The sequence below is a fragment of the Trachypithecus francoisi genome, unplaced genomic scaffold (genome assembly GCF_009764315.1).
Source record: "Trachypithecus francoisi isolate TF-2019V2 unplaced genomic scaffold, Tfra_2.0 Lachesis_group12, whole genome shotgun sequence".
Lineage (NCBI taxonomy): Eukaryota > Metazoa > Chordata > Mammalia > Primates > Cercopithecidae > Trachypithecus > Trachypithecus francoisi.
The window spans coordinates 22504522-22992108 of NW_022681457.1; the positions used below are offsets into that span (position 1 = coordinate 22504522).

At 40.0% G+C, this 487587-nt stretch overlaps 1 protein-coding gene and 2 long non-coding RNA genes across 9 annotated transcripts; 1 reads left to right on the top strand and 2 right to left on the bottom strand.

Moving 5' to 3' along the window:
* Positions 1–72429: 72429 nt before the first annotated feature.
* Positions 72430–78260, bottom strand: LOC117091998. The gene is made up of 5 exons (XR_004440594.1): positions 77490–78260; positions 77321–77389; positions 77080–77194; positions 75967–76108; positions 72430–72834 (listed from the first exon to the last, which is right to left on the bottom strand). It is a non-coding gene; the product is annotated as an uncharacterized LOC117091998 (long non-coding RNA).
* Positions 78261–97380: 19120 nt separating this feature from the next.
* On the top strand, positions 97381–484676 carry NFIA (nuclear factor I A). Of its 7 annotated transcripts, XM_033225085.1 has the most exons (12): positions 102304–102407; positions 103110–103167; positions 108485–109016; positions 300570–300635; positions 350779–350853; positions 370315–370432; positions 377018–377145; positions 401244–401372; positions 425334–425512; positions 427769–427934; positions 447656–447747; positions 477191–484676. In XM_033225085.1, the coding sequence occupies exons 1-12, from the start codon at positions 102304–102306 to the stop codon at positions 477206–477208; spliced, it is 1665 nt and encodes a 554-aa protein (XP_033080976.1). In that variant the 3' UTR covers positions 477209–484676. The 7 variants fall into 7 exon arrangements, with proteins under 7 accessions (XP_033080973.1, XP_033080976.1, XP_033080975.1 ...); XM_033225082.1 differs by lacking the exons at positions 102304–102407; positions 103110–103167 and adding an exon at positions 97381–97969 and having other exon boundaries at positions 477191–479904; XM_033225081.1 differs by lacking the exon at positions 102304–102407 and having other exon boundaries at positions 102521–103167; positions 425334–425497.
* LOC117091999 lies at positions 203694–205251 on the bottom strand. Its single transcript, XR_004440595.1, has 3 exons — positions 204856–205251; positions 204256–204408; positions 203694–203747 (listed from the first exon to the last, which is right to left on the bottom strand). It is a non-coding gene; the product is annotated as an uncharacterized LOC117091999 (long non-coding RNA).
* Positions 484677–487587: the final 2911 nt, after the last annotated feature.

The window sequence follows — 487587 nt, forward strand, 5'->3', positions numbered from 1 at the left end:
CCAACAAAAAATACATTGTGGCAACCAGCATTACCTTTGGTTTCCTTTGCATTTCTTTTATATTTGCTTTCCATAAGTAGCTGGTTTGGGAAAAATGCATCTTTAGCAATCATTGTGGTCAGGAGCCCTACATTCTTGTCCTATCTCAATCACTTATCAGCTGTGCATCTTAAGGTGAGTCACTCATTCTCTCTGAGACTCAGTATTTTAATTTATAAATTTGATCACAAATTTTACCTCTTAGCTTTGCATAATGATTAAATAGAGGAATGTATACTATTACATACTTTTATAATGTAACATATTACATATATATGTAATTTATAATGTAATATATATACATATAATATGTAATATATATTACATATTATATGTAATATATATTACATATAATATGTAATATATTATTGTTTAGCCAAACATGTTGCAAAAATGAAGTAAAACATCACATACTGTATAATATTAGGAATATTTTGGATGCAAATGACAGAAAATTCCACCGGCCCTGGCTCAAACTAGATAAAGGAATATATTGGAAAGTCTGTGAGCAGATTTGGCTTCAGTCACAGCTTGACCCAGGCTCAGATAATGTGTACAGGATCCAAATCTTGACTCGGCTCTTCAGGTAATGGCCCCATTCTCAGACCCACACTGTAGGCTCCACACTGCCCCAGCAGCTGCAGATACACATCACACTGCACAGCACTGTCTCTTCCAATAGGCTCTTCCATAAGCCTGAGACCACCACTCTCTCTCTCTCACTGGCCTGAACTGGAACATATGGTCATTCCTATGACCAGAAAATAAAATTCATATATTGCCTTATGCCTATGTCAAGTGCTCGGCCCCTGGGACATATGAAAGTACAAGACTGAGAGTGAGGGAGTGGCAGTTCTCCCAAAGCAAAAGTAGGGTACTGTTGTCAAAAGCTAAGGGAAGACACCTTGGGTGCAAAGCGGTCTACAGGTGTCCCTTATGCACACTCTCACAGTCAGGGTGCCACTCAAAGCCTCTTGCTGCTAATCAGCAGGATGGGGATTACCTGATCTTGCTGTTGTTGCCATCGTTTTGAGATGAGCTGGCCCTTCTTTCCACTTATGTCATAATCGTAAAATGGTTATTTATTGTCAGGCTTAGAAGTATTCTTCTGAATGCTCTCTTAGCACCTATGAGCTATTCAAGGATGACTAGTATTCTGCAGGACTCATTTAAGAAGCACTTCTAGAGGTAAGATGGGGCAGAGGGCAAGTGAGAGCTTCTAGCAACAAAGAGAGGGCCTAATGGGCAGGAATCAGATAAAAGAATCTGACAGTAATCAATAGTAATTGTATTTATAAGAGGCATCCTCTTCCTCCCTGGAAAGTACCTGCTAGCCCCTGGGGAATTACCCATCTCTATAAGCTTTAAATCATTTCACCAATCTTTTACATCCAGCCACCTTGAGTAGACCCCAGGAGTCAGTTGCCACTTTGTACTCCATCAGAATGTGTCCAAGGGCAGGGAAACACACAAATCCAAAAAACTATGTGGCCATCAGAAACACAGAGGCAGCCATCAAAAACAGAGAAGTTGGTACCTGTCAGTTCTTTGCAAGAGAGCAGAGAGGGGGTGAAGCTTGTCCTGCCCTGGAGGTGGCGACACTCACACACAGGGGGCCCCCTTAAAGGCTAGATCTCAGTATCAGTTTCCTTTAACTTTATTCTTGGATATGTTTATAGTTTACTGCTCTATTGCAAAGCAAGCTCCTTAGGGGTAGAGGCCATGTCTTTTTCATCCCGAACCCCAAAACTTGCCACTATCCCTGGCCCAAATAGGCATTTCATGAATGTGTCCAGAATCAATGAATTCACTTTGCTAGGCACTGGCAAATACAAAGATCTAAAAAACAGCTTTGTACATACAGGTCTTACAGCCTTGTAGGGTAGAAAATGAGAACATAGCTGATTTGAAATAGCTAAATTGAGAGCTGATTTGAAAACACTAAATCAAATCCATTACCTTATTTGACTCTCAGGACACCCCCGTGATGTTGGCACAGCAGATCTGTTAGCTTCATTTTACAGACATGAGATCAGTTACTTGGGATGCAAAGAACAGAAATACTCCACCAAAGTCTCATAGCTTAGTGACAGAGCCTGGACCTGGTCACTCGACTCCCAGGTCTGGGTTCTTCCCATAACATTTTTGCAGCATTGCAGAAGATTCGAAGCAGGGATGATCAGCTATCAATATCAAAAACAGTGAAATGAACCTCGTTGCTAAACTTTTTCTTTTCCTTTTCTTTTTTCGTGAAACAGAGTCTTGCTCTGTTGCCCAGGCTAGAGTGCAGTGGCACAATCTCGGCTCACTGCAAGCTCTGCCTCCCAGGTTCATGCCATTCTCCGGCGTCAGCCTCCCGAGTAGCTGGAACTACAGGTGCCCACCACCACGCCCGGCTAATTTTTTGCATTTTTAGTAGATATGGGGTTTCACCATGTTAGCCAGGATGGTCTCGATCTCCTGACCTTGTGATCCGCCAGCCTTGGCCTCCCAAAGTGCTGGGATTACAGGCATGAGCCATCACATCCGGCCTAAACTTAATATTTTTCTAATGATCAGCCTTGTATTATTGAAAGTGCTTTCTTAGCCATTCTCTCCTCTGATAAGCACATCAAATTTGTGTAGCTCTTTTATAGATAAAACAATAGAGACAGGATTGAAGTGTCTAGAGTATACACTAAATTGTAAAATTAGTCAGCAACTAAGTTAAAACTAGAATCTAAGACCTGAAGTACCACTCCCACTTTGCCTCCTCTTTGGCCTTAAAAAATGAGAGTTGGCCGGGCACAGTGGCTCACACGTGTAATCCCAGCAGTTTGGGAGGCCAAGGCGGGCGGATCACCTGAGGTCAAGAGTTCGAGACCAGCCTGACCAACATAGTGAAACCCCTGTCTCTACTAAAAAGACAAAAATTGGCCGGGCAAGGTGGCAGGTGCCTGTAGTCTCAGTTACTCAGGAGACTGAGGCAGGAGAATGGTGTGAACCCGGGAGGCGGAGGTTGCAGTGAGCCAAGATCGCACCACTGCACTCCAGCCTGGGCGACAGTGTGATACTCCATCTCAAAAAAAAAAAAATGAGAGTCACAGAATCCTGAGATCATAGGAATGGAGGAAACCCTCCCATTCCTTGCAGAATCCCCTTGTCCATCTTCTTGCTCACCTCCGGTGAGAACATATTATTTACCACACTGGAATGCAGGCCATCTATTCTTGGAAATCCCTATCAGTCTTTTCATCAGTAACAAATCAAACTGGCTTCCTGTCATTGCCCTGCATTGGTTCAATTTCATTCACTTTATTAGGTACCTGCCATGTGCCAAGGACCCCCACAGATAGGTATTACTATGCCCATTTTGGAAACTGGGCCTTTGAGAGCTTACAAAATTTACCTAAGGTCACAGCGGGGAAGAGGCAAGACCAGGTCTTCTGTTTTCAAATACTATGCTATCTGTGGCTTGCACTTAAGAGTCACACAAATGGAAACGCAACCCTTCCTCCAGAGAGAGCGAATAAGGCCAGTTCTGCAGACACGGCTCCCTGTACACCACTATCCTGTTTTATAAGTCAGTAAATGTTCAGGAGCTCCCAATCCAATGTATGAGGTTAATTAATAATATGTAAAAGTTTATAGTTTATACAGCATAATCTCATAAACATTTATTAGTATGCTAATAGAGAGTAATGGCCATGTGAGCATAAAATCAGACAGTGGGCTGATGTGATACAGCAAAAAAGCTGTCAGAAAATCCATAATACTCTTTTTAAACAGCAAGAGTATTACAGGCATGATCTCCCTACAGACTTTTTCCTGGTTGCACTTCTGGATGACCATGAGAGGGTTGAAAAGATGTTGGACTTGGAATCTGGAAATCTGGGTTCTCATCCTGGCTCTGCCCTTAAAGAAAATAAAAGAGGGGGCAGGTATTGACATTTATTGAAACCTGCTCTGTTCCAGTGTTCTGCTAGGCACTTTTCCAGTGATTTCTCCATCTGTTCTACCTGGGTGGGCTTAGGCAATCACCTGGCACATAATGCATATTCAAATATATTTATTCAATTATGCTGACTTGAAATGAAATCACTCTCCCTCTCTGGGCCTCAGCTTTCTCACTCAATCTCTAAGGCTCTTCATGTATTGCTCTCCTGATTTCCAGAAAGTCTTCCACCATCTTTTCCAAATATATCAGGTCAGTGACATAAAATTTAAATCATCCCACTGTCTTGAAGTTAATTACATGGCAGTGTTGTGCAAGAGCGACTGGATCCTTATCTTCCCACTTCCCCCAGTGGCCAAGAGACAGGACACCTGGATTTCATCATTCACTGCCATCAGTAACAGAGGGGGAAGTCATTTGACATAATGCACTTCAGTCAGTTTCCTCATCAGAAACACTGGGATTATAAAGCTCTTGTGACCTGAGATACACAGGAGTTTGTTTTGTTTTGTTTTGTTTTTGAGACGGAGTCTCACTCTGTCACCAGGTTGGAGTGCAGTGGCACAATCTTGACTCACTGCAACCTCCAACTCCCTGGTTTGAGCGATTCTCCTCCCTCAGCCTCCTGAGTAGCTGGGACGACAGGCACGCACCACCACGCCCAGCTAATTTTTGTATTTTTACTAGAGATGGGGTTTCACCATGTTGGTCAGGCTGGTCTCGAACTCCTGACCTCGTGATCCGCCCGCCTCGGCTTCCCAAAGTGCTGGGGTCACAGGCATGAGCCACAACAGCTGGCCTTCATGGGAGTATTTTAAAACACACACATATGCATTTTTCTCTCTGCGCAACTGCTTATTGAGTATCAACTGTAAGCAAGCTCTCAGGCTGGGACATCGGGGATACAAAGATTACTAAGACCCAGTTTCTGCATGTAAGAAGCTCATAATGTATGTGTGATGGAAAGTGAAGGGTAAGAAGTAATCCTTAAACAAATAAAGTTATAAAGTTCTATGAAGAGAAAGAGCAATTAATTATATTTAGATGGGACTTTTTTCACAGGATGCTTCATTAAAGAGAAGGATTACATTTTTAACTTAGCTATAAAAAATGAGCAGATAATTTTGCAGCTTGCTTTTTTTCCACATATTATGTTTATAATGCAAGTAGATCTTATTTATTTTAACTACCATATAGTATCTCATTTTATTAAACTACAACTTATCTTTATTGGTCTACTAAGGGGCACTTAAGTTGTTACCACTTTTACATTATTAGATTGATTATCCACATACATGTTTCGGACACATGCAAGATCTTTTGTTGGCATGAACAACCACAGGTGGAATTACTGGTGTATGTTTCTTGTCAGGCATTGCCAAATTCTTCTCCACAGGATATGGGCTGATTAACACCACTATACAAAATATAAGGACACATAAACAATGCTATGTATTGCTTGTGACTATATTTAAATACAGTAAAAGTGCATTGGCAATGGTTACATCCTGATTCGCCTCTGGAGAGGGAAAAGGGAAAAGGGCCTTAGCAAATATCAACAACTCTTAAAGCTGAGTGATGGCTATATAAGTTCTGGTAAACATTTTCTGTACTTTTCTGGAAAGTTTAAAAGAGCTCAAAATTAATCCAGTTTAAACTAGAAGATTCATATCAGGGAGAAATGGGGAGGAGTAGGTCCTCCAGGCTGAGGGAACATCACCAGGAGCATAGAATTGTAAAAGCGCCCCGTCTGAGGAGGGGCCCATAGCGTCGCTTTGACCCAGGATGCCTGGGTGCGAAAGAGAATAGGAAAGGCTAAGTAGGAAGCAGCCGTACCAAGGTCTCTGGACTGTATTCTGACATTCACAGGGAGCCACTGGAGCTATTCAAGGCCCGCAGGACTGTGTGCATCTTCCTGGCCTCTCACATTTATCTGGACACCGCAGACAAAGTGTACTGACCGCCCTCCACCCCTCTCCCTCTCCTCACAGACCTCCAAACCCCTAACAAGAAGCTGCAGGTCCAAGCTAGAGAGCCAGGCAGTCAGGACGCCAGGGCCCCTCCATGGCAGTCCTTAGAGATAAGTCAGTTGAGAGGCACAGATGTGGAGAATGCACATTGTGTCATGCACAGGGGTGAGGATTGGGGGAGCTCTGAGCCAGTGCCATCCTAAACTCCAGGAGAGTTCAAACAGTCCCCAGAGCCAGCAACAAGAAAATTGTCTCATAAAACTTCCCATTGATTTTAGCTGGATCCTTATAAATCCTGTGGGGCCAGATTGCTTTTAGCATGATTAATATCCCTGCCCTCCCCAGGCATGTCTGTTCTCTCTCCTTCTTTTCCTCTCCCTCTCTAACACGTGCACACTCACACCACACACTCACACACTTTCTGTCACACACAGCCATTCTGTCCACGGGGACACGTGCACACACAGACGTGCATGGTTTCTGAGTGTGTGCTTCTCACACTCCTTAAACATAGGGTTAAATGTTTCCCTTGTCAGGAAACTTCGAGTCTGTTTCCTTTTGTAATGTGTTTTTCACACTTATCTCAAACCTGGCTAGGCTCTGCCTTATGACCAAAATTTTCCCTTGAAAACACTCCGAGTTCACATAACCCAGAGCACGGGCCCTGCATCAATCACAGGGCCCGATGACTGGTGGGTCAGCTCCATGAACCAAAACAAGCCACTCAGCGACTTGTTCTCGGCATAGCTGGGGCTTCCCAGGGTTCACAGGAGGAGAAGATATCCCAGGTGAGTCCCCCATCCAGCAAAGTGTCAAGGTGGGGCTCGAGCCATGAGGGGGCTTCTCAGACTTATAAAGGAGCAAACACAGGTCTCTCCTTTGTCCAAGGAAAACACAAGGAATTGAGCAGAGGCAGGCTTCCTCAGTGCAGGGCAAACTCCAGATGAACTTACATGCAGAACACGGTCCCAGAGGATACAGTTTCCCAGCAGATGCAAGCCTTCAGGACTTGTTATTTTGGTGAGGAAATTAGTGTGTGTAATAAGAAGGGAAAACATCCTTAACAGTTCTTTTTCAAAGACACATGGCTTAGCACAGACATTAGCTCACATTTGCTATCATCCGGGAAATCCAGTCCTCAGTCGATGAGGGTTCACAGCCATCGCATGCTGCTGCCCCTCAAGCCTTCTCCCTCCCTGGCAGCTTCTCATCTACTCTTCCCATTCTAAGTCATCCTGTCAACCAAAATCTACCACAGAGCAGATTTCAGCTGGTAAGAAAACTTTTGAGGAGGCAAAGCTATGCAGAGGTGACATGAGGATCCCTGGGCAGTAGAGATGAGTAGCTAGGAGAAGAACGGGCAACTGCTTGATGAGGTTGTGTAGAGACAAGGTTTCATGCATCTCTTGGCCCCATGGGAGATGTACAATTCCAAGCTCTGTCTCAGACCTTCACCTACCACCCAAGTGGCTCTGGGTTCTCCACTTCAGAGCTCCTACAGCTCATCACAAATCCCTACTGTCTTTCATAGTCTCCTGTTGTGTGCGAACCCTTTCTCCTCAGAGAGATTCTGTGGAATTTGAAAGAACAAACTCCATTTCACTTTCCCATCCTCCCTACAGCTTTTGGCAGAGTGCAGGGTGCGTGGTAAATGCCTGATACATCATTGGATTGATTGGAGTGCTTTGGAAAGGAGGTGGGCACAACAAGATGGCCCTAAGATGTTTCCTTTGTCTCAAAGGCAGACAACCCAGAGTGGAACTCTATTGGGATCCTCCCCAATCGCTGTAGCTCAGATCCAAACATGGTGACACACAGTGGAGCCCTTCTGTGTATCAGCTGTGCCCTAAACAGGGTGCCATGGGGACAGCTTCAGGAATTTAAGGCACTCTCTGTGTCTGTGTAGAGCAGGAAGCTTGGGCATCAGCTGCAGTGGGTCACCTTTTACTAAATGAGTGACTTTGGGCTCACCGATCTCATTTCCAAGATAGGAATATGAACAGTCTGTACCTCACAGGGTTGTTGTGAAATGGGGTGATTGTTACATATACATCTGTTTAGAATAGTGGCTGGCATATTTATCTAATAATCAATATTTACCATGTGCCAGGCACTGCTCTAATTGCTAAAAATAGAGCAGTGAATGAAAACAACAAGCAAAAATCCACATCCTCATGGAGTTAACAATCTAGTCACCCTAAACAAATATCAGTGGTTCTTATAATTATTTTACTTTTATTATTGCTATAGCATCACAATTTGTCTCCTCCACTGGCCTATATCTCCCAGGCTGGCAAAGTTCCAGGCTCACTATGGACATTCAGTAAACAGCTTTTGAATAGGCAACAAATAGATGAATCCATAACTGTAACATTGCCATTTTCCTGTCAATCTCAAAATTATACTAGGCAACGTGTATTGAGCCCTGGTCTAGAGGACTGAATGTTCAGACTCAATTAATCTTCACAATAAGCCCACAGGCAGGTACTATTATCCCCATCAAGCAGATGAGGAAACTAAGACAGGCAGAAGTTAGAAACCTTGCTCAGGACCACCTGGCTGGGGTTCATGCCCCATTCCTTATGCCATCCTGCCTTTCAGCAGAACAGAGTAGGCCAGATTTTTTTCTTTTTTGAGATGGAATCTCACTCTGTCACCCAGGTTGGAGTAATGCAGAGGCTGTATCTCGGCTCACTGCAACCTCTGCCTCCTAGGTCCAAGTGATTCTCTTGCCTCAGCCTCCCAAGTAGCTGGGACTGCAGGTGTACACCACCATACCCAGTTAATTTTTGTATTTTTAGTAGAGATGGTGTATTGCCATGATGGCCAGGCTGGTCTCAAACTCCTGACCTCAGGCAATCCACCCACCTTGGCCTTCCAAAGTGCTGGGATTACAGGTGTGAGCCACCGCACCCTGCCTGGAATAGGGCAGATTTTTTAAATGCACAGCGGACAATGTTCCCATGGCTGGAAAGAAATCAGTCACCACTTGGACAACTGCAGTCACTCCTAACTCACCTGCCTGACCTTGGTTCCATCCCAAACTCATCTTCAACTCACTTACACAAAGCAGTCAGCTGATCACCCTACATGGCAGGCCTGCAGGTGTGATCTAATTGCCTAGTCACTTGTCTGCTTTAACAACCCCACCCCTATAAGTCCCTGCTGGCTTTAAAATTGTTCTTCAAACTTTGTTTTACTGCTATCCACAGTAAGAAATACATTTTATGTGGTAACCCAGTACATACAAATGTATATACATAGAATTAAAACAAGGTGCAACCCCCATCTCTACTAAAAATACAAAAATTAGCCAGGCGAGGTGGCATGTGCCTGTAATCCCAGCTACTCAGGAGGCTGAGACATGAGAATTGCTTGAATCCGGCAGGCAGAGGTTGCAGTGAGCAGAGATAGCACCCCTGCACTCCAGTCTGGGCAACAGAGCAAGACTCTGTCCCAAAAAAAAAGAATGATAGTAACAACACTCAGCTTATATAGGACTAAATGATATTGTACATACTAAATTCTTAGAGTATGCCTGGCTGCCTGGCTTATAGCAATGTACCATAATAAATATATAATATATATAATACATAAAATCATGTTTGCTAGCATCATATTATTATTTTAAATAGAAATGACAGTAAACATGTATTAGTTTTCATTAAGATACTAGAGTACCTAGCTCTGACTTAGCAAGTAAACCTACAGACGTAGGACATGTGTCCACAGTCTGTAGCTACATGATTAAATTGACTATTTTAGAAATAAAGCCAACAGCATGCTCGAGGCAATTTTTAAAACAGATTCAGATCAATTGCCCTAAAGATCCCAGTTGTCCCAAACCACGTGTTAGAAGACACCTGTCCAACTGAAGAGCAGTTTCATCTCTGCTGGTATCTTAATGTACCCAGAGTCACAAACATTAGCTTGTGACATTCCTAACAGAGGTGTTCCTAATGATGTGGCTCAGGTTATTGGGGAGTGAGGTGGCCAGAGTCTCCCATTTGAAAGTCTGCTTTTGCATAAGCACAAGCAGTGGCTTTTTATTCTCCAGAATTCAAGATTATTCCCAAAAGGCAGACACCCAGGTTAACAGTCAAGCCCTACAAGATGCCAAGGCAGTCTATTAGGAAAAAGGAAAAATCCCAGGTCATAAGTCACCTGGAAGGCAGTTTAATTATAAAATGTGTGAAGCTGAGTTTTAAATGTGAAGGGTCACCCTGGCTGTTCCTTGGACCTTTGGAAAAGTGTTAACTAGTTATCATTATATGAAATTTATGAATGCACCGAACCCAGGGCTATTTATTATTTCCTAGGCGCCTCTACAATTTCCAGTTACAAGGAGCTGGTGTGCACTGTTTAGACATTCCAATGCAGGCATCAAGCAAAAAAGCTTTAAATGCAAACATTTATAGCGATAGTCTGATCACCAAAAACTCTAACTCTGAGATATGTTTGGCGTACTTAAGTAATTTTTAAACAGCCACTCTATCCTTCCTTCATGGTCTCCTTCCTACAGTCCAACATTCTAAGTCTTGTTTCTAGCTACACAACTGACACTCTCTCTCTTGCTCTCTCTCTCAATTTCTCTCTTTTTTTCTCTCTCTCACCCCTACTCCATTTTGAAAAGACAATTATTGCTGATGGGGATTGCCTGGCACAAGACCCATGGGTGTAGATTAGTCACTAAGTGTCCTGGGGAACTCCATCCCAACCAAACACCAGCTCCCTCCAGTTACAGTAGTGAGGATGGGATGACAGTCTTCGCTGTCATTCACCCTTTCTCTACCTGTCACGCTGTTCAGATTCCACAAAAGGCATCTTGGCAGATGTTACCAGAAGTCTTTTTTTTTTTTTTTTGGCAAACTCACATTCAAATTTTTATTCTATAAATAGACTGGGGACAGGGCAGCATAGAGAAAGGGGGAGTCTGGACCCAAGATGAATGGATGTTGGTCCTCCACCCTCAACCTGGTCACAGTCCAGTAAGAGACACACTGCTGTCCCAGTAGTTGCAGCCATTGTGTTTGTCTGAAGCCTGAGCAGCCTCCTATGCCACACTGGGAGAGCTGAACCAGGGGTGTGCTGGTCAGTGTTAAACGACCAGCTGTCCAGGGGGAAAGAAGCCCTAATTTGCAGCTCTTACCAATTTCCGTGATGTAAATGCTTCCCACTTGATCAATTTCAAGCTGCCAACATGACCTCACGGAACAGAAGCGATGCGCAATTAGCTAGCAGTTATATAGTACTCCTGCCACACAGCCGCCATGGATGAAGTCACCTTGAGAGTATGGAACATGGTAAAATAAAATAAAATAAAATAATTTGGAGGCAATGATTTTTGTGTATTTATTAACTCTGTTTTAAACATATTTTATTTATTTGAGAATTGATACCATTTAATTTTTAATAGTGGCTTTGACAACCAGCTTACAAAATTTCTGTAGCTTTCAATAGATGACCCTCATGGGCAGTTGTAGTCCACTCCAGTGCACCACTGGGATGGCCTCACTTGGACAGAGGGCTGACCAGTGCAACAGTGTCAGAATAGGGACACCAGGGGGCAATTCAAGAGGCCAGATGTGAACTGACAGCTTACTTGAAGCCATCTGGAATGGTAAGAAATACAGGACTAGGCCAAGCCAATATTTACAGAGAGCTGAAAGCCAGACGCATAGGAGATAAAGTCCTAACACCAAACCACAAGAGCTGAAGGCAGACTTCACGAAGAAGGTGCACATCAGAACAGGGTTGGGGCCAACTCCTGTTTTAAAAAAGAATAGGTCAGGAACAAGTGGTTTTGGAGTGTGTCACAGATACCCGTGAGACCTACACTGCTCACATGTATTACTGACTAATCATGATAATTGCTCAAGTTTATTGAGCACTTAATGTAGACCAGGTGTAGTTTTAAGGGCTATATGTAGTTGATCTCACTACTGATAGCTCCATTTTACAGATGCAACAGGCAGCCTAAACCCAGAGGAGACTGTGGTTGTACCTGCTATGCGGTACAGGTACATGTGTGTGTTAGACTGGTTTAAAACGTCATAGAGAAGGCAAACAATATATGAAGAAATACTTCAAAGTGGAATAAATACATGTTTCCCAGAAAATGCTCAAATAGTTGGTGCAAAATAATATATGCATTTAGAGATATCACCACAATTGACTACAAAGAGAGGAAGAAAATTGTTAAGTTCAACAATGGTTGATCTTACGTTTGGTGAACCAGATGCACTGTGAATACACTGGGAGGAAATACAAATATAGTCCCTGCCTTCTTGAAGGCCCAGTTTTTACTCCCTCTTTCTTATACCCAACCATTGGAACTGACACTAAGAGCTATTCTTGCTTCCCGAATCTCCTTCCTCCAATCACAATGGCTTTGCTTCTCCTTTCTCCAAGGCCAGCAACTGCAAATCAGCCCAAACTATGCCCAACCCCAGACCCTGGTCCAGTTCTTGTAGCCCAGCTTGAGCACAGCCCTGGGTCCTTGCTTGCCTATGAAAGAATATTCCAGCCTGTGAGCTCCTTGAGGTTTTACAGGATATTTTTCAGAGGACCCAGCCCAGTGCTGGGTGCAATAGATATGGATTGAACTAAAAATCGAGGCTGCCTGAGCAGAGGGAAGACATTATCACAGTTTCATATTTATTAGGCCTTTTCATTTTATGATTCACTGCGTGGGACACAGGCCAACAGCTCCTCTTCCCTTAGGAAGTGGCCTTCTAACTCGAAATGACACAGTATTACATATTCCCAACAGGGAACCACAAATGCCTCACAAATGTTACAGGCTGGCTGGAAGCTTTATATTGAGTCTCGAGGAGTGTTTTCTTTGCAGTTTTGTCTTTGAATAGCTGGTGCACGTGAGGAAGAGCTATCAGGAAGGGCCATTATTGCGCGTGTGCTGTGCTTCGGGGAAGTGAGTGTCAAGTCTCACCCACCGATCTGGGAAAGTTTCCATGAATTCATTTTCCTCTCACCCCCAGTGATGCTCTGTTCGCTAACTCAAGCAAGGGGAGAGGTCTGTTTTCAATTAGGACCTCTCAAAAAAGTGTTTTTAAATGGCCTGTAAAAATAATCCAATAAAGGCCTCAGAGGTGTGAGCTGTTGTCATCATCCTGTTTGGAAAACGTCACTCAGAATGCACCCTAAAGTGAGGGAGGGAGGTTGTGATGCCTTAAAAAAAAATTAATTTGTGAAATGAACCTGTAGGATTAGTTGTCCGCCTTTGTACCCAGCTTTAATATGTCCTCAACCAGGGAAATCCGAGGCTTTGGATTATTAGCCAGGTTGGATCACGTTACCCTGTTTGGCTCTGCAGAAATCACACTTTTCATTTTGCCTTTAATCCTAAAGGTTACCGGGAAGGTTAGCCCCAAACACAAATGATACTTTGTGGTCTTACTTTCAGACAATTATCAACTCATAAATCTTGGTCAGACTGTAATGAGAGTGCGAGGAATAATTGAATTCAGTCCAGACTCACAGGGTCGGAGGGAGCAGAGAACTGGAAGGGGAGGGGACAGACATGGTGGGGGGGTTCTGGGCCTGGGAGCCAGAAAGTCTTCCCTCCAGCACTGCAGATTTTCCCATTTGTCCTTGTTAAATCACTGTGTTTTGAAATTTGGATGGATATGAGTGAAGCCATTAAAGATGGGGACGGTTCATTGGTAGCTCAGAAAATAGAGAGTAAGATTCTTAAAAGAGCACAAGTCCAAAGGCAGCAAGTTGACAAAAAGGAAAGACTAGAAAAGGAGTCAGGGGACTGAGGTGCTGAGTGCCCCAGCCAATTTGCAGGCTGTGTGGCCCTGAGAGAACCATTTCACCTCTCTGTGCTGAGAATGGGGCTGCGAGCCCCTCCCACTTCGCAAGATTATCATAAGGATCACATGAGATAATATACTGAAACGTTCACAAACTCACAGAAAGACACAACATGCTTAAGCACATTAACTCAGCTTGATTCGTCAACAATAACTTTAAGAAAATCCTGTTGGCTCTGTATTCCAAACATGTCTACACCTTGTCTACTTCTCACAAGCTCCATCACTCCCACCCAGGCCCAACCCAGCATTATCTTTCACCTGGATTATTGGAATAGTCCTCAAATAAGTCTTTCTTTCCACAAGTGACTCTTCATCCATAATCCAGTTTCTTTTAAATGTGTCAGGTGATTCTTCTGATCAAAACCCTTCAATGGATCCCTATTTCACAGGAGTAAAAGCCCAATCTCAAGATCACCTATGAGACAACCCCGCAGTACCTGGAGCCCGTCTCTGCCTGACCTCATCTCCCACTGCTCTGCCCTTTGCCCAGTCTCCTCCAGCCACACCAGTCTCTTTGTTGCCCCTCGCACCTGCAGGGCACGCTCCTGCCCTTGACCTGGAATGCATTTCATGCAGACTCACACATGACTTGCTCATCTTCCTCTACTCTTTGCTCAGGTCTCACTTTGCCTGTCTGCTCTATTTAAAATTGCATCACGATGACCTAACTTACTTATTATGTTTATTGTCCCTCTCCCTCCTATTAGAATGTATGCTCCTTGAGGATAGGATTTGAGCCTCTTTTCTTCACTCCAATTCTTACAAGAGGACCTGGCATGGAGCACACACTCAGGATTTACCAAACTGGAATGAAAACTTGATTTCTATCTGGCTAGAGCTCTTGTTGATGTGGGCATTTAGATGCTGAATTGCCTAATAATGCTACCTGACTTCTCCAATCATTTTTCTGGAAAATCTTGCATCAAGGTTGAGTGATTTGCTGGATTTTATGAATCTGTGTGCTCTCCAGAACACCATGCACCATATTTGGTCTATTTTGTTGTTCTATTGGTTCTACTTGGCACATCTGGCTCTGCCAAAGGACACAGTTGGGCCAGCTGTCCAACATGCCAGGGCAAGCTACAGGACAAGGGTGTGCTGGTGGGAAAGGAAAGAAAAGAAGCCTGTGTACCACTTGCCATCATAACCAACCGGCTTACACCCATGAGAATCTGCTGCAATACATACCAAACTGTCAGCACCAATAACAGAAAGGGAAGGAATCAAATGGTCTTTGGTTTGAAATTACAAGCATTTTTGTTTTTCAACACTAAGCATTGTAAGTTAGCACGTATCTTACATAGTGACAGCACTTTATAGGTATATACGGTTTCATTTCACCTTTAGTCCAATAGGGTAGGTGTTACTGGTATCTTTATACTATAAACAAGGAAATAGATTACATAGTAAGTCCTTGGAAGGGTCAAGTCTTTCCATTGCAAGTGAATTTAGCTTAGTTGGTAAAAGCAATAACCCCAACAAATGTCCCCTGCCTGATATTCTACAATATAGAATTCTACTGCAGACAGAATGATGTCTGTCTGTCCTGCTTCCTCATCTTTCCATCTAGAGTGAAGGCTATTTGAGTACAGTGACCATGTCATGTCCCCAATTGTCTGGCAAGGTTCTTGGCCCAAGCAACTTTTGCAATTTTAGCAGGGGCTACAATAAGAAGTAAATAAAAGACAAGCCCTGTGAAGAAAGAAACCAAAAGGATGCTGAGAAAGAGAACAGCTTCATTGAGGGTGATCTACTTTGGATAGAGTAGCCAAGGAAGGCATTCCTAAAGAGTTCACAATTTAAGCTGAGACCTAACACATGACTATCTGCTCCCTGGCAGATGACCTTGGCAGGACAAAGACAACTGATAGCTACCTGTCAGCTTACCCGTATAGGAGCAAAGATTGTGTGCATTCTGAGAACAGGATGTTCTGAAAAAGGAAATGGGCAGGAGGAAAGGAATGGAGCTGCACCTGCTTGGTTTTTCCTTTCATTCAAGGAATATATATTGAGATCTACTATGTGGCTGGCTGCTCTAGGCACCAAGACCATGACCAAAACTCATGGTGCATATATTTAACAAAGGAGACAGACATAGTCCATTAAACATGTAAGATGCTGGTGATAGCTGCTGCAAATATAAACTAAACAGGATAAGAAGGGATAGAGAATGACAGAGGTGGGAATAGGGAGAAAGGGTAACTGTTCGATAGAGTCAGGGAAGGCCATACTCAGGAAGTCACATTTCTACAGAAGCCCAAATGTAGAAAGGGAATGAGCCATGCCAAGTTTTCAGGAGAAGATGTGGTTAGAAAACATTTTAGCAGAAGCAACAGAAAATGCAAAGAGTCTGAGACAAAATCATCTTGCCATTTAAGAAGTATTCAAAGAATGTTAAGGGGGAGCAGGGGAAGACTAGAAGGAAAAGACATGGGAGGCCTGGCCAGGAGCAACATCACAAAGAGCCTTATCCCTGATTAGGAATTTGCATTTTATTCTGTGCAATGAAAAGTCATTGCCTGGTTTTGAGCAAGAGAGTATCATATAACCCGATTTATGTTTGAACAGTATTGTTTTGGCTACTGTGTAGTGAAAGAATTGCAGGAGACAAGAGTGGAGCTAACGGCAGTGGCCCAGGTGAGAGATGATGGCAGGAAAGTCTTTGGACCAGGGGAAAGTGGAGGAGGAGGGAGGTGGACAGATGCGTGATTATTTTTTTTTGAGAAAGAGATCACAAAATTTACATATAATTCAAAGTAGTGGATGAGGAAGAGAGAGGAATCAGGGACACTATTAGATTTGGGACCTGAGCAACTGGGTGGATGTTGGTGCCATTTCCTTGCCTTCCTAGAGGAGGCTCGGGATTTGGAAAGCAACATGTTAGGCTTGGTGGAGAGAAGGAAGCTGAAACCAGCATGCCCTCTTCCTTCTCTTGATCTCTCTAATCAGGTCAGTCTCTCTTTGGGAGGCAAGACAAGAAATGGGGATTCCATACTGTCTTCATCCATCTGCTATACAAAACAAAAACAAACTGGGTGGCTTATGAACAACAGAAATTCAGAAATTTATTCCTCACAGTTCTGGAGTCTGGCAAGTCCAAGATTAAGGTGCCAGCAGATTTGGTGTCTGGTGAGAGCCCACCTCCTGGTTCACAGAAGGCATCTTCTCACTGAGTCCTCACATGATAGAAGGGGTACAGAGCTTCCTCCAAGCCTCTTGTATACAGGCACTAATCCCATTCATCAGGGCTCCACCCTCAAGACCTAATCATCTCCCAAAGGCCCTGCCCCCCGATACCATCACCTTGAGGGTTAGGATTTCAACAGATGGATTTTGGGGGAAAACAAACAGTTAGACCACATAACACATACCTTCTCCTCCTAGAAAAATGAGGGGAATTTTTATTGCAGAAATATAAGAAGGTTGTAAAGGCTCACCCTAAAACTTAGATTTTATTTTCACTTTTATTCACCTGGGAAAAGGAGTAGGACAGAGAAAATTAGGGAAGAAACAGAGAAATATGTAAATAATTACTACAAGCCAAACGACTATAGGTGCTAGAAGGAACTGTTTCTTAATATCTCTGCATCTCAGTAACTATTACTGTGTCTGGCACAAAAACGTTTCTTGAATTGAATTGTCATAAGAGATAATTCTGAAGGAGGGGATCGAGGAAGTCTTAGGAGAGGAGGATTTAGAGTCTTAACTTGGAATTTTCTCTGTTTGCTGTTTCTATTCATAGCATTACTCACACACACAGTCCCTTGGTATGGCCTTAGTACTGTAAAAACCTACTTCAACAAGCCTAGGCTCTGCCCAGAGACCTTGGAATCTGAGAGTGTTTTAGCCCAGAACAGGCTGAAACCTCAGACAAAGTTTATAGAAATTAATACCACTGCAGAAATGGATTAAATACATGGACTGTAGGTTTAGGTTTCTGCTCCACCACTTACTTGCTGTGTGTCCTTGAGCAAGTTACTTAACTTATCTGTACTTCAATTTCCTCAGTGCCTAATGGAGATTTTAATAGTAGCCAATCTCATAAGGTGGTTGCAAAGGTTAAATGTGTTAATATGCATGAGGCATGTAGAACAATGCCAAGCACATAGTAGAGATACATAATCACTACTACTACTGCTACCAGTACAATAGCAGGTCTTATAGACCTAAGGTCATATAACTTAGTCTCTTCCAAGATTCTTCAAATGATTTCTCAAAACAAGAGGATATGAAGAAGAAATGTTAAGAACAAATGGTAAATAAGAATAAATGTTAGTTAAAAAATGATTTTTATTTATTTATTTATTTATTTTTTTTTTTTTTGAGACGGAGTCTCGCTCTGTCGCCCAGGCTGGAGTGCAGTGGCCAGATCTCAGCTCACTGCAAGCTCTGCCTCCCGGGTTTACGCCATTCTCCTGCCTCAGCCTCCCAAGTAGCTGGGACTACAGGCACCTGCCACCACGCCCGGCTAGTTTTTTGTATTTTTTAGTAGAGACGGGGTTTCACTGTGTTACCAGGATGGTCTCGATCTTCTGACCTCGTGATCCGCCCGTCTCGGCCTCCCAAAGTGCTGGGATTACAGGCTTGAGCCACCGCGCCCGGCCTAAAAAATGATTTTTAAAAAAAAGGATATGAAAGCCAATAGTTGCATGTTTTTTTTTTTTTTTTTTTTTTGAGACTGAGTCTCGCTCTGTCGCCCAGGCTGGAGTACAGTGGCCGGATCTCAGCTCACTGCAAGCTCCGCCTCTGGGGTTTACGCCATTCTCCTGCCTCAGCCTCCCGAGTAGCTGGGACTACAGGCGCTGGCCACCTCGCCTGGCTAGTTTTTTGTATTTTTTAGTAGAGACGGGGTTTCATGGTGTTAGCCAGGATGGTCTCGATCTCCTGACCTCGTGATCCACCCGTCTCGGCCTCCCAAAGTGCTGGGATTACAGGCTTGAGCCACAGTGCCCGGCCAGTTGCATGTTCTTTCCAGTTAAAGCTATTTTACAAATAGAAGGAAGCAAATTCACCTTTTCCTCTTGAACCCATGAACTTTGAAAATCTCATCTATTTGACTGAGCAGTGTGGTCTTTCAAATGGTATATAAGATAAGAAGTATTCAAAATAAAGATATAGCCTTTATAAAATTAATACCTTACAGACAATAATAAGTGTTGGTGAGAATGTGGAGAAATTAGAACCCTCATATATTACTGATGGGAATATAAAATGGTTCAGCCACTTTGGAAAACAGTTTGGTTGTTCCTCAACAAGTTAACATTGAGTTATCATACACCCAGCAATTCCACTTCTAGGTACATACCCAAGAGGATTTAAAACACATACTCAGCCAGACATGGTGGCTCATGCCTATAATCCCAGCACTTCGAGAGGCTGAGGCAGGTGGATTACCTGAGGTCAAGAGTTTGAGACCAGCCTGGCCAACACAGCAAAAACCTGTCTCTACTAAAAATACAAAAATTAGCCCGGTGTGGTGGCACGTGCCTGTAATCCCAGCTATTTGGGAGGTTGAGGCACGTAGAACCCAGGAGGTGGAGGTTGCAGTGAGTTAAGATGGTGCCACTGCACTCCAGCCTGGGTGACAGAGTGAGACTCTGTCTCAAAAAACAAAAAAAACAAAAAAAAAAAAAAACAAAAAAACACATGCTCATATTTTTTAAAAAATGTGTGAATGTTCATTGCAGTATTATTCATAATAATCAAAAAGTAGAAACAACCCAAATGTCCAAACCAAAAAGTAGAAACAACCCAAATGTCCATCTGCTGGTGAGTGGATAGACAGAAATAATATGCATACGGTGGAAGATTATTCAGCCAGAAAAAGGACTGAAGTGCTGACACACGCTACAATGTAGATAAACCTTGAACAGTTGTGCCAGATGAAGGAAGCCAGTCACAAATTATTCTACCTATATAAAATGTCCAGAATAGACAAATCCACAGAGACAAAAAGTAGATTCGTGACTGTCAAAATCTGAGAATGACTACTAATAGTTACAGGTTTTCTTTGCGGGGGGTGATAAAAATGTTCTAGAATTCGATACTGGTAATAGTTGCACAACCTCACAGATATACAAAAAATCACCAAATTATACATTTTAAAAGGCCAAATTTGGCCAGGCATGGTGGCACATGCCTATAGTCCTTGCTACTCAGGAGGTTGAGGCAGAGGTATCACTTGAGCCCACAAATTCAGGGCCAGCCTGGACAACATAGTGAGAACCCATCTCAAAAAAAAAAAAAAAAAAAAAAAAAGGCATCAAAGGCTAAATTGCATGGTTTGTGAGTTATATCCCCCCCCCAAAAAAATAGAATAGTAAATCATGTTTCTGTCTGTGAAGTCTTTTTATATAGGTTTTATACATAGTCCTCTCCCAACATCCCAGAAAGATGTCTGCTAAGAGTCTTACGAAGTTTGCTCTTACCAGTCAGGTGTGGCATATACAATCCCCACTCTAAAGATGAAGAAATTTAGGCTCAGAGAGGTTACATGACTTACTGAAAGTTGTGCAGCTATGGCAAAAACCACAATTACCTTTGCACCAACTTAATAATATGAGCTAGATCTGGAAATGGACCCAGTGTTCTTTCTCAAAGAAATAGGCAGTAGGAGGGGGTCCATGTAGCCTAGGAAAGTGCTTGATTTAGGCACTAAAGAATGCAGCATGGCACACTGAAAAAAGCATGGACTTTGGAGTAGCCTGACAGACTTTGGTTCAAATCCCAGAGCTGCACTCATCAACTGCTTCACCTGGGGCTAGTTACTCATTCCCCTTGGACCTCTGCTTCCTCTTTAAGAAATAGGAATGTTATAGCCTAATCTGGATGGATGTGGGGTTATTTAACAAGATAATATATATAAAGCACCTGACACAAGGAACATGCCCAATGAATGTACTGTGATGTTGTTATAAAAAATGAGGACAGGGTCACAGATTCAAAAGGAGCATGGGTCACCCGACTCCACACTGCTCCAAGGACTTGATCTATGCCCTCCACCCAGCTGTCGATGGAAATCAGTACCACACACTGGAGAATTGAGAATAGGGGCTGAGGAGACAGGTTCTAACTTGGGCTTTGCTACTAACTTAGTGTGTGACTTTGAGCAATTTACCTTCTTGCTCTGTGTTTCATTTATCTGTATGTTACATAATAGTTTTTTTAAAAAAAGCTAATGGGGGCTCATGTCTGTAATCCCAGCACTTTGGGAGGCTGAGGTGTGAAGATTGCTTGAACCCAGGAGTTCAAGCCTAGCCTGGTCACAGAGTGAGACCCCATCTCTAAAAAAGAAAAAAAAAAATGCCACACATGGTGGCATGCACCTGTAGTTCCATCTACTTGGGAGGCGGAGGTGGGAGGATCACTTGAGCCCTGGTGGTGGAGGCTGAAATAAGCTATGATTCTGTCACTGCAATCTGGCTTGGGCAACAGAGCAAGGCCCTGTCAAAAACCAAACAAACAAACAAAAGTTATTTTCCTACCTCTCAGGATTATGAGAATCAAATGATATCAAGTATCTGAGTAGACTTTGCAAAGTTGATAAAGGGATTTGTTAACTACAAACTAAATATGTCCTTGATGGAAAAGGAACCTTATGGAATGATCATAGCTAACATTTGTAGAGAGCTTACTCTGTGTGCAGCACCGTTCTAAAAGCTTTTCATGAATTAACTAGTTCACCTAATACATACAACAGTCTTTGGAAGCCAATATTCTTATTATCTGTTTTTCAAGTGAGGTGCTGAGTGCAAGGAGAGCAAGTAATTTCCCAAGACCACACAACTAGTAAGAGGCAGAACTAGGACTCAGACCTAAGTGTCCTGGCACCAAAGTACTTGACCTCTTGTGATGTTCAGTGTATCTCCATTTGCAGACAAGGAAACTCATAAGACTCTACCCATAAGGCAAGGTGAGGCAATTAACAAGTAGTATGAGCCCACCACGTGCCAAGTCATTCCTGGTGCTTCCTCTATGCCCTCCTATTCCTCATGACAGTCCTATGAGGCAGATGCCATACCCATTTATTGCTGGGGAAGCTCAAAGCACATAATTGATATAATTAACTTACCTAAAGTCACCAGCTTAGTACGTAATAAAGCTAAGATGTGAGCCCAGTTCTTTCTGCTGCGAAGGCCCCTGTACTTTCCACATGCTCTGCCTGGGTGGAATTTACCCCGATGCCAAATATAACACACACGCACAAAGTAATGCTGTGGCATGCTTTGTCAATGGGCCCAAAATCTAGATATAAGTGGGGCAGCACATTTCTTGTCTCTCAGACCAGAGATACTGCTACACTGCCAAACACTTCTTTAAGCTCCTGAGCTGGGACAGGACCGTGATATGATGAGTTACACATCGCAGGAAGACAAAGTCCTTAATGATAATGCTGGCAGAGTCTGCCCTGGTGTAACTAGGAGCAGGTGGTGTGGAAATTAAAAAGTAACTGGAAAGCAGAAGAAATTGCAGCATTCTTCATTAGGACTGATAGGCAATTTTTGGTTCACTCCCATGGAAATCACTTGGGGATAACCAGGCCGTTATTAAGCACACCAGGCTTGTGGGAAGATCCATTCATTACTGAGTCCCTGGACCGGAGTTTCTGCTTAGCAAACATTGACATCACAGAGCCTGGCACAAGAGGCTGCCATAAATCCTGTCACCTAGTAATAGGATAAGTAAGATAGCACCTTCAGAAGGACACAATGGAACTGCAGATGTAGCACACAGGTGCTTGGAAATATGTCAATATTGAAAATAGGGCCAGGCGCGGTGGCTCATGCCTACGATCCCAGCACTTTGGGAGGCTGAGGCGGGCGGATCACGAGGTCAGGAGATCGAGACCACACTGACCAACATGATAAAACCTCGTCTCTACTAAAAATACAAAAATTAGCCGGGCATGGTGGCACATGCCTGTAGTTCCAGCTACTCAAGAGGCTGAGGCAGGACAATTGCTTGAACTCGGGAGGTGGAGATTGCGGTGAGCCGAGATCATGCCACTGCCCTCAAGCCTGGCAACAAAGCAACACTCCATCTCAAAAAAAAAAAAAAAGCAGAAGAGAAAAAGAAAAAAAAAATAGACTGAAGTGACTAAGTAACTTGTATTTTCCAAAAATAAACATTTCCCATAATGAAATTCCAAACCTTAGACCCTGCAGTTGAAGCCACAAGGCCAAGACACCACTCCCTGAGAGACCCCTGTGATCTTCAGGGCCTCTTCTTTGGTCTCCTGGTCACATCACACTCATGCAAAATCTGTCAGGGACACTGAAAGGTTTTATACTCACATGTCTTGCCCATCTCAGGTGATGGTAACCCGTCAGGGTTATGGTACAGGCCATAAACCTGGGAGTCACCCTTGACTTCTCTCTGTTCTCACAATCCATATTCAGTACAAGAGGAAATTCTGTTATCTCTATCTCCTAAATATCCCCAGAATCCAACCATGTCCACTACTCCCATCCTCATCCAAGCTGCCGTCCTCTCTCATCTGGATTAAGCGACAGCCTCTGAACTAGGCTCCTGCTTTCATTCTTGCCACACTACAGTTTTTTTCAACACTGCAGCTGTCATGATCCTATTAAAATGTCAATCAAATCACGTTATGTCTATGCTCAAACCCTCCAATGGTTGGTTCTCCATCTCAGTAAAAGTACCAGATCAAGTCCTTACACTAATCTTTATTAGAAATGTAACAAAGAGCACACCGTAAGGGCACTGTGGGTCAGTGTCAGGACTTGACCATGTGCTGTTTTAACTCTTCCCCTCCCACTCTCTCTGTGCTAGCCCCACTGGCTTCCTTGCTATCCCTCAGACAGCCCAGAAGTACTGGTATGGGAGCCCACCAGAGTCGCCAGGCTGGTGGAAGGACTGTGATGGAGCAAGGCACCTGACCCAGCTCCCGGGCGTCCAATCTAGTGGGTGGAGCACAGTTCCTCTGGAGTAGATGGAGAGCAATAGTATAGGGCCTTTGGTGAGAGAAGAAAAAATGGGCACAAGTTACATGCCTAATTAAGCTGTGGACAGCCTGAGTGGAGTGCACAATCTGAAAAGATGACTTGAACATGATAAGCATGCCGCTGTTTAAAATCTTCTACTGGCTTTCCATCACCTACAAAACAAACTTCTAATTCCCTAGCTCAGTGCACAAGGCTCATCCTCCTCTCCCCTGCAGCTCTGGCCACCACACCCTCCTATGTCCCCTCCTTTGTCTCCTTATTCTAGTCATATTGGGCTGCTAAAATTTACCCAAGCCAACCACGCTGCTCCAAACTTGAGGACCTTCACTTTTGCTATTTCCTCTGTATAAACACTGATCTCTTCTCCTTCTTCACCCACTTCCTCAACATTCAAAACTCACCTATGTCAAGGCTGAACCTTTCTCCGTCACCTCATGCCTCCCTCCCTCACAATACACATACATGTACACACACCTGCACGCACCCCATCTGATTTAAGATCGTCCTCCTCTCTGCTCCTATAGTGCTGCGCATTCACAACTGTCATGCCACTCATCCATTGTGCTGTAATTGCTGATTTGTTTCCTCCCAGTGGATCATGAGTTCTTTGTTGACAGGGACTGATTCTTGTGAGTTTCTGTATCCCTAGCATCTAACACAGTACCTGGCACATGGTAAGTGTTCTCTTGGCTCCATACACGTGCATCAGAAGAAATAAAAGCAGGTGTTCCGTCAACATGTCGGGTTTGACAGCAAGCCACATTCACAGGCCTGGAGGTCTGAGCCAAACCTCCAGCATTTGGAAGCCTGGAGAAAGCAAAATAGGGGCTGGTCTTGTAGGAAGTAAGACATGGACAGGTCATCGAATTGAACCATTAAGGACAAGGAGGAAGTCAAGAACTCAGATACAAGATCTGGAGGATAAGAGGCGGTCAAGACAGAAGACTCCAAGACAGTAATGATTTCTGACGGCTGAAGGAGCTATTGAGCTAGGAAGAGAGGTAATGGATGGAAAGGAAACTAAATCCCCCCGTTGAAGAGAACAAAGTGCAGGGAGCCTTGTCGTCCATAACATTGTGCACTTTCCATAGTATCCTGGTCAGCCCTCATCCCCACCACACGGAAATGGGCCCCCTGCAAGCAGGACTGACAGGACCATCCCTTGACAGAAGCTAAAATAAGTAGGTTTATTCCCACATTTACCCTTAAAGGTTTCTCCCTCTTTTTATCACTTTCTTTCCAAAAAGAACAAGAAGAGATTCACTCACCACATTCACATTTAGCAAGAGACATTCTGGAGTCACATTGCTTGAATTTACATCCCAGCTGTGCCACTTACTACCTACCTGACCTTCTGCCAGTCCAATCCTCTTGTAAGCCTCAGCTTTCTCATCTAAAAATGGACATGAAAATAATAGTAACTACCACACAGGGTGAATGTCCATTGCTACCGTCTTTGGGGTTGTGTTGTTATGATTTATGGCATAGTGATCATGAACACAGACAGTAGAGCCAGACTGCCAGGTTCAAATTCTGTCTCCATTTCTCAGTAGCTCTGTGATCCTGGCAAAGTTGCTTACACTTCACTGTCCTCAACTGTAAGATGAAGATAATAGCCTGACTTCAGAGGGGTCTTAGGAATAGTAGAGACTAGTCTAAGAGTTCCTGGGTTATAATAAGTGCTATCTAAATATTTGTGGAATAAATACATCATTGTTATTATTAAGAAACCAAAGACTTATAGAACCCCCCCTTCCTACTGTGCATTTTTGAAAGGCCCAAGGAGACAGTGATTCTTGCCCCAGTGGCATAACACTGTCGATCAGGGGTAAAGGTGATATCGGGGCTTCCTGGTGTCTCCAATATAGCACCCTATAAGCACCAGCCCTTTCTCTCTGCTGTACTTCTGGCTTTGCACGACCCAAACCAGCCCCTGGCTTGCTGAAAAGGTCCCCAGCATTCTGACAACATATAACAAAGGTGTGGGAGGGAGTGGGGCTCCGCTGAAAAGAGCTGACCCAGTGGACTGGCTGCTGCCACTGGATCTATTTCACAGTGTCTCAGAAGTTGCTGACTTCAGCCTTTCCAGAGTAAAGCACTGTCCATGGTCAGAGACAGCACCGAAGCAGCACGCAGCACAGCCGTAAATCTATAAGCCGTATTATTTAAGAGACTTGACTTCTTGTGTTGCGATATTAAAGCAAATCTGCCTCCTGCTCATAAATCAGCAGGGCTATTTCCATCCTCAGGCACTCAGCTTCAGCCATCTTGAGATGCACATGGCATATATAGTTCACTGGCTTAGGAGGTGTGGGTTGAGAAAGAACAAGAAGAGATATATTTGTCTCCTCCCAAAACTCTGTTTTCATGACCCTGCCTGCATGTTCCTTCCCTGTCCTATGACCTTAGATTCCCAGAGTCCTCTGGGAGCTCTAAAAAATACAACATGAACACCTGATATTGATACAGTGAGTTACCCTTTATAGCACTCTGAGTAGATAGGGTAGGCATTGTTAATCTCAGTTTAGAGTTCATGAAACCAAATATTAAAGATATTAAGTGAATTTCCCAAGATCACACAGCTAGTGAGTAGGGGAGCATAGATTAACCTAAGTTTCTTAATTCCTGGTCCAGTGCTCTTTTTACAGCATTAAGTCTCTGCTATCATTAATTTCTTCACTTGCATAAAGCAAAGATATGCCGGGTCGCTCCTGAAAAAAAAAAAAAATGACCTCAGCTCAAAAATTTTAAATGAACGTTGCTTAGAGCCTGCTGTGTGGCAGGTGCTTTCCAATACATCAGCAAAATTTATCACTACATCAAACTCTTCCATGGCTTCCCTTCACCGAGAGTGAAATCCAAGTTCTTAGCATAACATACAAGGGTCCTCGTGATCTTGGCCCTGCCTGCACTTTGGCCTCATCTCCTTCTAATACAAATCACAGCCCTCGCTTCATCTTTTCATTCTCCAAGAAGTCTGCCCTGAGCCTCCTCCCACCCTCTGACTGGGGTAAGGCTCCTCCTCTGTATTCCTCTAACACCCCACAGTTATCCTTACTTGCAGTGCTTTCTGTACTACCTTATCCTGGTCTGTTTACTCATCTGTGTACTCTTTTTTTTTTTTTTCTTCAAGACAAGGTCTTGGTCTTTCAGGCTAAAGTACAGTGGCACAATCATGGCTTACTGCAGCCTTGATCTCCTGGGCTCAAGAATCCACCTGCCTCAGCCTCCCAAAGTGCTGGGGTTATAGGTGTGAGCCAGTGTCTAGCCTCTGTCTACTCTTTAGACTTTGAACTCCTTAAAGGCAGAGATGTAGCACAGTTCTGGGTACAACAGTAGGTGCTCAATAAATGTTCCTGGGCTGAATTGTCACTGCCATTCTATACAGTAAGCATTGTTATCTTTATTTTATAAATGAGGAAAGAGAAGTTCAGACACATGAAGTAAGCTGTCACCATCAGTCCTTTAGGAAGGTCCCAGCTATGACCAGCACTGAGGGTTCCAGCTGCTGTGCTATAGCCCGTGACCTCATGCCCTGCCTCTCCTTGTCTTACTCATCTTAGATGCTTCTGCTTTTCCAAACTAAGCTAATACACTGAATTAGCCCTGCCATTCAGCACCATCCAAGGCAAAAGGGAGAAGGAGTGAGTCCCCAGCATCCCAGCCCCCTCTAGTCAGCATGCTTCAACCACCTCTTGAGAAAGGACACTTGTGGGCCACCCTTGAAGAAATATGGTCCTGTGCACTCTCTCAGAGGGCTGACCAGAACCAATGGGTGAAAACCAGAGAGTAGGCTATTTCTACTAACTCGCAAGCATTGAGTGTTTACTCTGTGTCAAGCATTTCCAAATAACTAGATCTGTCAGAAAAAGGAATGGACTTTTAGCCATGCCTGGAGGGGGTCTTCTAGAGGCAGAAATGTCGCAAGCAGAAACAGAAGCATTTGATGCAGAGTTGTCTTGGATGACTACTACAGTCTCTGAATTTGAAGCCCTGAGCCCACAGCTCTTTCTGGGCCCCTCTTTCTCCCCTTCTCCCTCCCTCAGCCCCTTTCCAACTCTTCTAAGCACTATAAAAAGCAAAAGGCTTTGGAAATGTAACTAAAGTAGTTTTATGAAGGATTCCAAAACATTACTTTAAGTATGGCTCTAACTGATTTTGTTTCCAATACTTGCTGGCAGAAAAATATTACCCCTGCATTTCAATGCAGAAGAAATAAGCAGGCTGCATTTGACCAAATTCACTTATTTCAGTTATTTCCTAAAATGAGTATAATTTGGAAATCACTAGTATTATTTTCTTCCAGTGCAGGTTAATGCCTTATACATAGCGCTTGGAAGGGACACTTCTTGCAGAGAGAGAGTTATTAGCTTTTTATTTAGAATGTACCGTATAGGTGATTTGTGGGGGTAACAAACCTAAATAATTTAAAGTAGTCTTTATTTGCTGAGAACTGCAGGTTTTTTAAAGTATATTTTAAATCTTTAAACTTTCAGAGATTAAGAGAGATTGGCCAGGGATTTATTTGGAGCAGGAATTTCTTTTTCTTGTGCTTGCGTCTTTCCCAGCATCCATTCTTTTTTGTGCCTCCATCTAGAATCATGTAATGTCAGCGCTAGAAGAGACCAAAGACAGCCATCCTTTATAGCACTAGTTTTCAGATTTCTTTTACAGCCAACTCCTTTATGCAAAAAAAAAAAAAAGTACCACTAGCAATAAAACAGGGAAAACCAGAGCTAGAGCTGTCCTGTTTGGGGCTTCTTTCTCCCCTCACCTCTCTTCACTCTCATGCAAATACCTCACAGAACCCCTGAAGAGCACACTTTGAAAACCAAAGACCACTCTCTTTACCGTAACAGAACTGAGGCCAGAGGATGAGGCATCACTTACCCAAGGTCACCCAGCAAGTATAAAGCAGAGAGAGCCAGTACTAGAATCTCCTGATTCTGAACCTTTGTGCATCCCACTAGCTCCAGCTGCTTCTTGCACTCGGCTTTGCCATTTTAACATAGATCTATCAACCATCTTTCAAATTCCCATCTCCGGGATCTTGCAAAGAGGAAGACCTGCCCAGAAGCACAGCACAGACTCACACTCATTCATATTAGTGGCAATAAGGACGCTTGACTGAGGCCACAAGCTCTGGGCAGGGACTCTTTATGATGTGCCTGTCACTCAGAAGCCATCCTAAGCCTCCAGCAGGGTTTGGTGAGCTTGTCATTTCTAAGCAAGGCACGTTTTTCTGCAGTCCCCTTTCCAAAGAGCAAGTGGTGACAGCCGCCTGGAATGCAGAGTCAGCAAAAGGGAAGCCACTTTGCCTGCAAATGCCCTGCAGAGACCCTGCCCCTTTGTCCCTCCTCATCATGCTTGCAAGCCCAGGCCTTTTTTCCTCGGAACCGGGGCACCCTGTGCCAGCCAATGCTCACCATAGATCGTTTCTCATGTTCCATAATCCACAATGATTCCATATGTAACCAAGGACAATTTTTGTTTGTTTTTGTGCTTTCTGTTTCTAAGGAGGGGAGCATCTTGTTACATGAAAGGTCTATTGCCCTGCTAAAGACCTTGATGGGTTTAGGTTTGAATTTAGAAAGTAAAAGCTTAAGGCTGGGCGTGGTAGTTCACGCCTGTAATCCCAGCAATTTGGGAGGCCCAGGCAGGTGGATCATGAGGTCAGGAGATCAAGACCATCCTGACTAACATGGTGAAACCCAGTCTCTACTAAAAATACAAGAAATTGGCCAGTGGCAGGCACCTGTAGTCCCAGCTACTCGGGAAGCTAAGGCAGAAGAATCGCTTGAACCGGGAGGCGGAGGTTGCAGTGAGCTGAGATCGCGCCACTGCACTCCAGCCTGGGCGACAGAGCGAGACTCCATCTTGGAAAAAAAAAAAAAGAAAAGAAAGAAAGTAAAAGCTTAAGAGCTCAATTCAATTCCCCTGCATGAGGAAATGACACAAACTTGCGGGGTTTTTTGTTTTTTTTTTATTTGCTGGAGGTGACAGAGTGGACAGGAGACGGGATAGGAAAGAGATGGGGGTGAGTTATGCCACATGGCAGGAGATTGGAGCCCAATTTGTCAAACTGGCTGAAGACATTTCAGAAACAAAAATCCTTAATATGAAATTTTCAAGTTATCTGTGTTACTACAATCAAAATTCTTCCCATACTATGTGCCTGAAAGCCTAGTTACAAGTGGTTTTCCTGGTAAAATTAGGAGAAAGGGTTGGGTTCACACCTGAGTTGATGTGGTAAGGTACCAGACACATCAGGGTATGAGAAAATCCATAAAGGTGGGGTGGATTAAACTAAGAGTACAGCTCAAAGCCAGAGGTGACCCAGAGAACCGAAGACACAGGGTAAGATTCCATCATCTTAGGGAGGTTTTAGCACTTGTACACTCCTTGAAATGGGGGTTTGAATTTGTCTTGTTTCCATTAATGGGTGGGAGAGACACCATCTGATGCCTCCTTTTTTTTTTCTTTTCTTTTTTTTTTTTGAGACAGAGTCTTCCTCTGTCACCAGGCTGGAGTGCAGTGGCATGATCTTGGCTCACTGTAACCTCTGCCTCCTGGGTTCAAGCCATTCTCCTGGCTCAGCCTCCCGAGTAGCTGGGATTATAGGGGCCCACCACCACGCCTGGCTAATTTTTGTATTTTTAGTAGATACGGGGTTTCACCATGTTGGCCAGGATGGTCTCGACTCCTGACCTCGTGATCTGTCCGCCTGGGCCTCCCAGAGTGCTGGGACTACAGGCGTGAGCCACAGCACCCGGTCGATGTCCATTTTATATATACTCTAGCCAGAACATCTAACACCGTAAAAAGACAGATTTTGCCAGCCCTGTCAGAGAATTCAGTGAGTTAAGATACTTCCATCAGAGTGAACAGGCAACCTACAGAATGGGAGAAAATGTTTGCAATCTACTCATCTGACAAAGGGCTAATATCCAGAATCTACAAAGAACTCAAACAAATATACAAGAAAAAAACAAACAACCCCATCAAAAAGTGGGCAAAGGATATGAACAGACACTTCTCAAAAGAAGACTTTCATACAGCCAACAGACACATGAAAAAATGCTCATCATCACTCGCCATCAGAGAAATGGAAATCAAAACCACAATGAGATACCATCTCACACCAGTTAGAATGGCAATCATTAAAAAGTCAGGAAACAACAGGTGTTGGAGAGGATGTGGAGAAATAGGAACACTTTTACACTGTTGGTGGGATTGTAAACTAGTTCAACCATTATGGAAAACAGTATGGCAATTCCTCAAGGATCTAGAACTAGATGTACCATATGACCCAGCCATCCCACTACTGGGTATATACCCAAAGGATTATAAATCATGCTGCTATAAAGACACATGCACACATATGTTTATTGTGGCACTATTCACAATAGCAAAGACTTGGAATCAACCCAAATGTCCATTTGTGACAGACTGGATTAAGAAAATGTGGCACATATACACCATGGAATACTATGCAGCCATAAAAAAGGATGAGTTTGCATCCTTTGTAGGGACATGGATGCAGCTGGAAACCATCATTCTTAGCAAACTATCACAAGAACAGAAAACCAAACATCGCATGTTCTCACTCATAGGTGGGAACTGAACAATGAGATCACTAGGACTGGGGAAGGGGAACATCACACGCCGGGGCCTATCATGGGGAGGGGGGAGGGGGGAAGGATTGCATTGGGAGTTATACCTGATATAAATGATGAATTGATGGGTGCTGACGAGTTGATGGGTGCAGCACACCAACATGGCACAAGTACACATATGTAACAAACCTGCACGTTATGCACATGTACCCTAGAACTTAAAGTATAATAAAAAAAAAATTAAAAAAAAAATACTTCAAACCGGTAACATTTGCTGACTATGACTACAAACTAGCACACTGACAGTAACTTTCTTTCCCTTTAGTACAGTTGTGCTTGCCAGGGTTTGAATACTACCAGAAATCCTTTTTAAGTCTGAACTCCCCAAGTTCTCACAAGGCCACGCGTGATTAGTGAGGTCATGGGGTCAAGGGAAGAATGATTGTTTCACTGCAAAGCAGAAAGCGTAAAAGACTCTCAGAATAATTAGACTTTTTGTTACAACTAATGACCGAGAACAGCAATAACAAACATTCCTGTTCTTTGCGAAACATTATCTGAGGTGTTGAAAAGTCCTAGAGACAGACACAGGTTAATACTGAATGGGAGGTCTAAATTAGGTCCAAACCAGGGGATAAGGTAGAATTTGAGGAATTTGCACACCCAGCAATTTTGGGAAACAAAGAAAGAGCCCTGGTATTAATCTCCAATGTTCTCAAAATTGAGAAAGAAAAGGCTTCCTTGGGGGGCGAGGGGAACCCATCAAGGTAGAAGTGAGGAGGGGTTATGTGGGGTGGGGGACTGAGATGAGGGCAAGAGTGGTACATATCTTCAGGGGAAAGTAAAGGAATGAGCATGTCTAGCCAAGACAGGCAGGGTCCAAAAGGGTGGCTAGCTCAGAACATCCCAGTCTTCATCCCTTCATTTCACAAGTCCCTTCCAATACCCAACCCAGATTTACTTCCCATTGTGTCATCTCTGTAATTTGCCACATCTCCCCTAGACAGGCAGCCTAGGGTGGAGGCCAGAGTGATCCCCATGAGTCCAGAGTCACAGGATCAAGCCTCAACTCTGCCCTTCTCTGGTTGTAAAATCAAGAATAGGTCATTCAGCTACCCAAGCTTCAGCTGGTACATTAGCAAAAGCGAGGTTTCAAAAGGTTTGTTTTGTAGCAGAACACTTTCTTTTTTTTTTTTTTTTTTCAGGCGGAGTCTCGCTCTGTGGCCCGGACTGGAGTGCAGTGGCCAGATCTCAGCTCACTGCAAGCTCCGCCTCCCGGGTTTACGCCATTCTCCTGCCTCAGCCTCCCGAGTAGCTGGGACTACAGGCGCCCGCCACCTCGCCCGGCTAGTTTTTGTATTTTTAGTAGAGACGGGGTTTCACCGTGTTAGCCAGGATGGTCTCGATCTTCTGACCTCGTGATCCGCCCGTCTCGGCCTCCCAAAGTGCTGGGATTACAGGCTTGAGCCACCGCGCCCGGCCACAGAACACTTTCTTAAAGTAAAATCTTATTCAGAAGCCCAATATACAAAATAAATCAAAGCAGACCTGGCTAGGCTAAAGCAAATGTAATCGTGATGGTGGCAGTTCCTAAGCTGCCCACATAGTTGCCCACAGACACAGTGTCTGGGACATCATTCCTTCACATAGAATCCCATGTGAGTGGCAGCCCTGGAGTTGTGCAAATTACCTTCACTTTAGTCTAGCCAAGTCTGCTTTGACTTCTTTTATGCATTGGGCTTCTGAATAAGATTTTACCTAAAGAAAGGAAGAAAGAAGGCCAATGCAGCTGGGGTGAAGGGGATGGGTGGGGGGAAGAATGACAGTGACAGAAGCATCAGATGAGGTTAGAGAGGGGGCAGGCAGGAACCAGACCAAGCTTTTATGTCTAAGCTAAATCTTATATAGAATTCAGAAACTTTTGCTTCCCATTTTCTTCTCATTAGCAAGTGTATTTTCCTTCTTTGGGATACTAATCAAAGTGAGAAATAAAAATACCAAAATATTGAGGCACACTGACCAGCCTGACTAAGAACAGCCCCAGGCTAGGGAATATATCTAAGTCCAGAGCAGTGGGCACACCCAGGGCCTGGCACACTGGGATGCTGCGGGAGCATTTGTTGCATGAATGAATGACTGGAACAACAAATGAATGATTTTAAGTTTAATCATTAATTTATCAATAATTCCACCCAAAGAGCTGGATACCAATTTAGAAGGCCCTCAGTGTTGGGCTAGACCTTCTGCTAGATCCCATCATCAATCCCTTCTACCCTGCCTGCCTACTATCTCTACTCTCTATTTAAACTCCTCCTGTGATGGGCATCTTTTTCCTGTCAGTGTATAACATAACATTGCATAACAATTATAAATGTAAGCCAAAATTTACCTTTCTGAAGCATCTATGCATGAATCCTTTTTCTCATCCTTTGAGGATAGCACAGATTAAGTCTACTTCCTTTTACAGATGACAGCCTGTCAGAAATTTCTTACCTTCATTTGCTCCGTAGAAATCATGTTTCAGTTTTAGACTGGAGAATTGGAGTTCTGTTCCCACTGATTCTCAGTGAACATTCTAACATCCTAGGTTTATGGCACTAAACGCAGCCCTTGAAGGTGGTGTCTACATTTCCTTGTAATGTGCTTTAGGTATCCATATAGAGAGTTCAGTAAAATAAGCATCAGGACCTTTGGCAACTAGGGCTAAAGTCTGAGGCTCCATTTGAAGTCTCTTGAGATATGTTGGACAGTTTGAACTCCAACACTTGTGAATATTAGTTCACACAGTAAAACTATCATGACTAATTCAACCCAACTGGAGAACATTATTTGGGAGGAGGGGGTGCAGGGTAGCAGAAGTTACTTAAAGCATTTGGGGTTTTTTTTTTTTTTTTTTTTTTGAGAAAGGAAACTTGCATGAAGATTGAATGATGTATTAACCCCCGGAGAAGGTGTTACATATAGGTCAAGTCCAAGTTCATTTTCCAGACAAGGCAGCAGTGGTAAAGGGTTCTGGCTACAAAGTCATCTTATTTCAGTGTTTATAACAATAGGGCTAAAGAGAATGTTCCAAGTATTCAGATAATTTAATAAGTCTCATTTTATTATATGGGTCTTCCTGATAGGGCTATGACCTTTATCTTTAACTTTTTTTTTTTTAAATCACCAACCACTCCACAGAACTTTGAGACCAATTTCTTGCCCTGATTGCCAGAAGAGCCATTTTCCTCATTCTCTCAAGGGCACATATGTAGCAGGAGAAGGAAGAATCCATGACCCCTTGAGCCTTTGGTCAGTGCAGCAATGCCATGGCAGTAATCTCTGGGCCACCATTTGGCTTAATGAATCCGCTTGACTTTAATTCTAGCCCAGATGTAATCTTTTATAGCTTAATGATTTGTTCTCCCAGGCACTCTGATGAAATGCTATAAACTGTTCCCTAGAATCCAGTGAAAATAGTTTTTATTCCTCATTTCTGTTTCTAATTAATTGTTGAGCAATTAGATTGAATCTTGATCTATTATAATCGCCATAAAATTGTACTATGGCAAAGATTCTCAATCATGATCTGCATCACCCTAAAAATAGGATACACTGAAACATTTTGAGAAAAAAAAACTTTATTAACTCATTTAATTAGACAACATAAAAATATAAAAGGAGAAATAAGGGGATATTGGTCAAAGGGTATGAAATTTTAGTTATGCAAAACAAATAATTCCTGGAGATCTAACATAAGGTATAATGACAATAGTTAACAATACTGTGTTATGTATTTATAATTTGCTGAGAACATAGATCTTAAATCTTCTCAATACACACACGCACACACACAACACAAAATGGTAACTGTGTAAAGGTAATGCATGTATTAATAAACATTATTGTGGCAATAATTTCATGATGTATATCAAAACGTGAAGTTGTACACCTTAAACATACATAATTTTTATATGTCAATGACATCTCAATAAGATTGTTAGAAATAAAAATTTTAAAGTAAAAATGTAACATTATTTTTTACCAAAATGATGCCTATTATCTGAATTAATTAGGTCTTCCTGCACCCCAGTGAATGAGACAGATACAGAAACGCAGACACAGAAAGATGCCGAGGGTAAGTGACTAACTTGAGGCTAGAGATGGGAAGCCATGGCAGAGCTCTGCAGGAGACCCCTCTTGGTAACTATCGTAGCCCAGAGCCAACAGACACAATCTAAATTAAACACCCCTAACCCAAGAGAGTCACAGAGATGCCATGATCATACCAGAAAAATTACAACAAGCAGGGCTTGCCTTACAACTCTGAATGCATGTCAGAAAAAAAAACAAAAACAGGTACACTATTTTTACCCTCCGTTTCCTCACTTGGAAAAATTACGGCAGTGCCATTTCTAATTCAGCGTTATGCTGGGAAGGTTGTAAATTAATTACAATTATGCCTTCTTTGTGCCAAGTGATAATTTACTGTAATTAATTATCAAAAGATCTACTGCTGTCAATTATGATAGTTGCTCTTGAGGGGGGAGGAGCTATTTGTGAGCATCTGAAATCTGTAACAAAGTTATGTTTTGCCTTTTTCCCCCTATTTCCAATTAAGCTATTATAATTTGTTTTCATTATGCCAAACACAATGGAGAAGCTAACAATGTTACTCTAACCTTTTCCTTAATCCAAACATTATCTAGACTTTCAATGAGTCAACACTCCTATTGTTACACCTGCAAGTTGTACATAGAGGGAGGCATACTTCAGAATTAATGAGTGCAGCTGTGGTCTCTCTTACATTCAGCACTTGTAAAATAGATCTCTTTAAAGTGCCATTATCACAATATTGATAGAGTTATTTATAGCACTGCAAACGCTTCCAGTCATAACAGAGGACTTGTTATCCACAGCGAGTTCATGTTGCTGTCATTCCCTGGCCTTCATCCAGTGCCCAGGAGCAGGCACCAGGTGGACCATCTTTCAAAAATGAGCTCTAAAAGACAACCGAAAACTTTTTCTCAAAGTGAATCTGATAGCCAGGAGTCTATTTAGTGGATGAGTACCTGTAAGAAACATAGCAAGTCAACCTGAGCCCAGCTACCATGAACGCTGGCCCATGGTAGCAGGGCAGGCTGTTCAGGTACTGAGGGATGTCACCCATGACCTGACCCAACATGGTTCTGCTGGAAAGTTGGAAACTCAGGGTGCAAGGCTGGTGCTATTTCTTCATAAGAAATTCAAAGAGATGTCGTGCAGAAGGACAACATCAGGAGGAATTACCCTTGCTTACGCTCTTCCACTCCACAGAGGATGCTCTGCTCCTCTTTACTGTGTGGGAACACCTTATTTGCATCTTTTCCCTCATTAAATTTTAAGCTCATTGTGGTTAAAGAGTATACCTTGTCTGTTTCTTTATTAGCCCAGTGCTGGACAAATGATCAGCATCTTGTAAATTTAAGAATTCTTTGCCATGCGTTAATCATGTGTTAAGCATAGCACTAGGTCCTATAAATCAAAAACATGAGGGAGTCATCATTTTTTCTCTTAAGAATGTCACAGTCTAGGACAAGAGTTCTATGCCCTTTTTTGGGGTCATAAGGTCTTTTGTTAATCTGCAAGGTAAACACTTTGAGACCTCTTTCCATAGAAAGAACAGTGACGTCATGTCAGTAGAATAGAATCCAAGCCTCTACTCTAGGGTCAGAGTAGAGTCTTAAACAGAGGTGGCCTCAGAAGCCACCTGTCAGCACAAGGATGAGGGTGCTGAATGCAGACATCATGCACATCCAGACCTTTTTTGGAGGGTGAGGGTGACAGTCCCTCCAGCTGCCCCTGAATGCAGCTGGTAGGGATGAGGGAGAGGACTATCAGTGTCTTATAAGGTCTCTGCAAAGTAGGTGGCAGTTCTGCCTGGGACCCTCTGAAAAAAGTGACAGGCTCCTCTGCAGCAAATGGTCTGATTTTCGGTCACCTTTCAGGATGCCAGGTAGGTGGGAAATCTCCAGATTTGCCCAATTTTAGGGAGTCATAACCCTGTGAACCCCACCCAGAGAACCCCCAACCCCCATAGCTAGTGGCAATGAAGGGGCCAGTTGAGAAAGTAGTGTGTTGGGAGAACCTAAAAGTCCCAAGTGCTGAGCATGCCTCGCCTTGTGGGAAAAAGGCTGTTCATCAGCTCACTTTCATCCCAGACGTCTATTCTTCCCAAAATGTTTGGCCTGCCTTCTTCCCATACTTGGGGCCAGCTGGTCATTGCATATTTTTGTAAATTTGGGTTTAAGTTTAGGGATTTGATTTCTTTTTCCCACCTGGATTCCTATCATGTTCACCCCACCTCCTCCAGCCCCATTCCTTGGGAGTGTGGAAGATGAACACATGCAGACCAAGCCTGCCAAGCAAATAGGTCAGAGCCTTTGCCAGCCCCCACCTCAGGGCCCAGGGATAACAGAAAGCCAGCTGAGAGGGCAAGATAAGCCCTAATGCATAATCTTCCCCACCCATCCACATCTGAGTTTGCAAATAGTCATTTCAAAGTGACCCTGGCTCAGAGGGTTTTCAAAGTCATGAGTTCTCCCTCAGCCAAACTCTGTCCTGCCTTCCATTTCGTGGTCACCCAGCTATTTCTAACCTGCAATGGGCACTCACCCTACAGGGAGACAGGGGATGTGCCCATCCTATGCAGAGAAATATATCATTTATCTTCTAGTGTAAGGCCAAACAATTGCATAGTTTGCAAAGAACCTGACGTAAGTCACCCAGGTTTTCCCCTAAACCCCACTGCTTGCATTCACTGGTACTAAAGGAGATTTTTTTTCCTTGCAGAAGGCAGCTCTGGCTGCAACCTGGGCACACTGTGTTCACAATGTACTTCTCTGCTTCTTCCTATGACAGCAGCACCTGTCACGGGGAGAGCTAGAGCAGGGGGACACTGGCATGCTAGTCCTAACTCTGCTGTATCACACAGCATATTTTCCTCCAAGCCTTGGCTTCTTTGTCTGAAAAATAAAATGATTAGCCTAGATCAAAGGCTGCAACCTCAAATGCCCTCTGGAATCAGGCATGTAACATATATGGCAACGTCAGCCAACAGAGTGTTCAGAACTTTATGAACAGAAGAAAGCCTTTAGCCCCACCTAAAGACATTTTTATTCTCAAATGTTAAAATGTGCTTGAACAGCAAAATGTGTCTGCAATCTCAATTCATCCCATGACTGCTAGTTGTGAGCCTGGCCATGGATCACAGCACTAAGTCAAAATGGCACTGTTGGTATTTCAGTACTTCTTTTACTTAGTGGCTTTTAAAAACAGTATTCAGAACATTTTAAATAAAAGTAGTGAAATTAAATGTATTTCCAATTTGAAATTTAGCTGAGCATTCTTTGGCCACAGCTGGTTCTGCTGCTGACTTTGACATCAGTGCCTTCTGCCTGGGGCACCTCAGAGCAACTGTGTGTGATGGAGCCAGTCCAGGTGGGATTTGAACACTCCTGCAGCTTTCAGGACCGCCTCCTCTGGGCAGCTCCTCTACTCTGACCAGAAGCTCTTTCACTGCAGCAGTTCTAATTTCTCTCCTATCTTCCCGGGATGGATGGCCCTATCTGCAGTCTAACCTTCCTCTGCTTGTGTAGGAACAGAAGGTAGGCAGAAGTGCCGAGTTTCATTCAAAGCTGGCTTTCCTTAGTAAAAACTGTTGGTGGTATTATTCAATTTCTACCATTCCTGTGGCCAGCCTCTGTGCCTGGGGTGAGGGTAGAAGATGGAGGGAGAGAGGTGCTCAAAGGAGATGGGAGAGGAGAGGGCAGGAGAGTTGCAGGCAGCTCCTCTGCTCTGCGTTCCTCTAGCAGCAACTATGCTTATCTCTGTCACTACACTTTTCATTTTGCATTATTACTTTTGTGTTTATTGGTTATTTTATTGCTTAAATGTCCCATTAGAATTGTAAGCACCTTGAAGATATATTTGTTTCCCCAGTATCTAGCACAATATCTGACACATGGTAGACACAACATTTTCTTTTTCTTTTTTTTTTTTTTTGAGACAGAGTCTCACTCTGTCACCCAGGCCGGAGTGCAGTGGCAGGGTCCAAGGCCGCTGCAACCTCTGCCTCCAGGGATCAAACAATTCTCCTGCTTCAGCCTCCCAAGTAGCTGGGATTACAGGCATTCGTCACCACGCCCAGATAATGTTTGTATTTCACCATGTTAGCCAGGCTGTTTCACCATGTTGAGACAGGGTTTCACTATGTTGCATTTCACCATGCTGGCCAGGCTGATCACTCTGCCCACCTCCGCCTCCCAAAGTGCTAGGATTACAGGCATGAGCCATCACACCCAGCCAAGGTAGACACGACATACTTTTTATACAAAATGCACTACTCCTTACCTTTTGTTTGTTGCAAGGATGTTGAATGTATATAAACGAAATAAAGAAGAGAGGGCATTCTGAGCTTGGGGGGAGCATAATCATAATAAATGTAATTTATAATTAGATAGATATAGATGTAGATATTTGTGTTCGATGTTTATCTTTTCTACTCCAATACATTGCTCGCACCTAGCACAGTCCTTTACATATAGTACAAGCTGAATGAATATTTTCTAAATGAATGAATGAGAAAAGAAAGAGCAGTTTGCAGGACTTCCATTTCTTTCAACCTACCCTGACAGATGGCTTTAGCTCCCCTGCTTTCTCAAACTTGCCTACCAGATTCTCCCCTCTTAAGATACAAGGGTTGATACTTCCTTGTATCTTTGTGTTCACTGAGGGCCTAGAAGTCTTGAAGGAAAACCCCATGCAGAGTTTATGTACATACATGATAAGCCAGACTGACAGTTCTATCAGAATGGCCTTTTACATAATTTAATTAAACTCTCTTAAATGTAGACATCAGTCAAGGACAACTTTATTGATTGTGTCTAATTGCACACATTTTCTTACACTTTTACTGAAGACTATTTTTCAAGTCGCTTGAAAGACTGCTCCTATTTCTGAAAGGGGATATGCCAAAGCTGGGTTTTAATTCATTGCCTTTCGGACACACCATCATTCCCTAGCTAGTACCAGTCTGCTACAAAATGTGATGGTGTGATTACTTACAGGAGTCTGAAGCCACCTTTTTACAAGGGGTAGCTGGTTAGCTACTAGAAAATTCGGAAAACCTGTTTGCCTTTCATTCATTTAGTCAATCAGCAGTCATTTATTGAGTCCGTATTATGTGCTAGAAATGCTTATTGAGTCCCTACTATGTTCATTCAGTTAGTTAATCAGCAAATACTTATGGAGTTCCTACTATGTGTGAGAAAGACGAAGATAGATGATATACAAAATTGCTCTCCAGGAGCACCCAGTCTGTTGGGGAGGTAGATGAATAACTAATTTATTCGCATGTGCACAATGTTCTAAGAGACCTGTACAAGACAGCCTGTTCATCCAGAGGAGGGTGTGGTTGACTCATGGGGGAGAAATCAGGGAAGGCTTCACAAAGACAATGACATTTGAGCTGAGGTTTAAAGGGGATAAAAGTTCTCCAGACAAATAAGGTGAGGCAAAGGCATTCCAGGCAGTATAACCACTGGAGCAGATATATCTGCAAAAGGAAGTAAGGAGTAACTAAAGCACTGAGTATCTGCAGTGCAGGAGTAGCAGATCACTCTACGCTGGGAGGGAGGGACTGTGAAGGAAATATCTTCCAAGGAAGGCTTTTAAGCATGATCAGCTTTACACTTCAGAAAGCTGACTCTAGCAGCTATATAGAAGACGGACTACAGCATGGTAGACTTCGTGTTGCTAGCTAAAACCAGATTTACTTCTCTAGCACCTCCTTCCCCAACCTGCCAGGGACCAGTGAGAATCCTTGGACTCAGATTAGAATTATCTACAAACTGGGAAGAACTGTGGATCCACACAACACTAATGATAAAAGAGAACAAAGCCATAGGAAGAGTCTCTGAGCCCTGTCCCTAAGCCTGATCATAACAGCTGCCATTTACATATAGCACGCTACGTCAGGTGCTCTGACATGCATTGACTCCAGTCTTCACAGGAACCTAAGGCACAAAGGAATATGCTGAAAGTTGACACAGCTGGGAAGGAGCAGAGTCAGGATTCATATCTGTGTCTAGCAGTTCCTTCCACTCCCTCATGTTGCACGCTCACCATCTAAGGCTGGTCCCCTATTCACAAATGAAGCTGGGCCATTCTGGAATTAAATGAACTATTAAACAACTCTTTGAGCTGACTTTGGGAGTTTGGTGGAGGGAATGAACAGAGAAGAGCAAAGCTTCATGATTTATTGAACTGACTTGACCAGTCCTATCTGAGAGTTCTCCAGGCTAAATGCTCTCTGCTTCTCCATAGCTTAACTTCTACCTCCTGCTTCAAAACCCAGCTAAGGAATTACTTCCTCCCAGAAACTTCAGAGTTGGCTGAATCCCCTTGTCCTAGGTTGTCGAGTGACTCTGTGCTTCTTCACTTTATCATATCATTTATCACAAGGCATCACAATTTCTGTTTAGCCTATCTGCCCCCTCAATACCCCTGACCATTCCGCCAGTTCCACTAAACCATAAGTTCCTGACGGGCACGGACTATATTCTATTCATTTGTGATTCTCAAGACTTAGCACACTTATACAATTGGTTGAATGAATGAACAAGATGATGGTGAGTGAGTTAATTCCAATCAGGCATAGGCCAGTTTACAGACTTATTTAGTATGATTTCCAAGGATCTAATCACAAAAATGTTCACTGGTTCTGAAAGTTTTGATATGGATGATTAATAATGAAATCTCAAGGCACTGGTTCCCTGAAAGACACCAATGTTCTTGAATAGGCATTCCTCATAAGCCATTAGAAGTGGAAATCAGGAGCAATGGGTTTGAGCTCTCATCATGTCACTGCAATCCATATGACCTTGGGTACATCATTCAACCTCTCTGACATGAGGTGGTCAGTTTAGACAGCTTCTGTCAACTCTGTCTAGAATGATACAATTAATCAAGGTCAGCTTCAGATCTTCCCCAAGGGCAGGCTTTGAAAGTAAGAGGGGTTGGTGGGAAGGGTGGATTTCAGCCTTGAACATGACATGTGGGCAGCTGGAGTGTGTACAGAAAGAAAGCTATTTGTGGGGTCATGTTCTATTGCTGCTAAGACATATTACCAAAAACTTGGTAGCTTAAAATAACACAACTTTATCTTACCCTTCTGTAGGCTAGAAATCTAACATGGGTCTCACCAGCCAAGGTGTTGGCAGGGCTGTATCCCTTTCTAGAGTCTCTAGAAGAGAATCCGATTCCCAGACTTTTCCAGTGTCTAGAGACCAGCCATATCCCTTGACTCATGATCCCTTTCTCCATCTTCAAAGTCAGCAATGGTGCTTCTCTGTAACCATTCCTCTCTCGTCACATCTTCCTCTCTGACCTTTCTGCCTCCTTCTTTCCCTTTTAAGGACACTTTTGATTGCTTTGGATTCAGCTGCATAATCCAAGATCCTCTCCCTTAATTCCATCTGCAAAGTTAATCCCCCTTTGCCACATAAGGTAACATGCTCACAGGTTCCAGGGATTGTGGCATAGACATCTCTGAGGAAGGGGCATTATCCTGCCACCACATGGAAGAAAGGTGCATGATGAGATGGCGCTGGGGCATTCTGAGGAGGAGGTGTCATGGCATGATGGCAAGACCCTTTTCCACTATAAAACTGGGCTCAAATCACAGCTTATTCCTGTACTAACCCATGAATTTGAACAAGTCATTTGATATCTCTGAACCTCAGTGTCTTCATCTAAAAGGTGTGGATAACAATAATTCCTTCCCAGAAAATGTGACGGAATAAAATATTTTTTTAAAGTTAATGAAGCAGTGCTTGGCCAAGAATAGGCACTCAGTGAATGAGGAGGAACAGTAAGAAATTGGTTTTGGCTGGACCATTAACGGCCAGCAAAAGAGCAAAAGGAAATAGGAATGGAAAGATACACAGCAATCACATCATGAAGAACCTTGAATGCCAAATTTTATTTTATAGACCATGAAATGTTATCAAAGGCACTAACTAGAACAAGTGAGGGGCTTGAGCATTCACCAAGCAAAAACGAACGTCAGATGAATTAAAATGAGTAGCTCTGGCATGAAGATTCCCTAAGGACAGGTAGGCTAGGCCCCCTCACATCTAAATTTCACATTTTAAGCCAATAAGTAGAAAATAAATCCCCCAATTCTATTGCTGCCAGTGGTGAACAGCATGTTGTCCTCTAAGCACTCAGTTCATGTTCACACATAATTTTAATTCTGCTTTAACTTCAGATTCATGGATTTTCAATTTATCCAACATCTGGAACACCAAGGGCACTGGAAAAGCCATTCTGGGAGGCTGCCACTTACACAGTGGGACCTCAATAAACATTTGTTGATCAAAAACCCAAAACATGGGGAAAAGGAAGATTTGGAAACTGAAACCAGGTCTTTTGAAGTGGAACATAATTTGAAGGGTTTAACTGGGATATATTGAAAAGCATACTTTGCAAGTGAACAGTTGGTGAAAATTATCAGATAAGGTTAGCAAAACATCCAGGGGAGGAAAGAAGGAAGTCTAGAGTCTTTGTGCATATGAAGGGAACATTTTGGAATTATTCTCCTTTTTTCACATAATCGCACACATACATGTACAATTAGGCAATTCCTAATTACAAGCATCAAACAATAACTTCGAACAATTCAAGAAGATTCTTTTTAACTCCTATGATTATTATGCCATCAACTATTCTTAACTAGTATTTGTTAGTCAACCAGAAGAAGTTGTTTTGTAAAATTTTTCTGCAATCCACAAAATATATTTGGTTTGGTATTTCTGGTTAATTAGTTAGTTCTATGTAAATTGATATATTTCTGATAATAAAATTAATATTTCAAAAATAACTGCTTCCCTGGATGATAGAACAACAAATAAACACTGTGCTTTTTTTTTTTTTTTTTTTTTTTCCTGAGACAGAGTTTCACTTTTGTTTCCCAGGCTGGAGTTCAATGGCACAATCTTGGCTCACCACAACCTCCACCTCCTGCGTTCAAGCAGTTCTCCTACCTCAGCCTCCCGAGTAGCTGGGATTACAGGCGTGCACCACCACACCTGGCTAATTTTTGTATTTTTAGTAGAGACGGGGTTTCTCCATGTTGGTCAGGCTGGTCTCAAACTCCTGACCTCAGATGATCCGCCCGCGTTGGCCTCCCAAAGTGCTAGGGTTACAGGCATGAGCCACTGCACCCAGCCCAACACTGTGCTTCTTGCACTGATTTCTGCCAATAATATGAACTATTTTAGGGCATGTATGGTGGGTTCCGCATGTGTTGAATTTAACCCCCTGATTTAGAATGCTTGTCAGAGACTTCTTTGCAGACCACAATGTGTCTCCAACCTTTTGTGTCTCTAACCTTTTGTGTCTCCAACCTTTTTTGTCTCCAAAAGGTTTATTTTAAAATGTACATTTGCTCCTAAGCGAAGGGCAAGGTAAGCAGAACTAAACTAATATCTGTAGAACTTCTCTCTGTGCTGGCCCTTCAAGGATATCATCTCACTCAATCCTCACTGCAAACTAGTGAAGCAGCGATTATAAGTCTCATTTTATGAGTGAAAGTGTGAACCCCAAAGAGTTTTATACCTTGCCTAAAGTCTTTCAACCAGTAAGTGTCAGAACCAGGATTCGAACCTAGTTTTCTCAGTCATCCATGGCTCTAGCTTAACTTCTAGCTGTCAAGACAATTGAAAAGGACCCACCAAGATAAAACAAAAGTCACTGATGAACTAGAACAGGTGCTGAAGCTGTAAGATGGAGCCTGAGTCATCCTTACTCTTTGACCTATGTTAAAGAAACATCACTGAACAATGAATATCTAGTTTATTCATCTTTAAGAAGAAACCAAGAAAGATTTCAGTCAATCAATAAATACCTAGATGCAGTTAAAAGTTTGGCAGATAATAACAACAACCATAATCATGATAATATGTACTGAGTACTTACTCTATTCCAGTCCTCACCCTAAGCACCTCGGAGACGTTAACTCTTCTAATCCTCATGACATCTCTGTGAGGTTGGTACTGTTATCACCCCATTTTATAGAGGAGGAACTGGAGGCACAGTGAGGTGGTGAAGTAAGTGACAGAGCTAAGAGTCATCCCAGGCAGTCCACTAAACCACACTGCCTCCATAAAGGAGATACAGGAACATGCAACATCAATAAACACAGAACCACGTGAATACAAGAGTGTTTTTTAATCCACAGAAATAATGATGCGTCACATGTTTATAGAACTTTGCAATTTACAAAAAAGATTCATGCATTCATCATCTCAATTGATTCTCTTAAAGTAGCCTGGATGTATATATTGTATCCATACTGCACAGGTTCTTTCATTCATTCGATTCAAATATGTATTGAGCACTTGAACTGAATTAGCTTTGGAGAGAGAGCAGTAATCAAAAATATCTCACCTGTGCCTTCATAGAGCTTACCATAGCAGACAGGACATTCTTTAATAAATAATCACATGAGTATGCAATTACGAATGGTACTAAGAACTAAGAATGAAAAGTATTGGGAATTCTGAGAGCATGTAATAGGGAATGACCTAGTCACACACTGTAGAATTCACTGATAGAACTATCCTGGAAGATAAGATGTTCCTGAGAAAGTTCATTTGAGCTGAAGTCTAAGGATAACTGAGAATTAATTTAAGTGTAACAGTATCAGTAAAGGCTTCCTACCACCCTATTTAAAATTGCAAGCATTTTGCATACTCCTTATCCATTTATATTTTTCCGTATCAATTATCATTTTCTAACGTACTATGTAATCTACTTATTTATTATGTTTATTTATGGTCTGATTCCCCCTCAAGTAGAATGTAGATGCTATGAAAAGTTTTAAATCAGTTGCATTCACTGAAGTGTTCTGCATATATAGCCTCTCGGTAATACTTGTTGAATGAATGAATAAACAAAGAAACCAGTGGAAAGGGTTTGGGGGTGTAGGGGCTAGCAGTCAGAGGGGATTTCTCAGTAGAGAAGTGCCTTTTTAAAATGTCCTGAGGCAGAAGAGCACATCAACCTCTTAAAGCAAGTCAAGAGGCCTGGTGCAGTGGCTCAAGCCTGTAATCCCAGCATTTTGGGAGGCCCAGGCGGGTGGATTGCTTGAACCCAGGAGTTCAAGACCAGCCTGGCCAACATGGTGAAACCCCATCTCTACTAAAAATACAAAAATTAGCTGGGCATGATGGCACGTGCCTGTAGTCCCAGCCCCTCGGGAGGCTGAGGCAGGAGAATCGCTTGAACCTGGGAGGTGGAGGTTGCGGTGAGTCGAGATCACGTCACTGCACCCAACCTGGCAACAGAGTGAGACTCTGTCTCAAAAAATACATACACAAAAATCAGCCGGGCATAGTGGTGCATGCCCATGGTCCCAGGTACTCAGGAGGCTGAAGAGGAAGAATCACTTGGGCCTGGGAGATGGAGATTGCAGTAAGCCAAGATTATGCCACTGCACTCCAGCCTGGGCAACAGAGTGAGACTCTGTCTCAAATAAAATAAAATAAAATAATAGAGGAACTCAAGAAGACCAGCGTGTCTCGAATGTAGAAAACAGAACAAGTGGGAAAGTGGCAGGAGAAGAGACGGTCAGGAAAGCTCGGGCCCTTTGCTGAAGAAATGGAAAGTCAGGGTGGACGATCTAAAAAAAGGAGGCATGCTTTGGATTCCAAGTTGGGTATAGCCAACTCTGTCATCTCTCACACTTCTCCAAGAGGTGTGCATTCTCCATAACAGGGAAATATAGAATACTCCAATTGGAGAAATATTTAATATATTTTTAAAATGTATTTTTTAACATGCTTGAGGCAGAAGAGCCTGATGGGTATGGTTGATTTACGAGTATCTGGATATTGATGCAGGTGGTGTCAAAGTGAGTTAATTTTGTAGAGTTTCCTAATTCTAGTTTGTTAAAACATAATATTTAAAAAGTGGTATCCTAGATCATTTACTGTCTCAGCTAGGGATAATTCATATTGTGGCAGATAGCCAGCATTGTTGGCAGAAAGATAATCTTACAGGAGGCCAGCAACATCAGATATTCTAGGACCCACTGATAGATTTCTACCTGCCAGCCCCAAAGCATCTCTGTCCTCTTACAGGAAACAGCAAAGTCTTCCTTAGCCAGGCAGGTGGATGGTGCTCTCCTTTATGTCCCTGCTTAAGGTTCAGGAGAGAGAGGTTTGTGTCTTTTAATTAAAACAGATCTTTGTCAAACTAGTGTTTTGACTCAAAGCTTATTTAATAGACTCCCAGACTATGCCTAACATGTGGTAAGAGTCATGAAACCGTGTGGCACGGTATTACAGAAGGTGCTTTGGGCTTGCTTCTGTCAAACAAATTAAATGCTTGCACTTCATACACTTTACAAGGCCAAATTAAACACTCATCAAAGGGGAGATGCCTTTTAATGTGCAGTGCCTGCAGCCTCCTTGACACTAGCTAGCTTGCTCCACAAATCCCAGGCTGTCTCAGCTGAATACAGGACAATGGCATTTTATCTCCTGAGCTGTCATTTCCAAGATTTAGGTCTTCCCTACAAGGATGCTTCTTTTCTAGCTACTCTGGAATTCTAGTTAGCACCTAGAAGATGTTAGCTACCATTCTTCTTCTTCTTCTTCTTTTTTTTTTTTTTTTTTTAACGGCATCTTGCTCTGTCGCCCAGACTACTGGAATGTAGTGGCACAATCTCAGCTCACTGCAACCTCTGCCTCCCAGATTCAAGTGACTCTTGTGCCTCAGCCTCCCAAGTAGCTGGGATTACAGGCGCCTGCCACCACGCCAGGCTAATTTTTTTGTATTTTTAGTAGAGACAGAATTTTACCATGTTGGCCAGGCTGGTCTCGAACTCCTGACCTCAGGCGATCTGCCCACCTCAGCTTCCCAAAGTATGGGATTACAGGTGTGAGCCACTGTGCCTGGCCAAGGTAGTTCATTCTTGCAAATAAACATTGTTGAAGGTGTCAGTTATCCATCTTTCCTAGAAAGTATTAACACTTCATAGTAAATTAAATGAGACCACCATGCCAGAAGCCCTTCCCAAACTGTTCACAAATTGAGGCTATGATAATTAAAATGTGATTCCATTTTCTGACATGGACACTGCTACTAATTCTTCGGTTTCTATAAACTAGAACTAGCTAGCACACCATTTAAATTAAAATCTAGACAAAACCTTACTTAGGCATGCCAGGTTGTGCTTTTGCCAGCCATGTATTGACCTGGGAAATGCTTTGATAAAGTACTACCTTGCTCTAAGTTATTTCTTTATATTCCAGCTCTTCTATTCATTCTGGAATTTTCCATGCCAAAGGCTAAAAGAGATCTTGAAAAATCATCTAGCCAAGGAATTCTCCTATAAGTCAGCTAAACAAATGCATTAGAAAGACCTGAGGCACTTACTAAAAATACATGTTTCCAGACTTCACCTCAGACCTACTGAAACAGAAGCTCTGGTTGTGGAATGTAGGGACTACATTAAGAATAAATTTCTCAGCCAGTGCGATGGCTCACACCTGTAACCCCAGCACTTTAGGAGGCCAAGGTGGGAGGATCACTTGAGGCCAAGGAGTTCAAAACCAACCTGGCCAACATGGCTAAACCCTGTCTCTACTAAAAATACAAAAATTAGCTGAGTGTGGTGTCACACACCTGTAATCCCAGCTACTCAGGGGGCTGAGGCATGATAATCATTTAAACCCAGGAGTCAGAGGTTGCAGTGAGCCAAGATCATGCCACTGTATCCCAGTCTGGGCAAAGGAGCGAGACTCAATCTCAAAAAAAAAAGTTCCTCCAAAGAGTTTGGATCCTTCCTCACCATGTGTGAGAACCAGTCCTCATCTCCCTCTTACCTCCCAGTCAAAGATAATACATAAGCCATCTTTGCAGATGAGCCCTTACATAGAGATAAAATAAATAGTCCTCCTTTCTTTTTTTTCTTTTCTTTTTTTTTTTTTTTGAGATAGAGTCTCGCTCTGTCAACCAGGCTAGAGTGCAGTGGCGGGATCTTGGCTCACTGCAACCTCTGCCTCCTGGGTTCAAGCAATTCTCCTGCCTCAGCCTCCCGAGTTGCTGAGATTACAGGAGTGCACCACCACGTCTGGCTAATTTTTGTATTTTTAATAGAGACGGCCTTTCACCATGTTGGTCAGGCTGGTCTCAAACTCCTGACCTCGTGATCTACCTGCCTCAGCCTCCCAAAGTGCTGGGATTACAGGCATGAGCCACCGCACCTGGCCCTCCCTTTTTAATTACTATTTAGGAATAGAAAGGCCTCAAGTTGCTTGCATTAATTCCACATCTTCATTCTATTATCTGGGTTAGGTAGGGCATTGTGTTTCAAGAAAGAGTAATTCAACCTTCAAGTCAGTACCCAAAGGGTTCAAATCCAGTAGTGGGCTATAGTGTCTGGAGATTCCCAGTGAGATAAGAATCAGCGCCAAGCATGTGACGCATCCACTCGGAGTAGGACTCCAGCAAGTAGCTGCTCTAACAGGAAACAAGTTCCAGACAATGAGGCGAGCAGGCCAACCAAAGTTGGGTGAGAGATGGAGTACAACTCAAGCAATTATAATAATGGCTAGCTTTTATATAAGGCTTACTATGTGCCAAGCACTGTTCTAAGCACTTCCATGTATTAAATCATTTAATCCCGAAGTGGCCCTTTTACATAGACACTATTATGAACCTCTTTCACAAATGAGGAAACCAAAGAAGCACAGAAGGATTAAGTAACTTGCCCAAGGTCACACAGCTAGTAAGGAGCTGAGCTGGGAGCTGGGATTCAGCCTCCGGCAGAGTGGCTCTGGAACACACATCTTTAATCATTAAGCCATATTGCTTCTCCGGCAGGCTGATAATTAGTATAGTGTTCTGGTCAACAGGGGAAGTGAGCACGATAGAAAAGACCATCAGGCCGGGCGCAGTGGCTCAAGCCTGTAATACCAGCACTTTGGGAGGCCGAGGCGGGCGGATCACGAGGTCAGGAGATCGAGACCATCCTGGCTAATACGGTGAAACCCCGTCTCTACTAAAAAAAAAAATACAAAAAACTAGCCGGGCAAGGTGGCGGGCGCCTGTAGTCCCAGCTACTCCGGAGGCTGAGGCAGGAGAATGGCGTGAACCCAGGAGGCGGAGCTTGCAGTGAGCTGAGATCTGGCCACTGCACTCCAGCCTGGGCGACAGAGCGAGACTCCGTCTCAAAAAAAGAAAAGAAAAGAAAAGAAAAGACCATCAGAAGCCTTAATATATGCACAAGGTCGGCCATTAAAAGAAAACTGCAACTTGGTGAACACCAGAACACTTCAAGCACAATGAATCTCACACCTTATAACAGCAAGGCCAATTCTAGACCAACCTCACCCACAGTTGGAGTAGGGGATGCTCCTGCTGACCCTGTTCTGGCAGGGATGATGGGGTCAGGAAAGGATGGGGTTGGACATTGTCTTCTCAGCTCAGGCTGCCATAACAAAATACCATAGACTGGGGAACTTAAAAAAACAGAAATGTAGGCTGGACACGGTGGCTCACGCCTGTAATCCCAGCAACTCAGGAGGCTGAGGCAGGAGAATCACTGGAACCTGGGAGGAGGAGGTTGCAATGACGCAAGATGGCACCATTGCACTCCAGCTTGGGTGACAGAGTGAGACTCCATCTCAAAAAAAAAGAAAAGAAAAGAAAAGAAAAGAAAAGACCATCAGAAGCCTTAATATATGCACAAGGTCGGCCATTAAAAGAAAACTGCAACTTGGTGAACACCAGAACACTTCAAGCACAATGAATCTCACACCTTATAACAGCAAGGCCAATTCTAGACCAACCTCACCCACAGGTTGGAGTAGGGGATGCTCCTGCTGACCCTGTTCTGGCAGGGATGATGGGGTCAGGAAAGGATGGGGTTGGACATTGTCTTCTCAGCTCAGGCTGCCATAACAAAATACCATAGACTGGGGAACTTAAAAAAACAGAAATGTAGGCTGGACACGGTGGCTCACGCCTGTAATCCCAGCAACTCAGGAGGCTGAGGCAGGAGAATCACTGGAACCTGGGAGGAGGAGGTTGCAATGACGCAAGATGGCACCATTGCACTCCAGCTTGGGTGACAGAGTGAGACTCCATCTCAAAAAAAAAGAAAAAAGAAAAAAGAAAACCAGAAATATATCTTCTCACAGTTCCGGAGGCTGGGAAGTCTGAGATCAGGGTTCTAGCGTAGTTAGGTTCTGGTAAGGGCTCTCTTTCTGGCTTGCAGATGGCCTCCTTCTTGCTGTGTCTTCACATGGTTTTTCTTTGGCGTATGCACATGGGGAGATAGCAATATCTTTCACTATTCCTCTTCTTATAAGGCCACCAGTCCTCTCAGACTAGGGCACTACCCATATGGCCTCGTCTCACCTTAATCATCTCCTAAAAGCCCTATCTCCAAATACAGCAACATTGTGGGTCAGGGATTCAATATACGAATTTGAAAGGGGAAACATTTCATTCTAGAGCAGGAATTTAGCTATAATGAGCATCCAGTAATCTAAAACATTTAAACTCATAGAAGCAGAGAGGAGAATGTTGGTTACCAGGGGTTTTGCAGGGGTTACGGCGGAAGGAGGAGATTGGGAAGATGCTGGTGAAAGGAACAAAATTTCAGTTAGACAGGAGGAATAAGTTCAAGAAAACTTGTTCCTTGTACATCATGGTGACTATAGTTAATAAAAATGTATTCCTGAAAAGCTCTAAGTAGATGTTAAGTATTCTCACCACACACACAAAATATTAAAGTATGTGAGGTAATGCATATGTTAATTAATTTGATTTAGTCATTTCACAGTGTATACATATTTCAAAACAGTATGCTGTACACCATAAGTATGTACAATTTTTATTTGTCAATTTTGAAAGAAAGAAAAAGGAAAGAGAAAGCAGAAAGAAAGAAAGAGAAAGAAAGAAAGAAAAGAAAAGAAAGAGAGAGAAGAAAGAAAGAAGGAAAAGAAAGAGAGAAAGAAAGAAAGTGATCTGTATGATGCACAGGTTGCATTTGGCTAAGTCCCGGGGGAACAACCTCACAGTCCCCGGCTTAGGAGCAATGAGGCTGCATCAGACTCCCTCTCCCTCTTTCTGGGAACATGTTTGATGGGGGAAGAAGAAAATAGCTTGTGATACAGTACCAAAGGAGCAGACTGGGGACACCTGAGAGCAGCATTCTAGAACTCAGATGTGTCCAGGGGTCTGGCAGGTAACAAAAGCCTGAAGCTGACCTGGTACGGTGGGATTGGAGTGGGCAAGTGTCATCTTCAGAGGCAGCTCCCTGGCAGCTCCAGCCCACTGTCTCCAAAAGGAATGCAGGCTCAGTGAAGACATCTTTATTTTTTGTTTTGTTTTGTTTTGTTTTGTTTGAGACTGTGTCTTGCTCTGTCGCTCAGGCTGCACTGCAGTGGCACGATCTGGGCTCAGGGCAGCCTCAACCTCCTGGGCTCAAGCAATCCTCCTGCCTCAGTGCCCCAAGCAGCTGGGACTACAGGCACACCCCACCACGCCTGGTTTTTTTTGAATTTCAGTAGCCAGGACTGAAGGGTGCACCAGAACACCCAGCAAATTTTGCACTTTTTGTTGAGATGGGGTCTCTCTATGTTCCCCAGGCTGGCTTCAAACTCCTGAGCTCAAGCAGTCCTCCCGCCTTGGCCTCCCAAAGTGTGAGCCACAGTGCCCAGTCTTTATTTTCTGAAAAGCAAAAATTCTGGAGTTGTATGTAAAATCTCCCCCATCTCCCAATGTCTTCCTTTAAAAGATACGTGGCCTAAGAAGAATCTCATTCTTCATGAGCCTCAGTTTCCTCATCAGTAAAACGAGGATTATAGATATATGAATCTCATATATCTATAATCATATATCATTTGAGAGTATCAAATGAAATAGGGTATATGAAAATGCTTTGTAGGCCAGGTACAGTGACTCATGCCTGTAATCTCAACACTGGGAGGTTGAGGTGGGTGGATCGCTTGAGGCCAGGAGTTTGAGACCAGCTTGGCCAACATTTTGAAACCCCCAACTCTACTAAAAATATCAAAAATTAGCCGGGCGTGGTGGCACACACCTATAATCCCAGCTACTCGGGAGGCTGAGGCAAGAGAATTGCTTGAACCTGGGAGGCAGAGGTTGCAGTGCACTGCACTCAAGCCTGGGCAACAGAGCAAGACTCTGTCTCAAAAAAAAAAAAATGCTTTGCAAACTATAAAGTGTTATATACTGTGAACAGAGACACCATGAAAAGCAAGTTCTCTCCATTGATAGTATGATATATTTAATAACTAGGCATCACACCCCTATAGAGTCTGCACAACAGCCAGAGGGACCTTATAAAAATATACATCAGATTTTATCCTCTCTGGTTTAAAACTCTCCAACCAATTCCCATCTCAAAATAAAATCAGATGTTTCTCTGGCTTCCAAAGCTGTGCATGATCTGGGAACTGTTAACCTATCTGAACTGATGCTGCACTCTGCCTTCACGTAGCACACTCCAGCCACAATGCCCTTGTTTCTGCTTCTTAACTACACAACAGGCTCATTCTCCTCTTAGGGCCTTGGCACTAGACAACTGGTTAGCTGGAACCCTGACCTTATGCATGGTGGTTTCATTCTTAACATTCAGCTCTCAGGTTAACATCACCATCTGAGAGGTGCTCCAGTCCAGAAAAGCCACTGGTCACTCTCAGCAATAGCACCCTGTTTATTTCTTAACAAGCCTCTCTCACTGTCTGATACATTTTTCAATTTTTATTGGTTTGCTTATTTCAAAAATGTGTCCTCCCGCTAGTTATAAGCTTGGAAAAAAAAGATACTTATTTAATCTTATTTACCACTGTATCTGCCAGCCTCTGAAACCATGACTGCTACAGAGGAGGAATTAGTAAATATTCATTGAAAGAATAACCTTAGAATTGATATTAGAGTAGAAAGTTTAGCAGAGAAGTAGAAAAGCATTGGACTGGAACCAGTGCAGTTTCCTGGGCTCTGCTCCAGGTTCAATGAATCTGAATGTCTAGAAATATGGCACAGGTATCTGGATAGGCCCAGGTATCAGATGGGTGATTCTGATGTAGATGACTTCAGAACACACTTTCAAAACACAACAGGCTGGGTGTGGTGGCTCATAATCCCAAAACTGAGAGGCAGAGACTGGCAGATTGCTTTAGGCCAGGAGTTCAAGGTCAGCCTGGGCAACATGGTGGGATCCTGTGTCTACAAAAAAGACAAAAATTAGCCAGGCGTAGTGGTGCAGGCCTGTGGTCCCACCTACTTGGGAGGCTGAAGTGGGAGAATCACTTGAGCCCAGGAGGCGGAAGGTGCAGTGAGCTGAGATTGTGCCAACGTACTCCAGCCTGGGTGACAGAGGAAGACCTTGTCTCAAAAACCAAAAACCAAAACAAACTAACAAACAAAAAACCCACTGGATTTAGAAGCCAAAGACTGATTTGCACATCCTGTTTATTTCACAGGGTTTTCATGGGGACTTAAGATAAATTTCTTTGCGTATGCCCAGCCCTACATAAATACAGATCCAAAGAGCTATCTTTCCATAGTCTGTCAGGGGCCTGCAATATGTGCATTCAGGGAGAGAAACTTGGGTTCTGAGGCAGCTCCCTTCACTGTGGAGGCCTTCCTTTCATGGAGGCGAGCAAATCTGCTCCCTATTCTGCATGACATGTCTTCAAGGATTGAAGACAACCAGACTGGCTCCCTTTAGCATTTCTGGCTCTTTAGCCATTCTTAAGCCATGGTAACCTGGATATATTTCAGTTTGTTCAGCCAGTTTTAGAGTATAGATTTTTATAATTTAATAAAACATTCCATTATGGTCTGTTTAACATAGTTACCATGGTATCATTACATGGTAACTATGTATAATGAATATTATAAAAATAACTATGACTGTAGTCTCAGGGTCAAACATTCAGGAATTTGAGTTTTTTCTCAGCTCAGTAAAAATGAAGCATACTCTTGAGGAAAGAGCCATTTGTAGAATTTCACAAAAGACTAGTGTAGAAACTGAAAAGGTCAGTATATCAATCTATAATGAAGAAAACCATAATAATAACTAATACGTATTTAAACCCTGACTAAGGGCCAAGCACCATCACATATCATCTTATTTAATACTCACTACTCTGAAAGTAGGGATCATGATTCTCCCCATAATATAGGTGAGAACTGTCGAAGCAGTGGTAACTTCCTCAAAAATCACATAATTCGTACTTTGCAAACTTGGTTTTAAAGCGTGACCCCAAGGCCATGTACTCACCCACTGACTGAATCTCTAGAAATACGGCACAGGTATCTGGATTGGCCCGGGTATCAGGTATCATCACTCACTGGCCATGTACATAATTATCCTCTGACACCATACCAGTTGGTCCACTCTGGCTCCTCATTTTCTTTTTTATTTGATTTTTCATTTTATTTTATTTTATTTTTGAGATGGAGTCTCACTCTGTCGCCCAGGCTGGAGTGCAGTGGCGTGATCTCAGCTCACTGCAAGCTCCACCTCCCAGGTTCACGCCATTCTCCTGCCTCAGCCTCCCGAGTAACTGGGACTACAGGTGCCCGCCACTATGCCTGGCTAATGTTTGGTTTTTTGTTTTTTTTTTAGTAGAGACGGGGTTTCACCGTGTTAGCCAGGATGGTCTCGATCTTCTGACCTCGTGATCCACCCGCCTCAGTCTCCCAAAGTGCTGGGATTACAGGCGTGAACCACCACGTCCGGCCTGGCTCCTCATTTTCTATGTTTCATGCTAACAATCCATTTACCTTTGGACTGACACCTTCTATTTTTAGACATAACACCACTGATTATTCCACAATCAAATTCTGTTTGCATTTCCAGTTTCACCCTTGAAGTTACTTTTGTATATACCTAATCCCGTCCATTACGTGTGTCGATTTTGTAATTTTAGTCTTTGAGTTTTTTGGGGAGGGTTCCTTGCTGATGCCTGTAACTTCCTTTAATGATCAACTAAAACACTTAAATATTTTTCCAGTTTACTTACATAAAGCTAGGCTTCTATAATTGTGTCATTGATTTTTTTCTTCAATCTAAACACAAAACTTTCCGTATATCCCTGTGGGATATCATCTTGTGGTTTTTGGACAAATAGTCTACCTTGTCAAGATTATTTTAAATCTTGATTCTATCATCTGTGGTATTAGCTATTCCTTCCGGCTCTCTGTCATCTGTAGGTTTTATTAAATGAAACATCTATTCCTCATGCAAATAATTGATAGAAATGTTAAACTGCACAAAACCAAGTACAGAGAAACTGACAGGAGTAATTAAAAAAGAAAAAAGTAGGAGTATGGGCCGGGCACAGTGGCTCATGCCTGTAATCCCAGCACTTTGGGAGGTCGAGCTGGGTGGATCACCTGAGGTCAGGAGTTCAAGACCAGCCTGACCAATATGGTAAAACCTTATCTCTACTAAGAATACAAAAATTAGCCAGGCGTGGTGGCAGGTGCCTATAGTCCCAGCTATTCAGGAGGCTGAGGCAGGAGAATCACTTGAACCTGGGAGGCGGAGGTTGCAGTGAGCTGAGATAGCACCACTGCACACCAGCCTGGGCAACAGAGCGAGATTCCATCTCAAAACACTCCAGCCTGGGCAACAGAGTGAGACTCCATCTCAAAAAAGAAGAAGAAGAAGAAGTATGGTATTGAACTAAGCATGAGAATGTGAATCTAGTCACTAGAATTGATCCCAGATGCACTATTGAAAAGAGTGATTTCTTACCCTTCTCAGATATTCTTCGTGATGCTACCTGCAGGCAAATGCACCAGTGTCATTATCAACACTTTTAATGTACTTCCTTATCTCCTATAATACATTGCCTCAATAGTCAACAAATATTGATTACTTATCATGTAAAAATCATTGTGTATATGTGCTGGGGTTACAGAATTGGGGAAAAAAATTAAACTAATCACGACAGTGTGATAAATGTTATTTGAAAATAAATGATATCAGCTGGGCGCAGTGGCTTACGCCTGTAATCCCAGCACTTTGGGAGGCCGAGGCGGGCAGATCACCTGAGGTTGGGAGTTCGACACCAGCCTGACCAACACGGAGAAACCCCGTCTCTATTAAAAATACAAAATTAGCCAGGTGTGGTGGCACATGCCTGTAATCCCAGCTGCTCAGGAGGCTGAGGCAGGAGAATTGCTTGAACCCAGGAGGCGGAGGTTGCAGTGAGCCGGACATCGCGCCATTGCACTCCAGCTTGGGCAACAAGAGCGAAACTCCGTCTCAAAAAAAAAAAAAGAAAGAAAGAAAGAAAATAAATGATATGGGAGAGTATGAGGGAGACACATATATATGCTTAACAAGAAATCAAGGAAGTCTTCTTAAAGTAGATGGTGCATGGGTTAAATTTGAATGTCAAGTGTGGACTCACCAAACAAGGAGTTGGAAGTGTAAAGGTTGTCAGGCACCAAGGTCATAATGAGCCCCTAAGCCATGTTAAAAGACTGGGGTTTACATTTAAAAGAGTAAAAGCTACAGGTAAGGTGGCTCATGCCTGTAATCCCAGAACTTTGGGAGGCTGTGGCAGGAGGATCACTTGAGCCCAGGAGTTCCAGACCAGCCTGGGCAGCATGGTAAAACCCCGTCTCTACAAAACATAGAAAAATTAGCCGGGTGTGGTGGCGCATGCCTGTGGTCTCAGCGACTCAGGAGGCTGAGGCAAGAGGATCACCTGAGCCCAGAGTTCAAGGCTGCACTCCAGCCTTGGTGACAGAGTGAGATCTTGTCCAAAAAAAAAAAAAAAATTTAAAGTTTTAACTAAGGACTCTGTTCATGAAGTTTTCTCTATCTACTTACACTTTCGTCAATTCCTCCTGCCTTGAAAATCCTACAGCAGTTTTTTTCCATCCCACTCAGGTCCTGTATTTTTACCTTGTTAATGTGAATATGGATCTTACATCCCTAAATTTCATGGAATGGCATCCAGACTGGGAATATGTCTCATATTCTCACTATATCCCTTCATATCATCTTGCACAATTCCAGTCACCAGGGTGGTGAACAAATTCTTGATGAATTGAATAGCAGCAATGGCAATGAATGGCGAACAGTAGCAGTAGGGGATCAGACAGGAGGGTGACAGCCAGGAAAAATTGCATACATACCTGAGGGAGCCTGAGACTGACAGGTAAACTCCACAAGGGCAGGGATCATATTTGTGTTGTTCCTTCTTTGTCCCAAGTGACCAGAAGAGTGCCTAGTTTGTCTTTTGATAAAATAAATAAATAAAATGTGCTGTACTCAGAAGAACTGTAATAGTTGTATCATTTTTTATGTTCAGTCTTACTTTCCAAGGACAGATTATCCCTCAGGAGTTCTTTGTTTAGATTCCTGCATCTAGGGCTGATGTTGATTTTATGCACAATTTCTTTATTCATGTCAAGATATAGTAAGCTTTGGAGGGTATGCAGCGCTGGGTTCAAAAACTAGTCTGACTCCCCGCCTCCTTTCGTTTTTGAGACAGGGTCTCACTCTTTCACCCAGGCTGGAGAGCAGTGGCGCAATCGTGGCTCACTGCAGCCTCAATCTCCCCAGGCTCAAGGGATCCTCCCACCTCAGCCTCCTAAGTAGCTGGGACCACAGGCGTGCACCACACACCTGGCTAATTTTTGAATTTTTAGTAGAGACGGGGTTTTACCATGTTACCCAGGTTGGTCTCAAACCCCTGAGCTCAAGTGATCCATCTGCCTTGGCCTCCCAAAGTGTTGGGATTACAGGCGTGAGCCACTGCACCTTCCTCTGACTCTTTAACTTTATTTAACCAGTCAGAATATGTAGAAAAGGGATGGAGAATAGATTGCAACTTCCATGATGAGTCAGTAAGATTGGGTGAGAATGGCATACTGGACCTTTGGAAAGAATGCCACAATCTAATTGGTGATGTCTGTTGGCCACAAAAGAAGTGGTGAGTGGAACTCACAAGGGCCATGCATATGCTGTCTCTTATAGCTATTGCCCTTAATGTGGGCATAAATATTTTTCTGAAAGATTTTTGGCACAATCTAAATGTTCCACCTTATAAACTGTATGCAGGTGACTCCAGCCTTTAACCTTTGTATTAAGAAATAAAATACGTATACCTAAAACATATTACTAAATAAAAATATATAAGGCACGAAAACAAAAATATGCAGCACAACAATTTGTTCAGAGTGAACGTGTGTGATACCACCACCCACGTCAAGAAACAGAATATGATCAGCATCTAGAAACTCCTCCCTTTAGTTCCCTCCAAACATCACCTACCATGATTTCGAATTTCATGAATACTATGTTCTTGCTTTCCTTTATAATTTTATCACCTACATACATACCCATAAGCAGCACAGTTTGGTTTTGCATTGGTTCTTTCTTTCCTTCTCTTTCTTTCTTTCTTTCTTTCTATGAATTGAATCACATACTACACCATCTCTAAAACAGGCAAATAACCCTAGTGGAAATTAGGCCCAAATGCTGACCTTACCTACCACACTTTACCCTCCTCTAGATACTGGCCAGGTAATTCTTCCCTACCTTGCTAGTTCTCCAATGCCTTAAGGCAGATATTTTTATATTCTTATAAGCTTTTCTCATTGTCCTCAGTGGGATGGTCAGTCCAAATTACCTTGTCACCATTACTAGATAGATGTACAATCTGCTCTGTTGATTTTGTTTTTAATATACAGTCATGCATTGCTTAACAAGGGGGATACAATCTGAGAAATGCATCACTAGGCAATTTTGTCATTGTGTGAACATTATAGAGAGTACTTGCATAAACATAGATGGCAGAGCCTACCACACACCTAGGCTATATGGTATAGCCTATTGCTCCTAGGTTATAAACCTGTATAGCATGTTACTGTACTGAATAGAAAATTATAACACAGTGGTAATTATTTGTGTTTCTAAACATAGAAAGGTAATGCATTGTGCAAGGATGTTAGGACAGCTATAGCATCACTAGGCAATAGGAATTTTTCAGCTCTGTTATCATCTTATGGGACCACTATCATATATGCAGTCATTAGGCAATGCATGACTGTAAATAATTTTACATTATGTTCTTATGATGATTGCTTTCTTATTATGAAAGTTAGACATTCCCACTTTTCGAAATTTAGCAAATACATGGCCGCGCATGGTGGTTAACATCTGTAATTCCAGCACTTTGGGAGGTCAAGGCAGGCAGATCACTTGAGCTCAGGAGTTCGAGACCAGCCTGGACAACATGATGAAATCCCATTTCTACTAAAAATACAAAAATGAGCCAGGCGTGGTGGCATGCACCCGTAGTCCCAGCTACTTGGGAGGCTGAGACAGAAGAATTGCTTGAACTAGGGAGGCAGAGGTTGCAGTGAGCTGAGATTATGCCACTGTACTCCAGCCTGGGCAACAGAGCAAGACTTCATCTCAAAAATAAAATAAAATTAAAATTAAAATTTAGAAAATAAAAACATGGAAAGGAAGAAAATAGAAATCACTTACAATTCCACTATTCTAAAATGTATTTCCTACTGGTCTATATTCTATGCATATATACAAACATCTTTAACAAAAATGAGATCATGCTGCACTTACTATTTTATAACATAATTTATTCATTTAATGTATCATAACATCTTGATAGTTGCATGGTTTTCCAAGGTATGTATACACCACAGTTCACTTAAACAATTCTCTAGAATTGAATATCAGAATCTTTCCAATATTCAACATTATAAAACCATTGTCACAAACATTATTTGTGTTTGAACAGTTCATGATTATTTCCTTAGGATAAACTCCTAAAAGTAGAATGGATAATCAGAAGATATAAGGCATTATATATACTGACAAGTTAACCTCCAGAAGAGGATTACCAATATGCATTTCTACTAACAGTGTTTGAGAGTGATATTTTTCCCTTCCTACAGCCAGATTGGAACTACTAAGCAATTAGTCCCACACCAACATAAATGAGATTTACCACCTTAAAACAATTTTAAAAGGATTTTTAAAGTTTTCTGTCCTAGTTTTTGCCATGATTGTGACTGATTTCTCCCTTAATAAGGAACATAAGCCATCAGCCAGAGACCAGAGGGATTTAGGAGCTCAGCAATAAACAACCAACCATTTCCTCTACTGGGAGTCTGTATAAAAGTTGGTTTACTGACATGGAATATGATGCAGCCATAAAAACAAACGAGATGGCACTCAACTCACAGAAAATAATCTCTAATGATGGGCTTTCCAATGCTATGGCCCCTACACTAGGGAGGTAGCTGGCATCTCTCATTTTATGCCCCCATACATCTACCCAAACTGAGGAAACAAATTCTATAATATCAGTATGGAGAAGGAGGGCTATGGCTATGGTTCTCTGTGTACTTTATGAAGAGTATTTTGTTCTATGCTCATTATTGTATATCCTGGGAAGCCTAATTTTAGTCTTATTTGAAGATGAAGAAAGAGAAACACTAAGCCACACATGCTTTTCATTTTTTATACAAATTTATGGTGTATGTGTGCAAGTTTTTGGTCTGTTTTGTTTTGCTTTGTTCTGTTTTTCTAAGCTGGAGTCTCACTCTGTTGCCCAGGCTGTAGTGCAGTGGCACGATATCCATCCACTGTAACCTCTGTCTGCTGGGTTCAAGCGATTCTTCTGCCTCAGCCTCCAGAGTATCTGGGATTACAGGTGCCTGCCACCACGTCTGGCTAATTTTTTTATTTTTAGTAGAGATGGGGTTTCACCATGATGGCCAGGCTGGTCTCAAACTCTTGGCCTCATTGATCTGTTAGTCTTGGCCTCCCAAAGTGCTGGGATTATGGGCATGAGCCATGGTGCCCAGCTGCAACTTTGTTACTTGCTAGATTGCAACGTGGTCAAGTCAGGGCATTTAGGCTATCAATCACCCGAATAATGTACATTGTATGCATTAACTAATTTCTTATCACCCCCTCTCCCTCTTACTCTCTCACCTTTCTGAGTATCCACTGTCCATCATTCCACTCTGTATGTCTACGTGTACACATTTTTAACACTCACTTATGAATGAGAATATACAATATTGGAAAAACATACCTTCTAAACTAGGTATTAATGAAATAAAAACTTAGTTTCAAAGGTTTATTTTTCTTGGTGTATTCACTGTTGTAGAATTACCTTGTGGAAATAGCAGAGAGCTGCTTCTGGAATGTATCATGACATAAACCGATAAATTCAGCAAAGACATCTACCTGTCAACTGACTTTTATACTCCAATTATGTTATTTTTGTTTTATTTCTAAATATTATTAGACAATAATTAGAACTATTAAAGTATTAAGGCCCTGGTTTAATCCAGGGGACAGCAGAGCATAGTGGTAAATAGCATGAGCTCTGGGGTCAGACGGTTGGAGTTTGGGAAAGTGACTTCTAGACAACTTTGAGCAAATTACTTAGCATCTCTATGTTTGGGCATCCTCCATCTGGAGAACGGGGATGACAGTGGTACACATTTCATATGGTTGTTTTGAGGATTAAATGAGATAACAACTGTAAAGTGCTTAGAACAATGCCAGGTACATGGTAAGGCTTGGAGTTAGTTATTATAGAAGGGGCTCTATAATAAACGTTTAATTGAAAAAAAATCAACAGATCCATCTGCGGGTGGAAGTTAACCACTCTTACCCCAAAATGGAAGCCTCTTGCTATTGGAATAATTTTCCAGAATAAAATATATTAAAGAAAACTTGATGAAATACAGGCATTAAATGTTATCACATAACCATCCATAAATTCTGGGTTTCCACAAAGCAGTTCTTCCGAATCATAATTAAGGGTTTGAAAGTCAAATGATTTAAGTGCTAGTTTTAATTACCTCTTGGTGAACTTTAGTGTGTTAGAATTGTCACAACTTTCCTCGAGGATTACTCTGAAGCCAGGCAATACAGTGGGAAATTATTAACTCCTACTTTGGTACAGCAATTATCTGCATTACAAGGTTTACGCAATTAGCTGTTTAAGATGTCATTATATTTTGCCATCTGGTACACAGGAGTTTATGCATATGAACAGGCACGTGTTGAAGTGATTTTCACTATATGACTTGTTCTCAACCCAAGTCATCGCTCTAATGAGGGGAAGTTGCCGTGCACTGTACATTAGTGGCAGGTGCACACTATCAAGCTTCATTTTCATCGAAGACCTTCATTTTTCCATTTTAAAGTATTCTGCACAAGTGCTGGAAAATTAATGAGTCGTTCGCAATTGAACAACGCCTGCAGACGCGTTCCTTAGCAGTTAGGCGGGGGCACGGCTTCAGGTAGGGGGCCATCCTCCTCCTCACCCGTATAGCTGCAAGGTACCCTCATTCTGTGCAAAGCCAGGGCGCGATCCACTGCAGTAAACCTCCCCTCGCGAAGAGGGAAGCGGGGCTCGCTGTTGCACCCCAGGCCGAGCGCCATAGGGGAGAGGGCGCCGCAGCGAGTCCCGAGATCCCAGCCCGGCCTCGACGCCGGGGCTCTCCCGGAGCGTGCGTCCTTGCCAGAAGCGCATTAAAACGGCGCCCTCTGGTGTCGGCTCGCGGCGGCCGGGTAAAAGCAGAGGCGCTGGGGACCCAGTTCAACTCGCCACCCTGTTCGCAAACCGAAAGATCCCCAAGTCTAGAAAGTGCCTTGCCGCTCTGCGGACGCTGTGTCCGCGGCCCCGCTGTCGCGCAGAGCTGGGCTGCGATCAGAAAGCCCGGCTACCCTGGCCCCAGATAGTGGCTCCCGGGGAAACCAGTGTGGAGGGCGAGGAGAGCCCTGGCCTTCGAAGGCAGGAAGGACGGAACCCCTAAGCCACGACCGCAGCGGGGCGCAGGGACGGCCGGGCTCCAGCCACCGAGGCCCGAACTCGACCTGCACTGCCCCGCGGCAGGCCGCGAAGGAGCCCCGGGTAATGGGGGCGGCAGGAAGGAGAGGCGCGCAGGGTTTTCCGGGCCTCCCCCAGCCTCGGGCTCCCATCTGGGCTTTGTGGGTTGCTGGTGTCTGAATCGCCGACGGGCCGAACCGTGCCGGGAAGGCGCGCGGACCCGCGCGGGCACCTGGCCGAGGCCGCCCCGCGCTGCCATTGAAATGTGACACTGATGAACGAGCTAGGCCCGCGGCTTTCTTTGGGAGAGTTGGGAGTCGCCAGCCGCGAGATCTGCGACTCTCAGGTTCCCTGGGAAACGTTTTCCCCGCACCCCACCCTGCCTCCACCTTCGGCACTATTGCAACCTTCTCCCATTTCCCCCCAACACACACACACACACCCCTCACGCGTTTTCCAGGAAGACGGAGTGGTGGCGGGAAAGAACAATCTGACCACGGGGAAGTTTGAGTTGGTTGGGGCTGAGTCAATTAAGTCGCCCCTTGAGCCTTTTGTTTTGAGGCTCTGATTGCAACGGCGCCTTTCGCCTTTTATATTTGGGGCCTTGTGGGTGACAGTGAGGGGACAGAGGAAGGGGACAGAGCACATGGAACCTGGCCCCTTTTGGGATGTTTCTGCACCAGCTTTTGTTGGGGGAGAGGGTGGGAAGGGAAGGAGGGAGAGAGGGTACCTTACAAGCAACCAGCAAGGATTTCTGAAGAGACAACAACGTGCGGAGCACTGAATCAGGCACCAGCAGCGTTTATTGAGAATGAAAATAGGATCTTGCAAGCTGATTAGCGAGAGAAAAATTCAAAAAAGGGACAAATTCGTTTGATTAAGTATCCAAATAGATGCAGCAAGGCTGAGTAAACAAATCAAGGATGGGTATTGGAATTGGCTAGTGGAGTCTCGGAGCATCTGTGTGTGGGCATCTCCGTGAGTCCATTGCAGTTCAGAGGTTGTTCTATGTAAGCTCAGCCTAGAAAACAGATACTAAAGTTTGAGATGACGTTGTCCAAAAAAAAAAGAGTCAGTCATTCACGTTGGAAGATAAAGTTGGACAAGTAAATCAAGCCCAGACTGAGAAGGCTGAGGGACCCAGAATCTAAAGGATAATCTACTGGCTTTGGGGCCAGACTAGCACAGAAGCATCCCTATTCCAAGCCTCTTACAAATTGTAACTATGAGTCTCTGTTTCCCTCCGTGAAATGGGGATAATTATGCCTTGGTACTGTGAGGATTACACAGGGTTAAAGGAGACAATGTCCTTGGGCCTAAATACATTTGGTATTAATATAACCCCTCCTTCTCTTTCAACCATTTCAAAATCGTTCCCATCATCCCTATACTCTAGGCATCTTCAGGAGTTCTTCAAATAAATATGTAACTATGTTCATCTTGTTTATGTTCAGTCAGCTCTGTTGCCTCAGACACTCAGCAGTCCATGTTATACTGATATCTTTTGGAGCATCTAAATTATTTGAAAACACTGAGTTTTTACTACAAGCTTCTGGCAATTGACTTTCTGAGTAACTGGCCCATGAGACTGCTCCATTTAATGTCAGTCATAAGTAATATCAGTTTATTAGACTCTCACCAGTGGCCCTAACTGAACACTACATCCCCCATGATCAAGAGCAGCATTTCAGCTTCTTAAGCAAATCTTATTCCTGTCTATTGTAAAAAGTCATTTCATTGTAATAAGTATCTGCTTTCCCAGAGCTAAAACTACACAGAACAGCCTGTGCCCTGCAATTGACTCAGGGAGATACCCACATTCAAAAGTACTGAGAATGGGACTTGGGAAGGTCAATGCTCTGATTCAACACAGGTGATATGAAGAACACTAATAAGTTTCAAAGTGGCCTATAGTTCTGGCACGGTGGCTCACACTTGTAATCCTAGCACTTTGGGAGGCCTAGGTGGGCGAATCACCTGAGGTCAGAAGTTCGAGACTAGCCTGGCCAACATGGTGAAATCCCGTCTCTACCAAAAATACAAAAATTAGCCGGGCATAGTGGTGCATGCCTGTAATCCCAGCTACTCAGGAGGCTGAGTGAGGCAGGATAATTGTTTGAACCCAGGAGGCGGAGGTTGCAGTGAGCTGAGATCACACCACTGCACTCCAGCCTGGGTGACAGAGCAAGACTCTGTGTCAAAACAAATAAATAAATAAATAACCAAAGTGACCTATAGACTGGATCACAGCTCTGCCCTTTATTTACTAAAAAGAGCCCTGGATTGCTCATTGTTGGGAAATGGTACCAAAAAGAAGTAGCTAAGGTTTCCAGAAATATACCTATCCAATCTACACTCTTATACCAACCAATGTGTGTTTCCATGACATGGAAGCACAATTACAAATCAGAGAATAAAATAGGTATCTCCAAAATACACTGCTGTCTCATAGATGCATACATATGCAACTTGTGTAAAATGAGGCCATAGGCTGTCGTTCCTACCTGCTCTGTTCTCAAGTCGCCCTAGCTATACGAAGATGACGAAATGAGGAACATTGAAATTCTTGAATGAAGGTAGTAATTTCAGGAAGGAAATTTATCAGCTCAATGTTTGAGCTAGGGTATACGTTCTTTGAACATTATCCTCATGATTTTATTATAAGAGAACTAAGGCATGAACTTGAAAAACGGGAGAATGGGAGAAAATTTTACCCTAAAACTAATAATGTAACTGTTGGGAGAAATACTCTTGTATTTCTCCATATTTCTGCTAGAACCTAGAACAGTATAGAACACACAAAATACGTTCCACTAATATGTGTTGGTTTCAACTGGTTTTTCTTCACAAAGCCCTCTTATCTAATTACCAACTGGTCCCCAGAAGCTAACAATCTAACCACCTGACCTTACATTTGATAACTTTATAGTGTTAGTTACACGGTAGGGTTTTCCTGCTAACGAATCCTCTGTGGCATCTGTTTCAAAATGAAAATCTATTATATTATTAGAAACACTCTCAGTGTAAAGAAACCGGAGATGAATTGCCAAAGTCTCAGCTCATGATAATGCATTGGCAAGCAGAAGCATCATGGCTGGACCCAGTGGGAGAAAGAAGACGGAATGCACACCTTTACATCCAATGCCCAACTCAAACCCTTCTGTCAGTAACTACCCACCTTTTGATGAGTTCAGTTGTTCTCGGGGATGGAAAGGAGGTTTCTGGTTAGGAATGATGAACAGGTTGGTTTGCTACTCAGGTAAGTAAGAAGGGGAGCTAATGAGTAATTGTTGCACAATGACAAAACAACACTCCTGAAAGGAGCATAATTTGCTTCCCTGAACAATCCAGTCCTTTCATCATAAAATGTTCCTATTACATGGACACAGACCAGTAAAAACATTTGCTATACAAAAACACCTATTGTAAATAATTTCCATAACCAGATCAACAAAGCACTATGACTATAGTTTAGATGCCAGGATTTGACAATAGCTAGATTATACTAAACTTTTCATTGTAATGTATTCACTAAAATTACATGTGAATTTTATTGGTTGGTTTGGTCATAAGATACAAATTATTCATATTTATAAAATTACAAATTCACTCATTTTTTGGTTTCTTCCAATGCACCCCTGCTCCTTTCTTCCATCATCAACATTTTCCTAGGAAACATTATAATCTACATTTAACTGAGGCTGAAAACACTATCTTTTACCACATCTTCAGCGTAGCAAAACTACCGAGGTAGCCACCTTCCTGCCTGATCTTTCTTGATAACTTTTTTAAGTACCCTAAAGCCAGTTGGTGTGTTCTTAAATTGTAATGCAGTGGAAGACACCTGGGTGTGTTCTGGGAGATCTGGGCTCTCCATAACCTGGCTCTGCCACTTCCCTATGAAACTTTAAGTGACTCGCTTGATCTCCCTGAACCTCTGTTCCTCTTCTGTGATAACAGAAGTTAGTCCTATTTCACAAAGGCCTTGTGAGAATTATATGACACCTGAAATTTAAAATTCCTAATCTAGTAATCTAGCACAGAGTAGGTACTTAAAAGGAGATTAATGTTAAAGTTAGATTCTGACTGGACATGTTGGCTTGAGTCTTAAGTAGCAGCTACTCAGGAGACTGAGGGAGGAGGATCCCTTGAGACCAGGAGTTTAAGGCTACAAGTATGCTATCACTGTATCTGTGAACAGCCACTGCACTCCAGCCTGGGCAACATAGCGAGACCACAACTCTAAAAGAAAAAAAAAGTAGATTCTGAAATACAGATCTAGGGCTCCTAGAGTAAAAAAAAATTTTTTTTTTTTACTCTAGAATCTGGCTCTGTCGCCCAGGCTAGAGTGCAGTGGCACAATGTTGGCTCACTGCAACCTCCACCACCTGGGTTCAAGCAATTCTCCTGCTTCAGCCTCCCAAGTAGCTGAGATTACAGTGCCTGCCACCACAGCCAGCTAATTTTTGTATTTTAGTAGAGACAGGGTTTCACCACGTTGGCCAGGCAGGTCTTGAACTCCTGACCTCAGGTGATCCACCCGCCTCAGCCTCCCAAAGTGCTGGGATTACAGGCATGAGTCACTACACCCTGCCAAAAAGTATTTTTAAAAGCAGAAAAAAATATATAGCAACTATGGCTTGCATCCCCATGTCTTTATTTCCTCATCTTTAAAATTGGGATAATGGGCCAGACGCAGGGGTTCATGCCCATAATCCCAGCACTTTGGGAGGCCAAGGCAGGACGATCCCTTGAGCCCAGGAGTTTGAGGCTGCAGTGAGCTATGATTGTGCCACTGCACCCCAGCCTGGGTGACAGAGAGTGACCCTGTCTTTAAATAAATAAATAAATAGGGATTATGTATACCATATGAGATTGTGAAAATTAAATGATAATTAACAAATCATTTAATAGAGGCAAGTGTTAATAAAAATAGTAAATAGTAAAGTCATCCACAAATATAAGATGTTGTTTGGTTTTCTGGTTTGTTTTGTTGTTGTTGTTTTTGAGACAGGTCTAGCTTGTCGCCCAGGCTGGAGTGCAGTGATGCCATTTCAGCTCAATGCAACCTCAGCCTGCCAGGCTCAAGCCATCATTCTGTCTTGACTGTCGAAGTGGCTAGGATTACAGGCATGGGCCACCATGCCCAGCTTTTTTTTTTTTTTTCTTTTTTTGGAGAAATGGGTTTCTCCATGTTGCTCAGGCTGGTCTCAAGCTTCTGGGCTCAAGTGACCCATGCACCTCAGCCTCCCAAACACTGGGATTACAGGCTTGAGCCACCACACAGCCATCGTCTTTTTTTTTTCTCTTTGAGACCGAGTCTCGCTCTGCTGCCCAGGTTGGAGTGCAGTGGTGTGATCTCGGCTCACTGCAACCTCCACCTCCCAGGTTCAAGCGATTCTCCTACTTCAGACTACCACGAAGCTGGGATAACAGATGTACCACCACGCCCAGGTAATTTTTGTATTTTTAGTAGAGATGGGGGTTTCGCCATGTTGGCCAGGCTGGTCTCGAACTCCTGACCTCAGGTGATCCGCCCACCTCGGCCTCCCAAAGAGCTGGGATTACAGATGTGAGCCACAGCACCCGGCCTACAGCCGTTGTCTATGAGGAGATAAGCTAGTTATCAAAACTCCCAGTAGTCCATCCTGTTTCCTACTCAAACACTGAAACCTCTTAGCGCTCTCCACCTTCTTCTAAGGCCCTAATCTTCAAGGAACAGAAAGAAGCTAAACAGTCTTACAAGTTAGATTTCTTAGAATAAAAGATGGGTTTTCACATTAGAAATAGGTGAAAGTTGGCTGGATGCAGTGGCTCAGGCCTGTAATCCCAGTAATCCCAGCACTTTGGGAGGTCGAGGTGGGCAGATCACCTGAGATCAGGAGGTCAAGACCAGTCTGGCCATCAACATGGTGAAACTCCGTCTCTACTAAAAAATACAAAAAATTAGCCGGGCGTGGTGGCGCATGCCTGTAGTTCCAGCTACTCAGGAGGCTGAGGCAGGAGAATTGTTTGAGCCCGGGAGGCAGAGGTTGCAGTGAGCCGTGACCGCGATATTGCACTCCAGCCTGGGCGACAGAAAGACTCCGACTCAAAATAAATAAATAAATAAATAATAAATAAATAAAAACAAACTTTTAAAAAGAAATAGGTGAAAGTTCCTTAGAAGGCACCTATAGCTTCTTACCTACATCATCTCTTTAAATTCTCGCAATGACTATCAGACAGGTACCGCTATTCCCTCTTTTGAGGGAAGAGGAAATAGAGACTCGGGGAGATAAAGTAACTTGCCCAAGACTACACAGCTATTCTCAAGGAAACGTAGTGCATCCCATGAAAATGGCCTGGAGTCGAGATATTGGAGTCAAAGTGCAGCCAAAATTGTCAGGGTGCAACCTGCCTGTCCAATCAGAGCTGCTACTTCTTTGGTACTGGAATCCCTCAGTTCCTGAAATTAACACCAGTTCTCCACTCCCCAGAAGCACATGCTGAGTGCCCTCAGGGCTCTTGCTGTTGCCAACGACCTATAACTCTGGACAGGCTCAGCAGCTGAGAGGAGGCTGTGGACACAACAGGCTTTGCTGGGCTTGCTGGGACGGGGCCACATTACTCTGCGGGCGCGTCTCTTTCTCTCTCCTGCTATCTAGAGCTCGCCTGTAGGTGGCGCTCTGCTTCGCTCAGGGGAACTTGGAAAGCAAGGACACGGGTCACCAGCTGCCTCCCCTGAAGGCCAATTTAAGTTGTCCCCTGGCTTGAACTCAGCGCAGGAACTTCGGTGATGGGGACGTGCCCCCCTACCCGGGAGCTCTTCCTTCCCCAACCTCCCTGCCCTCCCCTCTCCCGAGGCTGACGGGCCCGCGCTTCCTCCGAGGTCGGGCTGCGCGGCGCGATCTCCAAGCGCTGGGGCCGAGCCTGGCGCTCCGGGGCGGCGCTTCGGTCCCCGACCCACGAGCCGGCCCGCTGGCCCCCACTCCGCTTCCTCCCGGCACCCGCTTCGCTGGCAGCTGTAGCGGGGGTGGAGGGATGGAGGACTGTGACCCCTGTGAGTGCCGGCGGGGCGGGGCAGCTTTAAAAACTTCTGAAAGGCCTGGTTCAAAGCCTCAAAGGATAGAACTTGGGCCGGAAGGCGGTTTCCACGGAGGGGCCTAAAAGGGGGCTGGGGGTGCACCTGCAGGGCCTGGAGCCGCGGCTTGGGAAGGGAGGCCCGGTCACTGCGAGCGCCGCAGCCCCCGCCCCGCACTCGCCGCCCCTTGGAGCCGCCGCGGCCCCGCCCGCGCCCTGCGCTTTCATCCTCCCCACGGGACAGCGGCCGCGCGGGGCGGGGGCGGCTCTGGCCGGCGCGCTCCCTGCGGGGTCTTCCTTCCCTCCGACCCCTCCCTGGGAACGTGAGATTTCGCCGCAGAGCTGAACTCCCGGATTTTAACCCCAACCCACCCGGGCGGGAGGCCGCGGAGAACCGGGAGTCGCGACCGAGGAAGCGTCCCCTGTCACCTCCTAGCCCCCCACACAGAGCCCCGGGGAGGGTGAGGAAATGGAAGAGCGGGAGGAGGGCCCGCGCCGGTGGGGGGAGGGGGGGCGAGGAGGGGGACGTCCGGGGTCGCACGACGACGCACCGGAGAGTGGCCCCGGCGGCGTCCTGAGTCGTCGCGGCCGCCGTGCCACCTCGGACAGGTGGGGAGGGAATGCGCGGCCGCCGCCAGCCAGGGCCGCTCCGCCGCGGACATGGTCCCGCGCTCGGCCGGAGAGCCGCGGCTTTTCATTAGCACCGCATTAGGACACTCATCCTCCAGAGTCCTTCCCGTGGAAGCTCTTGAGTGATTAGAAAAATGATTTGCTCCATTTGTAGTTTCTGAAGATATTTTCTCAGATCTTCAATTGAGCGCTTTAGCCGGGGAGCATATCTATGGGGGCCTCCTTCCCACTACCTAGGGTCTCACTCGGTGACAACTGCTGAGTGAGTCAGTGAGGACGTGTGGGGAAAGGTAAAAGTGGAATTGAGCAAAGCTGAGTAATTTAGCTAAGGAAGAAAAATCGCGACTGAAAATAGAATAGTTTAAAAATAAACTACATAAAGTTTATTCTTTTGCTTGGAGTCCTGTTCCTTGATCCGAGAAAGTAAAATCCATCAGAGTTGGGAGTCCCCCCACCTCCATTAGCATTTATTACACTTTCTCAAACTTACTGAAAGACTTCTTTTAGGGAATTTTAAGAAGGAATCGTGGTTGACATTACAGGCAGCAAAGGTTTGGAGAACAGATGGGTAAACTTCCGAAGAGCTTAGTTGCAACACTAGCTCTCAAATTTAGTGTCAACTTTTATTTTAAAAAATAAAATAGGGCGGTGTTTTTATTAAACTTTTATATTTCAGGAGGTAGGGACACCGAAGAGGAAAGACACTGAAGGGAAAATAGGGCGTTGGAAACAAAAAGAGAAAGGCAAGATTAACTGTAACATTCTGGTCTTCAACGAGTCCCAAGTTGAAATCCTAAAGCACTACACATTTCTGGTAGCGTTAACTCTAACTGGAATATTGGCGGGCCTGGTCTCCAAGTGCGTCCTAAGAAGAAACAGATTTAAGCAAAATGTTTTTTTCCCTTTTGTGAAGTTCTAGCACTTGCTTCCATGCTGTAGCCCCAGAGGAAAAGCGGGCCCTCCCGCTTCCGATGGCCTGAATTGAATTTGCTGCTTTAAAATCGGCAGGTGTGCGGAGCGTTCCCAGCGCTGGAGCCGGGACCTGATGAGTAAGAGTAATAGGGCTCAGTCGCAGGACATCCCGTGTACCTAACGTCGGCATTTAAGCAGACAGGGACTAATATGCCGGAACTATCCTCCCGACAACCAGCAAAGCCCAGAGACCGCATTTCCTACCACTTTGCCCACTTGGTACTGGGCACCCTCGGTAAACAGGATGAAAGCAACATTTTTATCCCTTAAAACTAAAATGTAACCTTTAGAATACTTCCTATTCCGGGGTTGAAAGCATGTCAAGGGCTCAGAGGCAAGCTTGCATTACACATAGGACAAGTACAACTTATCAGGGTGCGAAAAGGGCAAGAAACTTTGTAAAAGTTGTAATCAATATTCAAAGAGATAGTTTCAGGTGGTGCCACATAATGGCATGGTAACCTCAAGAGGACCAGAAATGCTTGGAGTGCATTTCTGTTCTCGAAGAGGGGTTGAGGGTAGAGGCTTGGTGCACTGTGGTTTGAAGGTTTACAGAAAGCAGCCTTATCCTCATGAAGCTGGGAGGCTATGCTTTCTCCACAATATATTCTTATTTTCGCCCCAGAGATACAGGGATCCAAGACCTTCGCAGGCTCTCCTGGCCTGAGGAATCACAAAACTTGCAAACTCTGCAGTTTTTCTCTTGAGTTCACTTTAAAAACACAGGTACTTTGAGCACAAAATAATTAAGGTGGCGGTTTCCCCGAGACAACAAACCAGGCACAAACACACACCTTAGTCTGCACTGGCATTAACATTCCCACTCTGGGGCCACTCACTGCCAGTTAAAGAACAAGAACTATCCACTTCAAGTGCGGGAATAAGCTTCACTAAGGGTGCAAACACATGCCCACAAAACACAAAAGAGGAGTACTTAATTCTGGGTGCTGGAGGGAACCGTTACTCCAAAAGAAGTCTGAAGACTTCCAGTAAGCAGTAAAGAACAGCCCGGAAGGTCTGCAACCTGTCAGCTCCAGGGGCCATCACCCCTCCATCCTATAGCCACACAGCATTGAGTGCTATGTTTCAAAAATTGGAAAGTACTGGGTTTTAGTTGGGGCTGGGTCCTGCCTTCCCCTCTTCCTCCAGATCGGGCCCTCTCTGTAAGCGGATTTGCTTTCCCGTGCATCGCTGGTAGGTCGTTTTTAGGAAATCTTGCTTCTGCAAAACGTTTTAAACATGGTAATATATTGCAGTCTTATTAAGTCCCCCTCCAGAAGCGGGTGAAAGGGGCTCTGTTTTCCTGAAAGATTCAGGAACTCCACTGTCTGAGCAAGACTGGCCCAAGGAAGGCTTGGATTGACTCCGCTATCCACTTCAGTGAAGACAGTGTTTTTGTTGCTGTTGTTGTTTTTGGTTTATGTTTGTTTTGTTTTTGTTTGGTTGGTTTTGGTTTTGGTTTTGAACGCCTAGGAGATTTTAAATTCACACAATCCTCCCTCCAAAAGGGGGGAAAAAAGCATTGAAGTTGCTACCTTCATTATAAGCCACCCCAGAACAAGCAGAGAGGACTGGCTGCTGAGCTGGTGGACCACGAATTAATGTGGAGAACGAGGCCGTCCGGGCTAGGTTCCCGGGGCTCAAAGACGCAAAGGGAAGGCGACAAAGGTTTCTCACAGGTCGCCGTTATGGAGAGGGGGCAGCGCAGGAAACTCCTTTATTTAAAGTTCAGTTGTGTTGGGCATCTGATCCAGGACAACTCGCCCAGGAGCCCGGCGGGTTTCAACTGCCACCATGAAAGTAAGGATCGGTTCTGCCGCGTCGCCCCCTCCTTCCCCTTGGGATGCGCCAGGCGGGCGACAGAGAAGGGGGCGCGGCGCGGGGTCAGCCACCGAACCAGAGGGCGGCGCCCGGCTGCAGCGCTCCACAGTCTCCTCCAGCAGCCTCGCGGTCGTGACCTTGCCGAGCAGCTCCTGAGCCTCAGGCTCGGTTCCTGCACCCGCCCTCACTCCAGTCCCTCTCGAGGCCTGCAGTGGGAGACCCCCGTGGTCCGGGTGGGTGGCGATGGAGAGCAGAATTGAATTTATTTACTCTCAAATTCCCCTAAAAGCTCTGAAACTGGGGATGTCCGCGGGCCACCAGGGACAGTAATCACCGAGTCCCCACCCGGACGCAGGAGGTCTCGGGATGAGCTCCGAGGCCAAGCGCCCGCGACTTCTGGATGCCAGGTTGCTGCAGACGAGAAATGAAACCCTCCAGATCACCCACACTGGGCTCCTGAAATTATTTGAAGTATGAGTACCTTAGATTTCCCTTCTGATACTTACAGCGCCTCTTTCGAAGGGGTGTGTGCGAGTGTGACAGAGAAGATGGGGTGGGGAGTTCTTGCCTGCTAAAGCCTCACCCTGGCCCCACAAGTGTGCAAGGGGAGACAGGCGGGTGGAGGAGAAGGTAGCACATCCTCTTCTATTTTTATTCATTATTTTGAAAATTGTGTAAGATTGATCAAGCAGAGTCCTACGTTTACGCCAGCACTTGGAATGAATAAATTTTTCTCTCGACGCTCTCAGCAAGATGCTTTCTACTAATGGAGAACTTTACCCCAGGGGGCTGCAACCCACTAAACTTGGCGTCCCATGCCACACTGGGTGTCCCAGGCCTGCCTGCCCTCGACGGGGCAGTCTCTCTGCCGTCCCCTGGTAAAACAGTTACTGCACCTGGGGCTTCGCAGAGTGCAAGGAGGAAAGAAGTGGGGCATTTCTTTCCAACAAGCAATGACCTCAGCCTGCCAGCGCCTACCTTGTTTTGGAAACACCTAATCTCTACTTCCTCTATAAAGCTTAACTGCAGCTTGCCTCCAATCCCAAATTGCAAACACTAGCAGAATTGCTCCCTTAAGCATTTCATTCCTTTGACCCTTCCTAAAGCCTCGTTCAAGTGAGCACTCTGGGGGTCCTTAAGAGAAAGAGAAATTCAGGATGTCCTTCTTTCAGTCTAAACTAATAATGACACAAAGGGAGCATACCTGAGACCTGGGATTGTTTATACTTCTTCATAATTCAGTGACAGACTAGGCCTGAGGTAACAAGTTGTGCAGGAAAGAAAGCATCGCAACAGGAACATGGCTTGGAAACTTCTCTCCAAAGGAAACCTTGGCTTCCTCCCACCTGAATAATCACACATTAATAAGTATGCAGTTAACATATACAACCAACATTACATATTTGCATTGATCTGGTCAAGTGGAGAATTCTCCATAGTTGCTTAAGCATTCCATGTATGGGAACAGAGTTGGTAGGGAATGTTCTGGCCTATTCTTAATAATAATAAAGACTGCTGAGCTCTTTGCTTCACACTGACATCATAAAAGCCAGATAAAATAAACTGCTTAGAGGCCTTAGTGGAAATCCAGGAGCAGTTCAAAGATCCCCCTATTATATCTGACCTTGCTTTCCCTGTGTTTACATTGGAGTAATAATAACCTCTAAGATTCATTGAGCTGTTTGCTACACGTGCCATGCTCTGCTCTAAGCACTTTAATATGATAACTCATTTAATTCTGACAACAGCCCTATGAATTAGTTGCTGTTTTAATCTCCATTTAATAAATGTAGGAAACCGAGGCACAAATAAACTAAGTAATTTGCCTACTATTACTTAGCCAGTGTATGTTAAAACTAGCTAGTGGTTTGGCTGCAACACCTGTGCTCTTGACCACTGACTACACAGACAAGAGGGGTTTTGAACAGTGATCCCTGCATGTGATCCTGCTTGGAGCTGTTTTCTGAAAAAGTAGACAGGAAGTAATTAATCCCATTAATTTGGTCCATCTAGACAGCCAACCTGGCACAGAAGAACTCTCACCCACTGAAAAGTTACTTTCCATAAACTATCCAAGTGATTCAATGCATTTTATATACAGATCATAAATAAACAAGAACATTGAAAATTCTTCCAATCCCTATATCCTTTTGGCTGATCCTTGAAAATGGTCTTTTTCGCCTCCCCCAGAAAATATATGATTAAATTGTCATTCTCAAAGAGCACTCATATGCTATATGTACTGCAGAGCTAGGACAATAACAGCTGTTAACACAGACAATCTTGATTGTTAAGGACTTATGCATACTGGACTCACCACTTTCATCATCTTCAGTTCAAACAGATGCCACCTGAGGAATGTGACCTCTTTTTCTCTCCACATTAACCCCCTCCCCCATCATTATTTCCTCTTAGATAGAATCACGGATTGTCTGTGCAAAAAAAAGACTTTAGAAACCACATCATTTACCCTCTGCAATTATACAGATGAGGAAAGGGCGGGGGCGGGGGGAGCGGGGAGGGCGGACATAGCAAAAGAAAGACTTGCCGGAGATTACAAGGAAGCCAGGACTCCGTCTATTTCCAATTCACTCAGTTCAGTCTACTTCCCCCAAACCACACTGCTCCTTAGAGTTGATAAAAAGTATTTAGACAAAAAGCACACTTCAAAAAAAGTTTTAGCAACCCATTTTTGGCCCAAGATACATAAAGAATGGGCTGTCTTACTCCTTTCTTCCTTTCAGATGTGTTCCTGGAATGTCTTCACCAGATGTTTACTCGAGAACTTGCAAACTCAGAGTCTTCAACATGTGAGCGCATTTTAAGAGCAGTATTTTAGATCGGAACCCAATTAATGACTTTTTCTTTTTTAAAAAAGGGAATTTTAGTTTGCCTGCAAATGATCCGAGTCTGTAGAGTCCTTACAGACTCTGCGTTAACCTCAGTCAATTCCACTCTAGGACGTGCTAGTCTCACAGTCTAGTTTTGTTCAGACTTTTATTTTGCGCCAAGCTGCATTACAGACCACTTGTCCAGGCTGCAAAAGTTGGGGTAGGGGGTTGGGGTGACGGGCTCTTTCCCCCCCTTCATATACGTGAAGCAATCTGGAATCATTCCACTTGGCTCTGACGCGCGCGCGCACACACGTGCACACACACACACACACACACACTCACACACACGTGTACCGTGCATGTGTGGGCGCCTATGGATCTGTGTATGCGCGCGTTTGTGATTTAAAGTGACAGGACCAAGAACTGGACTGAAGCAGTGAATTATTTTGCGTGATAAATCAACTTGATTGTCTCCACACTGTACTTCCATTATTCACCCGAGTGCTCGGTGGTTACGGCGGACGTGCACTGCGGCAAAAAATGTCCTCGGAGCCGCTAATTTTGAGGCCACTGCGGCGGCTGCGGCGGCGGCAGCGCGGGGGCGCGAGCACGGATTGATTTTTCAAGATCCTATCTCCTTTAGTGCAACTCGCCAAATAGAATCGAGTTGACAGCAGAAGCTTCACAGGATGCGTGTGGATTGGGTTTTGTACCTGTGATTTAACATATATATATATATATATGTTTTGTTTTGTTTTTTGTGGAGAGGAGTCGAGCTGTTGGCGCAAAAAGGGAGATATATCTTTTCTGTTTTATTTCCCCTTTATTCCCTTTAAAAAAAAAAAAAATGAAAATAGCCACCACCGTTTCCTGAGCTTTCGGGAGGCCAGACCTTTGCAGATGGGGAGCTGACACTTTTTTTTTTTGAGACTGAGTTTCGCTCTTGTCGCCCAGGCTGGAGTGCAATGGCACGATCTCGGCTCACTGCAACCTCCGCCTCCCGGGTACAAGCAATTCTCCTGCCTCAGCCTCCCAGGTAGCTGAGATCACAGGCGCCCACCATCACGTCCGGCTAATTTTTTGTATTTTTAGTAGATACGGGGTTTCACCATGTTGGTCAGGCTGGTCGCGAACTCCTGACTTCCGGTGATCCACTCGCCTCGGCCTCCCAAAGTGTTGGGATTACAGGCGTGAGCCACCGCGCCTGGCCGGAGGTGACACTTTTAATCTGTTTCTTCCCTCTGTCCCTCCCTCCCTCACCAACCCCCACCTTGTCAGCTCTGCAACAGCCCAAGGAGAGAAATTGTCATAGGCACTTGTGCGGGTCATTTGTTCTCACTCGCCTTTTTCTTCTGACAGTATTTAGCAATTTTTTTCCTTTAAAACGGATCCCTTTTGTCTAGTTATCAGATTTTTAATAAATATATGTCCAGAATATGTTTAATTTGTCTTCTTAAACACCAACCCATGCAGTGGCTGAACAGCAGCAAGAGGCAATCTCTTTACCAGACCTGGTAGAGATCACCTGGGGCAGACACAACTCAATAGTTACAGATACTTTTTTTTTAATTTTTGGAGGAAGGTGGCCAATTAACAAATTAATTTCTAGAAATGTGTGTTGATGCCTGTGAGTTTATTTAAAAACATATCCAGAATTTTACTTTCATATATTATTGAATTGCTATTTTCTGTAGCTGAGCATATGGATTATACCAGACATAATTTACATTTAAAAAGTGGGATTCCAAAGACTTGGGGGTCAGCTGTGCCACCCAACTTTGTTTGCAGGACAAAACCTGAATGTTTTCTGAGGGGGTGGGAAAACATTTCCATTCGTAAAGATGGCATTGACATATTTATCCTAGGTTTTTACTTCTCTTGAAGCTGCCTACAGAGCCCCAGTGGTATCTGTCAAATTGGGAAGATAATTGCAGTGTGAATGTGTGAGTAATGACACAGTATTGCATAATAATAACTTAAGCAGCATATCTTTGTTTACAGTGATGTAACTTTCCCAAAGTTTATACGTAGCCTTAAAGGGTTTAGTGCAGAGCGGATTGCAAATGAGTTACTGTCAAGAAGAAGGAAAGAGTGTGATCCATCCCTCCCCGTTAGTTCTGCAGTCCTCATTGCTATATGAAATCCCAACCTGCAGATACCAGGGGCAAGAGGACCCCATTTTCCTTGAACAGAAGGGAGAGATTGGAAAGAGGCCAAACTGATGACCTTAATGTACTTGATAAAGTTGGCCTGCATTGTCCATGATACGAAAAAATACTCCTTTTTAGGAGAAACTTTTTAGGAGAAATTAAAAAGCTAGATGTAGCAATGCAGTGAAAATCCATCTCAGTTAAACGTGAATATATACCCAGTGGAGTAAGCTATTACAACAGAGTTGAAAGATAGCTTTTTTTTTTTTTTTTTTTTTGACCTAGTCTCATTCTGTTGCCCAGGCTGGAGGGCAGTGGTGCAATCTCAGCTCACTGCAACCTCTGCCTCCTGGGTTCAAGCAATCCTTCTACCTCAGCCTCCCAAGTAGCTGGGATTACAAGCATGTGCCATCATGCCCGGCTAATTTTTGTACTTTTAGTAGAGACAGGGTTTTACCATGTTGGCCAGGCTGGTCTCGAACTCCTGACCTCAAGTGATCTGCCCACCTCAGCCTCCCAAAGTGCCTGGATTACAGGCATAAGCCACCGTGCCTGGCCAAAAGACAGCTTTTTAAAAATGTGCTTCTAAAATAGTGAAAATGAGCCCAAATGAACTCACCACCACCAACCTCATTTTCTCCAACATTTAAAACATACTTAATCGGTCCTGTGTTTGGGGTACTGTTTCACAACTCATTATTTGTAAAACTGTACAATTTTCATGTTATCATAACTTGATGGATTTATTTTTATTTTTTCATTTTTTTTGAGAGAGAGTCTCGCTGTGTCGCCCAGGCTGGAGTGCAATGGCGCAATCTTGGCTCACTGCAACTTCTACCTCCTGGGTTGAAGTGATTCCCGGGTTCAACTTGATAAAATTGGCCTGCATTGTCCATGATATGAAAAATTACTCCTTTTTAGGAGAAATTATAGCCATGCTGCTGCCTGTTGAGGAGCTGGAATTACAGGCACCCATCACCACACACAGCTAATTTTTGTAGTTTTAGAAGAGACAGCGTTTCACCATGTTGGCAAGGCTGGTCTTGAACTCCTGACCTTAGGTGATCCCCCACATCGACCTCCCAAAATGCTGAGATTATAGGTGTGAGCCACCACCCCAGTCGGATATTTTAATTCAGCCATTACAGAAGAGACAAATGGAAGTAGGTTAACATCTAGGTCCACAGAAAGGCAGTCTACCTACCAACTCAAAGGAAACCCATCCTGTCTTCCAGGCACCAAAACTTCCACTGTCTTTCTTCTTAAAGACCCACATTCCAGGACCTCAGAGTTTGATGTGATTCTGACTTATAGCTATAAAAATGATACCAAAATGTTTACATTCACATATGAACATATGAGAGCTAACAAATAAGCCTTTGTTGGTTATTAGGCAAGGCCCTAAACTCATGAAATACTCCCCTAAATTCTATCTGAATTAAAACTCTTTGTGTTGCCGGGCACGGTGGCTCAAGCCTGTAATCCCAGCACTTTGGGAGGCCGAGACGGGCGGATCACGAGGTCAGGAGATCGAGACCATCCTGGCTAACACCGTGAAACCCCGTCTCTACTAAAAACTGACGTGGCGGCGCCTGTAGTCCCAGCTACCCGGGAGGCTGAGGCAGGAGAATGGCGTGAACTCGGGAGGCAGAGCTTGCAGTGAGCTGAGATCCGGCCACAGCACTCCAGCCTGGGTGGCAGAGCGAGACTCCGTCTCAAAAAAAAAAAAAAAAAAAACTCTTTGTGATATCCTAGGTAGAACCATGATTCACCATCATAGGGACTATAGTCAGGCCACAGAGTTAATTTTTATGAACTTTCTTGGTATAGATTTTTTTTAAGCAAAAAAGAAATCACAAAAAAAGCTTTCTTGTAGAAAATGTTTAGTAAAATTCCTAATATGCTGCTGCTGTAGACCATTTTGCTAAAGTGAATGGGCACTTCGTTTAATGACAGTAATAAATATCTGAATAGTATAAACATTAACTATGGTATTTTCTTAGTTAATTGGTCATGCTCTTATTTTTAAAGTAACATAAAACATCATAGTAATATCTTCAGATTTTCCCATACTGGAATTGCTCTATCAATGAAGTGCTTTTTAATTTTCAACTTATGATTTATGTGTTAAACTTTCATGTTATCAATCGTAAAAAAAAAAAAAAAAACTGAGGGTTTTTTTAGTTGGTACACATCAAAGTTAACATAATTATATTATCTATAGACCATCAAAGTCAAACTATTGTACCTAACATACACACGGAGACAATTTACAATAGTAAGTAACATTATGCAATGTTACATTTTAAAAATTGAAGCGAAGGCTTTGAAAAAATTGAAACAACTGGGGTGATCAGGTAACAATGTCAAAGCAATATAGACACAAAACTATGGGATGGAGTCATTCACATTCACATTTACATTTACAAAAGAAAATGAAAAAAAGGGAGGATATATTTTATAAACCTTTCAATACCTTTCCAATTAAGAACATTTAGCTTGGGAAATAACAGGTGTCTGTGTCAATGTTATTATCTACTAAGAAAAACTCTCTCCTACCTACACTTAAAAAAAAAAATAAACCAGGCTGGGCATGGTGGCTCACGCCTGTAATCCCAGAATTTTGGGAGGCCAAGGCAGGCGGATCACAAGGTCAGGAGTTCTCGACCAGCCTGACCAACATGGTCAAACCCTGTCTCTACTAAAAATACAAAAATTAGCTGGGCGTGGTGAAGTGCCCCTGTATTCCCAGCTACTAGGGAGGTGCCCACCTGTAATCCCAGCTACTTGGGAGGCCAAGGCAGGAGAATCGCTTGAACCCAGGACGCAGAGGTTGCAGTGAGCTGAGGTGGTGCCACTGCACTCCAACCTGGGCAACAGAGCAAGAACTCTTGTCTCAAAAAAAAAAAAAAAAAAATCAGGCCAGGCATAGTGGCTTACACTTGCAAGCTCAGCACTTTGGGAGACCAAGATGGGTGAACTGCTTGAGCCCAGGGATTCAAGACCAGTCTGAACAACTGGTGAAACCCCATCTCTACAAAAAACCCCAAAAAGTTAGCCAGGTGTGATAGTGCTCATCTGTAGTTCCAGTTACTCAGGAGGCTGAGGTGTGAGGATAACCTAAACCCAGGAAGTCGAGGCAGCAGTGAGCCATGATCGTGCCACTGCATAGCCTGAGTGATGTAGTGAGACCCTGTCTCAAGAAAAAAAAAAAAAAAATCAAACTGTTTTAAATAGCACTTGTTGTAATGAGTGTTTCAATGACTGGTAACATAAAATTCAATTGTCTTCTCAAATTCTGACTTTGAGAAATTAAACTGAATACTAATACCTATTTTTTAAACATGGGTTGAAGCAAGTATCATACATATTACATTTTCAGAATTTACTTGAATATTATGCTGTCACATCAGGATATAGGATTTACTGTAATCTGATGTTCAAATAAGAATTCCAAAAGACAGTCCTACTAATTATGAAACTGGATTTGGAAGGAGAGAAGCGAGGTAGAACACAACCCATTATTTGGTGCAAAGTCATGTGTCAAATGTTGTTACTGACCCAGAAAAGGCTATTATGCTCTGGCCTTATGGAAAATAAGGTAATCCAGCCTCATGGAGAGTCACTTGCTTTTTATAAAGACCAGCTTGCCCCTTACTCTTCCTGCATGCCCAGAACCCAGTGTAATACCTGGCACACCAAAAGCATTCAGTAAATATTTTACAAACTCGATAGTTCAATTTAAAAAAATTGATAGGAAGTATAAATTTTGGTAGCAGATAGGGCTAGTAGAAATACTTTGGCAGAAGACCAGTTGGGAATTTTTTTTCTATCTGCTATCTTATGACAAATTAAAATATGTTTGATTTATTGTCAATTTTATGGTTCTTCCAAGGACTAGCAAACTAATAGGATAATGTTAAAACCAGAAACATTCACCATTCTTTGGCCTCTTTCTTTAAAAAGTACTTCTTTTTTCAGTATACTATAAACATACCAAAGACCTAACAAACTTTCATTTTTCAGCTTTCAGCCTGGCCCTGCTCACAACAAACTGGCCATTTAGAACATCCTCGCCAAACTAAAGCACTCTTTATAATTAGTTCTACTTACTCCCATTTTTGTATTCTTTCCTTGGTAAACATAAAGTAAAAATTATGCCCAAACTGCCAAAATTTATTGAAGGTAAATGCCATTCTTTCCAGCATTATTTTACTAAACAAGGCATTACTGATGGAATGAATCTTACTATCTACAGGAAAGCAAAGTATTATTCTTGCATATTAAAACCCAGAGAGTTTTTTTTCCAAACAACTTATTTCTGCATTCATGTGATCTATGATAGAAACCAACTTTTTTTCTTGGCCCATAGAAAATAATGGCCTTCAGGGATCATTCATTGTTTCCATAGGTACCCAGTTCTGCTGATACAGCACAACTCCTAACTTTCAGAGTAAAGAAAATAATAGGTATATTAAAAAGGAAAACAGTATCCCTGTAATTTTATGATTTTATAATACCACGTTATTTATATAAAGAATAATATATAAAGTGAGAATTAGACTTTTGGCATCCCAATTAAGAAAAAATTCCACTTAATAAAATATATATTTTCTAAAGTTTTTCTGTAAAATATAAGGTATTACATTAATATGGGATATTTAATTTTTTATGTTATAAAAGGGATAACAATATCCCATCAGAACTTTTCTCTTATTATTTAATTTTTTTTTTTTTTGATGGAGTTTCACTCTGTCTCCCAGGCTAGAGTGCAGTGGTACTGTCTCGGCTCACTGCAACCTCCACCTCCGGGTTCCAGTGATTCTCCTGCCTCAGCCTCCCAAGTAGCTGCGATTACAGGCGCATGTCACCACACCTGGCTAATTGTTTGTATTTTTAGTGGAGACGGGGTTTCACCATGTTGGTCAGGCTGGTCTTGAACTCCTGACCTCAAGTGATTCACCCACCTCGGCCTCCCAAAGTGTTGGATTACAGGTGTGAGTCACTGCGCCCAGCCCTATTTTTAAATTGAGACTGGCTCTCACTTTGTCACCCAGGCTGGAGTGCAGTGGCACGATTACAGCTCACAGCAGCCTCAGCCTCCTGGGCTCAAGCAAGATGAGAGTCTCATTTTGTTGCCCAGGTTGGTCTCAAACTCCTGGCTTTAAGTGATCCTCCCACCTTCGCCTCCCAAAGTGCTGGGATTATAGGTGTGAACCACTGCGCCCAGTTAGAACTCTTTTTCTAAATTGCTCTAATGTTATAACCCTAAAATATTAATTGGCAGACTAAAGACCTGAAGATGTGCATACATTACCAACCACAGTGAGTTCAGCTGAGTACTTTCACAGTTTGTATCAAATAGTGACCAAACATTTTTCACTGTAAAGAGTATAGTATGGTATTGTTTACCAAGATGAAATAAGTTAGATATAAATGTCTTTTGTTCCATGTTAAGCTCTGGGGCATCTTGACTAACTTTTCCATATTTACAATACAGGAGAAAAAATGAGACAGTGGAGGAAAGAAATGAAAGGTAGCTTGTTTCTGCAACCCTGCAATCCAATCTTTACACTGCTGTGTCAGAGTGACTTTTCTAAACAAAAACTCACCTTATTACCACCTTCTTTACAACTTTCAATGACTCTCCATTGCTGTCAGGATACAGTCTATAGTCTTGAAAGCTGATCACTATGGCCAAATGTTCTGACTCATAATTACCCCTTCAGCCTCATCTTGATACCTCCTCTCCCACTAGTTTTCAGTCCAGTTTATTTCTTCTTTCCCCTGTCACTCCAGCCTTCCTCCTGCCAATTCCTATAGTCCCTGGGTAACTCTTATTGCTCGTTGAGAAAAAAACCTGCTCCAGCATTCATAAAGTATTCCTGAAACAAATGAAGAAATGAATGGATGAACCCATATACCATAGTGTTCTATTATGCAGAACTATAGACCTATGGAATTTCTAAAGATTTTGGATATCCATTAGTTCAAAGATACTTTTCAGATGAGGAAACCCAGAGTGGTCCTGACAATTGGAGTGACTTTTTACATTTTTATTTTATTTTATTTAGATGGGGTCCCATTCTGTCACCCAGGTTGGAATGCAGTGGTGAGATATCAGCTGACTGCCTTCCAGGCTCAAGCAATCCTTCAGCCTCAGCCCCCAAGTAGCTGGGACTATAGGCACTCTCCACCACTCCTGGTTAATTTTTGTTTTGTTTTCTATAGAGAGGGGGTTTCGCCATGTTGCCCAAGCTGGTCTCAAACGCCTGGGCTCAAATGATCCACTCACCTCTGCTTCCCAAAATGCTGGGATTATAGGCATGAGCCACCATGCCGGGTCTCGAGTGACTTCTGAAGACCACACAGCTAATGGGAGTATGGGGACTAGAATCTGAACTTCCTCAGGCTCATGAAATCAACTCCATACATGCAACAAGTCATTAAAGAATTCATTCAATAATTTTTTCCAATAATAAATTAAGATTGTTGTTTCCTTCTCAAAAATTAAAAATAGCCATATGATCCAACAGTTCCACTTCTGGGTATATACATATACAAAATCATTGAAAGCAGGGTCTCAGAGATATTTATACACCCATATTCATAGCAGCATTATTCACAACAGCCAAAAAGGTTTGGAAGCAAAATGTGTGTGTGTGTGTATGTGTTTGAGATGGAGTCTTGCTCTGTCACCCAGACTGGAGTACAGTGGCGTGATGCTGGCTCACTGAAACCTCCACCTCCCAGGTTCCAGATTCTCCTGCCTCAGCCTCCTGAGTAGCTGGGACTACAGGCGCACTCCACCACACCTGGCTAATTTTTGTATTTTTAGTACAGATGAGGTTTGGCCATGTTGGTCAGGCTGGTCTTGAACGCCTGACCTCAAGTGATCCACCTGCCGCAACTTCCCCAAGTGTTGGAATTACAGGCGTGAGTCATGGTGCCCAGCCAAAATGCTTCATATATATATAAAACATAGCTTACTATAACATACACACACACACACACATATATATGTATATATGTGCAAATATATGTTCATTCAATGAAACATTCTGCCTTAAAAAGGAAGAAAATTCTGGCATGAGCTACAACATGTGTGAACCCTGAGGAAAGACATAATGCTAAGTGAAATGAGCCAGTCACAGGAAGAAAAATATTATATGAGTCAACTTACATGAGGTACCTAGAGTTATCAAATTCATAGAGACAGAAAGCAGAGTAGTGATTGCCAGGTGCTAGGAGAAGTAGGAAATGAGGAGTTATTTAATGGATACAGAGTCTGCTTGAAAGATGATAAAGTTCTGGGGATGGATGGTGGTGATGGCTGAACAACTCTGTGAATCTACTTAATGCCATTCAGCTGTACATTTAAAAATATTTAAGGCCGGGTGCGGTGGCTCACGCCTGTAATCCCAGCACTTTGGGAGGTCGGGGCGGGTGGATCACGAGGTCAGGAGATCGAGACCATCCTGGCTAACACGGTGAAACCCCGTCTCTACTAAAAATACAAAAAATTAGCCAGGTGTGGCGGTGGGCGCCTGCAGTCCCAGCTACTCGGGAGGCTGAGGCAGGAGAATAGCATGAACCCGGGAGGCAGAGCTTGCAGCGAGCTGAGATTGTGCCACTGCATTCTAGCCTGGGCAACTGAGTGAGACTCTGTCTCAAAAAAAAAAAAAAAAAATATATATATATAATACATTATATTTTTATATTATATTTTATAATATATTTTATATTAGAAATATATAATATATATTACACAATATATTATATAATATCATATTATATATATTATATATAATAGTATATATATAAAATATAATATATATTTAAATGCAAGAGGCTGAGGCAGGAGGATCACTATAACCCAGGAGTTTGAGGTTATAGTGAGCTATGATTGAACCACTGCACTCCAACCTGGACAACAGAGAACCCATCTCAAATTTAAAAAAAAAGTAAAAATGGTAAATGTTATGTTATATATATTTACACACATACTGTCATTTTCCACCAGTACATGATCAGACTTTGCCTTATCTCCTATTCCGACCCACAAAGGCATTTTTTTTTTTCTGTAATTATTTCAGTTACCATGAAGTCCTGGTTCTTAGGCTATTAACAGAGCTTTGAGGCAAGATACCCACTTACTGTTACTTGTATCAAACAGCAATAACCCAATTCCACAACTTGCTTTGTTAGAGCTCCCTTTGCTGACCCCCCTTTGAGTCGCCTAATGCAAGAAAGATGTCAGGAGAGGCCAGAGAGCCAAAGGAAAGAGACTGGAAGAGTCTGAAGCCATAGCGTCCACACCAATTGGATTGTCCAGTTTCTGCTCCCTTCTTTCCTGCACTATTTTTGGGACATGTAATGTGATCTTAGGAATATTAGAGTAAGTATGAAAAACCACAGGGACAGAGGGGTCAATGCCAGCTAGTTCTGTCCCTTCTTTGTTGCTGAATTCTAGGCCTTTCCATTAGCCCATGGCACTCAAACTACAGCTGAGGATTCCCTAAAATAGTCATTTGAGAAGATTCCCATCCTTCCCACACTCTCTGTCCTTATGTTGGCTGGACTCTCATCCAGGGCTGGAGTAAATGGTTCAGTGCATCACAGTCAAGACTGTTCTCTTCATAACTCCCTAGGTCTGTGTGGCAGTGGTAAAGGTGGTAGTGGCAGGTTACATGGTAAATTTTTTCAGACCTCAGAACATCTCTGTTGCTTTCGAATAACCCTTCTTGAATTTTATGGGCTTTTTTTTTGTGGGGGGAGGAGTTTCATAGACAGGGTTTTGCTCTCTCACCCAGGCTGGTATGTGCAGTGACAAAATCACAGCTCACTTCACCCTGGACCTCCTGGGCTCATGCTCAGCCTTTCTTGTAGCTGGGACCACAGGCACGAGCCACCATGCCCAGCTAATTTCTTCATTTATTTTCGAGACAAGGTCTTGCTCTGTCACCCAGGCTGGAGAACAGTGGTGCAATCACCGATCATTGCAGCCTTGACCTCCTGGGCTCAGGTGATTCTTCCCATCTCAGCTTCCCAGGTAGCTGGGACTACAAGCACATGCCACCATGCCTGGCTAATTTTTTGTAAAGACAAGGTTTCACCACGTTGCCCAGGCTGGTCTCAAACTCTTGGGTTCAAGTGATCCTCTCACCTCAGTCTCTCAAAATGTTGTGATTATAGTGAGTCACCTTCCCTGGCCTTGAATTTTATAATCATATGGACATTGTATATTTCATAAGTTTTTAGTTTTTCCTCTTTAAATTATTGGGAAACTCAAAGTCAAATTTTAAGTCAATGCTAGCAAAGTAAATAGAATCTTATTGCATATGTTTTGAATCTTACTCTCAATTTCACCTCATTTTTATCTTGATAGACTTTATGTATGTATGTGTACACACCTCTACTCCAAAATCTATAAAATACAGGCAAGATAAATACAACTAGCTAAAAATTCCCGTTCTTTGTTATATATATAGTCCTCTATTAACAACTGTTGGTGGTAGAGGCATTGAGGGAATAGAAGCCTACACATTTTGAACAGCTTTATATTCATGATTTTATTGAATCCTCACCAAGCCACATGAGGTAAGCAGGGAGGGCTGACAATATTTACATTTTACAGTGGGTGGGGGATGGGTAGGATGTCAGAGAAATTAAACTGTCCCAAGGTCACCAAGAGTAAAGAATAGGAAACCATATTAACCCCACAGCTCAAAAATTCAATTCACAGCCTGGCACAGAGGCTCATGCCTGTAATCCCAGCACTTTGGGAGGCCGAGGCAGGATGATTGCTTGAGCCCAGGAGTTCAAGACCAGCCTGGGCAACATAGTGAAACCCTGACTTTACAAAAAACACAAAAATTAGCCAGCTGTGGTGCCGCGGGCCTGTAGTCCCAGCTGCTTGCGAAGCTGAGGTAGGGGGATTGCTTGAGCCAGGGAGGTTGAGGCTGCAGTGAGCCATGTTGGTACCACCACACTCCAGCCTCGGTGACAGAGAGAGACCCTGTCTCTAAATAAATAAATAAAATTCAAGTCACTACTCTCTATGTTACAGTTCTAGACTGCTTCCCTCACTCCTACCTCATTTGTTTTTCCTGAAATATTATCCTTTGTCTGTCTAAACATGTTTGGGTAAATCTTTAAGTGCTAGCCTGGATTTTATAGCTGCTTTTTCAGTTTAGACAATTAACCATTTTCTTTCTCCTATCAGATCTACCAGCAGTATTTCTTCACTTTCTCAGACCTCTTTTCTATTTTGATACCAGAGACAGTTATTCACTCCTTTCCCATTCCTGCAGAATATCCTTTGCATGATGTAATGAAACTGGCACTGGACTGGGGATGAATTCTTTACCAACTGTGTGGCCATGAGCTTGATACTTTACTGTGCTATTTTCAGCTTTATCATCTGTAAAATGTGGTGGTTGGAGACTTCTGAGTTTCCTTTCAGCTTTCTGCTTCTGTGAATTATAAATGCATACTTTGCTACCTTTATTTATTTATTTATTTATTTATTTATTTATTTAAGACAGAGTCTTGCTCTGTCACCCAGGCTGGAGTGCAGTGGCGTGATCTCTGCTCACTGCAACCTCCGCTTCCAGGATTCAAGTGATTCTTGTGCCTCAGCCTCCTGAGTAGCTGGGATTAGAGGTGCCTGCCACCACACCCAGCTAATTTTTGTATTTGCAGTAGAGACAGGGTTTTGCCATGTTGGCCAGGCTGGTCTCAAACACCTGACCTCAAGTGATCCACCTGCCTTGGCTTCCCAAAGTGCTGGGATCACTGAAGAAGACACCACACCCAGCTGCGACCTTTAATTTACTCAAAATTTTTTCTGCTGGCCACCTCAGCAGCTCAGTTGGACATCATTATTTTTCAGTTGGATATCATTTTTCAGTTGGACATCATTTTTGGTCTTCTGCAGTTTATTGTGGTGTGTCGAAGATAAGAAGGATGGGACCATATGCTTACCTTTGTTTATGATTAAAGCCAGCTAACCATCAACATTGTATTTTAAAAAACTGAACTCTTTCCTAAGGCAGATATCATGGCTAGAGCTTTGAGGAGCAATTCTAGATGAATTAAACATTCTATGTAACTACTCACTAAGAGAATGACTTTGAGTAACAAACACCCCATCGTTTTCGGACCCTACGTTTCTTCGTTTTTGTGATGGGAATGACAAAGTCTAAGCCACTTATGCAGTAGGAAGGTTAAAGGTGATGACCTGTGAGGAAGGCCTGTGAAAGGCAAATTCAATGTCCTGATACTTATACTACAATTCCACCCGTGTGATGATGCCCTGTCTTGCATTAGCCATACTCCTGACCTTGTTTTCTATCAGAATGCAAGTCTAGAAAAGGTAACCATTGTTCATGTCATCTACATATTAATTCACCAAACATCTATTGAAGATCTACTGTGGCACTTAGCTTATAAGCATACAAGGATGCATAAAATAACCGCACTTTTAAGAAGCCCATAGCTCAGTAGACAGACACACAAATAAATAACTGATATACAGTGTCAAGAGAGCGGTCTTAGATGAGTGTAAGATGTTAGAGAGCACAGAGGAGGTTAACCGATTCCGCCTACGGGAGCTGGGAAACAGCATTAAATTGGTCCTTGAGAAAATGGGTGAAATGGAGATAAATTCAGAGGCTACTGGGCAAAAAGAATCATACAAACAAGGAAAAAGAGGGATGAACATGTATGGTATATTTAAAAAGGGAAAACTGAGTCATTTATTGTGGTTAGAATGAGGGGGCAGCAGAGAGAGACTGAGCAGGAGGGAAGTCTGGAAAAGTAGGCTGATAAAAAAATTAGATATATTATATACCAAATTGGAGAAGGGCCATGAGATTTCAGAGAGAAAACAATTCAAATATACCATGCGATTGTTTTATGATCTTGATTATTAGTCATAGAGAAGATTAGGCTGCTGTATCAGAGACCTCAAAACACAGTAGCTTTAAAAAAACACAACTACGGTAGCCTAAATATAATCTACACTGGAGAAGCGGCTCTGCTCCAGGAGGTTATTTAGGAACGCAGGTTCCTTTCATCCTATAGCTCTCTTGTCTTCCAGGGAATTGTCCTGGTCTTTGTAGTTGAAGTTAGTATCTCAGTATCATTGCTGCTTTTGGAAAGGGCCACAAGTTCAGGACAAATTTTTCTTTCTTTCTTTCTCTTCTTCTCTCTCTCCCCCCGCTGCTCCCTACCGCCTTTCTCCCTTTGTTCCTTTCCTTCTTTTCCTTTTCTCCTTCCCTCCATCACTCATTTCTTTCTCTTCTTTCTCCTCTCTCTTTCTTTTTTTTTTTTTTTTTACAGGGTCTCACTCTGTTGCCCAGGCTGGAATGCAGTATGGGATCATAGCTCACTGCAGCCTCAATCTCCTGGGCTCAAGCAATCTCCTGCCTCAGTCTTCTGAGCATCAGGGACTACAGATGTGTGGCATCATGCCCAGCTAATTTTTTTATTTTTATTTTTTGCAGAGACAAAGTCTCACTATGTTGCCCAGACTGGTCTTGAACTCCTGGGCTCAAGTGATCCTCCTGCCTTGGCCTTCCAAAGTACTGGGGTTACAGGCATGAACCACTATGCCTGGCCCAGGATAAACTTCTTTTAAGCAAGTGTCATGAAACTGCAGTCAACAATTCTGCTCACATTCCTTTGAGAAGAACTTAATCATGTGTCATATCTAGTTGCAAGGAAGGCTAGGAAATTTAACTTTATATTTTATTAGGATTTTATTTTAATAGGATTGGTTCTCAAACATGGTAGGGAGGGATCAAACTCTCTTGAGGAACTTTTTTTTTTTTTTTTTTTTAGCTGGAGTCTCGCTCCTTTGCCCAGGCTGGAGTGCAGTGACACGATCTCAGCTCAATGCAACCTCTGTCTCCCAAGTTCAAGCGATTCTACTGCCTCAGCCTCCAGAGTAGCTGGGACCACAGGTGTGTGCCAACACACCAAGATAATTTTTGTATTGTTAGTGGAGACAGGGTTTCACCATGTTGGCCAGGCTGATCCCAAACTCCTGGCCTCAAGTGATCTGCCTGCTTTGGCCTCCCAAAGTGCTGGGATTACAGGTGTGAGCCACTGTGCTCAGCCTAATATTGACTTTAAATTGTTCATCTGTGTATCTAAGAATAGAGAAAGAACAGATTTGGGAGTGGGGAGGGAATAGTCTGTCACAACTTGCTTATTTGGGAACCTCATCAATTCCTAGATTAATTTCGCTTGTAGTGTTTATCATTTATATTACAATGTGTGTCCTCTGAATGCCTGTGTTGATTACTTTGTCTAAAAAGTGATTTGAATGATCTAGGATTTATACAGGCAAATCAAGAAAATGTGAAATATATCCCTGTGTGTCAACATTCAACTTAGTTCACAAATTAAAACTTCAGTTGATTATTAGAAAAAATTGCAGTTTTGAATTATGTTTCTAATTCTGTAAAAGTCTAACGTTCTAGTTTCCATATCAATGTCTTGCAAGAGGATTAAGTTTTTATTTGGGTCAACAAAGCAAAATTCCTGGAAGAGCCTACTATTTTCAAGGCATAAAGCCAACCTACACAGAAACATGAGGCTCTCAATGGGGTTAGCAACCCAAATTCATCCTATTAGATTTGCACCTGATTTCCAGTGGCATGGTGGAGCCAAGGTTACTGGAATGCAAATTCACAAAGGTGGGAAGAATTGATATAGTGTAAACATTTAAGCCATGTGAACTATTATTACTGGTATTATTTTTAATATTATTTAATATTAGGTTTAAGAATATTAGAAGCAGCAATTTGTGGAGTAAGTAGAACCTATTTCACTAACAGACCTTATTATACACCTTCTGGCTACTGGATTTTGAGAAGAGTCTGGGAAAAGTTTACTCCTACATTGCCTCTGTTGATTAAAGTCCCTGAAAACTAGTATCGACAGAGGGTCTTCCTTGTTTCCTTACCTCTCTTTCACCCTCTAATCCTCCTTCCCTTTCTCTCATTTTCTCATTCATTCCAGCGGTGCCATAGCTCAGGACTGCATCTTCTCTCATTTCTTTCTAACTACTCTCTTTGTCTCCACTACTAGAATGATATTTCTAATTTGTAATCTTATTTTGTATATCTCTTGGTTAAATACAGCCCCTCCAGTGAAGGTTCAAAGGGCTCACAATGCTCTCCACCACCTTGGCTCTGCCTGCCTTTCTAAGGTCATCTCTAGTTACAGTAATACAGTCCAGTGCCGCCTAAGGACATTTCAGTCAATGAGAGACGGCAGATACAATGGTGGTCCTATAAGATTATATAATACTGTATTTTTATTGTATCTTTTCTATGTTTAGATATAGGAATGGTACCATTGCGTTACAGTTGCCTATAATATTCAGTAGAGTAACCTGCTGTACAGAGCTGTAGCCCAGAGCTATACCACATAGCCTAGGTGTGTACAAGGTTATACCATCTACGTTTCTGCACGTATACTCTACGATGTTCTCACAACAACTAAATTGCCTAACAACATATTTCTCAGAATGTATCCCTGTCATGAAGTGACACATGACTATAAAAGCTAATCCTAACTGGACAAGTAGCCACAAATACATCCCCGTTCTTTGGCCTGTTGCATACACTGACATAATTGTGTTTTCCTGGAGAGGAATGCCCAGACCCTCACCTGTCTACCTGACTAATGTATATTTCTGTCCCAACACAAATGTCTCTTTTTTAGGCCTTAATGACTGTCTCTGCCTTAATGACCCAGACAAAATGAATCATTCTATCACCACTGCTTGTTTTATATATACATATATATATGTGTAAAAATATAATGTTGGACACAGTGCTTATCACATTACACTATTAGCTAGCTTTATGTCTTATTTCCCCCATTTTATTGAAAGCTTGTTAGAGGCAGGGATAATGTCTCATTCTTTACTGTATCCCTAGCTCTTAGCACCTTCAATGTGCCTATATTGAGCACACATAATGTAGTAGTTAATTTACATATGTTATCTATCTCCCATTTTCCAGATCAGAAATCTAAAGCTTGCAGAGGTTTTGCCTGAAAAAAAAAAAAAAAAAAAAATGCACATGGTAGAAACAACATTAAAACCTAAGTTGAGGCCGGGCATAGTGGCTCATGCCTATAATCCCAGCACTTTGGGAGGCCAAGGTGGGCAGATCACGAGGTCAGGAGATCAAGACCATCCTGCCCAACATGGTGAAACCCAGTCTCTACTAAAAAATACAAAAATTAGCCAGGCGTGGTGGTGGGCGCCTGTAGTCCCAACTACTCAGGAGGCCGAGGCAGGAGAATCACTTGAACCCAGTAGGCGGAGGTTGCAGTGAGCCGAGATCGCACCACTGCACTCCAGCCTGAGCAACAAGATCAAAAACTCTGTCTCAAAAAAAAAACAAACAAAAACCTAAGTTGGACTCCAAAGCCAATGCTATGTTGTCAATGCTATGCTGTTGTTGACTAGATGGAGATATAAAAGGTCACTTTGGAAATGGTGCCAACCTATCATATCAAACTGAGTTAATACACTACAGACAATGCGCACAAAATTCACGTTACCACCTACTTACAAGGCCTGGACTGCTTAGCATCAGAGATTATTCAGACCATAGCATCTACAGAGCAATGCAATACAGGCTGACACCACTTGTGCATCTCAAAGGTTCTTACGTTTTGACAAAACAGCCTTACATTCTCACAATAGGTTGATGTCCGGCTTTATAGGTATTATGTAACCATCTCAAGGTCACACAGTCTAGTAACAGCTAAACTAGGCCCAAAACTTTTTTTTTGGTTACTTACAAAAAAATTATTATTATTATTATTATTATTATTATTATTGTATTTTTAGTAGAGACGGGGTTTCACCATGTTGGCCAGGCTGGTCTTGATATCCTGACCTGGTGATCCGCCTGCCTCGGCCTCCCAAAGTATTATTTTTTATTTAAACTGAAGCCGTTACATCCCATCAAGTATATTTCTAGATGAAAGTAGTACACCAACTGGAAACGGATGCTCAGTGGAGGAAGCTAGGATTAAATGCCACAGGCTTGCTACATCCAAGAGTGTATCTGCATCTATGAGGGGCAGACCAGAACAGCAAAGCTAATGCCAAGGCCAGCCACACTACGGATGCATCAGTCGACCAGTTGTAGAGTGCAAGACCAAAGCAAAAAATGTGATTCAATATAAAATATGAGGTTTCTCTAACCTCCAATTTAACTATGCAAGGTCCTGTTATTAATTAATTAGGTACCTTCACCAAGGACAGTTAAGAAAATCAGACAACTGCCGGGTTGCTTCCTATTACTCTTGACTTCTTACTGGATACTTTTTATCAAGTGAGGTAAGCACACGATTTCCTCTAAGTTATTCAGCAAAATGTCCTATGCTTCTAAACTGACTCAAAGCAAACACATTTTCTTTTCTTTTTCTTTTTTTTTTTTTGAGACGGAGTCTCACTCTGTCGCCAGGCTGGAGTGCAGTGGCCTGATCTCGGCTCACTGCCACCTCCGCCTGTTGGGTTCAAGCTATTCTCGTGCCTAAGCCTCCCGAGTACCTGGGATTACAGGCACGGGCCACCACACCCAGCTAATTTTTGTATTTTTGGTAGAGACAGGGTTTCACCATGTTGAGCAGGATGGTCTCGATCTCCTGACCTCATGATCCGCCCACCTCAGCCTCCCAAAGTATTGGGATTATAGGCGTGAGCCACCGCGTCCAGCCAGCAATCACATTTTTAAAAACAACAACAAAAAGCGCAGTAGCCTGGTTGTGTGCTTTCCATTTAAAGAGATACTCCCTCCCTTCAGAGTCGTATTTCCTTGCTCTGCACCAATGGCTATTTTGTTGTTTAAAACAAACACCTAAACGGTGACATTGAAATATTCAGACTACATGGTCTTGAAGAGTCTGGGTTAATGAAATAAGGTGAGTCAGTGAGATGAAGGACTTAATGTTCCAATAATTATCTTTTAAAACCTCCCTTTTAAATGTCAAAACTCTTCAGCTCTTCTCTTAGGGGAGTAGGAAGGGGAGGGGTCTCCTTTAATTTTGTGGAACCTAGGTTTTGTAAGGATATTGACAAATTAGATGCTCGGCAATTAAATTAGAATTTCACCGTATCTCCTGCCTTAAAAGAACAGCTTTATTCTTGAGGGAGCCCACCTAACAATTTTATGTTCAGTCATCTGCAGAGAATAGAGCCACTGTCTTTTTCTTTCCTAACCTAGGGTAGAAGCTTTATTTCACTGCAAGTTCCCTGTGACATTTTGCACTCTCTTGATTTAATGCACCAAAGAGGATCTTTAACTCTTGGTCTACACCAGTGCAAATAAAGGTTAAATCTCTCACTAACCATCATGAACTAGCCTAATAACTCACGAGAGGCCCTGGAAAAAGAAACCGAGAAAGCAGGTGTGCAGACTTGATTAAAACGTGCAAAACCCGCACAACCGCAGGCAAAGGTACTTTATCCTCACGTTTGCCCAGTACCGGCTGCGAGGTCCGCAGGCAGGGGAACTTGTACTGCGCCAAAAGCACGATTCCGTGAGCCGGGCCTAGTAACACAGGGGCTTTTCTTCAGAACGGTGTCCAGACCGGAGCTTGCGCCGAATGTAGGGGCTCCTATTGGCCACGCGCCGTAGGGGAGGAGACGACTGGCGGGCAGGGAGACTGGAGGAGGGGAGAAGGGGGCAAGGCCTTTCCCTGCCCCCTCGCGGCCCCCTCCACCGGCTGCCGCCGGTGCCTCGTGCGTGGTTACTATGCAAATTGCAGCGATTGCGGAAATAAACAAGGGGGTAGGGAGAGGAGAGAGGGACTGCCGAATCGATCGCAACTTCTGCAAAGTCTCGTACAATCCAAAGCACGCAAGGCAAAACCAGAGAGAATCTGAGAACCAGCCAGCCCGGGTTGGATCGCTTTCAAAAGAGAGCGAGCGAGCGCGAGAGAGACAGTGAGAGAGGGAGAGAGCGCGCCTTGCAATTGCAAAAGCCTTCTGATTTGGAGTTAAAAAAAAAAAATTCTCCAAGAAGCCTGCAATTGGCCAACAGCTTTTTAAAAAATCTCTTCCGGGTTTTCAACGGTTCCAAGTTTATTTAGATTTTTTTTTAAATGCAAAAAAAAGGGGACAACAAATGAAGCAATTCGTCTGAGCATTTTAAAGTTTCTCACGTACTCTTTTTACATTGCAATGGTACGTGGTACATCTTAAACTTTCTATTTTGCATTTATATGATACGCGTTTTATAAACAATAATGGTAGAATGATTTTGTTTAATGGCTAAGACTAAAATTTCTCTAGCTCGTATATGCACTTAAGTGATTGCTGGGTAAATGTCGATTGTGATGGTTTTGTTTTAAAGATGTAGCTTTGTTGATGGTGTTTTTGCTATGTACATCAGAGACCGGGTTTTCTTTTTTTTTTTTTTTTTCGGGATTTGAAAAAATTGCTGAGCTTGACAGATTTTTTTTCCTCCTAGCGCTTGCTCGGTTCCAGAAAGGGGTGGGGGGAAATCCTGTACGTGCTCTGTTCTGTAAAAGACGTCTGGCCTCAGCAGTCAACCTAACCCGAAAAGAAATGTCTGGACCCGGAGAATAATTGACGATTTGATCCTCTAATCAATGGGACAACATGGGAGATTGACAAAAGCTTTATCCAATCATAAGAAAGCTTGGGTGTACAATAGTTCTCAATAGCCAGAGGGGGCGGGGCAGAGGAGATCTGAAGTTCTCTGCAGCTCTGAAGGGGATGGTGTGGTTCAAGCTGTCAAAGCTACAAGCGCTTCCGGATTTAGCAAGTACAATAGGAAAGAGTTTTCGCGTTTAAGAAAAAAAAAAACAAAAACTGATCGGGGGAATTTGCATGAATCGTGTGCCTTCTTCCTTGTCTTTTGGAAAAAGAAACATTCTGCTAAAGAAGTAACTTTGCATTAGTTATTAACTTTGCATTAGCTATTATTTTTAAACTCAGGGAAGTTGGTAACTTGTGGAATGTGAAGTTCAACTTTAAGAAACGTGTAGCTTAAATCTTGCCTGAATTGTGGGACTGTAGTGAGCTTTGGGAAGTAACATATTGCGTACTCAGCATTACAAAACTTCTTACTCTGATTATCTTAGAAGCTTTGGCATTTCAAGTACTTTGGAATTAATAAGTAAACCTCTTTTCTTGAACTCTAAACAACAGTTTTAAAGGAGAAAATGTTTCACATGTGGACTAGCAGCTGTCTTACACACTTGAAATGGGGGGAGTGTTTTTTCTTGGCTGTTCTTGAATTCTGCTTTTTAAGTATATGGTCAGTAGGAAATAGGACATTAAGACTGGCCAAGTTCACATTTCTTCTTGTTACTACAACAACCCCCGTGGAGGGTGTGCGTATGGAAGATCGCTGACTTGCTAACTGTTAGTTGGAGTCTGGCCTCTTGGACAAGTGCTTGATACAAATCCAGTGGAAACCAACTGCAGTAGCTTGTCTTGGAGACAGTAACTGGCAGCCTCTGACTAAAATATCTCCATCTCCTCCTCTCTGAGCAGTGTAGACACCTAATTCTGTTGGGAAGTGAATGGAAAATAATATGGGCTCTTTCCCTTCTTTGGATTAAATTCCCATTGAGCTATTTCCCAAGGCTTTAGGCCTTCCAGTCAAATCTGGCTTGGAAATTTGATGTAAGAATTCACTTGGACACTCACTTCAGCAACATGATTCAATTTAGGATTATATGCACATAAGAAAAATCTGCACAGAAGTGACCAGCAGGTCAAAAACCAGAGAAGAAAAAATGTTGAAAAATGCCAGTTAATAAAGTTAGTGTTGGTAAGAACTACAGAGTTATGGTGTTGTCACTTATGAATCCCAGTCCTATCTTCACTGCTTTGGGTATTAAAATCTAACTCATATTAATAAGATCTCCCTATTAAGTAACCTCCAAAATGAGAGCTATTTGAGATGTACATATAAGTGAAACCTTATTGACGTAATTTATATATCTAAGAGGATTTCACTAAAGCTGGCAAGGTAACGTTTCTGCAAATAAAACACAGTAAATGCAAGGCTGGGCTCTGTGCCAGGAAGAATATGGATAGCAGAGAGCATGACAGGAGCCTCCTTTGCGCAGAGACAATCCCATTTCAAGGCAGCCTCCTACCACTTGCAAAATAAATGATTGGAGTGGTTATTTCCAATAAGGGGTTTATCCTTCCTAACAATGGGTCATTTATATGATTGCAGTAAACTAGTTTCCATACTTCACCTGCGTTTCCTCCACTGCTCTCTCTACTATCCTTTCTTTCTTCCCTCCTCCATCCCTGCTGTCTCTCAAGTGCCTTAGTATCTTTGTAAACTCTGGACAAGGATTTACTTTTGCAACTTGGGAAGAGGGGAGAGGGTTGGAAATGTTTTTTACCCCCAGTCTGCCCTTTGAGGAACATCTGTTTCTTTGTGCGTGTGTTTAAATTTATGCCTGTTGGAGAGAAAGTTACCAGAAGCCTTTCTGTAACTGTAACTCTTCTACTGTATTTTTCTCAGTCTTGTTTCCAAAGGCTGTAGTTGGAACTGTGCTTTGTAGTGTTTCCCCCGCCTCCCCCCCTCCCTCCGCGGGGGAGAGAGCGGGAGCTGGCGGAGATAGGAGAGAAAGCAGGAGCGGATGTGAAGGGCTTTGGTGCTGAACTTGGATCCAGCCCTTGCCTAGAGGGCGCAAACAATCGTCCCATATCCAAAAGTCTTACGAAGGGCGCCAAAAGTTACTTAAGATAATATTGCTAACCGCAGAAAGCTGGAAATCGCGGGCACATCCACTGCTGCACAAAAGAAGTTTTTAAAGTAGAAATATCAGCATTAAATTACTTCCCCCATTTTTTTTTTTTTTTAAAAAAACAGGGCGATGTGCCAGTCCTTTTTTTAAAAAAAAAATCTTTTTTTTTTTCCTTGAGACTCAAAAGAATCTTTGCCGTTTTGAAAAGAGGCAGATGTGAACTCTATCTTTTAATACACCAAAAGAAAGATTTTAATCTGCTCTGGAAGAGAGCTTCCCGAGTACACACTCCGAACAATAACTTCTCACTGTGCCTCAGTTACATGTTGGGACCGTCAGTCAGAAACTTCTATCGAGGAAACTTGGAGCGCATTGAAGTTATAGATCCCAGCAAAGGTTCTCGGGGCCAGGGATGTTGTCTCTGTAACACAGCTTGGCTTTTAGGACATTCCTCCCCTACTGAAATCTGAGAGGAACCAAGGAAAAGCAGTGGGTTAAGTTTGGGAAAATGGACTCTCATTAAAGGCTGAAATCATTATTTCTCCTCACTCCTTAGAAAATAATCTTGAGAGATTTCCAAGGATGTTGAGGAGGGAGGGTGGGGGAAAGAATGGTTCTTGAGCATTCGGGACTTATTTTGGCAATAAAGTAACTAAAGTACAAGCATAAAATAACTTTAGACAGATGCAGAATTATTTCAGAGGTTCTCTTTTGCTCTTTCTCCAGTACGGTATTTCCTGCTTCTTGCTTTAAAAAGAAGTCTGAATGAGAGTGGCCTTAACACATCACTCACCCTCGCTTGTTAACACATCACTTACCCTCACTTTCCTACAGGAATGTCCTCTCTTTAGAGACTCTGTGGCTATGTCACCTACACCGATGGGCAGATTCCCCTGTGTGCCAGTGTCTTTCAACATGATACCCACCTCTTTCCTTTTGGAATTTTGAGAAGGGTTATCAAATGCAGCATTTTGCAAACCATCATGAGGAAGAGAAGTAAAATAAGGGATGGGGGCTTAGAAGAGGCAGATATACTCCCCCCCCCCACCCCCCGAGAGAGGAGAGCCTAGAGAGAAAATATGAGGGGAAAAAAAAAAAACAAAAAACTGGAAAAGCAGGCTTACTGGCAACTTGCCAAACCCTAAAACCACCCCCCTTTTCTGCCAAAACAATACTTTAGCAAACCTAAAATAATTGCAGGAAGCTCTTTTCCATTTTAAGAACTATCACCTGGGGGAGGGAAAAAAGGGATTCTTAAAAGGCACCCTTCCAGAGGTGTCCCAGAAACTGGGACGGTAATGACAGTCTATGTCCAGTTCTGGGCACGCGTTTGTGGATCAGAATATCTCCTTTCCCTAAGGGGACATCCCTTTCACATATTTTTTTCCTCCTAAAAGGAAAAAGATGTCACAGCTAAACCACTGTTGTTTCTGAACGTGATAGAACTTTTTCTATGGCGTCTGTGTTCAAACCCACTAGTTTCAGCGTCCTGGGAGGAAGAATGCTCATTAATCTCCGCCTTCCTTTCTCCAGACCCCCGCCCCCCAAATCCGGTGAATCTTCTGTGGGCACTGATTCCTCACCACCCCCGCTTCTGAATGCCACAGGACCGAAGCTGCACAAAGTTTGCAGGATTGTGTGCATAATTACCTCTGCCGACGAATCTATTCCCACAGAAAGCTTCGCTGGAGAGATTACAATGCTTTGAGCCTTACCGCATTTCAGTGGGGGGAAAAAAAGTTACCTAGGAGGTCTGATTTTGCAAAGAAATTTGCATACATGCAAATGTGCCGCCCGGACTCCTCCTCGGTTCTCTACGTGCCCACGCGGTGGCCCGGGGGGTGCGGGGCAACCTGGCAAAGTTGCCCAAGTCCTCCACTGAGGTCCGCGGAGGTCTGCGGCGGGGGTGGGGGGATGGGGACGAGGAAAAGTAGTTTTGTTTGCTTAAGCACATCCTGTGGCAGCCTATAGCTGCCCGGGAGTACAGACTGTAACTGCTCCTCACTGCGTTACCCAGTAATACGCTGATCGGGGGAGGGGGGCGGGGGGGCCGGGGAGCGAGCGGGAGAGCGAGCGAGCGAGCGAGCGAGGAGCGAGCCACGGAGAGAGCCGGGGAGCGAGCGAGCCAGCCAGCGAGCGCGAGCGGCCGCGGAGGCTCGGGACCCGGCTAGCCGCGCGGCGCCGCAGCCGCCCCCTCCCCCACACCCCCTCCCCCCCGCGGCGGCGGCGCGAGCGGGCGGCGGCTGTGCGGTGCGGTGCAGAGCTAAGGCGGAGGCGGGCGCGCGGGCAGCTCGCGGGCACCCGGCCGGGCCGGCGCGGGAGCAGGAAAGGGTGCGCTATGCCTTTAACGCCCGCGTACAGTAGGCATGTATAGTGGAGTGTAGGGAAACTCTAGGCGGGGTTAAAGTTCAGCTCATGGAGCGGCAATAGCGCTGGCTGGCTGCAGTTGAGCCGAGTTGGAAATGTGAACGCAAGAAGCAGGCTTGATTTTTTTTTCTCCCCCCTTCTCTCTCTCTCTCTCTTCCTCTCTCCCTCTTTCTCCTCTCTCACCCACACTCACGCACACCTCCAAACCGCACACCCAGACGCACACGCATACCCCAGCGCCCGGCAGTTATGTATTCTCCGCTCTGTCTCACCCAGGTAAGCTGCGGCGTGGATGCGGAGGGCTGGGGGGCCGGGGCGCCGGGGGCAGGGCTGGGGCTGGGTTGGGGGGTACCGGGGCCGTCCCGCCGGCCGGGCCCGGGGCGTGCGTCTCGGTGTGTGCCTGTGTCTGCGCGTGTTGCTGTGTGTGTGCGCGCGTGTGCCCGCGGTTGGGGGGGGGGATCCCGCTTTAAGAAAGTAACTTTGTTTCCATGCGGGTGCATTCCTCTTGCACGGCCATTTGTGTGGGCACATGGCTAATGGCGCCCTCTTATTAATGCGTTAATTAATATTGGGGCGACGGACTGCGGAACGGCGGTGTTTTCGGACACCCCGCACGTGTTTCGGCGGGGTTGCAGTCCATGACATGCTGAAATCTGGCTCAGCGTTTCTGCTGCCGGGAGCAGGGATCCCGTAGTTCTGCGGCGCCCGGAAGGGGGCCGCCGACGGAGCCCACCGCACACCCCGCACGCTCGGGCCGGCTGCAGTCCTCGGGTGCGGGGAGACCTCGGGTGCCTGCGCCCAATGGCCCGCTTCCCGGAGCCCGCGCTGCCGCAGCCCCCCACCGCCTCCCCAAACTCTTACTTTTGTTTATTGTTTGTCAGCCTTCGGGGTCCGGCCGCGGGAAGGACGCGGGCTGCCGTCCCGGCCCCGGCCCGGACAGCGCCCCTCCGACGCGGGCAGGCGGCGGCGAGCCCTCGGCGGAGCGGGGCTGCGTGGACGCGCGTTCCCCCGCGCCGGCCGGGTGGAGCCTGCGTTCTCCCCGCGCGCGGGTGGTTTGCTCGCTCTCTCGGAGTGAAAGTTTCGGGGCAGAGACAAGCCCACGCTGTGCAGGGCGCCGAGCGCCGGAGGCCGCGGGCCGCGGGCCGGGTAGCGCCGGGCAGAGTTGGGCTCCCAGCAGTGAGCCGGAGCGGCGGCCCGGGCCGGACGCGACTCCCCCCGCCGCCGCCACCACCGCCACCGCGCGACTCCGGCCGCTCCGCGCGCAAGACTGGGGCAACTTTTCCTCTCCGACTTAACTCAGAGCGTGGGGCTCTCGCGCCCCAACGCCTCTCCTTTCCGTGCCCTCCTGTCCATCCCTACCTTGTCTACCCACCCCCAGGCAAAATATTGCTGCTTCGAGACTTCAAATCCGGTCCCCTTTGAATATATTATTTGTTTTCCTTGACTAAAAGGCATGAAGTCAAAGTGGTTTTGCGCTATTTTTTTTTTTTAAGCGTGAGCTTTCATACTGCTTTGGTACATTGCGATCTGACCATTAATCACCTACATGAAGTTACATGCTTCACATAAAATGTTTATTCACCTCTCCCTTAAAAAAAAAACTACCACTTCTTGCCTTCATTTAGTGGGAGATAACGGTTTAACCGGAATAGTTTCTGGAAGGCTAAAAAGTATCAGTAGTTTTCGCTCTCTAGATTCTGGATTTATTTCCCACATGACACCCCTTCTTATTGCAATATCTAACAGTAATAATACTGATATCAGAAGACTCTTAAACGCATCTTTTATGTTGAAATGGTCTGTTTGGGATTTAGGCCTCGCATTAATAATGGATAGCTGTTACTTTTAGTTATTGTAAAAGTTGTTTTTTTTTTTTTTTCACTAACAAACTTCCAAAGTTCCTATTTTAGTAACTTGTGGAAGTATGGAATGAAACTTTTCCAACCACTTCTGGCAAGGTTCACAATTGCATATGGATAAGATGCAAAGTGTAAGATAATTTGAATGAATTACGGACTATAGTGAAAATGCTGAGATTCGAAGGCTGAAGTTCTAGCTGGCAGAAGTTTGCAACACACAGAACTTATAGATAATACCAGCGAGATGCAATAGGGGGAAAGGACCCTAACAGATACATTAGTGTCTTCTCAATTGAGCTCTGAAAAGATAAATTTGTATTTGGGAATGGTGCATATATGAGGGCACCTGTATCCATGCAGGCCCAGAGCACAGTCAGGTATTTAACAAAGTTGGCTTCTCTTGGTTCATGACCTATTATCACATTAAGAAAGTTTTTTTTCTTTTCTTTTTTTTTTTTTTCCAGCTTACATATTTAGCAGCGTTGATTGATGCGTTCACTAGGCCTTCTTCCGGAAACACCACTAAGAGAAATGCTTATTTAGTGTAACAGTTTGTAAAGAAAATGTACAATAAATAGTGAATGAAGACTCATATTTTATAGGTTCTTCTTTTAAAAATTTATTTACAATTTAATTTAACTTGCTGGAATAGTTATAATGCTTTAGTGCCAGTTTTAGGAAGAAAAACTTCAGTAGTTTATTGCTCATTAAAAAAATGCAGTAAGCACAGTGATAAAAGTACTCTAAATGAAATAATAAACTCCATTTAACTTGTAGGTAGTTTTAAAAAACTTTATCAAGAAAAACCTAGACATCTTATTTTAATCAAATATGGGCATATAATAACCAAATCAGGTACTGTCCGTATAATGATAACCCAGCAGAAATTTGTAGGTGAACCTTTAAAAAAAGTAGTTTCCAGAAATATCAGCATTCAGTGGTTCTTAAACTTGGCTCACTTTCAAACAGATCAATGTTTAAGATGCTGATTCAAAGTAATACCACTTTTGAAACAGGTTTTCAGGTTTGTTTTTATTGGTGGCCTATAACTTTCTCACTGAGTACGTATGTAAAATGTCCTTTTTTTTCTCTTGAATGTTATGAAATAGTACGTAGCTTATAGCGATATGTGCAGCAACATGAATTATAAGGGAATGCTACTTTTTTTTTTAAACTAATCATTTATGCTGTCCCTGGACATTTCCTGCAAGCTAATGATAGTCTTTAGTTTTGATATTCTGGAATATTTTAAATCATGACTTGAGAAAGACACATTAGAAAAAATTAATACTTTAATTGTGCATATGAGTAAAGTTATACAAAATATTGTGGACTTTCACTGGCAGGTTCTTAACCTTTGGGGAGTAATACATTGTAAATACTTTTGATGCAAAATTGGGGACTTAGGTTATTCTTAATGACTAGTTGACATAGTTGTTTTAAGGATTTTTATGATAAGCTATGTGGGCATTTGGTTGGCAGGTAAACAGAATCCTGTTGAACACGAATGCATGCAGTTTGCAGGTTTTTTGGAAAGCATATTGGGAGTATCTTCAAACACTTAAAATGCCATATTAAAATGTTTATTTTAAATACTTATCATTAATCAAACTTTTAAATAAGATAGCGTTTTGACATAGATATGAATTGTTTGGAGCTAAGTTATCCTTTGCATTATAAAATGGGGATGAAACTTTAAAATGAAATCTTCTTTTGATGAAAGCTCACTTTGTAGTTTAAGGTAGAGTCCAGGAGTTTTTTGCATAATACAACGGAGTCTTGGTCCCTAGCATGTCTTGTATATATAAGAAAATCAGTCAATGTGAAGTTCTGTTTCAAACCTAAAATTTATGTATTTTAGAGCACTTCAAGGATGAGCTCAGAATTTAGTAATGTTTAGATGCTTTGTCGTTTGGCATATACCTTTGCAGATAAACTGTGACTTGCCCCCCATGCCTCTCACCTAAAGTATGAGAATAAGAAATATTCTCAAACATCAGAAATTTTACAAATGTTAATGGTTTATGGCAAAGAATAATCATTCCTGTATTTTTTTTCTATTCTCTCTCTACTTAAAGAATGCACACGTGTTATGAAAGCTGACTACTTCTCTTTTGGATTCTTTTATTGAAAAAGAGCAGTTTTGAAAGCTAAACTTGAAACATAGAGCCTGAAATTTGTGCAGAGAGGGAAAAAAGTTATTGAAGTGATTTATTATGTATTATATTACTATATACTTACTTTTAAAAACTCAGTCATACAGTATTTAAATGATTGATTATAATTTGCTAAATTTTTAAACACAATTATTAAATATTTTACCAATTTCACCTTATCAGTTCACATTTGAACATTTAAAAATTTAGTAATTGCGTTAATAATAATATTCTGGACATTACTGCTACTTGTGCCTTGAAAGTATATATTTAGTTAGATATAACAAACTGAGAAAGAATGCGTTTTATAATATTTGTCCTACACGGTTTAGCAAAAAGTCATCGAATCTCTCTTTGGTTTCTAATTCTCATTTATTTGAAGGTAATCTATGTTTTGGAGAGGGAGGTTATGTGGCAGAGAGAAGTTATGTAACAGTGTGGATTAGTTAATCAAAAGTTAGATGTACTCCGAAAGCTTTGTGGAGGTTACTGTTTAATTTTTTAAAAAATATATTTATGTTTCCTAAGAAAATGTCATGTATAAGGATCAAACATTTTAAGCAAAACAGGAAGAAACATTTAAATATTTGAAACTCAATTTTATTTTTGAATTTTAAGAGGCATCTATGAGGGTTTTCCTGGCATCTTGTAAATATTGAAAATACCAGGTTCTGTTTCCCTATGAGAAAAGTCCTGAAATAGTATTTGCAAAAATTAAATAATCTATTTTTTAGGCATGATTATTACTGAAAGCATTTCACAATCATATTAGTAAATTAAATGTATTCATGTACGCTTTTCTTTGTGTTGTTTTTTTTTTTCTTCCCCCTTTTTGTTTCATTCCCATAGTATTAGCCATTATGTCTTGGGCATAGATCTTTTATTTTAGCCTAATAAATGTCAAATTCATCCCTTCTTTTGTATATGAACCTGCCAAATTTTTCCTGGTTTTTGACTAAAATAAAATATATGTAATTATAATATTTAAAAGGAATTTAGACACTAGCAAAATGAGTAGGAAGCATATCAGAATCTACATGCAATATTTTTAGCAGGAAAGCCTTTGTTTTCATTGATTGTAGAGATGATTTTTGCTCCTAGACTTCCATAAACATTGACTGGCATCTAAATGTTTAGGATTTGCCAATCTGGCGGCCGGGCCCTGGCTGTACTACAAGTGGTGAGGTCAAGGCTGGGACAAAATTAGATATGCCTTCCTTGAAATAGGGTTAAGATTATACATTGTTATAAGCATTTAGATAAACTTCACTTACTATCTAAAGGATGGGGAGCTAGGCCCGACAGTAGCAGCTGGTGTACCCTCGGGAACATATTAAAACAGTTTTTTAATTTTTAGCAATTTTTTAAAATTTCCGATCATAAGAAATGATACTGATAGTTTTCTCTCCCACCTTCCCAGACTTCCCATAGGATCCTATGTATGATTTTGGTAACAGAATGCTCTAATCAAATTTCAAGTGAAATGGGGAATTTCATTCTTAAGGTGACCCGCTGAAGAAAAGTTGTTTTCTTTTGTTTTCATTCTACTTATATTTTTGTTTTTGTTCATTTTCCTAGGATGAATTTCATCCTTTCATCGAAGCACTTCTGCCCCATGTCCGAGCCTTTGCCTACACATGGTTCAACCTGCAGGCCCGAAAACGAAAATACTTCAAAAAACATGAAAAGCGTATGTCAAAAGAAGAAGAGAGAGCCGTGAAGGATGAATTGCTAAGTGAAAAACCAGAGGTCAAGCAGAAGTGGGCATCTCGACTTCTGGCAAAGTTACGGAAAGATATCCGACCCGAATATCGAGAGGATTTTGTTCTTACAGTTACAGGGAAAAAACCTCCATGTTGTGTTCTTTCCAACCCAGACCAGAAAGGCAAGATGCGAAGAATTGACTGCCTCCGCCAGGCAGATAAAGTCTGGAGGTTGGACCTTGTTATGGTGATTTTGTTTAAAGGTATTCCGCTGGAAAGTACTGATGGCGAGCGCCTTGTAAAGTCCCCACAATGCTCTAATCCAGGGCTCTGTGTCCAACCCCATCACATAGGGGTTTCTGTTAAGGAACTCGATTTATATTTGGCATACTTTGTGCATGCAGCAGGTAAGTGCGATGGTGAGAATTCCTTCCACTTTCTTGTGTGTGTTTCTTTCCTGATGGCCTCCGCGTTATGCTGGATCCTTCCTGAGCTCCCCAAGTTGCAGGCCACATGCATACATGAAGCCAGTATGGTTTCAAAGATTGAGAAACCAAAGTCTGAGGTGCCACCTTCATTTAGGTGGGAAAGCATAGCTTTGAGCGAATTCTCACTAAGTTCAGCTCTTTTGGTAAGTAGTGTTTTCAGAGGCGTTGGTAATCAGATATGTGATATGTTTAAATCACATTTTTTGATGAGGGGGTGAGTGAAGCCTCGTGAAAACCCTTTTAATAAAGAGTATATTTTAACTGGCAAATGATCTAGTTTAAAAGCATTTATTTTGGTATTGAGGCATTATTTTTAGTTGGTTTTCTGCTGGGAGTGTTTTTAACCTACTGAGGCCTCTTGAACCCCTTGCCAATTAAGAAGTTGGAGGTAAGATTGCTATCAAATTGCTGATCATTTAGGAAGGAAAAATAATCACATTAATACGCAGACTTAGTAGCTTTGTATTTAGGAATTCTTAGTGCTGTCTCAGATAGCTAAGGGAAACAAATCAGCTCTTTGAGTAATTGATGGAGAGGTTAATATTGAAAATAACCGACCTGTATATTGCATGAGCACATTGAAAAATTGCTATTGATAATTGATGTAGTGAGTTGCTTTGATTTATTATAAAATTAAAAAATTTTTTTTTCAAGGCCTGTCTTACCTTTGCATGTTTCAGTATTTAGAATAGCACGCAGGATGAAACTATTGAGGACTGGATAAAATAATGCATTTTTACTTTGTTCCTTTCGTCTTGTTTTAGACAAAAGGCTCATTGTGCTATGTGAACGCTCAGGTCTTGTGTAACTTGTTGACTTTATATATGTACATATCGGTCTTGCTAGATTACCTTCATGGCAGTTACTTGAGCCAGATGGAAGAAAGTGGATTGTGGAATCCTACCAGTAGGTTGTTTTGGGGTTCAAATATTTATGTTTTTTTTTTTTAAACAAAGGAGAGATGTTACCTGTAAAAACACTGCACTTTTCTTCAAAACATTTTTAGTTCTAAAAATGTTAGTGAGTTTTTAAAGAAGTCAGCTGATAGCCTGTTCTCTGTTATTTTTCTCAATATATGTTTTAGAAAGAGAACTTTTGTTATCCATCTGCCCTTACATAAGAAACTGGAAAAATTAGCTTTGCAAGCATGTCACATCATCATTTGCATTCTGTTGGCAGGGGATAGATGAGTATTTTAGAGGATGTGAGCTGTAAGTGTTTCAAATATTTGGGTTTTTGAAAATGTATACTTAATTATAAGAATTGCCTTTTGCTTTAGCCAATTCTGGGTAGCAAGAATGAAAAGTCAGCACCTCTCAAGTGACCTCTAAACAGGAATAAGTAGCCCTTTTTTAACCCACTCTTAACCCTAGTGTTGTTCATTTGTTTTGTTTACTGAAAAAAAGCAAAGTTAAAATTTTTAAAAATGTGCCTGCATAAAAAAGTACAGCAAAATGCAAAAACAGTATAGGCATTACAGGTGCTTTCAAGGAGCACTCTTTAAAATCTTGCTTTTACCTTTTAGATATTTAGAAAAATATAACCTATAAATTATCCTGAATAAATTGACCAACATCGAAACTTGAAAGTGCCAACAGGTGATGCACATCATGATGTGTGCTTCCATGTAAGATAACATCAAAATGAAATACCTGTGAAGTTTTTGTCGGCGGAAGCGGTGTCCGTTCTAAGTTTTCGACTTACACATTTCTCTGTATTTAAAGAAATGCAATCTTTTCGCTGTTCCCATTTCATGCATTCCTTTTCGTCGTTGGTTTGTTACTGTGCTATTGCTCCCAATCCTTGAACTAACACAGTTGTTGCTTGTTGCAGTGCCTGAAGGGATTATGTTGGTAAAATGACATTTAGAAGGTTACTTAGGAGAGTTAGCATCCTTATTGCTTATGAAAGATTTATTGACAGCAGCATAGATCAGACTACCCTTCGGTTTGGTTTTTCTGATGTATCCCAGAATCCCTTGTTATGCCTGAATGCCAGCCAAATGTTTGGCCATTGGTTTTCACGGGACCGCAGTAATGGCTGCTTCTCTGTGCGCGCAACAGGAAGATTGTAAAAGAAAATATTAAGGGTCTTTTGTCTGAAAATATTTCAAATTTGATTTAAGAGATTTAGAGACCTGTTATTTGTGGAAGGGAAGCTGCCAATACAAATATGAGGTAGATCGGTCAACTTACATACAACTGATTTGACAAGCATCTGTTATAATACTGAAGATTTGTAAACACTAAACAATGTTTTTACCTCCTTAAAAGTTTTGAGAACTTGCCAGTATTGGCAGGAGGCAGAGACTCTGAAACGTGCTTCAAGATACATGCCAAAACCATTGTGGCCTTTTCACCTATAATGCATTTTTTTCTCGCTCTTTCTTTTAAAATGTTGTATTTTTTTTCCTTTCCAGAATGCCTTTTTTTCCCCCAGATAGTCACAGAAATTAGATCTTCTTTTCCTTCTGAAATTTGTGCGTAATAGTGTAATAATTCTTGCTTTATGCGTCCACCTTTCCTTGGTAGGAAGTTGAAATCTCAGAACATAATGTGAATACTAGAAGCAAATGCAGAATCAATCTTTTTTTTTTTTTTTAAAGCAGAGGTGATTTATTCTGACTCATCGAGATGCTAAAATATAATACATAAGCTACATTCTAGTTTTTTTCCTCTAAATCCAGTGGCATTAGAACTGTGAATTTTGTGGCTGATAAACAGTAACAAATGTAATGAAATTGGAGTAATTTCATAAACCTGAGAATTTCATCTTGTTAAAAGAACAAAACCATTTTATGCCCTTAATTTGGTCTCAATTTGAGTTGTCCTTCCCATGTATCATATGACAACTTGGAGATATTATGGTATTGTGGCAAATGGTTTTCTTTGTGGGTGTGTAACAGTAAAGCTAATTTATGACCAGTCTTTACCAGATGATCTGTATCAGAATCTACAATATACCCGGCACGTGGCAAGGTCACAATTTAAGTTGTTAAGGTCATAACCTTAGCCACCAGGCATTTGACCTTTTAGATAAAGTTAACCTTTGTTCATTAGTAGGCACTCAACCGAGAAGTTTCTGGAGAGTTGTTTTTTTTTTTTTTTTTTTTTAACCGCTTCTGTATAACTTCTGGTAATGTAATCAGATTCTAGAAAGATTGTCAGTCAAATTAGTTAGATTTTTAAAAGGTTATACTCTTTAAGGACTCATTTCTTGGATAGAGGTAGGTTGCTATATTTAGGTCACAGAATGACAGTTTCACAATTTATATTTGATATTATTACCTGGTATGGGGTAGAATAAAAGCTCGGAGGCCGCTGTACATTTGAAATCTAAAATTAAACATTTGAAATCTAAAATTAAACAAATAAATTTATGTTTAATTCAACTAAGGCCTTTGCTAATTTTCAAGTGACATTAGGCCTAAAAGATAAATCACAGTGAGCCATCTTCACTTATTGCAGATGAGGAATTTTCTAACATTAGAAGTATTTTTAGCAGTCTTAAAATTCAGTTTGAAAGACTAATAAGTGACCACATTTGTCAGATAATTGCTTTAATTGTTAATTAGCCAGTGACAAAGCGAGTTGCTATTGTCCTAATGGCAGCAGTATGAGTACTTGTTAGTTTTAAGGTAGAAAGAGAACACTTTTGCATGGTAATCTTTTAGTGCAGTGGTTACTGATTGCTTCCATACTGTCCCCATTATTATCTTTACTTAATTTTGCTTGGATCAGGAATAGCAAAGATCCTTTCAGTCACTGAAGGAGCCGTTTCAGTGTCTCGGAAGCCTGGTACCTGTCCTGTAAACCTACTCAGCAGTGTTACTGATTACCACATTACCTGTACCATATTGTTCACTTAATTATGCTGACATGAATGCTCATTTCAAATTATTTAGATTCTTGTTACTTTTGCTCTGCTATACCTCATATTATTCCATTTCAGCCAAAGGAGAGCTACTCCCATTCAGGTGCATTTAGTTTTATTTTGGCTTTGTGATTGCCATTCCTTCATATAGTAATAGAGAAAGCCGTGATATGCAGATAGACCAGATGGTCATGTTGACAGATTGAGAATTCACTTCCTACTGCTTCAGAGCAGGTGTAAGATTAGGAGTGTCTGTGTAGGGGCGTGTGTGTGCTTTGTGTGCATGTGTGTGCACATCCAGGCTGCATGGAGTGCTGTTTGAGCAATGGGAATGATTTCTTTTTTGAAATGCTAGTATTTTAAATACAGTGTAATTATACAGATAAGGTTTTCAGTGCATATAGAATATTGCAATTTTTATAAATAAATCACATTAGATTGTTACAGTTTATAACTTTATGCCAAATTAATTATGATAATTTCTTAATTTTTAGGTAACTTCCTACATTAGTTTGAGGCAACATTGCATATCTAAAATATATTCAATATATTCTGTTAGCAGGTATGTGTGTTTACACTCAAATCCAGGACTATACATTTTTGTAACTAAATTTCTTCAGTAACTTAACTCCCTAGTAGAAAGTTGTGCAGTTAGTTCCTGTGATTTGTAATTATTAATAAAGTGTGTTTGCAAAAAGAAGGAGTAAAACTAATGTACAGTGATATTTAAATTAGGAGAGTAAGGATCACCCTATCAAACTCTAGCTCTAAGCTCAAGGTGGATTTTGTGGCTGATTGAGTTATTGTAAATTATTGACATATGGCATATTTTTAGAAATTTTAATTTATCTTTTAATCAAAAAAGATAGCAGTAGCAGTCAACAAATTTGAGATAAATATTGCTTTTACATCTTTGAGTATTTTCTGTGTAACCTGAGGATAGTAACAATATCCTTTACCTAGAGAACAAAATCCTTTATCTAGAATGCAGTGAAAAAGATGGTAGTTCTAAGGCAGAAGGTGTACAGGAATAGGGAGAAATAGTTGTTCTGGAGTAAACCTTTGAATGGAAGTCAGTTCATTTATGGCTAAGAGGTAGAGTGTGTTGGTAAGAAAATTTCCCAATGCTGCTGGCTTGGATTTTCCTTGTCTTCTTTTCCACCCAGTGATGAATAGCATTAATTTAAACCTATTTAAGGCTAGTGTGGGAGAAACCACAGCCTTTGTTGTGGTCACTGCTGTACACAGTAGGACTGGGTGTTTCATTTGGTTAAGGCCTCAAGCTGCTTCCAGAAGACACAGAACAGCCTGTCGGCGTTTTAAATCTTGCACAGAAGCAGCAACAATTCTAATTGCTCACAAATGTCAATATAGATTTTTGAAACCAATTTTGAGGATTAGACTAGAAGAAAAAACGTAAAATGCAGATTGAGTTCAGTGAATGTGCTAAACGCTGATTTGTTACCATTTTAGTAATAATTTTCCCATGGTTATTTAAGGGTTAGAGCTTGCTTTTAAATATATTATAAATTGTAAATCCATGGGGTTTGAGTAAGGGAAGGAAGAAGTCAGGTGGGGGAGGAAGAGAATGAATGTACTCGTATGCTTTGTTAAAGAGAAACATAAAACCCTGAACTTAATCACAAATGGAGATACCGTAAAAGTATTTTGGTTTAAGTAATGACTGTAAAGCGATCTTGGGCAGTGAGCTATCAAGTAGAGAATTTTATAATTTGTCTTCCCACAATTTTTTGCCTAGCTTTTTTCAGACTAAGACACTCTTTGGGGCTTTGGGAGTTTTTAGGAAAAAGTTTTGTAAAAATTCTTTTTAGAATTTAGGAGTCCAGTTAGAGACATCATTGCACACTTACAGATGAGAAAAGGGGAAGGAGATGTTTTTTCTTTTTTACTGTTTTGCTTTCTAAGGTGGCAGTTCAGAATATTGTCAAGTTTTTGGCTCTTTCCCAGTAGGCGACTGTAAGATACTCATTATTGATCCAAACTTTTGTGTTCCTGAACTTAACAGAATCCTCTAGTTGCTGCTTGGACAGAAATGACTTTTTTCCTTAGATTTTCCCCAAAATATTAGAAAACAATTCCTCATGTTTTGTTATAATTCCACAGCATAAAGCATATTTTATCTAATGGAATTAGTCCTCCCATTAGTGTTCTAGTTAAATAAACATGGCTTATGAAGTGAAGAAATAAGTCCAACAAATGACAAGTTGCAGCAACCCTGAAGCAGAAGATATTTTTGCTTTTCTGTTTGTAAAACAAGCTAAATAAGATAAGACTGAGAAAAAGAAGTTCATTTGTGTTATGTATTTTGGCAAATCTTGGTCTTCTTTAAAATGTTGCTAACCCTAAAACAAGAAATGATGAGAATAATTATAACTAGAGATTGAAGTGGAATAACTGTAATATTCTTTGAGAACTTTAAACTTACTTCTTTTCATGTCTTTCAAATACTTCCCTAGTGGTAGATATTTTGGACCTAGATCAATTGGGAGTAGAGAAAAGGAGATGGAAGGAAGGAAGGGAAATAACTTTTATTGAATGTCTGTTCTGCAGCAGGCACTGAGTAAGGTTTGTCATAGTCATATATTGTAGCTTGCTCTCTCTTTCATAGCAGTATTATGAATTAGTAATGCACTCTCTATTTGAACGGATGAGGATAGAATCTTCAGAGTGGCCAGGTTACATGTCCAGAGCAAGATTCAAACCCAGGTCTTCTGATTTCAAATCTTACGCTCTTCAACAATTCAAATTCATTTTATATCCTTCTTTATATCTTATTGTTTAGGGTTGGATGTCATTTTAATGGTATCACACACCTGTCTTGAATCAAAGGGAAAATAAAAAGGCAAAATCCAAACCTTTCCTGTGGAGATATTTCAATGTCAATTTCAGATGTTAGCCACAGAATGAGGCCCCACTTGATAGAGAGAGAAATGATGTTACCCTAGTCAGTGTTAGGGTCAAAATCTGGAATGATTTGTTCTTTCTTGTTTTTATAATGTTGAAATTTAGTGACTAGAAGCGTTATGACACAGGTTTAAGATTTTTTGTTGTTGTTAAGACAAAGTTAAACTAATTGGTTCTAGATACTTTGGGAAAGCTTTGTGTATTAAACTAAGCATTATTTTAAAAAACTAAATTGCATGTAATTTTTACTATGCAGATTTTTGTACATAGTTTTATAAGTACAAGACATAATATGTATTTCTAATTTCCCCTATGCATTACATATATATATATTTACAGAGAGAGAAATATATATATATATTTCTAACTTCCCCTAATGATTAGATTTTAAAATGTAAAATTCACTTTGCTCTGAAAAAATCCTTGGGTTATGGCTGTGTGTTTAATTATTTAAAATAAAGCAAAAATCATGTTTGAAAAAAGAATGGAATTTTATTAGTTTAAAATTAAAAAATTAAAATAGGAAGGAAAAAAATTAAAGATGGACATGTTTCATTTTCTTGCCCTTAAATTAGTGAGTTGTTTGTTTTTTTTTTTCCTTTGGCATTGTTTTTTTTTTTTTTTTGAGATGGAGTTTAGCCCTTGTTGCCCAGGCTGGAGTGCAATGGTGCAATTTCGGCTCACCACAGTCTCCGCCTCCCGGGTTCAAGCGATTCTCCTGTTTCAGCCTCCTGAGTAGCTGCAATTACAGGCATGAGCCCCCAAGCCCAGCTAATTTTATATTTTTAGTGGAGATGGGGTTTCTCCATGTTGGTCAGGCTGGTCTTGAACTCCTGACCTCAGGTGTTCTACCCACCCCTGCCAAAGTGTGGGGATTATAGGTGTGAGCCACCTTGCCCAGCCATGAGGTTTGTTTCTAACTCTTTAAACTTAGTCAAGATTAGTTCTTTTTTTTTTTTTTTTTTTTGAAATGGAGTCTGTCATCCAGGCTGGAGTGCAGTGGCACGATCTCAGCTCACTGCAACCTCCGCCTCCTGGATTCAAGAGATTCTCCTGCCTCAGCCTCCTGAGTAGCTGGGATTACAGGCTCCCGCCACCACGCCCAGCCAATTTTTGTATGTTTAGTGGAGATGGGGTTTCGCCATGTTGGTTAGGCTGGTCTCGAACTGACCTCATGATCCACCCACCTCAGCCTCTCAAAGTGCTAGGATTACAGGCATGAACCACCACACCCGGCGACAAGATTAGTTCTTAATGACTTCAGTGCAAAAACTCAAAGCCTCACTCATTGTAATTGTTATAATTGTAAATAGAAAAAGACCAATAAGTATAATTTATACTATATTAATTCATTATACATATTAATTCTTTTAAGGTTTAATTTAAAAATAAGCTGCTAAACTGAACTTAACAGCAAAGAAAATAAAATAACTTTCTTTTTAAGAAATATTAATGGATCTTAAAGTTAGGGTTATGTAGCGTCAGTTATGCTAGAAAGGGAAAACTGTGAGGCACGTGAAGAAAAGTGATTAAATTGGTTAAAAAAAAAAAATAGGACTCATATCCCATTGTCAGCTGTATCCAGTTCCATACTGTATGTATTTTTATGTCTCTGGTAAGTGCTTATGGTGGTCCCGAATAACTTGTGAGTTTCCAGACATACACAGTTCTCAGAACATGTGTATTCATATAAATTTTTAAATGGCTATTGCTGCAGTGCTCTACAGGTTAAAAAAAGTGAGGCGAAATTAAAACATTTAAAAAATACTGTACTATTTAAAAATTTGTATGAATGTCTATGTAGCAGCTGCCATTTTCAGGCTGTCTTTGTTGCTATGGTTTGGTTGATTTTATTTCCTTTTGTAATTTTGCCAGCCAGTGATTGGGTAGTACATTACATTCATGCTGTTGGAGAAGATGTATCTGTGGTGAGTCAGATAGCTTGATCGGAGTAGTAATTTTTAGTAGGGAAAGGTGTTTGTCAGCGGGTAATAGAAACTGTAGTGTTACGTTATCAATCTTCATTTAATTTTCAAGTTTAGAGACATATTACTTAATATCAGAAATTCAGAACCATCTCTTTTGCGTTGATATGTGCTTGCCTGTCTCCTTTTTTTCCTATCGAATGCACTTAGAATTCTGTGTAGTTTAATCTTAAAGGGATTAGTTATTTAATTTTAAACTCCTACATAAAATGAATATTGTACATACAGGGTCCCATCATTGTCACTTTCAAATATTCCATTGCCTTTCAAAGGAGCTGACATGACAAGTCCTTAGGTTGACAAATTCTCATCAACTTTTGTGAAAATGTTGGCTGCAGAAGGAGTAAAGTCAAAGGAGGGCCATAGACAGATGGCTCTCAGTGTTGAGATGACATCAAGCCCTTCTTCGTGGCATTTTTTAACATTCCAAATGAATGAGGGATGGAGATGCTTAAAGAGCTTACTATAGAATAAGTAATTAAGATATTGTGTATCTGCATGTAAACCCCTGTTGCATACTATTAAACAGAGCTGTGCAGGCTCACATATAATAGCAGATTAGCAATGATAATTGTGAATATCTTTTATGCTGAATATAACTCATAAGTAGTATTACACATTAAAATGTTGCTGATGAAAAACTGTATACCTGAGAACGTATTTTCAACATTAGATAATTGAGAACTAACTATAAGTGGGTTACCAGTGTTTGAAATGAAGCAAAGATTCTAGATAAGAACTTGGCAAAAGCTTATTTGCATAAGAAATTTTGCATCTTTGTATGACTATGACAAGATTTTTTTGGATGGATGCACACCACATAAAAATTACTAAGTTACTGAAGTTTCTGATGGATTCATTTAGTTGGCTTTCCTCCCCCTCTTCTTTTAAATGGTAGAGGTTCTCTTTTGGAGAGTAGTTTCAAGTAACTTCTGAGAATGAAGTCTTTGTAACGATGCTGTTCAACAGCGTAACTATTGTTGTGCATTCCTGTCAGGGAAAGATAGTCATTGCAGTACTTTTATTGTGTGGCCTCTTAATACGTGACAAGGACTTTTATTAAGAATTCTTTTTTTAACATACTTTTCAAAGTCTCTCCTTTCGCCACATTCAATCAGTAACTACAGTTTAAATAAATATTTAAATGAACTTTTATTGATTTCTTAGCTTACTAAGTATAGACAAAAATCTTATGTTTAGAAAAGGTTTTAAAATTAATGTATTTTAGAGTTTCAGTAAAATAAAGTGGGAACAAAAAGTAACAAAAAAGTGCCATCTCATTGGATCAAGGGTATATAATAATACACACACTTCTATATCTGTGTAACCATATATATATATATACATATATATATGTATATATATACACGTACAGTTCTTTGGAGAATGAGGATATTGCAGTCCGAAATGTTATGGTTGAAGAACTAATTGTTCTAAAGATATTTGCCCCTGGCCCCAGAAAAGACGACAAACATGCAAAATGGATAAATGTAATCCTTTGTACTTTTACCACCTACATTTTTAAACTACAGTAACTCTGATTTCTCTAGAAAGGTCAGAGGTTTCAGACAGAAAGCTTTGTAATTCTTCAAAGAAAGACATTTTCAGTTTGGCTGTATAAAGACTGATTATGCATAGCTTTTTACTTTATGTGCAGTTGAATCTTGGAGGTGCTGGAGTAGGGTGGGGACGATGAATAAGGGAACTGTGTTTTGAGACATCAGAATTGGAGGGAAACAGACAGATTGGAGAGGAACTTAGACTCATATTTTTGGGCTTTTTACTATCAAGTCACCCAGTATAAAACTCAGGACAGAGCAGCTTTACCTATTCATTTTGCTTTGTGATAGAGCTTTCGATTACCAGCTCTTTAAATGCTTTTGGTAATTCAAGGATGTTGCCTATCTGGGTACCATTTCTTAGGATTTGCTTTGTTGGATTTTCTAAATTGTGGATATGAGTTTCTTTGGTTTTGCATGTTTTCTTATTTTTTTTGGTCCTGTGACTTTTCCAACTTTTGGAGAATTTTTCATGTTAGGTGGTATTGGGGAAGTAGAGATTGTAGATGACCTTTGCTGTGGCTTACTCCTGTTATTTGGGAAATAGACTTTCACAGAGCATCTCACTTGAGGCTACACCAACAGTAAGTGGCAAAGCCAGCATTTAAGCCAACTCCCTTAGACCCCAGACTTTTGCCCTAAAACTACAATATTTAAATTATCTTTTCTTATGCATTTTTAAATTAGCCCTTCATATAAACTTCAAATTTTAGGTAAGGGAGCTTTTATGGTTCCCTTTATGCCAGTGAGGAAGCAGCCAGAGAGGCTGAGTAACTTGTCCAGAGTTATATGGTTAATAAGTGGTTAGGATTAGTAACTAGGTCAGACCCTTCTATGGCCTGTTTTCTTTCTAAGATGTTCCCCAATATGTTAGACTTGAAGCTTTGCTTCTGAAATTATGGATGGAGTGAAAAATATTCTCTGCAAATACATAAACACTCTGAAAGCCATTGCTTTCTCTGTTTAGAAAGTAGTTGAAAAAGTAGTGAGAAGCTAGAGCTTTTTCTTTTCTGGTTTTAGTTTCAGCTTCCTACCTTGAAGGAAACCTTAAGGCCCAAACCTTGATTTTTACATTTGAGGATTCTTAAGTCCATGCATCCCAGGAGCTATGGAAACGGGAACTTCTTGTGTGAGCTGGAGAGCAGTTGTAGACCGTTATCATTTCCATCGGGGCGGATGCTCTTTGGGTGGTGGTGGCATAGAAGATCTGTTTGGTTACCTTTATTGACAAGCTCTACTATGTGATTGGCAGTTCAGTTCAGTAGATCGGTTTCCAGCACTTCTTAGGCACTGTGATAGATTCCAGAGATGCAAAACCGGAGAAAATAACTTAAAACAAGTCAGTGCTATCTCAGATATAATTTCCTCAGAAATCAAGATTTTAGAGCGTTTAATGTTTTTAAATTAGGGTTCTTTCAACTAATAGCCTGTGTGAAGTTTTTTTTTTTTTTTTTTTTTTTTGAGACGGAGTCTGGCTCTGTCACCCAGGCTGGAGTGCAGTGGCCAGATCTCAGCTCACTGCAAGCTCCGCCTCCCGGGTTCACGCCATTCTCCTGCCTCAGCCTCCCGAGTAGCTGGGACTACAGGCGCCGCCACCTCGCCCGGCTAGTTTTTTGTATTTTTAGTAGAGACAGGGTTTCACCGTGTTAGCCAGGGTGGTCTCGATCTCCTGACCTCGTGATCCGCCCATCTCGGCCTCCCTAAGTGCTGGGATTACAGGCTTGAGCCACCGTGCCCGGCCACGTGAAGTTTTTAAAACACTTATAAAACATTTATGATTAATATTATTATTTTGAAACAGGGTCTTGCTCTGTTGCCTAGGCTGGAGTACAGTGGTGCAGTCATAACTCACTGCTGCCTCAAACTTCTGGGCTCACAGAATCCTCTTACTTCACCCTCTTAAGTAGCTGGGACTAAAGGTGAATCCCACCACCCTGGGCTAACTTAAAAAATATTTTGTGGAGATGGAGTCTTACTACATTGCCCAGGCTGGTCACTGAACTCCTAGCTTCCGGTGATCCTCCCACCTCAGCCTCTCAAAATGCTGAGATTCTAAGTGTGAGCTGCTAAACCTGGCCTATATGAAGTTTTAAACATTTGTGGAACCAGTTGTTTACATTGCTTTTTTATTTTTAACCATAAAATTGGTATATGTCAAGGAATTCTACCATTTGACTATATTTCTGTTGTGTTAAATTTTTTGTTTTCTTATATCAAAAATATTTTTGTAAATGTAAAGAAAATTAAAGCTGACAGAAGATGGTGCAGGTGCTTTCTATTATTTAATAGTTTGCCTGGCCAGGCATGGTGGCTCATGCCTGTAATCCCAGCACTTTGGGAGGCTGAGGCGGGCAGATCACCTGAGGTCGGGAGTTTGAGACCAACCTGACAAACATGGAGAAACCCCCGTCTCTACTAAAAATACAAAATTAGCTGGGCGTGGTGGTGCATGCCTGTGATCCCAGCTACTCAGGAGGCTGAGGCAAGAGAATCACTTGAACCCGGGAGGTGGAGGTTGCGGTGAGCCGAGATCGCACCATTGCACTCCAGCCTGGGCAACAAGAGTGAAACTCTGTCTCAAACAAACAAAAAAAAAAAAGTTCACCACCATAGCATGTTTTCTCTAAAGAAGGCTGATTGTGCACAGAAAAGTTCTATTTTTTTTAAGGACATCCTTCTAGTAATGTTGAAATATAAAACAAATAGTGTTACAGGAAAATGAAACAGCAGGAGAACGAGAGAGTAGAAAACAGAAAGGAAGGGAAAACCTTGGAGAGCAGGCGGTAGTGAATTCATTTGGCAGTTCCTAAAACACAGCCAAGTTCCGGTAGCATAGCCACCGAAATTCCCTATTTTGCTCCCTCTTGGAAAAAAGTTAGCAGTCTCAAGACTTTTACACTGAAGTGGATTTTAAGTTGTCAGAAGTCTCAAGCTGATTTGCCTTTTTCTCTCTCTCTTATTAAAAGAAAACAGATACATATTACATTCAGACAGAAAGCATGTAATAGGTCTTATAAGTGTGAGCATGTGTTAGTGGATTAATGGGACAGTGCGTATGGATGGTGATAGAAAAGATGAGAGAATTATTGCTTGGCTGACAGATGAAATAACAGCAAGAAAAATCTGGTGGCCCAATGTATATTGGATTTGTTGTTATTGTTCTCTGTGATATCTGCTGGTGGTTCAATCTGAAAGTGAAATCTGTTTCCCCATTCATTAATATGTGTGCTTTTCTTTGTATAGAGTAGAGAACAAATTATTTGTTCCATAGTTATTTTTAAAAAGCAGAAAATGTGTTTGTAACATTTAAGAAATGGCACGGGATTGTCATAGAAACTCATTCTGAACACTGTAAATAAAAATGGTTGGGGATTAGTCACAGTAACATGTAGGACATCATGAAATTCAAGACAGATTTCTTTGTCTAACAGTCAGTAAGAGACATGAAGCAAACTTGATACAATTCATGAGATATTAGCCGTTCATTTCCTCCAGAGAAAGAGAAAACCACATTGCTTCATATTAAATAAGCCATCTGTATACAAATCTCACAATTTACTTGATGATTTTAGCAATACTTGATGTTTCCTTTCAGAATGTCTTATTTCCCAATAATGAAAGCTTAAAAGATTTGAAAATCTGTTTTTGCTACTAAATCTTTAGAATCATATCCCTCCTTTTCAATCTCTCTGTTTTTGCTACTGAATCTTTAGAATCATATCCCTCCTTTTCATCTTTCCCTATCTTATTTTTGGGTAATCTTGAATAGCATCTTTAAAGTTTTAGCTTTATTCTGTTTCCTTTAGTTTTCCCTTGTTTCATATAATATGAATTAAATGGAACACATTAATGATAAATAGCCTTCAATAATACTATATATTTTTAAATACTTATTTCCAGGTTAGAATTATGAGTCTGCAGTATTGCCATTCACATTTTTTTCTGTTTTTTTTTTTTTTTTTTAATCCATTATTTAGAAGGAAATTGTTTCAGAGTATTTTCCTTCTCCAACTCTGTCCAACATCTGGAAGAACGATTGCTTGTCTGTAAATTTGGAATTAATCCCCAATTGCCTATTCCTGCTAGGCAGATGTTTGAGTAAATTCTAACGCATCAGCCTCAGATCTTTGATTCCTTGAGCTTTTGGAGGTAAAAGTTAAAGTCTGAGAGGGTGTTTCAAGACTTAGGAAACTTAGTGTTGTGGAATGACCTGTGCGTCTGACAATGCTGTGTGTCACTGCATGTTCTTATTTGTAATCAAAACAGTAGGTACAATATTTCAATAAGGGTAAGTGTATTTACACAAATGTGGCCTGATAAAAGTGGATAAATTACCTTTTGGGGTTGAGTTAATTAGTGAACACAACTAACCTTGAAACTGGTGGGAGCATGTGCAAAGACATATGGGAAAATGTTGGTGCATGGAACATACGGAACCATCCTGTCTTCCTGCCTGTGTACACAGGTTCTATCATAGTACAGGTAGATGCATGCATATTTTTGTTTTATTCCTTGTAATAGTCCTACTTGGGATGTCCTCACCCACCTTTACTTGGCTAACATTATTTATACTTTAAGGTTCAGCTGTAACATCATTTCCTCAAGGAAGCTTTCTTTTCCCCCCAAGATTGGGCTAAGGACTCCTTCCCTGCATGCCCACAGCATCCATTAGCAGTATATTAGTACTTGCCATTAGCACTTCCTTTATCATAATAAAACTATTTGTCTACATCTGTATTTCCAAATTGGGCTGTGATTTCTTTCTGAGCAGGGACTGGGTTGTATTCAGTGTGTTTGTATCCCCACATAGGGGTGCATAGAACCTGGCACCTCACTGTGCACTCAGTATCTTTGTTTAGCTGGTGACTAGATGGGAAATCTGGATTGACCAAAACAAAAACTTGAGAAACTTATAGCATACATCTTAAAACTAGGTAACATATAAAACAGTTTTTGGGCATTTACCTTAGGACTGAATTTAAGCCTATGTTTTTTACAGAATGATTTTCCTTTCTCACCCTACCATGTCAATGGATTTCTGTTTCTTCACCCAAATCCATAGTTTCGTATTAACCCAAAGGAATTATTGACATGTAAGTAATTATAATTCTGAAAATAAAGATCTGATGATGCTAGACAATTGATGATGCTAAACCATTTAGGCTATTTGTTTTTCCCTTTAAGATCCTGGTCTTGACTTTTATTTGAGATTTTTATCTAGAAAAGATGATTTGGTGATGATGGAGTAACATAGTAACTGCTCTGGTTTACATGTGAGGGTATAATCTTTATGCCAATAATAATTTATCAAGTGCCTACTATGTGCTAGGTACCCTGCTAGGGTAGGAAATAAAGGATTTCAGTTTAATGCTATTGCATTTTTAAAGAGCACAATTTTGATTAAAAAATTGACCCATTCTCTTCAGAGTGGACACTCATATTTTTTGTTGGTTTTGAATCACATACTGTCTTGCTCTGCAGGAAAAGGGCCTGTCAGTCATGTCTTTATCTCTCTTGAGCATTTGTACGTTGTATGTCTGTCCTCACTTAACAGGGTGTTTTTGGCATGGTTACTTAATCCTAAGCTGTGAGAGGCACAGGAAGTAAAAGAAGTTAAAGGTGGCTATTAAGGTGGTGGGCCCAGTTACATATAGTGAAGTCAGAATTTTCCCTTCCTATCCAATGTTTTACTCTCATTAAAACTGTTAGACCAATTTCATTAGACCAAAATGCACCCACATATGTAAATCTTCCTTGTTCAATTGGAGACCTATTGATTGTAGGTAACATAACCCAACTGAAGATAAGAGTTTCTTCCCCCCAACACGTATAGCATTCATGATTTTATTTCTTTAGGCGTGTTCATTATCAAAACCATTCCACTGCAGACTTTCCTATAAAGTGTTTCTGTCTGGCCCTGTTTTCATATCTAAAAGCTTCTACTGGTTTCAGCAAGAGATAATGAAAACATTTTGACAGAATATATATTTCTTTTTTTAAAACTAAGATCTTAAAATTAATGAGAAACAAAAACTTACAAAATCACATGAAAATACAATGCTTTAAAGAGACTGAGAATAATTGTCTTCTTTTGTGCTTTCATAGAATGCTAAAAGAAACCAAATTCTGATCTTTGGTAAGCAGTCACCAAAAATATTGCCATGGGGAATGAAAAATAGAATGGATTTTTGAAAAAACTTACATTCTAATTAGGTCTCAATGCTGCAGAGAAAGTAGTGTACCAGTGCAAACTCTCCAATGTGGTATAAGGCACAGGATTTTCCTGCTGTGCTTCCAAGGATAAGGTCATCCTATTATAGCTGTTTATAATAGCAGATTGTGTGTATTTTCTTACATATCTTCTTGTAATTCCATGTTTCTGAAGTGTGAGATTCAAGGTCAATGTATGGCCAGTTGCTTATAAAGTATTAAGAATCTCATGAAGGAGAAATACAATTTAGATGTAGATTTTCATATGGTAACTCAAATTATGTTTAAATGACAAAAACTAGGTGGGTATTGAGGAGGTAAATATCTCTATTTTTCATTTCTTAACATTACACTACAATATGTTTAATATTTAGAATTTGAGTTATGAAGAACTTTAACTTTTTTATTCCTTACGGTATTACTGATCTCTAAACAAGATGTTTAATTAGCAGAATTACAGCATCTTAGATAAAATTGGTTATTTTTAACTTAATCATGTAGTTGATACTACAGAAATGAATTCATGGCCTTTCTTGTGGTGCTTGTCTTTTTCTTGTTTGATGTTGCTAGTTGAACACATCTCAGGTCGTGAGAAGTGCATATTTAGATGGGAACATATTGGAGAGATCTTGATTCGTAGAGAGTAACTTTTTATCAGCGAGTATAATGCTTTATCAGTGAAATTCTAACTAATTTAATTATTACTTAATTTTCTTTTTGTATTTTTGTATCTGAGAGAAGATTATTTCCATTATGGCAAAGTATGGATGGATGGACGTTGCTACTGCCATTTCTTGACTTAGCACACCTAGGAAGGCATTTTGAAAGATACCTTTTAAAAGAATTGCATTCTATGCACCTGTAACAGTGGGTGTGCTGAAATTCTGACTCGGGTTGTGACGAAAGAATTCCCTAATTCAGTTAAATTCATCCTTGACTGTTGCATGCCACTCATGTTCACTTGGTTGAAAAAAAATTCTTTTTTGGAGATTATTTGTAGAATCTCAGTTCTGTAACCAGATATTGAATATTACCACTGGAGGGAAGCTTTGGACTCATTTATCACCCTTCTTCTGCCAAACCACAAAAATCCTCTGTCTCTCTCATCTGTCTGTCTGTCTATCTATCTATCTCTTACTGATTTATTCATATATGTATTTCTTCATATATATGATATATAACACTTTATGTTTACAGCATATATGATAGCACAGCTATTTACAGCAAACTTGGATCATTCTTTCTTAGCCCCTTCTCGGGAATAGAAGTTTATTTTAAACCAGATATAAACAGGACATAAAATGAAATATTAAAAGACTGGATAATGCATTTTAAGTCAGACATACATTTGAATAGCTGCTGTTTGAGTTTGTCAATGCTGGAGTTACCTCCTTCTCACTGCACCCTGCCTGTTTGTATGGGGAGCTGAGATTAGATTTTAACTACAAATTATTCACATTAGTCAAGTAAAAAAGAATGACATTTCCCCAAAATTTGACTATTATTGTATTTTCTTGGGGAAAAAGATAGTGTTAGTAAAATAATTCAAAATGGAAATCCAAATGTATTTCTTTTAAACTTTTTCAAATCTATTGCTAAAAAGCTGTAGAATACTGTGGAAAATCCTTTTATTGTAACAAACATTTCTGGTTTACTTTCTTTCCCTTTATTTTTAATATAAATATATATGTAACTTATAGCACATAGTATGAACTGAAAATCTGTGGACCAAGAAAGATGACAGCCAATACCTTTTATTTACCCGTGTTTTCTTTTCCTCTCCCATTACCCTGAAATTCCTCCCATTATCCTGAATTTTATGTTTGTAATTCCCCTCCTATAAAATAAATTATTTATCACACATATGTACTAAATATGTTGTTCAGTTTTGCTTGTGTTCATTTTATAAAAAATTATATATATATTTACACACATATACATATACATACATATATGTATAAATACATATACACACACTTCTGGGAATTGCTTTTTTCACTCTACAATATGTTTATATATACTGTAATTTATTGTTTCTTGTATAATATTCTATTATGTGATGGATCTATAGAAGGTTTCCAGTTTCTTGCTCTTAGCAAGTGCTATGAACTGTAACATGTCTTCTAGAGCACATGTGTAAAAGTTTCTTTATGGTATGAGCCTGGGACTTAAATTGTTGAATTACAGGGCATGTAAATGTCAATTTTTTTTTTTAAGAAAAGATAGTGATATTTTATCTTACTGACAAGTTATGCCTATTTATACGATCACTCACCATAGCAGTATACAAAAAATTCTGTTGATCTGCATTCTCTCCAGAATTTGCCATTGCCAGATTTTTACTTTTTGCCAGTCTTGAGACTAAAAAAGAGTATTTCATTGTGGTTTTAGTTTGCATTTATAATTTGATTATTAATGAGACTAAACTTTTTTTATATATGTAAGAGCCACCCTTTTCTGTGAAATGTTTTTGTCATTTATTCATTTTTTTCTATTTTACTGCTTATCATTTACTTATTGGTTTGTAGGAGTTCTTTATAGATTCTGCATTCTAATTCTTTGCCAGTGTAGGTTTGCCAATATATTTTCATTGTTTCTGGCCTGTTTTAAAATTTTCTTCATGTTATCTTTGATGAAAAAACATTATTAATTTTAATACAGTAAAATTTATCAATCTTTATTTCATGGTTATTGCTTTTTTATCTTGTTGAAGATATCCTTTTTCACTCCAAGTTTAGAAATATATGATATTTTTTGTACATCTTTTCAGTGTTCGTCTCACATTAGGTTTGTATTCCAGCTGGAATTTGTGTATGGTGTGAGGTAGGGATCCAATTTCATTTTATTCTGTATGAATGAACAGTTTTTACTTTATCATTTATTGAATAGTTTATTCTGCAAATAATGTAAAATGATACTTCTGCCATTTACTTTTTTATATTTACGTATGTCTATTTCTGGATTCTTTGCTTTGTTACATTGATTAGCTTATCTACCCTATACCATCACCACATTTTTCACTTACTGAGCCCTTATAATGAGTCTTGATAGATGATAAAGCAAAATTTCACACCTCTTTTTAAAATGAATGTTTTTTGTTATTCTTTACCCCTCACTATTCCATATATATCATGGCATTACTTTGTCAAGTTTCGTGAAACATCCTATTGGGACTTTGTTTAGGAATATATGGAATCTACAGATAAAGGATATTGACATCTTTTTTTAACTATCAAATATTACTATCTATGAACATGGTATGTCTCTTCATTTATTTAGATCTTATTCTTGGTTACACTGAATTTTATTTTTCACCAGGTTTTGAACACTTTTGTGAAGCTGCTTTTGTAAACTGTGGTTTTAATACTTTATTTTTAACTCTAATTTTTAGTATAGAAATACAGTTACTTTGTATATGGTGATCTTATGTTCAACTATATTTACATATTTTTAGCCAATAATGTGTTGATAAATTCTTTTGTGTTTACTATTTTGATAATCATATCAAATGCAAACAAAGAGAAAGATGTTCATTTCTATTATCTATGTTTATATCTTCCTTACCCTTCTCACTGCACTAAGACCTGCAACTTGGTGTTAAATTAACCTGTAATAGTGGGCATTCTTGATTTTTTTTCTTGATTTACTATTTATTTTTAATCCCTGAATGAATCAGAGTTAATGCCTTAATAGTTGAATATTACTTTTGCTGATCACATTTTAATCAGAGAAAGGATGAGACCTGACCTCGTTTTGTTAACTTTCCTATTATTTTTAAAATTTTTTATGGTTTGGTATACGCCATCATTAATTGAAATCTCAGATTCTCCTCACAAATTCACAAATTACTTTATGCCAAGTGGTATAGTATCTGTTAATTATTGGGTAAATAGTGCTTTTAAAGAATGCAGTCATCTAAAATTTCAAAATATAAGGCTCATTTGTACAAACTAATTATTTTAGGTATTTCAGGGAAAAGAATTACCCTATTTCATACTGATGAGATTTTTTGATACTCTGTTGTATGGATCAGCCTCTTACATTTTGATTTGAACTATAGAACCCTTAAGTAGCCTTTTTTTTTTTTTTTTTTTTTTTTTTACAATTTAAAATGTCTGGTTTGGATGGGTTTACTTTTTCCTTTTTCCTTATGCAATTTTTGTTAAGACTTGAATAGATTACTCTTCTAATCTTGTGAGCAGACTGCAGGAAGACAACTATTAAAAGTAGAAAGCTATTAAGCAGTCAGGGGTTTATTATGCTTTAGTGTTTTGTTTAAGTCTGTTCTTAATTGGTTGATTAATGTACGAGAAGTCCTTTTCCCCCCTCCATTTCTACAGATGGCAAATGGTAGGTCCCAACTGTCATTGTTCACAAAAAAGGTTATGGTTCAAAGTCAAAGATTCAGAGATACCACAATAATCAATCATAGGAACTTGTCTCAGAGTGCCCAGCCAGGCAAAAGTTAGGCAGAATAGTAGTATTTACTCAGAATCTCTTATGAGGGTTTTTTTTTTTTTTTTTTGGTGTGTTCTTTATTTTATTTAGAAAGATTAATTAATTGAAATGTCTCTGAATTTAGTGTCAAGCATTTAAATAAATATGAAAAATAATGGTCAACAAGTTTTCTGTTTATCAGTTTTATCAGATGGTGCTAGAATACATAATTTTAAAATGGGTGTAACACGGAAAATAGCATTCTTAATATATTGAGAGTAGCAGAACATTTTCAGAGGAATACCTTTTTACCATTTTCATGTGAAGATGATTTATAATAGTTAACTTCCTTTTTTAGGAGGAAGAGTAGAATTATGTTCTGGTATTGATCCGCAAAGAGGATTTGCATTTTATTCATACTATAAAAGTACCTTTAATGGAGACATTGTGGTAATTGAATCTATACTGTGTATCACTATCAAAGTATCTTTTTAATTATTTTATGTTATATAAGTTAAGTCATGGAAGGGGGATGACTGTATTGTATCTTTTAAGTATAATGTATAGCCTTTAATATTCTTAAAGTGGATGTTAGTTAAGGACAATTTTTAGTTGAGAGAGAGTGAAAGAGAGAGAGATAAAGGGGGGCAGAGAGGATTCCATTATATTCAGCACAGTATGAAACTAAGTCAAAGGAGTTTTGTTAATTAAATTCAATTGCCATCCATTAGACCAGTGGAATGAGATGACTCTGCCTGGCGCTGACACAGCACAGGTATGCAATTTGGCTAAATGGCCATTTCTGAACCATAGCACACATTCGTCTACTTGTTCACTTTATTTTTTAAGTGGGAATTTTTACTCTTAAAATAAAAGTCAGAGTAACCAGTGCTTGTCGAGGGGTAAAGCTATCATTTTTATGCAGCTTATTGAGAAATGATTATTTTTTAGCTGAAAAATGTATAGTTCACATAGAGATTATTTGGTAGAAAATGATTTTTTAAAAATGCAATATCTGCAGGCAAGCGTATGAACAAATATATATATATGCTTACACACGTATCAGTATAGAAAAATGTATACTTTTAAAATGCAGTTGTCTTTTAATCTGAAGCTATTTGAGTCATAATTATTCTCTGAATTTTTTTTAAAGCATCCTACAGTCTGTATATATGATTAGGGGAAGTTGTAATAATTGCAGGAGTTATAAAAACGAAATTTAGGTGGTGGGTAAGTGTATCTACATTTTGGCATAAATCACTACTTTTAGAGGCTTTATATGTCAGACTGATAAGTTTCTTACCACGGTGAAATGACAAGAATACCACTCAGGCATTGGCTGAGACATAATTTTGACAGCCAGCAAGCTTGCAGTGTTGCTGAGTGCACAGATTTCTACTTCCTGCCAAGATTAAAATTGGCAAAAACCAAAAAGGATATTAGGGATTGTCACTTTAAGAAGAAATAACATGTTAATGTTCTGCATTTGCTTAAGAAATGTAAGAGTGATCTCTTGAACTGTAGTCTGTTGAAACTTACAAGTTTGCAATCAATAGAAGAGTTTGATTAATATGAGCATCAAAAATTAAATAAAATAAGTAGAGGCTCTCTGACACTTGTTAGAATTAAGGCTCATTATAGATTTACTTAATAGGACATAATTACTTTCCTTCTATATAAGATGAATTCTTCACAAAAGCTATAAAATAGTTTTCCTCACAGTCCCTGAAGAACAAAGGCCTACTTTAAGTTTGTAGATTTGAAGACTGAATGCTTGCTTTACTTCCTGAATTTTCTTATTTTTTCCTGTGCGAGCAGATGGTTTTTCTTTTTATAAGTTGCCAGATCTTTCCTATAACAATAACTGCCATTATTGAGAACCTACTGTGCGCTTATTCTGTACTGAGCACTCAGATCTTCAGAGTTTTTTCTTACTTAGGACTTTTTGTTTAACTCTAGGTGTAAAAATGAAGAAAAAATTATATCTCATGTTGTGAAAGAGTCAGACTCTGAAATCTGCTTATACTTTGCTATTTACAGTAAGTACTTTTGAAACAGCTGTAGACGTTCAAATGAAAGTAGCAATGTGGAGTGGGGAATGTGGGAACATTCATTTGTGAAGACTTTGCATTTCTTCAGCTTTATAGCCAACAGAAAAGGAGATTGTTGTGCATTCTATTAAATACTGCCAGTATGATTAATTTAAAGGGTTACATTTTATTGAACCCTGGTGTAGATGTTCTTTGTCAACCCACATTCACAGCTAGTTAGAGTGTGTGTAGCATTTATCAAAACTTTCTGGAGCCCCTCTCACCTCATTAGCATCTGAATCTCTATTCAGCAGTTAATGTCCGTTACTGCTAGAGTGCTCAATTCTTGTTTTCAATAAGCCAGTTGTAAAATGTCAGACTGTCACTTACAATATAAAAAACCAAAAATGATGGTATTTGTAAAAATGTTATCACCTCATAAAAACAAATTGTAAAGACATGAAAGTGATCTTGCTATGCTGGGCTTTCAGAAGTGAGTTAGTACAGCTACTTTAAATACCAGTTGTGTAGATTCCCACACTTTTCTACCAATGGAGAGGTTTACACAAGCATAATTTAAGTTACAATTACACTAATTAACATCTCATTTGCATAAATTGTTGAAGTCAAAACAACAAAGAATTGTCTAAGAAGCTTAATCCTATTTGTCCAAAATAGAAAGATTTAAAAAAAAAAAAAAAAAAACTATGCTCTAAAAATTGGCAGCTTAAGTATGTCTTTAGTATGTTGAGCTGTGTCCTTTTAAAAATAAATTTCGGTTTTCTTAATAAATTTCTCTATTCTTTTTAGAATCCTTCATTTTTAGTATACTTTCAAAATTGAACACACACACCACTTTGGTTCCTAAAGTAATGATAACAAGAAATTAAAGTCAAGGTACAATATCATTTATATGTAGTAGTACAGAGTAACCATGACTTATTAGGTGTTATGATGAAGGTGTATGTGTGTGTATATGTGTGCATGCATGTAGATAAGTATGTGCATTTGTGCATGTAAGAGTTTTAAAGTGCTCCTATACTTTTTTGATGGTCAAAGGTTTCTTTTGGCTATTGCTGGACTCTTAAGATTGTCTTGTAATTGTCTTTTTGTTGTTGTTGAAAATTAAGGATATATTAAAGGTAGTTTTTACCCAGATTTTATAAATGTGTGATAGCTTACATCTGTAGTCAGAGACTTACTGTTTAATGGCCACCCAATTGCCGTTAGCTTCCTAGAGGGTGATTTAATAAACTATCTTCTTTAAAACTCATTTAAAATCAAGGACATGTTTGCATACAGTGGATTAATGAAGTTTTCATACCGCAAAAGTCTGCTGCACTTTCTTTTGTAGGCCTAACATTCATTCATTTCATATGCATTGATTATTATTGTTGAACTTGCATTAATTACATCATGCATATGTGGACATATAATGTCATCTGCAGAATTTAGGATTTTTTATTAATTTTTATAGTGACTATGGATTGAGGAATTAAGATTAACATGCTTAATTTATAATAGTATTTCTAGTGTTTTATTAACCCTAAAAATGTGATAAGATCAGGAATAAGATTGGAATGAAAATTTCTCCTTAAAATTGTACATCTTTTGAAAGCATTTTGTTTATAATATATAGCTAATCCTAATTTATTACAGTCTTTCAATGTATTCTTTAATTTGATTCTATAAGGTTTATAAATTACTGTTTTTGAGATAAATTTCTTAATTCACAGGTTTGTATCAGTTGCACTAGCTTTGGTGGAGGATGTCATTCTAGGTGTACAGTGTAGACATGCTTTATGAAACATACTTCTTAGGGACCTGTAAATACGAAATGAGAATATGTTTGGTGGGCTGGGTGCAGTGGCTCACTCCTGGAATCCCAGCACTTTGGGTGGCCAAGGTGGGTGGATCGCCTGAGGTCAGGAGTTCAAGACCAGACTGGCCAACATGACGAAACCCTCTCTCTTCTAAAAATACAAGAAAATTAGCCAGGCGCGGTGGTAGGCACCTGTAATCCCACTTACTCGGGAGCCTGAGGCATGAGAATCGCTTGGACCCTTTAGGCGGAGATTGTAATGAGCCGAGATCACACCATTGCACTCCAGCCTGGGCAACAAGAGCAAAACTCCATCTCAAAAAAAAAAAAAAGTTTAGTAGAAATCTAGAAGAAAATTTATGCTGAATTGAGACCATTTGGAAGGCTTCTTGGATAAAACTGATTTGAGTTGTGGATGAAGGATTGTTTGGAAATGAGAGAATGAGCAGAGGCGGTGGTGGAGAGGAGAGAAGAGTTGGAGAGCAGGCGAAAGGTGTGAGCACAGCTGCAGAAGCAGACATATGCACAATTTGTCCCAGAGCAGGTCAGTTGGCGAGTTTGGTTAGAATGGGGGTTTACATAGGGGAGGGTATTGATGGTTAGAATGGGGGGTTACATAGGGGAGGGTATTGAATGCCAATTTAAAGATTTAGGCAGTAAGAATCATGTAGTTTTTGAACAGGGATATGACATGCTTCAAGAGGTTTTTTTGAGGTCCAAATGTAGGGAGCCTTGAAAACGAGAGTAGAGTGATAGACAGTGGAACAGTAGCTTTGTCTCAGCACAAAATTATAAATGATGGTGGTTTTTATTTCCTGTGCCCTGAGTAATATCATAAACAAAATATACAAAATGACAAGAGTACTTTTGAAATAACACATGGTTTCTGATTCTGAGTAGTACTTGAAACTTCAAAAATATCATTATATGATAAAACATATATTATTTCTTTGTTATCTTAAAATAACAACAAATTCTATATATGTAGAAAGACCTGTATAGAAAAAAATGAACATTCTAGCCTGGACAACATAGCAAGACCCCACCTTAATTTTTTTTTTAAATCAGCCAGGTGTGGTGGCCTTTGCCTGTAGTCCCAGCTACTCAGGAGACTGTGGTGGGAGGATCACTTGAGCCAGGGAGATTCAGGCTTCAGTGAGCCTCGATTGTACCACTGCACTCCAGCCTGGGCAACAGAGCAAGATCCTTTCTCAAAATATAAAGCGAAAAACATTATTTCCTTTCTCCTTTCAGAGGAAAGTTATTTCCAGATTATTTTTTCTTGTGTTTTTTTAAAAAGTTGGCTTTAAGGGAGCACATTTCTCTTTCTTTTGAGTGTGGCCTGTTTCATTGTCAATATTTGCTCTTCATTGGAAGCTGAGGTCATGTCAGAGTTACTCAGGAGAAAGTCCTGGACTTTTCTTCTTATCTTTAAATGGTTTATCATTGATAAGTTTGGACATGGTATGCATGATGACTTTTATCACTCCTCTTGTCACTTTTCTATATTTACCTTGTTCATAGTATGTAATCTGAGTGCCTTTAAGACACTAGAAAAGATATGATCTCAAACACCACATTTTGGGTATTTTAATATAATCAGGAGAAAACTGGATATAGTATTTAGATGGGAAGCTGGAATGCACTGGCATAGGTAGAAGTATTCATTTCAACATTAAGCAAATATATATGTATTTGTTGTTTGTTTTGTTTTTGTTTTTGTTTTTTTTTTGGTTAGAGTCTCACTCTGTCGCCCAGGCTGGAGTGCAGTGGTACAATCTTGTCTCACTGCAACCTCCACCTCCTGGGTTCAAACTGTTCTCCTGCCTCAGCTTCCTGAGTAGCAAAGTACAGGCAAAGGCCACCACGCCCAACTAACTTTTTGTATTTTTAGTAGAGACGGGGTTTCACCATGTTGGCCAGGCTGATCTCAAACTCCTGACCTCAGGTGACCCACCTGCCTCAGCCTCCTAAAGTGCTGGGATTACAGGTGTGAGCTATTGCACCCAGCGGCAAATATATATTGATAACTTACTGAAGTAAGGTAATATGGTACAGGTACATAGAAGAAATATAGAGAAAAACAGGAAGGCGGCTCTCCCTTCCAGATGTCCCCAGATTCATAGGGGCAGAGGCAAAATGTATTAAATGCTGTCTTACGCATAGACTACAAGGGTTTCACTTGGCCGGGGAAAGAACAGGGTTGATTCTGAGCTGGGCGGAATGAGAATGGCTTCTGTGAAGGAGATGGCCTAAAGCAGAGCCTCGAAGTTTGACAAGGGACATGCAGGGACAGAGCATGGAGATGGGCATATGTAGTGTGTGTTCCGGATACAGTACTTGGAGGCAGAGCACACATGCATAGAGTGTGTAATGCTTCACTTCCATCCTTGTTCATTCAGCAAGCACCCATGCTTTACCTCGTGCTGACCGTTGAGCGGGGCTGCCCATGAGAAACTTGCCAACTTCATGGGCAAAGCTGAAAACATTTGTCCACTTGCCCTTACCCCAGAGAGGGAGAAGGTCCACATACCGTGCCTTTGACATGTTATCCCTTGGCATAAAGTTTGGCCCAAGTGTGCATTTGAAACCTCATGTTCCCTTGATGAATTTAAAGCATGAACCTTTTGAACCTCTAAAAACGGTGGCGAAGACCACAGTTCTCCCTATTCTTTTTCTTCTTTCACTCTGCAGCTGGATTCTGCCTTCCCTTCGGTGGTGATCTGAGGAGTGTCTGCCGTGTCTTTTGGTTTTTTTCCTTGTTTTGAGGAGTCCCCTTTTTTCCTCCCCTGGGAGAGTTTCAATATGATGCTGATTTCTTGTCATCTTAGGGCTCCTCAGCTACAACAAAGTTAAATGGTATAAAAGCAAAGCCCAAATTAGAGACCCTAAAATAATCTTGGAGAAGGAGAATTCTCAGTTATCAGTAGAATTGTCTTAGGAATTTGAGGAAACCCTTGTATACAGTGAAAATGAGACCCTAAGTTAATTAACAAAATAAAAATAACTTACAGTACATATCTGCCACTTCCAGTGCTGCTATAAATAATTGCAAATGTAAGGATTTTTAGTGCAAATATGCAGAAAACATGGGCATAGAAAGTTTAGATGACCTTAATGAAGAAACAGAGTTGGCTGTGGAACTGTGCTTAGTGGGAACAACGTTTTGTGCACTTGATAAACACTGTCAGTTGTTAAGGCATCTTCTGATAGGTGAAAAGTGGTTTTTTGATGCAGTACTGCCTGGCATGCATCTTCTCGATGGTCTGTTATCTTGTGGGAATGACATTCGTTAAGTTGGTATCTGGGTGCATCCCACCCAAATAAAGAATGTTTCATCAGCAAAGTGAATTGCCATATAGTCATCAGACTCTAGAAATAAATTATCAGCGATGACTGCAGTGGGTGAGGCTGTTTGTTTATCAGATCACTTGAGAACAGAGTAAAGTGAGTTTCATATTTTCCTGAGTCTTGAATTCTCATTTTAGACATCTGTTCAGAAGCTTTCTAAGCCATGGAGTATTCTAAATGAGCATTTTGTTAAATGGATGAAGGAAGACTTAGTTTTCCATTGTTAGGTGAAACCTAATTAAAAATTAAATAATGACCTTGTGTTGGCTTGTAAATTCCTTATTTCCTGCATGTGTGAGTGTATTTTGTTAGAACATTCCATTTTAAAGCATGCTTTTTTATGAACAAGAAATACTTTTAAAATACTATTTGCTTTTGAAATTACGGTAGGGAATCAAAGGATAGTCTCTTGTTGAGAGTGGAAGGTATTAGAAGCATGTAGCTTTATGAACTATATATTCTGTGAATATAGCAGAATTAGTTTAATTGTTCAATTTCACCCTCTCCAGCATGATTGCACCCATCAGGGCAGTTAACAGAGGCACCGCTATTTGTGTTATACTAACTTTATAAACTTAATAAATGAAAGCTTTTTCTCTTATAGGCCCGATTCTCTAGTGGACTTCTGGTGAAATTATGTGGCTACCTTCCATTAATGTTAATGGAGGTTATGGATATAAATCCCTCCATAGTGATGGAAGAATGAGCCCCAGAGAGAAGAATGTTTCTAATGAATCACTGGATTGTGATAGAGGATTCACTTGGTGTCCCTAATACCATTTTTATTTTTCCTTCTGAAAGTTTAAGGTCTTATGTTTAGGAACTAGTTTCTCTCCACCTTAATCCTTTATTGTCAAGTCTGCAATAATGTTAAGAACAGGAAAAAAATGTAGATTCCTTGATAGGCACAGTTTTTATGTTAGTGTAGCTATATAGGCACAGATTTTATATTAATGTAACTATATAGCACCTATTTTTGTGTTTTACTTAATATTACTTGGCAGATATCTTGGGTGTTTTACAGGGTTATCGTATGTTTCACTAATAATGGTTGCTTAATATTCGGTGTCCTGACAGATTGCAGTTTATTATTTAGCATTAAAGCTCTCAAATGTATTTGTTGAGCACCTGCTGGGTACAAGGCATAAGCTTAGTGATGCAAGTATATGACATAGTCTGTAGCCTCAAATTTTCTATAATCTCATGATAAAAGTAGGTACCAGTTCATTAGTTGCTTTCCAGTGGGTCACAAATTATAGAACATCATCTGGCTGGCCGCGCGTGATGGCTCACGCCTGTAATCCCAACACTTTGGGAGGCCAAGGCAGGTGGATCGCCTGAGGTCAGGAGTTCGAGACCATCCTGGCCAACATTGTGAAACCCCATCTCTACTTAAAATACAAAAAAAGGAGCCAGGCGTGGTGGCAGACACCTGTGATCCCAGCTACTCGGGAGGTTGAGGCAGGAGAATCACTTGAACCTGGGAGGTGGAGGTTGCAGTGAGCCGAGACCATACCACTGCACTCCAGCCTGGGCAACAGAGCGAGACTCCATCTCAAAAAGAAAGAAATATCGTCTGGTTAAAGAAAGGGAAAGAATTCTTCCTCAGAATCGGCACGATCACTTCTGGGTATCTGAATGGAGAAAATAATTCTATATGTAATGATGTTTTCAATCAATATTATTTTAGGTGGTTTATGTATTCAGCCAACTGTTGTTGGCTGCCCACTGTATACCAGGCAGTGTGCTAGATACTGGGAGTACAGCAGTGAGCAGCACAGAGACAGCCCTGCTCTCTTGGAGTGTGCACTTTGAGTGTGGGAAATAGTACGTGGGTACATAAAAAAAATAATTTCTAATGTGATAGATCTCTAAAGGAAACAGGCAAAATGATAGAGAATAACTGAGAGGACCTGCTTTAGATGGGAATGTGAAGGATGAGGCCACATTCATACTAAGCATCCAAGTAAAGAGAAGACCAAGTGCAAAGTTTGGTCGGGATGAGTGTGTATGTGTGTGTTCCAGAGACTGAAGGCCATTATGGCTGAACAATTAAGGGAGAGTGGCCTAAATAAAGTACATGTTGGGAGGGGGAGCAGCTTGCCACAAGGTTACACAGAATAGGCAGTGGTGGTAAAGGCAGCATTTGAATCCAGGTCCATCTGGCTCTGGAATGTGCTGTTATAGCAACAGAGGGCAAGTGCGAAACATAATTCAAGGAAATAGTTGCTGTAGCCATCCAGACCAGAGGAGAATCGCTTTGATCTAGGAAAACATCTCAGTAGTCTTTGAAAAAAATGTACAGAATATGAAAGATATTATAGGTCTTTTCCTCCTGTAATACAATCAGGAAATTATTCAGGCTAATTTTTTCAGAAAAAATTATTACAATAAATTATGACCTCCCTTTGAAAGATATAATATATTCAAACCTTTTTAATTAGCTAATCTTTTTCTGTGAAATCTTAAATATTTGCACGTATAATTGGTAATTTTAGCTTTTATGTAGGTATTTTTCCCCCTGGTGATACTTACAAAACCTGGCTTACTCAAGTCCCAAAGTCCACCCCACTAGTAAACTCTCTCGGCTCTGTTCCTGTGCCAAGTGCTCTTCCTTTGTTACCAGGTCCACATAATTAATAGCTTTATCATATGGGGTAATTCAGTTACTCAGCAAAACAAATGATATACACTTTTAGAAATAGCTCTAGAAAGTAAACTTGAACCTAAAATTGTTTAGTAAGAGGAAATTTCTGTTTGTCTTTAATTAAGAGAAACTGTATGGAAGTGTAAGCTAAGGATGCATTAATCAGAGAAGTTGGCATTGCACTGTTCTTCATTTTTATTTGGCATAGATTGCATGGGTGCTCATTGAATAATTTGTATGACTGAAATAACTTGTGATAGTTCTTGCTAGTTTTGCATGTACTCAGACTAAAGAAACTTTAAAATTTTGATTAAAAAAAATTCAATTATTAGGTTTGAAGGTTGAGCTACTTATTATAACCAAAAAATCTTTATTGTCAGAATGTATGTTCATTATAGTGTTTGCTTGCCTTGTTGGCGAAGAAATACTTATTATGGGAGTATATAGATTTTCCATGAAGAATTAGTAATCAGATATCAGGTTTATACCTGGTGAGTAGATATTTGTATTTAATGCTCTTAAATTTTAACAGCCTTGCCTCTGTATGCCCTGCTCATCTGTGTCTTACCAACTTTGATATTGTTTTAAAAATAAACATTTGAAGGAAGAAGTTTGCATATTTAGAGGGTTGGTAGTTCATTACCTGCGTGTACATTATGCCCACATCGCAAAGGGAATCTGATCTGTATGTCAGAAAAATATTTGGGTAACATATTTGGATAATGAAGGCTAAAGTAAAGGGGATTCCCCCTTCTACTTGAATTTTGTGGTATATGTATGTCAATCCAGATTTCTTTGGTTTAAATCTTCTGATGTACACTTGGCCATTGATCTGGTTTGGGCTCTGTAATATTTGTAATTATGTGAGATGACAAGATTGAATTAACTTAATTGTAGAGTTTTACATAGTATCTGTATCAACATCCTAATAGAATAATATGAAATTCAATAAGTAATGCCAAGTGGGACAGTGAGCCACTCACATAAGCTTACTAAACTTGATATATTCTTATGGCACTCCTCCAGAATGTAGAAGAAACACATTTATCTAGGTGATTAGTATTCTTTCTGTCTGCCAGATTTAAGGATTGTTTGGAAATATTGTTAGAATCAAAATCAACGTTTGTTGCTACACAGGGTTGAGCATTCCAGGCACACTCTGGTCGTTTTGTTATTCTAATGTCCACTTATTTCATGTCTGCCGTGACCGTGACAGTTTTCAGTCACACAGAGCTGCCATCAAAAGAGTGATAAGCTTGTAAGTGAAGCCTTTGGGGAAGCAATAAAGTCATTTTTCTGGTCCCATCTCAGAAGAAGACATTATTGGAAATTTCTTGAAAAGTGATCAAGTAGCACATATGAGGCCTTCTACAGTTTACGTTTTTGAAGTTATTAACAATCTGCAGTTAAGTCCATTTAAAACTGAAAGTGGCTCTTCTGCAAACTACTTTTTAAATACATTGCTGGTTCTAAATTTAAGGAAAATGGAAATATTGGAAATTAAAAGTCAAAGAAATTTCTGGGACATACGATCCTTTCAAGTTTACAGTTTCCCACTTCAGATTTAAAACTTGAACACGGCCATACTTTGCATTTTATGATATCTAATTAGTGCCTTGTAATATATTTTGTGAACAATATCTATTAGCCATAATATCAGGGACAGTTTAAACAATCTCCAGTACATTTAAAATAGAAGTATTAGCATTGTAAGGTATTAAATTGACATCCAGGACATTAGGAAATCAAATTTAAAGCATTGCATTGTCTGTTACCCAATGGAGTGGACTGAGGACAGCGTGTGACTTGTGTACTGCAAATGATGCAATAGCTAAATATTCTAGTGTGAGTTAAGGTTGATTAAATGATCATCTTTAACTCTGCTTTTCCCAGGGCTCTTTGAACTCTTGTTTTATTAGGTAATATGCTGTGCTGTTATTTTACTGCTATTTAAAAAACGTTTTCTTTTGGGAAAGAAAACGTGAGTTCTTTGGTTTCTAAATAGAAATTAGCAATCTTTTGCTCGGAATGTAAAAGTATGCTCTATTATCACAAACTGACCCTCCTCCTCCGCCAGAATTCTAGGGAGTAAAATGCATGAACAGGAAATCAGAAATAGATCAACAGAGTTATAGGCTTTAAAAAAACTGTCTTGCATTTTTGCCCTGGAATTCATTTTCAGTGAAAATTAAAATATTTTTTCTATTCATCTGGAATTAGTTTTTACTTCATTAGTAGGAAATGGTAAATATACATTCAGCACAAATAGAATTTTCTTGATGGGACAAAGGATTTGTACTTCTTAGGTAGGTGTGTAAAATAAAAGAATCTTTCTGCTCTCCTTGTAATTTTCTCCCTCTTACCCTCAATAAGTTAAAAGAAAGGAGAATTTTTTAACCTAGCCTGTTACAAACCATTTTAGTGTAGCCTCTGGTATTTTGATAAAATAAAATGTTCACTAGCTGGACCTTCGTGGTGATAGCATGAAGGACTGGGGTAGAACTCTCTTTTTCATTTTCTTTTAATCCTGAAGTTACATCACTGTGCAGTCAACTCAACTTGTGTCACTGCAGTAGGAAGATGTGTAGGTGGAAAGCTATTCCAGAAGAAGGCTGGAGCTACCTTCCCTGACAAGAAAAAAATCCAAGCAAATACATACAGAAAAAGACACTCAAAGCATCATAGAATGTTATAAGGGGCCGTAGGTTTCATTTAACGTACATTTTAGCATCCAGGTCCTAGATAAAATGTATATTCCGTGATTGTGAATGGGACTTTTCCATATTTAAAAGTTAAGTTTATTAATGTGTCATTTTATCCATCATGTATTTGTGGCTATTTGTTTAATATCACGAATGGGAACATCCTGTATCATAGTTTCTTTTTATTTGTCTGGATGCTTGTATATGCCTTTTAGTCTACTAATATGCTCACACATGCAAACTAACAAGAGAGGATGGCAATCCAGTATTATAAACTGGTAAAGAGTTATAGTGCAGTAAGACTGGATTAACTGTGCTTTCAGCAGTCAAGTTGCCGTAAGAGTTATATTGCAAAGTTTTACATTAACTTGCATGTATCCCAGAGTTTGCACGGTGTTGTTGAGTGTCTCATTAGACATACACTCTACCTACTGTTCTCTCCTGACTTACAAAATGGTAGTAATTGAGCTGGCATCTAGAAAGTGGTAGCACTACAGATTGTATCACTAATCCCAAACACAGGAGTTGCAAAACACCTTTCTTTAAATATTTTCTCTTCATGGTGCAACTGGGGAGGGCCAAATTCCAGCCTTAATAAAGTTTCAACCTGACCAGTTGGTAGAAATGGCAGAGTAATAGAATGTTTGGTCAAGAAACCAATGTGGGACCGTGTCTAGGATTAGACTCTGCATTTCTGTCTGTTTCAGATGAGCTCCTCATTTCTTTTCTTTTTTTAATTTAAATTTTTAACTTCGGGAGTACATGTGATGATGTGGTTTGCTGCACCTGTCAACCATCTAGTTATTAAGCCCAGCATGCATTAGCTGTTTTTCTTAATGCTCTCCCCCACCCAACCCAAGCTCCTCATTTCTACTCAGTATGTATATCCATGTATCCAGGAGAAATGGAGAGTTCTACGTTTGGATTCTTCTAGAGAGATTCCCTATGGGACTTCTAACCCCTAATCAGTATTCTTCTGTTGATGATCATCTACTTAAATGATATTCTATCATCAGAATCCCTTTATGGAATTACCTTTGTATTCTGCACAGTTCTTCCATTCTAGCTTCTAAATGTTATTTTTCCTCCCTTAAATCATTTTTCTAATGGAGACAACATTCAAATACATAGAACAGAACCCACAGCCAGGGCAGGAAACCTGCATAGTGAGGCTGGTTTTGATACGCAGGCCATTCTACTGGCAGCTGTCTTGTAGGCAGCTTCATGTAATAGTGCAGAGGGTACAGAGAGAGACCTACACTGTGATTTCTTTTGTTTGTATATTTTGTATTGAAATTGTAGATTTTTTGGTTGGAATTTATTTGAGATGATTCAAGACATTTTGCATAGTACTCAAATATAGGTGAAAGAATTTCAAGTTTGCTCATTTTGGCATAATTCTAAAACAAAAGTGTTACTGTTGGATCTGGGCATGTGATGGGTGAATGAGTGTTTCAGTGAAATGACATAAGTCTGTATAATTTGGAGGGTAATGATGCCTTAGAACAAGAATAAATCTGGAGCGATGGAAAGGCTCCATATTCTAGATGAATGCATGCTTCCTCTTATGACTCTGAAAAATAAAATTAAATCTTTATTTATACGAATCCACTTGGGGGGAGAAGGCTACATGGACTTGGCTTAATGATATATTTCAGAACAGGAATATTAGCCTTAACCTCTTTCCTCACATTGCATATGATATTTAATCCATCATCTTTGTTTTAAACAAACAATGCACAAGCTGTTGCTGGCATTGGTATAAAGCTGATGGTCCATCTGGAGAGCAGGAATATAGATCAGGAAAATAAGAGAATTGAAATTGGGTGCAAGGGCAGATTTGCATGTGTAAAACCCTTTCTGTTTTACCAGCTTTTATCAAATTATTTAATACTGGGCAAAACAGATTCCTTTTTCTTGAATCTGAGAAAGATACCTCCTCCTAGAGGAAGAGTTGCTTCAGTGTTCTAGGAAGAACAGTTGGTTTTGAAAGACAATAAAATAATGAGCCATTCGGATCATCTTTTGTAATATAGGGAGTCAGTGTGGAAGAGGAGAGAGAGGACTGCTGGTGGAGTGAGTTCTTGTTCTAGCTGTGTGTGATCATTGGCCAGTTGTTCAGCTTCTTGGCCCTCAGTGCTTCCTTTGACTCAAGTCAATTCAGCAACCATTTATTGAGGCAAATGTGAGGATTTTCTGTGGGCTACCTATTTAGCAAGCCATTATAGATCCATAGACAAATAAGACTGGGTCCTACGCTTATGAAGCTCCAGGTCTTACAATGGAAACCTATTGTGGTTGAACGATGTAGAGAGTGTTGTGTATGAGATATGGGTGCACAAACGCAGGAAAAGTCAATTCTGTCTGGTGTAGACAGGAAGATTTGTGTTACGAATCCTTCTTAAGGATTTTCTATTTTGACATGCAAGAGGAGCAGGCATTCCAGGTATTTGAATACTGAGAGATTCAGAACAAATTATCAACAAGGTTCTTTCCAGTTCCACGTTTGTTGTGTTATCGGTGTAAAATTATTTGAATAGCTTTCCACTGATGAGTTATTAGCTGCAAAGTGTTTATTGTCATGGTTGAAAGAAAATAATAATGAAAGAAGAAAGATTACCTTTAGTGATAAAGTTGGGGCGGGATGGGACGAAGCAGTCCAATTTTTTTCTTTATAATTATTCCCTTATTTGAAAAATCAACTTGTATATGAGGCAGCAAACACCTTGCAGAGCAGCCTTCCCTTTTAGTTTCAGGACGCAGCGGTGGATGGAACCACTGTAACCTGGCCTCCCTCCATGAGAGGAGGGAATCCAGGTGGCCATGTTGAAATGTGTCTGTGTGCAGCAAGGCTTCTGAAATGACGAGAGAGCCCAGCAGCTTCCAAAGCAGCTGAGACTCTGGATCTCACCCACCGTCTCTGCTTCTCACTGTTAGAGGAGTGAATCTGTGCTGCCTTAGGAGGCATGGAGCCTGGGACTTTTCTTCTTTTTTAAGTGTTTAATTTTATTAAAAAAATTTGTAAGTGATAGATGTTGATCTCGTGACAAAAGAGAGATTCCCTCTTTATAAAACTATTCTAACTAAAGATCTTTTGTAAACCCATGGGTTAGAAATAAAACTTGAATATCTCCTTTTTTTGTTGTTGTTTATGAATGGCCAATAATTTATTCACATGTGACATTTGAGCTGGCATTTTTTCCTCCTGAGATGACAGTAGCGTCCGCTGTGTTGTATTCTAAAGCAAAGTCAGAATAGCCCTTTGCTTTTGTCCTGATTAGCAGTTCTGTTTTGCCCTATTGCCTTTTTCATTTAGACCTTATGGTATTTCCTAACCCTCAGACTGTTTTGAAAGGCTTTGATTAAAATATGCTGATAAAAGAATTCGATAACCAAGTTAGGAACGACAAGGCTATCTGGAGAAGACCAAATGACTTGGCAGCCTAACAAATTCTATTCAGAGCACACAAAGAGATCCTGGAACGTTTTATAGGGACTCGTGTGTGGGGAATGGTATGAACTCAGGTTACCTGCAAAATATGGTGTCATATGGAAACATTTAAGAGCTTATGGAAAATTCTTTGAAATAAAGTGGAATGAGCTAGCAAGCATATTATACCTAAGAAGAAAAATAAGAGCATTCATTCTGATTTTTTTAGGTAGCTGCTCAAGGAAGGGAGATGGATGAAAGTAAATTGTTTTCTACTTTGTGTACATAATATAGAAGAGATCACCTAAGCCTAGTTTTGCTAACCAAACCCTAGAGTTAAAATTAGAGGTCATGATGTCTAGCCACCTTCCTCTGTAGGCACCTCTCATGATACCCTGAAAGCCTTTGCTTAAATACTTCCAGAGAACAGTGAGGGAGTGGGGGTGGGGATGAAGGTTGGCAGGAACTCATGTTGAGTACCTAGTATCTGCAAGATACTAGAGTAGGTACTTTATCGCCATCTCATCTGACTTGTGAGTGTGGGTTTTATAACCCTCAAGTGTACAAGTGAGGAAACTAAGTTTATGTAAGTGTCATGAAACTTGCCTCAGCTCAGGTGTCTAGCTTGAGGCAAATCTGAAATCAGAACCTAGGTCCATCTTCTTGCACTACACTAAACTGCCTCTCAGGATGAGGGAGAGCTCCCTTCATGGCTAAGGCAACCTCTTCTGTCTAATAATGCAGATTCTTTTAAAATGCTTTCTTTTATTTAACTGAAATCTGCCTCCCACTAACATTTCTCATTGGTCCTGATTCAGCCTCAGGAGGATCACAGAACTGATGCAATTCTCTTTCCTTATGCAGGTAGGTTTGCAACCACTGCTGCCAAAATGGCCTCTGCCATCTTTTACCTAGTTGTTTTTTTTGAAAATGAACACACACACACACACACACAAACAAATATCCTCTTGACTGCAATCCATCTTTCAACATATGGAGTTCTTTTTGAATACTAGAGGTTTAGCCTCAAAGAATATGAGTATCAGAAGATACTTTTTTTTTCTCCCATCAATTCGTCATTTATATCAGGTATAACTCCCAATGCAATCCCTCCCCCCTGCCCCCTCCCCATGATAGGCCCCGGTGTGTGATGTTCCCCTTCCCGAGTCCAAGTGATCTCATTGTTCAGTTCCCACCTATGAGTGAGAACATGCGGTGTTTGGTTTTCTGTTCTTGTGATAGTTTGCTAAGAATGATGGTCTCCAGCTGCATCCATGTCCCTACAAAGGATGCAAACTCATCCTTTTTTATGGCTGCATAGTATTCCATGGTGTATATGTGCCACATTGTCTTAATCCAGTCTGTCACAGATGGACATTTGGGTTGATTCCAAGTCTTTGCTATTGTGAATAGTGCCACAATAAACATACGTGTGCATGTGTCTTTATAGCAGCATGATTTATAATCCTTTGGGTATATACCCAGTAGTGGGATGGCTGGGTCATATGGTACATCTAGTTCTAGATCCTTGAGGAATTGCCATACTGTTTTCCATAATGGTTGAACTAGTTTACAATCCCACCAACAGTGTAAAAGTGTTCCTATTTCTCCACATCCTCTCCAGCACCTGCTGTTTCCTGACTTTTTCAGAAGATACTTTAGTTTCATCTTTCTCTGCCTGATTCATCAACCAATTGTTAGTATGCCATCAGTCAAGCCATTGCTAAAAATAATGAACAGGGTGAACAGGATAGGTTAACTTGTAGTCTATGTATAAGTTTCTGAAATTGCATGCAGAATTTAACCTATATATGAATTTTTCTGGAAAAATGGTCAGTAACTATTGTCAAATTCTTTCTTTTTTTTTTTGAAGGCAAACTTGCTTTCTTGTCCAGGCTGGAGTGCAGTGGCGTGATCTTGGCTCACTGCAACCTCCGCCTCCTGGGTTCAAGTGATTCTTGTGCCTCAGCCTCCTGAGTAGCTGGGACTACAGGCGTGCACCACCATGTCCGGCTATTTTTTGTTTTTTAGTAGAGATGGGGTTTCGCCATGATGGCCAGGCTGGTCTCCTGCTGACCTCAGGCAATCTGCCTGCCTCGGCCTCCCAGAGTGCTGAGATTAAAATAGAATAGCTTGAACCCGGGAGCTGGAGGTTGCAGTGAGCCAAGCTCATGCCACTGCACTCCAGCCTGGGTGACAGAACAAAACTCCATCTCTTGGATCGAGAAAAGGCTGGGTGTGGTGGCTCATGCCTGTAATCCCAGCACTTCGGGAGGCCAAGGTGGATGGATCACGAGGTCAGGAGATCGAGACCATCCTGGCTAACACTGTGAAACCCCATCTGTACTAAAACTACAGAAAATTAGCTAGGCATGGTGATGCACACTCGTAGCCCCAGCTACTTGGAAGGCTGAGGTAGGAGTATTGCTTGAACCTGGGAGATGGAGGTTGCAGTGAGCCGAGATCACGCCACTGCACTCCAACACTCTGTATCAAAAAAAAATTGAGAAGTACTCAGAGTAGAGAACTTCCTCCCAAATGAATATACTAACCTCTTTGAGGAGAGCTTCCCAAATGACCATAAATTCATATAACTCAGCCATCACTAGACCATGTTATTTCATCTAGAAGATACGGTGAATGGTCTTGTAAGATGCCTGACTAAATTAAAGTATTTCCTGAATTCTCTTGATATTCCTGGACCTTGAGAAAGAATAATTATGTATGCTCTTAAAAATGGAAAAAGAGACTGCAATATTGTTACGTGGGCCTTTTAAAAAATAGTATCCTTAAATTTATAATTACAAAGTTCGCTTTTTCCCCCTAGTTTTCTTTGTTTTAGGTTATAAGCCCAAGATTGTTCACCAAAACGTTACCCTTTAGTCTGCAGGAACCTTTGAAAACAGATGAGGTATTGAAGAATATCTCTGTAAGCCGAGAACTTATCCATTGCATAAAGAATTTTATTTTCCCGAGTAGACTGGGAGCTCCTCAAGGGCAGGGACCTTTGCAAGTCTTTGACTCCCTAGCACTGAACCCAGCATCTGGTAAATCTTATTTCATGTAACTTTATTTTGGCTAAATGGCCTAAAAATGCAATTGTAGTGAGCACCTAATACATTTAATTTAATTTAATTTTTAAATTTTTATTTAATGATATAGACATGGAGTCCCCTTGTGTTGCCCATGCTGGCTCAAACTCCTGGCCTCAAGGGATGTTCCTGCCTCAGCCTCCCAGAGTGCTGGGATTACAAGCATGAGCCACTGCACCAAGCCCTAATACATTTAATAAATTATGAGGAGGAAGAACAGTGGACCGCAGTGAGGTATGGTCGTCTTCAAAAATGGTGATATTCAGGCCTGTAATCCCAGCACTTTGGGAGCTGAGGTGGGTGGATCACTTGAGCCCAGGAGTTCAAGACCAGGCTAGGAAACATAGCAAAACCCCATCTCTACAAAAAATTACAAAAATTAGTCATGCTCATAGTCCCAGATATTGATATGTGGGAGGCTGAGGTAGAAAGATCGTTTGAGTCTGGGAGGTGGAGGTTACAGTGAGCACTCCAACTTGGGTGACAGAGTGAGACCCCATCTCAAAAACAAAAAAAAGATGACCTTTATTATGTTTGAAATTTAAAAAAATATAGCCTAAGTAAAAGTGTTGATTACCATAACCCCAATCACATGTTGTTGAAAATGAGCATTGGCTTGCATAAAATGGACATTAATGGACATGAAATAAACATTAATGATTTTACATATGTTAAGAAGAGAATTTTGGACTTGAGACCTTAGGGAGATCTGTTGATAGAATTCCCTGTACTCTACCGATAAGGATACTTAGTGAAGGGACTTTCCTAAGGTCACAGACCAGAACAATAGTACTCTTTCCAACCAATGGTGATGCTTACTTACGGTTTTTAGAAAAATGTTTAAAATGTTAAAAGATTAAAGGTAATTTCTAGACCATATGAAGTAGTCCAGTTGTCCCAGGATTAGTTTATTATGTGTATATCAGCCATTATTTTACAGAGTCATCTAACATAAATCCTCACAACCTGGTTTTAAAGGATTAAAGGATGGTTTCTATGCAACTGAAACGTGCACAGAATGACAATAGTCATGAAACTTTGTCTTTTTTTTTTGAGATGGAGTCTCACTCTGTAGCCCTGGCTGGAGTGCAGTGGTGTGATCTCGGCTCACTGCAGCCTCCATCTCCCAGGTTCAAGTGATTCTCGTGCTTCGGCCTCCCAAGTAGCTGGGATAATAGGTGCATGCCACCCGCCTGGCTAATTTTTGTATTTTTAGTAGAGATGGGGTTTCACCAGTTGGCCACGCTGGTCTCAAACTCCTGACCTAAAGTGATCCACCTACCTCAGCCTCCCAAAGTGCTGGGATTACAGGTGTGAGCCACCACGCCTGGCTACTCATGCTATGTTATAATCTGAAGTTGCCAGTTCTTTGCTGTGTTTCATATTAGGGTCATTCTCCAAGGGGAACTTTAGAGATAATGAATATGTAAAAAATATTGAATAAAGTTAGAGATGTGGGCAGACATTCCTAATCCTACAGAGAGCAACCATACCTTTCTATAGACTATGCACTGAAGAAAGGGCAGAGGGGGTGTGCCCATTAGAGTTAGAATCTTGGCTTGATAGGCAAGGAAACTGACCCAGTGTGGTGGTTCTTATATTGGTAAGAAGACCCTTCTTTGGCTTCTTTTTTTCCAAATAGCCAAAGTCAATGTCATTGATTGCTTCAAGCATGATAGTCTCACCAGCCTACACTCTAAGCTTTTCTTATGCTTCCAGAATGACTTATTCAGCAATCATTTCTACATTGTATTAAAACAGTTTTGGTTGTTCAGGTAGGAAGAAGAGAAAAATACCAAGCTGTTTCCAGTTGTCTTGGGTTTACATGACATTACCTCTCAGACTGCCAGTGAAATCAGGGAGACTCATGGTTTTTACGGCATCAGTGATACCAAATGTATAACAAAGACAGATGTCATCTTACTCTTTTTAAGTCATGGACAAAAAGAAAGACACATTGCCCTGTAACTTTTAGATCTTCTGTAACCTTTTTAAACAACACAGGAGAGAAGTTGGTACTTGTACCCAAGGGAAGAGAAAGTTAATGAGTAGAAAAGACAGAATTTACTTAGGAAAACGATGGAATTAAGCTCTGGACAAAACATGCATCAGTGATGCATAACAATTTTGTTAATTGGGTCTTAACAGGTTTCTGACTCGTATGGTAATAGTTGTAGAAGTGGGTCTTACTAGACCATGCCAGTGGCAAATCCCGAAGCTGTAAGAACTCTTACCTCCTTGTGTGTGTGCACCTGAGTATCTGGGGGATGTACGTTTCTATAGCTTAATTTAGGTTCCACATACACTTCAGTGGTTAAACCTGAGCTAGACTCAAATAGTTTTGTTTCCATTAAGAAAATGAATCTTTTATGTGGACCAAGGTCAGGTTAGTTAATTTGTTTGCTTTTATTGGAATAACTTTTCCCATTCCAATTCATCACTTAATTTTAAGTGGTTCTACTAAAATACCCATTAAAGTCCTTTACATTTCTCACAGACTAGAGCTATGACGGGTTCATATGATGTTTCTTTTTCCTCAAGGCACAAAAGGTAGCTTTTCTGGTCATCAACCTAGTCTTCCTTGTTCATAATTTCCCAACGGTTGGGCAACATTTTATATAATACCAATATAAACTCTAATTGCAAAGAGACTAAATGAAATCTTTACACGAAACAAAATTCATTAAAATATAAAATGCGCTTGACTGTGGTAAAACATTTCTTTTTAAAAAAAAGTATGATTCTTTTTTTTTTTTTTTCTTTTTTGCCCACCTCACCCTCTTCTTCACTGATGGATCTTCCAGCAACTGGAAGTTCACTCTGGCTAGGAAAGTAACTAAATATGATGTTATCATTCTAATTAGTGATTACAAAAGATCAATTAATGTTATAATTAAAAACAGTGTCTAGATCTGTTTGTAGTGAATAAATGTGACAATTACTTTGTTCATTGACATAGATGTATTGAATTTCCTCCCTAGATTTTAAGGGAATGCATTTTAGTGCTGATGTGTGCGTTTAACTGTGGACAGTAGGAAGAAGGCAAGCATATTAGGGGAAGAGTAGGGCCCCTAATGTCTAAGCTAGAGCCATATTTTAGCATACTTGACACCTTTCCTTGGTATATGATGCTATATCAGCAACTTGTACTCATTGGATCTGGAGCCTCTAGCTTTTAATATTTTATCACTAAATGCTTAAGTGTTTATGTTGCAAAAAGAAAAGGAAAAAAAAAGATGCCCACTTGGACTCTCAAACCATGTGAACAGGCTACTCTCTGATAACTATGTCATTAATGATTTTGGTTTCATTTATGGCAGCAATTTTTAAGTTGATCAGGCAGAGTAGTAAGTATGTGATTTTTGCAGATCTGGTTGAATTTTTTTCTCATACATCCCAAGCTGTTTTTCATACATTGAAGCCTGGGAAAGCTCTGTTACTGTTAAAAGAGTAACCGTATCTCTTCACTGAATTGTTGCCAAGCAGATGTAGACTTTTGGAGTGTGCCCAGAAAACTTCTACAGCTGATACTTTGGTGACTTGTTCCTACTTCTGGCTTTACTGGCACCTATTTAAATAGCAGAGTAACATAATTGTGTATTGGTAAATATAGGTAAGCCAATTGGTAGAAATGAAGTAAACCCAATTTGCTTGTTGAGATTAGCACTGAAGATATGCTAAGCTTTGGTTATGTCATTCGGTCAAAAAAGAATGAGGAAAATCCCTCAGAAAAAGTGCTCTGAGAGATCAGCACTGAACGTCAAGCCAGGCAGTCCACTCCCATTACTAAAAGAAATCTCCCCTTTTAACTTCATCCCATAAATGGATCATACTTCATGGATCCACCCGAGGAGGACTTGGTTTAGTTTTAGATTCTTAGATTAGACTTCCACCAAGTTTCAGTATTCTTTTCACGATATTAATGTTATAAAGACTGTTAGAAATGAGGAAATGCCGCCATGTCAGGTTCACTAATGGATCAAGAAATGAGCATTTTCTGAAACATCAGTCCAAAACAACAAACCTCAGTACCGTAAGTTCAGATAACTTGGGAGCAATTGAAATCCTTTAAGCCACAAAGGTAGTGTCTTTTGGCATGGCTGGTGAAAGAAGGAAGCTGGTTGAATTCGTTGACTAACTCTGTTGCTGGCTAAAAAGACAATTAAGGAGAAAAAGGAGGGAAGAAGAAAGGAACCAAAGAAACTAAAATCTGTTTCTTTTTTAGAAGGAGTTGGAAGATGAGGAGTAACACAACACTTTGGATATACATGTTAAAAACTTACAACAAATCATAGATCATACTAAAGGATTACTGAAGTTTAGAACACGGCTGAGGGTGTAGATGTCAGATTTTCTTACACAATAGTGGGTCTTTTGTTTCAGAGTTCACTCTTGGCAAGCAACTCCCTACCACTGCGTTAATTTCCTGTCGATCTTTCATTCAGCAACAGAACTAGAGATGGGGAGCAGACACTGCCCCCCCACCCAGGCTTTTTAAGACTGTGCTTTGTGTAGATTAAAAAGACGAAAGAAAAAAAGAACAAACTTTTTCCAAACAAGATGTCCATGTGCATTCTTTAAGATCCTGTATATCCTTAAAACGATCCTTTAAAAAAGCCCTCTCCATAATTTTGAACCTCTCCTTTTTCTAAAGACTTTTATAGGCATTTTTTTTTCTTCTCAGCATGTGAACCAATGTGTAACTCAAATAGATGTTACTTTGCTGTTTACTTAGATTGTTTTAAAAGGCTAGCTGTGTGGAGGAATGAGGAAGGAAGGGAGGCGGGAGTGGCTGGGGTTTTTTTTGTTTTGTTTTTTTCTCTGTTGACCTAATGAGTGCAGTTCTTAAAAAATAATAAATATTTATATGTGGTCTTAATTTTTAATGAGTCTCATAAACTGGCTGGTATAGAAAAGTGTATGAAAAGCTATATATATTAAACTATAGTTATTGTAAATACATGCATATGTACACTAGAATGTTTTATGAGGAAGGGAACTTACTGGTCTTGTTCACTCTTGTTTTCCCATTGTCTAGAACAGTGCCTGACATATAACTAGTACTCAGTAAATATTTGTTGAGTGAAGAAAATGAATGTAAATTGACAGCATTGCCTAGTAGGGGTACCATTAGAATGCAGAAAACTTGGAGTCTGGTTCCATCACTGCCATTAATCAAGAATATGATGTTGCTGAAATCACTTAACTTCTTTGCTCCTCTGGTTGTTTTTTAAAAAATTGGGGGCCAGGAGCGGTGGCTCACACCTGTAATCCCAGCATTTTGGGAGGCTGAGGCGGGCGGATCACAAGATCAGGAGATCGAGACCATCCTGGCAAACACGGTGAAACCCCGTCTCTATTAAAAATACAAAAAACTAGCCGGGCGAGGTGGCAGGCACCTGTAGTCCCAGCTACTCGGGAGGCTGAGGCAAGAGAATGGCGTAAACCCGGGAGGCGGAGCTTGCAGTGAGCCGAGATCGCGCCACTGCACTCCAGCCTGGGCGACAGAGCGAGACTCCGTCTCAAAAAAAAAAAAAAAAAAAAATTGGGAATAGCCCAGCTACTCAGGAGTCTGTGGTGGAAGGATGACTTGAGCCCAGGAGTTTGAGGCCGTAGTGGGCTATGACTGTGCCTGTGAATAGCCACTGCACTCCCACCTGGGCAACATAGTGAGACCCTGTCTCTTAAAAAAGGAATAATAGGGGCCGGGTGCAGTGGCTCACGCCTGTAATCCTAGCACTTTGGGAGGCTGAAGCGAGTGGATCCAGACCAGCCCGGCCAACATGGCAAAACCCCATCTCTAACTAAAAATACGAAAATTAGCTGGGCATGGTGGCGCATGCCTGTAACCCCAGTTACTCAGGAGCCTGAGGCAGGAGAATCGCTTGAATCCAGGAGGCAGAGGTTGCAGTGAGCACTCTAGCCTGGGTGACAGCACAAGACTCCATCTCAAAAGCAAAACAAAAAAGGAATAATAGTATCTGCTCTCTTTGCCTTTTGTGGGTTTTCGTGGTGATTAAATGATATCTGAGGGACGCAAAAGTGCTTTGGAAACTACAGGATGCTTTACAGTGTGTGTGTGTGTGTGTGGTGTGTGTGTGTGTGTGTGTGTCTGTCTGTACAGAAAATCCTTTATCTCTTTGCTTCTCAATTTCTTTTCTTAGGAAAATCAGATTATTTAAATCCCATTATGCAGAGCTCTCCTCTGTTCTTACTAAGCCTCTATATTCCATTACCTCCAGTAAATCAGAAAAAGATGGTGAGTCAGGCTGTAGTGGAAAGCGGGGTCTGCTGTTTTCTCATGTCCATGTTACTCTGTGGTACTCAGAAATCTTGAGTGCATGTCTCATGAAGTTTCTTACCTGTTTGAACTATACAAGCCATAACGTATGACTTAGAGTCTTTTAGTTATGACCACTCTTAAGATTGTTTGATGACTAAGTTGAAGTATTTATTAGTTGTTAATATGCTGGATTGATAATCATGCATTTTAACATAGTAAACTAAAGTCCGTGTCATAGAATTAGTTATAATTTACTTTTTAGGCTGGATGAGGTTACTGACGCTTCTAATCCCAGCACCTTGAAAGGCTGAGGTGGGAGGATTGTTTGAGTCCGGGAGTTCAAGACAGGCCTGGGCAACATAGGGAGACCCTGTCTCTATTATCATAAATAAAAATATTTTTTTAAAAAAATGTGTATATATGCATATGCTTATGTGTTTTAATAATAATATGTCCCAGAGTTGCACATCTGGAAGAGAAAAAGATAGAAACTGAAAAGAAAATAGAATGGTATTGACAAAGAGAAAAGATGACATCATTAGGACAATTACTTTTTATTTTAGGAACAACTCAAGGCTTTACACCCATTCTTTTCCCACATTTATTTATTTTTATCGGAATTCTTAAATCTAAGAAACAAGTAATATAGAGGTTCTTTATATTAACACATTGCTTTAAATTAGGAAGAAAACTGTATAGGCTGCAGCAGACTTTAAAAGCATTGTAAGACTTTAGATTTGGAAATGAACTTTAATAAGATAGAACCTTTAGATTTAAGAGATCATTTAATACAGCTACTGTCATTTGGCTTTTAAGAGAACTGAGGCCCAGGTAGCCCAGACCAAGGATCTTTTGCAAGGTCATGCTACTGGGTTCTTTAAGTCAAGACTGTCACCTACATCTTTAGGTTCCTAAATTTTTACCATGCCATCTTGTTACCTAACTGTTGATTGTTGAATTTTCTTTTTCTTTCTTGAGATAGGGTCTTGCTCTGTTGCCCAGACTGGAGTGCAGTGGTGCTGTGATGGCTCACTGCAGCCTGAAACTCAAGCTCAAGCAACCCTCCCGTGTCAGCCTCCCAAGTAGCTGGGACTACTGGCGTGTGTTATCACATCTGGATAATTTTTTAAAGTTATTTTTAGACACAGGATCTCCCTGTGTTGCGTGGGCTGGTCTCAAACTGCTGGGCTCAAGCTATCCTCCTGCTTCAGCCTCCCAAAATGCTGGGATTTGAATTTTCTTAAACCTAAATCAATATTATAGGCCCCACTTAGGAGAACTCTCCAAAATATTGTTAGTGTTGACCACCTTAGCATTACATTTGCTAATGACAGTCACCCAGGTTTACTGCACCAGAAAACCAACTTTCAGGTTAATAAGATAGTTACGTCTATGTGCCATCCTTACCCTTGTCTGGACATACCCATAGAGCACACATTTTAAATCTGAAAGAATACATGTAGTCTCCCCTACCCCAGCTTTTTTTAAATGGCAAGGGCTATTGAAAAAAAATCAGAACCCTCCACTTACACTTGCATACATGTAGCTTAAAATATATGTTGCTTATTGAAAGCATTAGGTTGAACTCAGGAGATATACTGCATCATGTAATATGTCTGCATTTGTCCATGCATTCTTTTTGGAAACCTGATCTTACGTCTGCATTTAACAGATAGGCTAGGTTAAGTTATGTTAAACATGTTGTACTGAGGTTGGAATCACCGTGCCACAGCCTGGCTTTCTTCCTTGATTAGCTTTAATCAAACTCTCTGCATTCCGTGACCTTAATAAAGCTATTTTTCCTGACAACTGAAGACCGTCTTAACAAGCATAGTTCATCTGTGCTGAAACTAAGGCTGAGTTAAGATGGGGTTTAGGCCCTCATTAAAGTCCACAGCATGGAGTATAAGAGGAAATGATGAAATGGTGCTCCCTGAAACATCTCTTCTTTAAATTTAATTAGACAAATTATACGCAAACTAGTAGATGCCCTGGGAAGGCAGTCAACATTAGGGCTAATAAAAAGCTTGAATAGTATAAAAGGGCTGGGGGAGGTGCTGTGGAGCCTTTCTAACGCCTATGAGAGGCAAATTAAAACCAGTTGCGAAACATGGAAACTGGATGAATTTCAATATTGATATAGAAATTAATTTTATGATGTGTAAATATAAAAATAAAGGCTATACTTATTAATCTTCCAGAATTTGGCATGTTGACACCTATGCACAAAGCATTTTATGGATCTTTATATGCTGGGAGACACAATTATGGGCTGACTTGGGAGTTTTGACAGACCTGGGTTCAAATTCTAGCAACTTCCCCACTAGCTTTTTTGTTTGGGGAGGGTTTTTTCGGTGCATGTTACTTCACCTTTGTGAAATCCAATTTCATCATCTATAAAATGAGATAAATCTATTCCTGAAGAGGCTTTATAAGAATTTTAAAAAATTAAAATAGTAAGTATAGAACACTTGGTACAATGCCTGGCACATAATAGGTGCTCAAAAATAGGTACCCCATATTTAGAAGGAACTTCCACTGAGTTAAGAGTGGTTTCAAGCGAACTATCCTATAAATATGTGAGAATTTGATTATGAGTGTAAATATTGTGTGCATAATCTTACGGATCAAGATAAGTTTAAGGGAAAATGTTAGAGGACAGAAGCTTATAGCTTTCGGAAGGAAAGGTGACTCAAACGTAAGAAGCAAATTATTTGAAGCCTACAGCAGCCAATGGAGAGTAGGTTGAAATATTTGTTAAGTGCTGCATGCCAAACATCCTGTATACCTTACCATCTCATTTAATATTGATAACAACTTTGCAAAGTAGTTATTATTGACCTAATTTTGCAGATAAGGAAAAAAGAGATTCAAAAAGGCTACGTGAATTGCATTTTAGCATAGAAGAGTTAGGACTGGAACTCAGCATTGGCCTGGTTCTTGGGGGTGGTTGGATGGCAAACTAGTACAGTTATGTTCATAGCTTGTAAAGATCACATTTGTCATATAATTTATGGGGATATGTAATCTCTCTCCCTTCTGGCTCTTTTCATCCTTGGATGAGTTCTAAATAAACCTATTTTGTATTTTTTTTTTTTGAGAGGGAGTCTCGCTCTGCCGCCCAGGCTGGAGTGCAGTGGCCGGATCTCAGCTCACTGCAAGCTCCGCCTCCTGGGTTTACGCCATTCTCCTGCCTCAGCCTCCCGAGTAGCTGGGACTACAGGCGCCCGCCACCTCGCCCGGCTAGTTTTTTGTATTTTTTAGTAGAGACGGGGTTTCACCGTGTTTGCCAGGATGGTCTCGATCTCTTGACCTCGTGATCCACCCGTCTCGGCCTCCCAAAGTGCTGGGATTACAGGCTTGAGCCACCGCGCCCGGCCTGTATTATTTTTTTAACCCTCATTCCATTGCTTTCAGACTCTGGTTCTCAACCTTGGCTGCCCATTTAGAATCACCTGGAGTGGGATCTGGGCATTAGCATTTTTTAAAGCTCCTCTAGTGATTCCAGGTAGGCAACCTGCACTATAGACCTCTGCTTTAAAATCTGTCTACCTCAGGCATAGGTGTTTTGGTTGCCCATGGTGTTAAGCCTAAGTTTTAGCAGAGATTTGCCAGGGTTGATTATGATCCTCTTGCTTGTTTGGAAGAAGAAATATGGAAGCTGTGAAATCTTTTCCAGTTGTGATAGATGTTGTTTATGCATTAATTAGCATGTAAAAATTAAGCACTCTCTATACTTAACTGTTAGCGCATTTTCTTTCTCTCTCTCTCTCTCTCCCACCCCTTTTTTTTTTCTATTGAAGGAGGCCAAATTAGATGGAGTGAAGAGAGAAATGATTATGGTAACTTTTCCCTTCAGAGAAGTCAAGAACAAGAGGTTTTTTGTGTTTTTTTCCCCCAATTTCTTAGTAAAACGGAAAATATTTGCTTTCCTTGTTTCTTTTTTGTTTTTGAGACGTGGTCTTTCTCTGTCACCCATGCTGGAGTACATTGGCAAGATAATGGCTCACTGCAGCCTTGACCTCCCAGGTTCAATTGATCCTCCCACCTCAGCCTCCCAAGTAGCTGGGACTACAGGTACATGCCACCATGTAGGGTTAAATTTTGTATATTTTGTAAAGACGGGGTCTCACCATGTTGCTCAGGCTGGTCGCAAACTCCTAGACTCAAATGATGCTCCTGCCTTAGCTTCCCAAAGTATTGGAATTACAGGCATGAGCCACTGCTCCGGCCAAAGTTATTTTCAAAATACGGTGGTCTTACCCCACCACCCTTGGAGGTGGAAAGAGTCTTTGTTGCCTGACAGATTGGTGGTAAATCCTGGCTTTCTCACTTTCTGATAAACAGTTCGTCATTTTATTTATTTGTTTATTTATTTATTCTTGAGAAAAGTTCTCACTCTGTTTCCTAGGGTGGAGTGCAGTGGTGCGATCTCAGCCCACTGCAACGTCTACCTCCCAGGTTCAAGAAATCTCCCTCCTTAGTCTCCCAAGTAGCTGGAATTACAGGCATGCGCTACCGCACCCAGCTAATTTTTTGTATCTTTAGTAGAGACGAGGTTTCACCATGTTGGCCAGGCTGGTCTCGAGCTCCTGGCCTCAATTCATTCACCCACCTCGGCCTCCCAAAGTGCTGCTATTACAGGCGTGAGCCACTGTACCTGGCTAGAATTAGTCATTTTAAATTCGCTGGGGCTGGGCTTTGTGACTCATGCCTGTAACCCCAGCACTTTGGGAGGCCGAGGTGGGCAGATCACTTGAGACCAGGAGATGGAGCCCAGCCTGGCCAACATGGTGAAACCTCATCTCTGCTAAAAATATAAAAATTAACTGAGTGTCTTTAATCCCAGCTACTTGGGAGACTGAGGCACAAGAACCGCTTGAACCCCGGGAGGCGGAGGTTGCAGTGAGCCAGGATCACGCCGCTGCACTCCAGCCTGGACGACAGAGCAATCTGACTCAAACAAAACAAAAGAACAAAACTCTCTGGGCCTTGGTTTCTTAAGCTGTAAGACAGAAACAATTCTTAACACATTTGGTTACTCTGAGGATAAAAGTGAAGAAAAAAACATGCAGAGGATAGTGCGGAACTCCCTGTGCAGCTCCCATTATTAGGTAACTGAGGTGCAAGTATCTTACGCTACTGGTCAGGGCAGGCTTTGCTGAGGGGCTCTGTGCAGCTTGCTGGTGCAGCTGAGCGAGTGGGCCTGTAGCCGACTCTTAATCCAGGCTGGTGCTATTCAAAGAGATCGTCTTTCACCCGAGGGATTTCTGGGCATCTATTTTGTGGATCAGAAAGTAGGGAAAGAAGGTAACTTTGCTGAAAGCTAGTCTGGGGAGTTAGTAGCTGATACAGATCAGCATTTCCTAACTCTGAGATTTCATAATATTCTCTCTTGTCTCAATTCTGAGTCACTGGTGCATGCTGTGGTGGCATTGTTCATGAACATGTACAGTTATTGGGAAGTGATCTTGTCTTTCCTCCTGCCTTCAGGCACTGCTGCCTAAATTACCCCCAAACAGATGTATTCCCGTTCTTCCTTAAAAGACTATGTCATGAGCTGAACTATTAAGTTTTAATGTTGATAAGCATCGGGCTAAGTATATTTCTCCTACCATCTCCCACGGAGATATAACATTGTTTTCTATACTTAACGGAATTTACCAAAAAAAAAAAAAAAAAAGAAAAAGAAAAAAAGTTGGTATCTGCTAATGGGTCAGATTAGCAGGATGTTTTCAAAACTCAGTGGAAGAATAGCTCTTCCTGCAGATACATGACCTGGTAGAAATCCAGACATTGGGCTCCACCAAACTCGAATGATACCCAATAAATGATGATAGGAATATCCAAAGAGTTAAATGCCATGAGACTACTCGCCCCCTAAGCTCTAAATCCTTGTATGGCCCTGAGACAGGCAGGCGGTGGGGCTGCAAGCCTGAGATAAGTACTGAAAATTGGCCCGTATACATTTTTTTAAAACATAGCTCCTTCCTTTACACTTTTCTGTACCCCTGGCCTGAAGGCTCTACAGCTTGTTACATACTGATAGCTAAGTAAACGCAATCAACATTCCATACTACTGCCTGCAGAAAAACCTCCAGGTTTGTTTGTTTACTGCCTCCAGGATGTTGGTAAATATCTGGCTGTATTTTTTGGGGGGGCGGGGGTGCAGTGGGGGGATGCAATGGGTAGGAGAAAATTAGTATACAGTGTCCAAATTTACATTATAAAATGCAAATTTTGTACTCCAGAATAAGAAACAACTTAGAGTAGACCTGTATTGTTCCAAGACTAATGAGAAATTATCTTGTTTTCTGTGTGTAGAAAAGGTTTCTTTCGTAGTGGCTTTACATATTTTCTGTAGGGAAAAATTCTATTTATAAAATAGCCTGGGATATGGAGAATTCAGTGATAAAATGGGCAAGAACATTTTCAGATTGTTTTATTCTGCTGGAATGTAGCATGGGAAAGCTCCTTCCTAAAGGCTATTACCTCTGGGCATTCTGGTGCAGTTGGGGAGTGAATTGGTAAGATAAAAATGGGATGAAAATCCCCATTTTCTGTTAAGTACAAACAGGCTTGGAATGGGCCATCCTGCATTTAGGATTAGAAACTTCATTATACAAAAGCAGGGTGGAGAAATCCTACTTTGACAGCTAACCCAAGAGTGTATGGTGACCACAAGATTAACAGGGGCCAGCAGTGTGACACTGCCATTCAAAAAGCTAATGCTGTAGTTGGGCTGTGGTCTGACCACAGCTGGGTTTTTTTTTTTTTTTTTTGCCCGGTTTTGGGCACAGAATGCTAAGAGGAACGCCAACAGAATGGAGACTCCATGCCAATGAATTGGGAAATCATATTATGTGACGGGCAGTTGAAGAAGGCATGATTGTAAAGTTGGAGAAGAGATTTCTTAGAATGACCTCCGTAACAAGCTTAAATATTTAAGTGTCTGGTGAAAGTAGGGGTGGGATAGTCTCTGATGCGCTAGAAGACAGAAGGAGTTAAGTCCTTCTCTGGAGCCTCAAACCTCTGCTCAGCATGAAAAAACCAACAGAAACCCTAGTTAACATCTCCTTGCAGTGTCTGATCTGTTTTTCCAATACATCTGCTTATCTTGTTTCAAAATAAGTAGCTGTCACCATTCTTAACCCTGTCATCCAAACCAGAAACCAGGCATCATCTTTGACTGGTCCCCTTTACTCAGGGGGAAAAAAATGTATTTTAAAGTTAGTTCGTATAATACTGGTCTTTGGTTTATCTCCAATAACTCAATTGTTAACAACCCTTGAAGGGGAGGCAGTACTGTTAAACTTGATAATTTCTAAAGAGTTTTGAGCTTTTTAGCACGAAGTGATGCCATGAAAAAATAATACTAACATTACTCACAGCAGAGGGAAACATTTTATATCCTTTCTGAAGGCCAAGGTTAAGTTCTGTGTGACTCAGCAGATTGACATTCTATATGACCCTAAATCCCTTCTATTTCCTGATCTACTTGTCTTGACCTGTTTCATTTCCACACCAAAATAGTTTCATTAACACAGCGATCATGCACAGGAGATAGTGGCGAACTGATGTAATTAACTGACATGTCAAAGGCTATTGGTTTATTGCATATGCAACTGTCTGTCCTGGTGGGAAGATACACTTTCTGCTGACATAATAGATATGCAGACATGCCAAATTGCCCAATAATCTGCCCGTGATGGTGAGGTGTTTGTGGCCATTCTACTTACAGGAACAGAATGGCGGGATCTGTTACTATGTTCTGCTAAAATGCAGCTGGCCAAAGGTGCTAATTGGTAAACAGTTAAAATAGAAAGAAGAGAAGGCAATTCAGTTTTGGGCCTTAGTGAGTTTTTTTTCCTTTTCTTTCCTTAAAAAAAAAAATGTGCTTTTGGCATGCTAATGCATGCATTTAGTCTCTGCAAGAAATTTCCATTTAAGAAAGAATTTAAAAACATGAAGTGCTCAATCCATATCTCCTAAACAACTAAAAAGACTGCAATTTCAAATGAGAAATTATGTTGCAAAAAAGAAAAAAGTTGTTTATTATGGCTCAAAATTTTAATCACCCAAGGGCTGTAAAGTTAAAAATAGACAATTCTGCCTTCTGTTTATGGTAAACTTGGCTGAGTCCCGGCACATTTCAAAGCTGAACATACTGTATGTTATTTTTGCTTAATTTTAGATTCCACATTTTAAAATTATTTCTTACAAGAAGCATATTTCAGGATATAAACTTAGCCTGAAGAACAGTATTCTTGATTTTTGCCCATATTGAAACTCCTTTGAAAATAGTAAACTATGGTTTTGGGATTTTCCTATTCCCAAGAGTCCAAATGGGTACCTTTCTAAGTCTTTTACATTATGAATGAACACAGGATTATGAAATTGTAAAGGTTACTTTCTGCTGTCTGATTCCTTTACTTGTAATTTTAGTTTTCTTAACAGTATATAACTTGATGCAAATATGTACATAGTAGACATTAACTTTCACTGAAGTGTTTTCGGGAGGGAGGGGCACTTTCCAAGATGTGTTGCCTTTAGTTTTTCAGGTAGGGAGACAGGAAGACACAGACAGAGGCTCTTAGGGCACATAGAAAGCGCCTGCCCCTGTGCCAAGAACTTAAGAGCGAGCTGGGGACGGACCCTCCTTGCTGTGGCTCCTGAACAGTGCAGCCTCTCTTTTGACGCACTCACCCTGGCCAGGAGGACCGCTTGTGTGGCGACTGCTTGGCCCAAGAGCAAGTAGGATTGTTGACTCAACTCTCTTCGTGTCTCCTCAGAGAGGAGGAACACCTGGCTTCACCTGTTTACATAACTCTTGTTGATTCTTGTCCCTAAGCTCTTCCAGAATGCTCTTTTGGGCTTTTCCTCAAAAGGTTTTTAGAAGAACAAGCTTTTTGGGGTGGCAAGAAATCTAGGATGGAGATTTTTGTTTTTAACTATTACTCAGCATGGCATTGGAGAACCACATGTGCCCCACAGAGTCAGTGGCATGCTCAGTAAATATTTGTTGAATATTATTAAGTGAATGACTGTTTACTGAAGAACAAGATTTCTGTGATGACCTTGACAAACGTATGTTTGTGATTAAGTTAATCATAGCTACCATTTTGAACTTCTTACTCACTAGACACATAACTGAACACTTCATATGTCATTCTGGTTTTTGCTTTTTGTATTTTGTTTTTGTTTAAAGACAAGGTCCCACTCTGTCACCCAGGTTGGAGTGCAGTGGTGCAGTCTCAGCTCACTGCAACCTCTGACCCCCGACCACCTCAGCCTCCCTGGTAACTGGGACTACAGGTGTGTGCGCCACCACACCTGGTTAATTTTTGTATTTTTTGTACGGATGGGGTTTCACCATGTTGCCCAGGCTGGTCTAAAACTTCTAGACAAGCGATCTGCCCACCTCGGCCTGCCAAAGTGCTAGGATTACAGGCATGAGCCACCGTGCCTTGCCTTCATATGTTATTTCTGATCTACTAGGTTTGGAACCTATCCCAGGACACCTGGCCATATAGAGTAGCTATGTCGAGTCTGTACCCGGCAAGTGCAGAATAAGCTCTGATTCCATGTTCTTTCCAATATGCCATACCACCGAGATTGAGAAAGGTTCTGTTAACAGTCCCCATACATTGACATCAGGCCTCTGAGAGGCCAAAGGATACGTCACAATAATCTTAAGGTGCTTAAGCCCGTAATCTTGGGGTATTTTCCTAGGCCACAATAAGAATCTACTTCGTTTACACACAATTCTAATAAATTTGGCTATCTGTTTTTCAAATACAAAGCAGATTGATTCATTCAGCAGATATTTTCTGAATACCTGTTATGTGCCAAGTAGATTGTTCTAGATACAGTGAACAAAAAAGAATCCTTGCGCTGACAGAGGTGATGTTGCTGATTTAGATCAGTGCTTCTCAAAGTGTAGTTCCTGGATCAGTGGCATTAGCATAACATGAGGACTTGTTAGCAGTGCAAATGTTTGGTCCCCACCCCCAACTTACTCTGTGAGAAGCTCTGGGGTGGGGCCTGATTTTAAACAAGCCCTCTAGGTGATTATGATGTATGTGAAAGTGTGAGAACCAGTATTCTAGAAGATTTTACACAATTTGGGTTCCTATGGCGGATAGCTCTCTGGAAAACTGTCTCCTGATTCATTCCCAGATTACTATTGTGTGTGTGTATGTGTGCGTGTTGAGGTCTTACCTTATAACGGCATTTAGTGATTGGCAAAGCTCAGATGTTGGGCCTCTGTGGGGCAGAGGCACTTGGAAATTTGTACCCAAGGATGTGGGCCGTGGAGTTACATGTACCTGAATTCAGATTCTTACTTTGCCAAGCACTAGCCACAAGAACTTGGGAGAGTTAGGAAAACTCTCTAAGCCTTAGTTTCCTCATTGTGCAAATGAAGTTGACAGTAATAGGACCATACCTCCATTTGTAACATGGCTACTTGGTACAAAGAAAATGTCCAGTAACTAGTGACAATTGCTTTTCTCTCTCCAGGATCCAGCACCTGGCCTGGCACAGGGTACATGCTCAGAGAACAAATCTTTGAAAGAAAGGGTAGATGTTTATTTTCCTTTGTGTTAGCCATTAGCTCAAGGTCTGCAGCTATTTAATTCCAACCCGGGTCCATCTTTAGCAGAAGAGAAAAGAATAATGGGACTCAGCATCAAGGTGCACCTGACACACAGTCCTCTTGGAAATACGTGACCTGCCGGTTAGTCACTGCTTTTACTTCGTCCTCATCAGTCAAAGTGTGATATTGCCTTCCCCTTTACCTCTTAATTTTGGAATATTTCAAATGCCTCTAAAATTTTATTTAATTAAGGGCCTTCCAAATCTGCTTGTAGATATTTTATTCTTGAAATGCTTGTGGAATTAATAAGTAAATCAGAGAGAATCAGACCTCTGCCTATTTTGTGCCATTTCAGCACTAAGCCAAGGAGAAAAATTCTTGAAGAAATTAATGCTTCCCTTAAGCATGGTAGGAACTTGAAGCTAACATACTACCATATAGCCTGATTTCACTGGTATTCTTTCTGAATTTTTGTTTTTCTATTTCTATTACATATTGGACTACATGGATAAAACAAAGTACAATTATGAGGAGGATGTTTTCTCAAAATCTATATAGTCTGGTTGGTCACATAACCTTTCAGAAGAAACATTATCTACTGGATGACTTAGATGTTATTCACCAATAGATTATCAAGGTTTATCTCCAGATGTTCATTAATTCACTAATTATTGAGTACCTACTATGTGCCAAGCATTGTCCTAGGTGCTGAAGAAATAGCAGTGAATGAATAGGACAAAAGTCTCTGCCCTTTTGGTACTGTACTAGTTACTTTCTTTTTCACACATGGGCATGTGTGTAGGTATCTCTGGAGTAGTGTGTTATATGCAGGTGTTGAGCCTGGGGTGGTGTTGGGTGCATCATATTAATTTCCTGCACTGTAGATGATTGCTGATTCTCAGTGATATAATCTAGTCAAACCATTTGGCATTCATCTGCTTTAAATTTTATCGGTGAAGTTTAACTCTTCATTAATGAACGCTGTCACATTTTTCTGTCTTCTCTGACATGTCCTGGTGCCCTGGGTTTGTGGGGTCAAGTCACTGCTGACTTAACTCAACTCTTCTTCCTATGACTGCAAGTCCTGTGTTTTAGTTTCCTATTGCTGCTGTAAAAAATCAACATGAACTTAGTGGTTTACAGTAACACAGATTTATTCCCTGATAGGTCTGGAGGTGGGGAGTCTCAAATCCAGTGTTACTGAGCTGAAATAAAGGTGTTCTGAGAACTGGTTCCTTTTGTAGGCTCCAGGGGAGAACCTGTTCCTCGGGCCTTCCAGCATCTAGAGGCTGGCTCTTCACTGCATCACTCCATTTGAGCTCTGCTTCCTTCTCCTGGACCTTTGACCCTCCTGCCTCCCGCTTAAGGAACCTTGCAGTTGCATCATTGGGCCTGCCTGAATAATCCAGGGTAATCTCTCTACCTCAAGATCTTCAACTTGATCACAGCTGCAGAATCCCTTTTGTTGTATTCATGGGTTCTGGAAATTAGGACATGGACATCTTGGTGGGTGGTCATTGTTCAACCGACTATACCTTGTAAGAAATTCCAGTGTCCCTGGGCTGAGCTGCTAAGGAGCAGGTTTTATTGAGCAGTCTTTCCCATTCTATGAAACCCAACCCAGCAGAAAACACTCTAAAATGCAAATGTTGCTAACTTGGCAGAGCCCAATTATATGTGTACAACTACCTAAAATTTTCTTAATAATTGCTGTCTGTTCCACAAGACTTGGATCAAAAACCCCTCCTCCAAGGAGCCTTCCTGAATTTTCCTGGGCTTGTATGATACTCCGTGTTTGTGATTCTGTGTCACACTGTGTGTAAGTAACTCCATGATCAAACCTTTCCTGTTGTAATTGTGTGGATTTACTTGTTGCCCACTGTCCCCATACCCTCCACCCCCACGTGGTGTGCTTTCTCCAGAAAGGGACTACATCTGCTGAGCACACTGAAGACATTTGGTGAAAGTCTCTGTATCAATGAATGAATTCTCATCTTTCATAGGTTTTTTAAAATAGTTTTATGTGTAACTTAATTTCACTTAAAAAGTATTTACCAGAAGCTGAAAGTAGGGTGTGATGAGGCTGGGTTCAGGAAGGACTGGCATCACATGGCTTCCCTAAGTTGTATTTTACATCGTTAGGATACCTGACTGAGCTGTGGATTAGTGAATCTTACGGATGGCTCTTTTCAATTGAATATAATTCTGAAGCTCTGCACCATTCTTCCCACTGTGTTGCTGTAAATCTACCATAAACAAGGTGGATTCTGCATAGTTGGAGGTGATGGAAATCAAGGTGAATACCTAATTCTTTAAATTCTTTTTTTTTTTTTTGAGACGGAGTCTTGCTCTGTTGCCCAGGCTGGCATGCATTGGTGCAATCCTGGCTCACTGCAATCTCCGCCTCCTGGGTTCAAGCGATTCTCATGCCTCAGCCTCCTGAGTAGCTGGAATTACAGGTGGGCATCACCATGCCTGGCTAATCTTTGTATTTTTAGTAGAGACAGGGTTTCACTGTGTTGGCCAGGCTGGTCTCAAATTCCTGACTTCAAGTGATCTGCCCGTCTTGGCCTCCCAAAGTGCTGGGATTACAGGTGTGAGCCACTGCGCCTGACCTGAACCTTTAAATTCTTAAAATCAGTTTTAGTCACCAAAGAAGATATTCTGTAGCTTAATAACTTCGAGTTACTGTAATGGAATCAAGTCACTGGTACTGAGACATTTTTATTTAAAGATTTTAAAGTAGAATCTTACTATGTGGAAAAATATGATCATTGTTGGAAAATCATTTTGCCTCTTTTTAACAGCATTCAGGCAGATTTTTTTTTTCCCCTTTGAAAATAGGCCTTGGGCTTTCTGTGTTGTTGGAAAGCATGTAATTTTCATTTGGTTTTTTTCACCTAGTGGTGCTTAATGATACCATGTGAATTTTTACAGTCCCAGCTGCACTGAAGTGTGTGCCCTGAAACTTCGGCTGGATTAAGAAAAGCAGCTTGGTGTGAGGGCTGAAATTGGTGAAACGGGAGAACACAGGGTTGCATCTATAGATATTGCAATTAATATTGACGAGTGGGCAGAAGTCCAACATTATCCAAGGGGGTTGGCTCATGTTCTTTGTACACCAATGCAAGTGAGTCCTTCCCCTCCAGGTGTGAATAGTTTAATTTAGTAGGTCGATTAGGAAAAGCAAGGGGTGTTTTCTTGTATTCCAGTTTACATTATACACTCAACATTAACCAGCTGTTTAAGGTACAGCACGTTGTTGAGTAGTTGTGGTACAGGTGTCCTGAGACATTCCTAACCCATCTTGGTATCTCCAGGGCCTGGCATCTAATGTAGTAGGTGCTCATTAGCATTTGCAATGTTAATAGAAGAATGAATGAGTGGTGGTTGTGGCAAGGTCTCTTAAAAATCCTGGTCCCTGCTTACCTCTGTAGCCTTCTCACCTCCCCACCTTCTAGCAATAATATTTTACTTGCAGCTTGTTAAATACTCCACATTCTTTCCGGCCTTTGGACTTTTGTACGTTTCATTCCCTCTGACTCTCACACCACCTTCCCCATCCCCTATCCCCTTTGTCTGGCTAATTCCCACTGGTTCTTTATGACTTAGCACCTTCTAGAAGACGTTTTAGGAGGCATCATAGTGGGTATTTGCTTGAAGGCCTGGTTTGTTTTTCGTATCTCTATGATAACATATCTCTTTGGGTAACAACAGAGAGCTGCTGACTAGTGACACTGTTGAAAGCTGCATATCTGAAGTTTCTTTTCAGGAGAATGTGGATCATTTCAGGTGCCTGCATCATTTGCATGTACATCTTCCAAACTCTATGGGTACTTTCCATTTAGATATGGGCAGAACATGACGCTACAATAACTGAAACAGAATTCAAGTTAGCAGCAGATTCTCTTCGATTTATGGCATCAGTATCGGGGTAAAATGGGAAGATGAAGGAAAACTATTGATGAATTCCCTTTGGTACAGCTGATACTAAAGTGGGTAAACAAGCAAAAAGAAGTTGGGAAATTGAACCATTCCCTTTCTTTTCTTTCTTTTTTTCAAAATTAGAGACAGGGTCTCAATCTGTCACCTAGGCTGGAGTGCAATGGCACGATCCTAGCTCATTGCAGCCTCGAACTCCTGGGCTTAAGGGATCCTCCTGCCACAGCCTCATGAGTAGCAAGTGCACACCACCATGCCTGGCTAATTTCTTTCTTTTCTTTTTCTTATTTCTTCTTTGAATGAGATATGGGTCTCATTATGTTAACCAGGCTGGTCTCAAACTCCTGGCCTCAAGCAATCTTCTCACCCTAGGCCCCCAGAATGCTGGGATTACAGGCTTTAGCAGCCACACCCAGCCTGAACCATTTCCGTTCTAATTTAATTTAGGAAACTTTGGTGCATAGTAGGGACTCAGCTAACATTTGCTGAGGATGAAAAAATAAATGAACCAAGTTTGTTTTGTTTGCCTCTTTTTCCATTTGCTTTACAATGATATATTTTTAAAAGTTCCCTGTCTTTTCTACTACACTTCTTTTGGCCTTCATAGCTCTAGCCCCAGACTATACTTAGTGCTTTTGCTAAGACTGAGTCATCTTGTTTCTGATTGCTTTAGTGATATAAGATTCTTGTATCCATAGGAATGGTGTGAGACTATATGCCTTTCTTGTTTGCAAAAATGTAAACCAGAAGAGCCAGTTATTAGTACCAGTACCAACTAATTCCTGAGAGCTATAGGGCAGTATCACCCGTAAATTACTGAGGCAGTGTGGAAAACAGCATGATCTAATGGAAAGCTAATTAGTCTTTGTGTCAGATGGGTGTGATTCAAATCTTGTCTGTACTGCTGATGGGCTGTGTGACTTCGGGCAAGTTGCTTAACTTCTCTGAGTTCCCCGTCTCTCTGTTTTTTCATTTGTAAAATGGAGTGGAGGGGACAATATTAACTTGCAGTATGTCTCGATGATGAGAAATGATAAATATCTTAGTCTGTATTAGATCTTCAGTAAATGGGAACTATTTTGACCACTGTTTTACTGCAATGAACCAAGGTGGCTATAAGCCCTTCAGTGTTTCAGGAGGGACAATCTTACAGGTAACCAGCAAGATCAGGACAGGACAGCTGATTTAGGTCTAAACAGTTTCCATCATGTGTCTTCAGAAAGATTTTCCTTTTTTTCCTCTGGAGAAAATTCAGACTGGTTTAAGAAGGGAACTGAGAGCCTCTTCCCTCCCTATGTTCTGAGTGTTTCAGAGATGGCCGGAAATGGATACTAGTTACTAAGCAAGACCTTTAAAAAATGCACATTACAAGGCAGGGTGGTATGAAGGAAAGAGCGCCGACCCGTGAGTTACTCTTGCGGGGCCAGGCTCTGCTCCACTCAGCTCCGTATTCTCTGCCAAGTCCCTTTAGATCACTGTGTCCTATGTCCCCCAATTGTGAGTTGAGTACATTGGACCAAAGGATTACAGTTTGTTTTCTTCCCGGGCAAGTGCTTCCTCCTGACAGGGAGTTAGTATGATGTGGGTGGTCCCAGTAGGACTGGGCTGGTCTTACTGTTCTAAGAAGTGTTAGCAGAAAAATGGCTGGGCATTGGAGTGACCGTGTGATTTGACATTTCTGGGCATCCTTTCATGGTACAATACACCTGGCCAAAGTCTTCCAGCTTAGAAATTCTGTAAGTAGAAATTATTTGAATAAACATATACTGAGAAGGTATTTTGGGGGAAAATTTTAAAATTCTTACCTGACTTAACCGGAGCAACTGCTTATGACACTGAGCTTCTTGGGGGTATCGATAATGGTTGTCTTTGAATGGGGAGTGGATTTCTCAGCTTCCTGGGAAAAACAACAAAATTCCCCCAACAAACCCCAGGGTGTCTGAAGCGCCTGCTTTCTTCTCAAAGAGCCCGATCGAATACTCTTCTGTGGGCTCAAGAGCTATCAACAGTATTGAACAGTTAGACTAGAAGGATGGGTTGTGAACAGTTGTTCCCTCAAGGCTTGGAAATTAACAAAGACCATATTAGTCAGAATGGGGAGGGGCAGGGTAAAGAGAATGAGGGCTGGGAGGAACAATTCGGCAGTGGAGAGGGTGATGGAGGGGTTTGTTTCCCAGATAGTTTTCAAAGAAAAGGGATTTGTGTAGTATGCTGTGGGACTGAGGAGGCAGTGCAAGACCAGTTGATATTCTTTTTTTAATCGAGCAATTAATTTCTCTATCATGTTTCTTTTAGGCTCATGAAGTGTCTTCTTCTTTCCTTTATCATGGCCATTGATAGCAAGAACTTAAGGGATTCTTGCCTCCCTGGGCTCAGGATAGGCTGGAGAGAAGGACACACTTAAGAGCAAATTGACATTTTGCAGTTTTTGTTTGTTTGTTTTTGAGACAGTCTCACTCCATTGCCCAGGCTGGAGTCCAGTGGCTCAGCTCACTGCAACCTCTGCCTCCCAGGTTCAACTGATTTTCGTTCCTCAGCCTCCCAAGTAGCTGGGACTACAGGCTTGCACCACCATGCCTGGCTAATGCAGCGTTTTTTAAAAAATTTTATCATAGGTAAAGGAAAACGATCCAATGTGCAGAGAAGGCTCAGGTTTTCATTTTAGTCTGGGGGTGACTGATGTCTTTCTTTCAAGGGACTGGTTGAGGAGGTCAGAGTCTTAGAAAGGGAGAAGAAGTCAGGGAAAAGGAGAAAAGAAGGAATGAGATTTATGACCCTCCGGATCCCAGCTTTTATGTCGCGTAACCATTCCCAATACTGGAAGTTCATGACACCCTGAGAAACAGCCCTGGAACTCAGAGCAGTGATCTGCATGCAAAGGCAAAATTAAATAGTCCAGCAACTGCTTTGACCAAGAGACACACATAGTACTATTCTGGGTCCCGAGTGCTGCTTCCCTTTCATTTCTCCCCTAGGCACTGGCTCACAGAGTGATGAGCTAGACCACACAGGGCCACTTATGTTGTACTGAGGGTGGATGACGAAAGTGCTTATAGAGGAATTATTTCAACAATGGGACTTTTCCATTATTCTTTCTGCAATCACCTTCTACACTCAGAATGTGGAAACCTTGGCATCTCTCACCAAAGAACACTGAATTCATGAGTGTTGCTCAGAGAGTCCTGTCCTGGTTCCAGAACATTGTGATAATAACTGAAGATCTTTAAAAATGTATGTATCTTCCATTTTTATTCCATATGGCCCCTTAGGTAACATGACCCAATGGGGCCATTAAATGACCCTGCCTACACTTGGATTACTCGGTACAAAGCAAATTTATGGTTGTTTATTCTCTCCTCCTATCAGCTATTAGTGCCTAATCATATGGTCTATCGATCATGAGATTAATCACCTGCCCAAAGAGGCAGCAGGTCTTGTGGAATGCTGCACTGCGCCAGACTGAACTTCAACCTTTTATACAAACTGGAGGAGTCAAAATCATCATTCACTGCCTGAAACCCCTGCACCCTGGGCCTCCTGCACCCCAGGAGGTAAATCCCTTCTTTTTCAAACAGTGTACTTTGCACTTCCTTTCCTTGTGTAAAACTTTACCTCATTGATTCAGGCAGGCACTTGTAAATAAAATCCTTTCCAAGGCATCCTATAAATAATGATCTAAGCTGAAAATATGTGGGCTTTATTATACAAAGCCCCATAGTGCTGCCATAATTAAAGGTCTGTCAGTATTTCTATTATAAATTCTCATTTTAGAAGATGTATCACTGGGCTATTAAAGTTTTCTCTAAGACTTTCCAAGAGTATCATGATCTAAGGCCTTTTTTTTTTCTTTTGGTGGAATGTGTTGCTTTGAAGTTATAAAAAATAAAGTCCAGAAACATTATCACCTAGGAGTACGCACATACAAAGATTGGACACTTTAAAATTTGAGCTCTGCCTCCACTAAAGTGGCTTCTGTTTGCCTCTTGTGTTCTCATTGCGTTTATGAGAACAGAGAATCGTTGTAGGGCTAATACTGTATTGTAATATTTGTTTCCTGGTCTGTGTCTTTTACTCTAAGGAGAGAAAGGGCAGGGACTTAAATCATTTGTCTTTCTGGCCCTGCTTTCACCAGAGGGCCTTGGCAGTGTAAGCACTGGGTTTGTTCAGTAAATGAGCCCCAGGGTGAGAGTCGGGACATTTTCTTCCTAGTCTTCACCCAGTCATTAAAGGTGGGGAGTGAATTCAGGCAGTGAATTTAGGCAAGTCCCTTTACTTTCCTGAAAACAAGTTTCCTGATCAATGAAACGAGTGTGTGTTGAGTTCAGGGTCAGTAAATCTGTTTTTGGTGGGTTGAATGCTGCCGGCACAGTGTTTTCAAACACTTGAATTAGAATGCCTTTAGATGGAATCTGTGCCTTCTAGTTTGCCATAATCCCCACTGTTCCCTATTCTATTATGTTGTATCAGCAGCCTGCTTCTATCATTTGCCTGCAGGGTCTGTAAGTATTTATGATTCCTGGTAATTATTGATCATGTGACCTTTTGTTGCTATAGTAAGGGTCTAAATCTGAGACTCAGGTTAGTCGTTGATGCTTTTGACTGTAATTTTAATTTTCTAACTTTCAATTTTATCATCAAGGACCTCAACTGTTATTTTTTTGTTCCATATTTGAAAACTGTAGTGTTCCAGATATACTGCATTGGTTACTAACTGATTTTCCATTGTGAAAACTGACATGTGTAACTGAACACACAAATGAGCCATCAACAGTATGAATATAAAAGTGTGCAGTAAGTTGGTTGATGTTTCAGCTAGCTTGTTCAGTTGTTTCATGGGAAAGTGTATAGTTTTTGTTTGAAGTTTTAATATATGAAAAATAGTTCCCAGGTCTTCCTACCTTTTTAGACATGTGATAGACCAAGGATTCTAGGTGAGAACTTAGTTTGTTGTTTTATGAGTTGCTGGACTGCCCTGGTTGTTAGAGCGTCAAGTAAGTTGTTTATCCACGTGCAGTTCATGTCTTTTCAGTTGTCTCCTTATTGGTCAGCTTAGAGAAGGCTCTATAAAACCTGGCTTTTACATTCAGTGAGCTGAAAAGAGCTTCCTATATGAGTTTACCCAAAGGCCCTTGTTACATTTTCTCCCTGTAGTCAAGAGTATTTTGGAATTTGTTAAAAGGATTGGGAGACAATTTAAAAACTTGGCTCTCCAGTTAAGAAGAATCATTTTTTACAGTTTAACTCAGACTGTTGGTGAATATTGTAAATTGACAATTTAAAAACATACATTTATTTTATTTTATTTTATTTATTTTTGAAATGGAGTCTCGCACCATCTCCCAGGCTTGAGTGCAGTGGTGTGATCTTGGCTCGCTGCAACCTCTGCCTCCCAGGTTCAAGAGATTCTCCTACCTCAGCCTCTCCTACCTCAGTAGCTGGGATTACAGGCACGCACCACCACGCCCAGCTAATTTCTGTATTTTTAGTAGAGACGGGTTTTGTCATGTTGGGCAGGCTGGTCTCAAACTCCTGATCTTAGGTGATCCACCCGCCTCGGCCTCCCAAAGTGCTGGGATTATAGGCGTAAGCCACCACACCCGGCCTTATTTTATTTTTGAGACAGGATCTTACTCTGTCACCCAGCCTGGAGTGCAATGACACGATCTTGGCTCACTGCAGTCCTCGCCTTCTGGGTTCAAGTTGATCCTCCCACCTCAGCCTCCTGAGTAGCTGGGATTACAGGTGCACGCCACCCTGCCTGGCTAATTTTTTTGTATTTTTAATAGAGATGGGGTTTTGCCATGTTGCCCAGGCTGGTATTGAACTCCTGGGCTCAAGCCATACACCTGCCTCACCCTCCCCAAGTGTTGGGACTACAGGCATGAGCCACTGCATCCGGCCAAACATACATTTAAGTAGAACAGATGAAAGATCTATAGTGTAGAAATAATCTGCATATAAACCAGTCTTAAGTTGAGATGTGACCTATGACTGTTAAAGCAGTCCACATCACACAAAAATAAAGGGCTCGGAAGATAGCGGCCTGGTTTAACCAGGTTCGATATAATTTAACAAGAAGAGATAGTATCTACATGGTTGCTAAAAGCTTAGGCTCTGGGGTTCCTAATTTGGGTTTAATTCTGTCTTGGTTACTTGTTAATTCTGTCACCTTGGAGTGGTTACTTAAATCTCCCTAGGCCTTGGTTTCCTCATTTGTAAAATGGGGATAATAATGGCTTATTGTATGGAATAAATTAGAGTAATTCATATAGAGGATTTATCATCATATTGGTTACAGAAGAAACAATGAATATTCATGATCATTTTTATCAAGAATATAATTGAAATATGTTTCTGAGCATTGAGGTTTTTCTCTTAAAGAAGAGTGTAAAGGTATACTTTCTTAAGACTGCTCATACATGCTGGATCACCCATATACATTTCCAGGAAATTGTATGTTCTAGCAATAGTATGTTCCAAATGTGCTGCTTTCAGTTTTTTTGAGAAACAAATGATGTCTGACTTTAAAAATCTAGAGTTGAAATCTTTCTCTTACATTTCCTTTTCCCTCTAGATCAATCCCAATTAAAGTTTCATTGCAAAAGTTTCACAAACTCATATTGGCATTAATTATTATTGGTGTGCTGGTGAAAGTCCTAAAGTGAGTTCATTAAGAATTAAAACCCTTGGCCGGGCGCGGTGGCTCATGCCTGTAATCCCAGCACTTCGGGAGGCCTAGGTGGGTGGATCACCTGAGGTCAGGAGTTCGAGACCAGCCTGACCAAATATGGTGAAATCCCATCACTACTAAAAATACAAAAATTAGCTGGGTGTTGTGGCGTGTGCCTGTAGTCCCAGCTACTTGGGAGACTGAGACAGGAGAACTGCTTGAACCCAGGAGGCGAAGGTTGCAGTGAGCCAAGATCGTGCCACTGCACTCCAGCCTGGGCGACAGAGCGAGACTCTGTCTCCAAAATAAAAAGAATTAAAACCCTTGAGAAAACTTTAAACCCTCCTGGACTCATAGAGCTGGAAGGGACCTAAGACGTTATCTCCTCTAAGCCCCATTTTACAGATAAGGAAAGTGTATTTTCCAAGGTAAAATAAGTTTTCAACAGTGAGTATCCTTCATAATGGGTTTTTAATTTGTACTCTCACTGGAGTCAGCCCTCATTTGCCATGTTATGATTATGTCCTTATTGTGGGACTTGTATGTATTTATTAGAGACCATTGAGACGTAGCATTGGACATTACTTTTGTGGCAGAGGCACCAGGGCAGTAATCATTATTAATGGATTTCATTATTTGGGAGAGCATTTTACTGACTGTAGAGAATTCATTGCATTGATCTATTGTGCCACATTTTTATTATACCAGGTAGTTTAAAATGATATTCTCTAAACTGTTAGGCTGAAAAATTGTCCAATCTTGGCAGTTATCCCATCAGTAAGACCTTCCTTTTACTACCGAAAATACATAATTCTGTTGAAAGAGACCTTTTGACTGGTCCCCAGTGCCCTGAATGTGTTTAAATCCCTCCCTACTGAAATAGGAGGATTACTACTGCTATCATTGTTCTAAAACAAACTTCCTTTTGGAAGATAACAGCAGCGGTAAATCAGATGTTGAAGAAAGTACCAGCTTAACTTCACTTTGCTTTAAAAGGGTTTCCTCTTTAATTGACAAGTGTCATGTATAATAGGGCATGGCAACTCACATAGTAAACCTTGTGCGGGGCTGCCTGCTGGGGTTGGAGTTCTTAATGAACATACAAGTGAATACACTGAGGCAAAAAATTAAAGCTCTCCAACTGTGGGGTATTCATTCTGTTCACTCTGCCCAGTGTAGTGATCAGCACCGGCCACACCAGTGGCCAAAGAGAACTGCACTGGTCATGTGGCTGTTCTGTAGCTGTGAGCTATGGTAACTGTTATTTTTCCTGGTGATAGTTTTCGATGACAGCATAGATTCTGGTATCATATGCAAGGAATAAACAAACACTTTTTTTTGCTTTTTTTTTTTTTGTTTTTGACATAAAAATAATAAGCTATTTTTGGCACATGCAGCCTTTTCACAAAGTGATCGTTTTCTTGAGCTCTGGACTACTTGGTAACATTCGTAAGTTCCTTCACTTTGTAGCTTTCCTTCCTTCCACTCCCCACAAAAGAAAGCAGAACTGATTTTTTAGAGGTGATGTTTACAACAGTTCAACACACTCGAATGAGCACTTAGAATAATGTCAATAGAGGAAGGGGAAAAAATGACATATTATTATCAAATTAAGTAATGGATGGGCAGTGATATTTTATTTATTAAAGCTTGTCTGAGTACCACTGGAAACAGAGTATGTTGGTTCTGAAGTGCACAGATTAGAAAGGAATGTTGAGTTTGGAAACGTGGCAGCCTGCAGCACTGTGTATGGTTTAAATTAAACCTTTTTTTGGAAAGCAGAATAGCTGTAGGCCACATTTAAGGGAAAAGCTACAGCAGAGTGAGCTGGCTGTGGTTTTTCTTTTACTCTGTAACCGGCCCACTTTCCCTTGTTTTAACACAGAAAAAAGACTTTGGACTCCTTCAGACCAACCACATAGCTTCTCTGCTGACCACAAAAAGGAAGCTTGGCGTAGAAGCCATAGGATTAATACCCACTGTCTCTTAACCCAACAGAGTGTGAAAACTTTCATAAGAGATTTCTCTGGGCAGACTGACACTGTGGTTGGACTTTAAACATTTTAAATCAAGCACAACTTTGAGTTGCATTATGCCACAGTGCTCTGTAAATTGTTATGTGTGATCCCACTGTTAAAAGTTATTTACATGAATCCCCAGGTTTCAGAGGGATAAACCACTAACAGCTTTGTGTATCTTATAAAGAAATGCAAAGAGAATTAAAGGTATGCCTATGACAAATTATCTCAGATAGAGTAGGTAGATCATAGTCAGATTTTATTGTTCTCAAGCAAAGGGAGGCAATTGACTTTTGGCAGAAAAGCCTTTTCATCTTTGAAAATAATAGGATTAAGATTATGGATTCTATTAATCACTTGATCAGCCTTATTAATTAACCACATTTTTAAATGAGGAAAAAACCCTTTTTACTAGATGTGCATCTTTCTTAATAATTTTTCATTGCAGAAGGCTAATATACTCATCTACTCAGGTATTATAAATAGTTATTTCTATGTCCTACGCATTAATTTTAATAATTGGAATCATACTACCCTGATTTACTCATCATGCATTTGTACAAAGCAACTCGAAAATGACCAAAAATAACAACAAAAAACCCATGTGTGTTTGTTTTTATATTTACTCATTCAGATGCCTAGGATTAATATGTTTTACAAGAAATCATTTGAATTTACATCTTACCATGTTGAATTAATCAGCTTTTCATAAGTGCGCTATCTCAGCATTCTGGTTTCTATTTAACAGAGAATCTCAATGGAAGAGATTGATTGGAAAAGTTGAAGGAAAAATCATGCATACACATTTTAAAACTGTGGTCTTATAGTAACCACAGTTAATTCTTGGTTGACTTTATGTCACGAGAGGGGTTTATTTGCTGTCATTAGAGAAATTGGTCTGTGTAACACTTCCTGTATGTGAAGAAATGCAGTTGTCATCTTGCCTAGACCATTAAAGCAGTATTTAAATACTTCCAGTTGTGAGGAGCCGTGCATTTATTTTGGTTATTTTCCCAGGTGTCTTAGGAGCAGCTGTTTTGTGCTTTCCTGAACTTAATAGTTGAAGAATGTGGGAAAGAAATGGTGTATTTTCTGGGTAAAGTATTTTAGCTACCCTGGAGTAGTTGCATTGCATCTTGATCTTTTTTCATCTTGGTAGAATTATACTGTAACTAATTGAATCCATTGATCACTGTCTTGTTTTTTTCCATCTTCTTCTCCGAGGATTCATTTCATAGGGGTCTATACATCAGTCAAGAAAATAGCTACAGAGGAATTACCAACACTAGTAATAAAGGTAATTTAACCTAGTTTAATATTTTTTTAAACGCAAAACACTGTAAACATTTTTTACCTGGTGAGAGTTAACTTCTTAATTAGGCCATGTTGGAAAACAAATCAAAAAGACATCAGTAGTTTTCAGAGAGTGAGAGAAAAAAAGAGGGAAGAGAGAGCATTGATCTTGGAATTAGATGACCTGGTTTCTAGGCCTATCTACCCCAATGCTTTTCAAACTTTAATGTGCATACGAATCAACTGGGGATCTTGTTAAACTGCAAAGTCTGAATCAGTATGGTTGCAGTGGGCCTGAGATGCCTCATTTCTGACAAGCTCACTGAGATATCCCTGCTGTAGAAGCTCCAACCACACCCTGAATAGCAAGGGTCTGCTCTAGCACTTAGCTGACTTTGTGGCTTAGGGTATACAGTTTAACAACTCTACATCTCAGTTTCCTAATCTCTAAAATTGGGATATTAATCTTTGTTCTGCCTACCTCATTGGGTTGTTATGAGAATAAAATTAGATAATATAGATGTATTTTTTTTTCTTTTTTTTTTCTTTGAGATGGAGTCTTGCTCTGTCGCCCAGGCTGGAGTACAGTGGCTTGATCTTGGCTCACTGCAGCCTCTGCCTCCCGGGCTCAAGCAATTCTCCTGCTTCAGCCTCCCAAGTAATTGGAATTGCAGGCACCTGCCACCATGCTCGGCTAATTTTTGTATTTTTAGTAGAGACGGGGTTTCACCATGTTGGCCAGGCTGGTCTCGAACTCCTGACCTCAGGTGATCCTCCCGCCTCGGCCTCCCAAAGTGCTGGGATTACAGGCATTAGCCACCGTGCCCGGCCTGTAGGCGTAATTTTAAAATGTCAAATAAGCACAAGGCAGCAAGGATCTTTGTTTCTAGATAAAGACATTCTTTGGATACCTTTCATCAAATCAGTGTGGGCTGTTCTTTGATAGGAGGGGTCTGGAACTGTGAGGCAGGAGAGAGGAACTGGAATCCCTGCCTCTCTAGTACCCGTTCTGTGCCTTTGGCCAAATCATCTCCTCTGGTCCCCTCTTGTGTCGTCTTTAAAATAAGGGCTTGACTTAGGTTAGTGCTTCTTTTTTTTTTTTTTTTTTTTTTTTTTTTTTTTTTTTTTTTTTTTGAGACGGAGTCTCGCTCTGCCGCCCAGGCTGGAGTGCAGTGGCCGGGTCTCAGCTCACTGCAAGCTCCGCCTCCTGGGTTTACGCCATTCTCCTGCCTCAGCCTCCCAAGCAGCTGGGACTACAGGCGCCCGCCATGTCGCCCGGCTAGTTTTTTTTGTATTTTTTAGTAGAGATGGGGTTTCACCATGTTAGCCAGGATGGTCTCGATCTCCTGACCTCGTGATCCGCCCGTCTCGGCCTCCCAAAGTGCTGGGATTACAGGCTTGAGCCACCGCGCCCGGCCAGGTTAGTGCTTCTTAAAGGGTAGTTGCAAGACTAGCAGCATCAGCATCACTTGGAAACTTGCTAGAAATACAGGTTAGATTCCCAGCCCCTTCCAAGACCTGGTGAATCAGAAACTCGGGGGGTGGGGTCCAGCAATCTGATTTCTAATGAGCCCTTCAGGTGATTCTGATGCAGCTAAATTCTGAGAAACTTTCTGAAGTGTCATCTAACTTTGAAATGAGTTATTTAAGCCTTCTCTTTATAGGTTCAGCCAACAGAAAGCCTGTCTGTGTCATCTCTAGACACTTTCCCATCTCCCAGGTAGAGAAAGATTGGGGAGTTGAACCTTCTGTGATTGTATTGCATTGAGCATGTGGTAAGGACGACTGAACTCAGACAGTTAAAACCTCACCTCTCTGGAACTCAGAATAGATTATAATTGCATTGACTTACCCTGGTCTAGCTTATCCAGTTTTGGGGCTGCTTTAGTGGCCCACAAAAGCTGACTAATGCAGATGACTGTACACACTGAGAAAGTTCTCTTCCATTTTAGTTTCCTCCTTACTCTCTTCCTGTTCCCCGAATGGTTGTCATCACGATATAGCACCAAGTCACATTTTATAGACTTTTCAAGAACTTTCAAAAGTTGATCACAATCTAGATTATTTGCATTGTTGTGAGATGAGGGCAACTGAGAAAGTAAAAAACATGTTTGTTTTGTTTTGTTTTGTTTTGTTTTGAGACAGAGCCTCACTCTGTTGCCCAGGCTGCAGTGCAGTGGCACGATCTCAGCTCACTGCAACCTCTGCCTCCCGGGTTCAAGTGATTCTCCTGCCTCAGACTCCTGAGTAGCAGGGATTACAGGCACTGGCCACTATGCCCAGCTAATTTTTGTATTTTTAGTAGCGATGGGATTTCACCATATTGGACAGGCTGGTCTCGAACTCCTTACCTCAAAGGATCTGCCCACCTTGGCCTCCCAAAGTGCTGGGATTACAGGTGTGCACCACCGTGTCCGGCAGTACATGTTTTTCTTAAAGTAATTTACAGTTATATTTCCTGTATCTGCAGTTTTTGTTTGTTTGTTTGTACATTTGGAAATACATCTGAAAACTTACCAAGTTCAAGCGCTAGAGAGCACAATCTTTATGTGCAGAGAAGACCTCCTTAATGAGGTCTAACAGCTTCTGTTCTAGACACAAGTCTGATTTTTCATTCCAGAGCAGCAAATAAAGTCATAGTGGACAGCTGCTTCAGTCTGGAAACTAGAAACAAACAAGAGGTGTTAGCTGGCAGCTGAACAATGAAGAAAGACATGGAGACACTGTCAAAGAGGTTGAGATGGATAGTAGCTTGAGATCCTCTCTTCCTCTCTAGACATGTGCCATGTGCAACACACACATTTGCAGACACTCTCTGACTTTCAACGGTTTGACTTTATGATGAGTTTATCAGGATGTAACCCCATCACAGGTTGAGGAGCATGTGCTTATGTGTGTTATGTGTATCCATATCCATTTACATTTATACACATACCACCCCCCATAATCCTGTATACTTAAATTCCTAAATTGTTTGGGTGTTCACTATATTGGAACACTTTAACTTGTGTTCTTATTGATATCTTTAGGAAAAGATTAAAGCATGTTTCTGCATATAATAATATCAGTAACAAATTATGGAAGATTTTGCTCCAAAATGAGCTAATGTAGAAAACAGGTAGTTATTAAAGTGGTGAATGTAAGCAATTTTGTAAATTTATAAAGTCACAGACATCTGTAGTTACGAAGGATGTCCGATAATTTTCTCCAGTGGTTTGAAATATTATTTAAATAGGAATGTTTTCTTCAGGACCAAATCTGTGGAGAAGCTATGTACATGCATGTATTTTTTTAACTTGAAAAGTATGGGGATACCGGTTTCATGTTATTAAGAACTTTGGCCCACCTATTCTTTCTTCCAGAAGAAGCCCCAGTTGGAATCAGCCCCTAGAGCAAGGAGTCACCTGGGAAGCTTATTATATGCAGATTCTGATTCTGTGTGTCTGGGGAGGCACCTGAGACTCTGCATTTCAAATAAACTCCTAATGTGTTAAACATGCACTGGCCACATTTTGAGAAGCAAGGCCCTGGGGGAAACTGTGCACATAGTTCGAAAACCTTTGATAGGTTAACTTCTTCATGTTTCAGACGTGACAAGGCAGAGTTATAAATGATCTGCCAAAAGCCACATGCCTACCTGGAGTCTTGGGTCTTGGGAAGACTCTGTTCTTCTACCCAAAGCCTGGGTGGGATGGCCGTGTCCTTAGCCTTTGGGCTGAATGAGGCATCCTAGTACCAGGGTTCCACAGGCACTATCCGTATCCTTAGTTTCTATCATGATAGATGATGCTGGGAACTTGTTCCTTTTAGCCCACTATCTGCCCAATGGAAAACAGTACTCTGAATCAGACCCCATGGAGGGTAGAACATTCTGATTGGCCAGCAAGGGCAGTTAGGCCTGTAGCTGTGGTGTCTGCTGCCACAGCAGAATGGATAAGCAGTTTTCAGCACCACCCCCCCAACATAATCCATAAAACTCTTTCAACCTTGTTTTTTTTTTTGCATGATGTCTAGTGTTTGCAAATGGAAAATGGCTGAGGAAAAACAGAGTGAAAGTTTATATAAAATATTTATACCTTAAAGATCTTTTATCTTGTGTCATTCAAGAGATAGAGAAGTGAAAAATGTATTGGGAGTACATTATCAAGAGTACATTATAAATTTAAATCTCAGATTGAATAATACCAGCTGCTAATGTGTGGAGCTTTGGAAATGAGTCACTTTTGAATCTCAAGAACTTACTGTACCAGGTCAGTTACACTTAAGAAGGAAGTGCCTTTTGAAAAAAGAAAAATCCTATACCGGAATCAAGACTTATACTAATGGGCATTAAAAATCAAATATTTGACATAATATTCATGTTAGAATGTAGCTACATAGGAATAAGATGTAGGATCTGAGACACTTTATGGAATGTTTCTCAAAAATAATCAAATAATTTTGGTCTTTTCTTTGTGAAGCATTATAACCTGTGGTTAAGAGTTATGTGCCTTAGAAAGACTTAGATTTGAATTCTCGGTCTACTGCTTGTTAGCTGTGCCATTTTGGATCAGTTCTTTTCTTTGAGACTCACTTTATTTTAAAGCAAAGGTTATATAGCCACCTAATTGGTTTTTTTCTAAAGGATTAAGCATCATAGTATTTGTAAAGCATTTAGCACTTTGCCTAGAATTTTATAGTTCCAGTAAATAGTAGTTATTTTTATCATTATTGTCACTGTGATACTGTTTTTAGACCTAACTAGTATCGCCTAGTTCTTTGGTGACCTGGTGGTGTGCTATGGAAGAAAAATTGGTGTGCCTGTTGAAAAAGTTAGTAGTCAGGAAAAAAAAGACATACTTTTTATAAGTGAGACTGTGACTATATTATGCTGGACATCTGCATTCTAACTAGCAAAACAAAATACTTTCTTAGTTTTCATGGTGCTTTGTTTTATAATGCATGAATATCTATTTTTGTATGCTGGGGTCTTAAAATGCTTGGCGCATCTAGAGAGGTAACTAAAGGACTGAAGTAGGCCATAGACATCGCGGCAACCCATGTCCTGTTGAGAGGCTGTGAGTCCCAGTTGAGGCCCCTTGGCTCCAGCCCGTTGGTGCTGTGTGAAAATCTGCGCCCGGTGTTGTCGGTCCTTTTAATTTTTTTCCTAAGAATCTGGAAGTGCAGATTTTTACATGAATCATAGGATGCTTTAAATAATTCCAGCTGTATCTTGAGAATGCTGTTGGCTGCAAGAAACAAAAATTTTAGTTTAACAGTGGTTTAAACAAAGATTTTTTTTTCTTACATAGCAGTGAGTCCAGCAGTAATAGCTAGTGTTGTTTTATTTGCTCACTAATACCAACAAGAATTTAGACACTTTCCATTTTCCTGTCCTGACATGCTTCATTTGTTGGCTTAAAAAAAAGTGCTTGTCATTTATGGTTGCCCTATGTATGTCGAAGGTAGGATAATGAAGGAGATACATTAGATTAGCCTTATTTGTTCCATTTATCAGGAAAGTGAAAACTTTTCCAGAAACTACATAGGAGACATCCGCTTATGATTTACTGGCCAAAACTGGGTCATTCTGGCTGCAGGGAAGTTTGGGAAAATGTCTCAAGCTTTCTTTTTTTCTTCTTTTTTTTTTTTGAGACAGAGTCTCGCTCTGCCACCCAGGCTGGAGTTCAGTGGCGCGATCTTGGCTCACTGCAAGCTCTACCTCCTGGGTTCACACCATTCTCCTGCCTCAGCCTCCCGATTAGGTGGGACTACAGGCCGCCCGCCACCACACCCGGCTAATTTTTTGTATTTTTAGTGGAGACAGGATTTCACCGTGTTAGCCAGGATGGTCTGGATCTCCTGACCTTGTGATCCGCCCGCCTCAGCCTCTCAAAGTGCTGGGATTACAGGTTTGAGCCATGGCGCCGGGCCAAATGTCTCAAGCTTTCTAGCCTCTACAGTGGGAGATGGTGAAGAAGCGGGAAATCGTTGTTGCATTTACTAGTGAACAGTTACTGTCTGGCACAGTAGCTAACTCAACATGAAACCCAACTGCAGGGCCTGAAGACCCTATGACCTGCAGTATTTATCACAAATCTTCAGATTGAGGATTATAAAGTGAAAGTATCTTTTGGGTGGAAAGGAGGAGAGTCGGAGAGGCAGCCAGTGCTTTATTTTTAATTTAAATGGTTTTGTATTATATAAGATAGGTCATTGCTAACAATGCACAAACTGTTGAGGGAACGTTGTATAAATTTATTTCTTGGAAAAATTTATTTAGAGTTTTATTAGAGAAGCTAGAGAAGAAAATACCATTTAATGTCATTTCTGTACTGCTACATTACATTTTAATATATAAATTACTCTTATTTTTTAAAAACAATGGATAAACTACACTTCCCTTTAGTTGTTTTTATTCTGAGATAAATGCCTATCTAGTAAATCATTGTTATCTGATTTTGGTAATCTCTATTAGAAAGAAATCTCTTTTTATTAATATCTGTATACTTAGACACTGGGAAATTCTTGCAAAATGCTTTACAAAAGCAGCCATTTTAAGCTGATTAAAAGTATATTCTATATGCATGTACGTAGTTGAAGTGCTACCAAACCACGTATGTATTTTAGTTAATTAAACTCAAGAATTATGGAAGTTTGAAGAACTCTAAATCACAGCTAAGAATGCACTAAAGGAAAACTATATCTGACTCCAGCGAATTGACTCGTGTGATATTTTTGCTTACACCTTTCTGCAGCTTAACTGCTGAGTTAGCTTTTCTTTAATGTCCTTGACAAATTCAGGAAGCCACCACATGTAGATAAATTGAGAAAAATATTTCTGCCAATTTGATCCTGATCATTTCTTCTTGGGGTTATAAATTTGGGTTTTCATGATCTAGATGTTGGAGAAAAAAGAACCCCAGATAATGTGAAGGGTTACTCCTCAACGTTACTATCATAAGTTTAGGGTCTGTGAGTTGGCTGCCTAATGAGTACCTAAAAGCATGGGAACCTTTACAACATGTAATTCCAATACGTAATCACTTTGTCAGGCTGAGCAAGTTAGTGGAATCTTTAGGAATACTAGGATAAATAAGCTACAGGATAAAAGGCAAAACTGTTTTATTAGGAAAGACTATGCTTAGACAGTCTTTTAGAATGATTGAATGGGTATATAGATATGAGAACCAGTCTGCTATTCCAAATAATCTAGTTAGGATTAAAAATAAAAATTTTGTCCCAATGCCGTATGAAAATAGTAGGATTATAATTATTGCTTTGTTTTAATAGGGGACTTTTTTAGAGACAAGGAAGAAAAGAGTAGGGAAACCTATTTGCGTAGGAAAATATAGTACATTTCCATTCAGTATCTACCTATAATGTGAGAGAGATTATGCCAGATGCATTGAAATTGCTCTCTTTAATCTTCATACCAATCTTATAAATTAGCTTTTGTTACCACTGTTTCCTTGATGAGGATACCAAGTCCGCACCAAATGACTTGCCTAAGATGTGCAGTCAGTACATTTTGGAGTTGAGCTTTGAACTCAGCTCCGTCTGTGTTCCATACTCATTTCTTTTCCCTATATCAGAAGATCCACCCACACTGGCCAACTGAGAAGAAAAATAGCAGATGGGCTTAAATATGGGTAAATGTATGACAATGTACTTAGTGAAGAAATATACACCAAACTACTTATAGTTACTTACTGTTTACAGACTCTTAGGTATTAATTTTAAGTCATGAAAGAAACCTGGGAGTCATAGTAAAGGCTGTCTCTCAGCATGACTGTTGGCTCTTCCCTACAGCCAATTCAGGAGGGTTTATTGAGGACCTACTTTGTGTAAGGATAAAAAGATAGTGTTCTTGTACTTGTCCCGTAAGACATTTCTTGTGTTCCCATAGTGAGAAAGATACCCTGTAAAAACTTCTTTAATCTGTACCTCAATCTGTATGTGCCAAGGAAGATAGATGAGTGTACTCATGTATGATTGTGTACTGATTTGGAGTATGTTTTGAAAATGAAGACTAGAAGTTTTACTTTAAAATAAGGTTACTTTTCTCTAAAGGAGGCATTTTCATTGTAGAGTCATTATTATATTATTTCATAGCTATTAAAATTTGCTATCTTGATGCTTGGTTATTCACTGAAAGGAATGAAATATTTATTAAGGTCATATTACTGTTGTGTACAAAGGGAGCCACAGGGTGATTTTTATGCTGTGCTTTTTTGGTAGCAGTGTTTCTGCTGGGTTGCATCAATGTCTGTGGATTTTATTGATTATAATTAAGTTAGTCTGCATTGTCTCTAAGAATTTACATGGCTTTAAAAATCAATCTCTCACATACTCATTTTTTGAAATAATTTGAAAAAGGATCTCAGTAGAAGGGACAAATCTTCAACTATTAATCCTGTTGTTATTTGAGCCCAAAATGGTATTATTTCTCATTAAAACATTTGCAGGTTTTAGGTGTTATGATCCTTCTAGTTTTCTTTTAATTTCATTTTCTCTACCACCAAGCTTTTAAAGGCATTTTACAGCTTATTTTTATCTGTGGTAGATTTCTGGGTATGCCTGGCAGAACCCCTAGCTCAAATCCTGAAGGTTATTTAAATTCCAATGTTGGATGCTCTCCACATATATAGATTTTGATGTACACTTAATAAGATTAGGAAGATTTTATGCCAGTTGAGACCTTGCATGTACATGATGGATCAGATAAAAGACCATCAGAGGGCTAGTGGGTCTGGGGTTTGATTGCAGGTAGTAGGGAACATTGTCAGAGTTTTTTTATTAACAGGTTCTTGTGTTACTTTAGGTATACATTTTTAAGCCAAGTTTAGCACATATATTTATGTTAACTATTGGGGCATTAATAATCATATAAGCTTGTGGAATTAACCCATACAGATATAGAAAAGCAAAGCCCTAATCAATAGTGCAAAGACCAGTTGTGATTTTTAAAAACCACTGCTTCTGTGGAAGTGCAAGCATTGATTTATGTTTACATTATTTTTCTAAAGCAACTGATTTCAGTGACACCTACTTCTGCCTAAATTGCCTATCTCTGCATGTGCATGTATGTGAAAGGTGCATATTGAGAGATATATTTGAAAAGGTAATAGTTTTTGAAATAAAAAATACCATAGTAAATTGCCCTTTTATGATGGGGAATGGTTAAATAAAAGTAGAACAGCATTATTTATAACATTAGTTAGAATTAAATATACAGCTGGGTGAGACTTTGTTTGTTTGGAATTTCTTAAAGGAATTAGCTTCAGTTTCCTAAACTAGAGATATGTGGAGATTATGAACACCAGCATACTCTTATGACCTTGATATTTGAAGGTGTTCAATGAAAAATTCTTGAATTATATTAATTAAAATTCAAAATATATTTGGAATATTCCAGGACTATTTCATGCTTCTAGGATGGAGGTTATGTATTTCTTTTCTAAGAGTTTAAAATTTAAGCCCTGGCTATAGCAATCTTGGTGTTGTCTACAAAACCACAGCTTTGGTCACAGTTTTTTGAAAACTTAATTATGAATGGCTGTTAAATATTTTTCATTTACCAGCTTATCAGCATTTTCTTTTTTGCAGCAAGACTCGCTTCCTTTGCTTATGGAAGGCCCTAAGTTTGTTTAGAAAACAAAGTCTGTCTTATCATAATTTTGTTGGTGAGAGAAAATGCAACTATATAAAACAAAGAACAAACCTGTGAAACTTCTGCTCCTCCTATCAGACTCTGTTTGTGGGAAGCCTAAATGCATAAAATAGCAACTTGTTAAACTTAGCCTTGACTCTGTTTAAGGGGATATTTTATTTGCAAAATTTAGTCAATTCCTTCCTAAAGGAAAAAAAGTCATTTTAGTGGATCTTGAAAGCTTTTAGATAAATATTCCAAGCTTTTTTTCCCCTGCTGCTGCAAGCTTAAAAGGCAACATAGAAGGTCTGAAGCCTGGTTTTTCCAGCTGTGTAACAAGCACAGAAGAGAAGATTCTAAATATTTACTCCTTTTTCCTTCCCACTATTCTGTGTTCCAGTCAAACTTGATTTCTTGCTGTTTGTTTCCAGGACACTTCTCACCCTGCATTCTCTTAGTTTGTCCCCCCGGGAATGCTCTTCTTTCCATCCTCACATCTCTGTCCGATAGAATCCTATTTGTCCTTCAGTCTGCATTTTAAATGCTACCAGCTATTCCTGAAGACTTTATGGACACCCCCAACTGAATGTGGAAAGGGGTCCACAATTTCCAGTGCAATTATCTTACCTACTTTTTGCCTGGGCTCAGTATTCTTATTCTACCTTGTGTTTTAGGTGTTCGTGTACTCAGTAATGTTCAGTGGTCAACAGATATTTATTAAATGCCCCTTATTGTCAAACACTATGTTACTTACTGGGGTAAGTGAATGGTTTAAAACATGGCTCATGATGTCAGTAACCTCTTGTTTTTGTTCTCCCCAACATGGTTGTGAATTCCCAATTGATAGAAATAGCCTTATAATTCTTTGGTGTCCTCTGCGAATCCTGGCTTCTTGCACATAGTAGCTGCTCAAGAAATGGTCATTGAGCCATATTAGTTGAGTAAACCGGTTCTCTTCTGATTGAATTCGAACAGCAAAGATTTTTGGCTTTCTTCTTTGGTATTTAAATAAAAGTAATGTTATGTGTTCTATTTGCGATTATATTGTGATTTTTGGTGGTACAGAAAGGAAGATTTTTCCCATTACCCCTACCATGTAGTCGTTGGGCATTTGTTCTTTGTTTGGAAGGCATGGTAAATTAGCACGGGTCAGGCAGTCAATTTTATTGAGTACCTGTAGGCACTGTGTTGGCCTCCTCATCTGGCTATATAGAGCTACCCTGGAGATCCTCATGCAGAGACAACTGTTTGACTGCAACCTCTGGACACCATCAGCTGTGGCTTTCATCAAGTTCCCAAAGACATCCTTGACCCCAGAGGTTAAGTGAATGAATCTCACACCTGTCTTCCTGAAAGAGTTCTAAAATGTCGGTGGCATTTGGACAGGTTCACAGCTGCTCTGATCCATAGCATTTTCTAGAACTTCCTTTTACCTAGATGGGGGAGGAGGAATGCCTGTGAACTTGAGCTGACCTTCAAGATGCTGTAGGGCTCCTGGGCAAATTACGGACAAGACCTACATTGTTAGGATAGGCCCAGAAATCCAGCTTGCTAATAAATAGCCTTGGGAGGTGCTCACAGTCTCGTCATAGCGTTTGGCATTTCCCTGTACTCTAGCCCTTGTAGGATTTCTGGATGCTTAGGACTGTAACCAAACTTGAACTCTTGCCTGGAAATATGCTCTCCCCCACACCCCCATACCTTTTTTGCCACCTAAATGACAAGGATACCTATCAGTAACATTTTGAACGTTCCTGCAAAATTGCATTATTCGTGGTGTATAGTAGGAAGTATTTCTTTACCTTGGAATTTTAGAAGAGGATCTGGACTGGCAAAAATTAGTGTCCCTGCCTTTTTAACGGCTGGACACTTATCACAAAACTGTGCCAACATCAGTGATGGTGCACCCACAAAGGTGTTTGGTCTTGATAAGCTTCTAGAGAAGTAGACTTTGTTGTTGTTTTAAACAGTAATGAACTGTTAATAAAAAAAAGAGACATTCTTTCTTAAATAGAAAAGGGCAGAAAGTTTATAGAGAATAATGTCTAACTTGCTAATGCAGTGTTTGCCTTTGCTGTGTGGCATGTGTGTGTGTGCGTGTTTATGTAGGCATGCCTACGTGGCTGCTTGTGTTAATACTTAGTATAAAGCCTCAAAATGGATACCAGATTGGCTATGTAACCTTGGAAGATGTATTTACACTCTCAGTTTCTTTTATTCCCAATCTTTTATCAAATGGTGTTTATTATATTCTCTGAAACCATTAAATGAAAAGGACTGTGGAAAAATTCTAAAATGCTAAAATTATTCCAGGCTAAAAAAGTATTACAATAGGATGATGATGTTTAACCCATCTACTTGAAATAAAAAGCCAAGCAAATCGAAATGTGATATATTTTAGAAGATATTTCTTAGAGAAAAAAATATTTAATGTTCCTTCTAGACTGCCATTATTCACTGTATTTTTATTTTAAGCATAATTAGGAAATATTTTGAAAGTAATCCAGTAACTGTAGTGACATTTTTTTCTCTGGTTGAGTCTAGGATAACAACAGATAACTGTTATCTGTAATGCCTACTACGTTGACTCATTAAAGCCTCATCGTTGTTAAAACATTGAATATAGGATTTGAGAAGAGGAGAAGTTTCCTTATTTAGGAAAGGTTTTTGGTAGGTCTTTCTTGAAGAAATGGAGAAAATAGCCTGCTGATGTAATTTGAGGAGGAATAAGAGAATCCTCCTCCCTGTGGCTATCATGCCTATGGTGCTATACCTGTGTGGGTGTAGATGTGATGGTGTGTGCCTTTGTTGGGGGAAAGAGAGCACTGTCATAGGGTTGTACCCTTAATTCTAATCTTCTGTACTTATAGGAACTGTGTGCTTGCATAGAGACAGCAACATTTGGTCCTTGAAAAAGGAGGGGATTTCCTGTGCACCCGTTAGAAATTCTCAGGGGCTGATGCAAAGAGTAATTTCAAAGAGTTTACCTTAAGAGCTTTGTCACTGAGTGCAGAGAAAAGAATTTCTGTGATGATTCCAAACTTAGAATAAATGCTAGGGAAGAATCCATAGAGCTCCAAGGACTTCAACCTCGGGGGAGAAAAGCAGTAATTTATGGATCTCTAGAAATTATGGTTGGGTTCTTTCCCCTCTCAACCCAGTCTTCCTTAGTCATGTGACTGGAATTTAATTATCAGTGCCATAAATAATCTTGTGAATGGAAGCAGTGTGTTTGGCAGTGAATTTCTGCTTCCTAAAGAGAAAGGAACCTTTAGAAGTTATTAGAAATAATGCTATATTAGCCACGATCCTGGAGGCAAATGGTCACAGAAGCAGAGCATGGTATCCCCAGAGGAAAGTGGGTTTGAGATGAGTCAGGTATGTGCTGGTGACGACGGGCATGAAGGTTGGATGTATTTTTTAAAATACAAATTTAAAGCAGGCTGTATTTAGAAGTTTATTTATAATTGGTTTTAGGATAAAGCCAGCCTGTTGATGCATAACAGAGTTGATCTTTTGGTTCCACTAACATCCTTGAAGTATTTAACAGGAAGCTGACTTTAGCATCTGAGCCCTTCCAACCACTGTTGAAGATGAGGCAGTCCATGTTGGATAATTCTTGTTGTAAAGCAAGCAGGCAACTCCTTTGTCTTTCCATCTTGCCCCAAGGCCTGTGTTCTAGACTAGGGAAGCTCAGCTGTTTTTATAGTCAGAGGTCTGTATGCCTTTGAAAATATCCATTCCCCTACCTGTCCTCAGCCAGTAACAATTTATGTTCTGAAGATAGCAAGGAGTGCTGATTTAATTTATTTTACAACCAGTGTCCTTTCATGGGAGAGAGCAGGCTGGTAAAATTGTTTCGAGAATCAGAACATTTTTCTTGGTTATTTATAACATAACTTGACCATCCAGCTACACAGGACTTCATTCATTTGAGAAAGACTATCGAATCCAAAAATAATAATCATTTATATTTATACAGTATTTGCAGTTTTATAAGGAACACTTCACATTCATTTTCTCATTTGATTTTTCTGACAACTCCATGAGGGTAGAGAGGGCAGGTATTGTTACCTCCAAAGTACAGATGAGGAACCTGAAACCTGAGTACTTGTAAGTCCTGCGCAGGGTTTCACAGCCACTCAATGACTGGGACTCGAGACCCCTAGATTTTACCCTAGCTCAGAAGCCAGTGCTCTTTCCACTATTCTGTTTTGATACCCTTGGAAAGTTCACTGCTTATCTAGGAAAGAAAAATTGGTAGCTTTTGCTGAGGAACGTGGAATCTGAGGGAGAGACAGATCTGAGAGAGTCACATTGGCTAGTAAGTAAAACAGAAAAAGATCAAGGGGGTCAAGGGACCTGGCCTCCTGCCCCGGTTCATTCATTGTGTGATCATGGGCAAGCCACTGACTTCTCCTTGCTTGAGATTTCTTTTCTTTTTTCTTTCTTTCTTTCTTTTTTTTTTTGAGACGGAGTCTTGCTCTTTTGACCACGCTGGATTGCAGTGGCGTGATCTCAGCTCACTGCAGCTTCCACCTCCTGGGTTCTGGTGATTCTCCTGCCTCAGCCTCCCAAGTAGCAGAGATTACAGACATGCACCACCACGCCCTGCTAATTTTTTGTATTTTAATAGAGATAGGGTTTCACCATGTTGGCCACACTAGTCTCAAATTCCTGGTCTCAAGTGATCCACCTGCCTCGGTCTCCCAGAGTGCTGGGATTATAGGCGTGAACCACTGTGCCTGGCCCTAATTTCCCCTTTATGTTTTCTCTCACCTCTCTGGCCAGGGCTCTGAAGATGTTCCTGGGAGAATAAGGGTACATGCCACAGAGGGAGCCTTGGGTTTACAGTCAGTGCAGCCCTGCTCGTTTCCAGCTGTGTAACCAGGAAAAGTGGTAGCTCTTCTCAGCCTCATTTGATTCTCTACAGCTGGGGTGAGGGTGGTATGTAAGAGAATTAAGTGAGGTAATGGATGTAGTGGCATAGTGACTGGTACTCAGTATCCTCTGAATAAATACTACTCTGTATTAGGGAAAAGTGAATAGAGGTAAATGCTAAGGGTAGAGCTGATGAGAGAAGTGGATGGAGACAAGGATGGCTTTTGGATTTGACTGTTTTCTCCACTTTAGGCGCTGTTTGTTATCTTTTAGCTTTCATTTTGTCTCTCATCTTTTCCCCCTTCAGATGTGAGGTGTCTTGAAGGAAGTGGTATCTAGAAGGTAAGGGCATTGTGCGGATGGAGAGGTCTGCAGCGAAATGTGGTTACTGAAGCCCTGCCTTGGGTCTGTTCCCAGCCTTCCTTGATTTTGAAACACATGCGCTCTCAGCAGGCCAGGGTAGTTTGCAAAGCTGTTGTGGAGGCTTTTCCCCGGCAGTGTTACCTGCTCCGAAAGCTGCAAGTGTGCCTACACACACTTCACAAAGCAGATGGTTTCTTTTGCTTTCCATGTGCTCTGAAAATGAAATGGACTTTTAATGGAAAGGTTGGGGAATTCCACACTCAATTATGAATCCAGTACAAGGGGCTGTGAGATGGTATACCACACCTTTTAGAAGAATTTGTTACTCCTGGTCTCATCTGGCATTGGAGTGGGGAGGTGAGAAAGAAGTGAGTAAATGAAGCTGCTACTCTGTGCTCCAAAACTAGTGAGTAGCTGACATCTGCCATTTGCATTGAAAACTGAGAAAGAGGAGAGGAGTGTGGTTTTGTTTTTGATTCCACAAGATGATGTGGAAGGGCAAGTTGCTTTGCTTCTATGTGCTAAACTTTGAGTACCTCCTGTGTGCCTGATACTGTGATGGATATATACGCCTAGGGTAAAAGGATGAGAAGACACAGATCATGGCTTTGAGAAGTTTAGCTTGAGTCACATTTGCTGAGACTGAAGCTGGGCTTTGTATTTGAAAAGCTAGCATTTTTGGATGCACTTTTGATGGGACCCAACAAAGACATGATTTGTTTATTTGGGAAGAATCCTGGTATGCAGGGAAGAGCACCCTCTGTAGCTAGAACATGCTTAAATTTTGGTATTCTTGAAAGTGTGGCCTCCTCCCCAGTGCCAGTGTAAATGATTAAACACACACACACACACACACGTCTCAAACCTTGGCATTTATTGAATATTAACAGACCAGGCACCAAAGCATTATTCAGCATTGACACTTAAACTTTTCTGTATTGATGATGATGATGATGATGATGATTATTATTATTATTTGGAGATAGGGTCTCACTCTGTCGCCCAGGCTGGAGTATAGTGGCATAATCTTGGCTCACTACAACTTGTGCCTCCCAGGCTCAAGTGATCCTCCTGCCTCAGTCTTTTGAGTAGCTGGGACTATAAGCTCGCACCACCACGCCCATCTAATTTTTGTATTTTTTGTAGAGATGGGCTTTCACCATGTTGGCCAGGCTGAGCTCAAACTCCTGGCCTCAAGGGATCCGCCTGCCTCAGCTTCCCAAAGTGCTGGGATTAGAGGCATGAGCTACAGCACCTGGCCCTTATTATAATGATTTTGAGTTTATGAAAAATGTTGTATAACTATAGATGGGAAAAACTGTTATTGAATGTTCTCATTTTCTACCATTGTAATTGTTAGGGTAGAGTACCAAAGGGTATTTAGTAAGGTATCGCTGTAATACCTTATCCCTCCTCCAAGCCCTCAAAAAAGGCATTATTAAAAATGAACCTACACTATAGGAAACCTTATTCTAGTAGGCCAGTAGTTATGCAGAGGATTCTTACATTTATTTATTGTCACATGTCATAGTCTGTGTAAGTCAGTTATTTCACATGTAAGCTATATCTTCATGTGGTTGCCTTCTGCAGGTGTCTCTCTCCTTAGATTGCAGCTAGCTATATAGTCAGTCATTTCCTCACTTGCTCATGCAGCAATTTTTTGGACACCTACTCTGTGCTGCAAACCGTAATACTCATGCCATCACGAAGCTCACAGTCCAGGGGAGAAAGAAAACTAAAGACAATAAAGCTTGATTTGTGATAGAATTAATACAGAGTGCCCCAGGCTATCTTTCTGCATGAAACCTTATCAAAGCCAAGTTGCAGAGGATGAGTGGGAATTGAGAGGCAAAGGGTTGGTGCAGAATGGAGATAGGAAGCGTGGCATGTGTAAAGAAAAGCAGAGAGGTTGGGGAGAACAGGGTGTGTTCCAGCAGTTGTGCCTAGTTCTGCCCAGGGTGGAAGAGCAAGGCAGGAGTCCACTTAGGAAAGGCCTGCAGCCAACTACTGTGTCACCTCTAGTGGAAGGCTTCATGGCAGCTGGTGAAGGGCTCCTAGCAGGGCCATACTTATCTTTTACCGGGTAATAATTCTCCCCCACCCTTTTTAACTTTTGCCATTTTTTAAAATTATAAATGCTATCATTTTAAGTTGGGGTATAAACGTAGGATGCAGGAGGCAGGCACGAATTAGTGAATAGTAAAGGCCTCTTAAATTGCCTTATAAAACTAAGTCCTACCAGGTTTGCCTTTCATCTCAGCAGATATTTTACAGGATAGAAATAAAATCTGTTTTGATTCTTTAGCATACCAGAAGATAAAACATCTGGCTGAGTGGATTTTTCTCCCCTCTGATTGCTTACTTCCACTTAAAGCTTTTTTCATATAAAATGTATTGATATTTTAAAAAATTCTTTCTTATTATAAATGAGTAATGTTATCTTAAGTTTAGAAAATTTGGAAACAGAAAAAATACATAGATGAATAGTACAGTTAACCTTAATCTTACTACTTGAAGAACTACTATAAAATGATAGATGGATATTCTTTAAAAAATTTTTTCTTTCATTTTTTTCTTTTTTTTGTTTGAGACGGAGTCTCGTTCTGTCGCCCAGGCTGGAGTGCAGTGGCCGGATCTCGGCTCACTGCAAGCTCCACCTCCCTGGCTTACGCCATTCTCCTGCCTTAGCCTCCCAAGTAGCTGGGACTACAGGCGCCCGCCACCTGGCCCGGCTAGTTTTTTGTATTTTTTAGTAGAGACGGGGTTTCACCGTGTTAGCCAGGATGGTCTTGATCTCCTGACCTCGTGATCCGCCCATCTCGGCCTCCCAAAGTGCTGGGATTACAGGCTTGAGCCACCGCACCTGGCCTCTTTCATTTTTTTCTATGCCTGTATGCATTCTTTAATATGAGCAGAATCAAATTGCAATAAACTGATTTTTCAAAAATTCATTTATTCAAGAGATACTTGGGCCGGGCGCGGTGGCTCACACCTGTAATCTCAGCACTTGGGGAGGCCGAGGTGGGCAGATCACAAGGTCAGGAGGGTGAGACTATCCTGGCTAACATGGTGAAACCCCGTCTCTACTAAAAATACAAAAAAAAAATTAGCCGGGTGTGGTGGCGGGTGCCTGTAGTCCCAGCTACTTGGGAGGCCGAGGCAGGAGGATGGCATAGACCCGGGAGGCAGAGCTTGCAGTGAGCCAAGATCGCACCACTGCACTCCAGCCTGGCCAACAGAGCGAGACTCTGTCTCAAAAAAAAAAAAAAAGATACTTATTTCCATGCTTTATCTTCATTTTTGCTTGTAATACCTTTCAAATGCTCTACAGGGAAATTTGGCAATTATTGGGAATATCAAACATAGGAAGGTAGAAGTAACTGTATTTCTCTCCTTCCCACATTTGGTTCTATTTATGAAAAAACACAAAAGAAGCTTATCAGGAGATGGTTGAAAGATTGCTTTAAATGTGTCAAGTTATTTCAGTCTCCTTTGCCTTCTATACACATCTTCAACAGGATTTGGTGAATTCACAATGAGAGTCATCATAATAATCCTGATTTTGGAAAAGTAATAGTTGTCTAACACTTTCCCATTTATCTAGTGATGCTATATGCGTTACCTCTTTTAATGCTTAAAACTTTAGCTATTTGTTATCCCTATTCTAACAAGATAATCAAAGCATTGAGAAATTAACTCTGTTTTCCTAAGAGCCGCAGATATGTTCTGAATCATAAAAGGTTATGTTATATTTAGCATAGTGTTTATAGTAAGAATGTTTTCTCTATCATGTGCGCGCGCGTGTGTGTGTGTGTTGGAATACCATTATAATTTATAAATCTCTCTTGATTTTCAGTTAGTCTGACTCCCCTTTCTATAACTCCCCACCTCAAATTTGAACCATCCTGAATAGAGAGGAGCTTTAATAAACCAACTCTATTATTGGTTCTGTAAGACCTTGACATTTGCAAACTTTATTTTTTGCCTTTTCTCCCACACAGTAGCCACTCTTGCAAATCAACCTTGGGAAGTTAGCATTCTTAATGAAGATCTATAGGAGACTTTATCCTTAGACAGTAAATCAGCTCTTTCAAGGCACCATTCATCTCCCTTCGAGCGCATGAATTGGTATATGGCACCTTACAAGAGCTCATTTATCTTATGTGGGTCCCTAGTTATTACTTTTGCCCACTTCCCCTGGATCACCAGAGATCAAGGCAGAAATGAAGTAGAGGATGGCTTTGCACTTTGAAATTTGCCAAGGTCAGCTGAGGTACCTGTGGCATTGACTTAGAGCTGGTATTGAGTATCACCCATAACTTTTAGGGTGATAACACCCATACTGGAAAATTAGTTTGTCAAAACATTTGAATTATGTTTGGTTAAATAAAAATGGCAAGAAAGTAAACAAAGTAATAGGGGGAAAAGTTTGTTACTTTGAGAATTTTTTTTCTCTTTAACATTTGTCCAAACCATATTGACATACTTTTGGCTTCGTGGCTAATTCCATATTAGTGATAAGGATGAATTTTTGCTAAGTGCCTGGGCTGTATGCTAGGTGCTTTTCCAAATACCTTAAAAAAATTCTACAAGATGTAGGAGCCATTATCCTCCTTTCACATAGGAGGAGTTGATCATCACTGATGTTAAATAACTTGCTGAAGAATATGTGTAACCAGATGGGTGGAATCAGGATTCGATCTGGGTGTCTCCAGTATTTGCCCCTGTGACTGTGGTAAGGCTGCAGCCTTATTGGAAGTCATCCATTTGTTTAAAAGGAGGATGCATACTTTGTGCATAATATTTGACAACGAATTAATTGAAGTGGAATAACATGAGCTTACAGTTTGCAGTGGACCCTGAAGCCAGTCTTTCATTGCTAAAGGAGCTAATACTTGTTTCTGTAGTTTGGGTTTCCTCATAAGCAGACTCTGAAACAAGGTTTTGAGTGCAAGTATTATAGTTTATTTGGGAGGTGATCCCAGGAAGTATGCTGAGGGCATATACCCAATAACAGATGCCCTAATGAGCAGATTATCACTATGAGAGACTGGGCTCCCTCCCTGTGGACACCTCCCTGAGAGACTGTAGAACATTCCTCATTGTTTAACTGACGAGCGACTCCTTGTCTTTCATTAGTTGAGAGTTGCTCCTGAGTGCATTAAGTCCCCTGCTCTTTCAGCCTGCCCCACTTTGCCATGTAGACGGAGAAAGCCCTGAGGCAGAGAGACTCTGCTGTTTGTGCTTCAGTTGGACAGCATGTCTGCCCCAGCTGTAGGTGACCTCCACGGAGTGTGAGCAGCATGTGGGGAGGACACCAATAGTTTCTGTTACATTTGCTTTTGAAGCCAGCACCGGTGCTGATAAAGATGCATCCAGACTGATGTCCCTAGCTTTGGGAGTGAAACGTTGTATAAATAAGTGAGACAGAAGGGGAGGCAGTGAAGCCAGGATTCCTCTCAGGAGAAGAAGGTAGGATTTGGAATCAGGCAGTTTGGGGTATTGTTCCTAGTTCTGCCACTTACTAGCTGTATGTTGGGCAAGTCCATTTGTTCGAGTCTCAGTTTTCTCATCTATAAAGTGGACATAGCTGTCTCACAGGGATCAAATGCAATGCCATTTGTAAAAGCATTTGTAAATGATAAAGCGACATGCCACCTTTGAGTCATTGCCATTGGAGTTCCTGATTGAGGAATCTGGTGGAGTACTAGGTGCTAGGAGAGCTTTGAGGGCAGCTGTTTGCTTTACAAGACACACCTGAAGGCTGCAATCTTAGCTCAGGAAGCCTGTCCTCAAATACCTTGACACTTTGGAAGTCAAGGGTAAGGGATTCAAACCCTATCTAGGCCCCTTTCTCTTATCTGGTTTCTGGCCCACTGAGAGTTGCTAACCCTGCTTTGCACCAGGTGAGACTGTATTTCCAATAGCTCCCTATCGAGTGCAGAGATTTTTTGGGGGTGAAAGTTGATTTTGATTGGATTTACAACCCCATAGATCAAGCACTAGAGTAAAGGTCCATCAGCCTTTAGATGAAGCCACAGTGGTTTTCATTCTTTCACTCTGTTTATTTTCTGACCAAAGGGTAGACTCTTCCACAGGCGGCTGATGTCAAGTCAAGCAGGACTCTTTATGCATTATGTGAATTTGGCCCTTACACAGCTGAGAATGGCCTGAACAGCTAAGAGAGCATCCTCTCTACAGCACCTCCTGACTCCTCAGCACCACTCACACTGAAAGAGGCAGGTGGATGCCCCTGACTGTGTCCCCTCCCATCGAGCGTCGCGGCCAGCACTGCCATTCCTTCACCCCACCCACCCCAGTTAGCCTCTGACTTGAACTCCATCACTCAAGAGGGAACATTAAAAACCCCACACCTCTGACTCATACTTTGATTTTGTGGCCTAAAGAGGCAAAGACGCCGTAAGGAGCTTTTAGGGGCCATCACTATGGAGCCTCTTTATTGCCCAGCAAAAGCCTTAAATGATAATGGGAAACCTCACTATTGATTGGCTGACTCTTAATTCTTCCTCTTTGGGTTTTGAAATAGAAGTGATAGTCCAGAATATTTATATTACTCATTGGATATATTAAATTAAACATACAAAAGTCCTACAGCCATTTAAGATGGGGTTGCAGCACTGGTGAATAGGACTTTATTACCAAGAGAGAAGAGTAGCTTTTAGTTGTGGCTTAGCTGGAATATATTGATGATAAGAATGGCTCAGCAAACAGAAGTCTTGGGACTCTCAAAAAGGCTCAGAGTGTGCTTTCTTTTAAAAAAGTTATTTAGGCCCATCTTTTATAAACACCCAAGTAGATGGTCTGATGGGGGCATGGTAACAAAGATTCAGCTTCTATCTTGGTGGATGATAAGACCCACTGACATCTTGGCAAACCATGTTATTGGGCCATTAAGGACCAGTGCTTGAATTCTGGTGCTGCAAATTCGACTTACTCCCTTATAAGAAAATGTCTGCTTATGGTAAGAAGCCACACAAAGTACAGCCTCACTATAGTACAGGATTTAGAATCTTTATTTCTCCATCTCATCTTAAACCCACTGGAAGTTAGCATGGATAAAGAAGGTTGGTTGATGCTTCTCAATGACTGGACTGGCATATAAGAGCTAAAATTTTCATTACTCAGTTACTATTCAAGGTTTTAAAAGATTTTGACCCCTGGAAAAAAATACAGTGCCTGAGGCAGTGAAATAGTTAATATGACTGCCTCCCTTACAGGTTTCCCCAGATATGCTTACTTGCTGTACAATGGATAATTGTTAGCTCTTGTTGTGCAGATGCTGTTGCAGATGGAGTCCTGTACCTGCATGCATAGCAAATGAATTAGACTGGCAATCCCCTTTATAAAGCATAAATATGTAATTTGTTCAGCTGTTGTAATTAAATATGTATGTGTGAAACAGCCACCATTCAGGTCATTAATGATGCGCCATGCCAAATTAGAGCTTACAGACAGTAATGTACATTGTTGTGCAATGAGGGAATTGCAAATAACATAGCTAAGCCTTTCCTAGTAAAGGGATACATTCAGCAGCTTTAAAAGGAATATTTACATTTGTAATATAAATTTTATTTAGAAGGTATATTTTTGTTCAGTGTGAAAGTCTGTAAGATGGAATTACTTACATCTCCACTTTAGTTTTATTATTGTTTTAACGTTTTATCATACAAATGCAACATACTTTATTAAACATGCTGCTTGGTGATAAGTGTTAAGTATCTACTTACATATAAAACAGCAGTTACCCCTGGTTTTCTACATGGCTGTGACAGAACTGATGTATCATAGCACTGTGGAATGTCTCGATAATTTCATTGCATTAAAAAAACCACCTCATAATATTTCAACTGTATTCCCTACTGATATATAAAGAAATTCCTGTGATAGTAAATAGTATTTTTACTTCCATAGAAATTGGGCTGAGGAAAAATGCAGTTATCAAAATATAAACAAATAAAAGTGGTAAATGGGCCTCTTGTGCTTTAATTCCCAAAGAATTACTTGTGAATCCAAGGAATTTCCTAAGAAAAGTGTCATAGATGGGTCAGAATGGTTGCTTTTTAAAATTCAAGACTCAAGTTTGTTAAGTGAATGCACTTGGGAAAATTATTGCTTTGTCCTTTTTCTCCTTGGTTTCAGGTTACAGTCTTTGAAAACACTTGAAGCTGAAATTTAAATATATAAAAACTATTTTTACTTTACATTCTTTCTGTATTTGTATTTTGGTTGCCTGCAATCTATTTTTAACATACATGTTGTTTTGACGGTTCATACTGAGACTACATGAGCTAACCAACTTGACCTTTCTGTCCACCAGGGCAGCGGGAGGAAGCATCTTAGAGTTAATTCTGTCTTGTTCACAGCTGGGAACAGAACATTCCTCTGTGATCTCCTTGCACATGATTCGCTGGGATCTCTTGGAAAGTGGACTTGATACTATAAGTCCTAGGCTTCTAAGGTTGAACACAGATCAAACTTAGTGGCATGTTTGGTTAAGAGTTAGATTAGACAAAACCAATGAAGTTGTTAAAAGTTTCAGAAACAATTGAAAATGGAATTGATACATGATTTTAGCTTTGCAACATATTCAACTTCAGAAATATCCTTAAGCCTAAGATTAATCAAGATTCAGGACCTTGAAGAATTTTCAAAGTCCTGAATTTTCAAAGAACTGTAATTTGTGTAGGGATGTAAAATCTTTACTTTCAACAAACAGCAAATGTTTCAGTTAAGCAAATGTGTATTTTATTTGAAACAGATGAAGTCATAACAGTTTGGCTTGCTTTACCTAAGTTATTATTACATAATATCAAAAAAATTAACTTAAAATAAGTTCTTCATATTCCCCGAATTTTTTGTCCTGTTTTCTGTATAGCTTTTTGGTTCAGCTAAAAAGAGACATTTCATTTGCAGCATTAGGGAAAAGTTTAACTCATTATTATTCATGAATATAGAAATGTTATATGGATGACAGTGATTTAAAAATATTATTACTTATCATGATTGTAGTCAACCTCTTCTCCAAATACTGAAAACCATGAAAAGGCTATGCCCTGTCAGCTACACGCTTAGCATTAACTATAAAGTTTTCCAAAAAGATGTTTTTCAAGATCCTGTTTTCATTTACTTCATCCTAATTAGAGATCGTAATCTTTTGATGGACAGCTTATTTCTACCTGTTTCAGAGCTATAGTACTGGTAAAATGGCACAGTGTGTATTTTGGTTCTTGGAGGGAGACTTGGAAGGATCCATTACTTTAAAATATTTTGTTGCAGCCACCTATCAGAGGTTTATTTTCTTTTCCTGCAGGAATTTCAGAGATGCTTAAATTCATCAAATGATGATTGATGAATTTAATTATAGAATTATAGACTACAGAATTATAGAATACTTACGGATGGGAATTGGGAGGTGTGCAGGAGACATGCATGTCAGAAGGTGGGAGCCATGCAAAAAGGTCACAGGCCTTATCTAGGTAGTTTGAAGGAGCAAATGCTTGTTTTGCAGTAGTGGTGGTGGGGTGGTTTGACTCATTCAAGCCCCTTGCTCTGGAGGAACACAAGATAAAAACCATCAGGATGTCTTTTAGTCTTGCGTTAACTGTGGCAAGACTGTGCATTAAAGAACATAATCATCACTAAAAGGGTGGGAACACTCCAGCGGCCAGTGGCCAGTGGCTGGTGGCCAGGTGCTTTATGATAACACCACAGACATGCCTGGCCAATCAGATGTGATCTTTTGCTGGCACTTGCTCCTTTGGCCCCCAATGCAGTAAACACTTTCCCTTGGATGTTGGTTTTCTGTTGTGTCTGGCAGCCACACAGGGCTGCTTGAACTTTAGCCAGAGGCAAATATTTATACATCAGAGTGTGCAGTGTTCAACTGGTCAGGCCTGAGAGGGAGAGGGAGAGACCTCCGTGCCTTTTAGCCAAAGAGGATATGTCCTTTTTTTTCCCCTTCCCTTTACACCGTGACATGGTTAAGTGGGACCATACTGGATGTCATTTGAGCTTGCTGCGTGTGCTTCTCTCCAAAACGTATACGTGCGCAAACTTGGGATGTGCTTTCAAAAAGAGGACGTCCTGACATTTTTGCCTGCTCCTTTAATTCCTCTTGGAAAGTTTACAGTTAATATTTTCCCTGGAACATTGTCAAGCTTTTGACAGAGCCTGAGTGTATGCCGAACTGTGAAATTGAGCCGAGAAGCAAGTTGTGAGAAATCTGTTTCTACTCAGATCCTTAAGGTTTATGGGGGAAAAAAAAAACAAAAAACCAAAACCAAACCAAAACAAAAAACTTCAGAGGGGAAACTGAGAATGGGATTCGGCTTGCTTCTCCTGGTGTGGGCTCAGGCCGCCATTTTAAGGAGCCAGCGAAGGGCGACGTTCCGCTCCTTACATGGCGGCTGTATTTACTCCGCCGCAGCCAATCAGCCGGCCGTGCCAAGCCACGTGACATGCCACGAGGGCACGCACAGCCATTTCCTTGTTTCTAAAAAACTTGCTACCTCCAGAGTACTTTACCTTGTTTTGCATGCCAAATGTTCTTGCTGAATGTGTCTAGCAGACTGGCATTTGTCCATAAAGTTATTTTAGTAGGTAAAAAGTCTCTGAGCACTTGAGCTTTGTGCATTCTTTATGTAAAATGGATTTCCCTTCTTGGCCAGAGGCCAAGGGTACAGCACACTCGCTGGGTGAGAAGAGAGCTTCTCTGCTGAGAAACTGGTGGACCGACACACTCTAATTTTTTGGCTTCTGACCAAACAAGCTAGAAGGATGCCAAAATTCAACAAAATAACACATTATTGTGTGATAGGAGCCGTGCTCCAAGAGAGCAGGAACTCAGAGGAACTTCATACTGGCCCCTTTTAAAAAAGCATTGTCACTTTGGGGAGCTTTATTAGGGAAACGAGAGGAAAATGGTAAAATACAACCTAGAGAGTAAGGTATAATTTGCACATAAACATGAAGGAAGGAACTGAAAGAAAACAGAGGAGTTTAAAGTTACTTTTATGAAGTTTTCCCAGACATAATACACAGTTCTCTGACTCGACTTACATTCTTTTAACCCTGCAAATTCCGTCTCTGTGTCTGAGCAGAATGTTGGACTGCTTAACGTTGATATGAGAACAAATGTGAGATTTAAACACCTTTAAAAGACTTTAATATCTAAGGATAGCTGCAAATTCCAAATATGAAAATTTAGCAGACTTTTGGGGGGTAACAGAAAACTTTTTAAACTTACATGCTTTATCTTTGCACCCCGACATGTGTTGAGTCAAGTCTTGCTGTTAATTACTCTTGTGACATCAGCAAGTTATGTAAGCCCACTATACATGTTTCCATATATGTGTAATGAAGACATTAAAGAAGATAGGTAGTAGTCTTCTGAGCCCTAAAGAAATTGAATTGGAATAAACAACTGGAATAAGTATAAAATGCATTTCTGGTTTTTATGTGGAAATCTGTCAATCAAAAGGGAAAAAAGGGGGGAATATCTCCAGTTGAAGTTACCATCATCCTTACCCAGACTACTTGGGTAATCCTGAGTATTCCCCTTTTTCATTCTTGTTCCTTCACACCATAACCAGAGTGGTATTTTAAAGAAGTAAGTTGGTTTATATCACTTTTCTGCTTAAGAACCTCCAGTGTTTACTTACCCATCTAGAATAAAATCCAAACTTGTTGCATTGGCCTGCAAAGACACTGCATGATCTGTCTGGCTTCTGTATCTACCTTTGTTTTTTTTTTTTTTTTCTTACCATGACTCCTTAGATGCTCCAGCCATACTTTCCCTTTCAGTTTTCAGAAACTGCCATCCCCTTTGCAACTTATTGTCTGCTTAGAATGCATTTTTCCCAGCTCCTTTTGTGGCTGACTTATTCTTACCTTTTAGTTCTTTCAGTTCAAATGATAGCCCTGTAAAAGAGGATTCTGTCTAAAATTGGCTTTCCTGTTTATATTTTCCATAATACTAACAGTCTGAAATGTTCTTGTTAATTTATTTGAGTACTTATTTTATTTATTTCTCTGTTGCACTATGATGTCAGTCCCACAAGGATGCAAACTAGATTTATACTACCTTCATTTCTACCTTTTGCACTTCACCTAATCACATTGGGAATAAAATGCTGGGCAAGTTAGAATACTCCAAAATATTTCATTTATCTTAACTTTTGCTCAATCCTGCATTTTATTACCTATACTCATAAGAATTATATTATAAAATACATTGTTAAACGAATGTTTTCAGTGCTCCATTGAGAGTCGGTGGAGCACACTGGTTGGGAGAAGACAGAGCTGTGAGCTGTGCGTCTGCCTGTGCTTGAGTCTTGGCTCTGCCGTTGACTAGTTTTATGAACTGCTGCAGGTGGTTCAGCCAATCAGAACCTCAGTATCTCATCTGTAAAGTGAGATGTAAAAACACTTTTTATAGGATTGTGAAGATTAAATGTGATATATTGTAAAATTCTGGTCACACAAATATTAGCTATTACTATTATTGTTGCTGCCACTGCTATTAATTAATAGCAGTGTGGCAGCTCAGTACTAGGCGATAGGCATGCAACTGTGATGAGAAACACTTCTGTCCATTAAATCGTTCAGTCAGTGGAAGAGACATGTATGTAAATAGGTAAGTTACCTACCATACATTGTGCCAAGACCTCTCAAGTTATGTGAACAGAATATTAAAGAATTATAAAAGAGGGAGCAGTTGCCTCTGTTAAGTAGACAGCAAAGATGCCTTCCTTAAAGGAAATAGCATTTGAGACAGATTAAGTTTCTTTTTAGGTAAAATATGTCCCCTAGAGATAGTAATAAAACAATAGCAACAGATACCTATGTACTACTTCTACTAATGCACCAGACTCTGTTTTACATATATTATCTCATTTAACCCTTACAGCAACCTTATGAAACAGTACTGTTATCACCCTGATTTTACAGAGAAGGAAAGTGAACCAAAGAGAGGTTATGTGGCATGCCCAAGGTCATATAACTATTAAATGTCAGTGCTGGGATCTCATACGTTTTCACTCTCAGGACATCTGTGTTATCCCTGCTTAGCCACTTTGGCATCCCAGTGGTGCTATACTTTTGCTTTCATAATATATGGAAGCCCTGGAAGGATTCTGTAAAGAGCCATTTTCACCCTGTTAGCCCTTGTTGCTTTATTTGTAAAATGTCAACTGTGAAAGTATCCACCTACCTTACAGGGTGATTATGAGAATTAAATGAGATAATTCAGGTAAAGTACTTAGCATATTGCTTGGCATATGGTAAGCCTTTAACAAATGTTCCCCATAACTACTGCTACTACTGCTATTATTATTATGCCATATTAAAATGAGATCTGTGATCCCTTGTGACCTGCCCGAGCCCCTCTTCTCATGTTAGCCTCCATGCTGGTATATCCACCTCCAAAGAGAACAAGTTCCCAGCAGTTGAAATGGCATCCTACCCAGGTTGCTAGCACCATCCCTCAGCTGCTTCTCCAACTGCCATAACTGCCTTAGTCATTTAAAAATTACTCTTCTCGTTTTATATTTCCACTCAGAAATCGATGCATCTGTGAGGCAGTTTGTTTTCCTGGGGAAGTGTAAGGAGCGGTGGTGGTGGCATGGAGATGCGCTCCGTTTAGACTCAATATTGCCACCCACTCCCTCTGCAGTGTCAGAGAACAGTCTCGGAAAGATCTGTTCCTTCCTTCGTAGACTCAGTACCACAGACTGGCCTATCCTCTGCAACTTTCCTTAGCGGCAGGAGTAGAGAAGTATTGATTGCCCACAACTTGCCTCTGACTCTTGTTCCTGTGATGTAGGATTTTTAAAAAGCGTTTAATGTTTTCCCTGCCTTGAAGACTTCAGAACCGTATAAATGCCACTGTTTAAAGTCCTGTCCCTGCTGAAAACCAGGGCAGGTCTCATCACAGCCCCATCTCCATTTTCCTTTTGTTGAAGTGGGTCTGTGTGAGAGCGCACTGTGTCCTCCATCTCCACAGGGTGGGGAAAAGGCAGCCTACAGTCAGGAGGTTGAATAGCCTCGCTCACTTTGCTTCCTGGTGGAGGTGGACTCTGTGTTCCCAGAGATGTTGGGCCTGGTTTAGCCAGTTGTTTAACTGAAGCAGGGTTAGCTTACCCTTGAAGTTTTTCTTGTTTGTTTTGAGACAGAATCTTGCTCTGTCACCCAGGCTGGAGTGCAGTGGCGCGATCTCAGCTCACCACAGCCTCTGCCTCCCAGGTTCAAGTGATTCTCCTGCCTCACCCCCGGAGTAGCTGGGACCACAGGCGCGCGCCACCACACCGGCTAATTTTTTTTATTTTTAGTAGAGATGGGATTTCGCTTGTTGGCCAGGCTGGTAGTTTTCTTACATGATCATCTTTAGATTTCAGAGAAGGAAGAACATGATCCCAGAAAGCACACAGAGTTACAACCTATCAATAGCCCCTCCGAGCTGAACAAAAACATCTATTGTGTCGTGGACTGCAAAGAAAGATGTATGCTGGGAACTAATAACAAAATGCTAGGAATTTTTTTTCTTTTCTCTTTTAGCTTGAAAAACCTGTTTTCCCCATATGAGTTGTGCATTTACTCTTGGATCTTAAAACAGGATAATTTATTAATCTGGGTTTAAATCCTGGCCCAGCCACTTGGATGCTGTTTGATTTTAGGCAAATTATTTGACTTTGTGCTATTGTGTCATCATCATCATCATCACCATCATCATCATCATCGTCGTGACTGTCATGTTTTAGCTGAATTCTGTGAATCTTCTAGGGCATTTATGGTAGACAGAAATCTGTTCTTCTAATGTAGAAATCAGTCATTTAGTGTATGTGAAAATTCCCATCTTCAAAAACTAGGGCCAGATTTAGTCATTCTTTTACTCTTCACTGTTGCTACCAGGCCATACCTAAATTGTATTTTTCCAAATTACATATATTAAAGTCATACTAATTGGTGCCTGAGCAAGTTTTCAGATCCCTGTTTGTCCGATTCCATCCGGGTCAAATTACTTAGGTACAATAAGTGCTTCCTAGTCTGTAAAATAAGGATCGTAGTATCTGTTTAATAGGCTCATTGTGAAAATGACACATTATTTATATAAAAAATGGCCAGTACGGTGTCTCTTAAAAATTGTGTGGCATCATGACCAGTCAGGCAAATAACTGACCAAACACATAACTGTAATCAAATCAAAGTCCTGGTATCAGGAGGTATAATAGGGTAACAGGTCAAGGAAAGGCATGGTTGTCTGTGGCCCAGAGAAAGCAGTGGTCTTTGCAGGCTGGGGGCTGGCAAGGTATGGAGGAGACAGATTCAGAAACTAAGCAGACAAGGACAAGGAGCCCTGAAGATTAGGGTGTGGAGCTGGGGCCTGCGCTTAGGGAAGTGACTCTTGCCCTTGTGCTTCTGTTCCACTCTGCCTGGATTGCATGGCTTCAGTCCCTTGGAGTTACAGGTTTGGAGAGAATGCTCTAAAGTGTGGTTAAAAGTCATTGACCAGGCGCGGTGGTTCAGGCCTGTAATCCCAGCACTTTGGGAGGACGAGGCGGACTGATCACGAGGTCAGGAGATTGAGACCATTCTGACCAACATGATGAAACCCCCTCTCTACTAAAATACAAAAAATTAGCCTGGCGTCGTGGTGCACAGCTGTAGTCCCAGCTACTCAGGAGGCTGAGGCAGGGGAATCACTTGAAACCGGGAGGCGGAAGTTGCAGTAAGCCGAGATCAGGCCACTGCACTCCAGCCTGGGCAACAGAGCAAGACTCCATCTCAAAAAAAAAAAAAGGTCTGCCATAGGTTGTGTCTCCAGCTTTCAAGTCAGTAGATCTATATCAGTAAGTTCACTCCTAATGTTCTATTATGCGTACTCCATATGCCTGTATTAAAAAGATTTCCTATCTTCGTACATCCAAGGAGACTGACTAAACAGGAGTGCCAGGCATGTTGAATCCTAGAAACTCACTAAATACTTATTGATGAATGGATTGGGTTTGGATCACATATTGGATTTGGGGAACTTTAGTTCACGTTTACAGTTCTAGGATAAGGGATAATGTCACATATTGCTTTTTCTGATTGCCTTGCTATTTGATTTTAATAATGGTATTTAGTGAATTTAATGAAATTAAATGTGGTATTAAAGAATAATGATATTTTAATAGCATTTGTTGAGTGCTGCAGTGTGGCACAGAGGTAGCATTGGAAGCCTCTCCATCAGTTAGCTCATTTAATCCTCACACTACCTCTTTAGAGAGGTAGTACTATTTCCCCCCATGTTTTACTGACTAGGAAATTGGCACCAGGCAGGTGACACTAGAGGCCACGGTCTTAATGACCACACAACATGGTCTTCATCAGAATAGATTCCATCTCCATGATGCTTTGCACTAATTAATTCTTTCCCCAGCAGCACCATGAGGTTGGTGATTCCCTTATTTGCTAGCTGTGTATTATTTCTGTGCTACCAATATTATGCCAGGCATGGAATGGAGTGTGGAATCATTCCTGGAAGCCAGGCCGTGTTCCTGAGTCCTGCTGCCGTCAGAATTGGGATTTAAAGTTCCAGACATGTGGCTTCCACTATTTTCCTTGTAAAACAGACATCTATCTTATCCCACTTTTATGGTTATATCACAAGAATGATTCACATTTAATCAAACAAGTCAGGCAGAATGGTAGCTAATCTGTCTCAGGGTTTGTTGCAAATGTTATTTACACATATTGTGACATACCTGATTGTATCTAGGCATCCACTAGATACAACATAAAATTTGTTGAAACAAATAAATTTTATGACCTGTAGTTACACAGTTTCCAATCAGAATATGTGGGAAATCAGGGTCCAGGAATATGAGTTGAATAACATACATAAACTATAGACCATATTTGGTTACCCTGGTACTCAAAATTTTTGTCACACGATTTAGACTTCTTGCAACACCAACTTCTTTTCTTCCTTTCTCCATGGCAGTCTTTTGTATCATTTTTTTCTGCTGAGCACCAAACTCTTCTGGCAGTTTTTTAATTGAGGTTTTGTAGTTTTAATGGTCTGGTACTATAAAAAGCCAACTTTGTGCCAGAATTTTTCCAAGACCAGACATGGGTTTTGACACCACAATAAATTAAAGATAAATAAAGAAAGAAACTGGCAGTGAAAATGAAGGAATTTTTTTTTTTTTTTTTTTTTTTTTTTTTTTTTTTAGCAAGCAAGGGCAGCCTATTTGTAAATTTCAGGCATGTTTTCTTAGTACTTTAGCTCAATGTTACAATGCTTAGCTACATTAATCTGTTACTGGGTAACTCCAGAAAGAATGTTAGACCAAACCATTAAGAGATTGGCGATTTTTTCCCCCTTGAGCTTTATTGAAATTTGACAACATTCTCATAGTCTCTGCTTTCTTTTAAGGATTTGGCTATCAAAAATACGGATAAGTAAAAGGAACCAAGAGAAACTAATGACCAAATGAATAGTAGTATTTAAAGTCTCAGGTTGCTATGATACAGGCTTCACCGTGACCTGGGTGGAGAAATGCTAAACGGGATTTGCTTTCCGGAGAATCTGGGTGCCTGTTCCACCAATTCTGTTTGTCTCTAGCCTGGTTTTTTTGGCCTCCTCGTTTTCCCAGCACCATTTATTTTGGGTTCTGAGAAACAGCTTCCTCCCATTATAGGCACCGATTCAATTAGGCAAGAGATAGTGCTGAAGGTTTTTGTTTCCATCAGCTTCTGGTGTGTAGGTAGTAGCTCTATTTGAAAAACTTTTTGAGTTGTTGTTGTGATGTGCCTCTTTTTGGGTTCTGATCCCTTCTCAACCTGGTGACGCCATGGCATTCAAATCAATTCGTCTCTCTCCTCTCGCCTCCCCTACCCCACATCCATCACGCAAAATGGGGGTGGTTGCACTAATCAGAGATCTGCTTTTTTCCCCCCACAGATATTGGCAAATCATAAGAACACCATAAATTTTCTTCTAAATGCTAAGTAACTCAGCACTTTTCTGAGTACGTGAGTTTGTGGTTTGGCCTTGCCCTTTTAGAGACCTGTTAACTTTTCAAACCCGTGACTTAAAATTTACTAAAAATAACAAGTTTTTTGTTGTTGTTGTTATTGTTGTTTTTTTGTTTGTTTGTTTTTTGTTTTTGAGATGGAGTCTCGCTCTGTCACCCAGGCTGGAGTGCAGTGGTGCAGTCTCGGCTCACTGCAACCTCCACCTCCCGGGTTCAGGCAATTCTCCTGCATCAGCCTCCCAAGTAGCTGGGACTACAGGCGCCCGCCACCACACTGGCTAATTTTTTGTATTTCTATTAGAGGCAGGATTTCACCGTGTTAGCCAGGATGGTTTCGATCTCCTGACCTTGTAATCTGCCCACCTTGGCCTCCCAAAATTACAGGCGTGCACCACCTCACAAAGTGTTGGGATCACAGGCATGAGCCACTGCACCCAGACAAAAAATAACAAGTTTTGAAGCATATTAGAAATAATCCAATAAAAAACTTCTTTTTCCTTTAGTCTTCTAAATTATCGAGTTTTAGGCCACCATGTGGAACTGAACCTTTATTGAGGTTTAAAATGTCAAAATATCTTGTCGGGTGTAGTGGCTCATACCTATAATCCCAGCACTTTGGGAGGCCAAGATGGGCAGATCACAAAGTCAGGAGTTCGAGACCAGCCTGACCAACGTAGTGAAACCCCATCACTACTAAAAATACAAAAAAAGTTAACCGGGTGTGGCGGTGGGCGCCTGTAATCCCAGCTACTCAGGAGATTGAGGCAAGAGAATCCCCTGAACTGGGGAGGCAGAGGTTGCAGTGAGCCAAGATCGTGCCCTTGCACTCCAGCCTGGATGACAGAGCAAGACTCTTGTTTCAAAAAAAAAAAAGTCGAAGTAAGGAGGGAGTTGTGTGTGTTTTCACTCTTGACTTCATTTACTGTAAGTGTCGAAGCACCAAGTGGGAGGTGGTTTGGGAAGTATTTCTGATCTAAAGAGGAAACTGCATAAATCACCCATGGTAATGTGTCTCATTACCAACATTCTAAGGAGATGTTGGTCATTTTCATCCTGCATCTTGGCCTTTGTGCTTACCTGGCCCTAGCTTAGATTTATAAAATTTGAATATTTTTGTTTCTCACTCTTGAAAACTTTTGTACCCAGATTCTTAAACTCCTCTGTTAAATATTTTTCAGATTAGCCTAGTATAGCGTTTAAAATTGGAAACCACTGCCAGAATCCTCTGATGTGGGGGAAAACATGGCTATTATCATTGAATGTGCCTCCAAAACCTACCAAAGTTGGCAGGTATCCATGTGTTTGGTTTGGACCAATTTATAAAACGTTCATATGCTTATGAAAATTGTTATCTCTGCTATTCAGAATAGTTGAGTATAAAATAGAGCAGAAAAGCAGAGTAAGAAAAGAAGCTTTGCTATGACTTGTAGTATTTTTCGTTTGATCACTGAATACTACAAGAAGGATCTTTTGTTTGTATGTTTGTTTCCAACTTTTCCATGTGTAGATGTCTCTTCGGTGAAGTGACAACTAATGGCAAGTGGAAGTCACTCTCTCTGGTGTTCTGTCTCCTCTGTAACTACCTTCCCTTCCCATCCAAAGAGAGAGGGAATAGCTCCTGAATTAGGTGAAACAAATAGTCTTTAATGTATAGTAAAAATTAGTCATTCTTCCTCTGTTGGCAGAATTCATTGTAGGTGCCTTTCAGGGTAGTTCTGCAAATGTTTTCTCCATTAGTTGGAGTAGAAAAGAGATGAAGGATCATTATTTGTAGTCAGTTATATTTTGCTTCTACCAAAGATGATACATACATATGAAATATTTGCTGAACAAGCTGCAAAACCACTAGGTCCTAGAAATAAAATTCTGATGGTTAATGCATTTACTTTATAATATGACCACTTTTTCCTTTAACAATTTCCCTAGTATGTCCTTAGTGCCTTTCCTGGAAATACCAAAGGCAAACATCCCACTTTAATAGAAGTGATCATTGTAGTACACATTCTTAATAAAATGCCTCCTTATGCGTACGTTTTTATTCAGGGCTTTGTCTACATACATCCAGAGTCAGCTTAACTTTTGGACCCAATTAACTGATTGGCCTGATGAATTTAATTAAAATAGGAGAAGTGCTCGTACAGAGAGGAACAGCATTAGTGTAATGTGGTAGTTAAGATTAACAAGATTGATTTGACTTGATAATTAATTAATTTGATTAACAAGATAATTTAGTGTCAGGCAGAGACATAGGTTCAAATCCTTACTATAGATGACCTTGGTTTTAAACTCTTTGAGTCTCATTTTTTTCCCCATCCATTAAGATGTCATAAAAACACGGATCCCAGAAGGTAGTGAGAACTGGGGAAATAAAATAAGTTAGGGAGGTGCTCAGCACCACACTTGGGTCACACTGATGGACGGGTAGTACCTTTTGTTATTTTCTAGTATTTTTAAAGTATGTGTCCTCTGAAAGACACCATGTATCAGATTGCTGTCAGATTTCTTTGAGTGAACAGAGTCACTTCTTTTTCTGAAGACATCAGTAGTGCAAGCATCATGTCTTTGCCTTCTGTTTTGTCCATCTTTTTGCAGTTGGAATGTTTCTCCTTGTTTGTATCAACTTTAGGTCATATTAATTGTCCCTATATTTTAAAAAATAACATCTTACAACTTCCATGCAAACTTATCTTAATTAATTTTCACGAAACCCCGTAAGGTAGGCAAGGTAGATACTAGGTTATGGAGATAAAGAACTGTAGAGCTGGGAAGAAATACAGCCTTGACGTCACCCCATCATTTTGCAGGTAAAGAAGCACCGTGTTCAAGGTCCTGTATGTCGGAACTGGCAAAGATAACAAAGTAGATCTGAATTCAGTTCCCTTCCCACTGTCCCATGCCGATCACTTTTCTTTTTAATTAAATTGCCCTGTTCCTGGCCTCTCATTGACAGGTTGCTCACAGCTCTTAATTTCTGGGGTTCTCAAAACTGTTTAATGAGTATGTCTGGATTAAATCCAGATACTCTGGACTATATAGAGCGTTTTTCATTTTCAAAGATATCTAAGTAAGCACAGCATAGAATTCTTCACAAGTTCCTATCAGTTTCCCCTTTTGAAAATTATGGCTCTTTTCTGCAGCTTTCTGAGACTTCAATTCTGTGAACCTCTGCTTCTTTCTCTCACCACCTCTTGTATCTGTTATTCTGACTTCAGCTGTCACATTTTAGGTAATGGTAACTAGGAATCTATACTGAAATATTTTCATTAATTCTTATTTATTCGGCAGCATGAATATTTGCAGGGATTCTTGGTGTACATTTATAAGTTTTCCTTTCCTGTTGTATTTTATGGAATGTTAATTTTGCTCAACTGGGATTCCTTTGTCAGAACTGTAGTGATGACAGGGTCTTACGGCATCATGAATGTGTTCCCCTATTAGTTAGTATTATCTCAGCCATATACGAAAATAACAGGCACATGCAACTTGTATGTGAAATGCAACCCAGGAAGCCGTAAGTCTTTCACCTAAACCTTAATTTTCTTGAATCGTTTGTATTTCAAGGTCTAGTCTGTAATTTATTCCCATAAACAATTTTGTTCTCCTGACCTTTCCTGTGTACCCTCCTCTGTCTGTATATTATCATTTTCCTTATTTTTGTCTATATTGTGTCACTAAGAATTAAGACATTTTAAAATGTAATTGGCCACCTTATCCATTTTATCTTACCTGCATTTAAATTGTATTTAAAAATTTTACTTTGGCAGTAGATTTATACTTTTTTTATCCTCTTACAGTTTTAGCCTATTCAACGGTGATACTTATTTTTTGTAAATGTTTTATAATAAATTTACCATTTTGTGAAAAACAATGAAAATTTACATATTTTTTAGAACCACAAGAAATCCCTTTTAAATGCTACTTTTTAATAATGTCATTTTGGAGGCTAGAAGTTCAATTTCACTTTTTATTAACTTAGTTCATGTTTTAGAAAAAAATGTGACATATAAAGGAAGCAGAGTAAAATACTATATTTAACTGGTTTAAATGAGTCTGGATTTTGTTACAGAGTAACTGAATTTTTCTGTAACATGGATTTGATCTTTTTAGTCAGACTTTGCTTTATTTCCCCAAAGATGGATTCAGAATCCACTAATGTTGTTGGCAAAGTATATTTTAAACTCTGTAATTAACACTTCTACAAGTTTTTAATTTTACAAAGAAAATTAAAAGTAAGTTTTCTTTGTGAGTGTGTTTGTTCTTGTCTTATGTGTAGGTGCCATTGATGTGTTTTAAACAGAGTTTAATGGTGTCTTCTGAAAAAATTATAGCTGTAGTGTGCTACTGAAAACCTAGAGTAGGGAATCAATACCTCAAATTTGATTTGAATAAGAAATTTGTATAAACTTTATAAAGGATTTTTCCAGGGCAAAAATTTGCATCCTCATGCCCAATATTCTGCCTTACTTAGTAAATTCCTACCTAGGTCATGGCTGTGGAGCTTTTAATCAAGTTAAAGAAATCTTCACTTAAAAGCTGGTTTAAGATAAATTTGGAAAATGTCTAGAATTGAGAATATATTTGCTTTTAGTTTTCTCTGCTACTCTTACGGGTACATGTAAATACATTTCTTAGTGTAGAGCAAATTTTGTATGCAATATGACTGGCCAGTGGTATTTTATTTCAAAGACCTCATGCTAATATATAGGAGACTATAGTGGCTTTTTTTGGTATCAGCATGTTTAATTTTTTTAAGGGTAACTGTGTGCAAATGCATATTTCTGTCCAAACTAGTTAATGGGCTTACAACTGGAGGGTGTAAATTCTAGTATCTGTATTCTCCAGCTTGCAGCAGTGTTGTCTGAAGCCTGAAACGGCTGATGTTAATCTTCAGCTTATTTTGTTGCTATCCAAAAATTAACTTGAAGTAGAATAAAATGTGATGTAAATCGACTTCTCTGCATACTCATAACAGTGTCAATAGTTAAAAAATAAAGTCTAATATCCCGTAGGTCACACTGTTTAAAACTTTAAAGGAGTGTGTGTGTGTGTGTGTGCGTGCAATGCATATGTATTTGTGTTTAATTAAACAGAGGAATTGCCGGCTTTTAATCAAGTTGATGTATTTTGAATTTCCACTTCAGTGATGGCTCTACCTTAAATTCAGTTGGCTGATGTGATAGCAGTATTCAGAATGCAAGGAAGAGATAAGAGTTTGGACCCCATATTTATAATATTCATTACATAATGGCTAGAAACTCAGATTTCCGGCCGGGCGCGGTGGCTCAAGCCTGTAATCCCAGCACTTTGGGAGGCCGAGACGGGTGGATCACGAGGTCAGGAGATCGAGACCATCCTGGCTAACATGGTGAAACCCCGTCTCTACTAAAAAAATACAAAAAACTAGCCGGGCGAGATGGCGGGCGCCTGTAGTCCCAGCTACTCGGGAGGCTGAGGCGAGAGAATGGCATAAACCCGGGAGGCGGAGCTTGCAGTGAGCTGAGATCCGGCCACTGCACTCCAGCCTGGGCGACAGAGCGAGACTCCGTCTCAAAAAAAAAAAAAAAAGAAACTCAGATTTCCCACAGAATTGAAGAGGGTGCAGTTTGGCATGCTTATTTACTACTCTGGTTCTTTTTTTTTTTTTTTTGAGATGGAGTCTCACTGTGTTGCCTAGGCTGATGTGCAGTGGCATGATCTCGGCTCACTGCAACCTTTGCCTCCTGGGTTCAAGCGATTCTTCTGCTTCAGCCTCCTGAGTAGCTGGGATTACAGGCACCTGCCACCACACCCAGCTTATTTTTGTATTTTTAGTAGAGACGTGGTTTCACTGAGTTGGCCAGACTGGTCTCAAACTCCTGACCTTGTGATCCACTCACCTCTGCCTCTCAAAGTGCTGGGATTACAAACGTGAGCCACCGCACCTGGCCACTACTTTGGTTCTTAATAGTGAAAATTTATATCTCAAAAACACTCTGTATGTAAAGAAGGATTCAAATATGATTCTCTTAATATTGCATGGTTTGGCTAAGAAACCTTGTTGTTATTCAACTTACTGTGAGTCGAGGGCTTGCTTAGAAACAGCAGACGTAGGCCTGGCATGGTGGCTCATGCCTGTAATCCCAGCACTTTGGGAGGCCGAGACGGGCGAATCACAAGGTCAGGAGATCGAGACCATCCTGGCTAACACGGTGAAACCCCGTCTCTACTAAAGAATACAAAAAACTAGCCGGGCGAGGTGGCGAGCGCCTGTAGTCCCAGCTACTCGGGAGGCTGAGGCAGGAGAATGGCGTAAACCCGGGAGGCGGAGCTTGCAGTGAGCTGAGATCCGGCCATTGCACTCCAGCCCGGGCGACAGAGCGAGACTCCGTCTCAAAAAAAAAAAAAAAAAATTAGCTGGGCGTGGTGGTGGGTGCCAGTAATTCCAGCTACTTGGGAGGCTGAAACAGAAGAATCGCTTGAACCTGAGAGATGGAGGTTGTAGTCAGCCAAGATCATGCCATTGCACTCCAGCCTGGGTAACAAGAGTGAAACTACTCCTCAAAAAAAAAAAAAAACCAGCAGTCATAGATAAACTATTCCCACTTCAAGTACAGTAAACAGGCAAAGTGGGGCAAGAAAGAGCGTATGAAAAAGCCACAAGGCAATTCATTAACCCATTTTAAGACATTTTCAGGCAACTTGTAAAGCTTCAAAGGTCAGACTGACCAACATTTAATTCATCACAGAAAAAAATTCTGGGAGAAGAAAAAAGAAAACTTGACCTTTACAGTTTAACAAGTTTTCTTAAAATGTCTTTATTCAATCTTGATACAGTTCTTTGCTAACATGATTCATCTTCCAATCTATGCAAATCAGACTTTTAAATCATACTTGGTTTTATATAAGGGCTTCCTTCTGATTGACTTTGGAGCAGGTAATACAGAGCTCTTGATGGCAGTGCGTTGATGTGTGTTCTGTTATGGTGACAGAGAGAGCACCCCCTGCAAGGGTGATTTATTGTGAAAGTCCTAGAGTCTTTGACTGAGAAGTCACCAAAAATCAATGGCTGTATTGTTTTGAATGTTATCTGGGCTTGCAACTGAGAATAGGACCTGGGGGTTTTACTCTTTTTATTCCTTTTCGTTCGTTCTTCACTCTCTATCTGAATTGCAGTCGTGGTCCTCTGGCAGGCAGCGTCTGTATGCGACCGGAAGGCAGTGCTGAATAGTGGGGTGATGTTGGCAGAGCACTTTCCAGGCATGCTAGCACCTAGCGCACAAGCAGAGAACTTTGCTTCTGCCAACTGTGACTTCAGAACCCAGGTCTGTTCCTGAACCTGGATGCCCAGCTGTCAGTGTGTCGCCATATGTCACCAGCACATGGCACCCTAATTAAAATTTCAAATTGCGTGCATTTGTGTTTGCTGGCTGGCTTGCTTAAAAGGCAGAGACCTCACCACCCCGGCTTGCCCCCCTCCTTCATCACTCTGAAGTATTATGTTTGCCATCCTTAGGAATGGGTTGGAAAAGGGCGTTTGCCCACTAAAAAATCATCACTCTCCAATTCTGTCACCTCCCAGTTTGAAATAAGAATAGTCCTTATTTTAAGGGAGAAGGAGTGGTGTGAAGAAATGTGGCTGGTACCCTTCACCAGAATTCTGAAGACCAGAAATGTGGTTCCCGTGTTTCCAATGGTTCATACAGACTACTCGTCAGTGCCATCCTCTCTTTATGATTATGTTTAGCTCTGTTTATGTTTGCATTTGAAATTTTAAAATAGGATTAGACTGAGCATTCCTGAGAAACAGTAACAACAACATTTAATGAGGTAGGTCCCTTTGTACAAAGCAAAAAAGACATACTGCTGGTTGAGGATATCTGTTAATAGCTACCATTTATTGATCATTTACAAAATGCTAAGGAAAAATGCAAATCGATTTACCTGTATTGCCTCATTTGATTCTCATGCCACCTCTGTTCTGTGGCAACTGTTATCGCCCTCATTTTAGAGATGAGTATACCATGGTTTATGTACCATTTTCAGTCTTATGTACCGTATCTTGTGAGTAGTAGACATGAAATTTGAACTCAGATCCATTTGACTCGAGATTGTATCTACATTGCTTCCTTCCTGGGAAGAAAATGCAAGATTTTTTCTGATTCCTTCTAATCCTAGCTTCATAGATATGTGGTATACTTCCAAGTGTGTATACTTTTCCACATATGTTAAGTTTTGGTGATTTTTTTAAAAAGGTTGAGTGGCCAAGTACAGTGGTTCATCCCTGCAATCCTAGCACTTTGGGAGGCCGAGGTGGGTGGGTCACTTGAGATCAGGAGTTCGAGACCAGCCTGGGCAACATGGTGGAATCCCATCTCTACTAAAAATACAAAAATTAGCTAGATGTGGTTGTGTGCTCCTGTAATCGCAGCTACTCAGGAGGCTGAGGCAGGAGAATCACTTGAAGCCAGGAGGCAGTTAGCCAAAATTGCACCGCTGCACTCCAGCCTGCATGAAAGAGGGAGACTCCAACTCCAACTCTCTCTCTCTCTACATATAAATAGAGAGAGAGCTATATATACATATATATAGAGAGAGAGAGAGCGCGCGCTAGAATTACGCAATTCCCTATTGACCCTTAGTCACCATTTGCAGTGATGACAAACAGGGGTATTTTGAGTGACAGCAGGAGGCAGAGCAGTCATTAGCAGCATGGACTCTGGAGTCCAGTTGCTGCTTTAGCTCTCAGCTCCCCTGTGACTAGCGTCGTGATCTTGTACCAATCACTTGACCGCTCAGTGCCTCAGTTTCCTCATCTGTATGGGATAATAATATTATGAGTTAATCTACGTAAAACATGTAGAATCTTCCTCCTGGAACATTGAAAGTACCCATTAGAGGTTAGCTAAAATTAATCATCACATTTTAGACTTCACACAGAAAAAAAAGAAATTAAGGAAGATTAATTGATCCATTCTTTAGAAAATTCTGATACTAAACACTGGCCTTTATATAGCATCTGATTAATTAAAATGAGTCACCCTCTTGATTTGATCTGCCAGTCAGCAATTGCTGATGGAGCTTCTGCTATAAAATGATGTATACATTCCCCAAAATAAAAAACAATATCATAAACTTTACAGAGGTACCAGTCATATTGGATAGACAAGACATATCTACTTAGGTTCCACAAGTGCTCTGGAGTTGTTGACCTATTCAGTCCAGTGAATTATCACAACCACATAATTAAATATGTATTCATCCCCAAGTAATGACAGAAAAGATGAAGAAAAGCTAAACAAACCAAAAAACCTCCATAAATTTTAATAATGTGTATAATGCTAATAATATTTCTAACTATGATAATAGCAGTAATAGAAAGTAGTAGTACTCATTTAAGTGGCTTCTCTTCTGGCTGTAGACAAGTTATTTACATACTTAGCAAAGTTATGAAATTCTGTCATCTATAATCTTTTCAAGTATGAACGATTCCTTTCTTATAAAACTCCCATTTATTCTGTAGGGTTGCTGAAACACAGCAAAGTGTGAAAGGGAAAACAATGACTCCCTCTACATTTTATTTAAAAATAGAGAATTCTGATGGGAATTTGCAATACAAGCCAAGATATATAGTAAGATCTCACATACTTTCTCAGATTTGGCTTTTTTGTTGTTGTTGTTACCTTAAGTATCACATGAAAATATACCCTGATAGTGTAAAGAATCAGTATCTTTTACCCTATCAATGGAAAATATAATGATTGTTGATACTTTTATGAGTCATTGTACTAATTTTAATCAACACATCCCCTCCTCTATAGCACACTGCCTTGAAATAAAACTGGCTAATAAATATCAACTGACCTGTTTTCTGTTTTTTCATTGAACTGTAAAATGTAATTCTTTTTCTTTTTCTGGTGCTCAAAGAGATACATTTGTTTGAGTCCTTGTGTATTTTATGTATCACATTAAGAAAATTATAAAGAGCTTGAAAGCTTAAGGCAAACTTAAAAAAGTGTTTTGTCAGGTTAGATTTCTCTCTCCTTTGAATTAAAAAAAAAAGAAGGAAAAGGGAATAAGGGAAGGAGGAAGGGGTGGGGGCCATTAGATAGGTAGTAAAAGCCTGTTTAATGTAACATCAGTTGTGGAGAAAATATTAGGTACAATTACATAAGGATTGCATGAGAGGGAGCACCTTGAGAAGCATAATTTAATTAGAATGAATTTATGAGCGAGAGGTCCTGAGCTATTAGACAAAGCGAAGGCAGTGGTGTTGTGCTCTCCTTTCACGAGAGCATTTTAATGAGTTTCTATACAAAGTATTTCAGGTAAAAGATTTATAGCAAGTGTGAATAGAAATGTAGCTCCAAATAAAAACTGTCAAATAGCTCTAGTAGCAATTTCTGGGCTAAGAGTATTTAATAAAGTATGCTGACATTGTTATTTCTTAATGATGATTTTATTGAACACCTATCATGTGTAAGAAAATCTTAAAAAAAAAAAAAACCTCAGATTCCAATGTGTTCTTTAACTTGCCATTAAAAATTGGACTGCAGGGCTGGCCTTGCTTGACTTCCAGTTTGGGCAGGTGTTAGATCGTGACTTACATAACATTGCAAACTCATCGATTGCCATGATATTCCAGAAGGATAGGTGCCAATGATAACTTAAGATTGAGATTTCACCTTTATGGCTTGCTTCCTATTTCTGGTAAGAGGGAATTAAAGCATTATCTTCCTGTAGTGTAATTATGGTCATAAACTTGATTAGAGTTCTTTAAATAAAATCCAACTAGGTAAAAAGGCAGGAAAACACTGTGGTGAATTTTGGGGAAGGAGGATGGAATACAGGCATGACCTTCACCTTGGTCAAAATATGTTCCCTGAGACTTTGGGAAGTCTTGTATATATAAGATTCATATGGCAGGGTTTCTAAAAAGTTGACAAGAGAGTACATCCTTGTTTAAGGATTTATTTGTATATGATCCTCACAAGGTACATTTTTGAGATTTATTGCAAATAATTCTGTTAATCCTTTCCTAGATATTCTGACATGCCAGGTGGTTAAAGAAGGATGATACATACCAGGTCTATAGAAATATCATAAATTATTACACAGTAATATAAGTATTTTTGTCATCCATGACTAAGTTTTAAAATGACAAAGTTTTAAATATCTGTAAAGTCTATGCGCAGTTGTTACTGATTATTGTGGCAATAATGCATAAAGATCATGTCTTTTGTTTTATTTTCCACCCTTACGTTTTATTTATAAAACAAAAATTTGTATTTGCACAGGAGGAGAATTAGCAGGGTGTAAAATAAAAATGAAAGACCCCAATGGGGAGAATATTTTAAGTGTCTTGCAGGGAGTGGAAGAAAGCTTTGCTTTAAAAATTTCACCATATGCTAACTATATACAGCACTTCAAGTTTATTTATTGTTAAAGCCTCATGTAAATCACGTCATTCTGAAAATCATGGAAACTGCACATTTGTGCATTAAACTATGTAAACAACAAAAACTGGTCATCCGTCCAATTGTTGCTTCACTTATTTTGAATTATAGTGCAATTTTGTGGAGGGTGAAATGGGGATTACACAATATAGCGATTTCCTGTTAACACCTACATTTTTGCTGATCAAGCAAGGTCTGTTGGCGTGAGAGCTTAACCTTTATTTTATTTCAAAATGTGTTTTTTATTCCGAGTTCCGTTGGTGTCTATGGTTTCACTTTTCTCCATGAGCCACATGTTAAAGCCTGCCCTGAGTAAATGAAGGAGTTAAGCAGTGGGATAGACATTGTAGGCAGGCGAAACTGGGATAAGCCCCAGAATCTTTTGAACCTATCAGTAATATTACTAAAGGGAGAAAGTATAAAAGTGAACGCTTCAAGTGCTCAAGTGTACATGTCAAAATTAAAGCACGAGTTCCATGGGACAGCTTACCACCCTCCCTTATTTAAAACAGAAGTCTCTTGTGAACCTGCTGTGCCCTCCTCCCCCTTTTCTCTGCCTGTTCTTCTACCTGGGTTGCCTGGTTCTTGCTCTGCCTGTTGAAACCCTGCTCACCCTGCAGGCTGCCTCAAATCTTTTGTGGACGAAGGTAGGGAACACATATCTCTTCTTTTGTGCAGCCTTCCTTGATTAGCCTTCTTCCTCTCCCTTCTACCCATTGCACATGGTTTCTGTTGCCATGTAGTGGTTAAATCTGGTTTACATTGTAGTTGTTTGTGTGTAAGGAGGTCTCCTACACTGGGCTGTGTTTTCTTGAACACTGGAATGGTGTTTTCTTAGTGCTTGTGATGTTCTTTGTAACAGTGGATGCCCTATAACTTTTGTTTGGACTGAATTAAAGAAGAAAATGAAAGAAATCGATTTTAATAGGAGGTGGCCTTCAAGTGATAAAGATACATTGAGGGAACTCTGTACATCCCCAAGATTCTGGCCAATTGCCAGGCTCCATTTGGACTATGTGAGAGCTTAACCCCATATTTCAGGGCAGATATTTAGGTGTGTGTACATGAGCTGTGGTTGGTGAATACTCATTTTTGACCAAAGAAAATATTGGTTTGTTTTCCAGGTGTTGCTGTGACTTCTGTTTCTGTAAATTCTGTGGGATGTATTTTGCCACCAACTGTCTAGCAGTTTATGAAATGATGAACTGGACGGGAACCTTTCTGCATCCACGTTGCTGTCATTAAGTGCCCCCCTTTTCCTGTGGCCCTCTTGAAGTGGGTCTAGTTTAGAACTTCTGATATGGTCTTAAGATCTTTGTTGTCTTAGGCATAGGCTCAAAGGAATTAAACTTGGGTTTTTAATTAGTGAACTTGAGCCAGTTAGCTGGTGGACTGGATGTTATTCAGGCATAAACTGATTCCTATGTAGTTTCTAGAAGGTTGGCCTGGGCCACAGAACTTTCTATAGAATATCTCATCCCTATAGAATATCTCATCCATGCATCTATTTGGATTTAGACATGGATGTAATGACCCTAAAGGTAGTACCTAATGTAAGATGCAGCAGGAGGGTCCTATCTTTTTTTTTTTTTTTAAACAGCTTTTTCTGTGCAATCCTGGATGGTTACGTGAGTTCCATTTTATTTGTATCTATATTCCTTATAAAGACAAAGCAGCAAAAATGCACTAAATTTGATTTAATTTCTAGCTGTGTGTATTTGTATTACATCTGCCTTAGTCGACCTTCTGCCCCCACTTGGGTTGATGTGGTTACTGAAGATAGTGAGGCTATCTGGAGATTGGACATTGACCTTCACTAGTAGAACAAACTCAGCTGTTCTTACCTACCAGGGGTGGTGAGTTGAAGACACCTGTAGCCTATGATTAGTTTATTGTGTGAGCATTTTTCTGACATATGCTTGGTGATATTGAAAACATTTAGGTAGAGCTTTTTTCTCTAAAAACCTGCTCATTCATTCACTCCATGACTACTTGGCACCAACCATTCTAGGCACTGGAATTGTATTCTGTTGGCTCAAACGTACTTTACTTTGTTGAGAGGGTTTAGCATAGGACTAGGAAGATGCTAGGATACTCTGATGGATTTAAATCCCATTGCCAATTATACATTCATTTTCACTATCAATTCAATTAGGTCCTTAATGGCTATCCTACCAGGTAATAGTATTATTATCTATCTCCATTTTACAAATGAGGAAACTGAAGCACAAAGAAGTGGATCAGTTTATCGAAGGCCATACTGCTAGGATACTTTATAGAAATGGGATTTGAACCAAGGTCGTCTTAACCCCGAGTCTCTACTCTTAATATTATACTAAGTTGCCTGAGAATTTTAGCAAGACTTAGCCTAAATGATGTAGAGCATCTCAATTTCTGTGCGGGTCCATTTAACATATTTTCTTGATTCAAGAGATGTTTCATCATAACTCAGTTGTCTTAGCACTTGTATAAAAAGTTAGCTCTCAGAGACAGGGCTTTCTTATAGGCATAGCATAGCAGTAATTATGTCAAAATAGAAAAACTTTTAGAATCAAGCAAATCTGGTGCTCCTGGCTGTGGCCTAGCACTGGGTCCAGTGTCTTCATTTTTAACCCATTTATACTGGAGGTTGCAATTTTGTGAATTTTTGCAGTCAGACCTTGGCGATGATCTTGAGCAGTAGGATAATAAATAACTCCCACATGCTTAGCGTTACAATAATGGAACACTAGGCATAAATAGGTTAAAAGGTGAAAGTAGGAAGTCAGAAAGTTGTGAGACTGGGCAGAGTTCATACACTTGGTTATCCAAAGAGACGGGACCAGAGAGGTTTGTTGAATTGAGCTGATGAGAACTTCAATGGGCTCGTGTTTATTCCAGTCAGTGTTTCAGCATTGACACAGGTCACCATGTTTTACCTTGATTCACAGTTCCATGGTAGTCAGCAAATGCTCTACACTGAGGTTTTACTTTCTTTGTTTTGCAGCCTTTTTTGTTTTGAGAGAGGGTCTTGCTCGCTCTGTCACCCATGCTGGAGTGCAGTGATGCAGTCATGGCTCACTGCACCCTGACCTCCCTGTCTCAAGTGATCCTCTCTCCTCAGCCTCCTGAGTACCTGGGACCACAGGTGTGCACCAGTTAATTTTTTTATACCCAACGAATGTTTTTAAAATTATTTTTTGTCTCCCTATATTGCTCAGGCTTATTTTGCAGACATGTTTAAGACATACAATTTTTGTTATATAAGACTTTTTTTGTTATAAAAATTTTGTTACATAAGACATTTTTAAGACATAAAATTTTGTAATATAAGGCCTTTCCTGGTTGAAAAGTGTTTCATTTATCAATGTTTTGTATTCGTATGGAATCAGTCTTTTTGCCAGCACACTGAATCTTGTCAGATTGGATGCAGAGTTTCTTTCTGCAACGCTTTTATTGTTTGGTAACAACCTTTTCTTAGGAAGAGAAGCTACAGATACTACCTTGGCTGCTAACAAGTTTTCAGATTAGACCAATTTCACTGTGTTGACTAGGGAAGAAAACTGGTTGAACTTCCATGGGCTTTAAACTGAAACTAGTGACTGGCATTTTATCTCTTTTGGACCTGAGCATGATTAGAAGTCAGTCTGAAGATTTTCTTTCACCATCATTGATAATTCTTGTCAGTGTGACCTCAGACACATACTGCCTTCTTTGCTGTGCATCCTCTAACCAGGTGGAATTTCTTCTATTTTATATGCCACGTTGCATTTTAAAGATGCAAAGTGTAACCTAGATAAATATAAATTCATTGGATGCTACCTTTGGAAAAGAGCTGAGGATTATCTTAGAACTGTTCTTTTCCTCTTTTGCTTTCAGAATTGTTATTTTCTGCTCAGGGTTGCCCTCCCAAACCTACCTCATGGCAGTACACACACACATACAGTCACATTGAAACACACCATTGTACTGTTATTTGCAAAGTTTTGCATATTTGGGACCAACATACCTGTTATTCTGAAGTGCTGTCATATGAAAGAATAAGTAAAGATACTCTTTATATCTTTTGATGTATGTCTAGGACCAATGGGAGTTAGAGGACAGATAGATGCCAACTCCATGCAAAGAAGTCATTATGACAATGAAGAAGGCCAACACTGGACTTGTGGAGGAGCTGGGGACCTACATCTGGGAGGGAATGGTTCTGCTGAGGTGGTTCAGAGATTTTGTAGCTGCGATGGGTGAGAAAATTAGATTAGAAGATTGTCAAAATTTTGTACAATGTACAGAATTTTGAAACAAAAATTTAGTGAATGATTGCTTTGGGGAAGAAATGATATTTTACTTGGTTTTATTTCTCTCACATTTAGACCCTCATTGGGAAATTATTTTTGAGTCATAAACAGTAGACCCATTTCACATCTATTCATATTTTCTCTCTCTCCCCATGATTTTTAGATTTAAAACAAGACCGCCAGCCAACTTTAAACAGTTCATCTTTCTTCCTTTTTTATTGTTTTTTAACTTCACGGTTTTATCTCCGATAATTTGCTAATTCTGCCTGCGGGTACCTTCCTCCCAGCTCCCCCAGTGTGGTAGCTGTCCTTCTAAACAAACTGGGATACTCATGAGACATCTAGAGTTCAGTTGATGGTAGTCCAGGGTGTGTGAGCAGTGCAAGGAAATCTGTAGCTGTGAGCACTCATCTTTGACCACAGAAGCACTGTTCAGATGTGGCCAGATGGAATTCCTATGAATCTCTCTTCTGTGAAGTGGGATTTTTGTGGCACCAACAGCAAAGCGATTCATGAATGAAAACCCTTCTCTGGTGCTGCCATTTCCATCACTGTTTCTGTCTCCTTTTGCTTTTGTTAAGTGTAGCCCCTTTATTTATTCAGACAAAAGTTTTTAAAAGATTAGAACATACTTCCACGTTAATAACATCGCATGAGTTACCATTCTGAGGGAAATGTGGGTGTTTGTGTGGGGGTTTTGCTGAGGAAAAGGAATGAGGAGTGAAAGGAGTCTTACCGAGTTGGATAGTGGTATGCCTTGGAAATGCACTGAACCTTTTTTTTTTTTTTTTTTTTTAATGCAGCTCTTCACAAATAGATAAGGTAAGGCACTGTCTGCAATGCATGAAGCACTTTTTAAAAAGTGAGAACTCCCAGTAGACCTGTGGTGTTGCAGGAGCAGGTCAAGTGCTTTCTTTCTTTAATATTTAGCTAAGAGATATCACTTAGGTGAACCGTTCCCTATAACTAGGTCATCCTTTGCTTTTTCCTGTTCGCAACATTATGATTGAACTCTTGTTTTTGTACACCAGTAAAATCTTGCATCTGAAAATCTTACTGCAAGCAAGTCTGTCCAGTTTTACCATTTTTTATGCCATACTCCTTCTGAGAGCAGCTAGTTTGGAAAAGTATGGTCCATGCCAGGCAGAGTGAGCTCAGAAGAGGAAGAGGAAATAGGTAGTGGTTTAAGAGCATGAAGAGGAAAAGACTGCTCTGGTAGCTTTTCTATCTATATGTTTGTTTGGGCTTTTAGTCTTGAAAAGACCCAAATTCTCTTTCCCGTCCTTTATTTCTAAATTCAGAGGGAAGCAGTTTGACATATTAGAAGCCCTGTCTTTGGAGTCAGTAAGATCTGAGTTTGAAACTGTGTGTTGTGACCTTAGACAAATGACTTAATCTTTCTGAGATCCAGTTTGCTATCTGTCCAATAGGAATAAGAGAAGTATATCATAGGATTGTTACAAGGGTTAAATAAGACATTGCTTATGAGCCTTACACATAGTGGCTTGCTATTATTCTTGTATGAACAAGGTTGTCATGGCATTTCTTCCTACTGTTAATTTTTACAAAATATGTCTTAAGCTTTATTATTGACTGTAGTTTAAAATTTTAATAAACATGTCTGGAGTCTAAGATGGAAGACATTAAAAAGGGCTCAGACATGATTGGTTTCTTGGTGATTAAGTAGTGGGCAGTCAAAGATACTTGTTTTATGACACATTTAGGAGAAAGTACTGAATGAAGCTCTTAACAGTAACAGCCCCTTTAATTAGAGGACCAGAGTAGAGGAGTCATTCCCAGCGCTGCCTGGGAGGAGGATGAATTTCCTGCTGCAATGGAGTAACCCTGGGCAAAGGACCCGAAAGAACTGCTGAATTAAGGAAACCTGGAAACTAAAAAGCCAAGAGTTTTTTGTTTTGTTTTGTTTTGTTTTGTTTTGTTTCTGTCAGATATTGGTCCTGTATTCCAATGATATCAAATGGAAATGGATTTTTCAGAGGAAAAGTATTACTTGACAGAAATGCATTATCTATCAGATTTATATATTTTGCCTTAGAGAAATGCAACCTGTTCATTGTGTAAAAAGCAGTTGTTTGTATACAGATTTGCTCTTCTGGAAGCCATCAATAGCCAGCTGGGATTAAACAGTTTTCCCTTCCCCCAAATGGTTTTGTGCATTATTTATTCATTTTGTGTTGTTTTAAAATTTATTTTTCCATATAATCTCTGTGAGGGCAGGGATCATACAGCTCTCAAGGTACACATCACAGTATGCAGATAGGCCCAAAATAAACAAGCAAGCATCTTTATTTTTACAGTTTTTTTTAATTATAAAAAGTAATACGAGGCCAGGCATTGGTGGCTCATGCCTGTAGTCCCAGCACTTTGGGAGGCTGAGGCGGGTGGACCACTTGAGGTCAGAAGTTTGAGACCAATCTGGCCAACATGGTGAAACCCCATCTCTATGAAAAATACAAAAAAAAAAAAAAAATTAACCGGGAATGGTGGTGTGTGCCTGTCGTCCTAGCTACTCGGAAGGGAGAGGCAGGAGAATCACTTGAACCCAGGAGGTGGAAGTTACAAGTAAGCAGAGATTGCACCACTGTACTCCAGCCTGGGCAACAGAGCAAGACTCTGTCTTTAAAAAAAAAAAAAAATTAAAAAGTAATATGAAATTATTATAGTTTGAAAAATGCAGAAAAATGGAAGGGAAATCATATACAGTTTCACTGTCCAAAAATAATTAACATTAACATCTTGGTATACTTCCTTCCAGACTTTTTGTATTGGTATGGAGCTCTATGCTAGCTATTTATGATTATGAATACAGATATATCCTCAAAGATCGTCTCATGCTGAGCCCAGGTGTTGTAGTATAGAAACTGATGGTAGCCAGGCAGAGTGTATATAGACATAAAAACTGGGATGACAGAATCACAAGGAAGGGTATGATACCTTTGGGTTCCTTAGCTCAGGGCTCTCTCATTGCTGCAGCAGGAAATGTAGTTTTCCTCAAGTGGAATAAGATTGCAAAAGGAAGGTTGGTAAGCTCAAAAGAAATCTTCACATCGCCCCTATGGTGGGTAACGAAGGTGATGGAACAACCCAATTTTGCCATGCTATGGTATTCCTGTTTGCAGAAAAATAAAAAAACAAAAACACCACAAAAACCATTTCTTTGAACAAATTCAGGCTTTAACGTACTTTTTTCCTGCAGAACATTTCTCCTAAGGGCTTAAATTATTATCACATATGGAGAAGGAGACTTAAATATGAAAGGATGGACGATCCTTAAGCATGTACAAATTTTTGTAGCATCTATCACAGTCCTGAATTCTGAAAGACTATTTTCTATTGAGTTAGATCTTTCTTTATAGATGCTTTCTAGGATGGCCTGTGCATCTCTGACAGTTCTCGTGCTGAGTCATACCTTGTTCTGTTAAATTTATCCATTATTGGACAAAGACTGGAAAAATGGATATGACATTGGGAAGTATGCAAGACTTCCACAGATCACTTGTAGAGAGGGATGGTTTCATTGTAATCCTACTTCATTGGACACCTCAAACCTGCCAGTCTCATCTGTAAAGTGAACATTTTTATCCCCTTTCCTTGGCTCTCTTGTCTCCATCTACAGGCAACACTCAGGTGGACTTCTTTATTGAAGAGAAGAGCATAATATTCTTCTAGTTTGCCTAGCTCTTTGGCATTTAGAAAACTAGAGAAATGCATAAATTTAGCAAAGGATCAGGGCCAAAGTGATGGCTGAACTGGCATCATTTCACATTTTTCATGCTCTGTATTTATAGCAATAAATTTCAAGTAAGGAAATAGATTGCAAGGAGTATGCTGTATTAGGAAGGAAGTTTGTACACTTTCGTGGCTTGTGGGTATCTTAGTATAACCTTTTCTGGTTGAGTGAACTGTGTCATTTCAAAAGCCTGAAGATACACTGTGATGACTGCTGCCTCCAAAATGACTACATTCTAGGGGCTTTGCCCTGAATTGCATATATTAACTCAAAAAACAAACAGTACCCAGTTTTTATTGGGAAGATTACAACAGTACCATAAGTTATGTTTCTCAGTCATTGAGACCTTATGAAGCCTTAATAATAAGAAGATTCTGGTTCTTTGCCTTCTTTTTTTGAGTCAGCAGTTGGTCACAGTTCAGAAATGAATTACAAGTTACTATTTATTTAGTAATGATAATATTTAAGTAGTAACGATGATGATGATAAATAGTAACAGCTTACTTTTTAAAAAGATACCAAGCTAAATGCTTTCATGAATTATCTCATTTAATTGTTTCAGTAACTTTTCAGTCTTATATTTTTATCATTGCCATTTTATAGATGAAGAAAGTCAATTTTCAGAGAACTTAAATAGCTTCTCATAGATATCTAGAGTAAATAAGAGACACCAGGAAATATTGCCCCCAGTTAAACATGTTTTCTCCCACATATTCCGTCAATTAGAGACTTGTAGAGAAGTGTTCTATTTTTCTTTTCATTTTTATTTTTTCGAGACAAAGTCTGGCTCTGTCGCTCGGGCTGGAGTTCAGTGGTGCAATCTTGGCTCACTGCAACCCCTGCCTCATGGGCTGGAGCCATCCTCGCACCTCAGCCTCCCAAGTAGCTGGGACTACAGGCATGCATCACCACACCCGGATAATTTTTGTATTTTTTGTAGACACTGGGTTTTGCCATGTTGCCCAGGCTGGTCTCGAAGTCGTGAACTCAAGCCATCTGCCCGCCTGGCCTCCCAAAGTGCTGGGATTGGTTGCTATTTTTCAAATGTGAGAAAACTCCTTTAGAAGTTTTAGCCTTCATGAGTCTTATACACTTAGGGTGTGAATTTAAATTAGCAAATTGGGTTGTTGGATTTGTAGTTGTAGCAGAAAGGGGTTGTTTGTGGATTTTAAAGTAGGGGTGACAGCATAGGGGTTTGCTTTTAAAAGAGGGACAAGCAAGCAAGCAGCTTTCAGTGCTTAAGGGCACAGGCAGGGCAGAACATCAAAGACAGATTCCATCTGTGCTAACATTTCACCTTTACTCCATTGAAAAGTTTCTTAGATGTCACCGTTGAGACACACTAAAGCTTGTTTTTCTAGAGAATTAACAAATAAATTACATTTACTTCAAGGACAGTGTAATATTAATCTAGAAGGATATTTTAGATTTTAGAAAACATGAGTTTTGAGTTCTAGTTTATTATGCAGTATGGTCCATGAGCCGTGAATTGTCGTCATCTTTATATCCAGCAGATAACGTGGTAAGGACTTCTTAAAGCTTTCTGAATAATTGGATTAATGAATAAAATTTATAAAGTTTCCTATCATCTACTGAACATCTGCTTGTGAATTTTAAAGAAACTCATTTTATATAACATTAAAAAGAAGCCGTAAAATATAGTTTTTACTAACAATTTCATTTTTGTACATTGTAATTGTCCTTATTGATAAAGCAGAACTTTGTGGTTTGAAGCATAAAAGAAAATTTACTATTCAGTATAGTTGGGACTGTATCTTCAGGCACAGACACTGCATTCAGACCTGCAGACCCCCACCCTGCTCAGTGTCTGGGTTGCAGCCCAGACTGAGGTTGAGCCAGAGGAAGAAGGAGGCCGTGTGGTTAAACCACTTGTGGATAATCGAAAGTAGACCATACTTATTTTCAATTTGGCAGCTGCATTAGCTTTTTACTAAAGTGTGCAGCTTTGCCTGGTTCTGCTAATGTTGCCTTCACACTGTGGCCTGGTCACCATCAGTGGTCTGGCAGAGATATCTGAGGAAGCTCACCATTGCTCCTTGACTGTTCCACTGCCCATCCCAGTATTTTCCCAGACTTTTCCTATGCTCTGTGGTATCAGGCAGTTGGGTCAATTGCAATGACTGCATCAAAAGAAAAAGACAAATATCAGGAAAGTGTAACCCCGAGGGCAACAATAATGAAATTTTAAATTTAAACTGACCCAAGTTTGATGTACAGGATATGAAAATGCTGTGGTTCCTCCAGTGGTTTCATATACTTTGATTCAGACCCTTAGAAGTTCCTGGTGGGCAGTTGATAATTGAGTATCAGTCTTGATGCTCCAGATTGAATACCATTTCAGTTGGAGGCATGGTGTGCCTGATATAGATGACGTGTGAATGTTTCGATGTCAACAGGAGATGCGGGTTGTGAAGATATGTGTTCACATGAAACAGACTGCAAGTCTAAATCTCCAAGGATGAGCTGATTTATGTAACCCTGTTCATGATGGGCCTGTGTTTTTTTCATTTTCTGTTTTCCTCTCTGGCAGATGATAGATCATTTAAATCTGTACTGGCACATGGGCATGGCTTCCCACCCCAACTGAACTTGAGTTAGAAGAACCTCAGCTCTGTAGTGATCTTATTTTACTGTTTTCCCAGGATAAAATGCCCTTGATACCACATACTGTGTGCGGAGTATGATTGCTTGAGTATAGTTCCTTGGAAAGGGCACCAGGGGTTTCATAAAGCTGTACTAAAAATCTGCTTTTCTCCCTAGCATGCACCAACAACCTTGCAATCTGGTGGCTTAAAATAATGGTCAGAGTGCATGTTACCCAACTTCTCCTGGCTGCTCCTACTCTGTCACACTGCACACAGATGATGCCCGCCACCACCCCACACTCCCTGGCCTCACCCACCAGTCAGACAGTTTAAGTCCTGCTGACGCACCAGGCGTGTGTTGGGACGTGGTTGTACTCTTCATGAGTAGCAGGGAAGATACACTCCATCCAGGAAGGTGGAATACAAATTATTCAACTGTGTGACTTAAAAGCTCCAGTGAGTTTCATCGGAAGTATAGGAGTTTGAAAGTGCTCCCCAGTCAAACCCAGACCTACACAGGGTCAGCCATGGTTGAGCTAGTTTCTGCTTACACATGTGTGGAGGGTGTCATTTTCTGACTACACCTAGGCCTGAGTGGACAGCCGATTAAAAGATATAAATTCATGGCTTGTATCAAGGAGAGTGGATTCCATCTTTGTGGTCAGGAGGGGGCCCACTCTTTTGTTCTGCAAAGGGTTTGTCTAGATATTCCTTGCTGGAAGTTGCGTTTCCAGTTTGGATCAAACCACTTAAGTGGAGCTCCAGCCTCAGCCCTTGCAAGTAAAAAAAGGAAAATCCTGGAAAGCCAGAATTTTGCTAATATCTTATATAGAATCTCAATGATGGGAATTGGGAGTAGAAGCCAGAGAGTGGTGTTTGGCCGATGGAAGTTAAAAGTTGGGTTAATAATAAATTACATTTACGTGTCAGTTAACAGCTTTCTAAGTGTCCACATATTATTTAAGCTTCATACTTCCTTGCTGAGAAAGAGCAGCTATTATTATCATTATCATCACTACCACTTTCCATTTTATAGATAACAAAATTGAGGCTCTGAGAATTTAAGAGATTTTCCCCAAATCATTAAACCGTGACTTCTGAGTCTGGATGTATGACAAGACATGTCCCCAGTCCCCTTGCTTTCACCTCTATAATATATAGTAGCTAAGCTCAGCTTTCTGAGAACTTCTCTGGCTTATGTCATATTTGACATTGTAGGAGAATTGAAGATGTTTTCTAAGTATGTATTTTGTTTACTACGTCAGTAGCCGGTATAACAGACGGCACTGACGTTTTATGCTTTGCTTGCTAAAACCAGCACCATTTGTGAAACAGGTCTTAGCTCTGAGTTACCCTTAAATGTAACTCCTTTATTATAAAATCAAATTTGCAAAGAGCTGCAGAGATCAAGGAATACACTTTTCCCACTTCCCTAATGCCAGACGGTACTATGACAGGACTTCATAGTACCACTTTTTCAACAAAATAAGTGTCTGCAGTGAAATATTTGTTAAAATGCACATTTCTCAATGCATATATTTCTTTTAAAACTGAAAAAAATAGTACCTAAACAGAAATTTTATCATTGCTTTAAAATGTATTTTAATAAAGATATTAAAAAATACCTTTGATGGATTCTTCAATATTGTCAAACTGCTCAAAATGATTATACGAAGTTAATCATTATAATGATATATGAAGTCTAAAATCTGTCATACCACTTACAAGAATATTTTTGTTGTATGTAACACAGTTGGAACATTCTAGTGGGACCACGTCCATGCAGTTACTGATTATGTGATGCTGTAAATTTTTGATAAGCATGTTCCAAGTTTTCCTGTTCTGAAAACAAAAGCATTAAAATCACCCACTGTTGAAGACAAAAGATCATTACTTTATTAGGAGATATCATTAGATATGTTTAGAACTAGTTAAAAAAAATTAAAAGACTGGTTAAAGAATTAGATTAACTCCACCAATAAAAATTCAGTTCCTTCTGTAGCTGATTAATGTAAGGTTCTTTCCACTGATGACCACTGAATAGAAAAAACTAAAGTAAATTTCATCATCGTTGTAGAAGTGTAGCTTATTCAAGTAAATGAGATAAGCCAATTTTATATCTATCAAGTTATGATTAAATAAGGATGATACGATTTGACTTATAAATGACTTCTGTTTTATATTTCCTGTGGAAATCAGCTATGAATAAACTAATGAATTGTTTATTAACTTACTTCGGTAACTTGATGAACAGAAGTATTTCAGGACTCGTTTGCCCCTGTCTTATGTGACTCAGCATCCGATTCTGCCCTCTGCCCTTCTAAGGTCAGTTTGACCCAGACAGGTAAAATGAACAGGACATTAAAGTTTAGCACATGTGGTCAGCATTCACGTACCTTGCTTTAGTTAAATAAATTCTTGAAATGCTTGATGGCTTATTTGCCATGAACTTGATAATTCCCCAGATTGCTGATGTTACCAGGTACAAGGACAAATATTGATGGCTATGAACCTTGCATGGCGCTGATGCACTGTGATAGTCATATCTTATTGTAAACCATATTGTAGTGATGTGGTTCCAGTTCATTTACCCATTCCCTGTATCAGATAGTTTGGGTCATTGTTGAACATCACTGTGTTCAGTTCATGGTGCTGGGTAGTTCACGTTTCTGGAAAGGCTGTAAGTTTTGCATAGTCATCCAGTGCTGTCATCATATCGTCTTTGCCTGGAAGATGCATCTGCATAGCTTCAATGGTTTTTAATGTCTTGGGATGCCCGACCCAGTACTGTGGGTTTCAGTTTTTATCTGTCATCCCCACAAACCCCTAAATTTAAAAAAAAATGTGAAGAATATTCAGGTGACTATAAAAATTTCAAAGAAGACCTCTACTTCTTGCTCTGGGTAAAAGATAAATGCAGTCTCATGGTGGAACATAGGAGTTATCTCAGTTGGCTCTTGAAATGAGAATGTTTCACTGTTTCAGTTAAACTGAATAGTCAAGTTTAGTTTTTAAAAACCTGCTCAATTCAACAAAACATGATTGATTGCTCAGGTAAATTAATTGCCTCCGAGACACATGTTTGAACTAGCTATCTATACTCTCTCTGATACTAGTGTGTAGCAATAACTTTTACTGTCCTATTTTGTTTAACTGTGTACGTATTCTCTAAAAAGGGAATTGAGGCTGGGTGCGGTGGCTCACACCTGTAATCCCAGCACTTTGGGAGGCTGAGGCAGGCAGATCACTTGAAGTCAGGAGTTCAAGTCCAGCCTGACCAACACAGTGGAACCCTGTCTCTACTAAAAATACAAAAATTGGCCGGGCGTGGTGGCGGGTACCTGTAATCCCAGCTACCCGGGAGGCTGGGCAGAAGAATCGCTTGAGCCTGGGAGGCGGAGGTTGCAGTGAGCCGAGATCACACCACTGCACTCTAGCCTGGGTGACAGAGTGAGACTCCATCTCTAAATAAATAAATAAATAAATAAAGATTGATTTTTTCTTTTTCTGTCTTTTTCTTTTTTTTTTGAGATGGAGTCTCACTCTCGCCCAGGCTAGAGTGCAGTAGCACGATCTTGTCTCACTGCAGCCTTCGTCTCTGGGGTTCAAGCCATTCTCCTGTCTCAGCCCCTGAGTAGCTGGGATTGCAGGCACACGCCACCACACCTGGCTAATTGTTTTTTTTTTTTTTTTTTGTATTTTTAATAGAGATGGCGTTTCACCATATTGGTCAGGCTGGTCTTAAACTCCTGATCTCGTGATCCACCCACCTTGGCCTCCCAAAGTGCTGGGATTACAGGCATGAGCCACCCTGCCTGGCCGATTAAACTTTTCAATAGCTGTATGTACTGTATGGACTCTATGAATGTGCATAATTATGCCCAGAAGAGAACTATATGTCATTATTAAATTTATGGTTAGAATAGTTTGATCTGTATTTTTTTCTCCTTAGCATTCCTTTAGCTGTGCTTCCAGAGCTGCTCAGAAACACAGGTTTTGCTTAATCACATAGCAGAGCTGAAGTCAAGAGGGGAAGGACCCACAGGACTTGAGCTGGATCTGGTTGGGAAAAACTCAAGATTGGGTAATGGAACTTTGGTAGGCACATGTTAATATGAAACATTTGCCTCACAGCCCCATACATGATTAACCTTTACTTTGTGGGGGAAAGGCTCACAGTCTTACTGCAGAATGAGAATAAACCTCATTTCAGTGGTTTATAAACTCTTCAATGTAACAGAATATAGGCCTAAAATTAGACATTGTATTCACTCTGAGCTCTACCACTTAAGAATTCTGGGACTTTGGGCAGGCTGCTTATTATCCACTAACCTCAATTTCTTCAACTCCTAAAAGGGCAGTTGTCATACCTATATTATGGCAGTGTTTTGAAGAAGAAATGAGGTAATGCCTAAAAGTGTTTAACATAGTCACCGGCACAGAGAAGATACTTAATAAATGTTGGTTTCCTTCTTGTTCAGCAAAACCTTAAGGCAGAAAGCTCCCAGGACATGATTATATATTTCATACTTTCAGTAGCATTTGCCAAACATATTTACCATATTGTTGCTAAGTAAATAAAACAGAAAGACACATATCTAAATATGCAGAGACATATTTTGTAATGGAGTTACCACTCTTTTTATTGTAAGGCATTACTGATTCTCACTTTGCCTCTGTATTTCTGAATATGTTACGCTTGTAAGAGATGTTTGAAACTTTGGGGATCTTCTAATGGAAATGGGGGTTCTTCATCAAATGTTCATGTACTGACTTCAAGAGGTCAAAGAATCATGAATTGATATACAAAGTGGTGTATGTTGGAGTATAGTTGTCGCTTGGTATCTACAGGGGATTGGTTCCTGGACCTTCCCACAGATAAAATCCACGGATGCTCAAGTTCCTCACAGTCCTTCATGCCAGTGGGTTCCATATCCATGGATTCAATCAACCATGAATCAAAAATACCCTCATCATGTAAAACTTGTAACATACATCCTTAGTAAAAGGAAGAAAATAAAATCATCTTGGGAAAATAATCCTTAAAATTTTACTGTTTTGGGGTTTATTCTTCCAAACATATATATGTATTTTTGAAATCCTTTAAAAAGTAATGCTATATCACAAGCACCTTTCCCTATTATGTATTCTTCTACAGAATCATTTCAGTGGATGTGTAGTATTTCGTGTTATTGATGCATCATTTGTGAAACCAATTTTGTGATGGCCATTGAGTTTGTAAGTTTTTACTATTATAATTAATGTGGCGATTAAGATCTGTATTGCTCAAACATGACTGTATACTTAAAAAGCAGCATTAACTTGTGTTTTTAAAACATTTTTAGACAAAACTAAGTGATAAGAAATTGATCAACTTAGCCGGGTGCAGTGGCTCACACCTATAATCCCAACACTTTGGGAGGCCGAGGCAGGCGGATCACCTGAGGTCAGGAGTTCAAGACCAGCCTGGCCAAAATGGAGAAACCCTGTCTCTACTAAAAATACAAAAATTAGCTGGATGTGGTGGGCACCTATAATCCCAGCTACTTGAGAGGCTAAGGCAGGAGAATTGCTTGAACCCGCAGGGCAGAGGTTGCAGTGAGCTGAGATCGGGTCACTATACTCTAGCCTGGGTGAAAGAGCAAAACTCAGTCTCAAAAAAAAAAAAAAAACACCTCTACCCTTTAATATCGCTTGCATCCTTTGTAAAAGAATTTTTTTCCAACCACTAGCCTCAATTATTTCTAACCTATTTTTAAACATTTATTAGCTGTATGGATTTGGCATATATGAGGAGTCTAGTAAGGCTTAACACTAAGGATATACCAACTATCTAACGTTGTTTAAATAATAGAACAAAGAAACCGGGCGCGGTGGCTCACGCCTGTAATCCCAGCACTTTGGGAGGCCGAGGCGGGCGGATCACGAGGTCAGGAGATCGAGACCATCCTGGCTAACACGGTGAAACCCCGTCTCTACTAAAAGTACAAAAAAATTAGCCGGGCGTGGTGGCGGGCGCCTGTAGTCCCAGCTACTAGGGAGGTTGATGCGGGAAAATGGCGTGAACCCGGGAGACGGAGCTTGTAGTGAGCCGAGATCGTGCCACTGTAATCCAGCCTGGGCGACAGAGCGAGGCTCCGTCTCAAAACACACACACCACACACACACACACACACAGGTGGGAGGCTCACGAGGTCAAGAGATCAAGACTATCCTGGCCAAGATGGTGAAACTCTGTTTCTACTAAAAAGAGAAAAATTAGCCAGGCGCGGTGGCCCATGCCTTAGTCCCAGCTACATGGGAGGCTAAGCAGGAGAATCACTAGAACCCAGGAGGCAGAGGTTGCAGTCAGCTGAGATCGCGCCACTGCACTCCAGCCTGGCGACAGAGCGAGACTCCCTCTCAAAAATGAAAGAAAGAGATAGAGAAAAGGAGGAAGACGAGGAGGAGGAGGAGGAGGAGGAGGAAGGGAGGGAGGGAGGGAAGGAAGGAGCGAGCATAATAGCTTCTATTTGGGTGTGGCAGGTAAACTATAGCAGGTCCCATCCGCATTTTCCGCCAGTGATAGGGAGGCATTCTTTACGCCCCTGTCTCTCTGGTGATGAGAAAGGAACAAGTGAAGAACTCCATGGGTCTTAAGGAACACGGACTATAAACCCGACAATATTAGTGTTTCTATTTTTTGTAATGATCTGTCACCTCCTGTTTGTTTTCAAAACCCGTGAGATTTTAACTCTGCGTGTGTGTACATGTGTGTTTTTTCCCTGTTCATATTGCCTCCCTATCCATCAGAGAATATCTTAAATGCCATTGGCATACTTGATGCCATCCCCTTCATTTGTGGGTTTGTGGGCTAGTCCAGCAACAGGCTTTGGAGAAGTTACTTGCTACTTTATTATAACATACTTAAACTCAATAGCAATTCAGGCCTTACTGGGTATTTACCTAATTTATTGTGGCAATGCGGTATTTAGACCACTGATTAAGTGAAGTTTGTCAGTATAGTTAAAAGAAATTAGAGACACTATCATTGCTAAATCACTTTACAATTCAAAGAAGAATTGTAAACATATGAATCCATTTAATTATAATAGTGCCAATTATAAGAGAAATTGTAACGCTGGGAACAGTGGCTTTTATGTAATCATAATAATGGCATGTATTTATCTTGGTTTGGCAAGTTAGGCCTTTCTTTAATACTTGGCTTTGCCTAAATAGAATGTGGTTTGCTGAAACCCACAATAACCCCCACACCCTCCAATTTGTTATTGCAGAAAATACTGAACAATAATCATGCGGTATGAATGATTAATGTATGCATGGGTTAGTAAGTATATTTGAGGTTTAAAAAGTGTTTTTATTTACATTCTTCCGTTGGCTGAAGGTATAAAACAAATAAATATAAATCCACATGTTAAATATTCTCATCCCTTTCCATACAGATATTTGCAGTGTGAATACAATTGTAGCTTTAATTCATTGTTTCTGTGCTTTTTGTTTTTGTTTACCCAACACGTGTCTTTTAAATATATTTCAACTGTAGTATTTGATATGTAATCCATTTTTTAATTTACTAAGTACGTTGACTATAGCTTCCCTAAAACAGAAATAATCGATTTAATAATATCTGAAGATTGGCAAACTTCATTTGTAATGTTGTGTTCAAATAATACTTATCAGAATAACAGTTGTTTGAAGAGTGTATATATAAAAATTACATTCTCTATTTAATAAGATTACTATTATTGAGGAAGAGGTGCTATCTAGTGGTATAAACAAAATTACTATGGAATTGGAACATTTCTATACTTTAATATCAGGGTTTTCATTTATTTCTGTTTCCCGCTTTCAGAAAGATAATTTGCAGCAGTTTCACACTGTGAATTAGTAGATGGGGAAGGAAATCCTACTTTGCTGAGAAAAGAAGGAAGAAATTTAAGTTTAAAAGAGATCTGATAAAACCTTATTTTAAAAATGTATTTTAAGAATGAATAGATCTTCTGTAGACACTTAGCATTTATTGTAAAAGCTGTATGTTATAGAGAACAGTAGAAACCCAAACTGTTGATAGTTTTGCAAGACACAGCCAAAAAGTAAAGATAAATGGTAGATTTTAAAAATTGGCATCCTGAAAGGGTTAATATTTTTATTAGTTGAAATTTGATATAAAATTGTGGGCAACCCATGACATGGTTTGGAGTACTTGATTATTCTTTTCTCAATAAATAAGAGTGGCGTACAGTTAATTTCAGCACTGTAATTGAGCAATGCATTCTGGGAAGTTAAAAAGCACTGTAAGATGAGGAAATGTTTTAGGGACTAATCATGAGAAGAAAGGAGCCTTTCATAGCCCGTATGATGCTGTTGTCAGAGCTAAAGGCAGATAATGATTCGGTAATAATGGCACATTGTGAATATTTAAGCTGAAAAGATTTGGGCAAAATGAACAGACATTGTTGGTTTGTTAAAACTGAACGTTTGGTCTTTGGGCTTCAAAAGCACTCTGAACTCTGTACAACATTTTTGTTCACAAATTTTCTCTAAAACAAGATACTTTTAAAATAAGTTATGTTAAACACTATCATTATATGAAGTTTTAAAGTGATCTACATGCTTTAATTTTTACTGTAGAAATGGATAGTGCGGACTCTTTTTTGTTATGGAGAAGTTTACAAAGTTTTATGGTTTTCTTCTTATATATATTGTAAATTTAGTTGGCAGAAGCAACACCTTTAAAGAACATTCTCATAGCAATGATGTAAAATATTAAATATAAATCCAAGAGTATCCAATTGCAAAGAAAGTTAAGTAATTTGCATTATGTTTCTAAGGTTTCCATTGTACCGTTTGGAGTCTTGCAGTTGGGTTTCTATGTACCTTGTCTTTTCTCCTCATTAGCATATTTTCAACCTGTTTGTTTTCATTCTTGAAACATCTGTTACATGCAGATGTATTCAGCTCTAGTTTCCCATTTTGGGGTGCATGTGACGAGGAGTTTAAGGGTTGAGTCCTTATAGCCTTTCTTTAACTTGGGAAAAAAGAGAAAAGAATAGAATTGAGCCCTGAGAGCTGAGAGGTATAGTTTCAAACTTGCTAACTTTAGTGATGGGTATTTAGAGTCAGTACCACATCTGGTAAAAAGCTAGATTCTGTTTTGCTGAAGTATAGGTAAAATACTGTTATGTTGAAATAATGCTTTATAGAACTTTAAAATGTGATTCAATTAGAAAACTCCTTTAGAGTAGGTTTTAAGACAGAATTCAACCTTCATATATGTAAGATATGTATATCTCCAGTGAGCTCTCATTTATTATATATATGCTACAATGACATAAATAATTCCAAGTCTGGTATTTCCTTTATAAATATACTTTTCATGTGCAGTTTTACACAAAGACTGAAATGAAACAGATTTCTGAAGCTATACAAATGTTTTTTCTTGAGGAAGAAATGATTACTTATTAAAAATGGCTTCACAGTTTAAACTAAAATAACTTTTTTTTGTTTCTGCTCTGAAATTATTTTGAAGGGAAAAATGTTGCCGAATGTTTACACTAACATTCATTTTTACCCATATGCTTTAAATCTGTGTATTTGTTTAACCAAATATTGTTTATTTTTAGAACTGTTTAATCTTTCTTTTTAACTGGAATTTTTTAACAGCAGTTCTTTGAAAATCAAGTTAAATAAAATTTCACTATTTAAAGAACATTTTCTTTAGGAGTTTTAACCAAGAAATAAATCATTTATGACCATTAGGTGAGACTACTCTTTGGCCAGGAAATACAGACCAGAAGCAAAAATAAAATAGAGCAAATGTTTACCAGGAAAATGTTGTGTTGTAATCCAAGCATATTCTTGTGTCACTTTTTTTTAAAAAGTAGCTTTAATGAAAGGTATCACATGCAGCTTTGAGTAGAAGAACCTTTCCCTGTACTTTGCAAGGAGACAGAATTTGGATTTTGATGTACCTGTACATACTTACAGTTTTTCAAGTTTCATAAAGGGAAATGAGAACATAAAATGAGGATACTTGGAAACTCCACAAATTTTAACTTATTTTTAGAATATAAGATAAACATTTCAAATTATATTTTTAAAATTTTGTGATCACTTGTTGACTTTCCCTGAGATTCCACATGATTCCAGAATTGATTTTTGGAAATATTTTGTCTGAATGTGAAATTCTCATTTGATAATGAACAGTAATTCTATTTAGAATGATAGCTATCCTCCACCTCTTCTCTGTATTTCTGTTTATTAAAATTTACATTTTCTAACTAGACAACTCTATGACCAAAATCTAGATCATTAGGGTGCTAAACTCTATTAACAAATACGTTGAGGTTTTCTGAGGATATCAACTAAAACTTCATCCCAGAAACCTTCTAGAAAAATTAAATTTTGTTTTAAATAATTAAAACCCATATTCAGAAACCAGCCTGTTTGAAAACTGACCTCTCCACTTATAAATTACCAGATGGTTCTTGCCTAATATGAAGAGAAAAGCTTGTGTTCGAGTTGGGTTTTATTTGGAGGTGGGGAGGACTTTTAGTGCTGATAGGATAGCATTTTACTTATTAAGATATAAACAGTAAGGTCAGTCAGACACTGTGTTTAAAATACGGAAATTATTAAAGACTTAGTTTTTAATATTAGTGTAATATTTAAAAATTAGTTTTAAAAATACATTTAAAATTAATTTATTGTCTTGAACTTAACTTTTTTTTTTTTTTTTTTGAGACGGAGTCTCATTCTGATGCCCAGGCTGGAATGCAGTGGCTGGATCTCAGCTCACTGCAAGCTCCGCCTCCTGGGTTCACGCCATTCTCCTGCCTCAGCCTCCCGAGTAGCTGGGACTACAGGCGCCCGCCACCTCGCCCGGCTAGTTTTTTCTATTTTTTAGTAGAGACGGGGTTTCACCGTGTTAGCCAGGATGGTCTCGATCTCCTGACCTCGTGATCCGCCCGCCTCGGCCTCCCAAAGTGCTGGGATTACAGGCTTGAGCCACCGCGCCCGGCCTGAACTTAACTTTTCAATTTAATTTTAAACAAGTTTACTTAAGTCGAACTTTTTTTTTTTTTTTTCTTGAGACAGAGCCTTGCTCTGTCGCCCAGGCTGGAGTGCAGTGGCGCGATCTGGGCTCACTGCAAGCTCCGCCTCCCGGGTTCACGCCATTCTCCTGCCACAGCTTCCCGAGTAGCTGGGACTACAGGTGCCCGTCACTGCGCCTGGCTAGTTTTTTGTATTTTTAGTAGAGAGGGGGTTTCACTGTATTAGCCAGGATGGTCTCGATCTCCTGACCTCATGATCTGCCTGCCTCGGCCTCCCAAAGTGCTGGGATTACAGGCATGAGCCACTGCGCCTGGCCACTTAAGTCCAACTTTTTTTTTTTTTTTTTTTTTTTTTTGAGGCAGAATCTAGCTCTTTCACCCAGGCTGGAGTGCAATGGCGCGATCTCAGCTCACTGCAACCTCCGCCTCCTGGGTTCATGCCATTCTCCTGCCTCAGCCTCCAGAGTAGCTGGGACTACAGGCACCCGCCACCATGCCTGGCTAATTTTTTTGTATTTTTAGTAGAGAGGGGGTTTCACCATGTTAGCCAGGATGGTCTTGATCTCCTGACCTCGTGATCTTCCCGCCTCGGCCTCCCAAAGGGATTACAGGCATGAGCCACCGCGCCCGGCCACTTAAGTCCAACTTTTAAAAGCTCAAGTTAATACTAGCCAAAATATGCTTCTCAATACTTGTCTCTTATGCTCCATAGAAAAAAGGGTGCTTTTTCGGTGAATTAAGATTTAAATATATATGCACACTGTTGTCCCTCTTGGAGAGAGTCATGACGCACATTAATATATTAGAGGGTCTGAGAACTTTGTTTAAATTAGCAGTAGCCAAATTTATTTGTCGGTGAAATCCTTTTTTCATGCAACCCCTATTAACCTCCCAAAACACACTTTGAGAAATTATGCCCTTAACCTTTTCTCTGCTTTTGAGTGAGGAAACTTACCCTGATTCAGTCCTGTTGGTGTCCAAATCATCGTCCTGCTGACCCTTCTGCTTATCTGAAGCCCTTAAAAATTAATATGCTCTAGTCTCCATTTGGTACCAAGTGCCTGGTGGTGGGGGACTCTGTCTCAGAAGCAGTGATACTTGATTCAGTTGTCTCACCTCCTCTACTCATCTATCCAGTCCATTGCAATTTACTCTAAGTACTTCAAACTGTGTCCTTGGAAGACAGAGTTGCCTGGAGCTATTCCAAGTTGGCAAAGGGATGTTCTAATAAAGCTCTAAGTGGTACTACTTGCTGATCAAGAGGAGAGGATAAGGGTGTTGAAAATGTGATGCTACAAAGGTCATTTCATGAGGCACTAAAGTCCATTTTTGAAAGGTCTCCACTCCTTTCACCCCATAATTTTGAGTATTGGAAAGATTTACTAATGAAGCTCTTTACTATGTTATCCCTACCAAGAAACAGACTTTAAAAATATATTATTTTCCAGATTCATGACATAGGAATCTATTGAACCTTTCCACCTTAAGTTTGCTCCATTTCTCAAAATGTTTTTATGACTTATATATTTTGTTTTTTGTTTTTCTTTGGAAAAAAAAGTCTGTGAGAAGGAAATTGATATGAAGGTTTTAACCTAAAATGCAGTAAATACACAATGTAAAGCCATTACATGAGTTTTTGTGTCCATAGTCCTTTATTTTTATTTTTATTTTTTTATTTTTGAGACCGAGTCTAACTCTGTTGCCAGGCTAGAGTGCAGTGGCCCGATCTCAGCTCACACTGCAACCTCCACCCTCGGGTTCAAGTGATTCTCCTGCCTCAGCCTCCCGAGTAGCTGGGACTACAGGTGCATGCTACCACGCCCAGCTAATTTTTGTATTTTTGGTAGAGACGGGGTTTCACCATGTTGGTCAGGATGGTCTCAATCTCTTGACCTTGTGATCTGCCCGCCTCGGCCTCCCAAAGTGCTGGCATTACAGGCATGAGCCATCACGCCCAGCCGGTACTTTTTTTTTTTTTTTTTTTTGCATGTGAAAGAGATGGAGCAACTATAGCAGGAAATTTTATTTTGTATCACCCAAAGGAAGTTTACCTGTTCGTATCTATGATTGACATGTTAAGTACGTGCTGAATAAGCACAAATGATTCCTTTTCTATCACAATACATATGTTTGCATCTACCTAAGAGATTTTAGATTTGTGAGTGTATGGAGCCCTCATTAGTATGAGAGATGAATTTATTTCAGTGTTTGAGCTGTTACTGAGCTTAAAATCTTAAAAAACACATGCACAATACAACACCAGCTCTGTAATCTTTTTATCGAGTAGACTATAGTAATTCCAGAAGATTTAACATAGTTTATTAGATGAATGGCTTGCAACTCTAAGGGACCATAAACATATATTTAAAAATTGTTGTAAGTAAAATAGGATTCTGAACAGTAATCCATGTAATCTAATTCGCTAATGTATCAGTTGTTAATACTTTTAAGATATCCAGTAAACTAAAATGAAACAGTGGACATACAACAAACATGTGTAACAGAAGAAAACCCAACTCCAACAGGAAAGTAGTATTTGTGTAATATTTAATGTGGTACGATAGTAGCAGTACAAGATTAGTGATCAGCTGGGGTTATTAAACCTAAAGTTTGCCTCATGGTATCGACGTTAAGCAGTCACTTGGTAAAGCCTGGGAAGTAACATGTGCCTCAACAGTTAGCACTTAAAGACTGTGTTTTAACAAGTCTCCAGATATGTATTTACATGACAGACCATACTAACACCTTTTAGTGTTATCTGTCAATCAAGATTTAATAATGTTCCTTTATAAAATATATCTGCTGTTCACTTCCATTATCCTACTCTACTTTGTATTTTTATGTATTTAGTAAGAATTCATGGTCACCTGACCATGGCAGCCATCCCCAAACTTCACATTAACCCTGCTTCCCAGGGATGGCAGGGGTCATTTTAACCCCCATGAGACCGAAAGGTCCAAATAATTCAGTCCAAAGATGGTTGAAAAGGGATCTGCAAAGTCTCCTCCCACAAAGAAATGCTTTATTTCATGCATTTGGCAACCACCCCTTCCCATCTTTTTATTTTTATTTTTGGCGAAAGGATTTTACATCAGACAGATATTATTAAAAATTTTTATTTAACACTCAGATGCATTTTATTCTAAAACGAATGCTTGCTCAAGAGTCTAAGAAGGCTTCGTGGGAAGAGCAAAGCAATCTAAACCATATGTATTGGGCAGGTTGCCAGTTGTTTGCCAATATGCCCAAGCCACCTGGCTGTGCATTCAGCCAAGTATGCCATTCCGACCAGCCAGCTTTAACCTCCCGGCTGCTTTTCAGCACTTCAGAAACTCCAAAGGCCTGGGAGCTGCACTTCATTTCTCCCATGCCAATAGTTTTCACTCAGACAAACTGCACAGTTACACTGACCGGTAGCTCTCAAATGCCCATTTTGAATGAGCTCTCCTTTTGTTTAAAGCACCATTCTCTGGTGTTGAACCAGTGCCATAAGATGAGTCTGGAGATAGCAGACTGAAACCTTTACCCATATGCCATAGACAGACACTTTGACTGACAAGCAGCATTTTTTTCCCAAGCCTGTAGCGGCAGGGTTTTGTGATTCTGGTTTGCTGAGATTTGGATTGGCTTTATTTGCCGCTGGTTTCAATTTTATTTTGGGTGGTTCTAACTTTTAAATGTTTGGAAACGTTTGTTCATTTGGTTTTCCCTTTTTGTTTAGTTTAGAAATTGGTTGAGCTGTTTCATAATTTATTTATCAAGCTTGATTTCATAATCTTTGGCAATCTAGGTCAGGAATCATGCAGAACAGGCACGATTTGTCGATGGGATCTTGAAGACTGATTCGTTCTTTTTAAAAGTCACGATACAGACAGCTTTACTCCTGAAAGGTGGTGTTCTTTCTTTCATCAGCATGTACAAATTATATAATGCCTTGTTGCCCTTTTTGCCTTGGCTCCCAAGAAACTCAGAGATAAATTTAATTCTTAACCTTGGTAAATATTTCAGCCTAGATTTTTGCCCCTACCACTTCTCGAACTCCTGCAGTTTTTGTTCATATTTTTCTTCTTTCATGGACTTAAATGTGTAAGTGTGATAATTTACTACATGTTTATGAACTATCTCAAATCATTTTTGGAAGGTAGATGAAGTAACCGGTAAGTAAATAAAACTTCAGATTGGAAACTTTAGTCTATTTCTAATTAAAATCTTTAAATGAACTTTTCTGGTATCATAAGCAGGTGTTTCAGATTAATTATCTCAGGTTTTAAATAAGGAGAGCTGTGAATATTTAAGCCTAGAAGTTTCATTATTATAAATTTTTGTGCTAGCCTTTGGACGGGCCAGTTTGTTATTTTCCATCACCATTGTGGTCTGTACATTCTCAAGTTGATGCCATTTCCCTCTTCCCGGCTCAATGACCACTATCTCTCAGATCTTGAAGATCTGTTTTGGCTTGGTTCCAATTTAATCAGTCTGAATGGATCCTATTGAGTAACTTGACTCATTCACCCTGCTAAAGAGAGTCTGAATACACTATTTCTGAAGGTTTTTTTAAACCTATTATAACGTTCTTTTTTATTAGAATTGTCAGTCATTTCAGGAAAAACATGTGATCTGTATGTATGTGTGTTTTGAGAGTTCATTTTTCATCCCATTAATAAGACCCATTTGAATTGTAGCATTTTGGCCAAAGTCCTGTGACACACTCAACAAAGCCGTGAGCAAGGTGGAGTTGCACCAGCTCACAAGATGGATAGACAGAGCTGGGGGAAGTGTCCCAGCGGGTTTTTGCAGTCTGTCAGAGGAGCTGCAGCTGTAACCACCCATCTGTGCATCCTTGGCTTGGACTGGGCTTCAGTATTGAACACTTACCCTGAAGAAAGATGTTCAAAGAAATGGATGGTGTGGCTCAAATAATAATGGCCAAAATGTGACAGGGTTAATGTTGGAAGAGAAAAACTATTATGTTCCAGAAACTGTGAGATTTAGCTTTTTCGCATTTCTAAAATTCTAAAATTTCTGCAATATTTAATTAATTCATTCATTTTTTTTTCTGGACCTGTTAGAAATACTGGGTTTTCTGTATTTTTTTTTTAATGTGTACATGAAGGTTTTCGGTGTAATGTTAAATCCAAAAGAATCCTGAAGATATTAGTAGTATTTTTCCTGATTTATGTTTATATCTTATGATTTAAACTTTCTTCATTAGGGAGCCACATTGTATGTCTTTACTCTCAAATGTTTATTATCGCCTCATTTATTCTGCGATACAAATTTTTCTTTTGAAAACACGTGCAACAATAAGCTCAATAATCCTGAACAAAGAAAAGACTATTAATTATTTGTGCCTTTAAAGGTTAATTATTTGAACCTTGAAAGAATCTTATAAGAACCCATTAATAACAAAGAATGCAAATATATTGCCCAAAATAATACAAAAATTCTTCTTTTTCATATAGGGAAGGAAATGAATGTTTCATCCGAATTGTCTGAAGTAAGTAATGAATGGAGTCAGAGTAAAAGAGAAAAAAAAAGCAACATAATTTTTTCCTTTATTGGAACCAAAATTGCTTAATTCCTCTGTACAAATCAACTTGACCATTTTATTGAACTAAAAAGCATAAAATAAAAGATCATGTTAAAGGTATTCTTAGAAAGATAAATTACTATGCCATTTTTCTCAATATAACCCCCAAATTACTCAGTCATACATTCTGAAAATAAATGTGTTTTGTATTTATGCTTGAAATTTTGTGATATATTTATAGTGCAGTGAATTTTTCATTGCATCTTCCAAATATTTTCTCATGTACATAGGCCCCCAAAACATCATTGTTGCTCTAGATAAGATCTTAGGAAATGTTTTATTAAAATTCCTTGTGTTTGATTTTGTTTGATAAGCTCAAACAAAAATGGAATGTTAAACTAGACATCATCTCAAAGAGAAATCATTGTTGGTTCATTTACTGATTGGCTACCATGCTAAGTGCTATAAGAACCCCATCCTTACTCTGTGATCAAAGTCTGATTGAATCAGGAGCTGTGTGTCTTTCCTTCCTATCTAACATTCATTTATTGCCTTTTTCAATCTAATTTAAAATATTTTAAATATTGACTTTTCTACAAAAATATGGGATACAGGTATGAAAACCTTATTAAAAATCATTTGGAGCAAAAAGAATTTGATATAATTTAGCATTGATTCCAAATATTTTAAAACCAGTAACAAAGGAGAATAGGATCCTTAACAGGATAAAATTATCTATGTCATATCAACAGAAAGAATCACACTGAATTGTGAAATACTGGAGTCATCTCCCCTAAGATCAGGAAGAAAACAAAGATGGCTGCTATCACCATTATTATTTAATGTTCTTCTAGAAGTTTTGAACATTGTCAAAATATATGAATTAGAAATAAGAATTATAACTATCTGAAAGGAAGAGATGAAATTATCACTAATTGGAAATGATAGAATTATCTACCTAGACAAAAGGTTTAATTAAAAAGCATTTGGAATTAATAAGAAAATTTAGCAGAAGAGTTAGTTAATAGATTAATATCCCAAAGCCAAAAATTGTGTTATACAGTCATCTCCAATAAGAAGCTGTGACAGAAAAAAGATCTCATTCAGGAGAGCAATAAAAAACAGTATCTAGAAATAGCCTTAAAATAATTTGAGGCCGGGCGCGGTGGCTCAAACCTGTAATCCCAGCACTTTGGGAGGCTGAGACGGGCGGATCCACGAGGTCAGGAGATCGAGACCATCCTGGCTAACACGGTGAAACCTCGTCTCTACTAAAAAATACAAAAACTAGCCGGGCGAGGTGGCGGGCGCCTGTAGTCCCAGCTACTCGGGAGGCTGAGGCAGGAGAATGGCGTAAATCCGGGAGGCGGAGCTTGCAGTGAGCTGAGATCCGGCCACTGCACTCCCGCCCGGGCGACAGAGCCAGACTCCGCCTCAAAAAAAATAATAATAATTTGACAGTAATTTGATGGAAGGACCTACTATGAAGTGGGTGTTCTGAATTATGAGAGTTATATGAATAGGAAGGAATGGCATCTAATGGTATCACCCCTTAAATATGTCTTTCAAATCATAACCTAGAAGTTATCTCTTACTCCTCTTTAATGTTTTGTAACTATTCATCCACCAAGTTCCCCGAGTCGACCTTTTTATTAGCATGTAAACTAATTCCTATCCTATCCCATGTTTCCTTCAGTTGTAGACCTTTATTATTTCTAACCTAGACTTTGTAGCCTCTTTTCTTTACTCCCAGTCTTTCTCAATCATCTATCCCTTCATTACACTACTGCCAGAGTGATATTTCTGAAGTAACAACTATTGCTCCTTTGTTAACATACCTTCATTGACTCCCCCTTACCAGCTGTATAAAGTCCACTCTCCTCACCTGCATCCCATTTTTCACACTTGGGCACACCATGCTCCAGCTCTGTGTTCTAAGCTGGGTTGCCATGCTTACAGTTTACCAAGGTGCTGTGCTTTACCAGTGCCTCAGTACTGCAGTGTCAGTGCAGGGCCATTGCGCCTTCTGGTTTCTCTACAGGATACTCTCCATCTAAATGGCTTCATAGCGTGGAAAACTCCAGCTCCTCTTTACACTCAGTTTAGGCATTGGATCACCTGGAAAACCATTCCACACACTTTCTAGCAGTTAGGGACTTACCTTCCCTGTTTCCTGAGAAGCTTCGTATACTTCTGCCACAGTACTTACCACACTATAGTGTAGCTACTAGTGGCCCCCACTAAAGTGTGAAGCTCGTTGCATCTCTAGCATGTAGCTCAGTGGCTGGCTCTTTGTTATTTGTTGAAATGTGTATTTTTAACAAATTTGATGCTCATAAAGTTCTATGTTTCTGAGATAATTTTATAGTTATACAGCTGTTTTCTGGGACAGTTACTTTAAAATTTCCTGGGTTTTTTTTTGTTTTTTTTTTTGGCGTATTGTAACTAAGCAATGACTGGATATAAAGTATCACTATATACATATTTGATGTCACCACTGAAGTTTGACCAATGTTTAATGCTTTTTTCAGGAATAAAAATAAAGTTCTATGAATTAGGATATAAATTGTGTTTATGTTGTCACTGCTTACCATTTCTTTGTTAGCTGTTATGCCTAGATTAATGTCATTAGGTTATATGCTGAAATTGTAATCACATGTTTTATTTCAAATAGTAAATGACACAATTATATATATGTAAAATTCAGATCCATTCAAAAAATATCCATGTTCTTTTATATGCTTAGGACTGAACTTGGTGCTATTATATTTAGCTATTGTAAAATAGCTCAGCCTTTAAGAAGGTTGTATATAAGGTAAGACCTGTTTATATAACAGCCAATTTAAGATTAAAAATAGCAGTTTAAGCTGAGTATAGTGGCACATGCCTATAGTCCCAGCTACTCAGGAGGCTGAGGCAGGAGGATTGCTTGAGCTCAGGAGTTTAAGGCTACAGTGAGCTGTGATTGTAACTGAATAGCCACTGTACTCCAGCCTGGGTAACACAGAGAGACCATGCCTCAATGTAAAAAACAAACAAAAAAACAAAACAAGAAATAATACAGTAGTATTGCATTCTGAGAGAGCCTATATCATCTCAGGGCCTATATCACCTATTTTATAGATAAGGAAACTGACTTTCAAAGAAATTCTGTGACTACTATCATTACCCAGCTGCTAGTGATGGGTTTGAAGCTGGAACCTTAGTTTTCAGTTTCTTGATTGAGGGCTCAAAACAGAACTCAATATGCATTAAAGAAATGTAATGCATTGGGAAAGTATAAAGCAAGTCCACAAAGATTAAACAGAACAGAACAGTGATTCTGGATTTTTGTAATAGTTTACCCTTACTTTACTTATACCTTTGTAGAAGTAAATATTGAGTAGGTTATATCTGAATAATGAAGCATGGCACTGGGTGGCTCTTTTGTAGGCATTCCACAGCCACTAATTATAACTAATCCAAGTTTACAAATATTCCTCTGAGTGATTGGGCTAGACCCATTTTAACTAAAAGGGAAAATTAAGCCATATATATTATATATGTACATATTTATGTAAAGCATAGTACAGCAATATTACATAAAAGTTTTATTGCCATGAGTTTGAGATGACATCTTATAAGTGGTAAAGCCACAAGTGAATTATGCAGGTCATCTCAACTAAATGCCAATAAAATGTTTTTACTGTACCACATCATCCGGTATTCTGCCTATGCTACAAATTTAAAGAGAACCAATTTTAGAAATTTCCAGAGTTGTAAAAGTTTTTATTGGCACTATATTTCAAACTTACTGGCCTGTAAATATTAGTTCCATTAATTGTGGCAAAAATTAATGCACAGAGATTTTTTTAAAAAACACTTGTGAGAGGAGTTTTTTTAAAAAACATCTTACTTTCCAGTTTAGTTTAGTTTTTCCTGCTCTAAGTATAAACACTTTCTACTTTCTTCCCTTTTTATGTAAGTTTTTTTTCTTTTTTGAAACCCATCTCAAGCTCCATCTCCAAGAAGCTCTCTGTGGGTACTTACGTCACCCCAAGTTTATTTTTCTGAACTCTTGCTTTTTCACTCATTGCTCATAAATTCATTTGGCAGGAATTTTTCGTTGGGTTTTAACCACCCTTTTAGTTCTGGTTTGTTCTATTTTTTTCTCAGAATTGTAATTGAGTGTATGTTGTCTTCGCTAAATAAATTCTAAGCTCCTAGATTGTGTATTCAGGGCCTTTATATTGTCTCTGGACTCTAGAGCACTGCTTTTTAAAAAAATGTTCTTTTTTCCCCCTCCCTTCTTGCCTTTCACAGACATTGATTCAGTACCTACTATATTCTTGTCTAAGCTATGCATTGGATTTTGTAGATGAAAGGCAGCCTAGAAAAAAATCTTACAGAAATTATTCTCAAACTATCATGAGCACAAAAATCACTTGGAAAGAATTGTTAAGGAAGTACATTCCCAAGACTTAAATGCAGAAATTCTGAACTAGGGGCCAAAGATCATACTTCTAAATACCAGGTGATTCAGATGCAGGGAGCCCACAGACCACACTGAGAAACCCAGTTCATAGGTGATGGGAGAAAGTTCCATAAGTTGACCATCACAATGCTATGCTATTTAAAAAGGCCTGTGGTAGCAACATACTGCAGGTATTTGAGGAGTCCAGTGGAGGGGAACCTACTGAAACTGGGGAAGTCAGGGGAGTCGTGTCATAGTTGGTGCTTACTACTTGTGCTGTGAATAGAAGAATGAATATTTGAATTTATAATTGGATGGAGGTGGTTGAAATCCTGGGGCCTTATGACCTTGAACAAATTCCTTAATTTCTCAGAGCCTGAGTTCCTTTATCTGTAAAATTGGGATGATAGTAACCACTTCAAAGAGGATTTGTGAGAATGAAATTGATAGATATAAGTAAGAAACCTAGCACAGTGCGGACGCAGAGGTACTCAGTCATTGATTTCTCTTCTGTGCCAGCAGCCTCCTGGGGATAGCTGTGGTATCTCCTTGGGAGGGTGTTTGGCCATGGATCAGTGTATCCACAAAGCTACAAAATTGGTTTCCGTTACATTGGTTTCAATAGTTGCTTGGCATAATTTATTATTTTCTATTGAGAATCTATAGGTAGATCTACAGAGAGCTGTGAAAATATCTTTGACCTCTTAACTGTTTCTTGTTTTAAATAATCTGGGCAGAAGGGGAAGTGAGAGAATGGCTCTCCTTTCCACACAAAGACCTAATGTAGAAAGTGGCTCCTGGCCGGGCGTGGTGGCTCACGCATGTAATCCCAGCACTTTGGGAGGCCGAGGCAGCAGGCGGATTAACTGAGGTCGGGAGTTTGAGACCAGCCTGACCAACATGGAGAAACCCCATCTCTACTAAAAATACAAAATTAGCCGGGCGTGGTGCTACGTGCCTGTAATCCCAGCTACTCAGGAGGCTGAGGCAGGAGAATGACTTGAACCCGGGAGACAGAAGTTGTGGTGAGCCGAGACTGTACCACTGCAACCCAGCCTGGGCAACAAGAGTGAAACTCCATCTCAAAAAAAAAAAAAAAAAAAAAAAAACAGTGGCTCCTGAGACCAGAGACCCAGCTTTGTGGTGGTTTTGAATGCTTGGTGCTGATCATTCTTGCGTTATGTGGGTATACGTCTGCCTCCTCTCTTCCAATTGCTAACTCTTCTGTGAGCTCCGAAAGTTTGTTCGCTTCTTTGTCTCTACCCACCTACAGTATTACTTTGCCCTTACTAATCCCTTCATAAGTACTGGCATATAAAAGAAAGTAGTTCCTCAGAGAGGCCCCTAATGGTTAGCTCTCGTCCCAGCAAGAGATGCAGTATTTAACTACTTTAGGCAAAAAAAAGGTTGTGCTTTTCATATTACCATAAAACTGTCAATATTGCCTCCTTTCTAGCTGTGCTGCTTTAATGGTCTGAGAGTGGATGACTTACAAGTTACTCAAGAAGACTGAGTATGTATTTTGACTTACAGCACTTCCTGAATGGGCTTTTTAAATTAAAAATACAGTGTGTGTTCAGTTGTTTTACTTTTTTTGTTGTTTTTTTTAAAGGTGGCTACATCTGCAGTATTTCCTAAAAATACAGTAGCTGTGATTGGCCATACCAGTTGGCATCTGTCTGTGGTTCCCCTGGCTTCTGGTTTTAGTTCTTCCCTCCTCCTAGTAGGTCCTGTCTTGATCCTAGTCAAGCCTTTATACCCCTTTTAAGACTTCTTTCTTAAGAAAGAAGCTATTCCCACAAAAATAAGTTGCCACTTGCAATGAAAGGCATAATGGATAGGAGGACCAGTGTTTGTTGAGTGAATAAAGGAGTGAAACTACTACATCACAGGCAATTTTTAAAAATGAACAAAGGTTGGGTGCGGTGGTCCATGCCTGTAAACCCAGAACTTTGGAAGGCTGAAGTGGGAGAATCACTTGAGCCCAGGAATTTGAGACCAGCCTGGGCAACATAGTGAGACCCCATCTCTTAAAAAAAAAAAAAAAAAAAAAAAGGCCGGGCGCGGTGGCTCAGCCTGTAATCCCAGCACTTTGGGAGGCCGAGACGGGCGGATCACGAGGTCAGGAGATCGAGACCATCCTGGCTAACACAGTGAAACCCCGTCTCTACTAAAAATACAAAAACTAGCCGGGCGAGGTGGCGGGCGCCTGTAGTCCCAGCTACTCGGGAGGCTGAGGCAGGAGAACGGCGTAAACCTGGGAGACGGAGCTTGCAGTGAGCTGAGATCCGGCCACTGCACTCCAGTCCGGGCGACAGAGCGAGACTCCGCCTCAAAAAAAAAAAAAAAAAAAAAAAAGTTGGGTATGGTGATGCACACTTGTGGTCCTAGCTACTTGGGAGGCTGAGATGGGAGGATCACTGGAACCTGGGAATTTGAAGCTGCAGTGAGCCTTGATACTGCCACTGTACTCCATCCTGGGTGACAGAGCAAGATTCTGTCTCAAAAAAAAAAAAAGAGACAAAAGGTTGATCAGCTTCATTTGTAAGAAAAAAGACTGAGTTGACTCCCCCACTCAATTGAAGGTTGTCTTGTTATTATAGAGGCACATAGTTGTTTTAGGTTAGTGCCTGACAACGTGGATGACAGATCAGTGGGGAATGATACGTTATTTACGTGGTTCTGAACTTCCCTTTCCTCCTCTTACCCCCACCTTGGGGCTGCTCTTATGTTCTACTGCTGATTCAGAACATGTTAAAAACAGCCTGAAATGGGCAATTCATCTGCATCCAATTCAAGGTATACTTATCATTTTGAAGAAAAGTCCATTTAAAAAAAAAAAAAGGTGGAAAGAGAGGGCAGAGAGAAGCCAATTTCTCTAGGTCAGTATCAACATGGGAACAGCCATTCTATTTAGAGCTGACAAACCCAGTAGCCATCTGAGAGAGTTCTTTAGCTAAATAGGTGTGAAACAGAGGCTGTATCTTGAGGGTACTTGTAGTTAGGGTCCCCAAACATATGGCACAAGATATCTTTGAACAAAATAACAGACGGCAATGTTTGCTCTGTGCTTTTAAGGCAGGTGTTTTATATAATTTTTACATTATTTATTTGATATGATTTCTCACAACGTACTTCATCACATCTAAACCCCAAATCATGACCCTCACCTACAAAAATATTACACAGAGGAATAGAAAATGCCGAAGTTGTAGGGCTAACAAACACCTTCCAAGCCACACTTTGGCCTAATAGTACTACTTGGATATGTTTTTAACACGATTTTTTTTTTTCAAGAAAGGATTTCTTTCTTGTTTGTGATCATTTTGTTATTTTTGTGACTTCTTTCTTTTGCTTATAGTCTAAAATGGCTCAGTGTATTCATCAGTGGTATTAACATGTGAAGGACATAACCAAAGACTTAGTCCATAGGCAGATATAGTCCATTTCTCTAATCATTTCCTGCCCAAAGAGCTATGGCAATCACTCTTTTGCTTGTCACCAGTGAGAATATCTTAAGCAAATTAAATTTTCTAAGAAGAGAACAAAACAACTTCTTTGAAGCCATAGCCAATGACTCTTTCATACTTTTATTCCAGAGACTGAGGTGTTTCATAATTGTGGAATGAATGAATGAATACATATCTAGGACCCTTCTTGTCAAGTCCAGTCTAATATAAGCTCCTGGAGGGTGGTGACTTTTGTCTCTTTTTTTTTTTTTTTTTTTTTTTTTTTTTTTTTTTTTTTTGAGGCGGAGTCTCTGTCGCCCGGACTGGAGTGCAGTGGCCGGATCTCAGCTCACTGCAAGTTCCGCCTCCCGGGTTTATGCCATTCTCCTGCCTCAGCCTCCCGAGTAGCTGGGACTACAGGCGCCCGCCACCTCGCCCGGCTAGTTTTTGTATTTTTAGTAGAGATGGGGTTTCACCGTGTTAGCCAGGATGGTCTCGATCTCCTGACCTCGTGATCCGCCCGTCTCGGCCTCCCAAAGTGCTGGGATTACAGGCTTGAGCCACCGCGCCCGGCCGACTTTTGTCTCTTGTTCAGTGCTCTCTCCCTAGCACCTTGAACATTGCATGGCACATAGCAGATGTGCCTCGCCTCTCCACCCCCATGTTGAGTGAATAAATGATCAAAGCATTTCTTGACCCTAAAATAGTTGGTGATATAGTTATCTCTCATTTGCATTATTGAGAACCTCAAACTTACATAGCCATGTTGCAAGTCAAAGCAGATTCCCAGCTCAGCAAAATATGCACTTACTATTATTTTAATTTTTTATTTCCATAGGTTATTGGGGCCTAGGTGGTGTTTGGTTACATGAGTAAGTTCTTTAGTGGTGATTTGTGAGATTTGGGTGCACTTACTGTTTCCAAGTAATTCTGTTAAACCAAAGGTAATATGAGAAGCTTATCTTTGTTGGATGACATTAGCAACAGAAGAATTAGTTTGACAATAGACTGATAAATACTTAAATCTCTGTGACAGAGAAAATATTGTGCTTATGTATATTAAAACTGAAATTCAGAAAACACATAGTGTTTTCATCATTGGCAGAATAGGTAAAAGCAAGCAAACAAACAAAGAAAATCCATTGTGGGTTTTTTTTAATCAACAGAATCAACAGGAAATAAGCCCTGTTGTTTTTTCATTAGCTATTCTGTGCAAGTTTTTTTCCTCTCCCATCACTGTTTTCAAATATGGATTTCAAGATGCACTATTTTGTGCGTTTCCTACGTTCTTATTTTCATTCTTGCACCTGCTGTAGGATCTTGATTTACCCTTACCACTTGGCTGTGCCTCAGCTTTCCCAGATATAAAATTGGCATCACAGTACTCATCTACCTAGCAAGGGGGTGGGGAATATGAGACTTAATTAGTGAACAGCTGTAAAACCTCTTGAGATAGTTCTGTGAGTCAGAATGGAAGTGCATCATTATTAATCATTATTATTATTGTTAGTATTTTTAAATGGCTCAGAGCCGTCTCTAAATTTCGTAGTAAAATGAGTTCATCTAATAATTCTTTCTATGTACATGCTTTGTGGTCATGCATTTCACAAATTAAATGGCAGAATACTTGTAGGATATGATTATAATGATCCAAGTAAATGATCCTCAACCAATTCAAGACTATGTGATTAAGACCCCAAGGAGCTAAAGCAAGCAGTTTGCTTTGTTACCTTTTAGCTTCTCGAATAACCCATTTTGTGTTAATTTATGTGAAAGGGAAGAAGTTAGCTCTTTAAAAATTAACTTGGAGTTTTCTGTGTCATTAGTTTGGAATTTGGGAGTAAGTGGGTTACTCCTTAATTTCCAAATAAATCTATCTGTAACACCTTGTCCATAACCTACATTTAAATGGTTTCAAATATGATTGACCTAGCCTCCTAGCGGTTATTGAGTCGAGCATAATTTGTGATCTTTCAAAGTCATATGCAGTATCTTCAGATATCATCAGAAAAGAAAATCATATGTATTAGTTTTGCAGTTGTTCCCTTGTCTCCTCCTGTACCCTTCTGTCAAGAAACTGCATTTGTCTCTGAGGTTATGTTGCAAGTCAATGGAGAATTGCCTTCCACCGTACATTGTTTGGTTTCAGCTTGAATTATCTCAGGCAGACATCCTGGCTAGCTGCAATGCAAGCTCACAGGGCTCAAGCCTGAGAAGACTTAAGTTTGGCAGCCCACTAAGTTAAGGATGAGAAAAGAAAAAAGAAATTCTATCTTTTCTGGTGCTTTTGCCCTCTTGGTTTCTCCACTAAAAATCAATAGCATGGTCGATAGTTGGTTTTGAGTTGTTCACTACATGCTGGAGTTTTTCTGATGTAAACCTTTGGTGTCTGGGCTTCAGACATTCTAATGTATCAGGGAAAGTTTGATAGCTGTCACAGCTCTCCTGGGTTACATTTTATTCCCACGATAGCCTTTGTAATTTGAGAACAGAAGAATAGATCAATTTTTATACCATTTAGTTGTTGGGGGAATTTCTTTTCCATAAATTGATTTTTCTTTGAAAAATTTACCATATTTATTTTCCTTCTTCACAGCAAAAGTGAATAAAATGAAATAGTTTCATTAATGAATATTTTAAAATAAAAGCATTCCCAATCTTGCTCTAAGTTGTTAAGACTCAGTTATATCCTGTTCAAGATTTCTCACATTCCTTTTGCATGACTTGGAATGACACGTTTAATTTTGAATGTATCCATTTGGGAACGCCTGGTGTCTTTTCTTAGTAGTACACTAGAATGGCAATATCAGGAAGAATAAAGTGGCACAACAACAGCTCTAATGCTCTTGTGGTTTTAATGCAGATTTTGGTTTCTTTGAAACTAAATGATTACTTTTATGGATACCAAATAATTATGGAGAATGAATAATTATTGCAGGTGATGTCTGTTAAAAAGTTTTCATTTTTATTTTGAGTCTTCTCTATGAAATCTTTTGTTATCAGAACTATCAGATAGCATTAATTAAATAAATCATTAATTTTTTCTTCTGAAAACATTTTTAGTTGCTTATCTATCTTTTCCTTCATTCTAATATGTATTCTTCTTCAACATAATAACTCTTATTGGAATTATCCTTGAAAAACTTTGAGGTAACTTCTTGCATGTTGAATGAATATAAGATGATAAAATTGTGTCTGTAAGATGGCTTAAAGTTTTAAAAGACAGCTTTCTAAGTGAAATAATGTTTGTATAAAATTGTGTTGAAACAGCATCTTATAGAGGAGCAAATGCTATGTCTTTAAACACTTAATATATTATTCGAAATAATTGTCAAATATATGAATAATAATATTTAAGAAGAATACTAGAATTGGGTGTCTTTTCATCAGATAGTGTTAGATATCAACTGTGCTGCATTAATTGAAAGGATTGGGTATAATCTCGTAAAGAAACAGGAAAATTCTGGGCTTTCCTCTCTAGTGAAAATATATCATTCATGTCTTTCATTACCGTGCTATAATTATGGTAAGTGAAGCAGAACGAGATCGATAGAGCAATTTATCAATGCATTCCAAACTATTCTAGCATGGTTTGCGTCATACCACTGCAGATACTGTCATTCAATAGAGAGATATCTAATAGTATAAAGACTTCAGACGGATCCATTTCAGCATAATGTCTTTCTATCTGATATTCTAATTTTGATCATGGTTTAACTAATAGTTTCGCTCTGTATAGTATTAAGTGAAGTAAAGTGTTTTCTCCGTTGAATATCAATAGAAATTTTGAAATTCAGCCTTCAAGTGTAAAAAGCGCTGCAATAGTGTAAACATTGTTATTCATGCATGGCTTTAGCCTTTTTCAGTGCCATTATGAGTTATATCACCATTGAAACTAGAATACAAGTCAGGTATCCATCATGCCCCCAAAAGCATTAAAACTCAAATAACAAATATTGGCTAGGAACATTATTTAATGACTCCAAATTTTTGTCTTTTAACATCACAAGATTCAAAATTCTTTAGGCTTTATCCCCATATTTATGATTTAACTATAAGAGTAGGTTCACAGACTAGCTCATTTAGACTTTTTTTTTTTCACAAACCATACACAATAGGGTCTTTTTTTAAATCATAAATCTTCCCCCCATACTGATACGATATTAAATATTGATAATAATGAAGAGCAGATACTGAAGTATATGTGAAAGTTATTTATTTCAGTATGGACAAAAGATATTTTCAAGTTACTGAATTGTCATTTTCTTTTTTCATATGGTATGAAATTATCACCCACTGTCATTTTGGTTAATTCAATTTTCTACAAAACTATATAGGTCTGGTATCGATGCCAGAGTCACACAAGTGCGAAACTGTCATTTGTATTTCAGGTTTGTAGACATCGAGAAATATTTGCAAGGGCACAGCTTATTTTTTATAGAGTTAGAAATATTGAAACGTAAGGGAAAAGAGTGGAGTTGAATATGACAACTTTGTCAGAAAATTGTATACATAACTCTTGATTTTAGAAAAATCAGCACCTGCAAGTTTTATCTTTTTGGGTTTTGTTTTTGTTTTTTTTTTTTTTTTTTAGTCTAGTTCATAAGATTACATGTTTTTGGTTTATAATTTCTTTACCTAAGGAGAGTTTTGTGCCACGTGACTCCTTAAGAGAGTTTCCATGAGCTCATAAAACATGAAATGGGACAGTCTGAAATATTGTGATCATTTTCTAGAATTATACCTGATGGAATATGATGACAGCACCTCTCCCCTTGTATTTTATATCTTGAATTTGAAAGCACTTGAGAATGTGTTGATGTCAATCATGGCTGTGTTTTTGGCCATCTTTCTTTCCTTATATCTTCCACTTTCCTACTCACTGGTGCCCTTCTGATACTGTTTCTTAAGAGCTTGTCTGTTAAAGGGTTAAAGAATCAGATTTTAAGCTGCTTTCATGCAATGTATTTAAGTTAAGGAAATTGGGATATCATTACCTCAGTGAGGATGTTGTAAATTGTTTTGTTGGCAAGATTTATTGGGGGTTATTTTACCTGATACCACATTGTATTGTTTAATGTGGACTATTTTTAACTAGCGTTCTATTTAAACAGTGTCAGCGAATTCTGAGAGCTTGCCAAACAAATTCTCAAAATGGTTGCCAAGCTGTAAGATGGCTGCCAAGGTCTGAGCACACTGAACAGGTTCAAAATGGTGACCAACTTCTCAGAATTTGTTGGTCAGATTCCCCCACTGTCAGCCCCCTCCCCCCACACAACTATCACCCAAAAAGGAAGGAAAAAAACCACAAACCCGAAGATGCAAGACTCGGCACCATCTCCTTGGCACGAGTGGCTGTAGTGTCATCCAGAGATTCGAGTAGTCACCACGTACTACTTGTTTCACATGCTTGGCAGAAGACTATTCAGAGGAATACACGAGGTGAAAAACCACTGTAAAATAACATGACCATTTTCTTCACCTTATCTAATATGTACCAAATAATTCTTTAGAAAGGGGGAAAAAGCCTAGACAAGGCAATACTTTCAAAGAGCTTTCTAAATGAGATCGAAGAGCGTTAACTAGGACTTCGGGCTGTGCCTTTTTGTACTGCTTGCCTAAAGTGGCACAAACTTTATATACAACAGGTTTAAGATTTATTTTAGTTTTGCATTTGTTTACTTAAGTTTATAGCAATTGCTTTCTGGCAGTTGTGGTACTTAGCAGATTGAAATAAAATCATAAGGGTGAATTAAAACATACTGCTGTTAGTGCTGATTAGAATTTTAGCTTAGTGTAAATACCGGATGTAGGGTCCAACTTTTCAGACACTTGGCATGAGCTCAATAGGGATCTCCAGGCTACACAGGAGACAGTGTGTGTGTGCTTGGATGCTTTTAAAATTCTTGGATAGGTGGAGCATACTACTTCTGCTGGCATGTTGGTTCATTGTGCTGGCTGCATAATGTGCTTGGATTCCAAGGTAGATAGAAGAAGCTGAGGAAATGATAATAAGGGAAGACAGTTTGAACTTAAAAAACAAAGCCTGGAAAAAAGAATTTTATTTGAACCCTCTGCAGTTTGTACTCTGTGATATGGTTAATTATATAAATAACCAATACTAAACTAAGCTGAAAATGGCAGGATTTGTAGTAGTTTGAAGAATGACCTAATAGTGACTATGTTTCCACAAGTTGTTGAAATTTTTCTGTGTGATACTTTAAAAAATACACAGATAAATTAACTTCTCCAGGCAGTTAGTTTAGTCAGTGAATTCCTTAAATAGATCTTCTGTTTAATATCAGCAATGGACTAGGTTTTATATTCTGATTGAGACCTGCATTCCTAAAGGTAGTTTTTAGGTGATAAAACATTTTATTTAATGCTTAAGAAGCTGTTCAAAAAGGCTGGTTGTCATGAAGGTAGTGATGTTTTGTTTTTATCTCAATTGGTAATGGAATCAGCTAGTGATAACAATATAGTTTATATAGCTTGAGTTTTGAAAACTCTATAGTTTTAGGATTTGTTCAATCATGGAGCCCCTAGGTGGTGTGTACGTTTTGTATATTCTTTATCACAAGAGGTAGCCAGGAAATGTGACTTTCCGGTCCTTTTTTTTTTGCTGATTTTCTCCTGCCGTTTAGGCAACAGTGTTTGTAGCCATCGAAGCTTCTCGTATGTTTATTTCTCGTCTTTTCTCGCCTAATAAGCAGTTGTCAACCGAGGCCCAATCATTCAATAGGTAAAACCAAATGTTATTGACAGAGCTGAAATCTGAACTCTGTATCCTTCAGCATAAAAGATCAATGTTCATTAAGATCCTTCAGTTCTGGAAATTTCAACATAGAGCTATGGAGGCATTTAGAGGTTAGCAGGGCAACTGTGTGATATACAAGGTGCGTAGCAGATCCCTTCATACATATTTCCAGAGTATATTTGTAATGTTATATATTACAAATGTAAAATAGTTTAGAAGTCTTTCTTGCCAATTCTTACATATCGTACTATGAGTTAGTGACAAGGAACCAGAATAAAACCTTTCTTTTTAAATTAGAAAATCAAGAGTTCACACCTCATTACAGTAAATCATAGTGCATTTTAAATTTTCATATTAAGAGTATGTAAGTAATACTGATTGTTACTTGTCAGTTTTGTTGGTTTTTTCTATTACATATTCATTGATGATTTATTCAGATGACTAACATTGTAGCTGAGGCAAAAATTAAATCATTTTAAAATATGCGATTTTTACTTATTCATAACAAGTTATGAGTGTGTAAGCAAGTAGAATTTTTTCAAATTGTCTGAAGCGTGACAAAATTCTAGATTTATAGTATAAAATGCCAATCAGGCAATGTTTAGGTAGGTAGAATAAGGCATATTTTTGCAAATTCCCACATCACCATTCTTGCTTATATGAAAACGCATAGTACTTCTTAGTATTTTGAGAGAAACTTTATTCATTTTGCTTTTGTAGACACAGTTCATGTTTTAAATTAGTGAATTGCAGAAATCTTTTCTTTAGGAAATTTTTCTATTAGTCCTTCCAAAGTGAGTATTTTACTTTAAAAGAGTTGTTTGTGTTTTCAATTTATGTGGTGGTATATTTAGCATTTTATCCTTTTCTACATAGCATACATGTATAATTAGTACATGGGGTGTATGTGTATGCTGGTGTCTACCCAAGTATGTATCGAAATATAAAATTTACTTTCTATATAGTAGCTTTCTGCATAGGGCAACCCAAACAGCTGTTATTCCTTTTTATAGCTTCTTTAATCTATGTGCCAACAAGTCAGTTTACAAAATCTGTTTTGTTGATGACTGCTGCGATAATAATTGTGGTGTTTTGTGGCTTGGCAAAAGGCTGGGGTCTCCTCTGAGGACTCTTGCCAAAGGCTTTGAAGGGGTTGAGGTGGATTCACTGCCAAAATGAGTCACCACTCTCTATTTTATTTAGTGTCCTTCTGCCAAGGCCTTAGACACTTTCTGTTTTCATTCTTTTGTAGGCTTTCCTCCCCACATTGTGGTTTTCTTCACAGCCAGAGGCCTGGGTCTGCCAGGATAGGTGAGAGAGGCTGTGTGTAGGGAAGGAAACTCAAGGGCTAGGGATTTAGCTGTTATATACCTTGAATGTATATGTTAGTTAAATTATATGGTTATAACTTATAAATGATGGACTTAAATAATCTAGTACATTATAGTCACCTGGGTTTGAGTCAGACATTCTCAGAAGAGTATTATTTACTTTTAAGTAGGAATCAAATAATATAACAGTGTTTTAGTGATTTTCATAATTGATTATTTAAAAACCCTAGATTATTTGTGAGTTCTGGCTAGAGGCCTAAATCTTGAATTTTTCCTCAAACAAAAGAGTTATCATCCTCCTCCTTTTAAATGGTGTAATAATTTACTTCACATAAATGCATTTTCTACATACACACCTAATAGACTTCAGGGAATTATGCTAAAATTTTATTTCTACCTGTCTGGATTTAAATTGTCAACCATTAAGTAGACTGAGCAATATGAATTGCTGGTCTATTCTCTGAGATATATTTGAGATTTAAACATTTTTTCTTCATTAAATACTTTCAGTAGATTGAAATAAATGGAACTAAATGTCCTCTTGCTAGGTTTTTCAACTCAAACATACATTATGTATAGAAAAATGGCTGGGATGAATTTGAGTCTTCAAAATGTAAGCAAAAATGGTATTTCATGCATTAGTATGAGGAAGACATACTTGGGTTTTTGCTAACTTTCAACCTAGAAAATTTAGAAAGCTTTTTCTTAACTAAAAGCTATGACACCATCCTGAAATCTTATAAACTATGTATGCAGAATTAAATTGAGGGGCATAGTTTTTGTTTTGTAAGTATTCATTCATTGTGTTAGCTTTTTAAACATCGTATACACAGTAAAACTTCATTATAACATCCCCTGAAAACATTTCCATAAATATAAAGTAAATTTTCAAAGTTCAAAGTCCTAACTATAGGCATCAAAATGTTTTCCATATATTATGGTCCAAGCTTTTGTTCTTCAGGGAAAAAATGTTATAAAAATGGTTTTAATACTTTGTTTACAAAATAAATTCTATTAATAATTGATTATTATTTTTCATAAATATTTCAGTTAGAAAACATAATTACATAGGTAAAGAGTGAGATAATATTGGCATAAATACTGATCTCATTATATTCTACAAAGGTCAGTGGTTAGTATCCAATAAGTTAATATATGAAAGTCCTTTGTAAACTGTTAAATATTTAGATATCAAGACATTTAGGGTTTATTTATTTATTTTTTAAACTTTGGATTATCAAATTCTCCTCTTTGTGTATCTACTTCATGGTTTTCATTTAAAATAGCAAAAATAAGGAAATAGAAACAGTGACTAAAAACCTGTAGTTCTGTGATATAAATTCATTTGGAATTTAAATACTTAGAGCTCATGGCAAGAGTCCAAGACAGAAATTCTTTTGGATGATCTATAAACCACTGAATCCCTGGTTAATGCTCAAACCATGTGAAAAGTTCCAGGTGAAATTCACTATGAGCCTTGTCTGAACCCCATAAACTGAGTGAAGTCCTATAAACCCATATGAACCCCAAAGAATCAAAATAACTAAAGCTGGCACATAATTAAAAACCACTATTTTCTAGTGGCGGCTTTATGTGTCCACGGTTTGAAGACAAGCTTTGCATATGGAAGTGAACTGTTTTATTTAGAAGATATGAATCATAAGCTACTTAGTATTTAAATATAGTTATCCTGTTGTGAAAATCTAATAATAATGCTGTTTAAAAAGAGGAACTGGAACTTCTTTATAAGTATTAACATTTCCAGGATCTCTTGGAAAGTTGCCAAGACATAAATATAGTTGTAATAATGATTGTTGTTTTAGGAGTGGAATTAACAGTAGATATGTTCATCAACATTATTTTGAAAAAGTAACGTTATCTTGGATTTGTACTAACCTTTATGCCATATACTTAAAATGCGACTCTTGATACATCATTTCTTATGACAATGTGGGTTGATAGAAGCTAGGTATTATAGTTCTCTTTAGGCAGAAAGAGAAACAGAACCCCTGATCATTTGAGTCACTTGGCTTTCAACTAGTTGCAAGACTTCAGATACAGTATATTAATCTTTTGGGGGCATCAGTTTCCTCTTCTGAAAAATGAAGGGATTAGACTAAAACCACTTCTCAGATTCCTTCCAACTCGTAAAAAAAAAAAAAAAAATCTGGAAGCAACTATCTTTGTGTCATTGTCCATAACATCCCCTTCAAAGATGGAATAACTGATTTATGGAGGACACGTTGTAAATCACTAGGCTAATTTCCCTTATTAATTATTGCAATCAGAAGTATAATTGGTGTTAATGTGTACCACGTACTTACTCCTAGACATCACCTGCTGGGCTCCTGATGTGAAATTGGCTCACTGGTTCGTGTGTAGTTCTTTATTAGTAGCCTTGGTATCTTAGCATATTAGTAATTATTAAGTTGACTAAGCATTGCATTGTATGAGTTTTTATAGGCCAGTGTCTTGGATGCTCAAGAATCCTGAAGTCATTCCCTTTGCCTGTAAATGTTGACCGTGAACCAAAATGAGCTCTGTCAGTCTCTTATCCATTTTACTTTTTTGACCATTTGTCTCATGATAGGTTTTGTAAGCATTAAGTAATTTTCATACATCATCTGTTTGTCCATTCATTCTTCCAGCCATCTGCCATGTACTGGCTTTTGGGCAGTGGGAAGAGCTAGATGAGGAAGAAATGCATCTTTTCTTAAAGGAGCTTACAACTCCCAAAGTTACAACTCTATCACAAAAAGAGTATCAAGACACAACTTAAGTTTGTCACCTGAATGCCACTGATAAAGATTTCCAGATGGACAAAGCATTAAGCTGACAGCAAGTGAAATGTGTACTTCACAGACTTTCATGTGTCATTTCGTGGTATGCGGTGGCACTCTGAAGAACTGGGCTTTCGGAATGTATGTGTTTGCTCCGGTTCTTGGTATAGGAAGCAGTATCTTTGGAACAGTCACAACATACACCACACCACACTAGGTTCTATCTGTTGCAGGGTCAGCTCATTAAAGCTACTTTCCGGGTCCTCGTTAATGTCATGCAGGCCTTGTGACAGGTGTTACAGCTCCCCGCCTGGCACAGTCTATTGGGGGTGTGCTGTAATTGCTCTTGATGCCACACTTAATGGGTGGGGGAAGAAAGCAGCATTATGTGTGAGGAGAGGTGAGAGGGATGCCCTCGGGCCGTTGCTGACATCTGGTCACCACTCCTGTTTTGCTGGCTTGTCTGTTTGGTGCCTACAGATATTGGGCCTTTGAGTTGAGTTTGCTGCCACCACTGGGTTCCTTGCAGCCATCATTATTTCACAGCTGGGCCATGGTTTTAACTTGGAAAAAGGGCATTCATCTCAGGGCCAGAAATGGTCTACTGCCAACATGATCCTGAGAACTTTCTTAGTTTAATAAATGAGAGAATAAGTGTCCTCATGAGCTCCTTTATCAAGTGTTTCCTGGTTTTGAGCTTTTTTGTTTTTTTGGTGAGAATGTTCTCTCATCGTTATTTCTGAACCCTTAAAGGACTAAATTTCCTTTTCAAGAGTTTCAAGTATTTCTTGTACATGTGTGTGGTGATAAGTAAACATTAGTCTGAGGAAGTTCTGAAAAATCTAATTGAGCCAGCATTTACCAAGCCCTTCTATGTCAGCTACTGAACTAGGTGCAGGGAAAAAAATAAAGGTCCTCAACTAGCTCTCCCTCAACTAGCTGTCCCTCCAGCTAGAGAACCAAACCTCTGCATAATTAACCATAATAATGGGCAGCTAGATTCAAGGAAAAACGCACTAAAGTGTGTAATATCATGAGTGCCGTTTTTATCTGTGTGCACAATTATGCAAGCCTTTTAACTAAAAGGCTTGGGTGAGATGGATTTTGTAAAACTTAATGCACAGAACTTCTTGATGCAGAAATTAGACAGTTCCCTAATATTAAAACACAGCCCTGAGAGGTAGGGTTTCAGGATTTCTGGAACCCCCAAATTTGAATTGGTCCACAGAACTAAATTAGAAATAACCACCTTTCCTTATGATGTATGATTTCTCAAATAATGGCATCTTCCCAAAGCTCTATGTTCTTTTGTTTGGAGCAGAGCTGCTTCCTATTGTTAAGTTGCACCGGAGAGCTCTGAGACAATTAATGAAGGGGATTTAAATGTTTATTTAAAGGTAATCCCAAAATGTTTCTTTGTGAAAGATGCCATACTGCAGTCCCAACTTAAATACCAACTTAAACAAGAAACTTCCACTCTAGGCCTGCTCAGTAAGTATTCAACGACCATTTCTGGTTTCTGGGGCATTATAAGAAACTTTTAAAGCACTTAATTATGAAGATACTAATAACTAAAAAATTGCCAATTAAATCTTCCCCAGCCCCAATTCCACATACGCCTATCCACGACCACTTCTGAATGCTCATGAGAAATAACATTAAGGCTCTGATCTGACCTCAGTAATTTTACAAATGTAAAGGTAGCATCTCATGATCCCTGTAGGGATATATTATTGGAAGAACATGCATGCAATTTTGTTTTAATTGATTCTCACTCTTAAGTATGCAACCAATCTGTGTATATCTCCTTTTAATTATTTATCTGAGTTGTGAGAGAAAAGTAGGTAATTATTTAGTGACCCCTTCAAATATTTTAAAAGGAAGGCATCCATCTTTTATGACATAATCCCGAAATACATAAAACAATATTTTTATTTCATAATTTTATTAGTATCAAGTGTAGTGTAAACTATTTTAAAACAATTTATAAAAGGTGCTTACATACTTACTGATTGAAAAAATGGCCACAAGAATTAAGTTTATGGAATTGAGGAAAAACTTTAGACCACAACAACATGGCAAACATCAATTTTTTTCAGAAGGAAATATTTCTACAAATCAAAAACTTTGCTAACCAAATGTTATAGTTAGGACAAACAATGAAATAATCTTATTGTAAGAAAAATAATCAGCCAACACATATATTAAGCGTCTTGTTTATACTTAACATGGGTATTTGCTATTAGATGGGGGAGGTAGAAGGAATATATGAAAAATGAATAATGGCCAGATGCGGTGGCTCACGCCTATCATACCAGCGCTTTTGGAGGCCAAGGCAGGTGGATCACCCGAGGTCAGGAGTTTGACACTAGCCTGGCCTCAAACTCTGGTGAAACCCCGTCTGTACTAAAAATACAAAATTAGCTGGGCTTGGTGGCAAACAAACGCCTGTAGTCCCAGCTACTTAGAAGGCTGAGGCACCAGAATCGCTTGAACCCGGGAGGCGGATATTGCAATGAGCCGAGATCATGCCACAGTACTCCAACCTGGGCAACAGAGTGAGACTCGATCTCAAAAAAAAGAAAAAAAGAAAAATATTCGTCACCATGTTCCTGCTGACAGTTTGAGTACACAAGATACACCGTGACCTAGTGAATTCAAGGAAGCAAACATGGTATGGGTTGGAATAATCATGGATGGATACTTACTGGAAGAGGCAGAAAAACACATGCAGTTCCTTTTGTAGGAAAATATTGCTAATTTATGCTTGGTTAGTAAAAGTGCACAGAAGGCCTATGGAAGTTTCAAATCTATTTTCCATAGATTTTTTTCCCAAAGTATTTCTAAGATGCAGGGTGCAAGGTATGGTTCATTGTCCTAGTCCTCTGTGCTGAAAATGATCATTTTAATTGGATTGCTTCTTTGGAAACAAGACAAACAGTACATTGCTAAAAGCTTCTGGAGGCCATTTTCAATATTTGTAATAATATAAGTGCTAGAAATGTGCTTTCATTTATATTCAAAGGCAATAATGCCTTCTGTAAGCATGGCGTCTCTATAAGACGTTTATAATGTCTACTTAAATGCAAGCAGACAAAATTAGTTTTCACTTTAGATTGGAAGACCTTTCTCCATTGCAACTTTTTGGCCTCTCTTTTTAGTTCTGCTCCCCAAGAGCAATGTAAATGTTGCTCTTCGTTTTGCTAAAAGAGGAATGTTTATTTTTACAAGTACCATGCCACTTCCATATGATCTAGATGGTATATGTCATGAATATAATTTCTGTATGATTGGCCGAATTTTTCCCTTTTAATTAAGATGACCAGACAAAAATTTGAATTGTAAGAAAACTGTGGGCCAGTTTAGTGCCTGTTGAAATGTACACTGGGATATTGAAATGTTCTGCAGAGCATGATGAGTGAAAGTAAAAAGGCTCTATCTCTTTTCTGAAACCTACTTGAAAATTTTCCTTTCATAGCATGACATTGAAAAAGATACTATAAAAATATTTATTAAAATCATAGCTCGAGTTTTTTCTTAGAAGTAAGAAATTATGTTTAATATCAAGGACTTTACTACAGGATAACATGATTGTGTTTCACATAGAAAATCTTTGTTGAAAGATCAGTGTGGAGTTGAGTTCATCTGGGCCCTAGCTTAAAGTAATTTTACTTTTGGATATTCCATAAATTGCATACATCTGTTTCTTACTGTTTTGTTTTTCTATGTATGAGAAATCCATACACACAGAGAAAAGATGGAGAGCCTTCATTTCTCTTATTTTCACTTTTGCCCCACCCCTCTGTGCTTGTTCTTTGTTTAAATAAACTTTTGTGGTATGTCTTTCACACATCATCACTCTCAGCTTCAAAGGCTTCTTTTAATAACTTAACCCTGGCTCACTTTTCTTTTGCATATGAAATTGATTTAACTAAAGTGTATGTGTGTGTTTGTGTGCGCACATGCCTACATACACATGCATCTGTACAAATACAAATTTCACTGGAAAGGGAACTCTGTGATCTCTTTACTACGTACATACACACACCTTGTCGAAGTGGGAAAACTTAAGTTTGGAGTTAATTTCGTTTTGAGTTCCAGCTTTTTCTCTTAGTGCTGTCTGTTTCCTCACGCTGAAATGAGGATAGTAATGTTTACTTTGCAAAAGTTGCTGGGAAAGTTATGTATATGTAAATCACTTTATTTTTATTTCTAGACATTCAATAAATGCTAGCTGTTACTGGGGCCATCATTATTGTCACAGTTACATCATACATTTATTTTGAAGCTGATAATAAGTAAACTGATAAAAGGCAGAAGGTTGAGATTAAGGCTTCTTATTGCTAAAAGGTTGATCTTAAGTACAATCACGTGAAAACTGATAGTTGTATAACCTGAAAAATCATAAAATACTGAAAAATTATGACCGTTATGTGATTGTTTTCAATTGTCAGACTAAGTGATATTAAAATGGCAGTTGATTTTTTGTATTAACACAGTGCCTCTAATTTTAAAAACGGCTTCACCAATCATGTATTTAAATGAAAACAGAAGTAGTGATACAAAATAACAAAAATATAAATAGAGTTCGGAATTTGAAAATACTATATTAGGAGGTAAGTTAGTTTTTTTGTGTGTTCTTTAAATACATTTAGATCAACTTGAATATTAAGCCTCCTATAGCAGGTAGATAGCGGTATCAATTCAGTTACCATGTAAAATACAGTAAGTCCAGTGAGGAGTTTCTTATAGTTATTTCTAATTACTTTCTGATATTATTAGAAATTAGAGCTATACCAGAATGCTGGGAAAGATGTCTTTTTCAGCATCGTATCCCAGCATCAAGCATTATGCATCAAACATCAATTTCTACTCATAGTATCTATTCAATGAATATTTGGATTATATTTTCTTTGGATAGATCCTCATAGTAGAAACTGTATTAACCAGCTTGCAAGATTAACTAAGACATTTTATTTTCTTTGTAATATGCTGATTCCTTTGGCGTGCTGAATGTTCATGGCCAACAGTTACCTACTACCACATCCTAGCACTATTGTTTTTACCAGTTGTGTACTTACTACATCAGTTGTTTTATTCCGGACCTGTTTATACTAGTTTTATATGTATCACCATTGTGTAATTTAATTAAATTTATGTGAACCAATGGCATGAAAGTTCAAAATGAAAAAGTTTTATTTCTATGAAACTAACCCAGTGCCTTGGAAAGAATTAGTAAAGGCAAGCTACACAAATTTCTGTCAGATCACATGTGAGTGAGACAACTGCAGAAGATGAGAGAAGTTGTAAAAATAAGAGTTTTGTTAGATTATTTTAGAAGTATCTTTAAATTCTCCCTCTACTTAAAGTAAATGGAACTGGAAATCTTTTATGATGCATTATAGATACGCATTATGTAAGAAAGATGCTGTGGAGCTCCAATTATTAACAGCCTTATTAAATTTAAATTCTTGTCTCTGCATAAAAAGATTGGCCAGAGAATGTAAATATATGTACTCAAAGTTAAAATGTTTAAGGTACATATGTCTCATTAAAAGAGTATCTTCTTCATCCATTTTTTCAAATTAACCAACCAACGACTGGCCCTAACAGTACTGGATAAGCTAACTTCTATTCTATTTTTTATTCATATTCTTTACTACAGAGTTTTAGAGATGTTTTGTTTCCTACCTACCAAGGGAAAGAAAAGGGAATTGTCAGATAGAGTTTATATCTTAGGATGAGATGTGTAAAGGGCCAGGACCTGAAATTACCTGAAGGTTGATATTCTGGGATTGGTAGTTTTGAAGTTCCGTAAAGAAGTTCAGTCCAGCCATGTTCCAAATGGTCGGAGTATAGGCACTGGCTGGTAAGCTTAGTGGAATGTTTTACAACACGGAAGTCTAACTGACAGGTAAATGTCCCCAAAGTTGGACAGAACCAAGAAATAGAGAACATAAGCAGATGACAGTAATCCAGGCAGATGATTAGCATCAGAGAAGTCTGTCAGTGGGTCATAGGCCTCCACATGCTAGCCTGGGTTTCCATGCCAGAATTTTGTTCTTGGGAGGCAGGTAGGGAAAAGCAAGTCAACATCTTCAGTTCCAGATGAGCCAAGGCACTTGACCAAATACAGGTACAGAAGTCAGTCCTTGAGGCAGAGCTTACCTGTTGGAGAACATGGCAGAAATTATTGTACCAAAATTGGAGCACAGGTCAGAGGCTAGGGCATGGCTTACTGCTGTGGCTTATGGTGAACTTGAGCTTCTCATGGCCCCTCCTATCTCCTGAGGATGGCTGAGCTCACAGATGGGGACTGTTATGTAATCAGAGGTCAAGTGGTTTAGCTGGGGTGGCAGAGAGCCAGGTGAAGGCTGAAAGTGTTCAAATAAGGAAGAGAACAGAATTGCTTTATGTCTGTCTTCATGAAGACAAACCCTAATAGCCAAAGGACTGAAAGTTTGCCCAAAGAGACTTCAGTTTTTGAAAGGAAAATGCATCTTCTCTTTATGTTAGAATAAGCATGTCTAAATAAAGTAAACTCTTTTGCCTTTGTTGTTATTTGTCTTGGTGTCTACCATTGTTTGACACTAAAAAAAAAAAAAAAGCAGTGAATAATTATTGGCTAATTTAATCTGTCATGAAGACATTTATAATTCAGGTACATCCTTCATTTAAGCAAGTACTGGCATTATTATTTTTAAAAACTATTTTTTTTTCAGTTTGGATTTCTTCTATTTTGTTTGATTATTTTTTTTTTGTTACTGGTGGTGGTGGTGTTTTACAGTGAGGCATACCAGTTAGCTCAGCTAAGGTGTTTGAGTAAGACTTTATAAACATAAAAGTACTTTGTGTGGGTTTGTTTTGTGTGTTCCATCTTACGTCATTTGTGGCACTGAAAATGAGATTGCAATTCCCAGAGTACTGGGATGGTTCATTCAGAGGTTAGCCCACCTAAGTTTATAGTGGTTGTCTGTAATAGAATTGTAACTAATTTCCACTGTTGTTTTTGGAGAAAACTGTAGACTATAATTATGTGTTAGCACTTTTTAAACAGCTCCCTGCATTGTCATATCATTTTAAATGGGCTCTGTTTTAAAATGACCTTTCATGTTTTGATTGCAAAAATATAGCTTACACAGGTCTGTAGTTAGCAAAATACAAGGATCCAGTAAATGATAGAGCATTGACACAATTCTAGAAGCATGTGTTAAACATCACTGGCACTGCCCTAGGTTTAAAGGGGAAGAAATAGGGAAGTAGAAATTCACTGTTCTTCAACAGTCCTCCTGTTAGATAGGCAAGATTAGTACATAGAACAGTTATGGAGCTATGTGGAAAAAAAAAAAATAGTAGTTATACAAATGTAAAATGCTGCAAATGAAGTATATCATATTGCCTTTTTGTGGCCTACTGAAAGAAGTCTCAGAGTGCAGTCAGATTCAAGTACCATCTCCCAGAATTAGGGTCAACAACACCATTTTATATTTTGGCAAATGCTACCCACTGTCTCCCAAACGGCAGATATCTGCATATAGTTAGTCATGTGGACATACCCTTCCTCTGCTACATTGCATTGCCATATTAGTAGTAGAATTTTAGTGTTGATTTAAAAGACAGTCTGCCTTAAAGCAGATTGCATAGTTTGCACACTGTGAATTGTAATTAAAGTGTAAGGGGTGCTTATTATGTCAACAACTGGCATGAGAACCCCCGAGCAGCAGGTGACCCTGACCATGTGACGTGTGTGACAGCTAGGATCCCCTTTTCACTGGCTTAGCAATCTGAAAGTCCAAATTGAAAGAAGCCCAGAGGCTGTATATTTCATTAGATCCCAGGGGAAGTACAAGATACAGCTTCCTTCTGTTTTCCTGGGAGGTCGCCAGAAAGTTTGTAGAGCTCTGTTTCTGTCAGAGGCTCAAAAGAGAAAAGAAAAAGCACACACAAAACAAAACAAAACACCATACACACCACAAAACCATCCACCAATCACCCCCAGGACCATAAATTTGACATTTCCCACAGTCTGAGACCACAGTGTTGCTGTGTCAGCAATACGCTCCTTGTTTGAATTGTCTGAAAGGAAGGCTCAGTGTTCTAGCTTTTAAAAAATGTTTAATCTTCAATATGCAGTTATTCTGGTGTAAAACCATGAGAAATTATCAAGTACAGATATCATATGATTTGCTTGAAATACTTTTGTATTATGTGTTACATTCTCCTGACCTTCTAAAATGGGGCAGAAGTCCGAATTTAGAAAGAGGAAACCACATGTATAATAAGGGAAACAGACTAAGGAGACATGCCATATGTATTTCAAATCTTATTGTGATGGGTAAACTGTTTGAAATGTGGTCACATTAAAAGTATGTTACTTTATGGGAGACTCAAAATCTTTTAAGAGTAGATTTTTATTGTATTCCATAGTGGAAATAGACCTAGGGTTTGGTTTTGGTGGGAAGTTTTGGTCTTTAAGTCACCTTGGCACCTGACTGGCAGTTGTGAAACTAAGTAGAAAAGATACCTCTTTTTTCTTGGCACCTCACACGGGATCATGGGATTCTTACTATCATACAATTTTATGTATCACAGAAATGAAAACTTTGGTACTTTGTTGTATAATACAGATCTTGTGCTTGTTGATTTTTAATTTGGGGCTCAAGCTTCCCATGTCAACTAATGTGGCCGCTGCTAGGCTACCCTCAGATAGACCAAATGTAGGCTCACTAGGAAGTCTTTCCGGCTCTGTAAATACCTAGCATGTCGTTCAGTCCAGGCATGTCCAATCTTTTGGCTTCCCCGGACCACATTGGAAGAAGAAGAATTGCGTTGGGTCAAACATAAATTACACTAACATTAACGACAGCTGATGAGCTTAAAAAAAAAAAATTGCAAAATAATCTTAGAATGTTGGCCAGGTGCGGTGGCTCACGCCTGTAATCCCACCATTTTGGGAGGCCAAGGCTGGTAGATCATTTGAGGTGAGGTCAGGAGTTTGAGACCAGCCTGGCCAACATGGTGAAACATCATCTCCAATAAAAAAAAAAAAAAAAAAAAAGATCTGAGCGTGGTGGTGCGTGCCTGTGATCCCAGCTACTCGGGAGGCTGAGGCAGGAGAATCACTTGAACCCAGGAGACGGAGGTTGCAGTGCACAGTGAGCCAAGATCGCGCCACTGCACTCCAGCCTGGGTGTTGAGAAAGTGAGACTCCATCTCAAAAAAAACAAAAACAAAACAAAAGTCATAATGTTTTAAGAAAGTTTACAGATTTGCGTTGAGCCGTATTCAAAGCCGTCCTGGGCTGCATGTGGCCCCTGGGCTGTGGGTTGGACAAGCTTGGTTTAGTCCCTAAGTGTTGTTCATTTTAAACCAGAAAGTAAGAATTTTCTGAGCCCAGATTCTACCTTTATATTGCTATTTGTTATGTTTTGGTCAAAAGGGAAATGCAGAAAGAAGAAAGTTAACATCATGGTTTGTGTGCTTGTATGTTGTATACTTTCATGTTTTGATTGCAAGAATATAGTTTACACAGGTCTGTAGTTAGCAAAATACAAGTATCCAGTAAATGATCCTCGTATCATTTATTTAGGACCCTCTGTCGTAAGGGCCCAAAAGGATTCACAGTGCCATACTCATGGCACTGTGTGTGTGTATGCTTGTGCCAGCTTGGGACGAGAACTGCAAGGCTTGAGAGAAAGATGTACCGCTTTCATAAATTTGGTAAATAAATTAAAACCTTCCAACTTAGAGCTGCATTCAAGTGTTATAATTAAAGGACTACCAGTTGGGTTTTTTGTTTTGTTTTGTTGTTTTACAGTCCATCTATTTTAGCAAATTCGCAAATAATTAGTTTCTTTTATTTATGTTTTTCAAGATCAGTTCCTCTGTTCAGCCAGAGGAAACCCCAATATCCTTAGCTGCGTTTTACCTCAGTGACTCAGAGAATTGAGGCAAGAATAGGTTGGGGAAATGTGACAGAAGTGTGTCTGTGCTGTCTCAGCTTAGTTAACTAGTCCTCTGTAGTGGGATAAGCATGTTTGTGCAGAGGTAGAGAATTGTCTCCGGTCATGATTTTATTTTTTATATTTTTTACTGAGTTGTTTTTGTTTCGTTTTGTTTTGTTTTTTGAGAGAGTCTTGCTCTGTCACCCAAGCTGAAGTGCAGTGGTGTGATCTTCGCTCACTGCAACCTCTGCCTACCAGATTCAAGCAATTCTCCTGACTCAGCCTCCCGAGTAGCTGGGATTATAGGCACATGCCACCACACCCAGCTAATTTTTTTTTTTTTTTTTTTTTTTTAGTAGAGACGGGGTTTCACCATGTTAGCCAGGATGGTCGCAAACTCCTGACCTCGTGATCTGCCCACTTTAGCCTCCCAAAGTGTTGGGATTACAGGCGTGAGCCACCACAGTCAGGCCTACTGAGTTCATAAGTGAAGCTTTTTCACCTCTCATGTTATTTGAATATTGTTTCCTTCATCTTTATTTATTTATTTATTTATATTTTTCAAGCCAGCGTCTCACTCTATTGCGAGAACTGGAGTGCAGTGGCACATGATCATAGCTCAGCATAGCCTCAGACTCCTGGGCTTAGGTGATCCTCTCATCTCAGCCTCCTGAGTAACTAGGACTACATGCCTAGCTGTTTTTTTTTTTTTTTTTTTTTTTCTTTTTTTTTTGAGACAGAGTTTTGCTAGGTATCCCAGACTGGTTTTAAATGGTGCTCTCATGTTGGCCTCCTAAAGTGCTGGGATTACAGGGATGTAATCCTGGCCCCTTAATCTTTATTATTAGTTCGTCATCTTTTATCATGTCTAATATGTGCCTTGAAAGTATGTATTATATTGTTACCTGCACAACTCCACATCACTTCATGGATATTCTGAGTATACCTGTAGTATGTTAATAAATAGCATCTAATAAAATGTAGATACATAATAATAAGCCATTTTCATAACTTTTGGCTAATTTTGGAAGCAGCATTCTCATCTGCAGGTCAGATTTTTTAAAGAATTCAATTGTATCTGTGATTGTGCCTACATCAAGCCAAAGATTAAAGCAATTCAGTGAGTGTGATAGGGTGTGGAAACAGGCTACATGTTGGAGTTTCTTGCCAGCCCGACATTTTTTAACACAGTTTCTAGACCCATCTTTTTAAATGCATGCTAGTATGAAAACCGAAAGGACTTTTTCATATCGTATTTGCAGTCATCTATAGATATAACTTCTGATGTCTTTATTTTTGTTGCTGTTCTCTTCTCGTTGACAGCAGACCTGTAGACACACTAGTCCCAACATGGTTTTTTACTTCCTCACCTGTGTAATAAAGTGTTCTTGCTGTATATTAAGGGGTCTTCAGCAATTATGAAACCATTGCTGCAGAAGCCCAGAGTCACATACTATAGAAATATTCTATAGTAAGGACCTAACAGGATTCACATTAAACAGAACTTGACTGTAAACTAATGGATTCCTGCTACAGATAATAGGAAATGTTTTTATTTTTTGTTTTTTTGAGACAGGGTCTCACTCTTCCACCCAGGCTGGAGTGGGGTGACATGATCATGGCTCACTGCAGCCTGGACCTCCTGGGCTGAAGTGATCTTCCCACCTCAGCCTTCTGAGTAGCTGGGATTGATTACAGGCACACACCACCACACCCAGCTAATTTTTTTGTAGAGGCGGGTTTTGCCACATTGCCCAGGCTGGTCTCGAACTCCTGAGCTCAAGCGATCCACCTGCCTTGGCCTCCCAAAGTGCTGGGATTACAGGCATAAGCCACCATGCCTGGCCAGAAAATGTTTTTAAAGACTCTGGTTCCTACAAAATGTGCAAAGAATTGTCAAAACTGTCTATCTGCTTCTTTAAATTGTAATTTTTGTTGGTTTATATTTCAAATATTACATTGTCAATTAGGATTGTTATGAGCACAGATGACACATTTTGTCCATCCCTGATAAAGAGAAGAAATTTGCTCCCTAATGTGTAGCCAGTTTAGGAATTTTAGCCTTAATTGAAAAATCTATACTTTGTTCTAACTGGACTTTGTTTCTGTTAGGAGATAGGAAAGTCTATAAGCCATCTCTGAGATAGATTTCTACTCTTCCTTTAAAATCTTGCCCAGACTGGCCCTTCCCCTCTCTGTTCTTCCATTCAAGGCTCACTTATTGAACATTTACTATGTGCAAGCACTTCATTTAGGCAAGTACGAGCTGTGTGCCCTCAAGAACTTATAACTTGTTGGGAAAGCACGTGGGAGTTATATACACAGAGAAGTGAATTAGGAGCTGAGTCCCACTCTCAGTAACCAGGGTGGAGGGAGCCAGAGGAAGGAATGATGAGTTCTGCCAAGAGGAAGGGAAAGGATTCTGACGTTATCTTCTTCTACACTGGTTAGAATAGAAAGATAGAATCCTAAATTTAAGACGGAGATCTGTGCTGTATGCATGTGACTAACAGAGACTGGGAAAGAGTGTAATTACCTCCTGTGCCTAAGAAGGTTGTTGGCGTAAACAAGGTAGAAGCAAAGCCAATTTTTGGGACAGTTTAACCGAAATCTTTTCAAATATTTGGTAGAAAGCATTGGATAAAGTGTTACAATTTTAATTAATGTTTTTAAATGACAATTGAGGGTTAATAAATCCATTGTTGCCATACAGTTGAGAAGAGTAGAATGGGTTTGTTTTTGCAATCCCAGTGGGGTAATTAAACTTGCAGTAGCCTGTCACTCATTCCTTAGGCAGAGGGACCTTTGAGATTGCAATAGCTCATCTTATGTTGCAGCTTTGTTTTTAAATTTAGCTAAGTTCAAGCCTATGGAAAAAAAATCAAGAGAATGGAAGAGATGAGTTCTGAACTAGTGAATGTGTTCACTCAAGGCACAGGGCCTCTTTGAGGAATTTAAGTCGCAGACATCTTTCACAGAAAAGCTGTGTCCAAACTGTCACAGTCACTGCCTCAGTGTCCTGTTTTGTTTCGAAGGACATGACACCTATTTTCCATGCACTTTTTCAGAAAATCGTATTTGTACCCATTTGTTTTGTCTTCTTAAGGAACTTTCACACAGACTTTTCGAGCAGTGAGCAGGCACCAGAGACCATGTCACTGTTCTGCTCTGCACAGTGTGGGGATTTGCAGTTGGCGAATGAATTCACCAGCGGACGAATGTCAGCTCCCTAGGTGACAAGCTTCCTGTGATGTAGACTTGGTGAGGACAGAGCTTGGTGAGCCTTTTTTGTTCACGACTTCATCTCTAGCACTCACAGTAGTGCTTGGCACATAGTACATGCTCAATAAATATTTGTAGTTTTATTTGTGGAATGATATGCTGAGTAAATGATTGGAGTATATTATCAAGAAATTTTCATAGAGTTTCCATTTCCTTGGTTGCTAAATGATTTGTAATATTGTAATCAGTATATCTATGACACAATTACTAAAGTTATTTAGTGTTTATCAGTGATGTCTGAAGCTCCACTGCTCTTTTGAAGTCATTTGTTTCTTGGGACATGCAATTCTTAGGGCAAAAATGACTTAGAGTCAAATAATTTAGGAATTTTAGGGGAAATCTGGAGCTCATTTAATTTAGTGGCCCTAAAGATGAGGTATGACATAAGACCCAAGCTAACGCAGCTTCTAACAGTTGATACGGAATCCCAGGTTTCCTGATTCTGAATTTGATGTCCATTTTGAGGAGTCATTAAGCCAAATATCTTCAAGCTTTTCCCCTCTGTTGCACTCACATTTATGAATACAGATGGTCTCCAACTTATGATGGTTCAACTTAAGAATCCACATTCCATAAAAATGGGACTTTGATTACCCATACAATTCTGGTTTTCACTTTCAGTACAGTATTCAATAAATTACATGAGATATTTAACACTTTAATATAAAAGAGGCTTTGTGTTAGATGATTTTGCCCAACTGCAGGATAATGGAAGTGTTCTGAGAACATTTAACGTGGACGAGGCTAAGCTGTAATGTTTGGTAGTTCAGGTGTATCAAATCCATTTTCAATTGATGATACTTTCAACTTCCAAAGGATTTATCAGGATGCAACCCCCATCAAAAGTCAAAGTGCATCTGTACTTACTTTAGACTAAACAGGAATAATAAAGGACTCTAGGAGAAGAGAACTCAGTAAGAGGTTAACTTTACGTGAAAATGTTACAGGCCTAATGTAAGGTACAGCCAACAACAACACAAAAAGCAAGCTGGCGATCTGCCTTCTATGCAAAGGTTATTTTTCTTATTACAACAAAACTAATTAGTGGATTTTCTAATGTAAGAAAATGTTGCTGTTAGTAAAAGTTTCCTCAGTGTGCCAGAAAGCAGATGGTGGCAGTGAATAGTGTTTTCTTTTGCCAGGTTTTGTATATGCTTTCTAAACCTGCAAGAGATTTTGCTTTTCCAGATTCAGATTTCTGATCTTTTTTATTTTAAAACAGAAATAGAAACTTATATTTAAATGTACTTGCATCATGTGGTCTGTTTGACATATTATGGTTACTTGAAAATGTTGAGTAACATTTGATGTTCTGCATGAATTTCTTCTCTGAGTCTTGGGACTTTTAACGTTGTTCTGTACTTTCTCTCTTTATGGAAATACGGAGTTTATGCCTTGAGAGTGCTACAATGGGGAGTTTTGAGTGAGTTATGAAAAGCAATGGATAAGATTTTTTTATGTTACAAGTTTTGTTTTGTTTCACTCCCAATTACTGTGCAAGTACCAGCTTTTCACAGTGAGGTTTCTTATAGCATGACTTTGTTCATTATGACTTCAGTGTTTGTATACAGTTTTGAATAATTTATTTCTTTCTACTACTGGTGAGATACTACTTTCTGCTAATTTAAAATTTTTTGCCTAATGTTTTTAATGAAAATCCTTGTAAATATGTTTGTTTAAAGTCTGAAATCTAAACATGTCCTTACAGTACCAACGAGGCAGCATGAAAACAAAAGGCATGCTGATTTTAAGGCCAACTGGAAGAATGTGTATCTACAGTGGTGTGGACGTGAGGTTGTAATGAGCATGAGTGTAGTCAAGACTTATGGCTTTGTTGACTAAAACTTAGAAATGTTTTCCTTTCTATAGGACCTCCATTTAGAGGAGAAAAGGAAATCATTAAGTCAATAGATGAGTTATTAAAGTATAAAGTAAAAATAGAAAATGAAAACACACTTGGTGATGTTTTTGGAAATCATTTGGGCAAAGAGTAACAAGAAAGAATTGTCTCAGAGTTACTAAATGGAATAGTCTCCTTATGGAATTATGTGCTATTTTAGGAGGTGATAGCCAGAATCAAAGGAAATGGAAGGACTTTCATCCCTTTTTTCACCTCATTCCCATGTAGCTCTGCTGTGTTGTTCCATCCATCCCCCAACACTAACCTGGTAATTTGGAGACCCCTTGCCGCATATTGTTTCACCTTTAATTCTTGAATAAACTCTGATTCTTACTTATAATATTTCCCATGTTTGTTGCCAATAAAATGTCCCATCTCATTTGAAGAGTTGCTATTTCTGTCACCTGTTCAAAGGATACCACTTCTTTTATTACTACCTCTTTCTTTTTCCTTTTCTTTTCCAACTGTTTCTCTTTGACTTTGTTTTTCTCAATCATTATTTGTTTTTATCTTCTTTCCTAGTAACCAAAAATTAAAACAGGACAGTTTCCAAAGGAAATGTCTGTAGATGTTAACCAAACTGATTGAGTTACTGGTTATTCTTTGCTTACTTTAAGGTTGTAAATTTGCAAAAAGACAGAGGTGATACTGGTATCACTCAGAGACACAGTTTAGTGCCTTGGCTGTGCTGATGCTGCCAGCGTTTAAACATTGCTGTGAGGAGCCCAGCGCAGGCGGGAGCGTGGGGTGAGGATGTGTGATAACGGGGCATGATGGACAGGTAGAGCTGCTCACTTGTGTTTTACACACGGGTACCCCAGCCTTCCTATAGGCTCTTTCTTGTGCATAGGCTTCTACCATGACCAAAATATTTGAAAAACCATGAAGTCAAGAGGTAAGTAACTTTTGTTGAATATAAAACAGATAAGCCATTACCTATTCATAGAAATATTTACCTCCTGATAGACTTTGGCAAGGGTTCTAACGCAGAGAAACACCATGTTCTTACCACCAGTGAAGATGAGGGAAGTAGCTACTCTCAGAAAACAAATAGCACAGTGGCTCACTCTGGTAATCCCAGCACTTTGGGAGGCTGAGGTAGGTGGATCACTTGAGGCCAGGAAGTCAACACAAGCCTGGCCAACAAAACCCTGTTTCTACCAAAAATACAAAAATTAGCCGGGCATGGCGACATGCACCTGGAGTCCCAGCTACTTGGGAGGCTGAGGCACGAGAATCACTCAAACCCGGGAGGTGGAGGTTGCAGTGAGCAGAGATCGCACCACTGCATTCCAGCCTGGGTGGCGGAGTGAGACTCTGACTTAAAAAAAAAAAAAAAAAAAAAATGTAAACTTTTATAAATGATACAGAGTTGAATGAATGGAATTCTTGGTGAACATGATGAGCTATCTTGAGACTGAATAAAGTCTCACAATGTTTTGCACACAGTAGGTGATAACAAATGTTTGAGAGACTGACATAAACAAGCTTCCTCCTCCTAAGAAAGGTTAATTAATAGTCATTCTTTGGAGTGAGGGATCCATGTTGATTTTTGAAAAGTGAATCAGAGTAAAAGTTCCAGTCACCCTCTTGGACTTTTTGATGAGAAGCTATTGAAATAGCACCTATGTTAGAGAGAGTCTTCCCAGCAAACATGATTTTTTATTAAAATCCATCCAGATGACAAAAAAGAAGCTTTTAGAAAAAAAGAATTTGACCGTGGTGACTCACGCCTGTAATCCCAGCAGTTCGGGAGGCTAAGGCGGGTGGATTGCTTGAACTCAGGAGTTCAGGACCAGCCTGGCCAACATGGTGAAACCCCATCTCTACTAAAAAATACAAAAAAAAAAAAAAAAAAGAGCCAGGTGTGGTGGTAGGCGCCTGTAATCCCAGCTATTCAAGAGGCTGAGGCAAGAGAATTGCCCGAACCCAGGAGGCAAAGGTTGCAGTGAGCCAAGATCACACCATTGCACTCCAGCCTGGGGGATAAGAGCAAAACTCCATCTAAAAAAAAAAAAAAAAAGAATTTCCCGAAGATAATTTATTTGGCAAATCCCACACAAACTATTACTAGACCTTACATGAAGACAATTTAATTTTAGGATTATTACTGAGCAAATTACTCATAAATACTGAGTTACTGAGATGGAAAATACTTTTATCTCCCCCCAGTGTAACTACAGACAAGAATGTAAATAGTGTACTTAGGTGAAAACAGAAATGACAGATAGAATGAACTTTGGGTGAAGGCGAAAGCGCAGAAGCTCAGTGGTATTGAGCTGGGTTTGGGTGGGTGGGATCCCATGACTGGTTACTGATCTTTGAAAGCATTTCAGGATTTCAAAGCTACATAAGTGAATTCACGTGTTACAGTTATCTAGGTTTGTTTTTTCCTTGTTATATAGGATGTTTGCAGTTTTCCCATTTGTATCAACTCATACATTTTTGAAGTTTTAGAATTCAGTATAGCTTTGGTTATAGATTAAAGTTCACTAGAAAATCACTGACTAATCTTTTTAGCATGTTCCACTGTTCCATAGTATAAAGATACACAGAACTTGATGGCTTCCAAGTGTGGTTCAAACTTCCAAAGCACTCGAGATTAGCACCATGTGAAAAAATTTTAAAATATTGTACTGCAATTAATTTTAAATAACTTAGCACTGCATATGTCAGGGAGAAAGCCACAAAGCTTCAAACAGAAGCTCCTATAAGTGAAATGATTCACTTACATCATTTAAATAATTTCATCTCTCATAAAGACATAGAAGCAAAATGTATGCCTATTTCCACTTGGGAAAGGCTTGGGTGAATTTCTGAAGAATCAGATATTACCTGAGGTTTATTATAATATGGGAATTCTGTGGAGCATTTATTGGTTTACCAAATGATTAACTCCCTATATTCATGTGTATTTGTTATAGGTTCAAAAACCAAGTTACTACAGAAAAGTTATTGTCAGTGTGGAAATTGATAACACATTATTTTAATGATATAACGTAGAGAAGGTATATCTAAAATATATATTTTCAAGTAATAACCTAAATTCTAGGACCTAGGTTAAATTCTTTGGGGATATCTTTTTAGTAGCTCCTGAAACACAAAGTTTTCTGGAAGACCCGACGGGTCAAGATATAAAGAAAAAAACATTGTTTATGGTCTTCTGTGGTCAGGGGTTAGCCAAGTCCCTGAAAATAAACATTTGCAACTGTTAGAAGGCTATTTGTGGTCATTTATAAAGTATAGAAGACACAGTTTATGACTTGTAGTAATTATTGCACTCATGTTATTTCTAATTGCACTTATGATCAGCAGCAAATAAGCAAATATCACTCAGTGCCTTTTGATGAAATGAGTCTTAGCCTTGAATGTAGCCAAAGACCAACAGCTCAATTGCTAGTTACCTGTTTCAAATGTAGAACTCGGGGGCTGGAAAGCGCTTTACTGGACACCTAACCCCCACCTTCATCTATAGATATTCTGGCCTGGAGAGGTAAGAATTTACATATCCAAGGGAAAATGGGTGATTGATGACCAGAAAGTAGACCTCCTGACTCCCATAGAGACCCTTCTTATCACAGGAAACATACTATCTTCTAGTCATGGAGTCTCCCCCAAACCAGAAAGAACACCCCAAATACCTATTGACCTTTCCCAAGAGAGATCCTATTGTATTTTATGGCTCTGAAAGAGCTAATTTTCTTTCCTTTTTTTTTTTTTTGAGATGGAGTTTCACTCTGTGTCCCAGGCTGGAGTGCAGTGGCACGATCTGAGCTCACTGCAACCTCTGCCTCCTGGGTTTAAGCCATCCTCCCGGGTTCAAGCGATTCTCCTGCCTCAGCCTCCCAAGTAGCTGGGAGGACAGGCATGCACCGCACCACCACGCCCAGCTAATTTTTGTATTTTTAGTAGAGACAGGGTTTCTCCATATTGACCAGGCCGGTCTCGAACTCTTGACCTCAGGTGATCTGCCTACCTCGGCTTCCCAAAGTGCTGGGATTACAGGCATGAACCACCGTACCTGGCCTGAAAGAGCTATTTTTTCATCTTCATATTTAAATTCCATTTCAACAAACATATATTAGTATCTGTATGTTCCAGGCATGATGCTATCTGCCAGTAAAAATGACACAGAAAATTAAATAGTCTGATGCTTTAAACAGTCTATATACTTTAGAAAACCTGCTTCCAAGCAGTGAACAGTTAGAGAATTATAGCCACTCATAATTTACAAGGCACTGTAAATCATGCCATTCAGTCCTGGTAGTCTCTAGAGTTGGGTATTTGGAATGAGTCAGTTGAGGTTCAGGGAGGTAAAGGGGCTTGCCCAGTTCCTCAAAGCTAATATAAATAGCCAAGAAGGGATTCAAACCCAGGTTTTCTTTTATCATGCCTTTTGCCTTTTTTACACTATACTATAGCTACTTCTGCTAGAACTGTCATTTCTATTAAAGGGAGGATACCAGGCCTAATTCAGAATAACATTCTGCACTATCTATTAAATTGTTTCTAAGGAGAAAAGTCTGATTTAAAAAAAAGGCCGGGCGCGGTGGCTCAAGCCTGTAATCCCAGCACTTTGGGAGGCCGAGACGGGCGGATCACGAGGTCAGGAGATCGAGACCATCCTGGCTAACACTGTGAAACCCCGTCTCTACTAAAAAATAGAAAAAAATAGCCGGGCGAGGTGGCGGGCGCCTGTAGTCCCAGCTACTCGGGAGGCTGAGGCAGGAGAATGGCGTGAACCCGGGAGGCGGAGCTTGCAGTGAGCTGAGATCCGGCCACTGCACTCCAGCCTGGGCGACAGAGCGAGACTCCGTCTCAAAAACAAAAAAAAAAAATTTATACTTTAGGCTGTAATCCCAGCACTTTGGGAGGCTGATGTGGTTGGATCACCTGAGGTCAGTAGTTCGAGACCAGCCTGGCCAACATGGTGAAACCCTGTCTCTAGCAAAAAATACAAAAATCAGCTGGGCGTGGTGGCAGCACCTGTAATCCCAGCTACTCAGGAGGCTGAGGCAGGAGAATCACTTGAACTCAGGAGGCGGAGGTTACAGTGAGCCGAAATTGTGCCATTGCACTCCAGCCTGGGCAACAAAGGGAGACTTCGTCTCAAGAAAAAATAAAATTGGGTACTTTACACCATTTCCATCAATGCTAGTTATGCAGAAATAGCTTAATATTCCACTTAAAAAAAGATTCTGCCTAAACCTCTCTTTATCTCACTAGAAGAGCTAACCCTAACCACTACCACCACCAGTAAGTATCAGGGCTGCTGTAAATTGTTCCAAGGGTGCGTTTAGTGGTATTGATTGCTGCTCATAGTAAAAGAATAAAAGCAATTATGAATATACACAACAACTTGTTGCTCTACCCCAGTTTCACCAGGAGATAGGATTTAGTCAAGAGGGAATGTCACAGAATCTTTATCCTGATTAGGAGCTTTTTGAGGGGAGGGACCTTGCCTTTTTTTATTTGGTATCTCCAGGTATACAGTTTGAAAGGCGCCATAGTAGATGCCAGGCGAATGAATGAATCAATGAATGAATGAATGAGATGGATAGGCCCAAAGACAAGTAAATCAAAAAACAACCTGTGTTGTTTCAGAGGAGAATGATCCAGTATCATTTCCCCTTTGGGTAGGAGTAGTGGTATCAATATTGCTATCACTGCAGAATCCCAGACTTGTCTAGAATCTCTGGTTACAGCTTTCCTCAGCAGTGGGATTCACCAACACACTGAAATAACCTGTCTGTGGCAAAACTCCATAGACCATCCTGTTTTCTCAAATGCTTCAAGGGGAAAAGAAATTCCTGATTTACCCAACCACAGAATCGTCAACCTTCTCATTAAGGCTTCTGCATTTTTTTAGGCAAATTGTTACTGTGCCATTCTTACTCCTATCCTTTCACAGAATTATTTTCTGGTTATGGACATGACAAGACCCAGTTGATTTTTTCAGAGTTTAGTCATTTATTCTGTGGTTTCAAACCTCTTCTGCCATGTTATCTTCCTGCCCTTCTACTCCCCTGTCCCCATCCCCCCACACCAATTCTTAATTCCTTTTCTTCCTTTTTTTCTCACCAGGAAGGGATATGTCACTGTAAACCCTACCACCTTGTCATCCAAAATTTCTAGGGAGTCTTAGTTGTGAGAGTCTTCTTCTTGAGGCCTTAACCTTACTTTTAGACAGTTGTCATTATCTTTGTCTAAAGGTCATAGCTAAATTGAATAAAAGGAAAGCTGTGTTTTCCTGTCGATGCACAAAGGCAGTATTGACTTCCCTAATCCAGTTTGCTGAGGGGTGAGAGAATTAAATTAGATATCTAAGCACAGAAATTGAGAGCCTTTGAAAACAAAGATAAGGAGACAAGACTGTATTTTCCCTTTTCTTGGGAGCTCTGGGCTCAAGATTTTGCAGGTGTGTCATCTGATCCATGGCTTGCATCGATCAAAACTGTGCCAATGCATATTTAATTAGCAAGGGGACCCTGGATGCATTATAGCCATCATCCCTATATTGAATGGACTGTCAGACTCTCCGCACACTTCTCCACCCCCACCCTCCCCTGAACCCGTGCCCCCTCCTTTGCCTCGTTGTTTGGGAAGCTTCTGCATTTTGTCTGAGCAGCTAAAAAGTTTCTTTGTTTTTAGCTGCTGATGCATACAGCGCCACTGAGGAGAATACAAACAAGTAGAGTCCTAAAGTGTTTATTTTGTCTAGGAAGACAAGCTAAACCAATTCGATTCCTTTGGTAAGATTTTCAAACCCTGTAGAAAACCAACAAGAAAAACAAAAAGAAAATGAATACACTGTTCAACTCTTGACATATAGAATTTTTTTTAAAAATTGGTTATATTAGGATTAAAAGAAGATTTGGGACAAATATTTTAATAGTAGAATTAGAGAATAAAGACTTTGTATTGTGATAGAAAAGTCTTTTATTTTAAAAGCTCTGTTTTGATAAATAAGGCATTTGTTGTTGGCAAATATTTTATTGATCAGTCTAATTTGCATGATGAAATTCACCATTCTGACATGAATCTGTCATTACCATTAGGGAATCCAATGCCTGTACAAAAGTTATTTATGATAGATGACAAAGAGTTAGAGCTGGATGTATTTTTTTTAAAGTTTCCAAGGTTTTGTGGGTGTTTCTGTTGGTGAGAATTCTTGAAGTGCAGGAGGTTTGGAGTTTTGCCACAGACAGGTTATTTCATGGGATTATGGTCACTGTTCATTTTCACACAGGTTCCAAAGCCTGAATATCCAGACAGTGTTGTCTGATAAACAGATGTAATGCACCAAGTCTGCTTAGAATAAAGAGCAACAGACTGTGAGCACATGTTTAGGACTCATTTAAACTCATCAGCATAGTCTAGCTCATAGTTCTCTGTCTCTAGTCTACTTTTGAGGTAGCTTCTTGCTGGTAAAGTAACAAGGAATTATTTTTTCTCTCCTACAATTTGCTGCAGAGACTCATGGGAAATTCATTTGCATACATCTTGTTACAAAGACTGACTACTTCCTGGCTTAGACAAAGTGTTGCCTGATAAACAGACTTAACACACAAATGCCTGTCTGGAATAAACAACGGCAAGCTGAGATTTACATTTCCATTATCAAAGATAATCTCTTTCCCAGTATATGAGAATTAAGAACCTGTTCTTTAAAACCAGGTCTGTGCTCCTGATGTTTTATACTGAAATCACATCATGTGTCAGTTGGGGTTGATTTTTACAAAGAAACACAAAACTTGTTGGGATGTGAAGATTGTATTGACAGAGGTAAATGTACCTTTTGGGGGGCCTTTATGAGTTTCAAAACCAGGTTTTCTTGCATTATTTTGTTTGAACCACACAACATCCTGTTAAGTAGTTAGGCAAAATGATCAGTAGTGTCTCCATTTTACAGATGAAACTGAGATCCAGCACAGTTAGATGATATAGCTGAGGTTTTTAGGACACCATCTTTTTACCATTTCATACTCCTTTCAATGGTGGAATATGAATGCAAGAAAATTAGTACTTTAAGGTGCTACCTGGACTTTAAATAGCATGTTTACACTTGATAGAGGGCATTTTATTATTTCAATAAAATTTTGTGCAGACATCCAGGTACGTGTAAATAATGCATGTAGATTATAACTCAGGCTTCGTTTTCATTTGAAGCTTGTATTTTGTAGTAGGAGAGAATACAGGAAAAATTTTCTACGTTAAGTGGTATAGATGGCTGTATGAGTAATCTTGAAGTATATATCATTCTGTTGAAGAACTCCAAGAACCTAGTGTTATGATTAATTTTGATTGTGAAAAAAGTGACTAAACGGGGAAATTAAGCACAATTCTGCTGTGCAGTAATGTTGCAGGGATGGCTTTTTAAGCAGGTCTTTGTTTACATGGGAGTGGGTAGGTGATCCGGTAGACTCAATAACTTGAGTTCTGAATTAATCAGCAGGCACCGCTGTGAACACAGCACCTCTTACGGGGAAAACAAAATTCAAAATGATTACCTAGACATTTTAGTTTGGTTTAGTCAAAGGGTCTTGTCGAAGAAAATGTGAGAAGTTGTAAACTTAGTCAAAGTATCGTGTTTGCCTATCTTTTATAATCACCAGCTTCTTACCACTGACTTCATTTATAACATCACTGAGAAAGCTGATCATTACTTGAAATTCAGCCTCATGCGAAGATTGAAGGTTTAATGATTGAGTCATTTTGTCATTACTTTCAGAGTGACTGAATTTGTCATTTTTAAAGCTTAGAAATGATCCCCCCTCACTGTCATAACACAACAATAGTTATGCCATTTCATTTTTTTTCTCAACGTGTTAGAACTGTGTATCATTCTGCAACCTCCTTGTGCGTGTAGAAAAATAACACATTGATGAGTAGGTGATAAGGCAGTTGACTCACTCTTCAACTTAAACAGTCTTATCATCGTACACAGTACCGACTAAACAGATGGGCCCTGGAATACCAACATTAATGAAATACCAGAAAAATTGAATTTCTGTAAATTTAATATTTCACAAACTCATGGCCAGAAAGGCATTACAAAAAGAAAAGTTTTGAGAAAGAAAATGGTAGTAACCTAGATTATGTAACAATCTTAAGTAGGCCTTGACAGTGCAGTACAGGGGAGTGACTGAGGGGTGGATCTCCAGAGCAGCTGGCAGCCCCCAGGGTGGTCTGGTGGAGGGAACCCTTCCAAGTGGCGGCTGCAGCAACACAGACCTTGCTCCCTGTCCGAATCAGGAGTAGAGGAGATGAGGATCAGTGTGTGCAAACTAGCCTGGTCCTTCTGGAGCTAGGAGTTCCCCTGCACCCTGCCACAGCTCCCCCATCTCCCTTCGATAAAGGACTCACTCTGCATACATTAATTACTACAGTTACCATGTACATATATCTAGACAAACACTCAATTCTAGCTTGCTGGGAAAGTTATGAAGATCAAATTTTGTATTTAAAATCCAGTAATGATAAGATTTCCCACTTAAAGAACCACAGAGTGTTTCCATTTTTAAAGCTTAAGAAAACTTTTATGGTATGACTCACCTCATAATTTATCTGTTTTAGGAACTAGGTTATTGTATGTTAATTTTTCATTAAGCGGGCCACAGTTGTGTACATTAATTGACCTTAAATATTAGTTTGGTTATTCACTGAGCTTAAAATATTTTATTCATTCTCTGGAAATGCTAATAATAATTGCATATTTTCGGTGGTCCAGATTTAGTAATGGTGTTACAGATTTCTGTTTGTTCTTAACCAGACCGTGATGGATAATATTATATTTAGCTGATGGTGTTGTATTCATCAATGTTTACCCTTAAGCTACAAATTGTATATACATATGTACACCTGTGTGCTGACATTATACATTCTCAAATAAGGTTTTTCAAATATTTTCCTCACACTTCAGTCTTGAAGGTCACGGTCATACTGGAAAAAATCGATAGTTTTCCTAAATATTATAAAGTATTGCAATAATCATTTCTTTTATAACTGCAGCTGTGAGACTAATAAGCAAAATGTGACTATTATAGCTATTTGATTTTCTGGATTTCATTAATGTAATAAACCTGTGGTACTGACTGATCAAAATAGAGTAATTTTAATAATTATGTTACTCATAAGAACAGAATTATTTTTCTGTTATAACCTTATAGATGTCAAAAACCGAATTCTTTGGCCTGACTCTTTTGCAGAGTAACTTACCTTTCCAAACCCTAAGAAACTAAAGCTTATCTAAAGTTTGAACATCTTTAAGGTCTACAATTGTAGAGGATAACTGCTTATTACACTCAGAGTGATCACCCCTACTCCTTACTTTCTTTTACCTCAGAAATGTTCCTAACTCTTCATTTATTTGCAGGAAAATAAATATTCACTCCTGTCTTTGTCTTTTAGTTTTTATACTACCAGCAACTCTAGCTCATGAGAGTGGAATTTTCACTTTATTTCTTTCACTAATATTTTTGGGTTTGCATGCCTTCTGGTGTCTTCATACCGTCTTTTAATTTGGGAGATTTAAAACTGGACATAAAATTCTAACAAAGGCTCTTCAGACTTCATCTTTAGCCAAATCATTATGCATGTAGGGAGGCTGAAACTTAGGCTATATTATTTTTCTAGTGGAACCAGAATTTGTGCCTTTATGGTTCATAGACTTTGGTTGCTGTCATGTTGATGGACCAGGAATGACGATGGTTTGTTTTAGGTTGGGAAGGGTTCCTCACCAGTGTGTCTGCTTTTCCTTTATCAGGCAACTTACAACAGCAGTTGTGAGGATTTTGAGGTAGTCTACAGACACCAGAATATGGTGGGTTTCTCTTAATCTTTGTAATTTTTAAATGTGTGAAGTATTCCTCCATCATTCATCATTTTAACCTGTATACATTTCTGGAGGGCCTCCTATGTGTCAGATACGGCCTTCAGCTCAGCCTCTGTGCTGTGTGGGCCAGTAGATCATAGGAGATGATTGCCTGCAATTTCTAAACACTGTGTAAGATTTCCAAACTAGTCACAAACCAGAGGGATATGCCTTATATTCCCTTGCCAGGTCTCAAGAAGCAAGGCATCAAGCAGAGATAAAGGACTTTTTGCCCTCCTTTCTCATCTTAGAAGTCCCACTCCCCTTTCAGGTGTAAGCTTAGTATATTTTTCAGTCACTGACAATGGTTCAGTATTAGAAAGCCGAACAACAATTGAAAATTCATCTCTTCAGTTCAGCAGTTATTGAACTCCTTGGCTGGGCCAGGCACCCTGTGGAAAGTACCGGGGATAAGAGAAGAGTAGGAAGGAACTCTTTTCTTTAGAAGCTGACATTCTCAGGAGATGGTTTAAACAGACCTTACTACAGCATAATATTAATCACACTGTAAAAGATACGTTTCCAATGAAAGAAGGACTGGAGAGGACAAAGTGTTTAATTCTAGGTGAAAGGGAAGATTTAGCAATATCCTATCTTTGTTTCTTGCCTAAAGAACATAAAATACATGGAAGGGATATTTATATTTTTGCCTCATTCATTTTACCATACTAACATGTTTTTGTCATTCCTCACCTTCCCCAAAGGAGTACTGAAGTTTCCTTCTGAAGAGGAGTAGACCTGAGGTTTGAGGAGCCGTGTATGTATACATGTAGCAAATCCAGTACAAAGTTTCCGTTCTTGCACTGTACAAGCGTTTGGAAGCAGAGACTAATATGTAGGCATTAGGATTTATTTTATTCCTTTCCCTAGTGATTACGTTGACAGTGAACTATCTTTGTCTGAGTACTCCGGCAATATAGCTGTAGGCGCCATAAAACTGCATAGATGGATGGCTACCAGTTCAATTAAGAGTTCTTAACCTAGCCTTGCACATGCAAACCCTGTCTATTTTAGGTTTAAATTTCTGCTCATAAATTTTTTAAAAACCCAAAGAAACATTGCTTTTCAAGGTTAGGTTAAAGTCTAAGTTTCCTTAAACAAAAAGCAACTCCTTAGATAGGAAAAAAAAAATTGATAACCCTAATGTACTTCCTTATAAGAGCATTTCCAACCCCATCCTTTAAACATAGTGTGAGTAAATATTCTCTTCATTGTAATATACAAATCTTCTGGCTTTCAACCAGTAAGCGAGAGAAACTCACTGGTATGGGAGACTCAGATACAGGAAGAACATCCAGCTCTATGCAGTTTGGTTTGTTTTCTTAGGTTCCTAATTATTTAAGGTGGTAGAAATCGATCAACCACGTGATATTTGTCCAAAAGAGTAAGACACAGTCACCTTGGCTTCTGACAGGTGTCTATGGAGTATATAAAGAAGAAAAGTAAATTAATTGTTAACCTTCTTGACAGTGTTTTAATGCAAATGTTTGAGAAAGAGATCTTTCATTTGTATCAATTATGCATGGGTAGAAATTAATTTGTAATTCTGGTCACCTGGTTGGCTCCACACTTAACAGCATCAGTGACCTTTTGCAATACCGGAAAGTGTCCATGCGTCCTCAGCAGAGAATAGCACTAAGACTGGGTAGTTTTCCTCCTTCTTGGCTGCAAAAGAAAATGGTATTGAACTGCGCAGGGTAGAAAATAATTATTGAAGTTTTGAGATCATGTACATTTTCATGTAGATATTTGGCTTTGCCTGCCCCTTACCTGGCAGGATGGTGCATTTTAGTATGCAGTCCTCAGATGGATAGCAGTGTCTCCAGCTTTGGAATAAAAGTAGAAAAGATAAATTCCGTTTTCAGTTTGGCTAGATGCCTTCTCCAGTGTTTGTGTCTGAGCTTTCACGAGAACGCTGCGGCCCCTTGCAGACCAACTCTGAGCATTTTCTTGCCATTCACTCTTTTGCTGTTGGTTTGCTTATTTTTCTGTGGCTTGGAATTTTAAACTTTCTTTCAACATACCTAATATTCATCTTTTATTGCTGTTCATGTTTTCTATTATGCTATATTTCTGTAAAGGTAGGTGGCAAACCAAATATAAACAAAAAGTGAAAAGAAGAAAGAAGTCCACTTTCAGATTATATATATAAAAAAAAATTTAGCGTCTTTCCTTAGCCCTTTTTGCCTTAATATTAATGGATAAATATCAGAAGTGTAATTGGCTATTGTATATCTAATAATTGAGATAAAACTATTTTCCATTTATTCGTAGAGAAGTGATTAATTATAAAGATACTATACGTAGAAGTAGTACATGGATAGAGATGTATATTTGCTAGTATTATTCCAAAGAAAATGTTATGTTTGGCTAAATTTTATGTATCTGTTTCAGGACATGATCAAGAATTTTAATTTTCCCTAAAACAAAATTAGATATTTTGCTTTCATTTTAGTTATAGAAATTAATGGTTTAAGATTGTCCAGAACAAAAACAATGGAGGTATGTCTTTCTCCTAAAACATACTGAATTACTACTCAAAATATTTAATGTGTAATTTCTGATGGTAAAATTATAGGCCTGTTCCCTAGAAGAAAAAGAAGGTAGTCATGCTGTATTTTTAAATTGTTTGTTGTATCTATAATATTAATTTATGTAGTTAAAAATTTAAATATGGATCAATGTAAATTTGTTTGCATTTCTAATTTTTAGTCCAGGTTTTGTATTTTTGTAGTTTATTCTGAAGGATTTCTCTAAAGGTTTTTGGCATGTAGTAAGTGATACATTTTGTTTGTGTCTTCTCTGCGGCAGTTGTTACAGAACGATAAAAGCTGTCACTTTGCCAGACTCAAATAAAAATTCACTTTTTAGCATCTTCTGTTATTTAAACCTTTGAATCAACATAGAATTTTTGCTGTAGTCACCAGGTTAAGATTATCTGAAAATTTAAAAATAGATACTTTCACTATAGAACTTATAATTAAAATCTTCGTGTGCTTAAAAGCAGGGAGTTTTTTAAAGTAATAAATTAGCATTTCTAGACCTAAGGTCACTAGTAGTGCCACTTCTTTCTGCAGCATCTCCAAGAAAGAGAAGGGTGATGCTATAACTCAGCTGCTATAGAAGTAATATTTTCTGTTTAATCACAGTTAAGTGTCATGACCTTTTGACCTTACATTAAACTTGCAGAAATGTGGTCAAATTTCAGGCAACTAATTCTAAACCTGTGAAGTCAAGGTGAAGTTAGGATTCAAGCTCTCCACAGATACAGAGGTTTTGTTGAAAAACATTTTTTTTGTTTGCTATTAAACAATGTTGTAAACGACTTCAAGTCTCAGACAACACTTTATTTTTGTATCAAAAACTTTCCACTTGAAACATTTTGCCTGTTTTTTCTCTCCTCTCCCCGAAAAATGTACCATAAATATATGCTTGTTTCTAATTTCGTGAAATTCTTTTGATCTGAGTTAATTTTTATCTAATTTAAAAATTAAGTTACTTTGATTTTTAATTATTTCATTTAGAAATTAAGTTAATCGAATTCCTTTTTTAGTTTGAAAGTATGATTATATTTTTTAAATTAAAAAATGTTTAATTCTATAAAGGTGTACAAAAATCTGTTTTTGCAAACACATCCTTGTAGGATCTCCCAAATGCATCAGTACAAGAAAAAAATAATTCTTATAAAGTGGGGGAAACTTGTACCTTCGGAAAGACTTCTTTGAGTTAAGCAGTTATTTCAAGAAACTGTGATGGAATATTAGGACTCTAGTATTTAATGGTGTTAGTCTGCATACTCTGTTGCTGGAATGTAGAGCTAAATATCAACAGAACTTGTTACTGTTGTTTGGGTTGCTTTTATATACCAGCTTCAAAATATGTTTTGACACTTTATTATGTTCTGAATCAAGCTTCAGATGTGTGTAATGAAGGATGAAGTCTTTATCAGACTCGAGTGTATAAATAGTGGAGAAGAGCAGTTTGGAAATGGTCTAAGAGAATGGTTGCTGAAGAGCTTCAAGTTGTGATCTGGCAAAAGCCAGTGCCACTGTAGATGTCCGCAAACCGGAGCGTCCTCTCTTAAAGGCACAGGCTGCTGCTGCATTTCCGTGTCTTTCTTTTCTCTTTCCGTCTTTTCTTTTTTTCATGTTTCATGTCATTTCTGTAACGTTCCCATTCTTAGTTTATAGGTTGAACCTTTTGAGAAAGTCTGGCACCTCTGATCCACTTTCCCTTGCAGACCCTGTAATTTTTGGCTGTATTTTTCTGTTTTTCAGATTCAAGTCAATCTGAAAGTCCCAGCCAGCCAAGTGACGCTGACATTAAGGACCAGCCAGAAAATGGTAAGTTTAGCTTGGGACTCTAGCTGCTGCTTTCAGAGTCCACAGCAGCCAGCAGGCCGACTAAGTGTGAGGATTTGGGGGCCTACCCTATAAGTAGCCCACCGTAGGAACAACTCCAGAGACTCGGAAAAACTTAAGTAGATTACTTTTAACAGGGCAACTTCGTGTTCTGTGGATCACCCCAGCAGCCTCAGGACCCCCGGCCCTAAACATTATTAGGGTGCCCATGAGAACCTGAATTGCCAAGAAAGTTGATTACCCAATTAAACTATGAGAAGTGGGGTTAATTTACCAAATCAGATTTTTTAAAATAGCGTTAAGTGAGGAGTCATGGCTTTTTCATTTCATTTTAGTTCTTTAATGTGGCACATGCCCCGTGATCATCTTCACTAGTGATTTAAGATCATTCATTCACAAGCAGTTTTAAGCCTTTTGCGAGCTCAACACTTTGCCAATTCCTTTAAGAAAAAAAAAATCTATGCTTTGAAGGATTGTTCTACTTTAAATTGTCTAAAATAAAATAGTGAGGATACAGGACAGCATTAAATTCCACAGCTGCATAAATATCTAAATTTTCTGTTGCAGATGCTTTATTAAAATAGAACACACATTATATGTGAATATCATAGTATCTGGTAAAATGTGGAACTTGTGACAGGCACTACAAGTATGAAAAAGATTATCATGGGTTGGAATTTTATATTGAATAAAACTGTCGGTTTCAATAAAAGCAGAGACATGAACTAGCAGTACCTAGTATACCAAACATTGTATTAGATACTTTCACAGACACTATCTCATAAAATTCAAAAATGTTCTTCTTTGCTGATAGCACTGAGGACTCTGGTGGAATGCTTTACCTTGAAGGGCCTTTGGGTAGAATATGCCACTGTGATTAAAAGCTCAGGCTGTGGGCTGGGTGTGGTGGCTCACACCTGTAATCCCAGCACTTTGGGAGGCTGAGCTGGGCAGATCACGAGCTCAGGAGTTCAAGACCAGCCTGGCCAACGTGGTGAAGCACTGTCTCTACTAAAAATAGAAAAATTAGCCGCGCGTGGTGGCACGTGCCTGTAATCCCAGCTACTTGGGAGGCTTAGGCAGGAGAATTGTTTGAACCTGGGAGGCGGAGGTTACAGTGAGCCGAGATTGCACCATTGCACTCCAGCTCTGGGCAACAGAGCAGGACTCCATCTCCGGGTTGCGGGGGGAAGCTCAGGCTGTGACCTGCAGTCAAATTCTGCCTCTGCTATTTCTTCTTACCTGTGTGATACTGAATAGGTTATTTAACCTCTCAGATTTATTCCTCTAAAACAGGGTAATAATATTACCTGCTTGTGGAAGAGTTAAGTAAGATAGTATGTGTAATATGCTCATCATAGTATCTCTGATAGAGTTTATGCTTTAAAAATGTCAGCTGTGGTTCATTATGACTTTTATTATTTTTCTTGTCAATATAAGTCTACCGTACTTTGTTTTTCACCCACTTTGAATGACCCCTTGAGTCTCTTCCCTTTGTTGTTCCGTACATTGTTCCATGTTGATCTCCATCCAATCTTTGGAAAAGATAGGCAAACGGAATTATGTTGGTATTGTGGGGTGAAGGATCAACATTACCACATTAGATATCCTATCACTCATTTTTCCTAATATGTTTCATTTCCTACCCATGAGAAATCTGATTACATTGCTGGCTTCTAGCATTAAATAGGGGCTGCCTGGCAATTCCTCTCCTCATCCTGGTATTTTGGTGATATTTTCTTTATCAAAGTTGTCTTTTTAAAGCAGGCAGTAAAAAAAAAAAAAAAAAAGAGAGAACTCTGGAGGTTTGTTTTTAGTGTCATATACGCTACATCTTATTTTTTGTTGACATTTTAAAGAGTGGTATTTATAGACTAGTTTCATTCTTTATTTTCCACTTGACTCGCAGGTGATGCCTTCAAAGTTTCACTTTTTTCTACATATTGTATTTGTGCATAATCTCCCTAAAGATGTCTCCAGAGGTATAATTTTATTTTCATCTTCAAAAATGTGTGGACTGTACGGGTGTGTAGTTCGCGTATTTAGGTCTGGCCGCCCCTCTAGCGTGCCTGCGATTCATCTGTCTTCATAAAATGGCCAACAAGCTGTTCACATGCAAATATAAATTGAGAGCATGAGAGGCCTGGCATGCCTTTCTGGAGCTGCCTGCAATCCCAATGTTGTGTGTTTCCCATTCCAGAAAGCAACCAGGATTGAGCCTGGATTTTTCGGCCAAAGGCAGAGAGATACTAGCCAAGTTCACTTTTAACCTCAGATCACTTGATGCTACCTCAAGGATGTACACTGTCATTTTGGGGAAATCGTGTGAATTCAAAGAAAGAACGTATTAATATCGAGGAGATAAAGTAATAAATTCCTATCTGTCAGTTTTCTATTTGTTTCAGAGAAAAAGGAGTAGAACCTGGTTTATCTTAGCCCTAGTTGAAGAATTATCAGCCTACTCAATTTTTCTGCCTCTTGTCAATCTCAGATGAAGTTAGTGGAGGAAAAATGATTTTTCTCTCTTCCTTAAAGACATCTAATCCCAAAAGGAATAAATGAAGATTCAGGGCTTGGTATTTACATGCATTAGATAAGGTTCTACTCTCTGGTGTTGCGTTGATCAAGAGAATGTTTCCTCTTTTTCATTACCTCGGGATATGAAGATGAATTCCTGAGAGGTTTTTGTGTGTTTTGTTTTTGTTTTGAAAGAGGGAACTCTCATAGGTATATCAACAAAGCTCTAAGACGTTTTGGAAGATGTAACAGACTTGATTCTTCAAATAAAATGGGAACTCGTTACTTCACATAGATGTGTGTGTGTGTGTATGTGTGTGTGTGTGTATGTTTGTATATATGGGAAGGAAAATAATTCTCTTTTTACCCTAGCTCTTGAGAAAGGTAATGGGAAACGAATGGTATTTCCCTACTAAACCATGGAGAATGAGTAGACAGATGGTAATACACTGTTTCATCCCAAATCGTAAACTGGGCCATGTAACTTTACCCAAAGTGGATGCAGCTGTTTCTTCCCTGTCCAACTAGTCTGTTTTTTCTGTAGAATTTTTGCTTTCTTTTCTTGTACTCCCTTAAGACTCAACTGTAAAAGAAAACAAATCTTTGCCCAATTAGAGCATTAGATGGGAATTCTGAAGGAATTATCTGAAGCCCAGAGATAAAATATCAGAGTCTCTGAACTCAAAATTGGTATAGTATCATGGGTAAAAACTCTGCTTCTGGAGTCAAACAGACCTGAGTTCAAATTAAATAACAGCTGAGCGACTGAATAAGGTACACCCCAATCTCAGCTTTCTTACCAATAAAACAGAAATACTAAAAGGAGGCCAGGTGCAATGGCTTACACCTGTAATCCCAGTACTCTGGGAAGTCGAGGTGGGTGGATCACTTGAGGTCAGGAGGTCGAAACCAGCGTGGCCAACATGGTGCCTATCTCTACTAAAAATACAAAAATTAGCCAGGCATAGTGGCACATCCTACTACTTGGGAGGCTGAGGCAGGAAAATCGCTTGAATCCGGGAAGTGGAGGTTGCAGTGAGCCAAGATGGTGCCACTTCATCCAGCCTGGGTGACAGAGCAAGACCCCGTCTCAAAAAAAGAAAAGGAAAGAAATTGAGTGTTAAACTGAGAATATGCATACAAAATAGCATTCTGCCTGGTTCACAGTAAGGACTCAAAGGAAGGTTACCATTACTACCTTCCAGTTAAAGCTTGTCATATTTACAACGAGTACGTATATTCAAGAGGTCCAAAGCTGGGAGCCTTGGAGTGGAAGGGGATGGTGTCAGAAATATACCAAGACTTTTAGAGACATCTTTTGTGGGTACTTACCCTGCTCTGAAATGTCAGACATAGGTTTCCCAAATCCCCACAATCCCCATGGTGCCACGTCTGTTTTCCCATTTTGTTTTATCCTGACAATCTGTTCATCTCCCATGAGTTTGAGAACCAGAGAATTGCAAAAAGGATTCAGAGCTGCTGGAACCTTCAGAATGAGTGCTCAAGAAGGTGATTCTGGAAAGAAGAGACTCCTCCTAGATGTCTTTAATTTTAGCTGGGTTTTTCGTTGGCACAAACCAAATAGAATCTGACTTATTAAAAACTATAAGCCGATTAAGGGTAGGATTTATGACAAATTCCTTTTTAAAAAGATCCTTCACAGTACCTAGATCTGTGCTTTGAACTTAATGGGTACCTAGTACTTACTTGCTTAATGAATAAAATTAATAAGTAGATGAATATATTATCGTTACTTCCAAATATTTTTGGAGTATCTGTTCACTGTTGATTCACCTAGAGATTTTAAGAAAAAAACAACAAAAGAAAACGCTCTGGGGAAGCTGAAAACCTAATTTGGGTATGGGGGAAGGCTGTGCTCAGACACATGGACAGAGATTAACAGATGTAACTAGTAGGTCTAGGAAACCAAAACTGAGGGCTAGGTACTAATGGGAACAGGACATCAAGTTGTCCCTCTCCACTTCCTGCCCGCCCCCACCCCCACTTCAATGAGCAGGTGTGGTCAGATGTTTGAAATATCACCATTTCAGTTTATGCATGATGCTTGATTACCATAGGGAATGCAGTTCAGACAAAGTTCCCAACTCTGATTGGTATCATTTAATCCTTTGGTATATCACTGAATCTGGATTTTCCAGAGCTCCTGAAGGTTTTAAGCCTCATTTGTTGGACTTTGACTTAGAACATCTATTTAAACAACCTTTGTGAACTCCCCTGATATACTCGGGTTACTTTAAACATATTTATGGGACAGAGCATTTGAAGTGCCTGCCTGATATTTACAGGGCCTGTGAACAGTCCTCCAAGCTTGCATTCTGTGGTGCATCAGGTCAGTCATTAATGAGGGTAAAGCTCATGTGATAGCCTTCTTATTTAATTCAAGGCACGCTTCTGTAGGGCTGCACTGAGTCAGTGTCTGAGGCAACAGTATTGGCCAACGTTGGCACTCTGAAAACACACCCCCGCTGGCTCTCACTGTTATCCGTGAAAGCACCTTTAACTAAAAAGAGAAAATGTGGGACTCCCTTGCCAGAAAGAAAGGCTACCTGCACCTGGTTATTTTTCCCTTCTATTTGCTATTTCTCATCACCTGCACAGCCTGCTAGTAATAACTTTATCTTAGTGGTTTTTAAAATGTGATATTTATAACAAGAAATCAGAGTTGGTATTTAGATTATTTCATTTAGGTTTAATCATGTTTGTTCCTCCTCATTTATCTGGTAGTTGCACATATGTTGGTGGCATCAACCCTCAGATGGGTCTTTGCAATCAGTGGAAGCCCATTAATCATGATGCTTGCCCCAGATTTTGAAAATTTCCAGCTCTACCTGCCAATTTGAAAATTACCCTGGAGTATTGGTAGAATCTAGCTTTCATGTTCACCATCTTCATTTGTGTCGTTCGCATCCTGAATTGTTAAAAGAGGTGTCATTGTTAAATGTTGCTAGGTGAACAAGGAATGTACTTCTTTTCATCCACAATTGTTGGTATTTCATGCATTATTATTTAACTCATTGAATTTTTAATGTTTATGAAATAAGTTTTAATGCTACTGACTTCCTGACTTAAGATTTATGTGTAGGGCCGGCCATGGTGGCTTACGCCTGTAATCTTAGCACTTTGGGAGGCCAAGGCAGGTGGATCGCTTGAGGTAAGGAGTAAGACCAGCCTGGCCAACATGGTAAAACCCATTCCCTAGTAAAAATACAAAAAAGAAAAACAAAAAATTAACTGGGCGTGGTGGCAGATTCCTGTAATCCCAGCTACTCAGGAGGCTGAGGCAGGAGAATCGTTTGAACCCAGGAGGCAGAGGTTGCAGTGAGCTGAGATCGCACCACTGCACTCCATCCTGGGTGACAGAACGAGATTCCATCTCAAAAAAAATAAATAAATAAAGGATTTATGTGTAGGATTTACTTTGTAATTTGGGGCTGAGAAAAGAAACCTATAAATTTCTTTTTCTCTTTCTGATGAACATTTTTTATCTGACATTATTCTCTTTAAAAATTGTGGGCCTTCTTGTTTAATGTTTTAAATTGTTTTTACTACCTCCTCACATGTATAGTAGATATATTACAATGTTATATTGCAATATTTATATATAGTGGGAAGGCAAAATAAAATTGATAATTCAAAACTGCAAAAATGGTCACTGCTGGATGGACTGCTTGTTTTAGGAACTGTTTTGATTAATGTGTCATTTAGTTGGGTGATTTAAAAAATTTTGGAGGCAGTGCAACCTTACAGTTTGTGTTTTACTGGGAAAGAAGGAGCATTCTAGCACCATTGACTTGTAAATGCAATTTATCAATATTTCATAATTTGCATGACTTTCTTTTACAATTACCTAGCAACAGTTCTTCTCTGCAGTGTTCTTTCAAAAAACCCCGCAGGGACAGACACAGTAGAGTGACCACCAAAATAGCAGCAATAACAGTTATGATCAATATTCTAAAATATGTAAAGGTCCCAACTCAGGGAGACATTAAAACCTAAATGCCTTCTGGTTTCCAGATCTGTGTAATTAAATTCTGACTGATGAATTTTCAGCAATGCAATGGAGCTAGTCTCTCTTCTTCTCTTCTTTAAGAGACTAGGGAACTAGAATTTGGTTTCCTCTGAAATTTCAGTCTGAAACTAGGTGAATTTTGCTTTCTTAAGTATCGTTAGCAGGTGTGACCCATCATTGTTTGCAAACGCTCCTTAGAAATGCCTCCAGACAAAGGAAATTCCTGAGTCTTGCTCTGTGAAAGATGAGGTGCCATCCTAGGCTGGGGGCTTCCCCAAATGCATGACGCACTGGAAGCTGCAGAGCTTAAGCCACAGGATCCAGTGTACTTAAGGCGCCTTTTCAACTGAAAAATGGGGGGTGTAGGGGGAGATTTGTAGCCATTTTAAAGTAGTCTTATCCTCACACATTATGGGTGTTTTATTGTCTACATGCAGAGAATAACTAGCTGAACAGACTTTAGGTTAGTTGGCTAGTAGCCAAAATAGGAAATGTTTTAGATCCTATTCCCCTGATTTTCAAGTTCTAAAATGGACTGACTGGGTGGTCTGTTTCAGACATCTTCCCCTCCCTGCTCCCCCCACCTCCAACCCTTCACACACAAAGAGTTACACAGGAAAGAAGGAAAAAAAAGGGATTTCTTTCTGGTCCTCAAATTCATTTGTGCCTGTGACTCTTGTCCCAGGAGAGACCCAGGAGTGCCCATTGAATGTAACATTCCAAGTAGAAAAGCATTTTAACGTGTGTATTTAGAATGTGTCTGGAATTGTGTCAATATATACATAGATCTAGATTCTAAAAATATGAAAATATGGAGCAATACAATTTATGCAGTATCTGAATTGGGCTCAAAAAGGAAATCAAATGAGAAGCCGTCATCAAATCACAGTGCGGTAGAAGGTGCACCTGGTGTTTGGCTACAGCTCCATCTGCCATTGCTCTGTTTTCCCTGTGATCTAAGCCTGGAACTAGTATGACAGGACCCTTTGACAGAGATATCCTTAGAAGGACCACTTCTAATGGCCACTTTCCATACCTCCCCATCAATTAAAAACCAGCGTGGTGAAAGATCAGGGGGGCGAGCTGGGGTCAGGAATTGGGTATGAGCTTTCCATGCCACAAATAATAGGGTCACTTCTGATTTTAAATTTGAATGTGAATTTGTTGTTTTTCAGCCTGTCATTGTTTTTTGGAAGGAATTACCTATTTGTGGATAATATTAGTAAACTGAATGTAATATAAATAATGTATTTGGGGATTTGGAGTCACTAATCCAGATTGATTAGTTGCCTGCTAGAAAAAATTCATGTGGCCACAAGGATTTTTGGCACCTTTTCTCCCTGCAGCTTCCTCATTCTTTTTCTCTTCTTCAGGTTTTGCAGAGCTCCAGGCAACTCTTTTCCCCCTGGCGTTAGTTTGTCGTTAAGGAAATCTACTGGGATATCTCAAATAGGGATGGAGGGGAGGGGGCACTATTTGCTGCAGATTACTCTGCCCCATCTCAGTTGTGAATTTCTATACTTGGTTGATTTTAACCCAAAGGGAACCAGGGAGTCTCATATGGCTTATCCACAGGCATCATATGGTGAATATCCAAAAAGAGAAATGTAAGGATATTGTGGCGGGGCTCAGCAAAATAGGAATAGCTTTCCAACAATCTCTCCACAAAGGAAAGTCAGTGTTTTCTTAGATCTCTGTAGGTATTTTACAACCAGAGAGCTTCTCAGCCAGTAGCACTTGTAAACTCAGAGATGAACAAGAAGAAGGCAAATCACAGCTTCCGAATAGGTCCGATTAGCAAAAGAGACTGGCCATTAAAAGCCTGACACTGGGCATCTGTTAAGGGAAAATCAGTTGTCCAAGTCACTTAAAGACTTGTACCTCAGTTTTCTCATAAGTAATTTAACAGATTGTTCTTAAGAATTTCTGGATAGGCCGGGTGCGATGGCTCACACCTGTAATCCCAGCACTTTGGGAGGCCGAGTCGGGCAGATCACCAGGTCAGGAGATGGAGACCATCCTGGCTAACATGGTGAAACCCTGTCTCTACTAAAAAAAAAAAATACAAAAAAATTAGCTGGGCGTGGTGGTGGGCGCCTGTAGTCCCAGCTACTCGGGAGGCTGAGGCAAGAGAATGGCATGAACCCAGGAGGTGGGGCTTGCAGTGAGCCAAGATTGCACCACTGCACTCCAGCCTGGGCGACAGAGCAAGACTCCGTCTCAAAAAAAAAAAGAGGTATTGCTGGATCTATTTGTGCTAGCTGTTGCAGATGTTAAGGGAGTGCAGAGATAGAGCAGACATCCTGCTCTTGGGTACTTGACAGTCTAGTAAAAGGGAAAAGATACCATTTGTTCATTCACTCATTCAACACTCTAAGAATCAGGCATGTTCTAGGCATCACACTGAGCAAAACAGAAAATCCTGCTCTTAATTTAGCTTACCTTCTTGGGGAAGGAGACAGTCAGTCAACTGATTAATACACATGTCCCATGCCAAGTGGCATCAAACATTATAAAACAAAATAAGGCAATATAAGGGATTAAAGAAGGGAGGTTTTGGGTACTGTCTTATAAAGGGTGGTAAAGGAAGGTCTTTCTGATGTGTTGACATTTGAGTTAAGTCCTAATTAAGTCAAAGAAGTGAATTATGCAGATATTAGGGACTTTTATTCTAAGAAGAGGGAATGTTAAATATAACAGCCCTGAGACATGCTGGAAGAACACTAAGGGGGTTGGTGTGGCTTGAAGAGTACAAACAAGGGAGAGAATAGTTGGACATGAGTAGCAGGAAGGCAAATCATATTGGATCTTGTAAGCCAAGGAAAAGATAAGGCACATCCTTGAAAAGCCATGCTCTGGAAGAATGCACATATGAGTCCATTCATTTCTCAATACAGTAGATTTGTCCTGAGCCCCTACACTGTGATAGTCACTGTTCTAGATACTGAGTTTTCAATGGGAAGCAAAGTAGACAGAGTTTAGTGTGGAGTTGTACACAAAGGCCTAATTCATAGCATTGTTAAGGAATGAGACTCTTTGATTTGTCATGGCAATATCTTTTAGTACCTCCAAAGGTTTTCCCTCATGCATGTATTACTAAAAGCCAAGTTACTTGCATGGAATATTTGGTTTCACGTACCCAATTGTGTAAACAATTATTTTTGAAAATGGAGGTCTAAATCTGTGGAGTTTCAGCTTAACCCTGCTCTTGTGACCCCATTAAATTATAACCCCCATGTCTCACATATATTCACCATGAAGGTGGATATTGTTCCTTAGTAGTTGCCAGATGTAGCACAATGGTGGCTCACGCCTGTAATCCCAGCACTTTGGGAGGCCAAGGCAGGTAGATCAGTTGTGGCCAGGAGTTTGAGACCAGCCTGGGCAACATGGCAAAACCCCATCGCTACTAAAAATACAAAAATTAGCTGAGCGTAGTGGTGTGTACCTGTAATCCCAGCTACTCGGGAAGCCGAGGCAGGAGAATAGCTTGAAACCAGGAGGAGGTTGCAGGAAGCCGAGATTGCACCACTCTACACCAGCCTGGGCGACAGAGCAAGACTCTGTCACCCACACCCCTCCGCCCCCCGCAAGAAAAAAAAAACCAAGATGCCAAGTTAAATTTGAATTTCAGATAAACAATGAATAATTTTTTAGTATTGCATGAAATATACAAACAAAGTATTCATTGTTTATCTAGACCAAGTTTTGTATTTTATCTGGCAACCAGTTGTAATTCTCCACATACTCCTGTGGAGGTTACATAGGCAATAGTAACAGCAGCGTATGAAAAGGTTTGATTAGTCTGCGATGATTTCACTGATCACAAAAGGCCAAACCACTGGAATTTCACCCACTGAAAATGAAATCTGGGAAGAGTACTACAAAGTTCTAGTGACTTTGCTACTTAAATTCCATTCCTCCCGCATCTGCTGGTACCTAGCCCAGTAGTTTTCTTGGAACAATAAACCACTTGTGAGGCACAGTCAATAGGTACAATATAATAGTTGAGAGCCACTCAGCCCATGCAAGTGAGTGTATAAGTTTAATTAGTCGTATATTAATTGAGTAAGCCACTGGGACACTATGTGAGCACATACATCCAGTCACTGACAGACCATTTACTCATGAAAGATGATGAAAACAGGAAATCAGTCAAATAATAGAGCATTTGGAATTCGCACATTCAAAGGTGAAGTAGAGAAATGGCATTTCTGATACACTTGAAAATAGAAGGGGCCATATTTGTTATGTGCAATATGGAATGATAAATGTGTATGTTTTCATTTGTAGTTGGGACAACTTTGCTAGGTATGACAAATCTTGTTTGAACATGTTAAAGAAATATAGTATAACCTTTGAATCCTCCTACTTTTAAGAAAAGAATAATGTTCACAGATTCAAGGAAAACAATTTTTGAAATAGGATTAAACTGTATTGGGCTTAGAGCCAGATAATAACAAAAATAATTATTTTGGGTGATAATAATCATAATAGTAGCTCACATTCATTGTGGACTTTCTGTGTGCCATTATGTTAGTTTGGGTCCTCCAAGAATAATATGTCCTGATAGGATTAGACGTGCAAGAGATTTATTGGGGCAATATCTATAAAATATAAAGAGGGACAGAGCAAGAATAGGTTGAGAGAACCTTTAGGCTGCAGTACAATTCTGACAGGTGGGAAAGGAGGAGGGAAGAATCCCTCATTCGAGGGATTGGGTTGGAAGAATCCCAGAGGTCTCACTCCCATTGCCTAGGCTGGAGTGCAGTGGCATGATCACGGCTCACTGCAGCCTCAACCTCCCAGACTCAGGTGATGCTCCCATCTCAGCCTAACAAATAACTGAGACTACAGGCACACACTACCAAGCCCAGCTAATTTTTTGTATTTTTAGTAGAGACAAGGGTCTCACTATGTTGCCCAGGCTGGGTTCAAACTCCTGGGCTCAAGAGATCCGCCTGCCTCAACCTCTCAAAAGTGCTGGGATCACAGGTGTGAGCCACTGTGCCTGGAGTAATCTTCTAAGAAAGTTTTGGCCGTGCCAATGGAGAGTCCCTGAGCTTAAGTCCCCTGTTGGAAGAATTCTGTGTTTTATAGGAATGGGTCTATGTTGGTATCCTCCCCCTCAGTTGTTGGCTGGAAACAGCCTGGAGGAAGTGTGGCCTTCAAGCAAATGTGGTGGTGAATTCAGAGGAGCAGCCCTGTTAGGCAACCATGTTCCTTGCAACAGGTGATCAGGGTGGCCCATTTCTACTCATGGCCACCAGAGCTATGCACTGTGCTGAGTTCTATATTCATGATCTTATATCATCTTATGGAGATAGGTGCTATCAGTGTGCCCATTTTACAGATTAGGAAACTGAGACACAAACAATTTAAATAGCTTGCCCACAGTCAAGAAGGCATAAGGGTATTCAAACTCACTGTAAGTCCAGAGTCTTAACTGCTTAAGCATGACATTGTATTAGAGAAAGAATGGAATTTAAACTCTGGTTCTATAATGTATTGACTGTATAAATTTGAACAAGTTATTTAAACTCTTAGACTTTTATTTTCTAATATATAAGGTGCAATGTCATCACCTTCCCAGAAAATGTGTTTTCGTTGCTGTTTTGTTCTGAGCACAAACAATGTTAGCTCCTTTTCCTTCCTCTTGTTTTGCTCTCATCTAGGATCGTCATCTCTTCCTTTATTTCTTATCTCATCTTCCCAGGTATCTGCCTTAGCCTTGTTCAGGCACCCACAGGCTTAACTATGTCCTCAGAACTAACAGACCTGTTTCTGTGTGGATTATATGTCTGGATGTAGATATGTGGAAAGTACAGAGTACTTGCAGCAATCCATCATAGATAATAAAATGTAGCTCACCTTCTCTCTCATCCACCTCATTGCCTCATAGACATGAACCAGGTGCCAGGGGACATCTTGTTTTTAAGTTTTTTTTTTTTTTGACAAAATAACATTTTAATAGAAAAATTATTCTTATTTTTTTATGAACACTCTTCTTTTTTTCTACAGTCTCAAGTATTATGAGTATATGGTACTTTAATAGATATTTTTAAGCGATAGACTAAATTTTCATTTGATTTTTCTGCTGGAGGTGGAGACTATAAAATGAGGTTAGTTGCAAGGTATTCATACCAGATGCCATTATGTGTGTTAGATGGCATAAAACAATTATGATTGCCAATAAATTTGAAAGTGTTTCACTTGCAAAAGATGTAGGAGTGTAGTTTTATTGAAAACATAAAATGTTTCTTTTCATTCCTCATTTTTTGTGCAATACAGTAGAAATTTGCGCCCCATTCCTTTCATTTTAGATTTCTGAATTATTTAAAAGAATTGGTTAATTCTCCATTTCAAGTGAGCAAGACAAAGTTCATTAGGATATCTGATTCCTAGCAGGTCCCACATTCACAGATCATGTTAACTCTATAGAGAGGTTTATCTTCTTTTAAAATTGCAAATGCTGCCCAAACTGAAAGCTGAAGTTTAATGCATTGTTACAGCTTTGAAGTCTAAGTAAGATCGTAAACAATAGGAAGAAGGAAAATGAAGCACCTTGTTGTCCGAGCTTGAGCCAGTTCTAAAAGTAGCAGTGCAGAACGTCTGTGTCCTTTGAGTTCTAGTGGATTTGCAGCACAGTATCATGGAAGGCATGCAAGTAAACCTTAGCGCATGCTTGTGGAGTAGTTACCAACTGGTGGTCCTTGAAGGGAGCCAGAGGAAACATCTTTTAAAAAATGATGCATTTTTCCCCTTAGATAAAGCTGCACTGGCTGAAGATTTTTGCTTCTGACTTTATGCTTGTGAACTCATGGGTTCTCATACTTACAGAGACTCTGGCAGTTATAGTTTGGATTCATTCAATGAAAGGTGGGGGAGTGATGAATTATCTATTATTTAGTAAAGATGGTAAATTAAATACTTTGAGAAGCTGGCCCTACGAGAGGAAATGATTACAAGTTGTCCTTAATGGTGAGAAGATACAGAAGCCTGTGCTGTAGACCACTGGTTAATAGCCTTTTAACTGTCTCTTAGGGAAGACGAGGAAAGAAGGGAAAAGCAGGTGCTAGGAATAGCCAGTTGAGATTGGTTGTTGCAAGTGCTGCCCATCATCTCCATTAATGTACCCCTTTCCACTGTTCTTTGAGCAGATATTGTTGAATTCAGTTCTATCTGAGCAGAATTGATAGGCTGATGTGGAAAGCAGATCAGAGTAGGAGACTCAGGTAGTACTTCTCTATGTAAATTGACTAGGAAATCATAACTTTGAAACAAAAGATTCTAACAAAGTTTCCTAGCTCAGTCACATGTAAATGTGTAGAACATTTGAATTTTGGGCTCTGATCTCTGGGTTTTTTTCTGTGCATTCATAAGAGAGGCATGAAAATTGACGGGTCAAATAATACTATGTACTATAAACTTTAGATTGCTTGAATATGTTAATTTGATGTAATAATTCTAAGACATAGAGGACGAGGAAACTGAGGCTCGGAAGTTGAGGCACATGTTCATGATCAATAGCAAGTGAGTTCCTGCTTCATCTTTCCTGGGAGAACCTTGAGAATAAATAGGGATAACGGATAGTGGTGTGCTTTGAAATGTTTTGTACTCAGCAGCTGTAATAACCTCAAATAATTTGTATTGTTAGGTTTTCAATGTGTTGATTGTATGTTCTGTCCCCCTACCCCAGGGAAAGTGTAGACTTGAGGTCAGGGAATAACAATGGCATATGACATATAAGTATGGTGACATAATGTCATATGATACACTACATCACTACATAATACATGTATTATAGTGTTACATACATTATGTATTACATTATTGAGTAAATGTATTATCTATTATATTACAATGTGTAATCTCTAGTCCTTATAATCTATTAGGATTTTGACAGAACACCAGCCAATGGAAATAGTAAATGTCACAGTATGATGAAAGTGAAGCCAGTGAGAGAGGGTCTGCAGAATCCCACATTTTCCTCAGGATACCTCGCAGACCATGGGTGACACATGACCACCTGACATCGGTACCAAGTGAGAGAGGATGCATTATTAGAAATAAACATTTTTTCGGCTGGGCACGGTGGCTCAAGCCTGTAGTCCCAGCACTTTGGGAGGCCAAGACGGGCGGATCACGAGGTCAGGAGATCGAAACCATCCTGCCTAACACGGTGAAACCCCGTCTCTACTAAGAAATACAAAAAACTAGCCAGGCGAGGTGGCGGGCGCCTGTAGTCCCAGCTACTCGGGAGGCTGAGGCAGGAGAATGGTGGGAACCTGGGAGGCGGAGCTTGCAGTGAGCTGAGATCCGGCCACTGCACTCCAGCCTGGGTGACAGAGTGAGACTCCGTCTCAAAAAAAAAAAAAAAGAAATAAACATTTTTTCAAAAGACTTCTTATTTTTAAAAGATACAATATAACTATAAATGGAAGCTCCAGTGATTTCTTTGGGCACCCCTAATTTGTGTTTTGAGGAGACCACTATTCTAGACTATGTGCTCCCTGAGGGCAGAAACTAGTGTTTGTATTACATTCCAAACATAATGTCTGGCACTCAATAAATATTTTAGGGTGAGTGAATGAGTAAATGGGTAAGCGAGTGAATCTTGTCTTCAGGAGTTTTAAGTCTTTTGAGGGGAAAGTAATACATGATCATAGGTTATTCCCCTCCTTCCAACTGATCTTAGTTGTACATATATTTGTTAATCTATAATCCCTGTGCCAGGCAGTGGGCATGGCCACATAAATGAGATACCAACCCCATGCTCCTTGAGTACATATTCTAGCAAGGGATACAGATATTTAGGCGTAAATATGATTGCATAAAATGTGATTGTGATCTCCTGAAGTTATTTGGATGGTGTTTGGGGCACACGGTGGAGGTACAAGTGATAAAGGCGCTAGGCAAGAAACGACAAAAGTAAAGTTAGAAGTGTTCAGAGAAGAGCTTGTTCGGTATTTGACCGAAATGCCGAAGTGTATACATGTTCCTAGATGTTACTTAGGGCTTTCTTGCTCCTTAAAATCAGCTCAAACCCACCATTCCACAACCTGAGGACATCTAAAGCCTATCCCAGGATTTCTGTGTGTTTCTGGGGATGCTTACAGCAAAGGTTCTCTTCTGTCAGTCAGTTCCTGCACCTGCTGAGTTAGTTTACTTTATACATCTTCCCCCAAGCTATACAATGCTCTTTTCCGTGTCCTGTGCCCATATGCTGGGTTGAGCACCTTCTCTATATTTCTGTCTGATGTACCTTTAGAAGTTATGTGTACAGCCAGCTTTGGCGAAGTTGTAGGAGGGCGAGTTTGGGCACTTCAGTAGTGTCTAAGAACATACTAACCGCGTCACATTGATTTTAAACAACTCTGTTTTTAAGAGCACTTAGGTCACTGCCGTGTTATCATTGCCCTGTCTTCCTCCCTCCCTCTCTTTTAGCCTCTCCTTGTTCTTGTTTAGTTTTCCTTGCGCCTTGCAAATTTATGTTCTCAGGAATCTCCTTTTTAAATAAGAAATGTGCCATCAAGATATTTTCCCAATCAGTGGATTCTGGCACTCTTGACAAAATGATAGATGGGATTTGCAGTTTCTATGTGTATGAGAGGGAAGATGCAAAGTCCTTGTTAAACAAAAGGAACATTATGGGTAAAGGCCTAGGGGCAGAAAGGACCCAGCGTGTAAAGCTGCAGCTTGGCTAGGACATAGTGTTTCTGAACAGTTTCAAATACGCCAGTCATATCATGTTGAATTCTTGGATGGCCAGTCACCCAGCGTGTTTCCCTTGGAATGAAGCTTGCTGACTGACTGGCTGACAGCTAGAAAGCATCCATAAATGAGAGATGGAGATGAAATTAAAATGTGACTTCTTTGGCATCCACCTTTCGAACCTAGGCCTTCCCCACTTTACTCTAATTCAATTTAGTAGATGTTGGATGGAAACTAATACAGTTAAAAAGAACTTCATGTAATCTCACTAACATTCTTAGAACATGATGCTCAAGGTTTTCTGGTCAAGGATATTTGCATTTGCATTTATAGAATAGTTAAGAGCCAGAATTCTATGCATGTGAGAAGTCCTTGCTTTGAGAATGACATTTCCAAGCTGTCAAAATCTAATGTGCTCAAAGCTCAAACCAAAATTGCTTTTTATTCTGTAAATATTGAAGGGAAGGCTTAGAATGGCACCAGTGAAGTTGCTAGCCAGGGTACTAGCCTACTGAGTTGGAATCAGAAAAAGTCCATTTGTTGGGTTTAAATTATAATACAATTCACACCTGAGGGATGCAGTGAAGAAGTAGGACGAGTGGTCACATTCCCACATTTTCCTGCTGGCCACTTGGTCACTTTGACACAGTTTACTAGAGAAGTTTGATTTGTGGGTCTGTAAGCACAGTACATGCATCTTTGTTACATGACTCTTCTCATCTCCAATTTCTTTTTTTTTTTTTTTTTTTTTTTTGAGACGGAGTCTTGCTCTGTCGCCCGGGCTGGAGTGCAGTTGCCGGATCTCAGCTCACTGCAAGCTCCGCCTCCCGGGTTTACGCCATTCTTCTGCCTCAGCCTCCCGAGTAGCTGGGACTACAGGCGCCCGCCACCTCGCCCGGCTAGTTTTTTTGTATTTTTAGCAGAGACGGGGTTTCACCGTGTTAGCCAGGATGGTCTCGATCTCCTGACCTCGTGATCCGCCCGTCTCGGCCTCCCAAAGTACTGGGATTACAGGCTTGAGCCACCGCGCCCGGCCTCCAATTTCTTAATGTTGACATTGAATTACAAGTCTTCACACGAAACCTTCACATATTACATTCACTCATTCAACCAATATTTATTTACTAAACATCTGCTGTGTGGCAGATACTGCTGCAGGCATTAGTCACAAGACTGATGAAGCACAGAAAAGTAAAGTGTCATGCGTCCAATAACAGATGCATTGTAGAACTGAGAGCCTTGATGTTCGGTTCCTTGTCCAGCTTGCTTGCTTCTACGTTTCTACTCTGCTCTTCTTACACTTACTGTTTCACCAAAAAATATAAATAAATAAACTGGAATCAAAAAGTTACCTGAAAGATGATTGAAATCATTCTTTTCATTTTCCAGTAAGTTGTAAAGTTTATTGGAAAGTCATTTGTGTAGGATTTTGAATCAGTTTAATACAGTTTTCATATTACATTTATGTGTATGATTTTCTGGAAAATGCCTTTAAAGGCAGACATTAAGTGGATTGTGAACTCCATGAAAGCAAGGATTGTTTTCTTTTTTACTCACTGTTTTCTCTTTAGTACAGTGCCTATCACATAGTACGTGTTCAATAAATATCTGCCATAAATGCAGAACTAAATGCATTTCCTGTGCTTCGCTATATCCCTGTTGTCTGGTGCAGTGTGTGCAACGTGAGCTCTCTTATGAGTCTGCTGCCGGTAAGATGGTGAACAGTGCTGTCTGTATTCAGTGGGCTTCTGTGTAGAGCATGTCATTCCCAGTCCATCTCCTCTGCAGAACTCGATATTCAGTACTTAAGTGTCCAGTCAAGCAGCTTTTAGTTCTCCTTGCTATGTTGGGGTGAGTGCCTCTGGTACTTGGAGGCCCCCAGGCTGCAGACACAGCAGGATGGTTTCGAGCAGGGTGTGAAATGTTTGCTGCCAATGAGGGAGAAAGGTTTGCCTTGGCTAGGGGTAGCAGGATTTCAGGCTCCACATCTGGGTCTTCCCTCTATGTCACCACCACCATCCTCATATGCCCACAGCCATCAGCTGTCCTAAGTGCAGCACTCATGACGGAAAATTGTATACAAGGCAGAGGTGGCTGTAACTAGTCAAAGTGTGAGAGAAATACTCATTCTATGGCAAAGCTGACTGACATGAGGGGATCTTTGCGCCGAGAGAGATTCAGCAAAGGGAGACCAGAGTAAATTAGGAGTGGGCTCTGGGTTAGAGTTGAAGCAAGAACCTGTGTGAAAGGAAAGGCAATGTCCGCCTCATATTTCCCAGCAGACATAAAAGACATGGTGTCTCTCTTGCTCAGTCTTTTTCATGATCTTATTGGGTTCAGAACATGGGTAAAGTTCTAAGTGATACATTGGATAGTTCTCTCAGGCGGAACTTTGTTGAAAGGAAGAGTGTCGTCCTCTCTTTGGAGCTTGGCAAGTGCAAGGATGGAAGAGAAAGGGAGACTCTACCTTGACTCTACCACTCACCTGGCTGTGAAACGCTTTCAGAACAGAAACACTTACTAATTGTAACTGGCCTTAGGAAGGGTACCTGACCTTCTGTGCCTCAGTTTCCTCATCTGTAAAATGGTCATGAATGCTTCTTGCCCTTCTTTGCTCCCAGGGATTTAGTAAGGATTTAATGATATGATATATCCAAAAGCACTTTATGAACAATCAAGCCATATATAAAATGAGCTATTATCATAATTTCGAGTCATTAGGAATTCCTTCATTTCCATCCCAGATGCCCTGGACAGTGCTAGGAAACCAGTGAATATATTGCATATTTTCCTTTCAGCCCAGCAGTACTCATTTTCAGGTTGAATATGGTAACAAATCTGTTTCATAAAAAAGGCACACTCCTCTCTTAGGGGGAACATTCTTTGCATTCAGCACACCAGTGCACCCCCGTGACTGCAGAGTCCTCAGGGTACTGAAAGGTGTCTTTCTGTGTTTCCTGCGGTATCACTTTCACCCTCTATTCTGAACTGGTCTGGCATTCTAAGATTTTCAAACATAATCATTAAAAGTATAAGCATCCAAAATTACCTCAAAGAGCCAAAACAAATAAATACAACACTGAATAAATGATATTCCAGTTGATCCAGAATACACTTAAGAAACCTTTAGACTATGTTAGTGTATCAGTATTTGACTTCAGATTGACTCGTTTATTCATTCTTAAACTCCCTTGAATCTCCAGGCATTTTTCTTATTTGCATTGAGTATATTCTCCCCATTGACATTCAGATCACTTTGAATTGGCTTTTACTTAGGCTTTTCTTTTTTGGAGACAATCAGCTCAGAGACAAAATAGGCTCCAACCACAAAGATGTTTTGGTAAATAGATACATTTTATTAGTTGCTAAGGGCTGTAGGAACACAGTGGTCCCAAGTAATTCTTTGTATTTGGTGATCTTAAGAGGAAATATTAGTGTCCTCTTTCTAAAGCCACTGGTCTAAAATATCTGTCAAGCATAAGATTTAAATCCCTGACAAATTATTTCTAAGATTTTAGAAGAAATTGTGATTCCACCTCTTATCTCTGCTTTTGACCCTCCATTTCTACCCCCTCGTCATAGTCCTTACCCACCTGTAACTTTAAGACATCCAAGTTCATTTTAAAAAAGAAAAAAATAATAAGGTTCATAGAAAGAAACCCTCTACATATATTGGGAGGGCTAAGACATGTATGTTTCTCTTTTCATGCATTTTTCTGGTTGAACTGAATTCTTTCACCTCCTCTTAGAATTAAATCTTTGACTATGCCCAGCTAGAAGTACAGCAGAATGGGTAAAAGTCCAGTCATTCCCAAGATAATTTTTTTGGTCTGTGGTACCTAAAGAGGAGATTCTTACTGATAATGTGAAGTACATGGCATAAATTGGTGGAGAAGAGCTTCCTTTTGTTAAATGGTTCATTTATTTCACTGGCCTAATGAAAGTTATATGAACCACAGTGAATCACAACAATTACCAGTTTAATTCATTTTTTACCCTGTATTTATTTAAAAGGTTTGGTCTATAAATATAGGACCTGTAGATAAAAGGTTTCTAAGAAAATCACTCTCTTTTCAAGATGTTTTCATCAGTTGGTATTCATTTAAGTGAGTTCTATTCTGCATACTATTAAAGGTATGTGTAAATGTTTTTATTGGTTTCTTCCCTATCTTCCAGTTTTATATTTCCTCTATAAGAGGCAATGCCATTAACCTTAGCAGTGCTGAGTGTGATTATCTTTCGATCAGCCCCATCATTGCAAACCACTGATCCATAGCTTACATTACTTAAACCACTGGTTCCTAAACAGAAAAATAGCCCCATTACCTTCCTTGGAATGGTGATAGGCTGTCTGAAAAGTCCTTTAAAAAAGAAGAGTGAGCAAAAATACTCCCTACTTCCTTTGAGAATAGTCCTTTCTTTGATATAAATGTTGCAGTAGTAGTACCTGAGTTTCCTATTTTAACTCTACATGAAACATTTATTGAGTGTCTGCTGTGTTCAGGGTGCTGTTGAAGACACATGGCTATAGAAACATGTTTTAGATGCAGTCCTTTAAGAGCCATACTTTTCTATGCAGGTGATAGGCAGGTTTGCACCTAATAATAATGCAGGGTAAATATGCTAAGTACTCTAACAGTGAAACAAAGTACTCTGAGAATGTGAAAAAGAGAATGCTTTAATTCAGACTTTAGGACAGGAAGCAGAACGTTAGATTTCAACCAGCAGAGAAGGATGAGGAGGATAGAGAAAGAGGTCCAAAAAAATAAAATAGCACCCCCAAAGGCATAGTGTGGTCTGAAAGTTTATGATGAGCTTGGATAATCGCCAAGTAGTGTGGTATGGCCTTTGCAAGGGTAAAACGAGGGGATGGAGGTAAGGCATTCATGCTTTAGTATAATTGATATGGTTTGGCTCTGTGTTCCCACCCAAATCTCATCTCGAATTGTAATCCCCACATGTCAAGGGAGGAAGGAGCTGTAATTCCCATGTGTCAAGGGAGGGAAGTGATTAGATTATGAGAGCAGTTTCCCCCATGTTGTTCCCGTAATAGTAGGTGAAGTCTCATGAGATCTGATGGTTTTATAAATGGTATTTTCCTGTGCTCACACACGCTCTCTCTTGCCCGCCACCATGTAAGATGTGTCTGCTTCCCCTTCAACCAGGATTGTAAGTTTCCCAGGCCTCCCCAGCCATGCAGAACTATGAGTCAAGTATACCTCTTTTAAAAAAAAAAAAAAGTTACCCAGTCTCGGGTGGTATTCTTTATAGCGGTGAGAAAATGGACTCACATACTAAGCTTTTAGATTCTCCTTGCAGCATAAAACAAAGAAACGCTCAGTTCACCTTTGGCCACGGACTCACTGTCACCAGAGCTTGTCTTAACCCAATTCTGTAGTTCAACCAATCGGAATGTTGGTAGAAAATGCATTAAATCAGGAACCCAGAAAACAGGCTTCTATTCCTGACTCAGCCATTAACTGGCTGTGATTTTGGATAAATAACTGTTTCTCTCTGAGCCTTGGTTTACTTTTGTAAATTGGAGATAATAATATTACCTACCTCATGGCTGTTGAGAGTCTTAAATGAGACCATGCCTCAAAGGTGTTTAGCAGGGTCCTCAGCATATAACCAGTACTCAAAAAGTAGAAACAACTTAAAAATGTTTTTATACTTCATTGCCCGTCTTAATTAAACTGGACTTTATTTTACTTATTGATAACTTACAACATGCTGGGGGAAACGTCCCTGTGTTCAAAATGACTGCAATAACTTGGAAAATAAGTTCCTTCCCAATAAAAGTCATTCTAAAATACTACTCACTTGTATTTGTAGAATAGTTATTTTGAAATTTTTGAGACCTGAACTTATGAAATGTACTTTCATGAGTTTCTAAAATAATTGTATACTAGATCTCTTTTCCATTGCTTGACAGTTGTTCATGAGTGTTCTGAGTTTATGGAAGCTAAAAAGAAGTTGATATTCTCTAGTTGCATTCGAAGTGCTGAATTTTTCCTTCCCTGACAGATTCCCATCCGGTATCAAAAGACTCTAAAGATCCCTCAAATCACTATGGGCATTTAGTGCCATTCCAGCAATTTTGCATCTTGATCTTTCATTGATTAGAATTTTACCTTCCTTTTCAATCTTTTGAACTCTCCTCTGAACTTTGAAGACTCAAGTGTTTGAAATCGTGATCTGGGTCTGTCTTAGGCTCTCCAGGAGAGAGCTTTCACTTATGTTTCCAAAATGAGGCCACTACCTCTTTAATTTTTATTTTTAATTTAATCTCAATGTCTGTAGAAGAAAAGCTTTCACTTAAAGCACAACCTTTATGAAAAGCATTTTTGTTAAAGGGAAATCTTAATGGGAAGAACTGTAGATAACAAATTTGAGGAAAATGTCTGGCAACACAGACTTCTGCAAGTTTGAGGCTCTTGGTGAAATCTCAAACAGTCCAAATGGAAAATTACCCAGTCTGTTTCCTCAAGATAGACTTGTTTGTACAGCGACTCAGAGTTTAAATGGCTGAACAGTAGGTACACACACTGTACTTATAAGCTGTGTTTGTATTACAATGCTGTGTTTTTAACCTCCTTTTAGTTTGGAACACAAGCTGGTTAATGTCTTAGTTCTGTGCTTCCTGGATTATTAGTGAATAGCTAAGTTGTATTTAATAAACAGAAAGAAAGTAACAAACAGGCCAGTACCTTCACTGAGAAGACCTCTCATCTCTGAGGTTTTTACTTCTGTTTCTTATGCAGAATATTTTAAAATTAGATATTGTTTTATACTCGTGAGATCAAGGAGTTTTCAAGTATCTCAGGGTTTGTGAGTATATCTGTATTTTTGAGAGTCCCAATAAAGCTTCACAAAAAACTCATCCATGAGCTGGCCAGGTCCTCTCAAGGAGCAAATCAACTGAGGATGACATTAAAAAAAATTTTTTAACTTGTTTCAACAGTTATTTTCCACGTTTCCACAGTAGTTACCATGCTTACCAGTAAGATACAGTTCATCTCTGGATCATATTTTATGTGTTTTAGGCAATAGCAATGATAGCTAACAATTATACTCTAGAGTTTTACAAAACACTTCGCTATGCATTATCTCATGGGATACTTTACAGATCTTCTAAGTATAATTTTATGATATTCCAACAGATCTATACCAATTTCACTAGAGTATGAGTAATAAGAATATTGAATTTTTAAACATTGACACCTATCTGAGATTGTTAAGAACAAGGCCATTTAGAAAATTAGATTTCAAGAACTCTAAATACTTACTTATACAAAAATATTACAGAAAGTACCATTAAGCATGGCTATATGTTCATACATAGCCCACTGAGATTTATTTAAAATAATTCTCTACAATGATTAACCCATTACAACCAATTTTATTTTAGTTCTTTCTCATGAATATAGTCTATTAAAATTATAGTCTTTGTAATTACCCAGGATACATATACACATATATATATGTCTGTATGTACACATGTATATACACACACCATATGTAAGCTAGCTATATATGTGTGTGTGTATATATGTATATATACACACAAACCCATATGTAAGCTCGGTATATATGTATGTGTATATATATATATATGTATCTGTACACAGAGATACATACACATGTATAAACCTCCATTTTTATAAAGATTGATGGCTTACAAGAATACATACAGTAAGAAAATATAAACAAGTAAAAACTGAGAATTAGGAAATGTGTAAATTAAAGTAGAAAAGGAAAATCAGAGAAAAAAATTGGACAAAGGTTCTACCATATGGTTCTACATAGTTAATAACATTGAGATATAAGTTTGGTTCTGAATTTCCTGGCAGCCAAAGGAAAAAGAGAAACATACATGATTAATCATGTGGTTCTCATTACCCATGAGAAAATACATACCAGTTCCTCAAAGGAAGGAAGCTTTCCCTGGCGTTTAGTTGTGATGTAAATTTCTCACATAGAACTTCAGCAGGAGGACACCCAGAGATATGCTAACAGTCAGTGCTATTCAAGTAGATAGAATAAAGGGTTTGGTAAGATAGCTTCTTTTAGGACCCACTAACTAGAAGCTGAGAACCTAATACAAAAGTGTAACTCAATAAAAGTGATTCTGAATGATCCATGAAAGTAACTTGCTGCCAATCCATCAAGACTTTTATAAGAGCTGGAGAAATTCACATCATGAAATTTATAAATCCTGAGAAGCAAGTAGGTGTCATAGTCCTTAGATGATTTTAAATATTTCTCACAGCCAAACTTTTGATTAAAGCTGAGCCACAGACGGTCACATTGATGTTTTTCAAGAACTGATATTTTCTTAAGGACTCGACTTGACAGAGTAAACAAACAGGATTGGCCTTACAAGGTAAAAACTGAAGCTCCTGAATATAGGAAAAGCAAGCATTTACCCTTGTGGTTATTTTTTAAAGTGCTTTTTAAAAATTCCTCTCATTATCTTCCCTTAATAGATTTCCTGAAGATTTATTTAACAGGGTATAATGTCTATTGTTATTTAAAGAGAAATGAGGTTTAGAATGCAGGGCTTGTTTTAAGAGAGTATGAACGTGCTGATTTAATTCACCTCCAAACAGAAATGATTGACATCAGAGTCTTGCCTGAAAGCAGTTTCTCCTCTGGAAAGAACTTTGGGTTCTTCAAGGGGAGTGAAATGGTAGGTTCTGTCTGAGTCAGGTCACCTAAAAAAGCAAACAACAATGCTGTTTCCTAAGGTGGTTGTTGGCAGCACTTAGCCACTGCTGACCTGGTAACCTTTTCTTTGAGTCTCATCCATAGCTGTCCTCTGAGAGAGAAGTTTCCCATTTACAATATTACTTGGACACACTACTGTTGCTTAGGACCAAAAGGGTTATTTTCACAGGGGAGACAGTGGTAGGTGTGAAGGTATGTGTTGTGACAACTGCCATTTCCCCATGCAGTGGGCAGAGTTTCTCTTTTGACCTTGTTCATTCGTAGCAGAGAAGTGTGGGCTAGGACTTATATCATCTCCTAGTTCTAAATGCTCCGGATGGGTACTCTACAGAAGTCTTGGTCATACAGAAACTATATGGAATGCAGTCATGTTAAGAAATTGTTAAGCTGTTGATCGTGATATTATACTATTAAACATAACAGTACAAAAGGAGGGTTTTGTTCTCCAAATAGCTAATTCATAGCTACAGTTATTTTTTTAGTGTACAACCTCAGATTTATTTCATCAGAGAGCAACTGGGAGGTCCCAGGACAGTGACTAAGTGGGAATATGCAGCAATGACGAGTAAAAGCTTAGTTTCTAAGAATCTCAGTTTTTGTGGAAATCCCCTTTAGACTAATGATAGAAGAGAAAACATGTGGTGTGTGTTGGGTAGATCATTCCCCAACAGGATGTTTTATTTTTTGTGTTTAGTCTTCGTCCATAGTAACAATTATAATGAATGCATCAAAAATAAAGCCTGTAGACCTTGTGACCTGTCTTGTAATCAGCACAAATTAGTTTTAGGGCAGGAAAATCCAGCTGCATATTAGTTTTATTAGATGTTCCCAAACATTTTATTGCAATATTTTGGAAAAAACATCCACAAACAAACCTAAGTTTTCAATGTGTTTCCTATTCAATATGTATTTTGTTTTGAAGGATAATTAGATTGTATGTTTATAATTCCTTTGTTCTTAATTCATCAGAATGCCACCTTTTGGGAAAATAATTTCAGCACAGGAAAATTACTCTTTTTTTCACCAACCTGCTCTTAGAAAGGGAAATGTATCTTTAGTACACCCCCACCTCCCAAAAATGTTCTCCAAATTCTAAAAATGCTTTTGTAAGTTCAAACCGTTACTCTTCGTTTGGTTCTAATGATATTGAAATGGTTTTTCCTATTTTGAAGGTCACAATTGCTACTGTTAATCGAATGGCTAAATGATCTGTGCACTGTGTCTGCTTTTCATCTTCATTCTCTTTTTATTGGTGAGGAAACTGAGGCTCAACGAGATTAAGTACCTTGCACAGGTCAAATGGCTTCTAAGAGGCAGAATATAATCATTCCTTCTCTCAATATTCAGCAAATATTTAATGAGCACCTACTTTATTCCAGATACCTTGGTAGTTGCACAGGATACATCACTAAATAATAAAATCCCTGCCCCTCAAGGAGCTTATGTTCTAGTTGATGGAGACAGATAATTAAAATATCAATGAGAAAAGTATCTAGTGCAAAAGATGGTAATAAGTACTATGGAGAAAAATTAAGAAAGAAAGAGGAATAGGGAGTCCAGAGTAGTTTTGGTTTGAAAGGCAATGATGGCCACAAACACATTGCTAAGAAGTTGACATTTGAACAAGACTTAGAAAAGTTGAGGGAGTGAGACATGCAGATTTCCTGGGGGAAGACTAGTCTAGATGGAATGAAGACAGCAAGGTGAGTAGGAGAAGAGGAACTCAGGTAAAAGCCTGGGACCATTCGTGCAGGACAGTGGCTCTCTGACTTCAGCAGCCTAAGAATCACTTGGAAGTCTTGTTAAAACACAGATTTCTGGGCACTACCCTTACAGTTTCTGATTCAGAAGTTTGTGTTTCTAACAAAGTTCCAAGTAATGCCAGTGCCACTGCTCCGGGGCCACACTTTGAGATCCACTGAAGCTATTGGGAGACTTTGGCTTTTACTCTTAATAACATGAATGCCATTTGCAGGAATTGAGAATAGGAGAAATAAAATCTCTTTATGCTGTTCAGAGTACACTGTAGGAGACAAGGGCAGAAGAAGGGAAACCAACTAGGGTTCTACTACAGTAATCAAGATAAGAGATCAGGGTGACATTGGCCAGGCACGGTGGCTCACGCCTGTAAACCCAGCACTTTGGGAGGCCAAGATGGGCCAGATCACTTGAGACCAGAAATTCGAGGCCAGCCTGGCCAACATAGTGAAACCTCGTGTCTACTAAAAATAGAAAAATTAGCTGGGCGTGGTGACACATGCCTGTAATCCCAGCTACTCAGGAGGCTGAGGTGAGAGAATTGCTTAAACCCAGGAGATGGAGGTTGCAGTGAGCCAAGATCATGCCAGTGCACTCCAGCCTGGGCAACAGAGCGAGACTCCATCTAAAAAAAAAAGAGAGAAAGAGAGAGATCAGGGTGACATCATTGAGCTATGCTCTCTCCATTCTGAGTTTATTTGAGGTTGTCCTCTAAAGCAAAAGCATACCACGCATTAGTTATGTCAACCTAAAATTCCTTTGGTTAAATCTTCAGTTTAATTAGTGTATGAATTCCTTTTCAAAGAGTTGCTTGTCCACAAGTTTGAGAAACGGATGGAAAATATGGGGAGTTTATAGTTGGGATACGTTTCAAATATGGCTGACAAGGATCTGCCTAGGAACATGGGACTAGCAGAATATCCTTGGGAGGCAGTGGGGAACGGGACACTGAGATGGTCCATGGAAGAGAAACAACAGTTGTTCTTCAAATTCCTGCCATGTGATCTCAGATGTGATTTTTTTGTAGGATTGAAGAGGTGAAAGTTCCCGTGGTCCCCCAAAATGTTGTTTATAGTACATACAAATGCTCCCTGAGACACCCAGCTCTATGAGGAATAAATAAGGAAAGAGAACAATAATGTGGCACCACCTTTTCCTCCTTCCTGATGTACAAAATGAGGGAAAGTCGTAAACCTCCAATTAATAACTGTGCAACCTTACCCAAGTCTCTAATCTCATCTGAAAACAGGAATAGTAGTAGTGCTTGTCTCATAGCAAGGGTCAAGGGAGGGTACTCATCAAATGTTAGCTGCAACTATCATGATCACAATGAAATGTAAGTAGACTTCTATTTTCTTTTCAAGATGGACACTTACTGATCCCTAACCAAAATTCTCACTGTGTACAAAAATAGTGTAGTATAAAGTAAGTTAGGGGCAAGGGAGAAAACGGTGGAAATGCTGTGGGCATGGGAGAGTGAAGAGCAGTAAACCCTTGAAAGGAGAGAGAAGGAAAAGAAGTCAGGTAGGAAATGGAGATATGGTAGGGACCAGGAATGACCAATATTAAGGTAGCCAGAGGCAAATAAAAAGGGGAAGCAAGGGATGGGAAGGGGTGGCAGAGGAGAAAAGCACCACAGTTCCTAGAACCTGTTAGCAGGGCAGAGGTTAACCATAAGCAACTCATTACCATGCCCTGCAAAGCATCAGGCCAGAACCTCCATTAAACACAAGACGGCCACTGGCTGGACCTGCAGAAGTCTCTGCATTTTTTATGAACAGCAGAAAACAAGAGAAGTATTAGAGAGGTTGCAAGTTAGAGACTGAAGACACCTGGAGACTCTACATAGCTGTGGTGGTGTTGCAGTGTACACTTATGAAATCTGATATCCATGCAGTCCTGTTAGGCAGATAAGCTGAGAGCCCAGACATTTTATAAGCCTCCATGTAAGCATTTGAGGGGTAGGATTCCTTCAGTGCTCTTCCAATAGGATGAAAACACAAGGGAAGACCATCCTGTCTTCAGGGCTTGCCCTCTTGTTTAGTCCTCAGATGGACAACATTAGTCCCGTTTAACAGAAGAAGACTCTGAGGCTTGGTTAGTAAAAGAATATGGCCAGAATTCAGACCTGGAGCCTGGCTCCAAAGGATTGCTTTCCTGTTAGCAAGAAATTGTCTTCTCTTGATTTTTTTCAGAGACTTGTACTCAGCCTTTTTGCTTCTCTCACTTCTCTGGTTCTCTACCTGCCTACCTTTTAGCCATTTCACCTATCATCCTGGAAACCCAGATTTTGTTCCTTTTTTTTTTTTTTTTTTTTAAGACAGAGTCTCGCTCTGTCGTCCAGGCTGGAGTGCAGTGAAGCCATCTTGGCTCACATGGCCTCCTCCTCCTGGGTTCAAGCGATTCTTGTGCCTCAGCCTCCCGAGTAGCTGAGACTACAGGCGCACACCACCACACCTGGCTAATTTTGGTATTTTTAGTAGAGACAAAGTTTTGTCATGTTGGCCAGGCTGGTCTCAAACTCCTGACCTCAGATGATCTACCCACCTTGGCCTCCCAAAGTGCTGCCAGATTTTGTTCTTGAATAGCAACTGTACGATTTGGTGTAGTATTTTTTCCCCTTAGCTGTGGTTTCTGGAATTCTTTCTGTCATTCACCCACTTCTTCTTTACCACTTACCGTGATTAATAATGAAGTAACGGCAAAATAAGGTTTGCCAGGCCGGGCGCGGTGGCTCAAGCCTGTAATCCCAGCACTTTGGGAGGCCGAGGCGGGAGGATCACGAGGTCAGGAGATCGAGACCATCCTGGCTAACACGGTGAAACCCCGTCTCTACTAAAAATGCACAAAAAGTTAGCCGGGGGTGGTGGCGGGCGCCTGTAGTCCCAACTACCTGGGAGACCGAGGCAGGAGAATGGCATGAACCCGGGAGGCGGGGCTTGCAGTGAGCCAAGATCGCGCTCCAGCCTGGGCAACAGGGCAAGACTCTGTCTCAAAAAATAATAATAATAATAATAATAATAATAAGGTTTGCCCCTGAATACTTCCTAGATGGTGGAGGTTTTTCATAAGTTCTACCCAACCTCAAAAACACATAGTGGTCCACATACTGGGGCCTTTGAGTCCTGGAGGAGTTATTCTGTAGGAACAGCAAATCCATGCACAGCCAGGCATTGTCTGTCTTGTCATATCAGGGTATGGAAAACTCTTATCCTGTAAGAAGAGTCACGCTAAGCCAAAGTTTAGGAACCAGTCTGCTCCAGTATGCCTTTTGGAGGGCTTTTCTTTTCTAATTCACCTTGGCTTCCTCTGTCACATCTAACCCGATACTGTCCATATAGGAAAAATTCAGAAAGTATTGGGTTGGTGAATGCAGCACAGATTACCCATTTTAGATTAAAGCTGTGTCTTTAGGGAAAAAACTTGTGGGGGTAGAAGCAGTGGCATGAGCTTGGAAGGATTTTTGCATTCTACAGTAAACCACAGCTGCTATGGCCTTAATGTTTGTGTCCCCCAAAATTTCATATGTTGAAATTCTGACTCCATGGTGATGGTATTCAGAGGTGGGGCCTCTTGGGAGATTCGTTCATGAGGCTAAAACCCTCTTGGATGGAACTAGTGCTCTTATAAAGAGAACACGGAGAGCGAGCCAGCCGTTCTGCCACGTGAGGACGTGGAAGGTGTGATCTATGAGGAGGAGTGCTGCCACTGGGTAATAAATCCGTTGGTGCCTTGATCTTGCACTTTCTGGCCCCCAGAAGTGTAAGAAATCGATTTCTGTTGTTTATAAGCTACCTTGTTTATGGTGTCTTGTTACAGCAGCCCAAAAGGACTAAGACAACACCACCACCCAACACCAGAAAATGGGATTTTTTAAACCCTGATGAGAATCAGTCACCTGGATAAGTGTGCCGAGTGGTCCATTGAATCAGCCAGCAATGCATAAAGAATCATTTCCAGTAGCCACATATGACTGTGCTTCTGTTTTGTGTTTTATTAAGTTGCTCTGGAGTAATGCCAGTGGCAGTGCTTCCCCAGCACAGTGAGGTTGGCAATTGAGTCACCTGTTTGTGACAGCTAAACTTCCGTGAACCTTTAGGAGATCCATTTGCTAGCATCTTTTAAAGACTCTGGATTTTTCTGAGCATTTTGTGATGATAACTGATGCATCTGAAGTAGAGATGGGAGCCCTTCTTTGTCAAGAGTTAGAAAATACAGGCTGTCTTGTCTTCCTATAAACGTCGGTTGTTGTTGTTATTATTATTGTGTCAGCAGTAAACTGCTCCCTAGAGGAGTAAGATACAGCATTACAGAGAGAGCGTGCCTTGCTGTGAAAATGGGCAGTAGAAGTATGATGATATTATTTCGTGGTAATGAATTTACCTTTATGACAGATCATTATCCCCTTCTGTAGCTGAACTGGATGAAGGACAAGCCTAGCAGAATAACCTGGTAGTACTTGGAATTTATTGGCTTTAAATTTTTAAGCTGAAAAAATGCAGTAGCAGTCAGGTTATCTCTGTATGAATGTTGCAGAGGAGGACAGAGATGAAGGAAGTCACATTTTCTTTCTAGTAATGGTAGAAAGCAGGTGATGATGACAATCTTTTAACAAAACAATGAATGCAGTTTCTCATGTGCTTTGCCATTTTAGTGCGTTAGTCAAGGAGTAAATGAGTAGAAAAAAAATCCATAGGATATCATCATCATCAATAATAAAAAATTACTTTAGGTCTCATTGAGTGTTACACCATAGGAAAGAGCAAAGATTTCTTTTTGAAATGAATGAGATGAGACTTTCCTCTCAGGTGTGTATAATCCAGGTTCATGCGTTAAAGGCTGTGTGTAAAATAGAGCTGTATTATATTAGTGAGCTATTGGAGATAGTAAGTTGCAGTTTTGCATAAAGGCAAACCATGGTATAATGAGTATGGTGCCCCTGTGGGAAGAAGATGGGCCTGGAAATCATTTAGGTTTACATACTGGCTTTGTCCTTTCCTAGTAGTGTGACCTCAAGCAAATCATTTAAGCATTCTGTCAGTTTTCTCAGGAAGCAAAGAAGTTAGTACCTAACTTTGAGATTTCTTTGCAGCTTTAGTTTCAGGTACATAGTAAGTCTTCAATAAATGATCACCATTGCTGTTCCTGCTATTGTTATGGCTGTTCTTGTCTTGATTCAGAAGCGCTGGTCATGCTGCTCTATGCTATATTCCAAGTAGTAACCATAACCTAATTATTTTGAATGATTGAGAACCAATGCTGCTATAAAGCTTCCCAAACCCAGCACTTCTCCAGAAGCCATAAGAAATCCATGCCATCATTTAGTAACCTATACTGTAGGGCCAAGATCTCAATCCATTTTCCATTTGCAGTCATCAGAGTAGATAGAGACTAGTTGTTCACTATGTCTGTGAATACTCTATAGAGTTTTCCCCAGCTTCCTCCGTTCCTGCAATTTTCCTTACAAAGCCTTTCCTTCTTTCATCTGAGCTCTAACACTTTGTATATTATAATAATGATATGGAGCCCAGTGCCAAACATCTCTATAGAGGGATGTTGTCAGGGTTGAATGTGAAGAGACCCTACATGTGACATGTGTCCTACATGTTACTCCTATGAATCTTGGAGTCTTGACTCCTTCTTCAATGTCAATACTCGTTATCTTTCGTTTGGGGCCAGACATGAGCACCCCACACGCTTGCCAAAAAAGCCTCTGACCAACAAATGTATGCATGACTTTTCCTTACTTAAATCTTTTCATGTTTCTGGACGTCTTTTATCTCCCTTTCTCCTCTAATGCTTTTTCCCTTGCTTTCCACAGTGAGAGGGAAAAAAAATAAGAAAATTCACACAAAGGTTTATGTATATGAAGACATGGCTTCAGGTTCTCATCAGTTCAAGGAGTAAAAGCAAATTCCAAAAGTATAGAAATTGAGGTGGATGTGGCCAGGCTCTGTGCCCTCAGAGCCTGCTTCCACTACCAGAGCCCTTACCACATTGTATTGTAATGGTTCCTATGTTGGCCTGCCTCCCCTACTGGACTGCAAGGACCTGAAGGTCAAAGATGTACCCTCTAATGCCTACCATAGTACATGAAGCAGAACAGATACTCAACAAATGCATCTTGGATAAATTATTGTAAGTTTAATTAACTTTCTTAGGGTCACAAAGCTAGTAATTGAGTGAAACCCATGTCTGACTTATAAAAATAAATAATAAGCTATAAGAAAGATATTCCTCTGATAACAATAATGCACTAAATTATGATTCCACCTGACTATTACTTACAGAATACTCTCAAAATTACTTGAAACCTTCCAAAGTTTGGCTCTATCGTCTCTTCAAACCTCTATCTGACAATGGTACTCACTTTATACTCTGCCTCCAACATACACACTCGACTTCCTATCCATAGGGTTATCCTTGTTGTCCCCCATAAATTTGACTTGCACTTTCATCTCCTCTCAAGCAGTCATCAGTATTTATTGAGGCCTACATTGCAGCGACCTGTGATGCTCTAAGGATACAGAAATGATATCAGAAGGTGGTGACATTTGAACTAGATCTTGCTGGTGTGAATCAAGCATTCCCCACTAGCTCTTCTTTGAAAGAAGTTTTGACTAATGTGTGAGCCCTTGATGACACAAAATATTTTGGTATTTGTTCTGAGTTCACTGTTCGTATTTGGTTTATAGGTTGACATCAGTAGATTTTTGTTGAATGAATAAATCCGATGGCTGTAGAGAAACATTTTAGGTTTATAATTAAAGCACCTGAAAAAAAAAAAAAAAAAAACACTACATTTAGATTCTCTCTAACCCTTTTAATGGTAGTTGGAACCTCAGAAATTAGCCATTGAGCTTACTGACTCTTTTTTCTAACGATTTACTGTATAATAGAGCAGAATGCTATTGGCTTCACCAGCTGTGGCCAGAAGGGCTCCATGTTCAAATTAGCTACAAATCATGTCCCTCATGGCATTGTTGCTAATGGTGACACTGAGGGTCAGGAATGCCTACGGTAGTGAAAGATATTTCAAGTGCACCTGACAGTTAACATCTGACAAGAAAGTGCTTTTCTCTGTGTGGGTTTTCGAGGGAGTAAATGAAATTGAACTCACATACATATATGTTTGTGTATACATGCACATACATGGGACTCTGCATCTGGTCTGTGACTACACTGCAACCTTGGGAGATTTGATCGATTTTCTAATGTTAGAGGTAGGAATTTAACTAAGGCAGTACCCCTTGGTAATCATGAAGCAGAAGGACGTCCATGCAACATGGTACTGGGTAGCAGCCCTTGGCTCTTAATTTTGTAAAAATGACAGATATTCAATAAAGTATCAGAATGATTAGAGGGGGGAAAAATAGAGCTGGAGGAGCTGCCCTACTTCTGAACAAGCGGTTGAAACAAAGGCACTCATTGGAATTCATGGTCAGTTGACATTATGTAGCCTGTTGTTGCTTAATTTTGTTTCCTGTATATTTTCAGGGTTGTGTTCATTTGGTTTTAGCAATAAGGACTTGGGTCATTTTGGTGCTGTGTCTTTTTAGTTCACCTGCATCCTTGAGTTGAGAGCAGAGAACAGAATACATATTTATTTTCCATTTTTACCTGCTATTTCGTATTTCCATAGACTCTGTGGACTTTTAGGTACAGGGATGCTGTCGTGAACAAGTAAGATGCTGTCTGAGTGTTCCTGAGAGCCTATTAGTACAGTAAACACACCTTCTCAGCATCAACAAAAGGAGATCAGGGAGGCTTGGCCAATGTGTTCTCTCGTCCACATACGGACCGATAAGCCAACCTTCAAAATCAAGATTCTTCCAGAAAGTCCAAATTGTCAAGTTTATATTTATAGACCACATGTCTGAGAGCCTCCTCCCAACCCCCCTCAACCAAAGATAGTAGTTTAGATATAACAATTTTTAAAATCAACTTCTCACTATAAAATCTGAGTTAGATGCTTGGGTAAGGGTGAGAAGTAGAGGGTATGGCTGAGGAAGAAGGGGCATTTCAAAAGAATGGTAATAATCAGTCCCTGACCTTATAAGAGTCTAATTATATTCTAATTACAGAGAATATAAGTCAGACAGCTCAACAGTGGCAAGATCACATAGTACTAAACACCTGCTGAGGTCTTAAGGCAGTGTTTATACACTAGAGGGTATTTTCCCCCAGGGACCATATGGCTCTCCTTGAGGGTGTTCAAAAATGTGTGAGGGCATTTTTGGTGCTCACAAGGAGGGAATGTTGCTGGCATTCAGTGGTGCAGGCCAGGGATGCTGAGCATCCTGAGGGGACAGGGCAGTTGTGAACACTGGAAGCGATTCCCCTCCAAATGCTGATAACCCTGATGAGAAACGTTGTAGTGGTTCCGAGAAGAACGAGAGCATTCTTACTTGGAAGTGAGTCTGAGATGTCCTCCACATATTCTATGAGTCAAACAAAGGTTCTGTTCCCCAAAATCAAGGAAATGGCCTGGATCATAAAGTGCTTCAATGATCAAAGTCAGTCAAGTGAAATGTGTCGGTCGTTGTCCTGCCTAAAAGGCCAAATTCTTTTAGCATTGATTTAAAGCTGTAAGGAATCAAGACCCTTTCTTTAATGATGCTTTCTGATGACTCTCCATTTGTATTGACGGAAGAAGCTAAAGTGTGGAGGCTCTGCACTAGAGGGTAGTTTATTTTAAAAAGTTATTTCTGCATTTAATGTTAATATTAATTTCTTCTTTTATATGCCTTTTAATACCATCTGAAATACTTTCACATCTAAAAAATGTAAATAACTTTTATTCAAAAAATACTGAAAAATAAAATTAGATTTCTAAATTAAATAAATTAAAATCAGTTTCCTAGAGCAGGCAGCACGGCATATTTAGTTATCAACAGGACTTTTCAGCAAACAAAAATCTTTTAAAAAATAAAGTGAAACTGGAAAAAGAGAAGCCATTTTTAATTCTTTATATACTTCTGTACGTCATTTATGAAAAAGTAGATAAAACCTGATCTCCTGCAAGTAAAATTGACCTAAGGTCCATTTCTAGAGTATTAATAGTCATCATCCCAAAAATATAAGACCAAAATTTCTATCCTTACGTCTAGAATAATGCTTGGCCCATGTACTCAATATGTATTTAGAGACGAGCTGGTGATTTATATTGAAAAATATTTGAGGAACTATAAATAATTATTTTCATAAACATTATACATAAATATACATACTAGTATGATTATATTTGGGAATTAGATTTCTAAAATTTAAAATAGCTTAGAGACTACGTACTGTTATTTCTCACTTTTTGTAGAAAAAAACAAAAAATTCCAGAGAATTGATTTTTAATAATTTGTTACCAGCTTTAGAAAATCATTTTTTTACTCAAAAATTCACTTAAATAAAATTACATTATCTACATTTTGATTTATTTAGACAACTTTTATATGAATACCTGCAGTATTTAACTTTCCATGTGAAAAGAATGTGGTTATTTCTTAATTTTTTTCTATTAAAAATTCCCCATGTGATTGAAGATCTAAGATATAAAGATTTTGTTTACTGTTTGTAACAGTTATCATTTTTGGAACACATTCTGTGTTCCAGGTTCTTTGCTAAGTATTTTAAATGTACTGTTTCATTATTCCTAATGACAAACCTATGAAGTAGGTTCAATCATTAGTGTCGTTTTACAGATGGGGAAATTGAGGCTTAGGATTTTGGAATTATAATTTCTGTAGTACTGCCCCTCCTGCTTTATTGTAAATGAATAATATCTTGGAAATACGATTTTTTGAATGATGAAATGAACGAACATTTTGCCATATAAATCCCTTTACAAGAGAAAAGACAAGTACATTGCAAATTCACCCCGATTCATATTTAGCCCAGAGTATTTGTTTTTTTCTGATCACAAACAACTAAAAACTGTGAAACTTACTATGTTTGATAATTACGTATTTCACATTAGATATATAACTTATTTAAGTTCAAAACTAAGTCTGGAGAAGTTGGATAAATAAGTCGAAATTAACTTCACTATAAGGGAAGTTTTACAAGCAATGGTAATAAGTTGCTGAGGAGAGTGGACCCCGGCATGTTGGAATCCGTGGTTGCAAGCTGACACTTTGAGGGAATGTTCTTAGCAAAACACTCACTTCAACGGAAATTAGGTCAGCCTTCTGGAACATTTATCGTGTATACCTGTCACCAGCAAGACCCAGTCCTTAAAGTGGACTGAGATCACAAGTAATGGTGCCTCCTGCTCTGAGCTGCAAAGGACACTCTAAACCAATAGTTCTACAAATATGTGAGCTTGGCAGATGCTCCCATGAAACTGAAGCCAACACCCATATAGTTGCTCTGGGAATTGAATTCCTTAATACTTTGTTTATAGAATTTTGAAACAGCAAATGGATTTGGTCTGTTCTGAAAAAACAATCTGTCCTGTGGCTTGTTTGGAATAACATCTAGAGTTGCTATAGAAGGATGGAGGCAGATGACCCGTGTCTGATTTGGAAGACGGTTTCCCCAGTTTCTTCTCTTTGTCCTTGATTGTTCAGCCAGGTTGGTTTTTGCCCGACTCAACGTATTTGCATAGAGGAAAAGTCACCTTCTACCGAAGCTAATTTGATATAGAAACTAGAGTAGTTAGCAAAATCCAGAGCTAAAAGAGTTAGCAAAATCCAGAGTAATGGAAGGTAAGATACAGTGTATGGTAAAACCAAAACAACGTAAATGAGTCATAACCCAGTGCCCTTTCAGTAATCATATGGCATCATTCTGGTGGTTTCAGAGCAGTGTCAGCAAGTGTGGGGTCCTGTGTAGGAATCTGAGAGTGCATCTGTGTCAGTGTACATGTACTTCAGCCCAGTGAATACAATTCATTGAGGGTTTTATGCATGGAAATGACCACATTCACCAGATAGCCTGCCTCTACTGGATTAAGTTACCTTGCCTTGGAAAGGAAGTCATTACTAATCTTTCTCATATATTTATGTTTGGCAAACTACACCTAAAGACTTCACTAAAAAATTGCTAAAATATATATGAAGTTGGTTGGAAAAAAAGATGAAATTACACAAATGTTTGTGTAGTAGCAGGAATCTTCCATTACCGCTCCAGAATAAAAGGAAAAACCGATTAAGAATAGATGTTTCATTTCTGTGTTCATTCATCATAGATATACTGAGTACCCACCATAAGTCATACACTGTGCAGATGTTAGAATTAGAAAGATGAGAGAAGATCCCCACTTTCACTGAGTCCTCATTCAAGCTGCGTGTGTCTGTCTGTCTGTCTGTGAGTGACAGATCCTTAAACAGAAAATAATGATAACCTATGTGAAATGCCCCAGTAGAGGTTATTGTAAAACTCAAGGAGAGAACTCTAGAACTTAAAGATATTTTGTCTACAAAAAGTAGTGAAGGTTTTATTCGAAGAAAGAGGGGCCTGTTTTATATCGAAATTCTGAAGATTTGAAGGGCTGAAGAGGTAGAATGGATATGGAAGAAATCCACCAATGATTTCTTGCTGGAAGAATTAAACACACACACACACACACACACACACACACACACACACAACTTTCATGATCACACTCTGTTAAGCCAGGACCAGGAAACGATTTCTAATCAGCACTCTGATCTGGGCAGAGATTGTGCGATCTTTTGTACCAGGCCTCAGATCTGTGTTCTCTATTCACACATGCTCACTTCCAGCTGTTGTCATTGAAATCCCACATAATCTTCCAAGGTCAAAGGGCAGTCACCCATGGCTGCTGCAGTTAAAAGGTTATGCTGATTTCTGTTGTCAAATATTGGCCCTTTTCTCTTCCAATCACTCCCATTCTACTTTTTTTTAAACAAGAAAAATCCAGCCTAGAATTGCATTACATGACTTTAAAGTCTTAAAAGTGTTCCTCCATTGTGCTAACACGACATGGCCTGAACAGTCTAATTCATTCTGTTACATTTCACAAAGAATTTTCTGGTACTTCTAAAATACTTTGTGCTAGGCCAGCAAACTTCAAAGTATTGTGACCCACATGATTGTGGCCTGCCATAGTATCTGCAGAAGTGAATAATACAAGTTCTAGAATTTAATGAACACCGTGAATTTTGGCATTGATAACTAATTACTGGGTAAATGAGCAAGAATTACGCAAAAAATAACTTTTAAAAAGATGAAAGCTCTTTGCATTTTGTGGTTCTAAACATTAGCTAGTTTTAATTTATATGTGGAGAACTGTATATAATAGTACATTTAATATTTGGAGTCTTGAAAAAGTAATTGTAAGGATTTTAAAAAATATATTATTGCTTCAGTCCATCCATGGTTTTCTTTCCATGCTTGGTGAACCAAAATCAGTGTTGAGTATCTTAAAATTAGCACATGGCCCCTGGTCATCTACTTTCATTATCATGGCATGTGTCCTCAGGTGGTTTAGCAAGCGGGGTTCTCTGTAAGTGGTCTGTCTCACAGCCCTGTGTATAAAACCTAAAAAGGAAGAAAAGGGAGATGGGCTATTATGATTTTTTGCTGTTTAACATCCATGAACCAGGGTAGCCCTCAGGTGATCCAGTTTCATGTCTGTTTCACTTAAGATAATCAGTTTCTGATGTATTCAGGGAATACATTTCCCTGTTTTTTCACTAGTATATGTAAAAGTTCATAAACAGAAACTAAAGCTACTACAAATAGCTTGATCTATTTGCAAATTACCAGTTGTTACTGTCCAAGTTTAGAAGAAACTTTGATTCAGAACATAAAAACAATAAGTTTGCTTTTTTAAAAACGTCTTTAATTCAAAACCAGGTTAATTACATTTTTAAATATTAAGCTTATTAAATACTGATACTATGCTAATTACAGTAGACCTTAGCTTTTCTAATATGATGCAAAATTGTCTGTTTTTTAAAAATGGCGCTAAAGTAAGTGTTTAAAATGTAAAAACAATCCCTAAAGATTATTTTTAAGTATTTCTCTGTTCTTGTACAAGTCTAAATTTTCAGTTGAGTCTGCTTGCAAAACAGCTGTTTCAGCTTTTAAGACTAATAAATGCATAATTCTAAATGTTTAGGGGAAATGGGGAAAATAACTTGTTGACATGACAAGAAAGAGAGAGAGAGAAAGGGAGGGAGGAAGGAAGGAAACTTAGCCTGGAGGAGAGAAAATTAGGTTGTGAGGATGTCTTCAGATATTTGAAGGGTAGTAGAATCAAAGAGAGCCAACATTTGTTCTGCCTATGCCAGAGGACAAAATCTAGGTAAATTACAAGTTATAGGAAGGTAGACGTATTCAGGGAAATATGATTTTTTTTAACCCTCATTTTTTACTAGGCACAATTTTTTGTTGCAACATGATGATTATTACTCCACTGCTAGATTAACTTTAAGGTCCCTTCCATATCCAGTTCGTTGTGTGATGCCATGGATCTGATATTTGCAAAGATACAAATAAGTAAAAATCTTTTTTCACTTTTACTTTTAGATATTTTGATATCTAATAGACATAGTCCTTTAATTAATTTCTCAATCACTTGGAACTTAAAACTCATAAACTTTCTTTCTATGAAGTCATTGGACAATCACATTTAGTTTAATTAAATGCTACCCTTCCTTTATTAACTGCAGGAATTGGTGAAAAGATGTACCAAGGCCTTTGGATTAGAATGGGTAATTAAGTCTCTGATGCTAAAAATCATGGATTAAAATGGAATAAACTTTATTATATAAAGAGTGTTAAATGTACCTGTGTTGTAATCTTAATTCTGCCACTTGTTTACCTTTAAGTTAAGCAAGTCACTTAACTTCTCATGTCTAGTTTAAAAGCTTTCCTATGCAGATTAATAATGCATACTGTACTAGCAAAATATGTTTGCAGACTGGAATTGGCCTGAGGGCTGCTAAGTTGTGACACTTTAGATTCAAAAGGGAAAAGTTAGTAATTATGTGGTTTAGAGTAAGTGCTTAGCTACCATAACGAAGAAACCAATAAAACACAAAAACATATAGTAGTTAATGTATATTGAAATCTATTTTTCTTTCTGGTAATATTCCCAGATGAACAGCCTAAGTTGACAGGATGGTTCTACTCCACGGTGTCATTCAGGGTCCCAGGTTCCTTCTGTCTTACTGCTCTGCTATTCCATGGGTATGTGCCTGCGTGGTAGGAAGTGTTCTCACTCATAAAAAGGGGTAGAGACAATGTTCAGGGCAAGAATTTCCTTTTAGGTATGTGCGGTAGAAGTTAATTATATCACTTGCATTCACTTTCTGGTTGTGGCCACTCCTAACTGTAAGGCAGTTGGAAAGTGTGCTTTCTGGCTATCAACCACGGATATGCGTGACAAACAGCAGACTCATCACAGGAAGATATTGCAGTAGTCTTTATTAGTTTCTAATGTTCTCCTAGAAAGGTATTATAAAAATTCGAATTTTTTATAACTACATTACGGGAAATCTTGGTGTAAATATCTTCCTTGACTGGAGATGTAAGTCCCCAAGAGTAAGGACCTTATGTTATTACCTGTTGCATCCCAGGTCCTAGGATTGTGGTTGCCATGTAATAGACATTAAGTAAACATTTATTGAGTGGAAGCTGTAAATTAAATATTGACTCTGTCTGTATGGCTATGGCAGAAATCATTGAGTGAGCAATGATGGCAAAAACAAACAAAAAAACACAGATTAGGTGTCTGTATTGAGCAGCAGTAAATGAGTGGCACAGGGAAATTTGGAGCCACAAAAGAAGGCCAACAGTGTGTAAGTCCCATGACACATACTTCTCAAACCTCTTTTTGCCTCATCCTTCTCTTGGTCTAAGAGTACATTATTTCCATAATGGTGACAATTTCTTAATGTGTCATGATAAACCAAAATGACAATCATAACCATGTTACAAATGCATTTAAAGCAATCCATGTATTCATCTGAGAATCTCAAAACACCTCATCCATATTATTAGCTGACAAACATTTCTACATTTTGCAAATTCTCAGGCACAACTTTCTAGATACAGAAGTGTTTCACCCTTACTATCGGTCCAACACCATATGTCAACCTTCTAATGTTTACCATAAGCACACTACCAAGTGAATTTTTCTCCACTATCATAAAGGTGAATCTCACAAACAGAATATATATGTACTTTTATTGCTCCTGTGTTCTTTTTTAGATATCTGAATTTTTGCATTTCTTTAAAATATAAGGAATTATTCTAAAAATAAGCCATATCTCAGATGTCACCGATGAGTGGCAGAACAATTTAAATAGTCACTATACAGTCAGAAATCAGACCAGAAATTTAAAATTTGGCCTTAACGGATCAGCAGAAATATACCTGCACCTGACTCCTCAAAACATACCTGCACCTGACTCCTCAAAAGGGAAAACTGTTTTCCAAGATATTCCAAATTAAGAGTACAGAAGTAATATCACTGCAGGTGAGCTAACACAAATTTACATCATGCACAAGAGGACTTACCAAATGAGGGTCTCATAAGTCACACATCTGAATCACTAAATAAATATTACACACCTAGAATAAAGGGTTATGCTGGGCCCTGTGGACAATGTGCGATAATGAGTCGCAACCCTCCCCTCCCCTGGTTTGCTGCAGGAATGCAGAGGTAAGACATATAAACAAATAACTGTCCAGTCAGGTAGAAAGAGGCAAGTGCCGTTTAAGACAAGCAGAGCAGAAGTTCTCCTTAACTGAACAGTGTCTCCTGAGCACATCTAACATGTTCTGTGTTGGGGTGAGAGGGAAGATTAACGAGCCACATTCCCACAGGCGGCTCATAAGCCAGTGGGGAATTCACAGAAGGAGAAATTAAAATTCCAAGGAGGGAGTGTGGTTGATGAGGTAAACTTTTCTTTGGAAGGATGAGAATGTAGGCTCCCTGAGAGCAGTGTCCCCAGGTACTAGCACAGACCTGCACGCACAGGCAGTCCAAAATCATTCTGGAATATAAACAGCGTGAGAAAGAGGGAGCTTTTCCCTTCGAGTGGCCAAGGCACACCAGCATGGAGAAGCCTGGTAATCATTGGCCTGTCTTGTTATTAGGGATGGAACCTGTTTACCAAGGGAAGACTAGAATAGAGATGAGTTCTTTTTGATGAAATGACTGGGTATTGCAGTTTGCCTACATCCCTTAACCAGATGAGATTTGATAATTTAGATCTGATAGCCCCTTGATAGTCCAGCAAAAAAAACAAAAATACCATCTTGGATATAAACTTCCCTTCTCAGATGCAAAATTAACTCTGTTGCTTGGACCTGAAAACTTTCCTTAGTAGTCAGCCCCCTGTGTGATTTGTTCCCAGGTGTCTCTGGCCTTGACCTCTGAACAGCTCTTCAAGGTTACCTGTCTCTCTTCAAATCTTAACTTTGTTCCTCTGCTGCTTGCTAAAAGGCAGATAGATGTTCCATTCCTCCATGAAATGAGATTTGGTTCCCATGTAATGGCATTTTCCATAATAACTGCTGATATCATCGAGGTAAAGAGAGCTGCTTCTCCTAACTACCCATGAAAGAATTTCGCTTTTTATATTTCTACCTCTCCCGTATAGTTTAATCTCTCCCCACTGTATGACTGACTCCAAGATATTGAAGTCTGTGCTCTAATTGGGAATTCAATGAACAAGACTTCAGTGAATGAACTTTTTTAGCCATATTATATAAAATGAGAAAGGATCTGCTCCTCATTTCAATCTCCTATACAATTGCTCCTGGCCGGGCGCGGTGGCTCAAGCCTGTAATCCCAGCACTTTGGGAGGCCGAGACGGGCGGATCACAAGGTCAGGAGATCGAGACCATCCTGGCTAACACGGTGAAACCCCGTCTCTATTAAAAAATATAAAAAACTAGCCGGGCGAGGTGGTGGGTGCCTGTAGTCCCAGCTACTCGGGAGGCTGAGGCAGGAGAATGGCGTGAACCCGGGAGGTGGAGCTTGCAGTGAGCTGAGATCCGGCCACTGCACTCTAGCCTGGGCGACAGAGCGAGACTCCGTCTCAAAAAAAAAAAAAAAAAAAAAAACAATTGCTCCTGAACAGTAGTACAGAATTGTAGAGATAGCACATTATGCAATCTGGCTTTTCATCTAAGACATACTTAACGAAAGTACATGTTTTGCCCTTTTTTTCTGAGAGGCCCTATTCAGAATGTAAATCTTGGGACCTTTTGGGAGTGTTTAATCTGCTTTCCAATGGAGCATCTTGCAATGCTAATAATATCCGAATTTGGAATAGCTTAAACTCACCTTTTTATTTTCTTTTCCACTTTTTTCTCACTTTGCAGTAAAGTAGAACAATCAGATTAGTGTCATTTCCCTGAAAGTCATTTTTAAGATTTGGTTTGTGTTCGTGAGAATGAAATGTTAATTCACTCAGGTTTGCTTAGTAATTATGTTAGCAATATCACTTTTTCCATCATTTCTTAGGTTTCATTTCTCATTGCTGTCTTCTTACAGAATTCATCAGTGGGTTTCCAAGCAATTGGTAAAGGAACAAGAGCAGTTTCATCGCCATTTAAAGTTACCTGGAGTGTTTACACAGACCTTTCCTTGGGGACGTATTATAAACATAATCTAGCCAAGGCTGTCTGATAATACTGAGTGAAGAGATGGTTACATCAAAACCTGCCAAAGAATTACACTCTTTATTTTTCTGATTATAGTGCATTCACATATATTTTACCTTCTAAATTGCACACGTTCCACTAAGGTAAGCCTTGGGAGGCAAGTTGCCGGTAGGGGAAGGCCATGAAATTGTTATTTTTGCAGTGACTGTCTCAGGATCACACAGGATCTTCATTTAAGCTTGGGACTAGATCCTTTTTGGATGGAGGGAGCTTTATGGACATGATGGACAATGCTGCTGCCCTTTAACTCTATTTTTACTTGAACTTTAAAAATATGAACCATAAAGCGAACAAGAAGACAATCCCCCGGCATTTATCATCAGAAATGCCTGAATCAGTCTGACCAGAAGCTTCTTTGCCTTTCCTGTCCTGATCCTGTTTAGTTTGGAGGGAATATGTGGATAGTTCATTTTCACAGTTTCCCAGTGCAGACTGGCTCAGTTTTAGTTTCAACTATATTGCTGGAAATGAGAGAAAGAGACAGAAATAAGAAGTTCTGCCACAGATTTTACCAAGTGGAAAAATGACATAGGTGAGCCCAGTTTGAGTTTCCTTCATTCCGAGGCATCTCAGGAACACTGACCCCCTGCCAGGCCGCCTGTCAGGACCTGGAGGGCCAGAGGCACAGAAGATACTTCCCCTCCTCAGAGGGCTTACAGTCTGATGTGAGAAAAAGACAAAGTTACAATCGAGTAAGGCAGGTCCCAGGTGAGAGTTATATACAGTATGACTGGTCATTATTCAGAAGGGAGAAAAAAGTGTTCCCCAGTGGTGGGGGCAGCCAGGGAAGACTTTCGTGAGAGGAGACAACAAAGCTGAGTTCTAAAAGACACTTTAGGAGTTGGCTAAGCCAGGAGGAGGAAGAACAGATGTTTCAGGAAGAAGGAGCTGTATCAGGGGATGGCAGTGAAGCAGTGCAACGGGGAGTGAGCATGTAGTTCCCTTAGGCCAAGGGTAGGGCCAGAAGTGAGAAAGAGTAAACAGACGCTATATCTAGGTCCCATGCCGTGGGAAGGAGTTTGTACTGTACTCTGAACATTCTGTGGGGCTCTTGCAAGCATTCTTTCTCTTTAAAAGAAAATATATATACATGAGATATGTATATATCTACCTGTATATATGATATGTATATATCTACTTATATATACACATATATATTTATTATATTTTTTTTCATTTTAATGGTTTCCCAGTGCAGATCGGCTCAGTTTTAGTTTAAACTATATTGTTGAAAATCAGAGAGAGAGACAGAAATAAGAAGTTCTGTCAAAGGTTTACAGTATATGTAAAAATATATATTTACATATATATATTTCATTTCAGTGGCTTTCGGGGTAAAAGTGGTTTTTGGGTACATGAATGAATTGTACAGTGGTGAAGTCTGAGATTTTAGTGCATCCCTCACCCAAGCAGTGTACATTGTACCCAGTATGTAGGCTTTTTTAAATCCCTCACTCCCTACCCAGCCACCCCCTTCTGAGTCTCCAAGGTCCATTATATCACTCTGTATACTTCTGCACACTCATAGCTTAACTTCCACTTATAAGTGAGAACATGACGGTATTTGGTTTTCCATTCCTGAGTTACTTCACTTAGAATAATGGCCTCTGGCTCCATCCAAGTTGCTTCAAAATACATTATTTTGTTCTTTTTTATGGCTGAGTAGTATTCTATGGATTATATATACCATATTTTCTTTATCTGTTCCTTGGCCAGTGGGCATTTAGGTTGGTTCCACATCTTTGCAAATGTGACTTGTGTGGCAATGAACAAACGCATGCAGTTGTCTTTTTGATATGTTGACTTCTTTTCCTTTGAGCAGATATCAAGTAGTGCGATTGCTGGATGAAGTGGTAGATCTACTTTGAGTTCTTTAAGAAATCTCCATGCTGTTTCACATAGAGATGGTACTTATTCTTACCAGCAGTACATAAGCATTCCCTTTTCACAACATCCATGCCAATATCTTTTTTTTTTTTTTTGACTTTTTAATAATGGCCATTCTTACAGGCCATAAGGTGGCATCTCATTATAGTTTTAATTTACATTTCCATGTCTAAACTAATCATTTAGTGATGTTGGGCATTTTTTCATGTTTATTGGCCATTTGTATATCTTCTTTTGAGAAATGTCTGATCATGTCCTTTGCCTACTTGATGGAATTATTTGGTTTTTTTCTTGCTGATTTATTTGAGTTCCTTGTAAATTTTGGATCCTAGTCCTTTGTTGGATGCATATTTCTTGTAAGCTTTCTGATAGGGCAGGGGGCTCAGAACACATTGGATTTGTCTCAGTTTCTCCAACATCTTGCTCTTTCCTACCTCAGGGCCATTGCTCATGTTAATCCTCTGCCTGAAGAGCTCTTTCTCCTTTTCCTGTTTGGCTCCTTTATATCTTTCAGATATCAGCTCTTAAACAAGACCTGCCCTGACCACCCTTTCTAAAGCTTTTGATATTTGTCTCCTTCATATCATTTATACCATATATATTATATATATATTTATAACATATATAATATGTATAATGTATGGTATAAATATATATAATATATATGATGTGTATGTGTGTGTGTGTATATATATATATTTTTTTTTTTTTTTTTTTTCTTTTTTTGAGATGGAGTTTCACTCTTGTTGCCCAGGCTGGAGTGCAATGGCACGATCTCGGCTCACCGCAACCTATGCCTCCCTGTTCAAGTGATTCTCCTGCTTCAGCCCCCCGAGCAGCTGGGATTATAGGCATGCACCACCATGCCCAGCTAATTTTGTATTTTCAGTAGAGATGGGGTTTCTCCATGTTGGTCAGGCTGGTCTCTTAACTCCCAACCTCAGGTGATTTGCCTGCCTCAGCCTCCCAAAGTGCTGGGATTACAGGCATGAACCACCACACCCGCCCTATAATTTTTTTTTTTTTTTTTGAGACGGATCTCACTCTGTCACCCAGGCTGGAGTGCAGTGGCATGATCTCGGCTCACTGCAACCTTTGCCTCCTGGGTTCAAACGATTCTCCTGCCTCAGCCTCCCGAATAGCTGGGATTACAGGTGTGCACCACTACACCCAGCTGATTTTTAGAGCCCTGGCTGAAGCGGAGAGAGGGGATTGGAGAAGAAGCCGAGAGAGATGATAGAGAGCACAGTTAGGAGGCTTTCCCGCCGTGCTGGTGAAGTGGGAAGGTCCTGAGCCACAGTTACAGGAGGATGATGGAGACGTACATAGAGTCAAGAATCACAGAAGCAGTGTGGACTGGTTGGATGTGGGTGATTGTCGGAGGCAGGAGTCAGGGATGATGCCAAAAAACTAGATGAATGGCCAATGGTTCACTGAAATACGGAATTCAGAAGAGTAAGAACGGGTTTTGGGTGTGGTAGAAAATGGAGTCAGCTTTGGGCATGTTGGGTCTAAGAATACCTGTGGGCTATCTGGATGGAATGCCCAACAAATACCTAGATTTATGGGTTTGGAAACCAGGAGATAGATCTCAGTAAATGATAAAGAGTTGAGAGTCATTGGTCTGTAGATTCATTCACCTACTCATTCAATAAATATTCACTTACTAACCTGCTTTGTCTCAGGCATTAAGTATACAATGGTAAACAAAAATATTATTTTAGTTTTCACAAATATCACAGTCTAGACTGTTAGTTGATGACATGGAGGTAGATAAAATAACTTAGGAAATAGACACCCCCCGCCCCCTGCACACACATACAGGGAGAGATGAGCACAGACCCTGGAGAACACCAACATTTAAGAGGTGAACACAAGAAAACGGGCAACCAGGAAAGGGTGGTAATTTGAATGAATGAACGCAGGGGTCTTCCCAATTCCCAAGTCCTTGCACCAAACTCAGCTTAGCCTTTAAAATATATTGCTGGCTTTTTTGGTGGCAGGATTAAATTGCATGTGTTTACATTCACCCTATACAGAAATTCATGTTAGTTCATCCTTAAAATAAGGAATTTCAAAGATTGGAACTGAAACAAGTATCAGCCTGTAAGTCAAGTAAAGAAGGTAGGGATGAGCAGGAGCTGGAGATCAACCCAGATTTTCCTATTCATCTATGAATTTCCTTGTTATTGTTCTATGTGTTTTAAGTCAACCTTAATGTACATTGTGGTTAGATTTCCTTTGCTGTGATCTGTGGGATAAATGTAATGTTGATGGTCTCCCTATAAGAAAGAGATGTTGTGGTCTGTTTTGCCAAGACCTCATTAGAGAATTTTATTTATTTATTAATTTTTTTTAACTTCTCTTAATGTAATAGACAGCGTCTTAGGTGCTTACCAAAGCCAACTGAATACCTGGGTGTGGGTGGTTTTGAGAGGTGAAATTTCTTGAGCACTTTGATAGTAAAATTTTGCCATTTTATTTCAAAAAGCAGTTTACAATTATTGTCTATCCTAAAACTTAGAACTGTTTCATCTCAAATACCATAGATTATGTGTTTGATATAAAAGTTAACTGAAAATTTTTAAAATCTCAGTAGAAATTTCTTATGCAAAAATCCAATGTAACCAAAAAAAGACAAGTAATTTGCAGGTCCATTTATACTCCTCCAAAACATGGCAACTTTTTGCGTGTGTTTATGTGTATGACATTTAGTAAATGTACTGGTGGATATGCAGTGCCACAGGTAAACTTGCTTTCCCTCAGTAGTGTATGAAATCTAGCTTTTATTAATAACATAAACTTTGTTTTGGATTGTTATATATTCAGATTGGTCTATTTTCTTTTATTGCATTTTCTCAAGGTATGTTTCCTGTGTCAAAGAACAATTATTTCAAAAATCCCTTCAACCAACAATTTGTTGACCCAGATTTAAAAGCAGGGAAAGACTAAGCTGACCTTGGAGTGATCTCTCAACTAGAATCTACCTGTGTGAGAGTCATAGAATCAGAAAATTGTACAGGCAGAGACAGAAACTACATATCATAGATTATGTGTTCCTTGTCATTTATAAGTTCTGTGTTTCTGAATATATCATAAAATTGAATGAGTAATTGGTGATCGACATAAATACCAGGTGTCTTAAAGGGAATTAATTGCATCCAGCAAAAATGAAGCAGAAACAAAGTTCAAAGATTAATCAATGTTTGAACCATTGATTTATTATCTTTTCTCAAAAAAATCAATGGACACGAGAAACATTTGGTGTGTATAAATAATCTGAATTTTTATTTGTGCTCAAAAGAATTTGTTTTCCTGTTTTGTGGGTTGGGGCTTTGCTTTTTTTATTCTGACTTTTTAAAAATTCACCCTGTGGTGCCTCCAGAAAATAACATCTTTAAATCTTGTTTGAGTTAAATGAATAGATAACTAATTCCAATCAGATGTTGCTTTAGAGAATAACGTTTAAAAAACTGTTATGGAATGCAGCTCTCCTAGTGATTCTTAGATATGCTGTTTTTATCCCAATTGTTAAGGTCTTAGAGGTCACCCAAGGTAACTATTTATTTTAAATTGTCTTTTGTTTCAGATTTCCTGTTGAATTTTTTTTAACCATTTCAAAAATCAGCCAGTTGTCGTACCATAGCTTTCCACAACCTTGAAATTCAAACCAAAAATCTATCAGCATAGTTAAATGACTGTGCCCTCCCACATAAACCCTAAGGAGAGCAGAGAATGAGATGAGGCACCACATGTGTTAATCATAATGAAACTAATATTTAAAGCTCTGTTGTCAAATGTCTTGTATTTATGACACTTTGTTTTCTTTTGTTTTTGTTTCCCCAGGACATTTGGGCTTCCAGGACAGTTTTGTCACATCAGGTGTTTTTAGTGTGACTGAGCTAGTAAGAGTGTCACAGAGTAAGTAGAATTTTGCTTTCATTTGGTACAGATTTGCCTTGGTTGATGCTTGCTTTCTGCGTGGGACCCCTAGAGACCAAAAAAAGCCTTCAGAATCTCCTTTTCGTTCACCCATTGGAGGAATTTTGACACACAGTTTGTTTGACAACCAAGAATTTAAATCAGGAAAAATTAAACATTATTTTGATGTGAGGCGTAAAAGAAAGACGAAAATCCTGAGGGTCTCATATATTCCAAGGCTTCCCTGATGTCTGAGAAATTCTGCATTTTAAAAGAATTTGGTTTTGACCTTTAAAAAATGCTAATGCCCTTGGTATGAGTGACACAGTCTGGGATGATCATTACCAGCTTGTCAATAATCACTAACAGTGAATGAAGAGTGCCTGTCACCATCTTTCTCCATTGATCAAAGGCCCATGCAATTGATTGTAGTTTTGTTATGACATAATCTAGTGCACACACACACACACACACACACACACAGTTGCCTTCCCTTAAGAATCTCTCTTTTTTCTTATTTAAAAGCGTAACTACAATGATTATGACGTTCCAGGTCCCAGTAAGAAGGAAAAATAAATACCAAATATTGAAATTTTATTTTGTTTTACCCCTCCACCTACTTCAAAATACCACTTGTAGGTAAAATTTACATGTTTAAAATTGGTTTTGAGCAGCATCAGCCCTTTGTGGAATGAGCTGGAGTAAGAAGAAATATTTTCATTTCAGGTTCATACCCCCCATTCTCTGTGTTACAGGCTTGCAAGATTGACTGAGTAAGCCGGTCCATCTCAGGACACCATGTCAGGTCAAACAAGCCATCCTGGTCCCAAAAGCCTGGATTCTCTCTGTTCTTATTTCAGTCACTTTCAGGCTAGGAGAGTCTTGAGAGCACAGAATGTGATATACAATGTGGGAATAGGGGAGAATCTAATGACTACTAGTCATTTACTGTCTGCCAGGCACTGTCCTAGGCCTTAGTGTAAGATGCATAAATTAATTCTTGCAATAAGCTTTTCAGACAAGAAATTATTCCCATTTTTAAAGATGAGTTAAATTGAGGGTCTATTTAAGTTATTTATCCAAAGTCAAACAGTGAGGCCAGGCACGGTGGCTCACGCCTGTAATCCCAGCACTTTGGGAGGTTGAGGCGGGCGGATCACTTGAGGTCAGGAGTTTGAGACAAGCCTGGCCAACATGGTGAAACCCTGTCTCAGCTAAAACTACAAAAAATTAGCTGGGCAAGGTGGTGCACACCTATAGTCCCAGCTACGCAGGAGACTGAGGCAGGACAGTCGCGCAAACCCAGTGGGTGGAGGTTGCAGTGAGCCGAGATTGCACCACTGCACTCCAGCCTGGGCAACACAGTGAGACTCCATCTCAAAAAACAAACAAGCAAAAAATTCAAATAGTGGATAAATCGTTAAGCTGAGTCTCTATAAGGCCAGAATCCGTACTTTTTAGACTGGCCCAAAGGAACTTGAAGAGATCTATGGCATGAGACTAGACAGGGAAACAGTGGGAAGGTAACTGTCAGTGTTAGAATTGTGGGAGTCAAGGACTCCCAGGTTGATGCTGAGGTATTCCAGTGTAGAAGAGTTGGAACCCTAAGGAATGAGACATTAGGAGCAGCGGGTCGTGACTTGAAATGGTGAGGTTGCTGCCGTGGTACTGAAGTGTACTTAAAGTACCAACCAGTTAAGTAGATACTATGTTGCCTTGTTAAGCTGGAGAGGATATGCTGCCCTAGTTATAGCACAGTCATAGACAAATAACAGTGCATCAGTGTGTGTGTATATATATATTTAACTCTTAGGACTTTTGAACACAATAAATATCACATTTTCTTGTAATTTTAGTAATAACAGTAATATGGGGAGTATGTGTATATATGTGTGTGTGTGTGTGTGTGTATGTGTGTGTGTGTATGTATGTATATCAGACCATACCCCTGTCATAGTAGCATTATAGGGAAATACATTCATTGAGCCCTCAATGGGATCTAAAACATAGCCTTAAAGAGTGAAAAGAAAATCCTTTTAAGCATAAGATTGGAGCACTAGCCATTTTATTCGGCCCTGAGTGCTGCAATTCTTACATTCAGTCCTCATCACCATCAGTGTTCCCAGGCCTGGGGGTTGTATGAGAAGGCCCACGCAGTACAGAATCACCCCCAGCCTCTCCTCTTCCTTCCACTCCCTGCCTTTCCTTTTAAGGTCTTATATCCCAAAGCTTATCAGTTCCAAGTTTGATTAGAACTCTGGTCAGTCTAAGATTGCTTGGCTGCCAAATGAATTCTAAACCTGCCTTCAAGACTGCCAGAGAGTATGGCTGGACAGGGATTGAGTTTGCAGAGGGACCTGGACTTGTTTCCTGTGCCCGCTTAGGGGGTTGCTTAGCCAGTACCTGGCATCGTGAACATCCTTTGGCTCTCAAATGCTTTTTGATTCTGCACACTGCTGTGTAATCGCTCTGGGACTCACTCACACATGGCCTCATGCTGACGGAAACTGTTTGGCAAGAGTGGGTCTGGGCTGTGTCAGCTCGATCATGGCTTCAGGTCAAACTAGTCAACTGTAGTCAGGAGACCCCTTTTTCTTAGAGATAATCTAGGTTTGTCAGGGTATATTTCACAAGATTGCCTTGACTGCTGGGGTAAGGATCCCCAGCTCAGGTTTCCTCACCTACACACCCTCCTGAAAGGCTTAACACTCTAGCCACATGCGGGAGTTGAAATCCCTCAGCATTGCCTTGCAAGGCTGCCCTCCTCCTTGTTCCCCCATGTGGGAAGAGAGAAGCACCCATTTCAGAACTGTGGTGGATGGTTTTTGCAGGTGAGTGGACCTGGGGTGCATTCTGTATCCTTGAATAGAAATAAGTTAACTGGCGCATAAAGTGATTAAACACATGATATTGGCCCTGTTAGGAGTTCACTATGTCATATGATACAAAAATTTAGAGTAGCTAGCATTTATCAAGCACATACCATGTACCAGGCATTGTGCTGGGTACTTTGTAAACATTATCTCATTCAATCCTCCCATGGTTGGTGTTACCATCCCTTTTTGTAGATGGAGTCTGCAATACTCCAAGAGGTTAAGCAACTTGCTCTTTTTCCTTTATTGTACTCAGCTAGCTCACTGCCGACCTTTTCATCAAAACCTCTCCTATAATTGCATTATAGAACTAAATGGCATCCAAGGATTCTGTGCTTTTATTGAATAATCAGTTCTTGTTGATTTGATACACTTTTAGCCTATTAATTTGTGCGTTTAAAAAAAGGTTAAAACTATTTTCATGTAAACCAAAGCAAGTAAGATACTTAATTTTTTTTTTTTCCTGGATTGTTTTCAGGTGTGAGTTTGTTTTTAATTAACAGACTTTATTCTTTTTTAGGGCAGTTTTTTAGGTTTACAGTTTTAGGTTAACAGAAAGTACAGAAGTCCCATATACCCCTCCTCCCAAACAGTTTCCCCTATTGTTTTTTTTTTTTTTTTTTTTTTTTTGAGACGGAGTCTTGCTCTGTCGCCCAGGCTGGAGTGCAGTGGCCGGATCTCAGCTCACTGCAAGCTCTGCCTCCCGGGTTTACGCCATTCTCCTGCCTCAGCCTCCCGAGTAGCTGGGACTACAGGCGCCAGCCACCTCGCCCGGCTAGCTTTTTGTATTTTTTTAGTAGAGACGGGGTTTCACCGTGTTAGCCAGGGTGGTCTCAAACTCCTGACCTCGTGATCCGCCCGTCTCGGCCTCCCAAAGTGCTGGGATTACAGGCTTGAGCCACCGCGCCCGGCCTCCCCTATTGTTAATATCGTTTGTTAGTGTGGTACATTTGTTACAATTCATGAGCCAATATTGACGCGTAATTATTAATTAAAGTCCACAGTTTACATTAGGGTTCATTCTTGTACATTCTGTGGGTTTTGACAAATGCGTAGTGACAGGTAACTACTATTATGGTATCATACAGAATAGTTTTACTGCCCTAAATATCTCCCGTTCTCCACCTGTTCATTACCTCCCACTCCCCACCACTGATCTTTTTACTCTCTCCATAGTTATGCCTTTTACTTAGATGTTTTTAATGGTTTCAGTGTCCTAGAATCTCTGACTCTTTTGCAGATTTCTTAACCTTCTGTTATCGGTATCCCAGCCCCATCCAGTCCCCTGCAATTATACACTAATTATGACTACTTATATGGACTGGAAATTTCACAGTCATCATTAATGATGGCTTGACTTGAGATTTTTCTCCCTTTCTGGATCTTTAGTATTTGATTTTCAAATTTGCTAATATAAATATTTACTTTCACTAGGTTTCCAGTTATTGTTTTTCATTTTCTTCCTTTTAAATATAAGACAGGAGGGAGGTGCTCTTTCAGTATTTCCTCATGCGGATTCACTGAAATAACTGTGTGCTAAGTGTGTTGTTTTTAATAGTGTTACTACTGAGGTGGCAATGGTGGAGAAACTCAAGAGAAAGCTGCTGGCTTAGCCTGACAAACTCAGAGGTGAGGGATTAGGCAACAAGGATGCTTGCCATTGAATTATACTGATCAGATATATGAAGCTGTTGGAATCAGGGACTCCTGCTGGCCAACCGAAGCTTCAGTCTTCCATGAACCCCCCTCTCCTCCTTGCCTCCTGCCCACCACCTTTTAATTTTTTTTCATTATCATCTAAAGTCCATGAAAGGCAAGAATGGAAAGTTCTGCTTCCATGGCAAAGAAAGTACTATAGCATAAAAATCTATATTTGTTCTCTTGCTACTTTCCCCCCCATGTGGTAGGACCATCTGAAAGTAGCTCAATTATTTATTGCCTTGTTCCAGGGGAGGAGGAAAAGACAGACCACTAGACGCTGTGCCAGAGAGAGAGAGGGGGAAGTATTCTCTGCTTTGGGGAAGGGGGTTTTACAAGTGTTAACAATGTGGTTCAGAATCACTAAAGTTGTTTTCGCATAATACTATGAGGAAAGAGACAAGAACCATCTGTTGAAATGGCTCTTACATGATGCTGCATTTTCAAACAAAGCCTTCTCAAGGCATTTTTAGCTTGGTCTCTTTCCCTTGAAGTTGCTACAAAGAGAAGCCCACTCTGCTAGCTGCTAAATGATGCTGCTTAGATAGCTCTCTCTGTCAGCACCCACTCTTTTGTTTATTTTACACCAGTGTTTCCCTGAAAGTATGAGCTCTAAGGCTGTCAAATATCACTCCTGGTATGAACTCAGAAAGTTCTCCTGAAAAATCCACTACTTCTGCCCATTTCCTTCCAAATTGCTGACTCTATTTTACTTGAACTTGGTGGAGTGACTTCGAAACCCTAACTACTTCACTGGGAAAGAGGAAAACCGCAAATACACACAGGCCATTGTGACTCTGGCCTGGTGGGCTCTAATTTTCTAGCGGCGGTTTGTACACCCAAGCCGGCTGCAAGGGTTAAGTAAACTTCGTGGCTAAGGATGACTTCATGGCCCTGGAATTTTGAAAAGCCAGGATTCTCAGTACACTGTGGCCAGCCTTAGAATCCTTGGGTGTGAAAACCACTCTCAGTTACCCAGACTGATTTTTGGTTCCTGTTGCAGTGCTGCAGAATCTATTAAAATCCAGCAGCTGAATTGTCCTGGCTCTGCCACAAAGCTCAGCTGCTGGGTCGACTACAGGATTCCTGAGTTGTTTGTCAATGGAGAGTAGGAGTGAATGGAACCAGGCATATGCCTCAGCCTGGCATGAGGTGGCACCCTAGTGGCTGTTTTCTGCCTTAGAAATGTGAACTCTCTATATTTTCACACAGGAATTGTCATTAACATCCAAATTGCAGTTCATTTCTAAAGTTCTTTTTGAAGTCTCTAGGTCCTTGTTGCATCTTCAGGTACCCATATTCAGATGCTTCGATTTTCAGGCCAGTAATTTAGTAAGAACTACTGGCAGTATTCTAACCTGACATGGTGGAACTTCTAAGACAGAGTGAACTGCACTACAAGGCACAATAAGAAAATGAAACTCTCTGGTAGGAACAAGCCCAAACTTGAAAATACAAAATGTTCTTGCACAGAAGGACTAATGAGGAAATGGGTGTAAATGGAAATGGGTGAAAAGAAATTCCAGACACCGAGTCATTTGGGGTGCCATTTAAACATTTGCAGTACTTTAGATCTTAATTAAAGTGGGATAGATTTAAAACTTTCTTTCTAAATGAATGGCCTGTTGGTTTTCCTGTGTTAAGTAACACGATAGCTGTGATCATTGCATGGAAATTAATTTTTAAAATAGCTTATATTCTTAAGCAAGATCTTCTTTCAAAAGAAACCATTTGGGCTCGAGCATTAAAGGAAGAAACAAAGAGAATATAATAAAAAATAGATTGCAGCCCTAGCATGAACAGTGGCTGTGACCTTGCCTTTTGTTTGCCATTACACAATTCAATGGCAGTCTACTCAAACTATGTGCTCGATCAATATCCTATTAAAGCAGCACAAAAAGTCTCCATAAACTTAGTGGTTAGCTATGTTTATAAATGGAACTCAGCATAATTAGATGGTCAATAGCAGGCTCTACTAGTAATTTTAAAATGAACATCACACATCTTATATCTGTAGAAGTCAATGGCACCTCTTCTAGAGTGAGGGTAGAGTGTGGAGCAGACAAAAGAGTGGGTGGCCCTTTAAAAAAATCATAATGTCTATTTCCAAATGTAGTTTTTAAAGAAAATCTAAGTTTTGGAAGAGAAAATTCTGATTGGCCCCTATATATTTTTATTTTCCCTATCTGAACCACCTTGTTCTGAGTATATTATGACTTTGCAAATGTTACATTTTCTTGTTTTAATCCAACCCCTCATAGAGAGGTAAAATAATAAATATTGCCATACTCTTAGGAAGAAAAATAACAGTCTGGCTGGCTTAATTTAGCCAGCTTCCTCTACTATAATTTAATAAATTTTCAAAATAAATATTGAAATTGAATTAGTTTAGGAGGATGTTTTGTTGTGTGATTTTTTCCTTTTAATTTTCTTGACATATTTGGGGTGAATATTTGGGTAGTAAAGCTGGCAGCAAGTGCAATGTACTGGCAGTAATAGAAATTTTCATCAAACTACCCTTTCTTCTGAATCCTAGCTCACAGTATGGGTGGCCAAGCTTGATTTATCGTATCCTACCCTCCTCACCTAATGAAGCCATGTAAGGTGAGAGTGTCCCCACCCTTAGACTGACTCTGTCCTCAGCTGACTCAGTCCTACAAATTAAAAGGTGTATATACCTTGTGTTCGATATGTGCTCTGGCAGTTGTCATGGACCCCTGAGCTGTTGAAATTAGAACTATGGCAGGAATAAGCTTATGACATTAGTGTATCCTTCAGTCAATGCTCTGCATGAAGGTCTAGTCCTTTCTCTTACATGCATAAACTCCTACAGTCTTCCTGGTTAGAGCTGGCAGTGAGAGTTCTCATGGCAGAATTTGGGACCCTTTTGATCTCTGTTCTCAGCTGAAGCTTCTGCTAAATTTACCAGACTATGAATTTTCTTCTTTTAAAGATTTGAACTGGGGAGAAGCACAACATACACCTTGATATACATACTAATGTGTTGTCGTGGTCTCTATTCGTATATTCATCTATTTTTAGGTCATTCATTAGTTATGCTTCCTATGTGTCAAGTATAAAACCTATATTCAAGATGGCAGCATGGTGGTGTAAAACAGTACAGGATATAGAGTTGGGGAGTCGAGCTTTTCAACTTATCAACTTTGGGCAATGTTTAACCCCTCTTGGCTGTGTTTTCTTCTAGGTTACAATCATTTATTCATTTAGCAAATGTTCATGAAGTCCTAACTGTGTGCTGAGCCTAAGTCCAAGTACTGGAAATAGGAATACCTCTCAGGAGTGTAATGAGGGTTAAGTGACAGATAGCCTAGTGTCCGCCACAGAGTAGATGCTCAGCAGTGATAACCACCAGTTATTGAACAGAGCCTCAGCCCCGATCTTTGTTCACTGTGTGCTCAGAGCCAATCGTGGAGCTGACCACTATCAGTAAATGTATTGAAAATGCATGTGTGTGTGCGTGTATAAATTAAGAAGGGCCAATTTTAGAATTCATGTTCTAACAACCAATTTATGAGAAGAACCACTCTAGTGACTCTTATGGAGTTAGTAATTCCAATAGAGTAAGAGCATGCCAGTATTAGACCTCGTTCCTCTGTTTTAGGAAACCAGAAAATTTTTATTCCTCAAATTTTCAGCCATAGCCTGTGTTTCTGTATTATTCTAGAAATTGTTCTCCTAGGATATCTCGTGGATAGAAGAATCTTTTAAAATTCTCAATCTAACACTGACACATTAGCAACTTTTTAAGTGGCAAACCACACCTGGGTTATCTGTACCAGCATTCTTAAAAGTCGTGCTTAGTTTTACAGTATTTTTAAATTTTGCTTTCACTCATATTATGAGTCAAAATTCCCTATGAATGGCAGAAGCATGCTACAGGTCATTACTGACAATGTGGTTTGTTTGGGTTTTCTTGAGACAAAGTCTCACTCTGTTGTCCGGGCTGAAGTGTGGTGATACAATCATGGCTCCCTGCAACCTCCGCCTCCCAGGCCCCGGGGATCCTCCCACCTCAGCCTTCCCAGTAGCTGGGACCACAGGCACGCGTTGCCACACCCAACTATTTTTGTATTTTTTGCAGAGATAGGTTTTTGCCATGTTGCCCAGGCTTGTCTCAAACTCCTGGGCTCAAGAAATCTGCCTGCCTTGGCCTCCCAAAGTGCCTGGATTGCAGGAATGAGCCAGTGTGCCCAGCTAATAATGTGCTTTTTAATAAACCTTTATTTATGCACTCATAAGCCTCAACTTTTTCATGGTGGATATTCATATCCAGTAGTAACACTGAAAAGCTAAAAGGGGTTTTTGTGACTTCCAGAAGCTTAGGAGAAATCCTATATTACCCTGCAGTAGGGCCACAAATATTATTGAGATTTGGCTGGAGTACATTATCATAGCTAACTCTTGCCGATTAGAAGGGCTGTTGGTATTGACCATCTTAGTGTGGCTAGAATGGGGCTGGTAGAGTCCACATTCAGCAAAACCACACGTAGGTCGAATACTGGAACTGAACTAATCCATTCTGTGGTTAATATGAGTACATGTTAATACCCAGGATTTTTCACTAGGTGGAGGAGAAAAAAAATGAAAGTTATTGGTGGAAATATTGAAAACTATTTATTTTTTAGACAGCTGGATTAGTCGATTGTTGGGATAGGACCCTGTTGATACAGTTTGGTTTCCTAACAGCTAATGGTCAAGTAGCCCCAGTGCCTTATTGGTTGTGGGGGGCTTATGTTTAGCTTAGCCCTTCCCTGGTTTATAAATCACTGTGGGGAAAAGATCTCTTAGGCCATCAAATCCTGCCCCTGTCAGAGAAGACTTAATCCCATGACTGAGGCTGTATCAGATATTAAACGGGTACCACATTTGACCTCAACCAAAAGCTAAGATATGATGATACTCTAAAATGCAGAAAATCAATTTCGGTCCCCAAGGCAGAAGGCACTAATGCAGATCAGTCAGCATTGCTAGCCCCTCTGTGGACTGCTCTGTTAGACCAGGTGGCAGGGCCCTTCATCCAATGGAACTCTTGCTGATGCTTGTAAGGTTTAAGACCTGCAAAAGCAGAGGGGCGAGAAGGAGAATGATGAGATAGAAGTTTTGCCACATAACTGTAGGCGATAATTATTCTTCTATTTAAACTTGTTGAATTTATCTCCCTCATAACTGATGACAAAGGAAAGACAGCAGCACTAGAAATGTGGATTTCACTCCTGTTTCTCTGAACAGATATGTAGGAAATGTCTACATTCAAGCCCTTCCTCTGTCACTTACTTAGTTGCGTGATCTTGACCATGTTACTTAACCTACAGCATAGTTTCTCATTTCTAAATGAGAATAGTATAAATACATATTCCATAGGGATAATGCAAAGATTAAATGAGTTGATTCAGGTAAAATACCTAGCACATTGCCTGGCATGTAATAAATGTTCAATAAATATTAGTTCTTAGCTATTTTTCATTAACAAGCTCATGTAATTTTAGTTTAGCTCAGTAAACATTTGGTGCGTATGTGTAATATATGAAGCATCCTGCACTGTGTACTGAGAATACAAAAATAAGTAGGAGACAGACTTTTCCTCTGTAGAGTACATATCTAAGTTTCTCGAGATCTAAGACTGAGCTTATTTTATGGCAATAAAATGCCTGAATACACTTAATTTACCAATTAAACTCGCAGTAATTATCTGTCAGAGATCAATTATCTTCCTGATTTGGAATGGGGTGGGAAAATGTATCGGTGAATTCTCCTATTTTAATGAAACAGAAAGATTTTTTGAAAAATGAAAATTCCTCTATTCACCTCCCTTTTCTCCTTCTGCCACCACATATGTATTCCTTAACATGTGTCCACAAGACAGGGATGTGTGAAAATAAGGCTCTGTCTGTGTTAGCGGATGCCTTTCATGGGGTTAAAAAATATTCTACTGGCTTTTGGCACCTAATACTACATTTCATAAAAAGCATTGCTTAAATCTTTTAATAGCAGGCAAGTTCATTTTCACATAGAGGGAAATCCTTGTTTTAGTTCAATGCCTTTTTTAAATGTTCCTGTTTGGATAAACCATACTCTTAGCCTGCATTTGGTCAGACCTTTTAGAAAGGAAAAGTGGAAAACAGGAGATCAGCACAGGGTTTACAGACCAGAAATCTGCTTGGCAAAGGAGTTGCTGAAGACTGTGGCATAGAAGCTGCAGAGAAAGTACCTTTATGATTGATTTCCATTCAAGTCAGACTGACTGCAGTGTGGTCATTTTTCTAACCCATAACTGCTCACACTGCAGCAGTCTGCTATCTGCAGGGTGTCTGAATTATAGCAGTCTATGTTCGTGTTACCTCTTACACAAATTACTTACACTGGTTTCTTTTTCCATGCAAATTCATCAGTTTTACAGCCTCTCGTAGCCAGTCAGGAAACTCTGGCAGAGAGCACAAATTGATAAAATGAGTTAATTTTTACTAGACTTATTTTTTTTTCTTTCTAAAAGCCCTTTCTCATAGGCAGTGTTCAGGAAGCATATTACGGTAAAAGGGAGATAACAAAGGAGTTGAATTTTCTTGCCATAAATTACTTTCCAAGTTAATTCCCTTTAACGATGATTCCAGATTTGCTTGAGTTTTCATAGCATTGTGCGTTTTACAACTGTGCCTTTGATAGAAAGAAGAACAAGTATTTTCCCATGTTCAGTCCCTTTGTGCCAGTGACATGAACTTTCTTACAAGATCTTTGCCACTGGAATGCAAAACAACACTAAATTGTGCTGGGTCCGTAGAACTGTGTGCTGCTATTGGACTTTTTCCCCCCAGTCTTAAAGTACAAGTTCCCAAAGTCTCACTGAGTGTTTTAGATCATGTAATCAGAAGAAAAATGTATCTCCATTTTTTCATAGTTATAAGTTGGAAATTGAGTTGGGTTACTTATTGTCATTCTTTCATATGGCCATACAGATTTGAAGAAGGGACAATAATGGTCAGTCTCTGAAATGTAAGCCCCACAAGGGCAGGGGTTTTTTGTATCTTGTCCACTGATGTTTCTCAAGCATCTGAAATGATACCTGGCTCACTAAAAGTGCTCCATAAATATTGTTGAATTCCACTGAATACAGCCTCTCCGAGGATATGTACTATTAGCCATAGGTTGGACAAACTAGTCATTTCGTTAATGCTCCCTGCTGGCTTCTGTTGAACAAGTTGGAAACTTAGCACACTGTACTCTCTCAGGCAGAGTAGCTCAAAAATTTGTATAGAAATTTTTTCCATCATCCTCTCTTTCTAACAATGCAAGCCTGAGCAGCTTGTCTCTGGTGGATGGCAGAAGTTCAATAACCACAACCTTATCCAACTACTAATGTGTACAGAAGAGCAGGTCATTAAGAGGGTTGGCTACTAAAATAACCCCTTTCTTCCAGTAGCCTACATTATTATAATGATTCCTTAATAGCAAACCATTTATTAAGAAATGACACAAAGACTACATTCTACTTATGACAGGAAAGAGGCGGGGGTAGAGGATGAATGACTTGGAAATAATATCTGAAGAGACAATTTCCAAAAGTTAACCTTTTGAGAAAAACTCCTCGATAGAGCAAAATACTTCAGATTCATTAATTACAATACTACTTAAGAAAATTGAGGAGCCCCTCCACACGATTTATATGTATTTATAGAATTCTGAGTTTCATTTGGTATTGTTTAAAGTTTAGAGGGGGCAAATAGGGAGGGTAATTATTCACTCTCCTTAATTCAAAGCATATTTATTGATGATCAACTCTGTACACAAAACTGTGGTCAAAGGGAGTTCTAGGATCTGTAAGATTAAAGGTCATGTGTATTACCTCTGACTTCATGACCTGGGAGAGTTATTTAACCTCTTTGTGCCTCAGTTCCTTCCTGGTGGTATGGTGAGGATCGGGATTCCCCAGCGCTCAGGCTGCAGACTAGTACCAGTCAGTGGCCTGTTAGAAACCGGACTGCACAGCAGAAGGGGAGCGGCCGGTGAGTGAGCACTACTCCCTGAGCTCCGCCTCCTGTCAGATCAGTGGTAGCGTTAGATTCTCATAGGAACGCAAACCCTATTGTGAACTGCACATGCAAAGGATCTAGGCTGCAGGCTCCTTATGAGAGTCTAATGCCTGATGATCTGAGGGGGAACAGTTTCACTCCGAAATCACCCCCCTACTCTGATCCATGGCAACATTGTTTTCTATGAAACCGGTCCCTGGTGCCAAAAAGGTTGGGGACTTCTAGTGAGGAGTAAATGGGATGATGTGCTTAAAACCCTTAGCCCAACTTCTGGTTCATAAATGGATGCCTAATAAATAAATCATGATGGTGATGGTGGCAGCAGTGGTTAGTGGTGGTGGTGGCAGTTCATTTTTGCCATAATTATTATTAGAATTATGGGGCCCAAAGAGTTTCAGCAACTTAATCAGGTAAACAGGTGGTTATTGGCAGGACTGGGAATCTAGACAATCTCTCCCCATCCTAGACTAGCGTCTTTTATGCCCCATGATATCTCTTTATAACCTTCAAAATGCATCTCAACCTAGATAGGGAGAAAATGTTACATATGAGACAAAGAATGATAAAGCCTAGAGTCAATTACAAATGGAGCAAAACTGGATTTCACAATAAATGGAACAGAGAGGCAGTGCTGTGCTTGATCCAGTCCTGCCCTAACATCTCCACGTTTGATTGGCAGTGGCTGCATCATTTCTGTAGCACACCAGAAGGCAGTTAGTCTTTAACCTCAGAAACCCAATGTGATAACCTGGGTAGCCCAGAATTTATGTGACATTGGACAAATCATTTAACCCTCCACAACTTTTATTAGTTTCTTAATTTTTCAAAAGAAGGACTTAATGCCATTATTAGTTTAAAAGTATACTATGTTACACATATCTTATTGATATTTTATATTTGTTAGAAGAATATGATCATTTATTTATGTCCTTTCAAGTGCACAGTTGGGAACAGGTCTTTTAGACCTGTTTGCTCTCCTGGAGGAATTGTCAAATATCTATTGTAAAAATTATATTTTCTTTCCCAACAGCAGAGTCTTGGCCTCCATTCCCTTCTGCTGGGACACTTGAATCAATCTTCTGATTTCCCCACCTCCAGAATCTTAGCCCCCTTCCAAGCATTCTGAATATGGTTTCTGTGTTAGTCTGTTCTCCTGCTGCTATGAAGAAGTACCCGAGACTGGGTAATTTGCAAACAAAAGAGGTTTAATTGACTCACAGTTCTACATGGCTGGGAAGGTCTCAGGAAACTTATAATCATGGCAGAAGGCACCTCTTCACAGGGCAGCAGGAGAGAATGGGTCCCGAGTAAAGGGGGAAGCCCCTTATAGAACCATGAGATCTCGTGGGAACTCACTCACTATCACGAGAACAGCATGGGGGAAATTGCCCCCATGATTCAATTATCTCCACCTGGTCCCACCCTTGACATGTGGAAATTACAATTCAAGGAGAGATTTGGGTGGAGACACAGAGCCAAACCGTATCACTTGCCTTATGAATGTTCCCAGGTCCACAGTGATCTTATCACTTCCCTATTCAGAAACTGTCCTGGATCCCACAGATCACTCACTTTACTAATTTTTTTGTTTTTGTTTTTGAGACAGAGTCTTGCTCTGTCTCCCAGGCTGGAGTGCAGTGGTGCGATCTTGGTTCACTGCAAGCCCCACCTCCCGGGTTCACACCATTCTCCTGCCTCAGCCTCCCAGGTAGCTGGGACTACAGGTGTCCGCCACCATGCCTGGCTTATTTTTTGTATTTTTAGTAGAGATGGAGTTTCACCATGTTAGCCAGGATGGTCTCAATCTCCTGACCTTGTGATCCGCCTGCCTGGGCCTCCCAAAGTGCTGGGATCACAGGTGTGAGCCACCGCGCCCAGCCCACTTTACTTCTTATCTCCCAACTTACGCACATACTTTGTCCTTTGCCAAGAAAGCCTTTCCTGTCTCCTGTGCCTCTTTAAATCTGAACCATCCTTAAAGGCTCAGTTTAAGTGCCCACTCTTCCTGGAATCAAACCTTTTTCTGATCTCACAAGCCAATGGGATCTATGACTCCTTTGAACTTTCCTAGCACATTCATAACATTTTTCCTATGACATTTAGCATGTTCGGCATTGCATTAGATATTAAGGTATTATTTTAGTATTCCACTTAGGTTGTAAACCTTTTGGGGACAGAGACACTGTGTACCTTTTTATTATTTCAAGTTTAAGGCAAATACTATATGTGAGAGTCAGTGTGGTGCAGTAAGAAAAGCCCAGGTTTTGAGGTCAGCGTCGTTACATTTTAACCCTGACTCTCTCTTTTTGTCTTTCTGTAATCGAGGACAAGTTATTTAATCTCACTCCAAGCCTTCGTTCTCCTCATCTAGAAAATGCACTTTTAAGTTTGAGAATGAAATTAAGCACAGTAAATAAAGTGCTTATCAAAACGTGGCATGATGGATGCTCCAAAAGGCCTGCCTAAAGCCCACCTCTTGAGTTCCTCATGACCTGTCAAAAGCTCTTTCTGTTCTCCAGATTAGAGATACTGAGAATACCCAACCCATTGCAGGGATACTTTGACAGGGACTGCTCCCCTCAGGTGCGAAGCTTTCTCTTTGGCTGTGACAGTGTCACTGAGTCAGAATCCAATCTGATAAGCCAGCTGTCCATGTGATACATACCTACAGGCAGTTGCAGGGGGACGTTCCTTGATAAGACTCTTGAAGAAGGCAGAGTTTGGGTCTGTGAATTACTAGGATGATTTAACTCAGGTTGTGAAACCCATTCTCATTTCAGAAACTTAGTGATGTTTTAAGACACGCATAACCACTTTGCCAAGCTCTCAAGTTGCTCATCAGAAGTCAGATAGACACTTTTGGGAAGTGCCAGGCCACCTGGTGCCATTTGCCACATTACAATTACAGTATACTTAAGTGGTTCACAGAAAGTGTATATATGACCAAGCTAAGCCCATTTATGTGGACTTAATTATTGTTTAATATCTGGAAGATGGGCACACCATGTTTACACGGGCTTTTTTTTTCTTCCCCTATTCTGGCTCTCTTGACATTTAAAAAAGATAAGACAAAAGACGTTTTTCTAGGATAGATAAAGTATTAAATATGAGTGCAGCTGGATGTTCGCCATGAGCTAGGAGGCCTCTTCTCTGTCTGATCTAGTCCCTCACATTCACACTTTGCTCTGTGTTCCTCTCCTTCCAAAAGCAAGGGAGTGAGGGCCAGACAGTGTCCACCATGCTCAGGAATGGAAACGACTTCTCCACCCAGTTGAGGCCTCATCTCCCTTTTGACATTTGTGAAAAACATCTAAATCCAGACCTATGACACTCATTAGCCTTATAACTCTTCTTCAGCTAATGAGAGGTGTGGATCTCTAATCTCCAGGAAGGCACAAAGCATTAAGTACCTACTGTATGTCAGCCTGCTGGGAGTGGGGGTGAGTGATCTAGGCTCATATTTGAGTAATCTCCCTCACCTCTCCTCCACAGCCTATTTCATACTTAAAATATCACGAAATTAAAGGGGAAATTATGCAAATAAATTTAATATAAAAAGCAAATTAGGGGATGACTGTCAGAATTATTAATTAGAACACTGTTTACACTTACTGTCAAGCCTCACCATTTTTTTTAAATGAAAGGCTCTTCCTCCCTTAGAGCCTGTTACTGAGAGATGTGTTTGAATTTCAGAAAGTAGATGTGAATTTCAGTCTTCCATTTTTTCAGCAGTGACTGTTTTTATATACTGACAGTTGTGATTAGGGTTTATTCATTGCTATTAATCAAATAACTATTTATTCTTAGAAATTCTTATATTCCCTCATACTGTCTCTTGATTCCATAGTTCCATTATGGCACCTCAATTCACCTGGTTTCCCAAGTGCTCATCCTGGGAGTTATCCCAAACTCCCCTGTTCCCATTATTACGACAGTCAAGAAGTCAGCATGGATTTTTTTTATTTATTTGTTTTCCAAGATTTTTATTCGAGATGGGGTCTCACTGCATTGCCCAGGCTGGAGTTGTAGTGGCATGATCATAGTTAACTGCAGCCTCAAACTCCTGGGCTCAAGTGATCCTCCCACCTCAGCCTCCTAAGTAGCTGGTACTACAGGCACGTGTCGCTACACCTAGCTAATTTAATTTAAAAAATTTTTGTGTGCGTGGAGACACAGTCTTACTATATTGCTCAGGCTGGTCTTGAACTTTTGGTCTTAAGCAATCCTCCCACCTCAGCTTCCCAAAGTGCTGTGATTACAGGTGTGAGCCACCACACATGTGCCCAGCCAGTCAGTACTCCTGAATAACTTACATCAGGCTCCTCCTTTCCATCCTTTGAGTTTAGACCCCATCCCCACTATAACTTGCATAAATGCCCCAGTGGACTCTCTGGTTTGCCGATTATATTCTTCAAGCGCCCCTCACCCTTTCCTCTCCATGCCTACCCTCATGACAGACTGATCTTTCTAGGTGATAAATGCAAATTTGATGATAGCATTCCCGTACTTTTCTGGTTCTTCTTTCACTATTGAATATAACTCAGTGCAGCAACCCATTCCATTGACCAGTGTTTACTGACTGCCTCCTGGTGTCAGGGACTATATTAGGTGCTGACAATATAATCTCCAGTTATAGTGGGGTAAGGTAAATGCTTTAATAGCTTATAAACTTGGCAATCTGCTGAATTCAAATTTATGTTCCTTAAAGAAACCTGCCAGATCCCACCGGCACATGTTGGCTCATGCTTGTAATACCAGTGCTTTGGGAGGCAAAGGCAGGAGGATTGCTTTAGACTAGAAGTTCAATATCAGCCTGGGCAGTATGGTAAGACCCCATCTCTACCAAAGAAACTTTTTACAAATTAGTTGGGTGTGACATAGCACACCTGTGGTCCCAGCTATTCGGGAGGCTGAGGCAGGAAGATTGCTTGAGCCCAGGAGCTGGAGGCTACAGTAAGCTTTGATCACACCTCTGCATCTGCACTTAGCCTGTGTGACAAAGTGAGCTCTTGTCTCTAAAAAAAAAGAAAGAAAAACCTACCAGATCCTTCATAATCTGACCTTAACCATCCTTCCTCTTTCCCGTGTATTCTACACTATGTCATCATACCAAGCTCTCAGAAATCCTGTAAACATTTTCTGCTGTCTTACCTTGATGCTGTTTCCTCTGCCTCGAAGTCATCCATCCCTTTCGGTTGCAAAATTCCTCCTTGTTCTTTTAACATTGTTTCCAGGCTTCACAGTTTCTGAGGCCATTCCTTGAACTTCTTATCCCCAGGTTGGGTTAAATAACCCCCTTCTTTTCAGCCACTTCAATTTAGGAATGCAGATGGTCCCCAATTTACAATGATTCCACTTAAAATCTTCAGCTTTACGATGGTGGGAAAGTGACGTGTGTTCAGTAGAAATCATACTTCAAGTAGCCATACGGTTACTCTGTTTTTCACGTTCAGTACAATATTCAATCATATACAATATCTCATACATGAGATATTCAACACTTCGTTATAAAATAGGAGTATTAACTGCATTTTCAACTGATGATATTTTTAACTTACGATGAGTTTATCAGGGCATAGCCTCATTGTAAGTTGAGCGCCTGTAGTCCTATCAAATGGCTTCTCAGACTTTTAAAAAATTTATCTGTCAGGCTTTCCTTTCCGTTTAGGGGTAGGGACCACGTCTTTCATCTGAGTGCCTTCCTCACTCAGCATAGTTCTTGGCAGTCGCAGGCTCTCAGTAAGCATTCATTGGATGAATAAATGTCTCTGGTTCATGATGACCCTTATTATTATTTCTTCTGATGGATACTAACCTGTAATTTATTTATTCCAGTATCAAATTATGTGGGCTTAGCTCTCAAACCAGTGCCTCGATACAGTATCTGTTGTTCCTGCTTTTACGTAATCTTTCAGAAAGATTTTTGCACTAATAATTTACACCACTAATTTTACGGAGTCGTTTTATAAAATTGGTACTTGTTATTTGTCCATTGGAAAACATTTATTAAACTACTGTCAAAAAGGTATCCCGGCTGAAAGATAGAAAATACAAGGAATCAGTCTCACACAAGTGCCATTTCTGAAAATCACAAATAATCAAAATTAAATCAAAGATCAGAAAATTCTTTTATAAAAGGCCAGCTAATAAATATGTTAGGCTTTGTGGGCCATATGGTCTCTGTTGCAGCTACTTGTCTCTGATGGTGTAGTGTGGCAGCAGCCATAGACAATGTAGAAATGAAAGGCCATGGCTCTGCTCCAGTAAAACTTTATTCATAAAAATGAATTTATGGGCCTGCCTTAAATTACAAGGTTGGACAAATATTCAGTTAAGATGTATGCAAGATGGAGAGGTGATTCAGAGTAAAGAGAAACCACACATTTCATATTATAAGAAACTGGGAATGGGCAGCTTAGAAAGATGACTTTGTTCTCACCAAAGTTCAAAACAGAATTCCAAAATACAGATGAGTAGAAGCTATCAGGATCAGATAAAGTTAGACAAGCCTTAAGGAGTGTTTTGGCTGGTCATTCCAGAAAAGTTTAAGACCAAAATGTGGGGGAAGTATTTTTGTTAAAAGCATCCAAGGATGTTGCAGCCTCGGTGACAATTTACTATTACATAAAGAGAAAAGATGAAAAATATATTAGAAAAAATATGCCTTTCCCGTATAGACTATTTTTAGTCAGTATTCCTTTGGAGTCAGTTTATTACTGATTATTTTCGATTAGCTTACCATATAAATGCAAAACAAAATGTGCTAAATGCAACACTGAAGTATGCTGTCGTTGATTTTATATCTACAGAATTTAACTGGTTTTTGTTTGTTTTCTTAATTCTAGCACCAATAGCTGCAGGAACTGGCCCAAATTTTTCTCTCTCAGATTTGGAAAGTTCTTCATACTACAGCATGAGTCCAGGAGCAATGAGGAGGTCTTTACCCAGCACATCCTCTACGAGGTAATTTGATTGGCAGCTCTTAAAGAAGTTATGCTACATGGTTGCACACCTTGATTTTAACTCTGGGCCCGCTATGCATTTAGCAATGCGCCTTTAGTAATAGAAGATACCAAAGTAGTGGGTTCAGCCCCAACAGACTGTCGGTCTCGTTGGGGAGATAAAGCAAATATGCATGTAGCAAGGTTAAATACACACACACACATACACACACGCACAAACACAGTAAAAAACTGAACTAAATTGTGTGACACAGGCTAAAAATAGTTAAAGAGAGCTTTATCCAAAAAGAATACCATGGTTCCAGCTCTAAATGTTGGTTAGGGTTGGTGAGATCGAAAGGAAAAGGAATGGAATTCTGGGTGGGTTGAAAAATGAGCAGAGGCATGGAGGAAGGATGGATGATGAACATAACATGTTCTCAGGAAATGAAGGACAAGGCTGGACTGCAGCAAAGGGCATATGTTTTGGCTTGTTTGGCAGGAAGTGAACACTGGTGACAGTCCCAGTGTCATGCCCACAGCAGACATTACAGCTCAGTGCCAGCTCTTTTCCCACTGAGACCCCGGAGCTCTCAATATCCAGTTTACTGGAGTTGCCCTAAAAGATGAAACCCATGTGATATCCTGGTGTGAGATTATACAAATGGAAGCAGTCACTTGCATAACCTCAAGTGAGGATGGGGCCAGACTACAGATGCCATTGTATTGAAAGACCTTAAAAACCATAAAGCTAGAGTAGTGTGACCTGATAATGTTTCTGGGGTTCTTGCTCCCCTTAAAGTCACAAAGCCAAAATCAAAATGAAACATTTTTGCAAGATTGTGTTGTCTCTAGATAACCTGTACCAGAGGGAAAGGGATTAGGCATTAAACCCACAGTATTCTTTTACAAATTGGCTTTAGCACTGGACTGTGACCACAAAGAATAGAATGGTGCAGAACGATCTTTAATGTTTGTACACTTTGCAGAAAAATGTCTGACAAAGGCATATTCCTCCTAAAGCAAGTACCTGAGTCTTATGATTTAAAACAATGCCCAAATTGTAGAAATTTTCCTTGGTGCACACTCGTTCTTACCTTGCCTTTATATATTTTAAACATCACTACTTTTAAAAAAAATCTACTTAGTCATCGCTAATACCTTGAAGACAGTTAAAGAAACAGGTATTCCGTTAGTTTAACTACCAAATCCTACCGTCGTCTTTCATGTTGTTTAAATGTTCCCTTTAGTTCTCTGTAGTATCAGCTCCTCAGGGGGACAAAAAAGTCACACATCCAAAGTCTATTTATAATAGAAGAAAGAGATTGTGAATACATTCGGGTGTTAATACATTTTGAGGATTTTGAATGTTTGCTAATGGAAGAGACATTGTGTGTAACTGCACTCAGTCAACATGAAAAAGCTTTGCAAATGCTTGTAGGCAGTGATTAATTTAAAAGTTTATGGGCTGTTTGTTTTTCATGTGTGTGCTGTACATGTACCATATACCTCCCAAACAGTGTTCCCCACTTTTTACGTTTTCACACAATTCTCCAGCTATGTTTTATTATCTTTTGTGACTCTCTGAGAGAAAAGCTCATTATGAATGTCATTTAAAAGGCCAGTGTCGTTCTCATATTCTGCAAATAACTAACCCTGATAAGGAGCTAATTATAACCTGCATCAGTAGTTAATAACCCAGTAATATGTTTGTTTTACTCTCATTAGGCTCTTCCTAGGATGATTTTTAAAATTCTTTAAATACGTAGATTCAGCAGAATTAACAATGTACAGGTTAGAAAGTGTGCCCAGAAGAATATCTCAGATTCATATATAGAAATGTTCACCGATCAGTATGTCTTCCTGCTGTGCCAATATTAATGGATCATTTTCTCTGTGGCAGGCACCATATTAGGTGAGTTGTATGCCTGTTCTGATTTATTCTTCACAATAATTTTACAACATGCACAGTGTCACCATTTAAACAGTGGAGCAACACAAAGCTCAGAGAAGTTAAGTCACTTGCCCAAAGTCACAGTCCTAGTGAACAGAGGAGTCTCCATTCACACTCAGGTCTGTTGGAACTTTAAAAATATGCTCTTTTCACTCAGAATCCTCTTGAGAATAGGACTGACTCTTTTTGTGAGGAACAATAGAATATGAGGTCCTAAAAAAGGAGTTTCTAGCATCTCCACTCCTCCCTGGCACTTAGTGTTTGCCGTCTTGAGTTATTCCTACCATCTTTGAGGTCTGCACGTGTGCAGCCTCCCCATCTGGATGGTGAGTCCCTTGAGTGACAGCGTCTAACGCTTCCCATTCAGCAGCGAACACTATTAGTAAGAAACTTACTATCTTACTTTAGTAAGATAGTGTCCTTGGCACCATGGGTGTAAAGTCAAATAAGGGGCTTTACAATCTAGTGGTAGAGACTGAGAAGTAAGTGGGAATTTTCAGTTCAGGGTCCTATGAACACTCAGGAAAGTTAAGGCATTTCGCAGTCTTAGGAATGCTAAGTAAGGCTTCTAGGCCTTACACACGGTAGGAATTAAGATATTTGGAATTAAGGTAATACTTTTACCTATTTTTTAGATATAATTGCTAGAAATATGAGAAAAAATTCCACACACAAGAAGAGATAGTGCATCACTCCTTAGGAAAATATTCATCCTCACTTTTTGTATAGATCTTACAGATACTTTCCTGCTTCCCTCAAGCGTTTCTGGGAAAATAGAATGAGTGTGTTAGAGCAAGAAACCAAAATCAATGACTGATTCATTTTAATAGATAGATAGGTAGGTAGATAGATGTGATGCAATGGTACTCACTGTAAGTTCTGTACCCCTTCAGGGTAAACATCTTCAAAATCATAGAAGGAACAGTGTAAAAACTGGGATAAAATACATTTTTTATTCCAAAAAACTTTATCAAGATAAACTAGCTGTCAAAAGTTTGTGAAGTCAGAGTAAACTTGTCTCGGAAGCCCCCACCTGTGCTTCCTAACTTGCTTCATTCCTGATCTTTTCCTCTTTTCCATGCTGTACCTGCACCCTCCAGATGTTTATCTTTTTTTTTTCCCCAGTAGAGACAGAGTCTCTTTCTATTACCCAGGGCGAGTGCAGTGATCATAACTCACTCAGCCTCGAAGTTCTGAGCTCAAGCGATTCTCCTGTCTCAGCCTTTGAAGTAGCTGGGACTGTGGGCCTCTGCCACCACACATGGCTGATGTTAAAAATATTTTTTTTTCGTAAAGACAAGGTGTCACTATGTTGCCCAGGGTGGTCGCTGAATTCCTGGCCTCAAGTGATCCTCCTGCCTCGGCCTCCCAAAGTGTTGGAATTACAGGTGTGAGCCACCATGTCCAGCCCTCTTTTGTCAACTTCTGAAAGTCCTTGCTTTCAAACTAAGATATCAGCTGATAACTGTAGAATCTTCCAATAATACTGGCTTGGGGTATTTGCATTTTGTTGGAAAATGCCAAGGAAATCAAAACCTTTAAAGACTCAGAAAAGTATCAACAATGGGAGAATGATGGACAATGGAGTTGACCTTTGGGGCTAGATCTAATTGAATTATGATACTTGGATGAATCCATGTTGCATGTATTCGTAAGGCTATTTCTAAGTCAATAGCCTAATTCAGCAGATTTTTAGTATCTTCTGTTAGCCAGACACTGTGGCAGGCACTAGAGATTAAAAAGCATATAGTAATTTTCCCTGAAGATCTTACAGCCCCATCAGAACATATAGGCTTCTCATTTTATTTGCCAGAGTACTTCAGAGAAATGTTTATTTTTTTCTAACATGTATTCTTTCTATTTCCAAGATGATTTCAAGTGGCTTTCAGTTTTAAAACAACAGGTAATATTACATGTAGAAAGAGGCCAGAAACCATGTGGAAAAAATTATTATAGCAGGAACCTGAACCAAGAGTTATGCCTCAAGTTTAACCCTGAGCTTCCTGGTGGCCAAGGCAAAAAGGGTTATATGGTTTGCATTTCTAATAAAAGGAAACAAGATAAATTTGTTCAAAGAGACCGTATTTTTCTGGTTATGTTTTGTAAGGAATTCTCTGTATATATTCTCTTATATAGGACTCCCATTAGATGTAGTTTTACATAAAATATAGAAGAGTTCTTCAGTGGCTATTTTTCATTGAACTTTCAAGGAAAGCCAAGCAAAGAGCATTAAATAAGCTATTAAAGGCATTTCCTTTGAGTACTAAGCTAGCATGGCATAGTTATGTTGCTTTCCTGTGGTCTGGCTTTAATGAGAATAGAACTTAATGGCTAAGAATACTGGAATGCCAACATTAATAATTAGAATTTCTTGCCATAAATTGCCCCTCCACATTCATTCTTTCATTCAGATTGCTGCAATAGCTTAACTGTCTCCCTGCCCTAGGCTCCATTTTCCTGTTTTCCCCTTTGCCTTTCTAAATCTATCATCTGCGCAGTTACCAAAGTAACTTTTCTAAAATGTAACTCCCCTGTCATTCCCTGTTTAGACTATTTTGGGGAGTCTACATTGCTTATAGGAGAAAGTCCAGACATGCAGTATCTTCTGTAACCTCCACCCTTCTCACTTGCTGTGTCCCTTCTTCCCCACCTCAGCCATCCTAAACAGCTGGCAGTTCTCCAAATATATCACACTTCACTCACGATGTGTCTTCTTCCTGATAGGCTCCTCCCCTTCTGGGGGTTATGTTCGAAATATCTGATAACCTGTGTGACAGGAGCATGCCAATTAGAACAGACACTGTCCTGCTTACAGGGCTTTCTTTGGCTAGGTCCTGGAATGCTCCTGATCTGCAAGACGTTAACCCTTTAGATTTCAGACTGTGAGGGTGTCTGGGACAAAGAAGGAGAGGCAAGGTTGGAAGAAATGTATGGACTTTGAGACAATGACAGTTTGCCCATTGATGATATTTTTAATACCAAATGGCTGTCTGAGTGGTACATCAGCTGAATAGCAGCCCTGCCTCTGCCCTTTCCTTCGTTCTTCCCTGTGACACTCTTGAAGATAGCTCAGGAGCCATTTCCTCCAGGAAGCCTTTCCCGAACTCCTGACTCATCACTGTCTCCATTGTGTGACCCACTGTACCCTGTGTGTGGTTCCATCATAACTCCTATATTTCTCTTTGACACAGTTTTGTTTGCCTGTCTCCATGTCTGACTCATCTCTATATCTCAGCACTTTGCACAGCACCTGGCATATAGGATGCGCATAGTAGGTATTTCATGAATGAAACATACGAAAAATTCTGTCCCCTGAAACATGAAGAAGAGATTTCCCAACAAGCGCTCCCACTAGGTATGAAATCTACTCATCTTAATATGGGTAGATTAGACAGTTTTATCACCCCTGCAAACTTCCTGATTTTGTGGCATTCAATTAAAACAACTACAGCAAGCATAGCAACAGGCAGCATTTCATTACGTTTACACTCCTGAAGCCTCAAACCGGGGAGAATATTCAGTCCCTCCACTGGAAAAAATGAGATATATTCTGGAAGTTTCTTGACCATACCTCTCCAAAAACCGAAAATCCCTACCCTGATGGAATAAAACTTTGTTTTGATAATCTCTGTGTAGAGAAAGCACATAAAAGTCATTGGGCCACTTTTTTTTTATGTCTCTTGTTCTCAGGGGACAATGCACGCCTTCTTTCTTCCTTTTTATTTGTTTTGTTCACTGATTTATTTCTAGCTTTTAGAGCAGGACCTGGACTAGCTGTGCAGTAAATGTTTTTTTGAATGAACAACTCCCAAGTGGAAGATGGGAAAATGTGGCAAAAGAAAAAAAAAAGCAATCCAAACTTTTCTTTTCTTTTCTTTTCTTTTTTTCCTTTTTTTTTTTTTTTTTTGAAACAGAGTCTTACTCTGTTGCCCAGGCTTGAGTGCAGTGGAGCGATCTCAGCTCACTGCAACCTCCACCTCTGGATTCAAGCGCTTCTCCTGCCTCAGTCTCCCAAGTAGCTGGGATTACAGGTGCCTGCCACCACACCTGGCTAATTTTTGCATTTTTAGTAGAGATAGGATTTCACCATGTTGGCCAGGATGGTCTCAAACTCCTGGCCTCAAGTGTGATCAGCCTGCCTCGGCCTCCCAAAGTCCTGAGATTACAGGCTTGAGCCACCATGCCCAGCCCAATCCAAGCTTTTCTTGAAGGATCATGAGCCCTGCTTCTTACCCTTTCTGGGGTTCCAGCAGGGATTAAATTGATGCCCAGGTTCATTGCTGATGGCCAGGCCCCAGCCACCACCTGTGGAGATAGGAAATATGTGGCCTTACTCCCAACACTTCCAGGTGGAGACAGAAGCTAGAGCCAGCCAGTCATTCCTCAAAGGAAACAGGAACAATATGTGGCAGCAGCAGCAGCAACTTGATTGACAATAAAAAATCAAACTCAGACACTTGGAACCACACAGACCCAAGACTTTGTTCTACATCCAGTGACTCACCAGACTGAACAGAAGTTTAAAAGGAGTCCTAGAACTACGCTAAGTTGCCCAGTTGCTTCTTCCCTTGGCTTTCTTTCAACCAGAGGTGCAGTATCCAAGAGAAAGGTGGTTTCAATTGCTTTTAAACATGCACCCATTTGTTATTCCAGCTCCACAAAGCGCCTCAAGTCTGTGGAGGATGAAATGGACAGTCCTGGTGAGGAGCCATTTTATACAGGCCAAGGGCGCTCCCCAGGAAGTGGCAGTCAGTCAAGTGGATGGCATGAAGTGGAGCCAGGTAAGCAGAGTGGGGGCACGGGCATGTGGCTAACACTGTGGAACTGAAAATACGTGTGGGGTCCCATGCCATGCATAAAAGTGAAGAAAGAAAGCTCAAGGTGGTTGAGTTTTTCAGGATGAACACTTGTTTGTATTGTAATCCGATTGCCACATTCATAAAAGGATGGCTGTGCAAAGCAGTAGTAATTCAACTGAAATGCAAGACTGGTGAGATGGTGTATGATTTTCTACTCTTACATATTTTCCCCTACACCACAATTCAGCATTTGATTTGCTTTTGGGTTTTTCTGTTTGCTTTGTGTGTGTGTGTTTTTTTTTTTTTTTTTTTGAGACGGAGTCTCTCCCAGTCACCCGGGCTAGAGTGCAGTGGCATGATCTTGGCTCACTGCAACCTCCTTCTCCCCGGTTCAAGCAATTCTCCTGCCTCAGCCTCCCAAGTAGCTGGGATTACAGGCACCCGCCACCACGCCTGGCTAATTTTTTGTATTTTTATTAGAGATGGGGTTTCACCATGTTGGCCAAGCTGGTCGATTTTTGTATTTTAAAAAATACAACATGGGTTTTCACCATGTTGGCCAGGCTGGTCTCGAACTCTCGACCTTGTGATTCACCCACCTTGGCCTCCCAATTGTTTTTGTGTTTATACTCTCTTTTGGTTTAGTTTTAAAAATTATCTTTTCATCCTAATAAAGATCTGTCAACTTTTTCAGCAAGATTGGTAACATTCGAAAGAAGAATGGGTTCCTTGCCCTACAGTTTAGACTCAGATTTCTATATGATAAGGACACTTTGCAGTATTTTTCCTATTACTGGATATCATCATGATTGTTTTTCTGTTTAAATGGGACAACTCTCTTTATTCTCATCTGTAGTAAACTAAACAAATGATGACTGCTGGTCTAGTCTCCTGGGGTAGTCTAATCTTGGCTCTGGAGTCTTGGGAGTAATATGAATAAATCTGATCGGAAAAACTTTTTGAAACCCTTACCGATGTCTAACATGTGGGTTAGAGGGAATCTTCTCCAATGGCTTCCTGAATATGGGTATAAAGGATAGAGTATGTGCCTTGAAATCAGACAACTGGAGTGTCAACCTGGCTTCAACTCCTGCTGACTGTGTGATTGTGGGCAAGTTACCTAACCTCTCTGAGCCTGTGTCTCCCTTTTTATAATCTGACAGTACAAATAGCTATTTCCTAGCATAGCTACTGCCTAGCATAGAGTAAGTATGAGAAAATTGTTCTCTGGCCATCCTTCCCAGCCTTTGCTTCAGAGTAATTCCATGCAAGTACAGACGAACACCAAGAAAATTTCTGAACCAACCTCTTCATCTACAAATCTTAGCTCCCTTGTCTCCTCCCTAAATTTTTTTTTCAAAAGACAATGCTCAGGGGATATGACTCTGAAGGTGTAGCACAGGGAAAACGTTGGGGCGATAGAACCATTCTGCATCGTTAACATTCACAGAAGTACATACCTCCCTGCTCAAGTTAATTTTACTGTATCATCATTCAACACAAAACAAAAACACCTCAGGCCCAATGGCTGTGTCTTTTATCTTGCCCCTGCTATTAAAATGCAAAAACGTCTCGTTGCTTTGCTTCTGCGTAGTCTCTCATTCAGTCACTCATTAGATAGTCTTCACTGGGGACTTTCTCTGTATGAAGCACTATTCCATGTTCTGGGAACTCAAGGATAGACGGGAAGGTTATGGCCCCTGCTCTCAAGGAATTCACAATCAGAGATGGGAAACGAACACATAAGCAGATCATTATACGGTGATACGGGAAGCACAGAGATGCTGGTGTTAGTCTTCCGTGCCTTCTGTTTCTAATTAGTACCAACCACAGCACTCAAGGTGTGGTGGTTCTTCTATGAAGGTCACACATCGTCTTTTCTCCGCATTTGTGTTCACATCAGTTCGCCTGAAGTGTCTAAGAAATAGTCCCAGTCCTAAATGAGCAGGAAAATGCTGACTGTCACTGCCACTACCTGCATCGTCAGCGTGGCCTCTGTATAGTGCCAATGAAAAGTGTATGTGCTATTAAAAAATTAAAAGATGTAAAACTTCTTTGAACCCTTTTCAAAGGCTAATTAGAGCCCTAGCCAATTTACCTGCTTCAGTGAAAATCAGAATTAAACATACAGGTTTGGTACATTTGTGCTTGATTATTGTTTAGATGCATTTTTGTGCATATGGAAGCTGCTTTATTAGGCTGAGGTACTCAGAGCTCCCCCATCCTAAGGCTGAGCTCTAGGTCCTTACATTTACTTCCTCTGTGTATATTGGGGGCTGTAGAGGTTGATTGATTATTATAGAGTATTTTGACCTAGCGACTCTTATTCAGAGCAATTCCTATTCCTATCTGTACATTATGATTCAAATGATCATAAATTTTAACATTTGAATACCTGAATCCTTTGTAGTCATTAAACAACTGAAGTTTAATGGCTGAATCCTTTTTGGTAAGAGGGGTGTGTGTGTGTGTGTGTGTGTGTGTGTGTGTGTGTGTGTGTACACATATATATATTCTTAGAGAATCCCTCACAATTATATTCCTGGACTGACTCTCCGTTCTCTATCCCCATTTCATTACAGAAAAATGCAGTTCCATGGTATATGTTTAGAGGGAGTGATAGAGGACAGCGGATAAATGTACATTTGGCCATACTCAGCGCAGAAAGTCATAATTGCAACAAGGCCTGAGGGGACATTAAAACTCAACTGAAGGATGTTGCACATGTTCATGGTGACTTTGGTGTCATTAACTCACACCAGCCATTTAAAATGGATAATTTATGCTGCCAGATGGTCCTTTTTGGGGATTTTCCATAAAGCCCAATCCCCTTTTTGGCACAGAGGACACCTTTATGTTGTTCCCACACTTATGCAGGCCTGCATAGCTTTTCCCCAGGGGTACAGTTAATTGAGTAGGAGGCTTTTAGTGGTTCACGTGTAAATTACCTTCAGAAATATGTTGGGAGTTATGTATATCTGAATGGACGGGCAGTTTCTTGGTTTCCTACATTTGGGATAATTCTCTCAAACAAGTACTAAGGATACTGTGTATATGCCTCAGATGTGACACAGGAAGCAAGGCCTGTACCTGCTCCTCACTCAGAACGCTTTGGTATCCATTTACCTGCCTTCAAATGCTTTTTCAGGACTCCCTGGCCAAAAGAGGGCCAAAGGTTGCCAGAAGAGACAAATTTCCTAGAGCAACAGGAAGATTATGGAAAGTAAAACAAACCAGACATGCAGTAAATTACATGGGCTCTTTCAAATGTCTTTTGTAGTATCCTGTTCCCCATTAGTTTATCTCAGCACTTTTAGTGCACAGCTCTTATTATCTGGGAAGAAGGGCATAGGAGATTAAAGATGATGTTAGTTTAAAAACATCAGACAACTTCAGAATGACTTTTGCTTCTCTAACAATGCTGCATTTGTCCCTCGTACTTAGTTTCACTTCCCAGTTATCTCAAACCTGGGCTAGATACGAAACTTTGAAGCAAATCGTGAATTGATGAAACGAGTCCTATGAAATTCTATCAAGCACAAATGCGCATACCATCAACTCTTGTTTATCTGTACAAATGAAGAATTACTGAGAAATTGATAATGCAGATAAACAGGAAGGAAACCAATAGACAGCTCCCACATTGGGTCAGACTCTGCATGTTGCTTTCAAATGTGTGGAAAAATTCTAGTGACGATTGAGTACCTACTGTGTACCAGGTTTTTAAAAAATTAACCTCCTTTAAAATATGCAAGATATAATAATCCTGCCTCTATAGAGATAAAAACCGAGACTCATAAAAGGTCACATGACTCTCCCAAGCCCACACAGATAGTAAATCTGTGGATCCAAAATCCCTATTTGAAACCAAATCTGACTTCATAGTCTAAGTTTATCTTCTATACTCAATAACCTCTTTTACCATAAACAATTAGAGCAGCATTTTAGGGTCTCATGTCCTGGACTGGTACTTCAGTTAAAGCATTATAAGACCGGGCACGATGGCTCATGCCTGTAATCCCAGCACTTTGGGAAGCCAAGGTGGACGGTTCACCTGAGGTTGGGAGTTGGAGTCCAGCCTGATCAACATGGAGAAACCCCATCTCTACTAAAAATACAAAATTAGCCGGGTGTGATGGTGCATGCCTGTAATCCCAGCTACTCGGGAGGCTGAGGTGGGAGAATTGCTTGAACCCGGGAGGTGAAGGTTGCGGTGAGCTGAGATCGTGCCATTGCACTCCAGCCTGGGTAACAAGAACGAAACTCCGTCAAAAAAAAAATACATATATATAATAAGAAACAATAAATAACTCCTCAGAGAGACCTGAAAAATATTTGATTTTCCTTATCCCAAAGCCTTGTCATACAACTTAATCAAGAGAAGAAATATAGGTTATTAAATATACATAGGACACAATATATAAGCAAAGAGTATTAACTTTTAACAAAGTAAACTATCATTTTCATTTATAAAATCAAATAACCCTCAGCAGTTAGGTCTTTGTTGAAATAGTAGCTCATCAGACAGGCCCTAAGTGATCTAAAATAGCTGCTGACCCTCCCTGCATCATCCTATAACCCACAACCCTATTTTGCTTTCTTTATATCTGCATCTACTATTTTTTTTTTTTTTTTTTCTGAGACAGCGTCTCACTGTGTCGCCCAGGCTGGAGTGCAGTGGCGCGATCTCAGCTCATTACAAACTCCACCTCCCGGGTGCAGGTGATTCTCTGGCCTCAGCCTCCTGAGCAGGTGGGACTACAAGTGCACGCCACCATGCCTGGCTAATTTTTGTCTTTTTAGTAGAGACGGGGTTTCATCATATTGACCAGGCTAGTCTCAAACTCCTGGCCTCAAGAGATCCTCCTGCCTCAGCCTCCCAGAGTGCTGGGGTTACTGGTGTGAGCCCACCATGCCAGGGCATCTCTCTGCTATTATTGTCTGTTTTCTCTCTCTAGGATATATACTCCATAAACAGTGGGACTTAGTCTGTCTTTTCCATTGCTGTATCTCTAACATCCATAACAGCGTCTAGCACATAATAGGGATTCAGTAAATATTGATTGAATGAATGAAGCGATAAAGCAGAGAATCTGGGGTGCTTTCAATAAACTTGAAAGCAGAATTTGCTACCAAGAATACTCTCAGAATTGGTGTTTACTACATTTTTCAATTTGCAGGCTTTCAGTCAAATCCAATTACTAGCAATTCGTAAACAGAACAATTGCTTAGGCTCAGCCAAGGACCCCATTGATGAGCAGCAGTGCATTGGCTTTATTACAAGTATCCCTCACCTGAAAGTGTGTTCCTTTAAGTGAATCAAACCTTTTAAAAAAAATAAAATAAAAAATAATTCTGTATTATTTTTACGTTCGTTGTTTAGTTTTAGCTCTATATTAAGAATCTCAATAGTGAATTCTTTGTAGAACATTTTATGTAGTATAGACAACCTCCCTGACTTACCTGTGAAAAATTCAGATTTCCATACCAAATTTTCTCTTATCCAAGTGTAAGGAGAACCCATATGAGACACTTCAGACCCTTGCTATTAAAGTGTGGTCTGAGGACCTGCAACATGGCATCACCTGGGAGTTTACTAAAAATAGAGAACCCTGGCCAGGCGTGGTGGCTTACACCATAATCCGGGCGTGGTGGCTTACACCATAATCCCAGCACTTTGAGGGCCCAAGGTGGGAGGATTGCTTGAGGCCAGGAGCTTGAGATCAGCCTAAGTAAGACAGCAGAACCCTGTCTCTACAAAAACATTTTTAAAATCAGCAATGCATAGTGGCATGTGCCTGTAGTCCTAGCTACTTGGGAGGCTGAGGCAGGAGCCTTGCTTGAGCCCAGGAACTCAAGGTTACAGTGAGCTGTGATTGTGCCGTTGCACTCCAGCCTGAGCAATAGAGTGAGACCCTGTCCCAAAAGAAAAGAGAAACAAAGAGAAAAACAGAATCTCAGTCCCCGCCTAGACCAACAGAATTTTAACAAGATCTCCTGGTGATGCTTATGTGTGTTACGGTTTGCAAGGCACTGATTTAGGCTGCTTTTTTGTTCCTTTAGGTGGGTTCTCCCCACTCAGTACTTGTCTGGAAGCCACCTTAACTTTAAATGTCATGCTCCCCAACTTTCTGTCTCTGTTACAGTAGGTTTTCTTCAAAACAAGTCTAGATAGGTAGAAATCTAGCCTATTTTCAAACAGATTAGAGAAGATTGGATTCTGGGTGACTCTAGATACCTCACTATAAGAAAAACAATTCTCTTGTCTCTTTCTCCGTCTTATATTCCTCCAGTTTAGGGCCTGGTGCATGAAAAGGAGTGGCTGGTCATCTAATCATTATCATTAAAGTCAAGCCAAGTTGTTGAATCCTTATTAAGTGCTGACTGTATGCAGTATACTAGAGTAGATACAGAGAGGACTCCAGCAAGTCCCTGTCTCCAAGGGCAAACCTCCGAATTTCTTCGTGTCAGTCACTACCTGTAAGGTGGGAACTTTTCCTTCTGCTCCATCTCTGTCACAAAGTTATGACAGATGAGGTAACGAAGTCCAGAGTCCTTTGTGAAAGTTAATATTCTCTAATCACGTGAAATACCATCATTGGGATTATTGAGGCACCCAGGCTTACCCAGCTGAGGGCAGTTGAAAGCAGACAGGGTTAAGTGTCACGGAGTAAAAGAAGAGAGCTGTTAAATCTGCCTGGAGAATGAGAGACAATTTTCTTAAAAGGTGGCAGTTAAACTGGATTTAGATGGAATCAGTCTGAGAAATGTTCATGTCTCACTTGAAAGTGCGACTTGTCTCTTAGTGTTTTGATTGTTAGTATTTATAAATTTAAGTCTTCTTTCTAAGTTGAAAGGCAGCTCAGTGGCTGTTCTGTGAACCTTTCTCAGGTTGTATGTGTCCCCAGAGTTAACGATTTATACCAGGGGTCCAGGGGGCCGCACGGATGACTGCGTTGCACCACATGCAGGTTTGAGACCACATCTGCATTAAGTACCGACATATCAGTAAGTTTTGGCAGACCTGAAAAGTAAAGCAAATTTTTTTATTGTGAAAAAACATGAAATTATAGTACTTTTCACTGAAGTTCAGTACTGTTTTTGAAATATATGCATAAGAGGTTACCTACATTTTCTCCTGTAGAAAAACATTCAAAATTCTAAATGCCTTCAGTTATACTGGGATTGTAAAACAATTAACAGACACAGTTACATCCACCAAAATGTTGGAAGTTTCAAAACAGTTCAGTTAAAGTTTTGAAGTCAAATTTGTTAAGTAGTAAACTTAGTTGTATTTTTATAGATACTTTTAGAGATACATTTCTCCGCAAAGAGTAAGTTGTTCTCATTTTTGAAGGTCAAAATTAAGTACTTTAAGCCAGGCACAGTGGCATACGCCTGTAATCCCAGCACTTTGGGAGGCCGAGGTGGGCAGATCACTTGAGGTCAGGAGTTTGAGACCTGCCTGGCCAACATGGTGAAACCTCATCTCTGCTAAAAACACAGAAATTAACTGGTCATGGTGGCACCCTCATGTAATCCCAGCTACTAGGGAGGCTGAGGCAGGAGAATCGCTTGAACCCAGGAGGCAGAGGTTGCAGTGAATCAGGATTGTGCCATTGCACTCCAGTCTGTGCAACAAGAACAAAACTCCCATCTCAAAAAAAAAAAAAAAGAAATTAAGTACTTTAATAACATGTTCTCTGTTCCTATCACAATTATTAAGAAACACAGTTTTAAAAAATTGTTTAAAGGCATCTGTCAAAGAATATTCAGTCAACATCTGGTCAGTCAGCAAGCCAGGACATTCAGAACTAGGGGCCAGTGTCACAACTACTGGCAGCATAGTTGAATTTTGCAGACTTATGTTAGTCATTGTAATTTTAAATATCACATATTAGGTTCACTTGGATTCCCAACTCTGCTGATCCTAATTTGACTGCCAACAGTCACTTATCAATTGTAAGAGTGGAGGAAGTCTACCAACTTAGACTTCTAGCTGAGACACAGAGGAAACCCATTATCAGTGCCAGTAAAAAGGCAGTGACTGGTAACAATAGTGCATTGATCATGGACACTCCACTGCACTAGCATATATTAGAGAAAATGATTAAATCTCCCATCATCTCCTGCTGGAGGAGGAATAGTCACTGCTACAGAACATTGCCATGGGATCGATGTCTTGGCTTTTCTTCTGCATTTATGGAGCAGTAGGAAAGCATCATCTGGGATCACATCCTCTTCTGTGATCTCTTCTCATATTGGCACCTGCTCATTAGAGTCTGGTATACCAGGGGACATTGGTACAGTAACAACGGGCCTCTTCTTTATGAACCCTTCTCTATTAGAGAAATTTCACCCAAATGAGGGTTATGACAGGAAAGCTGTGTTACAAAATGAGCACTGTACCCACCCTTCAAAAATCCCTTGCCTTCTTTATCAAGGCGATTTTTTTCTTAATGTCAGAAAAGGGCCTAAAACAGTTCCTTGTAATTGGAGTCCAAAAGGTTACCTATTAGAGGAAAAGAAATATTCTCACACACACACACACACACACACACACACACACATATACTCTGTGTATGTGTTATATACATATATGATAAAGCATAATCCAAAAAATTGTTTGGATTCCTGAAGCCTCTAGTACCTGGCGACTTAGTAGCCATCAATCAATATTTGTTTAATAAATAAGTAAATAGTAAGATGGAGATCACACACGTCTCACTTTGTCCTTCGAGTAGGATCAAGCGCTCAGAAGCAGAGTGATGTATACGTTTGTCGAACGAATGAGCGTTGCTCCACTTGCATCAGAGAACCCAGATGTACAATTTTGTGAATGCAGAAGCTCTCAGGAAAACAGATGCTGCATTTCAGCTGGTCTTGTCTGAATAAATAAATTACCCAAATCTCCAAATTTTTAATTTCATGTTTGAAAATGAAGCTGTGTAAATATTCTAGAAGGGGAGGAAGAAGGAGATGCAGTGTATACATTAGGTTTATATGTGAAATCCTCCTCCCTGTGCCTGTCACCATCCTCAGTACAGCCCCCATGGTTCAGGTGGCCAACTCATGGTATGGCTTGGGTGGAGCATACTGTAAGGAGGAACGTTAAATCATATTTCATTCCAGCCACAGCAGTCTTCGTAGGCTTGCTGGGGAGGGAGATGATAAATGAGAAATCAAATGTATTATGAAGAGGAAAAAGTACAAATTAAGAATTTTAAAAATTAGTCATTCTCTCATTCTGCCATGAGCAAGCCTGAGAATTTTAGCAAACTACTTCTCTGAATTTTCATTTCCTCTTAGGTAAACATTGAGGACAATAAAACAGCCTTGCCTTCCTAACTCATAGCTTTGGAAAGATCAGATGAGATGTTAAGAACAACAGCTACCATTTATTAAGCATCAACTGTGTGTAAAAGTATTATGCAGGGTACTATACATGTTTTTAATATATGCAAAGTATATTTAATAAATCAAAATGCTGTAAAGAAATACTGTATATCCTTTTTAGGGGGTACTTTGAAAACCCTAAACTTTATGAATTTAGGGTGAAATTTATTTGATAACATATTTTATACCTCTGCATCTATTATATGCAAAGCACTGCACAAAAATGATAGAAGAAATATGAAAATAAGCAAAACAGAACTTGCCTTGAAAGAGCTTACAGCCCAGTGAAGGAAGGAAGGGTAACTGGTTGAATAAGTACCCAATGGCTATAACATATAAGAAGCAGAGTACAGCAAGCTTCCTATGGGTGAGGAGTTTAGTCAGTGACTTAGACCACAGTCCTCTGCTGTGCCTGCTTGAAATAGCTGGTGCATCAGCCATTTCATCGTTAAAGGAGCAGCAGTGAATACTGGCCCGTTTCCTTACTTTCATAATATCAAGAGTCTAATCTTACTGCATCTCTAAGAAGCACTTAGAGAGCTGACATACTAGGAAGTCCTCAAGAAGTGCATGCACAAAAATACAGTTTATCATTCTATACTCATGGACCCCAATCTCCCCTGCCTGAAACAGGGGTTTGTAGATAATAGATTGGGTAGAATACAAGCAAATAATTTACTTAGAGGGAACAAAATTCATCTGAATGGAGACTAAATTCACTAGAGGGTAAAATAACCAGAAGGTATAGTTGGAAGAGGAGAAAAGAAAGAGAATAAAGACAGACAGATCGATCATCGATAGATAGATAATAGGTCAGACTTAACTAAGAGTATACTGTGTTTTCCTATATCTAGTATTATTTAAATATTTATAGAACTTAAATTGAAGGTAGTTTTAACCACAGATATAAAGATGAAAATACTTTAGTGATCTTACTTCCTCAGCTCTATTGTATGAACACAATGTAGCTATTTTATAGACTCAAGACAAATTGATTAACAATAAATATAAATTGGCTTGTATTTTGTCACTGCTGCTGAAGTTTTAAATATATAAGTGTTTTATAAGTAATAGCAATAACTGATGTTTATTGAGCACTTACTATGGGCCATTGTTCTAAGCTCTATGCATACATACACATATAAATATGTATTTGTGTGTACATATACATTCATTTAATTTGCAAAAAAAAGTGATACCACTAATATTACTGTTTGCAGACTTATTTCCCTCTCTCATAGGGTCTTATATTTTTCCTACATACTGATTATTCTCTTTAAATGTGAAATAACCAAATACAGCACCATCCGTTTATATGGAAATAAAGTTCTGTGGGTTTTGGCCCTCAATGTTTCTAATAAAGTAGTTTTTTAACACCCCGGAGTAAGAGGCTTTTACATGGGGAATTGGGGAGAGAGGGAAGAAAGAAGTCCTTGGTCCATGCAGATCCCAGGAGTCAATCAATAGTGTGTGCAGCACACTGCTGTGCAGCAGTTTCTCATGAGGCTGTGCACATCCCAATTGCTTTCTGCTCAGCAGAGGATTACAATAATGCCTATTTATCCAGCTCTGTCCATCCAAGGATTTTAGATACATCATAAACTCATCAATTAATCAGAGACATGGCACCCATTTAGAAATGCTGGGTGAATTACATCCTAGAAGATGACGAGAAATGCTCACGTCCACAGAGTGAATCAGGAACTATTTCCTGATGGATTCCTGAACGGCGCACCAAGTACTGAAATGAAGAGGGCTGTCTCCAGCACTGATACACAAAGTATATCTCAAGTGGAAGAAAACTTCTAGAATAAAACATCGCTTTATTTCGAAGCATCTGTTAAACTTGAAAAATTAACCTGAGGTAGAATGGCAAAACCCATTAAATATTAATGCAATTAATTGGCTTCCTTCTTCAGAGTAAAGTATCACTGACCTCCCTTTCTTAAGAATTAAAACCCCTCTGAAACCTTTGGGTTTTTTAAATACAGCGTTACTTTGGTTCTTGATTCTCTGACCTTTTTCAAGCAAAAAACTCTTCCTGTGGTCCAGCATGCTCAGCCCACTGTGGGGAACTGGCTTTCCAGACAGCTGTGAATGTTCGGTATTTATTCAGACAATACTCCCACACTTTGATGATTTACTGTGGTCCAAGCATCTTGTTCTTCATGTTGAAGAAACATTCCAGTCTCTAGGGATCGTCTACTTTGTATGTAATGAGAGGTAGTTTAAAGTTTTCATTTGAGTAGCTGGAAGTGCACTCACGTCATTAGAAATTCAAGGAATGGCAACTCAATATCCATTTCTAATCTGAAGGGTCTTCTGTAGCACCAGATTATTCTGCCATGTTAGCTAGCCCCACCCAGAAATCACTTAGCTATGATTAGCTTCCAAGATTAATGAATTCTAGGATATCATGATTACTTATGACTTAATGTCAGTCAGAATTTGCCATCTGCCTTTCAGCCGTTTCATGAACCCAGCGGAAGGCAGCATTTATCAAAATGGCTGTGCAACACCCCTCATGTCTTTTTTTTTTTTTTTTTTTTTTTGAGACGGAGGCTCGCTCTGTTACCCAGGCTGGAGTGCAGTGGCGCGATCTCACTGCAAGCTCCACCTACCCGGGTTCATGCCATTCTCCTGCCTCAGCCTCCCGAGTAGCTGGGACTACAGGTGCCCGCCACCGCGCCCGGCTAATTTTTTGTACTTTTAGTAGAGACGGGGTTTCACCGTGTTAGCCAGGATGGTCTCGATCTCCTGACCTCGTGATCTGCCCGCCTCGGCCTCCCGAAGTGTTGGGATTACAGACGTGAGCCACTGCGCCCGGCCCAACACCCCTCATGTCTTAACACTCTTTAGGGACTTATATAAGCAACACTTCATGTTCGAATGTCAAAATCCACGTGTAAGGCTTAAAAGTAGTATGGGATGCTTAAGAATGCTTTTCAGGGCCAGTTATTCTTTGATATTTATCACTTCATGGTGCTGACACCTGCTTCTAATTTTAAGAGTTCTTTCTTCCAGTGGATTTTTTTTTCCTTCAGAAATCTTATCCTCAAAAGACTTAACTAGCAATTTCTCTTTTTTTGATGTGCTTGATGTTTTGATGAGTTTGTCTGTCAGCGTTGAAACCTTAACATACCTTTAGTTTAGAATAAAAAAAAAAAATTGTGACACACATTTATTATATTGGGTCACATAACTTTTTGCCCTGGCCACACATTCGAAGACTTTTGCAGAGATATAATTCATCAGAAATGTCATTATCTGCCACTTGGCCTACTTGATAGTTGTCTTAAGTTGACAAAAGCTGTAGACATAGATAAACTCTTCCTTGAAGGAGCAATTCAGTAAATAACTTTCACCCAGTACCCTTATTTGGTTGTCTTTCACACCCAAGGGCCAGGTTGGTGGCAATTGTCATTTGAGAGTTAGTAACTGGAAGGACAAAGACAGAGTAACCTAATTTTGTCTGTTTAGACACATATAGAAATAGTCCTTTGGTTTGGGGGTAACCAGCCTAGTTGTAGTGCCCACTGTGGTTTGCTTTCTTGTTTTTATCTTGTCTAAAGACCTTTTCCTCACAAGTGCTGGATAAAGTTCATTGCATGAGTAGAAGAAGCCGCAAAAGATGGTATATAGCTAGCAACCCATTCTGATTGGTCTATGAAGAGTTGCCTGTATAAAATTGGATCCTTGTGTTCGGTTCCAAAAAAAGGTGTGAATGTGAAGAAGAAGTGTTAAATCATGACTCCAGAGAAAATGTCGGCCATGAGCAGTTTTTAGTTTAAGTGAAAACCAAACTTTAGGATTTGGACAAATAAGACGAGGAGAAAAAAAGGGTGAATCATTAACTCCAATATGAAAGGATTATGGTGATCAAGTTTCACCCAACTTGAATAAGACACCCAACAAAGACTGTGACTGATGGAACTAACTCATTTACTTAATTGATATGCAAAACTCTGCCAAGCATTTACCCTTAGTGTCAAATAAGTAATTTTTAATAAAATATTTCTAAGATATGAAGACAGTTAAGAAAATAGCATGCTTTTTAATAATTGCACTCATAAGTAAATGGATCATTACGTTGTCACAAAGAATGACAGTGAGCAGAAACAGCCTGCTAATCCCTCTTAGATAAGTATTTAACATAATTAGACACCATCTCTTCTGTTGAATGTAGCATTAATCATTAGAAGTGCAGTTTTACACAGCATACTTGTTTCTGATATGTCATTGTTGTTAAAAAAAAAAGCAAACTATTTTGTCAGATACAGTGCTTCAGAAAATGACGCATGTGGTTGTGTGATTTACATGAATACAGTTATTTCCCTTTTTATTGTTTTTTGTTTGTTTTAATAGTGTTTAATAGTAGTGTGGTCCTTCTACAGCCATGAAGCTGCATTTGAGGTTAGTGGTTCATTCGTTTCATTTTGTAAAATATGAGTATAATGAACATACTTGAATTTGAAGTATTTTTAAGCTTTGAAGTGATATTTTGGCTCATCTACCTAAACTGAAGGCAAAGCTCTTTCAGAGAAAGGTTTTCTTATAAGGAATGGGCTAGAAGTTTTCTGCATTAAATAAGAGCTCAAGAGAAAACCTCTTTCTATAAAAAATTTGAGGTTAAAATGATGGACTGTATTGCCCTCTTCCAGTATTCGTAAGCACTACCTTTAAAAAAAATTCATTTTCTTTTGCTATGTAGCTTCTAGCTTGAACTGTGAACTACTGAATACTTATAAAGTGATAGCAGCTCAATTCATTGCACAACGCTAACTTCCCACTTTCTCCTTGACTCAAAGGCCTTCGAAGGCAAAGAATAGGGTTATTGAAGGATGGCAGGCAGATTTCACTAAGTAACAGGTGGAGGTCAAAGCAGTTTATTTGTGGGATGAACAGAGTGCAGAGATGAAAAAGCAAATGCTTTAGCATAATAAGATTTAGCAAGAAAATGCTGACGACACGAAGCCTTAGATTCTAGCTGACAGAACCTTTTCTCGTTTTCATTACTTGATTTCACAGTTCAAGCAATTTGAAGAGGGCTAAATTTTTCTTTCTTTTTCCCCTATGAAATGTTTCAATCAGTTTCAAATTTTTACTTTAGCTGAGTGCTCTGCTTGTATCCAGGGAACACTGGAACTAATAGAGCTCCAGCACAGGCGTATCCCAAACATGGACCCTTGCAAACTACGCATTTCTTTCCAATTAAATTTTATCCATAGGACCCTTAAACTCTAGCTCTCTATCATGTTTTAACCGACAGAAGAGAGTATATTTAAGTCAATACCAAAGTTCACATCATCAAGGCTAATGTTATGTGCCAACGAAAGTATTTACAAGGGTGTTTACCAAGCTTGAACACTGGGTTACTTCCAACTTGTTGGAGATGGAGAGGAAAGGCTTTCATTTTTCCCCATTATACAGTCTATATTTGTACAGTGAATATGTTTTGCTTTTGGAACTTAAAAAAAAAAAAGACTAACCATGCTGAGCAATACAAAATAAGGTTTATCTACTGTTATACAGCATGACCAAAAGAGTAAAAAGTTATTTGATATCGTATCATATAGACCAGAGCTGTCCAATAGGACTTTCTGCAGTGATAGAGATGTCCTGCGTCTGTAGTATCCAATATTCTGACCATGAGCCACGTATGTCTACTAAGCCCTTGCAATGTGGCTATACTGAGCAACTGAATTTTTAAATTCATTTAATTTTAATTAATTTAGATTTAAGTAGCCACATGTGGCTAGTAGCTGCCATATTTGGCAGGGCAGATATAAACCAAACATATGTATGATTGAGTTTTTTACTATTCAGCTGGATATCTAAGGAGAATGAATAAAACATTATGCTATTTTATACTATATGTATTGTTTATGCAAAGAAATAATTTGGTTTTCTCAGAAATGTCTTCTTTATCCTCAGTCCTTCTGTGAATGCGTATAATTGCTATGTTGAGCCAAAATCAGTCCTTTCCTGAACACGTAGGGGGATGGGATGGCTAGGGGGCAGATGGAATGGGTAGGGAATCTCCAACCTCTTGTAAGTATATGGAGCATGTAGCACAATTTTTTTTATTTCAGTCCTGTCACTGGGGTGTCTGTGTTTACCTTGAAAGGAGAGGAAATCCCCCAACTAGTCAAGAGATTTTATTTTTGGCCCAGAAACCAGATTTTTATATGACATTTTCCTTGTGTCTCTTCTTTACTCTCTCTGGCTGTAAATTTTCACTCACAAATGAACATTTGGAATATATTACAGAACTCATCATTTCTTTCCCCTTGAATAATCCATGTAATTTTTACTCCGTACTCCCATTTTTTAAAAATTGAAGAAATCACTGGTGTCCCCAAGCCATTTAAATTACCTGAACTTCTTTATGATGTGATAATTCTTTGGGGGTCCTTTTAGCTCATTTTCAATGGCTGCATATAGAGTAAGAAAGATAAACCTCAGAAGCTATATTAACTTTTCTTTATGCTCTCTATCATAAAAATGATTTTAAAACATTTTTATGCACTGAAAAAGGCTAAAAGTCAAAATAGTCTGCTTTACCTTTTTATTGTTGAGTGTGCTAATCATAAAAAATTATATTAGAATGAACCCTAATGGATTTTATCATGAGGACACACATGTAACCAACGTGCAGTGTCTTCCATGACCTCCTTTTATCACGCAGCCTGTGTTTATGCTCACGAGAACAGAATGGTCCCTTAACTGTGGGATTCTTCTGTTCAATCACAGACTTATTTGGCATCATGGTTAGAGATAATCTAATTACAAGGTATACTTTAAATGGTTCTAGAAAGGTCCTGTTCCTGCCTGTGGGGGAATTACTAGAGTGCATTATAGCTCTGCGTCTGGAAGAGATGTGTCTGAGTGTAAATCTGATGGTGGATGACTTGCAAAAGATGATACTGGTACTCAGCATTCATTCTGGGTTTGAGAAATGTCACTGAAATTTATGCTAACACCATTAGTCTGATGGACATGACTGGGTTGTCTGTTCCCCACACTTAGATCTAGTGGAGTAGGGGAATCTGAATGCCTGAGTGTAAAAAAGAAGAGTCACAAAGCACTTGGCATCATTAAGACTTGGAATGTTTGCAAGAAGAAAAATGTTCAAGTGTCATTAATAGTTCACATTTAAATCAGCTCATGATAGGTTTGTATCAATAAGATACATAAGTAGTACTCCCCCGCGCCCTCCCCCAGAAATAGGCATCTTGGTAGCACGGTACACTGAAAGGAGCAAGAGCTTTGGTTGCCTGGGTTCAAATCCTGGCTCCTCCACTCACTAATTGTGTAGCCTCTCGCCTTCTTAAGGACTGCTCTGCCTCAGGCACCCTCTCCTCTGAGTCATGGCTTTCTGCTTGTCTGCTGGACCATTCCCATCAGTAGACAAGCATGCTGGACTCTCTTCCACCTTCAGAAAGCTATCCCTTGCTTCCCTCCCTCTTCCTGTAGCCACTACCCTATTTTTCTGCTCTCCTCTGCCGATTCCTCCTTCATTTCATGGAAGTTGACTACACCATTTTCCCTGTTTCTTCACTTCCCATTGATTTTATAAACCATTCTATCCTGTCTTCTATGTGCCTCACTCTCCTGGAGCTCACTTTTCAAGACTGTCAGAAACATTCATGTTGCCAAATCCAGTGGATCCTTTTATGTTCTCATTATACGTGATCTCTCAGTGGCATTCGACTTAGTTGATTGCAGCCTTCTCCTTGAAACACTTCTTAGTTTCTGTAAAGATATAGTCCCCTATGAGTTAAATGCCTCAACTTAGTTGCCTGTTTTGATGCTGACTTTAGACACTCAGGAGCCTTCCTTGATTTTACAAATTACTGAATTCTAAATAATTGTGTGTGTTATAGCCTCTGGTTAAGTGAGCTATTTATTACTGCATTGTGATATATAGTCTAGGCTTGGACACTATCAACAAGTCTTAAGAGGAAAATTTTTGTCATTTCTTGTTATAGAGACATAACATGGTTTGCAGGAGGCTTTGTAGAAGAAGTAACTTGTTGAATAGGCCAGAGGCCTATTGTAAATATAAAACATGTATATGCTCTTTTGCAGCTCAACATCTGGGGTCATTATCTTCTAAATCTATGTGGTATTTATTTTGTGGAGGTTCTGTGTTAGAATCGCTGATAATTCATTCAGTGTGTGTTTGATAAAATCCTAACTGATCCCTACTAAAGCCAAGAAAAAACTTTTATATATAAGACAAATTATTCCTACTATACTTCAGAGTGAGTTTTTTTTTGTATACACTTTCGTATCTGATATACCCTTCCTTTTTTTTCCCCCCTTTGGCTAACCAAATTTAAAACTTCAGCTATAACTGTACTTTATGGACTTAAATAGGACACTGTTTTTATAGTATACTAGGGAAACTACATGAGGGTTTTACAAAATGTATGTACTTGAGAACCAGAGATACCTGGATCTGTAGTACCTACCATCTAATAGCTGTATGATCCTAGACAAATTGCTTAACATCACTTGATATCTAATTTCTGGAATATTAAGTTATTGGTAGATAGGATAATAATAGCTACCTATCTGAGATGAAAATGTAAGGATCTGGGGATGGACACAGTGGCTCATGCCTGTAATCCCAGCACTTTGGGAGGCCAAGGCGGGTGGATCACCTGAGGTCAGGAGTTTGAGACCAGCTTGGCCAACATGGTGAAACTCCGTGTCTACTACAAATAAAAATTAAAAATAAAAATAAAAATATTAGCCAGGTATGGTGGCATGTGCCTGTAGTCCCAGCTACTCAGGAGGCTGAGGCAGGAGAATTGCTTGAACCAGGGAGGTGGAGGTTACAGTGAGCCGAGATCTTGCCACTGCACTCCAGCCAGGGCAACAGACCAAGACTACATCTCAAAAAAAAAAGAAAAGAAAATGTAAGGATTTGAGGTATTTATAAGTGCATGGCACGTAATGGGTACTCCGTAATTTGTAGCTTTTATTATTTTCAGCTTGGTTTTTGGAAGTGATCGATATGCAGAGATTTAATCTCTGTAGCTGCCTCCTGCCTCTCTTGAGGCCACGTGATGGATGAATGCTTCCAGTTGCCTTTCAGCCTTTAAGTTTGGTGTAATAGTTGTTCTGGTAATAACAGTTATAAAAATAGGTTGTTGGAAATTAAATGATGGCAATGAACAGGACACTATCCAAGTCATGAACAATTAAACTTGCAACATTTTGGGGTCCTCTCTAACCTGCTTATTGTATTGGATTTAAAAACTAAAGTGCTGAGGTTGCTTGCTTTCAGACTTTCTCTCAGTTTGTGACTATAAATGAACATTATTGAAACTAAACTTTCTATTCTTGACTTTGTCACTTTGAAGAAAGGAACATACACCCGTTAAATCTTCTCTGACAACTTGAATTACATCTCCCAAACTCCTGCGACAGACAAGAGACGGTCCTGCTGTCCCGAGCAGCACTTGCCAGGGATACTTTTCACAGGAGAATGAATTTTTGGATAGGTGCTCTAACAAAGTAAGCACTAACACTGAGAAGTTACCATTTCCTTTTGAAAAATCCAGTGTGTTGTTCGATTGTCACTGGAATAATTATAGTTTATGGTGATCCTTCCCTTCTCTTCCATTCCCGTTAATGTTGTAGCTCCTTTGACTCCTAAAAATATCCCCTTTAAGAAGATACCTAAGAAAAAAAAAACACAGCATTGTACTTCCTAATGATTCCTGTCGTGTTTCCTTTACGGTTGTCACTGTAGAGTTCTTGGTCAAAGTGTTTGAAAAATATCATAACTTGGGAGTAGCGGAGAGGTAACATTAGTTATTATTGGTTTTCCTTTTTCTTCTTTTTATTTTGTGTAATATCAAATTGCAGTGAAAAATTACCTAAAACAAATCTTAATTTCTTAGGGGAGACAGTGAGAATTTTTTTGAGTTTTTTTTCACATCACTCAATCTAATTTTGTTATTGATGTTTCTCGAAAGAATCAGGAGAAGGATACATTTTCGAAAGTATTATGTCCCCACTTTCTAGCTCATTTTCTAAGAATACATCTTACCGTTTTCTCTGGGTGAGTGTAGGCTAGTGGAAGACTGTACAACCTAGGGTGGATTAACTAAAACTAAGGGAAACTTTCAGAATTATAGAGAGTAATTATTGTACAGTAAAGATCTTTAATACACACATGTCTAGCATTGCAATAGTCTTATATTTGAATATCATGTTTGTTTTCCGTTGCTGCAGAACAAATTTTCACAGAGTTAGCAACGTGAAAGAACACACAGTTCTTAATATTATCTCACAGTTTCCATGGGTCCGGAGCCTGGCCACAGCTGAACTGGATCCTCTGCTCGGGTCATACAAGGCTGCAATGAGAATTTTATTCAGACTCCATTTCTTTCTGGAGCTCAAGGGCCTGTTGCAAACTCTCGTGATTGTTGGCAGAATTCAGTTGCTTGTGGATTTGGGACTAAGGTCCCTGCTTTCTGAAAGCTAACTGTCAGCAAGGGGCCCTACTCAGCTCCTAGAGGCCCCTGCAGTTCCTTGCCATGTGGCTGTCACAGGCCCTTTCACAATATGGCAGCTGACTTCTTCAAAGCCTGAAGAAGAATCTCTCTGACTTCTAGTTCCTTTTATACAGGGATCCCCTGATTGGGTCGGGCCCGCTAGGGATAATATATTTTTCCTTAACTCAAACTCAGCTGATTGGGGACCTTAATTATATCTGCAGAAGTCTTTTGCATATAACATAACCTAATCAACATAATCACCCTTTGTGGTATAATATAACCTATTCACAAGAATGACATTTTTCATATTCACAAGTGTCTCACACATGCAAGAGGAGAGGATTATGTAAGGCATCATTATACATCATTATACAAGGTCTCACTATATTGCCCAGGCTGCTCTCAAACTCCTGACCTGAAGCAATCCTCCTGTCTCAGCCTCCCACAGTACTGAGATTATAGGCATGAGCCACCAGCCCAGCCTGACTACCACAAATACCAGCGATGAATTTGAAGGAATCTTTGTGAATAGTGCATTTGACCTGTATTTTCAAGGTTTTCTTGTTGAACTTTACACTTATAAGTGCCTCCAGAGGTGAAAGCCACAACATGACTAGAGTCCCATATATGTTTGCCCTTGTCTACTGAACACAATTTGGAATGACTCATGTAGCTTAGAAAACTGGCAGACTAGAGGGAAATTCAAAATTCAGAAATTCTGGATGTTTAGAAAACCAGTGACAAGCCAAAGTCCTTCTTGAAACGAACCTCCAATTCTGTTTCCTATCATTGGGTTTTTTTAATACCCATCAAAAGGATGAAATGCCCCACTGAAAGAAAACATTGTGCTAGATTTCTGCTTCTTATTCTACAAAATTCTTTATTTTTCTGCTTTGAACTTTGACGTAACATTTCGTTTCCTCCAGAAAAGGGGTAGGATTACTTCATCCGTAATCTTTTTTTAAAAATCTGGTACTTCTAGAAAATATTTTGAAATTAAAGTTTTAATTCATTAAAAGAAAGCCAGTCAGTCATTAATCCATACAGTAATTTTGTAACAGTTGTGCATAAATATTTGGCAAAAGATTTTAAAAAGGAGTTTATTTTTAAAGTGATATACAGAACCAAGTTTGATTTCAAAAATAAAAGCCAAGATTAATGTTCTCTAGCTTTTAACAGAGAGCAGTTTACTAGCATTTTGGAATTTCATCTGGTCAATTAAATATACAAAACAAATTAACCAAAACATACATTATGCATGTAGAGAAAATATTAAAGTATATAATAAGGAAATGTGCTCAATACGAGTCTTTAAAAATTGAAAACACAAAGTAATTTTGAGATTCATGACAGCCTTAGGGTTCATATTACTTGACTGTGATAAATTTAGAAGATTATACATAGTTTGGCTGGTTCTTCCTGCATGCTGACAGTGTTTCTTTCCTCTTTAACCCTTGCAAAGAAGACATAAATTTTGCTATTTTTGAACTTGTTTACCAGCTTGGTCATTCTCGATACTTGTTATTACCCGAATTTTACTTATAATTCCTTTTAGAAGCATAAATAGTGAATTTCAATCATGTCAACATTTCTGCAGATTTAGAATGGCGTGAATTAGAAAACATGAATTTTTCTTTTTTTTTTTTTTTTTTTTTTTGAGACGGAGTCTTGCTCTGCCACCCAGGCTGGAGTGCAGTGGCCGGATCTCAGCTCACTGCAAGCTCCGCCTCCCGGGTTCACGCCATTCTCCTGCCTCAGCCTCCCGAGTAGCTGGGACTACAGGCGCCCGCCTCGTCGCCCGGCTAGTTTTTTGTATTTTTAAGTAAAGACGGGGTTTCACCATATTAGCCAGGATGGTCTCGATCTCCTGACCTCGTGATCCGCCCGTCTCGGCCTCCCAAAGTGCTGGGATTACAGGCTTGAGCCACCGCGCCCGGCCGAAAACATGAATTTTTCAAAGAAATCATAACTTTTTCTTGAGTCCAGCCATTTGCTATCGCCAATAAGGTTAGTTAGGATACTAGATTCCATCAGTGATTCCATTATCTGGGGAAAGAAAAAAATCTGCCGTCTTTAAAGTTTTGATTTTGTTGTTGTTGTTATCTGTTCTGCTTCTGTTTTATGACATATAGTTCAGGCATTTGACTAAATTTAAATCAGTGGAATGGCTGACAGCCTATAATTGGTCTACACAAAAAGGTTTAAATGAGTTGGGAGATCTGTTTACATTTTGGTAGCTTTTTATTTCTTTAATTATTTTTTTATTTGAAATCTCCTCCTTAGTGTAATTACATGATGATACCTTAGGTTAGGTTACTTGCAGTGAATGTTCACCCAAAATCTCAGTGCATCCTACATTATTAGAACTTTGGCATGGTGTGACTGGTTACTGATTCAGCAAGCAACAAGTATAACTAAAGTCACTTGGCTTAGTGACTTCATTTTTAATTCAAATCACATGGATATTGATCTAGAAAGGATCTGATTCAAATTTGTCAAATTAGTATGAAATCACATACCACTCTATATTGTACTTACGTCTGACGATGCAAAAGTGTTTACCAGTTTGCAATTTTTCTTAAGTTTTGCTATGTTTAAGCATGTATTCATGAAGCTGCAGATAAAGCTGAGACCTGCACAAATAGTTTAAATATCTTTTCAGATCGTTTGGGTGTTTCAGACCCTTGGATGTCTTGGACATAGAAGGGAACAAAGCAGACAAGTACTCTGTCCGTATAGAGTCTGAGTCACACTCAAAGGTCATGTTATAGAATTGCATTAAGGAAATCTGTGATCAGAAATAACAGGGACATATTTAGATACAGGCCAAACTAACTAAATTTCTGGACAGATCTATACCTATAAAGTGCTTGGCACAGTACATGGTACTTAGTCACAGTTACATGTTAATATCATTATGATTTTTATTACTTTATCAGTTCACCCAAATAATTCTCTGGTCACGGGCAGAGCACAGCACACGTAAACACGTATAAGTAGAATGGACGTTGGTTCTTTTAACATCAGTGCAGACCAGTTTTAGTGCTACAGCCTTAAGAGAGCCCAAATTTGTCCCCCGATGTGGAGACTAGGAGTCATTTCTCTTATTTGTGTATCCAAATTTTCATTGTTTTAATTGGCACCCTACCAAACTGATAGATGCCTCCAGTTGGGTATGTCAGCGCGGTTGCCGAGAACATTACAAATCCAGTAATTACAAGGAACTGTTTCTCCATTATTTTCTTCCCAAAGTATTTTCTATGCTGGAAATGCTGTGAAAACCTTAGGCACAATAGTAGAAGTATTTTTTTTAAAAAACAAGCTTTTATTGTATTAACATGAAAGCAATATATGTTCATCATAGAAAAGACAGGTAAGCAAAACGAAGGCAATGAAAATCACCCAAATTCAACACAGAGCGAGAACTGCCATTATAGTTTGTGCTTATTGCCTTCCAGTTCTTCACCTGTGCATAGAAATAGCCTTTTCGATGGTGTCATAGTATAACATCCTATTTTGTAATCGCCTTTTTCAATTAACATTACATTATAAATGTTTTGCCACGTCATTACTCTTTTACCATATTGTTTACATTGGTTATACCATACTTATTTAACCAGTCCCCAATTGTAGGGCGTTTAAGATTTTTTTACTTTTCTTTTTTTCTATTCTAAAGAATTCATTGAATGAACAACTAAGTTGCCACTGTTGAGGGTATTCTTATGTTAAAACAGCCAACTTATTTAAAATATGGAGAAAGTGATTCAGTCTCAAAGCAAGATAACCAACAAGATGAAATGATTGCATGCGAAGTCTTCATAAGCATAGATGGTCTCCTTTTGGGGGTCCCAGAGGTCACAGACACAAACAACTTTTAGGAAACACTGCAAAAGTTGAACCCTGTATTATTAGAGAAGATCAATAACCCAAAAATGGACTGTGATTAAGTAGAATAAATTGAAATCAAATACAGACCGACTTAGCAGGGGGCTATTCTGTCACTTCTTTGTTCCTGTGACAAATGCAAAGCAATTCAAAACATCTTTTTCATTCACAGGTGGATTCCTCTTTTTGTTTGTTTTTAATTCCTTAGATGTTATCTTTTAGGTTGCACAAATCATTGTTCCATGAATTAAAGTGTACTTACCAGTTGATCCTTCTTGCCAGGAATGCCATCTCCAACCACACTGAAGAAGTCGGAGAAGTCTGGTTTCAGCAGCCCCTCCCCTTCGCAGACCTCCTCCCTGGGAACGGCGTTCACACAGCATCACCGACCTGTCATTACAGGACCCAGAGGTGAGCTGCTCCACAGGGACCCTTGGTTGTGCTTATATCATGGCCTTTGGACCCAAGTAGCAAAATGAGAGACAACGAAGACTCCCCCTGAATACTCCTGAGGCAGTGAGTGTTCCAATTTCTTACCCTTGGGGGCAGCCTTGGAATTTTAGAGACCAGACAGATTTGGCATCAAATTTTTTGTCCTTTCCTAAAGCAAAAAGGGACCAAATCTGTTTTTCGTTTGCAAGTGAGATTTTTGCAGAGAGACGGGAAGTAACTTGAATTGAACCAAAATCAAATCTGTTCTACAAGTTGCGTGTGTGTTTGTGTGTGTGAGAGAGAGAGAGTGTGTGCGGACACACACACGCACACAGGCATGCATTAGGTGAGTATATTTCCATATGGTCAACTACCTGTTTTCAAGTAGTAGCTTTTTCTCATCCCTGCTGACTCTCTTTCCATAAAACCTGAGTTCAATATGTGGCATTTTGTGCTGAGGTTGTTTGCATCAGAGTGTTGACGAGCAGTCTTCATTCATTCCTTTTGAAGTGGTAGATAGTTTGTCTGGTTTTCATTGCAATGTTTTCATTATTTTTGTCTCATATGCTTTTAAGTTTATTATTAAAATGTGTCCACAAGAAATATGATTTGTATTTCGCATTAAAGACAAGCCTTAAGCCTCAAGAGAATGTCAGCAAATCACTTAACTTGATCTCATTGCAAGATAAAAATATTTATTATTTTGTTTATGAAACTCCCACGGTAGGAATATGAATAATTGTAACCACGTTTGCTTTCCTTTATCAGATTTTCTTTTAGGTAGATCTGTGGTCTACCAGCTGCTATTATAAAACGTCCTAGAAAGTTATGATCTCTTGTCTGCTTTGACACATACCTGGGGAAACTGATGTTTCTTGCATTAATCTCAATGTTAGTCCCACAAATCTGATCCCTTTATGAATATGCTGTGTGTGCAGATCAGGGAAATGGGGCGGGTAAGATGACTGTCCGGTGCACACATGGAAGTCATATTGAAGAAAGTAAGCATTTTGACTACTGTGGGAAGCAATTTCTTTATCCATAATCATGAAACTTACTTGCTTCATCTTTAAACATCTTGTGATCATTGGTAGAACTTTCTCAAGATCCCTTCTTTCATTTGTGTATATGTGTGGTATAATCAGAGAGGCTTACTATCGATATATAATTTGAAAACCTGCATCAGAATTGGATTATAAGGTCCCAGAATGAGGCTTATTAAATAGTATTAAAATGTTATCCTCATAGTTAGCACTCATTGAGCATATAAACTGTAGTGGGGGATCAGAGATATGAAACCCTTTTAGTGAGAATATTTATGGCCAGAAGGAGATGAGGCATGTGTCACTTTTCATCTGTTTGGGGTCAAGTTCACATATTCTAAATGCTAACTGAATGGTAAAAGTTCCTGCAGGAGCTCACTGTTGGGGTGACCATGGAAGTTCATTCACTCTTTAAACAAGGATTTACTGAGTGACTCTAGACACTGGGACCAATGGTTCCTGTCCTCACAGAGCATGTTATCTACCACAGAAGAGAGGCACACAAGGAAATAAGCAAGTAAAAGATGATGGGCCAGGCACGGTGGCTCACACCTGTAATCCTAGCACTTTCTGAGGCCAAGGCAGGCAGATCACTTGAACTCAGGAATTCAAGGTCAGCCTGGGCAACATGGCAAAACACTGTCTAGGAAAAAATACAAAAATTAGCTGAGCATGGTGGCGAGTGCCTTAGTCCCAGCTACTCAAGAGGCTGCGATGGGAGGATTGCTCGCACCCAGAAGGCAGAGGTTCCATGAGCCAAGATCGCACCACTGCACTCCAGCCTGTGCAACATAGCAGACCCTGTCTCAAAAAAAAAAAAAAAAAAAACACAAAAATACCTGATGTGGAATGTACTATTACTTATCACTTTTTATCAAATAAAGTGACTTCAGGCCGGGTGCGGTGTCCCACACCTCTAATCCCAGCACTTTGGGAGGTCGAGGCAGGCAGATCACTTGAGGTCAGGAGTTTGAGACCAGCCTGGCCAACACGATGAAACCCCATCTCTACTGAAAATACAAAAAAATTAGCCGGGTGTGGTGGCACACGCCTGTAAATCCCAGCTACCTGTGAGGCTGAGGCAGGAGAATTGCTTGAACCCAGGAGGCGGAGGCTGCAGTGAGCCAAGATGGTGCCACTGCACTCCAGCCTGGGCAACAGAGTGAGACTCCATCTCAAAAAAAAAAAAAAAAGAGAGAGACTTCAAAGTATAAATAACGTTGAAGTGAAATCTTAAAAGATGCTTAGATAAATGGAGGACCATCCTAAGGAAAGGAAAGATTCGTGGTGTAGTAAGTTAGTAAGAACTGAGAAGAACAGTATGCCAGCAATCAGGAGAGCCGGGTAGCCTCCCTCTTTACCTTCCCACTCACCTTCTGTGTTTTTCAATGTCCTCATCAATACAGTGGGCACAATACTAATAATGAATGACCCTTTCCTCCCAATCTTGTATTCTTATGCAGAAACAACAATAAAACAGTATTTGTGGAGATTCCATAAGGCAATCTGTATATATTATCATTAGTCAGTAAATGTTAAGAGTGTCTAATGTGTGTCTTGCCTTAAAACTGTAGTTCTAGAAATTATTGTCATGAGCACTTCCCCACGGGTACAGGTTGAGAGCTTCTTCATGCTAGATGACTAAGCACGTTTTCTAAAATGACCCACACTGGGTTGAACCAAGATGAACCTCCTTAGCTCACAGCATAACAAGTTCCAGTCTAATCATATTCATTCATAAAATTGTGTTTGAGGAAAAGAGAAAGATGCCTAGTGTAAGAAGTATGGAATACCAAAGATTCTTTGTTTTCACCAGAATTCAAGATGGCTCCCAGCATCCTCGGCTCTCCTTTCTGGAAAGTCTACTCAGGTACCCGTTCTTACCGTGCCCCACCCCGCTTAGTGGTCTGGTGAAGGGAATTGGAGTAGTTGAGATGAAACTTCAGTTGCCTCTTTGTGGTAAGAATCATAAGAATTGAGATAGGCTAACATAAGACATTTTTCTGGCTAAGATATTTTTAAAAGGTTGGAATTCAGCCTCATTATTTAAGGCATATTTGCTATGGGTACTGTAATTTCCTTCATTTTTCTCTGAACTAGTTGGAAAGCTAATGCTTGGAATGATATCACATTTGGGAGTAAGACTTGGTGTTTTAGGAAGATGAGGCCAAAATTGAGGAGCAAGAGTATAGCTGCCAAGAGTCAGTGTGGAATCGATGTCAACATGTGCACATAAAGGAGGTTTCAACCTCTGACACTCCTTTTTTTTTATATATATTTTTTATTATACTTTAAGTTCTAGGGTACATGTGCATAACGTGCAGGTTTGTTACATATGTATACTTATGCCATGTTGGTGTGCTGCACCCATCGACTCGTTAGCACCCATCGATTCATCAATTATATCATGTATAACTACCCAATGCAATCCCTCCCTCCTCCCCCCTCCCCATGATAGGCCCCGGTGTGTGATGTTCCCCTTCCCGAGTCCAAGTGATCTCATTGTTCAGTTCCCACCTATGAGTGAGAACATGCGGTGTTTGGTTTTCTCTTCTTGTGATAGTTTGCTAAGAATGATGGTTTCCAGCTGCATCCATGTCCCTACAAAGGACGCAAACTCATCCTTTTTTATGGCTGCATAGTATTCCATGGTGTATATGTGCCACATTTTCTTAATCCAGTCTGTCACAGATGGACATTTGGGTTGATTCCAAGTCTTTGCTATTGTGAATAGTGCCGCAATAAACATACGTGTGCATGTGTCTGACACTCCTTTTATTGTGCAAAGTTGCCACAACACAAAATAGTAAATTATTAGAGAATCCAGAGAATCAAACTTTAAAAGGGTCTTAAGAAAAGAAAAGAATGTCCTTTATCAGGTCCCCAGGGCATGGGGCAGGGATCAGGGAGGCCATTGACTGCTCTGTGGTTAGCACTAGGTTGCAAGGCTTCTGCTGCCTTCCCTAGCATTTCTTACAGGAATGCCTCAACGAGACTAGCACCGGTTATTAAGCAATAACTGTCCAACACACATCCACGCTCAGAATGGAGGTGAGGTTTTACAGAGCTACAGCAAATCAAGGTCACCTCTCTAAAAACCCAAGGGCCTTACTTTTGGCTGCAAACGTAAGCTACATTTGGAAATTTCATGGCCACCTTTTACAAAGAAAACCTCTCTCAAGATTGCAAAGCGAAGGGAGAAACACAGGGCGTTGAAGGGAGGTAGCATAACACAGTAGTTGTCTTTATCTGTTTTGACTGCCAGAACAGAACACCATGGACTGGGTGGCCTATAAACCACAGAAATTTATCACTCACAGTTCTGGAGACCGGAAGTCCAAGATCAAGGCTCTGGCAGCTTCTGTGTCTGGTGAGGGCCCACTTCCTGGTTCATAGATGGCATCTTCTTGCTGTGTCCTCACACAGCAGAAGGGGCGGGGGTGCTCTCTAGGGTCTCTTTCATAAAGGCACTAATCGTATTCATGAGGGCCCTACCCTGTGACCTGATCACCTCCCAAAGGCACTGCTACCTGTTACCATCACATTGGGGGTGAGGATTTCAAGATATGGATCGTAGAGGGCCACAAACATTCAGCCTATGGCAGTGGTTAAGCACAAAATTTCAGGGGGTCAGATAGGCTGCTGTCTGAATCTCTGTCCACTACTTGGCACATTACTTTTCTCTCTGAACCAAACGTTTCTCATCTGTAAGTTGGAGATCATCATCTCTAACTCAAAAGAATTGTATTATGTTAGGAGCAAAGGAAATCATGTATTTGTAGTCATTTTCACAGTGCCTGGAAGTACAGTATGCACACAGGTCATACAATTAAATAATCCTTTTTCACCCAGGCTTTGAAAATATCATGCTGTCCCTGTTGCCTTCGCCCAGCAATATTCTGCCCATCCCCCCAGATCAGCTCAAGCACTACTTTCAAAGTGAAACCTCCTCTCCACCCAGCTTGCCATCATCTCACACTGCTTAAGCTCCTGCTGCCTTTTGTGTCTGCACATTGACTCCACCAACCTCATCTGGCCTTGTTAGTTAATATACATGTTTCCTAGAGGAGAATCTCCAAAGGGAAGGATCTCTAACTTAGACATTTCACTATCTTTGTTGTGCGTCACACAGTGGGTTTTATGCTCAAATATTTTTTGAATGAATAAAAGTAATCAAAATGCATATAAATGCACACAGGAGACATTTATCCCCTCTCTGACCCTGATGAATTTTCATTTCTTCAGAAGAGCCAAGGGTGATAAATGTGTGATAGTTCATGCAGTACTTCCTTGTAAGAAATGTCCAGGATGTGGGAGAACCATGGCGTTGCATCCAAAGAAAACCTATGCAAAATTCTCTAAGTAAAGCTTTGCTATTAAGAGCTATGGGCTTTCTTTAGGTTGTTCTAACCACTTCCTTGTTTACAGTATAAAGGTAGAGGCGTGTGGTTTCTTAAAATGAATCCCCTCTCTGATATTGGCTTTCTTTGTGGCTTTGTTAAATCACTTAACCTTGTGGCCTCAGTTTAGCCATCTGTACCATGGGGATAATACTTTGCCACCTGTTTTTCTGTGTGGTTAGAATTAGGTAAAGAGGTTATTTGGGAATATCCTATTGGTAGGGGGAAGATATTACATTTCAGTACAGGCATTTGTACATCATTATACATTAGTATAATCACTGTGTACTTTAAGCTGAAAGACTGGGCTTTCAAAGACTTTCTTTTACCATGACTTAAAATTGTAACCATAATAAAGTATTTACTCATGACTATTTGTCTTATTCATGATAATTGAAAAAAGAAATCTTTCTTCGTCCTTTTGCCTTTTCAAGAATTGTAAGTTTGCCTGGTTGATGATCTGAAGGGGCTAACTTCTTAGAGAGTTATTTGGAGTAATCATCAGTTACGTCTTAAAGTTTCTTGAAAGTTTAGATCTTCTTAAAACTTATCTTTTTGCTTAAAATCTTTGCTATTTTGAAGATTAAGAAGATAATGAATGGTAGTTTATTTAAATACTCTGCACTAAGTAAAGCAATTCTGTGCCTTAGAGATTTAGGAACAGGGAGCAGCCTACACGATCCACATTGGGCGGCACAATTGAAAGTAATTGAAAGAGTTATGGTCTGGGAATCTTTTGGTATAATGTGTTCCCAGTATCAGCAAAGATTGTTTTTGGCTGAAAGTAACAGTATATCTGAGTGAACAATGGCTTAGGAAAATAAGGAGTCACATTTTTCTCGTAGAAAAACAAGTATGTGGCTAGGTATGGTGACTCACACTTGAAATCCCAGCACTTCGGGAGGCTGAGGCAGGAAACCCTTGAGGCCAGGGGTTTGAGACCAACCTGGGCAACACAGCAAGACCCTATCGCTACAAAAAATTTTTAAAATTAGGAGAGCACAGTGGTAAGTCCTGTGGGCCTAGATACTCAGGAGGCTGAGGTGCGAGGATTGCTTGAGCCCAGGAATTTGAGGCTGCAGTGAGCTATGATGGCACTCCAGCCTGGGCAACAGAGAAAGACCCTGTCTCAAAAAAACAAAAACAAAAAAAGCAAGTAGATGATTCAAGGCTGTTAGGGTGGCACTTGCAGTGCCATCAGGGATTGAGATTTCTTCTCCTAGCCATGTTTCAGTGGGTTGTTTTTTTATGAGGTCACAGCATGGGCGCTGCTCTCTTGCCTTATGTCTGCATGCCAAGCAGAAAGAAGAGAAAAGGTGAAGGCAAAAAGGACCTGTCAGCTTATCCTGCCACTTTTTCATAGGATCTTCTACAGCACAATAAGACTATGTCCGATGATCACCTGTAGCTGCAAGGGAGGCTGGAAACTCTAAATTTTTAGCTGAGCCTATGGCTGCTCTCTATCACATTAAGGTTTTATCAGTGGGTAAATAGGGGATAAATATGCTGGTTGACAGTTAGCAACGTATTCCCCATTATTTTTACAGATGAGAAATCTGAGGTACCCAGAACCAAGACCAGAAATCAAGTCTCCAGTTCAGTGCCTTTTTTGCCATATCAGTAATTTGTACCTTTTTCTCCCCCACTGGGAGAAATTAACTGCATTTATTTAAACAATTACTTTGTTTTCACATTTTTTATGAGTCAAAGTCATAACATACCCATTTAGATCTTTTGATAATCATAACATAACCTGTGCCATCACACTGAGTTTTTTTTTAATAGCAGCCATAAACAAATCATTTAGCCTTTTTTATTAGTCCATAAGTCCTTGCTACTGGTAAATTCAGGGTTTCTCTTAGGTGCACGCCACTTCAGAGACACTTTTTGAGGTCAATTTGGCTTTTTTCAATATTGTATTAGCTTGCAGATACCCATTACTATCTGGGGACCCATTAATTTTTTTCCACAAATGTTTATCAAATTCTTACAGTGTACAAGGTGCTCTAGTAGTAGAGTGAATAAGAGAAGCACGGATTCTGTCCTTAGAGTGCTTGCCTCCTGGAGGACGAGAGGACGAGGAAACCAGCAGTTGCATTACTGTGCTAGAAGCACAGGGTGCGAAAGAAAATGAGGGGAAGGACATCATTGTGGACAACTACAGGGGCATCTGGCACTACACAAGTCCAGACAAGCAGAAAACCTAACCCCTATTGTCAAACAGTTTGCCTTCACGTTACAGGCGTGCAAAACAGATCAACAGCAAATAAATCATGCTCTCAGACAGCTAAGTACCGAAGAACTCAGGCATACAAAAGGCAAACATGACGTTAAACCCCCACCTCTTTATGAGTCAAAAAAAAAAATACACAATGAGAGTTTAGAAGTAAAATTGCCTTTATTCCGAAAATACGCCTAAGATACACTAAAGCAATCACCAAATAAACCAAAGATTTATTGTGCAGCTTTCAAAGAATCATTCCAGTTTCTGTTTGGAGAGGTAGTCAGAAGTTTATATGCACTATAAACCTCTCTAAGTCCATGATCCTCCTGACCCAAACAGGGATCTTGCTCTCAGTGATGAAACATCTGAGGGTCTGAAGTTAACAATATCTCCCAGTTTGGCCAAGAAAAATATACCGCAGAGAATTATGAGAATTAAGATTACCTTTCAGGAAGTTGGGGTCACCAAGAAAGGTTAGAGGAGTGTGGATTCATAATATGCAGAGACAATAATAGAGGAGCAGGGAAGGAGAGGTAAAATAGCAGGGTGACAGTCATCAGTAGATGGCAGGGCCTATTAGGGCAAGGACCACATCTTTATCATTTATCTCTGAATCCCTCCGCCTTATGCCCGGCATAAAGAAAGCACTCAATAAATAATTGTCAAATAAATGAATGAATGCATGGATTTGATTGAAGAAACAGAGAAAGTTTGAGAATAATAGGAAGTTCTTTCCTTCTCCACTGTGTAGTAATACAGTATTCAAATGCATGTACTCAGCAGCACATAGAAAGAAGCATAGCATGTTTAAGTGCTCAGTATATATTTGATTTGTTTGTTTGTTTGTTTTGAGACAGGGTCTCTCTCTGACACCCAAGCTAGAGTGCAGTGACTTGATCACGGCTCACTGCAGCCTCGACCTCCTAGGCTCCAGGGATCCTTCTGCCTCAGCATTCCGAGTAGCTGGGACTACAGGCGCATGCCACTATGCCCAACTAATTTTTAAATTTTTTTTTGTAGAGACAGGGTCTCACTATGTTATTTAGGCGGGTCTCGAACTCCTGGGCTCAAGCAATCCTCCTGCCTTAGCCTTCCAAAGTGCTGGGCTTACAACAGCAAATAAGTCATGCCCTTAGATAACTAAGTACTGAGGATTCAAGACATACAAAATGCGAGCACAAGGTTAAACCCCACTTCTTTGTGAATCAGACACACACACACGCGCGCGCGAAGGCAGTTTAGAAGTGAAATTGCCTTGATTCTGGCAGACGTGTGCCACCATGCCCAGCCTAATACAAGTTTAGTTTTAATTAAGATCTACCTGGATAGACCTTAAGAGAAATGAGCTCAAAATTGTTTGGTCCTCCATTTGTAGAATTTTTGCTGTGGCATTATAAGTTTTTCTCTCCAAACTAAGGTCCCTCCAGAAGGAACGTCCCGTGACGTTTCACCACTACTGTAATTGTGGCACCCCCTCTCCTGGCCTAGGCCCCCAAGTGCTAGGTTTGTTCATCTTTCTCCTGTCATATCCACAAACTTCTTTGCCTCTTAGGAATGCTTTTCACTTAGTTGTAGAACATGCTGGTGATCCACTGAATCTAATTTGTCTCTCCTGGTTTAGTGCAATTGAATCATCTCGGGAAAATGAGAAGCAATTAGGTACCTGTTGCTAACAAGGCGCTGAAATCATCTGCCAACAGACGCACGGTGTTTATTTATTATTGGAGTATGTCACTTGAGAAAACATTACGTTGCCTTTCTCCAAGAAGAATTGCCAGAATGATTTTCAAACGCAGGCCTCATAGACCTAACAAGTACCACCTTTGAGGAGCATGGAACAGAGAAGCAAGAGGGCTTGTGAGCCTCGTTCAGGGTTAGTTCAAGTGCCAGTGCCTAGCCTAATGGGCAGTGTTGTGGATGGGATTTGAAGTCGCAGGACACTAAAGAAGAAAAGCAGCTTTTTCTTTTTTTCTTTTTTTTTTTTTTTTTTTGCAGAGGTCCTTTAAGTCCCAGTTCAGGAAATTATTAAATTCATTAGCCAGATACTTAGAAGCAGCTATTACTGCCCAGCCAAAGGAAAAAAGAGTGCCAACCAATGTTTTAAAACTACAACTAAACAAAAGTCAGGAAGCGTGTAATTAAAACTGTACCTTTATTGTATTGTAAAGAGTTTCACTGTGACATGGAAAATATTTAAAGGAGAAGGCTGTTTAGCTAATTTGTCTGCAAGTGAACTGCCTAGTGGAGAACTATCCTAAATTAACTGTAAGGCCACCCACTGAGCCACCCTCATAAAGGGCCATGGCTGCTCAGCTTGGGTTTGTGTAACGTTCAATAATTACTAGATAAATGCACAACTAAAAGCTCTATTACACTAATAATTTGTACTGTGATAGATGTGTGGGACACCCTGCTGGGTTAATTTGTCATCCCTGCAGCAAACTTCTAAAGAGAGCTCTTCCGTAGTGGAATCATGTTAATATGTTGTCCCTGGGAGGACAGGTTAGAGCAGTGAGACCACTTGGCTCCTTAATCTCTTAAAGAGGCAAAAGGCCTCCAGGGTGAGTGCTGAAGAGAATAGGGTGATTAGCCCAGGGGACCTGGATTTAAACTCATCTTCACAAAGGAAGCTGCTTTCCCTTGGAATTCCTTTGCCCCTTTCTCTCTGTCCCTCTCAATCACACGCAGGCCTGTGTGCCTCACGGGTGCATGCGTGCGCACAGGCACACACAGGCATAGACCCACATATCCATACATAGTGAAGGCAGTGGTTCTGAGCAAGGTTTCTTAGAAACCCCCTCATTTTAAGACTTCCTGGTATCGTGGGCTTCGACTGTACCTCGCATAATCAGATAAGCCCCGTTCTTGCTGGTTTAGCTTAATCTAAAGTTGATTCCCTGTTTAGACTCATTATTTATTTTCTTTTTTCAGCATAGAATAAAAAATTCAAGATTGAACTTGTATCTCCTCTTTATGTGGAATGGTTTCTTCTGCCTCTCTCTCTTCTCACACACACACACACACACACACACACACACACATACCCAATTACTGTTTTAAATCTGAAGCTCACATTGAAGCTTCAGTGCAGGGTTTTCAACCTCCCCTATTGACAGAATCATAAATCATGTTAAGGTTAAGTGAAGTACTATAGCATGGGACTGTAACTTTAACAGTGTTTATGGAGTATCAGCTTATCATCCATGTAGGAAAGGAGGGGTGAGTGCTGATACTCGAAATGGGAACGTAGGGCCCTATTAATGTGCTTGCAGTATCACTAAGAGTCACCCATTCCACGCTGCATCCTTTGTGTTATTGAAACTAGCATATTTGATCACCCGCACATATGGAATGTCTTTTAAACTTCATGTTTTGGCAGTAAATTTACATTTGCCATTTCTTCATATCAAATGGTAGCTGCTTTTTCCCCCTGAAAAAACTCCTTTTTCTGATGCACAAAACACATCTGAGGATCATCAGAATTGCCAGCTATTACAATAAGAAGGGGTCTATGAGCAAAAAAAAAAAAAAAAAAAAAAATCTGAAAGCAAATAAATCATTTGACCTCTGAAAAATAAATGGGAGCAGCAGAGGGCAATGAAAAGAGCGTGGGCTTTGGAGTCAGCCAGAATAGAATTCAGATCCTGGACGGCCACTTGGGGTCTGTGTCAGCTTCTCCAAGTCACTTATTCTCTGCTGGTCTTTGTTTTCCCACCTCTACCAAATTGGAAAGGCTTTCTGGGAGGGGAAGTGAGATGACACATGGAAAGAGCTTGGTATACAGTAGGCATCCAATACATACATGTTCATTATCTCTCAGATTCCCCCATCCCCATATTGCTCTTTGTTTTTGTATGTGGTTCTCTTGCGATGATTCTTTCATTCCTCACTCCCCATCCCAGTTCTCTCTACCTGCTCCTGTTGGTCCAGAAAGAAGAATGTGTTCCCCCTCTCGGGGAGAAGCCACGTTTGCCTAGAGGAGATGTGGTCTCGGGGACGTGAGCAAGCCCAGTTACCCCATCCCATTGCTCTTGTACACTTGGAGCCACGGGAGAACCTTTCCAGTGGAGCGAGCAGCCCCTCTCGCATAAGGGGTAGCCCCTTAGCCATGATCTAGGCTTTGCTCTGATCTGCCTTCATTCAGGCATGGCTCTTCCTAAAGGGATATGCACCTTTGTTGTTTTCAAGAATCTGTTGTTTGTAAGAGTCAATTTGGCAAATAATTATTGGGCACTTACTATCTGCCAAGCACTGTGCTGGGCCCTAATGAATGAGCTAGACCAGCCAGTCCTGCTCTTCCAATCTAGCAGAGCAGACAGATATTAGACAAATGATTACACCTGTGATGAGATGAATATGCAGGGAATTAAAGAAGATGGAGGAATACTATAGCAAGCTGTTTGAAATATTTGTGGAGATTTGGATGCACTTATGTCAGGATGTAAGGGTCCTCTTTGTTGGTATGAAATATGAATTTTTAAAACTTTGGTGTCCCTGAGGGATATGTCTAGATCTTTCCGAATCTCCAAATTCCTGAGTAGCATAATAAGAGTTGTGGAATTGTCACATACCAGGTAATGAACGGTAGATATGTTAACACATATCCGTTCTAGTGAAAGATTCTTACAAATGAAAGAATCCCAACCAAATTGCTTTGCCATTCCTCTACTCCCCCAAAAGCAAATAATGGATTAGTGTATGTAACTGAAAAGTCCAGGGGTATATGGCTTCAGGTAGAGATGGAGTCAGGTGTTCAGATGCTACCTTCAGAAAGCTCTTGCTCTCGCTCTCTTGCTCTCGCTCTCTTGCTCTCGCTCTCTCTGTCTTTCTCTCCCTCTCCCCTTTTTCCCCCTCTCTCCCCTCCCCTACCCCGCCCCCCCCCCCCCCAGGTCTTCTGTTCTGTGTATGAGCTCTATTCTTAGACTAAATATCCTCAGACTGTGGCCCAGATAGTGTGAGCAGCTCCAGGCTTAATTTCCACCAATTTAATAATCCCAAGAGAAAAAAGAGCAGTTTTTCAACAATAGATCTAGGGAAGGGCCTACTCCTAGATGCTTATGATTCTGATTATCCAGGTTTGGGTCATTTGCTCACTTTTAAAACAACCCTTATGTTTAAAAGACAACGGAGTGCCTCATTGGTGTGACCCGGCTTCCCTGTCCACCCGTGGAGTCAGCGGGTTAAGTCAAGTCCACCCTAACCACATAGGCTGAGGCTGAGGGACAGAGAGTTCCCCAAAGAAACATTAGAGCTCTGTTTCCAGAAGAAGGGGTGAAGAACTGCTGGGCAGGCAAAAATAATAGCTACCCACTGCAGGAGATAACAGCAAAGCTGGCCTGAGCACTGGCCAATGGGCTCAGCTTACTCACTAGCTGTGGCTTGTTCCTGCAGTTAGCATTTGCAGAGCACAAGAAAAACCCAGGCCTATTTGTTCATGCAGTAGACCCCCAGGGTAACTTGAAAACAGTTCGGCTCTTGATTCTCAGTTATCTGGTGTTGCCTCATTGCACTGTATAATCCAGATTACTTTTCATGTATCTCAATTTATTCTAAAAACAATCCTAAGAATATTAAATAACCCAGAGTCTAGCCTACTGTTTGGCACATAGTAGATTCTCAACACATTTATTGAATGAGGTACCTGTGTACATTAATTCTAATCCTCAGAAAAGCCTTTTAAATTGCTGCTATTCTTTCTTTTTTTTTTTTTCCAAGACACAGTCTTGCTCTGTTGCCCAGGCTGGAGTGCAGTGGCACGATCTTGGCTCACTGCAACCTCTGCCTTCCAGGTTCAAGTGATGCTCCTACCTCAGCCTCTTGAGTATTGGGACTACAGGTACACGCCACCAAGCCCAGCTAATTTTTTGTATTTTTAGTAGAGATGAGGTTTCACCACGTTGACCAGGCTGGTCTCAAACTCCTGACCTTGTGATCTGCCCACCTCAGCCTCCCAAAGTGCTGGGATTACAGGCGTGAACCACCATGCCTGACCAATTGCTGCTACTATTTAACGATAAGAAACTTAAAGATAAGAAAATGTAGGTTTGGAAATGTTAAATAACTTTACCCAGGTTAACACAGGGAGTGAATGATTTTAAAGCCAGAAGAGTCAAGGTCATTTTGTAGTAGAGGAAACTAAGGAATATAGGAGGCTGGCATCTTGCTAGTCAATACCCAAGCTGGAATGAAAACTTGGTCCCCTGACTTTAATCACTAGACTGATTATTCTGTTGCTTATTCCATTCCTTCTGTGAAATCTACCCACAGTAGGATTAATCCTCAAATCCTATGGGATGAATTCAGGAAGATACTTCGAGTTCAGGAGGATGCCTTGAAAGTAGTGTTTGGCTGGTAGCAGTGGCTCACACCTGTAATCCCAACATGTTGAGCGACCACGGCAGGTGGATCGTTTCAGTTCAGGAGTTTGCAACCTGCCTGGGCCACAATGAAACCCCATCTCTACTAAAAATATAAAAGTTAGCCGGGCATGGTGGCGCATGCTTGTAGTCTCAGCCACTTGGGAGGCTGAGGTGGGAGGATTGCTTGAGCCCAGAAAGCAGAGGTTGCAGTGAACCTAGATTGCATCACTGCCCTCCAACCTGGGTGAGAGCAAAACCCTGTCTCAGAGAGAGAAGGAGAGAAAGAGAGAGAGAGAGAGAAAAGTAGTCTATGCTTTAGTAATCATGTTGCACAGACATAGAGGCTTCCATTTCAGTATAAATCTGACAATTTGGTGGAGAGAAATGCTGCAAAATAACCCATGGCTTTATGTTCGTTATGAGATTTGCTTTTTTTGTCTGCTTATTTCCTGTGTGTGTGTGTTTTTTTTGTTGTTGTTGTTTTGTTTTGTTTTTAATGCAGGGGAAGACTTGCAACAGCCTAGATCCAGCACTTGGTCATTATCCAAGAAGCATCTGCCTGGATCTTGTTTTCTGAAGTCCTCTTTCACAGGACTGCAGTTTGTAATTCCATTTCACTTCCAACGGGTCACTGGATGATTCCCTCCCTTTTTATGTTAATCTCTGGAATCATTCAATCTATGGTGGTTAGTTTTCTTCTCAAGTAATTGTTTTGATTTGTTTTTCATTCTTCATTTAGTCTCACAGTAGTATCGCTTACATGTTACGTAAAAGTTCAAGTTCCCTTCATGGAACTGGATTCTTGTCAACTTTGCCTATTAAACCATCACTCTAAATATTTCCAATAATCACAGCTGTTGCGTGGCGTTTGAACACATTTCACATCAGCCATCATGGAAGCTTAGGCAATTAGTGTGAGAATATGGTCAATTTCGATTCAAAGAGGCCCTCTCAGGACAAAGGCTGGGGCTCTATTTCACAGAGCTTAAAGTAGCACACTCAGGGTTTTTTAAACTCTAAATATTACAGTCTCCCCAAAGGCAAAGTATCTTAAAGACTGAGTCTAGATATACCATATAACTTAATATCTCATAAACATTTTTAAAATAATTTCTTTTAAAAGGCTTCCTTATTTCAGATTTTTAGATTTTAATTTTATTTTTATGGATCTGTTGTACTATTTGTAAATGTAATCTCAGAGACTGAATTCTATACATCCACTAGGGCTTAAACTAGATGAGCTTCAGAGAGTATTCAGTTCAAACTGCTTATTGTGAGAAGAGAGACCGAGGGAGAGAGAAGCCACCCACATTTATAGTATGCCAGGTAGCAGCAGAAACTAAGTTAAAACCCAAGTCCCTTTATCTAATCTGAAAATATTCCAAAAAAAAGGTCCTAGATCTTCTGAAAAGCATTTGTTTTTGTTACTGTTTTTTGTTTGTTTTTTGTTTTTGTTTTGTTTTGTTTTAGATACAGGGTGTTGCTCTGTCACCCAGGCTAGAGTGCAGTGGTATGATCATGGCTCACTGCAGCCTCAAATTCCTGGGCTTAAGCAATCCTCCCACCTCAGCCTCCAAGTAGCTGGGATTACAAGCACCTGCCACCACACCTGGCTACATTTTTGAATTTTGTGTAGAGATGAGATCTCACTGTATTGCCCAAGGTGGTCTCAAACTCCTGGGCTCCAGTGATTCTCCTGCCTCAGCCTTCTGAGTAGCTGGGGTTACAGGTGTGAGCCATCACCCCAGCCAAAAAGTGTTTCTAGTAGTCAATATGTATTAGATTTCTGATAAGCAAACTCCCAATAACTAAAACGGTGGGACTTTCAAGGAAAATGATAGAGATTTCCACTATTTCCATGTTTTGGGAGGCCATGCTTAGAATGTGGTGTGGTGAGAAATGTGCCTGGGGCCAGGCACAGTGGCTCATGCCTGTAATCCTAGCACTTGGGGAGGCCAAAGCGGGTATGTTGCCTGAGCTCAGGAGTTCAAGACAACGCTGGGCAACATGGTGAAACCCCGTCTCTACTCAAAAAATACAAAAATTAGCTGGGCGTGGTGGTGGGCACCTGTAGTCCCAGCTACTCGGGAGGCTGAGGCAGGAGAATTACTTGAACCCGGAAGGCAGAGGTTGCAGTGAGCTGAGATTGCGCCACTGCACTCCATCCTAGGTCACAGAGTGAAACTCTGTCTCCAAAAATAATAATAATAATAATAATAATGCCTGGTTGGCAGGGGCCTACATGGTGAAGAGGGAGGTCAGTGTGGACACTCAAAGATTGTAGGTCTAAGTAAAAAATAGCATCTAGACGGTGATGGCCCCATAGTTCTAAGCTTCTGGGTTAAGTCTCACAGTCTGAAATTTTCAGTAAAGGCAGGGATTCACAGTATATTTGGTCAGCAAAGACTCTTTATCAGTCTAGGTCTTTAAAGAGCTTTTATCTTTACTTAGATATCTATGGTATCTATGATTATTAGGTCAAGATTGTTGCTACTGGTATTGTTGCTTTTACTTTTCATTTTGTTGTTTGTGGAATTATTTTCAAGGCCCTCATGTCATATTCATACTGATAGTATATACTATTTTATCAAAATTTATGTACTTTTTTGTCCAAGAGACAAGCAAGCAACAAGTACCTCTTGTTCCACCACTCCTTTCTTTCGTGTATTCTACAATCAGAACAGGTCCTAGCACACAGGAGCAAATTTCAGTTTATTCATTGCCTATCCCATTCTTGTCTATGATAGTACTATCATACTAATAAAAGAAGCTAATGATCACTTAATTGTATGGTGAGAAACTGTGCCATGTGCCTTATATACATTGTCTCATTTAATCTTCACAACAGCTCTATGAAGTATTATTAGCCCCATTATACAGATGCCAAATCTGAGTTATAGAGAAGCTCAGCAACTGGAGTATAGCTCATAAGTGATAGAGCTTAGAATTTAAAATCATGTCTATCTGACTCCAAAGCCCTGGTCCTTATATTATACTGCACTGCTTTTCTGAGTCATGTTCAACTTAGAATTACACACACACACACACACACACACACACACACACGGATGTGGTCAGCCAGCACAGACCAAGGCATGTTAAGTAATGGTGAAGACAGACAATCAAAAGGCTACCATGGAGAGCTAATGAGATATCAGAAGCGACCAGATTGCTTTGGAAAGCTTCAGAAAGCTGAGGTGGAAGTAGTAGTGATTGTCAGGTGTCTGACTCACAGAGCACGGCAGGTGCTTGGAGAGTGAACAGAAATTTTGTGGATCTGGAAAACTGTGCCTGGACCCACAGCTCCAATAGCCCTTTGCCTATATTTGAAAATAAAGTTTTATTGGAACACAGCCATACTCACTTGTTTATGTAATGTCTATGACTGCTTCTGCACTGTAGCAGCAGAGTCGAGCAGTTACAACAGAGACCATATAGCCTGCAAAGTCTAAACTATTTAGTATCTGGTCTTTACAGAAAATATTTGCCAATTCCTGGCCTAGCCAGGGCCTTGAGCAACAAAGGTCTTGAAGTAGCTAAAATTGATCTACATAAAAATTTTAAAAGACTTTGGCCTTTCATTTTCTTGTGTGGGCCTTTCTTTTTCTTTCTGTTTTTCCAAAAGACATTAGAATTTGATCCCTTAGAAGATCCCCTCAATTCAAATGGAATAGACTCTATCAACCATCTTGGAAACTAACCGTGGCATAAAGTTACTTTGTCTGGTAGTAGTAATACAAAACACTGGTGTTTTGCAAGCTATCAAGTAATGTCATATATTTCTCTCAACTGACATATCCGGGTCCTTTCACGTACATGTTCATGATGTTAAAAGATATGTACCAAATGTTTTCAAAAACCTTGGCTCACCTTGAGTCAAAAGCTTTGTTATTTAGAAAAGGCATCACCTCTTAAAGGTTTGAAAACCATTGCCAATCCTTCTTTCCTTGTGTCTCTGTTAAAATAAATCCCATGACTCCAAACTTCTCAGCTTTCATAAATGGCAGGCCTGATTCATGCATGATTTATAAATTAGGGCTATGGACCATTAAGATAGATTTCTCAGCTTTAGGTAGGGTATAATGGTGTTGTGTAGTGTGGTTTTCAATTTCTGAAGAAGCAAGATACATAGTAGTTGACAATCCAAGCCATTTTTAAGTTCTATTTACCCTTATGGAAAGCTTCTTTTGTTTTTTAAGTGGGATATTTTTCTTCGATTTTCTTTTCCTTTTGAGGCTTTGCCTTATTACAGATTTTTGCTTCTAATTATGAGTAGTCAAGTGTTCTTAATGCCACCCTTACTCTATGGAAATAGTGACTTTCATCTAAAGAACATCTTACTTCTGAAGACAGAGAAGAAGGTTTTTCTCATCATGGCGCTAACAGAGAAAAAGTGTTTGGAATCTCACCTGTTGCCACTGCCTTTGTATTGATTAACACTAAGACTGTGAAGTTTTGCAGATGCCAGGGCTCAGGAGCGATTCTTCGCTCTTGTGAGGGAAGAAGCCTGTATATAACACTGCCTTAAGACCACACTGCACCTGAAGGAGGATTCGATTTTATTGTTTGTGTTGCTCTCTTGACAGCTTTTCTTTGGAGCCTCCCATAGAAGAGAGACTGGGATTTAAAGGCTGATGCCAGAAAGCAAAAGCTAACGTGAAAAGAATCCCAAGTCTCTGTCCAGTGTGTGAGAATCTGCAACGGTTCATGGACAAGGAATAAAGCAATTAAGGCAGTGTCAGGGTTGTAATACAGAAGAACATATTTCAACCCATAAAATTTTGGTTTGAGGAAAAATGTGTGAGGGTTATTAGAGTTCTTGGAGGTTGAGCTTGAGAAAAACTACTGGAAATACTAAGAGATTACTTTCTTCTATCTCTTTTTCTTCCCTGAGACTTATAAAAGCAGAAAAATGCAAGATTCCAAGCTTGTCTGGACACAGCTCCCTGATACCGTCCTATTTCATATGGCCCACACTTAGATGTTCTAACTAGTTCTGACTCCTCTTAAGAGCACTGTATGTGTCTACAAGACCTCGTCCTCATAGTGGACTCTCAGACCAAGAATCACTGGTGGTATTATAGAAGTCTCATAACATATCCAATAATACAATAATGATCTTGACCTCCTTTCTCAGTCTTAATAAATTCTGCTTTTAACAGAAGAAGCATTTTTTTTTTGAGACAGAGTTTCACTCTGTCGCCCAGGCTGGAGTGCACTGGCTGGATCTCAGGTCATTGCAAGCTCCGCCTCCCGGTTCACGCCATTCTCCTGCCTCAGCCTCCCGAGTAGCTGGGACGACAGGCGCCCGCCACCTCGCCCAGCTAGTTTTTTGTATTTTTTAGTGGAGAAGGGGGTTTCACTGTGTTAGCCAGGATGGTCTCAATCTCCTGACCTCGTGATCTGCCCATCTCGGCCTCCCAAAGTGCTGGGATTACAGGCTTGAGCCACCACGCCCGGCCAGAAGAAGCATTTTTGAGTTAAATATGTATATGTATTTTTTCAGTTGTTTGAATTTTTAACTTTTTCTCCTTCAAACTAAAACCAAGAGAGGATTTTCAAGAACCAGTGGGCTGCTGGACTGGTAGGGAGGGGAGTGAACAAGTAAACCAACCTGACTGACCTGCTTTCTTTTTCTAAAGTATGCAGTGATATGATCATTTGGTAAGAAACAGCTGAGTATTACACCTTTGGGAAATTCTGGCTCTCTGTTTCTTTCATTGTGGCTACTTTGTTCAGGATGTGTAGGCAGTGCCATTGCAGCCAGAGAAACCTGATCAAATTTCCTTCCTTCCCATCTTATTTGTATTCTTTGTGAAAAGCCCAAGCAGTTGTTTTAAACAAGTCTGGCCACTCGTTAATTAACAAGTTTGAACTAGGTCGGGCGTGGTGGCTCAAGCCTGTAATCCCAGCACTTTGGGAGGCTGAGACGGGCGGATCACGAGGTCAGGAGATCGAGACCATCCTGGCTAACACGTGAAACCCCATCTCTACTAAAAGATTCAAAAAACTAGCCGGGTGAGGTGGCGGGCGCCTGTAGTCCCAGCTACTCGGGAGGCTGAGGCAGGAGAATGGCGTAAACCTGGGAGACAGAGCTTGCAGTGAGCTGAGATCCGGTCACTGCACTCCAGCCTGGGCAACAGAGCGAGACTCCGTCTCAAAAAACAAAAAAAAAAAGTTTGAACTAGTAGTGAGATCCATCAGGAGTGAAGTGTTTCTGACACTTTCTGCTGCTGCTGGCCTAGGGTACTAAGAGTATGAGATGCCAGAAGCAGCCAATTTTGTCGTGTCTTTTAATACACAAAATTGTATTAACATCAACATGGATACAGATGGATGCACTGCAATAAACTGTAACCACTTGAGAAAAGCCTTTATTGACTCTCAAGTAAATAATGCACATTTTAAAGGATCTAAATATGCATTTACATAATGTGCTATAATTTTTTATCGTGTCAACTACTCACACACACACATCCATAAGACATGCTTTTCTTCATCAAAAATCTAGACTCATACCATACGTTGTGCATTCCATTAGCGTCATGCCAAATTCATAATGGTAGTTTTTTTTTCTATAAAACCTGATCTGGCCATCTCAAAATATGTTTGATGAATTTTACTCTTAAATTGATTTAACCCCAATGGCTCTTTCTAAAATGATTTGGACAAATAAAAACTTAGGTACAGTAAAAATATCCAAGAAGAAGAGAGAAAGCAAGAAATAGAGAGGAGAGAAGAAAAACAAAGTTAGACAGGCATTGATGAAATCTTAATTCTGAGTTTCAGTGGGTTTCATTGTCTGGTAGACAAGGAATATAGCAGGTTATCTGGAGAAGCAGCATCTATTTAATAATAATTACTAGAGCTTTGTGATGTCAGTAACGTAACTATTTTCTGTTTGAAGAAATGAAGGCTCAGGATCTGGAATGATTTCTTCCAGTTGCACAGTGAACTGACGACTGAACCAGGAAGTCCAAAGCATGAGAAAGTAAGGGTTGCAAAGGATGACACTTTAAAATGCAGACTCGGCAATTGCCTAATTTGAAACTACAGGCTAAATGATTTCCTGGTATTAATTAAGAATTGATTCTTATAAATCAGTCATTGTAGAATTAATTCCATATAGTACCATATGTTCTTGTGTTTGTGTTAAACTCTATTCCACAAGGAAATAGTGAATAAATTGTTTTTAGTAAAATAAAGAAATGAAGGTCTAAATTTAAGTTGCTAATGATTGTCTTTTAGGTGTTTAACGACAACAACAAAATGAGGGAAAGGATGTTTATTAACAGTTAATGGGGAGATGACAGGGTGCTTTTGAGTTATTTCTTCTGCCTCATTTCTTTAAAGATCAGTTCTGCTTGATCTTTGCTCAAGTGAATTTCTTTTTTGGGCAGCGTTCTCTGTTGGCCACCATGATTTCATAATCTAACAATTTCCCATCACTTTCCATTGAGCACCTGAGGCAGCAGCGCTTTATCTTCAACGTCAGTCTACCAGGGGCTCTTGGCAGCAGATCGACACCTTTGTGTTTGACACCCTGCAAAAGTTGAGTGTTTTGTTTAGTTAGGCTCAGTATATCCTCAGCCTAGTTTGGGAAATACCACATTCTGTCCTTAACTAGTGACTGTTTCATCAGATGCAGGGTACCGAGTGAAAGTTTCTTGCCACCAGCGAGGAGGACTGTACCATGTTGGATGAAAAAATTCCTTTGATTTTTTAAAGCCAGTAGCATAATTTGCAGAGTAAGAGATGACTAGAGCCATTTAACTTTTTAGCTTGTGGGTTTTAACTCAGCAACAACAATAGATTCCAAGATTTATCGTTCATTGTAGGAAGTCCTAAGTTTTGCTCTTTTTTTTTTTTTTTTGAGACAGAGTCTTGCTCTGTCACCCAGGCTAGAGCGCAGTGGTGCGATCTTGGCTCACTGCAAGATCCACCTCCCAGGTTCACGCCATTCTCCTGCCTCAGGCTCCTGTGTAGCTGGGACTACAGGCACCCGCCACCGTGCCCGGCGAATTTTTTGTATTTTTAATAGAGACGAGGTTTCACCGTGTTAACCAGGATGGTCTCAATCTCCTGACCTCATGATCCACCTGCCTCGGCCTCCCAAAGTGCTGGGATTACATGCATGAGCCACCATACCTGGCCAGTTTTACCCATTTTTCTAAAAGCTCCCTGGTTCTTGGCCAGGTGGAAAAACCGAGTTTTGGTTTTGGCAAATTTTATTCTGTTTAATGGTATGACTATCTTATTAACCTCTGTTTAAACTTTCAGTCATTCACTGCACATTCAACAAATATTTACTGAGTGCCAGACTCAGATCTGGGGATATTGCAGTGGGTGGAAAAGCTATTTACAAAGATGGAGAAGACTGGGAGAAGCGTAAGCTTGAGAGGAGAAGGTAATGAAAATTCTGATTCAAATAGGCTATGTTTGAGACATCCTCAATTGTATGACCGAGGGCAGAATTTCATCTGTTTCAGCTCAGATTTGTTTCTTGAGGCCATAGTAGGAGCCTATGAATATTTATTGGGCAGATTAAAGATTGCATGAATTAAAGGGTTTCATCAGACCACCTGCAAGACATGGATTGGAAAGTTGCTTCCACTCCAATCGCCCATTTCCAGTCTTTGAAAACTACAGATGTCACTCTGAACCCCATAGTATGAGCCATTTCAGTCATGAGTCAGAAAGTGCCCCAATCATAAGGAAATCCCAGTAGGGAACAAAGAACCCATATCCAGCAACTAATACAGATGCATTCTTTTTTACAGCCCTTACCCATGCAAGTGGTAGAAGTGGTGGCCTGTGTTACTGGGTTTCTCTTCAGTATTATGAGTCATTCTTGGTATTAGAAAGGTTTTATTTTCCAAAATGTGGACATTCCTGTGATTTTTAGTTTAAAGATTTAAACTGAAGAAAGTAAAGTAAAGATAAATACTCTCATCTCCTCTAATTTGGGAGAGGTTTCTCTGGCTCTCATTGAGAAGTAAGAGCTGCTATCTTGGCTTGACTTAATTTGAATATCTTCAACCTTCCCATGCACTACTGTTATCCTCCAGCCAGTTTTATCAATCATCCTTCTAATTCAAGGGCAAAAGTTCTCTTAGAGAAGTTATTAGGCACCTCACATAAGTTTTTTTAATCTAATGTAATCTTCTTGTTCTCATGAAATTTACCAGGGTTCAAATGTAAGGGAGTAGTAGTTGTCTGAGTCTTTTATCAGTTTTCGTGGGCACAGGGCCAACATTTTAGCAGGGGCCACTGCCTGCTTACCCTGTGGGTTCCCCAGCTCTAACATGTATGCATTTCTGAGTTTGGCTTTGAAATGTCATCTGAAGGCGACATAAACCATCCGTGTAAAGTGAGGCACCCAAATTGCATGGGTTCATTAAGTGATCATTTACTACATACTTCAAAAAATTTTCATCCTGAATTAGTCCCTAGAAATTTCCTTGAAAGGGGTATAAGAGCTTTAACAATGAATTATTGTCTATGGATAGCTCAGCGTGAAAGGGGATCCATATGTGCAAACTAGAATTTGTCATATGTAATGTCAGTTAAGTCAGGTCTAATCTACCAAATACATTTTTTATTGCTTGCTTCATTAAAAAAGCTCTTAAGGTAATGAATAATCTTCAGCCTCACCAAGGATTATTAATGCCTTTATAACTCATGTCCACTGAAAATAGAAAGACAGCTTGAAACTCTACCCTAATCTAACCTCCATGTTTGTCTTAGAGCCATAAGGAAGAAAATCTGTCAGACCTATCCAGTGTTAAATTCAGTCACGTGAGCAATATTGTGAATCAGGCCAGGAAGAGAAATAAAGGAGGAAGTTGAATCGGGTTCAGCTATGACAAAGCAGGTCTTTCTTTTCATAACCCTGATGTTTTCTTTTCCTGCAGCAAGTCCGCATGCAACACCATCGACTCTTCATTTCCCGACATCACCCATTATCCAGCAGCCTGGGCCTTACTTCTCACACCCAGCCATCCGCTATCACCCTCAGGAGACGCTGAAAGAATTTGTCCAACTTGTCTGCCCTGATGCTGGTCAGCAGGCTGGACAGGTGGGGTTCCTCAATGTAAGGAAACCTCTTTTTTTTTTTCCCTTTCTTTAGAAATGTTAGCCGAATATAAAAATAACAAGGGGAGACCTTATGATCATGTGACATTGTGCTCTAATGTTGTGCTGACTGACTGCAGACAAATGTCATATTTATTCTAGATTGTGGGAAAGTTAATTTGGTCTAAGAGTGATTAGTCAGGGTTTAAAAACAGTGTTTGTGTTAAGTTTGCAACTGTCAAGTTTATGGATATAAATCAGCTCAAGGGTGAACTATATAACCTTCTAAGTTCTGTGGGCTGATCATTCCACCTCGTGCATTCTAACCCCAGGGCTCATACAGTTAACAAAATAGAAAGACCAAATAGTTTTAAATAATGATTTGGGGCGGTAGAGAGAGGTAGGGAGATGAAGGGGACAGATGTTTCAGATCAACTAAGTTGATATTTTTGAAAAATACAGTCTTCTAACACTTTAGATCAAGTTGACCAGTACTTGAACTCAAGATGCTAAAAGTACAGTTTATTATGGTTTGTTATTTCTGTAAGTCATTATCTTTCCCACTTATCTTGGTATAAAGCTAAACAGTGTTCAATAGCTTCATGTGAATATTTTTATTTTTCTCCAATAAACCAAATAATCACAATTTGAAATGGCATTCCAAATATAAAAGTGATTTTTAAAAATCAGAAATTTTATTTCAAATATAGGATTAGACATTTACAGTGGATAGCTGTATCCCAAGGCCAATAATAATAGTGACCAGCATAAAGCCAAATTTGATTTTCCTTTTCTACTAATAATTGTGCATGAAGTCACAGATTAGCCATAATTATTACTGGCTAATTTAGGATAGTATGTCATACCATCCTGTCACTGATTTTTTCACTTGCAGAAATACCTGATTCTGCATATCTGAGCCAGAACAGGCAGCTTTGACTAATGTCTGGTGATGTGTTAGCAGATACATTTCTGTCTAGACAACAAATCAATATGGTGCCTCTTTTCTTTTTGCTTGTATATTCATTTGCTTGGCTTATTCTAAAGCATTCACTTATGGACTCTCAGCACACTCAGAAATAACGCAAAGGCAAGGTTGCTGGCAAGAAAGCACAGCGTTCTGATCATCAGACAAGGTAGTCTTTGAGAGCAATACTAAATATATAAGTAAATGTTGATGGGGGAGTGAGACTGCCTCTGTAGAATTATTAAGCTTAAATGTAAAAGCCTGGGACAGCAGAATCTCCTTCAACCGAATTTTGATTGGGGACTAAATGTGAACTGTTATTGTTGGTTGAATAGAGGCCTCTTGGGAAACAGTGAAAAAACTGAACTGATCACCAGCATCAAGCATCTGACTTCTAAATTTTTAGCCATTTTTTTAATAGTCCTGACACCCAATATAACTGTCAAATGCCCGGTTTAGCATTTTGATCAAAACTTTATAGGACTTAAGGCAGGTCTCTTCATGAAACTGTTTTGAAAAAATTGAAAATAAAATGAGTTTTATTGCTCTCTTTAGAGGGGAATTTTTTTGTTAAAGAGCTGTTATTTGGTTGTTTTAACATCAGGCAGCAAAATAAATATGACTCTTACGGCATATGCTTATATAATTTAAATCAAAATTAGAAGTGATATTTTTCCCTAGCAGACTTCTGACAGCTGAATTCTAAAGTTTGTGTGCCTGATGTTATACAATATGTGAACAAAATTTTCTATGTTCACTTAACACGTTTATTAAATGTTATATAATATCAACTTTAAAGAGTGAAAATAAACTGTTTTTTTTTCTCAAGTGCATATTTAGGAAACTTTGCTATATCTATGTAAAGAAACATAGTGGAATAATAGCACACTCCATAAAACACTTAGATATTAAATATTTAATAATCGTGAGGAAGATAATGAAGGTAGTAGTTAATAGTAGAAAAATATAAAACATTCCAAGCAAAAGTTGGTTACTCAGGTGACAAATGTGGAGTGATGACTGGCAGGTGGTTGTATGAAATCAGATGCAAAGAAGGACAATGTAGTTAAAGAAATAAGTTTAGGATGCATGGAGCGCGTGCGGCTAAGAGTACTTTTGTGAAATGCCTGAAGAACAGAACCCAACAGCGGACATTTCTACACGGACTTATGGAAGAATTCAAGCAGCTAGATACTTAGTAATTTACATTAAAGGTGCCTGATGAATATTTTGTTTTCAGAAGCAGCTAATGGTTGCTGTCTCTTTCTTCTTTTTCTGTATGTGTGTTTTCTGCCCCCACCCTCACAGCCCAATGGGAGCAGCCAAGGCAAGGTGCACAACCCATTCCTTCCCACCCCAATGTTGCCACCGCCACCACCACCACCAATGGCCAGGCCTGTGCCTCTGCCGGTGCCAGACACCAAGCCTCCGACCACGTCAACAGAAGGAGGTGCAGCCTCCCCCACGTCACCAAGTAAGTATGGCTGTGACAAGGCGCCGGTCACTTACAAAGCTGTATGCACTGGAATCCACACTTAGGCTTTGTCCCTCACTGTATAGGCTCTAGAAAGAGGCACAGATCCCCAGTGGTGTTGTAGCATGAGTTTGCCAGAGTAAGAATCAAAGTGAACACGACTCTTGGGTACTCCACCAGATGAGGAAAACACTGGGTGTTGGGTGGATGAGATGGTATAGCTACATACCTAGGACTGAAATCAAGTTACGAGCTATTACATTTTGTATATTATTTGAGGGACTTCAAATGCTATTCCCATCATCAAGCAGCAGCGACTTGCATGGATTCTGCTTAGAGAAAGTTCCTCATTCTTACGGACAGCCCTGCCTTCCAGGAATTTGCAGTCTAAGAGAAATGCACTTGAAAGTTATATACCTCATACATCAATAGGAGAAAATGTCTAGATCAAAGCATCAACTCAAAGGTGTGTACACTGACCATTCACTAAGAGTAAGAGCCTGGCAGAAGATCAGTGCTAGTAGCCCTGGCAGTTGCATGGTGAGGTTTGGCAGAGGTTGGGGTGGGGGATGGGGGATGGAGATAGAGGGGAGAGTAGGATGGAAGGAGGAGAGAACTCTTGGCTCTTCTCTGAACAGTCTGAGAACATTTAATCAAAGAATATAAGATTTCACAACCCTTTTAGGTGATGGGAATGATTACTTGAACTAGAGAGAGAATAATTTTCCAGATATTCCCGGATGTTTTAGAGGTGGCAAGGGGATGGAAATAGTTTGAATGCACAAATGTGGCTTTTATTAATGCCTGGAATAATGACAAAAAGAGTGATGACTGGAGTTCCTAGGGGATGGATGCCCTAGTCTTGATAGATGGTGTGATGAGCACCTTCCCTAAAGCTGTAAAGAGGCAGCAAAGTATAAGAGAAGGATAGGAACTGTGACAGTGTGACCCTAAGGGAAGCCTTCAAGGGGGTTGTCAAAAGAGGTGAGACTGAGGCAAGGAATCTATAGAGGAAAGGATGTAAGAGCAGTGTGGGAAATGAGTGTTAAGGCCAAGAACTTGAACCACAGTGATAGGTGTAGAATGGAACGGGACATGGTGGGGAGTGTTTTGTAGACATAAGCGTTGGGATTGGGCCGTCCTCTGGGTGAATACATTGAATGAAGATTCTGGGCCTCTCAGCTTCCTTACCTTCAGTATTGGAATAATAATGATATTGAATACAGGAAGGAAGAGAGAAAGAGGAAAACTGAGCCCCTGTCTATGCCATATTCATAGAATTTGATTCTGGAGGCACGGAACGGAACCCAAATGGCTAGAGGCCCTCATGGACACATCAGAGAGTGAGCTTTGGATTACCCAGTATTTATGCATTTTGATAACATATGCAGAAATGGGCAGCACTGTGCATGGATTCTGTATCAATAGCCAAAAGATTGAAGGTCCAGGGGCAATCTAGGGGAGACCTACTTCTCTTGGTGAGATGTGATACAACACTTGTCAACAAAGGAGAAAACCCTGAGCGTCCAATGACAGAGAAGCAAGCTGGGCTTGGCCCATGGATCTTAGAAGCTCAGCTTAGAAAGAAAGCCTCTGCTTCTCAGAGGATTGAGGCTTCTTCAAAGATGTCACATAAATACACAGTACGTGCCCTGCTTGTTTTGTATTTATGTAACATCTTTAAACAAGTCAGAGAAATAACTGCCCCAGACTCTACTTACATCTGTTCCATGAGGATGTTGGCTTACAGATTATGCCTATTGTGCCCTGTCCATGCCTCCGCATACCATTTTCTGCTCGTCTTCTCCCTGTCTGTGCAGGACCTTGCCAGTCTTTTAAAAGCTCCGTAGTAATATGCCATCAATTCCGTGGAAACAGATCCTCACCTCCACTCTCAATGGCTCATGTGTCATAATGAGTTTTTCAGTAATGGGAATGAGGCTCTGCTGAGGCATGGCAGAAGAGTGGAAATAGCAGTGTGTGGCTGTTCAAGTCTGAAGGATGGGGGCTCAAATGCCCACCTTTCAAATTACTAACTGGGTTTCTCTTTGAATCAGTTTCCTCTTCTGTAAAATGTAGATGATAATGTCTACCTGGCAGTAGATATTTGTGTGAGATCAGTTCTGATCATTGAAGTATTTTATTATCTGCCTAAACTCTTACGTAGTGGAAGGCTCCAGACTTGGGTAATGGTAAAATACATCTGTAGGACTTGGAGAAGCTACTCAACCCCTAAATTGAGTGGATGCCTTTGGGTCCATAGTTCTGGACTCCACTCCATGGATTGAACCAAGCACTAGGTATAAGATAATACCTATCATTCTCTTGTGCCCAGCCTCAAGCATCTTGTCAGCACTAAGGGGAGAAGGGCAGAGGGAGTCTTGGCAGATCCAACTCATATGGTTGCATGTTAGAGCAGCACTTTAAGATTTTGGGTAGGGTGGGGGTGAGAGAGTATCAGAAGAAAGAGTCCCAGAGCTTGATACAGATTTGATACTTTTTGAATCATGGGATTCTAGAAATATAGACAAAACAAAATGTTCTACTGATGACACAGAAAGGTTTTTATCATCATTCATTTTAGCCCTTGTTCAGCTAAAGGCTTTTCTAGGGTATGATGAATTCATAGTAATAGGTAGTTTCACAGCATACTGTTGCTTACCATTTTCTGCTTTCTTAACAAGATGGTGTTAGGGTGGGAGAGCTGTAATTTATAGCGTAGGAGAAGCCTTTCAAATTAAAAATCTTGAAGCTCACTCATCCTTATTTGGAGGGGATTTAAGGGCCCTCAATTTAAAACGTCCTCTCCCATGCCCTGATTTCTAAACCAATTGATAAATAAAATACTTTTTAAAAACCAGAAGACAAAATATCACCTTTATTGTGAGAGAATTCAGTTTAGAACTGTGGCCAGGGCACTTCCTAACACTGAACCCCCAATCACACCATCATAGCTACCTGGTCACTGGCAGGGCTAGACCACAGCTGCCCTTCTTACATGTGATCCGCCCTAGCCTATAAAGCTGATGGCGTGAAGGTGCGGGTGGCAATGTGCTTCCCACCAGCACCTGTCCCCGAAGAGGAAGAGACTGGGTGGGGTGGTGGGGACTAGTCACGTCCAGTTTTTCCTTCGAAGCTCTACAACCAAGAGAGTAATAGGTGAGAGGGTGGAGAGAAGCCAAGAGTAGATGGAAGGGAATAAGTATCAGGAGTGAAGTAGCCTCCCCCTCCCTTAACATTCATCTTTGACGACTGCCTTTTTTCATTCGTTTATTCAGCCTGCACCTATCAGGCACCTATGATGCAGCACGGCTATATTCGCGCATGGGATTCAGAGATGATGGATCCCTACTCTCAAGAAATGGGCATCTATTGAGGGACACGTAAACAGGCAGTTTATACAGGATGACACTGGCATAAAGTTGTGTATAGGTGCCACAAGAAGACATGGGAGGGAGTTTGGTCCAGTGTGGGCCTCCAGGTAAACATATTTTAGAGGAGTTGACTTCTAAGCTGTTTAGTAGGGATAACATCCTGGTGTCTTAAGAGAATATAGAACTTTTCTTCTGAAACCAGCTTGGTGGCCTAAAATTGGATTACCACTAGATAAAAATGTAGGGCAAAACTATAGTTTCAGAAATCAGGTACTTTCTTAGAAATTAAAAACACAGGTTGAGCAGATTCTTTTTATCTTGTCAGTTTATCAGAGCTCAACTTTAGCAAGAAAGAACATCACGACAGGGTATTCAGTACATGTACTCAGCATCCCAACAGTTTGATGTCTGAAATGGAGGCTGTTCTCAAAAATGTAAACTGTATGACGTAAGACGGCCTTTTCTATTTAGGAGTTTGAGATGACTTGCCGTACAATACAATTCTAAAAATAAATATAGAGACTGGGCTTGGTGGCTTATGCCTGCAGACCCAACACTTTGGGAAGCCTAGGAGGGGCAGATTGCTGGAGCTCAGGCGTTCGAGACCAGCCTGGACAACATGGTGAAACCCCATCTCTACAAAAAATACAAAAATTAGTTGGGCGTGGTGGCGTGCACCTGTAGTTTCAGCTACTTGGGAGGCTGAGGCAGGAAAATTGCTTGAGCCCGGGAGGTTGAGGCTGCAGTGAACCAAGATCATGCCACTGCACTCAAGCCTGGGTGACAGAGTGAGACCTTGTTTCAAAAAATACATATATAATAAAGATAAAAGTAGGAAAACATGCCAAGTGCTTTCTGTATTATCAACTTTTCTAGGTCTCAACTCCCTTATGTGTTCATGGAAATAACACTAACTGCTCTACTCACTCTCACAGTCAGATTATCAGAACAAATGGGGTAACAGATGTGCTATGCTGTAGACAGTTAAAAGTCCAAGGCATTTTTAACATCCTCTTATAATGAAATACAAATGGATGCCAGCCTGGAGCAGAGTATGTATTTTTTCACTAATCAGTTGCCTCTGGCACTAATACTAAACTTTGCAGCTGTGGCCAGAAAAACAGGGGGAAGGCAGATCTGGGGGAAAAAATTCCTATGAAATAAATACATTTTAATGGGAATAATCCTTACCAGTGCCCTAAGAAACAGGGAAGTGGGAGTGGGGCAAGAAGAATTTTTATACTGTTGATTTGTTTGGAGAAAGATTGATAGATTATGCCAGGTCTCTTTAGGATACTGTGACAAATGGAAGCATGATCTGTAAGAGCATTTCACAACCAATGTGCTCCATTCCCACAGATTAACGACTTGTGTGGGTTTTGATACCTATTGAAAAAAGACCACTTCTTTTATTTATTCCATAAATGTTTATTGAGCATCAGCTATGTGCCAAGCACTCTTCTAGGTGGTAGGGTTCAGCAGGGAATCCCTGGCCTTATGGAACTTTGATTCTAGAGCGGGAAGAAAGACAGTGAACAAAACAGTGAGTGTGAAAGGTAGGTAGGATATAAGACGGTGATATGTAAGTGCTACATAGGGAAATCAAGCCGAGAGAGGAGGGATGCAGCTCTAAGCAGGGTGATCAGAGGAGGGCTATCTGAGAAGAGCAAATTTGAACAAAGCCTGGACAAAGATGAGAGCATGAGCCAGGATGCTGTAGGAGGAGAGGTTTCCAAGCAGAAGGACCAGCCAGTAGAAAGGCAGACCAGTGTGGGGAGATCAGGGAATGAAAGCAGGGTGTGAGGTCAGAGTGGAGTGAGGATGCATTTGGGGCCTCAGGGATATAAATCACACCGGTTCTTATAGGCTCTTGTAAGGACTTCAGCATTTACCCTGAGTGAGATGGGGCAGAGAGGTAATACCACCTAGATTTTAATAGATACATCCTGAAGGTTGTGTTGAAAATAGATTGCCAGGAGCAAGAATTAAAGAATTAAAACAGGGAGTTAAAAAACTGGGTTTTTCCAATAAATAAAATGAGCATCTTCTACATGCCAGCCAGTATTCTAGGTACAAGGGATATAAAAGTGAACAAAACAGGCAAAAATCCCTTGCCCTGGTGGAGCTTACATTTTAGTGGAAGGGGATAAACAGTAATTAAAATATAAGTAAATTAGTGAGTTAAGGACCAGTAAGGACAATGGAGAAAACTAAAACAGGCAGGGTTGATGGGGAGGGGCACTACTGCAATCACCCAGGCAAGAGTTGCTAATGACCTGCACCAACGTGGGAGCAGTAGGAGTGATGAGAAGTAAGTGGGTTCCGGGTATATTTGAAAGGTAGAGCTGACAAGACTTGCTGACACATTAGATATGGGTTGAGAAGAATTGGTGATGATGCCTAGGTTTATGACCTGAGCAACTGGGATAGAGTTGCCAGCAGCTGAGATGGGAAGACCACAGGAGGGGCATCTCTGGGTGAGGGGTGGAGATCAGAAGTTCGGTTTGACCAAATTATGTTTGAGATGCCTATTAGACATCTTATTGCTGGACTAGTCATAATAACCTGCTGCCTATTGCAGCTCTTTGCAGGTGACTGTGGTTTTCTGTGTGCACCATCTCATTAAATTGAGAAGGGACTCCTTTTTGAACATATCATACAATTAATGAATAGACTTAAGAGTCCTGAGAACAGCTCAGGCATGGAGGAAACCTTTCATTATGTCTGGGTCTGTTTGTGCTGTGGTAATTCAAAATATACAATTCTTTCTGTTAATTGTACTTTTAAGTTCCAATTTTTATATTGTAGATTGGAATCAACCTACTATAAAAATGGACTTTTCCAGAAAAAAATGGAGATTGGCATCATAATCTAGAAATATAATAGAAAGAGAAAAAACAGGTTTGAATTATGATGGAAGATAAAACATGCATATTTTCTTTTTTTAATTCATTAGGAACACAAAAACTCAATTTAGAAATGCATAAAAGACCTATCAACATGTTTCTCCATGCCTTCCTCACTATGAACTTTGGATTTTTTTCAACTAGAATTCTATTAAAATAGAAGCATGTAATAAGTTACCTTTATTATTTATTTTTATATCTTTGATGAATCTTGTATATATTCATTATACAAATGAATATGAATTCATTAGCCAAGAACATAACAATAATCTATGACTGGGATTTAAAATTTCTCATATAATAATTAACATGTGTTGAATGCTTTTTGGTTAGCAAAGCTCTTTTTACATGTCTATTATCTCATCCCATCTTCTCAACCCTCCTATGAGGTCAGAATTTCATAGGCAAAGAAACCGAGATTGGAAGATGGAGGTTACATTCTCAGGTTAGTTTGGTAGGGACTCAAACACAGGCCTTTCCATGCTCTTTCTACTACCTCATACTGTCACTGAACAAATTACAAACAATGTGACTAGATTTCTGGTTCTGGGGGGAACCACAGCTGTCTGCTACTATCTGAAATTAACAACAACAAAGTATTTTGCCTTTTTCTTTTTTGAGACAGAGTCTCCCTCTGTCACCCAGGCTGGAGTGCGGTGGCACTGTCTCAACTCACTGTAACCTCCGCCTCGTGGATTCAAGCGATTCTCCTCCCTCAGCCTCCCGAGTAGATGGGACTACAGGTGCCCGCCACCATACCTGTCTAATTTTTATATTTTTTATTAGAGACAGAGTTTCACCATATTGGCCAGGCTGGTCTCGAACTCTTGACTTTATGATCCTCCCACCTCGGCCTCCCAAAGTGCTGGGATTACAGGAATGAGCTACTGCGCCCAGCCCAAGTATTTTGCTTTTACGGATGTGTCAGGCACTTTACAAATTGTTTGTTTGTTTGTTTGTTTTTTGTTTGTTTTTCTGCAACAGAGTCTCTGTCACCCAGGCTGGAGTACAGTGGTGCAATCTCAGCTCACTGCAACCTCCATCTTTCTGGTTCAAGTGATTCTCATGCCTCAGCCTCCTGAGTATCTGGGATGACAGGTGCCCACCACCACACCCAGCTAATTTTTGTATTTTTAGTAAAGACAGGGTTTCGTCATGTTGGCCAGGCTAGTCTCAAACTCCTGGCTTCAAGCAGTCCACCTTCCTCAGCCTCCCAAAGTGCTGGGATTACAGGTGTTAGCCACTGTGCCCGGCCCACTTTACAAAATGTTTTTATATATGTATTATCTCACTTCATCCTCAGAATAATCCTATGAAATAAATTCTCTTGTTACCCAGATTGAGAAAGACAAAGCGTAGAGAGATAAAGTAACTTTCTCAAGGTCACTTAACCAGGGTGCCAGAGTCATGATTTCCATCCAATTCGCCTTCAACCTAGAGCTCATAGGCTTGGCTGTAACATGAGGATCTTTGCTTTAGCCCAAAGCTCCTTTATTTTTTTTCAGTGAAAACCCAATGGCAGAAATATAGAGGAAGATGTAAGTAGTTGTTTGTACTTCAGTATGAATTGGTTTCTGTTCCAGAGAGTGCGTCTTATTAGCAGGTAAGGAAGAGAGCAGAAAGTTTGAGGGGAGACGTGAGGACTGTGTTTCCTCTGTCAGAGAAGAAGCAGTAGATTTTAAGAAAGAATGAAGAAAAGGAGTTAGTGGCTTCCATTCACGGAACTTTTTTTTTTCATTAGTGATGCCTGGACTATGTTACTGTTCTTTTTCTGAATTTTAAAATTTTACATTCAATAAAATTCACTCTTTAATGTACAGCTCTGTGAATGTTAGTAACATTCTTGTAACCAACACCACAGACAGGATACAGAACAATACCCAAACTCTCTCATTGTTCTCACCTACTCTTAGTTTAATGTCTGATGTCACTTAGTGCCAGGGAGCTTATTTTACTTTGCTCGATTTCCACGTTGATTTTAATTCCCCTATCAGTGCTGCTGCTATCCCATTATGTTTCAAAAATTGAGAGATTATGAAAGAGACCCAAATACATACAGTATTTTAATCTGTGGTAACAGTGGCATTTTATATTAGAGGAGCAAAAGGGGTTAGTGAAGTCTATTGGGAGAGTCTGAAAAATATATTTCTTGCATCAAGATAAATTTCAGCTGGAACCAAAAATATAATGTTAAGCCATAAAATAGCACGAGAAAATACAGGATAAATTTTTATAATGTTGGAGTAAAGAAGGGCTTTCTAAATAATGCCAAAAAACCAGCAGCCATGAAAGGAAAGTATCCAAAATTTATGCATGGAAAAAACACCATGAATACAGTCAAAAGACAAAAGATAGAAGAAAAAGTGTAACATACGTGACAGGGCTAAATTATCTGACATATAAATTATTTTTTAAAGTGAGTGAGAAAGAGAAAGACCAACAATCCAATAGAAAGGAGAAACGGATATAAACAGAAAAGGAAAACATTTAAAAGACATCTCATTCATGTAGCATGAGAGCAATACTGATTAAAACTTGAATGATATTTATCTATTATATTAACAGATCAAAAGGTGTCTTAACACAATATTGGTAAGTATGTGGAAAACAGACATTCTCTTATGCTGTTAAAGAACTGTAAATTGGTTCAACCTCTTCAGAGGACATTTTAGTTTTATATATATATAAAATTTAAATGTGTGCAATAAACTTTATAACACAAAAACATTAATGTTTAAATTTTGTCCCTATATTAGTACATATATAAATTTTACTTGTAAGCTGTGCATACTTGGTTTGGACATATGAACAAAACTGTACATAAAGTATTGATTGCAACATTGATTACAATAAGAGACTGGTAATAACTGAAACACCCACCAAATGAGTACTGTACATTAGAAACCCTTTAAAAATAAAAAGATAGGTCTGTCTCTGTGAATTCATGGACTAATCCTTGAGTTATATGGTTATATTAATTCAGCAAAGGAGAGTGCTAAGAAATGTGTATGGAATGCTGCATTGGAGAGGGGATGCATGTACAAATTGGATGGTATGTGGAAGGATAGAAACTAATAGTGGTTTACTCCAGGGAAAGGGACAAGGTTGTTGGCGGACAACTTTTTGGTGTGTTATCCAGTGAGAAAGATATTGCTAAGTTTTCAATCCTCCTTTTATATCAAATATTATGATTTCTTTATTCTTAAAAATATTTGTCTAGTGATCTAATAATAATCTTGTTTATACTAAAATGATGACAGTGATCAAAACCACATACTCATATGTGGGGGAGTTCCTAAAATCCTTGGCAATTTTTATACATCTAGCTTTTAGCTGTACTAACCTGAACTTTTGGAGTGATTCCAAAAATGTGTGATTTTTCTAGTAAAGAATAATACTCTTTTCCCCCTCACAGAGAGCATGGGGTTCAGTGTAAGGTGAGCATTTTCATTCACAGTAGCTATTAGTTGGTTACAGGTTCTGCCTTACGAACCCATTAAATATAAATGTACTTGTACTATCTTATAACATAATTTGTTATAAATACTTTTTAGAGCATTTTAATTTTGTGTAGTCTAATATTTTAGTGTTTAAATTTTTTAAATGAAAAGAAAAAGAATTATTAAAAATCAAGCATTTTGGTAGGTATGTTCATATGCATTACCTTAGTTGCATTTGTTATTATAAATCTGCACCACTGGAATTGTTAGCCCTTTTAAAGAAGATGAAACTGAGCAAAAGTTCTAATCCCAGTCTGTTGGACTCCAAAGCCCAGTGTTTTCTACTCTACCAGGACACGTGTTCTGTTTAGAGATGCAATATCATGCAGCTTTCCCTTGAAAATCTTAAAACACCCCATTAAAAATATTTTAACATTGCATCAAGAATAACACCATCCTGGGTATGTTGAAATAGATGAAAAAACGGAAACCAAAGCAGGAAAAAGATTAAGAGATAAGCATTGCAAAAAAAGAATAGGAAAAAGAACAGAACTTTGGACGATTCTATTCATTTGGGTCGTCATAACCCAGTCAACTCTTGTGTTCACCTTAGTTTTTTATTGTTTCAGATGACCCATGAGTTTAAGTCTCTCTTTATGAAGATAATATATGGCATTTTAAGAAATTTGCAAAATATAGAAAAGCATAAAAAAGAAAATTATATTCTCCCATTATCAACTATTAACATTTTGGTCTTGTTTCCTCATCTTTTGTGTGTGTGTGTGTGTGTGTGTGTGTGTGTGTGTGTGTGTTTATACACATATAAGATGATTGCGACCATACTGAATATAATATTTAGTATGCCATTAATTCAAATTGTATGCCTTTCTTACTCAAAAAAAAGTTAAGAAATGAGATTTTAAATAATTTTTACCTGTATTCCCACTATAGAACATTAACTTTTCTTCCAACCTATGGAGTATGCTGCAGCATATCCTTAGACATATTTTTGTCCCCAACTCTAATAATTTTTTTAGGATATAGTTCTAGAATTGGAATTGCTAATACAAACAGTATGAACATTCCTCTTGATACACATTACTGAATTGCTTCCAGAAAGGTTGTGCCAATTTATACGTTTTCAAATTGCATACGAGTATGATCGTAACATTAACCCTTGAGAAGTTTGGGTGTTATCTTTTTTAATTGTTGGAAGGCAGATGTGTTGGGGATATAATGTCCTTTATCAGATATTAGAATCAGTAGTCCCTGATGAAGTGATTTTAGTGTTTTTCTTTACTTGTATTAATTATATTAAAATTGGAATTCTAGGGATTTCCCATCCTATTTGCAAAGCCTCTCCATAGGGATCACCCTTTGGACTGTTCCTGTGAAGAGAGTGACCTGTTGGACATCACAGAGGGGTAAAGACTTAGTTAAAGGGCTGGGAGATTGGAGTAAATAATGTCCATTATACTGGACTCTATATAGAGAAGTTCAGAGAGGTTAACTGATTTGCCAAGATCACATTTCTAATAAGAGATCTAATGAATTCAATCCAGGATTTGCTGATTTTTAAAATTTATTTTCTATTGACTGTGTTGTACTGTCTCCAAAAAAATGTATTATTTGAGATTTTTAGGTTCCATTTGTATTTAAGATTAAAAATTACTAGAAGTTATTTAAAAATCATCCATAATCCGGCTGGGTACAATGGCACACATCTGTAATCCCAGCACATTGGGAGGCCGAGACAGGAAGATCACTTGAGCCTAGGAGTTCAAGACCAGCCTGGGCAATATAATGAGACAGTGTCTCTACAAAACATAAAATTTTCCAGGCGTGTGGCACACACCTGTGGTCCCAGCTACTCGGGAGGCTGAGGCAGGAGGAGGATCACTTGAGCCCAGCAGGTCAAGGCTGCAGTGAGCCTTGTTAAAGCCACTGCACTCTAGCCTAGGCAACAGAGCAAGACCCATTTCAAAAAAGAAAAAAAAAATCATCCATAATCCCAGTCTTCAAAGATAATCACTCTGTGTGCATATTTTCTAGTCATTTTCTGTGCATATTTTAATCATAATTGATCATGATGTATGTGTGTATGTATTATACAGTTTCGTAAATGATTCTTATTTCATCTTATAAACACATTACAATGTCATTAACTATTATTTTAAGATACTATTAATGGCTGCAAAATATTCCAATGTATGGATGAAGCATTAACTTATAAGTTGGTTCCAATTTGTTGCTCTTATAAGTAATGATGTAATGAACATCTTGTAGCGTAAACCTTTATCTGTATTATTAGTATTTGTGGAGGACAAATTCCCGAAGTAGATTTCCAGAGTTGCACTGCCTTTTGAGAGGCTGCAGAAGTCTTTCAAGTGGGAGCAATCCAATATATTGATCAAAGTTTCTTTTTTTAGCAAACCCCAGCCGTATCCAGGGTTTATTCCCTGTGGCTATTTAATATAACTTTCACCTGTCCCTACCCATATACATGGTTGCTTCTGATCAATAAATATTTTCTTTCAATTGAGCAACACACAGCATACACATAAAAATAAATGACAGTCATAGAATTTGGATTCTCCATCAGAAATAAATTTAAATGAACTGAAACAAAGTTGTATTCTTAACCTTTAAAAACTATTATGAGAAAGAATGTTACAGGCAGTTCAAACAAACAGGCTGTGGGCCAGGTGCAGTTGCTTGCCCCTGTAATCCCAGCACTTTGGGAGGCCATCACAGGAAGATTGCTTGAAACCAGGAGTTCCAAACCAGCCTAAGCAACATAGCGAGACCCCTACCTCTGCAAAAAATAAAAGTAAAAAAATTAGCTGGGCACCGTGGCACGTGCTTGTAGTCCTAACTACTGGAAAAGCTGAGGTGGGAAGATCACTGGAGCCCCCAGGAATTTGAGGCTGCAGTGAGCTATAATGACACCACTGCACTGCACTCCAGCCTGGGTGACAGAATAAGACCCTGTCTCTAAAAAAACAAAAAAAAGATTGGCTACAGGAAACACTCATTGCACTCATTGTAAAGTGCCGCCGCCTTGCACAGATTTTGGTAACATAAGGTCAAATCATCTCCAGTTGAAGGGTTACTCTGGTCTCCTCTCTGTGTGCACATTATAGCATGAATTGTCTTGCACCTCCTTTTCTATACTTTTTACCCCAAATTCTGATCTAGCTTGACCTCCTACTGCCCTTAGGATCCTTAATACAAACAGAAATACCCACAGAGCAAAGCCATCTGGCCAGACTATTTCTTTTCATGATTTTTGTGAGTTCTTGGCACCTCAGACATACCATGCAAATAGTTATCATACACGTTAAGCAATGCTAATATGCTTAAGTTAGAATTCATTAGCTTTTCAGGAAGGAAGCTTGTGGGCATGTTGTTCTGTAATAATTTACTAGCGATAAGGAGGCTTTCATTCTGTGCCCTGAGGGTTGTGAGTTTTTGTTGTTGCTGTTGGTAACTTGTTTGTAAAGACAAAAGATTTGCAGAAATAATAGGATGAGGTAGCTGTACAGATGTGATCAAAATAATAGAAATTCGGCGTAGTTATCCTCTAGATGCTAAACATCTGGATAAAAACTACAACATCCATTCCATCTTGTGGGGATTTTGAAACCTCTGAATATTGGATCATGTGTAAGTAAGGCCTGTAGATTTGTAAAAGGCTGTTTCTCTAGCTATAGAATGATATTAATAATACTCGCCCAGGCCTTGTAAACTTGTCAATACCAATTGATTTCTTGGAAGGAGAAACATTCCGATATTTTCCAGCATTTCTTTTGTGACCTTGTAAGAAACAGTGCTGTTCAGATTTTTAAGTGAGTTCAGTTGTAATGTTTCATTTAGAAATTAGCCAATCTAGTTTCTAACAGTTTCCGCATTTTCTTTAGACACGAAAGTTTTCTCACGGGGCCTTTTTTTTTTTTTTTTTTAAATAGCATGACAGTGCAGTTAAAAGATTTGGGAAATTATTTCAGTGAGGTATTTAGCCACCTCCCTGTTTCAGTTTGCAACTGAATGCTTCTTAGGCACATTTCCTTTACTGCCAGGAGTCACTGATAAACATTTAATAAAACTGCAATTTTGAATACCCAGGATTCTGTTTAAGTCTATATTCCTGAACTTGTTTTGATTATTTTTGTCTAATAACTGGCAAATTTTGAGCAGGTAGTAGAATCATATAGTAAGACTATTTTGAATGAAATTGAATTTTCGACTAGCTTTAGAGGGAGGCTCCCACACATGAATATGTCTGAGTTTCTGAAAACGAGGGAACACATGAAGGTGCATCTTGATATTTGAGATGAGCAGGAAAAGGTTTAGAGTGCAGGAATGTCTAGTTGCCTTGACAGTGTTTAGAATTGAAATGTGGTGTCTGTTTATTTTGTAAATTATTTCCTCCTCTAAAAATAAATTCAACAGACTTCTTCCCCGTCATTTTCAAACATTCAGGTCCCTGATCATTGAAATGTTACCTTTCCTTGCTGTATGGCAAAATGTAATTTGCAAGTTCCCTGTTTTCTCCTTTCCCTCTGCAATTGCTAGCTCCATTCCCTGCCTCTGTTCCTCCAATTGTGTGCTGTGCCCTTGGTGGCCTCAGTCCACTGGAACCTGTCAACCAGCACATCTTTCACAGCCCATCCCAGAAGCCCTCTCCATCTCCCTTGTAAAGCTTGTCCTGTTCCTCCTGCCAGTGTCACTTTTCTGTCCTTTACACCCTGCAGAGTTTTATTTATATTACTTTTAGGCACTCGTGTTTCCATCTTCTGTACTTATCTCTCCCCATTAGGCTATAACATGTTAGGCTCTAACAGTGTGTCTCACTCGCCTTTGCAGCCTCCATAGTGCTCAGTACAGAGCCTGGCACGTAGCAAGTGTTGAAATATCTCTTGGAGAGAGAGGAAAAAATGGATCTATTAAAATGTCTCTATGATGCACTGCGGAAGCTAGACGTGGTGGATCTAGTTTAAGGGAATGAAGAGGGGGTGAATGTTTGCTACTTCCGTACATTTGGAGTCTTTGATAAAACAGACCAATTTTTCTTCTAACTTCATGTCGGTTTATAGACCAGGCTGCCAGGGTTTAGGGTACCTCATCGCTTGCTGCATCTGGAAGTAAATTCAGAACCTCAAAGCTCACCCTGCCGTATATTTTCTGCCAGGGTGCCTCACATTTTCCTCCTAGCTGCGGCCAGAGGAGCTGGCTGTCACTCAAGTAGGTCAGCCCCAGGTGAAACCAGCCACTTAGCCTCCTTCTGGGCACCCTATGGGTATATGGAGGGCTTTTTGTTCAAAGAGCAGCTCTCCTTTCAGGTTTACCCTTTACACAGAAGAAATCTGGCTAAATTTTCTCCCTTTTCTGCCTTTCTGTGATTACATGTATTGTAGTGATTGCTAAATTTGAACTAAACCTTGAAACTAACTGCCTGCTTTCAAAACCAACCAATATGAACTCACATTTTCTAGTTTGTCAGTTTTGGGGAATTTTATTAATATTATTTTTATCTTAAAGAAACATCAACTAGCTGAGTGTAGTGGCTCATGCCTGTAATCCCAGCACTTTGGGAGGCCAAGGTGGGAGGATCACTTGAGCCCAGGAGTTTGAGACCAGCCTGGGCAACATAGGGAGACCTCATCTCCACAAATAATTTTAAAAATTAAAAGGGCATGATGGCACATGCCTGTAGTCCCAGCTACTCAGGAAGTTGAAGTACAAGAATCATTTGAGCTCAGGAGGTCAAGGCTTCAGTAAGCCATGTTCATGCCACTGCACTCTAGCCTGGGCGACAGAACCAGACTCCATCTCAGAAAAAAATAAAGAAATATCAACTGACATTGGCATAAATATTTTAATATCTTAATATCTTCTTCTTCAGTCATATTTTTTCCAAAGACAAGACAAAAGCATCTCCACTCAAATCAGTTTGACCACGTTCTCAACACCATGTTCAGGTGTAATTGTTGAGTGAAGGCTATTACAGACTCAAAACTAATTCATCTGGAAATGCCATGGTTCCTTTTTGCAGATATATCCCTTATGCCTTCCCATTTGGGAAAAGAAAAAAGGAAACCTACCACAGGAGCAACAAAAACTGGAATTTGTTTGGCTAGCAGTCAGTGAGCCACATTCATTTCTGAGGACGTAGAGGCAGTTCAGTCCTCTCAGGGACATCCGCCATGATAAAGAACAGTGCTTGGTCCCAGCACCTTGGGAGGCCAAGGCGGGAGGATTGCCTGAGCTCAAGAGTTTGAGAAAAGCCTGAGCAGCATGGCGAGACCCCCATCTCTATTTAAAAAAAAAAAAAAGAGCAGCACTGATAGGTGATTTCCCCTGCTAACCCTCTTCACCCCACTCCCTCATGTCCATGTACCCCACAATGCCCCTAGAGATAATTCCTAGCATCCTCAGAGGACCTGTCAAACTATTGTTCATAACGAGAGAACTGTTCTTGAGCCATTCCCCAACTGATCTTAGGAAGGCAGGACCAGTATTGTCTAAGTGAAGGATTATAGAATTAGCAATGCCTACCCTAAGAGGGTAACACAGAAAGAACGCAAATTTTCTGGATATGGGATCAAATTCTGGTTTGGAATTTTGAAACTTACTGCTGGAGTGCTAGCCAAACTAAGACTCTTGGATAATGTGAAGAAATACATTAGAGAGAGAGAGAAAATATGGTCAGATTAGGGCAAATGAGAGCTTGCCAGAAGCTTCTTATAGGAACACTCTTCAATGTTAGGAAAATGGTTCATAGCACTATCACTAATATAGGTAAAATGGCTGCCAAAACAAAAAGCAAACACTTTCTGTTTCAGAAGCAGCCAACTCATCAATTATTTGATTTCTAATAGTCATGTTTGCCATGAGGATTCTTATAATGAGATTATGTAGCCAAGTTGATTTCCCTGTTGACTTTATCAATAAGTCATCAAGCACTTCTGAATCTCCCCTCCAGAATTCTCAAAAATGTCCTACAGTAATCTCCCCAGAAAACTATTTTCTGGATTTTATGATTTTTCATAGCTCTACCTACAGCTTTGATTATTGCTGTTGTAAATAAGTCAAGAATTATAATTAAGAAGGATATGAATATGATATATCCTAGTATACACAGTTGTATGTAATGAATTACCTTATTGCCCCTTTACTTGATATTCATGTTGTAAGCTCTTAACTGTGCATGTATAATTGATTCACTATGATAAATGTGATTGTTTTAACAAAAAGTTTCAATTAAGGTTTTATTCAACAGTGTAATTCCCTTACTCAATTGTTTCTTTAGGAAAATCTTTAGGAAAATTCAACTTATGTTGTATCTTTTTTGGGACTACATCCTGTTATAGGTGACCACCCTGCTAGAATAATAGAAGATGAGTCGGAATTTCGTTCTTCCTTCCTTTATTTTCCCTGTGTGCTTTTCCCAGAAGCTAGCTTTCTATGCAATAAATTTGCCTGGGCACCATTTGTCCCACTGTTTCACTTGGGTACTGAAAGACTAGTAGACTTTTGTAGTTTATATATATATAAATGCAAACCCACTAGCACCTCTCTTACCATTGTTCTCTTTTTTAAAGAACTAGAATAAAATTTGGAGAAGCTCTGGTAGGCCTTGAGAGCATGAAAGGGCTTCTGGGATGTTGTAAAACTAAGACTGCATGTTTTGTGCCATGACTGAAGAAGGGAAAGTATCTGATTGTTGGCCTCATAGAAATTTTGCATAACTAAAGTATTTGTATGCTAAATCTTCTTTCAAATGGAGAAATTGAGGTTAAGCAAAAATAGATGATGGGATATAATATAGATACCTTTCCCGATTTAGTAAGCTTGCGATAGTGAAACTATTTTCACAAAAAAATGACACCCCCCCCAACCCCCAGAATGGCTTCTGTGTTGGGATCAGTTAGCATGCTTGTTTTGGATGTCCCCAGTATGGTAAGAATGTCATAGGAAATCCTGCTATGCGTCTATGATGAGCAGCAGGTGGGTGCACACTGTTCTATTAGGGCCATCAAACACGGACTCACGTTTCAGCGTCTGTCATCAATCACTCAGCCTTCATACCTTAATATACCCTTCATTCCTTTTTGTTCCTTCTCAACCTACCTACCTATTCATGTGTGAAAGAACACTTTTTTCCCTAACCACTAACAGGTTCAACAGGTTATTTCACCTCCTAGCTTCCTCTTTATCCCTCCCACAACCTCTTTGTGCTCTAAGAGCAGGGGAACACACTATCAGATAATTATACTCTATCATTTTCAATTTATAAACTATGTTGCTGTTTCTCAAAGCATATCAATAAAACCATGGGGTGAATGGAACACTTAATATAGATTATTTTACTGAGCTTTTAAAAAAATTAAATTATCCCCATGCCGGTAAGTGAGAGGTACATGCAGAATGGCTAAAGGCAGAGGTATTTCTCAAATCTATTCAAATTAGTCTGGCATAGCGTGGGCTAGAGACAAAATCAGTAGATCCACATTGCTAGACAGTATGACATATACATTTAGATCATTTTAAATAAAGTCATTACTGAATAGATCCTCCTTAAACAAATACTATTATCACAAAAAGTTTCTTATTTAAATGAGACATCAAGGACCCTCATGCTCAACCTCTGTTCAGTGCCATTTTAACACAGCCACGTCCACATCCACATGACCATTGCCGATCTATTTGGGTGGCTTAGCTCTTACCAAAGACAACCAACAGGACCTGGGCCAGATGGTAGAAATTTTATCCCTAGAGTTGTTTAATGAGAGAAACAAGAAGTATGAGCAATTTTCTGTAAAACAGAAAGCCAGAGTAAGAGGAGCAGATGATGTCAATAAGGAAAAAAAAATCTGGCAGGAATTTGATATCATGCCCTCAATTATCTGTGTTTTAAAAGTTACATATCCTGATTGTTTCTTACATGGTGTTTGTCTAGAGTTAGCTTAAAAACCTAGATTGTTTCTTAGGTGATGTGTGTCTAGAGTTAGTTTAAAAACCTTAGGTCTTTTTAATTATTGTTAAGACATTTGAAATTTTTAAGTAACTGTCTAAAGATTCTAGCACAGAGGAAGAATGTGAACAAATCCTTGGAGTTGGTGATAGAGAAGTGAATTGCAGGACACCAAAAAACAAAATGTACCTTTGGATTTATGAGCCAGTGAGACACCAAAGCCACTGAATTTTTTCCCACTAAAGTAGAAAGAAGCTCTTAAATACAAATACGAAAACCAACAACAAAACTTCCATGAACCAAGAAAGGATAGTAAACTGAAGTGTGTTACCTGAGGTTCCAGTGTGATATCTTAGTTCACAAAGGGTCTTGATAGTTTATGCCTGAACAGAGAGGTTCTAGGATGGGAAGACTACAAATGTTAATATGAAAAGCATATTTTGTGCATCATAAAGGTTCTAGACACAACTGGGCCTATAAAGACAGCTTATTCTGAAATGGTTTTCTACCTCCTTCCTGGAGAACCCATTAGTTCCTTCTGTAAAGATTCCTCTTCCATCTCTAGCTGTAGAGGTACAGGACCATTTCATGATTTTTTAGGAGTGTAACGGTGTGAAAAGCAAGCTTGTAAAATGAACTGCTTTCCTCCCCTTCCTAGCTAATTTCTTTCTCCCTGTGCTCTAAAGACTAGGATGTCTCTTTCTGACCCCAGAGCTCATGTTTAACTCAGAAAGTATACTTTGCAAATGTCCTGCATGTTCTAATTTGTATGGTAGAAGGAGAAAATAGCTCGTCTGAGCATCAGTTTGACATCATTTTATCCCAATGGTCTTTGGAAGCCAATCCGCCTTCCCCCTTTTTTGACTGTCTAAAATGCCCTTGCTAGCCAGACCCCTTTGCTAGCTACAGTGTTTGCACATTTCCTTGTGACTCAGCTGCGTCGGCTCCGAGACTGTGTGTTTTGGTGTTGTTCGTGTGCAATCTCGTGCCGCTTCCTGAACGCATGTGTCCCTTCCCTTCACAGCCTACTCGACACCCAGCACCTCCCCCGCAAACCGATTCGTCAGTGTTGGACCACGGGATCCAAGCTTTGTAAATATCCCTCAACAGACACAGGTGGGCCGCTCTCATCTTTTCTCTATGTGGTGCAGCTTGTATTATTCATCAGGTGCATTTTAACTTGTCTTTTGGCACAAAAGACCGCATTTTCCAGACCCTGTCCAGTCTTCCCTTTCCTCCTGATCCCAGCCACATTTCCATGTGTTCTCAGAAATCACAGAAAACTTTCCTGCAGTTTTTGCTTCTTGTACTGAGTGGGTAGAAGGAGAGCTGTTTTAGCTATGGCAAAAAAGGTTTCCCAGGGTTAGCTAGTGTGTGTTCCCTCTTTTAGGAATTCATGGCCCTCTAAAGGCAAGCAGACAGAAGCAGGCCCCTACAGAACCTGAAAGTAAAACCAGTGACATCAGAGTGCATGCTGGGCATGGAGGGACCAGCCACTCCTCTGTATTCATTAGAGGGTCCCCAGGAACCTGGCAAGCTTTCTGAAAGAAAGAGAGGGAAAGGGTGCATGAGCCCTATTAAGTTGCTGGTGTTGGTCCAGAAATAAGACGTGTTTGTTAGTGGTTACTGCTGGCCACTGGGGAGCAAGGTGCGGTGGGTGGTGAGGGGTGTGTATGAGTCATATCTGAAGCAGGTGATTGAGAGAAGAGGACTGCCCAGACATCCAGAGCTTGTCTGCCCATAGACAGTTGTGTTTTGTGCTAGTCCAGGTCAAGGAGAAGAAATCTTTTTGAAAAGTTTTGGAATGGCTGCTGTATATTGAGAAGTAGTAAAAGACTTTTTAAGTTCAAAGTTAGTATAGGTAGAGGCATTTAGAGGTTTGTGAAATAGAATTATATTCACGTTTTGAAATAAACTACTCTCTGATTTCCTAATTAGAACATGACCGTATTTTATCATAATTAACCTAAGGAAAGTATTTTCTCTGTAAGGTTCTTAGCACGGTGTTTGAAAACATTCTTGGAGCAATTTTGTGCACATGCCTGTGTGTGGAATCTCCAGATGCCTAATTTATAACTATTCGCCTCCGTTTATAAAACTATGGCCAGGTGCATATGAATGGAACAGATTTGCCTTCCTGGGTCCATTTGCTCCCTCTGTAAAGGGCTTTGGTTTATTGCTATGTCGACAGCACAGGTTAAACTGCATTGTATCTGAAGCGTTCCTCACACTGAAGCAGGGTCACAGAAAGTACAGCATCAGCAGAGAAGGCAGCTGGGAGGAGAGGGGGAGCCAAAGGGGGAGAGAGAAGGTTAACTCTTGAATTTCCCACCTCTGCTGTTTCTTCTTAAACTGGCCTGCACATGGCATCTGAGATTAAAATCTCCTATTCAGTACCTCCCATAAAATTCTTTCAGTTAGTTGCTTATTTTCCCATACCTTCAAATATTCAAACACTTTTCTGGTGAATTTGAAGTTGCATGATTACCTGTCAAGCATTAAAACAGAAGAACATAATTTAATTTTGTACATTTGGGGAAGTGTCCAAGTTCAATGAGGGGGGAGAACTGGAGATAGTGGCTCTATATTGGATGATTCATTTTCCCAAAGCACGAATGTCAAGTTGCTTCATTAAGAGCCTTTAAAATGCAGCTTTGAAATGTCCTGTCTGTATTTTACATCGTATTTTTTATATAAGCTGTGATTCACAGCCCTGAAATTGTACGCTGTGTTCCATTCAATCTATTTCTCTGTAATCGAAATGTATTATATTCCACTGTGGCTTTCCTTCACAAATGCCTCACTTAACCCAGAATCTGAGTTTTCGTAATGCTGACCACAGAAATTCAATTCTTAAAAATCCAGATTTTCCACACATCTGGATGAATGATGTCATGTAGGCCCAAGATTGGCATCTGGAACTCAAACTTTTTTTTTTGGTTTCTGTTAAATATTTGGCATCATGGGGACAACAGCTTAAATTTTTCTTACCACAATGACACCTGCCACATTTGGCTTGAAGAAAGTCATTCCCAATTGTCTAATGAGAAACTATGCTAATGGAGTTGTCATTTTCCCCCCAAAAAAAGATATCTTGAGGTAAAAATTATGTATTCTAAATATTTTAATTTTAAAGCATGTATATTAACTCTTTCCTTAAATGAGGGACTGTTTTCTGGAACCACTTAAAGTGTTAGATATATGTAAATATAGATAATAAAAATAATAATATACCTGAAAAAAAAAGTTCCCTTTCAAGAGGACATTAGTTTGGAAGAGGAATTTTTGACAAGAATTTTTAAAAATATATTTAGAACATGGTCTGCATATTTCCTAGGCAAACTTGTGTTTTTCTATGTTGATACCCTTGTTATAAAGCATGACATTTATATTAATTGAATTACAGGAAGAGTTACCTGGGAAAACAAAATTTTGCTTTCTACCTATGGAGGAATAAGAATTGAAGCGTCACCCAAGCAGATACTTAAGCTTTCTAAATGTAGAAGCAGTATCTTGTACATAAATCTATAAACAAATGCAAAATAAAATGGCCTTTCTACTCCCAAAGACCAGTTTCCAGTGGAAATCTCTTAAAATGCCTGAAGCATCATCCTGTAGAAGATGGAATTGATGGGGTCTCTATTTTCTCAAGTGGGTAGAAATTGAACCAATGCAGGCATTATAAGTAGGCAGCTTTCAGACTATCATAAGATCTTTTTTAAGAAAAAGAGTTATTTGATTGTATATAGCTTCTACGGGGCATTTTCTGTGTTCTAAGTCCATCAAGTATGTGATGCACCTAATCTTTATAGTCACCTAATAGGCTAGATCTCTACTTTATAGATGTGGAAGCTAAGACTAAGGAGACTGTTGATTTTCCCAAGGCCATAAAATAGTCGGGAGTGGAGCAAGAATTTGTACCCAGTTCTGTCTGACACCAAGGCCTATGCCCTCTAACTACTGTATTATGTTACTGCCTCATGAGCTGATGAGCTCTTTTCCCCGGGGATTTTCCAACAGAGACTGATGCTCACTTCTCAGGAATACTATTGGTGGAGTCCCTGCTTTTATCCCTGAGACTGCATTAAAATCTAATCTTGAGTGTATACCCCCAAACATGGAAAGCAAAGTTTCAAAGAGATATGTGTTTGCTTATGGTTGTAGCAGCATTCTCCACAATAGCCAAAAGGTGGAAGCAACCCAGGTGTCCACTGACAGACGAATGGATAAACAAAACATGGTGTGTACGTAGAATGGAATATTACTCAGCCTTTAAAAGGAAGGAAATTCTGACATACGCCACAACGTGGATGAATCTTGAAGACATTATGCTCATTATGCTTATGAAATAAGCCAGTCACAACAAAATAAATACTATATGATTCCACAGATGTGAGGTACCTAGAGTAGTCAAATTCATAGAAATGGAAAGTAGAGTAGTGGCTGCCAGGGGTTAGGGGGAGGGCAGAATGGGGAGTCAGTGTTGGAGGGGTGCGGAGTTTCAGCTTTGCAAGATGAAAAGAGGCCGGGCGCGGTGGCTCAAGCCTGTAATCCCAGCACTTTGGAGGCCGAGACGGGCGGATCACGAGGTCAGGAGATCGAGACCATCCTGGCTAACACGGTGAAACCCCGTCTCTACTAAAATACAAAAACTAGCCGGAGGTGGCGGGCGCCTGTAGTCCCAGCTACTCGGGAGGCTGAGGCAGGAGAATGGCGTAAACCCGGGAGGCGGAGCTTGCAGTGAGCTGAGATCTGGCCACTGCACTCCAGTCCGGGCGACAGAGCGAGACTCCGCCTCAAAAAAAAAAAAAAAAAAAAGATGAAAAGAGTTCTGGAAATGGATGTTGGTGATGTTTGCACAGCAACGTGAACGTACCGAATCCCACTGAACTGTACACTCAAAAATGGTTAAGATGGGAAATGTTACATTGTATGTATTTCACCACAATTTTTAAAACAGAATCATTAAATAAGCTCTAAAGTCCTTTTCACCTCTTAGGAGTTAAAAATTGTGTGAAACAGTCAGGGCAAGTGGACTGTTGATCAGAGTAATCATGTGCTGACAGAAAAGCACTAATTACCATGCCCAGCACATAGTGGGTACTCTGCATACATTGGCTGAGTCTAAATGGTTCAGAAGGAACTTTACAAAATACGACTTTTTCTTATTATATTCATAATACATGTTAATTGTGGAAAATACAGATGAGAAAAAGTATAAAAATCACTTGTAGTCCTACTATTAACATTTCTATATAAATCCATCCAGAGTGTTTCTGTGCATACAAATATATTGCAAAAAGTGAGATCATATTATATACACTGTTTGGTAGCCTGCTGTTTCTTCCCCTTAACAATATATTAGGGCCTTCTTACCATGTAAATTGGAAAAATTGAATATTGGCTTTTATTGCATCTATTCATCATCTGTAATGATTGGTAGGGAAAGATAACATGGATAATTGAAAGCCATTTTTCCTCCTCTTTCGCTTGTAGTCTGTTGTTTTCTCCAGAGAATTCCTCCCTTGACTGAAGCAGAATTGCCTTCTCTTTAGCCTTGCCTTGAGCTAGTTTTCTTTCAAACTGCCTTCCAGTTGCATTGCATATCTCGCCCTGGCTTTCGGCTTTGTTTGAACATTCCTGCCTTATCTGTCCCATTCTTTTGCCTCACTTGTCTGCTACCTCTGCTACCATCATTTGCCTCTCATTTTTCTTCCTCCTTCTCCATATTGTAACTGATCGTTGAGATGAGAGGTGGCCACCTCCCTACAGCCTTTAGAACAACCATCAACACTGAGAAACTGTGGCCACTTGTCCCACCTTGAATCTCTTATTTTTCAACATTGTCCCGTGACCGCTGATATTAACATATAGAATGGTCTCTGGGGTGTACAGTATTTACTTCACTTTAGACACTATTAACGTGCCCTGCACGCCCACTGAATGATATAATGTAATGATAGGGAACTTGCCATTGTTTCAAATAGCAGAAAGCCAATGGCCATTTCAGTTGCATCCCATAACTTAATCTGATCCCTGAAAATGAGAACCATTAAGGGGAGGCATTTATTTAAAGGAAAAAAAGCTAATATTTCATCATTAGGTAATAAATAGAAATACCAATTTCCACACAGGAGGACTGAGCAAAGAACTCATTTTGATTCAGGTTCTAGTTTAATCAAAGGGTTTAAATAAAATGCTTAACCTGCAGAACTCCAGTGAGGACTAATTCTTTAAAATGAAAAATGAGAGTGCAAACAATATTAAAAGCAGGCATTTCCTCCTTACCACCCAAATCTATCACTGTTTTGCATCAACAGAATCGTGGTATCCGAAATGCTGTTTAAAACCAAATTACCATTCAGACTATTAGAAGAATCACTTGGCATGGCATGGGCCCGATTTGTTGACAAAAAGGCACAGGTGCTATAACCTTTGTTTAATAAATCATTTAGCTGCCTGACTTGCAAGCAGTGTGATTGCCTTTGCCTCATGAAATTTACAAATATATGCACAAGCCACACACTTCACTGTGTTGGAAGCCAGCTGATCTGGAGAGGTCCCTGCATAGCTAAAGTATGGTCATGACATCCATTGTCTGCCTCTGGTGGGGGTACACCCAGAATGGGAGAGGTGGAGATCATGGAGAGCATTTTGAGCTGTTGCCATTCTGTGTGTCATATTCCTGAAGCTCTACCTGAGAAACCAAAGCTTAGGCCATCTGTGGAACTCTTCATAAGTTCCTTTCTTCAATCATTTAGTGTTTACTTAATTACTTAATATAGCCTCAACACCTACAAAGTACAGGGACTAAAAACTCTCCTCTAGTTGTTCGAAGTCTAGCAGAGGAAACATATGTAAAGAAATAATAGTAATGACAACATCAACATCAATAATGCAGTGTAATGCCAGTACTATAAGGATTTGTCTAAGAGGCTTTAAGCAGAGTTGGGTGTAAGAACTTTCCAAAGAGTGGAAGCAGCAGAAGAGGCTGGATAGTTTTTCTGTCCTTGTCCTTGTCTAGCTTGGGCCTAATGATATAGTTCTTGTACGCTTTTCCCTACTTTTAACTTTTGCCAATCAGATGGTAGATCGTGTTTTAGCCCATCCCAATAAGAGAGACATGTTCAGTTCTATCTTCTCTGGACCAGATAAAATTAGACTCCTTTACTGCTGCACAAGGCTCAACCAGTAACCCCTTCACCCCTCATTTCCAAGAAACACCCCCTCCTGGTGGTACATCCTCACTTGCCCACCCAGGCTCACTTGAGATTGCATTTGAGTTAGCTGAAGCCATTTCCGGGCTCCTGCCCACCCTGACAGGAGCTGCCTGGGTGTAGAAGGTTAGTTAGCACACAGAAGTTCAAGGAGCAGCTGGAGAGTTACAAAGGCAGGAAACTCAGATTTCCTTAGAGGGAAAAAAAAATTATATATATATATATAATTTATATATATATTTATTATATAAAATATATTTTAAAATTTATTTATTATAAATGTATGTTATGATAAATAATTATAATTATTAAATAAAGACTAAATAATAAATATTTATTCATTATTATATATAATTAATAAATTATATATATCTCTCTCTCTCTCTCCCACCCTGCAACTCTACTTCATCTTCCAATTAGAAGTGGATTTGAGCGTTTCAGTTTCAAGCCCACACAGCTGAAAATTCCCAAGATTAGAGAAGAATGGCAGATAAAATTCCATTTTCTCCTGACTTTGAGCCAAGTTCAAAGTCTTACTGGCCAAATGAGTGTTCTACAGCACCCATGCATGCTAGGTTCTGTGTCTACACTTGCTACAATACTCAAGAGCCCTCTAAGGTTGGTGCTACATCTCCATTTTACAGATGAGGAAACCGAAGTTTCAGAAGAGTACATTTATCCCTTGGTAATTGAGGTAGCTGAGATTTGAACCAGTCTCCAAAACTTATGTTTTTCCCAAATACTTATCTGCATCCCCAATTGTTTGTATTGAAAGGTTACTGACCATTTTCTCTTTAAAAGAGTCTAAGATTGACTCACACTCTTATATCAAGGAATCAGAAGCCTTGAGGTTAATCTCAGTGCTCCCTGGCTCCAGTGGGACTGTGCTGAACTTGGTTCTTCTGAAGATCTGCCCCAGTCTCCTGCTCGTGTCTCTGTAAAACCAAGACTGAATTCATTCTCTCATCCTGCCTGGGAAGAAGACCTTTACTAATGATATTAGTCTGCATCTGTGAGAACAACTAGCCTTTGTCCAGAGACCAGATATCAGAGCAGCTAAGATAACTCCTTTATTTTCAGATTTTAGTTGAAGCTTTATTCCATCACTTAGAAGCATTCTCTGTGTTTTATTTTTGTTGTTGTTGGGTTTTTTTTTTTCCACAGTAATTCAATTTATCTGGTCTAGTTTTTTTAACTAAAATAGTGAAAATAGTGAGCTATAAATATGTGTGTGTATATATATGTACACACACACAGCCCTATGGTTTTGAGTCTTAAATTCTGTTAGTGTGAAAAAAGTGTTTAACACCTAATGAACACCTAACAAATGATAGCTTTCATTGTTTGGTTAATAACTAAACTCTTACTTTCTGGATTACAAAGTATTTTCTCATTTGATTATAAGAGTTACCCTTTGAAGTAGGCAGAGCTATTATTATTGTTATCTCCGCTGTATAGGTTAAAAAAACTGAAGTTTAAAGAAGGGAAGTACCTTTCCCAGAACCACATATCAAGAGGTCCGTAGAGCCAGGACACAAATCCACTTCTGATTCCACATGTCCTATGAAGGAAGGACTTGTGTATAAGCCATTCAGCACCTGCTGTTCTATGGTCAGAACCTACTTACCAAAAGCAACCATCTAATAAATTAGGAAGCCTCCCCCTACCCGCTGCAAGATCCTAACCCTGTAGGTTGCTCCATTGAGCATCAGCCTTAAAGGTGCCCAAAAGCCTGTTTAAATTGGGCACAGCTATTCTTCCCTTGTACAGGCAGCAGCATAAGTGCACCGTTTCTCCCCTTATGCTAAATTGTGCCTGAGAAGGGCCTTCCCAAGGGGAGACAACGTCTCTGAGAGTGGTAAGGACCGGCAGGAAGTGAATGCATCCACCCAGAATCTAAAGGGAAAGGAGGTACCTAAATTGAGGTGGTGCCTGGTCATTTTTTCTCGTATGTTCTCAGCTCCAGTAGCAGGTGTTGAATAGTAAGCAACACCTCGCAGAGTTGAGTTACTCATGCAATCTGCTTCGCCTCCCTCCGTACTACTGTGGGCAGGAGTGAATCGTCCCAGCTTCCCCAGCTCCCACACCAACCTGTAAGTTCTTGACACATTCTCTTCACATACACTTGGCGGCTGACTCACTGACAGGCTATGAGACACTCTTAAAATAAATTTTTCAATAAACAGAGTCTTTGTCTTTCAGGTTTTAATTTGGCAGCATGTTGTAGACATCCTTGGCCACAAACTTCACTTCTGGACAAAGTTCGAGCCATTAATTCTAGATACTGTTCACCTTTTCTCCCTATTCCTATTCTTCCTGTCACCTTTGCTCCACAAAGATTTGGGGGATCTTCTTAGTTGAAACAAATTGATGAGTATTATAATAGTTAAGGTCTCTACGATAGTATCTGGCACACAATAGGTACTCAGTAAATATCGCTTCCCTTCTTGCTTCCTTTTTTTTAGTATTAAAATGAGAACAGTGGCAGTAGAGAAGGGGAAGGTAAAAAAGAGATTTCACAGGAAATTTTACATTGTATGGGAGAAGAAGGGAAAAGACCAAAAATCTGCTATCCATTCAATTAGCACTTGGAACTGTGGGAAAAGGGGGACAGAAAATGATGTCAGGAAAAGGGTTGGAGAAAGGAGCTGTGAGTTGGTGGAGAGAACTGACAGAAACTAGATCAGAAGCTGATGATAGCCATGCATGGAACTTAGAAAACCATAGTGCCAAGTGCAGAAATGCCATCCACATTTCTAGCTGTTAGATGGGTCTCCATAACAATGCTTCTGATCAGTGACATTCCAGGGTACTAAGGGAAATGTACTGGGTACTCAGCAGGTTTCTCTGGGGGAACAGGAGGAAAAGTCAGGATTTGAGGAGTAGGACAGACCTGTTCTGACATCCTGGCTGTGCCATTTATCTCAGTGGTCTTGTGTATCTTACCCTTTAAAATTCAGCTTCCTCATCTGTGAAATGAAGGCAATAATAGTATCTACCTCATAGAAGAAACCCCAATTAAGTGTGGTAAAAGGCAGTCAGGATTATTTTTCTCACGTAACAAGAAATCTGTGAGTGAGTGGGTGTTAGCATTGTTCCAGTGCTGCACGAGGCCAGCAGGAACCCATGCCCTTCCTAACATTCTGCTCTGCCTTCCTCAGTATGCTGCCTTTTCAGCCTCATGCTTAGAGCCTCTGACTGCAACACGGCTGCTGCAACTCCAAATGGCATAGTCATGTCATACCTTATTTTTCCTCTACTATCAGGGAAAAGGCCCTGCTATTCCTCCTCTGCACCCTGCTAGCGAATTTCTTTGTAGGTCTCATTGGCTAAATCTGGGTCACATTTTAATCTCTAGCTGCAAAGGACGCTGAGAAATCCAGCAGAAGATTATCTTGATTGGCTCAAATCATGACCCATCACCTAGGACCAGTCACATTTGCCTCTCTAAGCAAAATTGTCCCAGGGAAGAAGGGGCAATAGATAGTGGATAGACTGTTAATAGGATCTGCCTTGTTCTTTTTTCCTGTTCCCTAATAGGTTTCATGCACTTTTCAACACCAGTAGTTGCACTTGACCCTCTTGTTTCTGAATGCTTGGCTTATTACTCTGCCTTTCCTCCACACACTCCCTGTGTGTTTAGGAGACATATATGCTGTGTGTGTGACTGTGCAGAGGTCATTTCTTTTCAGCCTCTGTTTGAGGTCCAGGATTTGGGCAGAAGTCCTGGTGTTTTGTGCAGACCAGCTCTCATGGGGCTGGGTCACCGTGTACTGGTTAAACATGGACTCTGAAAAGGCTGAGTTGGAGTATATGTGCCTTTGTGGTTGCAGGGGAGCTCTGTGAAACAGTGCCCCCGGGTGCCCTCCAGAGTGCTTACCAAACAGGCAGCAATAGGTTCTGGGTTTCTCTTTTATGACTTGGAACCAGATGCTTCCTTTGCAAAAGAAAAGAGCCTGGTTTTGCAGAGCTTGAGTCAACAGGAGTTCAGAGAACAGGAAAATGAGTTGACTGGCCCTGCTGCATGAATTCTGAGGAAAGAATGCAGTACAGGTGGTGTTCTCACTGTCCACAAAGTCCTTGCTTGTGGAAATCTCATGCCCAAGGAATTGGCCTTACCGAATATTTCTACACTCTAAATAATGACTGTTCACATAAGGAAAGGATTCAGCATTAGGAATCCTTTTGGACATAGGCTGTCTCAGGGCTTCTAATGGGTCAGGCCTCAAAAGTTCCACTGACACACACAGTTTCAAGCCCAGAGCTTGCTGTCTAATGTGAGATCCATCGAAGATCTCACGCGAGGTCTCAGTGATTCTTCCTGTCCACTTTTCTCACACCCACCTGCTTACCTTCTTGTTTGTTTATTGAGGACCTAGGCACATTCTTTGATCAGTGGCCTGTCTTTTGGGGATATAGCCTTTCTATTGAGTCTATTCATTGAATTACATTCCACAGCACACGCCTCCCCCAAAATATTTGCATGAGAATTTTTCTTAAGGTCTCACATTGCTCCCTTTACAGCAGAGATGATATAACCTAGCACTTCTAATTGGCTTTTCACTTTCCAAACACTATACACATTTAACTAATGAGTCACATGAGCTTGTGATAAGCCGGATCCCTTGTCTTGGAGCAGGGACACTGGGTTGTTAGGACAGGCTGTCCTGGCCCTGTGTTTCTCACCCTCAACACCCTCCTTCCTCAGAGTCTGAATGTGTTGGGATAATGGGGATGCCACTGGGCACAGTTGTTCTCAGCACAGGGCAACCTCGGACCCTCACAGTGCTGCCTTGATAATGTGGGAAGCACCCTTTGCTGCCCTCCAGGACTGGACTGTGCTGCATATCTCCTGTTGCCTTGACTAGTGAAGGGAAACGTAAGGCCAGCCCTTATGACATACAGCTTCTGTCCCTCTCAAGCACCGTCTCCCTTCCACTGGTCTCTGGCAGTGTGTCTGTGCATATATGGGGAAGGAGTGGTACTGGGGGGATAGAAGAACAACACAGTAGGTCTAGTAAGGGAACTGACCATAGGAGGGACTTGTGCATCTTAGTACACAGAGAAATCCTGGACTAGGAATCAAAATACCTGGATTCCTAGCTCATCTCTCCCACCCGCCAGCTACATGATTGATCTTAAGGAGGAGAAAGAAGCCAGAATTTAAACACCTACTATATTCCTGGCACCATACTAAGCTGGAAGGGAGGCTAAAGATGTACATTATTCAATCCCTGCCATACATAGCTCACAGAAAGAAAAGTAAAGAAACTAAGATGTGATCGGTGAAGTAATTGAAATAGGTATAATCCATACAGAAGAGTCAGTAACTAACTCTGGGGAGAAGTATGGAGCTCATGGAAGATATGCCAGAAGAGAAGACACATGAGTGGTTTTGAAGGAGACAGATATACTTGGTGAGGAGAACATTCCAGACCAGACAGGAGGAACAGTGCATGCAAAGGAATAGCAGTGTGTGTCTAAAGAACCCTATTCTGTTTGATGTATCTGTCAGTTTACAGTAGATGGTAGAAACATTAGATCAGGGTCTAGTCATGAATAAATACATACCTTTATCCAGGGGTAGTAAAGCACTTGGACTTTATTCTGTGGGAGATAGGAAGCAGGTGACGGGCACAGTGGGATCTCTATATGTGAAGAAACCTCTGCCTTGCTATGTTCAATCCTCGTGAGATACAGGATTTTACAGGCAGTAGTAGCATTGAGATCTATGGTCATGAGGTGCCTTCCTCTTCTGGGCAGTGGAAAAAATAGAAGCTTTGAAGGGAGACAGACCTGAGTTTGATCTCAGTATGTGACGCTGGAATAATTTTTAGCCTTTCTGACCCTCAGATGTCCCATCTCTAAAATTATAAGTGAATGCCTGCATTCTACTTAGAGTTGTGTAAAGACTCAGTCTGGTTAGGATGTAAAGCCCCCAGCACCCTGCCCAGCCAATGTGTGGTGCTGCCTTTGCAGCCCTCAGGAGGGGAGGCCTGTGACCATGAAGAAGAAACAGAAGTGGTAACCCCAGATGTAATCTGGTAACGTTGTCCCCGAGCTGAGTCTCTTCTCACCCCATCCTCCCGTGTCCATTTTCCATAAGTTGTGCCATTAATTCTCTCATTACCCGGTGGAATGATATTTATTTATTGAGATCATACTTAGCGTACCCCAAGGAGCAAGTTAAAGTTCAACTAGCATCGCCAGTTTCTCGTTGTCAGGATACACTGAGGAATCCATACGGAGAGCTTCTGTGTGTCTTATAATTTCATATAAAAAATGATTAAATTTTATACTGGATCAGGGAGGGAAGGAAAAAAAAAATCCCAGTGCAAAAACAAGTTCTGAACCTAGGAGCACAGTTTCTGAATGTTTATTTTGTCAGATACACAGCTGACATGATTAGTTCTAATGGGGTGGTGATCCTTATTGAATTGCAGATTGGTATGAGTGACTGAAATACCGCAGGGACTTAAATAAGTGGTGCATACGGTATTACTTAGGCTGCATCCTTTAGCCAAGGTGAAGGCTTCGTTTTCCTAACATGCATGCACACACACACACACACACACACACACACCTGCTACATATGCATCCATCTAGTCTAGAAGCTCCACACTGAGCATTAATTACCTATCTAGAGTAAGGCTGGCTGGCCTTTACTTCCTTCCCTTTGCCCTGTGTTACCTGAGTGCACCCCCAAGCCCCCACACTCTCCAGTGCAGATAATGGTGTATCAGATTAGTCTGCCTTGCTGCTGCGTCAAGACCCAGATCAATGTATTGACTCTGCTAGAGTGGCTGGTACAGCAATTGTTACAAGAGAAGAATAGAAAGTGAGAACGTGTACACGTGAAAAATAAAAATGACGTTTTGTTCTCTCCTGCCCCCTCCCCCCGTTTTTTTGCCTCATAGGTCTTTATGTGTTTACACAGCAGAGAGCACTTTACTTAAGTTAATCAGCTTCTTCTACATTATTAATTGTGACAGGGTGCCACATGACAGGATGAGTATTATGGGAAACATCGATCTCACTCCGATGGTGTGGACCTGAGCAGGTTTGGTATTCCTCTCCCTGTCTCGCTGCTTTGGGGTCCCATCAAATCACATTTCCCTGATTGACAACACAGAATACCTCCCATCAATACGATTGATTTTGTGAAAAGGACAAGGAACATTTTTCAACTGGAGAGAGATGAATTGTGGTTATGGGAAAGAGAACATCTCAGAAATCTTTCAGGTTAGAAGCCTAAATTGGGAACTAAGATATTATTGTCATCCCAAACACAAGCGTAATTTGTACCCCCTGAAAAATGATATTAGGAGAAACTTATTACAAGTGAAAAATAGACTTAGTGGAGGCCAGCAATGAACCTGAGGACATAATGGCTGTTTTTAAAAGGCCACCTGCTAATTTTTTTGTGAGGAATTTTTGGTTAAGTGCACATCTTTGAAAGACATTTCATTAAAGTTCAACTTTCATGGCTTATACCTGTAGACCCTAACATAAATCCTGTGTGAACGGACAAAACTGAGTGGGTGTCATTTGTGACCTGGAAATAAAAGGTCAACCATTGAATTTATAGCTTTTTTAGTGAAAAGAACATAAAGATTCCTGCCAACTGGAGTCAATCCATATTTTAATGTTTCCTAGTTAAGATTATAAAATCAAAGGGATTAGGATCGTGCTGCTCAGTGAAGGTCAAAAATTAAATGTGATGGGCTAAGTGTCATTCCCATGGGGCAGAAGTTAATATTTCAAAAACCATTTCTACCACTGGCAGTCAAGAAATGAATTGTCCATGATCATTAACCAAGTTAAGGGGAATCCCACTATCATTACTAAATTTAATGATGATTATTATACTAATCAACTATATTATTAAATTACTCTGCTGTTCTGTAATGTCCCCAAACAGTAATAGTGAATTGATTGCTACCAAATAATTCTCATATATAGTTGAGAACAAGTTGAGATAGAGGATCATGGATGAAGGCCTCCTTTTGAGGAAAGAAGTTGTGACTATTTTATGGGTAACAGTGATAGTGTAGAATGTTCTTTTAAGATGAAGAGTGAGTGGCACTACAGCCCTGTTATTAAGTATAATCCATCAGTACATGTTTTTTTAAATACAAAAAAAAGAACATGTATTTCTCTTTATTGTGTTGTGTTTTTTTTTCTCTTTCAGATTTTTGTATCATCCTCCCCACCTTTTTCTTTTTCTTTTCTTTTCTTTGGGAAAAAAGAACGTCTATTTTGCCAGATTCCTTTTTCCACAAATTTTTTGAGCTCTGAATACGGTCTACTTTGGATTTTTATGAAGAGGGAAGAAAGGATATTTAAATGTCTTTATATGATGACTCAGACACATGTGCCCTGTACCATTTTCAAATCCATTTTAAGATGCCAGTATTTTTCAAAGTTTTAGAATACAGAACACTGAAGCTGGTAATTTCCTTAAAGATTATCCACTCCAGACTCCCGTCATTTTTCAGATACAACTTTAAGAATATTTTGGAATAAAGTTCATATCATTTTTAATAAAGTAGCACCTCCAAATAAGAGGGCCAAAGCCTGGGGAACTGAAACAACTTGCAAGGCCCCAAAGCTAATCAGAGACAGAGCAGGACTGAAATGCAGGGACCTGCCATGAGTGAAGGAAGGGACTGGTGGTTTAATATGTGGCTTAGAAAATGGGGCCATGGTTTCCATTTTACAAAGGTGTTTTATAAAAGCCCAATATCCATTAGACTGACTCAAATGCATTGGAATTCCAAGAAACAAACGCATGTAATTCAGAAGTTCACTTTGCAGGATTTACTTTCATAGACTGCCATGCAGGGGTGTGTGTGTGTGTGTGTGTGTGTGTGTGTGTGTGTATGTGTGTGTGCGTGTATGTGTGTGTGTGTGTGTGTGTGTGTATGTGTATGTGTGTATGTGTGTGTGTGTATGTGTGTGTGTGTGCGCGTTTAACCTGTGCTTCTGTCTATGCTCCTGGACAGCTTTTTGTTGCATATTTTTCTATCTTCTGATCCTCACAGTGCAGACAAAGGTCAAAATTCCCATCTACCTTCACAGGCAAACACTTTAAAGTGCTTCTACATGAGGCAGGTCGTAGGGAGGACCTTTGATTTAAAGTTCAGCATTTACATTTGTAATTTTGACTAATTTCTGTGCTAGCATTAATTAAATTGAAATTATTTAATTAGAATAAAACTAAAATTGGTCATTAGGATTAATTTAACCTGATAGGCTTTGTGTGCCTTTCTAGACAAATATTATGAAATATAGTGATAATGAAGCAGTGAGAGGTATAATTTCACATCTTATAATGACTTTAGTATCCACCAGTTGTTCTCTCTGATATCTGGATAGTGCTGATATTGCTCTTTGTTACATCATTACTATTTAGCTAGGGCCACGCTGTATCTCTTAGTTGGCCTCTTCCCAAATATTTTTTTCCTGTCTTGAAGTCTAAAGATGTACCAAACTCCCTTCACACCACCCCCATATTAACATCATTGTTCCCTTTCCCCCACCCCCACCGTCTTCCAGGAAGGCGGTTTGCTTGGCTCATCCCTTGGGCTTTGCATCACAGTGACCTTTGTAAGCCAACAACTGCTGGATGAAACTCCTTATGGAATTCACTAATGCTCCTCAGCCCTGGGGTCAATACTGTCAAATCTGGACTGTCCCCTCGCACCCCTTCCTGGCTGCTTGCTTTGAGTCAGAAGCAGGCACACAGAATGAAGCCCCGACGAGGGATGCCAGGCGCTGAGTAGGTAACTGTAAGGGGGTACAGGACAGAAGCGTTGCTCCTCCTGGTGCCGGATTCACCTCCAGGAAATAGTTTCCCCTCTTCATCCCACACCTTCCACATAGCTTGATCAAGCAAGCACGCTTCCAAAGTTGGTGCCCTCTGTTTCTTAAAGAAGATTACAGGTGAATGAAACTACTGTTTTACCAGAAGACTCAGCATAAATGAAATGAGGTTAGATCTGAACCTGCCTACCCACACATGAACAAGTGGGAAACACTTGGAACTTCAATCAACTATTAAATCAACTAAAAAATTATTTTGTCTTCAAAACCATTAGGATCCACATGGATAAATTAAATCCTCAGGAAAATCTGTAAACCATTTTAAGTTTCAGATTTCTCCTGTTCACCATGTTGTCAGAGTTGCTTAAAAAAAAAAAAAAAGTAACGTTAGCAGTTGTGTTTAATAGGCTTCCTATAGCAGCCGTTATTGGCAGGGGTCCAAAGGATAGTGGAAAATGAACCAAAGTTTGATAGATATTTATGAAAAAGAAAGAAGAAAAAATACACAAAAGAAAGAACACATGATTTTCAGTCATTTGGAGTTGACTGACCAATGAGAAATTATCTCTTATGCAAATTATCTTCTTTCTGGAAATCAGCCAATCAGTCCTGGCTAAAGGCTGAGAAACTCTTAAGAGTTGCAAGCCCCAATTCCACCCAATCACTGTAACTAAACTGCTGCTCCCAAAGAAACCATTTTTATCATCCATTTCTGCAGAACATCCTCTAAATGGATTCTTCTTTCCTTCATGTCCTTATCCAGTAAGAGGAACCTTCTGATTTTTGCAGCAGCGGGTTTTATTTAGAAGCATATTCACATTTAATTTGGTTTTAGAAAACCCTTAATGTTTTTTAGCATTGAGCTAGGTTGAGTTCAGGGGATTGAGAAAAAAGACTAAAAGCTTTGCATGTAGCTAGCATGCTCATGCTATTATTGAACTTTATGCAAGAAAAATGATGGCTCAATATTGCACTAGGTTAAGAAAAGGCCATGATCTAGCACAGGAAGATGAGGTTTCTGTCTTCCCCCAAGACAGAGAGGAATCCCCTTCCCCCACCCCAACAACTCCAAAAATAAAAAAGCATCAGCTGTGCATTACAGTCCCATTAGGAGACAAAACACATGTATTAGTTGATTTCATCCTTACAAACACCATGCTAGCAAGGTGGTCTTCATCCCTTCTTAGCAGAGGTGCAAACTGAGATCCAGATTCACCACACACTCCTAGTCCATCCACACCCAGCCATGCAGTTGCTTCTCTGAACCCCCCTACAGTAGTGCTTACTCTTGAACTATTTGTCTGACTCATCACATGTCACTCTGCAGGGATGCAGCTGCTGAATCTGGGTACCAGGGAAGCCACAACCTACAGTTTTGTCGGGTATGCTCACCTATCAGGAAAGGACTGCTCCAGTATGAAAAGATGCTATAAAGTAGCTCTTGAGCATTGCCCTGAGGTTACAGTTACTATTAGCATCGTTGATTTATTACTGCTGAACCTACTTTCTTGCTATTGTAGATAAACTCTGATTCAGAGAGAAGTTGAGAAGCAGAGTCCTTGGTCCTCTTTCTCCTATGCCCTTTCCATTTCTGCCCATGAAGATGATGGCTGCTTTCTCTGAACTCTTGGACCCTTGCTTAGCAATAAGGCTAATTGGCTAATTTCAATAAGCCAGGAAATCAGCTCTCTCCAGATTGGTTCCCTGTGGGCATCTGAGAACCCCCTTCAAAGCTTCCTGCTTCTAAATGAAAAGTAGCCATTTCTTCCTCTCTGATGCACCTTTATTGGCTGGAAAATCCCTGAGATCTTTTTGACCCCAAAAACCTCTTAGGTTTAGGATCTCTTTTGGACTGGGTACATTTCTCTTCATAACTTAATCTTCAAGGCAGAAAAACAATTTAAGCAAACCCTAGTTTTAATATTTGAAGAGAATCAACGTGCATTGACCATTTCCACAGAAAAATGAAAATCACTGCACAGAAATTTTAAGTCATGGCCATGAGATTCTAGAATCTACATCTAGAAGCCATTGTTCACTTTTCAACTATAATGTTAACTAGAATGCCTTTTAGGGAAAATTAAGAAGCTACAGTTCTCTTGGCCCCTGCCCTGCCTTTCTCTCTGTCTTTCTTTGTCTCTGGAGTAGACCTGAGGAAACTTTTAATACTAACGAGAACTTGGTGCCGCGTAGCCTCTGAGTCTGAAATGCCTGAGAAAGCAGTCCAGATTCCAACTGTAAAACATTCCTTCACCAAGCCTTGGAAACTAGCATACAGAGGCCGGCAGAGTTCAGAGGGAACACATGTAAATGAGGCTCCGTTATAAACTCCTGAGTAGTTTAAACCTGAACTTGAACTTGTAAACATGTTCCTTGAGAACAATACAGAAAGGTTGATGCAGTAGAACAGGAAGTCATATTTTAGCTCAGACGTTTTACTCCTAATTTAAAAGAAGGAAAATATCTTAAAGTATTCCTTAATTGAACTGTCTTCTAGAATAGCACAAATTGGCATGTCTGCAAGATTTTGGTATTGCAGAGTCAGAATGGAAGTGTATATGTATATGTATCATTTGAACTTACCACCATTCTTGCAAAATAAACAATAGAATTTCCTATCCATGTGGTGATTTAACAAGAGGATATTTAAAGAGCCTGTCAACATATAATAGTCATGCCATCTGTAATTGATTTTATTAATTGATAATAAAGTGACAATAGAGGTGTGGGACTGTTTCAAACTAGCACTGTGTGTGTGTATTCGGAGTTTGTTCGCAAATCTCAGTTACTGGTAGAGCACTACCAAGTGGGATTTATCGGAAAACAAAGTGAGAATGAGTTTGTACGCATGCTCAATTTTATAAAACACATTCGTGGGCCGGGCGCGGTGGCTCACGCCTGTAATCCCAGCACTTTGGGAGGCCGAGGCGGGCGGATCACGAGGTCAGAAGATTTGAGACCATCCTGGCTAACACGGTGAAACCCCGTCTCTACTAAAAATACAAAACAATTAGCCGGGCGCGGTGGTGGTGGCGGCGGGCACCTGTAGTCCCAGCTACTCGGGAGGGTGAGACAGGAGAATGGCGTAAACCCGGGAGGCGGAGCTTGCAGTGAGCTGAGATAGCGCGACTGCGCTCCAGCCTGGGGGACAGAGCGAGACTCTGTCTCAAAAAAAAAAAAAAAATTCGTGAATCAGTCTTCAATAATCTTTGCTTGTGAGGTCTCCATCTCAGAAGTCACTACTAAAAAGGTAAAAAATTAATTAAATTGTCTGTGTTAGAATGATATTACCTCCCTCCAAGAAGCATAGATCCCTGACAGGGAAGCCAAGTAGCTGTGCCAGTCACATATGCTATGTACAGTCCAGGTTGTTAGGAAGGCCCTTCACGGAGACCGTCAGTGCTATAGGATCTTCACCTTGCACAAATCCCAACCACAACCCCATCAGGAAGTCTCCCCCTCATATCCCCTGGAAATATTTGGGAGGAATCTAATTGTTTGTAGCGATGAATATTGCTTAGTTGTAAATTTAATCTACAAATTTAGAAGGAAATAAATCTGAACATAAAAAGCATTTGCTGTTTCAGCATTAAAAAAAAAAATTACTGTCATTTGAAACTGCAAACTCTCCCATGTGGGTTTGTTTTGCAAGTCACGTCTTAACAAAGACAAGTTTTGTTGCCATAAAACCCTAAATCCTACCACATCCTCAGAAGCAGGAGAAAAGTATTGCTCACTGGTTCTGGGTTTGGGCTTTTAGGATAATACACAGAGCTATGACTGCGCAGAGGGAAATTGTTCGGATTTTATCCAGGGTTGTTGGTTCAGATGAAACCCCGACACGCACACACCTCCCATCTAGATCATATCAGTGCCTCACATAATTATGCTCCTTACATTTTAGGTCAGTATCTGAAAGTCGGTTTGTGTTTTTATTTTTTCCCTCAAATGCTGTGATAACTAGTATCCTGAGGCCTGTTTTGCAGAAAAGTTAAAGTTGGATCCCTGACTCGCTACAGACTAGGATTTAGATCTCTGACTCCATGATCTGACTTTTTCCATAGGCAAGTTCATTCTGACCTCAGTGAAAGATAGGAACAGTTTTACCTCTGCCAATATCCCATCTACCCTGTGAACGATTAAAAAACACACACACACACACACAACACAACAACGATTTCTGGCACCAGTGATATCTAAAAGCAGGTGTTCCTAGAAGGTAAAGAAAGGCATAGCAACAGGATCTTGTAGTATCCTTAGAGAGGTCTGGTGAAGTTCAGGCCCCTTAGCAAGCCAGTGACTGAACTGGGACTTGAACCAGGCCACCAGACCCACAGTCCAGTGCTCAGTGACATCTCACTGTACTCTCATTGTCTTTTCTCATGAAAATGAAAACAAAGATGCCACAGTCTCCTTTGCATTCTCTCCAAATGCTGCCTGTGTGTCTTGTTTCCTGGGCTCACAACAGAAGCCTTCCGGGGGTTGTGGTTTGCAGCTCAAGGTCTTCTTCACTTCCTCTTAATCCTTAGGGACTGTTGGTCTGCATGGCCTGGGAGAGAGTAGGGGTCTGTCGTGATTCCTGCACAGGAATTAAACACAGGTGGAGAGGGAGGGAGACACTAACTTGAGGGGTGGGAGGAGATAGAGAATGGAACTAGAAAGACCAGGAATGGTGGACAGGGGAGAATTAAAGAGGTAAGGAGCAGACTCGTGCCAGGGCTTGAGCATGGAAGTGCCTGCTGGGGTGGAGAAGTCTAAAGGTGGCAGATGCTCTCCAGTGTCTGAAGGGCTTCTTGGCTGGAAAGGTTAGTTTGGGAATTCATTTCTGGCAAGAGGCCAGATCTTCTGGCATACTATTGCAGGATGTATCTGGGAGAATTTTTGAAATAACTGGACTTTTTACTTCAATGTTATTTTCGCTCCAACTGGACTTTATCTTCCTGCACAATCCACACTAAGGTCTCCGCGATCAATAGGCTCTCAACCTGAGCCATGTTTGGGAAGAGCAAGAGCGAGGAGGCACGCCGTGGAATGATTATTACAATGTGGCCACGCTCTGCTGAGCTCCGGCCTCCACTCCCACGCCTCTCTTTTTAAACAAGAAAGGTTACCTCCCTGGGCCACCATTGGGCCAACCCCAAGTGTGACTGTCTGCACTTGTTAGACAACAGGCATTTAATTAAAATTGGAATCCGATGTGTAGAAAACATACATTTTTTCATTTCATAGCTCCCCAGGAAGTCATATTCCCTTCCTTCCCCACTCTCCTTGACTCTCCCCCGCCAAAAAATTTTTTTTAAAAAAATGCGAAGGAAAAGATTATTTTAATGTGAAAATCAAAAATTACAAAGGGCTAGGCTGCCTCTTTATTTTTTGCCTTTGGGGGAGACATTAGCCAATCAGAAAGCCTGTATTGTGTCTTCAGCCCAGGAGCCAGCTTTTTTATGGCTAACTTCCCATATGGAAAAGGGTTTGTCCCATTTCGGGGCATTAAAATACAGCGTTTAATGAATTTGCAACTTAAAACTTTTATCTTCCTCTTATGCGATAGAAAGTGTGGCCTGTCTTCTGATATTTGTTGGACTTTGTGGAATCAATAAATACAAAGAAACAGATAATAAACATGAGGCCCGAGTTGAAAAATAAAGCCGCGAAACCCCCTCGCCACTGCATTTTCCGCAGCAGAGCCATCTACTGCACTGTCTGGGCTCCACCCAGAAAATCCGGCAGTGCCATCATGACCAAATAGATAGGAACTCTGGACAATTTCATTGGGTCATTGTCCCCTTAATCTCCACGCTGCACCTCAGATCTCAAGCAGCTTCCGTGGCGCGGGCTCCATTTAATGGATAGAATCTATTTTTCATGAAAAAGCAGGAAATAAGCTGTCTCTTTCATAAAAAGATTTACAAAATGTAATCATTGTTGAAATATTCCCTTTGAACTGCCGTGTCCACGGGGGTCTCCGGCTCCCAGAGTCGTGCTTCATTAGAACCCCGTCATAAGCGGCTCCAGAAGGGCAGGTACGCTGGTGGTGCCCGGCTTTGATGTCTTGAATGAATGAAAGAAAAGCACAATAAAAAAGAGCTGTTGATCAAGCATAAAATACTCTTTAAGCTGACAGAATAGCAGCGTTAACACACCCTAAGCTGCTTTTAGTTTTTCCCTTTTTTCCTCACATTTTCCTGTGCTTTGTGTACAGTGGGGGTTTGTATTTTATAAGAAGTCTCTGATCTGTGTAGTATGCCATTCGCTAACAAAAACCAAAATAGGATTGTTTCTGTCCCACTTGGTTGCCTGACTACTCCCTCCCTTCCTCCCCTTTTCTCCTCACCCCCAACCTCCAAGGCGTGCAGTTTAGCCTTGCAACGCAAGGGCCCAAATGCCTTTCATAAACTTGAGCCAATTCCTTTTGTGTTGTTGGTTTCGCCGCTCTGATTGTAATATCGCAATTAAAGACAGATTTTTATTTTCTCAAGAACTTTCTCTTGCAACTGGGGAAATGGAATTGACACAGCTGCTACTTTTAACTAAGAAATTATGTCATTAAATAAGAGAAAGCCACCTTGTAGAGCAATTTGCTTTCCCGGGGACTTAAGGTCTCACATGGACCCTAAGGCCCCAGAAACCTTTTACAGTGAGAGAACCCAGCTACCCTGGCTTCCTGGTTTTCTGTAGTAACCCCCCTAGCCAGGCTTTTAATCCCCACAAAAACTGATAAAGTTGTTACCTCCATTTCCTGGAGTCTAAAACTGAGACCTAGTGATGCTAACTTGCCTAAGGTAGTATCTAACTAGTTCATAATGGTGCCAGGATTTTTGTCATTCGGACCCCAGAGTCCTGGCTCTTACGGCTATGCACACAGCTCTCTAGTAAGATTTTGAAGCAAATGCAGGTGGACCAGAGTGCAATGTTTAATCCAGCAGTCTTTATTTCATGAGGTAAAAGGTTACTTGAAAAAAAAAACGGAAAGGAAGGGAGACCAAAAGAAAAATGTACTTGGTGGTAAGAGAGACACTAGGGCAAGCTGGAATCTCATGAAAGATTCGGACTTTGGATGAACAGTCAAAATAATTGGATTCTGTATGCACTCTCAAGGTTTGGAGGTACTGGATGGCTTATTGGGTAAAAAGATTAGTGTTTTCCCGTCTTGAGGTTTGAACCAAAACGGAGGGCTTGGCTGGGAGCAGCACAGTCATTCTCCAGGGATCAGTGGTTTGGACAACTCCTCTGAGCTTGTAGTAAGTAGGCAGCAGTCCATGTTACAAAACTATTGCACATGCTACTGACGCAGTTGGCCGCAATTGGCCCCATTGCAACAACTGTCCCATCGAAACTACCTGGAGTGGCTTGTGGAGACTTGTGTCCCTCGAGGGAGAGTGTCTGTCATTTGGGGAGACATGGTCATGTGGCACGAGCATGCTAGAAGTCATCCATCCAGATGCCTTGCTTTGCACTTGTTGGGGTGACTGACACCAGGCTTTGAGAACCTCGGATACAGCTTGTTCTTCCTTCCCTCCTTTATTTATTTAACAGTATTTATTACATGCCTACCCTGGCATCCCTTAGATAGCCAGCTTGCCTGGGATGAAAACAGGTAATTAAAGATTAGCAACTGTGACAGAGGAGAATCCTGAGGGTAAAGGCCCCAAGAAGACCCCTCTGAAGAAGGAACATCTAATCTTAGAACCCAAGGACTAGCAAGCATTAGCAAAGCCAAGGAGAGGGAAAGCCTGTGCCCATGCCTGGCAGGGAGGAAGCATTTGGCTTTGGGGGATCTGGAAAAGTTTAAGGCAACACAAGTGTTGAGGACAAGTGGTGAAAAGATAAGGCCACAGAGGTGCCTGGGGCCAATCCCGGCCCATTACTGTTTTAATAGTTTTCTGTACAATAAACAAGTCTTGGTTCGGAGTTACTGAAAACAGACTTTCTTTAATTAAGAAAATAAAATCAGGCAAGAAAAATGATTACAGAGATCAAAGCCTAAGGCTGGCAGTACCAGTAACTAACACCTGTGTACAGCATGACCCCCTTTTCAGAAGAAACCAGTGTAAATCACTGCTGCCTCTTACGAATACAGAATGGTCCTCACAGGACTCGGAGGTTCCCAGGACAGGGACTGGCTTGCTTGAAGTCACACTGCTGGTCAGTGGAAAAGGCGACACCAATCCTGAGTCCTTTGGACACTGGATACTGGGCATCGTTCATTGCCAGAAGTTTACAAAATCCTATTGGGAGAAAAGCAGGCTCTCTGGTATCATTTAGGGTCTAGAATCTAGCCCCTGCTTCCTGATAGACAAGAAGGTCCTTCAGGACAGGGACTATATTTTACTCATTATATCCGCAGAGCCAGCGTACATAGCACCTAGCACATAGAAAGCCCTTAGTGCTTATTGAATGAGTGAATAAATGCTCCTAAATGGTTTATGCGAATGTGAGAAACTTGAAGTCCGCTCAGAGGCCCCATCCACTTCCATCATACTGAGATGGGGAGAAGAGACTACCGGGCTTTTGGCTGATTTGCCAAGGACAACTCATTTGGGCTAAACAGTAGACTTTAGTCCATCCACACAAGTGCGGGAAGCCAAAAATGACCCACGGGAGTAGTGTGACCCAGCAAAGCTAGCACCTCCCCAAAAGAGAATGCACAACAGTGACAGCAGCTCCTGGAGTCTTGGCTTATTGGTTGGCTGAGCCTCTTTGGGGGCTGATGAGGAGCTGGGCCTGCAGGGTGCAGGGAGGCCAGCCTGTGTTTGCACATTTCCGTTTTATGTGTGTGAATGTCCTCAAATAACCCACCTTGCCTGCAGAAGAAAGCCAAGTGTCACACCCAGTTCTGGATTCCACATTAACAACCTCCTTCCGCAGTGTTAAACTTTGCCCTTGAGGCCTTTTGTTTAAGCTTTTAATCTGAAAAACAGATTCTGCTGCATCACAGTCCTCTCTGCCCTCTCTGCCCCTGCCATCCTAGCACTCTCTGCTCCTTTTGGGGGTTAAAGTAAAATATAAAATATAAAAAATGTTTCTCAGACATTTTTCTTTTTCCTCTAGAATGTGCATCCTGCCCTGTTAGTAAAAAGAGGATGTAAAAAGCCTTTTAAAATGTTGTTGCACACATTAGAGCATTTGTTGTTAACTCAGGGGTTGAGGCCATGGCCCTCATCAGCTGTGTCTTCGGCAGCCCCATGACCACATTTTGGAAGATGGCCCGTGTGTTCTGATTGCTCTCTGTGAAGCGTAAGAAATGGAAGAGATTGGCACCGTCAGAGGTACCTTCTGCCGTTTGAGGCTTCCTGTTTAGGATGCAGTCGGATAGATATTGTTTATGGTTCATAAAACCTGACTACTGTGAGTATTCCAGAATCCCAGTGGAATGGGATTCGAACTTTCATGGAGCTGTAAATTAACGGGCAGCCAGTGTGATAAAACTCCTCAGAGAACTGTGAGGGGGAAAGAGTCGCGCTGCAATGGTTAAATGAAATTTTATAAGCACATTCAGTGTGGAGCTGTTTTGCATTACATGAGTTGAATACCTTAGAGACGCCACATCTGCAGGCACTTTATTAAATCCTTAGTCAGCACTTTTCCAACCTGATGAGATTACTTCTTCATTTGACTGGAGAAAAGGAAAGCTGAGCTCTTGTCCTGGACTGCAGATTTCTTTTGATGTTTCACCTTGAACACTGAAAGAGGACAGTCACCTCCCTTCCCTCCCCACTCCCGCTCAGCACATCCCAAACTGTAGACATTGTGAATGTTACCAACTAATTTTACGTAACTGGAGCCTTGGTGGGAGTGTGCATTTATGGACCTCCACAACAACTACAGCTGAAAGTTCCTGAGGAAAAAATAGATCAAAGCTCTGTGTTTACTTCCTTAATGTAAATGTATCAAGATAACATCATCCTATATCGTATTGTAATAATGCCACTCACTGCACTTAAGGGAGGGAGATTCCTTTGTAGTCCATTTGGATACAGTAGAGTAGATTAAGGGGCTATAAAGTACGAAGGCAAAAACCATATGAAACCTAAGCTTATGTCACTAAATGTCTGAGGATGGTCTTTGTTTCATGTGTCAACATTTTCCCAGTGATTAGCTACTCAACCCCAACAATCGAATAATCTCAGATTTCTTTCATGTTTTTCCTATATGACCCAGGAAGAAAATATGCAGAACCATTCCTCAATTAATGTTCTAAAACTTGTACTGCTTGCATAATAGAAATTACAAGAAAATATCACAAGAGAAAAGTAGGTTTTTACAAACATTATATTGTCCATCTGGTGTTACTAGCAGCTCATGGAAGTTTCTAGAAATTGATTGGCTTACACATGTGTGACTGTCACACTCATCCCAATGGGATTATGAGTGTCTTTAACTACAAACTGATTAGGAGAAAATTCAGGGAGATATATGAATTGTTATTATTATTATTATTAGAACTGTCTATCTGCCATCTCTGCAAATAAGTGATTTAATCAGAGACTTCAAAAAAAAAAAAAAAAATTCCCTGTGTGGTTCCCCTAACCAACTTCCTATTCTGGAAAACCTTGGTCAAGTAGCTGGGTTAATTGTCATGAAGATTAGTGTGATGTTGAAATAAGTACTAATGGTCAAATTATAGGAGTGAACAAGTTTAAGAATAGGTTTTGGTTTGGGCCTGAAAGGGTTAATTAAGGTTTTTTCACGGGTTATTAAAGACCCCCAACCTCTGCCTTCAGGAGTCATATTGACACCCCACCACAGGGCAGCTCAGCCCCTCTATTGACATGTTGCTGGTCAGAGCACAAGAGCCTTCTGTGTCTGCAAATCATTGCTAAAATCATCTCAAGGAAAAAAAAGTGTGAAAGCTTTAACGTTAGACAAAAGCCCAAGAGTTGCAGCGCGCAGCTCAAAAACCCGGAGTCAGCAACTTCTATTGATTAAAAACTAACCTTTAAAGTAACTCTGAGAGTGTGTGGTTAGCATTTAAATTGAAACATGTCATGAGTTGATTTGTGTTACTGAATACCAACTCAGAAGGAGTAACATTCACATCGCATTTTTTTTTCTAATTCCCTTAAGCAGCTAAAGTAGTTCATGAAATGTCAATAGGGCAAGAAGAAAAAGAGGAGGGGCTGGTGCTGGGCCTTGTAGTTTTCTTTCCCATGCAAACATCCACCCCCCAAAAGAAAAGTGTGGAGAGTGAAACACAATAATTAGTCCTTTGTCTAACTTTCCCAAGTGCCAGAGAAAGACAGATTAATGAAATATACAACAGTGTTGGTTTTTGGAGTGGGGGTCTTGCTTGCTGTGTAGGTCATAAATTAGGCAGAATAAATACTTCAATGTGTTTGCAGCGGGCCTGCTACGTCAGAACCACTGGAAGGTTGGTGGGAGGAGAGCAGAGGGTTTCTTGCTAATGATAGTCACGTCTGGGTCTGTCTGGTTGCTAAGAGCAACCAGACATGATGTAACACCAGGATGAACTTGAACTTGGGGGACTTGAAAAGAGAACAATAGACCAGAGCAATCAATAAAGCCTATTTCAGTGAAGGATTACAGAGCTGCTCTGGGGTAACCTTGTCGGCAAGGCACATACTGAATAGTAAGATGTGTGAAGAAACTTTTTTTTTTTTTGCTTTGCTTTTTAAGAGAAGTGCAGAGGCACTGCAGATTTTTGTAGTGCCCTGAGGTCTCTTCCAGAAACTGTGGTGTGGAAAACTGCTCCCCCTGCTGACTCACTGGGTGCCAGGCCTTTGCTTCAAGAACTACCTTAGTGTCAGATTAAAGAAGTCTGGAATTTCACAACTGACTTAGAAAGTGTGAAAACAGAAATAGTAAGCATTATTCCCCGCACCTAAAGTTTGAGCCCATTTTGTAGAAGAGAGGAAGCGGCTCTAACGTGGATCAGAGTCAGCTGTTAGGTAGAGACCTACTAGCAACACACTTTGGAGCTCGCCTTCTCTCTCCTTTCTCTGCCCCTCTTCTTTTGTCCAGTTAGATTTAGGCCGTGTGTATTTGCCAGGCTGATGTCCTTTCAGGACACAAGGGGCTTTATTGTGTTCCTCAAAGCATGTGGTCAAAGAATAACATCTAAAAGCCTACAGGATGAGTAGTTTTTCGGTTTGGGCTTCAGTTTTTTAAACTTCTCTGGAAATCAAAGGTGGCTTGTGTGACTAGGAAATCTTATACCAAACTCCATGTAGCTATCACTTAGCCATGCATCCCTGGGGATCAAACGAGTCCTACTTTACCTAATTGAATCTCTTCCACAGGGATGATCCTTCACCTGCCTGAAGCTACCCAATTAGAACCCTTTCTGATACCATACCCTAGAACTTAAAGTATAATAAAATAAATAAATAAATAAATAAATAAAAGAATTCAGAAGCCTTGACTTTTGTTAGGCTTTGGTAATTTTTCTGTAAATAATGATAAATGTAGTGAATTTGTCAGGTATCTCTAGAGAAAAGTCGGCAAAAGCCACATACTTTTTTATTTCACTGGAGAAATTAACTCTGATATTAGTCCATAATTGCTCATTCTGTCTAGCTAACAGAAAAAGAAATGCCAGCAGATAAAGTGATAGATGACCAGACAGTTGCTCAAAGCTAATCACCTAAGAATTTACGAAAGGAAAAGGGAACCAGTAACTGGGCTCAGCAGGCACACAGAAGGCTCTAAATAAATGCTGCAAGCATGAATGAAGGCTCTAAATAAATGCTGCAAGCATGAATGAAGTGTATGCAGTGGCCTCATTTTTCCTTTGATCAGTGTGGTACTTAATAGAGTAAAATCTTGATCCTACTTAGTTATGGTGTTTCGTGTTTGAAAATACTATTTTAGATATATTGGGCTGAAAGGAGCATCTTCCCTCATAAAATCGAACATATATAAGGAAAGAAAAATACTGTGACTTGCTCAAAATCACCCAGGAAGACTGGGTCCAGCGCTTTTTCCACCTTACCTCTACTTACTCTTGTATCACTGTTGACCATCTGGGCCTGTTAGGAGAGTGTCACAATCATGTATTTAGTGCCTGCACCTCATTTGAAAGGAGATGTTGAAAATCATCAGAGTAGCCATTCATTGCCACATGAAGCCCCTCCCTTCACCCATTCTCCATTCATTCAACTCTTCTTCATTAAGAACGTTCTGTATTCCAGGCACTGGGCTAGGCACTGAGGATTGAATGATAAACAAGATGGTCGAGTTTCCTGCCCTCCTATAACTGCGCCCATCAGATAACGAAACCCTTATTTGTATTTCAAGTGAACAGAAATACCTCATTTTGTAAGACACACTCAGAATGTTGGAAAACCCCAACGAAGACAATGAATTACAATTTCAGAAGAGGAAGATCAGTTTCAGTGTCACAGGATTTGTTCTTGTCTGTCATGACTTTACTTTTCCCAACGAATCCCTCCCACATCCCTAAAGTAGATCCTGGTTGCATGGTTGAAAAGACAACTTCTAAAACACACTTTTTTACAAATTGTGCTTTTAATTATGTTTTTCCTTTTGTCTTCCAGTCCTGGTACCTGGGATAAAAGTTGCAGCGTCCCACCATCCACCAGACAGACCACCTGACCCCTTCTCAACTCTGTAACATGGACGCAACCTCAACCCAGCGCAGTTACAACTTCACTGTCAGTGGAAGGGGAGAAAAACCGATTCAAATCAACTTGTACATGGAAACAGCAAGCATTATGGTCAAACAGCAAAGGCCATAACCTTTTGGGATTTTTTTTAAAAAAAATACTTTAGGGACTGTTGTAATTTCTCATATGGTGCTGGAAATGGTTGGGCTTTGTAACATTTGAAGTGTTTCCATGGTAGCGTGAGCATTAGGTGACGTGGCTAGCAGAGGACTACCCTTGCTCACTGACTTCCTTACGGAGCCCGGCTGTTTCACAGTATTTCATGAATTTACCCACACAGGTGTGATCCTCCTTGAGCACTGAGGAGGCACATGGAGAACTAAATCTTTTGTAGTAGCTGAGATCTGCAATAACTTACGGGACAGTCAAAGGGCAATGTTTTTCTGTAACATATTGGAAAAAGAAAATGCAGTTGTATTCCTTTTTTATTTGTTCTTTTAGTTTGTTTTGGTTCAGCAGTCAGCAGTTAAGTATATAACATGGCCCGCAAGGACAATGAATCCACTCACATTGCAGAACAATTCCGAAAATGGCAAACTACTACTACTACTGTTCAGTTTTTTAAAAGTTTTGAAATGCTGCACTTACATTAAAAAAACAACAACAACAACATTTTTTCAACAATTTCAACAATGACACAAAAATTCACATGGAAATGGGGAAGATGGTCTGTTTTGACAGAAACTGACAGGAATCAATCAAAACAATCGAATTTTGAATTGAGTAAAGTGCAATTTCATTGGATAGCTAAATATCTTTGTAAGATAGAGATTGTTGAAAATTCTATTTTTGTTTTTCAAGTCCTTTCACCCCAGGACTCTAAATTATTGGGGTAAAAAACAGCCTTGCAAGAAAAAGGGGAGCTATTTTTGCTTTTTATGTTTTTTATTGTTAAACTTGTATCCCTTTAAAAACTGAAGGAAATTAAAAAAAAAAAAAACAAAAAAACAAATCTAATGGTGCTTTTACCACAATATGTTAACTACATTAAATGCTAATTAATTATTTTCTGTTATCAAAGCACATGACTAAAATGAAATCATGGTATCTGTTAATTTTATAAGCTAGAAGTCACTATAATGGATTATGCCAATTCTAAAAAATTGTACACATATCTGGCATCATAGGATTTATCAGTTATCAGACACCTCATTGTACCAGAGATTGTCCAGAAGTTTTAAAGACCTTTGCGTCCCTGAACTGGGCTATGGGAAATAATAATAGTAAGAATAATAATAATAATAATGAAACCAATACTGACACAAATGCTGGTGCCCATTCACATCAAGGGGTACTTGTTAGGGAAGAAAAAAGTTTGCACCCCCAAAAGTCCTGTATCTTATGAAAAAAAAAAAAAAAAAAAAAAACAAAAAAAAAAAAAACAAAAAAACCACAGAAACATAAAAAAAAGTGCAAGTGATTTTTCTACCAGACAGCGAAGCACCCCCTTTGCTTCCCATGCGACTTCAAGAAGGTTTCCTATACTATACATATATATACGTTCTGGTTGGCAAGCCCTGCTGATCAGAGAAAGTCTCTGCATGTTCTAGTGTTAGTAACTAATTTTTATATAGTTAATGTAGGATAAAGTAGAGTGCATTAAGACACAATATTGTAATCCCTACTCTAGGCACTTGCCTTTAAACTATGTTTTTCAGCCCTTCAGAAGGGTTCTACTACTGTCCTATACAATCAAGTAACTGAAATTCTTGGGAAGACACTTTGCTCCTCATCTTTCCCCCCGAAACAATGTTGTTTTGTTTTGTTTTTTTTCCTTAATTTGCACGAAAACAAAAATTCCATATCAATGTGCCTTGCCCTGGATAGCGATTATTTGTGGAATTGTTGCACATGCTCCTCTATTGAAAGGGGTTTTTCCCTAGTCAAGCATTTGGAGACACTTTTTGTAAATGTGACTTTTATGTCAGCCATCGTCAGTTTCAACATCTAGAACTAAATAGAAAGCTAGTTGTTCCGCAGATAGGAGTAGTCTTTATTGTCCTGTACGGTCGGTGGCAGTGCTATTCTGAGATCTGTAGATGCTTAGAATATCAGTATTTTGGATGTTGCTGCATTTTACAATTTATTTGGAGTCTTCCTTTATTTTCCCCCAGATATATGAAAATATGCAATACCTGCTTATATCATGTAGAAAAGCTTAGCAATTATTAATTTTTCTTTTATTTTTTTTTATTTGACCAAAGTCGGTGCTGCACTTGGCGCAGTGTGTTTTAGGTGTTTGTCTTTGTACTTTTTTGTGATTTTTGAATGCACGTGCGCAGGAAGGGCTCCTCTTAGAGAAGCAGTCAAACTGTGAAGCACTAAGCTGACCCTGCTTCAAGCAATTTTGTTTTTACAACTGTTCCTTTCACAAGCAAGCCTTAAAAAGAAAAAAAGACAACTTCCTTTTTCTTCAGCTCCCACACCCCATTTTTCTTAGCAGACTGCAGTCAATCCACATTCAATAAAAAGTATATAATGCCCATTTTTATATGCACGTTTTTAAACTTCCAAGTTCTGAAAATTGTTTACTGGTTATCTCTATTTAAGGAAAAAAAAATAAAATAAAACATTTTGGATTTTCATATGTGTCTGATAAGTGGTTGAATAGTCGTTTGGCGCTGTTGTATGGTGTGATTGTCAGTGGATGGTGTCACTTCCTATAGCCAGCCAGCATACTTTGCCTTCCCCTATAGCACTTAGCTGGGCATTACTTTATTATGACATATGTGCACTAAAAAAAAAAAAAAGAAAAAAAGGAAAAAAAAAAAAGAAAAAATAGCAGCTTTCAGTGCTTCACAGTGAAGGGAAAAAAGCCTAGACAAACATTTTGTCAGAACCTTGCAATAAGCCAAGGTATTACCAGTAAATTGGTTGTATATACAATAAAATTGCACCCTTTTTTAAACAAAACAAACTAAGCAATAGTTTGGGCAGTTTTAGTTGTTTTTAGTGAGCATGTTGTAGTCATGACTGCAAAGAGAGAGAATAAACTGCCCACTCAGAAGATATGTAATTTGTATTGTTGTATAGTTTTATTGATTACACTGATTTATTCTACCCTATTTTATAATGCAGGACTTTTGTAATGTTGTTTAAATGAGGAAAAATTTCTGTCAAATTAGCCTAGTGAAATTTCTGATTGTTCATTATAAAGGCAGCGTTCATAGAATTGCTTTTCTTTCTTTTTACCCCCCTTTGGGAACTGGATTTAAGTTTAAAACTTTCCTGTTTCCTTTTTTTTTTTTTTGTAAGTATTTAAATACAGTTATTTTTTTCTCTCAATGGTATAGCATATTCCTATGCTTGAGAAGTATAGGTCTACTGAAAAACCATTGTAAATGGACGTTACAGGTATGCTGTATTTTTGAAGGTATTTCGTTGTATTAAGTTTGATGAAGCTAAAATTAGGGAACTCTGAACAGATTTGCAGGAAAAAAATGTTTTAAAGGCTTTAAAACATTAGGGAGGCAGTCTAGGGTGATAACGAACAGGGGTTAAGTATTAAATACACTAAGTTACATTTTTATTCATGTTTCATTGTCCAGAAAGCAGCAGGAAACTAGTTCAGTTGTGATCAAGCAGGAAAAAAGAAACAGCAACAGTTTCCAGTGTTTTTGCTTTTTAGCTTAAAAGCATAGTGAAGATGCGTGAGGAAGACTTTGCTACCTGGGGTGTGTAGACAGACAGACTGAGAGCTATCAGCATTTGAAGGCCCAGCCCTTGACTCTGAGACACATTTGAATTTTTTCTCTCCCATCAAATGGCATTAACAAGATTGGGCAAAGATGAGTCCCTCAAATTTCTGTGTGTGTGTGTTTTTGTTTTTTTTTTTTTTTCCTTTGGGAACTGAAGTCAGAGGCACGAGCAGTAAATCTTAGCATTTTTCTGTAGACTTTTTCTTCTGGCCCTTGTCCCTGCCGGCAAAACACCCCTTTTCTGATCATCTGTGGGCAGAGGCCCTCCCAGTAATGCCACTCTCTCCATGCTAGAGAGCCTTCTCTTTCCTCTGAGGTTTGAACCGATGTTCTGTTTCTACACACCCTGGCAGGACAGGTATGGTCAGCCTGCTCCCCAGGCCCGTCCCTGCCGCCAGGTGTGGGCTCTAGGCAGGCCGACAAGGTTACACCTCCCAAAGCTTGTGATCTTCATTTTCTCACAGTCGAAGTGTGAAGGAACCCAGACTTCCCCGAGCCACGGTGTTCAGTCAGCCCACAGGAATATGCAGGACCCATCTCCAAAAGATTGTCTTTCATTTTTTCCAAACCCTTAGCCCCATAAGGTTTGAATCCTGTAGTTACAGTGGCATAAAAGATTGACAAAACCTGGATTAAGGAAAACTTTTTTGTGCGTGAATTTTTTTTTTTTTTTTTTTTTTTTTTTTTTTTTTTTAGGGGAAAGGGATTCTAAGAATGTCATTTAATGTACTTCACCTCATGTCTCTGGAAATATCTTTGTCCATAGTGGTGGTGGTCTCTCTCTCTCTCTCCTCTCTCTCTCTCTCTCTCTCTCTCTCTCTCTCTCTGTTTGCTTCTGTTTTCTTTCTTGTCTTCATTCTTTCTTTTCTTTTTATTTTTGGTAGCAGGCCTCCATAGAACAAATCTAAAACACAACCACCATAGTAATGTAAGGAGAGCTTCAGTGGCACCTCACCACCCACCTCCGAGATCTGTCCAAAGACAGTCTCAGAAAGCTGCACTGCCCACCGGCTCGGCTTTCATTCAAATAGGCTTCCAAGGCCAATTCTGTCTTGAAGTCAATGCATGTATTTACTGTTTGACAGTAAACCCGCTCTGCCTTCTCCACGTCCAAGGCTGTGCATTCGTCTAATTAGCGTCGTGTATGTTTTCCTTTTATTTTTTCCAATAAAAAAGCAGTGGGATGAAAATTGCTTTGATATATAGCAGGTAACATTGAAGCTATTCCATAGCACTTAACTGTAGTGAATACTGTGTCACCAGTTTTGAAATCAATTTAATGTTTAATGCAAATCCATTACATGGTGCTATTATAGGCTGACAAAATGATTTACACAAATGTGACAACTTGGGCTCAATTCACTCTGCTTTCCAACAGTGTAAATGCATAGCAGTGTTTATCTGCATGAGAACTATGCACTAATCTATCTGAAGAAAAAAACTATATCAACTTTGGTATCTACTTTCCGTTTACTCCAATCCTTGCCTTTTTGGTCATTGTTATAATGCCAGCTTTAGGACAGAAAGAATTATAAGAAAACCAGCATAATACCTGATATATTAAAATGTAGTGCCTGTGAAATCTGTATTATATTGCTCTTCTGAAGTAAGATTTTTCTACACCGGTAGCCTTCGCTGTCTGTCAGTCAGGACCTTCTGGTATAGGTGATGTAAAATAACCGTACAATATTAATGCATGCTATTCCATAATGCTTAGTGAACTGTATGAATATTACTCAAAGTTATGTTAGTCTTTTTTTCTGACTTGGTTCTTGTCAGCTAGATTTAAAGGTATTTCACTGAGAACGCAAATTCTGTCTTTTCTTGATTTCGGCTGTTTTCAGTATTTTGGAGGTATACATTTACTTAAATTCAGTATTACTTGTGTTTTGTTTTTGTTTTTGTTTTTTGTTTTCTTTTTCCTAGGGGACAAGCATGGGTGTTTGATTTCAGAAATCAGTACCTGGCGAGATTTTTGTCTGAAAACAACTATTTGAATTTCAAGAACTGTGCCGCGAAGACACCCTGAGAACATTTGCAAGTCAGGGGCATTTTCCTTGACCCTCAACTGACGCTGTGCTGAGACTGATACATTTTCTTAATGGACAATGTTCAGCCAGGTACCCATGCTTGATCCGTCTTCACACCAGACCTCCTCATATTAAAAGGAAAAATAAGAAAAAAAAAATTAAGAAATCACATGGCTATTTAGTTTCATGCACAGTTGCAATATCTTCTTCAAAAATAAAACTCTGTACAAACTTTGGGCCCGATTCATAAGAAAAAGAAGTTTGCTATTAACACGGGATTTTTTTTTAATATACTTTTTTTGGTCTAAATTTGAAATTACTTGCTTTCCAAATTAAATAAATTTCATCTCATTTTTTTTCCCTAAACCAGCACCCATCTGCCTTTTATTCCCCAAAGAGTTACCTTACCCAGATTAGGGGGATGGCATGTGGGGAGCAGATAGTGGAAATGCTTAGAAAGATAAGGGGGACCACCCACGGCTGGGCGTGAGAACAGGGAGGCTGTGTGTGGGGGTGGGACCTCACCTGTGTGCCTAGCATCCTGAGTGTTACATGTAGACACATTAGCCGATTTGATTCAGAAAAACAAACTTTCCCACAATGTGTCTGAACCACAAGAGTATACAGTGGAAGTGCTACCTCTAATCTAACCAGAGCACCTTCATGGTGGAAAATACCCACCAGGTCGTACAATGTGAACTTTTGTATCTCTGCAGTGGTTTCAAGGACATATAGTGTCCAACATATGGGCCATTTTTCCTGCTGTTTTTATACTCAACTTCTCAAAATGAAAAAAGCTTTTATTTTTCCTTTGACTTTATTTGTGTTGTTCTTATTTTTTAAATTTTTATTTTTTTGGTAATAGTCTGTAAATTAGCCTTTTTGGGTTTTTTGTTTTTTTTTTTTTTTCTTTGACATTGCAACCGAAGGTCATAAGGCCGCTAGCTCCGCTGGGACGGAGGCTTGAGAGAGCTGCCAGCTCGGTGCCTTCTCCCTGGTCTCAGACCGTCGTCTCTGCACTGCGAAGGCATTTGGTAGCCTCACCACTGAGATACTAACTAGACCTAGACTAGGAGCTTTATCAGGTTCTAGGAGGTCCTTCAGGAAGACTCTCAAAGGCAAATCCCTGATCTCCCATCCCACCCTTAGCCCTGCCCTCTCACCAGAGCAAAATTCACTGGGGACTTTTCCCCACCACACATGGAAATCTGTCCACTCGGAATACCTCCGTTTTCCATTTCAAATTGTAGGGGGAGGGGATGGAACACTTCCAGTGATGGTAAGAAATCTGTTATGAAATGAAACACCCCCCGTGTTAATAACTTGGTCTGAAATCTGTTTTTATGAGCCGGGCCCCCTGTGCCTCTAGTATACTTGTATTGACTCTCATAGTTACCCTTTTAGTTTTACTGTGTTCTGTGAAAATTTGTAATTGGTTGAGAATCACTGTGGGCGTCCATTCTTATTCAACTAAATCTCCACAGGTTTTTTGAGCTGGTGTGGATTAGTTTAACTCTTGTATTCAACCATTAGTGCTACCACCTTCTCACATTACAATACAATTACTGGAAGCAAGTACTGCATTTCCTATGCAACAAAAAAGGAAAAATAAAAAATTGCTAATGCTATGGAAGTTGTGTCATCATTTGCTTTACAGCGTGCCTGGGTGATTGAGTGACGGTCACGGGTGTGGACTGGAGGCTCCCACAGAAGATGGTCTTTATACACCGTGGGATTTGTCAGGCACATAGCATCCTTGGCTGTGTTCTGACGGGCAGTGTTATTTTTTCACCTACCTAGACAAATACAGGACTTGACACTCACAGAGTGTTTACTGTGTGCTTGATATTGTTCTGAGTGTCATATAGATTGTCATATCAGTTGGGACCCAATCGGAAATCAGGAATAGGATTCAGTGGGTTTTCCAACAGGGGCTGTAAAGTTGCCTAGGTATTAGTAACTGCGGGATACAGCCACCACCCCTGGAGCTGGGGAAACTGAAGGGAAAGGTGGGCTTACCAGAACCTAGGCACTCAAGGAGGGACACCACACAGCTGATAACTGGGTCTTTTCTGAGGGGGGTGGTCACCATGAGGGTGGGGACAACACATGGCCAGTGGCCAGACCTCTGAGAAGACATGGGGTGCTGGCGCTAGAATCACTGCGGGGAATGAAGGGGAGATTAGTACTTCTAAGAAGGTGAGGTGTGGCTGGTGCCAGAGTGCCCAAAGGAGCTGGAGGCTGCAGGTGCAGCTGTCCTCTGCTGCGGTGGCATTGTGGACAGAAACTGAAACCAGAAGTCCCTTCGCCCTCTTCCTCCTCCTCCTCCTCCTTCTAGGCTCCTGCCTGTGTCTCTCATGGGCTGGACCTAATGGTAGCCATAAGGCAAGGGAGTCTGGAAAAGGTAACGAGAAAAATATCAGCCCCAACCCCATGAAGCAAAATATAGATGAGACAGCTTGGAGACAAGACGATACATAAATAACAGCAGACATATCTCAGTCCATTCAAACCTCACAGCCACTGGGGAGACAGGGTCTCAAAATCTGCTTTTATCCTCTTATAGATGAGGAAACCAAGGCAAGGGGAGATTAAATAATTTATCCAAGTCCATATAGTGCGTAATTGACACAGTGGGATTTGAATCCAAGAAATCCGGCCCCAACCTCCATCCTATAATCACTGCAATATATTGACTCTTAATTATTTATTCAATAAATACTTATTGAGTGCCTACTGTGTACCAGAGACCATGCCAGGGGCTAGAAATAGTAAGTAAAGGTGGGGCATCTATGCTGATAAAGTATGCATTCTAGTGGACAAAAGAAACATTTAAATAATGTTTGAACAGCAGCAAAGGTAAGCACGTGGTTGTGATACGTGCCATAAGTGATATACATTGATGCAGGAGGATGCCATGAGCTCAAGAGTTCAAGACCAGCCTGGGCAACACAGGGAGACCCCATCTCTACCAAAAATGTAAAAATTTAAAAATCGGCTGAGCATGGTGGTGTGCACCTGTGGTCCCAGCTACTTGGGAGGCTGAGGTGGGAGGACGGCTTGAACTTGGAAGGTTGAGGCTACAGTGAGATATGAGTGACAGAGCGAGACCCTGTCTCAAAATAAATTTGTTTAAAAAGAGGTATATACATTGCCATGAAAGCCTAATGAGACTAGTGTGATAGGTAGAAATTAACCAGGCAAAAGAGGGAAGAAACAATATTCTGCGCAGAAAAACAAAGAACCTGAGTCAAATGGAGCTCAGCACCTGTGAGGGGCTAGAGGAAGATTTGTTTGGATGAAGAGGAGAAACGGAGAGGAAATGCGGTACAAAATGAAGCTTGATATTTAGGTCAAGACATTGTGGGACCTTGCAGGTAGGTTTGTCCTACCCTCTAAGAGCTTTATAAAACATGTATCAGTCAGATTAGACTAGGTCTATGCTGTCATACAAATAAGTCCAAAATCTCAGTGGCTCACAACAATAAAGGTTTACCACTGATTTTACATGTCTATCAAAGGTTGCCTGGGGCCTCTGCACAGGATCTCATTCCGCGACCCAGGGTGAAAAGTAGCTACCATATGGACCACTGCTGGATGTGTTAGCAAGGCACATAGCTGGCTTTTAATATTCCAACTGGATTTGACACACACCACTCCGCTCACGTTGCACTGGCCAGAGCAAGTCGCCGGGCCATGTCTGGGTTTGACAGGACCTAGAAGGATAGTCCTTCCCCACAGAAGGCTTAGAGAACATGATTGCAAACTAGTTAAGAGAGGAGAGAGAAGTAGGACCTGAGTGGAGAGGGCCGCCGAAAAATAGCTACTGCAGCAATGGAAGAGATGACAGATTCCCAGGCTGTGGTGCCCATGATAGAATGAAAGAGAAGTGGATAGATTTGAGAGATTAATACAGATATTAATAGCCACTGCATATTGAGCTCTTTCATGTGCCAAGTGCTATAGGTGATTTATCCCATTAAATTGAGTATGTTCTCTCTTATTATTGTAGCTCTCAGAAAGGTGTAGTCAGTCCTCAAAACACATTGCTGACTCAAGTGAATAGAGCAATTTCACATGTACATGCCTTAGAGTTTAAGTTAGACCAAATCAGTCACTATCGTATTTCAGTCTTGAGTATTTGGGGTTAAGAAATTGGAATGAAGGTCAGCCAACACCACCCCTTTATTGACATACTCTGTGACAAAGTGGTGCTTAATACTGGGCTCAAAGGGAAGGCAATGCAGTGATCAAAACCATGGACTCAGGCCCAGACAGCCTGGGTTGAATCCTGGCTCCGCATTTTATTAGCTCTATGGTGTTGGCAAGTGCCTCAGTTTCCCCATTGGTAAGATGGGAATAATTATAACAGCACCAAACTACTTCACAGCACTGATGTAGATATTTGATGAGTTAAATTTTGTAAAGTGGTTAACAGTGGCTTGGCATGTTGTAAATGCTATGTGAACGCTGTAACTAACTCAACTTATGATTCCAAAATGTAGACATAAAGCATTCTTTCAGCACACCGTTGGCATAA

Excerpts from the sequence above, each read along its gene's own strand:
- NFIA (XM_033225085.1), top strand. The coding sequence starts at position 102,304 with ATGCAAATGTGCCGCCCGGACTCCTCCTCGGTTCTCTACGTGCCCACG. Across the intron at positions 109,017-300,569 it reads ATACTTTGTGCATGCAGCAG|ATTCAAGTCAATCTGAAAGT; the intron begins GTAAGTGCGATG and ends TCTGTTTTTCAG. Across the intron at positions 300,636-350,778 it reads TAAGGACCAGCCAGAAAATG|GACATTTGGGCTTCCAGGAC; the intron begins GTAAGTTTAGCT and ends TTGTTTCCCCAG.